A 552,607-nucleotide genomic window follows, 5' to 3' on the forward strand; every position below is an offset into this window, starting at 1 on the left:
AGGCAACCAAAGCGTCTCTCCAGCAGAACTCCATGCTCATTGTCTGCCCCACCTGGTTACCGAGATGCTGCCCACCAGGAGACCCCCTGCCCCTGGGATGCCCATGTACCCCCGGCCAGCCCCCGATTCCGGGATCCCCTGCCCCAGGGATGCTCCTGCTCTCAGGATCCCCGTGTCTCCCGATATCCCCCCGCTCCCCAGGAATGCCCCTGCCCCCGGTATCCCCCGCACCACCTTGCCGAGCACGGCCCGGGGGCCGCCTGGCCCGGGACCGGCCCAGCGCTTCCCTCGCCCCGGCCCTCGCCGCCGCCCGGGGCCGGTCGGGGGGCGGCTGCGCGGCGGGGGCGGCGGGGCTGGAGCGGCGCCGGGTTTCCGCCGGGCGGGAGGCGGAGCGGGGGGGAGGCGGCGGCCGCGGCCCGGGCGGAGCGCAGAGCCAAGCGGCGCCGGGCCGGGGCTGTCAGCGCGGCGAGCGGGAGCCCAGCGGGCCGGGCCGGGCGCCGCCGCCGAGCAGCGCTGCACCGCCAGCCCCGCGGGGAGAGGCCGCCATGGCGGGCGGGCGCTGAGGCAGGCGGCGCGGAGGCGGCGCGGAGGGGCGCGGAGCCGAGCGGCGGAGCGGGGCGGGGCGCGGCCGGGCCCGGCCGGGCCGGCCGGGGGAGCGGCGGGCCGGGGCCATGCCATGCCCGTAGGGAAGAGATGCCTTTTGGAAATGGAGACACTGGATCACAGCGCAAACATGGCGTCCCCGCGGCGCGGCTGCCCCTCTCGGGCTGGTGCCTGCTCTGCTCCCTGCTGTGCGGGGGGCTGGCGGCGGCCCGGCAGCCCCCGGCCCCCGCCTGCCAGCCCTGCGTCGCCGGCTGTACCTGCACCGGCCCCGCCTGCCTCGTCAACTGCTCAGCCCGCGGGATGGAGCGCCCGGGGACCGGCTTCCCCGCCGCCGCCACGGCGCTGTGAGTACCGCGGGGTGGGGGTCGGGCCGGCGGCCGCTGCGGGCGAGCGCTCGCTGCTCGGAGCTTTATCTGTCCTCGAGTATTTCCGTGTTTTGCCTTGGGCCGTGGTGGAGATGGGACGCGTGACTGCAGGGACAAGCATGGAGAGAGACATGGCAGAAAGTTTGCCGGGAGCCCGGTCGGACACGGGCAGGAACGGCCCAAGTGAAGCAAAAGCAAAAGCTCTTTCAATAGGTGTTAAATACGCGAGCCCAGCTTCAGCTCGGGGAGGGCGAGCACGGCGGGCTGGCGGCCTCCAGAGTCCCTCCTGGCAACGGGGATGCTCTTGGCTTCGCACCTGGAGAAGCGTTTTCAGGATTCAGCCCAAAACGGGTCATCTCGTACCGCCGCTCATGTCTGGCCAGGAGCTGGCGAGGCCAGGGGTGCGCTGGCCACACTGGGGACCCCGGTCCCAGACACCCCACGGGTGCTTGGTGACCCTCAGGAGAAGGTTCCCCATGGGTACTGTAAAGCCTGTGCTGCAGAGGCAGGAGGTTTTGTACCAGGAGTTTAATTTCTGAGGTTCTGGGGGAAATCACAGTTAGAGGATGGTGTCGGGAAATGGGCAGCTGGACGTGGTTTAGATCCTTTTAACAGCAGATCCAAAACACTCAGTTAACAAGTTAAAATAAAAACTTTCTCCATGGAAGCGCTAGGGTGGGATGTCAGTTGTTTGTGTCCTGATGCTGATTTTGTTGTTTTTGGGAAAATCGGTCAGAAAGGGATGTTTCTTGGAGGGTCATTAGAACGGCCCAGATGCTCAGTCACTTAAAGTTACTGCGTGATGCAAAAAAGAGACTTTGGGGAAAAGTATTTTAAAAAAAATTATTTCTGAACCTAAACTTGTTTTCCTTAGGAAGCAACTTTTTTGTTCTTGAGGAGACAAAAGCATCTAGTGATTCATGTAGGAGAGATGACGTGGGGCCTGGCGCAGTAGAAAAATTGCCCTTGAACTAATTTCTTCTGGTATTTCAATAAGTGAAGGGTCTGCTTTTCTATTTGGATATTCTTAACCAAGTTTCCACTTTTTAGTGTCAATATAGATTAAGAGATATTGCAGAAGTTGCCAAGTACCAAAGTAAACGTTAAATTTTAGATTGGGAAGATATATCTAGGCTGACTTCAGGAAAATGTGCGCATCTCTAAGTCCAGCAGACAAGGTGCTTTCCAACTGTTTTCCTACAAGAGACATTTAGACTTTTCCAAACAAACTAGCCATTGTTTATTGCAGAAAGTCCCTAACTTGGAAAAACTGATTTTTATTAAGGGGTTTCTGCATTGTATGATCTGTTGTCAGTTGGACATGGGGATCTACAGCTCTGCAGACTGAATGTGCTGTTGTGACAGAGGTGGAACGTGCCAGCGCTTTGCTGGTCACTGGTAGAGCAGCCTTCTGAAGACTGTGATGATAAGTCCTTCATTTGGCTTTGTAAGGATTTGGGGTTACTAGAGTGTGTTTCTGGGATTATTAATTTCAGTAGTAAGTGTTTGAGACTGTTTATATTATTGTTGTTTAGAGGCGTTGAGTTGTAAAAGCTCCCAGAACGTTTTGGATTAGATCCTATTCTGCGATGACAAATTGAAGTCGGACATAAAGCTCTTGCAGGTCAACAAAACAAAGTGGGAAGGGGAAATCTGCTACAGCAAATGATAACTGAGCGGGCAGGAGAGTGTTCGGGACATCCCGCTCTGCTCCCGTGGGGAACGGGGAGTTCACAGCGCTGCCGACAGCTTTGCCCTGCCGAGGGGTGGATGTCTTGGGGATCCCTCTGTGCACAGTCGGCGCTCAGCTGAGGAGTCTGCGCTGGGAATATTCTGGCGTGAGATGCGCTCTGGTGTGACACTCGGGTCTCCCCTGCTCCTCTGTTTGACCTGCCGAGGATGGGGAAGAAGGGACGTGTCCTTACATTGTCATTATAACCGTGAAAGATTTACGGATCAATTTCGGTTGGAATGAGAGGGACTCTGGCTCATGACATGGAGAAGTTATGCAAGCGGTTTTGTCTATTCATGTTCTCTTTACTGAACACTGACAGATAAAGTAAATAACACTTTTAATGATTTGCTGTCTATTCTCTCACTAGAGGAAAGCATTTTCTTAATATCTCAACAAAACATTTTTTTTATTAGTCTGAAATGAAAACAGCCTTTAGGAAGCCAAGTTCAGAAAACTGGAGGTGCCGAAGGTCCCAGATTCTGTAGCAGACGCGGGTGCTGGCAATCACACTCAGCAAATGCGATACCATAGCTCTAGAAGTAAGACCTAGGAAATGAATTCCTCTCGTATCCGACATTATAGACGCAGCAACTTTGAAGAAATAAATGCCGTTTTCGGCAGCGCTGTTACTAGGAGCACAGAAGGAGTGCCCCATCCAAAGAATCACTAAGGAAATGAGCCGGGCTGCTTGCAGACAGCCGTACCTGGCTGGGAGCAGTCTCCAGGCAGACGGAATGGGAATATTGGCCCCCTCCCATCGCCAGAGTTGGGTTCTTGAAGCGTAACACAAAGTCTGGCTGGAATCAAGAGCAAAGTCTGTTTTTCCAAATAATCTGCAGTGTGCAACATAAAAAAAAATCACCACTCAATACTTCAAGAGCAACAGGATTCAAGTAGCAGCATTTGCACTTCTGAGTTTCCCCATCTGCAGAACGCTCTGATCTGATCTCTTTTCAAGTGCTCTGCTTGCAGGGCTACCGGATTTTGTTCGCATTTACTTTGAGACTCAGCTGTTTCATGAGCTGGTATCGCTTCTTTCATTCCTCAACTGGAAATAAACCTCGAAGATTTTCTGACTTTCCTTTGCAAATATTGACTGTTTCTGACACATCTTTAGAATCGTCGTAGTTTTGAAGTGGAGATTAGAATCTCGATTTAAGGACTGGAGTTGAAACTCTGGTATTTTTCCCTCGTTAGCGTGGAATACTGTTTGTGGATGGGTGAGGAGCTGCTGAGCCCCGAGCTCTGCTATCACCACGTCCTGCAGAAGCAGAAGCTTTGCAGATTTGCGGGGTCAGAGCTTTCATCCAAAGCCCAGCGGGGTGTTTTGTGGATTTGGCGGTGAGCCCTGGGGTTACAGTGCCTAGCCGGTGACTTCACCTAAGCAAACCTTCATAAAATAAACAGATTTTATGATTCAGGAACCTACAGTCTGTGAGATTTTAAATTTCAAGAGTTGGCAACGATTGGTAGATTTTGCTATTATGTGATGCAATAAAAGCCTTTTCAATGCTCAAGGTGTCTTCAAAAGCTATCGGGGGGGAGCGGGGGGGAAATCCAGTTAAAACTGCAATCCAATTCAGAAGTAATGGCATGTCTGTACAGTAGTGTCCAATCCACAGAAGCAAAATAGCTTTACTGCTGTTCCTAGAAAAAACTTAAACCAGCCTGGAATGTCATTCTTATAAGAAGCCATATCCCCAGTGAAAACAAAGCTGTGTTTCTCTTTTGTAAGAAATTCTGGAAGGGGAAAAAGGCCCAAATGAGGTGCTAGATGAATATTTTGCAGACGAGATTCATTCAGCCTGGGGAAGGGACAAATCGCACAAGCAAATTGTAACTATAGTTTGAGCACCAAACAGGGAGGTAATTCTGTGTTATTCTATCAGAGCACAATGGTCTCTGGTGTTGGTGAAGTGTCACCATCATGTCATTACAACAGCACAAGCAGAGGTTTGCCTTGGTTATTGTGCTCTTTCCTAAGGCTGCAGAGGAATTCAAGGGCTGTTCCACCACTGAGAAACTTTTTAAAATTAAAACTTTGAGAGCGTTTTTGGTGGTGTTAAAAAGTGTACCAGCAAACCTGTCCTGCTAGGTAAGAAGAGGTGGCGTTGGAAGGCGTTCCTGCTCCGGGGCAAAAATTGCAATTAAATAATCCTGAGCAGCATCAAGGTGTTTAAAGGCTTTGTGATTTGCAATTTGGTGCAGCCAAACCTACAAACCCTTGTAGTGACAGAAAACCAGGCCCTAGGAAACCTTAGCGGGACATCTCCTCGCCCTGGTGGGAAGGTGGTGACATGGGACACCGGCTCTCTGCCTGCCCCATCCTTTGACATCTGGTGTATTTTTTACCAGGCACTGTTTGCAGTGATTTTTCTCCTGTATTTCCTGCAATTTTCGAGTTTATTGGTGGTGTCTTTCAGCCTGTGTTTTTTTCCCCATGGGAGTGAACAGTTTCTCCAGCTGAGGAGTCCCTGCCGGGTCTCTCCTGATTCACTCAGCTGCTTTCGTTCTGCTCGCACAAAGAAGGGTTTTAAAAAGAAAATCACTTCAGAAGGCAGGCGAAACAGACTCGTGTGGTTTGTTAATGCTTCTCTCCCTGTTTGCCATTTCATGGGATTCCTTGTTTTATCTTGTCTTGCTGCATTTTCCACCCTGGAGTTTCTGTAACGTGTTTCTGCGTCATCCTTTCTCCATTTCTTCAAGCTTTGTTGTCCTTTGCTTCATTGTTGCAGTTCAGCTTTATTTTCAGTCTCTTATTTACCCCATATGTCTGCAAACATTTCTCTGAGTTGTGAATAGGTGAATAAGAAAGTAAGCGGGGGTGAAGAAGGACAGCTCAGGAGCAGAAATGTGCTTTTTGCAGTGCCGGAGAGCTGCACAGGGAGAGGTTCTTGCTCTTATGGTGGGGAGTGTGGGGGACACGGCACTTGTGAATTAATCCATAGCCAACAGCACGATCCAGGCAGTCGCTGTCAGGCTTAAAGAGAAAATTTCTGTCTCTTCCACAGTGGAAAGTTGGCGGCTGCGCTTACGGAGCTACTGCTGTTCGGAGGAACGGCTGCTGCCCTGCATCAGCCCACCCTCCTCCCGCCCCACAACAGCCCAGCTTTCTCGCTAGGCTTTGCCGAGCTCAGACTAAAGGCTGCAAAGCTCCAGCAACCGCAGCTGCTGCCCGCGCTCCCCTTGCAGCTTGTGCCGCCTGCACGGACATCCCTGCTGGACATGGCTGCCCGGCCCAGCAGGAGGGTGAGGGCTCCAGATCAGACACCCCCAGCCCTTATTTCTTAACCTGCCTTTGCAGGAAAGGATTAGCTTGTTTTTCACATCGAAGGGCTGTTGTTTACTTAAACACCAAGTTGGCATCTCCGTTTGCCAAAACTAAAAATGTCAAATTGAAATATAGCGTTAGTTCTTGCTTTGCACAAAAAGCATATGATTACAGCCATTCCCATTTTTTTAAGGGATAACTATCATCAGGAAGAGCATCAGCAACATGCAAGTTGACCATCTGTAGCATTTGTGGTACGTTATTGGGACTGTAACCAGTAAACAGATTCCATCCTCACTATCCAACTCCTCCCTTTCCCCCAAAAGATTGCATCTATTTTGATGATGTGCTACCACTGGATTTAAACAGAGATAATCAAAACAAAGTATAATATTCTCCAGTCAGCTATTTCTGCCAGTCTAACAGTAAAATAGTTCCCCTCAGGTTAGGAACGAGTACGTCTCTTTGGTTTCCTGGCATCAGGCCTAGTAAGAACTTCAGTAAGCTGAGATCAGAGACGAAGTTTCAGATGTGGCATGCGGTCTTGTGTTGTTCTGTTTAATCCAATGTCATTTTTGATGTAATTAGCAACCCGTGTTAAGATGGCGCGATACGCCGGTTTGCTAACAGCATTGGATGGAAGGAGATGACGATGTTTGTTCACCGTGTGGTGATGAATATCCCACCTACGGCATTTTTCAGCCTGTGGGATGATCTGTAGTGACATGAATTCCGAATCCAGGCCAGGACTCAGCCGGCCTGTTCCTGTCCGTTTGAAATCGCAGCTGGACACCACACCATGGCCCGTCTTCCTTCTGGCGGCAGCGGGCAGCTCGTCTTCCACCCGTTGTACAGGCAGCTCCCTGCATGGAGAGTGCGTTTGGCTCCACACGGTGCTGTTTGGCGTGTGGTGAAGTCGTGAGGTCTCAGTGCTGGTTTGGAGCTGAATTACCGGACCCTGTGCCCCTCCTTGGACAGACACAGCTGGTAGCACTTGCGGGTCACCAGCGCTGGCCCCTGCGCAGCTCCGCTGCCACATCCCCTGGCAGCACCTTAGGCTGTGTTTGCAGGGAGAACTTCTGCAGATCCAGAGCAAAAAGCAGCTTTCCCTGCAGCAGAGAGACAGCGGAGCCTGTTCTTCCTCTCCCTGCTGCATGGGGTTCTGTGAACACCTTTCCCTGCTCAGTCAGGGGGCACAGATCCTGCTGGGAATGGGTTAAATAAAATAGGTTCTGCTACAGCAAATGTTTCATGGTGAGGGAGAGGTGGGAGTGGCTCTCCAAAAGAGGATCTGGGGTGTGGGTTGAGCCCTCCTGAGGGAGGAACCCGGGGAACAGCTAAGCCTGGGAAAGCAGAGCCCAGACTAATTGTGTTGGCCAAAGTTGTGAGTTCCTCTCGCAAAGCCTCGGGAAGGGGGTGGGCTGAGTCCGACCTGAAGGGTGAGGGTTTGGGTTTAGGTCAGGTTGGTGACAACACCTGTGTCTGGTCCCGTCAGGGACCATGTGTGGCAGCTGCAGGTGGTTCCTGCTGCTCTGCAGACAGACCTGCGGGGTTTGCTGGCGAGCAGGGGAATGTGCTGAGAGTCTAGGGGATGCATCATTTACCTGCTGCAGTGATGTGAGCACATCGGTCCCTCTCATAGCTGAAAAAACCCCCACGATCGTTCCTTTTTGTGTATTTATTTTTGTAAGGCAACCTTGTGTTGCTTGAAGGAGCACTGCAGAAGTGGCTATTTTTGTACTGCTCCGTTCATCTGCTTGCCTCACAGCTGGGCTCGTGCTTTCGGGGTGGGATACAGCTTGGCCTTTCCAAGTGTGGTTTGGAAAAAACAGATGTTTCCTTTGCTGCCTCTGATGCTCCCTGGTGCCACACATCCAGCAGCAGGACATGGCGCTGGCACCCAGGCCCTGACCGCGCTCCGTGGTGTCTGTGAGCTGTTTGTGGAGCTGCCGGCAGAACTGGCCACACGAGTGGTGACATCCAGAGGACACCCGTGGCTCCCCTAGAACCTGGCTTCCCAGTCTCGCCGGCAGAGTCTGGGGCCGGTGTGCTGTCTGATGGGGATGGACGGTCACAACCTCATGGGTGGCTGCTGTGCTCCTGCCCAATGGCTGTCACACACAGAGGCTGTTTGTGAGCAGAGAGAACCATCTGAGCCGCACTCTTCAGCCAGTGCCAGGCAGTCCGTGGGGTGATAAGGATAATAATCACGGGCCCCATCCTGTGCCGTGTGCTCCCAGCACAGACCGTGTGCCGCCTTAGTCTCCTGGGCCTTAGAGAGCTGAGGGAACAGATGGAAACCCTAACAAGAAGGAAAATAGAGAGTCTCCGAGAAGTGTTGCAGCCACGTTCCCTCCACTTAACTATGCTTTTTACTCCCCCAGACACCTCTGTTTATGCTGCATTTCTTGCTCAGAAAGAGGAGTGGGATGGGGTTTTTGGGACAGTGTCTTGCCAATGGGGGTGGTGAGAGCCTGGCCCAGGCTGCCCAGAGAGGTGGTGGATGCCCCATCCCTGGAGACATCCCAGGCCAGGCTGGACGGGGCTCTGAGCAACCTGAGCTGGTGAAGATGTCCCTGCTCATGGCAGGGGTGGCACTGGGGGAGCTGGGAAGGTCCCTTCAACCCAACTGTTCTGTGATTCTGTACTTGCACAGGAGCATTGTGAAGACACTGTGAGGAGGGTCCACGTCACAAAACTGCCCTTGCACCCAAGCCATAGCACAATTCAAAAGAAATCTTTTCCTGTTTCCTTAAGCAAAGCAAAGCACTGATCTGAAATACGATGCAGGGTGATTCCCTGGGTGAAGACTTTCCATTGGAAAATGTCTTGGCTCCTGACCAACCCTCTGTACACAATCCTCTATAAAGCAGCTGTAGAGGACGGCTCATTATTGCTACCTGGGTGATTTCCTAGAAGGGACTGTTGCAGGAGCAACAGGTTGGTGAAGCCCTTAGTCAGGATCACTTCTGCATAATAAAAAAGTTCTGCATCCTCCCAGCCGGAGGAGGCAGCTGCAAGTAGAGAGCCACTGAAATGAGCAATGTGACGTTGGCCAGAGATTCATAAGTAATTAATTAAATCTGTGCAGATCAAAGGTTTCTATCAGAATGTGGGAACATTATTTTACTCCTGCAGAGGGAAAACATGAAGTCACTGGCTTTATGAACTGAACTCTGCCTAGATTTGCAACCCCTGATTGCATGGATCAGTGCAAAGTTTGTATCAGAAGTCTTAAAAAAGTTCGTATAGACAAAACTGAGGTGGTGAGACAAAAGTTGGAAGAAGTCAAGGATTAGACTCTGTTAGCCTTTCAGATGTAAGAAGATTCACTGTAGCTAAGATATGCGGGTTGTGTTCATACCAGCAGTACGTAACTGAAAAAGGATAGTGCTGCCCCTTTGTTAGTGAAGCTGTTCAGGGCACAGCTGGTGTCGGGCAGCTCGTAGAAGCAAGGCTGGGACTGCCTGGGCGGGACTGGCGGCTCTGCTGGGCTGACACAGCCCGCTCCTGAGGTCTGATTTACAGAGAACACACCCCATTTTTTGCAGGGAGTGCCAGAAGCATCACTTGTTCTTGAATCTGCATTTTTCATACAACACCAAGTGACTTCGGTAGCCTGACAGCCAGACCCCGAACTCTGAGAGCCTTGGTCCTCACTGCTGCCTGTTGTCACTCATCGCACCCAGCAATTAGCCATTTCTTGAAAAGTTTTCTGCCTTTCCAGTGCTTGCTGGAGAATGGACTGTCAATGTCTCTGTCCTTGGACAAAGTAGTTTCTGATTATATGCACAGATTGCATGTGATACAGCCATCAATTTATGTTGCATCACCTTGGATTTGCTTTGTGACCCCACGTTATGCAGCCAGTCAGACTGGGGTGTTGTTCTCTGGCATAGTTTAGAATTTGCAGCATTTAAGTGTTAATTACAACGAGCCATCAGATCTCTGAAACAAGCCCACAGAGCCCACTACTGTCCTGTCTTCCTGTGGATCAGCTCTGATGCATCTGAGCCTGTAGCTTGACCCCATGACTTCAGAGAGAACTGGGAGAGGAGACTGAGTTTGGAAATTAATCCCCAACACCCGTGTTCCCACAGGATGCAAAGCTTCCCCTGAAGCAGACACGCTCTCTTGGCTGTTTGGGAAAGACCTTCTGTAAGTTGTCTGAGAGTCCTGGATCTTTTGTGGGCACGCAGCCCTGCTCCAGATCCTCTCGTCTTGCAGGTTGCTGGTGCAGATCAGCAACACGGAGCATCTTTTTCTCTTTGCGCATAACTGCTGTCCACTCCCATGGCGAGAGGAGGTGGCAGTGAAGCCCATGTTACATTTATTGACTTTCGATGCAGTTCCTGGAAGCCGGTAAATCCTGCAGCAGCCGCGGAGGCTGCGCACAGCTCAGTGCTTGGGGCCAGGGCTTGATCCCCCTCTGCCCTTCTCCCCTCCCTGTTGGGGAATTGCAGTGCGTACCTTGGCTTGGGAGAGAGCCGAGCTACTGGGGGCAGTGTTGTCTAACAGCTGGAACAGGAGGGGACTGCGGGACTCCTGGATTTGGTTTTGTTTTCAGTTCTGACCCTGGTTGTGTGGGCTGGGCTGTGTTTGATTCCCCCGCACTCCGTCTCCCTCCCTGCGCCATGGGGCTGGTGCTGCCTTGCCTTGCCTTGCGGGAGTGTTGTAGCGGTTATTGATGGGAATTTAATGCATGCACAGGGCTTAAATGCTTCGCTGCTGGATGCATGCCCTGGATTTCTGATTCCTACTTGCTTGGTGCTCTGTCATCCTTGTGAGAATTGGGGTTTTATATGTGTTGCGCTGTGAGCCCTGGGCCGATTTGAAACCTTGCAGGGCTGGGTGCTGTACACAAACATACCAACTAACAGACCTTATCCTCGGGATCTTGCAATAAGAATAGACAAGGTAAAAGAAAAAGGAAATCTTCCTGTTTTTCGGCTGGGTAAGGCTGTAAAAGCTTTATGCTCAGAGGGAGTGAGGGAGTTGCCCGAGGTCACGCAGGGACTTTGTGTCCGAGCCCAGCGCTGAGCCCTTCCAGTCGTCCGAGGGGCAGCTGTGCGTGATGAACACGAGCGCTCGCACGTGCACGAGGGGCCGAGCTGACGTGAAGGGCTTGGGGTGTGAGGTGACTTGCTGGGGGTGCACATATATCTGCTGGGAAACAGCTGCTGGGCTGGGTTGCTGGCAGCAGCGGTTCCTTTCCAACAGGAGCCCCTGAACTTCATTAGTCACCAACAAGCAGCAATGCATCCTGCTGCCTGTGCAGCGTGACATGAGGTATGAACTGCAAGTAACTGATCCATGAAGGCAAGGGCCATCCTGTGGAGTAGGAGGGGTTTGGTGGGTGTTGGGTTGAGCTTTACCACCACGAGCAGTTCTGGAGGGACCTGTGTGTTCAGCCAGGGTTCTGTCTGAAAAGAGGTTGTAATGTGGAGGGGGTTGGTGTCTTCTCCCATGTAACAAGCGATAAGATGTGAGGAAATGGCCTCAAGTTGCACCAGGGGAGGTTGAGGTTGGATCTTGGGAACAATTTCTTCCCCAGAGGGCTGTTGGGCATTGGAACAGGCTGCCCAGGGCAGTGCTGGAGTCACCATCTCTGGAGGGGTTGAACAGATGCCGAGATAAGGTTCTCAGGGACGTGGGTTAGTGCCTGAATTAGGTTAATGGTTGGACTTGATGATCTTGAGGGTCTCTTCCAACCAAAACAAATCTGTGATCTGGCTGCCACTGGTCTGTAGCATCTCCAGCCTGGCAAAGCTGAGTTTGCTAGTGCTGATCCCGAAAGCAGCACCACCGGGCTTAGATGTGGTTCATTTTGGAGTGGGGAGAGCAGCACCCAGCCCATGGATCCTTTGCTACCTTGTGCAGAGCTGTCCTTGCTCCATCCCCTGCTCCTGGTGCGTGTGGAGGTCCGGTCTCCACAGGACTGTGTCGGGACCGTTCCTCCATGGTGACCTCCAGGAATCAGGATTCACTTGGGGAAACTCGGCGTGACAAGAGGAACAACATTGCATCATGGATTTGTGGCAGGGTTCTGGATTAATCATTACTGCACTTAATGTGTTTTAACTCAAAGCCAGAACCGTCCGCATCACCTGACCACTCTACAAGTCCAACCAGTGGAGTATCAGATTTTGGCATGGCTTTGCTACCTGGAACTGGGGTTTCTGTGGGGGAATGGAGAGCAATGGTTAATAGGTAGGATGGAGTTAATAATTTACTGAATTCCTTAGCTACAGACTCTCTCCTCAGTCTATTTTTTTTTCTTGGTGCATTGCTGGAAAGGAAATCGGGGTATGTGAAGCAAAACCATACTTAACAAGTCACAGTAGCCCTGGTGTGTGCAGGATTTCTTGCCTTTCGCTGAGGGTGGAGCTCCCCTGTGGCAGCAGATGCTTGAATAACCTGATAGAGCCGAGCAGTGCTAGGAAATGTGATATATCTGCACCTTTCACTTGGGCTGCTTGGGCCAGAGACTGCAGGAGGAAATGTCTGGCCTTTCACCATCCTGAGACTCAAGGTAAAGATCTGTGCTTTTCTCGCAGCAGTCAGTGGCATCACAGCAACTCAAACAGAAATGGGAAAACTTAATTAATAAAATAGTGAGGATGCAATTCCTTACAGGAGCCCAGCCCTGCCAGCCAAAATGTGAGTCAGCTACCTCTCATAAATCTCAAGATTAAAAATAAACCAAAAAAGGCCAAATGTTGCTGCCTTCTGGGTTTTGAGCCTGAAGTCTTATGTAGGAGACATTTGGAGGCATCTGTACTTCTCAATAAGGAGATGCAGAGGGGAAAAAAGACTTCAGCAAAATAGAAGGAAAAAAGTAGAGATTATAATTGAATGTAATGACTCCAGGAGACAGCTTTAGGGAAGCCACCACTTCTCTTAGGGCAAGGCTGAGTAAAACTTCTAATTCCCTTTTTGGGGTAAAAGTGGGTAATCTAGAGGCAGGTGCAATGGGACTGGTGCAGGTTTTGAGGCTGCTAAAGAGGCAGCTGAAATCTTGAGGGTCGTTTTTGGAGGATTTATTGTGTGATCAAATGGATTGTGTGACATTTCTGCTCTTTAGAGGTAAATATTTAATCTGTAGGTTTAATGGGAAGGCAAGTTCCTCCAGCTCCCTCTTTGATTTCCGAGGTCTCGCCCGTCCTTCCAGCCTCACCTTCTCTATGTGCTCAGCTGGGATATCTCACCAATATTTTTCTCGGGACTCCAGTGACAAATTGTGATTGGAAGCCCATAGTACATAGGTGTGAGAGCAGATTCAGGCTTTTCCTGTGCCCGGAGAGCTTGTGAGCCTGTGAATGCCAAGTCCAAAGGCTGGTGCCAGCCCCTGGTGTCTGCACATAACAGACATGGACGGATGCTTGTGTAGCCAATTGTTTCCCATTTGAAACTACAACCCCTAATTGCTCACTGCGAATTACTGGGACTGCCCACGTGGAATTTTGTGAGACAGCGTAGTTAATGGGAGAGCAGAGGGAGCATTTAAAAGCGTGTTTGGTGATATGTTGAACTAAGGGAGATTTGTCTAAGAGTACAGATGTCGTTAGATGGGGAAATCTTGCTGTGGTTCTGTTCCCCCCTTAGGATCCAGCAGTTGTAGGGTTGGGGCTGTTTTCACATCCAGAAAGGTAGACTATTACAAGAAAAGGATGGATTTAATTTACTGACAGTTTCTTGCCCAGCTTTTTCTGAGATTTTCAAGCTCCCAGGTAGGATGAGCATCCTGACCCTCTCCAGGATGATGGAATCCATCCTCACCTTTTCCAGCATGGTGGCATCAATCCTGGCCCTCCCCAGGATCCTGGAATCCATCCTGACCCTTTCCAGGATCCTCTGGGAGCTGTGGTTGTGCGGGGAGGGGCTGCTGGCACCAGCTCTGTGGTTGCATTTCTTGGGAAGTCTCTCCTGGTTCTTTCCATGCCATTTGTGATGTTCCCAGCCTAGTTTGCCTCCTCCATTACGGTGAAGCCACAGACTGACCAGGAGGGAGAGGGTTCTTGAAGGGAGGATTCTGAAATCACCCAAATCCACAGTTCAGAGACATCCAGTTGCAAAAGGCTTTTCCTGGTTGGGAAAAGTGTCAGTGCCACAGGGTGTTTGACACACCTCTTGTAGCAGTGACCTGTAGCTCTTCATGTTCTTCCTTCTACCATTCTGTCGTGCTCTGTCGCATCAGTTGCAGTTGCCCCTTATCTGATAAAAAGCCGCATTTGCACATCTCGTGTGCTCCCTGAGCCAGGGGATGCGGCAGCTCGTCCCTGCACCTCCCCGCTCGCAGGTTTGCTGGGGAGTTCCTGTCCCGGCACACTGGTCATCACCCCCCTGGTGCTCTGCTGCTCCGCTCTGCTCTCCTGTCTGTAATGACAGGCAGATGGAGCCAAAAAAAGCCAAATGAGAATGAAAAACAACCCAGTTGGTGTTAGTCATGCTGCAGAATGCGTTAGCAGTTCAATAGTGGCCTTAAACACCTAGTGGGATCCAATTTAAACCCATAAAAGTGAGGAAGTCCGGACTTGGAGCCTGTTCTTCTACCTGTCTAAGCAGCCGTGTGTGTAGTCACTGTGGCACAAGCAGCCTGGGAAGGTGTTGGGATCTCTTTTTGCTCCATTAAACAATTGTCATTTGTTTCCAAGGATTTGATTTTGTTACTCCTCCTGTTTCATGCGGCAGGAAATTAAAAAAGCACCCAGACACACACGAGACCTCAGATGCAGATTTTTATTTGCTTAAATAGTGCTGAATGTGGGAGCTGGGACAGCAGATAGCTTCACAAAAGTGTCCTAAAATTTGATGGTTCCGAATGTAATAAAAACGAAATCCATTCACTGGCACCTGAGACCATGCGATCGGCTTCTTTGTGATATGCGGGGATGCTGATCGCATGTACTGACCCTTCCCTGCGGTCACAGCCCGGGCCACGGTGTGGCCGCCTGATTTCAGTGCTTTGCCTTCCTACATCGCTGCATCTGCTACACACCTTGGTGAGATACCTCTGTCTTCAAAGGCTTCCAAACCCCGCAGGAGCTGGGGAGCTGACCTCCCCGTGAAGAACCCAAAATACCTCATATTCTTCAGAGTAACCCCTCAGTCTCCCCCAGTCTGTCCCTTACAGGGTATCAGGAGAGGGGAGGAGTGAGGACGGAGCTTTGCCAGCATCCCGCAGCATCCCCAGATCCCTCTGCCTGCGGCCGTGCCGCTTGGGAAGCGTTTGCCAGCCGGGACCGGCAGTTCGCAGGAGTTTTCTTGGCAGGAGGGTGTGGAAAATGTTGGAAAGGAAAATGGGAGCAAAGGCAGGCTGTAGCTCCGTGTGCCTCGGGATCGGCCGTGTGCGCGGGGCTGGGGCGCTCAACTGCAGCGCACGCTCCTCGTCCCCCCGCCTGGATGAAATCTTTCCCTTCACTGCTATCCTTGCAGTCCCTGCGTGCTCCTAATTTTATTTTATTTTGAAGGAAACAGTAGCTCTTTGACAGACTTCCAAGGGATAAGGTGGGACAGACAGACTGCTTATCGGGAAAAGCTTTAGGGTCTTGGTCTTCCTGAACCCACGACTAACACAAAGCACAATTTCCAGCGAGTCTAATTTGCTGTTTGTATTGAGAACCAGAGAGAGGGGCACAATCAGCAGGGGCTGATGCTCGTTGAATAGACGTGACTGGGCAGCGATCCCAGCATGACTTGGCCAAATAAAGGGCTAGTTTTGTGTTTTAGTATATGACCTGGGACCTTTTCTGACCACAGGTGCCCGGGCTGTGGTTTCCCCTTCATTCCCACCAGCACGGCAGAGAATTCGGTCCTTGCTCCCTGGCATCCCTATCCATTCTGCTTCCCATCTCCCTGTTGCGTTAGGGCTGGATTGCCCCTGTAAAGAGCGGTGGCTGGATTTCAGCGGTGGATTACATGACCCCTGTGCTTCAGTGAGTTCCGTTGGTAATGTCCTTCTGGACCCGAGAGGAAGAGGGATGCTATGGAAACGTAACTTGTTATTATTATATGGGAATGAAATTTGTTATTTCGTTCTTCTGCCTCAGTTTGTGATTACACCATGGAGCAATTTTTAGCCTTGGCAAGGAGGCGATTTAACATAAGACCAAAGATGCAGCTTAACTCAGTGTCTGCCATAAATCCTGAGAAACGCTGGTGCTGTCTGGGGCTCCATGTGCCTCCAGAACCGGGCAGCTGTTCCCTGCAGCCAGCAGAGCTGACGTAAGGTCTGATTTATGAGCGTGATACTTCTTGGCGTTGCCGTGGTGTCCAGAGCTTACCGAGGATGTTTACCAGAGCCCTCCAGACTGTGGATGGAGCCTGGGGAGGATTCAGGCAGAACTTGGTGTCCCGCCGTGCCAAACCTGCTCCTGGGAGCCTTCCAGCCTCCGTGGTGCTGGGAGCAGCGGTGGTGGTGGCACAGAGCACACTGGTGACACAGAGCGTGCTGGTGCACAGCACGGCAGAGCGGACCACATGTCCCTGCTTGCTGGGGACACTCTGTCCTTAGTCTTTTATTGGGTTTGGCATTGCTTGGGTTCATGCTCTTCATTTTGCACAGAACAGATTTACTGGTGGTTTGTATTTACCGCTGACACCCTCTTACACAATCACCCTTGTGGTTTTTTATCTTCAGCTTATGAAGAATAGGGTAATTTTGTATTTAATCATCAAAGTGAGACATAGTCGAGACAGTTGCCCGAACCTGGAGCGAAGCACCATCCTCCCCAGAGGCTCCTCCGCCAGCACCGTCCGTGTTTCATTTTGCGTAGTACTGTACCAGAGAGGGGACTCAACGCTCTTTCTGTTTTACTCAACAGAAAGTGAAACAACAACAAAATAAATCTGTTTGTAGCAGAAAAATAATCCACGAAGCGTAAGGAGTGTAACTTTTTTTTAAGAGATCTGTCTCTGCTCCAGTGACATCTGCCCTGTTAAGTCTCTAATGGTTTGTTTCTCCTTTCTTGGTGTGTGCTTTGACAACTGTGTGATGTTCTTTTCTTCACAGAAATGATTGTCGGGCATTGGAACAGGCTGCTCAGGGCAGTGATGGAGTCACCATCCCTTGAGGGGTTGAACAGATGGAGATGAGGTTCTCAGGGACATGGTTTAGCGGTGGACTTGGCAGTGTTGGGTTACGGTTGGACTTGATGATCTTAAAGGTCTTGTCCAACCAAAATGATTCTGTGATCCTGTGTGCGATGGCTTTATGTGTTAGCAGTAAGCACCTGTTGTTCAGGTGAATTGTCAGAGAACCTGGTGCTTGGGAACGTTGGAGAAAACCAACTGGTGGGAGCACCCTGGGGTGCTGAGCCCCCAGCCACCGTGTCGCTCCCAGCACATGCTGGCGTGGGGACGTTTACAGATTTTACAACCCGCATATATCGACCTGGGAAAGAAATGTCTCTTGGCTTTGCAGATGAAAAGGAAAAAGGAGAAGGATGTGGTATAGGCTGCTGTTGCAAAAACTGCAGGGAAGGGATGCTTGCCAGAGAGAAAGAGTAATTAAAGAAAAAGAGTGGTTGTAGTAGGGAAAAAAAATGCTGATTGTGAATCATCAACTGTCTGTGACTTTCCTGCTGTAAAAGGTTGAATGGTCCAGTCTGTGTATTTGTGCTGGCAGTGAGTGATCCCTACAATAACAGCCATGCTCTGTTTAGCTTTGCTACTATGTGGAGGATCTGTGCCAGGACTTATTGGAATCCCCCAGGCAGGCATTAGAAGGTCTTTTAAAATTTTGGGGGGGCAGTGGGAGCTAAAACCCCCACTCAGTCTCCAGAGAAATTGCCTTTGTTTAAAAAAAATCCACAGTAGGATGCTAAAGTGTTGTGAGATGTTTAATACAACAGCTTTTAATGCGATCAGGAAAGGAATACCTCCCAGGAGTATTTGCAGGTATTAAATCATTAGGAAGATTAGCAGAGTTGCAAGGCCTTATTTTTTCCCCCCTAGACAATTTATTCTCCGTCACGATCTTTTAAAAAAAGGATTACAGGTGATGGCCCCATGGGAGAAAGGAACAGACACTGTAGCCATCCTCCTGTTAACAGATCACTGACATGACCTGGGGTCTGAAGTGAGTGAAATGATCCTTTACATGTCTCTCGCAACACAATCAGACCGGCAGCCCCGTGTTCACGCCGTGTACCTGGGGGTGGCAGAGAAACCCAGCACAGGCTGGGCTCACCCTCGTCGCCGGGAAGGGCTGGATGCCCCGACACAGCAGAGATGGACACGTCCACTCCAGCAGAGTCTCTGGCTACGTTCGTGGTATCTTCAGCCTGATGAATAACAGAGCTTTGCCTTTGGTACTGCTGAGAGAACATTTCTTCCTGAGGGCCTGCGGGCTTTTCTCTGGTTGCTGTAGCACAGGACTCGTTTCCCTTACATACTCATTTCACTTCTTCTCTTCCTGCTGCTGGTACAGGCTGCCAAACATTTTGTTTCTTCCTCCCCCGTAGATGTGTCTGCATCCACTGCTGTTTGTGTTCCTGCTTTCCTTTAGAGGCTTTTTGCATTTTTTTTCTTGGAACGTCGGCTGCATTTTTATCGTGTTTGGATCCTGTGGGTTAGAGATCATGCACAGCGCGGGGCTGGGGGGAGGACACTGCGCTGATAATGTCCCCGTCATGTCAACAGCCCCACGGCTGCCGGGAGCAGACCAGGTGGGTCTCGCTCCTGAAGTTCAACAAGGACAAGTGCAAGGTCTTGCACCTGGGAGAACATAATCCAGGAGTGCAGCACAGGCTGGGATCCACCTGGCTGGGGAAAGAAGTCATCATCCTGCTCTACTCGGTGCTTGTCGGGCCACCCCTGGAATCCTGAGCTCAGTTTTGGTCCCCACTGTACAGAAAAACTGTGGCCAGGCTGGAGATGGGCCAGGGAAGGGCCGCAAAGATGATCCAAGGACTGGGAAGCCACCATGTGAGGACAGGCTGAGAGAACGGGGCTTGTTCAGCCTGGAGAAAACAGGCTGAGGGGAGAGCTTGTCGTATTTCAGCGGTGGGTACAAAGCAGCTGGAGATCCCTTTGGACAAGGAGTCCCATGGAAAAGATGAGGGGCGATGGTACAAGATTCTGATTGAACACAACAAGGAAATTTTTCCCAATGAGAACAATCAGCCATTGGAATAATCTCCCCAGGGAAGTGATGGATTCCCCAGCATTGGACACTGTTAAGATTCAGCTGGACAGGTGCTGGGTCAGCTTGTCTAGACCAGGCTTGTGCCAAGAAAGGTTGGATCAGATGGTCCCTGAGGTCCCTTCCAACCTGGGATTCCATGATTCTATGAAATTGAGCACCTGGAAGAAAAGTGGACCCCAGACCTGGCCAAAATCTCTTGAAAGAGCCCTCACAGAGGGGAATGCCTATCCCCATGGCCAGTGTCAGCATGGCAGGGCAGCCGGTGCTGGTTCCTCATCTCCTGAGGGAAGGGGATGGGGACACGGGGATGGGGACAAGAGGAGCTGCGCTCGGGCGGGAGCTGGGCGAGCATTACATAAGGCTCCGCTCCTCTCCAGAGACATTCCGATGATTAATTAGAGGCTCTGGCAGCCGCTTCCCTCTAATAATATTTTAAACATTACTTTTCCACTGGTCCTTGCCAGCAATCGTTATTTTGCGCTGTGGAGGCTGTAAAATTTCACTTCAAGGATGGGTTTCACTCCCGTTACAAAATGTGTCTGGAATGTGCAGATGTTTCCTTCGGGGAATCGCGAGCCAATCCGCTCTAACACATCATCCCGACGGGGAGGACTCAACATGCTAAGCAGCCCCGTTCGCAAAATCGCAAACAAACACACACACACACACATGCAGGGCCCTGCGGAGCTGTGCCCGTGCCGGGCTTGGCCCCCAAACCCCAGTGATGTGCAAACCCCGTGGGGTTCAAAATAACCTCCTACAGGTATCCAAGGATGTGCATGCCAAGGACAAAGAGGAGTTGCTGTAGATGTGGTAGAGTTGGAGAAAATGGAGAGATGGGGTTTAGTTGAACAACAACAACAACAAAGTTTTCATGGAGAGTGGAGAATATTGAAATATGCTTTTTATGGAACAGTAACTGGTGGATGGGAGCCCCAGCAGTTGGGACTTCAAATTAAGGCTGTAACCATCCCTGGGGAATGTCTCCGGGACTGGTCCTGTTTTTGTCGGAGGATCCAGGAGATCACTCATTTTTTTCAGTTGTTTATGGGATAGCTGGGCTGTGTTGATCTGTGTCGAGCTGTGTTGCTCCAAACCTGCCTCTGTGCTGTGAGAGCCCTTGGGGCCCGGAGCATCTCCAGGGAGAACCTCACCCGGGGTGCTGGGCGGGTTGTGGTGCTGGGGTCTGCCTGGGTCCTGGCCTGCACCTCGGGATTAATCAATATACAGGGCTACTTTATACCCTGTATAAAAAACCAGCTGGAGCCTGTAGGAGAAGTGAAGGCAGTTATGGATAATAAATATACATGCTACAAAACTGGGAAAGAGAAATATTGATAGTGATGAGCATGGACTGAGAGCTCAAGGCCATCAAACACTGATAAGCAAAGGAATGCAAGGAAGAGTCTGTGGCTAGTGAAGCTGGGGAGATTTTTTCAAGGATATTGGGAATTCAAGGAATGAAATGATACTGGTCTGTTAACACACAGACGTGGTCAAATTATCCATGAAAATATAGAAAAGGCAGGACTGTTCAGTAAATATTTCTATTTGGAAAACAGGCAAATGATGTATTTGTATCGTATGAGGATGATGAAACACTTTCCAGTCCAACAGTAACTGAAGGGGATGTTAAACAGCTGCTATTAAAGTTAAACCTTCTTAAACTAGCAAGTTCAGATACGTTGCATCCAAGAATTTTAAAAGACCTGTGTGAAGTTCCCTCTGGGCTATTAACGTTCACTTTTAGTTGGTGTTTGGGCAGTAGGGAAAGTCCCAAGGACTGGATCAAAATGAACATGGTGCCAGTGGTAACAGAAGGTATATGGAATGGTACAGACGTTTATTATCCTGGTGTCCCAGTTTTGTAGCCCAAGGAGAAACAATGGAGTGCATAGTGTGAACATCAGGTAGAAGTTAAAGGGGATAGTGTGATTAGTGGCAATGAACATGGAAAATTCACTTGTGGAAAATAGATCTCATGAGCCTCTGCCTTTTAAAGTGAGTTTACAGATGGAGTAGATGAAATAGTGACGTTGATGTAATACACATATGACTTCTGTGAGGTATTTGACTCAATGTCCCATGTATTGGTCAGAAATTGGAATGAAAAAAAGCACTACATGTATTAAAAGGATTAAATACTGGCTTCAGAATGTAAGAATGAACTGGAGACGCTGGGCTGAGCTTGTTGCAGGGAAGCCTCATATTGCTGACCGCCTGGGCAGTGTGTGTGTCAGAACAAAACAGGAGTGACACTGGGCTGAGGTGACAGGGCACAGAGGAGGAGACGCAGCTTTGCTGGGGCTGGAGACCTGGGCACAGAACTGTCCCTCACTGAGGAGACCACAGAAAGCAGATCTAACACCGGGACTGGAAGGAAAACGCAAACCGGGTTGTGCTGCAGCCGCGGTTTGAGCAGCTCTGGGGTCCTGAACGTGCTGCACGTTTTGTTTTGCTCCAGGTTCCCCAGGTTTGTGGATTTTCTGTCGCAGGCAGTGGGCTGTGAAATCTGTGGTTGTGCTTTGCATCGTTTTCACAGAGCAGCACCGTTTACTTCGTGCCATTTTTAAACATATCAAGTGCTAATGTGACTGCCCCAAATCCCAGAGTTTTCTTTTTGGAGAAGAAGAAAATAAGGAAGGGGCTCAGCGTCTCTCCAGCACAGGCTGTGCTGCAAAATGTTGCCTGGACCTGGTTGTCTGTCTGGTCTGGTCCTTTTCCCCATCTCAGCTATTTTTAGTTAGCAGCCCATGCTATGACCTGAAGGGTGTTGGTGGGAGCTTGGAACAGGGAATCTCTTGAATAAAAAGGAATGTTGTTGGTGAAACATATCAGAGATGGAAATCAGTTGACAGACAGGGCTAAAATACACACAAAAATGTTTTTTCTAAGCAACCACCCAGGAACTTGGAGAACTTGCCGGTCTGTTAGAGATTGCTGTTAGCGACAGGTCAGACAGATTCGTACTGTCAGCTGCAAAAGGGAAAGCGTCTGAGGGAGAGTTATCGCCCGTGGGAAGTGACTGTTGGGATCTGCTGCGGGACCAGCGTTACTGGGGGTGGGTGGAAATTCGGATACATTTTGGGTCCATTTGGGCAGCGAGGTGGGTGCTGCAGATCTGTGCAGGTCCAGGAGTGAGAGCCCGGGTGTCCCTGCTCCGTGAGCCCCACGGCAGGGACAGGCTGGGGGGGTTTGGAGCAAGACCTGGGGGGCTGGTGCTCAAACTGTGCAAATGACTGAGGAGGAAATGGCCGCAGAATTGTTCAGTGAGATGTGCTCGGTTTCCCACTGTACTGACAGCGGGAGGTGCAAGTGGGGAACACACCGTGCTCATCCCGGGCTGCTCCCAGGGCCGGGGATGAGGGGACACGGTGACACTGTCCCTCAGCTGCCTCGCGTTTGGCTGCGACACCTCCCCTGTTCCGGACCCCGGGTTCCCTCCTCGTGTCTGCTTTACCTGCCGCGTGTGGGTGGCATTGGCTGGCAGCTGATGTTCCTCCTGAATCCTCAGTCCTTCGTGAACCCCCCTGTTTTGCTGCCCCAGGGCTTTGTTTTCCCCTTGTTTGTGTGTCACCGACAACGTACTGACTGTTCTCCCAGCACAAGCAATGACAGACGAATTTCCCAGCTGTTTGGAGAAATTACTTTTGATGTGATACTGTCGCATCAGTCTCACTCACTGTCAGCTGGCTCGGTGTCTGAATTCAGCTATGAAGTGTCGTTAACTTTGTACCGATCTCCTCAGGACGTTTCAGATGATCAGTGTCTCTGCTTCACAGTTCTTGTGCTGTATTGATGCCCAAGTTGTTCCACTGTTCCTTTTGGGATACAAACGACGGATGCCCCAGAAGGTTTCCAAGGGAGAGGCCATGCAAATATTTTTTTCCAGCTATGTCAGTGTTTGCAAACTGCTTTGGAGAAGACGTTCCTGGGGTTCTCTGCATTTCTTGGCTCCCGTGTCAGCTCAGTGACATAGAAGCAGCATCCAGCACCTCCTGCATCCCACGAACCTCGCCTGTGGCAGAACTTACGGTGCTGGGGGAAAACAGCATTGTGTTTTTGTTATTTCTCACTGAGAAAGAATATCCCTAGAGGACAGCTATCCAAGCAAAGACCTCGCATTAAAATAAATACAAATAGGATAATAAAAAAACAGGACCCGGAGCTTATCTACTCCATCCCCTCTCCTGGTGGTGAATTAATATTGACAGTGCTTAAACATTTTTTGAACACTTTTAACTTTCTGTGAGGAAGATTTAGCACTTAGTAGCTCAGCTGTGTAATTCCTAAATTACAGTTTACAGAGTACTCACTTTTCTTGGTAAAACAAAATATCACTGGGCTTCGAACAGGCTGACTTGGAAACACTCTGAGTTTTCAAGGGACCAGAGCTGGGTGTTGGAAGAGCTGTGTGTTGCATGCAGGTTGTGGGGGCTCCCTGGATGGGTGCTTTTTTGGCTAAGAAGTGGGTATTTGCGTGGAAAGTGGCTGGATTTGGGCGCAAGTGTCTGAAATGGTCTGCCTGAGCTCTGCCATGCGTGCTGGGAAGATGCTTAGTTTTAGCACATCTTGGATTTCCTTGCAGACTTCCCATGAAACAAATGTATATTCATGGGGCTGAGATTTAGCTGGATGAAACTGCAGGCAGCATGTTTATGTGCAGCACTAATTACGGACATTAACTTTATTTAAATATTTAGGTTGCTGCTTTCCCAAGCTGCAGGTCTTCCCTGTTCCCACCTCTCAGCGCGATGTTGCAGAGCAGAGCAGGGCTGGGGGACGCTTGGTGTCCCAAGCCTTGTTTTATGCCACATTGAGTCAACCCTTGGCAGTGGAGGGCAGGACCACATCCAGCTCCTGTCACTGCTGCCCCTGCTCACTTGGGTGGCTCAGAAGATGGGACCTGGTGTGGAAAGCCTCTCTCATGAGGGTGGCCATCTCTGTAGCCAGCTCCCTGTCCCCTGGGGTGCCCTGCAGCAACTCCTGCTGACCCCCATGAGCACAGGAGGCTGTGGGGAGTCCCCAGTGCGCCCTTGCCTTTGGCTCCGTTGTTTCGCTGTTGGGAAGGAGGAGATGAAGTCAGTGGTAAGCTAAGAATAACTTGTAAAATGAGCCGTGCTGCGGGTCCCCGTGCAGACAGCAGCGCTCGGGTTCCTGGGAGCCCCTGGTGTGAGAAGCCCCCACCCAGCGCTCCTGGCCGGGGAGGAGTGGGACGGAGCGCGTGATGCCATCGCCTGTGAGCCAGCCCTGCCAGAACATGACGTCGCTCCATGAGGTAACACGTCCCCTTTGTTCGAGTGGCTTCATCCCTGGGCCGACTTTATAACCATATTTGGGAAAAGTCTGTGGAAAGCTGCTGGCTGCGGGGATCCGAGGAGCCGCTCTCCGAGTCTCAGCTGCTCTGCAGACAGCTCCCACCTGGGGAGGGGGGATGTCCTGGCCATGGTGGGGATGTCCTGGCCATGGTGGGGATGTCCTGGCTGTGGTGGGGATGTCATGACCATGATGGGGATGTCCTGACTGTGATGGGGATGCTCTGGTCATGGTGGCAATGTCTTGGCCATGGTGGGGATGCCCTGGCTGTGGTGTCCATGCCCTGGCCATGCACCCCGCAGGTGTGCACAGCATCACCTCTGTCTGCTCCAGGGATGGGACACAGGAGCAGAGGGAGTGTGGGTGAGCAGAGGCTGGGTGGGGGCTGCCGTGTCACCTGGGGTGTCCCGAGCTCTCAGCTCGGTCTCCTGCAGGGCTCAGGGCTTGGTCTTTCCCATGCTGCTTGAAGCACAGGCTCTGGCAGCCCCTTTTCCCCAGGTGGGGATGCAGACACCCCCTGCCCAGCCTCACCCTCGAGCTCACTTCTACAGCGCCTGTGCACAGCCTCTTCCCTCGAGCGGGATTGTGGACAAGTAGGATTTATTCCTTCAGACCTGAGGGTTGTGTTGTGCTGGTGCTCTGGGTGAGGCTTGGGGTGGGAGCATCGCGTGCCTCCCGGGGCTCCGACGGGACCCTACGGTGACCGGGTGACCTGCTCCTGGTCCTGTGGTGCAGCTGGGAGTGACATCGGGGTCTGACCTGTGTCAAACCCACCCGTCTCCTGGCACAGCTGCTGTGCGAGGGCATATGTGAGAGCGCTCTGCCGTTCTCCCAGGAGAGCACAAAGTGTACAGAACATTGCAAAAACTCTTGTATCCTTGCCTTACATTTTCGTATCAACAATTACGAATTTGCCGTGGGAAGAAAAACATTTAGTTTTTAGATGAATATTTGTGAAAAAGTCTTTTGGGGAAAATTCCTTAGAGAGAGCTAAGACTTGGGCCAGCATTTGAAACTCATAAATTCAAAATGAGCAAATAAAGTGTCATCGTGCTGTGACAGCCTCGGGGAGACAAGGGTGCTCGTCGCCATCTGTGAGTCCCAGCGTGCAGCCCCTGCGGCTGCGGTGTCTCCCTGAGCCACCCCTAGCCCCTCCGTCCCATGGGTTTGCTCCCCAACACCCTGGCCTTTTTTTGAAGCTGATCTCTGCGGGGTTGTCCCTGCGCACAGGGATGAAATGTGTCTGCTCGGGGGTGGGATCCCTCAGTTTGCAGTGACCCACAGCTGTGGGGAAGGAAGGGCTGTTTGGCGGCAGCTCTGATGCATGATGGAGCTGGGCTCCCTTTGCCTTGGAAAATCCCCGCTGCAGTGGGACCGAGAGCAGTGGCTCGTGATGCAGACCTCCAGTTCCCGCTGCAGTGGGACCGAGAGCAGCGGCTGGTGATGCAGATCTCCGTGTGCTGTGCCCTGGGGTCTGTGCTGAAGGGCTGAGCGCCCGTTGTGCAGGAGAGCTGCACCTCCCAGCACCCGGTGCAGGACCACAGCATTGCTCCCCATGCACACAGAAAAACCTGTGTTTTATCAGATTTCTGTAGCCACTGTGGCAAGAATCTCTATTTCCCCTTCTGCATACAAGCGTCGTTACTTCTGCTGTGCTTCCTAGGAGAGGTGCAAGCCAAAAGACAAAGAAAAAAAGGAGTCAGATCAGCAAAAACCTATAATTTTTCCTGGCTTGTACGTGCAAAAACACATAGGGTTTTTCCTCCTCTTTTCTGGAAAGTCTGCTATGTACGTCAGGCAGTATCAGCACAGCGCTGCTACATGGGGCACTGCGCTGCCTTGTGTTCCTGGAGATTAGAGAAGCGTTTGCCGTGGAAACACCCACGGCAGCGCTGGGGCTGTCAGGCGGGTTCAGGGCACTTTGCTGCTCCATCGCTGCCGAAGGGTGCTGGGAGCTGCGGGCTCTGCCGTGTCTCACAAACCATCTCACATGTCGCTCTGTTGCTTGTCCTTTTCTGGTTGCCAGCTGTGAAATGGTGGATTTTGGTAGGGGTGAGAAGTGGGGGCTTTACAAAGCTGGGCTTTGCTTGGGGTGCTGCTGGGCTTTGTTCAGGGCACCGCTGGGCAGAGAGATTTTCTGTGTTGCCTTTGCTGCTCACTTTGGTCATTGCCTCTTACCCCTGGTTGCTGCAAGGCTTTATAGCCAGGAGAACTGCCAGGGACTGAGCAGCTTCATATCCTGAAGGTGAAATTCAGTGAATGTTTTGGCCAAGTATGTGGAGCTGAGACGAGAAAGGGGGAGCTGTTTCCATGGAAGATGTGCTTGGGAAGGAGGCAATCTGGGGAAGGCTCTGGAGTCAGGAGTGGGGCAGAGAAGATGAATAAGAACAACTATTCAGTGTTCACAGTGCAGAAAATTAGGTGGTATCCGATGAAGTGATGCCTCTAGCAGGTTCCAACAAACCAAAGAAAGTATTTCTGTTTTAAAGCACGTGAGTTACGGAGCTTGTTGCTGTGGGCTCTTGGGGAGCCCAGGCTGGCTCGGGAAGGGGAGGGTGATGTTGTGTGGATCGGTCTGTTGGTGGCTGTTAAATACGACCTTTCGGTGCGGTTTCTGGCTTTAAGATGCTGTGTTGCTGGTGCCAAGAGCCAGGAGGTGTGCTGGGAAGGGATTGCTCATGCACTTCCCTCAACACCTGGTCCTGACAAGGGGATGTGGGGCAAGATGGACCCTTCATCCCAGAGGCAGAGCTATGCCGACCCCCCTGCAACCACTCCTGCTGTTAAAACACAGTTTCTGGGCCAAAATGGTGCCCAGCCCTGTCCGCAGGACTCTTACTTGTGTCACACAACCCCCAGCACCTCTAGAGCTTCACTGACCCACACACTCAGCTTTTCTTGTTGCTTGCAGACCTGGAGCTCCTTCTCTACCGAACGGCTGTGGCTCTTCCCAACCCGCGTGCAGGCTCCTCTGCACAGACACTTCTCTCTGTCGGTGGATGCTTTTCCCATTACTGTTCTGGCTGGGCTCCACGCACCAAAAGGGCTGGGGAAGGCACAAGCCAGCACTGCCCCCTCTTCCCCTCCCTCCCTTTTTTTTTGTGAAATGAAGGCAGAATGGGCCCACAAATGACATAATGAGAGCATGACATCAGGCTTGGCAGGAGGAGGCGTGCTATACTCTGCTCAACATTATATGTTCTGTGGAATTCAGAAAAAAAACAGCAGTGCACCAAAATAAGCCTGTCCACCACAGCGCTGCAGGAATAACCCTGGGAGCTGGTGGCCACAGATCCCGTCTGAGCATCGTGGTGGGAGAAGGCGGCCAGTGCCGATTCCTGCTGCTTGCTCCCAACTGTGCTGGCCACACCAGCGCTCTCCGCTTCGTACCCCCAAAGTCACCCCACCCCATCTCCGGCTGATCTTGCGGGCAGTGGCTGTGGCTGATCCATCCTCCCGCTCTCAGGATGTAGCTGCTGCAGCCCCGTGGTACCCGCAGCACCAGGGAGGTTTGGTGAGCACTCAGCACCACGTGGGAGCTGGTGGCAGAGCTGGGATTGAGCAGGAGGCTCCCAAGGCTCAAGTTGGTGCCCTCATTACCAAATGTTTCTTTGCCCAATGCTTCACCCTTCCTCCACGACCAGCTCCACTTCCAGAAGATTAGTTTGCTGGGCATGTGAGTTAAATGTGTTTGCTGGGGAGCTGCAAGGGCAGCTCTCTGTAAGGCACATTTCACATGTTCCCTGTTTTACACCATAGTCATCGGTGGGTTTTGGTGTCCCTTGTCCCACAGAGGTCTGGGGAGGAGCAGGCCAGCCCTCACAGCTTTACATGGCTCCTTTGTACAGTGTAGAAACTGAGGCAGGATCGAGAAGTTGGACCTGCTCATAGCTACCCTCGTCCAGGCAGCACAGCCTGTTCTCAGTATCCCCCATGGCACAAATAAACTACATTTTTCTTTCTTCTCATGGAGAGGGCAGCTGTCTGTGTGCACAGTGCGTTTCAATGGAGAGCCTTGTTTTCTGCTGGCTTCAGCTCGGCTTTGAACCTGCTCCGAATTTCCTCCAGCCTGGCAGTGGGCTGAGAAAACACAGTCGTGGCAGTTTGTGGCACTGGGAAGCTGAGCTCTGTCCCACAGCCTCTGTGTTGGCTTTTATTGCTCAATATTTCCTGATTTTTTTAATTTCTTTTCTGCAGCCTAGCTGGGTTCACAGCCATCTTTCCCATGCCAGGAAGGCATAATGTGATTTTCCATATGAGCTGGAGAGGGACCGGTGGGAGAAGGTGAACGGGTGGCTGGGAGCCTGGCTCAGTGACTCGTGGCATCTCCTGTCAGCAGGAGCCCTGTGTCCCTTGCAGGCTTTGCACTGAGGAGCTCTGGGGAGGCTGAAAGCTGTGATGTTTTACATGAGTTCTTGATCAGGTAGTGAAGACAAGGGTAGAAAACAGCAAGGGAATTGGGCTGTGGTTTGTAGGCACTGGTGGTACCATCTGGTGCCTGGTCTGGTGGAGAACAGCAGCTCCTCGGCAGGACCTGGACAGGAGCTCAGGCTGTGGAAGATGCAGGGTGACAACCAAGGTCTTGGGATCCCTTGGAAAATGCTTGAAGTGTAGTGAAGTGACAAAGTGTCTGGGTGCAGAGAGAGCTTGGGTTCATTATCACCTCCAAGGGTTTGGAGCATCTCACACTTCTGACACAGCCTCACCTGGGAACCCAGCCCCAGCTTTCTCCTTTGAAGGTTGCTGGTGGAGCTTCTCTGCGTGCGGGGCTGTGGGTCAGTGCTGGCTGTGGGGGACAGTGGGTGCTGGATAGATGGGTGAGCTCAGGTGATCGTATCTGGCCACATGAGCTTGATGACTTTGTGTGCAACGACAGCTCAGGTGTGCTGTCAGGAGAGGAAAAGGTGCAGGAGTCCCCTCCAGCTCTTCCACCATGAGAGACGTCCAAGTGACCTGACTCCTTGACAATCTGTCCTGTCTGTATGAAGCACCAGAGCCCCTTGAGCAGATCAGCGGGTTGAGGGTTGTCACTTGCTAGTTTGTGGGGGACATCTCCTCCTGCCCCTTCCTGAACCAAACCCACTGGCCACAGCACCAGCTCCGGGTGTCCCGCTGGGTCACCCCTGGTCACCAGGAGCTTGTCCCCAATTTGTGCTGTTCGGCACGCAGTGACATCTAGTGTCAGCCCAACGGGCTGTGAAAGCAGCACCGAGTGAGGAATTATTGACTGTATTTGCATTTTAGCTTTTTGCGGAGGCAAGTGAGAACAGCTCTGCCCCTGAGCATCTTCTGGAGCAGGTCCCAAGTCCCAGTCATCCCTGATCCTGCTCGCAGGTGACAATGGAGCTGGCTGACCCCTGGGAGGCGAGGATTTGGGGTCTTCACCTTCACTTAATCTGAAGTTTAAAAGCTTGCTCTGAGATGAAATGGAAATAATGCTAAGGGCTGTTCGGAAAGGGCTGGGGACAGAGGGATGGAAAAGAGCAGACCTGCCCCTTCGGGTTCTTGATTTCCTCCTCGGGAAGCAGCGAGACAGGCGAGGTGGAGAGAAATCTGCAGAGAGGGGCCTGGGGTTGTGTGTCGCCATTCCCTGCCTGGTTTGGGTGCTGGTGGTGCCATCTGTGCTGGCACAACATGGCCGAGCAGCACTGCTGGAGAAGCATTCGGCAGTGCCAAAGCCCTGGGTTTGCAGCAGCGGAATGGTTTGTTTTGGAGGTCTCTCTTGTTTGGGCAAGGAGCAGGAAGGCATCAGTGCTGAAACACAATTTCCTTCTGTCTTGGGCTTGAGGTGCTGCCTAAAAACTAAATGGGTTGTTTCCAGGTATTTTAAATATAAATAGTTTTACCGGTCTCCCTATACGGTAACTGGTTGGTGGTCTGGTCCTTTCCAGATCCGGTCAGGTAGTGGAAGGAGGTGCAGAGGATTACGATGTACAGAAATCCTCCCTGAGGATTTACAGGATCATCCCGAGGAAGGGTCTGCCCTGGCTGGCAGCCGGGACTCCGTCCAAACTGGGCTTTGTGTTTTGTCTTGCAAGTAGGAGCTGGAAACGGGTTTGGAGGCGACTTTCCTGTCTCCTGTGCAGAATGTGACCCCTGTGTGGTCTGTGAAACTGCAGCAAAGGATGCTCTCTAACTAGTGCCCCAGCCACCCCCAGGCAAAAGAATGATGGCTCGATCGAATATTTTTGCCAGCATCTGTGTTGAAAGTGTATTTGTCGAGCCTTTATTTTTCACATTTCTTGGACTTCTTTATTGGTAGTTGCTGGTGAACTCTTCTGAATCCACTCTCAGCTTGGCAAAGAACTCCTGGACAGCAAAATCAGAGAAAATAAACTCAAACCTTTTAAAGAGACATCCATCCCTGTTACTTATCCCAGACTTTCCTGGAATTGTCTGTAATTTTCCTGCCAGTTTGGCAGAATTCTTTTCATTGGGATAAGTTAAGTTTAAATGTCAAATCAAACAAAAAAATAATTGATTAGGGGGTAAAAAGAAGAGGTGAGACAGTGAGGAGAAGTTACGGGAGATGACTGTAGGGAGAAAGGTGAGGAAGGGGGTGGGCAGGAGAAGGTTCCTTGGTCCAGCCCCGTCCACCTCCCTGAGATCTGCCAGAAACCCTTGAAGGGTAATAACATCACGTGGGCTTGGGATCGGGATTTTGATGCTGCTAAAGGTTTTGGCTGAAGGAGATTAATCTGAAACCTGAGAGTGAAATTTATTAGGAATGAGTGGAGACCAATCAGTGAAACTTTCACTTCGTGGCTGAGTGACATTTTAAAGCTGAAAAAGAGGAGATGGGGTGAGAAGAGCTGGGCTGGAGGACAGAAACAATTTTCCTTTGGATGAGTTGAAGGCTGTTGGTGTTAGAGTGAGCGACTGGAGATTTTCTATAACACTGTTCTTTTCATAAGGGCAACCTAACCTGATTTTAAACAGAAAATATTCTTTGTTACTTCTTCCCTTTTAAGCTTTTCCAGGGAGAGACAAAAAGATCTTCAAAATGTAAAAGTTAAATGCATCAATTGTCTAATTAATTATCAGTTCTTTGGCACCAGAAATGGCCTTGGAAGTTCCTCATAAATTTTTTCTTGAAGTTAATTACTACTTTAGACTAAATTATTTCTTAAGTACTTCTTTGAACACCTATTAGACTTGAATGCTTTTTGAAAAGGACGCATTAAATTTAGTAGTACATTTCTCATGTCTGTCATTACTCCAGATCTGCTGCAGAGTGGAATGTGTATAATGATAATCCTGATCTATATCTACACACGATACAAAGCTTGGAGCAGCAAATGCTTTATAGCTGGGAAAGGTGTTTTCTTTGGCTGGGAGCAAAGCTCGGCTTTAGCACACCAAACCCTTCCAGTCTGGAGTGGGGCTGGAGTTTGGAGAGAGGCTCTTCTAAGGGCTGGTAATGGAGAAATGACAAAACTGAAGTTGAACAAAAGCTGAAAATTGTGTTTTCTTTCTCTAGGGATCTCTCCAATAACAGGATCAGTGGTTTAGATGTGCAGATATTCGCAGGTCTGACTTCTCTGGCACAACTGTAAGTATGCAGGCAAGAGGATGAGATTTGTCACAAAATTTCTGTTAGTACGTGGAAAATTGTGATAAAGTCACGGTGTCCAAACCCCACTTATCATTTGAGGGAACTGGGTGCTGAGCTGAGGGTCCTTTGAAGAGCCCAGCACTACTGGGAAAGACCTGATGTCCCATCGCTCCATAGCCTGAGCTCTCCCAAAGGCCAGAAGGGGAGAGCTGTGGTCATCAGCAAACTCACTGCTTCAGCTGCTGATCGGATGAGTTTGCGCTGTTACTCATTGATGGTTCATAGAGATTAACTGGTTTTTAAAGACAAATGATACTGTCAGATCAAAAAGGCACCAGTGCAGCCAGCAGCAAAACCTGCTTTGGTGGCTCCAGCTGGGTGGGTGGCAGCCTGGACAGTAACCTCCTCACAGGAGGACTTAGGGAAAGACTTGGAGCACTGGAACTGGGCTTGAGCACGGGAACAGGCTACCGAGGGAGGCTGTGGAGTCTCCATCCTTGGAGATACACAAAAGCAGCCTGGATGTGGCCCAGGGCAGCCCTCTCTAGGTGACCCTGCTTGAGCAGGGGGCTTGGACCAGGTGATGTCCAGAGGTCCCTTCCAACCTCAACCATGCTGTGGTTCCATGACTCAGTGACATTTTGCTGTCCTGTGTGTGTGGCAGTTGAGACTCAGGATGCTCAGGGTGTCACGAGTACCTACGCAGAGCTTGGGACAGAGGTTGATCCTTGTGTTGGCTGAGAAATTGTCACCAGCATGATGAACTTGCCTTTTCGTTTTCTCTCCCATTACAGAGATATAAGCCACAACGAGATTTCTACATTAGAAGATGGAATATTTGATAATTTATTTAATTTAAGTGAAATGTAAGTTCCTCCTCTTTGTTTCCTGGTTCTTTATTCAGACTTTTCCTGGAAGCAGCTTTTCCCTTCCCGCTGGGGTGGGATGCGGCGCTGCCGTGGGGAGCGCTGGGGCACGTTCCCCACCAAGCAGCCGCCTTTTGGCCTCTCTCCAGTTTCTTCCTCGAGCTGTGTCCTGCTCCTCCTGGCTCTGGTTGGTGCCCTTCAAGCCCAACCCCTTCCCAGACTTTGCTTCTGTCTCCTGGCTCCCTCCAACCTCTGCCGCTGCCTTCCTGGCGTCCCTGCTTCCCTCCCACACCAGCAATGCCCAGATTCTTGTTTCTGGGTCACACTTGTTTGTGTTTGTGTGGTCACACCTTTGGACCGGGGGATCTGATGAAAAGGGCTCTGACCTGCAACATGGAGACCCCGACTGAGATGTCTGAGTCACTTGATGGCATTTGAAGATGTTCTCTATGAGTGATTCAAGTTCTCAGGCTTATAGTGGTTTTTAATTGAAGTAATTAAATCTGTGCTGTTATGCGAAGGGTGGCGAGGGGGTGCCACACATTTCCAGGAGAAATATGTGAAGTGACAGCACAGAATGGCCATTCTGTATTTGAATGAGCCAAAGGATTAACCGCGTGTGATCACTCTTGGCAAGCAAGAAAAAAGCTAATGCACACATTCTCCCTGGCACGGGGACACAAAGGGCATGTTCAGCTCCTCGTTTTTGCTTGCAAGTGGTGCTGAAAAGGCACAAAGGATCCAGGCAGGGTCCACGTGAGTCTGTCCCTGCTCAGGCTGGCCGGCAAAGCAGTGCCTTCAGTATAAAACTCCTGGGTTCAGCCCCTGCGGCAGCCCAGCCCAGCTGGCGTCAGCTAAACAAACATCTTTCCATCTCTGGCCTGCTCGCAGCTGAATGCCAAAGGCTGTAATTTGGAGCAAGCTTAGCTGCAATTAAAGTTTCCATCTTTTCATTAAACTGCCACATGGAAAGATTATCATTGACTTTGCATTTCTTTTTTGACAGATCAATTTGATTCTCTTAGCTATTTTTTAATGGAGCTGTAAATAGTCTCCCTTAGCTGGAGAGGCTGTCATTACAGCCAATGACTGTGAGATAGAAAACTATTTTAAATGTAAGACCGTGTCTTTAATTTGCTTCTAATTGCAACAATTATTTGCAGAGTGAAAAAAGTACTTGGAGTACTTGCCTAATTCTAGCCTCTAGAAAAATCATGTTAATTATTGCTTGATTCCCTATTCATTAACTCCCCTCGCCGTTCTTTCTGAGGCATTTCTCTGGAGTGGTGCAGATGTGAACCGTGAGGGATCTGCACGCGGTGGTAATTAACACTTAGCACATGTCAAGTTAATGCCTGACTTTTGTCTGATCTCCCTCTTACAGAAAATTAAGTTGGAATCCATTTGTTTGTGACTGCAAACTTGCCTGGTTGCCCCGTTGGGTGGAAGACAGAAAAGTGAGAGTGGTTGAGGCATCGGACGCGAGATGCGCCCACCCTCCCCAGGTGGCAAACCGTTCCCTCTTCGACGTCTCCTTCCTCAGCGCTACTTGTGGTAAGGAGACGCTGCGGGCGGTACTGGGGAAATCACTAAACCAGTGCAAAGGATGGGCCCAAAGGCTTCACATCTAGGCCTCCTGAGACCTCAAGTCAGCAGTTCTAATCTAATTAAGCAAATCATAGAATCATTTTGGGTGGAAGAGACCCTCCTGATCATTGAATCCAACCGTTAACCCAGCCCTGGCACTATCCCATGTCCCTGAGAACTTAATCTCCACATCTTTTAAAAACACCTCCAGAAGTGGTGATTCAACCACTTCCCTGGGTAGAAACTACACAACTGCACAGAAACAGTAATCAAAAAAACATTAAAAGCAAAAGAATGCACAATTAAATGTGATTTAGAGACAACTAAAAGCTGTTTTAGAAGTGCTACGCTGTGGTTTGAAAGACTATTGCTGTAAAAAAATCTGCAAGATATTTGCGATCATCACGTTTCAGGAAAAGTTAATCCCAAAAGAATCATAGAATCATAACAGCAGCAGATGACTGTACCCTGACGCCTGGGGCTGGAGTCAGTCACACCAGGGCTGAGATCAGCAAACTCCTTACAGACAAGCGTCAGGCAGCCATCAGATGGCACCAGCCCCGTCACCTTGGGCTCTCCTCTCACGCTTTTGACAGGCTGACTTCAAGCAGTGAAATCTCACTGGAGTTGATGAGACCTGAGGGCATTGTGAGATTGAGTCTGTGCAGCTGACAGGGCTCCACGTCGGGAGCCTTGAATGATCTACAGCCCATGGCCTGCGCCGGGGGCAGCGTTGGGACTGCCCGGGCTAGCAGAAACGTGGGCTGGTGTTTAATGGAGGGTGGGAGGGAGACCCCTAAGAAAACTCATCCAACCTGGATGCTCAGCAATATCCAAGTAAGAGAGAGGGAGGGAGAGCGAGTGCTCCCCCCGACAGGCATTGGGTGTCCCCATTAGTGCGTGACAGAAGGACACGGTGATGGGGCTGAGCTGTATGAGCCGCCTGCTGACGTTCAGTGCTCAGGGGGCCAAAAGCTTGGGGGGTGGTTGTTCCTCTTTCCCCAGCCCTGCAGCACCTTGCAGGAATTACCAAGGGGAATAACAGTGGCACTGTTACTCCTCTTGATAATTAGTTGTTCCCCTCTTGAACTACTTAGTGTGGAAACAATAATGTGAGGCTGTCTCCGGGGTAATTCAGTGTAATGGGAGCAGGCTGGGGACAGCCTGCCAGCTACTGACAGTTGTTAATGACCGGCAGGGAATGAAGAAGTTTGACCAGGCTGGTGTTAAAAAGCAAAGTCGTTCCCATGCCATGGTCTTCCTCACGGGACTTTTCTTAAGAAAAGTGGCTCAAGGTTTGCAGCAAAACCATGGAGAAAACCGGACAGTTGGATGGGTTTGGTGTGGGAAGATCACGCAAGGCTGGAGCTGTTGGGATGTTTGGGGGGAGATGTTGTAGCAACCAACAGCAACAGAGGAGCAAACATGGCTCGGCTGCGTGGGCAGCGCTGAGCGGAGGCCAGGCCGGCCCAGCTGGGCTGCGGCTGTGCACGTGGCAGTGGTCCTGCCGCTGAATTTGTGGCAGAGGAACGTCCCACCCCTTGCAACGGGGGAGCAAACTCCAGGGAACGAGCTGTTGCTCTGAGACCAGGGCTGCTGTGGCTGCCATCGTACGTGCCTGCGTGTCCCTGCACGTGTCCGCCTGTGCTCCCTGCAGCCAGGCACGTGTTGTTTCTGTCCATCCTTGCCATGAATGCATACATGTCCATCCTTCCACACTCCTCAGGTGCCATTGCCCTCCTTTCTAGCACAAGATTTTGCCTGCAAGTAGGTGGGAAGCTCTTGGCCCTCCCCAGGAAGGAAGGTGGCTGCAGTGGCTGCCAGTGATGTTTCCTCCATGGCTCCGACGTGTCTGTAAAGTGTGTTTGGTTCTAGACATGTTGCTGGAAGCCCCAGGCAGCACATGGTGAAATGTGCTGCACCAGACCAAGCCAAGATACAGCCAAGGAACAACCTTTTGTCTTGGTCTTACTTGGTGGCAAGTCCTGTGGGCTCCTTTGAGGGTCAGATTCAGGCGAAGCGTGAAGTCCTGAGTCAAGGCAACCCCTGGTATCGGTACAGGCTGGGGGTGAAGGGATGGAGAGCAGCCCTGCGGAGAGACCTGAGGGAACTGGGAGATGAAAGACTGGCCATGAGCCGCCATGTGTGCTTGCAACCCAGAAGGGTAATCTTATCTTGGGCTGCATCACCAGCAGTGTGGCCAGCAGGTCAAGGGAGGTGATTCAGACTAGACATGAGGAAGAAATTGTTGCCCCTGAGGGTGGTGAGAGCCTGGCCCAGGTTCCCAGAGAGGTGGTGGATGAACCATCCCTGGAGACATCCCAGGCCAGGCTGGACGGGGCTCTGAGCAACCTGAGCTGGTGAAGATGTCCCTGCTCATGGCAGGGGTGGCACTGGGGGAGCTGGGAAGGTCCCTTCAACCCACACCGTTCTGTCATTCTATGACTCCACATCCCATGAGACTGTCAGGCTCTCCAAAGATCCGTTTTATTTACTGAGTGTTGGTGCTCCATAAATCTGTGTGACTGGTTTATTATTTCTGTCATCATTAATTAGCATAAAGAGTTTGGAAATCATTGCTGAGGGATTAAAGACTTCCCAGGCAAGTCTCACAAAGGAAATGCTTGGAGTAGGAGCTGCCCAGGAGAAGCCCATTCCCAGGAGCCTGGGGTGGTGTCTCTGGAAGGTCTCACCAAGCTGTGGCCTCACAGTGTCAGTTTGCCAGAGGATCTTCTGTTCTGTCCCCCAGGAGCTCAATACATAACGTGTCTGACAAGCAACCACACAGAAGAGGCTGAACTCATCATCCTCTTCACGTCCGTGCACACCGGGAACCTCACTGAGGAGACCTGCAGTGCCCTCTGTTACGCCGAAGACCAGGAATATGGAGGTTTCAGCAGCCAGGGGCAGTGTTTGTGTGGTGCTGCCCAAGAAACAAACTCTTCTTCCGGTTGTTTGCTGTTTTGCACTGAGCATTTGTCCGGGCAGGCCTGTGATGGCCCATCGCTCGTCCCCTCGCCCTTCCAGGCACAGCTGCCCGTGTCCTTCACAGGACTGCAGCCCCGGTACAGCCTGCACCAGGCCGTGCTCTTCAACGTCAGTATTCCCATCGCTGCCAGCACTTTAATGTGGGACTTTGGGGACCAGACAGAGGTTCTCAACACCACTGGAAATGCAGCTGTCCACGTGTACACCTTGCCTGGGCAGTACAACGTCACAGCCACCATCTCTGTGGGCGCCAAGGTCTTATCCGTGCAGGGGGAAGTTGAGGTGGTGGCTTCACCCCAGCAGTTAGAGCTGCAGTGTCCTTCCTTGGTCAAGACGAACGAGAGTCTGGACATCTGGATCCACAACAGGGGTGGCACTGGGCTCACAGTGCTGTACGGGATCACCGCAGAGGCTGGAGAGCTGGGCAGAGGTACGCGGGGCGGCTGCTGCTGGGCTCAGGGTGGCACTGGGTCCTTCTCTGCTGAGGACTAAGGGATGGCTCCTTTGGCCACTCCTTGCTCCCCTGATGGACCAGGCAGCGTTTTGTGCTGTCCTGGGCCAAGGAGATGACTGCACAGAGTGCACTTCAACAGCAAAGGGGATTTCTGGGCTCCAAGAAGGACGGGACGTTCCTGGAGCTTCCCTCCCCAGTTGTATTGGGGTGTGTGGGCCCATAGTAAGGACGTCACGCTTGTGTTCTTCTCCTCCATGCAGCTGTTCACCCCATGTGCCCCCCCGACGGGCTGGTGTTCCCAGGCAACAACCACTGCTACCGGCTGGTGGTGGAGAAGGCTGAGTGGCTGGAGGCCCAGCGGCACTGCCAGGAGCGCGGCAACGGGGACCTGGCCTTTGTCAGCACCCCCGACATCCAGAGCTTCCTGGTTGCTCATGTCATCAGGTAAGCGAGTAGGGAAAGGGTTAAGATTTTCTGGGGACGGGTCTTGTGTTCCTGGGGTGACACTTGCAGAGGGGTCCAGGTCCAGAGCGTCCAGGCACAGCTGGTCAGGCTGGGGAGACACACGGTCCAGGCTGAGCACAGGGAAATGGTGAGGATGAGGCTGCTGAGCAAAGAGGAGGAGTAAGCAGAGCCTGAGCCCTTGCTGAGCTTGGCTGCTTTGCTTAAAGGCTGTGGAGGAAAGAAGAAAATGGGGCAGAAGGGCTGGAAGTCAGCACTGGGAGCAGTGGGATTGCTGCTGGTGGGCATCTCGTCCCTCTGTTGGTGCCTGTGGGTGCATCTGGAGTGGTGCAGATGTGCAGGGTGAGGAGCGAGTGGGGCTGGGCTGAGCTGAGCATCCACCTGGGAGGTCAGCACAGTCTGCAGACTGTGAGTGGTGCAGAGGGTCTGGTGCTCTTGTCCAGAGGGTGTTTGAGTGCCACCATGGGGCCCCTTACAACCAGCTCCCTCCATCAGCAGCATTACAGCTGGTTTGTCCCACCTGTGACACCATGGTGGCATCCAGCACCGCTCCAGCAAAGCCTGAACCAGTTCTGCAGCTGGGACCTGCACCCTCCAGCCATGGCTGCAGCCTGAACCCAGGCACTTCCCCTTTTCTTCTTCATCCTGAGAAGGAGCCGCGCTCCTTTCTGAGCGTCAGGCTCCAGCAGCATCTGTTCCACCTCAGGCCTTGAGCTTTATAAACAGAGAGCACGGAAAGTGTCAGCCTTTGATTAAATCCGCCCCTCAAAGTGCTCTTTCTCCAACCAGCCGTCTTGGCGGGGGAAGGACGATCAGAAAAGCTTTCAGGGGCCCGACAGCTCTTGTCAGCACTCCCAGATGCAGATGTTGGAGATGGCCTCTTCATAAACATGGCCCAGAAAGCACATGCGAAGGGAACAGCTGCGTGTGACGTAGGCTTTGAACAGTCCTGCTGAAGGTCTGACAGCCCCTTCTTCCCAAACTTGTATCCTTGCCCTGTTCCCTTCACGCTGGGATTTATCCCGAGATTGCAAACATGTGGTCTGTCCCTTCCTGCGGGTTAGGGACTGGTCACTGGCTGTTCTGATTTATCAGGCATTGCGTGCAGGGCTTTTGATGGACTGCAGTAAGGAAATCATGAGACCTCAGAAGGGAATGAGCCGCCCAAGCTGTTTCCCAGCTGCTGCCCCACGTTGCTCTCCTCCCCAGCCCCCTTTATTTCATGTATTTATTTTATTAATCCATTCAGATAAACATGAATGAGGCAGTTCCAGGATGCGATTTCCCTGGTGATAAAAGACAAATCAACCGAGCCGCAGCTTTTTGGAACGTGCACACTCCATGGTTTCTTGTGGGAAAATGGCAGAGGCAGAAATGTGTTTCCTATTAGAGCATGCGGCAGTGATGGCCGCTCTCCCTCCTTCACTCCTGCCGCTCAACAGCCTCCCCAGGAGCAGAGTTCTCCATCCCACACCCGCCCGGGGACCCCGCTTGCCCTGCGGAGCCCCTCTCCCTTTCCTTCTCCCACCCTTGGTTCTGCCTTGAGCCAGGCAGCTTGGTCCTTCCTCGGAGCACAGGGATGCTCGTGTGCTCACATCTTGCTTCAGCAGAACCTGTCGAGAGCCCTCTGGTTCCTCTTTGCAAGGTAGTGGGCTGAGCCGTGGGGCAGGGGTGGAAAGCAAGCCAACCATCCCATTTCTTCTTCTTCTTTTTTTTTGTGTGTGTGTGTGTGACTTGCAGTTAGATCATAGCTGGAATTAGAAAAGGAAAATCTCTATCGGGTTTTACTGATGGCAGCAAACAAGCGGTTTCCTAGCCCGTTCTCCGTAATCCCCTGCCAGTGGTTCGGGAGCAGAGTGCAGTGGTTATTTATTTTTTAATCTTATTTGCAATGAAAACTACTGATTCATGGAACAGTTATTTTTGTTGTCGTTTTTCAGCATGACCTCATTAATCATTTAATCTGGCTGAGCCTTTCAGTGGATAGACACCAATTATCTCCCTGGTCTGCGTTTTGCAGGGTGCTTGTGCCACCCCGGGAGCACACAGGAGCAGGGGGACAAGGCTGCACCAGAACTGGGTGCAACCTGCGGGAATTGGAGCTTTGAGGGTGCTCCCAAGAAATTAATACAGAACAAATGCCTCACTTTCTGCTGGGTGTGATTAGAAACAGTTGTCCAGGCTGTTTGTGGCTATGAGAGACCGTTCAGCACTTTCCAGCAGAATCTCTGCTGGGATTCAGCCAGCTTCCCGATGTGGAAGGGACATTTCATCTTCCTGAAGCGACACTGATGGTTTTTTTTTGTTCCCCAACAGCCACTGCTGGACAGGGGTGGCTGAGGAGCTACTGATCTCCCAGTAGCTGCATCAAAGATCCCCTGATTTGTACAGGAGCTCCTGTACCCAGCACCGGCCGAGGTTTAATCCTGCCCTGATGCCAGTTCTGCTCGCAGTGGAGAATTGACTGGCAGCAAATTGCACAGCCCTGTGCTGGGCACTGGGGAGGTCAAACCTCAAATCCTGGGATCAGTTTTGGGCCCCTCACATGAAGAAAGGTCTTGAGGTGCTGGAGCGAGTTGAGAGAAGGGAACGGAGCTGGGGAAGGGGCTGGAGCACAAGTGTGATGGGAGCTTTGGGACCTGGGGGGTTCAGCTGGAGAACGGGAGCTGAGGGGAGACCTTCTGATCTCTGAACTGCCTGAAAGGAGCTTGGAGCCGGGGCGGTCGGGCTCTGCTCCCAAGGAACAAGTGATAGAACAAGAGGAAATGGCCTCAGGTTGCGCCAGGAAAGGTTCAGATTAGATATTGGAAGAAATTGGGGTTGTTGGGCATTGGAATAGGCTGCCCAGGGCAGTGGTGGAGTCACCATCCCTGGAGGGGTTGAACAGACAGGGACATGGGGTAGTGCTAAAGTTGAGTTATGGTTGGACTGGATGATCTTAAAGGTCTTTTCAAATCAAAATGATTCTATGATTCTATAAATAAAGCGAAAGTTTTATAAAAGATGCAGCTTTTCCAGAGAGTTCTGTATGACCGTGCTGTACCAGTCATGGCTGATAGAATCGGTGCATACCAGTATGTCACGAGTTCTGTGGTGCCTGTAACTGAGTCCTCTCTTAACTGGAGCAGGAGGACTGGCATTTGGGCATGGGATGACTCATGTTGTGGGGCAGTGATCATCAGAGATTGGACTCAGCAGCACACAGTGACCCCCTGAGCTGCTTCTCCCCCCTCCCCGGTTTATCAAAGAGCAGGTGGTTTTCTGTAGCTTTTGGGCCGAGGTGTGAAGGGCTGGTGGGCAGCAGGGCGGTGTGCTGCGAAGGAGCTGTTGATGAAGAGACAAGTTCTGGCGGTAGAATGGATGCTGGAATCCTTTAGTAACTAGAAGGCTCCATTAAGTGCAGCCTGTGGCACCCGGATGAAGCTGTCGTTGTTAAGATTATTATTTTTATAGAGAACTATAGATGGCGTCTGTCCCAGATCTTTATAATATTAATGATTTCCTGAAATCCCCTGCTCCCCCCCTTTTTTTTTTTGAAGGAGCCTCGATGTCTGGATTGGATTCAATGATTTTGCAAGCACTGGAGCGCAGCAAAGAGGTGAAGGATTTAATCTGGAGAGCTGTCAGAACTGGCTGCCAGGAGAGCCACATCCCTCCAACGCTGACCACTGTGTGCGAATGGGTCCGACCGGCCAGTGCAACACGGACCTGTGCATGGCCAAGCACAGCTATGTCTGCGAGTACAAGCCCAAAGGTGAGTTCTGCTCCAAGCCCAGCATTGCAGGCAGGTGGGTGTCCTGGTGACATCCACAGTATTGGGGTCTTGTGACTTACAAGACTAGAGGGCCTTGGAGATCATTAGGTGGGCTAATGTGTTGTCTGCTGTGCAAGCTGGTGTTGATGCAACCTCCCAAATCTCCCAAAGTGGTGTAGGGAGTAAGAAAGAGTAGGAGAAAGGAAATGAAATATGGGAGAAGATTTAGGTAAGAAGGAAGAGCCAGCCCAAGGCAGAGAGCTCACTGGCCTTCATTATGCTCAGTCCCCAGAACCTGGCCTGGCTGTGACAGACCCAGAGGTGTTTGCTGCTAGTGGGAACTGGCTGGTACTGACTACATTTCTTGTGAAGTCCATGGGGACAGGGAGGATGAGGAGTGCACCTTGTGTTCAAAAACTCAGAGCAAACCATTGGGTGTTGGAAGGGAGAAGTATTTGCAGAGTTCCTAGAAGTCAAAGTTGCTGAGAATTGCAAATGCAAACGTCACTTGTGCGAGATGAGAAAGAAATCACAACACGTGTAAGAAGAAGGAAATTACAGGATCACAGCAGCTGCTTCTCCAGTAAAGCTGGAGATCCAGATTCCTAAGTGGTCCCAGCCCTGTGACAGCTCTGCTGCACCGTGGGGGAGTAACTTCAGGCCTTGCTGAGTCTCACGGGCTTTGTTCACATATTTCCTTTACAAACAGGAGTTCTTTTAAATGCTGAAAACTTCTTTGTGGGAGACCCGGTGTTCGACACGCAGGAGGCTGTGAGAAATGTGACCGAAGATGTGGTGTCAGCCCCGTGGGAAGCTGTGGAGGTGAGAAGGGTTTGCTGGTCCCGCTGCCAACGAGGGAGCCTGGGGAGATGCAGGTGGGTGAGAACCGTGTTTGTTCTGCAGGTGATGGTGTTCCCTGAGCTGGCGTTCAGGCACGAGGGATATTTGACTGCGCTGGAGTTTGCAACACAGGAGCTGCGGCAGCCCGTTCAAGTGAGGTTCCAGGTGCACAGGCCAATCGATGGGGAAGGTGAGGCAGCTCCTCTTGACCACTCGTGGTATTGTCAGAGCTGACACCATCAGGGCTGTGTCAAACCAAGTGCGTGTGGCCTTCTTGTGGCCCCTCTGTCCTCAGAGCAGAAGCTTTGAAGCCTTAAAGGCTCAGAGATTTGGTTCTGTTTTTTGCGGAGACTCGAGTGCAAAATCTGCAGGCCCGGTTGGACAGCCCAAGGTTGCCTTGGAGAAGTGCTTGTCCTGGAGAAATTAATAGGGGGAAAAACCTGTCTCAATGCGTGAAGAAAATATGAGTGTAAGGAACATGTGTAGAATTGAATTAATCTTCTGAATTATACTTTATACTTCGGGAAGACATGATGTGTCAAATGGAAATGTCTTCTGGTCCATCTGGCCCCACAGGTTAACAAGGAAGAACGTTTTCCTGAGGCCGTTTCTTCCCGATGGATGAGATAATCTACTAAGCCTTTTATTCCTTGTACAACAGCTCAATAGTCACAGTTTTGGCAACAATTAATTTTGCAGCAGAATGTTTGCTATAGCTATAGGGTTGGCTGGTTACAAAAGGATATTTTTTGACACTGAAAAGCTGATACTTTGACATGGAAACATTAACTTAAGAAAAGTTGCTTAATGTGTTTTCAGTATCAAAGCCAGCTCTGCTTTTACTTGGACTCACTTTCGCTTGAACATAGATCTCTTTCAGATTGCAAATTGCTGTGTCCTCACTGGAAAAGACACTAACTTTGTTTTTTACAGTCTTTGTGCCTTTGTGAAAATTTCCTGTAAAACAGGACACTTGTCTTACGCAGTACCAGGTCATGCTGCAGTTGCAGCTTTTACTAAGCATGGAGAAGAATGGTGGATTTGGCTTGAAAAGGTGCAACAGAAGTGTTACTTGTCAGAATGGTGATCTTTGCTTTCTCTTTCCCTAATTCTAGACTACCAGGAGGGAGGAAACGCTACAGAACCATTCCACCCTGCTCAGGATGACGGGAACTGGACTCTGCCTGAATGTCCTCCTGGTTTCCAGTGGTGTCATTTGACTAATTTGTGCTCGTCACTAAACAACTGCTGCAATGCGACCGAGTGTGCCAACATTTCTCTTGCCAGCAGCCCAACCCCCGTGTCCCCGCAGCACAATGAAAGCCAGCTCAGCTATGAGCTCGTCAAGGAATTTCTCTTTACAATACCAGCTGGCCCTTCTTCACGATATCTGGTCAGTGTTTATTAGCTGCTGTAACCAGTGAGTAGGTGGGGCAGTTTTCTCTTGAGTCCTTTGGGTAAATAAAGAATTGTTCCCAGTTTGCAGATGGAGATGCTGAAGTCCCTTCAGATGAAATGACTTGCCCATTGTCACACATGCCACAACTTTCTGTCTTTCCTGCTCTAAGCCACAGGCTCCCTGCAGTAAAACCTGTTGCAATCGCACAGTTGGTTAAAGGCAGATTTCCTGGGCTATTCCATTGCACTTATGCCATGGTGACAGAGCATAAAGATAACTTCTCTGTTACCACGTTTGATTCTAAGTGGCCAAGGAGAGAGGAGTGGTGAAAGGTCTCCCCATGCTGTCTTTGCATCTGTGACTTTTCTATTGGTTTCCACTGGGCAGTAAATCCAGCCCATGCAAGAACCGGGTGTGAGTGCTCTCAAGACATTAATCCAAAAATGTCTCCTCTCTTTGCAGGTCACATTCAGGAAAGAAAATATATTTGTCAGGGTCGAGGACATCTTCAGTATCCAGCACAATGCAGGCTGGGGCTCGCTCCTCCAGTGCCAGCAAAGCACCACATCCCCGTACAGAACCAACGTCTTCCGCACGAACTCATCCAAGTGGGCTCTTGGCTTGTCTGATGGCTTTTTTGGTGCCGCCTGGATGAACAATGCTGTTTGCTCTCTCCGAGTTCGCTATGCTGAGGAGCAGCTGGTCCCACTGATTGGCCCCCGCAACGCAGGGCTGGAACATCCAGGTCGCTACACAGTCCGAGCCAATGTGGACAATGGGCTTTTCAGCACCAACCTGTCCTGCAGCTTCTGGGTCGCTTCCCGGGTGTCAGGGCTGCGTGTCATTCACCCCGCACCACAGGGCGGCAAGGTCTACCTGCCCTCCAACCACACCACCCTGCTCATCAAGCTCTCCTCGGGGGTGAACGCGACCGCCAGCTGGCTGGGGGACAACCGCACCTTCCCCTTCCAGGGGTCCTGCCCTGCGGCTGTCGCATCACTGACGCCAGAGTGTGCCAGGGAGACCAACGACACCTGGTTTGCTGTGGTCAGCCTGAGTGGCCTGCGGGAGGGGCTGAGCACCCACCTGCTCATTGCGGAGAACACTGTGAGCTCCCAGAATATCACCGTCGTGCTGAAAGTGGAGGAGCCCATCCGTGGGCTGCGGGCCACCCCTGACCCTGAGAGCAGAGTCCTGCTAAACACACGAGTGGTGAGTGATTCCTGCTGCTTTTGTCAAAAGCGTTTTTAGCCTTTACGGGCGAGTTTGGCACACAAGGAGGACTGGGGCTCAGCTCCACACTGGTCAGGTGTAGCATCACTCACTGCTACATGCCAGCTCCTGGATGATGTGGACAGAGCTGCTGCCAACACAGGTGTGTGGCAGAAAGCACTGGTGCTTTCCAGCAGCAAGGCAGCTCAGCTGTACCTTCACCTTAATTCCCTCAGGGGTAAGACACCACCTCCTGCTAGGGGAATATCGGCCTTCCAGTTCCACAGAAAACCAGAGACATTATGAAAGGCCAGTATTTACCTTCTCTTGACTTGTTGAGGTACTTATTCCTTTAGGTGTTTGGATTTGCTCTGCTGAATCTTTACATCACCTGCCTGAAGCTATACAAATGTTTAATCCATCCATCAAAGTCTTGGAGTTAGTCTGGTGTTTACCATCATTTTTTTAACCCAAATCCTCTGTCCCCAGAGCTACCGCTGGGCCCTAGGGTCCTGTTTAATCACTACCCATTGGTATCTGATGGGAGAACCCTGTTCCTGCACTGCTTGTTGGTCTCACCCTTCCCGGCTGCACTGCAGGAGTGAGGGGGGAGCCTGCTTTGTTACCTGCAAATTATTTTTGGCTTTGGGTTGGGTACATCAATGGACGAGGGTCAGAGACACAGCTTACGGGTAGAGCTAAAGCTGAGTTGTTTGCACAACGATATCAGAAAGTTTTTTAGGCAGCAAGAAAGAGGTCACAAAAGAGGAGAGCTGGGGTGTGGGAGCAGGTGGTGTGGGTTCTGCTCCCAGTCCTGCTGATGATTTATGGAGCCAGGGTCTGCATTTCTCTATCAGCAACAAAGCCACAGATGATCTCACACCTCTGTGCCCTGCTCTGGCGCTCTGTCCTACAGGTGCATGATGCCTCCCAGTCCAGCTCTGGGAAGTGCTATGCATGCTCCTCCCTTGCACCAGTATAAAATGTTCTTATGCCTTTCAGAGCTACATCCCTGTGATGGACGCTGGGTCAGATGTGACTTTCCGGTGGACAGTAGATGATAAGCCATCTTTCACTTTTTACAATGTCGTCTTCAACGTTATCTACCAAAGCCCAGCTGTCTACAAGCTTTCGGTAAGCCAAGGCCTTTCCCGTGAAACTGTTTCAATCTTGGGTTTCCATTTCATTCCACAAGTGAGGCAGGAAAAGCAGCAGGGAGAGCAGAAGGCAGAGTTGAGTTGAGGAGGTTTTCACTCTGCTCCTAACAAGCTCCTCTGCCATTTCTCACTGAGCTGCTCTTGCAAATGCAAATAGTAGGTTTCTTCCTATTCCTCCATTACAGCTGCCTTCACTGTCTTCCCCATCTTTGCTTTCTCTCCTTTTCTCCATGGTCTCTTTTCTGGTTTTGGCGTGTCTGTCCTCACCCGTCGCAGCAGGATGAGGCCGAGCCCTGCTTCAGGGTGCCGGCCACTGCTTTGGCAGGCAGCAGATGTGGATTCAGAACCAGACAGAGGCAGGATGCAAATGTCAGGTGTTCACAGGCAGGACAGAGCTGCCACCACAAACTCTTCTGGTCTCTGTCCTCTCTTCCTACTGGTGCAGACTGGAACAGTGGCTTTTGTCATGGCCCCAGAAGAAAGATAGAGTGGAGAGTCTGGGCAGAGGGAGGTATCTGTTGTGGAACAGGAATTTATCTCTGGCCAGAACGTCTCTCTGTGTGATGCTGTGTGTTGCCCTGGCTCCAAGCTGTGTGATCCCTTTGCAGGTAACTGCTGGTCCCTGAAGGGACACCAGCCCTGGCTTGGGGGATGCGCCAGAACTCATTTGCTTGGCACAGCACTGTGCTGAGTAGCTCTAATTTGCTGGGTGAAGCACGGTGCTGACGAGCCTGGATTGCTTTAACTTAAAGTGTTGACAAGGCGACATTAGTCTGGGGTCCACTGGGTTCAGTGTAACATCCACAGAAGCCTTGACACAAGCTGCTTCTGTCTGTTCGTGTGGGAGGTCTCTGTTCAGTTGGGTTTGAAGGATCCCTCTGTCAGCAGCTCAGCTCTGCTGCCACTGAGGGGGTGACAAGATGCTTCGTCATTGGGTGCCATGTGGGTGTCACATGCCTAGGTAATCCTGAGGATCCTGCTCTACTTCTGTCCCATCTCTTGCCCGTCTATTCTCCCTTTCCCTCCTCTGCCCAGCTTTGCTGTCCTTGTCTGTGCCTAGGATGCTGGAGCTGCACTTGGCGTGCTTGGTTTTATGAGTTTCTCCCATTCCCACTCTCTGTGCTTGGAGCCACTTGTCTGTCACTGTCCTGAGGACACTGCATGGCTGTTGCCCCCTTGGTGGCAGCAAGTGCCGGGACTCAGCAGCTGGACACAGTGTGCGGGACACATCAGGGAAGGCAAAAAGATAACTGGCAAGTTCAGAGCCAGAGGAGTCTGAGGATGAGCAGCTCTTCTTGCCTACTTGCTGTAGAACCAGTCCTTGGACTGGCTTTAGTGGTGGTTCAGCAAGAAGTGGCTTTGCCGGGTGGGTGGCTTTCCAGCCTGTGCTGCTTTCCAGTGCCATTGAGGCCCTTGCTGCTGCCCTCCTGACTGCCCTGAGCCCCAGGGTGTCTCTGCAGCACCGCGAAGCTACTTTCAGGAGAGGGCATCAGGGCACGGCCATCCCAACTGCATTCTTTGTCCCACTGTCCTCCCCAGCTCACCGCCTCCAACCACGTCAGTAACTTTACGGTCAATTACAATGTCACGGTGGAGATGATGAATAAGATGAAGAACCTCACGGTGCTCGGTGTCCTGCCGGTCCTGCCTCAGAACAGCACGGTGGAGCTCACAGCAAGAGTTCAGGTTGATTCCGCTGTGGATGCTTTGTTCCTGTGAGTCCTTTGCGAGTTAGGATCTTACTGTGCGTAGCTTACCAGTCTTGCCTGCACTGTTTCTCTTCCCAGGGCCAGCTGATGTCAAATGGCCCATTTCTCAGCTGCTGTCTAGTTAATTTGAAATCTTTGCAGGTGTGGTTCAGTCACACTGGCTGGGACCTCTAGTCCAGGCTGAAATACTTTTCTTTTAAAGGATTGCAGCGTTGCTTTAATACTGGGTTCCTTCTCTTCTTACCAGTGGTGTACTCCTCTCCTAGTGACAATTCTGCAGCATTGGGCACTGCTACTGCTTTGATACTTGGCATTGTGCTTCCTATGGTTTTTCTGGAAACCCCAGCCCTGAGCCTGAAAGACAACCCAAGGCCAGACCAGGGCTCCTCTGGGTTTCCATGGTTCTTTTGTGCAATGTAACACGGTTTGCATGTTTCTGCAGGTGGGATTTTGGAGATGGTGTCCAGGAGACATACCTGTTCAAACCTCCCTACAACAAGTCTTTCTTTGTTCCTGATCCCAGTGTCCATGAGGTTGTGATTGAGCACAATGTTTCACACGTCTATCAAGACCCAGGTATGGTCAGGACGGTTCTTTGTGGAAGAAGGGGTTCAGGCATTCGTGCTGCCAGGGGGGCTACGAGGCACCTTCCAATAAAAAATGGCTTGAAAGCCATTACGTTGCTCCCGAAAAAACAGCCTGAGTGGCAGGAAGTCTCCAGCCATTTCCATCCTCACTAACTCTGTTTCTAGGACAGGTTTGCCCTTGCTGTAAGAAGCAGGTCCAGAGTGCACACTCCCCTTTTCGGGCAGTCTTGCAGAGAGACGAGCGGCCAGCGAGCTCCGTGCTGGTGGGAGGGGACAGGGAGGGATCTGTGAGGGAACAGAAATCAAATCAGTACTCTGTGTCTCTCAGACTGGCTCCTTACCTGATGTCTGGGCCTCACGTGCATGACCAGGTTGTAATTCCCGCTTGTAATTCCTGGCCCGGAAGGTGGAAGTGCAGGGTGTGCATGGTGCAGGAGCACAGTATCTCTCCATCACGGCCCCCATGCTGCTGCAGTTCTGTGGAAGCTGTTGCATGAGTATGGCCTCACAACTGGTCTTCTGCTCTCTTCCAATGCAGGTGAATATGCCTTGGTGGTTGTGGTGTCCAACCAGTTTGAGAACCTCACCCACTTGACCCCGGTTCACGTCCACAGTTACCTGATTGATGTGAAGATGGAAGTAGAGGAGAATGTTTTAGTTGTGAGCCGTCCGGTCACCTTCAGAGCCAATCCATTGCCATCTCCTTACGGTGTCCTGTACACCTGGGACTTTGGGGATGGGTCCTCCCCGTTCACAGGGAGCCACTCTACAGTGACATACAGCTACTCCAGAAGAGGGGTGTACAACATCACCGTGATGGCCAACAACACCATAAGCAGCGTGGAGACAGTTGAGTGCTATCAAGTGTTTGAGGAGATCACTGGGCTCCGTGTTTCCGCAGATGAGGCAGCAGAGCTGGGAGCATCTGTGACCCTGAATGCTTCAGTACATACAGGGGACAGTATCACCTGGATATTTGATATGGGGGACGGGACAGTGCTGAGGAGCCAGGTGCCGGTGGTAGAACACGTGTACATCAAGGACATCAACTGCACAGTGAATGTGACAGCAGTGAATCCTGTGAACTCTGTCTCCCAAACTGTGCCCGTTCGGATATTTGTCCTGGAAGTTCTCAAAATAGAACCTGCTTCTTGCATCCTCGAGCACCCAGATGTGCAGCTCACTGCATATGTGACGGGGAATCCTGATGATTACATCTTTGACTGGACTTTTGGAGATGGCTCATCCAATGTCACGATCAGCGGGGACCCTGTGGTGATGCACAACTTCACCCGCAGCGGGACGTTCCCCCTCTCCCTGACTCTTTCCAGCCGGTTTAACAAGGCTCACTATTTCACCAGTGTCTGTGTGGAGCCAGAGATAGTTAACGTCACCCTTCTCCCTCCCAAGCAGTTTGTGAGGCTCGGGGAAGAGAGCAGCTTCCAGGTGAGTGCTGTGCCGCTCTACCAGTACCGCTACCGCTGGGATTTTGGGAACAACGAGTCCACTAGATCGAGTGGGACTGAAGTGACCTACACCTACAAGAACACAGGGGTCTTCCTGGTCACGGTGACTGTCTCCAACAATGTCTCTTTTAACAATGACACGGCATTTGTGGAAGTTCAGGAACCAGTTGGGGTAGCAAAGATTGAATATAATGGGACAAGTGTGCTGGAGGTGAACCAGATCTATCTCTTCTCCGCCAGCATGAATGGAACCAAAGTGAGTTACAGTTGGGACTTTGGAGATGGCACTACCCAGCCTGGGCAAATCGCTGCCCACTCCTACAACACCACAGGCCATTACACAATTAGCGTGATGGGCTGGAACGATGTGAGCTTTAATGAGACTGTCATCGACGTTGAAGTGAAACGTCGGCTCCATGGGCTGACCATCAATGCCAGCAGGACAGTGGTGCCGTTAAATGGTTCAGTGAGTTTTGTAGCCACGCTCATAGCTGGCACTGCCATCCGCTACTCATGGATCCTCTGTGATCGCTGCACTCCAATCCAAGGCTCCTCCACAATCTCCTACACTTTCCGGTCTGTGGGCACGTTCAACGTCATTGTGACTGCAGAGAACAAGATCAGCTCGTTGCAGGACAGCATCTACGTCTACGTCCTGGAGCAGATTGAAGGCCTGCAGGTGTCCAGCAGTGAGCTGGTGGAGGACACCTATTACCCAACGAACAAAACACTCCATTTGCAGGCAGTGGTGAGGGAGGGAACAAACATCTCTTACAGCTGGGTAGCCCAAAGGGATGGCAGCGCCGTGCAGACCTTCACTGGGAAAACCTTCTCCTTGAGCGTCCTAGAAGCTGGAAACTACACTGTCTATCTGAAAGCCACCAATATGCTGGGATGCGCAACTGCCAACAGGACGGTGGAGTTCATTGAAAGCCTTGGTCTTTTAAAGCCTTCTGCCTTCCCCAACCCCGTTGCTATTAATGCATCTGTTAACATAAGTACCACCATAACCAGTGGCACCAGCATCACGTATATTTGGTACCTAGAGGATGGTTTCTTTCCTGTTACCTCTGAACCCTTTATTATCCACTCCTTCCAAAGCCCTGGAGTGACAGAGGTCATCATTGGAGCAGAAAACAAGCTGGATTCAACCAATGCAACAATTTACATCTGTGTAGAGGAGGTCATAGAGGGGCTGAGTATAGGGACTGCAGAACTGGACTGTAGATACGTCTCATCAGGCTCCACAGTGGTCTTTGAGGGGGAGCTGCAGAAAGGGACCGAAGTGACATGGCTTTGGGAGGTGCCCAATGGCACATTGACTGGCCAGTCTGTGGCGGTCACATTCCCCACAGCAGGGTTTTATACCGTCTATCTGAACGCATCGAACGATGTCAGCTGGGCTCTGGCCAGCAGGAATATCTCAGTGCTGGACAGGATTCAAGGGCTGGAGGTTCTTGCCAGCAAGAAGGTGGTGGAGCCAGGGGACCGGGTCACCTTCGTGATTAGGATGTCGTCAGGTACCTCTGTGAGTTACCTGGTGAGCATAAGTGGGGACTACTCTGTGGTGCTCAATGGCTCCAAATACACGCACGAGTTCACCAAGAGCGGCGATTATTTGGTGACGGTGACTGTACAGAACCAAATCAGCATCGCACATGCCCAGGTGCTCATCTCTGTGCTGGAGGCCATCCGTGATGTCAGGCTCCTCAACTGCTGCGAGGAAGGCATTCCCACGGGCAGGGAGAAAAGCTTCAGTGCCCAGGTGGGGAGCGGCTCTCGTGTGTCCTTCTCCTGGCAATTCTCCCTGTGGAAAGAGCAGGGCCGATCCATGGTCACCATGACAGGGGAGAGCGTTTCTTACACTCCAGAAGCTGCAGGGCTGCTTGAGGTTCTCCTCAATGCCTTCAATGACTTGGGAGGTATCAATATCACCAGAACCATCCAGGTCCAAGACCCAATAGTCCAAGTGTCCCTCACTGCCTCCAATGCCTTTGTCAACAGGACGGCCCTGTTTGCAGCCGCAGTGGTGCCCAGCAGCAGGAGCGTTGAGTTCTTGTGGACCTTTGGTGATGGCTCTTCCACTCAAATGACCAGGGTTGCAGTGGCCAACTATTCTTACCTGAGCCCTGGAGATTACCTGGTGGAGGTGAATGCCACCAACCTCATCAGTTTCTTTGTAGCCCACCTCACTGTCACGGTCAAAGTCCTGGAGTGTGAGGAGCCAGAGGTGGAGTTAGCCTTGCCCCCCCAAGTAGTCATGAAGCGGTCCCAGAGGAACTACCTGGAGGCACAGATTGACCTCCGAGGGTGCATCAAGTACCAGACAGAGCATCTGTGGGAGATCTACCGAGCACCCAGCTGCATGAACCTGGATGAGTCCAGCAGGATCCGTCTGCCGAATGTTGACGTGAACAGGCCCCAGCTGGTTATCCCAAAGCTGGCCTTGGAAGTTGGGAACTATTGCTTCATCTTTATTGTCTCCTTTGGAGATACTCCACTGTCCAAAAGCATCTTTGCGAATGTAACTGTGATACCAAGTAAACTGGTCCCAATCATTGATGGGGGGTCATACCGTGTATGGTCCAACACTCAGGACTTAATCTTGGATGGGGAGAAATCCTACGACCCGAACTTGGATGATGGTGAACAGACTCCGTTGTTATACGATTGGTCTTGTACGTTCTCCTCCAAGGTAAGAGCAGTTTTGCTCAGCCAGGGTGATCATTTGGGACCTCCAGCTGCACATCAGTTCCACTAGGAATGTGTCTGGGTTGAAATGATGTTGATGGAAGCTTTTGTGAGCATCTTTAACAAAGCTGCTCTGAAAGGAGGGTTGCAAAGGTTTCCCAATTGCCAGCTCAGGAGGATGGTCCGGTGCCGTGTCCCTGGGCACAGCAGAGGGGCCAGCACTGGGACCTGAGACGTTCCCATTGCTGCTGCCCTTGGACTTGACCTCCACAGTTTCAGTGGAACTGTTTCCATAACCTGACAGCATTATAGAGCTGCTGGTGGCTGAGGGCTCTGGTCCCTCTCCGCTTTACAGTTAAATGTCTCTAATTCCAGCAGGGGCCAAAGTCAGACTTTGGAGGAGTCAAGTGACCACAAGTCGTGGTCACTGTGGTCACAGACAGGTCACTGTCACACGCTGAAGGGTTCTGACCCTACAGTGGCAGAAGGGCAAGGGAGAACTGCTCTTCAGATTCTTCCAGGAGATCCACCTCAGGAGGATTTTTTGATTGAATGTGGGATTATTTTGCTTGTTACAAGTTTTCTATAAGTTACAAGTTTTCTATATTTACCTCAAAATAGAAAGAAACAGAGTGTGTGTGGATTAGACTTCTGAGTTTAATGTGGGCTTTTTGTGTTGTTTGGCAATGTTTATAAGCTATTTAATGAAGGATTTATTGCTATAAAATAAGAATTTGAAGCTCAGGTGAAATACAGGAGTATTCCAAGTACTGCTTACTAACTTGAAGAATAGGATAATGTGCTTTGTTGTCCACTCACCCTGTTTCTCCCACCTCAGTGGTGGCACATTGCACACTGAGACCTGTAATGGTCACTTTGTGTGGACCTGAATGTTTGGGCTGTGGACTAACCCGATGTGCACCCATACCAAGGAGGGTTTGAAAGTTCTTTTCTCCTTGCAAGCAGAGCTCGGCTGCAGGGTGCTCTCTGAATTTCAGTGCCAAGGAAGGGATTGTCACAATTTCCAAAGCGCTATTAGAAGCAGATGTGGAGTATACATTCGACCTCACCATCAGGAAGGAGGGAATGAGTCCTGAGGCAACAAATCAAACCGTACGTACCCCTGATGACTGTCCTGTCTGTCCTTGGGTGCCTGTTCCTGGACACAGCCGAGCTGCAAGTCCACAGCCCATTCCATGAGGAATTTTGCAGAGGAGAGCGCTGCTGGCTCAGGATGGTACTCAGCCATGGGGACACCCTGGGCTGTGTTCCTGTCCCCATTGTGAGCCACTGGCAGTTTTATGGGGTGGAAGAGCCACCACCTGCCTGCACCGGCCAGCACCCAGGGGAACACAGATTTTAGGACATAACTGGGGCTCCATAACTGATCTTGTCCAGGTCGTTTGCAGGAACAGACATTGGTATTTCTGTGATATATTAATCTTTTGCTGCCTCAGGCAGCACTTTTTGCTTGTCCTGCCAAGTTCTTTTAGTTTCTTCCTTCCTTTCGACCCCGTGTTAGTCCCTGTCTGCGCAGAGGCTGCGTTAGTGCCCCAGCCCTGCACGGCTCTGGCCACCGTTCCTGGGACTGAGGGTCATAGAATCACAGAATCAGGGGATCATTTTGGTTGGAAGAGACCCTAAGATCATCAAATCCAACCATAGCTAAACCACGTCCTTAAGAACCTCATCTCTGAGTCTGCGGCTGCAGATCTGCCAGAGCAGGACAGCAAAGGGCCCACGATCGGTGGCTGTTGCTGCACCGTGCACAGTCCTGGGCTCTTCCCACCTCACAGCACCAGGTTCTCCCATGGTTTTCGCCCAGAGAGAGCTCACTAAGAGCTGATGCTTAGTTTTATTGTCAACAGTTCCTCCCTTCTCTGTTCCTGAATTTTTAAAGGGAGGATTTTTCAAGTGCATGTTGTTTATGTCAAATTAAGCCCAACGCTGAATGCATCTGCAGTCCGACAGCAGTTATGGTTTATGTCAGGAACGTTCATCGTGGTGCATTTGGCAATTAGAGATATAGTTAGTCTGAAAGTGGAAACTCTTACCGCCTGGGTTTTAAACCAAAGCTGGAGGATGAAAAGAAAAAAATTAAATTGATAGTCTTTCAAGGACATTCCGTACTATCTGGTTTCCATGCGTGAGCTCAAAACAATGATTCCAGTGTCGCAGGAAATTTGCAAATACTGTCGGAATGAATGAAGCTTCAGTGCGCTCCGGCTTAGTGCTGGGGAATATTTATCCTCTTTTAAAAGTCTGCCATATTAAACAATGTCTTCATTACTCTCTTTCTTTGAATTCAGAATATTCTTTTTGCCAGGGCGGAGGGCTCTGTCGAAAGCTGGACAACCCCATTTCCGAGGGGATTAAAGGAGTTTAGATCAAGTGCAGGGGTCAGAGCTCGAAAGCCACTGTGGCTGATCCACTGGCGCGCTCTTCTCTCCAAGCACTTTGCGGGGAGGTGTCAGGGAAAGGTGATTTTCCAGGCTGTAGGACCAACTTGCTGCACAGTGGGAGCTGTGTTTTCTGGCTGTTTTTATCATCACTCCTGTCTCTCAGGGACACAGGTAGTGTTAGAAATGGTGGTGGTTCTGCACAGATTGTGCACTAGAGAGCTCAAGGTCCTGAGATTTGTTCTGCAGCTCCAGACTGAGCTCTGTGTATTGGAGCAGGGATGGGGGGACAGACTTGCCACAGGGCAGCACATCCTCAGTAAATGCGGGTTTCTCGGCTCTCCCTGAGCCCTCTGCCACTCCAGACTGCGAACGCTTCCCATTTATCAACCTCCCGAGCTGAGCACAGGGACCTGCAGCCCCGCGCTCCCATGTCCACAGCAGATCTGCCATGTCCCCACCGGGCCGGGTGCTCCGCAGAGGCAGAACCAGAGTTTGGCCACAGAACACAAAGAGCTGCAGCCGCTTCCCAGGGCAGGCGCTCACCAGATGTTTGCTCTGTGCTGTGAAAAAGTCTTTTCCCCTCCAGGTTCAACTTCTCCTCTTTCCCAAGCTCTAACACACGTCCCATATTTGTAGGGCTGACAGGGGTCCCGAGATGGTCAGGTCAGCAAAGTGCTTTGTTTGGCATCATCCCCACCCAACAGCACAGGCAGAACTTGCTGAAAATCCAGCACAGGGCACCAGAGGGACATTTTGGATGTGATTTGTGTTAAAAAGTGTAACATAGTAAATCCAGAATTACCTAGATTGGCCCAGCTTGGCAGCAGGTGGCTCTTGAAAATCAGTAACAGCAGAACTCACCCTGGCCAGTGTAAGAAAAGTGATGTAGCTTAAGTCTGACCTGAAATCCTTTGGAAATCCCTTTCTGCTGTTCCCTTGGCTCAGACTGGGCTGGTGCAGAGCGATTCCTCCTTGCAGACCAGCTGCTGGGATGTCTGCCTACCTGTAAGATGTCTGTATTTTAGTTTCAGATCTCCTGATGGAGCCTCTTGCTTTCCCAGGTATTCATCAAGAGGGGAGGAGTCCCCATCGTGTCCCTGGAGTGTGTTTCCTGCAAGGCTCAGTCTGTCTATGAAGTCAGCAAGAGCTCCTACGTCTACCTGGAGGGGACCTGCCAGAACTGTCACAATGACTCCAAGCTTGGGGTAAAGTTGTCAGCAACACTGGTCTTTGGTGGACTTAAGAGAAAAGGGGAGAGTGAGAGAGAACAGAGTGGAAAGAACTGTGTCAGAAATAAAATCATGGACCTGTTGCCTCAAGCTTTTCCTTGCCCTGGGTTGTGCCTGTCCGTCCTACCAAAGGACAAGTCCTTGCTGGGTCATTTTGAAGCCAAGCCCATGACTGACCAGCTCTTTTCACACAAGAAGTGAAGTGTTTTCTTCTCCCTGCTGACTGGCATTTTGACTGTTATTCTGGTGGCTCAAGCCAAGGTTGTTCAGTCTCTTCTGATCCCCCAAGTCCCTCATGCCCTCCTGTAATTACAGGTTCCAGTACACAGCAACCTGTGGATGAGACAGGGCTCAGGGGTGGAAGTCCCGTTGCAAGAGCTGTTTGCTCCCAGCTTGTCCTTGCATGGCATTTTCTGACTGGCTATCTCACTGTTCCTCTTGTTATCACAGTTGTACATTTGTGCTATTAACAGTAACCATCCAGGACACGTTCAACTTGAAGTATATAAAACACGGTATCCCATGGAGACTCCACCAGTACTTAATTTATTTCCTGTGTTTTGTATTCCGTATTATGAAATATTCTGTCGGAGGGTGATGTAATCCCAGAGACTAAAGTAGATCTCACAGTGGAAATATTCCCACCAGACATTTTGGAAAGGTTCCAGTTCTTGTTGCTGTAGCACACAAGACTAAAGCTGAATTATCAACTGCAAATTTGGCAGACGCTCCCACTAGAAATCTGTTACTTTTTATAAAAGACTCAATCCGAAAACATTTTAAGGACATAACTTCAGGTTTAAACAAAACCTCTCCTGTCTTTCCCTTCTTCATCTCTATAGAGATGGGCAGCGCACAGCTTTAAAAACAAGTCTCTCATCCTGGACAAGAAAACGACGTCCACTGGTGACACGGGAATGAACCTGGTCCTGAGGCAAGGGGCATTGAAGGACGGTGAGGGCTACACGTTTACCCTGCACATCACAGACCTCACGACGGGGGAGGAAGGCTTCGCCTCCATCGACCTGCTCCCCAACCAGCCGCCCATGGGAGGCTCCTGCCGCCTGTCCCCCAAGGGTCCCCTCCGGGCGCTGATGGCCAAGGTGCACTTTGAGTGCACAGGTGAGACGTGCGGACAGGGGTGCCGGGCGCCCTCTGGCCCTCGCTGCTCCCCACGGGCAGAAGTTTCTGTCACTGCAGTGTTCCCAGCCACCCCCCTCCCTGCAGAGGTTTTCTGTCCACCCAGCTCCTGCGCCAGGACACCGTTGGCCAAGGGCTGAGGTCAGACGTGGATCTTTCCATTTCTGATCCCCAAAGCTTGGACCACGAGCAGCTTTGTGCACTCAAATTGTGGAGCTCTGAAACACATGGCAGCAGGCAGGCACTTTTAAAAATCCTGGTCTATGCAGTTAAATGATGAGATCCTGGCTAGGACAGTACTTGCAGAATAAAATAGTATTTCAGTGCGGGAAAAAGAAGATGGGTGCCCAAAACTGAGTCACATATGTGGGAAGAGTCAAAACACAAAGTGCTGGGGCCTCCTCTGATATGTGGGCTGGATGTTCCCATCAACAGTTACCTTCTCGACCAGCTGCAGAGACAGCAACAGCCAGTCCAACTTTGGAAAAGTGGCCTGGCTGACATCCTGTAGCCTTGGGCCAAGGAATAAGTGCCTCTGAAAACCAGATTTCCCCAAATGATTAGTGCTAGAGATGAATGCTGTCTGTGCCCAAATGCTGGGAAGCCACGCTGTAGAGGAGATGATGAATTCTGCTGGTTCTGGGCGGGCTGGTCACCAAAACCCAGCTTAAGCTGGAGGAGAAGCAGGAGTGGTGAGAATTTTAGCTCTTAGTGATTGTTTTGAAGCTGAAGTGAGACATGCAGGATGCAGAGCCACTGCTCCATGTCCAGTGCAGAGCCAGCACCTTTGCTGGTGCTCACTGAGAAACACGCAGTGAATTTCCCAGCAACCCAGATCCCACAGGACCCCCAATAATTCCTGGGAGCTCCAAGGAAACCGTTGTGTAGTTTTTATCTTAGGCTGAGTCATTCCTGACATGCAGAACAGCCCAAGGGCTGTGCTAAGCCTGTGTCTAATGTCAGGCTTTGCAGGGCTTATACAAAAGCTGTGGCCTTGGGTCAGGGCTGTTCCCAGCCCCAGACATTATTCCCATTTTTATTTTGCTCGTAAACTCTTCACAAATCCCTTTAAATGTTACAGAACCCGAACACCTGGGCAGAAACCCCGTAACATCTGAAAAATTCAAAAGGGTCAGAGCTTTACATTGCAGACATCCCTCCAGCCCAGTGGAGTCCTCAAGCTGTCCCTCAGCAGTGGGGACAACCTGTCCCTCTGTCTGAGTGGGTGGGACACACCGGGGGACAGGCCGGGCTTCAGGATGGTGGCTGCAGCCCCTCCAAGCCCTTTTGCCCCTCTCAGACTCCCCATTCGGGTTTGTTTTGCAGGCTGGCAAGACACGGAGGACGCAGAGGGGCCGCTGGTTTACATCCTGCTGGCATCGCGCCACAGGGCCGGGCACTTCCACGAGTTCTGCATGTACAAGGGCAGCCGGGCCGAGCATGGAGCCTTCCTGCCCCCGGGCTTCCACGAGAGCGGCTTCATGGTGTCCGTGTCTGTCCTCGTGCAGGACCAGCTGGGAGCCACTGTGGTGGCCATTAACCGGTAAGACCCACCACTTGCAGGCTGGGCCTACACGACGGCATCAGTGTCCAGCCTAAGCTCCTGAATCGCTGTCTTAGGGCTTGAGCACACGTTCCCTGTGCTGAAGGGCTGGGCACGTTCTGAGCGAAGCATTTGTCTCCTGGAAGAGGCTGTTGGCAGGAAGGTGAGGGGAGGCTCAGCAAAATGTGAAACAAGAAAGCCCTTGAGGTGCTGGAGCGAGTTGAGAGAAGGGAGCGGAGCTGGGGAAGGGACTGGAGCACAGGTGTGATGGGAGCTCCATGCAGGTGACAAGTGCCCCTGGGTCATTGTGCAGGATTCTGAGCTGCTCTCAGCTACCTGCCCGAGCTCTCAGGCTGCTGCTTCTCCAGGCTGATCTGCAACTCCCCGCACTGTCCATGTGGTCCTGGCCTCCTGGGCTGGAGTGCAGGATCCTGCGGTGCTGCGGAGGAGGATCTGGGTCCCAGCTGCTCCTCAGGCCCTGGGGACCAATGCCAAAAGCAGTGCAGCTCCTCCCAGCCCTGGTGTTAAGTACTCTTTCTGTCAAACTAAACCCGAATTTTCTTCTGTGTGCTCAGTGCACCCGTGTGCATCCTCCATCTGCACCTTCACAGAGCTGGAATCGTTAGGAACCAGGTTTCAGCGCTGTCTTTGTCGTTTAACCACCTGCTTCCCCTTTCATCTTCCTTCTCAGCCAAAGGGCAGATTCTGCCCCCTTCACCCAGCCCCCTTTCATCCTCTGTGCTTAACCCAAACCTCTTTCCTTTGGCAGCTCTATGGAGATCGGCTTACCCGAGGGCTTCCCCAGCCTCTCCCACTGGCTCTACAACCAAACTGACACCGTGCTCCAGGGCTTAGTGAAACAAGGGGACCCTCAGCAGGTCATTGAGTACTCTCTGGCCCTCATCACCATCTTAAATGAGGTAAAGCAGCACTGTCTGCCCGAGAGGGGCCTCCAGAAGACCTTGCAATCATGTTCTTTGGCCAGGTTTTGTACAGTGATGTAGGGAAATGACTAATGCTACAGTTTTTCATGTAAAGCAGTGTACGTGCATGCTGGGAGCTGGGCTGGAGCTATTTTCATGCATCAAAATAAGTAACAAGCTCCAGGCACACAAAGACCAGGGAAAGCGGGGGAGCTGCAGAATGAAATGGGTCTAGAGAAGGCAGTGGCCTGGGTGTCTTCCCTGCAGCTGCTTTTTTTCCCTCATATTCAGGTAGCTTTCCTCTTTACTGCCAACCTAAAGTCTAAATGCTGAATTTAGAAACAGAAATCTTAGCCCAAATTCCCCACCTCCTTCAGGCTTTCCCTGAGCCAACCACCGGGGCTGGAAAGTCCCTGCAGCTGCTGTGGGTGCTCAGGAGACCTCCCGGCTCTGGAGCGAGTGCTGCTTGATCTTCTGCCTGCAGAAAAGGGTCCTAATCCACAGTGCAGGAGCATCGTCCTCCTGGCAGCATTCACTTCTACACCTACCTAAAGCAGAGGCCAGTCCCTTCATGTGCATCTCTATAGGCAGGGCAGGAATTTCAGTCTATGCATCTTTATAGGCAGGGCAGGAATTTCGATCTATGCTCCTGCTTCCTTGCCTGATAAAAGAGCTTCCCGAGGCCAGAGTGATGCCCCTGAGCACAGGCGCTGTGCTGAGCTGGATGAGGCTGCACATTGCTGTGCTACTGAGCTTTCAAGTGCGGGGCTGTTCAGATACTTGCTTGGGGAGTACAAGTGAAATTGAGGAAGTTCTACTGAAAAACCATCTCATTAGGTCACCCTGTGGGGAGATACAGAGTGCAGGGGAGAGGTGACTTCAGCACAGCTCATCATCCTCTAAAGCCACCGATACATTTCCTCACTCTGCCTGATTTTATCCTCCCAGTATGAGCGGTCCATGCTTCTGGAACCTGAGACTGGGAATGAGTTTGAACTCCGGACCTGGACTCGAAACAATATCACAGAAACCCTGAACTCACTGAATGTGAACACAGTTGACGACATCCAGCAGATCTCGGCAGCCTTGGCGCAGTGCACGGTATGTTCTCCATTGCTCCTCCAGCTCCTCAGTTCTCGTTCTGCCTCCCTGTCTGTCTCCCCCATACACGTACCACATGGAGGGGACAGGTATCACTTGTTGATATCATTCAGGCTGGACGTGAGGAAGAAATGGTTGCCCCTGAGGGTGGCGAGAGCCTGGCCCAGGTTGGCCAGAGAGGTGGTGGATGCCCCATCCCTGGAGACATCCCAGGCCAGGCTGGACGGGGCTCTGAGCAAACTGAGCTGGTGAAGATGTCCCTGCTCATAGCAGGGGTGGCACTGGGGGAGCTGGGAAGGTCCCTCCAACCCAAACCATTCTGTGATTCAGTGATTCTGTGATCATTAGGGTTTCTGGAGTGATGTCCCAAGTGATGTCAGCTCTGCCTCTTGCTTTGCCACCCATCTGGCAGGTGTGGAGATGATGATAAAATGGATAAGATGTGCTGAAAGACAGCACCTAAGGACTCTGTGCTGTTTCTCTGGCAGCAGCCCTGCTGTGGCAGCTTGCTGGCAAGGATATTACTCCACCTGCAGATGGAAACTGCAGGAGAGGCCTTGACAGACTGGAGAAGCACTGGAATAAATTGCTGGGGGACTCACAGAATCTCCAGGGACAGGCTGGGCTCCCATCAGGAGTAACACAAGTAGAGCTGGACCTGCCTTAAGCCAGGGGACAGTGCCAAGGCCTGGCATTCCTTCCAGCCCCATTTCTACCATACAAGATCAGAAAAACAGCTCCACTGCTAAATAGAAGTGCTTTTTCCCCAGCCAGCTCCCAGTTTCAGCTCCCCAGTGCTGGGGCTGCTGCCTGGTGGATTTAGGAGTGGCTTTGTGTGTTTTGTCAGATGGGCAAAGGGAAGAGAGCCCAGCTATATGATGTACTGGGGCTTTGGTGCTCAGCCAGACAGCTCTGGCACGCTCTTCCTCCCACATCTTTGCTTCTGGGACTGGAGTCCAGTACCCCAGCCTTGGCATCACCTTCCCAGCCAGGTCCGCAGTCCCGCTTGGTGGGAAGGGGACAGACTTAATGCATCCCACCCACAGAGTCCCTACTCTGCACCTTCCTCTGCTTCAGAGGCTGTAAACCTCCAAAATCACTTCTTTCTATTCATCTTTGTTCGGGGGTTTGGGGGTTCGGCACATCCCATGCTGGTGCTGGGCTGGGTTGTTTCTGTTTCTCCCACGTGCTCGTGCCTTGTGACTTGATCTCACTGTGGAAGCTCGGGTCTAGAAATAGAATTTTTGTTCCACGGGAAAAGCTGACATTCCAGGATTAATTTGTACTCTGGATTGGAATGGAAAGCTTAGAAAAACAGTAATCTAGAATTTCCCCTGTGGTTGAGACTAGTGCGGAGTTCACACATTTCCTTTCCTGTAGAAGTGTCAGTCAGTGCTGATGCTTTTTTGATTTTACCTACATGGGAGAGGAAAAAGTAGAATTAATTTCTCCTGAAAGGGAAAAAGGGAATCTCATTCTTCTGAGTAGATTCTCCTTCCTAAGCAGTGGCTCCTTGGGTGGTTTCTCCCCGTAACCCTTTTTCTTCCCCACCTCCTTGGTACCTGACTGTGCCTCCTGAACTCCAATGCGCACAGTCTGTCCTTGCTTCTCCTCACTTACCAATAAAAGCAGAAAAGAGGGAACTCTAGACCTGCAGATGCTGTTTTGATTCTTCACCAGAACGTATGGTGAATCACATCTGAATCCTATGATGATTAGAAGCAAAAAAAAGATGAATAAGAGCTAGGAGCGGGGTCATGGTAACAGCTTCCATGTGTTGCCTCAGTCCCTCCCATCCAGCCCTGGAGAGCGTAGGGAGCTCCAGGCCGTGGCTGGAACATTCTGTTTCTTGGCCACATGTGGGAGCAGAGGGAGGGACATCCATCACGCCTGAGTGGCAGGGTCCCTCCCACAGCTCTCAGGAGTGTTTGGACACCAAAATGGATTCGGTTAGAGATAAATCTTCCTTCCATTGAAGGCCGCCCAGTGGATGGAGGAATCCTATCCCGCTCCTTCTGGTGGAGTTCTGTAGGAATAACATGGTGGGTGCTTGTGAGGGCCAACAGCAGGAGACATGCTTGGTCCTTAAAAGTGAACTCCAGGGAGCTTGAATTTGCTGCTCTTTATTGCTCTTTCCAACCCTAATGCATCCTCCAGGCGTGTCTGCCTGTATGCTGGCCGGTTGAAACATGAGGGGAGGTGAATGTCCTGGAGGCACCACCGGTGTCTTGCCATCTCTTGGCGTGAGCGGAGCAGCCGTGGGCTCTGCAGTCCCCGCCTGGGGCTGGGAAGACAAGGGTGACTTTCAGAGCGAAAATGGTGTTTGAGCGAATGTGCTCAGGTCTCCGCAGGGCTGGCCAGCAGAACTTCCCACAACTGCCCTTGTCTTTCTGGGGTATTCCTGCTGCATCAGCCCGTGTTTCCTTTGACAGGTGGTGAGCAAGGAACTGGTGTGCAAGTCCTGCCTGACGAGGACCTTGAACAAGCTGGAGACCATGATGACCATTCTGCAAGGGGAGACAACCCAGGGCACGGTGACACCAACTGGCATCGCCGACAACATCCTCAACATCACAGGTGAGCTTTGTCTCCGCAGGGATGGGTGACAGGTGACCAGGCAGAGGGCACAGGTCTCCTGTGCAGGGCACTGAGCTGAGGGAACCTTTTCAGGGTTTCTGCTGAGCCGTTCGAGGTTTGGCTCACATTTCCTTAAGCTGTTAGGGAAATTGTATCTAACATTTGGAGCGTGGCACCCCAGTACTTTCTTCTCCCTGCACTTTTCCCAGGCTTGTCCTGGCTTTGGCAGCTGTCCCTGCAGGCACTTCAATGTGACAGTTGTTAATGAACTCACTAATACACTGGGGAATTGTCTCTTTAGTAAACAATGAGTAACAGCTATGGCTTCCAGATGCTTGCCTTCCTGATTGCAAGCTGAGGAGGTTTCCAAACTTTGCTGGGGCACCCGTAAACACTGAGTGGAAATTCCCACCTGGTTACCCTGGGAGGATGCAGAGGCACCTTTTTTACACTCCTTGTTAAGCGTTTACGCGTGTTCTCCAGTTTATAATTCAAAAACTTAGTAATATGTATTTGCTTTATCCATTCCGTTCCCAGTCAGCTCTTCTAGTCGCTTCACAAGAGGAAAATAAAGCCTGTTGTGATCAAGTATTTACCACCAAATCTCATAGATGAGTTGAGAAACTGCAGGAATTGCTGACAGTTCTATTTTTAGCTATGGGCTACTGAAAACTTCCAGTGTGTAGAGTTACAGTGAGAAGAAGACAGTAAGAAAAGACTTGTCTGGTTGTTTTGGGAAGGCGTCAGATGTTATCTAGACTGTACCAGTTATCTTGGCTGTTTACTGCTTCCTCAGTTTGCACCTTTATTTCTTCCCTGGCAGGTGACCTAATTCACCTGGTCAATACGGTTTCACAAGAATCCAAGCCCCAGGAGCTTTTTGCTGATTCCAACAACTTGCTGCTGGCTCCCAAAGCCTACAATCTGTCTTCCAGCCTGATGCGCATCCTCATGAAGTCTAGAGTGCTGAACGAAGAGCCCCTTGAGCTGGTGGGAGGAGAAATTAAGGCCACGGGCAAGCGGTCTGACCCCTTTAACTTGCTTTGCTACGAAAACATGCCAAACTGCCAGTTCTCCATTCCCCAAGCGTTCAATACCACCCTCTCCAACCTGACAGATGTCATTCAGGTCATGTTCCAAGTGGACTCCAACCCTTTCCCTTTTGGCTACATCAGCAACTACACCGTGTCCACCAAAGTGGCCTCCATGGAGTTCCAGACCCACAACGGGGTGCAGATCCCCATCGGGAGCCTGGACTCGGAGAAAGCCATCACTGTGATGGTGTCAAACAACACAGACGCTGACAATCTCTCTGCTGGCACTGAAATCATCGAGGCGAGAACGTCTGTGAACCTGATTGTGACGATGGAGAGCAACAACAGGGAGGCAGGACTGCACTTCCAGCTCACCTACAGAGTCCTGAATGGTAGCACAGACACATCCAGCTCTTAATGCTCTTTCCAATTTCTTCTCGTGGCAGAGGAGGGCTGGGTGCTGCAGCAAAGGAGAGCGGTGTCCAGATAGAGCTGCTGTGGGAGGGGGTGGCAGGTGCAGCCAGCAGGTTCCACACCACATGGGTGAGGTTCTGGCTGCCACGGGCATTATCCAGTCTCCAGTGTGATCCTTACTCGTGGATTCTGGCACTGAGAAACCTTTTGCTCTTTCTGTTGAGCCATGTTGGCACTGGAGGGAGTTTGTTCTGTCTCTTGGTCAGGTACAGCGGCATCCAGAGCCTTTAGCTCAGGGATTCTCTGAACTGCAGACTGAGAGTGCAACTGGAAAAGCTTCTCTCTCAACTTTCTTCATTCCCAACACTCCTCTCTGAACATCCACTGCTGGCAGCAGGCTTGTGGTTGAGCTCTCCCTGGTGTTTATGAAGCACCTTCTGTTTTTTCTTCCCCTTGCCATGCAGATCACTACATTGCAAGTGAGCCCGAGCCCTTCATCATGGCTTATCTCCATCACGAGCCAGAGCCCAATGAGCATAACTGCAGCGCCTCAAAGAAAATTGGCCTGGATGCCCTGGCTGGAAGTGACCACAAGCTCTACACCTTCTTCACCTCCCCCCGGTAAGAGAAGCCTTCCTGACAATCCCTATCACCCACAGGCTGTCCCGTGGGGGTGCGTGAGGGATGCTCAGGGCCATGCTGTGGCTTTTGCCAGGCTCTTTGTGGGGCTGGTGCTGTTCTGGCCATGCACAGCGCTCCTCTGCTCCTGCACGCCAGCACTGGCACCTCTTCTACGTGTAACTCCCTCCTGCCCAGGCATCTGCTGGTGCAAAAGCAGCTTAGGGTGCTGGGATTTGTCTTTCTGATTCTGGTAAGGGAGGGCTCCGCTTCTTAGAGCTGAAAATCCCATTCCCTGGGAGTTTCCTGACCCTCACCCAGGGCCTTTCCTGCTGATGAGTCTCCCCCTGCCGCCCTTTCTCTGCTCCCTTGCCTGGTACCTGCTGCAATCTGTTGGTTACGTGTCCAGACTTGCATCCTCTGAGCATCCAGATCCCAGAGCTGCCCATGTTTACCAGGACTTCCTCCCCAGGGGACTACCCCTGCCCTTTGCAGATTCAGGGGTTGCTTCGTGCAGCTTATGAAACCATTTTGTGCAGCAAAGCACCACTGGTGTTAGCCTAGTTCCTGAACACAGTGCACCCTTCACAAAAACACCGTTATCCTCAGAGCTCACCTTCCCAGCATGTGACGGGAGGAGAACACAGGTTCCCTCAGGAGCCCTGTCCTGCTGGCCTACTCCTGGAGCCTGCTGGGCTCATTAATGTTGGGGTTTGCAGCAAAACTCTCATGTTTTTATCAAAGCAGTCATTCTTGTAACTTCAGCTGCTGCTGCCTTGCCCAGGAGCGTGTGTGTTCATGCCTCGTGTTATTTCTGAACCGTTATTGACATTATCTGAGAAGAAAAGATAGGCAGCTTGGGAATAGGTGGGGCGAGAGTGGAGCCACTGGTTGTGTAAGTTGACACATCTTCCCTGGCTGTCGGTAACAGGATTCTCAAAGAGGGATTAATTGTCCTCAAGAGTGAATCTGCTCCCAGCCAAGAATCACAGAGTTGCCATGGAAGTGTCCTGGGGGTCGGTGGGACATGGGGAGGGCATGCGAGCTGTGCGAGGATGTGCAGTGCAGTGCTCCACGTACTGAAATCATACAAAGATAAACTGTAAGATAAAAGATAAATTCTAAGTAAAGTGGTCTGTAGGACCCCGAAATTTCTGCACAGCCGAAGGGCGGTGTAAGCTACACCACTTTCACTGGGCTTTTCCTCCTCATCTGGGGAGACCTTATTGTGGCCTTTCAGTGCTTAAAAGTGGCCTGTAAGAAGGATGGGGACAGATATGTTAGAAGGACCTATTGTGATAGGACAAGGGGTGATGGTTTTAAACTAAAGGAGGAGAGATTCAGGCCAGACATGAGGAAGAAATTTTTTATGCTGAGAGTGGTGAGAGCCTGGCCCAGGTTCCCAGAGAGGTGGTGGATGAACCATCCCTGGAGACATCCCAGGCCAGGCTGGACGGGGCTCTGAGCAACCTGAGCTGGTGAAGATGTCCCTGCTCATGGCAGGGGTGGCGCTGGGGGAGCTGGGAAGGTCCCTGCCAACCCACACCGTTCTGTGATTCATCGTGTGCTCACTTCAGCAAGCGGGTTAAGGATGTCTCCTTGCTGTCTTTCCTTTTTCCAGAACTGATGACACCATCCAGAAATACTACTTCAACATCACCAACCACTTCAGCTGGTCCCCAGTGGAGGTGACACTGGGACTCTACACCTCCCTGTGCCAGTACTTCAGCGAGCAGGAGAAACGCTGGAAGACAGAAGGGATCATCCCGCTGGAGGAGACCAGGCCAGACCAGGCTGTGTGCTTAACCCAGCACCTCACCGCCTTCGGAGCCAGTCTGTTCGTTCCCCCAAACTCTGTCCAGTTCATCTTCCCTGTGAGTAACACAAAGCAGAAGCTGTGCAGCGTTGCCACACTCCTAGCAGATTGTTGTCACCTGGATGAAAGCCTTGGGCTCCCCTTGGCTTCACGTTCAAACTGGGCCATGGCTGAGATGCGCCCAGCTGAGCTGTGCCTAACTGCCAGACCAGCACAAGTACCTGAGAGCCTTGAGGAGCTGCAAATGGGCACAGTGTGCAGAGGGGCTGTGTCCTGCTGTGAATCCTGCTGCTAAAAACAGCCCTTTGCAGATGGCTTTATCCTCTATTCTGGACACCTGGCAGTGTGTTCACCCCTTAGGGAGATGCTGAGTGCTCCTCCCAGCTGTCACCCAGCGCTGTTTTATCCCAGGAGCTCTCACTTGCCAGCTGCTCCCTGTTTCCCAGGGGTACCTGGGCTCTTCCCAGCCACAGGTGTGACGTGTGGGGGACAGGGAGCTCTTGGCAGCTGCTGCAGCAGCTTCAGCCACCACTGTGCTACATTGCGCATGATCTGGGCAGGGACGGCTCTCTATTTGCACATGGTATCATATCTGTGATGATGATTGTAGCCGGGAGGGAGGCAGCACAGCTACTGGGGAATGGGTGTTCCTTGAGGGGAAGGAAAGTGCCTTTCAACTTCTTTTCTTTTAGGCTCCAGGCCCAGGTCTCAACTACATTGTTCTGCTGACGTGTGCTGTCTGCTTTGTGACCTACTCGGTGGCTGCACTGATCGTGCACAAGCTGGACATGATCGACATTAACCGCGTGGGGGTGATTCCCTTCTGCGGGAAGAACGGGCTGTACAAATACGAGATCCTGGTGAAAACTGGCTGGGGCAGAGGATCAGGTGAGTCCACAAACTGCTCCTGTGCTTGGTTCCTAGCGTGGCATGTGTGCAGTTCCCCCGAGATCTCAGCTCAGCGCATCATGCACCGCATGTTCCAGAGCTGAACTGGCGTTTGTGGCAGCGCTGAGCCAGTTCAGGGCTTCCCACGGCATCCTGCTGCTGGAGGGAACCACCCAGTGTAGAAGAATCCCCCAGTACAGAAGTTCCCCCCACTTTCCCTGCCTGAGCTGTGGTTGCAGGAACAGCCCAGAGCCAGCGCCTGTTCTCACTCCTGATCCTCCTGCAGAAGCATCCTTGTGGGCCCTTCAGATGGACCGTTTTGCTCTCCCCCAGCGTCTATTGCTTTGTTCTACCATCTGAATATTTCCCAGCGGCATGAGAGCAGAAAGCTTGACTTTCTGATCCGGGGCTGAGTTTGTAGCTGCAGCTACCAGAAACATCACCCTGGCCTTGGAAATCCAGGCAGTTGGGATGTGGAAGCTGTAAGCAAGGGTGGAGGTGGAGTGTCACTAAGTCACTGCCAGAAACATGGTCCCATTGATCTTAGCATAACCACTGGTTTCACTGGAAGCAGGTTTCTCCTGAAGCCACCCCAAGGACCATCCAGGTTGAGCAGGTGGACCAAGGAGCATCTGATAACTGGTACTGGAGAGAAGTCAAAGGAAACAAGTCTTTCAACCACTTGGTGGAAAAATCATCCAGAATAAACATCTCCTCCTGTTAGGGTGTTAGCAAGGCGAGGAATGTCAGGTTCAGCCCCGCCAAAGAGGGGAACCGTGAGCACGCCAGGGTCCATGCAGCGGGCCAAGCAGAGCATCTGCCTTCCAGGCTGTGTGGACAACTGTCCCTGGGCATGGGGTGGCTCTTGAGGACATTCCTTCCTCCCAGCTCTCCAGGTGACCCCTCTGAAGGGCCACTACATCTGGTGGCAGGTTGCTGGCAGGCAGGTAGGGCTGGGGAGTGGATCCGCCTTGGGTGAGTGTCCCTGACTGAGCCTTGTTAACGCTGCCAGGTACCACAGCCCACGTGGGCATCGCTCTGTACGGCGTGGAAAATAAAAGTGGACACAGGCACCTGGATGGAGAAAACGCTTTCCACCGCAACAGCCTCGATGTGTTCCAGATCGCGACGGAGCGGAGCCTGGGCAGCATCTGGCGCATCCGCATTTGGCACGACAATAAAGGTGAGACACAAGCGGGCATGGGGGTTGCGGCAGCACATCTCAGGTCAGAACCAGGCTTTGCTAGGCTGCTACCTGGACCTACAGCCCGGACTAACCCTGCGGGACACTGTGGTGACCCACTAGCTTGGTGGCAGATTGCTGGGTGGGGACATGGAGATTCTGTCACTGGGAGGGCTGCAGACTGCTCAGCTGGAGTCCTGTCCAGACACAATGCAGTGTGCGGTGACAGCGTCTGCAAATGTCCCTGCAGCCTGGGAGGTGACCTGGCTGTGCCAAACCTTGCTGTTGGGGACCGTGCAGCTCCCACTGATGCCAGTGTCACAGGGAAACTGCTGCTGTCGCACAGAGCAGCTCTTGTGTTGCCCTCTCGGCTTTGCAGGTCCACCCAGGGAACATCTGTTATAGAACACATTTCTTCATCTCTTGTAGGACTCAGCCCCTCTTGGTACCTGCAGCACGTCATAGTTCGGGACCTGCAGAGCAGCAAGAGCTACTTCTTCCTGGTGAATGACTGGCTGTCGGTGGAGAGCGAGGAGAACGACGGCATGGTGGAGAAGGAGGTCTATGCTGCCAGTAAGTGCTCAGCCTGGGGGTGCAGGGCTGGGCTGGCTGAGCAGCATGGCCGTTCTCATCACCTGGGGAAGGGCCCACAGCAAGGGACAGCAGAGGGACCACAGAGCCTCCACACTGGCTCCTCACTGCATTGCTGCTTGGCACAACCAAGTGCTCCACTGGGTCCTTTGTGCTGGAGGACAAGGCAAGGACCAGCAGTGCAGAAGGGACCATTAGATTGAATCTTGGGAACAATTTCTTCCCAGAAAGGGCTGTCGGGCATTGGAACAGGCTGCCCAGGGTAGTGGTGGAGTCACCATCCCTGCAGGGGTTGAACAGATGCAGAGATGAGGTTCTCAGGGACATGAGGTAGTGCCAGGGATAGGTTAACAGTTGCATGTGATGATCTTAAAGGTCTTTTCCAATCGAAATGATTCCACAATTCTATATAGATGCTGTGAGGTCTTTCTTGAATATCAGTCTGCAGGACGGACAGTGACAGGCCCAGCCGGGTCCCATCGGCGGTGCAGCTGGCCCTGAGCATCTCCCTCTTTTTGTGCTCAGGTGACACAGACCTGAGGAGCTTCTCCCGGATCTTCGTAGCCGAGTTGCAGCGAGGTTTCTTTGAGAAGCACGTCTGGCTCTCCATGTGGGACCGTCCGCCACGCAGCCGCTTCACCCGCGTCCAGAGAGCCACCTGCTGCTCCCTCCTCATCTTCCTCTTCCTCTGTGCCAATGCCGTGTGGTACGGCATGGTGGGGAACTTACACCTCAGGTGCGCTGGCCCGTGGTGCTCTGACCTGTCTCTCACGTCCTCAGTGTCCCCCCTGAACTTCTCATTACAAAGGGCAGGACAGACCTTGTGTCTGCTGGGAATTGGTGTCTTATTTGTGACCTTGAGTCTGCCCTTCCTTTCCCAAAGAATCAGAGACCAAGGACAACCCTATCAGCTTCCACCCTTACCTGGTTTTGCTGTGTCATTTCTTTGCACAGCCCATGCCTATTTCTTTCTCTGCACATCTGAAATGCCAGATTGGGCAATTTTGTGTTATCTGGCAGCCCTGAGTGTTCCTGCTAACACCACTCTCCAATTTCTCTTGGTTCTCTCCAGCAATGGGGCCGTTTCCAACCTGATCCCTGTCAACGTGGACACAGTGGCTGTTGGGCTGGTGTCCAGCGTGGTGGTCTACCCTCTCTACCTGATCATTTTATTCCTCTTCCGGATGGCTCGCAGCAAGGTAAGGAGGAGAAGTGGTTGCAGATGGGTGTGATGCCACCAGGTTTGCTCACCTGGGGCTGGATTCTGCCCTGTGTGGTGTGTCGCTGCTCCAGCTGGTCTCTGCACCTTCCCAGTTGTGTCTCTGTGTGTGGCCAGATCTTCACCCTTCCCAGATCTCTGCCTCCCTCTCAAGCTGGAAGCAGCCCTTGACCTTGGAGGGACAGATCACCGCTTGCATGCGCAGAGAAAGCCCAAAAAGGCAGATTTTACAAGCTGTTTAGGCACTTGCTCCCTTGTGATTTGAGTCTGTGATAGGTACCCAAGTGCTGTTTAAAGGTTTGACCCTTTGCTGCATTGGCAGGAACTTGAGAGCTGCTCAGCAGAGCATTGCTAATGAATCGCCTGCCCTGGGTACAAACTCTGCTATCTGAGCAGAGCTGGGCTTAGGCAGCTGTGAAAGGATTAGCTGGGGATTTAATGACTAGTTAGACACAATTAACAGCCCCATTAAGTACTGCAGCCAGCTGCTTAGTGACTGATGAGCAGCAAATGTGTCTGATATTTCTTGTTCCTGTGGGTGCTCCTTGCTTTGTTGGAGGCTGCAAACTTCCTGGGAGCTGGTACCTGGGATGGCACTGGGCTGTGGTGCCTGTGGGTGCAAGTGCTTGAGAGGTGGGGGAGGATGTGCCTGTGACTGTTCCCGGCCCTGCTGGGCAGAACTGGGATCCCACAGCCTGAGGTGGAGCTTCTGAGCAGAACAGGGAGCTGATGGGAGCTACTGAGCATCAGGGCTCTGAGCCACCATGATGTCATCTCCATCCCTCCCCTTTCTGCTCAACCCTCCTGCAGGTCTCCATCAACCACACTCTGACCCATTCAGACCAGCAGTCCTTGGAGATTGACAACTACCTGGACTCCTCGATCCTCGACAGCTCCTTCCCCACCTTCCCAGGGCTCCGGGCAGAGGTAACCTGCTTCCCACCCCAAATCTGGCCAGGCTGCAGGGGTGTGTGTGCCCCCTGGCACAGACATAGTGTCCAGCCATGGCTGTGAGTGCAAGAACTGGTGCATTCAGGTGCCTTTAGCAAATGAGGGAGAGCCCCAGCACTCTGTCTACACTCACATCTCTGCCCCGGCCGGTCCCAGGAGCTGAACTCAAGCTGTTTCCAGCCACTGCTCTGTCTCTCTGAGTGTGGATCTTCCCTGGGCGTTACCTAAAGGAGAGTGGGGCCCGGGGGCTGCAAACCCAGGGCTAATGGCAGCTCAGGCTCCAGGTTTCCAGTGACTCTTGGTGTTTGAACTGAGCACAAACCAGTGTCATGTGCCTGAAATGCCTTTGCTTCTTTCATAGGCCTTCTCTGAGCAAACCAGAACAGATCTGTTCTTGGAGGACTCCAAAAGGTGAGTAGGCTTCTGGGGACGGTGCAAGTAGGAGTTTAGTTTTCTGCTTTGATACACTGAGGTTTGTGTTCCCAGAGCTGTTCCCCTCCTAGGCAGCCCCACGCCCTATTCATGTGCTTTTCTCCAGCTCCCTGTCCCCATGCCCCCTTGATGGCCCATTCCTGTGTTCCCACAGCCTGGTGCGCTGGCCATCCAGCGAGGCCCTGCTCAGCTGGCCAGACCTCCTCAGCGACCCCTCCATCATGGGCAACACCATCCAGAAGCTGAAGAGGGGCCGGGCCAGCCGTCACCTTGGCCTGGAGGCCCCATTAGCAGCTGAGGAGGACAGCTTGTCGCTTGGCATTCACCAGGGACAGCCTCGCTATTTCTCTGCCTCAGGTGGGTGTGCAAGGAGCATTGTTCCGTGCAAGGAGCATTGTTCCGTGCCAGGGTTTGAATGCCCCAGGGATGGGCAGGACGAGCAGCCAGGTCCCTGGGAACTCAGCTCTGGAAAAGGCAGAAGAGGAGGGAGGGTCATGTTTTCTTCGTGGTGATTTCAGCCTGGGAAAGCAGAAATGCTGCTGTGGGTCAGTCTGCAGCAAGTGGTCACCGTGTTGGCAGGCCAATAGCAAGGAGAGGTCAGTTCCCCTGGGATCTGAATGTTGCAAGTGAGCAGCACTTCTGCACCGGCTGCAAGAGCACAGTGGGGCTCTGAGCCTCTGTACATGAGAGGAAAAGGGGAAGAACTTGGCCTCCTGTACCAGCAGTTTGATAGAATCATTTTGTTTGGAAGAGACCCTTGAGATTACCAAGTCCAACCATAATGTAAATCTAACACTACCCTAGATCCCTGAGAACCTCATCTCCACGTCTGTTCAACCCCTCCGGGGATGGTGACTCCACCACTGCCCTGGGCAGCCTGTTCCAATGCCCCACAGCCCTTTCCAGGAAGAAATTGTTCCCAAGACCCAACCTCAACCTCCCCTGGTGCAGCAGGCCAGGCTCCACAGACAAACTGGGGGTGGACAGGAGCTAGAAGGCAGGCGAGAGGGGAGCAGGGCCTCGCCATGGCCATCCTCCTCCTCAGCTCACAAGCGTGGCTGAGCCTGCATGATCAGAGCCACCCCTGTGTGGTGCTGCTTGCTCTGCTCCTGCCAAAGCCGTTCACACTCTCTCCCCAGATGAGGATCTGATCCGGCAGATCCTGGCAGACGGAGCCAGTGGCATCTCGCACTCCCAGGACCTCGGGCCGTACATGAGGGCTGACACGGATCTGATCTCAGGCCTGTGAGTATTTGGGGGACTGAGTATAAGCTAGTACTTATAATACTTGAAATAATTAGGATATTCAGTATAAGCTGGGCCAGTGCCTCCTGTCTCTCACCCTCCTGCCCAGCTCTGCAGCAGCTGCTGTCACCCAGCCTCAGTGAGCTGAGATGGGCTTGGGGACATGGCAGATGCCTGGGTCAGCCTTGTCACAAGTCTCTGTGTCCTTACTGGCCACGATCCCTGCAGCACCCCCAGCCAGAGCTCCTGGAGGGCACTGCCAACCTTCCAGAAGCCACCTGGAATATCCACTTAAAGCCCCAGATGTGTCTTCAGAGCTTTGTGGGCTCCTGACAAAATGCCCCAGCAGCCTGGGCTGCTCTGAGTGCTTCTAACCTGTCTGGGGCTGTGGCACTGGTGTCAGCACTGGAGTGCAGCCCACGTCGGTGCCAGAGCCCACGGTGGCATGGCTCAGCAGTGTCAACTCTTCGCCTTGGCAGGTCCAGTGTGTTCGGGGAAAAGGTGGAGACTGTCATGATGCAGAAGCTGAATGACAAAGGCCAGAGCGTGTCAGCTCCTCCCAGGGACATCAGCAGATCAGCCAGGTCCACCTGGACAGGTACCAGGGTCACAGGGCTGTGCCAGCATTGGAGGGGATGTGGGAACAGAGGGGCCATTGCACACAGCAGCACTTGGGAGGCATAGGCAGGAAAGGTGAATAAAAAGCCTTGGGAAAGGCTGCTCCCCAACTTGGGATAGATTTGATGTTTCCTGACACCTTCTCTTAGAGCCTGAATCTCAGTGAGCCACCACTTGTGTGACAGTCCCTCCCATGTGCCCTGGGGAAGCTCCACTTGCTGCTTCCCCCATTAGTCTGCCCTGCAGCCATCAGCCCATCCATCCATCCATCCGTCCTTCCAGCAGGAGAGTCAGTCTGTACATAACCAGAAGAAAGAGGGAGTCAAACACCAATGAAAGTTCAAATCAACAAGCAAAGCAAAACAAAGGGGAAGAGGCACTTCCTCCAGGGTCGTGTAACGTCAGCTGGGCTGGCGCAAGGCAGGGAAGGGGCTGTCGGTTCCCGCAGGGTCTGGAGATGACAAGTGCCCAGGTGCCCTGCAGAGCAGCTCAGTGTCAGTTCTCATAGCACAAGCTCTTGGCTTCCTTGGAGCAGGGTGCCACAGGAAAATCAGACACATTTGGGTCCGTTAAAATCCAGCACTTCATCTCGTTTGAGGAATGGCTGTAGTATCTCTGTGCAGGTGTTGGGTTGCACAGGTGGCTGAAGGAAGCTGCGCCAAGCAAGCCCTGGGGCAGGGTGGCTTGGCAGTTGGAATTTAGCCAGAGCAACAAATCTGGGGCTTTTCCTGGTTTGGCAGCACATCCAGCCAGGCTGGGCCTGCCCATGGTCCTGGGGCTCTGAGAGAACGTGGGGAACCCATCCCACCTCCCAGATCAGCATCCCACCTCCTTCTTCCCATCCTGTCTGCAGTAGGAGGCTGGCTGTGTGTGCTGTCCCTGTCCCTACTCAGTGGGACATGGCTGGGACAATCCCTCCACACTCCCCAGGGCTGGTGGCAAGCTCTCTGCTGGGATGAGTGCTGTGCTCAGCCTGTCCTGTCCCCACTGGGACCCTTTTGCAGTCAGGTTTATTCTTGTTTTCCCTCCCTCCTTCCAGTTGCAGACCAAACATTCAGGAAGCGCTTGCTGCCAGCCTGGTGCTCCTATCTGGCTCATGGCATCAGCCTCCTGCTCTTTGCCACCTCTGCGGGGGTCTCCGTATGGATCGGTGTGGGCTTTTCCTCCAGCGTTGCCCTCATGTGGCTCATCTCAGGGATATTCAGCTTTTTGGCATCTTTCTTGGTCTGGGAGCCCCTGAAGGTGAGGATACCACAAGGACACAAGCACATATCTGTACTCGTGTGTATTAGCTGTAATTAACAGCTTGTCCAGACAGTAATCAAGTCACTGCGCAAATGCTCTGTCGCATCTCTGTGTCCCCATAGGAGGAGAAGGCTGCACAGCAGCTGCAGGAGAGGCAGTGCCAGTGGCAATTTGTTTTAGAGGTTCTGTTGCCACCCCCAGAGCTGCTCAGCAGCCATGTCCCACTCACTGGCTGTGCTGGAGGGTTTCTGGTGGCACCACTGTCCCCTGGCCCTGACACCACGTGTCCCCCAGGTTCTGCTGGAAGCCCTCTACTTCTCACTGGTTGCCAAGCGCTTGCACCCAGAGGAAGATGATACCTTGGTGGAGCATCCATTTGTGGAACATGTTTCTGAGAAGATCAGCAAGGTCCGCCCCCCCCAGGGCTTTGCCCTGTTCCAGGCCAAGGAGGAGGCCAGGAAGGTCAAACTGCTCCACAGAATGCTGAAGGTGAGATGTCCCCGATAGTGCCCAGGCAGGGGCAGTGGCTCCAGGAGCTGAGACACAGCCTTGTGTGGATTGTCCCAGTGCACCTGTGATCGCCTGAGCTAGTAGGGGCATCTCTAGTCTCTGCCTCAGTTTCCCCATCTGTACAAGACTGACAGTGACATTCATCTGCTCTGTGAAGCTCTGAGATCTGAGGTGGCTGGAAGGCAGAACCATCAAGGGGGGTGATGGGGAGCAGCTGGTGTGTTTGACCCCATAATTCAGGTGTTTGAGGTTAGGGTGAAGTTTGCAGTGACCAGTAGAAACCAGCTTGCACAAGAAAATTCATTGAGTCTTGTGAAAGACATTAACTCCCCACCTAGGAGCAGAAGTTTCCATCTCTTGTAGCTCATTCAGCACTAATCCCCTGCACTTGTGCTTGGAACATACAGCTGCTTTCACTGAGTCAAGTTATTTTTAACCGCGTGATTTCCCCTTAAAGGATGGAAACCCCCAGAACTATCATATACAAGCTGCCAACGTATAGGAGCTTGTATGGGGAGGTTGTGCAATGCGTATCAGCGTAAACATCTGGTGCTAGCCTGGCTGCTTTGAACAACAAATGTTGTTATGAGCCTGTGGTCTGGGTTTCATTTTAAACTGCTTCCTATATGGAAAAAGAAAGAACAGCGAGGTTTGGGTCCTGGTCCTGCATGGCAGGCGGTGGGAAACCCTGATCTGCTGTGGGATGGAGAAACCGACACTCCGTGCTCGGGTGCGATCCCTTTCTCCTCTCTCTTTGCCAGAATTTCCTCATCTACATGATGTTCTTGCTGGTGATCCTGCTCACCAACTATGGAGATGCCTCCCGCAACAGCAGAGCCTTCCTTTTGCGCAGCTCCATCAAGCAGCAGCTGGGCAGCAATGAATTCCTCCGCATCAAGAGGTACCAGATTGCAAAGGACCCAGGCATGGGGCAGAACCAGATATTTAATCTCAGAGTAGCCATGCAGGGCTGTAGAGATGGGCTTGGGCTGGCTCTGGGGCTCCTGCTCCAGCTGCTCCCATAAGTTCTTGACTGGGGAGCACTGGTGCCTCTGGTGGCAGACACAGTGTGGCAGTGAGCACGTCCCTTTTGGTCCTTGTGGTTCTGCTACGGGGACCTGTAGGACTTGAGAGCTTTAATTCCTTTGAATTTTGATTTTTTTCTGTAGCGGGAAGGGTCTGTGTGAATTACAGGTGTTTATCTTTCTGTATCTGGTTAAAATGACACAAGTTTGCTCTGTCTCCAAAATTTACATCTGTAGGGTTTAGCCATAAACAGAGTCATGAGAACCAAAAATAACATCTCATATAAATACAGAGTCCTTCCCTTCCTTGCTCTGCACATATGGTTTAACTGGGTTAAATTTTCCCAGCTGGGTTTCCACTCCACTGGGAACTCCAGCGTCCAGGCTGACATTGGAACGGCTGCCTGGGATCAATGACGTCTTTGTACCCGGCTCCTACAGACCTCTCGATTCTCTGTGCAAATAGACATGACTTGTGCATCACACAAAGTCACAGAAACTTTGATTCACCACCGTAGGAATCGGGAATGATTGCAGTGAACTCGCTGGAGTTTTGGGGGTGAAAGTGGTTAAAAGGTGGAGGGCAGAGCAGAATCTGCTCTAAATATCATCTCTATTCCACTGTGGTGCCACAGCCCCACTGCTCTGATCCTCGTCTGCGGGGATGGATTCAATCACCTTTAGCTCTTGCATGTCAAATAAATATTGTACTGGCTCCAGCGCTTGTATGGATGGAGGTGCTGCCTCTGCCCTGCTCCAGGAGGGGGGCAACCAGAGTGACCTCCCCAAAACTCCGTCGGTCACGAGTGAGACACGCAGGACCAGCCCTGATGCAGCTACTGCGGGGCTCGGCCTCTCATGTCTTCTCCGCATTGCAGGTCAGACCAGTTCTGGGTCTGGATGTCCCAGGTGTTCCTGCCGTACCTGTACAACAACCGCTCGGCGCAGGAGAGCTCCAGCACGACGCTGGGGACAGCGCGGCTGCGGCAGCTCCGGCTGCAGGAGGGTACGTGGGACAGCGACCAGAGCTCTGCTGTCACAGCGGGGGGACATTCCTGGAGGGACAAAGTGACTGGGGCAGGGTGCAACTGGGGTTGGATGGAGCAAGGCAGAGGTTCTGGAAGAAGGTTTTTCTTTGCAGCACTTGTATTTGTGTGTCTGGTTCTGCTGCCTTCAGAGACAATGAACTGGGGTACCCACTTGTGAGGATTTACACTGAGGAGAGAGGGTGACGTAGTTGTCAGCCTGGAGAACAGGAGCTGAGGGGAGACCTTCTGATCTCTGAACTGCCTGAAAGGAGCTTGGAGACGGGGGGGGTCGGGCTCTTCTCCCAAGGAACAAGCACCAGGACCAGAGGAAACAGCCTCAAGCTGCGCCAGGGGAGGTTGAGGTTGGATCTTGGGAACAATTTCTTCCCCAAAGGGCTGTTGGCCATTGGAACAGGCTACCCAGGGCAGTGGTGGAGTCACCATCCCTGGAGGGGTTGAACAGACGCGGTGATGAGGTTCTCAGGGACATGGGACAGTGCGAGGGGTGGGGTAACAGTTGGACTCGATGATCTGGAGGGTCTTTTCCAACCAAAACAATTCTGTCATTTTTGGAGGTGTGACTGGGAACACGGAGGGGTCTTATGCAGAAGGGAGCTGTGCCCCAGTGCTGGGCTGGCCTTCCCTAGGGTGACAGTGTCACTCTCTTTCTAGCCGAGTGCCAGCGCACGGCCCAGGACGTGCTGCACAGCCTGGACACGGCTGCCGGCAGCAGCTGCACCGACCCGCGCAGCTTTTCCACTGCAGACTACGCAGCTGGCTGGGAAAGGGCAGCCGTGAACGTGACGGCAGCATGGTCCTACTCACCACCCGACCTGACAGGGTAAGGAGCACCTGCACCTACACCCCCTGCTCCATCTGCCAAAGACATTGGTTTTAAATCAAAATAAATTCAGGCTGGATGTGAGGAAGACATTTTTGCCCCTGAGGGTGGTGAGAGCCTGGCTCAGGTTGGCCAGAGGAGTGGTGGATGAACCATCCCTGGAGACATCCCAGGCCGGGCTGGATGGGGCTCTGAGCAACCTGAGCTGGTGAAGATGTCCCTGCTCATGGCAGGGGTGGCACTGGAGGAGTTGGGAAGGTCCCTTCAACCCAGACTGTTCTGTGATTGCATCTTTTTGCTAAGATGGGTCAATGCACTTCTGTAATTTATCTCATGAAATAAAGAACGAGGCAGCTGTGGCCCTTGGATGTGCAGCACAGGGGTCAGGTCTGCATCTGCACCCTTGCTCCTGCCCTGCCATGTAGGAGAGCACACCGGTGGCTGCTCTGTCCCCATGTGTCACCCTACAACTCCTCATTCCTCTACAGGGTCTGGTACTGGGGTTACATCTCGTTCTATGACAGCAGTGGTTACGTGCAGGAGCTGGGGGCTTCTCTGGAGGAGAGCAGGGCTCAGCTGCGGTTCCTTCAGCAGCACACCTGGATCGACAACATGTGAGTGTGGCGGGGTGAAGGACACATCCTGCTGTCACCTGGTGTGCTGCTGGGCTGTCATGGGACGGAGGGGATCTGTGATCCCACTGAACTGTGGCACCAGCCCTGGGTCGGTGTTGTCCAAGTGCCCTGAGCTGCTTTTCTCCCATCCCCAGGAGCCGGGTGGTCTTTGTGGAGCTGGTGCAGTACAACCCCAGCGTGGACTTGCACGCTGCCATCACCCTGCAGCTGGAGCTCCTGGGGACCGGCCAGGCCATCACCGCTGTCACCATCAGCCCCTTCCCGCTGCTGCGGCTCAGCGCGGGTGTCACGTTGCAGCTTCTCATGATGGTCAGTGTGGTGCTGCCCCCCGACCCTCCTCTTCCTCTCGATCACTGCACGGAGGGCTTGGGGGACTCTGCCTGAGGCCACTTGTTCCCACGCCTGTCACCGCTTCACTTCCAGGCCTGAGCAGCACACAGGAACATCTCTGGCACTGCTGGAGGGGATGGACATTCCTCCTGTCTGGCAGCATTTCTTGGTCTTGTCTCAGCCTCTTTGCTCCCTTGAATTCGTGCCTGTCAGTGTGGGAACTGGAGGTTTTTGTTGTTCTGTCCTCAACGGGGACATTGGCCATGTCCCCAGGGACCCTGCCTGGGTTCTGCCACCCTGTCACAAGCGTGTGGGATGTGGTTTGGGGAGCTGCCTTGCCAGGGCACAAGGGAATGATGGGGTGTGAATGGGGTGAGGGAGGCAGGGAAGGACTCAGGGTGTGCTGCAGACTCATAGATGAAGTTCTTAGGGACATGGGTTGGTGCTAGAGTTAGTTAGCTAATGGTTGGATTCCATGATCTTGAGGGTATCCTCCAACAACAATGATTCTATGATTCCAGCCGTGGGCTGGCAGAATTTAGCCCAGTACATGGGGTTTTGCTATCCCACGGTGCTACAGGGTCCCTGGTGCAGCACAAGGCTCGGGCATTGCCCTCTCCTTCCCTGGTGACCTCTCCATTCCACCCCCAGGTCTTCCTCATGATGTTCGTGGTCTACTTCGTGGTGTCTGAGTCGCTGTCCATCAAGAAGGAAGGCTGGGCTTACTTCACCCTGTGGGGCAACTATGGCCAGTGGGTGTTCATCCTGCTGAGCACCTGCACGGTGGTGGTGCACCTCAGCCAGGCCACCCTGGCCGACCAGCAGTGGCTCAAGTACCTCAACAACCGCAAAGGCTTCACCAACTTCTACCAGGTGGCCATTCTCAACACCGTCTTCAGCACCTTGGCTGCATCCCTCCTCTTCCTCCTGACTGTGCAGGTACAGAGAGGGCTGGGTGGGTGCAGCATGGGGACGGGGATGTCCTTTGCCAGGCTTTGGTGCTCCTGTGCCAGCTCGTCAGCCCTGGGCAGTCCCACAGCAGGACTTTGCAGTAAAACCAAGCGCAGGAGCGTGGTCCTGCTGCGCAGGTGCTGGTGGAACATGCTGGGGCTGCTCCTGCCTCCAGACCCTGCTGCAGGATGGGGTGGGGGCAACGCAGCTGCACACTCCCAGGCAACTCTGCTGTGTCTCTAAAGCCTCTCAACTCCCCTGGGGAACTCACCCTGGTGTGGCTGATCAGCTGGTTTTGACTGCAAGGAGCCTTTTGAATAAGATGCTCTCTGCTTTGTGAATTTCTCAGACTTGTAGAGGTATTTGAAAGACCTTCAAGACACATGTCAAAGGAGGGGAGAGATGGAGGCTCAGGTTTTGAAGGCAGGAGGAAGATCTGCTCCATTGCAGATGTTGACTGGAGCTGCTTTGAAGGAACACAGGGAGGCTTAGTGCTCAACATGTTAAACAGAAAAGTATAACGTGACGGGGTTGGAAGTGCTGGAGCTCTGCTGTACCCTGGTTCTACTCGGAGGTGCTCAGGTCCGGGAGGAAGCAGAGCTGCACACCAGCTCTGAGGACACCCTGATGTCCTGAGCCCTTGGACTCTGGTTCAGTGTTTGTGCAGGACTCACCGCTTCGCTGCTACAATGGCATGAGCAAACCTGCTGAACTGTCTGTTCCTGTGCTGGGCTGGTGGGTGTGGGAAGGGCTGGCAGGGTCCGGCAGCAGCCTCTGCCAGGGGCCACTGTGGTGACACCACTCTCTCTGTCGGTCCCAGGCTGCCCAGCAGCTGCGGTTCGTCAGGCAATGGTCTGTCTTTGGGAAGACCTTTCAGAAGTCGTCGAAGGAGCTGGTCGCCGCGGCGCTGGCGTTCACCGTGCTCCTCCTGGCCTACGCACAGCTCGGCTTCCTGGTGAGTACCTGCAAGGGCCGTGTTGTCTCTCATCCCTCACCACGCCATGACCGTGACCTCCAGCCTGCACAGGGAGCTTTGTCTGCCACAGGCCAGATGGCTTTGGGCAGGGGCTGTGTCTGTGACCTGTCCTTGTCACAGACCATTTCTGGGCTGCTCCTCAGGGCTCATGCTGTGCAAGATGGAGTAGTGAGTATCGGGGGACAGGTGGGTATTTTGCCATTGATCCCTTCTCATTGAGGGCAATGGAGCTGGGAAAGAGCTGGAGCACAAGTGTGATGGGAGCGGCTGAGGGACCTGGGGGGTTCAGCTGGAGAACAGGAGCTGAGGGGAGACCTTCTGGTCTCTGAACTGCCTGAAAGGAGCTTGGAGCCGGGGGGGGTCGGGCTCTGCTCCCCAGGAACAAGCACCAGGACCAGAGGAAGCAGCCTGAAGTTGTGCCAGGGGAGGTTGAGGTTGGATCTGGGGAACAATTTCTTCCCCAAAGGGCTGTGGGGCATTGGAACAAGCTGCCCAGGGCAGTGGTGGAGTCACCATCCCTGGAGGGGTTGAACAGACATGGAGATGAGGTTCTCAGGGACATGGGACAGTGCCAGGGGTGGGGGAACGGTTGGACTTGATGATCTCTTCCAACCAAAATGGTTCCGTGATTCTGTTATATCTCCAATGTCACCTTTGCAGCTCTTCTCCTCCTCCTCGGAGTCATTTCGCAGTGTGGGCAGCAGCCTCCTGCTGCTCCTGGCCATGCTGCGGGGCAGCGCAACGCTCCGGCCCTCCCTGCCCGGCTCCTCGGGCCTCTACTACCTGTTCTGCACCAGCTACATCGTCCTGGAGGTGTGGATCGTGCTGAGGCTGTTCACTGCAGTGCTGATCTACAGCTACCGGGAAATGCACTTTGAGCTGTACCGTCCTGCCTTTGAGCCCCAGGACTACGAGATGGTGGAGCTTTTCGTGCGCAGGCTGAAGATGTGGATGGGCTTCAGCAAAGCCAAGGAGGTGGGTGCATCCTGGGAGGCTCTGTGGAGACAGGGTCTGGCTGCAGAGAAGCAACATCCACCATCCTCAGCCTTCCTTTGCCTCTGCTGCTCTTCACAGTCAGGTTCCTCCAGCATTTGAGGGCTGGAGCAGTGGCCATTTCTGGAGGCCCAAAAGTTGCGTGAGTTATGGGGTGTTGTGGAGGCATCTGCTGCCAGTTTTCAGTCCCAGAGTTGCACATGGTTTTACCTGGGATCTGTCCCCAGGTCCCTGCTGTGGCCTGACCCACAAGCAATGGCTGGGAACAGCCCTGGGGCTGCTCGGAGCAGGATGCGGTGCCCCAGCACAGTGTTCCCCAAAATAACCCACACTCCCCTCTTCTCTTGCAGTTCCGGCACAAAGTGAGGTTCGAGGGGATGGAGCCGCTGCCATCCCGAGACTCCAGCGACTCCAAGTCCTTTCGGGGCCCCACTCCCAGCGCCGCCTCCGACAGCTCCAGGGCCTCCACGTCCTCCAGCCAGCTGGACGGGCTGAGCCTTGTGCTGAGCACTCGCGACAGCCTGGAAGTGGACGCCGACATCCAGCGGCTCCTCTCCCTCTTTGAGATGCTGCTCGCCCAATTTGACCGGGTCAACCAGGTGACGGAGGACGTGTACCGCATCGAGCACCAGCTGCAGGGCTCCCGCAGCCGCCGCTCGCGCCGGAGTGTCGCCCCAGTGTCAGAGGACGTCACGAGCAGGTACTGTGCAGGCAGCACAGAGCAGGGGCCCTCACCCGAGATCTCCTCCGACATGGACCTGCAGCCCCCGCGGGACCCCCTGCTGTCCCCAAACTCTCCTGCTGCCCCACTGGGCAGCAGCATTCGGGGCTCTGTGCCCAGCCGGCTCCTTCGAGCCAGCAGAGGCATCAGCGTGGCGGCATCTGTGCTGCCCCCGCACAAACCGTACACTGCTGCAGCTCCGGCGGGGAAGAAGAAACGTCCCCTGCGGGCCAAGAACAGGGTGCACCCCACGGTTAAATAATGGGCGTTGTGCTGGGCACGGCAGGGAGAAGAGCCCACGCAGGGCAGAGCGTCGGGGAAGGGGTTTGCGAAGGGTGGGCTGTGCCTACCGTGCAGACCTGGAGCCTCGGGAGCTGCCGCTTCCGAAAGCTCCCACCGCAGCGGCTGTGCCTGCCAGGGTGCATGGGGCGGCCGCTGTCCCCAGGGACCTGCCACTGTCCCCATCAGATGTGCTGACTGCCCCACGGTGGTTTCCAGCAAGAGGGGTTGGTTGGAGAAGGCTCAGCCTTTTCCTCGGGGACAGCCGGGAGAGGCTGCGTGGGGTACACGCAGAAAACACAGTAGGGCAGTATTATAAAGTTGTCTGTTTTGTTAAATGGCACCATGTGCAAACAGCCGCCTGTGGCGACTGTGACAAGGACACTTTAGGGGCTGCACAGGGTGACCGTGAGAGGCTCATCTCCCCCCGCTGGCTGTGCCGGCTGGAAGGGGGACGGGAGAGCCCCAGGCCTTGAAGGTTTGAACTGTCTTGGATTTTTGTTGACCAGACACACTGTGGAGGAAAGCTACAGGTTTCAAGAAGATATTTAACCTTGTTTGGTTTTTTTTTAAAGCATAAATATATATAGATATAGACAAATGATATCTACACCCAGATCAGTTAATTTCTAGTATTGGCTACTTTTATCCTCCAGAAATTGGTACTATTATTTGTATTTAAAGAGATGCGGTATTTAAAAGGAAGGACGTTGCGAGCAGCCAGCAGCGCTGCCAGCTGCGCTCAGCGGGGGACGAGCAGCAGCTCCGGTTTGCGGAGCCCTCGGCTGCTCCAGCGTCCCCGAGCGTGGGGACCCCCCATACCAGGCCCCGCTGGGACCCCCAGCCCGCGGGTGCTGCTGCCTGCTTGGCTTTTCTAATCCAAGGAATGTATTGACCTAAGTATATATATTTTTTGTTTACTTGTTCATATGTACTGCCCAGCACTTTAAACAATGCTTTCCTCGGCTAACAATGACACATGCGATCTAACGAGACGGGATAATATATCACAAAAGCAGTATTTTTGTCTGTTTAAATCATAAACTGAAATGAGCAAATGCTGATGCAGCGACCGCAGCCCCCGCACCCCCAGCAGGGCCGGGGCCTCCTGGCATCTTCCCGACAAGAAGCACAAGGCGCTGGGGCAGGTGGGTGAAGCGGTCGCTCCATCAACACCATTTCACGTTATGTATAGTGTAAGTAATTTATATGTTTGGGTTTGTGTTTTGGTTTGTTTTTTGTTGGTTATTTTTTTTTAAATGTATATATTTTTGTATGTTTGCTATATTTTCATAGCATCGGTAACGTGTTTGAAACATGTAGATAGGAGACAGAACACTATTGTCAGAGTTATTTAAAGGATGTATTAAGTGCTTCTTCCTGGGAATGTCCCGTGTATATAAGGATCGGGTGTCTGTGTGCGTGTGGTGCGTGTGCTCCCCCAGCTCGGGGACACGGGAGCTGGAGTGTCCCCCAGGACCTGCTCGGGCGTTGGGAAGGGGACGGGGACCTTGTGCTGGGCTGCAGCTTCGTCCTGGAAGCATCATCCCCGTGTCACTGGCCAGGGTGACCTTTCTGGGCTCTTCTGAGAGATGTCACCTCCTGCGTCTCCCCATCCAGCTCCCAGCACTTCTGCCGTGCTCTGTTACATACTTTTAAAGATGTAATTAGGTATTTTTAAAGATTTAATTAGGTACTTTTAAAAAAGAGTTAGTTACAGCTGTCCGCGTGCCTCCTTGGCTCCAGGCGCCTGCCCACGTCCCTGTAGGTGACTAAAGGGCACAGGGTTGCTCTTGGTGACAGTTTTGGAACCCGTGTGAGTTACCTTTGAGAAACTCAATTGCTGTGAAGGACAAGACGCTGCGGAGAGGTTGCAGAAGGACACGGGCTGGAGAAAACGAGTGTGCTGTGGCTTGAAGGTCACTTAAAGTGAGAGTGGTTGGTCACCAGAGAGGTTGTTGGAAGAGCAGATTGTACAGAGGGAAGTGGAGAGGACAAAACTAATCCTGGTAACCGTGAAGCTTTTGTAGCAGGAAGGAAAGGCAGGTGATGAGGAGGTGATGGAGTTCAGCGGCAAGAGGTGGGATGGGGAACCCCACCTTGGGGGCTGTAGGTGCCTGGACCAGCCGTGGGGCCTGGGGCTGATGCCAGAGCTTTGTGCGCTGCAGGAGTCGTTTGTTCCTCCTTTTACGAACAGCTCTGTCCGCTCCAGACCTCTTCTGGTATCTAAAATTGTTTTTCAAGCTTGTTGTCCCTTTGGTGTTTCCTCCCTGGGGCAAGGACAGACATGGTTATAAAGCAAAATCTTTTTGGTGAGATAAGCACAGGCCCTGGGTGAAACTCAGGAACTCTGGTCTACTTCTGTCCTTAAAGCCAAAGTTTTGGACTCTTTGGCTGTGCCTCAAAAGTACCAGAGAAGAATTCAGTCGCATAAACAGCAACCGCAAGTTGCTCATCTTTGACCAGCACTCCGTCAGCATGCAGGCATTTTTATTGGCCAAGAGAACTGGAAGAAGGTTGGGTTTCCATAGGGAAGTGCTCATTTAGGTTCTTCTATGGGAGATCTGAGCACAACTGTCCCAGAGCAGCCCCTTGGAACCTCCAGCCCCATGTCCGTCTGTCCCCTTCTGCAGTGGAGCAAAATTCAGTGAGTAAAATGACCCAAGCAGGTCCTGGAAAGCTCTTGCATCTTCAAGAGCCAAAAAGAGTTTGGTTCTCAGCCCCTCCTCACCCCCCCGGCTCGAGTTTGCTCATTTCAGAGGTTGTTAATTAGAGTGAGGTGCAGGAAGGAGACGAGGCAGAGCAGCTGTAATGAGCTCACAGGAGGTGGGACGAGGCAGCTCCACATGAGACCTCAGGATGGTTGTTGTTGTTCCCAAGTGCCTGTTTCTTACCCAGCTTGTTCCAGGTGTGAGTGCAACGTGATGTGTGTGACTTACCGAGTGCTGCTCCTGGTCCCAGAGGAGCAGAGACTCAGACAACTGCTCAGACAACTGCTCAGACAACTGCCCCTGGCAGCACGAGAGCAGCTCTGGAACCCCTGCGAGGGCCCCGTGCGCGGTGGGTGCCCCCACAGCCCCCAGCACCCCAGTTCTCATCGCAGCGGTTATTTGTACAAACTCCCGCGAGGCTCCCAGGGTCCCGTCCCCATCAGGCACTTCACTGCTTTGTTACCGAGTCACACCTGCGATGAACTTGACTTACAGCCCCAGCCCATAATAAATACTCCTGAATGTATATTTCTGTGTTTGTAGTCACCCAGAGATGGTTTCTTATTTATTAAGTCTCACAAAGATGCAACAGTATCAAGCTGCTTAAATAAAAGCCTTTATCCATTAGTTTAAAAGGGAGAGGGAGGGACTTCTTATATAAGCGCTTTTTTTAAAAAGAGCAGAAAATTGTGACCAATATGCCAACTGTTACTGTCTGGTCAGCATTTCACTGCAAACAAAAATATTGTATTTTGTAACTGTGGGGATGTTTCTTAAAAAAAATGACAAGGTCAAATAAAAGATGACTGCTAGGACCTGGCTCCCGTGCTTCTGTTACGCTCCTGCGCGATCCGGAGCGGAAAACCGAAAGGAGGAATTTACATTATCATGAAACACAGTTTGAAGCTTCCCAGGCCAGTGAGAACCCACTGACCATAACAAACATTTTATTTCCTTTACGACTTATAAACACTCAAAACACAACATACACTTAGCGTTCCCGAACAGCCCTTCACGAGCTGGTAGCGTCACTTCTGTCCCCTCGCCTGTCACTTCGCAGTTCCGTGTGCAGATTGCACTTGTCTTCATCTCCATGGCACAGGCCCATTGCCAAAAAGCCACACTTCTCATTTACTGACAAATCAGGAGATAAAGTACTCACAGTATCATCCAGCTTATGTGGTTTCTCCCAGGTTAGTAGTGTAGTGTCTGCTGACCGTCTTACTGCACGGCGGGTGTGGAATCCCCGTCCCCTGCACACATGGGCACCAAGAGGAGCGTTTGTCACCAGCTTCAGCAGCCAAGGCCCCACAGAAACGGTCCCAGGTGTTAGTGCAACAAGCAGAACTCAAAGCCCATGCCCCAAGACATCTCAACGGTCTGTCAAGAAAAGGATTTTACCAGTTGCCCCCCAGAGTCACTGCAATCAGCGGAAATTCCGCAGCTGAACCTTGAAGCCGGCGCTGGGCTCTGGTTAAATCCCCGCAGGATGACAGTGGGTCTGTGTTTGTTCATCGCGAGCGATTCCTGTCCTGGCTCTGCCGTCCCGCTGCCCCGGCGAGTGGCACCACCTCCCGGGTTGGGCTCCTGGTACCAAAAGCATTGCTGCCGAACAAGGGAGGGTTTGCCGTGAATCTCTCAAAATGGAGACAAGTCCTTGGGGATTTAAGCAGCATGTCCAACAGGTCACTTGCGAACCAAAGTTAATTCTTCCTGGAGCCGCATCAGACCAAGGCTGAGAGTCTGAAAAGTTCAAGTGTCAAGAGGCACCAAGGCCTGGAGAGGAGCTGGGATTCCAGAGAGCTTAGAAATAGTGACTTGTATTTCATTCCCAATAAAGGTGTCAAAGTTCCCACAATTCCTGTACCTTCCAACTGCAAGACGAAATGCAGAGCATCAGAGCTTGTCTGCTCCCACCAGCCACTGGTGTAGAAGGAGCCCAGAGAAAGGTGCTGCAAGAACGTTCCCAACAGAGATGGAAGCGCTGAAACAGCTCAAACGAAATAAACACAAAACATGTAGAATTGGTCCTTTTGAAGCATCGGCTGCGGATACAGTGTCCTCATCAGACAGCAATGGCAGGCGGAGAGAGACACGTTCCAGCCTCTGGTTGGGTTCAATGCCAAGCCCACATGCAAGTGGCACAGCCACGCTGTCTGCAAACCTGCTCCGCCGTGTCCGTGCGGGTGGTGAAACGCTCTCGCTGCCTCGTCCGTCCCAGAACAGCCACAGACCCACTGGGATCTACACGAACTCGGTGAAGTCGTCCACCGAGGAGATGAGGCGCTTCCTCTGCCCCGTCTCATAGGCGGGCGGGGGGTCCTGGGGAGCCTGGGGTGGGGGCTTTGCCGGCGCAGACGGGTGCATCTGCAGAGGCAGCCCAGGAGTCTGGTACTGGGTTTCTTCACGTAGCTGAAAGGCAAACAAGAGCAGATGAGCTCTGTTCTCTCCCCGTTTGCGCGGGACAAGTTAATCAGGACAGCTCGTCCCACCATCCCCAGCATGGGGCCAAGGGGCTGCAGCTCTGTCACCAGGGTCCCCAACCCCATTGCCACCGGGGAAGCTGGAAGCTCACAAGTCCAGACCCACGTCGCTACACAAGAGCTGGCTTCTAACCTTCTTACACATACTCCTCCTCTTATTCAGCAGGTTTTGACAGCTGATTTCATGAGCCTTATTTATACTAAGACTCTAAAGTAGCGCCCAGTTCTAAACACTAAGAAATGACTTACCCGGTGCCTGAGCCGCTTAATGTGCCGGAGCCTCGCTATCCATTTGGATGGGTAGGTGTCAGTAGGGTTTGACCGACTGTGATGAACCTGGGAAGCCATCTAATTTGGGAAGAAGCAGGGAAAGAGAGGCGGCACATTCACTTAACCACAACAATACAACATTTCAGCGCTGACTGAAATGCAGCTTAAGTTATAACTCTTCATATGCTAACTCTGACTTAAAGACTGAGACAGAAAGCTTATTTGTTTATTTGGTTTACCAACCCTGCTTGTTGAAGGCAGGAGGTCTTGGGGAGCTCGGGTACTCACGTTGGCGTGCAGAGCCATCTGACGGGCAACAAATGGCAGGTTCTTGTCAGAGATAACCTTGGCGACACTCGTGTCCACGAGACCCTCCATGTCTTTGTTTTAAAAGAAGCAGAAAAAAATCCTTCTAAGACAGTTAAGAACAAACCAGTTTGTCAGTAACTGAAGAGATAAGTAATATAAACATGAAGAATTGGACTACAGAATCTCAGAAGTTCCCACCAAGTTCTACAGCCCCAACTGTGACAGAACTTGCACTGCAACTTAACACAAGTAGCTCAAAATTCTCAAATTCTGGCTGCTCTGTAAAGGTTTGAGAAGAGCTTGAGGGGCTCATTGTCCCATGAACCACAGCGTGAACAAAAACCAGCCCAGAGGTGCCCGTTTGGTAGGAGGAAAGCAAACACCCCTGCAGATGATGGCACCGGCGCTGCTGAACGCGCACAGAGCCACAACCACTTTCAAATATTGGGTCCTGTGGCACTGTGAAGGACAAAGGCCAAGGCTGGGACCACCACGGGACATATCCAGATGCAACTGGGCAGCAAATTGGTTTCAGAGAATTTCTCCTGGAAGGTTTTTTACTTTTGCAACACAAAACCACATCCAAGCAAAGGCAGTTGTGGCACCACCAGTCCAGGAAAGACTGAGGCCAAAGGCTGCTGGAGTTCCTACCTTTCCGACACTGCAGCGTCACCAGGTTACAGTCATAGTCAAGAGGTGTGATGATAACATGCACAAAGTTGAACTGACCCTAAGGGGAAAACAATAAAACAGTCAGATACATTTTAATGGCAGCCATCATGATTCTTCTGAGTGCCACAAACCAACGCACCTGAACACACCAAGGCTAAAAAACTCCATTCATTATCTCAACACTGTTTGCTAAGATAACACATGTTAGATTAAGGGTTTACAGTCATATGCCTTTTTATACCCACAAGTAAAATCTTGTACCTTTATTGTTCCCAGTTTAAAGTCTTCTCCAGAATCATTGTAAACAATAGAAACAAAATCATTTCCAAGGTGCCTTTTCTTGTCACAGCGATATTTATCCAAATCCTTTGTGGGCATCAGGGTAGCAATGTGGAAAATGGCTGAAGGGGAAACAGAAAGAGCCTTAGGCTGGTCTGGGAAGGCGGCGCTGCCAGCAGCGATGGTCAATGTGCAGCACTCGTTGGAAGACAGAGTAGTACCAGCACCACAATAATAAAAAATACAAGTTGTGCTCCCTTGATAGGTTTGTCCCCACTAGTGACAGCCAAATCAAAACATGATATTTGGAAGTTCCTCGTGGCCTGTTGGATCCTGGGCAGTATCTGCACCACTTGGTGCTGCAGGAGCTGGTAATGCTGCAGGTCAATTAGCAACAACCACAGTAACGACAACGCTCCTGCTTTCAGTGCTGTTCTGCAGAGGAACAATTAGCAGCATTTTGACATGCACACACAACCCTCAATTAACAGCTTCATAGCAGCTCAAGAATAAAGTACTTATTCTACAAACCTTGACACCAAACCATATCAACCTTTAACAGAGTAGAATGTTTTAAAAGTGGTCTGATTTTTTTTTTCTTAAATAAGGCAGGTATGCATCTCTCGCAATCTTTAACACATGGTTTGCAGAGATACCAGAGAGGGAATGGGAGGAGAACAGAGCCGCAGGTCATCTTTAGCACATCCTTGGAAAGGAAAGAGTTTGTAGAAAGCAGGTCAGACATCAGGGGAGAAAATACCATCCTCCCAATTCCAACCCCTGGAGCCACCTTACCTTGCATAATGTCATCATGCCAGCAGTAGGTAAACTGTCCATCCTCCCCGCACACGTCCAGGCCACCGAGGTAAATTTTATCTGGCTGACAGTCTTTGAGCTCAATGAGCTTCCCCAGCCCAGTCAGGAACTCCGTGTAGCGATAGGATCCATGTTCGTTTGACAGAATTGCAATTTCGTTGTTGCTCTAGGAAATAAGAACACGGGAGTCCCATGCTGAACACCAGCATGGTCATTGCCCTCCTAGAAGGGCTTCACACAAGCACTGGTTTTTAGTGCAAGAAACTAAGGAAAAGCAAGGTGAGTGCAGAAGCAGCTATAACAGCGGTGCCCTGGCCTTCTGTTGAGATGTGCTTGTTCAAGGGTTAATGCACCTGCACGCAGCTTACCTGCCCTTCTCCAACGTAGAGCACCGCGATCTTGTGTGTGTCGTAAGAAGGAATTTGATCCAGGAGCTGCACCGATCTCTCAAAGGTCTGCAACCAAAACAGCGGTCACATCGTTAAAAACCAATCTCCGCACCCCACTGCCCTCCCTAAAGCCCATCAGGACAGTGACAGCACGACGTGGGCACCGACTCCTGACCGGCACCAGCGTGTTCCTTGCTGAGCGCTGCTCTGGGCTGTGGGACCAGAACCAGGTATAGAGCAGCGCTACACGGTATCTGCCACTCAACTCTCCTGGTTTTACACTTCACATGAGATTAATCTGGTAAACAGTACGGGTTAGATGCAGCTGCCGTGACAAATTACACCATATCTTCATTCAAGCTCCAGGGATGAAAAGTTATCAAGTCTCTTGCTCTGAAGAACATTTTTTTTAGCACAAGGTGTCACCTCATCTCCCCAGGGCTCCCACTGCCTGAGCACCCGAACCAAACAGTAGGGGAAACCATCACCTGGAGGGCTGCAGTGCTCAGGTCACCAGAACCCCATCCCAGCATTAATTCTCCAGGAAGTTTGTGATTAATTCATCATACAGCCCCAAAAAGCTTCTTGGCCACTCCCAGTTATTATACACAGAGGGCTGACGGGTTCTGCCAACATCACCTAACGCTCGGTTTTCATCCTGCATTCCCCCTACCAGCAAAAAAACCCCAAAGTCCACAAATCATCCTGCTTTCTGGCTGGGATTCTGTAACAGCATCAGCAAAATCTCCAAGTATCTCAACTTCAATTCAGAGCCATAAAGCAGGAGCCACCAGGACTGGGGAACAGAAAATCTCCCATCTGTAGCACTGGGGATAGGAACCACATTTAACCTGCTCCAGCTGAGCTGGACAGTCATTACCACCATTTATGTTCAACAAACGTAATGAGGTTAGAAAAATTAAACACAAAAATTAACAAAAAAAATCTTTGCCTACCTCATTTGGCAGCAAAAGGGGCTTGTTGTTTTCGTCGCCAAAGAAGGGGGAGTGGTACAACTGCAAAAACACAAAGCTAAGGGAGAGAGGGGAAAAAAAGTCCTGTTACCATAAAAATTAAGCCCATTTTGACCCACTGCATGTAAGAACATCGTGTACAGAAGAAAAAGAGAAGCAATTAAAATGCTAACAGAGTATTACTCATCTTCTAGAGACACTTTAGGTGCCTGGACTACCCGCAGTTTGTAATAGACTCTTGTCATAAAAACCAATGGTTGTGTCAAACAGCGGCAGCTGCACAAATTCCCTGTTCCAAAGGCAAATCTGTACACAGAACGGGGCAGAAGGAACGTGCTCAAGGCTATGGGGGGTATTTCTAGGCTGGCAGATAAATGATTCTACAGACATGTCCATTTTATCTGCTCTCAACCCAATGAAGATTGTCTCATAATGCAATCTGGGGCAACTGGCAATATGTAAAGCTCAACAAGCAACTATTATAACCCCTTCTTAGTATTTTGCACATTCTATTTCTTGAACTGCAAGACCAGTAATTCATCCTGTTCACAGCCAAGTTAACCCGAGGTGACCTGCGTTCAAGCCACACGTACATTTGGACCCTAAAGCAGGACAGATTAAGAACATGAGGGAACTATTTATCTATTTCTTTTGCCATTTAAGAGACCCATTTTCTATGTCACTAAGTTAATTTGGTGATAGTGGGTTCAACACGCCTGTATTAGGTCCTGAGAAAACAGGTAATTAATCTTTCTTTTTAATCAGATGCTGTTTTGTAGGTCCCACAAAACCAGTACACCCCCCGAAACAAATCCAGCCACAGCTCCAGCAATTCCAAACTCACCACTTCCAGCTCCAGACAAGCCCCTCCACCCACCTTGGGTTTATTCCGGGTACTTTCTCAGCGTTGGAGGCTGCTGTTCTGCTCTTGAAGGCATCTCTCTCGATCCTTTTTCCTCTCCGGGACGGGGCCGAGTCTGAGATGGTGTAACCGCGGGGCCGGAGGCCCGAGGGGGAGCGAGGGGAGGTGACAGGAGCAGTGCCATCCAGCCCCCCTGACCCCGTGGCTCTGGCATCCTCTCCCTTGCCCAGCCAACCGCCCAGCCCTTCCCCTTCCAGGTTCCCAGACTGGGATTTCGATTTGACTTCTGTGCTCAGCCTCCTTGGTCCTTCTCTGCCATTGGCATCTTTGAGGACCTCTTGCAGCGTCTGTAGCTCGGGGGAAGAACTGGACTTGCTGAGCGGCTGGGATGGCTGGAAGGAAAGCTCCTCCAGCGTCCGGCCGTCCTCCGATGGCAGGACCCTCCCGATGGGAATTCCACCCTCCACCAGGTCTTCCGACTTCAGAGATTTTTCTTCTTGACTGGAGGTTGAGGAGGACTTAAAGAGGGAAGAAACAAAGATGGACAGTTTTCCTGATATGCAAAATAAAAGCTGACAATAGTAATGCTAACAGCACCCCCGACACCTCCCATGAAAGATGAGCAGAAGGTGCTGAGTACAAAGCAATGCGAGTGACGACCCTGCACAAACCAGATGTTTGCCGCTGCTGCTCTGCGTGTGTCCTGCACCGCCAGTCCAGCCCTCGCTCCCGACTGCATGTGGATTTTAGCGTATCATAGAATTATTTAGGTTGGAAAAGACCTTTAAGATCATTGAGTCCAACACCGAACAGAACCGGTCAAGCTGTGCCTCCTTACCCTGCTGTAAGACTCCTGGGGTTTACCAAACCTTTCCTCGCTCAGGACTTGTTCGGAACATGAAGTCTCAATGTCCTCGCTCTCCGGAGACTCAGCCGGGGACTCAGTTTCCTTCAGCTCCGTTTCTGACGGGCTCCCTTCCTCCAGCACCACCGCCGACTCTACCGAGACACAAGGCAGAAGAACTGAAGCCTGGAGTGTGGCACAGCCCGGCAGGTCCCCGTCCGCTCCTCTCACGCACCAGCCTTTTCCCTACGGGATTTCAACAGAAGGGCCACATTCAATGAGCGCTCTGGTTCTTGCATTTCTTGTCATGTCAGACTTGCTCCTGGCTCCCCTTTTGCACAGAGTAACGGAGCACCTTACCCTCCCAGCAAAGGGCTGCGGCTGCTTTGATCAAAAATAAGTGCAGTTGTGTCCAATTGTTACTGATGAACAAGCAGGGGACGGAATGAGGAAACGGGACCTTGTACATCAATGCTGGGTTACCAGGACAGACAGGAACTACGGAGATGTGAGGAAGTACAAGACCAGCATTAAAAGCTCATCATTATCCAGACAATGAAGACATCAGTTCTATGCAAGTGTGCAAAAAAAAGTCAGTTTTTCTGGTACTGAAATGCAATGCTCCTGTGCCTTGTAGTGGCCTAGAAGGAGATAAGAGATTTTAGGAGGAGCCATTTCCTTGCAGTTTGGCAGTTTTCCTAGTATGTCTCAGTAGAAGTGAAACAATTCAGCCCTAGACATATGAAAGGACAAGAGAGCAAGAGTCACACATGCACTGCAGCGATACTGGGAAACCTGCACGTGGCATCTGCTCAGCCCAAGGGCTGATGGAACCACACTGAGCGCAGAGCTCGGGGAGCCCTGCACAGGGGACAGGGTCATCGCAGCGTCTGACCTGGCCCTGACCACCGGGATGAGTCTGACCCCTTGGCCTTGCTTTTTGGTTTTTGTCCTGAGGAAAAGGCTGGAGAACAGGAGGCTTCCCATTATGCACACAAGGGACTGGAAGACCAATCTGAAAGGCCAAGATTTGTTTTCCAAAGTAAAATCAAAATAAAACTAGCACACACAAAAAAGAAATAAAATCAGCAAAATTAAAAAGAAAAAAAAAAATTTAAAAAAATCACTAAAGCAGCTTTTCCTGGATTGATTTCAGCTCGCGGGATCAAAGTTATTTCAAAGAAGCAATTAAGAGTTAGCATTGCACACACATACCTTCTAAAAAACCAAACCAAACCAAACACCCCCAAACAACGTGCTGATCTGGTTAGCTGTCCAAGCCAGAACACACCTGCACACACCCAGTGCTTCCCAGCTCCCCTCGCTCTTACACCACTGCCGAGATTGCTGCTGGTTTTAAATAATGCGAGCACTCGCTAATTATTCTTCAGGTGGAAAGAGAATAATATGAGCAGAGGAGAAATATCGGACAATCTTTCCCTGCAGCACCTCAGGGTTGCTCTGTGTGGTCCGTGTCACCAAGGACCCGCAGTCACCAACACCTGCTGCTCTGCAGAGAATTTTCCAGCAAAGGAAAGAGGCAGCAACACATTCCAACCCTCTAATTAAACGCACAAAGCATCGCCGATTATCAAAGCAATGCAGGTGTTGTGCTCATACGGTGTGCGGTTTGATCTCCACTTCATTGAGTTACAAAGTCAATTTTACTGAAGTGGAGAAAGAGTTTACACTACTATAGAGCCTCCAAAAAGCCAGAATTTAGCAGGTACTCCCCTAAAATATATTTCTTCTTTTTTTAATTTAAAAAGCTTTTAACCAGCATCCATTGTAACATCAAACTTTATATATATATATGCCTATATATATATCAGCTATATATATATCAGCTCCTTTTCTCTTTTCTGTGCCCAATTGTGCCGGATTCCTGCGGCTGACACGGGGTTCACTGGAGGGTGGGTGTCCCAAGCACACTGCGCCGTTCTCACAAGTGGGAGCTTTTACATTTAGCAGAACACAAAGCCAATTGTAAAACACAGCTGAAAATCAATAATCCAATTAACCAAGCCACTCAGCCATTTTGACAGGCCATTTAGTGCTGTGCCTCGCGAGTCACAACCCGCCCCAGCTAAACCAGAAGCTGCTTTAAGGAATCGCCTGCGCTTGCAAATGTTGGATCTGGCTTGGACTTCTCATGCTAGTCAAGATCCATTTGTTGAGAGTAATGAGGCTGGGTACAGACAGGAGACATGGAAAGGGAACATGAAGTATGAGGGATACATTTTCTATGAATCAGAGGTGTTCTTCTATGGCAATACTTTTTTTTTTTGTCCTTAAAGATATATAAATATACCTGCCCAGGATATGCTCCTGTGCAACTTCCCTTGACAACTGGACTGGTACATGGAAGAGAAAGAGGCCACTGCAAAGGGAAACCAAGTGAGCAGCTACATCAAAAGGAAGGAGAGACTATACGAAAAAAAATCAAAAAGCACAGAGTTTAAAATATAACCAAGAGCCTATTTTAAAATAAATAGATAAATGAAAACAAAGGAAAAAACAAGCTGGGATAAGCTCTCTAGATGCCAAAGGGATACTTGAAGGGTACAAGGCCTCAAGGAGAGTAAGGAGGCAGAAACACATTCGGACAACGCAGACTCGTGCTGCTTGCTTTGAAGAATGTATCCTTGTGAGCTTTTCAAACAGAAAACTCCTCAGTGACATCCTGGCACACGCGGGAAAGCAGCCTGAGCTTCTCCTGAGCTACGCTCTTCTGGCAAAAAATCATTTTTAAACACACAGGATAGTCTGAAGAGTCAAAATATGGATAATAATTCAGGCAGATTTAACCTCTAAAGAGGAAAAAACCAACACGTATGTGACAGTCTGACAGCAAAACTTCTTCAAAACACTCACTTCCCAGCCAGCTCTGGCCAGGTTGCTGTACAAGTTGTGCTCACAAGATGTGGCCAAAACGACTGTCCCAGGAGGGGCATTCGGGTGGCCACTCTTTAGCTACTCAGTTACCACCTAAATACCGTAAATCCACAGGAACCAATAATTAAGTGTTCACGGATAAGAATTTACCTTTTTAAAAAAAGGTGATCATTTGATTTTGGCTCTAATTTTGTGTTTACACATTCTGAAATCCTAAAATCATACCCTGCCCTGTTTAAAACAAACCTGAATACTGGCATTTTGACTGTATTTCCAAACAACCCACACCACTGATGCCACCTCCCCAGAAAAGCCTTGTCTGCTGTTAGCACTGCTCAGCTCTGACAGAGAGCCCCAGTGGTAGCTGTTGGTGATAAAAGCTCTGAGCAGGGATTACATATAAAAAAATAAAATAACATTTCAACTGTTGGTCAGCACTAACCTCCCAACATCAACAGCTCTTTCAGAAGTGAACTAGCACCAAAGTAAACACAGTGCAAAGCCACTGTGTTAAAATAAAGCCATCGAAAGATACTCAAGTGATTCTACTGCACTGGTCTGAAGGTTAAATGGTCCTTTTAAGAGGGGAATACATCCACAGCCAGCAGGATTTGCCTTTGCCCATCTCATGCTGTAAAGGACGGTGGCAGTTACATGGCTCTGGTTGGCAAAGTCTGTGACACTGTGACAGGCCATTCTCCCAGGGCCAAACACCAACTCCCACGCTGCAGACAAATGGAAATGGAAATGCTACGGGGGATGATCCATCCCCATGGGGGATGCCCAGATCAGCCCCAGACAGGTGGAAGAGGGAAAAGATCCACGACTTGGTTCATTTTCATTTGGGAAACAGCATGAAACACACAACTCCCCCAAAGAATTTCCATTACTCCTTGTTCTTCTCTTTGAGAAGCACTTTTCCGCTGGAACATCAGGAGCAAGGAGGAAGGGAATTTTTCACTTAAAACTTCTAAGGACTGATTCCCCTTCTCATTGCTATTCCTCATGCTCCTAATTTCACTGGTCTAGAAGCACTGCACTAACTCCAATGGATTTAACCAGTGCTGGGCTGCTGGACACGCCGCCGGCCGGCCAGCCCTCACCTGTGTTGGACCGCTGGAGAAGAGACGGTTTGGCTGTGCCAGTGGCCAGGCTGGAGGAGGGGACAGACAGGGATTTGTACAGAGCCGTTTCGCGGTGCTCTTTAAAACGCTCTGCGGCCATAAGCGCGTTGGAGAGCTCTTGCAGGGGCATGTTGTTGATATCTGAAGAGAACGGACTGAGCGGGTTCTCCAGACTCATCAGCCAGCTGGTGTTACCTGGGGAGGGAAAATTAGGGAAAAGCATTAAGTGCTTTTGACTCCAGAAAGTTTGTACAGCTCACATCGAAAAAAGCACAAATTGTTTTGGATTTTGCAAGTAAAAATCAAAATGGAACAAGTTCTCGGTTCTCCCGATATTTGGCAGAATCACTTGATTAATTTCCTGTTTTCAGTAAGTAGCTCCCAGGGCTCAGCACTTCGCTCCAAGCCCGTCAAACACTTTCCTTGGTAACTCATTACTACAGCAGATTCCCAGAAGGCAGCCAAAACACTCAGGTATTTTAATTAATGATACCAGGTCGGTTATTTTCTCACAAAGCAACTTTCAGCTGAAATAGGCAATTCCCTGTTAATGTTGTGTAACACACCAGCATTCAAGAATTTTGACTCTGAGCATGTCATTACTCCTTTCCTCACAGCTTCAGCCATAATCCTCACCCATCTCTAATCTAGCATGGGAAGCTAAAACACAACACACACTCAGGTTAAGATACCTGTGGGTCTGCGCACGAGGATTTCTGCCCATCCCTGTGTCAGCAGCGGGACATATGCAGCTAAGTTTGCTTTTTCTTTCTGCAGAGATGTCTGCGGAGCAGGATTAGTCTTCTCTGACCGAGATGCCAGCGCAGGAGGACTCTGTGTCCCTTGGGAAGCAGAGTTGGTGGGCAAATGGGAGGCTGAGCTGTCTAAAGCACCAACACGTAAGGCATGACCACCTGGCAAGAGACACAAAACAGAAGGGAGAGCCCTGCTTAGCACTAAAAATATCTCAGAATAAGTCTTTTAAGCTTCTCTAGCAGATGCACGCACAACATCAGGAAGCTGCTGCTGCCTCCTCACTATTAAATACCCAACAGGTCCAGATTCTAGATCAGATCAGACACAGGTCTCTTCAGGAGGCACTCGGACACCTCAGCCCACGACACGGCCCCAGAAATGGCAGTAAGACTCCAGGATAGGAACTTACCTGACATGGATCGGACTCTGTTGCGAGAGCTTCTGCAAACCTGCTGCCCGGCTTGGGATTCCAGTTTTGCTGGAGCTTCTTTAGTTTGTCTCACTTGCAAAACAGGGTCTGAGCTATGGAGGAAAAAAAAGAAAAAATCATAGAATCATTTTGGTTGCAAAAGACCTTTAAGATGATTAATTCCAATTGTTAACCCAACACTGCCAAGACCAGCTCTAACCCATGTCCCTGAGAACCCCAGGGATGGCGACTCCACCACTGCCCTGGGGAGCCTGTTCCAGTGCCTGACAATACTGGTGATACTGGCAGTGAAATCAGTGATGCTGGACAAATAAGACATTACTCTTCTGGTTAGTGGAAAACCTAAAAAGATGCACTGTATGAGTGGTTTAAGTGACTTTGTTAGGCAGAAATTTCTAGAAATGGGTGGAAATTTTACCTTGATTCTGTGCTGCTTTGGAGTTCTCCAGAGTCTAAGCCAAGCAGGGACCTTGTCCCTGTTCCAACACTTGTAGTGATGGTCACCAGCTTGTTACCAACCAGCCACGTCTTCGTCCTTCCTCCAGCCAGCAGAAACTCGCCCACAGGAGACCTGGAAACACATTTGTGATGAACTCTGGGGCTGCAGCGGAACAGGGGACTTATCTCACATAACTACATAGGAGCTACTGCCTGATTTCCTTCTTTATACAGCATTTTTAACATATTCTGGGATCATCAACATCATCCATCAGGACAAGGGATGAGCTGAATTTAGTATCAACCAACAGCAGAACTACTGGACACATATCACAGAGCAGAAGGGAATGAGCCTTGTCTGAGCTCCATGTCTCCTCCTGGGAAGGGCTAACAAGAAAAGTAAATGCCCCCATGTGAAGGCAGCTGGCACGACACTCAGTTCTGTAGCAAAGACTGTGATTATCCAGCAAGGACATAATTATCCAGCAAACAAAAGTACCTCTCCCATGGTGACCAGGTGGCTCCTACCTTTTAGGCACCGCTGTGAAATTTGAAAAGACGTATCGAGCCATCATGTCCAGACAGGTCTCCGTGAGCTCCAGGTGGAGATTTTTTAAGTTGTCGTCAGCCTGAGCCATCGAATTTTCATCTGCAGAGCCCAGGCTTGAACTAGTGATGGATGTTTGTATCCGACTACAAAAGAACGTTTCCAACTGACAGATCGCATTGCAAAATGCTTGTCCCTGTCACCCGACAGACAGTGTGATGCACAACACCCTGCGATACATGCATGTGCCAGATCAGAGAGGTGGCCTGACATTAAACCCAGGACATAATCAAAATACTTTTGCATCAGCCTCAAGCTCTGCAGCTTGTCATTGCAGAAAGCATATTTTATCTGGAGAGACTGAGAAACATTTAAATGTCTGTCAGCTGCATAAAACAGGCCAGTGCTCTCTGATGTTGCAGGCCCATGGGTAAGTGCGCCAAGCAAAGAGCACACACCAGCTCCAAGTCCGCGGATCTATAGGATCTATAGGACCCATAGCGAGGGCAAGCATCCCAACACCCGCAGAGTTTCCCAGGCAAGATGTTGCCCATGAGCCACAAATCAGGGCACTCCAGACTTGAGTGTTGTTTTTTCTCTGCTGCATCCCTTTCATGTTTTGGTTTTTTCCTTCCCTCCAAATTCAATAGCTACGTAAAACCTAATTTAACTTGAAACAGAAAAAAATTGCACTCTGGACAGGAAATTGGCACAAGAATAGAGAGCAACTCTGCCTTCAAATCACCCAAGATTACACATAAATTTACATATTTACATTTACATAAGAATATGAGAGAAGAAAATCAGCTAATAGGTTAATGGGGATATTATAGAATGCAGTGCCAGAATTGTATTCACAATTCAGTCACTTCAGTGTCTCTCCCCCAACTACCATATAGTTATAGTCAAAAATCAAACCAAAGTTCCACTGACAGCAGTCCTCACAGATCAAGGCACCGATCTTCAGGTTCAGACTTTAAACCAACATGTTGCAGTTTAACACTCAAAGGAAGTGACCCAGAAAGATGCTTTAAAAACTAGCATTAATTGTTTCATCTTTCACATGAGCAAATCAATGTCTACGACCAAAACTTGTTTTCTTTAGTTGTGAAAGCAACAGCTCGTAAATGAGCTGAGCATTTATTTAACTGCTCTACAGAAAGACAAATTAAGGCTTTCACGGCGTCACACCTCGAGACCAGAACACTTGTGTCAGCTCCCTCTGGCTCAAAGAACAAACCCCAAGCTGAGGTCAGAACTGCTCCTCACAGTTTGGCCTGTACAGAAGTTTGCAGAGTATCAAAAGCCTCTCCTGGGCAAGTCACTGCTCAGAAGGCTGAAGTTTTAGCGAGTTTTACCCAGGACTCACTTGCACAGAATGCAACTTTTTCCTTTGGTGCTGTCTGTTTGTGTGTCCCCGTTCAACATTTTGACTTTTAAACCAGACATTTTTGTTGCTAAAGCATCAGAGATTAGGGCAAAGTGACCAATAACAACATAAGATGCGATGTGACCACCCAGTAGCTGGCGCTGGGGAGCCACGCGAGGTCCATGATACTTTCCCAAAACCAAGGCCAGTTTTTTATTGCGTACCGAAGTCATGCAAGCATCCCCCATGCAAATCCACCCACCCTTGCAGTACAATTTCCAAGGGCTGAGCCGCTCTTGGATCCTCCCCATTTAAAGTGCCTCTACCTGCGGACCACATGTTCAGACACACTGATGCTGCGGGATCGGAAGGCATCAACTGCAGAGGATTCTTTCAGCTCTTTCACTGGAGGAGAGTTATTCAAGCCTTGCTTTGCATTTTTGGCTAGTCTTAAACTACTAGGTGGAGAAGCACCAAGCCCCAAAAGAGGTCACAGGAAGGGAGGAAATCATTGTAGGGATGTAGGTTGAAAGATCACAGGTCACAGGGTCAATATTGGGGGATCCCGGAGGATGATGTAAAATCAAACAAATGCCAAAAAAGGAAAACAAAAATTAAAACGTACAAACAAGCAGAGCTGAAAGCATTAAAAAGACAAACCACATTTTGAAAACAAGATTTTAAACGCGCTACAAAACAAATGAAATTAGTACAAGTTAAAACAAAAAACTGATTGAAATGATAGTTGGAATACTGCGCTGTTAAACAAAGGCAAGAGCCCCTGAATGCTGATTTGGCACAAGTTTTCCAAGTCTGAGAAGTTTTGTGCAGTTCAACCACCTCTCACCTTGCCCCAACTCACCACTTCGGCACCACTAAAAACCTGACTACGACCAGAGAGCAGATCCTCGTGTGCTTTATCAACACCATGCAGCAGCGCATTTTTCTGAGGCACAGGAATATATCACCCAGCTCTACCTCTGCTAAGCCTGCTCCAAACCTGAGCTCCTACCCTGAATCCCAGAATCACCCAGGGCCAGTCAGGGATGTCCCTAAGCTCAGCTGGAGACACTGGGGAGACTCGGCCCATCTATGGAGACCGACCCTTCCCACAGCACAAAGACAGAAGGGCAAGAAGACAAATATCCTGCAGGCTGGATGCTGGACTGCGTGATGCTTTTCAGTCAAACAAGGAGCCTTTACATGTGGGAGATGACAGCAATTAACATCTAAGAGGTCCTTTAATTAGTGGCAGCTGAGCCGCATGCCTGGCCGAGAGCCGGTTTGAACATGGCAGGGGGTCCAGCAGTTCACATCCCCATATACAGAGTGTTTCAAAAAGACGGACCCAGTTTCAAAAGGCTTTGATTTCAAATTGGGTCCGTCCTTTTGAAACACCCTGTATGAAATGCAGATACTCATTTAACCCTTCTGGCTCTTTCTAAACATGACTTCTTCACTATCTCCCTTTCAGTGCATTATTATATTTCGGATAGCCACGTGGAGGGATCACTATTTGTTCCTCTTCTCCCAGCAACCTGCGGTGCCTGCAGAGAGCAAAGCCAACACTGTGCCATCCAGCAACCTTGGGAACCGCTGGGATCTCATGTCTTGGAGCACCCAGCATCTGAGCTAGGGCACAGAAACACTTATTCTTGGGGCTTAAGGTGTGAAAACCAAGCACACAAGCTTCTCAAGCATGACACAGATCTCTGCTAGAAGCTGTTCTCTCCCTGGCTTGGCTAGAACCCGAGCTGGGGCAGCCTCGGAGGCGGCGGCTCCTGCCGTTCTGGTGTTTCGGGTTGCTGCCGAGTACAGCCCACGCTCCTCGGCAGAGATTTCTGTGCAAAGTGATCCAGCAGCATTAGCAAAAGCCTTTAGCTACAGTAGTATTCCAACCTGGGAGAATTTAACAGGTGTTTGGAAGGAAAAATATATATATATATTAGTTGAAATTCTGATTTGAGAGACGGGTGTCAAAAGGGTTCTCTTCCAAGTTTCCAAATGAAAGAGGAGGAGATGGGAGAGATGAAACACAAAACAGGGTTTATAGCTGTAGCACTGGGGCAGGGATGGTGTTTCTTCATTGCAAGATACTCGCTGAGCCTTGCAGTTGAAGTAGAGGCACTTTCCCCAGGGTTCAAATGTCACTGTGCGCTCACTGCACATGAACACTGAAGCAAGTTAAGTGAACCAATTTAGGTAAACCCTGCAGGTAAAAGGATGTTAGAGAAACCCCAAATGCCTGCCAAGGAGTGTTGTCCTATCCCAGCAAATGTTGTTACACTTTGAAAGACTGCTGGCAAGGTAAGTTCTGACTTCCAGAGATATTAGGTTTTGCTTAAAACAGATATAATAGCTTCACAATTCTAGAAAGGCTCAGGACATGCAGATACACAAAAGGCAGCTGTCTGCCACTCAGCACCCCAACCTGACAGATAACACTGTGGAAAACCAGCACAGGATTGCTCCATTTATAGAGGTTGCTAATCACAACAGTTTCTCTGGCAATCATTTAAACAGCCGTTGCAGATCAACTATCAAAAGAAGTTAACGCTATCAATATGAACATGGTATTCTGTTACTCCTGGTACTACCCTTCTCTGTTACTTCTGGTAGCATTGTACTGACACACATCAACATGAAAGAACTGTTGATTTTCAAAAATTAACACCAAAAAGTCCCCACCTTACTGCACAGGCTTACAGAACAGCCAGTGACACCCCCATCTGTACTATCAGACTGTCGGCTTGGTTGGATTCCAGGTTCTTACCAACCTAAGTTTGTCTTTTACCAGTCCCCTGACCTAAAGAGGTTTACTTTGCTTGCTTAAATGCACTGTCAGATTTTGGATAACTAGACCCAGACTCCTTCAGAAAAAAACACAGGGGACGGTGTGAGCAGTACAACAGGGACCACAAGACCCTGCTGGAGTCCAATATAATTTACCTTTTGGGCCTCTCATTCAGGCTTGTGCTGCGAGCCCTGAAACTGTCCTTCTCTGGCGTGTCGTCAAAAGAAAGGAGGGCATTGGAACGCAAACCCTGCCAGAGACAAACAGAGTGGACTGAGTGGCAAGGACGTGCAGCCGAAGGATTGCAGTCACAGAATCACAGAATGTTAGGGATTAGAAGGGACCTCAAAAGATCATCTAGTCCAGTCCCCCTGCCAGAGCAGTCATGGGCTGGTGCACAAGAACTCACAGTCCATCTTGAAAAAGATGTTGAGAAGAAAAGAAGAATTTTTCTAGCTTCAAGAAGAACCTTTAAACTTCTCAACCTGGTTTTTAAGTCACCATTTTTGTTATGTTTGATTCAGTAGTGTCCATTTACCTTTGTAATATAGGTGACAAAGCCCTTTCGGAAGGGAAGGCGACACCGAATGAACCACATTGCTATCACGTGATGGGCCAGGCAAACGATGTACTGGTTAAACCTAAAAGAGCAGAAAAATCTCCACAGAGTTTAATGCTGCATTGTGATGCCACTCCAGAACTGAACAGACAGACTTTTCAACCTGAGAAACAGAACTGGTCCTTTATCCACTGTAAGTGTAAAGAAAAAGAACCTTAAAAGTTCTGTTAAAAAAAACCCAGATATTTTGTTCAAGGTGAATATGTCTCTTCTTGAGAGAAAGCCTGGAGATACAAGAATGAGCAATATCCTATAAATAACCTTGGCCTGAGTACTACAAAATAGCATGTCTCATTCTCTTAATTTTACAGATAAGGAAGAAGCACATTTGCTGTGAACTTACTTGGAAGGGTTTGTGTAGGGCAGGGAGATGGCGAACACGCTGGCGTACTGCTCTACTGCAAAGTTCCGGTAGAGGTGAGGCAGCCTGGCCAGAGCTAGAACACAGCAGGGAAAAACAACCAAACAGCACAGGTGAGGGCTGAACACAAACTATTCAATAGCACAACTCAGTTTAAGTCAAATTGGTTTGTTTCCTCTAAATTATCAGCTGACATGGCATAATTTCATAGTATAATTTCCTGCTATTTAAATTATCAAGGTGGAGAAAGTAGCTTTGTATTTCCCATCACTGTGTGGCTGCGCTACACAAAGCTCGTCTCTTCAGTGTGTGCAGGTTTTTCAAATAGAAAACCAGTAACGAACAAGAGATGCTCAAACATTTATACCTCGAGGACGGTACAAAGGCATCACAAAAACCCAAGACACCGTTCCAACGCATACCAGGTGGCTAACACAATCAAAATACCCATGTTCATTGCAAACAACACATTCACACCGACAGAAGATCAAAAGCAGAAAAACATTATGACTTACTTGAAAGAAATTCTAAGAGAGGGATTGCCACGTTGGCTGTAGCGGAAATGTGGGTTAATTTGACTATTAAGACTGGAAGCGCCTTTATGATGATATCGGGCATCTCGACGCTGCAGACAGAGAGCGCCACAACGCACTGGTTTGCACAGCGATAAATAAGACCGTGTTCCAGGCAATACACTATTTCACGCTAGAAGAGTAAAAAGTAATTAAAAAAAGGTCAGAAAACAGGGAAAGAGAAAACCTCTGCTGTACCATCTCCCAACTGCCGTCAGCATTTCAAATGGCTTGTGGGTGTCACTGCTGCAAGACCTGGATGATGCACGTGGATTCTTATCCAAAATGCACTAACACAGAACCCTAAACAACATTGTATGTATTCTAGGCAAAAATCTTAAGATGGGACTTCAATCAAGTAGACATTTTAGAAATTCTTATTTAAGTTATTTTCTTATTTTAAGGTTTTGTTTTGGTTTGGTTTGGTTTTTTTGATTAAACAGAATTTTGATGTTTATTGGGGGCCTTCCAGCAGAGGGTAAAGTCACTCCCAGACCTGCGAGGAGGATCAGGTATGGATGGAGAACAGTGAATCCAACTGTCCAGACAGTTGTTGCTACACAAAGTCAGAAAAGCAGTTTTTCACCCCTAACTCCACCCCAAATACAGCAGATGCAGCTTTTTATAACAGAAAAGGGCAGTATTATTAATAATATCTTGCACTTGAGTCTCCTAATCAGCTAGTATGAACAAATGCTCTACTATCCAGGCTCAGCGCCCCCCATTCTCTTACTTTCCCCATACCTGTTTGGCTTTGTCCAGATAATTGTGATACGATATTAATGCAGTCAGTACTGGAACTACAGCCAGATGCAAATCAGTGCGGGAAAAGCCTTCCGGGGTCCCATGGAGCCTGTCGGTTGTCTTTTTGTCTGTGAGCTGATATATCACACAGCGAGTTAGAACACCTCACACTAAAGTACTCTCTAAAAGGCAGCAGATAGGCACTGCCCACAGCTCCTTTTTCAGATGTATACATCCATACATAACGAATATTCATTATTACCTTCTCCTGTACCTAAAATAACCCCACAAAAAGGGAAGGTGAGTGAGGATTGACAACCAGCATGCTGATCTTCAAAAACGTTAGATTTAAGAAAAAAAAACCAAAAACAAACTCAAAAAACCCCAATCAACTCTCAAGCAAACTAAAGATGTGGTAACAACACATCAGGAGGGTGCAGGGCATTACCATGTAGCTCAGTGCAGAAGCCAGCAGGTCTATGTTACAAGGAGAGGTTAAAAATAGCACTTTATAGTGGAGGGATTCAGGCAATTTGTTGAGGACCAACTTCAACACCTTCCAGTCTGTCTCCTGGAAAGAAAGAAAAAGTTGAAGTGGAAAATTTTTGTACGATTTCAGCTCCATTTGAAAATAAGACCAATCAAATTTCAGACAACATGCCATCTCCCAGGCAGATGTACGTCTTGCCATGGTAGTGACACAAAAAGAAGTGGCATTTAGCTGTCACCAGTGGCTTCCTGTCTGTCATTCAGCTCAAGGTGCAACATTGGCATCGCAAACTGGAAGACAACTTGAATCCAGATCTGAGCTCAAAAAGACAGAGCCAGAATTCAGTTATCCGAGCCAACAGCACAAATTAACTTCCAGAGCAAGACAACCTCTCAGTACATAATTATGTCTGATAGAACGCTAACGAACAATTTCTATTTACAGTTTTTTAGCAACTGAAACATTTATCAGTTCTCAAAAGACTTCAAAACCTTGCAGTATTTCTCTTCTAGTTTCAAGTGCCCTTTCAGAAACAGGATGACTTATTTGATCTTTGTTTAACACCCACATTTTTTGCCCTTGTCTGCTCTGCAGCAGAGCGCAGTGAAAGCTTCGCTCAGCTCCTGAAGAGCTGACCTGCTGCTCCCACTGCTGGCTGCAAAGCTGCACAATCACACAGGTTCTGCCCAAGAAGGAGGATTTCTGTGTTGCCTTTCAGACATTATTTAGATAGTCTGGCACAGAATCCTCCAACCAGCCCATTTTAAGTCAGCATATTTCACGTGGAGATGACAACTGTCGTTAAAAGTGAACGTACCAGCTTCAGGCACTGGAGGAGGACACCAAAGACCATGGAGTAGGGCAGGTGGCCGATGCGGATGGTGGCGTTCTGGGCAGGCCCACTGGGGCTGCCCGCGGGCGGAGAGAGCGTACCTGCAGGCTTCTTCTCGGAAGTCCTCTTCTCTGCTTCTCTACAACGTGGAAAGTGAGAAAAATACACGTAAAGTCAGGATCAGAGCAGCCGATTCATGTGACCTACAGTGCTACCCTATTTGGTAGCCAGTCCAATGATCAAACAACAATATAAATAGCATTTTCAATTGAAAACCACAGGATTACACAGTGGATGGACAGCAATGAGTCAGTTTGGTCAGGTTAAGCGTTTTTCTATCCAGGCCCTTAACAAATTTAGAAAGACATCTTTTGGGATCTCAGAGAACACTAGACTAGCCTACGAAATTAAAAATAGCCAGATTTGTACAAATCATTGAATCAAACCTCAGTGTGAAAACTGGTTTCTGGCAGGAACAGAAATTCCACATCTGACATTGAGAGCTCTGTAGGTAAGTGGTTTGCAAGAACAATTAATCAATGAGTTATTAGTTGAGACCATCCAAAACTGTAACTATACACTTATCTAGCAGCTGATTCATCAGGATTTGGAAGATTTAGAAAAACTGCAAGTCGCTACTGACGGACCCTGAAACTTGCGCAAAAATATCAAATAGTTCAGAAAACAGCTTTTGCATAACGCAATGAGAAACCTACACAAAATCACACAGACAGTAAGGGCTGAACCTCACTGCTCCATCCTTGTTGGCAAGGCCAAGCCGGTGGAGGGAGTCAGCTCGAAGCATCAGCAGGAAATCAAACACCTGTAACAAAGAAGACACTGGAATCACTCAGAACCCCAGTCAGCGGAATACTCTCCCACCTCCCCAGGGGATACTTTTGCAAGTACAAAGGTATTTTTAATAGATGCTGTGGCCAATTCTGCAGGAGGCATCACTTCTGGTGTTATAGTACGTACATTAATACATACTCCTATCAGCCAAGAAATAGTTAATTCTACTTCTGGTGAGCTCTAGAGCATACATTCCCCACCTGCCACCCCAAAATTCCGAAGTCAGGATGCAGCTCTCAACCCAAAAGCACCGGTTACTGCTCGTACCTGCAGTCTGATGCTGCTGGCGACAGGAAGGCTGTACGCATACATGTAATGGCGCTGGACGTGCTGAACCAGCATCTCGTACACCCGCATGGCGTGGCTGGAGGGTAAGCTGTAGAGTTTTGTCTACAGGGGAACAGAAATGTAAATTGAAAGGTAGACTGACACTTTTAATTCAGAAACGTGTGTCTGCACTGAGAATTCAAGAAAAACACAGCAGAAGCTTGCTCCAGAGAGAAAGATGAAGAGATGGTTCTGGACAGAACCTCAGCAAAGGCTCCAGAAGAGCAGCAGTTGGAACAAACCAGCTCTTTGCAACTGCTTCACTGCATCTCAGGACATGCTACAGTGGATCTATTCAATGTTATAAACCACTCCTCTTCTGCTAGTTTAGGACATATCTGCCCTCCACACTTGAAAATGTATTCATATTCGTTGTACAATGGAAATTACAAAAATAAAACAAATAGTGCCCAAAAGCAAAAGAAATTACCAAAACAAGAGTTAAAATATTATATGGACAAAAGTCAGAATATTTAATAGTGGGAGAATGGTTCTCTAAAAAGCCAAGTCCAGCAGATGATGTGTTTAACGCTCTGCAGCATTTACCTGAAGAATTATCAGGAGTCCAAGAACTGCTGTCTTCACATCCTCCAAAGAAGCTGAATATGATAGCAAGTCTCTCTCTTCCAGTTCAGAAGGAGACGAGAGAGAATGTGCAGCCACCTTTTAAAAAGAAAAGCAATACACGGTTTAAATCTGCAAAACACCTTTTCTTTATTTCCATCCTGGAAGGTCAGCAAAGACTACAGCAAGTCATCCTGCAGGAAACTCTGCAAGCCCCATCAGGTAGTTCGGATGTGTGTTGATGGGGTTTCTAAACTCCCTCTGCTCTGCACTTCAGGCCTGCATCCTCCAAACCCCAGCAATTCTACAATATCCTACAGAACCAGGCAAGTGATCAGAGCCATGGGTCAGTCCCTTTGGCTACAGTAAGAGGATCTGGCAGAAAGGTGATGCTACTGACAATCCACTCAACTCCGCCTCACCTTTTCTATGATATCCAGTAGGCTGTTAAAGTGATGAGTGTTGCAGCCCTCAGCCAGGTCTACGAGCAGCTGAGTGGCCAGTTTTCGAACTTGATGGTCTTTATCCTCTGGAATGTGAGCCAGCTGCGAGATCACAACCAGGTTTATCAGCTCCTCCTGCAAGGGGACAGACTTTAATGAGCCTGGATGTTTTGCTGTCAGCTGTTCAACCAGCGTGTTAAAGAGACAAATCATTACAAACTAAAGAACACTGGATTCAGGCTTGTTCCTCAACTGTTTGGTTCCTCAGTCTTTCCTCTTCCATCCAATTCAGTATTTCTGTGTGCCAGCCCTACAAATATTTATGACTTTTGTTGAACTTGCATTCAATGCTTTGGTTTTCATCTGTCCTACAGCCTGGATAGCCAAGGATCAAATAGACTGCTGGTGAGGGATTTCTAGGGCTTGGTTTTTGAGAGAGAGAAAACATGCAATGGTATCATGTTTTCACAAATCCTGAAGGAATTGCAGAAGCACCTCTGCCCCTTCCTGTCCTCCGACACTGTGGATACGCTCCAAAGAGCTGACAACATTCCCAGAGCTCTTCCATAACTCCTCTCTCAGACACTTTCCATCTTGGATTGCAATAAAACCACAAGCACCATGGCAGGTCAATCAGATTATGCCCATACCTCATTTTTTTACAAAGAAATAATCTCTACATCTCTCACCCTGACTTTCCTTTCGTCCAAAACAAAATGTATAGGGAATTAATGACCTTCAAACGGAAGCAAATACACAACCAGATATGTCCTCAACACACGGCAGCTCCCACTGCAGGTTGCACATACCTGTATCCAATTAAGGCCAATTAAAAGGCAAGTTCTCCTACAAGGATCCTACAGAAACGTGTCTATTGTGTGCAACATTCACAGCACAGTCTTGTGCATTCCCCAGTGGCAGAGATGACCCAGAGCACAGTGTAAAACGTGCCTCACCAAAGCCTTTCCCACCCACTTAAGGTCTCACATGTGATCACCAGAAACAGATTAACACGCACCTCATAGAACTGCCTGTTAATACTCAGGACAAAGGACAAGACATCCAGAACTTTAATGCGAACAGCACTACGACTTTCGTTCCTAAAATGGAAAGAGCAAATTCAAGGTGAATAAAATAAAGTTGCTGATATTTAGGGAAGACGGGAAAGGAGAAAATGAAAGTAAAACTAAAGCAAACTAAGGAACTTCTTAAGACTTAGAACAACAACTGTTCAGGGTCAGCTGAGCCTTCAGTTAATGTCTCCACAAAAGAAATCAGATCAGGAACAAGTGCTCTGGTGAGCAGATTTAAAACCAAACATATGGCACTGAGGAAGAGCTGCTCTTTGGCTGCATTTCACAGACAAGACAGAAGCTTGTCATTGCTGTGAGATTTTAGAGCTCAAGAACATTTTCAGGAGTACCAATCCAAACCCAGAAATCACTTTAATACTGGATAACCACATGCAATCCTGATGCTTAACAGGAAAGTCTCATTTGGTGTCAGAACTACAAAGGGCTGTGGAGCAGAACACATTGCTGCCTGACCTAATTAGAACAGCACCATTCAATGGAAATAAAGAAAAAAAATGAAGCATAAATAACTCGGTAGAAACTTTGAATTCTGTTAAACAAAACCCTTTCAGGTGCTGTGCCATGGAAACACCATACTTCTTAGCAGTCATTTACTAACATTAGAACTTCAGAAAACAAAATTACATAACAGGAAAAAGTGGCAAAAAGCATTTGAAAGTGCCTTGTATTCACAAAGTCATCATTTCATACCTGAAGAATCTCTCCATTAACATCTGCAGGTTGTGAATCCACCCGTCTTTGGCAGGATGAATGGACTGAGCTCTGTATGTTATCAAGTTTAATACAGAAGATTCCTTTCATGGAAAGATCAAGAATTTTTTTTAGTGTACAAGCAAATACAATATATTATCCCACCAACCCACACCCTAAGAATAAGGGCCATATAAGACCTTGCTGTGATTTTTGGATCCCTTGCTATTTTAGTACTCCCAACATTCAACTGTACAGAGTAACAAAACAGATTCAACTGGCAACAAAGACAATAAAGACAATAATAGGACAAGTCTTACTGGTCTCTGATCAGCACATCTTTCCACCAGCTCAAAAAATCTCTCTTCAGAGCCATGGAATTCATTCTGGTCACAAAGTTCTTCTACTGTAGTCAAAAGATCATGTACAATGGACTTAAGTTCTTGGCTCTCCAGACTCTGAAACAGAGATAAACCCATTCCTCAAAGACTCCTATCTTACCAGAAATTGCTGACTTTTAAAAACAAACAGAAAACTCCGTTGAGAAGCAAAATATTGAGAACTGGGCTACACCTTCATTCAGCTTCGAAGTTCACTTGAATGTACACACAGGTGATGGATTTGCAAAATTATTTACAGCAAGGTCTTTTGATCAAAAGCACATCAAGACAGGCCAAACATTTACCTGCAGCTGTTGCAGTAATCGCTCCATGATGTCCAAAAGGATGTCCCATGTCACAGCTTGCAGCTCCTTCCCGTACTTCTTTATTAGACGTGTTATGGACAGAACTATCTCATAAGATACAACTGCGTTGGGACACGTCATGGCCTGGAATACAAAGCATTGCAGTCGGTTACCATTGGAAAGCAGTCATCAGAAATACCCTGAAATTCAAATGAAACACACCTTATTAATAAGGAACTTAAACCTGAGGGTCTGAGATAAATATATTCCAGTCTAAATACACAAAGAGCAAAGTGAAGAACCATTTTATGAAGTGCAGTGATGCACTCGCCAAATAGCTGTAGATCAGATGTCAAATCCTGCCCCAGCACAGAGCAGACACATGAGGTTAAAGCTGGGAAATTCCTGCTGGATGCGCTCAGATGACAAAATGTTAAGAGAGTTCTGAGGCTGTCCCCAAAGACACTGCTCCTCACTTCTTGTACCACGCACTGGAAAGAGTGAAAGTTTTTGCTTTGTTTCTACTTTTTAAGAGAAAGTACCCACAATGTAGAAACTTGATAAAAAGAATTCAGACTTTGCTCTTCTGGCCAACAAAGATATTTCAGAAAAAGGCAGCTTCACACATGTTTTAGTGCTTCCCCATGCTTTGCTCCATTCCCAACTGCTGTCTCTCATCTCTCAGGCACACAAAGATCTCTTTGGTGCAGAGGACCACATTTTTATTCTAAATTTACCCAGGTCCAGATGTATACCTGAACAAAAAGTTCCCCCATCATCCCACTCTACCTTGAGGAATGAAGGCAGCACTGAAGTTGGGGAATTCTTGAGAGAACTGAGGCGATGAGCACCCCACAGAGCCATCCCGACGAAGAACACGGCTCCTCTCAGCAGCGCTGCATCCGCCATGTACGCTCTAGAAACAGATGGAGGGAAGTCTTAGACCACGCTGCAGTTATTTTAGCGTACAAGAGTCAATAGGAATCTATACTGTCACAACGGTAATTCCCAGCAGTTACACATCAGAGCCTTGCACAGCAATTTACAAACATCAAAAGCAGAAAATCATTTAGTACAACTTTAAATATAGGAAATCACATTCAGCAAAGCCACAAAATGATCCTTTCAGCAGCATAACTAGGAAGGGAATTCACTTCTAAGCACCAGAACCTTCATCTTGTTCTGCTGAGGTCAGCGACTCCCTGTCCCTCTCACCAGGACCTCTGCTGAATCCCCAGGTTTGTCTTTACCTGTCTTCCATGATCCGGCACATGTTGTAGATGGCACTGTGTCCCAAATGAGTTCCCAAAAGGTTGCGCATAAGCTGCAAATTCAAAGACAACACTTAACTGTCCAATTGTTAAAAGATTCATTAGCTTACATATGCATCTAGCTGGCCAATCACACCCGCTTGTGGTAAGTGAATGTGTCCGGTCGTTTCCATGGCACTATAGAAAAGGCAGCCAGTCACCTCAGCTGAGAGGAAACGATGAGTAAATTCCACAGACATTATGGGACTTACACTAACAATGTGCTGATCCCTTCATACTTGAAACAATTATTTACGCTTAAAACCAAACCGCAATGTATGACAGATGTGCAAAGGCACATGTGACACTTCACCTATGAGGCCAAAACAGTGAGACTGTTAAAAAACAAAACCAGGAGCAAGTAGTGACCTTCCAGCAGGGCTCACAGAGTTCCTTCACATTGATGGTCCGGCACAGGGTGATGATGAACACTGGCAGGTTTTCTGACGGCAGACAGTTGTAGCAAACAACTGCATCCAGGACTTGCAAGGAAATCTTTGGGAAAGAGAAAGACAAAATGGTTATAGACTTCTCCAGGAATAAAGCCGGTCAAACCTCAACATGGCAGGCCAAGAAAATCTTCTGAAAGCCACAAGAGATACAGATATGTCTTTTTTTTTGTACTTTGATCATAGCGAGATGAAAAGTAAACCATAAAAAGCACTGTTGAAAAACTGATTCACTTATCAAATCTATCAATGCTCTGTTTGCTTTAGAATAAAATTATTGTTGGTGTACAAGATCCAATAGTTTACAATACTTTGTAACATTGCATTGCCTCTTCTGTAAGATTAGAATAAACTGAGAGTCTGATGATTTGATTTTGTTTGGAAAAGTTAGTTTTGAAGAATTTCAGAGAACTCTAAAGTACTAAGAGAGACTCAAATTACTGACCTCTATGTCCATAGATGATGAAGTCTGAATACACAAGAGGCATATCTTGCTGTTAGGAAAGAACATTTAATTATAATTATTTGCTTATTATGATTTTAGGCAAATTACAAACAGCCAAAACAGACAGGCATATTGGCATGCTATTTTACTCATCATTCCCCTTACTGTGGCATTGTTGATAACACTCCCAGAGACACTGAACACTACGAGCTCTTTCATAAACAGCTTGAAGTTGCACTTAAATGTAACTCAGTACGTCCACACTAACTGAATAGCAGAGACAAAGCAATGCAATCAGGTTCATCACATGAAATGGGGAAAGTAGATGCTCTTAAACTAAAACAGATCTGAACATTGTAAGAACTGAACTATCTGTCAGAAATTCCAGGTATGACCTGGGGTGAAACAGATTCACACTGGATGAAACAGATTCCACTTACCTATCTAGTTATTGATCTGCACCTTTCTCCTGTAATTTACTAAGAAAAAGCATATAGGAATTAAAAAAAAAAACAAACCCAACTTACTGGACCATGTCAGCTACATAGTCTTCCAGATAGCAGCTATTGAATTTCACCAGGTTCACTAAAACCAGGAGGAATTCGGAAGACAAACCAACATCCATCCACTGCAGTACAAAGTCAGCTGAAGAAGGAAAACAAATTGTTACAATATGCTTTTACCCAGAAATGTTATCACTACCTTCAATCTATCCAGTGACTTGTTCCCAGCAAAGTGAAGAGAGGCAGAGACAACACTCACCCAGCTCTTCTTCCAAGTAGGTGATGTATCGTCCGTTTTCCGTTAGAGCCTTGAACACTTCCAGCCGTTCATGCAAGTCTTCGTTGGAGGGATAGTCCTTAATTACTCTAAAAAAATGTGCTCTGAGGATCCCTAATCTCTCGCCCTTAGAAAACAACAAAGGGAGGAGGTAGAAATGACAAAAGACAGTTAAGGCCTGGACCTTATGAAGGTCTATAACGGTAATCTTCGAGCTTGGAACGATTTTCCTTTCCTACAGGCTATGAAAATCTCCTGAAAATACCTCCAGCCTCTGCTGGCCACTGACAATGGCTCAGGTCTTCTGTCTGTTCTATTAACACTCAGGGTTGGAGGTATTTTGTCCAGCAACACACGGACAGCACCCAATACCCCAAGTAATCCACAGCAAATGCAGCTGACAGCACTGCCAGGAGAAATAGCAGGAGCTTTTTTGGGGTTTGTTTTTTTCAAAAATCAACACCTACTCTTCAGGTAAGCACCCACCCCTGCTTTTTCAGGATACAGAAAACCAGAACTTCAGTCTGATTCACTCTTACATTTGTACAGTACATTGTGAAATCTGAAAAATTCACAGTATGCTTAACTTGGCCAGGCTAGAGAAGTCTCTCATACGGAACTTCTTGCATACTTGACATGCTGAAACATCAAAACCACCTGGGACTAATAGGTCTGGGCATATACCTGTTATTGTGTGCTGTACTATGCTGAACTTAACCCAAAGTATTCCCTTTTTTTTCCAAGAGCATTGCCCCAAAACTGAAAAGTTTCCAGCAAGTTTTGCTACGAGGTCAAACTAAGACTTAAAATAAAATGTGTCCTCTTCCTGTTTACTGGGCACAACCAAAATAAGAAACATAGGAAGTTGTACAGAAGAACTACCCAATATTTTTCACACTCATACTCTGCACAGACCCTAGTTTAAGTGTAGCGTTTCTTTGTTTTCACCTGTCCTTGAATGATCGACTTCAGCAGATGAAGAACAGCGTGTCTGGCTTCCACGGGGCGCTCGGGCTGCAGCATGTCGGCCACCACTCGCCATATGGCTTCCACCGCGTGCTGAAAGCAAACGCAGGGCTCAGGCTGGAGAACAGTTAACCTGCTTCTGGGATCTCTGATTATGTCACTGAGCTTGTCAGCTCTTAAGACAGCAAAAATACCAGTTATGGGACTGTCTTTCTGTGTTCAACTTTGCCACGCAGGAGCCCACTCCCTGCCACCTCCCAAAATAGTGATTGTGTTTGGTGCATGAGGCCATGATGAAGGATCCACATGGTAAAAACAGAGAATTTTTTCATAATGCTAGAAATTCTCAGTGCTTTCAATATACTATAGAAAGCTGTTTGAGATTTTGTAGAGTCTTGAGGACTAATACTTAATTTACCAAAAAACCTTGGGAGATGCTACCTTAGACTGTTGCTTTAAAAACCTCTAATATTCCTCAGTGAGTTATCTATTTTCTATGTTTTGAAGCACAATTTTGCAAAAATTCATGCTGAATCTTCTAGGACTTTTGCTCAAACTCCTGTATGTGTACCTCAGAGGATTATGATTATGAGCAAGAAGGAAACTTAGAATCCTTACATTTAAATGCCACAGCTAAATATGAGGTAAAGCAATACTCAACTTGATTGGGTGATTCCAGGTCTCTTCAGTATAAAACAATGTAATATTTAGACTGGTCTCGCCCTGGTGAGACCCCATCTGGAATATTGTGTCCAGTTCTGGGCCCCTCAGTTCAAGAAGGACAGGGAACTGCTGGAGAGGGTCCAGCGTAGGGCAACAAAGATGATTAAGGGAGTGGAGCATCTCCCTTATGAAGAAAGGCTGAGGGAGCTGGGGCTCTTTAGTTTGGAGAAGAGGAGACTGAGGGGTGACCTTATTAATGTTTATAAATATATAAAGGGTGAGTGCCATGAGGACGGAGTCAGGCTCTTCTCAGTGTCAAACAATGATAGGACAAGGGGCAATGGGATCAAGCTGGAACACAAGAGGTTCCACTTAAATTTGAGAAAGAACTTCTTCTCAGTGAGGGTAACAGAGCACTGGAACAGGCTACCCAGGGAGGTTGTGGAGTCTCCTTCCCTGGAGACATTCAAAGCCCGCCTGGACACCTTCCTGTGCGACCTCACCTAGGCGTTCCTGCTCCAGCAGGGGGATTGGACTGGATGATCTTTTGAGGTCCCTTCCAATCCCAAACATACTGTGATACTGTGATACTGTGATCTTCACCCAATAGGTCAGTCATTAATTATGGGAAGTTAACGAACAAGATTTTCAGGGATTTCATGCCTAGGGTTCTCTTTTCTGAGGGATGCTCTCACCCACCCGGTGACAAGCACAGATGAACCACAAGAGACACCAAATCCTGCCCTATGTGACATTTGCACCCCAATAGTGGAAGTTCTTCATTCACCCGCTTACTTCAGGGTGAACATTTGTGCAGAAACCTTCACCCAAATACAAGATGAGTTTAGGTTAAGAGCTGTTGCTTAAATTTTCATCCTTCAAATATTCACTGAACACTTTGAAACTTACCTCTTCAATTTTTTTTGTTTTTGCAACTTCACAAATTTGACCGATTGCTCGTATCCTATTACTTAATCCACATTCTATGCTTAGTTCCTGGAAAGAAATGTAGAGATAAGATGAGAGTTTATCTTACTAGAAACACTTATCCATTTCTCACATGGGATCCTGAACCACTGAAAAATGAATTACACATTTGTCCAAAATGATCTACCCATTAGTCATCACCGGAGCTTTTTGGGAATTTCTCCAAAACCATTTTTTCCATTAGCAAATCTTTTGTCAAAACTAGAACTTTCACAGAACTGGAGCCAAGCAGCTTTTCACCTCCAGGGCAGAACACCTCATTTTCTGCAGAAAAGTTACTAACTGACTGGCTGTGGTGCTCGCTCAGTTCAGGGAGAAGGGCAAAGAAAGGAGGGACGTTGAGTCCGACTCTCCAGCCTTCCAGCAGGTGAGAGCTTGGCTGCTCCAGCACAGGCGAGAAGGGATTCTGGTCTCTTTTTATGTGTTTTCCTTCCTGTGTGCCAATTATTCTGCTCACAGACTTGCTGTGCCAATTACTGGAATCTTCTTCTTTTTTTTTTTAAATTTTCAAAAAACCGTAAGGTTTTAATAAAATAGAAACAGTTTCCAGCTTGTGCTAACTGCTACCATATAAATTCCTCAAGCTCAAACTATAAAAAAAGAGCAACATATTTTGAGGAAACACCCTGTAACCCAACGCAAGACAACACTGTCCTATCAAATACCTCGAAAGTATTCAAACACTGAGTAACTAAAATGTTGTAACTTCCAAGTAGGTGAGTTTTACACCCATTTCACTAGAATATGCATGGAGACATAAGATAAAAAAGCACGACCGGAGAGGGAATGAATGTCAAAACAGACAGGAGAATGAGCAGCCCTCCTTCCGAACCTCTCAGCTCGGGTAATCCAGGCACCATCCCCACCTTTACCACGCTCAGTTCCCACACCTTGAGTATTTCTGCAGTGATGATAAACTCCGTTTGCTTGCCCTCCGATGACTTTGAACTTCCCCGGGACGTTCCCAGCCCCAGGAGATTCCTGAACTTTTCCTTCAGTCCGGAATCCTTGCTCTGAGCTTTTGCCATTGCTGACAGCAGCGCCGAGTCCCTGCAAACACAGAACAAGGTTTCTGATACGGGAGGCCCTGGGGAATCTTTAAGCACAAAAACGCTGGTAACAGCCATAAAATCACAGAATGTGCAGAAGTGGAAGGGAACCACAAGGATCACTGAGTCCAACTCCTGTCCCTGTATAGGACAACCACCCATCACAACAAGAAGCTGTCACAATGTCGCTGTTGCAAACAGTTGTGGTGTCTCGAGCTGTTTCAAATGTGGGAGAAGCTCAACGCTGAGGACGAAACAACAAGGAGCAGGTGCTGCTCCTGCCTTCAGCACCTGCATCCCGCAGCGACCTGAGGAACGGAGAGCTCGGGGTTTCCATTTTCACCATACCCCACACAGAGCCGCTGAGCTGATTTTTGAAGTATAAGCACACCCACAAACAGACTTCTCGGGGGGTGTGAGCTGAAGAACTTGTTCCCCGTCCAACAGCAACGGATAAGCAAGTAGCCAGATGTGAGGAAGGACTTACAAATCCGTGCATTCGAACATCCAAACACTGCCACAGCAAGGAGAAAGTGGGGGAGCGAGAACAAGCACACTCATTACAGCAACGGCAACATCCTTCAGAAACTGTCACCCCAATCCGCTGCTCCTCAGGAATGTGGCCCAGAGCAGGACACCCTCTCCTCGCAGCCCCTGCCCTGGGAACAAGGCTCCGCACAGCCCCGGCACCTCCAGCCATGCCCTGCGCCCCCCGGCTATGCCGCGGACACCCCACATCACGGACACCATAGCGAACCCTGGGACACGCCAGATCCTGTCCTGACACCCCAGGGGACACGGTGCTGCCCCCAGCCCGGGGGGACACGCCACGGCCCCCGGCCCAACACCACAAGGGGACACCCGGCAGCCCCCAGGCCAGGGGACACGCCACGGCCCATGACCAGCCCAATATCACCGGGGGACACAGCGAGTCCCCAGCCCCGGGGGACACACCGCAGCCCTCAACACACCCCAGGAAATCGCAGTGTCTCCCCCAGCATGTCGGGACCCTCCACAGCCGCCCCCCACCACGCCGGGACATGCCACAGCCCCCTAGGGACACCCAACGGGGGCACACCAGGGCTCCCAGCCCAACATGGCCAGAGGACACCCGATAGCCCCCGGTCCTGGGGACACACCACAGCCCACGGGACACCCCATGTGTTAGGGACATGGCAGTGTCCCCCCTAAACATATCGGAACCCCACCAAAGCCTCTCCCCCCAATCCCGGGACACGCCACTACCCCGGACAGACACCCAGCGGGGGACACCGGGGCAGCCCCACACACCCCCGGCGCACGGCAAGGCCCCGCCTCCCGCTGGGCCCCGCCAGCCCCCGCGCACCGCAGCCCGGGCAGCGCCTCCCGCCCAGCAACAGACCGAACCGGGGCGGCCGCTCCCCCAACCCCGCACTGCTGCACTCCCGCACTCCCTCACTCACCCGCCGCCCGGACCCGCCGCCCCCGGCCCGCTCCGCGCCGGCCCCGCCCACACCGGAAGTCCCGCCGCTTCCGGCTCCCGCCGCGGGGCACGCTGGGAGCGGTAGTTCGCGACGGCGCCGCCATGGCCGCGGTTGTGTCCGCCCGCAGGGGGAGCGCGGCGGCCCGGGGGCTCGGCAGGGCCGGGGGGGCGGCCGGAGGTATCGCGAGGGGGGTTATCGGTGCTTCCCGGGGCTGGGGAACACGCTTCCTGTGTGCGGCCGTCCCCGCCTCTGGCGCGGGCAGTGAGGGCCCGGCCCAGGCGGGGGACAGGGCCTCGGGGGCCTCGTCTCGGCCCCTGGGAGCAGGGCTGTGGCAGCATCGGCGGCGGTCCCGCCTGAGGCGCTGTGCGAGGGCGTGGGCATGCACCGTATCCTTAGCTGCCTCCTGTGTGTTTGGGACACGTGTCCCCTGCTCTTGTCACCTGTCCCCCAGGCGCTTCCCAGCCGTTCCCCCCCAGGGCTGGCTCCAGTGAGGGCTGCGTGGGTGTGAGGTGCCGCTGCTGGGTTGTAATTATGGAGAAGACGAGTCCAGCCCTGTCAAGGTCCCCCAGGGGTTGCTGGTGCACGGGGCTGGGCTCTGGTGGGTGACAGAGGTGGCTTTGTCCCCCACTCAGGCCTGGGAATCTCTCCCGTTTCCTGCAGCGAGCCAGGCCCGCGGCACAGCCGACATCCCGAGGCGCAGCAGGAGGAGGAAGACTGTGGCCATCGCCTACGAGCCTGGGCAGGGGGACGGTGGTGAGCAGGGGGGGCCTGAGCCCCAGAGGCTGCGCTGGGAGCCGCGAGACTGGAGGCAGCAGCTGGAGCGGATCCGCGAAATGAGGAGGAACAGAGACGCTCCTGTTGATGAGATGGGAGTTGAGAAATGTTACGACAGCAGCGCACCTCCGCAGGTAACTACACCCTGCTGCGCCTGAAAATACAGCCCTGCTTCTGCAGTCCTCTGGCCTCCCCTGTCTTCCTGTTGTCCATGGGTATGAACCACTTTGGGTGTCTACAGAACAGAAAAATAAATGCAAGGCGTATCAGGACTCTGGGCTGGGATTGGTCCCACAAGAAGTTACTGCAGAATTGTGTGTGTGAGTGAAACTGTTTGTCCTGCTAGAGGAGGAGAGGCAGCTGCTGCCTCGACAGTACCGGGCTTGTTGTCTTCGGGTAGTCCTTGTGAAATCAGAGAATCATTTTTGTTGGAAAAGACCTTCAAGATCATTAAGTCCAACCATTAACCTAACACTGCCAAGTCCACCTCTACCCCATGTCCCTGAGAACCTCATCTCCGCGTCTGTTCAACCCCTCCAGGGATGGTAACTACCACTGCCCTGGGCAGCCTGTTCCAATGCCCAACAGGCCTTTCTGAGAAGAAATTGTTCCGAAGATCCAACCTCAACCTCCCCTGGCACAACTTGAGGCCGGGGGTTATTTTCAAAGCTGTGCTGTGCTCACGTTCAGCCTGTGCTGCGTGTTAGAGACCAAGTAGCAAATGCAGCTGTGGAAGGTCCTTGTCCTCTCCTTATACTGCTGTTAGAAGAGTTTGCAGGCTGAACCACGAGTAGGAGCTGAGGCAAAATGGGATGATTTCTGGACCCTGAGAGTGTTTTGTGACAGTGTTGTCTTCTGGGGCTGGCTGGCAGGGCATGAAGCCGTGTCCCTTTTTTCTTAAAAACCTCTGTAGGAGTCCAAGGAAAGTATCCAGCAGGATGACTCTGTAATACAAGGGAAAAAACAGTACAGAGAAAAGGTGGGGGAAGCCAAGAAAAAGCTTTCCAAGCTGCTTTCATGCTCTTCAGAGCAGCACATAAGCATAGGTTGGTTTCTTCCCTTCTTGCAGCCCACTTCTAATGGGATACTGGTTGAAAGGCAGGGCCACGCTGGGGTGGCACTGTCCTCCCCAAGCCTGGGAACACAATCAAAGCCCCCAATGGCACCTCCCTGCCAGGGGACTGTTTGCAACAGTACAAAAAACAAAGCGGAGCGGGGCTGTGCTGCTGAGCCCCTGAGAGTCCTGTGCTGTATGGCAACCTGCGGGCTCTGTGAGAGGGGTCTCGCAGACACAGCTGCGCAGCTCCAGCGCGTGTGACACTGCCCGCATTGCTGGCATTGCGCTTTGGGCTCGAATCCCTGTGGAAAACAGTTCGCTTGGACTCTGGATTCAGATGGTGTCACACGCTCTGTAGCCGTGTGGGCTGGCACCAAGTGCAGCTGCAGGGCCAGGGGGACCACGGTGCACATTGTGGAAATAACTCCTCTTCCCGAGGGAAGCAGGGTTGCTTCCAAGAAAAACTGTATGTTGTAACCCTCAGCACACAGCAGTGCTCCTCACTCGATTTCCCTACATGCAGAGATCACCCTGCTTTCGCGCACTCGCAGATTTTTCTTGATGCGCCTGCAGTTTTGTAAACTTTGTCTGTCAGAGAGCTGGAGGGAGAATCGTCACCCACGTTGTCCTGGGTCAGTCCAGGTTAATTGCATCATCTCCCTCATGCTAGTGGGGTCAGAATTGCATCTGAGGGAAAAAGCAACTGAAAAACAGGAGTTGAATGTTCTGGGCTGAACCCTGTGTGACTGGGGTTTGAGCTCTGTCTCCCAGTCCCTGTCATCCTGGTTCTTTAGATTTGGTTTCCTAAGGAGTTCGCTGGAACCAGATACCCAGTTCCCACTGGACTCTGATTGGAAAGGGATGGGATTTTCCAGAGCTGCTTTAGAGCAGAACTTGCATGATTCTCTCAGAGATCTTGGTGTGTCATCTTTTCCCCAGGTGATGCGCTACCAAGTTCTGCTTTCACTGATGCTCTCCAGCCAGACCAAGGACCAGGTGACATCGGCCGCCATGCTACGCCTGAGGCAGCACGGCCTCACCATCGACAGGATTTTGCAGATGGATGATGCGACGCTTGGGCAGATGATTTACCCTGTGGGATTCTGGAGGGTGAGTGCAGGATGCAGCAGCGCCTAGTGTGCATGTAGAGGAACACTCTGCACTGACCTCTGCTCCCGTGCACTGTCTGGGACAGCTCAGAGGCCCAGGGAAGCAGCACAAGAAAGACCTTGGGGTGCTGGAGTGAGTTGAGAGAAGGGAACAGAGCTGAGGAAGGGGCTGGAGCACAGGTGTGATGGGAGCGGCTGAGGGACCTGGGGGGTTCAGCTGGAGAACAGAAGGCTGAGGGGAGACCTTCTTGCTCTCTGAATTGCCTGAAAGGAGCTTGGAGCCGGGGCGGTCGGGCTCTGCTCCCAAGGAACAAGCGACAGGATGAGAGGAAACAGCCTCAAGTTGCGCCAGGGGAGCTTTAGATTGGATATGAAGAAAAAATTGTTTATTTTCCCTGTATTGGAGGGCAACTTGGATTTCCTGCCTTTCCGTTTGGTTTTCCAGAACAAGGTAAAATACATAAAGCAGACAACGGCAATCCTGAAGCAGAAATATGGGGGTGACATACCCAGAACAGTGGAGGAGCTGGTGCAGCTGCCAGGAGTTGGGCCCAAAATGGCCCATTTGGCCATGACCATCGCCTGGGACAGTGTGTCTGGGATCGGTAGGTTGGGCTGCGTTTTCTCATTCCTTTCCTAAATCCTTCCTGATCCTTTCCCTGGGCAGAGGGGAACCATCACAGCTGGGTAAAGTGCTGATGGCATCGCTTGGGTTTAGTCACCTGCAGATGATTTGGGTGGGTGCAGGATGTGACCCTCAGTCACTCACAGCAGATGAGTTGCTGGAGGATTTAAACATGGATCCAGCTACTGTTTCTCCCCAAATCTGATAGCAGAAATCCCCTAGGGCAGTCACTCCCTCCCCTCACATGCTGGTAAGTGGTGCAAGTATTGCCTGTTCAGGGAGGCATCCCAAAAGATGTGCTCACAGAAAAATGCTTTGTAATCTCCTTGGGCGTCAAGTGAAAGAGAGGTGGGGGGGAATTTTAATTCCTGTGGCTGGATACTAGGTGACCACAGGTGCATTTGTTTATTTGCCATGTTTATTGAAGAGACTGTGTGGTGGTGGCCGTGAGGCTGTGTGCCGTAGCGCTGATCTGGGAGCGCGGCAGCGATGGGCCCGGGGCAGGTTGGCTCCTGCCCGGTGCTGCTCAGGGAGCGCAGTGGCTGTGGAGCTGCGTGTGGCAGCCGGCAGATGGGGCTGGATGATCGGCTGCCCAGACTGGGGGTGGCCTCTGGGGACAGATTAATGTTCAAAATGTACTTGCTGCTCAATGGAGGAGCCATGGGAAAGGCAGGAGTGGTGTCACCTGAGGAACAGCTGCCGCAGCCCAGGGTCAGCGCAGGTGGCAGCTCCTGCAGCCCTACTAGTGACCCTCAGTGACCAAATGTGGCTCTTGTGATAGATCCACCAGCGCTTGGGGTCTGTGCTCTCCCTGCTATGGGGGAGGGAAGTCTAGAGGGAGCCAAAGTAGCCAACTGTCTTCCAAATAATTGTGTGCTCAGTTTTGATTTAGGAGGCAAGACTTAGTCTTCCTGTTTACAGCAATTTCCTGGGTTTTGCCCAATTAGCCATAGAGACAGGTTTATCGCGGCTGATCTAACAATAATACACTTTGCATTCAGAGCTTTTTAGCTCAAAGCACTTTATAAACATTTGTTTAAGCCTCACAAACCCTCTTGTGTCAGTAGGTATTATGAAACGTGTTTTCCATCTGGGTAAACTGAGGGGCAGAGATTGCGACTTGCGTAACGTCAGCTGAAACACAGGGAGGAAGAGAAAGCGGGCCAGGCTGCCACGCCACGCCAGCCTTTGAAGGAAGGCTGGGGCAGGTTGTGTGAGCACGGTGGGAGATCTCCATCCCGGCTTGAGTTTGGAGCCAAGCTTAGGAGGAAAACAGCATGTTTGTTTGGGGAGCAATTCTTCCCTGCTGTTTCAGCAGCCTGTGTGGGGCTGGACCTGCTGTGCTGTGACTGGCAGCTCTTGGCTCTGCTCTCTCTCTGCTCAGGTGCGGCTGCCCCCACCTAAACTCTGGGCTCTCCCTTCCTAGCTGTGGACACCCACGTGCACAGGATCACAAACAGGCTCAAGTGGGTGAAGAAGGAGACCAGACACCCCGAAGAGACTCGGGTAGCGCTGGAGGACTGGCTGCCCAGGTGAGGCCGAGACCCCCAGCCCCTCACACAAGCTGCAGGGGGATGTCTGCACACAATCCTGCTCACAGCATCTTCAGTGGCTGTACTTTGGGTCTCCCCTCTGCATAGAGAACTAGTTTGCAGGTGTTTCTCCTTTCCCAGAGAGCTGCAGCAGCAGCAGCAGCTCAGCTCTTCATAGAATCATTTTGACTGGAAGAGAGCCTTAAGATTATCAAGTCCTTGGTTGTTTCTCTTGTTTATTTCCAGATGTGTCAATCACGACTAGGGCAGGCATGTGGCTGGAGGTCTCGATACCAGGCTCTTCCCTAGACAAGTCCTCCATTAGCCAGGCCCAGTGCTTTTCTGCATGGGACTTTGCTGATGCAAACGGCCACAGCAATAGCAGCCTATGGCTGGATTTTTGCCTTCACCAATGCATAATCTTCAGTACTAAATGCAGCTGACAGGTATTCTGGTGCATGTCTGCATCTGGCACATGCGTTAGCAGATGAGAATGACCACAGGCACATCATGTGTCTGTGCTGGGCTCCCCCCAGCCTAGTCTAGAGGGATCAGGAAGGGCTGGGAGGGCTGTTCTTAGCAGGAGGCTGGGACCTGCCTTCAGGCACCTCAGGGAGCCAACAGGAACCAGCAGTAGGCAAAAGGGATCCAGTTGGAAGCACGAGCTGTTCTTTAACCCCTCTGAGCAGCTGTGTTGGAACACTCATGTTTTCTTCTCGCCACAGGGATCTCTGGAGGGAGATAAACTGGCTCTTGGTGGGCTTTGGCCAGCAAACCTGCCTGCCTGTGAATCCTCGCTGCAATGAGTGCCTCAATCGAGACCTTTGCCCAGCTGCTAAGAGACACTGAGGGATCATCCGGTCTTCGTAGAGCAACAAAGCTGCTTTGGCTCGGCAGCAGCCTGGAGCTGGGCCCTGGTAAAGCTGGGCTTTGCACGGGGCTGGCTGTGTGACTGCAGGGAAACGGGGCTGCTGCAGCCTCCTCTCCAGGGAGGGAGCAGCCACTGTCAATGCTGAGCTCTCCAGAGGAAAAAGGGGCTTTCAGAGCGCAGCAGTCCTGCTGCGTCAGTGCCGAGGGCTCCAGCTCAGTGTCAGTGCCTGAGCGCGCCCCGGCTGTGCTGCCTCAGGAGCCACCAGAGAGAAACGCTTTGTCCTACATGACCTGCTGCTGTTTGTAAATACATATTTAATAAAGGTGGTGGTTTGTTTTTTGGTTTTGTTTTGTTTTTTTTTTTTCTCCACCCCCAGGTTTTCTAATATCTGTGGGACACAGAGCAGGGGGAGGAGAGCACAGGGACCTCACCAAACTGCAAGCAGGCAGCACACACTCTGCCAAGCTGCTGCTCAACCCAGGAAGCAAGGGCCTGTTACAATAAGGGGTGATGGTTTTAATTTAAAAGAGGGAAGATTCAGGCTGGACATGAAGAAATTTTTGCCCCCTGCAGGTGGTGAGAGCCTGGCCCAGGTTGGCCAGAGAGGTGGTGGATGAACCATCCCTGGAGACATCCCAGGCCAGGCTGGACAGGGCTCTGAGCAACCTGAGCTGGTGAAGATGTCTCTGCTCATGGCAGGGGTGGCACTGGGGGAGCTGGGAAGGTCCCTTCAACACACACTGCTCTGTGATTCTATGAGGAATACGCTACAGCTAAAGGCTTCATGAGCAGGATGAGAAGAGACCAGTACCTAGACAAGTGACCTTTGGATCCTGGTAGCAGAAGAGCAAGGGGGATGCAGAGCCAGGGGGTGGGAGACGAGGCAGCATCACACTCAGTTTGGTGTGCACCAGCAAGGGTTACAGCTGCCACAGGAGCCTCAGAGGGGACACCAGCACCTCCTGCATTTTGTTCTTCAAAGAAAGGGCAGCGCTTACTTCATTGTAGGGCTTCAAAGGAATAATTCCAGCTACTCTTTAAACAGGCAAGGGAGGAAGCGAAGTTTATAATGTGTGAAAGAAGGCTGTAATTCCACTCCGAGTTCCCTACCGAACAGATGAGGAACAAGCAAGTAAGTACTCAGTACATGGGAAACCAAGTTTATTACTGATATTACAGTGTACATTATATTTTTACAATGCAGCTGATAGCCTTATACTGTATTGATTTTTTTTTTCCAAGTTAAATGTACAGGAACTGAATAATTACTACTGAGCTACAAGATGTCAGAAATACGATAAGTGCTTTAACCAGGAGCAGTTTCCATGGACTAAGCAGAGATTAAGATTAAAAAAAAAAAAAAAAAATCTTATCAGTATGGAGTTGCACACCTGATTTCTTTTGATCTGCATTCAAAACTACATGTACTTTCCCCCTCCCTCAACTACAGTGGTCCAGTCTTGTATGAGAGATGTGGTATTTACAATATATCTTTGCTCTCTGACATGCATCGGAGAGCACAAAGTTTGGGTCAGCGATACAGGGAACGCTCTGCCCCGTACACACCGGGGCACTGCCTGAGCTTTGGTTATGTGGGCACGGGAAGCAACGTGCATACCAGGGAAAAAAAATAAGGGCTCCTTCAAAAGATTACCGATTTATAGAAGCAAATATTTGGGGGATCAAAAAGAGAGCAGGTAATCGTCTTTGAAGTGGGGTAGGGAAGAGTGCTGGGGGGAGGCAAATGTCTCCACATCCTGAGCCATCATCCCCCCGCCAGTCCTGTCACCTATAGCCCAACACCTGCACCGCTTCCTCTCCTAAGTCATTATTTTCAACCTGTTCAGCCCATCAACATTCCTAAAAGAGACCTTTCCTAAAAGAGAACTCATCTTCACTGTGACGCTGTCCACGCTGTCCTGCCCGCCAGCCAACAGCCACAGAGGAGCCAAATGTCCCAGCTCCGCACACCGACCCACTACCCAGGACAGCAGTCCAGGTTCTAAGGCACCGTTTAGCTCAATACTCAGGAAATACACCCAGAGCCATTCCAATATCCACAGCACTGACCAACCCAAAGGCTGGTAACACAGTAGTGCTGGAGTTAACACACAACAAAATCCCAGCACTGTGTTTTAAAATGCTCATTGACATCCAAGCGATTGCTGCCATTTGCTTTCAGCTGGGGAAAGTGGTTTCGTACTTGCCCATCCTGCTGTGCCTGGTCCCCTCCTGCTGCTGCCGGGGCGTTTGAGCTGAAATCCCAGGCAGGGACAGGCTTGTAGAACACCTCTGCAACCTCTTAATCATCTGCCCACATTTACAGCCAAAGGCAAGTAATAAAGAGCTTAAATGGGCTTAATTTGTAATGCTGTAAAGATCCATTTTTGAGGCTCTAATCCCATGAGCAGGGTGTTTCCAAAGGAGGCCATGGAAAGGCAAAGCATCACCCACCCCATCACATGCAGCCAGCCCCACGGAGACCCCGCGGCTTCAGAAGACACGCTCCTGACATGGAGACGGCAACTGGGTCATGCTCAGGGGCTGGAGGCAGCAAACACAGCCCAGTAAGAACAGAAATAAAGGACACGGATCCTGTTCCAGCATCCAGGGCCCTGCCACTCCTGCCTTTCCCCCCAGCTCAGCGCTGCATCGACAGTTTTGTTTTTAAATCCTGCCCTCTCCACTCCGCAGAGCTGTCAGGGATGAAAAAGGGGCTTTTATTGCCAGGGCAGAAGTCGCTGGTGGGGAGGGAGGTTCCTAAATTAACTGGAAACATATGAGACTTCATTAAAAAAACAAAAACTTTTCATTTCAATAGCAAAAGCCAACGAGAGCGATTTACAGCCACTGTCCATTTTCCCATTGTGTGAGTAGTTAACGTGCAGACTGGGTGGCGGGGAGGTGTCCTCAGGGACACCTCACCCTGCGGGGGCACAGAGCATCCCATGGGGCTCAGCCTGGGACACCCACAAAACCAAACCAAACACCCTACATTAAAAACAAAAAGTAGTAGAAGCCTAAATGCTGCAGGTAAGAAACAAGAGTTAAACTCTTCCAGTCCTTTCTCACAGGAACAGGGGACAGTGGGCGGCCAGAGCCAGGCTGAAAAGCAAGCGAGAAAAGGAGCTTTGGTCACATTTGTCTTATGAGAATCGCTGGTGAGTAACAATAACAATAATAAAAAAAATTAAAAAAAAAAAAAGACTTTAAAATACGCCTTGTAGAAGCAACCAGTGAAGAGCAGAGCACAAAGCATCTCACATGGACACAGGGCGTAGGCACCTCCAAAATGTCCGAGCCGGGGCGGGGGCAGGTGAGCGGCGGCTGGAGCCACCGGCGAGGCTCAGAAATTGCTGAAAATCTCACGCTTCTTGTTCCAGTCCATCTGCGGAGCTCGCTTCTTCACCCGCTTGGCCCGCACCTTCTCCTTGGCCTCGGCGGCCGTGGGGCTCAGGCTCAGCCCGCTCTCCTCAAACGGGTCCTTCTTCTCCACATCTCCATCCTGCGGGGACAAGGGAGGGGAGATGTCAGCCCTGGCCAGGGGGTCCCGCAGCGTCTCACCCCCCACAGCCCCAGCAGAGGTGTTTCCTCCAGTGTGCACGATCAGCAAACACACAGGGGTTTGTTGGGTTTTTGTGGGGTTTTTTTGTGGGTTTATGTTGTTCGGGTTTTGTTTGGGTTTTTTTGAGCAGAAGGTCAAAGTCCCTCCCTTGTGCCGTGTCTGTGGTTTCACTGGCGGCAGCAGCATCTGCGTGCCCACAGAATTAATTACTACATTGCATTTTGTGGTTGGTTTTGTTTTGTTTCCCCCTCCTCTTTTTTCCCCCCCCGCCTCTCCTGAAGAATGTTTGGTTGCCTCAGCTGGAAGTGGAAAAGCAGAAACACAAGCTGCTGCCCAAGGGAAAACAAGCTGCTCTGTTGGGAAACTGAAAAATAAGCCCCTGGTGCGGGTGGAAAACAAGGATGAGGGAACGGGGTGAGCCTTGGGGACCACAGAGGAGTGCAGTGAGACCCCCCCACGTTCACCTGCCTGGGCACCCATCTGCCCCTGGAGCACCTGAGGTGGGGACAGGGGTGCATGCGAGGGCAGCAGCTCCTGCCTGTGTCCCCATGGCCAGTGCGGGCACCATCACACACCAGTCAAGGCAGCATTTGCTTTGGCAACTGTATTGAATCATGAACAATTCAGGTTGGGAGGGACCTTCCCAGCTCCCCCAGTGCCACCCCTGCCATAAGCAGGGACATCTTCACCAGCTCAGGTTGCTCAGAGCCCCGTCCAGCCTGGCCTGGGATGTCTCCAGGGATGGTTCATCCACCACCTCTCTGGGAACCTGGGCCAGGCTCTCACCACCCTCAGGGGCAACAATTTCTTCCTCATGTCTGGTCTGAATCTCCCTCCTTTAATTTAAAACCATCACCCCTTGTCCTGTCACAACAGGCATTGCTCTAAAATCTGTCCCCATCTTTCTTATTGGCCCCTTTTAAGTCTGGAAAGCCGCAATAAGGTCTCCCGGAGCCTTCTCTTCTCCAGGCTGAACACCCCAACTCTCAGCTGTCCGCCCAGCAGAGCTGTTCCAGCCCTCTGATCATCTTGGTGGCTCCTCTGGCCCCTCTCCAACATACACAATCACAGAACAGAATCAAGCCCTTCAGTTTAAGGGAACATTTTAGAGCCTGCCTGCTCACACTGCCGCCCTAGCACACAGGCGAAACTCCAAAATAATGATTGCACAAGCCCTGCTGATAACCGTGGGCAGGTCCTCCACCAGTGCCATGAGATAATGGCTCCAGCTTTGCTCTGGCTTACGAATAAATGCAAACTGCACGGGGTGGTGGCTTGAGCAAACAGACCAGGCTCAAAGCTGGGAGGCAGAGCCACAGGCAACCCCCACATCAGCCCTGGTTTCCCATGCAGAGGTGGGACAGGGATCTCTGAACAGCTAAACTATCACCCCACGGGAGGAACTGCTGCACTCGAGCACCGGGACACAGCCAGGTTTTCCCAAGGCAGCAGCCATCGGTTCGGGACACGCATTATTTAATGCTCAGGGAGAACGGGAGATGTCGGACTGCAGGCGTTTGGCCATGGCCCTCGGACACAGCTGGTGGCCGAGATGCTTTAGTGGCTCAGGGGGCTCAGAAGAGGCTGTGGGGACACTCGCTGCTGTCAGCCATCCCAGGGCAGGGGACAGCACAAGCACAAGAACTGGCAGAGACCTCCCAGAGGTCTTGCAGTTTTAGCAGAGCCTCATGCTAAAGATAATTTTGAGCACTTTAGAAATCCCCTACTTATTATTTTAAGAAAAACAAACCTGCTAAATTAGTACCACCAAGAGGATACCAGCCTATGCCTTGTGTTTACTTTTGGTTGCTCATTCACCTTGCACAGCGAGATCTGCGGCGTTCAGCCCGGCTTCACTACAGCAACAGCCCCAGTCCTGCAGGTCACCACATCCACACCCCTCCAGACACCCTGATCAATTCACTGTGCTCCAAGCTAAAAGCCATTTTTTTTGTTGTTTGTTTTGCTTTTGTTTTTTAATTTTAGCCTGCCTTGTTTCTGTTAGCAGCACTCAAAGCTCACAGCTCTGCTCCTCCTGCCCTTCCAGCCTCACCTCTTGCCCTGGAGCTCGTCAGTATAATTACACTTAAGGTCCAAAACTCTTGAAGACATCTTTTTGTCTTACACCTCTCCTTTCACACTATTCAAGCACGAGTCACCACCCAACAAAGCACCAATTCACTTGCTGCCCTTACCCCTGCACATCTGCAGGGATGACAAAATCTCTGGATTTTGCTTGCTGGGTAGATACGAGTGTACCCAAGTCTGCGAGACGAAACTGGAAATGCACTGAAAAGCGTTGTGCACAGCAACATAAGACAAGCATGCAAAAGGGAGGGGGAAAGTTTGAGGTTTTACCTCTGATTCCTTCCCAGGACTTTGAAGGTCACTGTGAGATGAAGATGTGGATCCTCCGTTCAGCTGGTAGAAATTAAAATGTTAATCCAGGTTGCACAAAGACAGACCCCAGCACCAGGTCCCCATTCTGCCAAGGGGCAGCCACTGTCCTCCCCCCATCCCTGGGGCCAGCAGTTAAATGAGGCTGAAACCAGCAGGCCCTGGGGACACGATGAGCATCCCTCTGCTCTGCAGGCTGGCATGTCACCCCAACAGGTCCCACATGATGGGTGGGAGACATGGAAAGTCAGTGCAGGAGCCTGGCCCCCCAATCCCTCCAACACATTCCCCTAAGCGGGGCCAACCTGGGATGCTGCCCGGCCCCCCAGCCATCACGCATTGAGGACTCACCTGAGTCTGCACGGATCCATTTGTCAGGGGCTGAGGTACCACACCTGCAAACCACAAACAGAAAACACACGGTAAATACACTCGGGGGGCTGCTGGGCTCAGTGTCCCTCAGCATCAGCCACCCCCATCAGCTCCGGGTGTCTCATCCCGACTCTGTGTTCTGCAAAATCCCATCCGTCCCCCTTGTGCCCTTCTGCAACCAAATCCTTTCCAATTCCCCCGACTTCACTTCATTTCACCCAGTTTTCATCAGAAAAAAAAAAAAAAAAACACCTTCCAGGAAAGGGACCAAGTAAATTCCTTCCATGAGCACTAAATTCAGCACACTCCCTTTGTTTTTTACTAAGTAATTTTTCTTCAGAAGCTCTTTAATCAGAAATTTCAGACAACACCACAATGTCCTTCACCAAAACCAGCATCTTGAAGGCATCACAACACCCTGTGGCAAACCAACCACTCCTCAGGTACCCTGGCTTTTTTTTCCCCCCTCACTTCCAACAACTTGCACTAATAGTATTCCACACAATAGCAAATTTCATGCAGATGCGCTGCTAGTCACCACAACCAAGGCATTGCTAAGGCATTACCATGTCCCGGAGTTAACAGATGTGCTAATTTGTGGCAGAATTAATAACTGAATTATGCCGAGCATAAATGAAAGCTTCTCAGGGCAAAGCCCTCGCTGAGCACGTCTCCAGCAGAAAATGATGTGGATGCACATTGCTGCATAACCCGAAATCCAGCGAAGTAAGAGCAGCGCACAGCACCAAATGCTATTGGCAATTACAGAAACACGGGGCTAATTGCAGAGCACCAAAGCCACTGTTGCCCCGCACCACGTGCGGGCTCAGCTGCCTTAGGGATTCCTTGTGCAGACCAAGGCGCCTTTGCATTTAAAATAAATCCAAACCGTCGGTTTGAGAGCGTGCTGGTGAAAAAGCCGCTGTTGTGGTGTTGAGTAGTTTATCATATTGAATGTCAGACTCGTGTTTACAGTTTGATAAGCTCTGAGCAGTGGTCATCAGAAGTCAGCTCATAGCACGACACTAAATTCTCTGGTATCGTAAAAAGCTAAAAGATAACGTTATTTAAATGAGAATCGAGATTCAAATAACAAACATTATTAATAAAGTGGAACTAGACTTTAATTTCAAAGTTTGGAAATTTGGCATGTCTGGAAATATGAAAATATTTAATCCACCTCTTAATCCGCTCCGAATCTTAATCCTGCTCTTAAAATACACTCATTGTCGAAAAGGTGAAGGTGCTTAGGATCAGCTGTAAGGCTTCGACATAGCTTGAGGTGAAAGCAGTTGGATTAAAGACCACAATTATTATTTCCTCTTATCCTGCAAAGAACAGAATTTCCCAGAGCACTTTGTCACCAACACATGGACTGTCACCAGCCAGGCAGAGCCCATTCTCAATCCCTGGTGGATGCATCGAGCTGCAGAGCCAGGGCAGGGGCTCAACCACCCCCCACGTGTCCATGTCCCCAGCCGTGTCCTCACCCCGGGTACAAGGGCTCCTTTCTGCCCAGTGACAGCTCTCGCCCCAGCTCCTCCTCAAACCCATGCAGAGGATCTGACACTGTTTTTGCCCCGTGCACTTCTCCGCATTGTTCCACCCATTTCTTTGGACAAATCTCCCCATTAAGCATCCAAGAGAGCCCATCGGATAAGGCACAGTTGTGTGGGGACACAGAGCTCCCTGTTGAGCCAGGGGGAGCTGGGGAGCTTCCCGCTCCCTCCCCATCCCAGAGACACAGCACAACAGGTTGCAGAGCGGATGGGCAGCTTTTGCTGCCAGGTTTCAACATAAAGAAAACACTTCTTGCAGCAGCCACCCCTGTGATCGCTGCGGCATGAAACCCTCCCACCGAGCACACACAGCGTGGACTCCTGTGCTTCTTGAGGCTTTCACCGGAGCAAAGAGTATTAATGTTCTCCCTCCCAACACCCCAGCTCTGCTCCCCCAGCCTCTGTGGGTGCTCCTGCTCTGACACCAGACACTCCATCTTCCAGGGTGTGGGTGCTGCAGCCGAAAAAGCAGGGCAGCCTGAGGAACAGCCATCAATTCAGCTTCCCAGACCCCACCAGACAATCAGTCCCATGCAAGCATCCCTCACTGAGCAGCCAGCCCCCCAAATCCCACCCTGCTTTGTCTCAGCCACTTCACAGCAGCAAGTTCCCAAGTTAATTATTCACTACATCAAAATAACAAATTGGGGTTTGTCTAGATTAGGAAGTATTCTCAGTATTTATAAATAGCTGGGTGGTGCTCAGGAAACCACTGAGGGATGAGACAAGGGAAACGTGACTCTCCCTCACTTCTGGAATCCCACCCATGACACGGTGACTCACAGGAACAGGGTCACCCCAGGAAAGCAAGGTCTCACCTTTGGTGTGGTCCTCTGTGGGGGTCACCCCCAGCTTCTTGAAGTACTCATCTGTTTCGGGGTCCACCACCAGCAGCCTGGCTTCATTCTCCTGGGATTTGATGTGGGACACCACCTCCGAGTGCCGCAGCCCTTCCACATTTATCCCGTTCACCTGCAAAGCGACGGCATCAGCACCCAAGCCCGCGCCTCCCGCAGCGGAGATGCTGCTCCCAGCTCACGCACCCCCAGAGCAGCCTCCTTGTTCCCTAAGGGATGTGATTTTCCTTTTTTAATTTCTGTTGGAATCATAGGAAGGCTACAGGCTTTTTCCTCCCCACAGCTGCCTGGTTCCTCTGTCAGAGCATCCTTGGTGTTAGCGCCCACCTCCACCTCTGCCCATATCCTGTCAGGAACCACAGCCCCCAACTCCACCACCACCTCACCCACCCTGGTCCTGCCCACACACCCCAGCTGCTCTCTGCAATGATTTTAAACCCAGCCTTCACCTGGGATACGTCCCAGGTATCTTAGGTTGCCTACAGAGTACAGCCATGGGCAGGGGGCTGGTACCATCAGTGCATCCGGCTCCCTGGCCCTGCAGCATCACCACATCATCGTTCATCCCTCTGAGATGGAAAAACACAGATTTCACATGTTCCCATCAGGCAAGTTGTTGTGACTGCTGCACGGATTCGTTTTTCCCTTCCCTGCATGCGAGCAGGGACCTACCAGGGAACATGATCCTCTGCTCCTGATTGTTCCCTGCAGTGAGGGGCCAATTGTGATTTCGAGGCATTGTTCGGGTGGGGAATGAATCACCCTTTGTCCTGTGGGGAAGGTCTCCGCACCGCCCGGCTCCTCACTGCTGGACCCGCTTTTATGCCATAAATTCTTTTCCACGCTCCAGCCTGTCTCCAGCAAAGCCCAACCCACCCTTCACTGCCCATCCTGCCTTTGGCACCCGAAGGTGCCTGCCCAGGGGAAGACAGAGAGATGTGGTAATTCAGCCAGGCCAACGCCAAAACTTTGGGTTCCCCTTTGTGTTTGGGATCCCCAAACATAAACCTGGGACAGAAGCAGGTCCTGAGGGCCAGGACACAGCTGGAATGGCTGGGATGGAACAGGAACCCCCTCCCCAGGCTTTGGCAACCTCAGTTGCTGGCTTGTAACCCCAATCTGTCCCAAGCAGCACCCTCCTGCCACTCCAGGTCACCACGATTCATGCCCAGGGCTGCTCCCCCTCACCCCAGCACCCCCAGCCTGCCCAGACATCAAATATTTATCAAACCCCCAGAGAACGGGCAGGGAGGGGATCGTGTTTCTGAGCTCACCATCTCACCCCTCACCGCTTTGTGTGTGCCAGGCGCTCTGCCAAGCGCCCATCAATAAATAACACACCCCTCACCATGACACCGCGCTGCCGGGAGCCGCCAGCATCCCACTCCCCGCTCTGCTCCCAGCATTAAACTTTCAGGTGCTTGGGAAGCAGCAGCAGCTCCCACAGGGCTGGAAAGCAGGCGATAGCTTTCATGTTCATGACTCCTTAAGAGTGTTTTCTTCCAGGAGTGAAAACCCCTTTCCCCGCTGAGGCTGGTAACAAGGGCTATGGTTTGGGGTTCACACATTACCCCAAGCTGGGGACATCCATGTGCTCCCACAGTGCAGAAATAAAAGGGGTGACGGCTGCCAGATTGACCCCTGCCTGTCCCTCCATGGCTCAAGCTCTGCCTGCAGTTCAGGCAGCTCCAACCATTCTCCAGGAAAAACACCAAACACAAACAACCTGAAGGGAGGGCGATGCCCAGCCACAGTAAAACTCATGTTGTCCAGCGCTTGGTGACCAGGAAGATGCTTCCAAGAGGAATTTTTTCCCCCCATCTTTCAGTTTCATGTCTTAAAATCTCTGCAAAGCCTTTTCCCCCCTCTTTTTTTACCAAATGCCTGCCTGGCAGTTCAGCTGGTGGCACCAATCCATCCCCATGCCCACAGCAGGACATCGGACCAGAGGGTGGCTGGGCAGGCAGCCACCCCCTCCCCTGCGCTGGGATGGGTCCCCATGTCCCTGCACCTCTGCACTACAGTGGGCAGATGCAGCTCTAGAACCAGGCAACACCACCACCCAAGCACCCACAACAGTCTTACGGGTCCATATTACGGAGGAATAGGGGGGGAATCTGATGGAAAAGGGCACAGGATGGGGCTTTGTCTCAGCTTCAGGCTTTCCCAAGGTCCCATCACTTCTGCTGCCTCCTCCCCACCTGTGAGAGGGGGACAGGATCCACCACTCCCACCAGGCTGGGCAGGATTGAGCATCCCTGCACAGCAGATGCCAAGGACACCCTGAAAGGCTTCCTGGGGAAGGGATGCTGAGTGCCCATGGCATTACCTCCACCAGCCGGTCCTGGGGCCGCAGCCCCGCTCGGGAGGCCGGCGAGTCGGGGTCGACCGAGCGGATGAACTGGCCTGGCCGGGACTTCTCACTGTGCAGGTTGAAGCCGTAGCCATTGGGGCCTTTCTTCAGGTGGCAGAGACGCGGGCATAGCTCCTTCTGCCCATTTAAATCCTGTTTAACAGCGGAGGGGGTGAGGAGAGAAAAAACAGGGCAGTTAATCTACAGGTTCTGCTCTAAAGCAGATGCGATCGTTACTAAAGCTGCCAAGGAAGCACCATATCTGCACCCCGTCCTCCCATTCCCCTGAACAGGGACAGGTTAACAAATGAATTTCCTCTCATTGAGTCTATTTTAGAAAATCAATTGTCCAAAACCCTTCCAGAAAAAATTAAAACAAAACAAAAAATGCATTTCCTTCACCAGAAGCAGCCCAGATAAAGTCTGCCCGTACACCAGGATCCCCCCAGCAGCGGTCGAGCCCCACGGCCGCAACCCCAGGCAGGGAGGAACCAAACCCAAGGGCCGAGACACTGGATTAACCTCGGTTATTTATTTATGGCAGTGCCATGCCCTTGGTCCGGGTGACACCAGCATCGCCTGTGGGTACGATCAGCTCCCAGCAGAGGGGCTGTGGGGTCCAGGGTGATGAACCCTACACCCCATGGCTCCCCACAGCATGGAAAAGCTGCAGGATAGACACAGGAGTGTGCAAGGAGCTTAGTGCCTTCCCCCATCCCATGGAAAATGCTTTATGGCTCCCAGGGGCGGTTCATGGAGTAGCAAATTCCAGCTTTTCTCCAGGGTTGCAGGACATGCTGCATTCCCTCGGATGCTGCTGTCCCCACAGCCCCTTCCCAGCCCACGGCTCACGGCAAGGGCCGCCTCGGCAATCCAGGTTTTCATTTTCATCTGTGATTTAAGGAAAAAACCTGAGTTTTAATCTTTCATTAAAAGAAACACCGTGTCACTCCCCTCCTGCTAACAGACTTTTTTCAGATCACATTTCTGGTGAAATCTCTCACAGTCTTTCCTTCCAAATTAAAAACCCACATGGCAATTTCATCCACATTCCTCTCTCAGCCAAAAGGCATCATGACAAACCAACCCTGCACCTTGTCCCTGGTGGGTGGGTGATGTGGGGAACCCCAGGGACGATGCTGAGGGGCTGCAGCTGCACAGGGACCTTGCACTGCAAGAGCCAAACCAGCCAAGGGACCTGTCCTGCTGCCACCAGAGCTGCCATCCACAGGGTCCTCACATGCTCCAGGGGATATTATGAAAAAATTCATCATGGAAAGGGCTGTCAGGCATTGGAACAGGCTGCCCAGGGCAGTGGTGGACTCACCATCCCTGGAGGGGTTTAAAAGGCGTTTAGATGAGGTTCTTAGGGACGTGAGCTAGTGCTAGAGTTAGGTTACGGTTGGACTCAATGATCCTGAGGGTTTCTTCAGCTGAAATGATTCTATGAACCGCTCTGTTTGCTGTGATACAAGGGGATTTGTTCAGACCTACAGGCACCTGCCTGGGGAGATGCTCTTGGCATCAACACCTCAATGCACAGATCAGTTCTTAGGGAAAACATCCATGCAACATCCGCTGATGGACAAAACTCAAGTTCTGCAGCCGCATCCCCAAGAGCTTCATCCACAGCCAGGACCAGTCCTTCCGCTACCACCACCCCACGCTCGCACCCGCTCCCTCCCCAGATTTAGCCCGCCGGGATTTTTCCCATGGCCCCGGCGCAGTCAGTTCACCCCACCACGAACATTTCCAGCTCGCCTCCCAGTTCTTCAGAATCTGAAGAAAACAGGAAATGATTCAACCAGCCCAAGAGGGTCAGATCCGCGCGACCATAAAGGACACACGGGGCTCTGCGCAGCTCGGGAGAGGGGACACATCCCGCGAGCCGAGCAGCAACCCTATTTGGGTTTAGAAATTACTTTTTTAAACCATTTTCCTCTTGCTCCATTTTTACAGGGTCAGCAGTGCAAAAGTACTGAGAAAATCACCCAAAAATGCAGCGAGTGCTGGAGCTGCCCTCCTGGCACGGGGATTCCCGGGGCTCACAGCAGGGACAGTCCCTCCACAGGGACAGTCCCTCCGCCTGCAGGGGATCCCCCGGAATCAACACAGAAATCAAATTACTCAATAAACCAACCACGCAGGGAAAAGCTTCGTCTGCAGGATCCCTTTGGCTCTGACAGTGCTAACTGGTCCCATGTCCTATGTGGGTTCGCTCTGCTTTCACCACAAAACTCTTGAAATCAAGATCCTTAACCACAATGAATTCAAGATCTTTGTCTTTTAAAAAAAAAAAATAAACAAACTTTAAAATCCAAATTCAGCATCTGTTCTGAGCAGAAATCCTCAGGCAAAACTGCTTATCCCCCGGCAGAGATGATCTGGGGCTTTCGCTGGGCTCTTAAAACCTCCTGCTAACGCAACCCTCAGCTGCTGGGAAAAACAGGGCTTAGAGAACAGCTCTGCAAAGCCCCTCTCTGGGATTAAGCAAAGACTGGGCTCCCCTCGCCTCACCCAGACCGAGCACATGCTCGAGCACTTTGCACTGACGTGCTCTGTCGACTCAGAGCTGCTGCAGCCCTTGCCAGCTCTGCTATTTATTTTCTTTTCGACCCGTGCCAATGTTTCCCTGGTTGTGTTCTGGGAAGATATTTCCTAAGCTCCCGAGGGGATTTTGCCTTTGTGAAAGCCAAAGCCTGGGAGGAAAGCGTTCCCTGTGATGGTGGCACATTCACTGCCCTTTCACACACCAAAACCACAGAAGCCAGTTCAGGTAAGTTAGATTCACATGCATACTACAAAGAGACAAAAAATGCAGTTAATTTTTGTTGATTTGCATGCAAAAAAGAAAAAAAAAAATCGCAACATGAAGCAAATATTTTTTTCTAGGAATCCAGATATTAACAGGGGCTGGTAATTCAATAAATTGGATTAAGCAGCAATGAAATGACACACTCCACCTACAAACATCGCTGTCTATACCCATGCACAGGTATGTGTTTGTGTGCAGATAAATGCTGCATTGCCACACCAGCACTGGAGCTGCCGCTTGACGCAAACCATCATCATTTTAGAAGGAAAAAGGTTTCGGAAACACTGTTCAAGCTGGTCCATTTAAAAATGCACAAACAAGACATTAAATAACAATAAAATGCTTTCAATAAAAGCACAAACCACCCTGGCTGGGTGTTGCCAGCTCTCACAATCTCATCACAACTCTTGCAGCATCTGACGTTTCCCACCTCCCCCCTTAGAGTTGCAGTGCTGCTGCTGGGAGCTGGGGACCCCCATTGAGCCAGTACCATAAATGTCACCGGCTCCAACTAATGAGGAGTTTCCATGCAATTAATTAGTAGGTTCTGATTTCCATGCAAGCAAAATCCACTTGCAGAAGCACCAAACCGCCCACACTTTGGTCTCTTCTGTTTCCTGACACAAACCCACCTCCCGGGTTTCGAGGCCCAGCAGAGCAGCCCCCAACTCCGCTGGCCAAGCAAAACCCACCTGCCCCTAAAAAAAGTCCCTCCCTGGCTCCAGCACCCACACACGAGCCCCAGCTCAACACCACAAGGCCACCAGCACCAGAGACCCGCTCACCACTGACCCAACACCACGCTCGGCTCTGGAACGGGGCTGTCCCTGTGCCCCCCGACCCCTGCCCATCACCTTCCCGATGGGCACCAACTCACCAAACCAATCTGTGCCTTCAGACCATCATCCGCAGCACGACTTCAAGCAGGGATGGGGATGAAAAGGGTTTTTCAAAGAGCTCTGTTATCCAGGCAGGAATGTGGGTGCTGCACAACACAAAACTGCTACAACCCAGACAGGACAGCCCAGCCCAAAACCTGCGGTAACAGCCACAGGTGTCCCTGTCCCTGAGACGCTCAGAGGTGGTGGTAACCAGGTCCCAGGACTGGTTCCAGCTCCGCAGCTCCCTGCGCTGCACCAAAATGCCTTGAAAAGTCCTGCTTTAGGGGTTTACTCCAAGAATAAAATACTGGTGTCAGCATGGACGCTCAGCTCTCTGGAGTGCCCAAGGAGGAGGAGGAAGAAGGCTGAGCACACACACACACAGCGCTAGTCTAACATGCAAAGCTGGGTCAGTACCATCTGCCGCAGGAGCCCAGTGGGTCCTGGCACACTGCGGGTTGAGCAGGTCCTGAAGCCTGATGCACCAAATCCACAATGCTCTGTGCACCTCAGCAAGTGGGTTCACCCCTGAACCCCCCCATGGCTGCAGGGATGCTGGCTGTGTCCCACAGCCATGTCCCACAGTGGCACCACAATGGGAGCAGGAGCTCTAGCCCCACTCACCCCCCCGTCACAGGGATTTGCTCAAACCAAGCCCAGCTCATCTGCCACGGGCGTGATGGTGACGGCCACCTTGGCGTCATCGCGGGAGATCAGAGCTTGTCACCTAATCAGCTCAGACCACCTCACCCACCAGCACCTTGGGGGCTGCCCCCATCACCAGTCCCATGCCGGCAGTTTCGCCTGTTCCTGAGGCAGCCCAGGAGGCTCCAATTGCCGCTGTTGGGAACTGCACCACCTGGACATGCTCCAGATCACCCTGCGACATGTCAAACATTTTCGCCTCTGCTCGGCTTCGCTGGAGAAAACACAGGCAGGAGCATTCCTGCCTAATTTACATTATTAACATATTTTCTTTTAAGTCTGCTCCCATGGCGTTTCCTCTCCTTTCACATGTGGTTTCAGTCAGAAAATGGCTCCTTTGCTCGCCTGCTCCCTGAAAAGAAAACCTCCAGCGGCAGAGCCCGCCAGGGCTGGGGACACTGGGCTCCGAGGGATGCACAGGGGGATGCACAAACACCTGTGGGGGTTGCAGACAAGAAGGGCAGCTCCAAATCCCAAACAGAACCCAAACACTGGCCAGCAGAGCAGCAAGGGGCAACACTGGAACTGGGAAGGAGCTGAGCAGGAGGAGAAACCAGTGCAGGAGAAGGGCCTGGGGCCACAGCACCGCCAGAACAAGGAGCCCATTGACATCCACCCCAACACAGGCACCCTCCCTTGGCATGATGGTTATACTGGAAGCTGAGCCGGGGGCAAGCTTTAATTTGCGCTATTATTACTACAACTTTGTCGGAAGCTCAAAGGCTGTTGCCTTCACTCAGATTTAGGGATGCACTTAAGTTTAAGCAGATGTTTACAGCCCTGATCTGTGAATGGGACAGGGGTCCTTGTGTCCATGATGTGAAAACCTGTTGCCTTTCACACCACAAAGATGAGGAAAGCTGGGAGAAGGGGCAGCTCTCACCACTGCTGCCCACAGCCCCATTTGCCAGGAAAACCGGTGAGGCTTTGGGCTCAGAGTGGGGTTGCTGCTCCATCCACTGCCCTGCCAGGGACCTACAGCAGGGCTGGGTTTCATTCCCCTTCCCCCAGGAATGACTCAAATTTTCCCATTCAAGCAGCACCAGAAAATGGGTTATTGTAGCCCTGCATCCCCCAGGGCCAGGGGGACCTCAGTGACACTTTGAGGGGGGCAGGGACAGGGCTGGCTGCTGACGGTAAATGCCAAAGGAGACTCAAAGCCCAGCCAGAAAGCAGGACCGCACTGCAAGGCAGGGGCAGAGCACCCCCAGGTCTGTGCCGTGGGGTGAGGACATGGCAGCAATCCCACCGCCCATTGCTAGGAAAACCAAAGCAAGGATGCTCCCGGGACTTCCCGGCCCCCGGATGGTCCTCAGCTCCCACTGCGATGCTGCGGCCCCCACACGTGGCTCGGAAGGACTGAGGGGTCCCCCATGTCCCCCCTCCCTGGCCACACATGTTTCACACAGCTCCATCCCCCAGCTCGGAGTCAACCAGCGCCGAACAGGCTCAAACTCCAGATGTTGGCGAAATGCTATAAATAAAGCAGGGGGAAGGGAAGAGGCGGCTGGGGGGACGCCAGGTCCACTGACACACAGGCAGATGTTCCCCGTCCTCACAGGGCTCGGCTGCGCCTGTCTGCAGTCAGATTTGGGGAGAAAGGTGGCGATTTCAGCACCCAGAGGTGCCCAAGCTGCCAAGACCACCCCCAGCCCCTGCAGAAGGTGAATAACTCAGAGGTTTCTCCACAAGCCAGGCCAGGGATAAATCCACAGCTCAGTAAACAACCTGCTTCCATTTTTATCCAGCCACAACTCTAATTACCACCCGCCTTGTTAGCCAAGGCACCCATGGCAGCCACTGCCCCAAGAGGAGAGGAGGAGCTCAAACACTGCTGAGCTGCCCAAAAATGCCTCTTGGCAGACAGAGCCTGTGGTCACCCCAAAAAGAGCAAAGTTATTTCAAATATCACTGGGAAGAACAGGGGGTGTTGCATGTTCCTAACCACACCACGGTGCCACCGTCCCTCACCTCGGTGTCAAAGCTTCTTGTCACCACCAACCCAAACTGCCAGCACAGGCTGACAGACTTCAACACCAGGTCTGGGCTTTTGCAGAGTAATTAAATTGCTTCCATTATTCAAATCGCTCCAACTATTTAAATAGCTCCAGCTGGGTTTGAGTGATAGAAGCATGAAGAAATATATTTACATCTTTCTAAAGGGCAAAAGACATGCAGATTTGTGCTGTTGTCCCCAGCAGCTGCAGCAGCGCTGACCCTGCATCCCCACGCCAGCCAGGGGCTGCCCTGGCATACACTCCCTGCACCCTTTGGGTGCATCTCACCGCTTTCTCTGCCAACACACAGCACCAAGGGAGCCAACGAGGTCAGCAAGCGAGCTGGAGACAGCAGAGGATCCCAATTAGCAGCGGCAAGCATCCAACCACGGGTACTGAGCAGGACCCACAGCCAAGCTGCAGCTGATATGGTAATTTGGACATTTCCAGTGGGTCTCCAGCCCCTGCCAGGTCTGCTGTGGCAGATGGGAGCACCAAGATGGGGCTGGTTGTGCTGGTGACACCAGGTCCCTGCTCTGCCCTCAGTCACAGCTCAATGGCAGCTCCTGCAAGGAGAAGGATGAGCCACGCAAAGGAAACCCTGAGCAGTAGGACTACTCCTTCCAGCCGTAGAGGGGAAGGACAATGCCTCAGCAAGGACCCGCCATTCCCAGGAAAACACACACCCTGAGCCCCGCAGCCACTTCAGACACAGCAGAGGGGACAGGGTGGCTTGTCACTGGTGACTCTCAGCCTCCAGCAGCCCAATACAAAAGCAATCAGAAAAAAGCTAATGAGGTCCTTTGCTGTCCCCTGGCACCACAGGAGCAGCACAAAGAAGGGGTACACACCCTCCCTGGGCTGTGCAAAGTCTCAGGTCTCCCCCAAGCCTCTGCACCCCAGTCCCTTCCAGGCGCTATGGGATGCAAACCCCATGGCGGAGTGGGGCAGCCGTGCCAGCACCCTGCACAGAGCCCCAGACACGACAAAAGGTTATTATCCCAAGAAACTGCCGGGCAGGAGAAAACAAGAGCAGGAAGGATATGAAGGGTGGGGAGGACGCTGGTGTCCAGCCCGCGGTGACAGTCCCTGCCAGGCTGGGCTGCCCCATGGGACAGCACAGCTCCCACCCCCAAGAGCCCCACACCACAGCAGGGTGATGGGATGAACATTTTATTTACAGTCTCCCAGTGTTTCACCTTTCAGCAATTTGCTGCCAAAGAAATCAGAGCATGATCTTCACTACTGCTGCCCTGGGCAAGGGGGTAAGCCTGGATTTGCCCCTCTCCAAAATCCTCGGCACCGCATGGCAGTTCCAGCATTACCGAAATCCCTGGGCACAAAGGAGCCTCTCAGGAGAGGGGCTGCAGCCAAGGCCATGTCCCCATGAGGACCATGTGTCCCTGCAAGAGTCCCCCAAGAGGCACATCCCCAGCGAGGGCAGCTCACTGCTGCAGGGACGCAGTCCAGCCCCGTGGGGTCCATCTGATCCCCCCAGCAGCGATCACAGAATCATAAAATGTCCTGAGTTGGAAGGGACCCACTAGGATCACTGAGTCCAAAAAAAATCAATGTCTCCAGCTGAGCTGTCCCTGCCATTCCTCAGCAACCCCACAGCTGGGGAACTTCTCAGCCACAAGCTGTGAGAAGCTGCTTTTTTTCCCCCCACACTGTTTGCTGGTGTTTGAGCAGGGCTGGAGCAGGAGCAGCAGCTCAGGCTTGGCTGGGAGCCGGGACCAGCTGGACTGGCTCTGGGAGAGACACAGAGGGAGGGAGGATGGAGGAGACCGAAGCCGCCACGTGCATGTGTTTTCTTTAAGAAAAGACAACTTTTCCAGCACTATCTGCCAAGCGAACACGCAGCCGGGATGCCGGCGAGCTCTGCTGCTCCAGGGGGATCGGCTCCAGGACAACATGGGGCAGCAGCGTGGGTCCAGGCAAGCTGGGATTTGTCCAAGAGGAGAAACATAGGATCTCCATTCTGGAGGCAAAGGGATCTCACCAGATCCAGGGGGGATCTGTTTTCCTGGGGGTAGGAAAGAAAGGAGGCAAAGAGCATTGGTCGCTCTGCACAGGGCTCAAATCACAGCTCGAGCTGCTGGAACAGGGAGAAGAGTCCTTCCCACGCTTGCCATGAACCCCCTGGGGTGAGGGGAGGGATCGCTATGGCCACGGGAAGGCAGCAGGAGATGCTGGGAATGAGCCTCCCCCATCCACCTCGATGCAGCGGGTAGCTCAGCCTCGTAGCAGAGACTGGTCCTGCTCCGAGACACCCAAAATCAGGGTCACAGCTGCCACCCACAGCAGCACATTTCAACACCCTCAGCACCGCTCCAAGGACAGGTGATGGATCCCAAACAGAGCCTCCCATGCAGGCCAGGACCCAAAGCACATACCACACACCAGCTTGTGTGCCACGAAACCGCTGCCCATGCCATGTCAGCCCACACTTCAGTCTCAGCTGCTTGCCCAGGCCAAGCCTTGAGCAATCACCAATCATTTGTTAACGCCAGCCTCATTCATTAACTTTAATAACCTCGGGTCATCAGCAGGAATCCAGTCCTACCAGCTTTGCGCTCTCACGGTGACAAGCTTGGCAGCACCGATGACAAGGGAAATCCCCCTGGAGATGCAGGGACACCAGTGTGACATGCCAAGGCACAGCGCTCCCTCCCCAGAGAACACCCCGGGACAGGTGGGGCTCTCGCAGCCACACACCCAGAGCAGGAAAGAGATTTTTCTCAAGGGTTGAGGTTGCTCAGGTTCTGAACTCAGGGCTGTCACCCCATGTGCTGTACAGCCACACCTGTGCCAGGGCTGGGGGACACCACTGTGGGACCATGTACCAAACTCCATGTCCCACAGCAACCTACGGAGGCCACTACCAACCCACCCAAACCCTCTGAGAGCTGCCCTGGAAGCCCAGTTTTTGGGGAGGGGGTGCAATCCCCAGCAGGTCAACAAATAACCTGCAACCCTGCAGAAACGCAGCTGCTTGCCAGGGTATCCAACATAGGATGGGGAAGCCCACAGTCTGCACTACGGGCCTGCAAGGATCACAGAATCTTTTTGGTTGGAAAAGACCCTTGAGATTGAGTCCAACCATAACCCGTAACATGGCACTACCCCATGTCCCTGAGAATCTCCTCTCCACATCTGTTCAACCCCTGCAGGGATGGTGACTCCACCACTGCCCTGGGCAGCCTGTTCCAATGCCTGATGCGGCTCCTGGTCCTGCTCACAGTCCCTGCAGCCTCCCCTGGCCCTGGAGGAAAAAGTCCGGGTGCTACATTCAGATTTTCAGAGCCAAACAATGCACACACAGGGTGGGAGAGGGATCACACAAGCCATGGCACTGGCCCTTTGGGGCTGACTGTCCCCCCAGCTCCACCACCAAGCTCACCCCATGCACGGGTTGGGATGGATGAGCTGGATGCAGCCCCGGGTATTGCAGCTCTGCAAAACTCACCGCATGCTCACCACACACCTTCCAGCTCCCACCATCACATTTCGCTGCCTCCACCTTGTCCCCAGCTCAGAGACACATCTGTGCCTCCCCAGTCCGGCCCCTGCCCCAGGATTTGGGGAGAACAGGCGCTGCTCTGTGAGCGCTGGGGAGCATCGGGACCAGGGAAGTTCAATAGTTTACCACCAATATTTGTCTTGGCTGGGCAGCACTGGTTGCTGGAGGAAATGGGGCAGGGGGAGGGCTCCAAACATCCTCTGCATTCCTTACAACGAAAGCAAAGCCAGCGCTGCGGCACCCACACTTGGGGTTAACTGAATGTAAGGCCTTGTGTATTTAAAAATCCTGCAGTAAAATATCCAGGGGTACATTTTTCCAGAAAGCAGAAGGAGTGAGGGGCCTCGTTCCTGCCCCTCGGCTTGACATGCGAGCTACCTCCTCCTCCCAAAAACCCACAACTCAAAGCTTTTGCACAAACTCTGTTCGTGGAGCTGATCTGGATGCAGCACCCAAAGTCCGCAGCTCTGCCTGCAGCTCTCAGCCTCCCCCACACAACTCAACCCTTGCAAAATGCTGCTGCCAGCTCCATCCCACAGCACTGCTGGAAAACACGGGATCACACCCAGACCTGGTGGAATCGGGGAACACCAGGGCTCACCACTCAGCCTGTACCGCTGCCATGCTGAGCTCAAAAAAATTGACATTTTAAACCCAGCTGCTTTAAAAATATGACCACAGGAGATGGCCTTTGCCTGCCAAAGGCTGCAGGCAGCTGAGCACTCTCCCAGGTCGCTCCTCGGGCGAGGGGCTGGTGTTTATCTCCAGCAGAGCCGAGCAGCACCCCGTGTTGGGGCAGATAAGGGGGCTTGGGGGCGGCTCTGCCAAAGCCCCACAGAGCAGCGGGTGCTCCAGGACAAAGTGTGTTTCCGATGCAGAGCAGATCTGCTGCGATAACCCCAGGGCCAGCGCCAGGCTCCGGCTGCTCCCGCTGATAAAGGCTGGGTATAGGCGGGTGCATGGTCCCAGGTACATGTTGGTGTTGGGGACACACTGGTATTGCCTGCGGGGCTCTGAGCATGCTGTGATCCACAAAGGGTTGAGCAGACCAGAAAACCACAGGGAGAACAGCTGCCCCAGCAAAGAGCTTGCAAAGCCAAGAGATGGACCCGAGTGCCCAACAAAACCCAGCAGCCGCTTCAAGGAGCGGAACGAGGCACTTTTTATCCCCATATTTGAATTTATCCCCATGTTTGAAGGTTCCTTTGAACACAAACTATTCTGTGATATTCAGGCTGCCTCAAGCACCTCCCTAGCACAACATGGGGGTCTCCCATCCCTGGGACAGACTCAGTCCCCAGTGCCAGCAGGAACCCTGTGCTCATTAACAGCCACCAGCCTAGAGCAGGGAACTCTCCCAGGCAAGGCAGACTATTCACCCTGCTTAGAACTAATTAGGGCTTGTCTTAATTAAATCCTGCTAACCATGAACAACCGCAGGGTCAGAATTAACTGATTTACCTGGGATGGCCTTTGGCCACTCAGGAGGGACCGTAAGCCTGGTACAAGTGAGCCAGCCCTGCACCGGCCACAGTGGCTTGGGACGAGCCACTTGGGACCAGCCCCATGGCAGTGACACACCGCAGGGGACACGGTCCAGCTGGTGGCACAGTCGTGTCCCCAAGGGCTGCAGGGAGAGCACAGACAGGGTGGGAGCTCAGCCCGCTGAGGCAGGATGGAGGGATTAGCCCTCCTGCCGCCTTTTGTGCTGCTCGTTTCTTTAAGGGGATTAGTCCCTGTAAGTCCCTAAGAGGGTTTAATCACATCAGGCCAGGGTCCCAGCCTCACATCACCCAGTGATGGAGGCACCCAGGACGACATCCCAACACCAATCCATCACTTCTCCCTGTCCTGCCCCTTCCCCAAGCATTCACAGCCATGGGGACAGGTCTGTCCGGGCTGGGGACCCACTGAGGGACAGACCTGCTGCCAGGCAGTCACAGCTTGAGATGCCCACAAAGCAGCCCCACACACCACTGTGGTACCTACAGGGAATCATCTCTCTCTTACCTTCCCCTTGTTCATAAAACTACTTTTCAATTTGGCTTTCAGACTTACCACTAACAAACATCCACCGCTGGCTTATTTTACCTTGTAACAAACTCTTGCGAGGTTTTAGTGGGAAAAGAGACGTTTAGCCAAGAAAATCCAGCTCCAAGGCTGGCTATGGTTTAAATGTGCACAGCAGAGGAACCAAAACACTCAGAAGTCCAAGCAAAAGCTGTAACGAAATTAGATTATGATACAGATCTCACCAGAAATAATTATGTCAACAACTTGAGTTTTAATTCCTTTTTTATAGAGACCACTGGATCTGGAGAAACCCTTCACTGATTATGAGTTTAATTTTCTCTCTTGTATCCCAACCTGCAGTCTCCCAAGATCACTGCCTGTAGAATCTTTCTACCCAGCAACAGAGCCAAGGACCAGGCACCAAAACCGCTCAATTCAGACCTTAATTTATCCACCAAGTTCTCTGCAGGGCTGGGTAAATCATTGCACCTCACAGCCTCAGTCATCCTGACCAAAGGGAGGAATGAAGCACAGAGGCGATGCCATGGCCACCACATTGCAGCTGCATGCTGTTAGGGCTGCAATCAGCAAAGGGATGTTGCATCATGGATTATAAGGAGCTCCCTAAATCCTCTTTAAACCCGGAGTAGGTGGGATTCACCCCAACCCACAGCATCGCCAGGTCTGGTGTCCATCACCCAGTGGGGTTTTATCCAGCCACACTACACGGTGGCACCAGGGACAGTCCTGCACAAAGAGAGCTGGAAACACACGGTGTGCCCCCTCCTACAGAACTAATTTGGGGCTTGGGAATGAAAAGACTGTAAAAAAAAATCCAATACTGTTTTAATGCTTCCTCAACCACAATGAGATCACGAGCCCAACCATCCCAGAGAAGCTCCAAGGGATGGAGCAAAGTCACAGCAGAGGCGCCGCGCAGCTGCCAGGGCACATGCCGACAGCCCAGATTCTGCCAGATTTTTAATTTATTTGAAACCACTTAATATTTTTTTACTATTGAAGAGAAGCATTAACCAGCTGGCAAGGAGCCCACTTGCAAGCAGGGCTGTTATTAAAGCAAGCTGCTTGAGCGCATCCCTGCGAGCAGAGGGGGCCAGGACCGGCTGCCGCGGAGCAAGCTGCATTTTTAACAGCTCCCATTTCATATCAGTTTTCACATCATTTTGAGGGAAAGCTTTGGATTTCTCAAGGATGCAGAAGCGAACATGACCGGCTGGACCACACACATCTCTCGGTGTTGGCAGTGTCACCACTCCACAGCCAGGCAATGGGCTGGGATGCAAACACTCCCCTGCGCTCCTGCCCCTCTCCCAGGGAGGTGGCAGGTCCCAGGGTGACCCCACAGTCCCCTCGCAGGACCGGGTGGCCCTTGGGATTGCATGGCCCCAGGAACAAAGGCTCCTGGCAGGGCGCAGCTCCTCCTGATGCTAATCTGTCTTCTGCCTCCTGCTCCCTTCCACTCGCTTTGTGTTTCACTAAAAATATCGTGGTGGAGGAAGTTTCTGCTGCGGGGTGGATGCTCTCCTCCCCGGGAGGGGCTTCCTGCACTGCCCCGGCACAGAAATAACCCCCCAGCCCAGCTCCTCCACGGGACGCGCACCGAGTCCACACAGGAGAGCTGGGGATGCCCACACAGCCCCCTCCCTCTGTCCCTGCAGCATTTTGGGTGATGGGATTCAGCTGTGGTCCACATGAAAGGGAGCATTTTGCATCCAAACCCCCTTCCCACAGCACCAAGAGGATGCTGTACAGGATGCAAGGGTTGGGGAGTCAGGGCTGACCCTGCCACGCTCCAACACAGCCAGTATACAGTTCTCTTCACTGTGGGTAAATGTCCCATCTCATATCTGAATTGCATCCAGCAGGACAGGGCTCAGATCCCTGCCAGCACCTCCTCCAAATGCTGCAGCAGCACCCAGCACACACTGCTCCCCACAGGCTGCTCATGACCCGAGGCTCCAGCAAACAGCGGCACTGTGATGCCAACCCCAAACTGATAACAAAACCCAACGAGCAAAACTCCAAAGTTAGCAGATTGCTGATGTGCAAGGGGCAAGCAGATGGGACTGTGTGGGGAATGAGGCTGGGGCTGCCCGTGTCCCCACAAAGGGACCTGCGATGCTCCAGGATGCAGAGCCTCCCCACAGCACAGACCCCATTGCTCCCAACACATTGAGGGGACAGAATCACAACCAGCTCCTGAAACACCCCAACACTCACACTATTGGGGCTCTGAAAGGAGAGGTCTCATCCTGCTCCTTCTAACCATGCATGAAGAGAGACCAATAGTATGAAAAAGCAGTTATTTTTATCCATTGAGCCCATTGCTGCATGCACAGGAAAGGCTCCCAAAAAAGCAAAACTCTCCATGCTCCTCTGAGCAGAGCTCATGGTGCAGCAAAGCCTCAGGCATGGGGAAAGCATCCTGCAACTGCCCCCAGAGAGGCCACCTCCAGCTGCCATGTGTCCTAATCTCCATCCCCAAGATGCTGCGAGCTGGAGCTGCTCCAGAGCCCACCTGCAGCAGCTCTGCCCGGCTCATGACACATGATGCTGGTGAGCCCAGTGCCATCAATAATGCAGCAGGGTCAGTGCTGGCACAGGGCCGCTGGCTGCCCTGCCACTCCACTGCCTCTGGGATGGGATTGAAGCACTAATCCCAAAAGCAAGCCTGGCTTTGCTGAGCTCCACCAGTAACCAGACCTGTTGCCATCCCCATGTACTCCAGTACCTGCTGCAATGCCGCCCTTTGCAGAGGAAGAGTCCAGCCCCACTGTTCTGCTTCCAAGGTCCCCACAGGCATCTCACCTTCCCCTTCCCTGTCATGATAGGGCAAGGGGTGATGGTTTTAAACTAAAGGAGGGGAGATTCAGGTTGAACATGAAGAAATTGTTGCCCCTGAGGGTGGTGAGAGCCTGGCCCAGGTTGACCAGAGAGGTGGTGGATGAACCATCCCTGGAGACATCCCAGGCCAGGCCGGACGGGGCTCTGAGCAACCTGAGCTGGTGAAGATGTCCCTGCTCATGGCAGGGGTGGCACTGGGGGAGCTGGGAAGGTCCCTTCAACCCAAACTATTCTGTGATTCCCCAGCAGGGATGTGGGAGCTGCACTCCCATCTCCTGCCATCTTCTGCCCTCTTCCATCCCCAGCAGAGCAGCAGCCTGAGCTCCAGGCAGCCCCAGTGCAGCTCCACACTGAAGGTGCAGAAACAGCTTTACAAAGTGTTTTTTAATCAGAAAAATGCTGAGTGCACACAGCAACGCAATCCGGTCCCAACAGCGCATGCACAGAGCTTCCTTTTGGCTTTGCCCTTCCAGCCCTGGGGCTGCATCCATAAAGACAGCTGCTGTGGGAAGGGCAGGGGACATCATGGGGACACAGCTGCAGCTCCCGGGGCTCCGTGCTGGAGAAATTCCCCAACCTCTCCCTTCACAGCAGGAACCTCACCCAGGTTGTATCAGGGATGAGCTTTGCTGTCCCCTCATTCATGCCCTCCCTGCAGGTCTGAGCCTAAGGAGCACAGGATGCTGCAGGGAAGTGCTTTAATTTAAACCATGCTGTTATTTTTTTGGTGTTTTTTTGTTTTTTAATCACATAATTACTACAGACATCCCTGCTCATGTTAGGTTTTATTACATCTTTGTGGTTATTCTACAAGCCCTAATTTTGGGGCCTCAAATAAGTTGGCAAAGTTCTCCAAAAACATCTGTCCCTAGTTACTCCCCCTTCCAGCTCTCCAGCAGAAAGCTGGAGGCTGAACATGTTGCAACCCAGAGTTTTATTTGCGATAGAAACAAGTTCTTATTCCTGACCCAAACAGAAGCATAAATATTTACTGCCTCAATGCCAGTGCTGGCCCCACACCTGCGGGTCTGACAGGCACCCAGGTGCTCGTCCATCCTCCTCCAGAAAACATCAGCTCCCCTCGAGCACGAACTGTGACACGCAGGAGGCTCAACGCCTGCTTGCTGTCACGACAAAGAGCCGGTCACATCCCCCGGGTCAGCAGAGAGACACCCGTCCTCCTGCTGTTTGCAGCTCTTGCCAGCAGCAACACTAATGTGACACTGTCCCTCCCTGAGCAGGGGCTGATTAAGCACCTGTCACTAATTCCCCTGCATTACAATTTCTGGACCCAAACAGGCTGCTTGAATCCAGGAGCTACCAAACAAGAGGTGGGTTTGTTTTCCAAAAGAAATGCTGTTTTGTCAAGGTCCCTTTGCACACCCACCCAGCACAGTCGTGCTTTGCTGTGACCACAGCAGCGACAGGGGGAACTGCGTCCCCCCAGACATGTCTCAGTGGCTTTACTGTTCCTGTTTCTCCTACAAACACACCTGGAGAAAGCAGTGAGGCAGCAAGTCCCAAGGACACCCTGACATGCTTTAGAACCCTGTGCAGCTGTAACTGGGCTCCCAGTAACAGCACATCCCCTGCACCACGCTATAGGAGCAGCTGGGCTGCAGCATAACCACAAACCCCTCCAGGATGGTCAGCAGCACACAGGCAGCACTGCTCAGCACCAGCCCAGCCCTGCAGCACACCTGCCTTTTATATACCATTTAATTAACAGCCACCACCAGCTCACACCACTGTCCCAAAGGCACCTTTGCAATAAAAGGACCCAGCACAGCCCCAACACCCCCTTGCCAGCTGCCTCCCAAACCCCCAGGAACTCCATGCCAGGCAGAGCCAGAGCCCCAGGGAAAAGCAGCAAACAGCCTGATGGCCACCACAGCATGTTTGGCACAGGGGGACATGTGCTCTGCTGTGTCCCCTCCCCAGGGACACAGACAGGGGCAGGCAGCAAGAAAGCAAACCCCGCCAGCACCAGAGCTGGGGGGTGCAGCGCTGCAGGACACGGTCAGGCAGACCCTGCTCCCCATGTCACCACAGCCAGGCAGGACACAGGTCACCAGGGCAGCGAGGATAGCAGTGGTGACAGTGCAGCGGCTGGCAGCCAGCCCTATGACCTGCTCCGGGGCAGCCAGCCTGATTTTAAATACGCTCTGAATTATTCATGGCGTCACCGTGGCTCCTGGAGCATGAGGTCCTGGATGCCAGGTCTCCGCCAGGGGTGCACAGTGACCTCCCCATCCAAAAGAGCTCTCTGGAGGTTACTGCTCTTCCAAAATAAGACAGGATGACAGGAGGGCTGGCAGGGCTGCGCCCACCCTGCCTGGAGCGTCACCTCCTTGCTGCCCACCACTACAGCCATTCGGGGTGCCACATTTCCCTCCTCTTTGTTTCAGTTTTCATTGCTTCAGGCTGCACTGAACAACCTGGCCTCATAATCAAGGAAAAGTGCAGCTTTTACATATAAAAATGATGTTCCTTGGGAACAGGCCAGAGCATCAGCACCAGTTCCCACAGCAGCAGGTTGGGGCCACAGGTCTACAGGGGAAAGGCGCTGTCTTTTCCTCACTAAACTCCTCCAGGGAAGCTACACAAAAGCCCCAAGTCTGGCTGGGGACATGTTTCTGACTGGCCCTCAGCTGCCACAGCCCCACTGCAGGCACCCAAATCCCCTGAGCAGCCCCACAATGCTCAGGAGCCGCACAATGTGGTCCCAGTGATCTGCAGGCTGAGGGTCAGGCTGGAGCTGCCCCACAGAGGGACACAGCACCGGGGGGCTGAGCACTGCAGGAACCAGAGTGCACCACAGCATCCCCAGCCTCCAGCCACCTGGGACACAGGGAGAGTCACATCACCCAAACCCAGTTTTACTGCCTTGAAGCAAGCAGGACCACAAGGCACGGAAGCAGGGGGCAAGTCCTGCTGCTCCGGCCACCCATGACCTTGCCGCAGGGTCGCTCACAGCCCCAGTGCAGAGAAGTGACCTTGGCCAGCAAAGCCAGCAGCACCCAGCTCTTCAAAGAGCTGCTGCAAACCAGCTGCTGACCTGAGCCTCTGCAAACACCTGCCAGGCTCAGCAGCCCCATCCCAACCCCACGCACAGGGCATCATCCCCAGGTTCTGCTCCCTCTGTCCAGCTCAGGCACAGCCAAACACTGGTGCCAGCACAAGCCCCAAATGCCCTGGGTTGTGCCACCCCATGTGAAGCCCCAGTCAAGCCACTCAGTGCCTCTGGGGGAGCGTGGGTGCTTTTCCCCCCTCACACCCCAGCCTGGCTCTCCCTGTCCCACCCTCTCCTTGGACGAGCCGTAACCCAAAGGCCGGAAAGGACCGTCCTGTTCCCCTCGCCTGACTTCCCGTCAGCACACACTGCTGGATCGCACCCAGAAAACGAACAGAGTCAGGAGAGGAAATCCCCAGCTGGGAAAGCTGCCCCCCAGCCATGCCCAGCCACCCCCGGGAACAGCTCCTCTCACACCAGCCGTCCTGGGGGTCACCAGCCCCCCACAGGACTGACTCCCATGGGAAACACCATCATCACACAGACATTCAAACAACTTCAAATCATGCAATAAGCGAAGAAAGCAGAAAAACAAACAAAAAAACCCAACACCGGCACTGCCTCCAAGCCTGCCCCTGCCAGCACCAGGAATGGAGGTTCCTCCCAGGGCAGCAAAACCTCTGCAAGATGCCAAACAGCTCTGGAGGAAGGACCAGGGTGAGACCTCCTTATCACTGGAGCTGCCTCCTGCCTTGCACCAGCATCGCCCCTTATCAGCACAGGGAATTCCTTCAGCCATGATGCTGTGGGGGCTCCTGAGGACATGAAGCTTTCCCCACTTTCCCACCTGTGTCCTCCTGGCAGCCCCACAACCATTCTGGGGACAGTGTCCAAACGCACCAATGCACCTCTGATGGAAGGGAAGGGGACAGATGGCTGCAGAGGGGTGACAGTCACCAGCTCAGCCACACAACACCCACATCCCCAGCTCAGCCAGGGCAACGCCAGGGCTGAAGTCACAATCTGCAGAGCCAAGGCTGCCCCATCTCCACCAGGCAACCCCAGCAGCAAGGTAGCTGTGGAAATTGGACCTTTTCCACCTCAAATTCTTTCCTTTTTGGAAAGGAGTTTACCAATAAAAGGCACTTACTACAGAATTGCAGTCCAGACCCAGGCCACTTGAAAAAGAGCTATTTTCCTTCCTATTTAAGCAAAAAAAGCCAATAACATTTGCCCCACATGTTCCCTCCCTCCTGCAAACTATTGGAGGAGAGAGAAGCTCATTCATGAGCTCCAGCTTTGCTGTATCCCTGGTTCATTCAGGGAGCGAGACTCAAGCTGGGTCACCCATCCCAGAGCTGATGACCTCTCTGTCCCAGCACCCAGAGCTCAGGAGACCCTCAAGGAGTGAGCAGCTGATGATGCAAGAGAATATGATGCTAAGAGGCAGTTTGTCCCCTGCTTCAGGACACAGTGGGGTCCCCAGAGCTGACATCCATGTACAGAAGGTTTCTCTCTGATGGGAAGCACCATGCTTGCAGAGGGAGCTGCTCTCAGACCCCCCCTCGGCACCCAGCAGCCCTCCCTCCTCACCTTCCTGCTGCCATGCGAGGAGAAGCTGTGTGTGTGCCGGGGGAGGCCATCCCCGCTCAGGTCCAGCTGTGGCTTCCAGACCTCCCCATTGTCACTGCCCACTGACTTAGCAGGCGAGAGGCCGGAGTTGAGCAGGATCCCACCGTGCACCATCTCCTCTGTGCACGTCAGGCGCAGGCTGCACAGGTACTCATCCGTCTCCTTGTCCACCACCAGCAAGCGTGTCTCTGACTCCACAGCTTTGATGCGCTGCACAACCTGGTAAACAGAAAAAAAAATGAGCAGAAGCACAGAGACCTCCCAGTTGTGGCAAGAGCTGGATCTGAGCACCATCAGCTCCTCCCCACTCTCCTGCAGCTTCCACCTTGCTGAATGGTGCAAGCTTGCTGTCACTTCCAGCCGTCGGTGATGGGGAGAAGAGCAGAGTGCGGCTTCGGGGGTTGCCCAGCATGGAGTGCCTGCTGTCTGCAGCCCCAGTGGTGGCTCTTCCCTCCCCGGCTCTGCCCAGGGCAGCTGCACAGACCCCCTAGGATCACCCGCTCTGCTCAGACAGGAGCTGTCACAAAGGCTGCTCATTACTCCCCCCAGCATCAGAAACCTTGCTGCCTGGTTTTGTCCCTTACAGGGACAACACAGCCTGTCCCTCCAAGCAAACCATCTTGCACAAACTCACCCCCTTGATCTGGGGTGTCCTTCCCCCATACCCAGGGCAGGGTGGAGATCTGCAGTGCACAGAGAGGCACTGAGCACCCACACATACATTTGGTGTCCAGTCTGCCTTCGCTGGGCCCTCCCCACACCAGCATACTGGTGACCCCCCACCCCAGGCAGATTTATGAATGAAACAACCCAGTCCGTGCATTGATCCCTGGGCTGTGCTGGGGCCAGTGGAGATAAGGGAACCCAGCACTGGGAGCAGGAGATGGACCCGTCCCTGCTGGGACCCAGTGCTGAATGGGGACCATTGTCCTGCCCCGGCAGCTCTGCAGGGATCAGGGACAGGCAGAGGCTCTGAAAGGAGCTGGCGGTGTCAGGGAGGGCTGGGAGGAGCTGACCTCGGCCGGTAAATCACACCCGGGTGGGCTGTGATGGAAATGGGGCAGATCCAGGACATGCACAGGAGCTGGGCAAAGGGAAATCAGCCCAGAGCCCTGCCAGCACCAGGGAGGGATGGCTCTGCTGTGCCACCACCTCCCTGCATAGACCTTCATCCCCAGGAGGAGGAGGGGTGGTATCACTGGTGATGCTGCCCAGCAGCCATCCCTGGCCATGGGGAGACCCTGAAGACCACAGACCCATGACACCCCCAGGCATGCAGGACCCCCACCCGGGGCAGCACAGCCTTTTCTCTCAGGGTCCTGCTCTGATCTGGGTCACAACAGCCGACACACTGCAACCACCAAGGTTATAAAACGACAAACGAGCATAATGCGCAATTAGCCAGCATTTATTTACTCCCCTGCAAGCTCCACTCAAGGTCAACAGAGCCAGTATCTGCAAATAAAAAAACAACACACAACCAAACAACCAGCAAGAAATTTATAGACTGCAGACAAGGCTGCTTGTCCTGAACCAACTAATCTGCTGCAGCCTCTAGCTCCACATCAGGCAGCAGCGTGCCCAGGGCTCCCATCCAGAATGGCCCACAGGGTGCTACTCCAGCAAGCCCCAGAAAACCCATCTGCTCTCCTTCAGATCTATTTCCATGCCGCATTCGACGGTGCTGCCAATACGGGTAAGGCAGTGCCTGTGCGAAGCCACCGCTCCCGAGGGGACCCGGGAGCCAACGTGCACTGGCAGGACATGCAGGTGGGCAGCATGCAGGAGAAACGTGCTGGGTCCCGCACAGCGACATCCCCCAGATCCCACAATGGAGCACACCATTAATCACTGGCCAGGAGCAGGGTCACCTCACCAAACCACAGAGGGACCACAGAAGTGCCATGGTGCTGGCTGGGCAGGATGGCAAGCTGCTCCCTGGCTGGTGGGGAACGATGCTGGGGCTCATCCCACTGCCGAGTGCCTCAACAGCCATGGCAAGCGATGGAGCAAACAATGGAGAGGGCGCACAGAGCAGTCCCTCTCCCCATAAGGGGGGATGAGCAGAAGGGGCTTTCTGGGACAAAGTCCCTGGGCAGCAAGTCGCTCTGGGGACAGAGCAGCAAGGCAGAAGCAAAGCAGCAGCCAGGTACTGCCCGGTACCCTACCCGTTTCCGAGCCATGGTCACAGCCTCAAGCCTGCAGCTTTTCTGAAGACAACACAGCCTCCCCTGCGCATCTGGCGCCTCAGGACCTCCTCAGCCCCGGTCCCAGCCGCATGATTTCCGCAGCTCCACCCAAACAGACTTTCACCCCTGGATACACCAGCAGCAGCCCTTCCACCCTTGCCAAACACCAGCTGCCCAGGAAGGAGCTGCATGGTGCCACCAGGAACAGCTCAGCTCATCCCTCCTGCTCCGAAAGAGACATCTGTGCACGGCACTGCCAGCCCCAGCAAGCACCGGGAGGGCAGGAGCCCATCACTCTGTGCCCCACACTCACTGCCCACCCAGGCGAGGGACCCAGGAGCCAGGACACAATTTCACATCTAATACATGGAACACCCTGAGAACACGTCCTGCCCTCGCTCCTTGGGTAAGGCTGGGGAAAAGCAGAAAACAAAGGCACAAATGCCGCCAGCTTCAGCTCGAAACACAGTTACACCCAAACAGCAAGGCCTTGTTTGCTGCGGGCTCTGTCCCACCACAGTTTCAGATGCGCATGGAGAAGTGTTACTTATTCAAGGTTAGGGACCTCAGCAGCCCAAGGAGGAGAGGCCACAGCAGACTGGCAGCTCTGACCCATCCAGTGCTGGGTGTTTTGCTGAGGGAGCAGGAAAGAGGGTCTCACTGTTTTGAGGCAAGAGGAAGGGCGATCCCAGGGGTGTCCTGGGACAGCTCCTGCTCCCACACACTAATGCCAGCACAGCAGGAGCACAGCACAGCTGTGAGCTCCACGACACTCCGTCCCGTTCCCTGCTCTGCAGCACGGAGCGAGCGCCAGGGCTGAATTCTGCCTCCGCCAGCAGAAAATGGAAGACAGGAAAATTTCTCCCATTTCACTTGACCTACTGGAAAACCCCTGTACATTTTGCAGACACAGCTGGCTGCCTCAGCTCCGCTAATGCCCATCCTCAGCACCTCAGTTTCAGCAGGGAGCTCCAATACGAAGCAGCTCCTTACAGGAACACAGCCCTCCTTTCTGCCCAGCCAGATCAAAGACATGGATCCTCCTTCAACGGTTTTGAAATCACATTCAGGACAAACAATAACTTCTACACAGCTGGCTCAGATCATCACAACAGGCTCAGTCAGCCCTGAAAACCCACCAAGCCCATGGAGAGGAGTCCACGAGGCTTCACTGGAGCCACCTGGGCTTGCCATGATGCCCAGGGAGGTTCTGCCTTACCTTGAGCACAGCAACATCCACACCTGCACATGAACCTGCATCCCCCAAAACACTGCTGGGCCCACAAGCTACATCCCAGCTCTGCCTCAGTAAAGCACAGGCAGCAGGGGCTTAACATCTGTTCTAAGTTACTCAAGCACTAAACCCTGCAGAGCCCCACAAGCCACCAGGCAAATGGGCACATTGGGCACCATGCCCCTACCAGGCTCCACAGCATTTTGGGACAGCAGCAGCCTGAATCTCATTGCTTGACTTTTGAACTAAACTGTTTAACCAACACAAGTCCCAGTTTTATAAGCAGAAAATGACATGGTCTGAAATGTGCAGCTTCTGTTACAGAGCTGAGAAACAGTTCACACGGACCCCCCCCAGTCACAACAGGGATCCAACAACAGCCATTATTCCCCTACAAGCTCTATCACACTTAAGCCAGCCAAACTGCTGAACATCTGCAAAGCTTAATCAGGAGATTTTAAGGCATCCTTAAACACTCTGGGCTGCATAAGCAGGAGCAGTTTGCCTAAAGTGGCCAAGAAAACACTTAACAGAGCCGGAAATAAAGCCCGGGTATCCCCCATTCCTTTCCACCACAGATTGCATAACTGACGGTGCCCTGCCCATGGCTGAAACACCTTCACCTTTCCCACCTTCACATGTTTACAACATCCTTTCCCCAGCAGCAAGACAGACCACACAACCATTCTTGTGGCAGCTCAGCACCCCAGCCATGCAAAACCCCCCTGGAGGCCTAAGATTTTGGGGGGCACCCATCCCAGCAACCACCAGCAGCAGTTGGGCCAAGGATGCTCCAGCACAGACATTTTGGGAGAAAACCACCCCAGGGAAGCTGGAGGAGGGCAGAGGGGCCGGGGTGATCAGCCCGGGGAGGGTATGAGCTGCCCGCCCTGCCCGCACCTGGTGATGCGTCTCCTGCTCCACGTTGTGCCCGTTCACCTCGACGACGCGGTCCCCGGCGCGCAGTCCCGCCGCCTCGGCCGGCGACCCGGGCTCCACTTTGCGGATGAACTGCCCGTTCTTGCCCTTCTCGCCATGCAGGTGGAAGCCGTACCCGCTCTCTCCCTTCAGCATTCGGCACAACCGCGGTTTCAGCTGGTCCTTGGCCATGGCCGGGGCGCCCGGCGGGCGGCGGCGCGGAGCGGCGGGCGGGGGCGGGCGGCCGCGGGGCCCCTTTTATGGGCGGCCCGGGGCGGGCGCGGAGCGGCGGGGAGCGGAGGGGCGGGGAACGGGGGGGCGGGCCGGGGCCGGGGCTGGGGCCGGAGCGCTGCGCAGCGCGGCCATGCTGAGCGCTGCCCCGCGGCAACGGCAGCGCGGCGGGCGGAGACGGTGACGGGCCGAGGCGGAGCCGTAGAGGGGGACGGGGATGGGGACGGGCGAGCGACGGGGCGGGCGGAGCCGGGACCGGGACTGACACCGGGACCGAGACCGGGACTGACAACGGGATCGGGACTGACACCGGGATAGGGACCGGCACTGACACCGGGATCGGGACCGGCACCGACACCAGGATCAGCACCGAAGCCGATGGAGCCGCTGGGCTGATGGAGCGGGGATGCCCGGGGCTGACCGTGACCTCCCGGGCTGTGGGACCCTGGTGCAGCACAAAGCCCGTGGGCTGGGGACAGCACCGGAGCTCTCCGAGCTGGGGGCAGCTGCCTGGAACCCAGCACCCTCCAGGGCAGCCTGGACACCGCTGCTGAGACAAAGCTGCTTAGCTGGGTCCCCCCTGTGTCTGTGAGCCAGGCCACCATCCCCACTGCCCTCCGGGAAGGAGTACCCAGGCCAAGGCTCATCCTTGGGGCAGCAAAGCTGTTGGGGACGTGGGCAAGGACCCCCCGTGAAGGGGAGCCGATGGGGAGCAGGACCTGGAGCAGAGGCCACTCATCCTGCACTGGTGGGCTGTGCTGGGAGCCCCTGGTTCGAGGATGGGAACACAAAGCCCAGCAGCTTCTCTGCCCCAGCCTATGCCCACGGGGAGATACGCAGCTCTTTGGGGGATGCCCCTGCCAAACCAGCCAGCCTGGCACACATGGAGCTCCTGGGCTGATGATGCACTTGATACGTTCATGGGAAACTACTCAGAAATTATCTGTGTCCCCCTGAGCACCAGGCAGGGGATGGGGTTTGTTAGCGGGCAGCTCTGCTGTTCCAGTCCCAAATGTTCCTGGTGGGGAAAGGCTCCTGCTCCATCCCGGGTGTCCCCACGGATGGGCCATCCAGGCTTCACCTGAGACGAACCAGTTTTGATGGAACACGGAGATCCCCATCTTCACCTTTTTGAATTCCTGGTCTTCATTTCCTTGAAGTCTCTTACAAGGAGGAAATAACCCAGATTAGTCTTCACTGCACTGTGTCACAGCTTTTCTAGCTCTCCACTGTCGCTTTTCTTTCCTCAACCGCTTCCCTACCAGATTTTTACAGAGCTGAAGCAAATGCAGCCTCCAGCTTGAGGCAGTAAATAAGGCTCCATAAATTAACATTGATTCACTTTTAATTTGTAGTCTGCTTTACAAAAATGCTTTCCACTGCAGTTGTACTTAAAGTTGCTCTTCAAAGAAAAGATGCTTGAACCACAGCGATATTTGGTGATGTGTCTTACAGGAAAGTCGCTATCCTGGGGATAAAAATGGCATTTTTTATGTCCGGGGCGAGATCCCAGCAGGGAGGACACCGGCTACGTTTGCTCCGAGGCTGCTTTGCTCTCTGCGGTGCTGCAGAAGCGCCGATCTCAGCACAAAATCTTGGGTGACACAAGAGGAGGCCAGAGAGCCGGGAAATTCTGAGACTGTTTTATTTGTTGTACAAGGCAAGTGCTCCCTTGAGCCTCTTTGTGGAGCCCTGAAGATTTTTATCAGCCTAGAGGAGTGCGAATAATTGATTTTTCCACTCACTGGCTAAACCAAAAAACTGGAGGGATGAGGGGGAGGAGAAGGAATTGTTTCAAGTTTATCTGGACAAAAAAGTTTTTCTTTTTATTCAGTGCAATAAAAACACGGGGGAGAAAATCTTTTGGGTGGTCAGGCAGAATATTTTAACCCTTTTGAATGTCTTTTCTAAACTGTTGGCAGCTTGCAAAATAAAACAAAAAAAAAAAAAAGAGAAAATCCACCTCATTTCAAAAAAGTGAAAATGGGTGGCTTCTATTTTTCAAAAATTTTTTTTTTTTTTTGAGCACAAGCATTTTCTCAAATGTGACCCAGATTTGTTGATTTTTTTCCAACCTCATTGTCCCCAAAAGACTTTCTTTTCCCCAAATCCCATCTATTCATTGTAGAGAATCTACGGAGGGTCAGGTACCGAGTATCACCTTTGTGCGAAGGAGCTGGAAAGAGCTTGAAAACACATTGTGCAAAGGGGCATCCTCGCATGGTACAAACCCCTTCGGTTCCCAAGCCCACCCTGGCATTTCCCACCTCTGGCCCATTGTAGGAAAAAAGGCGAGCGCCCACGGGGGTCCTGCACTCACTGCTGTAACGGAGCCGCGGTTCCATCCAGCAGATACTGCACAGGCAACATTTCTCCATTTCAATCTCTCTGTGTTCTGATTTGGGCAGATATTTAAGTCCCAATGGGTCTGTGCGGGGGCTAAGGAAGTTGACGGGATCTATGCTCACTGGCTTGGAATGGTTCGAAGCTCTTTTTGTTTGACTTCTGCTTCTAATTCCTTCACTGCACTTGGTTGAGCAGTGACAGAGAATTACACCTGTGCCCAGAATCCTGTTTACTTTAGGCCTGATCCCGTTGCATCCCTAATGCAAAATACAGATGCTGTATGAAGTTTTGCAGTTACAGAAATTAGGTTTGACTGGGTGGCTTCTTGCTGCATTGCAGAAAGGTATTTTTGAAGCCCGTAAAGTCCATCTTTGTTCAGAAACCGGCAGATCCCCAGCTGATAACCTTGCTTCCAAGGTGGCTGGGAGGTCAGGGTGAGGGGCTCTGGTGGGAGGATGTTTTGCTGGTGATGGAGTCCCTGGGTTTTGCCGGTGCATACAAAGAAATTAGAGGTTTTGCACGTGCCTCTGGACCATTTTCTGCCAAAGAGGCATTTTGGCCTGAAGGACACGTGTTTTGAAGACACCAGGAGCACCGTGTCTTGCTCACAGCTCCATCTTGCGCCTCCTGGGTGGCTTTGGGCAGATCCTCCCCATCCACGTGCTTTGGTGTTTACCCATGTTTATCTATTATCCAGCAGCTTCCCACTGCAGAGCCAGAGCTTGCTGGGCTGGGTGCAGGTCTGTGCAGACCTGGGACACCCACGGCACCTTCTGCCTGAGCTGGAGGAAAAGCCGGGTCCCTCTGCCCAAGCTCAGGGATGCACCCAGGTCAGCAGTGGGATTTGATGGTCCCTGCTGCGAGCTACAGAGCCATTGCTACTGCAGTAATTAGCTCTATTAATAAATGAAGTCCCAGGCTTTCCGCCTGGCATGGATGCAGCCGTGCTCGTTCCTCCCTTGTTTTGCTGTCACTCAGCGTGGGGCTGCTGGGTCCCAGCTGCTCTTGGGGGAGCGGGAAAGGCCAGTGATTTATTTGCACTGCCGGAGGAACTGGATATGAGAGGGGAGCTCATAAAAAGCACTGTCTCATTTTCTCTACACCTCTGTGTGTGGCACTATTGAGCTGTAAACATTTCCCAGGTTAGATTTATAGAGACAGAAGGATCATTAGGAGGGTTAATAACGTGCTGTGTGGCTTGGGAAAGTCCAGAAAGTTCGGTGACACTGCCAAGAGCTGGGAGATCCCTCTTGCACGAGCTGGCAGGTGGGAATCCGCCCAGGTCCGTGATTATCTGCAGCAGATGGCAGCGCGGTAGGTACCCAGGGTACCCAGCCAGAGGGGCCTGGCGGCGCTTGGTGCTGCGCAGGCATGGACCCGGTGACTGTCCCTGGGTGGACGCGGGTGTTCCCCAAATCCAGCCCCATGTACAGTCAACACGGGGGAGGCACCTCCGGGGCAGCCTCAGCGTGGGGTTGGCATGGCCCTCAGGATGCTTGGGGGACACTCGGGGGTGGGAGTGGGAGGGTTTCAACCCAATATTTTCCCTCAGACACCCCAGAAATAACCCCAGGTTGCTGTGGCTCAGCCAGGGAGATCTCAGCCTGTGTCTCTGAGCCGCTGTCACCTTATCAGCGCTCTGGACAGCTTGGAAATAGGCAAAGCAGCAGGGATGGAGACACTGATATCTCCTGCTCTCTGCAGCTCCTGGCCCTCATCTCCAGGCTCGGACAACTCCCTTGGGCAGCATCAGCGTGAAGGTGTGTGCAGCCCAATGGGACGGGATGAGACCCCTGGCAGGCCTGGCACCGGGACCCGCAATTACTGTACAGATGGAGAAACAGGCATTATAATATCATTTAATGACTAGATTATTACTGTTGTTCCATTGTGAGCAGGGATAATAAATGCAGGAAAATCCACTTCAGGTGCATCAAAAATGTACACCAAACAGGGACAGCGGCAACCATTGCAGGGACCATGCAAGGCACCCAGCTCTGCCTAAGGGTTTTCCATCCCTGGCCACCACTGTACCCAACAGGGACTCAGGAGAGGTGCTGGTACCTGGCCTGGCTCAGCCCCAGCCGCCTGCATCCCAGCGGGGCAAGGAGCAGCTTCTGGGCAGAGCCGACGACAGAGGAAATTCCTTGGGGAGTTTTCTTCCTCCTGGTGCACGCAGGGCCCTGCAGCCATTGTGTGTGTGCATGGGCCAGCCCTGGTGTGAGCTCACACCAGGCGGTTCCTGTCCCAGACGCTGCCCTCCCCAAAGTCCCCAGCCCCAGCATGCACGGTGGATGCTGCTGGTCCCTCTGGGAGAGGCTGGAGAGCCGGGAAGGAAAGGGAGCTGCCCTGGGCTTGGGCCGGGTCGGGGTGGGACGTCTTCCTGCCCGCCGCAGCCCCTGGGCTTCGCCCGCCTTTCGGTCTGGAACAAAACGCGTCCGCTGGCACAGCCGGTGGGTGACGTGCAGCCTGTCCGGGAATCCTTGCTGCAGCCAGTGGTGCTGGATCCGCAGAGCTACCAGGCAGGATCTGGGGCCGGAGCTGGACCAGGGGCCGGATCTAGGTCCAAACCCCACATGTTGCATGGGGACTGGGAGCCCAGGAGCAGCCCCAGCCCTGGGCTGCCCTAATCCTGAGCAGCAGGACAGTATTTAGCCCAGGGCTTCCATCTCCTCCTTGGCCCATAATCTTGGCCCTGCAGACAGTGGAGCACCCATGGGGGCAGCTCACCACTCTGCAAGGACACAGGGACAGGGACATGGTGGCAGGGCTCATCCTCACCCCTGTTCCATCTCCACATCCCTCCCCACCTCCTGGCATCAGTGTGGCCACCAGATGGCATGGCAAAGCCGCCCAGCTGCCACCGTGCTCCCAGCACCCTGCCCACCAGCCCACAGTCGCAGGAACGTGGTGGGAGGAAAGGGGTGACGTGTCCCACCATCACCTGAGGGTTTCTGAGCCCCCCCACATCTCCTAAAGCATAAAGAGGTGCTGGGAATCACCCCCTGGGCTGCAGTTACTTCCCACAAAGCTGCTCCATGGGGATCAAGGGCCACCAGAACCCTGAATCAGGCCAGAAGCCAATGTGCTGCTGTAGCCCTGGGCCTGTCCACGCTTCCCCCAAAAGCTTTTGTCACCTCGCTTCGCTTCCAGCCACAAACCCACCCCATGGTGGGCAGGGACTCAGCGTCCTCCTCGAGAATTCCAGGGGCCACATTTTATCTCGATGCATCCACGAGGCCAGGACAGGGGGTCCCTGTGGTCTGAGTTGTGGGGTCCCCATGGTCCAGGCACACAGCCCTCAAAACAAGGGCGACAGAGGCAGAACACGGGGAGCGCAGCATCTCCCCCAGGACTCGTCTTTTAGAAGAGATTAATGTCCATCAGGGATAGCTGGGTCCTGCCTCGAGGCAGGAGGTGTAATTAAAAGCTTCTTAAGCTGTCTTCCACTTTATTGGGCTTGTTGACCCCTGGGGAAGGCACAGACCCCTCCAGAGAGCTGGGAGCACAGAGGAAATTATTTTACAGCCCCAGTGGAGAATCAGCTCACGCTCCTCAACAGCAACAGGAGAAATTACTTTACGAAGTGAGAAGTGAAGGTCTTGTGGTTAACTGAGTGTCTCACTGCCATAATTGGCATGTCCAAGTGCTTCTTTCCAACAGACGAGGGCAGAAGCGCACGCTCGAGCTGTGTCTCATCACATCACCCTGCATCTCCCTTTCTGTGCATCCTCCTGTGCAAAGCTGACCTGTACGTTTTCTACCTCGTTTTATCACTTACATCCATCAAGAAGGGCAATCTGCCTTGGCTGATTGGCACCCTCACAGGTACGGCCCTTTTCAAGGGCTGCTGCCTAATGGGTTATTGGCAATCATCTCTCATTTAGCCCATCCCAGCCCCGCGCTGTGCTAACAAAGAGCAGAAATTGGAAAATCATGGAGGAGAAGTGAGAGGAGACATGGAGGAGAAACTGGTTGAGAACCAACTGGGAGAGAAGGATCCTTCCCACCTGACAGCACCCTAAATCCTCCCTGAGACCCGGCGAGGGGTGCCAGCAGCGCTTGGTGCGAGGGGCAGCACGGTGGGCAGGGCTGGTGTGTGCTCGCCTCCCCCGACAAGCACTGCAAGGGGTTTTTCCTTCCAGATCCGAACCAAAGGCAGCACAAACCATGCTGTCCCTGCTCCACAGCCGGCCACAGGGACTTGGCAGGAGCAGGCGGTTCGTGCAAGAGGGGTGGAAATGGTTCTTTTTGCCAAATTTCCTGCAAAATCTGCCAGCACTGGCAGGCGAGAGCTCAGCAATTCACGGGAGCTGGACTCAGCCCCCCCAATCTCAGTTTTCTCTGGAGCCCAGACCCCATCTGCTCTGGCACACCTTACCGTGTGCTCCTGCCTGGCCTTGGGGCTTCTCCCTGTTTTAATGAGGAATGACATTTATTTTCGTCAGCAGACACATATGTAAAATCAAGCTCTAAGCAGGCAAATAAACAACTAGAGAAGGGAGGACTTGCAGAGCTTTTGCTCAGCCCAGTCTAGGAAAGATTTCTAACTTTGTCATCTTAATTGACACTCAGCCTGGCAGCAGCTCCCCGATGGGCAGTAAAAGAGATTTACTGTAAAGCTGCAGAAGAAACTCTGTCAAGGAGTTAAATCATGTCACAAAAATCTGGGAGTTACCCGATCGCTGAAGTGCCTGCCCCGTGCAGAGCTGTACCAGGTTTTGCATTAAAAAAAAAGCACAGCACAATTAAACCAAAGTTTCCTTTGATCGATTCTCATTTTAATGAGGGCAGGTTCCTAGGAAGCAAACAGTACATGTTTGTATCATATTGCAAACAAGCTAGTACAGAAATCTAAAAAAAATAAAGAAAAATAAATATCTTCCCTGTTTATTTCTCCCCAAGTTTATAGCACTAGATTGACCTGAAAACAAGATGAATTTACCACTGCGTCTGGACAGCGGCCATGAAAAATCAGATTTGTTGGAATGCAATTGTCTGTATGGTTTCAGAGAGGTCAGAGTACCAGGAGATCTGCCGCTGAGACTCTTCCTCAACAGCTGGGGTGAACGGGTTCCACCTCGGGCAGTCCACGCTCCTCCGGCACTGTGGGCATCTTCAGCGGATCAGAGTCACATCTTCAAGCGGCAGAAGCTGAAAGGAAAAGAGGCGCTGAGTTGTTTCGGAGCCTCAGCTGAGCATCCAGCTGCACACCCACGTCCTGCCGCCACCTCCCGTCCCGTGTGGAACCACATTTCCCCCTGCACAGAGCTTAAATCACCGCTGTGTTCGCTCTAGTCATGAGATACTCTCCTCCGTGGGCTCAGATCCAGCCAGTAGGGAGTGCAGGCTCCCTTTCTCCTGCCATGCAGGCAGATCAAGCCCTGTGCAGACACCCAAATATGAGGTTTGGACCTGCTGCGAGGTTTCTGTGGAAATCTGGGTGTAAAATCAGAGGGATGCACACAGGCCTGCAGGTCCAGAGCCCCCAGTGCGGTACCAGGACTGCTCTGCCCGCGCATAGCCAGGCTGCGAAAGGTAACAGGACAGGGATGAGCTGACCTGTCTGGGCTTTCCCAAAAAAGACACTCATCCCAGATCGCCTCCAGAAAACAAAGTGGGCGAGGAATACAGCTACATGTTTCAGGGCCTGATCCAACAGCCAAAATCCCCCGTGGATTTCAGCTGGATGTTGGCTCCAGCTTTACATAAGAGGAAAGAAATGCAAGGTCTGGAAGCAGCCCCGAGCCAGTCCCACGCAGCCTGGCTGAGCCCGGCGGGCAGGGAGGGGGGTCCCGCGAGGGGCCAGGCCGGGGGCACCCCGTGGCCACCCCTCCAGCATTGGCACCTCAGTCCCGCGGGTGCAGGTTGTGACACCCCAAATGAGGAGCACAGAATCATCCAGCTCCTTTGTCTGCCCAGAAGACAAAGTGCAGCTCCCCCAAACACATCCCATGGGGAGGAGGAACGACTGCCCTTTCCTCCCGTCCTGCTTTGCAGGGTGCAACAAACCTTGTGGTTCAAGTTTAAAAATGCGGCAGACACTCAACTCACACAGTGCAGTCGCACTCACACAGTAGGGACGGGGCTGTGAACCCCTCGGGACCCGGGCTGTCCCTCAGGGTTGGGGCTCCCCTTGCTCCACACACCCCCCCTGCCCAGACCGGGCTGGGGTGCAGAAGATGGTGGAGGTGTCGGGGGGCAGCTCCCCACGTCTGGGTGATGTCACGGGGCAGCCTAGCCCTCTGCGAAACCCGAAACCCCGGTGCCTGAGGTATGAGAAACCACAGCAAGGCTCCATGCACTCCTGGTGAAACCCCTCCAAGGCTCCATATACCCCCAGTTACCTGATGATCCCCCTCCAATGCTCTGTGCACCCCATTTACCTGGTGAACCCCCTCCGAGGCTCTGTGCACCCCATTTGCCTGGTGAACCCCCTCCGAGGCTCTGTACACCCCATTTGCCTGGTGAACCCCCTCCGAGGCTCTGTGCACACCCAATTACCTGGTGAAACCCCCTCAAGGCTCCATGCACTCCTGTTATCTGGTGAAGCCCCGTTAAGGCTCTGTGCACCCGAGTTACCTGGTGAACCCCCTTCGAAGCTCCGTGCACCCCCAGTTACCTGGTGAACCCCCCCAGCACCCCATGGTGCTGCAGAGAGACCGCAGCAGAACCTATGCACCCCAGGCACAGCTGACACCCCTCAGACACCCTGGGGCGCTGTGTAGACACAGCTGCTCCCGGCCCCGGCGACACCCTCAGTGACACCTCCGGGCTCCACCGCCCCCCGCCCGCCCCTCGGGGTTACCTGAGCTCCGCGGGGGCCGGGCGGGGGCCGGGCAGGGGCCGGGCGGGGGCCGCCCCAGCCCCATCCCCGCCGGAGCAGGCGCTGCAGGAGGCGGGCGGGCGGCGGCGGCGGCGGGGTAGATGGGGGGCTCTGCGCGGCGGGGCGGCCCGGGGGCGGCGGGGCGGCGGCGGGCGAGGCTCCCCCGGGGCGGCGCGGGGGCTCGGCCGGCAGCTCCCGGCGCCAGAGGTAGGGGGAGCGGCGGACGCCCATGAGCAGCCCCGAGGCGCGTCCCACCGTGTGGTACCGGGGGCTGGCGACGTGCTTGTACCAGGCGCCCGCCGGGGCCACCGGCAGCATCAGCCCCAGCAGCACCAGGGCGCCCCAGGCGCCCCCCGACAGCTGCCCCCTCGCCATCGCGTCGGGCTACGGGCGGGCAGGGTGCGGGCAGGGGTGCAGCCCGGCCACGGGCGCCCCGGCGAAGGCTGCCCCGCGCCCGCGCCCCGCCGGTTTATACGGCCGTCGGGAGGGGCACCCCGCGGCTCCGCCCCGGCAGCCCCCGGCCGCCCCGCTGCCAGCCCCGGCCCCCCGCACCTCCTACCTGCCGCCTCCAGCAGTCCCCCCGCCTTCCCCCTGCAACCTCCCCCCGGGATGCCGGCATCCTCCCCACCGCCCCGAGCACCCCGAGCATCCCCTTTATCGCCCTGAGCATCCCTCCCATCCTTGAGCATCCCCCTTGCCGCCCCGAGCATCCTCTTTGCTACCCTGAGCAAAGTCTTCATGACTCAAGCAGCCTTCCCGTGGTCCCCTTTGCAGCCCCATGGTCCTTGAGCATCCCCCTGCAGCCCCACAAATCTCCCCACAGCCCAGCATCCTCCCCAGCCTCTCAGGACCTGCTCAACAGCCGCAGGATTTACTGCTGGAGGAAGAGATGTTATAAACTCTCTGCGAGCGACAACCTTCAGAGAGGACCTGCACCCCCTAGTCCTTCAGATATGATCCCCAGTCTCACTGCCTAGAGCGGAACCGACTGCAAGGCACAGGAACACGCCCTGGAGGAATCATAAGTAAGGAGAAATTGCAGTGATTTTCAGCAAAATTCATCCCAAGTGTGGTAGCAGACAGAGGCGGGCGACGTGGCCTGAGGCCCTGGTTTTGTTCCCTGCCTCGGCACAGGGACAGGCAGGGGCTCTCATGTCCAGGGAACGTGCAGAGCTCAACTGGATCCTCTGCACCTTCATAGCGCCCACAAAGTGGTGAGACCTGGATTTCATCCCACCTCACTCAGCTCTCACTAATATCTCACCTGCGTTTCGGAGGTCTTGGTACCCATGAACTTGCTGCGGTGCAGGGGAACATCCCAACTCCTTAAGAGGTGCAAAGCGATGGGAAGAGAAGAGACACCAAGCCCAGTTCTTCTTAAAGAGGATATTACCATTAATTTTGCCACTCCAGTCAGGTGACTTTCCTCCCCAGATTCCTTAATAAAACCAGGCAGGTCAAATTTATGCTCACCAGGGAGCAGTTCCAGTTCCTCTTGTTTATTAGCCAAGTTCTTAGATTTATACACTGAACTATGACTAAATAATTTCTTACTTTTTTCAGGCCACACAGTAACTTGATTAATTTTATTCTCAGCCTCTCTCATGCTCCTGTGTGCCTATTTATCCTTGGTGATATTAGTTTCCTGTGCTCCCAAGGAATCTGGCCAGCCTGCTGCCCCCCGTCAGGCTCCCCAGCTCTTTACCAGCATCCATCCACCCCCAGCTCCTCACATCCAGCACAAGTTCCCAGCAGTGGAACTTTCTCCATCAGCCCAGCTTGCACACGTCGGTGTTTCATGACCCTCTCCTTGGGCACAGGGATGTGTTTGCATGTTTGAGCAGGAGAGAGACCCATGTTGGGGACACTTGGCATGTGGGAGCAGGTTCTGCTCATCGGCCAAGCAACAACCTCTGCCTGCAGGAACCAGCCCCTTGGGCAGGCATTGCAGCTGGGGGCAGAGGAGGAGGAAAAGAAAGGTACAAAGAAGCAATAAGACGTGTGTAGAGGTGTAGAGATGGTTGGTGCAGAGCCTCATGGTTTGCCTCTTCTGGGAAGGCTGGGAGCGAGTGAAATTCCCAGTTGGTAAGAAAGGGATCCTGGCCTTTTCCCGAGTGAAGTGCTGGAAGTTACATCTGTGCAGAGCATGAATTGTTTCTGTTACTGAACCGGAACCAGGGAGTCCAACTCACCCACAGCCCAACTTCTTGGAAGCAGCCAGGCTTCCAGTAAGGATGAAGCCAGGCTCCCATCTCCCACCAAGCAGATCCCTGACGGATGGGCTATTTCTGTCACCCCTTGAGTGCTCAGGACATTCTGAACAGCCTCACCACTTTAACAGAGCCATTAATGAATCGCAGCAGTACAGTGCACAATCACATCGCATCCCTCCCTGTTCACCAAGCCCCAGCTCACAATGGGACATGCGCCCTCATATTTATTCCATCAATAAAATGTCATTACACTTCCTCCTCCCCCTCAGAGATGGAGCAGTTTGGAATGACCCAATGCTCAGCCTGGAAAATGCAGAGGCTTGTTCCCACCTCTGCCCCATTCCCCAGCAAATGGGTGGTTTGAGCAGCTTCTGTTTTGCTGCAGAATACACCAATGTGGGCTCAGCCTTCCCACCCAGGAGTAGAACGTTTTCTCATTCCTAGAGATCTGCCTCAAGTGTCTTTGACGGCTATTTTTGGCGTGACTTTAATAACTTGTCACGCTGATAAACTCTTCGGGAACTGAACTGAACTCTTTCCTCGCGGTGCATTGAATATTCCAGCCTGTTGTGTCTGCGAGGCACTGAGATCCTTCAGGCTGCTGCAGTTGGGCTCCGGATCTCGAGCAGAGTGCACATTTCCTCTCCCAAGTATTTTTAAATATCTTTCAAATGAAACAGCTGACATGCAATTTGTCTTCTATATATATATTCTAAGTGTCTAAAATATAATTTTAGGTTTCATATTCGCCTTGCAGAAACTGACGCTCTCACGAATATCATAGCACGCCAGCAGATACATCCCACCGTGCTGCTTCGGGGGGGTCTCTGTGCCAGGAACTCCCCTGGAGGAACAAAATCCTGGTTCTTCTCGGTAGATAAAAAGCTTTTGAACAAATCCTGGCTCTTCTGGAAGTTTCCTACAGACTCTGGTGAGATTAAGATTTCAGCTTTTCAGGTCACTTCTATAAAGTGTACGTGCTTGGGTTCACCTAAGCAGGGGCCCTTTTGAAAATCCCACTTTTATGTTTCCACTCAATAAACACAATTATTAGCTCCAGCATCACATTTACCAACTATACAGACATTGAGCCGAGACTTTGCTGAGCTACCCCAGTGCTCGGATGCAACTTTAATGACGTTATTCCACAACTGTCAAGGTAAAGGGGAGAGGGATCTCACCATATGGCTCTGGTGCTGAAAGGATTTAACGTTTCTTCTTTTATTTTGCAACAAAATTAATCTTTTTGTAAGAGGAAGACTCTGCTGTTGGAAGAGTCCTGGTTCCCGTCTCCCTGGATGCTCAGGCTCTCTGGGACATCCCTCCTTCATCTCTGCTGGACCAGCATCTCCACCACAGCTGGAAGCTGAGATACCAGAGCACAAACTGGGGTTTCAGTCTGAAAAACTGCCCCAAAAACTGGGGCAGGTGAAGAGGGTGAGCAGCCAGAGGCATCACATCTTAAACCCCCGCAATAAAGCCAGCCGAGCTCTCTTGGAGCCCTGACTCTCTACTCGATTTAATGCCTGTTGTGCTCTCAGCTCCCACCAGACACATTACTGCAGCCATTCAGGATTTGTGGCTTTTGAGAATGATCTAAATGAATTTGATGTCCCAGAAAGAGGCACTTGAAAAATAAACTGGTGTGGTTTAATGATAGCATTTTCCACATTTTTATTATAATGACTCTGGTGTTTATTGGAAGGTTAGCGACTCAGCCAAGCATGGAAACAAAGCAATTGCAGAGGTTGGCCCTGTGATGGGCTCTCCGCACGCTCAGGCATTAATGCTCATTCTGTACATGACACTTTTTGGCCATTTGGTCTCTGGAGCATCTCGCTGTGGGTGTGTGATGAGAGGATGGAGGCAACACGGTTTCAGATAAGGAGCCTCACGCACTCAGGTACAGAGCCTGCCTCCTCCCCCGGCCGCACTGCGCTCTGCAAACTCACCCCACCTTCATTAATTGTGATCACCTTATTTTTCAGGTTGGGAAATTGGGGCCTAGAGCGTTCAAGTGAGTTGCCAAAGACCACACAAGCAAACGGCAGGTCTGGCCAAGTACCGGAGCCTCCTGCTCCGAGCTCATTCAGAAGGACACTCTGCCTGGCTCTGCCTTCCCACAGGGTGCAGTTTTGCCTTGGAGGGATGGGCACAAAACAGCCAAAAGAGTTTCACCGCCATGAAATCAGCTGGAGGGACAAAACTGGGAAAGGAGCTGAAGTCAGAGGTTGCAGCAGGGGTGAGTTTTGTTGCCCATTGCCTACCAGGCAGCGCTGGGCTCATCCTGAGCTGGTGCAAAGCCTGGAGCTGCTGCAGGCTATTGTCCTTCAGATGGGGTTCAGAGCTCAGCATCTGAGTGATCTGTAGAAAAGATCCCATTGAAAAAGGTGAACATGACAAACTCCCTGCCTGGCTGCCCAGGGGACCGGTGGTCTGGGTCCCCACCGCTCCATCTCCACCAAATTTCTGCGGTTCACCCTTTACCTACTTTCCCACATTCACATCCCTGCTGCTTCTTGTGTTACTTCAGCCCGGGAGCGAGTGAAGTCTTAATGGCAAGACAAAAAATATTCCCACCCGTGTGGCTCAGCAAAGCCTGCTGCTTTCCAGCAGGCAGCCCCTGCCGAGCTCCGGTGAATCAGAACGAGCGGTTTGTGCTCGGGAGGGGGGATGAACCACTCGGTGAGCGGGCAGGCTCGGTCCCTTGGGTGCTGCGGTGACAGCACCCCGGGCAGATACTCCCAGCAATAAAAACCTTTGCCATTTTCTTGCACCTGGAGTGTGTCCTCATGTAATAAATTCAGATTATGGAGCGATTCCTTTCACCAGTGATTCAGAACATGCTGATTAAATGCTATTTCTTTGTTCCTCTGAAATAAAGGAACTGTAGCTGATACAAACAAATTACGGTTTCAAACTGTGAGGCAAGACGCACCTTGACTCCACGACAGAGCTGCTGCATGTTTTGGTGGCTCTGAAGAGAAAGAAGAAACAATAAGTGGTGTTTCCAAATGTCGCAGATCTTCTTATTAAAGTGCACTAAATTAATTATTTTTCTCCTAAGAAATAACTAATTCTTCACTATTTTTAGACACATGTACAATTTTAAGAGATTTTTTTCCAAGGTCCAGTCACATGGAAGTTAAACAGCGAGCAGTAAAGTCTCCAAAGGATAATAAACTATCTCAAATTACTTTGCTAATGGAACAAAGAGTACTGTAAATGTCACACATGATACAGCGAGTGCGGTAGAAACCTTTACATGAAACAATGGCTCCATTAGCTCTAAGTTATAATAAAAAAAGCCCCACAGACTCGCGATACTTTTGCGGAGTTTTGCTGCTCCAAGCCAAATGAACTTGTTTGTTCACTTGAATTCTGCAGCCGAGCTCACAGTGCAGCATCCAGCTTCATAATAACGTGCACTCCCGAGGCATCCATCATTTAGGGTTTCAAAGTCCTTTATAGACAATAATTAAGCCCCATCGCACCCAGCTGAGTCAGTGGAATTATTTCTGCTTAAAACTAAGATATGGAGAGGGAATAACTGAATCCCTGATTGGAGACCAGAGCGGAGCCGAGGTGCAGAGGTGGGTCCTTACACCACCCACAACTTCGCTAATTAGTCCTGGCCCATCCACACTTAACGAAGCAGCCCACCATCTCACAGGGCATGGGCACCATCCTTCGCTTCTTACATGACTCATCGACTCGGGAACCTGAATCTGACGGGGCCCCTTGAGCGAAAGGCTGAACTGTCAGAAACCATCGCATCGGCCAACCTGCCAGCCCTGGGTTTTGCCTCTTTTGCCTCTAACAGCTGCAGCGGGCAGGATTATTAAGAGAATCTCTAAACATCTCAAGGGCTGAAGTAATGTCATCATAGAGCAACCTGGACATGACATAACACCAAATCTTGATGAAAAAATCACGAGGATGTGGCATGATGCGATGCCTTAGAAAAGCAGCAACGCAGCAGTAAAGACAAAAAGCTGAAGTGCAGGTAAAAGAGCAAGGAAAAAGGCACCATCAAAGGAACGCAAGCAGATTCCTCAGCCCCCTCCAGTCCATGATTCAGTCTTTCTCCTGGAAATAATTCACAATAATGAAAGCGAGTTAATACCCAGATGTGTGAAGTGCTCGGTATATTTGGCTCCGCTCTGGAGTGTGTTTACTGTAAGGAGGAAGAGTTGTGAGATGAATCTTTTCTTTGACAGCTCTGAGATCTCTTCATCAAATCCCACACAACCCTGAAGTGTTCTCCTATTTTCTCGAAATTTAATTAGGTGAGGCTATATTGTACACACAATTATATGCGTGTAAGATAATTGGAGTAGAAGGCTCTAAGGCATGTAGATAAGAAAATTTGTCTTCAAGCAAATCTACACAGGTGGAGTGTTTTGCTTTGCCGGTTGAAGAACTGTATTTGTAAAACCCTCTAAGATATCAGGAAGGAGGTGCATTAGCAGCCCTCTTCCTGGACCAGCTCTACAACTAGAATTAAATATGCTACAACCCAGTTGCACATAGCACAACGCTACAACAAGGAGCCCAACGTGGCATACTGAGCACACGCAATTCTCACTGCTGTTTGTGTAGCTGCTGGAGGTGTGAGACTGACATCCCCGCAAAATCTACCTGCAGACCAAAAAATCCATGTTATTTGGAGCAGAGTGGTCAGGCTGGCCTGAATGGGGAGCCGGGGGCTCTGAGCTGCACTCCTGAGTTATCAGTTATTTGCGCTCTGTCTTCTCCAACTTTCTTAGCCTTCGCGTTGCTGAATATAAAAACAGGGATGAAAATGTCTCTGTGCATTTGAAAAACATGTCCAGATCACCCAGTAGAACCTGGGGATCAACCTCCCAAACCAGGGGCAGCTGGTGAGCTCTCGCTGCCAAACTGCGTCGCTTCCGTCCACCACCGTGAGCTCCCGGAATACTATTTGGAACCAGAGCTCTCTTCGGGTCCTCATCCTGTTCTGGGAATTTGCACGCTCGTTCTTCATCTTGAAAGCCTAATGCCGCTTCTTCCCCCCGCTGTTCCCTTGAATTCCCATCTCTGTGCTATATTTTCTTTAGCTGCACTTACCGTGCTCTCATCCTCCAACAAGCTGTTGCTAAAGAAAACTCTTATCACTCGACTAATGTTTAAATGCCTTAAAATACAACTCTGCTTCTCAGCATGTGTCTCTCTTTAAAGGATCTTTCTTCTCCCTGTTCATCCTCCCCCTCTTTAAGGAATCACTACTTTTCAGAACAGCTTGTATCACCAAATTACATCTTTTCACAAATAAAGATCTTGGAGGAAAATTCCCTCATCAAATCTGAAGTTGTGCCTGTTGGCAAACGAAAGGACTGCGGTATGTGGATGCCTCTCTACAACTGAATTTTTAAACAGAAATTAAAAAAAGAAGGTGGACAACAGATGTGATTAGCAATCACAGACTGGGGTATTTCTTAAATGCAGGAAAATAACAGACCGACTTCCCATCAGTCCCACAGAAAGGGCTGGGGGTGTATTTGATCCAAAACCTTGTAGGGTGAAAAACCCCATATCTGTGCAAACCACTAATCAGCAGCTGTCTGAGGCTTATTAAAAATAATTTACAAAAAGAAGCCCTCAGAAAACTATCACTTTTAGCGGAAACTTTGTCAAACGAAAGCAAATTTCATTATTACACACTAAGTATCTTTGCTGCAAATGAACTGCATCTGCGTCAAGCTGTGAATATGAAATTAATCCAAGGCATAACCTTTAGCTCTACACTTCGACAATATTTTAGTGCTGAACAATAAATATTTGATCTGTTGCTCTTCTGAGTAACATGGATTTGCGGTGCTCATCTGCAGAGTTATCAGTTATTCCAAAGTATATTTATTGCTGATTAAATGACTTGAAAAGTTCAATTTTCTTCTGATGTTACATGTGATATTTAGCGAGTAAACACAGAAATTAACTATCCTAGCATCAATATTAACCCTTTATCTTGGCAATAAAACATTTCCTGTTCAATAACACACAGAAATATAATAAGTACCAGCCATGATAGTTACAGTACATGCTGGAGCATAGTTAAGTATATATTACTATATTTCTTTACGTTGTGGGGTCACAGTGCTAAGATCCAGTTTCCATTTGCAATCACTAGAGAAATAAAACAGCATCCTAAAGTCATCAGCAAAGAATGATTCAATCCATTGAAAGAGTATTATAAAAACCTCTTTGCACCACAAAATAAATTAATCTAAGCCCATGACTCACATACACCAGCAGGATGATTTTTCAGAACGACACCGAGTTGAAAACAGGTTTTGGAGCAAAGTTTGAATATCGGCCTTTGAGCAATTCTTTGCTCTGTTGCTGAAGGTGTGGCCATCACGAAGGCAGTAGAATCTTGTGCAATGACACCAAAATGTCATGGGTATGTTTTTCTGATGTTTTACACCTGTGTGAAGAGCTGGGACAGGGCTGGACGAGCCGCCGGACAGACAGAGAAGTTTGCAGGATAGCTCAGACCTGGGATCTGGTGTTCGTGGGGTGAGAGTGAGAGGCAGGAGTTATGGAAACCCAACATTTAATAAACTCACAAGAGTTCGGGTTGAAGAGACCTTCCCAGCTCGCCCAGTGCCACCCCTGCCATGAGCAGGGACATCTTCACCAGCTCAGGTTGCTCAGAGCCCCGTCCAGCCTGGTCTGGGATGTCTCCAGGGATGGGGCATCCACCACCTCTCTGGGAACCTGGGCCAGGCTCTCACCACCCTCAAGGGGAAGAATTTCTTCCTTGAATCTCATCTAAATCTCCCCTGTTTCAGTCCACAGCCATCACCCCTTGCCCTGTCTGGGTTGCTTTGGGTCACCATAAGGTTCCTCTTAGAGGACAGGGCTGGATCTGGCCTCCCAGCCTGTGCTGGAAGGATTAATAACACCACCTGCTCTTTGTTCCAAATAAACTTCCTGCATCTAGTTCAAAACTGAGAGCGAGAAATCTGACAGGCATGAGCTTTCCCTGCTGATGGAAGATTAGCTGCACCACAAAAGGAGGTGAAACCTTCAATGGTTTCCCCTTCAGACACTAAATATTGACCGAGAAGCAGAAAATGCTCCAGCTGATGGGTTACCAGTGCTGCTGCCTGTCTGCAGCACCCCAGGAAGGAGTCAGGGCTGATTCCTTTCAGCAGGAATTATTCCTTCCACCAGGAAAGATTTCCTTCACCAGGAACACTTCCACCAGGAGTGCTTCCTTCCACCAGAAATGTTTCCTTCCACCAGGAACACCCCACACGGCACTGGTGAGACAAACAGGCTGGTACCAGTGTGCTCTGCAGACTCGGGTCCGCAGCGGTGTCACCGACCAGCTCCCACCCCCACTCCAAAATCCAGACAGTACAAACTCTGGTTCTGCCCAGTCACTTTGTCACCATGTTCCTCCTGATGAGTAATGTCACTTTTTAGCCTAATTATGCAGGTGTATTTATGATCCGATGCTTGGCCATGGCGCGGGGGGACTTGCGTAATTTCACAGCCGAGTGACACTCAAGACAGCCCATCAGTGCCAGCAGCCTCCAGCTCATTTCGTGCTAATTGCTCTCCAAAATTGTGTGATGTGGTTTTGACACAAAAACATTTTCAACAGTATCATTAATTCGGGGGGAGAACATTTCCTGAAGTAATTACAGCCAACAGCCTCAGTCATTCCTACCGACTGAATCCAGCTCCACCCAAACACACTTTGGTGGTGATTACCAGAAAGACGCGTTATCCACTCTGCTCTCTAGTGCCATAAATGGGTCTCTTCACGAGAAAGTAAATATTACCTGATCCAAAATGCTGAAATACTTCATTTATCTGTTTTCCAAAACACCCATCAAACCTATTACTTAATTTATTTTACAGCCCAGATGTTGTTAAACGATGCTGGTGCTGGGCCAGATAAAATCATGATCCATTTTAATTAACTCACTCTGGTTTATATGCTCCTTCGTCCTAAAATGCTCATTTATGCCTCAAAGAAAATGAAAAGCATCTTAACTCAAATGATAAGGAATTCAGTGGAAAGAAAGCAGATCCGAATGACAAGAATGCTGCTCATGCCAATTCTCCACAAGTAGAAAGGAAGGAATTTACCTTACATTTTAATGTGGAATTTAACGTGGTTTGTCTCTATTTTCCTTCCTAGGAAATGTAGTTTATTTGGAGATGTTCTGTCTTTAAGGGTTACCATATTATGCCTATGAGTAACCTGAGCACTGACCTGCTTCCCCGAGGTGTGATGTGTCCTGGGTTCATTCTTTGATCATCCTCTAATTCCGGCTCTGCGGATCACAGGAGACACCCATGAAAAATGGGGTCATTCTGTCGTTTCTGGGACAGGCAGCAGCCTGTGACTCAGGGGACAGGACTCCAGGAATGTTTGCTAATCAGAGTGACGTGCTGCTCATCTGGTGACACATCCAGTAATGTGGCAGAACGAGCACTTCACACCGAGATCTTGGGGCTTCTTGAGACTATTTGGGTAGATGTAGAAATACAAGTTCTGTGTTTGACAAGGATCTGCTCTGACTTTTCACATGTGGAAAGTGACCCCACATTGGTCATTTAGTGGGAATCTAGGAGAAAAAAAAAACGTGGGAGATCCTAAACTTTGAAAAAATGTTTCTGTCTCTCCTTCCTCTGTGCTGCTCCCAAACAAGCTTTTCTGCTTTTTTACTTTACTTCCAGAGCGATGTGGCTGCGGGGGGGCCCTTCAACACTCTTCTCGGTGCTCCTGGAGCACCCTCTTCTGTTTGAGATGCTGCAATTCTCATCTCTGAGCACCAAGACACACAGACCTTCAAAATACATAATCAGAACTCAAAGCAAGTGCGGGAACATCCATTTCTTTACCAGCTGACTAGACATATGGATGATGAACTCTAGTTCACCGTAACTTGCTCGGAAAGCCCCGGCAGCCGGTACACGCTCAGATACCAAACGTGTGAATCAGGACCTGGAGCACACACCGAGATTTCTCTGACGGTCTGAGCTCTTCACACGCTGACACTAACAGAGCCCATTTGTGGCACTGTCCTAATGGATGCAACACCCTCTTTGCCACTGTGTTTCAACTACACTTTTTAACAGTTTATTTTGTTTTGTTTTTCCAATTGTACATAGTGCACACAGGCTACCCGATGCCTGTGTTATAAAATCAGCAGAGCTGCAGGTCTGACCCGTCCATCCTGGCAAACCCCAGGTCACAGAATCATGGAATCCCAGGTTGGAAGGGACCTCAGGGATCATCTGGTCCAACCTTTCTTGGCACAAGCCCGGTCTAGACAAGCTGGCCCAGCACCTGTCCAGCTGAATCTTAACTGTGTCCAACGCTGGGGAATCCACCGCCTCCCTGGGGAGATTATTCCAATGGCTGATTGTTCTCATCGGGAAAAATTTCCTTGTGTTCAATCAGAATCTTGTACCATCGCCCCTCATCTTTTCCATGGGACTCCTTGTCCAAAGGGATCTCCAGCTGCTTTGTACCCATCCCTTGAAATATGACGAGCTCTCCCCTCAGCCTGTTTTCTCCAGGCTGAACAAGCCCCGTTCTCTCAGCCTTTCCTCACATGGTGGCTTCCCAGTCCTTGGATCATCTTTGTGGCCCTTCCCTGGCCCATCTCCAGCCTGGCCACAGTTTTTCTGTACAGCAGGGACCAAAACTGAGCTCAGGATTCCAGGAGTGGCCCGATCAGCGCGGGGCGGAGCGGGATGACGACTCTTTCTGCCGATAAATCACCATGGGCCGGGGACCTGGAGTCCCGGTGTCCCCACAGAGAGGGGCTGCAGCCGCCCACGGACAGGCCCCGAGGTGACACAGAGCAGACTCCGTGGTGGCACAGGGCAGACTCCGAGGTGACACAGCACAATCACAGCCGCCCGCCACCGCTGTGCCTTCCCGAGACTCACTCCGGCACCACCGGGCACCGCGCCGACAAACGGCCCCGCGGGCCTCCTCCTCCTGAGGGGGGAGACAAGAGAGAGACGGCCAGAGGGGCTCGCGGGGCGGGAGGCCGCTCTGGGCTGCTTCTCGATGGTCAGCCGCTGGAGGACGCGCGTTGACGTCAGGAGGAGTGGCGCTCTAGCCGCCGCGAGAGATAATGGGAGGGTGGGGGCTCTGCTCTAGGCGAAGACTCTATGGTCACCTCAGCCGGAGATCTGGGAGGGCGGCTCTCTATGGTTTGAAGGCGGGCAGAGAGTCACGCGCCGGGCCGGGCGACGCTCTAGGCTGCCTCTCGATGGCGCGGGGGGTTGCTAGGCGGTGCGGGGCCTAGGCCGCGGCGGGTCGGCGCCGTCATGGCCGCCTCGGCCTCCGGCGCGGCGGGGCCGGCGGACGGGCCATGCGTGCTGTGCTGCGGGGAGCTGGAGGTGGTGGCGCTGGGCCGCTGCGACCACCCCATCTGCTACCGCTGCTCCGTGCGGATGCGGGCGCTGTGCGGCGTGCGGTACTGCGCCGTGTGCCGGGAGGAGCTGGGCCAGGTGAGGCCGGGACCGGCGGGCTGGCAGCCGGTGGGGCCTGGCTGGGTCGGGCCGGGCAGCTCCCCCGGGCCGGGGCTGGGGCCGGGGCCGGGGCCGTGGGGCGGGGGGCAGGGGAGAGGCCTCGGGCCGGGCGGGGGCCGGAGTTGGGCCGCGGAGCAAGTCGTGCGAAGTGCTGAGTGGAGCGGGGGGGCGGCGGCGGCACCGGCCCGCGGAGCCGGGAGGGCTGTTGGAAACATCATATGAAGAAAATGGACTTTAAAGGCTTTTTTTTTCTTTCTTTTTAAATGAGCAGGGCTCGCTCTGCAGAGCCGGCGTGACGTGGTCCCAGATGACTGTGTCATCCTGCCGAATTCCTGGCTCGATTTTAATCTCGAGGGAGAACACGTTTTGTGTTCTTCCAGGGCTGGCTCATCCCTCAGCATCCGCGCTGCCTCTGCCCCCCGCTCCTGTCAGCCTGAGCTGCCTTTTCAGCATATGCTTAACAAGTAATTTCCCCTCAGTTAACGATTTTTCTGATAGATTTGTGTTTTCTCGTGGCCTGCACATGCCATGGCGCAGGGGCAGCTACTCTGGTGCTGTGGCTTTGCTGTGTGGAGGCAGCCGAGGGCTCCGTGCAGCCATGAGAAAAGTTGTTCAAGGATGTTTGAAAAACCAAATTTTGATGCATTAATCTGTTTCTGCAAAACTGATACAGAGAAAAACCCTTTAAGAGGAAAACAATTGTCACTAGGACTGAATTTAATATACTGAGATGGTTTAGGAAGTGAAATAAAACAAATATATAATGGGAGGGGGCTCTCCACTTTACAAAAGCAGAACCCCCTCCAGCTGAACTGTTACCTTTAGCTGCTTTTCGTGTTGTTCAGATGGTTGGATGGATTGAAGATCTTGGGCTTTGTGTTGAAGATCCTCAGAGTTTGTGGAGGTCAGGAGAGTGGATGTGGGGTTTAGACCGAGCTTAATGACACAGGAGTAGCCTCTGTGTACAGACAGATACACTGTGCAAATGATTTTGTCTATGACCGTCCTCTGAGGAGCTGCTGCTCCGCTTCCCCCATCAAGCAAAGCAGCAAACTGAAGTTGCTTCATCCTTAAACCTACTTGTCTTGGGCTCACAGATGGACTGTTAATCTCGAAAGCTTTTCAGTTCTGTGATAATTGTTGTATTATGTGGCCTGAACTTTGGGTCATTCAGCCATTTTTTCCCTCATTTATGAACTGTTTGAAATGATTCTTTTGTTATAATTGGCTGAGTGGTCATTTTTAGTGGCTGTGCTCTTTATTCCCTTAAGTGCCACTATAATACTGTTTTGTCTGCTTAAGGAAAGAAAAAATATATTAGGAGGCATAAATCACATCAAAACTGCCATTGAATGAACTGAATGCACGTGTAGGACCCAAAACACGCTCTTAATTTCCATGGTGTGTTTAGAATTAGAAGAGGCAGGTCCAACACTCCCAAATCTCGGCTGCTGTCGTACAGAGCGGTGTAGAACAAACTGGTGTCACAGCACAAAGTCCAAAGGAAATAGAACTATGAAAGGAGCAGCAAATGTAACTAAGGATGACCGGCAGCACAGGACATGACGGAGGAGAAAGCTGGACGTACTTGTTATGATAATATGTGCTTTTGGTAATGTGTCATTGTTGCAGTGAAGTCAGGATTACTTGTTGACCTGTAAACTAACCCTGATGTGTACCCAGGTCAGGCTCACAGGATCCTTGGTTGGTTTGTTACAGGAACTGAAGCTGCTGTAGGAAGTCATGTTGGACTCCTGTGATAAAAACTACTTTTCAGCAGTCCATTCCTCTTTTCTAAAACTCGTTTTGGCCTGAAATGAATTGTCAATTAAAGTATTTTTTTTAAATAATTGGAATTAGACATAGTTGTCACTTATCCAACAAACTTACTTCTGTTTATTTTAAGCTGGATATTTCAGAGAGCTGGGTGTGTATTTTGTTTTGGTTAACTTAAAGGTAGCCCCACTGTAACAAAAGCTTTTAACCCCACAAAACCACACACACAATCTTTGTTGTGTGATATGTCACCCCAACAAGGGTAGAGGAGAAATATAACCAGACTAAACTACACGTGTGTTGTAGAACTGAATGCGTTTATTAAGATTGTAGGTATTTCCAGATTTACAACACTTACTGAAAGACACTTTGGTGTGTTTGTGTCTCGACCTTTCTGAGCTGGTGCAGCAGCTCCAACTGTTTCCAAAATGTTGCTGCTACCACAGGATGTCCCAAACTGGGATCAGGGGCTGGAGCAGGGCTGGGGAGGTGGCTTCTGAGCAGGATTTAACATCTGAACGACTGCGGGGTGAGACCCCAACTACTTGGAGCTCAGCAGGAGCAACTGTGAGCAAGCAGGTGCCCTTGGAAAGGGGTATGTGGTCCAGATAATTTGAGAAGTGATGTATGATTTTGTTTCTGGCTTTCCTGGTAGTTAAGGAAAGAAGAAACAGGATTTTCCCAATCAGACTCTGAACAATGTCACTTGTCACTCCCTGCAGGTTTCTGTGCTGTCCTACCAGAGGGAGTGGAGTGCTGGGCTCTTGACAGGCATTTACTGTTGAGCATATTTACTCTTGGCACAGCTGTGGTAGCAGAACTTATAATCAAAGAGTGTCCTAATCTAGTTCAACATCCAGAGACCAGGCTAGGCCAATGCACCTTGGGTTAAGCTGCCTGGTTTGCTGGAGGTCGATAAGGAGCCGACAGTTGTGGGGCAGTGACGGGGGCGGTGACACAGCTGGGACTGACACTGAGCCCCAGGCTATGGCGAGTTCCCTCCCAAACAGAGTTTGTGCTGTGGAGTTGTCTGTAATTGCTGATTCTTGTGCTGCCCACAGGTTGTCTTTGGACGGAAGCTCACATCTTTCTCAGCAATAGCACTTCACCAGCTGCAGCATGAGAAGAAATACGACATTTATTTTACGGATGGAGACGTTTATGCGCTGTACAGGTGAGCACTGGGATCCCTTCTGTAACACATCCCTGCAGCAACGTATTCTTACGGCGTTACGTGGCAGGAAATGCTTGCTGCAGTAGCTCAGTGTGGCTTGCTTTGCGGGACAGAGCCCTGCGTGCTGTGTGCGTTAATCACAGTGCAGTGTGGGTGCGTTAATCACCGTGTGGTGCGGGCACTTGGCACCTCGGCCGGCGAAGGGAGCGGCTCCTCCGGGCCGGAGCGTTGGATTCACTGCTGTATAATGCACAAATGTTGCTCTGTCAATAAAAGTTGCTTTTTGCTTCTTTATCAACAGCAAACTTGCTGAAAGGCTTTTCATTCCTTGCATGGCTCCTGTGGAAATTGCTTAATTACTAGTATAATTGGGTTTATTGCTGTGCTGCGTAAGGACTAATTGAAAGCAACAGTTCCAGACACTGTATGAAAAGAAGAGCGACATTGTCTGCTGCAAAGATCTTGGTTCCATATGGGAGAGAAAAAGGCTGAATAACCAATGCAGAGTAAAAAATGTGGCATCAGCATCATGTTCTAAAAATATTTTTCATAACATGCTTAATTGGGAGGCTTTAAGATAATTGAAAACGGTTAAAAGGAAAGGAAGGAGTGAAAAAAGTTGAAACCATGTGGGCAGTGGTACCTTTTTCTTGGAGAATTGTGCGTTATACTCAGCATGATTTGGACTGATACATTTACAGTTTCATATGACTTCATATTTATGGAATTGGGTGATGGGTTTAGTGAGCAGAATCAGTTTGAATTCTTTATCTCCCTACCCCGTTGCATTCTTCAGTTTCTGACAGTAGAAAGTGTAATTAAATTGCCTGTGAATGTTGGGTGTATCTGCTGAAGCATCACTAGGCAGGTTTGTTTTTGGGTGGCGGTGTGTTTTACTGACACCGGGACTGTCCCCCTCTTCTCTTGCTGAAGCCCTTGTGTGATCTGGTTCTGTTCCTGACAGATGACAAAGTGTTCTTGGAATAAGCAGGACACTAACCTCATTACAGATTGCTGGGGAACCATAAAAGCGCAGCCTTCTGCTGCAGACAGAGCATTTGATTTTGGGTAAAGGTATCATGTTGCTGAGAAGGAAATGGATAATTTTCAGGAAATCTTTCTTGTCCCTCAGGAAGCTGCTACAGCACGAGTGCTCTTTGTGTCCAGATGCGAAGCCGTTCAGCACCTTTGCAGACCTGGAGCAGCACATGAGGAAGCAACATGAGCTCTTCTGTTGCAAACTCTGTGTTAAACACTTAAAGGTGAGTCAGTTCTGCATTTAGATGTGTGGGGATGAGGGTCCTTCCCTGTGGGACCTGCAGGAGCACCTGGGATGGGGGGGTGGCTGAACAGCACCCGTTTCTCTTTTAAGTTTCCTCTGCCCGCCTGTGGTGAGGTCAGTTACTTTATTTTAAGTCTGTCTTCTTCCATAAACTGATCAATGAAGAAGGCCTGAAAGTTCTCAGTGGATTATATTTTAAATTAAGCCCAACCATATTAATAACCTGCTCTGCCACACCATGTGTATATACCAAACCCTAGCGGTCTGATAGGAATTTAATCCTGAGTTGTAGGCAGACTTTATTACAGCTATATTGGTAGAGATTTGATGTCTATTAAGATTTATAATGTCTTTATGAGCTAAAAGTGTAACTTCAGAAAATCCTTGGTGCCAGTTCAGACAGCTGAACACATTGTGGAGTGATGGATTTCTGTCTTTGGTCAGAGTTAACGTATCATTTACAGTTGGATCATGTACAGGACGAGAATCCACCTTGCAGCTTTAATGAAATTTAATTATATTTCATTATCTTGTTTAGTCATTCAGAGCAAACTTCCTGTATCTTGTTGATTGGAAAATGAAACTCAGTGTTGCCTGCAATTGAGGTCCACTGTGTTTGAGGTACACGTGGAGAACATGACAGGGGCACTTGTAAAATGTATTTTACAACCTACTAAAGATAAAACAGTTACTGGAAAGCTGAGTTGTCTATGTCTGGGATGGTGATGTGTAGTGAGCCTTAAAATTACTCACCTAACTGCCACCGTCATCATTCTTTTTTATTTTTTTTAATCCCACCCAAATTTCCCTCGGAAGGGCGGGTGTTGTGTCACTCGGGCGACGCTTTGTCACAGTCTGAAAGTCAGAACTGCGCCCTGGAGCCAGAGTGCGGTTTGTATTTCCGAATTACGCAGCGAATGAAATCGGCAGCTACTGTTAAATGAAATGTAGGACTCCTAACCTGTGTCTAGCAGTTGTCAGCCTGCCTTATTGTTGTAGGAGGGAATTAAATGCACACACACTTATTTTTAAAACTCATTACATGTGTTTTTGTGTGTGTGTTTGTCTTCTCTGAAACCAATTAAATATCAAATCAGAGAAATGTATTTATCCTGTGGTGCCACAATTGGTTTATGCCAACCGAGCTGTGGGTTTACTGCCGGAGGAATGGGATCCAGGAGTGGGCAGGCTGACCTGGATGGGGATGGACACTGATCATTTTTGGTTTTGCGTGGTTAGCTGATTTGACTCACCAGAGCTCGTTCAAAGGAGGTGGTTGAGAAGGGCAAGATGCTCCTTTGGGCTGCAGTGTCCTCTGAGCCCTGGCAAAGTGCTGGTTCCATGGGCAGCTCAAGCAGTGAGCACTACAGGAACTTGTTTGGCATTGCCCCTCCCAGAGAATTCAGAAGCAACAGTAGAACTTACTGGCTTTTAATTTCAGAAAAAGGTTCCATATTACTAGTACCCACTAGAAAGAAGTTCTCAAACTTGGAGAAGCTTCAGTCAATCAAACCCAGCTCAGCCAAATGAAACCTTTCCCAGAACACATTAACATTCCCTGTCTAGGTGAAAAATAAAAGATATTCTGTTCTCAAGGCTTTCAACTTTTTTGGCATCTTCAGAACCCTTCCTACCAAAATAACTTGTGTGTTAGTAAGGACAGAAGATGGGTTTATAATACAAAATTAGTCACTGAAGTGGATCCTTTATGTGTAGCTGTCTTGGGGTAGTTGCTTGCTGAGAAAAGTAAAACAACTCACTTCTGGTTTATGGGGTTTTTAGTTTGAGTATGCAAAATACGGTATATTCGTGAATACACATTTAGGATTTTTCCCCCACCAGAGATTAAAGTTTGTTGCACTATGTTATTACACAAAAAAACACGAAAGGGAAAAAGATGAATTAGATCTGTTTCCAGTGTTCAAACTGAGTGAAATGTGAGTTACGTTTAGTTTGGGTGTATCACCTGAATTTTGTTTCCTATTTACTGAGAATATGAGGTGTTGGTTGTCAAACCGCATCTTCCTGAAGCAAATCTTCCACTCCTACCAATTTACAAGTTGTGCACTGCCTGGCTTATTCCATTTTATTCTGTGCTCACACGAACTAACACATATGTATATATATATATTGTTTTATCTTCAGATTTTTACTTATGAACGAAAATGGTATTCTCGTAAGGACCTTGCCCGCCATCGCATCCACGGAGACCCGGATGACACCTCTCACCGCGGGCACCCTCTGTGCAAGTTCTGTGATGAGCGCTATTTGGATAATGATGAGTTACTGAAACACCTAAGACGAGATCATTATTTTTGTCATTTCTGTGACTCTGATGGTGCTCAGGAATACTACAGGTTTGTAGCTTAAATTTTGAGGAAAAATTGCTTGGGTCTGCTTTGAATTTTGGGGTAAATTGCACTTGAAAATGGAGGGTGAGAATGTGAGCAGGTTGGCTGCAGTTTCATTTGTTCTTCAAACCAATAGCCACAATAATTGCTTTCTGTCTAGTTCGTGTTTTAAAGTTTTCTTCATTCATGTTAGACATTAAAAGTTAGGTTTTGCAGCATGACAGGAGATGTGTGCGGCTGTCTGGCGTGTCAGCTCTAATATTCCAAAGTTCATGTGCAAAGCAGATAGAGGTAAATTTTCTTTTATGAAATACTTGCCCCGTACACAGCTGGGTGTGATGAGCATCAGCCAGCGGGTTCAGTTTAACATCTGGGATTGTGCTTTAAGGTTTATTTCGACTGTACACAAGTGGTTTCAGCTGGAAAACGTGCCTGAGGGCAAATAAAGAACCAAGTGCCCAGGCTTGTCTTCACTTCATCGTGTAAAGCAGCCACATACCATCCGTTACTGCTACACTTTCCCAACAAATACATGGGGAAGGTGGCAGCTTGGCCTCTTTTCTCTTTCCAGTGATTACGAATACCTTCGGGAACACTTCCGCGAGAAGCACTTCCTTTGTGAAGAGGGTCGGTGCAGCACCGAGCAGTTCACCCACGCGTTCCGCACGGAGATCGATTACAAAGCGCACAAAACCGCTTGCCACAGCAAGAGCCGGGCAGAGGCGCGGCAGAACCGGCACATCGACCTGCAGTTCAACTACGCACCCAGGCACCAGAGGAGGAATGAGGGTACGTGTGCTCGCAGGATGAGAGAGATCTCTGCATAAAACCAAAATTACTCAAAACTCACATCACAGGTTACAATACGTGGAATCCAGATACTGCAGAATAGATTTTAATGTGGCAGTCCTGTAGGTTCTATGGGCAACATAATCATCAGACAGAAATAGATTTGTTTGAAGTAGCATTTTTTTTGCTATATTTTTCAGGCGTAGTGTGATGCCCAGATTAGAGGAATAATGTTGAGAGTGATCAACTTCCCTCCTGTGTAGGTGTGATAGGTGGAGAGGACTACGAAGAGGTGGACAGGTACAACAGGCAAGGGAGGCCCAGCAGACTGGGCGGCCGAGGGAGTCAGCAGAACAGAAGAGGCAGCTGGAGGTACAAGAGGTGAGTAGCACATCATCTCATGGATTTTTATTGCTGCTTGGTGCTGCTTTGTACTTACCAATTGACAATGGGCCAGTGGGAATGAATTTGCCACAAAATTTGGAAGCCTCCATAGTGAATCCTTAGTTGTGAGCAGAACTGGCTCTTGGTTTGAACCTGCATGCTACCTACGTACTCGGTCAAGGTGAAATTATTTTGTGTGAAGTTTCAGCTCTCTGGACTTGACACAGGAAGAAAACAATGTAGTCTTGAACTTGTGAGTTAAATAAACTCAGAATCTTAAATAAATTTTAGCAACTGTTTTTATGCTAATTTTTCTGAGGAGGATTTTCTGAAATAAGTGACAAGTCTCTGCAGGTTTAATGGACTTTTTGGTCTGGGTAATCATGAAGTTCCTATTCTAAGAACCGTGCTTTTCATTGAACTAACAGGTCTCTGTGTGGCCAGACTGAGTGCTTTGGAAAAAGGAGAGGGTTAAGTATTGAAATGAAATTTTGCGTTTGTCTGTCTCTCCATCCACACAAGACTTGAACGCTTTATACATCCTGCACAGACGGTCGGCTGGTTCGTTACCGGTGACTTCACTGGGGAAAATACTCCATCTCTAAACACTTGTATTTTGGTGTCACATGTAGATAGTGCATGTGTTGGGAGCTCATGGCAAACCATGTTTCAAAAAACAACTGTAGCCTACAAGTCTGATTTTGGGCATTTGAAAATGAATGGTATAGACAGGTGTCCCTGTGCGTCCTTGGTGCTGTCTCTCCCAGTTCACCCCGGTTTGTTCTGGCCCAGATTGTTATTACCACGTGTCGAATTTGCAGGTCCAGGACTGAACATCGCCTTTCTCAGCCAGCACAGGGTGTTTTGGAGTGGGGGGTTTGTTGTGGCCTTCTCAGCAGGTGGCAGCACGAGATCAGGGACAGTCATCAGGGCTGACACTGCAGAGGTGAGAACTGGAGCCAGACAAAACTGCTCAGTGATCCCTGTGATCTGACCAAGAAAATCTGCCTTGTCCTCTAGGGAGGAAGAAGACAGAGATGTTGCAGCAGCAGTCAGGGCGTCTGTAGCAGCTAAACGGCAAGAAGAGAAAAAACGGGTAGAAGACAAAGAGGACAGCAGCAGTAGAGGTAAAAAGGAGGACTTGAGGGATTCTGAAGTACTCTGTTCCAAACGTGTGCCAAAGTCTTCAAACGATGCCACAGGTGAGTGGTGAGCATGTTCTGCAGCTGCAGGGGCATGTGAAGGGTCTGGAGGTCAGCCTGGCCAAAGTGGGATCACCACCCGTTGCTCCCAAAAGAGCTGTGCAGGATCTTAAACCAGCAACACAGATTTGCCGTGAGATGTGTCCGAGTGGGCTGGGATTCCTGCCGCCGGTTCTACTTGAAATGAGCTGGGTAGAAATAACAACTGCAATTAATGTACAACAATACGTGTGATGTTCCATCCAAATCAGTATAATCTACAAATGTGCTATTTCCTACTTGAGCTTGCAAGGACTGATTTATTGTGATGCTTGAGCTGATTTTCACCTTTTTTGAGAACAAGTTATTCGCAGTGGAAGTTTATAATTGGTGAAAGCAAAACTTTAACTGTTTTGACTCTGGTCCAGTTTGGGACAAATAAATATGATGCAGGATTTGGATTTTAAAGCAAATCTATATTTGGAATGAGTTATGTTTCCATGTAAAATGACTGCGCAGGAGCTAATTGCTGAGCAGCTTGGACATCTGTGCAGTAGAGGAGTGATGGAGAGCTCAGAGGAGCAGCTTTCCAGGTGAAGAAGCGTTAGCATACATTGGTTGGGACACCGAGGTTTGATGAACCCTGACCCTGTAGTTGAGTCCAGCCTCTGGTAGCAGTGTGGAGCATCTCGAGCTCCCGAGGGTTCCCTCACAAAGTGCTCATCAACCGATGTTTTGCTCACGTTAAGTATCATGATTTTCCCGTATGTGCCAGCCAGTGTACGGTGATGTAATGGTGAATGCGGTTAATTGAAGGAAAGAGTGATGCATGGATTTAAATTGTTCTGCTGGGATGTCACAGTTAATGACATCATCAGCTGCTGAAAATAGGACTTGTTAATGCTGCTGTCATGTTCTTTGATAGCTTCCCCTCTGAAATGAATGGATTTTAGTTGAAAACATTTCTTTGCTCTTTTTGTCAATATTCCAAAAGAAGCAGCTGCTAATGGTGCTTTAAGCCAAGATGACTTTCCAGCAATTGGTTTGGCAGCGGGACCCCTAGAAGGGTAAGTGTGTGCAAGGCTGCAGCAATGGGAAAACAGATTTAGACACTTACTTACGTTTTGCAGTTCTGGAGAAAATAATTTCATAGGTCGCTTAGACTACAAATGTTTCCCCCTGCCCTGATCCCCTTCTGCCTCAGCTGTTCCTGTGCTGGTCACCTGCAATGGCATTGGTTGCTCCTTCAGTTCATGGCTTGATCTTTTGGTGGTGTAATTTTGGGGAAATTCTCAATATTTTCCAGCCATTTTTAACTTGATGGCTTGTCTTGAAGGAGCTGAGTTTTGGAAGTCCTCATTTCCTGAAATGGGTGATGATGGGAATAGTGTCTCTGCAGGATGTGGCACTCGAGTGCTCTCTGGCCAAGGTGACTGTACCAGGACGTGCTGCACCTCAGCCAGAGCAGGGTGACATCGAAGAGACCCCTTCCCACATACGGTTTCCAAGCCCAAGTTTGTTTGTATCCTGTTAACAGTTAGGTCAGTTGTGCCACCAAAAGTGGTAGTTTGGGCAAGAGAACAGTCATGTTTGGAGTTGGTCCTGCCTGTTGGAGTTGTGCAGTAGCAGTGGTGTCACGGGCTGTGCTTTCCCTTTCCACAGCTCTGCCCCGCTGGCGGTGAAGCTTAAAGAAGAAGATTTCCCCAGCTTGTCATCCTCTGCGGCACCCACTGTCTCTTCTGGGCTATCTTTGACATATACAACGACTGCAAAGAAATCAGCTTTTCAAGAGGAGGATTTTCCAGCACTGGTGTCCAAAATGAGGCCTAACAATAAAACAGTAACTAATATCACATCTGCGTGGAACAATGGTTCCAGTAAAAGTGTGGTCAAAGCCATGAGCAGCCCCTGTGTAAACCAGATAGCCAAAAAGCCATCCTCCTTGAACAGCACTAAAGGGAGTAAGAAAAGCAATAAATTCTCTCAGTCAGATGATGAAGACAGCGGGAGTGGCTTGACAACCCAGGAGATCAGAAACACACCAACGATGTTTGACGTGTCGTCCTTGCTGGCAGCTTCTACCTCACAAACTTTTACAAAGGTGAGCAAGAAAAAGAAGACGGGGGTGGAGAAGCAGAGACCGTCGTCCCCGCACCCGCTGCAGGAGACATCGTTCCCCAGGTCATTGGCCGAAAAGCCGCCAGAAGCAGAGCAGACATCAAACACACCCTCTGCTCTTCATGACAGATGCTCAACGGTCACGAATGGTCATTTGGAAAAACCGTTAGCGATCTGTAGCACACCCAAAGAGCCCCCTGGCCTTAAAAAGCCCACAGTGACTCCCAAATGCCCGTTACCTCAGGAAGATTTCCCAGCTCTTGGGAGCTCAGGAACAGCGCGAATGCCTCCGCCACCAGGTAAGCGCTGCAGGGCACAGCCGGCTTGGGGTGTAGCTTAGAGGAACACGGCACATGGGTGGGATGGACAAACTGCTCTGGGCCCTCGCAGTCAGCCTTGGCAGTTTTAAACAGATGATCTGGGGGACACGGGAGGGCTTGAACGTCCTCTGAAACACGGTGGAGGCGGTGGCAGTGTTGGGGTGCTCTGCTCTGTGCGGGTGTCTGCTCACCACGAGCGGCTCACAGGTGATTCTTTACCTGTTGTTGCTTTTCTGGTGAGTCCCGTCTGACACAGATCTGCACTTTTGTGTTCTCAGATCTAGTTTGGAAGCTCTGGGGGCAAAGGGAATCTCTGTTCAGCTGCGGCCTGTGCCTGCTGGTGCTTGTCAGCTGCCTCACTGGGTCACTTTTGTTCTGTGTTCAAAGCCCTTGCTTTTAGCAGTGCCGTAATCTTGTAAAAGTGGAGTAACACAGCAACAAACATGACTTAACCGAAGTAGCGTCTCATCAGGAGATGCTTGCAGTGCTCTTCGGTGCCGCTCTGCAGGCGTTGCTCAGTGGAGTGTGCCCGAACATGCGATGCCTTGTGCTGTGGTGACTTCTGGAGTGATTTCTGTTCACTTTAATGAGGCAAAAGTGTTTCTCATCTTGAGTTTGAGCTGTTTTTAAAAAAATATTTTCTATTGAAAAACTAAATAGTTAAAACGCTTTCTCTGTAGAGTAACATCAGCCACCGTGAAGTGCTTTTTGACCTGCCTGTTAAGACACCAGCTTTCCACCTCTCTAATTTTTAGTCTTTTTCCAATACAGTGATGTCTGCACTGCTGACTCGTCCTTTTGGTGCCTCTGTGGAGTACATCAGACCACTGGTGTTAATTTTAGACGGTGGTATGTGGGTGCCACAGACACTTGCTCTAACTTCCCGCCCTTTCTCTGCTTTATTTAGGCTTTAACACTGTGGTGCTATTAAAGAATCCTCCTCCACCTCCGGGACTGTCGGTGCCTGTTAGTAAACCCCCTCCAGGTTTTGCTGTTATTCCATCCACCAAAATCTCTGAACCTGTCACTACATCTTTGAAAGAGTAAGTAAAATTCTCAGAGTTACTTTAGACATCACACATCAGTTCTGTCATGTGGGCCTCGAACAGCACAAGACACAATCTGGGGATTATTTGGAGCAGAAGGGCAGATCCTTACCAATTTCTGTTGAGTTTCATGGCGATTGAGGGCTGGGTTTGGGAGGGGTGCATGAAAGTAAGTGCGAAGTCTGAGGAAATGGAAACCTGTGCATTGTGGCAGCTCAGACTTCTGTCTTGTCTCGATTTATTTGGAAATCTGCAGCTTCAGCATATTTCTTAACCTTTCCATCAATTCTGTCTGTGTTTTCCTTGGTGACCTCTAAATACCTTCATTGTTCTGGCCTTCCCAGTAGCTGGTCTATGGTTGAAGGGGAAAACTTGTGGAAATTTAATACAGGGATCTGTATGAATCTGTTCGGTTTTATTCGTGGTGCAGGTCATTGTTGCTTGTGCCTTTTTAGTGACCCTGGCTTACAAACCAGCCAGTCAAGACTCTGTTAAACTTGCAATTTATATTTTCTGTCTGGTTAAAGCTGGAATGTGCTGCAGTGATTCCGCAGGACACGTTTTGTCGAGACAACTGCCTGCTCCTTATTGTCACTGTGCGGGTGGGTGGAGAAGGGGAGCGCGTCCTATAGAACAGCCACACAACGTACATCCCTCAGCGTCTGTGTGACACGGAGCGATGTCAGGTTCACTTTTGGTCTTTTCCCGTGCAGGCCAAAATCCTGTTACAGAGCGTACTTGATACCTGAAAACTTCCAGCAAAGGAACATTCAGCTGATACAATCTATTAAAGAATTTCTTCAAAGTGACGAGTCCAAGTTCAATAAGTTTAAAACTCATTCTGGGCAATTCAGGCAGGTGAGTGGGCAGGAACCTTTGGATTCCTGAAACCTTTCTCTGGGAGAAAGTGGATCCCAGTGGGATTTTTTAATATATATACACTTTTTTCTAATTCTCCCACTTCTCTTTTCACCGAAGGGTCTGATTTCTGCAGCACAGTATTACAAAAGTTGCCGAGACCTGCTCGGAGATAACTTCAAGAAAATTTTTAATGAGTTGCTGGTGTTGTTACCAGACACAGTTAAGCAACAAGAACTGCTTTCCGCTCACAACGATTTCAGAATCAAAGAAAAACAAAGCTCAAACAAACCCAAAAAGAACAAAAAGAATGTTTGGCAGACGGACTCCAGCTCTGATCTCGACTGCTCCATCTGCCCCACGTGTCAGCAGGTGCTGACCCTGCAGGACGTTATCACCCACAAGGCGCTGCACCTGGAGGACGAGGAGTTCCCGTCCCTGCAGGCCATCAGCAGGATCATCACTTAGCTTTCCCCACCACCAATAAAAGCGTCTCTCTTGCTAAATATGCACTTTTTGGGATGAGGTTGGGCAGCGCCGGGGCGGCGCAGCGGGCAGGGAACCCCGGAGAGCCCCTGGTGCAGGTCAGAGAACTGTGCGCGGGGAGCACACGTCCAAAGTCTGAGCTTCCAAATGCCTGAGGAGAACGGGGCTGCAATTGCTGCAGCGGGTGGGTGGGCGGGGGCCACATCTAACACGCAATAGCTGAGAAGATGCTTTCTGATATGGGTTCTGACAGGGGAGACATCATAGGGGGATAAGTATCTGGTTTGGTTTTGTTTTGTTTCTTTAGGGGGTGGGGGAAGATTATGGATCACTGAAATGAGCAGAAGCAAAAGTGGCTTCCCTTACAATATTCTGATTTTTTTTCTTTTGTGCTATTTCTGTGACCACAAAGGTCACAGTAGTCAGGGGTACAACAGGGCAGAACAGCAGAAGATGCTGCTCACTGGTAAGACCGTTACAGCCGCGGGGCTGAAAACACTGGGCCGCTCACATAGCAAAGAAAACTCTTGCCTGAAAACAGAATTAATCTACTACTTGAAGAACTGGACTGATCTGTGTGATGAGTTGAACGTGAGATTTGAAGTTGCCTCTGACCTTTTATGTAACATGTTCCTTAAAGAAACTTATTTTGTAGCGCTGCATGTAGAATAATGATATTAAGGCTTTACTTTCTGTAAAGCACCCTTCACATTAATTTTATTTAATGACTGCCATGTTTTTAATTTCTTGGATGTATTAATGGTGGTAGCTCCAACCAACAGCATCTTGGGACACATTAAATGCTGCTGATCACTGACCGTGTTTATCTGCGGTGCCTTTTGGTCCATTTCTGCATTTCCGGTGCTAACGAGGGTCATTTGTTGAGATGGGACAGAGTGTTTCCATCCTGTCCCGGCATCTCGCAATTCCGCTCTTGGATACGAAAGGGGATGGGTTTGTCATGGAGGTAACTCCTGCAGCTGTGCAGAGTCCTCCCTATGCACTCCAAGGCCGGAATTCAGTGTCTGATCCTCTCCCCTCCCCACAGACCATGCTGAGTTATTTTTAACATGTAGGAACAAAGTTGAAATTAATTTATGTAATTTTTAGTGACGAAACACTGCTTTTATATAGGCATCATTTCCATGGAAGTGAGCTCAGAGTATGGCTGAGGAGCTGGTCCTGCCCACAGACAGTTTCCCTTGCCTTTCTATTTTCACTTGTCCTGCCTACAGACGGTTTGCCGTGCCTTACGTTTTTTATTTTCACTTGGTGTCAGTCTGCAAAGTGCTTTTGGTTTCTTTTTCCCAGCAGTTCAGCCTGGTTTGGATACCTGCAGGTGTTTTATTTGCCTGCGTGGCTGTTTATAAAATGCAGGTAACGCTTCCCTGCCCTGCTGCCTGTTGGCTCCTCCTGAGCCCTTTCCCTGCCCCTGTCTTTGGTTTGTACAGTGAAGGGGAACTAAATGCATTTGCCCTGCAGGAGTATCACGTCTTCCCTTGGTTTTCCAGCTCCTGTCTCTGTCCACAGACACTGAGCAGGTGCTGCTGGGAGGTTCCTCGAGCCATCGATCCCACCGGCTGCTCCTTCCTCGTGCTCACCTGATTAAATAATTACCACATTTTTCTTCTGTTCATTTTTAACTCTTTATTGAAAATACGTTGCAGTTGGTTACATGGACACTGAAAATACGTGATCACAGATTGTTCTCTCAAAAGATATTTTTATATATATAATATATACAAAAGTTGTAAACATTTTTAACTTATGTCCATACACAGTCCACTTTATACTACAATGCACATAAGATTAGTGACAACTGCAACTCTTTGAAGCGGTCTGCTCATACAGAGGTATCTGCAAAAAAAAAAACCCTTAAGTTTGCAAGTCACGTTTGGTATTGGTTTGATATTAAAACTCTTAAAGAATCTGAGGTTTAAATGCATATTGCAACAAAATATGATACAGGCAGCTGAACTGGGGTTCGAGTTGAGCCAGGGCCGGGTGTTTCTGAGCCTCCCTTGGGGAAGGAGCTTCAATGGGAGCTGAACAAACCTGAGTGGAACTAAACCCAACACACCTGGGGAAAACAATGGCTGGAAGAAAGTCTGCAAAGAGTAGATTGTAATGATGTGATTTACTAACATCACCAGTGACCACAGTTCCCTTAGTTGGGTTTAAGTGACAGAATTTGGGAAGATCCAGCCCCAACGCCTTTTTGGGAGGGGGCTTGTGGAGGGAGAAGGGTATGAATTACCCTGGAAAGAACTGCTGGGTGACAGGAGGGGGAAGAAAGGTCAGAGTTGTCACTTCGATTGAGGGGAAAATCTAAAGAGGGTCTGGGCAGAACAGCCAGGACGACCAACGGCCCGGAGCCGTGACCTGGAGGGAGCGCTCACAATGTGTGGAGGAGCTTTCACTAAAGAGCAGTGCAGCAAAACTTCCACCTAAGCTTAAAACATTGGGGAAAAAATTCCAATTCTTTCAAATCTTTTAATATCTTTAAAATAAATATGTAAAAACTATGATGTGGTTAACTTCAGCACTGAGAAGTGTCTGGTGGCAACAGAACCTCCTGGCCGGGCTGATGTGGCAGAACACGTCTCAGGAAAGGTGCAGGTGGGGTGAATTCTACTCTTTACACCCAAACTCAGCACTAACGCTGCGCGGCAGCTGTTGGCACAGCAGGATCCGGCCCCTGAGAGCACCAGTTTGCTGCTGGAGAACAGGGACATGCTAAAGGGGGGGGACAGGGGGTGGCAGCTGTCCCACCCTTTGGGGACACAGTCTGGAGGGCAACGGAAATCTGCGGGTGCTGCCGCACCCAGGCGAGCGTGCGGGAGGAAAAATGGGAGAAAGGACAAAGGACGGTGTTACGAATGCTTGAACCCCAAAAAATACACTACAGTTACTACACCGACGGGTCTAATTTCTAACCAGAAGCCTGTGAGGTTCTTTATAGTTCGTGTGGCTGGACACGTTATTCCTGACTCCGGTTTAATCCAGGAGCGATGGGTCCGGCCTTAACGCTGCCCCTGTGGCGCCCGAGCCCCTTCCTCCTCCTCCTCCTCTCCAGGTCCTCACACACTCACCGCACCAACTACAAGTTAAATACCAACTTTTGGGGAGCTGTAAGAAGCCGCCAACCTCAAGAAGAACCACGGAGCCTCGGCCAGGAGCTGAAGTGGCGCCGAAGTTGTCCCAGTGTCACCGCTCAGGTCGGTCCCGGCACAGGGGGTGTGTGGGGGGTGTCCCCTCAGTGTCCCCCCACTGGGAGCTGTGGGGCAAAGAAAGGCAACGCGGGGCTGGGTGTGACATTCAGAGCTGTAATATTCAGGGTTACACCAGCGCTCAGGACACGGCCCGAACTCGGACAGAGCTTTAGTTCTTTACGTTTACAAGGAAACTCTGGAACAGTTATATAGTTAGAAAAAATACAATGTACCGAACAAACATTATCTCACGTACAATCAATTTAAACATTTAAATTGATTATAATTTTTGCTAAAATATTAACACAAGTACTGTTTGTGCTGCTAAAATTTCAGTGTTCCCTCTAAGGAAAATATTGCTACAGTTCTACTGTACCCTGTATTAAAACCCTTTGCCTTCTAAAATATTTTTTCTCACCAAGACTGACTCTAGAAAAAGAAAATCACAAAGTTCCCAGAATTAATTTAGGCTTTTACTGAACCGGGGTTGGGGCGTCCCTGGTTTATTTGATGTAAGGATGTCCCGCTGCAGTGCCAGGCTGGGCTGCAAACACACATTGGACCTGGCTGGAATAGCAGGGGAGTCAAGTAGTTACTGCATTTCTTTGCAATTTAGCAGCAGAAATGATGACAAAAAACAACCTGCCGGATGATTTTGCTCCAAGGAGAGCGGGGGCGGCGCGGTCACTATTGCTCAGCAAGGGCGCAGACGGCAGCACCAACTTTTGCCGGTGTTAAACAGCAAAGAGAAACCCTGGGGGCTCCAAGGTCGGAGGGAATTCCAGTTTCGGCTCCTCTGCTTCGTCCTTAGTGCCGAGCAGCTCGAGCGGAGCCACCGCGCTGGCAGACGGGCGATCTACGCAATTTTGTACATTTTGTTTTGGCAAGGCAGGAATTTTGCAGCTGAAAACCCAAACTCAACCTGGGTGCTTTCCATTCACTTTTCTCCCGCTACCTGCAGATCCAGGGCCGTGAGCCCCCACATGTCGGACTTAAATCTCCTGTAAAGTCCAATTCTCCTCATTTCCCAAGCCCGCAGGGTAAAACTCACGTTTGCCCTGAGGTTCTGCTGCAGCTGCGGGCTATGGCAGCTGCTCCTGGTATAAAAACAGGAGTTCAATATTGCTCCAAATTGCCTCGGACTCCGAGCTGTGGGGACACCCCCGCGCGTGGGGAAATGCAACTATCGGTAAATATGCAAACTTTCCCAACCCCTGGGTGAAGAAGTGGAACTGCAACGCACCATATTTTCCGCTAATAAAAGGCTATTCCTAATTAGCAGCCAACTATTGCTGAGCTGGTTTCCAGTTTCAAACGGTAACTTTTTACATTCTTAACCAGAACCGCATTGAAGCGTTAGGAGCAAGTTGGATATTTGACATTGCACCCCCAACCCGCTGTGCCGCCCATGCCGCTTGTGTCCTAAGCTAAGTTTGAAACACCTGTTTGGATTAATTTTTTTGTACAGTAAATATATACAAATAAAAATAACACAGACACCACTTATTAGTGAATTTGGCACTTTCCATGGACCACGGACAGAAAAGCTCTGCAGCAAGGGTGGAACGGGGCTCATCTCCCCATCACCACAACACCGATTCTGTGTTAGCTCTGGAAGAATGAGATAAATAAGCAACTCCTCAGCTACTGTGCTTTCTAACAGGACAAAAGGTTTTCCAGGCGCTCAGCAGAGCCCAACGCCTCAGAAAGACCATTTATTCATCTTTTTGCTTCATGCAGGTGATGCGGTAACAACCTTCCTTCCTTCGGACTTAGAGGGAACACTGTTTTAGAAAAAACCCTTGGACAGGTAAGACAAGAACCAATTACCACTGTACAGAGTTCACTGCACAACTAGCTAATAGAAGGAACCCGGCACTCGCCACGTTAAGGAAATGGGACGGATACATTTGCGACCGCGCGGCAGGAGGGGCCGGGGGGCCCGTGTCCCTCAGTACGCCGGCACCTGGTAACCCTTGGGGTTGGTGTCCGCGGGCTCGGTGAAGGGCGGGCTCTGGTAGGTCTCTGTGCTCTCGATGCCGCTGCCGCTGGGGTACCCGGGATACGCCGCGGTGGGGTCGCTGGCGAACTGGTCGGTGGCGAAGAGCGACATGTCTGTCCCCAGGCGGTATCTCTGCAGAGCCCTCACCGCCAGCGCGACCTGCGCAACAAACAAGCGGAACACCAAAAATACACTTTCGCATAAAAGGATGTGCCTGTAGTTCTTCAACAACCCTGCGTCCCCCAGGACACACACATGGTGTGAATTTTGGGCTTGTCCTATACAGGGACAGAAGTTGGACTCAATGATCCCTGTGGGTCCCTTCCAACTCAGGACATTCTATGATTCTGTGACCCCGCATCACCCCAGGACCCCATGTCCCCCCACAGATCACATCAATCACAACATCCCAGGCAGCTGCTGGCCCTGCTCCATTAAAGCTGAACACTAAACCAACACCTGATGGCAAAGAAGCCATTTCTACCCAACACGTTGATCCACAAAGCTTTGCCCAGGGCGAGGGTCACAGCCTGGGCTTGGCTCATTCAGATTTGGCACCGGTGGCACAAATAAACCCATCAGCCGTGGGGAGGGAAAGCTGATAAGTCCCGGGCCAGCAAAATAGGTCAGTTCTACAGAGACTCCTTCACCCTCTCCCAGGTTGCTGGTATCCAGGTCACAAACCGTGGGAAATGCAGGCGGGAGAGCTGCGAATGCACCACGCTCGCTCTTATTGCAGGAGGTTTCATTAACAATTCAATTAGTTTATAAATGACAAGTGTGGGGGGGGGGGGGAAACGCCCGCAGACACCAAGAACAGTTTCCCAACCCCCCGTGCAGAGCATCCGCGTTTATTAACAGTACCAGCTGAGAAGGTGCTGGTGTGACCCCATGTCCCGGCCGTCCCTGTGCTGGGGCCGGGGACCAGTGTCCCCACCACCCTCCCAGATGCTGCTGGGAGGGGGCAGAGCATCCCACCCACCTCCCGTCCCTGGTGGCTGCATTTAATGGGCAAAACAGTGATGGAGAAGAGCTGTGAGGGAACTGGGATTAAGAGAGATTTATTTGGATAATAATAGGGTGGGGAGCAGTTGAACTGGTGGGCAACTGGAGCCAGGCATGCTGCTGGGAAGCCTCAGACTGTCTTTTGCCCTAATTCTTTTAAGGCGATATGGAATTACTGCACATCCTGGGTGCTCTCTGCCTGCAAAATGCCAGAGGAGGGGTGGAGGTGACACAGGGGACACCCCTGATCCTCCGTGTGCCACCTCCAGAGCAGGAACCCCCAAGTGGCACAGGGACCCCTGGGAACAGGCGGGTCCAGCAGCTCCGGGGTTTTGCAGACCCTGCAGACGTCCTGGGGATGCACGGAGCCAGAGCAAAGGGGGCTCTGCAGAGCCCTGCTGGGGTGGGCAGTAGAGGAGCTGATGAGCCTGGGAGCTCCCAAAATCCCCCCATTGTTCTGTGAGAGTGAATCATGCAGGGATCCGCTCCCGGGGACCCATTTGCCTCCAGCCAAGCTGCTCTCGGGGGTCTAAGGAGGCCCCGAAATGAGGGCAGCTCATGGCTGGCAACACGTTTTCAACAGGAACGCAACTTTCCAGCCACCGGAGAAGGGGAAGTCTGGAATTCCCCAGCGAGAGGGGACAGAGCTGATGCTTCCTGGGTCAGAAACCACCAGTTTCATGTCTCTGAAAGGACCGCGGGTTTCCTCAGCACAGCCCCTTGCTGCCCACCAGGACCCACTTCTCCAAACCATGCCCCAGATCCTGCCCCAGCTCTGCGCTGAGCCTGAGGCAGGTTTCATTTCTCCTCTCCTCACCTCGGCTCTGAAGCCAAACTCACCCAGACAATGATGGAGAAGAAAGAGAAGGTGATGGCTGCCCGGGCGGCGTCTGCTCCTTGCGAAACCCCTTTGCTCATCTTTGTGCGTTGCCACTGGTTTGCCAGGAAGCAGAAGGCTACAAACCAGAGGAAGGACAAGAAACCTGGAAGAGAGCAGAGCTGGTCAGTGCTGCCAGGAACCCCGTTTGCTGAGGCACAAACACGTCACCAGCAAGATTTTCAAACAGCAACAGTGGTTTGGGTGCCTTGGGCTGTGCTGTGGCCCCAATGAAACTGTTTTAAAAGAAGGTGATTTGCAATCGCTGGAAAAAAAGGGATGGAAGGAAACTTGAAGGGTCACCCAGTGTGTTGCCTGCCTGAAGTTCATCTCAGCCGCATCTCAACCTGATCGCAGAGCTCCAGGGCCAGCAGACCCTCTTGGACACACAGTCCTCGCAGATCTCAGCCTGCTCGCAGGCACCAAGGCAGCATCAGCTCAGTTCCAGGCCCCTCTGTGCCAGCCCAATGTTCTCTCTGGTCCCCAGACACCACCAGCTCTGAGAGACTTTGGGCTGGAAGCTGCAAACCCCGCATGGGAGATCCTGCACTCCTGGGAGCAGCAGCGGCTGATGGAGACGGCTTTGGAGCTGCTCTGTGATGGGCTGCGCTTTGGTCCTACCCAAGGACACAGCTGGAGAGCTTAAAAAAACACCAAGGAACAACCAGCCATGCATTTGCACAGGCTGAGATGAACCCCTGCCCAACAGCGCACCCACAAGTGACCCTGAGACTCCAGAGCACTCACGAGCGCAGCAAAGGGGCAGGAGCTGAGGGATGTGACAGGGACACACGTGAGCTTTGCTGGTCCCCGCTGTCCCTGCCGCAGCCTCCCTGAGTTCTGCGGGACTGAGCAAAAGCGCTCGGGTGATTATTCCTTCCCGGAACCAGAGCTGGCTGAGCGAGATAGGGCTGCAGCTCCCTAATTCAATCACCGGCCGGCAGCATTGTCCGGTGCCAAGGGGCTCGGCGAACAGGCACGACGCGAGCCGTGAGCTCAGGGGAAGGAGCAGGGATGCTTTCCAGTGCTGGGAACAGGAGCTGCACATCCTGGAGCCTCCCAAGATGCTGTGTTAGGGTCTCCAGCTGTCCTGAGCATCCCCAGCACAAAGGTTCCCCCACTTCTGGGTGTCGGGAGATGCTGAGCTGCCCAGCGCCTTCCCAAGGACCGTCAGCACATTGGTGTGAGCAGCCGGCTGCAAAGCACAGGCTGCTGCAGGGAGAGGAAAATTGCTCCCTTTATCTCGTCAATTGCTCCTAAATACAATATAAAATACACGCGTGCATCCACATCCAGTGTCAGAGTTACACACACCTCACCTTTAATTCAGAATTTGCTTCTAAATGCCAGTTAAGAAAACACGCTCCTCATCTCCTGCTCTTGCATGACGGAACCTGGGGCTTCCCAGCCCACGGATGCTTTTGTCTGCCTGGCGGTGCCCGAGCCCTTGAACTGTCCTCACAGCAACGCAACCGCCAGCCAGAATCAGCCAGGCTTTTAAATTAATACAACAGCCCCTTTTTGCTGAAAACCGCTCCGAATCTCTGCATAGATATTTTCACTTCCCCTTTGGACAACCCAGTTGTCACCAGTGTTAAAACAGACCTCTGGGGTTTGTTCCTCAGAGGTCACCTGCAGGGACAGGGATGTTTTCCAGCTCCAAAGCTCTGTTATAACAGGGCTTTGCCAGATCCAGCCCCTAAATGTGGACATGAGAAGATGCGCACAGGAGATTGGCACTGGCTGCAGCTTGGGTGACTGGTACATGGAGCAGCCCCAGGTCTTGGTGCAGATGTTGAACCACATCTCCAGATGTTGCACAACTGCAGCGCTCCGTAAAGCCCCATGGCTTGTGTCTTTGAAGGGTTTTTGAGAGTTAAAATGACATCATGCACATCTCGGAACGTGCACTGGCTGCGCTGGGTATTGCAGTTACCGGCTCCCTCTGCAACACCGTGCTACGCCAGACACCGACCTTCCCACTGCCTGCACCAGCCTGGGGCAATGACACTGTAGATGGGTGTTTTGGGGTGTCTCTTGCTCCACATGAATTTTAAAACCCCACATGGAGAGCTGAACTACATGTGCTGGTCCCGATTCCAGCTGGAAACAGGCACGGTAGGAACTCTGCACCCTCCAGCATGCTGGGGAACAGGAGGAGGGCTGGAGGCACTGCAAGAGCCGGGAGATAATTATCGTTTTAGGATCCGCAGACAAGAGAGTGCAAACACCAGGAAAGATGCATTACAGCCGTAATTACAGACTGGTCCCAAGCAAGCACATGTCTACAGGAGCAGCTGTAAGAGCAGATGGAAGATAAAGTTGCAAATGCCATGTGCACAGCACCATGGCCCTGCCTGCGCCCCAGTATCATCTCCCAGAGCTCGGTTGCTCTGAGCTGCCACTGATCTGATGCATAAGCCCCCTTTCCTTCAAGAGAAAGAAAAGTTGTGTGTTAACACTTTGATTAACTCTCCTCGCAGCCTCCAGAGCCAGTAACTGCTCGTTGGCATCTCCGGGGCAGCAGCAGCATCAGGTTCCCGGTCGGGCAAAGGGCCACGAATAACCTGATTTTGTCACCCCTCCGAGGGTCACAGCCTCGCACCGCGACACGCGGCATCAGCCAGGAGATGGATGTGATGTTCCCTTTCCATTTGAACTGAAGGGCTGCAGGCACCGAGCCCCACGGACAGAGCTGTAAACATTACCTAATGAGGGCTGGATGCCAGCGCTCCAGCACCATGGAAATCAGCTTTCCAGCAAGGAGAGAACATCCCTAAAAACAAGCAAGAGCAGGGAGGCGATGATGGATGTTTTCATTTGGGACCAGACAGCCACCAGTGACACTTGTGCTGGATAAATCACCTTCAGCCTTTGCTAACGCAGGTGCCTGGAATGGAGAACATCAGCTGCAAACCCAGGCAGGCAGCTCCCAGCGCAGCCAACGACGGCAGCTCCCACCAGCTCCTGTTCGCAGGGATGAGCCTCAGGTCAAGGGGCTGAGGACGACACAGAAAATCCATGCGAGCCCTTGGGAGCCCCAGAGCCCCCCGCACAGTCCTGGAGGTAGCGGGGATGACAGGGGTGCAGAGAAGCGTGTTTCTGCTTTGTTCCAAAACACGCACACACAAAGCGAAAACAGATTCAGATGTAACTGATGAAATGATATTAGCTTGAGCCAGAAACAGGAGACACGGGCAGGTGAAATGCCCTGTCTGCTCTCTGAGATACCACCACCAAACCTCAGCTCTCTGAGTGGCCTCACCAAACCCAGCTCAGCCAACAGCTCTGGCTGCACAAGTGACACAGATGAGCAGGACACCCCGCTGTCCCCAAGCCGCCACGCACCGGCTTCCTTGCTGCTGCCTCTGAGCTCATGGCTGATGGGACAACCCATCTGCCACCCCTGCTGTCCCCAGCCCAGGCGCAGGAGCTGTGGGAGAAGACGAGAGGACTCGAGTGTGGAGCCACCACCCGCTGCCCGTGGAGCAGCTTCATCCTCCCCGAGCACAGCAAAGCCAGAGACGTACCTGAAAAGCCGAGGTCCAGCAGGACAGCCCGCTTGCGGTCCTTCACACTGCTGATCTGCTGGAAGTAGAGGTCCACGACAAAGAAGAAGATGCAGCCAAAGAAGGCGATGATGCCGACGGCAATGCCGTAGCTGCAGGCACTCTCATTCTCATTGAAGATGCAGAGCAGCTCAGAGTCCTCTTTGTTCACGTAGCACTCATTCACGATGGAGCCGAACACCACAATGGAGAAGATCTGCGGAAGGAAGGAGAAAACACAACTTGCTGCTGTTTACATGTAACTCTGTTTTCCAACAGCAACATAATTGGATTCCATCCTGTCTTTGACTCCATGGCAACATGGTATTTGTTAGACAGATCCCGACTCTCGCCCAGTTGGTGGCACAAGGCGACGGGGTGGTGGATGGCACCCAGGTCCTCCTCCGCTGGGAGCCCGTCTGCCTTCCTGTGCCTCGGTTTGCTGAGTATTTGAAGAGATGTTATTCTCCAGACAGGCTGGGGAGGGAAAAAATAAACAGATAGGCTGGGTCTCTGCACAGCCTTTCTGCTCGTGCTGCTTGTGCTCAATAAACCCCCTCGTGCTGCTGTGGAGTGGGGAGAAATGAAGTTACAGAGGATAATGGAGCTGCTGAGCAAGGGATGGCTGGATGGCCGATATTTGGGGACAGGACCCAGCAGCATGAGGACACGGGGAGCAGCTCACTGGGGGCAGTGGGGCAGAGGACAGGCTGCCCTGGGAATGACAGGACAATTTTTCACCTGGCTTAGCAGGGGCTGAAGGATGCAGCGCCTGTATCCATTATCCTGTGATCTGGTTTTGGCCCTCAGAGAGACAAAAGGGCAGCGACTGCTGGTGGCTGCCAGGTCTCGCTGCTGGGACTGGGGGTGTTTCACATCACCGCAGGCAGGGAAGGGGCTGGATGGCAGCCGGCTGCCTGAATTAGCACCACTCACGATGCTGCACGCTAAAGTAATTCCCTTACCCCCCAACACGAAAGGCAGTGAGCAGAAGCTGCAGGACCAGCTGCATCACAATTCGCTCTGAAACCTGCTCTGTTAGAGCCCAGAAAGTGCTGCACAGGCATCTGGATTTGAAGACTGCGAGGAAGGAGGGAGGCAAGGCATGCAGACCCCTGCATCCAGCTGCCAGCCTCTGATCTCGTCCCTTGCTGCCAGCACCAGCTCCCTGCATGACTCCGCACAGCCCTGCACAGCTCCCCACATAACCCTGCACGGCTCCTCACATCCCTGCATGGCTCCCTACAGGGTTCCCCATGTCCCTGCATGGTTCGCAGCTCTGCCAGCTCGCAGGACGCAGCTGGAGGCCCCGTTTGCAGGAGAAGAGCAAAGAGGCTTCTCCGGCACAGCCCAGGAGCTGCCGGGGTCTCAGGAACGGAGCAGCTCTGGACACCCTGCCATGTCTTTTACAGTGATAACATGACACGAAGCGCATGAGACCGAGCCAGGTGACAGACAGAGGTGGGAGCTGAGGAGTCACATGATAAGGTGCAGCCGGTGGCTTTCGCAGAGTCACCCGGGTCTCACCCATGAGCTGATTCCCAACCGGGGCCACCTCCTGCAGCCCCAAATGTGCATCGTGAGCAGAGCAGGGTGAAACGGGACAGAAGTCACTGTGAGCAAATCCTGCAGAAAGCGCCAACCACTCTTTAACACAACATCATGAGAGGCATTTTCTCCAAGCACTGGCCCAGTGTCTCACTCCTGCCTGCCCCGGTCAATTGCATTTGGATTTTTCTCCCCTAAACTCCTCCCAGTGCTGGGGTGAAGCTGGGCCAGAGCTGCTTCTGTCTGAAGGTACTTACAAATGCAAGTGTCCCATCAGCAAACATGTCTCACATCATCTCCACTAGGTCTCCTCCAAACGGGAGGTGACAACAAAGAAACTGATCTGCAAGGGTAGGGTGTCATCTGGAACGAATGCTGAGTCCCTGGAGGACATCCTACCTTAGAGGTGTAGGAGCTCCTGCAAGCAGCCACCCCAACGTGGGACTTCACAGCAGCTTCTCAGGCGGACACGATGGCTGAGCAGGTTGCACCATGCTCACCCCACTGCCAGAAACCTGCAGGACAACCCACGGCAGGGCTCATCTACAAACCCTTTTAGGCAGGAACTGTTAGTGACAGCAGACTTCTATTGCTTCTAGCACTCACAAATCAGAATTCGGGTGGTGGAGCGGCTCTGAGACCCACTCACTAAGTCAGCTGGAGCAGCAGGAGTGGGGTTCTGCCCTGGAAATGCTCCTCAGCCCCCAGAATCAGCCTGTTCTTGCTTGACGCCCTCCTAGAGATGTTTGATTCCAAATGTGCATCCGCAAAATTCGGGCGCAACCTTAGATTTCCCTTGTAGCACTAAAAGGGGGTAGAAAATATGTATGTCCCATGGACCTCTTCATGAGGAGATAATTGGACCTTCCTCCTCTTTGAATTTAACCACTGCCTGGGGTCATGTTCCCATCTCAGCTGCGAGTGACCCGTCTGCATTTCATCCTCCTCCTCGCTGGTGCTGGGCTGTCACACCGTGACGGGCACATCATCATCATTGTCACGCAAAGAACAAGAGGGTTGCGTTGTAAGATAGAAACAACAACAAACAGCGGTAATAATTTTCCCAGTGCGTTGGCAGCAGCTGTAATATCAGCAGTTGTAAAAAATCTGTTCATAAATAATGCAAAATTGTTATTTACCATCAGAAATAGCAGCAGCATTTATAAAACAGGGCCCTGGAAGAAATAATGTGATTCTAGAAAACATGAATAATTGAGAACCTCTGATTCCATGGGATTATTTCTCTGGCAGGGCAGCAAACTTCTACTCAGTTTATCCGATAAGTGTCTTACTTAGTTCTCCCAGGATTAAGAATCTGAAGGACTTCTCATGTTTTCAGGTGCCAGTTTCAGTGGGTGAAGGGAAGGTGCCATAAATACGATTAGGACGCGACAGGGTGCCTGGGTGCCCACAGGCAGGTTTGCACACCCAGGGCTGTCAATGGAGGATGCTCAGGCAGCACTTTGGGCATGGAGATGGAAAAACCAGGCGTTTCCCTGCTGAACTTCACACTCCAGAGGGTTTTGCAAAGCAAAACGTCCTTCTTGAGGCTGGACAACCTGAGCAGCTCACGCTGGGACATTCCAGGGGCTGCCGAGGGGTTTTGGTGCAGGTGACATGGGACACGCAGCTTCTGCTCAGGAGGCCAAAATAGTAACGAATTAAGAACATGTACTTGATAGATGTGCTCAAAACATCAGCGCTGGCTGACATACACCTGTCAAAACATGCTTTTCTGAGAAAACAAGTCCTTCCATTGGTTTTCTCTCCCCCCCTCAAACCATGATTGAAATTTTACAGTTTTTCTTAAAAAAACACAACTGGTGCTTGTAAAACATTGTAATCAGAATAGATTTGGTGTTGTCTTTCTAAGTATAGGTGAAAAAAACCAGAGAAAATGTGCGTAGATGGGGGAAAATAAACCCCATACAATTATTTTTAAAGCTCCTGCAAAACAAGTGTCACTTCCCAATCACCTCTACAAGCCGCACTTGCTCAAACCCACAGCAGCTCATCAGAGACTGGAAAGTGAAAATACAAGGTCAGATTTTCCATGGTGAGGGACACACTGTGAGTCTGAAAAAGGGTTCGGGGATTCTGCTCTCCAGAGCTGCTCCTCCAACTCCCAGCTCCTCCTGCCTGTGGGTCTGTCCCCCCAAACCGCTGTCCCCACCACCAGCGACAGCACTGGGGACCAGGTGCCCAGGTCACTGGCACACACAGCACTGGAGCGTCTGCTGCATGAGCCACTGCACCCCAAGTCATCCCCCTTCTAACAGGGCTCCTCCACATATCACCAACTTTTCAAAGCAGCCTCAGCGTTCTCAGGACATTCAGTTTTCCAGCTGAACAACACACAACAAATTTTACTCTCACTGGGTGAAGCGGTGCACGATCCAGTAAGAAATCGGGTTTACCTCCCGCCGCCCCAGTATGAAATTGCATCCCCCCAGGTGAAGCTTTCGGATAAATGTGCTCACAGCTCGGCGCACAGGTCGCTCAGCCCTGCGTGTCCCCAGCACAGGGTGACAGGGGGAGGCTGGAAGATCCCAGCATATGGTCAGGACCATCCGTGTCCTCTGCATCCAGCTGTGGGGAGGGATGGGAAGGAGGAAAGCTGTTTGCTCGCATCCTGGCTGGCAAGACTTGCACTTGAGTTTCTGTGCCTCAGTCACACCTCGGGAGGGAGAACAACACTGGGCAGGGAGATGCACCAAGTGCTTGGGCTCAGGATGACACAGATCAGCTGCTCGTGCAAAGGGAGCTTGTTTGGTACCAAACCAGCAAGAAGCCAGGGACCTCACTTCTTAACGAAAACCCAGTTCTCCCAGTTTAAAGCTTGCTTCTGAGCAAGAGGTGGCACCTCACTGAGCCAGTAAGCATCTCTGTAGCACAGGACAAAGGGACGGGTATCAGCAGCCATCGGTGACAGGTGGCAGTACACCAGCCACAACAGACTCTCAAAAACAGCTGGTGCAAAGCCAAAACCAGAGGGGTTTTGAGTATCACCCTAAAAACCCAGCAAAGCGCCTGGGGATGCTGCTCACCCCGGGCTGGAGGCTGCGCGGGGCAGGAGCCCGAGCTCCGACGCTGCAGCTCCGATGCTGCCTTTGGTGTCTGACACGCTGCACATCTCACCCGCTGCCCTCGCTGGCTGCCCACCCCCCATTTTCCCTGTTCACCCTATTTTCGGCAAGACCTCTTGCCTCTTTGGTCCTCCCTGGCAATGGCTGGTAAGTGCAGTGACCGTGACTGAGTGCCCGGTGCCGGTGGCTGCCCCAGTCTGCCCCCTGTGCTGGAGGGACAGGGAGGTGACAGCGCACAGTGGCTGCCCGCAGCATGGAAATGCAGGAGATGGAGTGAAATCTCATTCTTTCCCACAAAAAAATGAAAGTGGAAGCCTCAGAGGGCAGATTCCTTGCTTGGCTGTGTCCCTGCACTCATGCCCAGGCTGCTGGACTCGCGGACTCCACAGGAACCCAGGGCGATGGGGACACCTGTGTCCCCCACAATGGAGAATTGAGTTGTGCTTAAAGCTGGGAGACCCACAGCCGCCTTCCCCGCACCAGATTTTTACCATCTGGAAGAAGGTGGCTCGCCAGGCTGCCTGGCTTGGTTCTGTAATTAGACTTTGCAGATCCGTGTTCCCTCCTGGGGCTTGAGCCGTCTGGACCCCAGGACACGCACATTTTTCATCCACGTTGCTTTTAGCTTTCTGTAGCCCACGCACCTGAAATGTGCTTCAGGAGACCCTGCAGTCTGAGCACAGCCATGGCAAGGAAAATACAAAGCAAATAACAGAAGAGAGCACAAGCTGAAAGCTTCAGTGTGAACTGTCAGCCATTTTAAGGTGAGATGTTTCCACTGCTGATGCGCTGTACTTCGATTTGGGACCTATAAAAAACATTAGCAGAAGGTGTGGGGTTGTAGGAGACTGCAGAACCTTGCTTTGATTACACACGCAAGCAACCATTAACGTCAACATCAAGGAAATTGAATGCAAGAAGAAAAATAATCCACTGCTAATTTGCTCTGCTGTAGCTCACAATCGATGGTGTCAGGCACAAATGGCATATACAGAGAGTCAGGACCAAAGTCTGGGTGATCCGTCATCACCCCAATGCCAGCATCATGAGACAGATGCCACCCTGCTCAGCACCCTCCCTCCTCGAGCCACCACCTGGCCGATGAAGGATGGACCAGAAAATGAGAAAACAATTAAGGTCAAATTAGCACAGGCCAAACTGGGTATTTCCATAAGAACCAGCTAAGCCTGTACCCCGTGCAGATACTCTGCTCAAGGACAAGTTAGACCCTTGGCAGAGGACCAGGCTCCCTCAACACTCACCAAGCTCAAATTCTGGAGGAATCAGGTCCCGGGTCTTCCTCTGGTTTATCTTTACACTGTCAGTCACGGGGAGGTTTCCAGCACAGATCTGCATCATTTATTGGAGGGTGTGAGGACTAATGAACGGCTTCAAGCGATGCCAGGTCTCCCACAAGGACTATGGATTCGACCACAAAGGAAAGACCTGACGCAGTTTCTGGCACAGAAGCGGGTGGTATGATGCCCCGTAACAGGTTTATGGACACGTCCACCAGGCTGCTCAGCTGGGGAAGGATGCACGGTGATGAACACATGACTGATTTTGACTGAATTACTTTTTCTAATGTGGTGAGAGATGCTGGCTTAAACACAGCGCCCATTCAGAGCTCCTAATCTAGCAGGGCAATCTGAGCACATGGGCAGCCAGCAGCGTTTTGAACTGGTGATGACAGGAAAATGATCATTTAGCAGCATTTCAAGCCCAGATGCAGTGAAACTTCTGCATAATTCCATTACCAAAAAATGTTACATTTAAGTTCTGCCTTTAATCTACAGCCCACGGAACAGAGAATTAAGATGGAAATCTGTTGACCCTACTGAAAAGCAGGCAAGACCAGACAAAGTCCAGAGCAGCAAAGATCACGCTAATGATTCTCAGCTTAAATGCCAGCCCAGCCTTGCAGCTCTTCTCTTAGAGCCCCAAGTGCTCAGTGAAGCCCTCAAAGGCTGGAGGGGCAATCTGGAACTTGCAGCACCAGGGTCCCACCTCCTGGTTCTTGGTGATGTCCCCTGTGGAGCTCTCAGCTTGGTGCTGGGGACGCCAAGCACCCGGGTCTGCTCCAGCGAGGGACATCTCGGGCTCCAACTCCAACCCTTGGCAGGAGCTGTGTGTTGCAGCCCTGAAAACCCAACTGTGCACCCAAAGCACCTCCTGCAAACCCCACCGTGCATCCACAGCATTCCCTGCAAACCCGACCATGCACCCCCTGCACACCCAACTGTGCACCCCCAGCACCCCCTGCTCACCCAGCCGTGCACCCACAGCACCTCCTGCAAACCCACCCTCCTGCAGCTTCACCCTGGTGGGAAACCCCTGAGAAGTGCGTCTGTCCTGAGGGTGCAGGATAGCAACAATCCCGGAGCCATATACTTCTTTGTTTGCTGCCTGGCTCTTCTGCTCCTGAGCTTGTTTTTTTCTAATGAAAGTAAATAGAGTTTTTACCATGAGCACAAATCCTGGCCTTTCCATCCCTCTGGAGAAAGAAAACCAAGCTGGAGCAGGATGGAAAGGGCACGCTCCTGCCCTCCAAGAGCCACCACCTATTCCTGGTCCACCAAACCATCACCAGGTATGTCCCTTAGCAAAGCCACAATGCAGCAAAGCACATTTGGCTTGTTGAAAAGACAACGATCTGCTGTGTTATGGACTAAAACCTGTATCAGTGCAAAGCTGAGTGCATAAAGTCTTTGCTGGACCTGAGCCGAAGCAACCTCTGGTCATAAAAGCTCCCTCCTGCATATCAAAGGCTACAGGGACCGTCACTTTGCTGCCATCCCTCCACTCAGTAATCAGATTTGGCTGCCCTCGGCCAGTCCCTTAATAAAGCTTTTGCTCTTAAAAGCATAAGACTATTGCAAGGAAACCCAAACAAAATACTGGGCCTAATGAGATAAAACACTACATAGGGAAAGCCATCTCCAGTGACCCAAGTGATGAGCTACAAATTTATTCAGCTTTAGGAAACAAGAGATAACGGCAGCAGATAGGGTCGGGCAGCTCCCGACATGCTGGTTGCAACAAAGGGTGTCTGGCTGTGCGGGCAGAAACGGGGGTCACTGGAGCAAGAAACAACCACGTGAAAGAAAATATTTCAGTGTTGCTCTATGTTGTAGTAAAATACGGACCTGACCTCCTGCTGAGAGGAGGCAGAGGGTGGGTGGAGGGAGGAGACAGTGGCCCAGTCCTTCCAAACTGGCTGCACTGGTGGGACTGGGCAGTGACTACTCAAGACTCATCCTCCATCCATGGGCATTTCCACTTACACCTGCCCCACCCCAAACCACCCGTGTTTGGGCTTCCAGCTCTTGTGACAAATATTAAAATTTCAGGGGAAAAGGCTTTTACTGTTGCACTTATGGAAATTCACAGGAACTACTGAAAACACTTTACTAGTATATTTTCCAGAACTGCTTTTAAAAGTCAAAGCTAAAGCCATGTTAAATGAACAACGCCTCTGCAAGGCTGCGAGGCCACTTGAAAGTCCAGCTGGTGCCGGCAGTCACAGAGAAAGGAACTCATGATTCTGCGGGCATCCTTCGTGAATATCGAGTTTGTTTTGCTGTGCAAAAAATGTCTCAAAAGGAAACCACAAGAGTGATCACATCTTCATCTGACAAACTGCATTATGCAGAGGGGGAAGAGATGAATGAGGAACTGTTAAAGGGTTCTTTCCAGCTTTTGATTTCAGAGCTCAAGCCAGGAGCGTTTTTTTTTCCCTTCAGATACTCAGAATTACTATATCTGTTGGGGAGAGGTTGCTATGGGAGGCAAAATCAGGAATCCCCTTTTACCATGGTTTACATTGGGGGATTTCTGCACTGAAGTCACCATTCACCTGCCAGTCCCAGAGGCGTTTGCCAGCATGAGGCCTGAACTTGCAGCCCAAAAGCAGCTCCTGGAGTTACAGAATGGAGCCGGACACTCCTTTGGGGTGAAACCCTGTGATGGCATCAGCCAGATCAGCACCAAGCCACTCGCATCAACCTCAAACCCACCCACATTCCACCATAACCAGCACAGTTCATGCAGCTCCCTCATTTCCTCACCAAAGGAACATGACACTGTACACCCAGCAAGGCATTTGATCCAGCCGCAAAGGTTGAACACGTTTAAAAATATGTAGCAACAAAGCACAGGAAGGAAAAACACATTAAAAAAACCTCACCCCCAGCACCTAAATTCAGTCATCCCCGAAGCCAAGGGCCTTCTGAATAAGCAGGTGATTGCACAGGCAGCTCATCCCCCCGTGACGGCAGCAGGACCACCGCAAAGGGTCAGTTTGCTTGGGGAGTTGGGGAGCGGTCATGTCTCCTCCATCCAAGCTCTCCCATCTTCACATGGGTCCCATCTGGCAAGAGCAGCAAAGCAACAGCTCAGAAGGTACACGGTGCTTTAGCAAATCTGCTAGAAATAGCGATGGCCACGCAAGCACACGGGCAGGAAAGCTCCACACACACCTCTCACCCACCAACGTTCCCGCTCACACTGGGAAGGAGGCGCAAATGCTGAACTGGTTTAAGACGCAAGTAACTGGACTGCAACAATGAACGAAGGTCACCAGGCTCTGAACCCCCAGGCTGGAGCAGCAATGGAGAAGGGTCCCCAACAGATGTGGGACCTGGGAAAGGTGGTCCAAAGGGTTTTGAACGTGTTTCCACAGCCCACTGAAAACTGTGACAAAAGCCCTTTGAGCTCAGTGGGCTTTGGAGCTGACTCTCAACACCGCAAACAGTTCCACCTGGGACAGCTCTGTGTGCACCCCACGTTCATCCACATCAGTGGGTCCCTGTGCTTGTTTAGAGTTCAGTTGATGCATTTCTGTAGTGCTCAGTTTTCACAGATTCCCTGTGAATGCGGAACCACAAAATTAGTGACCTTGCCATTGATGAAACCAGCCAACGAATATGTGCATGAATATTTTCTAAACTGGTATTTTTATTTCATCTCTATATTCCTCGTTCTGCTACTGCTTCCCAGCAGTGCTCAGTCCCTTTCTGCACAACCAGGATGATGAGCTCTCCGGGTGTGTGGTGGTGGATTTATTTTACGAGGGGCTTAACTTGCCATCAGGGTTAACAATTTATCCAACTGTACCCAAAGCCAACACCACCGCCAAGTTTGCCATTGCCATTTGAGAACCATCCAAGAGGATCCAGATGGGATTTTCTGGACTGAGGCAATGCTTCCAGGAAAGGAGTGCTGCCAGGAGCCTGCCCCAAACGCCCCATCCATCCAGGGGGGATGCTCCAGCCCCTTCTCCTCCAGCAACGCAGTCAGGGTCTTTCTCAAAGCCCTGGGAAACACACTGGCTCCCCTCCAGAAAAACACTTAAGCATGTGGTTTATCTTTAACCATGTGATTGCAGCTGGAATTGCTCATGTGCTTAAAGATACGCACACGCTCCCATGTTGTGCTGTGCTGGGCCTCAGCCGGCGCACCCCAGAGACCCCGCGAATGTACCTGCTGAGTTGGCTGTGGGAGAGCAGCCGGGGGGCAGCACCTTCTCGTCACAGTTTTCCTGCACTTGCTGCCTGCGTGTGGCACTGCTGAAGGTGACACAGAGGCCTCTGTGCACAGCAGAGGTGTGACACAGTGAGGACGAGCCCCCCAAACCCGACTCCGCTCACCTGCAGCCTCCAGCCAAGCACCAGAGCCAGGAGCCGGGCTGACCCTCCCAAACCAGTGGCTTTTGGGAAGGGTCAGGCATTTCCAGCCTCGGGGGGCCACGCTCACCTGCAAATCTTTGCAAGGTAAATCCAGGCCGGGAGAGGCTAATTAGTAGCTGCCCCCAACCCTGGAGCTCCCTGTGCTGCTTATTCACCCAGCACAGGTGAGCGGAGCCTTCCCCGAGCGGCTGCACAGCATCTTCCACCGGCAGGAACTCATACGTAGGAAAGAGCCAAAAAATATGACATCTTTGAGAAGAACACGGGGAGCAGGGCAGGGCTGGCTCTTAGATTTGTCATTACACACATACACGGATGCATGGAGAGTACAAGGAAGTAAAATGTCCTCTGCCTCCTGGTTTACAGCCCATCCCCTTGGCCCTTGCTCAAGCACCAGGGACAACACCGGGAAGGGGCAGCAGCACATCCACCCACTGCACCATGCCCTGTTCCCAGGGGATCTCTCTGCAAACACCCACGGGACCTGGCCAGCCCCACACCACATGGCTGGCCACCACCACCACCTGCCACTGCTGGCCACCACCGCCACCGCTGGCCACCACCACCACTGCCAGCCAGCACCTACCACTGCTGGCTGCCACTGCCACTGCCGGCAGCCACCACCACTGGCCATCACCTACCACTGCTGGCCACCACTGCCACTGCTGTCTACCACCGCCACGGCTGCACCATTGCCGCACGGAGGCAGAGCAACAGCACACTGCACGGTGCTTGCTCACTGCACATTGCACGGGCACTGCATGGGCATTGCACAATGCACCGGGCGCTGCCCACCGCACAGCGCTGCCCGGGCACTGCCCCACGCCCCGTGCCAGCCCCGCGGCACCGTTTCCCCGCCAGGACCAGCCGTTCCGCCTTACCCAGGTCGTCACCCGGAGGATGGTCTGCGGCTGCTTGAGGAAATCCACGGGGTCGATGGCGCCCCCCGCCCGTCCCGCTCCGAACGAGGCTCCTTCCATCTTCCCCCGCCGCCCGCTCCGCTCCAGCCCCGCCGCGCGCGCCCCGCGCCGGCCGCGCGCCTGCCCGCCCGTCCCCCCGCGCCCCTCCCGCGTGGGCTCGTCCGCAGCGCCGCGTGCGGGCAGCGGGAGGAACCACCCGCCGTGTGGGGGAGGGATGAGGGAGGGAGGCACCGGCAGGTGCGCGCGCCCGGCTCACGGCCCCCCCCCCCGCAGCGAGCCCGAGCGGCACCCCGGGGCGGCGGGGACAGGCGGGGACATCGTGGTGTGACCACGGGCACCGGGACAGCCAGTGTCACCGTGCTGGGACCATGGGCACCAGGGGCAGCCAGTGTCACCGTGCTGTGGCCATCATCACCATGCCACATCCAGTGCCACCATGCTGTCGCTGGGGACACCATGCTATGGCCAGTGTCACCATGCTACATCCGAGGAAGAAGTGCTACAGCCGCAGCCACCATGCCATAGCCACCATGCCATAGCCACAGTCAGTGTGCAACGGCTGGGGAGAGCGTGCTGTGCTTGGGGACACCACGCTATGGCCGGGACACTTGCCACAGCCACGGTCACCATGCTGCTTCTGGGGACAGTGTGCTACAGCCAGGGGCAGGGTGCTCCGGCAAGGGTCACCATGCTACACCGGCGTCACCATGCATCGGCAAGGACCACCTGTGCCAGGGCAGCCCATGCAGCTCCACGTCCCTGGGCTGGTGGCAGGAGGGAGGTGTGATGGCCCAGAGCTCAGGAAGGTCACCACGCTGCTCACTGTGCCTCCCCCAAGATAAACACCCTTTCTCCACCCAGCCCCAACAGTGTCCCCACTGACAGCAGGGACAGGGAGATGTAGTGGCAAAAAGGGGCTGCTGTCACCTGTCCTGGGCAGCAGGCAGCACCCCCAGTGCACCCACCAGTGGGTGCAGAAAGGGGAAGCGTAGGCTGATGAGGCTGAAGCTCTCGCTTCCCTCATGCAGGACAGGAGGGACCCAGAGCTGCCGTGGGATGGGGGGATGCCCAGCCCGTCCCCACTCACTCCCCATGGACAACGGGAAGGAGAAAGAAGAGGCACCTTACCGAGGGAAACCCCAATTACTGCAGAGGGAGTTCCCCCCGCAGCTCCAGGACCATCTCCCGAGTTAGTTCTTCCAGCACCCCGATGATGATCCCGGTTCCATAGATACCGATGCCATGACAACCCTGACATCATCTCTGCTTCCGACGGGAACTGCAGGGACAGTGGCGGGGAGGAGAAGGCACCAGGGCTCCAATTGGGGCTGGGGGCTTCTTGGGGCTCCACCACCCGCTCTCCCCCGGCCTGCTGTCCATGCAGCTCTGATTTCCTGTGCAGGGACCAGGGGATTACATGGGGTACACAGGTAGCAAGTGTGTTAAGCCCCTTACAATGCAAACTGTTGTAACAAAGCACAGAATTTCCATGCGCTGGGCCCTGTCTCCAGCTTGCTTTGGCCTTTTGCAGCTTTCTTGGTCTGTTCTTTTCTGGCAGGTGGAATCAGGAATTAACTGTTAAAGCTCATGATGATGCCATTCAGTTTTTCTCAATTACAGGTGAGTCATCATCTCTCCAGATCTATTTCTGACTCTCAGCAGGAAAAGCAGAATTCAGTCTTTCGTTCCTCAATGTCACCAGCTCAGTAGAAATCACATTTTACTATGCAAAAAAAGAAACGGTTATGAAGAGATGGCCAGGTTGGTCCCTCCCACTTGCTTCTGGCAGGATGTCTCACGAGGCTGGCCAGCGGCTGCACCCCAGTGTCAAGAGCATCACCAGCTCCTCTCTGAATTGCAAAGACCGTATTTACTTGAAGGGATTACCATAGGTGAGCTTTTCAAACAACTTCAGCACTTTAGAAGCAGCTGTTCCAGTGTCCTCCAAAATGGTTTTCATGCTTTGAGAACAAACCATCACGTACCCATCAGCCCAGGGTTACGCAGGGAGGCAGGGGCAGCCCTGCCCATGGAAAAGGCAGAAAAATAGACAGACCCTCAGCAAACCAACAGCTGGTGACATTGGAAAAGACGCTTCAATCCTTCTGACTCTCTGCTCCCCCTTTCTAAAGTGTCTTCCCTGGTTCATCGGTCTCGACTGGGACAGGCGGATTTTGGACAACCAAGATACTGCCCGAATCTTTTAGATGCTACTGTAGAACAAATCACAGCTGTTTCCAGACAGATATATGATTTATACGCTTCAGGGTGTGGCCATGACGCACAGAGCAAGATCCCCACAGAAATCCCTGCTTCCAAACTTGTCCTCTTTCTTCAGGGTTCATCTCTGCAGCTTCTGCTGTGCCCAGTACGTTTGCACAATCATTTTTCACATTGTGTTGTGGCTCGCTTTTGTCCCCTGCCAGCGTGCAGATAAAGCACAGGAGCTATCTGTAGCCTACATGCAAACTGCATTTCTGTTTCACTTCCTACTGCTGCAAATAAGGGACAGAGACACAGAAGCAGCCAATAACGGGAGAGGATATTGCATTTGAGCATCTTCCCCATCAAATGGAGGAAAAGAGCTGCACTTGGAAATGGCACTTTCCAGAGCATTTGTTCAGTTTGAGCAAGTTCTGTCTGCATTTCCTGCTCCCCCTGGATTTCAGTGATGGAGCAAACAGAGCAGCACGCAGACAAGTGCCTGAGATGCACCTAGATTTTATGTGAGTTTAATTAAGGGTGGTAGAAATCATGGGTTTGCCTCATGCTTCTTATAGTTATGCTGACTTCTTAATCTTTGTCTCCAACATAAAAAAGCAATCAGGTTTTTACCCAGGGGTAAGTACGTGGACATGGCAACCCTGAGAAGACAAGAACTGGGGCTTTCTCCTTCAAAGCCTCTTGGAGTCTGCTGTAGCCCCCAGCTAAGGGCTGGTTTCAGCTAGTTCCTCAGAAATGAGAGTGGTGATGTTTTTCAAGGGCATATGGTTGAACACAACCAATTTATGAAAGCGTACCAGGTTATCTGTTGTTAGCTGAATGACTTTAAGTGTTGCGAGCATTGCTCTGTGAAGCAGAACGTATTCGCAAAAAAATTTCTGAGCAGATGGCCAAGGCTGTTGCACCCCAATTACAGCCCCGGCGCTGCCATCGCTGGGATCGGGACCTGGTCCAAAAGAAGCCCAGTGAAGAATGAGATGGGTTAATATGATTCCTTACAGCAGGACTGACCATATTTTCCCCATGGAATAGGGTAGCAGTGGGATGCTCCTGATTTGGTAGGCAAAACCAGCCACACTTTCTGCTCAGTATCTCTAAAATAAAATAGTGATGTGAAACTGCCTTGCTCTCCAAGCAGCTTTGACAATGCGTTTACAGCGAGGCTGCTGGGGCCGAGCAATTCAGCAGAACACCAGGTACAGCCCCGACCTCAGCAGCTCCACAAGCTCTGATGCTGCTTTCACCCAGACTTGGGTGGTAAAACGGCTTGTTCTTCACATTCCTGGGGCAGCATGCTTGAAGAAGTACTTTGATATGTGTTCATTTACTTGATACTCCAAAACGCTTCGCTTGACATTCATTAGAGTTTGGCTAATGTTGCTTTTCAGCCATTAGTCTCTAGAAAAAAAGAGCTGATGGAAGTATCGAGAGGTGCTTAGAAATTCAGAGTGTCCATTCACAGAGAGAATGGACTCCTGAGCAGCAATACCCTAGCATGCTATCGCTAGAAAGCTACTTCATGTCCTCCACTCTAAGAGATCCAAAAATACCTGGAAGATAATTTATTAACTGGTCACTCATCCATTTCTGAAACACAACCACTTCTCAGTTGAGATGCAGCAGTTACTGTGCAAGCATAAACGCAAGACAAGTATGCTTGAAAACAAATGCAGAAAATTTTACTACCTGAAATTGCAGGGGAAGATTTGGGTAGCAGAATTCAGCTGAGAACAGAAGAGTTAATGTCTCAGTACTTGCATAAAAATCAAACTGAACGAAAACCCCAAAGGGTTTCAAAGTGCTTTCCAGCGATGCGGTTGCAGGCTGGACATCTCATCTAGTGAACTTATTATTTGCTTCTTCTCAAAATATTTCATAGCACGAAAAGTTTGGGGGTTTTGGCAAACCAGTGATCTAATCTGACTGAGTCACTGGGGGGAACTCTGCTACAGAGAGGTGTGCAGACAAAAGGGAAAGGTGATCCTGAGCTGGTTTCCAAACTGACCTGAGGGTCACGGCAGCCAAGTCACATCGTGTAGGGCCTGACCAACAAGGTGACTGTGGGGTGTGTCACCTGTGACCTGCTGGGTGTTGCTGCTCAGCGGGTCCAGTACTGTGAGCAGAACTGATGGTGACACGGACACCGCAGCCTCCGAGCAGCTCGAACCTGCCTCGACACGCAAGGCTGCTGCAGTTCCCATGTGAGCTACAGCCAGATTCACTGCCAAAGGAGCTTGCCCAGCTCCAGCCCTTTGTTATTGTCAGTTTTGCTCATGTTACACAACAAAGCAAGATCCGCAGTGCAAGTTCTGGGGGGAATTAATTAATGTGGTATTTGTAGCAGTATACTGAAAATAAGAAACAATTTATTGCTACACTGAACAGGTTCTCAGATTCGAAAGATGTAAAGTGATATAAAGGAGGCTTGTGGGACGGACTGATCTGAGTGATTTTATTGAACGATCTCAGGCCCAGGACTGTGCAGTACAAGCACTCTAAAACAGCCTCTCTGAAAGAGATTTTAATCTGAATAGGAAATACAGGCAAAGGCTGCAGAAACCCCTATTTTTTATCCCCATTTTGCAGAAGTGGAAGCGTGGCTACAGGAGATGATGTGACTTACCTGGAATCCAGCAAGAAGCTTATGACCAAGAACTGAATTTTGATCTCTTGAGTCCCCAGCAACATGCTTTAGCCACATAGACCTTGTCTTATATACTTTGCAGATCTTTTACCCCATCTAAACAGCAAGACACAAGGCACAGTCACAAAATGCACTTTTTCACACTACTGGTAGCTTGGGCCAGACTAACATGAGGTAAAACACTTGATACCTGGAGCACTTTGCTATTCCAGAGAAAAGAGACAGGCAAGTCAAGGAAATTCAGGCTCTGTTGCCCTCTACTGTTGGCTTGAGTAAGATGCAAAGCAAATTTTCCTCATAGCTTCAGCCCTGTGAAGCACATTACAGGAACAAACAGAAGGCAAAAGGCAGTGTTAAACTTTACTTGTAGAAGTGTTCTGCTGATTTGCCTACATGCTGTGGTTTTGCTTTATCTGCTTCATTTCCTATTAGTCTACAAAATCAAGAGTTGACTTCAGACCAACCTTGTTGGTGGTTTCTAGTGAATCTTAATCATGTCTACACAGAATAATGACCAGCTCTTCTCTGTCATTCAGACAAAGAAACCCGGACAGTCACTCCAGGAATGGAAAAAATTCAATGTTCATATGGAGAGGCAAAAAAAAAACCCAAAGCAAAATCCAACCTCTACCCTCTCCAAGCCTGTAAAGCTCCCAATGGGAAGAAATATCACCCACTGCCTGTAACAGGCTGCAGCAAAAGATACACACAAGCAAAACGACTCTTGGGAACCCTCCTGTAAACAGGAGACTGTTCACACGTAGCACGCTGCAAAGGAACAGCTAATCCCTGGAAAAATGTTAAAGACGCAGCGGCGCTTCCACCTCCATCTGCACTCGTTCCTTGCTTAAGCAACTCTACCTCCCATTCACAAAGATGACAATTCCCTCGTGGCTGCCTGTTCTTTGCTTTCAGGGATTGAAATGCAATGAATGCAAACTGGTCTATGAAAACAGTGAGAGCTTTGTGAAGCTGGAAGGTCGGTTGGCCTGTGGCACAGCAGCAGCTCTTCAATAAGGTCCCACAGGCTCAGCACCTGCTCCTGCCTGGGCTTTGTCTTGCACGGGCTACTCGTACCGACAGGCACCGGCTCCTCCTTTCTGGAAAAAGCAGTGGGATGTCCATGGTTGTGCAGTGAATACGCAGTTAGCAAACACTGCCCTTCAGTGGTCAACACTCTCCTCAAACTCAGCAACATTTGAGCTACTCCCAACTGTAACACAACCCTTAATGCTGTTAGAAACACACACCAAAAAAAAAAAGTGAACCCCATAAAAAATCCCACTGGTCCCCACACGAAACCAAACTCTGATCTTATGGGCAAGGACCTGCTGGACAAAATCACTGCAGTTTTGTAGCTTCCTGGCCCACAGAGAATTGCGTCAATTCAGCAGCACAACAGAAAAGGACCGGTTGCAGCCCCATGTTGTCTGATCACACACCAAACCCCACAGCAACAGCTGAGCTGGCAAGCTCAGCCAGTGATAACACACAGCATGCTGATGGTGAGACGCACCAGCACCCGATGGCTTCCCCTAAGGTCTCATGCAGCAGTGAAGCCAGAAATGAACTCAGTTGCTTTATTATTTTTACATCAACAGGAAATATAATTTGAATACACCTATGTTTAAAATTAGATTTAATCATTTAGAAGAGAATTCACAATTTTCTGTACACAAATACAAGTATCTTCAATAGAAATTCCCACAGAAGATTAAAACTTGAGCTGTGGTACAAATGAGCAGCAAAACAAATCCCACCTCCCCGCACAGCCAAGTCCACAGAGGTGACAATATGCCCGAGAAACATTTAAGTCAAAGCTCTTCTGCAAAGCCACAAACATGAGAGAATGCAGTGCAAGCAGGTATTTTATCAAACGGCCACTCAGTAAAGTTACAAAGTGCTCTAATAACATACTACCAGCTGCAGACAGGGCTTTTCCTTCTGCACACACCTCCCTGGACACCACAAGGTGACAAAAATGTGGTGTTGCTGCAGTTGCTCTCCCGGATTTTGAGCAAGATCCATGTTTCTTTTCCTCCCCACACTCTCCAGATGGGTGCAGATGCTGCAGGACAGTGGAAGGTCACCACGTGCCCATCACCAACCGCTGGCCAGCACGAGACAGCGGTGGCTCCAGAGGTCAAGTGCATTTGCACTTGCGCAAGTAAGTGCAACTCACCCATCCGACCCATTTTTAGTATTAAGATGAAAAAGGATGAGACCGGTGTTGTGACAACCTCCTCATTTAGTCTGAAGCAAATTAGGAAGAAATACCATCTGCTCCATGGTGATGAAACTGTTACTGAGAACAGCCAGGGGCAGACTGGGGAGGAAGAACAGTAAATTCCTCCTTTAGCATAAGCAAGTCCATAAGCAAGCCTGTTCACACCCCCAGATAAAGCTGTCCTGACAGAACCTGGTAATTTAGGTCATGCGTGACAAAATGAGGGGTTGGTCCTCTCCCCACTACTCGATACCAACCTGACCCATTGCGAGGACTGAGATTGTTAGTTATCAAAAAAAAGGCCTAAATTCATTTGTCCTAAGAAACCCAACATGCTAATAGGCCAATAGGGAAATTTTCTGAGCACTTTTAATAACCTGAATGATATCTTCAAGCCATATGTCAGATCGCACACTTTACGAAGTACCTTATGATACATTCAGTTGGGTTTGGGAACGTTACTATATTAAAATTTCATGAATAACCAGTCCATAAAATTTGCCTCACGCTATTTTAACAGCTCCAACTTGAACGAACTTGAGTACGCCATAAAATATGAAAATGTATTTCCAAAGTTCTTATTGCTTCTCTAAACGCTGAGAAGCCCCATGCACACAGGCGTGAAGAGCAAAGTTCTAGTTGTGAGCTGTCATCACTCTAGTATTATTATAAAAGTACTGTTAGCATTTCGAAGGAACACTTTATCAGCAAGAGTAAATCTACAAACACACTGTGGGGCATGAAATAAGGAAGCTCACTGAAACACAGCAGAAAACCTCAGCAGGAAGTAGAGAAGGAGAAAAGCTGCTATTGCCACAGTTTGTGCAAACTCCTGCAAACTTTTAACGGCCAGAAAGGCAATAAGGACACAATATCGCTTATCTGATCTACGAACTTGAAATGATTTTGACTTTTTTTGGTAAGCTGTCTCTTTTTATAGAGAGGTGTGTTAGGAAGCTTTGTGGTGTAAACCATTTCTGCTGCTATTGCACTGGAATGTGGAATTCACACCTATAGGAAAAATACCCATGGCATATATTCTCAGTGGTTCTGACACAGGGAACTGACTGCAGGGACTCCTTTGAGTCCTCTGTGCAATAAATGTGATGTAAAGCTGACATCCAAGTCTTAAGCAGGACTCCAATACTTCAGTGGGGCTTGTAAAGTCCTTTTGTACTAGAGAGATTTATAGCTAAGGGACGACACCAGAACGCCAGCCAGGTCAGCAATTACCAATAAAGAATTTCAAAACACAAGTGACATCTCAGAAATACTGCATGCCAAATAAAGCTGAATTTTCCAACCAAAATGATTCTGTGATTCATTACAGATGTCAGTCTCAAGCTATTTTCACAACTGAGAAAAGTTCACGGCAGAGGTGAAGACGTTATCTGCTTTAGGAATAAGTAGTTCATTATACCACCTCTGTATCCAAAGAAAACTAGCAATCAATTGAAAACATTTTAATTTCACCAGGTGACACTTTGTTCCATTCATCAGATGAGGGTTTTTTTCTTGCCCTGCTTTAGTTTCCCTTTCCACAATGTTCTCTTACATGATAAGTTGAAACACACAATGAGAAACCCAGGCTCCATGATTTTAATATTTAAATTAAATGTATCTACCTTCAGGCCTTTTATCAAAGGAACTGGATCCAAGCTTAACAAAAAGCACTCAGAAAGAGAGATCTGGGGGTACAGACTTGGTACAAAACCCAGCACGAGTTTTCTCTATCGGAACAACAGAAATGAAAAAGTCAATTAATCAGATGCATTTTCTAAAACATCAGGATAATGCCTGCAGATAAACATCAAATGGCACAGGGCAGCCCTCTACAGCTGTGTTTAGGGAAAAGGAATTCTTGTCCCAGAAATAAGCAAATGCCCGTAAAACAAGAAAATGTCATAATGAAAAAGTCTCCGTGAGTTTGTCAGTGACTTAATTTCACAGGCTTTTGGCAATTCCTGTGTCAAATGTAAGGCCTCAGTCCCTCTAGTAACACATTCATGTAATCATTTATCAAAACACTATTAGGATAAGATCTTCAAATTTACTCTTAGAATTGGTTTACCTTTATTTCCACAAGCCAATCAGTCACACACACAAACACAGGTTTTGACTCACACATCTCCCTGCAGTGACGACACCAGAGTGAGTTGTTCTGTCCGATTTCCACAGCAGTCTCTGTGGATTAATCACAACTACCATCTTTCCAACCATCTCGCCAGCGCTCATCCACACGAGAGCAGTCAAATTCCGATTTCCCCAGTTTCCTGTTCACTTCATTGTGAAGAAGACACAACCACTGGGAGAAGTTATTTCTGTTGCTCGTATCAGGCTGGTTTGTACGCAATCTGCAAACGGGGAAGAGGAAAGAAGTGTCACCTCTTTACAGCGACCAACTTCAGCTCCCAAAGCAGACACACAGCGCACCGACAGCCAGTTGCCTTTTCTGTTCTTGCAAAATGAGTCCCAAAAAGACCCGAGAAGAGAGCACACAGAGATCAGTCATTATCAGAGGCCAAACCTTCACTTTAAAATACCACTGGCTGCAACAGTTTGTTTAATTCAGTACCCAGTCTTACAAATGGAAAAGATGCAAGAGTCTCAGCTTGTCTATGATAAAAAGCAAGAAATACTCGAGTCCATCAAAACACTGAATTGAAAAAAACAAAACACAATAATAAATGAAAAATACTGAGCAGCTGTTTTACCATGTGATGCCTGCAAAGTCAATACTTAGGCTTCATTATCCAAACAAGAGGAGTTGAAACTTTCAAGAAACAAGTTGACAGTAACAGGAGTAGAAAACTTTATCAAACATCACAGCCCATTTCAGCCTTTGCCTCCACTGCTGAGATTGCCAATAAAAGGTATTTTCTGGAGTAGAACCTTTGCTTCCCGAAAGCAAAGTCCTAGTCTAATTCCACTACTGAACGCTAGTCCAGTTTGAACCAGAAAATCCTGAAATCGCCTCAGGGAGGCCTTGGAGGCAGCATAGAACCCAACAGCATGAGCAAGGGTATTTGTTTTCTGAGCAAGTGTATCTGATTGGCGCAACAATGGAAGAAACCAGTTCAGTAGTGACAAACCCCAAGGGCAGGAGGAACTGCTGATACACAAATGCTTCAGCCCAGCACTTCAGGACACCAAAAAAAACCCCACTGACACAACTCACCGCTCCCTCAGGTCCTCAGCGCAGTGCTCGCAGGGGTAGAACTTGGAGAAGAGGTGGATGAAGTCGCGCATGTCGCTCTGCTGGGCTTGGCTGGGCTGCTCGGGGTAGTAGGCGGCCATGGTGTGCAGGAAGGCCCAGGTGCTGCGGCCCAGCTGCTCGCTGTCCAGGGGACAGTCCGGCGGCGGCTCCTTCTCCTCCACGACCGTCGGGTCCTGGAGCAGGAGAGATCGTTGTGAGGGGGTGATGGTGCTTGGTGGGGAAACAGCCCCGTAGCAGTTGGGGGGATGAGATGGGGGGACAAGAGCAGAGCCCCCCTTTGCACACGGGGTGTTGCTGTAAAAGGCAACTAAAAGCATTTCTACGCATGGATGAGGTTCTTAGGGACATGGTTTAGTGACGCTGTTAAGCTAATGGTTGGACTTGATGATCTTGAGGGTGTTTCTAACCGAAATGATTCTATGATTCCAAGATGGAGGTCGCTTCCCGCTCCCACAGCAGGGAAGCACTGCCCCCGGGCCCGTTACACCCTGGGGAGAGGACACAACCCCACCACGCTGCGGGAGGGATCACGGAGACCCATCTCCCAGCTCTGCGGGGAGAGAGCGGGGAGACAGCCCCCGGGGTGACAGCGGAGGCTCCCGCCCCAAAGCAACGCCGCCGCCTCACCCCGCCGCCCGGGGCCGCCCGCTTCCTCTGCTCGCGGAGCCAGCTCTTGAAATCTGTGCAGGCTCGGCACGGCTTCTTGGACGGCTCCTCCGCCCCGGAGCCCGCGGCGCCGTGCGGGGCGGTGAAAGGGAAAGAGAAAGGGCCGCTCTCGGTGCCCGGGAACGGCGAAGCGCCGCGGCCAGTCCGGCCCTCGCTGGGCGCCGCCATCTTGGCGCCGCGATGCACGCCGGGCACGGGGCGGCCGCGGCGGGAGGCGCCGTTTGAACCGCCCGGTTCCCTCGGGCGGGGCGGTGGGGCCGGGCACGGCAGGGGCGGGAGGGACGCGCTGGACGGGGCTTCTCCGGGTCTGGGTGAGGGGGCTTGTCCCGGGCGTTCGCCGTTAAACACCACAATCACAGAGTGACAGCCTGGTTGGGCTGGAGGCACCTCTGGGGATCCCCCAGCCCAACCCCTGCTCACGCAGGGTCACCGAGCAGATCACACAGATCGGTCCAGGCGGGTTTGAATGTCTCAGAGAAGGAGACTCCACGCCCGCTCTGGGCAGCCTGGGCCAGGCTCTGGCACCTCCCAGCAAAGAACTTTCTCCTCATGTTCAGATGGACCCTCCTGTGTTTCAGCCTGTGCCCATTGCCCCTCACCCTGTCCCACTGAACAGAGTCTGGTCCACCCTCTGACACCCACCCTGGAGATATTTATGATATAAATAAGATCCCTCAGCTTCTCCAGCTGAACAGTCCCAGCTCTCTTGATCTCTTCTCATAATAAAGGTGCTCCAAAGTGCGTGTTTATGGTGTTGGTTTTTTTTTTGTGAATAGAGAAGCAGCCTCTGCGTTTGAATCTTGTGACAAGAACAGGGCACATTTTCCTTCACACACCATAGTGACATGAGCCTCCCAACAGCATTTGTTCACCTCGCACCTATATAAATATATATATATATATATATATGTGTATGGGGCAGATCTCATGGCCCGGCGCATCTCTCCTACGTGCCAGCGGTGGCGGAGCTCACCTCAGTGTTATCTCCAACTCAGTGTGATTTAAAGAACAAACAAATGAGCAACTCGATTCCAACTCACGCACCTGCAGTAGAACACGCCCATATCAAACTTCATGTGTTTTGACACCTGTCACGCCTGTAAAACCCTAATTGAGGAAGAGTTGGCTGACCCCTTCCCCAGGGCACCGGCCCATGTTGCACTGGGGCAGGGATGGCGAAGGAGCGAGTCCGGAGCTGGGAGGTGAAGGAGACCCCAGGTCTTGCCCAACTCCTTGCTCGTACATGGACATTTCACAGCTTTATGTCCTCTCCTGGTTGGCCACAGCCTTGTGAGCACCTGAGGACGCTGATCCAGATCCCAGGCGATGCTTCAGCGCAGCATCGGCTCCACAGCCCGGTCTCCTATCCTGTGGAAAGGTTGAATTGCTGCAGCTTGGCACTGTGCTGACAGCGCAAATAAAGCTTTTGGCTAATTCGGGTGCGACTGCCTGGAGTGTGTTCTGCTACTGGCCTTGATGGGGGTTGAGAGGATGAAAAGTTGGAGGGCAACACAGCCTTGGGCTTCTCCTTCTTTTTGCCTTGACGTGAGAGGTTTTGAGGCCACAGGATAAGTCACCCACTGTGCACAATGCACTCTAGAATGTGAATTTTGCATCCACTTCCACTTTTCACCTCTTCATGCCAAGTGAAAAATATGATTATTTTGTTTAATGCAAACAAATGTATGGCCGGGGTGGAGGTGCACCAAAATATCATTGTAAGAAATCCCATATTGTGGCTGGGATGGGGTTCTGCCTCCCCTCCCTCCTCCTCTTCCCCTTCATGCAGTACCAGTCCTGTTCATGTCCCTTGGGGCTGTTGTGGCCTGGGACACTTCTCCTTGGCTCCTACTCCACACCTGGTTCTTTCCAGGTGGTTTGAAATGCATCTTGAGTCTTTTGCCTGATGTTAAGTGCTGTCGTGCCACCAGTTCCACAGAGGCACAGTTGCTAGGAAAGTTGCTGGCAAAATAGTGCTCATTTTCAGCTGTTATCACCTAATATATTTAACACAGCGTGGTGTAAAATGTTTAGTAGGTAATGCATCGTTTTAGAGAAATGCGTCAAAGACTTGCCTTCCAAAAGATTTCAAATCTTTACGTGGAAATGGTTCGTCTGTTTCCTGGTCTATGTAGCTCTGAGCTGCTGACCTGAATCTCTACCTCTGGACCTCCTGTTTACCAGTGCCTCATGTTTTTTTTTATTTGCAATTTCATGGGAACTTTTATTTGCTAATATGTGTGAGGGAGGGAGAAGAGAAATAAGTAACTTCTAGGAACTGCTGAAATGGCTTTGTTTAAAGTTATAGATAACTATATATTTGTTTAAGGTTATAGACAACTATATGTCTAAATTTCACACAGGAAGATTAAGTAGGGGAAAAGACATTCTTTATGTTTGTTTTCCTTACCCACCAGTAAATATTTAAATGACGTTGATGATCTCACTCTTCTTTTGAATTCAGGAAAGAAAGGTTTGCTGGTGTCTGGAAGAGAGACCCAGGGAATTTCCTGGAGTGTTTTATTGCTGAGCCTTCAAGCAATTAAATAGTTGCAGAGATGTTTCTAAGTCAAAGCAATCTCCTTGTTTGGCTGTTAACACTCTGTTTCCTCATTAGTGGTTTCGTTTATTGAGTTAGTTAAAATATAAGCATGTTTTATATTTATTTAAAATAAAAAAGTTCATAACCCTGCCCCTTTCCTGGTTGGCTGTAAGGGCAGAACTGGTTCTTTAGGAAAATCAGCTCCCAGTTTTCTCTGCTTGCCCCCACCGCCAGCATCATATTGTTTCAAAGCAGGTGAATAGAAAAAAATGGAGAGATGCTCAGATTTGAATCAGAGCAAGGAAATCCACTTTCCTGTCTCTAACTGAATCCAAGTGCAGAGCCTAAAGAATTCCATCCAAAGTCAGGAGCGCGGTGCAGAGGAGAGGGTAGCAGCTGGGGTCAGTTTTGGGTCTCTCAGGACAAGAAAGCACTTGAGGTGCTGGATCGACCTGAGAGAAGGGAACGGAGCTGGGGAAGGGGCTGGAGCACAAGTGTGATGGGAGCCGCTGAGGGACCTGGGGGGTTCAGCTGGAGAACAGGAGCTGAGGGGAGACCTTCTGATCTCTGAACTGCCTGAAAGGAGCTTGGAGCCAGGGCGGGTTGGGCTCTGCTCCCCAGGAACAAGCACCAGGACCAGAGGAAACGGCCTCAAGTTGCACCAGGGGAGGTTGAGGTTGGATCTTGGGAACAATTTCTTCCCCGAAGGGCTGTTGGGCATTGGAACAGGCTGCCCAGGGCAGTGCTGGAGTCACCATCCCTGGAGGGGTTGAACAGACATGGAGATGACGTTCTCAGGGACATGGGACAGTGCGAGGGGTGGGGTAACAGTTGGACTTGGTGATATTGAAGGTCTTTTCCAACCAAAAGGATTCTGTGATTCCTGCTCTCCCTTGGACAGCCTTTCTGTCACGTCCTGGCAGGAGCAGGCGGGTGGCCCGTGGAGGGTCCCATGGGTGCTGGTGTCCAACCACGTGTCCCTCACCGGCACCATGTGACACTGGAGTGTCCCTAAGAGTGGCTGCTCCCCAGGTCAGGAAGCAGAGCCCAGCTCCATCCCGTCCTGCCCAGCTGGGGCTGGCAACAGAACACCCATTTTCCAGTTATTTATGTCTGCAAGACCCACCTTGCTACATCTACTGACTGGGTGCCTCTTCATAACAGCCACTTAATCCGTGACTGGAACAGGGTAATAACGCGCAGGACGGTGATGATAGGAATAACCAGGAAGTGTTAGTAAAACTTGCGCTTGAGAAAACGAGCAGGATGTGTTTGCCTTTCTGAGAGAAAGAACTGCTGTTTGATGTCCTGCTTTTATCTTGGGCACTTGCTAAATGAGAGCTATTGAACTGGTGGCTGAGAGTGGGTGCACAAGGGGAGAAGAAGAAACGGGCTGGCAACGGGAGATGCCTTGTGTTTGAGGCCAGATGTGCATCCTCCTGCTCGCTCTGTGGTGCCAGGGTGGCAGCTGGGGACAGACGACACCCCCATGAGGACAGACACCCCCATGGGGACAGACACCCTGCTGTGCACAGACACTCCCCTGGTCCTTCGGGCACTGTGGCCAGAAAGTTGAGTCAGTTTGGGCAAAATGCACAACGCAGAGTGGGCTTTGGGTGAGGACTAAAGGCTGGGCTTAAATGCAGTTCCTGAGCAAAGGAGGGGAGACCCCAAGGAGGGGAGACCCCAGAGAGGGGAGATCCCAAGGACAGGAGATCCAAAGGAGGGGAGACCTCAAGTAGAGGAGACCCCAAGGAGGGGTGACCCCAAATAAAAGAGGCCCCAAAGAGGCTTCACACAGCTCCTTTCCCAGCAGTGAGACTCCAGGTTACAGCAGGAGGCATATTTGTGTACAAATAGAATTATATCTACAGAAAGGCTGCTAATTTTCCAAGATAATTGGCTTGACTAGCAGAGAGCGGACACAACTCTTGCTGCAACCTGCACAGCCACTTCGTAGGATGCGACGGGATTGTGTGGAAATGCAAGAACCGACAGGGCCAGTGAGCTGCCCGCTGACACGCGTTGCTCTCCGTTCCTGCAATAAACATTTAGATTTTCACTAGAGAACAAGGAATCATATTTTAAAATATTTTTGTTTCATTTGGGAACCTTGATGTCACTCACTTTTCATTAACTTATTTGAAGGTCTTTGGAAAATTTTAACCTATACCTCTCAGGATTCCTACCTTGTTTTTTGCGGTGGTTTTATAGATAGTTCCATTTGAATATAAGTTTTTCCCTCTCCTAGGGAATAAACCAACAGGAAGCTGATTTGTATCTACGTGTAAGGGTATGAGTCTAAAGTCCAACCAGTTACAAAGCATCAGGAATTAGTTGTACAGTTGTTTGTGAAATTACAGTCAACTAGGAAATAGCAGCAGAAAAACAATAATGCTTATTTCCAGGTATGTGAATCAGATTGAACAGTTTTGTTTGTATACAAGAAACTCATCACCTGCAAAATTTCCCAAGGCGTGAATTTATCTCCCAATTCGCTACCAGTGACTGGGTGAGAGGTTGAGCTCGGTTTGGATTTGTTCAGAGCTATTAAAATCTGTTTAAAACAGCCTGAGCTGTAAGATTTTGCGCAGACTATACCAAGATTTTGCTTTGCTCAGATCTGGGGGTCAATACCCAGAGCCTGCAGTAGGTTATTTAAAAGTTTGTGCTGGTTTTGTGTGTGGATCTTCTTGCTGATTAAAACAAGAATTCCAAAGTAGCAGTGTATTTATTTGCAATGGCAAGGATAGGGAGAAAACCAAATTACCTCCTGCAGGCTGGTACAGCTGATGCTATGAGATTTGGGTTGTGCTCTGTCTGCACAAAGGGACCCTTTGATTTAGCACAAAGATGCTATTTGAAGTTCATTAAAAAAATGTAGCATGCTGCTTCCCATGTGGATTTTGTGTGTCCTTCCTTATCAGAGACTCTCATTTTTGTTTCCTAAAAGTTAATGACCCTGTTGTTATGAGTGCTGTGCTTTTATTAATAAAATCGCTTGTCCCATGCATGCCGCCTGTACCTGGTGCTTTCTGGTTTTCCTCATCCCTATGCAGATCTCCCTCATTTTGGGGTGATTCCTTTTTCTAGAAGTAAATCAAAACAAATGGACAACAGTAAGTCTCAATCAGTGGTGGAGGATGAGATTTTTCTCAGATAATAGTTGCTATAAGAACATGTCGAATTGTTAAGAATTAAACATTATTGAAGTCCTGCGTTCAGCCCTGCGGTCCCCAACATCAGAGGGACATTCTGTGATTTGATGAAACAACAGTTCTCCTTCCACGTTACTCTTTTCCTGCCAGGATTTTGAGTGAAGATTAAATATTGTTTTGTGGGAGGAACACAGGTTTTGTCTTTGCTCTGAAATAAACGTGAACTTTTCACTTGAGCTCACAGCACTGGTGGAAACCCCAGCAGAGATAAAGCACTTTGCATATTCCGCTTGTCGATGGCAATGGGGAATGAGGAAAGGGCAAGGACAGGACAAGCATTTACTGACTAATCTGGGAGGAATACAAAAGGCTTGTCTCTGATCAGATTGTGCTATATTTAGCACAAAGTAAGAGTAGATTTTACCCAAGTGAAAACTATTTCTACCTGTTCACGGGTGCTTGTTTTGCTCGCCACTGGTGCACAGGTTGTGTTGCTGGAATTTTCTCCCCAGGGCTTGAAACCCCTTGGAAACTCAACCCATCCATCTCCTGTCACATCCCGCAGCGGGTCACACCACGGGCACGCCGCGTTGGCCCCAAGGCACACAATGTACTCATCAGACACCTTCTTTTCTTTTGGCTCTAGGAAAAGATGCAGTAAACTTTCTCTTGCAGCGGCTTAAGTTACATTCTCACCCTTCCTGGAAATTTTCTTCTTGAATCATGCTTTTGTACTTTGCAAAACCTTAGAAAAGCATGCCGCTTCTGCAAAAGAGCTATGAAATTGTTGCAACAAGTGCTCAGTAAACAGAGGCAGCCAGTAAACCCCACGGGAAAAGCTGATTTCTCCCCGGGTTGGGCGGCTGCATCCCCAGGGCATTTCAAGGCAAGATTGCTCTGTGGCTTTTACCGCTCTCAGCCGGCCGGTGCGAGCTTTGAGGGAGTTTATGGAATTATAAAATCATTTTGGTTAGAAAAGGCCTTTAAGAGCATTGAGTCCAACCATTAACCTGGCACCGTCAAGTCCATCACTAAACCATGTCCCTGAGAACCTCATATTTGAGGTTTGTTCATGAAAGAATGCGTCTTTCATTAAATAAATCCAGCTCTGAGCAGCTACAGAACCCCTGCAGACGGGCCTTCTCCTCCTGCGGGTCTGCACTGCAGGTCTGAGGGTTTTTACGTCTGAGTTGCTGCGGGTGCTCAGGGTCTCTCTGACTCAGAATCTCTGGTCACCAAAAAATGCTCCGGCGCCTGCAGCAGCTGTTGAAATTAGGAGAAAATGAAAGACCTTCTATTGGATGAGATATTGCAAAATCTCTCATCCCAACCTGTGTGAAAGTTCAAGTGCTTCCTTTGTTCATGAATTGAAGGATATTTTTGTCAACTCCTGTGTCTGATTTTATTTTTTCATTTTTAAAAAAATTTTAAATAAGGGCTCATTTATTTATTGGAAGTCTAAAACCTCTTTGTACTCTTAAAATCAGCTTTTAGCAGCTGGGCTTTTCATTAGAGGTGCTGATAGGTCGTGTATTATCACAGGTGACCTCCAAGGACAGCGAAGGGCAGGTTTTGATCCAAGAGTGATGGGAAGGATGGAGCTCTCCTTGGCACCGCTCCAGCCCAGGGCCCCTTGGCGCTGCCCATGGCTCTTTCCATCTCTCTTTCTCGCAGCCGTGGGGTCTCACAGGTGGTTTGAGGATGTTTTCTCTCTTTGCTTTTTCCCGGTCAGTGAGTCTGACCAGCAGCAGCTTCTCCTGTGCTGGGTGTATTAAAGAAACGTGTGATGCAGAGTCCCAGACATGTCCAGGTCACCAACCAGCCTGGACCCGACTTGTGGACGTGGTAAAGGCTGTTCATAGCACGGCTCCTTCTCTTTTCCATGTATGAGAGTCTGGGAGAAGAGCATTGCTTGTTGGACTGGGAAAACGGCTGTGGTGGAGCCGGTGGAGCCTTTGGCCCCCCCAAGTGCTCGGCCTCCACTTGTGGCTCCGGGTGGACGCAGGGAAGGGTTGGCCCAGGCACTCATCCCGCTGTGGCTACTCTGATCTGCTTAAACACACTGGATTAAGTTATTCTTGATCCATACTGAAATGAAAACCAGAACCTCAGTGTTGATTTGCCATGGACATTTTACACTCGCTGAAGGAAAGCTTGTCCTGTGAAGTAAATAGTGGAGCTCAAGCTGCCACAGGGACTCCCAGGAGCCACAGGATGTCGCACCCTGTCCTTCAGCCCATGGGCAATTTGGGGCAGGGACTCTGCAGTGACTTAGTCACTGGCTGTGACACAAACAGGATTTTGTGTCCCCAAAGCATGATGGTGACAGGGATGTTCCTGGGGCGGCAGGACCCGGAGTTCCAGCTCGGCGAGGTGCACATGGCTTTCTTGGAGCAGGTTGCAAAACGACTGCAGTTATTAGGAAGGAAAACTCGTATTTCCTCAGTCTTGCGAAAGCTGGACAGTCCGCTCCTATATATCACTTGTTAATTTATTATCTCCCTCGTACCTTGTAAAAGATTAAAGAAAAAAGCAACTGCTGTTCTCAGAAACTATGTAAATAGGCACTGATGATGAAACAGCAGCACTCAGTGATACGTGTGGAGTTTTACCTTTCCTGGGCACACCACTCCTACCCTTCCATTAAGAATTACACATAAGGAGGTACCGGTTTATGGCAGGGTGGTATAGAATTAGCGGAAGACACAAAGTAAACATGCCAATGTAACGAAAAGGACATTTTGGTTAGGTTTTGGTTTGTTTTTTTTTATGTGTGCTCAGATATAGCCAGGAAACAAGTGGAATTAATGGCCTCTTCTACCCAGTTACCCACCTGTACCTTGGCTGTGCATCGCGGTGACCTTCACTGCTGCAATAGGCTTTCTCAATAACTAATTATCGAGTTTTGAGTGGTTCTGCTCATACTTTACTTAGTCTGAGATCCTTGTCGCTAACTAATCTCCCCCAGAAAATCGTCCCTCCAAACCACACGGGTGGCTCTTCACTTGCCCACCTCTGCGTAGTTTCATCATCCTGTTGTGACTTTTCATTATATGTTTTCCACGTCCCCCTTCTGCTTTAATTCCCTGAGAATGGCAAAATATGGCAAAGCCTTTGGAACTGACAAAACCAGGGCTGCTTCCTGCTCTCCCTGTTCTCACCGACTCCCTTGGTACCTGCTGATGTGGAACTGCGACTTTCTTTCTCCATAAACCTCTGCCTTCTGAACCAGGTGGATTTATGAGCATGTGCTTTTGCTGGACGCTGTGTGAGTAGCGGGATGGAGGGGCCGATTTCGGGCTGGTGAGGACACTGAGCTGCTTTGCATCATCTTCCCCTGGGGCAGCTCAATCTGGTCCCATGCCAGGAAATGCCCTGGAGATGCCATCGAAGGGGTTTTCCCACTGAACCCATGCACGGGACCAACAGTTTTCCCCTTCCCCACGGAGGACAGGTATCCAGCAGCAATAGCTCAAACTGCAACAAAACCACTTCATTTGTTCTCAGAAACTGCTGCCCTGGGGTGCAGGAGCAGCCTCACATGCTCATGAAGCCAAAGATACTGTGTTCTCTGGCCATCCAGAAGGAATCTTGTCTGGCCTCCTGTTCAGCTCCTGGGGCATTGTTTGGTAGATGAAAAATCCCCTGCAGCTGTTGCTGAGGGGTTTCGGCAGCCAGGTGTAACTGGAAAATGAAAGGGAAGGCAGGGCTGAGCCTCTGGGCTCCAATAACGATAATGATCCAATTTAGACTTCATCAAAGAAGAAGGGAGGGAGGATGGAGAAGGCGCTTTGATCACAGGGATGCCAAGTTGTAACCTGAGGCACAAGGCGCAGTTCAGTGCATGGCTGGGCTGTCCAGGGCTGCAATGATGGGTCCAGCGAGGAGCTGGTTCCTGTGAGGAGCTGCTGGTCACCCCGGGGGGGCACAGACACTCCACTCAATGTGGGACAGGGCGCTGGGACCTGGGTCTTCATTCCACATTTACACCTGAGAAGCTTTGGGACATTTTTCAGTTACGCCCTGGGTGATGCGTTAGTTCGTGCTTTGCTCTGGCAACATTGGCATCAGCATCTCCCACTGACTTCTTGAGAGTGTGCAAATATTGCTATAGCTCCCAGAAATCCATTTAAAGTATCTTAGAGATGGGACAAAGCAGTGAAGAGATTTCTAACAGCCAGCACACACATCAGTTGTGCCTGATTTGCGCTTTACCAGAAGCTGTGTTTTTAACCAGTTTTCGGGACTGGCGTGGGGGCAGCCCAAGCTGCAGCAGCTCCGCTGGGCAGGTCAGTGCAATGTCACCACAAACACAACACATCCAGTCCCAGAGCTGCTGCCCCACTGACCCCCGACACCGGGGGACAATAAACCAGCCCGGGCTCGTTATTCTAGTGAGGATGAGATAACATGCTTCATCTCCTCAGCTCTGGACTCTGCCCCCATCACCTGCACCCGGACAGATTTGCATGTTAGAAGCAGTGGAGTAGGTAAAAGGCATGCGGTAGTTTGCCAAATTCCGGAATTTCTGCCAGGGCGACTGGGCGGAGGAGGAAGCGCAGGAACGCCCGGGTCCTGCCTCCCGTGCTGGAGCATTTAACCACGGGCGTCGTGTGCGGAGCTGCATCTCACATCATCGCACATCATCGCACGCCATCGCACATCCCTGCTCGGCCTCCAGCTGCCCCGGGGACAGAGGAACAGGGAGGATGAGCTGCAGCAGGTATCCGGTGGATGTGAAAGCTGTGGGCTTGATGCAATGCAGAAAGCAGAAGGTACTTTAATTTAATTTTTCTCCTTAAATATTATTTGCAAATTGGGAAACTAGAGGACTTTTTGGGTTACTCACCCAGGGGTATGATTGCTCATTCCCCCGCAGCACTGGGATTAGAGCCTTGCGATCCAGGACCGGGCATCTCTTGGACTTGTGTTTTAATGGGTTTACTATGACAACAAAACAGTTGTCTTGGATTCTGCTGTCTTTCTGTTCACAGTGTCATAAAATTCTGGTTTCAACAATGGTTGTCCATTTGGGGCCCTAAAATTAAGGAAATATTTTTGTAGGTCTAATTATTAATTCCATTTTTTAATGTGATAGTCTCACAGCCCAAAACCAGAACTAAATCTCAGGTCCTGGCAAATGCTGATTGCTTGAAATCATCCAGTATTGAACACTGCAATTTTAAAAAATGTATTTTTTTCCCTTTCATTTTTCCAGAACTACATGATGTTTGTGTCTTGGTCAGATCAGAACAACATCCTCATCTACCGGACATTTGAAGACTTCAAGAGATTCCATGTAAGTGAATTATGTCCCTGGGAACAGGATTCCTGTCCTGGGGAGGGGGCTGGAGCCCAACCGTGTGTCAGGGCTGTGGAACTTCACAATTCTCTCCTTCTCCCCTTGTAGAAAGAGCTGAAGAGAAAATTCCCCATCGAGAGCGGCTCAATCAGGAGATCAGACCGAACAATTCCCAGGTTTAAAGGTGAGGAGAACAAAACTCTGACAGACCAAACACCACGAGAGAGCAGTCGGGGACAGTCAGAACTGGTGACACAAGTTCCGGTCTCTGAGTCTGACCTGCCCTGGCACAGATTAACAGCTCCGTGGTCCTGCGGGTTACATCGGTGTGCCTGGGTTTATTACAGACATAAAACAACTCTGAAAGACTTAAATAGATAATTGCACTTGGTAAACTAACATTACACTTTAAATATTGGCCCAGAGCTCCTTGCAACATTTAAATGTGAATAAAGAAAAATCTCAGCTATTCAAAAATTGTACCAGGCACTATTAAAAATGCCAGGGAGGTTGAGGCAGCTTCTGCCTTGGCTATTTAGTTTGTATTTGTGCGGGGAAGGGTGGGGGGTGAGGACACACCCCTGTTCAGGCAGAAGATGCTGCTCTCAGGGCACCCAGATCCACTGTGCCTTACACTGACTTTGCTTGTTATTGTAAAGATGCAAACGTGAAGCAGAGGAAGAGCAGGAAGCCGAACAGGTGCCTGGAGGTTCTGAAACTGCTGGAAACGTATTCCCAGGAGCTGCTGAAAACGGACCCTAAAATCTCCCAGGGGGAAGATGTGATTCAGTTTTTCAAGGCACAGACCCAAGACCTGGATCCCTCCTTTCCTGAAAACAGGTACGAAGACATACCTGTATTTCTTTCTTTGTATGTGTCTTCGCGAAACAGAAATGTTATAGAATAAGGGTAGACAGGAAACGACAGTTAATGCCAGGGAGGTTCTCCTGAATGCTTTAATGCATGTTTATGTTGTTTCTTAGCCTACAGCATAGACGATTTTACCAAAATTAATACTAAATTCAACCTTCTGTGCGAGTTTTCCATAAACCAATCTGAAACTTTACTTTTCAGTGTCGTTATCATGCCCTCAGAAATGGGAGGCGAAAAGCAGAGCCGGTCCAAGCAGCAACTCTCCCATATCACCCATCCCCAGGCATCCCAGAGCTACCGCTGCATCGAGCCCTTTGAAACCAAGGACACCAAGAACAAGCCTTTCAAAGTCGCTACGAAGGAAATTGTTGAAGTATTAATCAAGGACGTGACGGGTACGTGTGACGGGAATTCTCCAGTTTCGGGGATGGACGGTGCAGATTGATTCACAGCTTGGCAAATGCCAGGTTGGAGCATCGCGGGTGTGCGGGGTGTTGGTATTGTATGCCCTGCGTTCACCTGGATTTACATGTGAGGAAAGAACGATATTCTCAGGGGATTAAGGTCATGTGTCTACTTGCAGGCTGTTACAACCTTTTCTTTTTTCCTGTTTGCTGCAGGGTGGTGGCTGGTAGAAAATGCAGACAAGCAGATTGCGTGGTTCCCAGCCTCCTACCTGGAGGAGATCGACATCCACAGGGACATCCAGAACGCCCTGAGCCCCAACGAGGAGGGTAAGTCTGTCTGATCCCTGGGACACCACATTCCTCCTTCAAAACTATGAGTTCTGTGAAAAACTCACCGCTTTAACCACTGCTTGGATCTCTGGGGCTGTGACTCTTCTTATCACCTGTGCAAATGACTCCAGGGATACCAGCTCTACATCTCTCGCTCACTCCTCTGCTCTGTCACAGGGATGGGGACATTTTCTCTGCAAAACAAACCCAACTTCCCTCTCTCTGCAGGCAGCCTGTTCTTTGTTGTGCGGGCCTACGAGGCTCAGAAGGCAGACGAGCTCTCACTGAACAACGGCATCGTGGTGGAGGTGGTCAGGAAATCCGACAACGGCTGGTGGCTGATCCGGTAAGGATTTTCTGAAGCTCTCATTCCTGAGGGAGCCGGTTACCAGCTGCAGGTGCTTCTTGCCCACTCTCCCCAGTCAGGGTGTAGAGGAGCCCCCTGAGCTGACTGTCCTTGGCGAGAGCGGTTCCCCGTTCCTCCTGCCCCATGCGCTGCCCGGGCCAAGTCCTCACCCGGGTGCTCGAAACTCTTTTCAGACTTGCTTTTCATCCTTTCTCCTCAGCTACAACAACTGTACCGGGTACCTGCCCTCCATGTGCCTCCAGCCCTACAAGAATCCCCACCACAAGCTCCAGAGCATCATGAACTCTGGGCTCAACACCTCCACCCCCAACCTCTGCTCCTTCCCGATGGCTCCGTCACCCGTGGGACAGCGCAGGGTCCAGGTCTGCTCTTCCCCTGAGCAGATCGAGGATGGGAACTCTCTGAGGAGCAGATCGAGGTCTCTGCCCAGGGTCAGCTCCACCCCAGACCTGGAGTTGGACAGCTCATCCCTCAGCTCGGGGAGCGGCAGCGAGCAGGACGGCCGGCTGGGCTGGAAACCCGCTTTGTCCCGATCTCTGCCTGAGGTGGAGCAGGGCAGGAGCTCTCCCCAGGGCCACAACTCAGCCATGCACAGCACCAAGCCTCCACACCTCACCCACGAGGACAGGAAGGACTCTGGCTTTGTGGAGTCATCCACAGCGGATCTCAGCTGCTCCCTCCCTGACCCCGACTTGGCCGCTTGTGTCCCCAAGGTGCCTGCGCGTCCCTCAGCCCACGAGATCCTCCAGAAGTGCAGCACCATCACCAAACGAGCTGTGCAGCAGTCGTCCTCCCGCCCGGCCCTCCAGGCTCTGCTCCCCCTGCCCAATGTCCACTAGTGTCCCCAGGGGGGACAAGGACCCAGCCCTGGGCCAGCACTGTGACTGTGCACCGGGCACCCTCCTCACCAATGTCTGTGGGCAGCGTCAGGGCTTGGGACTGTCACTTTCCAGGGACACACGTGCAAACATCGCTTCCCTGGGGAACACCGACTCGAGCAGTGGCTTCCCCAGGGAGGTTGCGGGTCAGGACGGGCTTTACTGGAGTTCAGCGGAGGGTTTAGTGGTTGAACTGGAGTGTGCTGCTGAGGGGAGTCGCAGCAGTTGCGGGTCTGGCAGCTCCCGTGTCGTCTCGAGGTGACGAGGGATTCAGTTCGTACTCCCTTGGGCAGGTTTTCCCCTGCGATGTGATATGCGGACACTTCATAGCAGTTCTTGCATTACTCCCGAGCGCTGCGGAGGGAAACCCAGACCCAGGAAGGGACAGAGTCATCCAGGAAACCCAGAGCTGCAGTTACTGCTGTGGGATGATGCACCTGTGTGAATGTCATTTATCTAAACCACCTAGTTTATACATTTTAAAAAATTATTTGATTTTTGTTCTTTGGGGTTTTGGTTGGATTTTTTGGTAAAGGTTAGTGGAGAGCTGGACAGATACATGAATCAGCTGGACCTGCTGAATGGCTGTGAGAACAAACAAAAACCTGTGAGCCAGGAGCTTCACCTCTGACTGTTCCCTTCAGAAACACTGTGGTTGTAGGACAGGCTGTCTCCCAGCTGGGTAAAGGGAACAGAGCTCATTTTTACGAAGAAAACATTCCCCTTTCCAGGGGTGTGATAGTTACTGAAACCGAGGGCAATTCTCATCCTAAATTTGTTTGCTAGAACTGAATTTGAAAATTATAGCAAAAGTCAACTTTTATATAGATTGCTACCTTTAGTTTTAATTATTCTCCCAGGTATCTATTAATTTTTTCTGAAACAAGCAATTTAACCAACTTGTGACATTTTTACATTTAAATTTTATACATTTTTGTTTCTGAAATAAAACACATGTAAATACCTACAAAGACTGCTTGATTTTTATACTTTAAAGATTTGCTAGCTGCAGAATTGAAACTGTGCTTATCTCCCTGCCAGGCACTAACAGGTGAGAGATCTGCCTTGACCCGGGCTGCGTTTGGCCCAAACAAAGACAAAACTCAGTGCCTGAACACTGACAAGCACACATGGCTTAGGCTGGGCTCTGGGATGTGATACAACATTCCCAGTCATGTCTCCCAACTCTGTAGAGGCTTTAAATCCGTAGTAAAGACCAACTGCTTGTTTAGAGCCAGATTCTGCCTTTTCTCCAAACTAAGCGTGGTTTAAATGTCTGGGCCTCAAAATGCAGAGTATGAAAATACAAAGGGAAACCCCAGCTTGGCCAGAGGAACGCTGCTTCCTCTCATTAATCCCCAAGGACACTCAATGCTGAACTTTTTTTAGAAATTGAAACTTTAAAATTTTATTATAAAATACAGGAATATTCCAGCTGCTGTACCTGGTAGGGAAGCAGTTCAGAGTGTCCCCTCCAGACAGAGCAGCTGGCGGGAGGGGGGTCACAGCATCACCTCTTCCTGCGGGGCTGCATCGGCCAGCCTCATGTTTTGCCACATGAAATCGATGAACATGGAGGCCTGGAGCAACCGGCTCAGCCGCTGGAAATGCCGCTCTGCAAGGAGAAAGCCAAAGGTTCACATTGTGGCAGAGAGCTTGGCAGAATGGGCTGCAGAAGTCTCTCTTTAGACCAAGGTAAACAAGGGATATTCCCAAGACAGGAGAGCTCGGGCTCATCCCTGCAGCGACTCACCAGTGTACGGCAGCAGGGACTCCACCGCGGGTTTGATGCCTGAGTACTGCAGGAGCTCATCCGGCGCCTCGTGCTTCAGGAGAGTTTCAATGACAGCCTGGGCCTCGTGGCAGTTTCGAGAGTTCGTGTTCCACGTCACCAGGAACGATAACACTGCCTCTGGGGAGGAAGGACATTCATACACGCTGGCCATGCTGTGGGCACTGGCATGTGGGACGTCACTGAATCAAGGAATGGTTTGTGTTGAAGGGACCTTCACAGCTCCCCCAGTGCCACCCCTGCCATGAGCAGGGACATCTTCACCAGCTCAGGCTGCTCAGAGCCCCGTCCAGCCTGGCCTGGGATGTCTCCAGGGATGGTTCATCCACCACCTCTCTGGCCAGCCTGGGCCAGGCTCTCACCACTCTCAGGGGCAACAATTCCTTCCTCATGTCCAGCCTGAATCTCCTCTCTTTTAATTTAAAACCACCTCACCTTGCCCTATCACAAGAGGTCCTGCAGGGTGCCAAGTCAGGAAATGTCTGTCTTACAGAACGGTTCAGCTCCCGCACACCGTGACCGAGGAACCCAGAGGGGCAGAACAATTGTGCACAGAACCATTCCTTGAGCTATCCCAGGGACATCCTGAAGAAGGGGGCGGCTTTCCCGGTCTCACTGCTCACACAAAGACACTTGCAGCAGCTCAGAGCAGCTGCTGGTGAGCACCACATGCGGCACCGTAACAAAGTTGTCCCTGAGCTGCAGTCCTGCTCGAGGCTGGAGGGAGCCCAATGCCAAACGCAGAGTCTAGGGAAACTCTTCTTTTAATTTCAGTTGAGAAAACCAGCCCCTAACTTGAAAGGTTCTAGCACTTAAACCATGTCGCAACAAACCTTTTTGATCCTTCCGCAGCCGAACAATGTTCTCTTCCAAGTGCTTTCTCCCATCAGTTTCCTTGAGGATGGCTGCAGAAAAAAAGAAATGAATAGTCCCTGTGAGAGTCCATAACACGCACCCATGGGCTGAGAGAGGGAGAACGTTTGTTAGCAGGGTGACTTCACTAAGGAAAACAGGAGTCAGAAGAGAAAAAGAAAACCAAAGTTTTCAGATAATTAGACTATGTAGCTTTTTTGTTTACATGGAGGGATGTTCTAGAAAGCAGAGAGGACAGAACAATTCCTTCGGACCACAGGGGGGACTCACCTTTGACCACCATCAACACCGTGTGCGGACGATCCAGAGAGATTGCCAGCCCTAGAGCTTTGAGGTACCTTTTCTCATGAAGCAGGTTAGAAAGCTCTTGCTCTCTGGAAAACAAATCAGGGTCAGGAGAGTGAGAAAAACAATTGGTTGGTGGAAGAAAATGCTGTACAGAAAGCAGGGGATTTGGCAATAATAGTGTGCAGAGGTTTAATGCCAAGAAGTTAGTAAATATGGCTTGCCAGTGAATGCCTCAGCACCTTAATTGTGTAGATAATTACCCTGGCACATTCAAGGGTTCCCTGAACCATCCTGTGCTAGCTGAAGCAGCAGAAAGTGAAAGAAGTTTTTGGAGGTTTGACTTTGCGTATCTGAGCAGCACACAAACACGAAACTAATCAACTGTCAAGCTGACAGTAAAGCCAGGCTTTTCAGGAACTAAACTACAAAGGAGAGATTACTGTGACTTGACAAGCCCTAAATAACAACATGATGTCACATTCTGATGAGCTGGGTGGCTCGAGGTGTGGACAGTCTCACTAGACAGAATTTGCCTTTCAGAGCTCCTTATTGCACAGGATCAACTTACTTCATTATCTGCTCCTCCTGTTTAGCTTGTGCTTCTTTCTCTTCAATTTCAGTGACATCCTATAAAAAACAGAATTTAACTTTGTCAAATCTTGCTTTAATACAGATTAATCTTTAGTCATGAAGTGTTTAGGAAACCAATTCGGCAGCAAGATCTCTAATGTCAAGCAACTTGTTAAATCCAGAGACTCGCAACTTCCCTCCAAAGCACCTTTACAGCACCCGCACTGGGCGGGCTGCTAAAGCTCATTGTATAACATCCACTGGGGAAAGAGAGTAGGGCCAAAAAAAAACCCAAGCCCCAAGATAAGCCTTACCAACCCGATTTCAGAGTGCAGAAAATGAGGAGAGCACGCACCATACTGGAACAGCCAGGAACAAGCCCCTGGGATCCTGAGCTCTCCAACTGAATTCTGATTTCTAACCCAGAGAGGAACCATGGTCAGGCCCCGTCGTACCTTCCACAGCGTGATGCACGAGTCGCTGGATGCTGTCACAACCATATCGTCTTGCTTGTTGGAGTGAAGCCCCCAGATTTTATCTTCATGACCATCTAACGTTTTCACACACTCATTTGTTTTAATTGTCCAGAGTTTTAAGAGACCATCAGAACCGCTTTTGGAAGAGAAAGAAACACAACAAACTTAACTCAGAGACTCGCCACACCGATCCAGTCTTGCTCTGCCTCAACCCAAACATCTGATGAACTTGTTCCATTCCAATACCTTTCAAACAGGAGTAGAACTAACCAAAAACGTCAAAAGAGCTTGGGAATTCCAAAGAGGGAGTTGTCAGCACTACCAGCGTTCCTTTAGGTGATTCCTTTTTGGGAATTCCTCCTATGCCCTGGTGGTATTTCCAGGTAACAGTACACATTTAGCACTGGCTGCTTTGTCCTCAAAGGGTGAGATGTACTCTTAGGCTCTGCCTAACTATAGTCTATGTCACCAACCCAGCAACATCACAGCGGTTAACAGGAACCCACAGTGTAACTGGAGAAAAGGAAGATAAATCAGCCCCTGCAGAAAGCTTGGCATAAACACGGCATCTTCTCATCAGTCTTTCCAAAACTAAATCACAAGACTCTTCCCCCTTGCTGCTGTTATCAGCTGAGAGATTTCTCTTCTGATCAGTTTTAGCATCTTCCCCTCGACTCCTGGTGTATGCACTCACCTGCTGAGCAGTTGTGCTCCTCGGCTTACAAAAATGATCTTCAGCACAGAGGCGTCATGACCTTCAAAGGTCTGCAAAACAGAAAAGAGTGAGTCTGGGATTTATGCGTGTGGTTTTCCTTCACGACCACAGCTGCCAGGCAAAGCTTGCTCTCTTTCAATAGCATGAGTGTGCTTTTTCCCTGTCATCAACCATGTTTCTCGTTGATTAGCTAGAAAAGAGAGATCCCTTGAGCGCTGTGCAGATGCTTGTGTCCTGGCGCTGCCTCACGGCTCACACATCCAAGGTCCTGGAGACCAAGGACCTGGACAGCTCTTCCTTCAGCACAGCCACATTGCTACATTTCAGCTGCACTAACCTGCACATAGTTTTTTGAAGCACTTTTAATCAATCCCCACAACACACAAGGGTTGCTCAGAGCAAGGGGCAGTCAGAGTTCTCATTACCTTCAGGCAGCTGAAGTCCCGAAGACCCCAAAGCTTCAGGGTCCCGTCTGCTGAAGAGGTGGCCAAGACCTGATCCACGGGGGAGAACTGCACACACCAGATTCCGCGCTTGTGGCCAGTGAAGACGCCCAGCAAAGAGCAATCGGAGCAGGACCACAGCTTGGCCAGCCGGTCCTGTGAGCCGCTGGCAATGAGCTTGTCGTTCGGAGAAACAGCCACGCTGTTGATGTCCTGGAGAGGCCGCACAAGTAGAGAGCGCAAAGCAGTTTAAGTGTTTGCTCTTGCTGTCAGACAGTAATAAATGTAGAGTACAACACAGGAGTGAAAGATTTAATTACTAAAAATAGGTTCTAATGTCAGGTAGAGCATTACCTTGTTGTGACCCCTCTCGGTCACTTTTGCGTGAAGGGTTTCTGGGCTGGAAATCAAGGCTGCTTTTGCTTTGGAAGTGAGGGATTCTGGGATATTCCAGATCTTGATCGTGCAGTCCTGGCTGCTGGTTACTATGAAGTTTTCTTTCAGTCTGAAAGGAATAAAAACGTCAAGTGTAAGGAAGGAACACGGTGGCTTCCGCTATACAGAACAAAAGGCTTCTCCTCCCCTAGCGGGATCTACACACGCTCAGTCACTCTGCTGGGATGTGAAACGGCACTTTAATGTTTGTTCAAGCTGTCTTCCATCTTACTTAGGCCCCTGGCACAACCTCCAGCAATTTGAACATTACCCAAGAGTGCTGCTAGCTCTCCTCATTTACAAATGAAGGGATTCTGCAGCTCTCAAACAGGCGTGCTGGGCTTGCAGATTGTCAGGCAGCACAAAGGAAGGAGAAGAGCTGATGGACAGATGTGCTATTCAAGCAAAAACCTTCACGGTCACACTCCCTTCGCTCCCTGAACCTCCTCTTCAGATCACTCAGACTTTATCTTGCAACTTAATCAGTTGCTGTTCTTTAAGGCAAATAGGAGTTAGACTAACAAAGAATGCAAACTCTACAATTTAAGGATAGACAGATGCACATCCAAAAAAAGAAATCATCCTTCCTTCAAACTCAGAGCACCAGGACAAGCTGGGCCCAAGAATAAGAAACAGCAAAGATCAGGGACTGGCACCCGCCAAAACATTCACCCTGAGATCAGCAACGCAGCTGTGACTCATGCAAAGGTAAAACCCTCGTCTGACTTTTATTACCGTGAGCAAGAGACAGCGCCCACTCCATGCGCATGGCCCAGCCCTTGGGCAACACAGGTCACCCTTCCATCCTTGTTCATCCGCCAGACTCGAAGGCTTTTGTCCTGTAACGAAAGAGGACAAACTGCTGTGGTTTTCTGATAAGTGATCAGTTCCCTGTGCATTCACCACATCAGTGATCCTCACTATTTACTTATTTTCAAGCCTGAACCTTTGCCTGTGTTGGCCAGCGCAGTTGATGGTGGACATGGAACGCTGTGTGCTGGGATTCCAGCACAGATATTTAGTTCTGGGTCTATCGGGGCAGTCGACACCTTTCTCAATATGTTTTTTGGACACAGCTCCACAGTCTCACACTAGCGACATCACTGAACTCTAATGCAAGAGCAAGACACTTGGAGAATGAGAGATGGCCTTTCAGGCTAATAAAATATAATCAATCACATTTCCCCAAGGACAACATTAAAAAGGGACAGTGGAAGAACCTTATGTTTGAGGGATGTAGCAGACAGGAATTCTGTCTGAACACAATCCTTTTCTGGAACACAAGAAAGGAATAAGACAACTCTGCCCATAAAAGTCACCAGAAATCAAGAGTTTCATTAAATAAAGAAAACTAACACACCTTAGCACAGCTGACGAACATCAGGCCTTTTCTGAAGACATCCAAAGCAAGAATTGTTTCTAAATAGAAGAAAACAAACAAGCAAACAAAACAGCTGGAGGCAAAGTAATACTGAAATCAGACAATAGAAGTGTGTGAATTATTAACAAGTCCAGCACCTACTGACTGGAGAACAGGTTTGGGACACAACATGTCCATGAGGTGACGGGCTGCTCATGGCACACAATACTGCATTCGGAGCTCACACTCATACATCTTCAGCTCCAATTTAATTGATCTCACTGAGAGTGAAAGGGACTGAACGGACAGACCAGAAATTGCAAAACCAGCACAGTACAATATATCCTTCCCTCACCCGACTTCAAAACCTGTTGCGATGCCCTTGCAGAGGGAACTCGAGGACTCCAGCTCACCCACCTGTGTGGCCGTAGAGGATCTGGCAGTGCGATGTCGCCAGCTCAAACACCTTCAGCTGAGGGCTGTTGGTGGCCACAACGATGTGAGAATCACCCGGCCCCACAAACTTCACATCCAGAACCTCATCGTTGTACCCTGCAAGCTGAGGACAGCAGGAATAAAGAGTTTAACAGGGAGAATCAGCTGGTTAGAGTACGGAATGGCATCACGTTCAGAGAGACTGTACTACTGTTACCCTTCACGTAATACTGCACATAAAAATCACGTTAGCCATAAGCATGGGAGTGATTTCTGGCAATGCCTGCTCTACTTTCCTTTTCTTGTGTTTGTTTCTGTGCAAGATTTCTCCCAACAACCCCACTAGTGAAACTGGTTTTCTGATTTGTAACCCAGAACAGCTCAAGGATGGGCAAGAGAGCAGTGCACCCCCGGACCAAGCTTCCACCAGCGCCAGAGCTGGCCCTCGGCGACGGATAAAGGAAGGTTGTTACCTGCTTCCTGAGCTGGAGAGTCTGAGCATCGTATAAAACAATGTTGTGTTCCACGGACACGGTGATAATCTCATTTCTTGCAGGCACGAACATGCACTGGGTGAGGCTGCGCTCACTCGCCTCCTCCTTCGACTCAAAGGGCATGGGCTGGGTGAACACACAGGCAGCTGTGGCCACTTCCCACACTTTCAGGACACCTGACAAAAACAACAATATAAATTATCTGGTCAGAGTCACTGTTTTAGACAATTGTCCAAAGAATATAAAACAAACCCTGGCTTTGCCTGCTAGAAAAAACTAAGCAGCTTTAAGCAGGGCTGCAAAGAAATCCAGTCACAGTGGCACAAAATGCCAAAAGGTTTCAGCCCAAATCAGACTTTTTTGCAGTTTGAAAACACACATAGTTAAAGCTCTGCAGCATGTCTGCTCAGTCCTGCTCATCTGCTCATGTCGGACGGACCCAGGAGAAGGCTCCAGCCCTCAGGAGTTCAGCCCAAACCTTCTGCCACACAAAGAAAACACATCCAGGGAATAACAGCAATGCGGCGTCTAAAGTCTTGTCTTTCCTCAGCCTCCAAACCTGGCAGCGACGTGCCAGGACGCTCACCTTTGCTGCCAGCTGTGACCAAGTGCAACCCTTGTTTCTTCACGCCCAGTTGCGAGAAATCTCCCTTCTCAGGTAACAAGATAGCAGCTTCCACGCTCTGCAAGAATTGGACAAACACCAGCTGAGCACAAGGGACCGGAGCCGCGTTTTGGCAGCCAGAGCTGTGCAAGAGCCGCACACCCTCCACACACACCTCCCACAGTCCACTGCCCAGACTGAGCACAGGAAGCTATAACAAGAGAACAAAGCTCTGCCATGATTGTCCTTCCTTCCCCAACAGCACTGGAGGCAGCCGTGACATGTGTTTCCTTAAAATGCCCAGGCATGAACACACCAAACAAGGAAAGACAGAAAATAACCAGCTTTGGACACAGAGTTTTAAGATATCTGGAAAGTACAAGGGAGAGAAACCTGATTTCACAGTACATACGAACTGTGATCTGGGGACTACAAAGGATCTCAAAGAGATAAATGAAATGTGATTTCACCTCATAGATGGGGATGGTTCGTTTACTTTCTCTGGTTTTCAGGTCCCACACCATGCAGATTTTATCACGGCCGGAACTGCAAGTTAAAAGAACAGATTCAGTGCTAAATCCTTCCAGCTAGGGCTCTGAGTGGAAATCTGGAAATGTGGGAAAAAGCCCATGTGAAAAAACTACCACTAGCCTTCCACCTGACAGCACAGGATATTGCCAGAAACACAAGCACCGAGACCTGCAGTCATTCGTTTGTTCGGTCAAGCAGAGACTGAACACTTGTGACAGCCCTTCCCCTCCCAGAACCTGTCCGGCACTCACAGAAACACCCAGTCCCGGGCAGGGTGAATAGGAGAGAAAGGCTAAAACTCTGTGAGGTTTTACCTAACGAGCGTGTTTCCATCAGAAAATGCCAGCGAGGTGACAGCACTGAAGTGACCGTCCAGGGCAGCCACACACTTGCTGGATTTCAGGTCCCAGATGCGGATTTTGTAGTCGATCGAGGAGGAGAAGAGTTGCAGACGGGAGATGTCAGGGTGAAACTCAACAAGGCTGGACAGAAAGAAAGGAATTAACTTTCTGGCATAAGCCAAATATTTAAATAAACACAAATTCTACACAAAGGGTTTGGCAGATCAGTTGATGTGAATTTATACTAGGACTTTCTTTGTACAACTTCATTCCTCCCCCAACCACCAGCAAAATTCACAGCTGATCTTTGTCAGTCTCTTATGTTCTTGGAGCACATCAGGTCACATGCACAGCTATTCCATTTACATCCCAACAAATTTATTCAAAGTCTTTCCTCTCTGGGATAAAGTCACTCAGAGCCTTCCTCCTTCACTAGACATCTCAAAAATCAGGAAACAGAAGAGCCCAGAACGGGCCTTTACATTTCCTTAACTTAAGACATTTCACATCAATCACAGCATCACACTAACGCCAGCAAATGACAAATACAATCCGTCCTTACTGAACAACTCCTGAGGATCCTTTCAGGTTGTGCGTACAGTACTGCTTGATCATATCCCAGATCTTAATGGTGCTGTCACAGCCGCCTGGGAGAAAGAGGGAATAAAAAAAATGAACCACGAGGGAGAGAGACACAGGAGGTCCAACATATCAGCAACTGGAAAATTTCATGGGTTGCAAAGCCAGCAGAAAGAAAAATGAATGTGGAACAACCACCCACACAGAGAGAAGCTCACGGAGCAGTTCACAGTTTCAGGGAGCTGACTGCCCAGACGAGACACATGAAGTACAATTAAGTTCCAGGTCACACCTGCTCATCTCCAGGAGTCCCGGTTCTGCACCAAGATAAATACACCACACCGTCCCATAGAGGCCTGATTTTCATCACCATTTTACTAAGTATATTTTAGATAGAATATTGAAAGGCTCCCTCATTGTCTGTCAATGCGCCACTTCTATCTAAGCAAAACCTCTTCTGCTTGTGTCTGAATCCAGGAGATTGCTACCTCAGGCTGCATTGAACTAACTAAGCCACACAAAAGGCCACTCGGTGTCACCCCCATCGCATGATGCCAAAACGGGGCCGTACCCGTGGCCAACAACGTTGAAGTGGAGTCAAAGGCCATGCTGGCGACTGGTGCCATGTGCACAGCTCTCCACGTGCGAACACACTCGTTCTCTCGCCACTTCCACTGCTTCAGCAGCAGCGCTCGGCTTCCCGTCACGAGGATCTGCGCAAGAGCAAGGTGAAGGAAAGCATAATTAGCTACTAATTGCATCCCCATTTCTTCCAGTGCCACATGCAAAGCACAGAAATGCTGGTTGCTACGATGTTCTTGAAGCTGAGTCTCTCATCGTTCCTCTGTCTGACTTGAAGCCAGAGGAGACAAAGAGAAGTGCCTGGGAGGATCCACAGGCATCTCTGAAGCTGCGGGGCTCTTCCAGGCAGAGCAGCCTCCAGCGTCCATCGGCTTCAGAGAGAGGCCTGACAGAGCAGTGCAGAAAAGCATAAAACAAACACGTACCTCGTCATTGGGGCTAAGAGCAAATGAGGTGATTTCTTCTTCGTCATCCTGTGAAAATGAAAAGCCCCACAGTTAAACCACCCGTGAAGTGCTCTTGGAGCTCCCTCCTCTAGCAAGGCCAAGGGTGCCTGGCAGCTCCCGGCTGTGCTCAGGGGCAGCACAAACGGCATCTGTCTGCGTTCGGAACCGGCCCTGCCCTCCCCGCCGGTTCTGGCTCCTGGGATTGCCGGTCAAACGCCCCAGGAACCCCCAGCAGGCCGGAACTCACCTGCTGCAGGCTGCGCTGAGCCCCCGTCTCCACATCGATCACGTTCAGCCGGGTCCCGCAGGGGCAAAGCATGAACTTCCCATCCCGGGTTATCTGGGGATAAAGGGAACGGAAACCGGGAACGTGCCGGGACCGGGGCTGGTCCTGCTCCCGCCCCTCGCCCTCAGCTCGGCCGTTACCTGGACCCGTCCCCCAGTGTAGAAAGGTTCGATTTTCCTCGACACGGCGTAGCTGGGGGGAGAACAGACACGCGCAGAGTGGCGGTTACACCACAACCGTGGCGCCCATCAGCTCCCGGCCGCGGGGCCCCGGCAGCACCCCCACTCCCGCCCAGTCCCCCGGTCCCTCCTCACTTGCTCTTGAAGCGCACGGGGCTGACGGCCGCTGCCGCCTCCATGTCTGCCTCCGCGTGCCGGCCGCTTCCGGCGCTCCTCGGTTGCTACGGGAGGTCGCCACTTCCGGCGCACGTGAGTGACGTGTCGCCATATTTGGTGTGGGCAGGCGGCCACGCTGCTCACCCCTCTCATGGCGGGGCCGGAGCTGCCGGTACCGGAGCAGATCCGCGCCACTACCCAGCGCTCCAAGGCGTTTTCCAGACGACCATTCGCTCCCTCGCCCCAAGGAAGCGATTTCCCAGTGCCATCCACCGGGAAAAGCAGAATTTTCAGGCAGTAGGAACAACAAATCAGAGACTTGACATGCCAGCTTTTGGGTAATACATCTTTTATTGTGTATAAAAATACATCATTGAATCGTCTATTACAACAGCCCCTTCGCAAGGCTCATCGGCACAGGGAGCAGAGGAATCACTTAGTAGGACACGCTGCGGGACCGGCGGCTCCTGCTCGTGAGGACACGGCCCAGCTCCACGGGCCGGCGGATCCAGCACCTGCTGAGGGAAAAGCAGCTCAGCACCGCGTTACCCAGCGCGCTGGGCCCGGCACCTGCTCTGCACAGGGTTATCGGAACATGGGTTTCACTCCCCACGCATCACCGTGGGCAATAAGCTTAATGTTCCCAATGCTGTTGGCGCAGTTATCTCACCAGGGGCCACAGGAGATCCCGAGTGATTTTCAGCCCGCGCCTGGCGCCCGCAGCCAACACAACCCCACCAAGACGCGACCCTCCGCTGCCCGCCCCGACACCAGCCCGGAAAGCGCTACAAGCACATCCTAGCAGGTATTTTTCAAGGCTTTAAGGGCACAGAAGAGTGAAAACCCCGCATGCCCCTCGAAACTACGACCAACCACACTCACCCACAGCTCCCCTTAAACTGAGGAGACGAGGTGTGCGCGCCCCGTCATATACACATGCGCAGACTGGCGCATGCGCACGGCGCCGCCAGATCTGCCGGCTCCGCACCCTGTATAAGCGAGCGGAACGCGCCGCTCTGCACCGCGGTGCATTCCTCATTCAGCGCGCGGGGCTGGCGGAGCCAGGCGGAGTTCTCGCGAGACTCCACGGTCTATAAATTGCGGGCAGGAAGGAGGCGGGGCCTTCTACCCTGAGGGATCACGTAAGTGTGGCGGGTATGATAGTGGGGTGGCCTGTGCTCCATCCGCGCTCATCGGGCTGGGGTGGCCGTATCGGTCACCTCTGGGCCCTGCTGCCGGTTCCCGGGGCAATGTCCCGGCTAACGCGCCTGTCTCTGCTCTAGCAAATGGCGGACGACGCCGGTGCTGCAGGAGGTGCAGGAGCGGCCCGAGGGGGCTTCCGCGGCGGCTTCGGGACCGGGCTGCGGGGCCGCGGGCGCGGCCGCGGGAGGGGCCGAGGAAGAGGCCGCGGAGCTCGTGGGGGCAAGGCTGAAGATAAGGAAGTAAGTGGGTCCTGGGGCTGGAGGGGCCGCGTGGGGTCGACCCTGGTGGTGTGGAGCAGGGTGGAGCAGGGCCGGGTGAGGGGCTGGCCCTGCTGCCTCGCTGAAAATGAGAGTAAAAAGGAACCTGTTCCTGTGAGGTGCAGGCAGCTGATGCTGTCCCTGACCCTTTTCCACGGGTTTCTTTTGTAGTGGATTCCTGTCACCAAGCTTGGTCGCCTGGTCAAGGATATGAAGATCAAGTCTCTTGAGGAGATTTATCTTTTCTCACTTCCTATCAAGGTGAATTTTTGTAACAGTTTAAGTAATGTCTAGTTGAATCTTCATCTGGACTATAACATGGCCAATAGTTGCTGTGTTTGCAGTTGGGGACACTCGGGTTAAGTGTGTTTCAGTTAAAGATGCACCTGATGTTCACTTAAAGACACAGGACCAATGTAGTCACCGGAGCGCACCATGGTGGGTTTTGTGTGTTGCAGTCTGCCTTGTGTTGAGATAGCAACACTTTGCTCAAGTGTTTCTGTAATAGTTCTGCTTGGTGGTAGAAGAAAACTTCAACTTGCAATGTTGGGCTGCCTAGCAAGCTAGAATAAGTTTATGCCTGCAAAATTTAACATGTTTAAGTACAGTTACTTTAAACACCTTGGTATAGGATTGAATTGTCATATCCTTACTAACCGCTTTCAATTTGTTTAAAAAGTGTGGCCTCATGTGATTAAATGACTGAATCTTGCAGGAGTCAGAGATCATTGATTTCTTTCTGGGGTCCTCTCTGAAAGATGAGGTTTTGAAGATCATGCCTGTGCAGAAGCAGACTCGTGCTGGCCAGCGCACCAGGTTTAAGGTAACCTTGTTTTTCTGTTTTCTCACCTTAAAAGCTGTGTGTTAACTTCTGGTTTTCAGTATTATATTGATGAATTAATTCAAATACCTTTATTTTTCTCTGTAGCAAATACTTTGGTATGGAGATGGGCTTGTGTAGCTTATAGAGTTTTTGAATTGGCTTTAAAATCCTAGCAATACATTAAAATATTCCTTGAAATAGCCCTAGCACAAAATTTAAGTCACATTTGTGTGGCAATGTTGGCTTCTCAGGGGAGAGAGCCTTATCTGTCAATAGGGAATGCTGGTTGGAAATTTTTGGGACTTGGGACCAGTCTGAGGCTGTAACAGGGATTGGAATTCCAGTTGTTTAGCTGGTTTTGACTCAAGAATGAGCTCCAAGGGAAAAAAGGGGCTTTTGAACTGTGAGGTGTGACTGTTTGCACCACGCGTTGTCCCAGGAGAGACCCCAAGGCACCGAGTTTGGAGTCCTGTGGAGCGCAGCTGCCGCTGAGCATTTTCATTTCAATTTCAGGCTTTTGTTGCCATTGGGGACTATAATGGCCATGTTGGTCTCGGTGTCAAATGCTCCAAAGAAGTTGCCACGGCCATTCGCGGGGCGATTATTCTGGCCAAGTTATCCATCGTACCTGTACGACGAGGATATTGGGGGAACAAGATCGGGAAACCCCACACAGTGCCGTGCAAGGTGAGGGTGGCTGCCCGGGCTTGGGGCTCATGCTATGGTGGCTTTTGTGGGAGTTGTGACCCATTGTGTCCATGCAGGTCACCGGCCGGTGCGGCTCTGTCCTGGTGCGGCTGATCCCTGCACCCCGTGGCACGGGGATTGTGTCTGCCCCTGTCCCCAAGAAGCTGCTGATGATGGCTGGGATCGACGATTGTTACACCTCAGCCAGGGGCTGCACTGCTACCCTTGGCAACTTCGGTAAGATGTATTTTATGTTTTTGTTTTGTAACCTTGCTGTTTATGTTGCCGTTTTTGTCAATGGCAGGGATGTGACATACCCATTCCTGTAGTATTTTTTTAAAACTGTGTCAAAGTAAAGCAAAAAACTTGTGCTGATACCTTTTATAACACAGGTTAGACCTGCTGTAGGTGATACTGAAGTTCTGTAAAAGTTAATGACAAGAAGTTGTCTTTTTATATATGCAGCGATACTAAAAAAAAAATCTCCCAATCTGCGCGATTGCACTTGTTTGAAGTAGTGTAATTGTCGTAACTGGAGAGAGAGAGGAACTTGAGTTCTGTGTGTATATTGGAGAGACCCCACTGTGTTTCTCCATTCCTCCTGAACCCCACACGTGTGGAGCTGCGTGGGCGGGTCCCAGTGAGTGGGTTTTCATCACCGTGATGTGTGACCTTTGTGTCCTGTCCCTAGCAAAAGCCACCTTTGATGCCATCTCCAAAACCTACAGTTATCTGACCCCAGATCTCTGGAAAGAGACGGTGTTCACCAAGTCTCCGTATCAGGTAAGAGCATGGCCGCGCTTCACAGCTCACATCTTACTCTTCGCACCCTGTAAAGTTCTGATGCTTTACTCCAATAATTTGTGGTGCAGTAAGGGGAGAACAGAACTGCAGGCAAGTAGAGTATCACTTTTCAGAATGCATTTTTGAGTAATAATACTTAAAATTGCATTTTGTGGACAAAGGAAATAGGAAGAGAACTTTGAAATATTAAGTAAAGCTAAGTTATATCTGAACCACTGCAGCCTGCATATACACTGTTGCAAAGGGATGCAGTGCTAAGAAACCCATGATTGTGGCTTAAGAAAATGCTTTTTCTTCTATTTTTGCAGGAGTTCACTGATCACCTGGCCAAGACCCACACCAGAGTCTCGGTGCAGAGAACCCAGGCAGCTGCTGTGGCAACAACTTAAGTGGGTTTTGTCCAAGACAATAAAGTGATGAGCGAACAAGAAATAGTGATTGATTTGATGGATGATTAATTGGTTTGACTGGATGCTTAATTGGTTTGATGGCATGGTTAATGCGTTGGGCAGATGGATTGAATCTCTGCTGGAGATTTGAGTAGGTTGGCGTCTATGGGTCAGAGTCTGAACATCTGTGGGATGAAACAGAATTTTACGTTATACTGATACTCGTTACTTGTGTATTAAGTGGGGTGTAGAACCAGCACTGAGGATGATGTGCTATCCTATGGAAGGAATTATCTACCAGTGCTGGGCTGCACAAGAGGTTTTGTTGGTTTGTGGAGGTGGGGACAGGTCCTGAGGGAAAGAAAATCCCAGTTAAGGCAGCTGGTGTGACTGGAGTTAGGGCTGGCCATGGTTCAGAGGATGGTAACAGTCAACTGGAATTCAAAGCTGAACACAGAGCTGAAAAAAGGAAGAATTCTGTTTGCACATCTCTTCAAAGAATTAGTCTACATTCCAGCTGTGTGGCAGATGTTTATTGTGGAAGTAACAGCATTCGAGATGCAACATTGCGGTATCAGATGAGCACTGTGGAGGGAGGCATTAACCGTTCAGATCTACTGTGACGCATTTTCTTGTGCCTTCCTCTCCTCCATCATCCTGTGCTTCTGCTTCATCAGGCAAGTCCTCGCGTTGCCGTGGACACCAAGATCACCATCTAAAATAGAGGAAATGTCTGAAGAGTCCCCCTCAGCAGCTAAAAATAGAGCTCTGTCATGTATGAAGGCTGGGAGGTGGGTTAAAACCCCCTTTCCCTGGAGCTGCACAGGCTGTAGCTGTGCTCACATCTCTCCTGTGTGCACATCTTTACTCACATCTGTCCTGGTAGGCCTTGGTGACCTGCACCAGCTGCTCCATCTCCTTAGCACAGTTCTGGAACTGGTTGGGTCCCTCCCTCTGCTTGCAGGCGCCCAGCCGCTCTCGGACAATCTCCACGATCTCCTGATCAACCATCCTGCAGGGAGCATGATGCCAAATGCAACAACAGCCCAGAGAGGATAGAAAACCCAAACAAAGGGGCAATGATGCCCCATGGAAGGTCAGCTCTGGGGTTGTGCCAGGATCCTGGTGGGTCCTGCAGTGCTGCAGGGACCAGGCAGGGCAGAAGCACGTGTCCTAAAGCCACCTGGCTCAGCTCGGGTGTGTGCAGGGGACAGCTGGGCTATGAAATGGCAGGAAGATGTGCCAGGGATGTTCAGGCTGGACATGAGGAAAAGGTTCTTCACCCAGAGGGTGCTGGACACTGGAACAGGCTCCCCAGGGAGGTGTCATGGCCCCAAGCCTGACATGATTCAAGAAGCATTTGGAGAACACCCACAGACCCATGGTGTGAACTGTGGGGTTGCTCTGTGCAGGGACAGGAGTTGGACTTAATGATCCTTGTGGGTCCCTTCCAACTCAGGAATTCTATGGAATGGATATTGGTAATGGGGGGGCAGGAGGTGCTGCCCCAACACCCCAAACTTCATGAAAATGCTGTAAGTTTGAGCCAACTGCTGTGGTTCTCAGGGGTGGGTCACCCAGGTGACAACTATACCTGTACCTCAGCCGTACCTGTCCCTCCTCCACTGAGCTTCAGCCTCGTAGAAGCAGAGGTAGTCACCTTCCAGACACTCACTTAGGTCGGGAACGCGGCGGAATTTCTGGTGGTAATAGTAGAACTTGTTCTTGGCCTGCTGGCGCTCGATCCACTCTGCGAACAGCCCCACAGTCACACACCTGGCACAGGTCGGCAAGCAGAGCCTGGGGCTGTGGGTGGCCACTTAGGGTTTCTGGCCCCCATGTGCCCTGCTGTGTGTGGCCCTGTGTATGTTCTGTGTGCCTGTCCCAGTGTCCATGCTGTGTCCCATGTCTTTGTCCCATTGTCCATGCTGTGACCTTGTGTCCCAGTGTCCACACTGTCTCCCACATCCCTGTCTATCCCAGTGTCCACACTGTGTCCCTGTCTGTGTCCCATATCTCTGTCTGAGTGTCCTGGCTGTGTCCCATGTCTGTGTGTCTGTCCCCGTGTCCTTTCGTGTACCTGTGCTCGTGCCAGTCCCACGTTCCTGTGCCTGTCCCCGTGCCATGTCCCGGCCGGGATCCCGCAGCCACCCACCCCGCGGAGCGGCGCTAAGGGGTCCCCGGGAGCGGGGCAGGGGCTCGACCCGCCGGTACCTCGGACGAAGGTGACAGGCGCCTCAACGACATAACCGAAGACGGCCTGGAAGAAGGTGACCGGGTTGGGCACCGACGTGGTCCTCTCGACGACCGGGGTGCGGGTCGGCGGCACCTTGTACGCCTCCCAGTCCCTGTCCTCCGGCATGGCGGCGGCGGCAGCGGGACCGGCGGGCGGCGCGGGCAAGATGGCGGCACCGCGCACAGCGGCGGCCTCGCGGGGTCAGGGCGCGCGGCTCTGCGCAGGCGCCGCTCAGCCCGGTGCATGCTGGGAGATGTAGTTCGCGCCGTCCCCAGGCCACGACCTGGAATCATATTATCGAATCATTTTGGTTGGAAAAGACTCTCAGGATCATCAAGTTCAACCGTTACTCCACCCCTGGCACTACCCCTTGTCCCTGAGAACCTCATCTCTGCGTCTGTTCAACCCCTCCAGGGATGGTGACTCCACCACTGCCCTGGGCAGCCTGTTCCAATGCCCCACAGCCCTTTGGGGAAGAAATTGTTCCCCAGATCCAACCTCAACCTCCCCTGGCACTTGTTACTTCAGGTAAGAGACCAATCTCCTCCATGCTGCATCACTGTCTCTACCCACAGCAGTGGCCGCATCAACCTTGGGGTGCCTGGCATGGGTATTTGCAGCGCTGGGAGTGCAGGTCCCTGTTAGGAATGATCCCAATTGCTGCTTTTAAGGTTTAAGTTGTTTAGGAGGGAGAGGCGTAAACTGAGACACTGGAAATTGACCTTTATGACTCTGCCATGGGGATGTCCGACCTGCCAGCTTGGCCGGGTACGAAATTAATATCGCAGGGGGTGAAGCAAGTAGCTAAATTTGTGTCTTCAGGGCAAGAACCATCTTAAGTATTAGACAGGGGAGGCACTTACAGACGGCCTCTTGCTGCTGCCGGCCGTGGCTGAAGACATCCCATGGTTTGTAACGCTCGGTGCCGCTACCTTTCTGTTGTGTGCGGAGGGACAGGACTGGGGTACCGGTGACATTAGTGTGGCTGGAATGGACTCAAACTCAACATAACTTCACTTGGGCTGGAAAATAAGCTTGGTGGAAAGTGCAACCAGGTGCCAGGACTGATCTTAGCAAGGAGAGAGTTGCAGTGGATGTAGAACTAACCCTGTTCCCTGCCTGGAAGCCAATTGTGTCCATGTCTCTGCAGTGCTGGTGCTTTCTCTCTGCCTGGCTCAGCATGACCTTGCGATTGGGGTTTATATATTTAGCTCTTCTAATTTGGTTTTCAAGGTGCATATTTAACCTGCACTTGTTCTTATTACTGATTCCTTTGGGCATCCTTTCCCTTTTTTCTGATTGTTAACTGTGCTTATTTGGTACCATTTGCCTTGACAGCACAAAGCCCGTGAATCCTGAGCAGGCCCTTTTGTTGCTGCCAAATACAAAATAAGTCGTTATAATTAACATCACAGAAGGGCAGAACATCTTCCTTGTTCAAAGTCCTCAAGCAGAAGGAGGGAGATCATGTTCAAGTTTTTTATTTAATGGGCATAATTTGTCTAAGAATTTACTCAGTTCTTCCATACACACGATGGCAGCTTGAACAAAGTCCCATTCTGTTATGAATTCTTGTTTGTTATGTTGGAATCGAGGCGGAGCCTGGAATCCCTCCAGCATTCCCTGATGTTAAAGGGAGATTGCCCGTTGTGCTTGGGGTCCTGGTTTCTTCTAGGACCTGAATGTGAAGCTGGTGTGTTTTGTTCTTCCTCTGTGCAGTCCCACCGCAAGTTCTCTGCCCCAAGGCATGGCCACCTGGGCTTCCTCCCCCACAAGAGGAGCCGTCGCCACCGTGGGAAGGTGAAGACATGGCCTAAGGACGATCCCAGCAAACCAGTCCACCTGACGGCTTTCCTGGGCTACAAAGCTGGCATGACACATACCGTGCGAGAGGTGCACAGGCCTGGGCTCAGTAAGGCTCAGCTGGGGGAAGCGGGGACTTGCAGCCAGGAATGGATTGGGTGGGAAAAGCTGTTCCTCGGAATGGGAGGTGGAGCATGTAGCTCCCAGGTTATCTCCTGGAATGCCGCCCAGATCTTGGGTGGCCAAAAGCCACATCACAACCAGTGTCAGCTGAGTCTGGGGGTTCCTGGGTGCCCCCACACCAGTATGGTGAGCAATTCTAAATGATGCTGAGTTCTTTCCCTTGGCTGTCTTGCAGAGCTCTCCAAAAGGGAGGAGGTGGAGGCCGTGACCATCATTGAGACGCCCCCGATGGTGGTGGTGGGGGTCGTGGGGTACATAGAAACACCGAAGGGCTTGAGGAATTTCAAGACAGTTTTTGCTGAGCACATCAGTGATGAGTGCAGACGGCGCTTCTACAAGAACTGGTACGTCTCTCTGTGGCTGGGGTGTCCCTTGCAGGTCATCCTTGCAGCTCCTCATGTCACAGCCGTGGCAAACAGCTCAGCTACCGGCAGCTGGCTCTGGGCTGGAGTGAAACTGCGATTTATTTAGTCATGCAGAGAGATACTGCAAACAGTTTGATGCTGGGAATCAGCGCATACATATGTAAATTTATTCTAATAGTTGAACTGGGTGAGCTCTCTCCACAAGATCATATGGCAGTGAGTGCTGCAGGTTCGTTTTCCTTTGTGTGGGTCGGGCCCATCTACTCTTGGTTAGATTGGAATACTTGAGCTGAGTCACCCAATGAAGGGAATAAAAACAGATTTATCAGGGGGAAAATTGATGCACAATGTGACCCCCTGGCCCTTGTAAACATCAACATCCCAAATCCCACACCAGCAGAGAGGAAAACGGAGACATGGGTTTCGTAACTGTAGGAATCATGTCTCCTGCACAAGTGCCGTTGAGATCCACCCACCGCATGCCTCTCATCCCCGTCTGGGGCTGTTTTCTCCTTTCTCCACTGACTTTGTGCTTGTATTTTGATGGCACCGAGCCAGTCAGTGGGAGACAACTGGATTCCTCATGCAAAAAATGTTTGAATTACCAGCCCTTTTCACAGTGTATTATTCACTTTCCTCTTCCCCATGTCGTGGCCCCAGCAGCGAGGTGAGGTTCAGGTATCCACAGGTACCTTGAGCCTCTGGGGAAGTCCCTGGCCAGGTGATCTGTCCCCATGATCTGTCCTCCCACGCTGTGCTGACTCAGGAGCAGGACTTCACTGCTTGGCTCTGCTGGACATTAAACGCTCTTCTCGTAGGCACAAGAGCAAGAAGAAGGCATTCACCAAGTACTGCAAAAAATGGCAAGATGAGGATGGCAAAAGGCAGCTGGAGAAGGATTTTGCGGCCATGAAAAAGTACTGCAAGGTCATCCGTGTCATTGTACACACGCAGGTCAGAGCACAGGGTGGATCAGGGTCTTCCTCAGCCTGGGAGTGTGGTGAGGGCCTGGGAACCACAGGGTGACATGGGGGGTCCTAGAAGGCTTAGGAGGCTGAGCAGGCAGACGGTGTGGGACAGGGCACGCAGGCGATGCGAGGTGCTGCCTGATCTTTCCAGCTGCGTCCTGGCACCAGCCCTGTCCTGTTAAGCCGGGCTCAGCAGAGCTCCTTGGCAGGGGTTGCTGGGGAGCCCACCCACGCCATGGAGAGCAGAGCCTCAGCAGGTGCTGAGTCCCGTGTCAGTGAGGCCCCATGATCACCTCAAATTAGCCACTGGTGTCAAATGTTTGCGCAAAAATAACCTGTGGGCCGTCAGAGTTTCACCAGATGCCGATTGCTGGATACACAAGACACATTTTCGTGTTGATCCCCGGAGTTCATGGCTGCTCTGGAGTCTGGGGAAGAGCTAAGCTGGCTCAAAGCTTCACTTGTGGCGGGCACAGACTCTCAAAGTCCTGCTGTGGCGATTTGGCAGGGGCTTTGTGCAGGGAGCAGGGACTGGGGCAGAACGGAGACACCTCTTGGTGGGAAGTAGAAATAGATGTGATGGCAGATGTGGAGGAGGAGCAAAGGAGAGATAGTGCTGAGGAGCACAGCGCTGTGTCCTGTGCATGACTCTTGGGGTAGGATGAGGCTGGGCTGCTTCTGTGCTCACTGGAGAGAGTATGTACGTCAGATCCTGCCAGGAATGGGAGCACTGGGAGATGATAGGGTTGGTCTTGGGGACAAGGAGTTATGCCCAAGAGAGATATGATAAGGAGAAGTGGTGAAGAACTGGTCCTGCTCACCCCCTGTGCCCCTCACAAGTGGTGGGTGATGTGCTCCTGCCCTCACGTTCATGTCTGGGAGCTGAGGGACAATGTTTTCCCCCAACACACTGTTTCACTGCAGATGAAGCTGCTGCCACTGCGTCAGAAGAAGGCCCACGTGATGGAGATCCAGCTGAATGGCGGGACAGTGCCTGAGAAGGTTGACTGGGTTCGAGAGAGGCTAGAGAAGCAGGTTTCTGTGCACAGTGTCTTCAGCCAGAACGAGATGATCGATGTCATTGGTGTGACCAAGGGACATGGGATGAAAGGTAGGGATGAAAGGTACCAGGGGTTTGGTTCTGTCCTTCTCATGTAGTCCCAGTGTCGGGGGAGCGTTGTCTGTGCTGAGACCCCACCAACTTACTGCAAGAGCCTTAGATCTCAACCTCGACATGAAGTTCCATTGTAGCAGAGCTTGGTTTCCTTAATCTCAGTAAAATCCATGTTGTCGGCTGTGCTGAGTCCTCCCAGGAGGCTCCAAGGTGCTGGGAGTGGGTAAAGCCATCGCACTTCCCACTAACCCCCCGTGTGTGAGATGTGGGTGTTTCTGTGCGGGGATGTGCTCAGCAGGAACACGTCACAGCCTGATCAGCTCCATGGGAAGCGAGAACAGTTCTGTGCTCTGGCCTCTCACGGCGGTGACAGCTCTTGGTCTCCTTCCAACACGGTGTTTTCCAAAAGCTGCAGAAGAACGATGAGCCGCTCCCCTCCCCAGTGCTCGGACACCAGCCCTGAGTCTCCCCGCTGTTCTCACTGTCCTGTCCCATCACTCTCCCAGGGGTGACGAGCCGTTGGCACACCAAGAAGCTCCCCAGGAAGACGCACAAGGGGTTGCGCAAAGTTGCCTGCATTGGGGCCTGGCACCCGGCCCGGGTTGGCTACTCCATTGCTCGGGCTGGCCAGAAGGGCTACCACCACCGCACCGAGCTCAACAAGAAGGTATGGCCCTGATGGGCGCCTTCGGGGCACCACTGCACCTTTCCTGCCTCCCCTCCTGTCCCCATTCTCCTTTGCTTGGTGGCCTCTGTCCCCCCCCAGCTACTCAGATTTTTTCTCAGAGATGTGCAGAGCTGTTTTCTCTGTGCTTTTCCCTGTTCCCTGCTCAAGGGACACATCACAGGGGACGCATCTTGGTAAAAACTGCATCATCCCCGCTCATCTCTCACCGAGGAGCTGGGAAAGTTGCCAGCTCCGTTTCCTTTCTGTTCCCAGATTTACCGTATTGGCCATGGGATCCACGTGGAGGATGGCAAAGTGGTGAAGAACAACGCCTCGACGCACTACGACGTCACGGAGAAGACCATCACACCTCTGGTGAGGGCTGAGGGGGGAACAGGGCTGTGACTGGCTCGGGTTGCAGGAATCTGAGCTACGGGAGTAATTCCTGGGCTGGAGACAGCTGCTATAGGAAATTATTTGAAGATAATTCACTGAAAGAAATGCAGTGATTCCTTTCCTTGTGTTTTGGACATGGAAAACCATCTCTGTGAGGTGTTTTTTTGGCCCATTGGTACACCCCAACATTTCGTTTTCACTTGATGACCTAGGCAGGAACTGAGAACTTTGTGTAAAAAGACATGTAAGTGACATTAAAAATCTCATATTTAACAGATAAATATTTGTTATTTGGCTTAAAAATTCACTTTTGTTTATTAAAAACTCTTAAATGGGGAGTGTAGGCAGCTCTGCTCTCTTGCTCACCCACATCCCCAGGGCAAGACTCAGGTTGCTGGTTCCCCAGTTTGCAGGGGATGCTCCTCATCTGGGATCTCGTGTGGCTGAGATGCTGCGCTGGTCCCAAGTCGGGGAGCCCTGAAGGGTGCAGAGTGTCCTTAGCTGGAGGGACTGTCAGTCGCTGCCTTCTCCTTCCCTAGAAAAAGCCACCCGTGGTCACCTGTGTTCACCCAGCTCTTCCGCCTGCCAACCCCCCTCTGCCTCTCCCTGCAGGGTGGATTTCCGCACTACGGGGAGGTCAACAACGATTTCCTCATGTTGAAGGGCTGCGTTGTGGGCACCAAGAAGCGCGTGCTCACCCTCCGTAAGGTGAGAGGTGGTGGTGCTGGGGAGGGAGGGGCTGTAGCTCAAATGAGCTGCTCTGCCATCCAAGGCACCCGTGAGCACCAGGATGTTTCTCCGAGAATGCAGATTTTCATGCCAATACTGTCTAAAGGATGCTCCTAGGATATTTCAACCCCACTTCCATCAGATTTTCTGTGAAGATAAGCCTGATGTGTTGTGACTCCTCTTTTCCAGTCCCTTCTGGTGCACACGAGCCGCCGGGCTCAGGAAAACATCGAACTCAAATTCATTGACACCACTTCCAAGTTTGGGCACGGCCGGTTCCAGACGGCGCAGGAGAAGCGAGCTTTCATGGTGAGTGACACTCCGTGCCGGCTCCTGCTCCCGGCCCGTGCGCTCAGCTGGGGCTAAAGCAACCGACTGACTCCAACCCAACATCTGCTTCTCCATATAATGAGCGATGGGGACTGTCTTGCAGAAAAACAGGCATGAATTCAATTCACCCAGCAAATATTATGCTAAGGAAGAACACGATGGTTGTGTGAGCGATCCAAGACAACCCAACTAGCAAATAATATGCCATATGGCCAACCAGTTTCCATTCACCATGGGATTTTTTAAACAAGCAGTTAACTTGGCAGGAGCTGCCTTGGACATATGGTCCCTTTCACCCGTAATTGTCCACTGCTTTGATTTGTTTGGAATGATTTATAACATTAATGCTCTTAAGAGGAAAAGGTTGGGTCAAATTCAGACCCAAATTTGCAATTCTTTTGTCAGGAAGCTTTCAAAAAGACTGGGCAGTATATCTTTCTTAAATCCAGGGGAAAAAAAAAAATCCAAAACAAGCAGAGTTTCATGAATAGTTTTCCAACCTACACCAATCTGAATGTGAAATGGAGGAAGTGTTAAATAAGGCAGGTCTTCAGCTAGCAGAAAGGAAAGAAACAACTGCCTGGATACTGTGCAGACGTCAGCGTGTCTGGGTCTGGCCTGGTGGCTGGAAATCCCGTGTGAAGCCGGTTAAGCCTCCTCAGCCCCAGGAGGGGGATTGGCTGCGCGCTGCCTTTGCAGAGCTCTTTAGAGGTTAAGCTGTTTTTCTTTATCTCAGCATTAGGAGCTTGTTCTATCTTCTGTTCTTGCTGTTGCTGCAAGTCCTGAGTAGCTGTGATGTGGATCTTAGTGACAGGAGGGAGTTTTACCTGGTTGCAGATGTTTTCTGTTTTCTGCGGTGGAGTGAGAGTTTCCCCTATCTATACTGTGCTAGAACTTTACGTTTGCCTAGAAGTGGAGTCACATCAGTAATTCTTGCAGCCTGCTGCAGTTGGTCCGGAACAACCCCATTTCTTAGCTGGTGGAAACCCCTCAGGCTCTGTTGAGTTGACTGATGAGAACCTTTCCCTGGGGGAGGTTTTCCCTACTCCAGGGCCTGTACAGCAGCTCAGCAGCACCGTGCTGAGCTCCTGGTAGCGTTCACTGGCACAATTACTGCTCCCCTCCCTGGCCCCCAACTGCTGGCCACTCATTGCCACTCTCTGGCTGCTTTTGTGCCGTCCTGAGAATCAAACCCATTGTGCAAGAGTGATAAAGTCCTGCTCTGGATTTCTGCGGAGCTGAGGAGGCCACGGGGTGGCTGGGAAGGGCAGCATAGAGCTGGGGAGCAGAGACCAGGAGCTGCCATGCACAACAGAAGGGGACCAGAGCTGCATTTGTGCTCTGCCCCCACTCAGCCGCAGCCTCGAAGCTCAGGTTTGTGTGCTGCTAACCCAGAGCTCTGCTCTCTGCTCTCTTCCAGGGCCCTCAGAAGAAACACTTGGTGAAAGCGAAGCCGAGCGCGCAGGAAGAGCTGTGAAGACTGAGATTTGCAAAGCTACCAACTGGGGTGCCTTCAATAAAGGGGTGTCAAGTTGTGCCTGCTGCCTATTTTCCTTCTGGAGGGGTGTCTGCCTGCACTCGGTGCTGCCTGCATGTCCTTGGGCTCCTCAGCGGGTGGGGATGGGACAATAAGCACTTGGGACTGGCCCATGTGGACAGGTACTAACTGGGACAGCCCAGTGTCTCCTCTGTCCTCTGGATCGTCTCGCTCCTTTGCCCAGTTAATTTTTTCCCACTGCTTGTGTTCACCCAAACCACAGTGAAGACTCTGCTTCCTTTTCCAGAGGAGAAAAGAGCAGGTACTGCCACTTCTGCCCCAGTTTCTACTGGGAATACTGGGTCTCTGCCTTACTTGCCTCTGCCCAGCCTCGCTGACCGTCTCCCCCCTCGCTGCCTCTCACACACGCACACCCAGACACTCCTTTTGTTGAGCTGAACGTATGACCTGTGAACTTCTCTCTGCACAAGCCCTCACCATCCTGGCCGACATCCCCCGCAGATGTGGGAACTCATGTACAATGAGCAGGCTGTGAGGTAAGACCGGGCATTGATTGATTTATTCAGATTTTGAACTTGTTTCCCACTCATGATTTCCTCGCAGTCCAGCTGCCTCTGTGGTGGGTGTGATGCATCTTGGAGCTGTGATGTCTTGGATCAGCAATCACAGAATTACAGAATGTCCTGAGCTGGAGGGGACACACAAGGATCATCAAGTCCAACTCCTGTCCCTGCACAGGACAACCCCAAAATTCACACCAGTGATCACAGCTCCTTCAGTGCAGAACTGGTCTGAGCGTCCTGCACCCTCTCTGGGAACCAGCCGGTGGAAAGCCCAGCCCTCCACTGCTCCAGAGCTGCTCCCCCTTCACCAGGAGTCCTGAGAGCCTGGAAGGAGGTGGTGAAGGTCTTGGGTCTCCAGCAAACCCCTTGCCCTGGGGCTGGTTCTGCTCTGAACGTGTGCTTGCAGGATTTAGAGAGGCTCATCTACAGAAGTGCAGAGGATGAGATGAACCGAGAAGCTCAGATCCCATGGCACAGCCATGGGTGCAGTCGCTGGCCAGACTCTGGCTATCCCCATGTCCCCACAAGGTCCCCGAGCTTCATGCAGTGTCTCTGCCCTGTCCTGGGGCTGCGTCTCAGAGCCGCTGCTCTCCCCTGACTGGCGGGTCCCTTGTCAGGTCCCCAGCAGGTGGCTGAGGATCCGGACCAGGGCGCATGATGGGAATGATGAGATCGTCCATGTTCGGCATCACCAAAATTTTCTGAAAAGAGGAATCCATAAAAAACAAGTAAGTGGTTTTGAATGCCATTACCTGACTGGTGACGCATCTGCTGGGAGCCCGGGTCAGAGACTGGGGCTGTGACAGAAGGTCCTGGGCTCTGTCCCCTGGTCAGCAATTGTCCCCAGAGGACTCCCAGCCCTGAATGTCTCTGGGCAGGGACAAGCAGGAGCCATTTTTCTTTCTCCTGCTTCCCGGTGTGCGCAGCTTCAAGGGCAATCAGGGCAGAAGGCAGGGACCAGCACTTCAAAGTCATTCAAATGGGCAGACTGTGGGGGAATTTGAGTACCTAAATATCCATGGGGACATTTCTTCTCTATGACCAGAGGTCTTAAAGGCAAGAGGTGGAAAACAAACCAGCGGGTACTGCATGATGGGAAATTGCTGACCTTGTGGTGGTAAATCTCCCAAACACGCTGACACTCCTGATCACCCCTGCTCAGGGCAGGGCTGCACGTATTGGGAGAAAACCACTTTTTCCAGTGCTCAGCGCACCAGCCCTCACAGCTGGTTACTCAGGTCATGTTTCTTGACTGTCTGAAGCTGGATAGACCAGATCAGATGCTGGCTTTCTGTAGAGATAACCCGGACCCAAACTGAGCTCTGTCTGTCCCTGCTGCCAGGGGACTTGCTGAGCCCTTTAGCAGAACAGGCACCTGAAATTCGTGCTGCAGCTTCTTCTCGATCCACTCGGTGACATGGAGGAAGGTCACCTCCCGCTCGCCCAGCTTCGGGCGCACCTTCAGCTCCAGCCGAGGTGGGACTCGGAAGCTGTACCTGCACGGGGAAAGGAAAGAGGCAGAAAGTGTCGTGTCCCCAAGCGCCAGTGCTTGCTCCTCAGCTGAGCCGCAGGGAGCACGCAGGGCTGGCAGGACACGCGTGGGTCCCCGCGTGGGAGGAAGAAGAGCCAGTACCAGACACGGTCTGTTGGTGGTGGGGGGATGTTCACGGCCAAGGTGCCTGCCAGCTCCTGCACCTCCACCGTCAGCAGCAGTGGAGTGTTGGAAACCTCCTCGATCTTCTTTTTGATGAACTCGTTTTCAGTGGCCTTCTGGAAATACTTGGACTTGGCGATCTTATCCACAAAGCGCAGGATCTTCCGGCTCGTGCTGTTTCCACTGACATGGCTAAAGCGAGGGGAACCACAGCTCAGCAGCGGAGTGAGACCCGGAGCCACCCAGGGTTTTGGCATCTCCCAGCCTGCTGTGCTCCCACTGGGGACAGGAGTCCCCTGGGAAGGGCTGCCATGGCATGCCGCGGTGCTGTGATGTGCCGGGGCGCCTGTGTGCGCCTTCCTGGGGACCCGTCCCCAAGTTGCCATGCTGGTGCAGCACTGTTCCTCCCCTGGCATCTCCCCACAGCGCAGACCCCAACAGCCCCTTACCCCTCTGTGCCGGGTGGGGGGACCCGCTCCCCCAGGGCTCCCATGGACTCTGCAGCGGTGACATCTTCCTCGTCGGAGGAGCCAGCGCTGGACGACTCTGCATCGCTGTCTGCCAGCAGGATCAGCCGTGGCCTGGCCCTGCGACCCCCAGGAGCGTCACGGGACTGTCCCAGGGCCAGCAGCCTCTCACCTGGCTCAGTCAGGAGGAGGAGCAGGATGAAACCAGCTGTGTGCAGCCTCCTTACCCCTCTCCGCCTGCCTCTGCTGGGCTGTTCTCCTCTGCAGTGCTCTCCTTCCCCAGCTTGCAGAGGTTCATCTTCGTCTCGAGTGTCATCTGCAACGAGCCGCTGTAGGTGACCTCCATGTCCACCCAGAGCCCTGCCGAGGAGAGGACGGGATGAGCCCCTGTCAGTGCCGTGGGGCCAAGGGCTGCTTGTGTGCCTGCCGAAGCCCCCCCACTTCGGGGACCGGGCTGGCACCTCCAAACAGCTGCCATGGAGGTCCCTGCTGCTCTGTGGGGCTCTCACCTCGGTCATTGATGGTGGGGTTGGAAGCACTGAGGACCGAGGGGATAGATGTGCCCATGTCGAGCTCCGTCAGTGTCAGCTCATTCATGAAATATGGGAGCTGATGGAGGGGAATCACATGGGGATGGTCACCACAGCTTGGCACCCACTGTGGGGCCTCGGGGACATGGTGCCTGTGGGTGATGTGATGTTCCTGCCTCTCACCTTGATTTTGCTCAACTTCTTCTGGATCTTGTTGGACACTTGCTCGGCCCAGTATCGCTCCCGGAGGAAGTCCCAGAAGATGCGTCCCACCAGCGCGTTCATCCAGGCCATGCCCGCCTCGCTGCGCCCGTCCTCACCGAGCTGCGGGGGTACAGGAGCCACCAGCCCCTGGGCTGAGGTGGGACCCACTGCTGGGTGCTCCCTGCCCCACCGCTCAGATGCTCAAACCATGGTGCTGGGAGGGAGGAGACGAGCCACAGGACTGGAAGTGGCTGCACACAGGGTCTGTCCGCCTCCGCTTTGTGCTTGTGTCCCACCCCAGTACTGGATTTGTCACCACATTTATCACTCACCTTTGTGGGTGTGGGGCTGCCCAGCGTGCTGTGAGAGGGGCTCCGCTCCGGGCTGCCCCCTGCCTGCGCCGGCGCAAATCGGGTCATGTAGGTGCTGTAATCCAGGAAAATGTGCTGCCGGACGCTTCCCGCCAGGTCCTTGGGTGGGACAGTGGAGGGGATGTCCTCGGTGCTCCCTCCGCTGCTGCTGCCGCTGCTCCGCGGAGCCGGCCCCGTCCCTGGGGACACGAGTGGGTCAGGATGGAGTGAGAGATGATGTGATGTGCTGCTCAGCACAATGCACACGAGGTGACATGCTGCCCATCCACGATGGCAGTGACCTGTCACCACCCTGTACTAGTGAGGGGGACCCTCTGGTCTCTCCCTGCTGCTGCCAACATTCCCAGTTCTGCTCTGGGCTCTTCCATCCACCCATGCTCACCACTGCCTACCATGGACTCATCGCTCTGGCACACATCCAGCTCCTGCCCTGGACCAGGTCCCAGCACAGAGCCAAAGCCACAATGGCCACATCTCACCTGCCCTGGTGTCACCACGGCTGCTGCCAGGGGTCCTGCGGGAGGCTCGCACGAGGTGCTGGTACCACTCCTCCTTCTCCCTCCCTGTCCGCCCAAAGAGATACAGACACCTCTCCCTGCCGTCCCCCGGCACGTCCTGGCCTGGCACCGGTATCTTCTTTGTCCCTTCATCCCCCTGCAGCTCCGTGTCATGCTGCTCGCTGGTCCGGCACTCTCCATCTGCCAGCTCGGGGAGGAGGATGCAGATGGGGTATTTCTTGTTCCACGTCCGCTTTCGGGCCAGGCTGGGTGGGCAGAGGAAGACCTGCAGCACCGAGAGCGGCAGTGAGGCTGGGCGTGCTGGGGGTACCCCAGCGGGGGCCCTTGCACCGCCGGGCTCACCTTGGCATCGGTCAGGTCATAGCAGCGGTGGCTGACAAAGGTGACATCGAGGATTTCCTCCTCGAAGGTGGCTCGGCGTGGGATGTTGCTCTTGGGGTAGGAGAGCTTGAGGGTGGCCCCATCCAGCGTGGCGAGCACCGAGTGTGTGAGCGAGGGGTGGAAAAACTCGGGGTCGTAGATGTGCAGCTGGTTCATCCAGCCCTGCATGGGGGCAGAGGGACCTGGCTGCTCCCCGCTGTGCTGTGCAGCTCAGCACCCGTGGGTGCTGCATCCTGAACCCCAGGGTCCCCTCCAGCTGTCACCCAGCACCCCATCCCTGACACCCACCTGGAGGTGACAGCTTTCCCGTGGCTCCCCTGGGAGCGGCTCGGGGCGCAGGCGTCCCCGCGGTCCCCGTGCCACTGGCGCGGGCTTCGGCAGGAGGAGGAGGAGGATGGCAAGGAAGCCCAGCACCAGCCCACAGACCAGTCCCAGGCAGAGGCCGGCGGCGTAGGGTGGCAGTGGCAGGATGAAGTAGCCGTAGGCGAGGAGAGTGATGGAGACGAGGGCTCTGCCTGGCACTGTGCCCCCCAACCGCACCGGCTGCGGCTCCGTTGGGGGTGGCAGCAGCTGTGGTTCGGCGTCCTGCTGTGCCACCTCCACCACCTGAATCACGTCCCCATAGGAGCAGATCTCATAGCGACAGTTCAGGGCGGGCTCCCAGGGGCTCCAGTCCTGCGCGCGCTGTCCCCCAGCCCCACGGCTGCCCCCCACCTCCTGCCCCCCAGCACCCGCCTTCGCCCGGGTTGCGGGGCTGCTCTCCTCGGCCATGAGGCGGCTGAGGCGGCTGAGCGGCTCCTGCACGGCCTCCGACAGCCGCCTCCTGGTCTCCTCCAGCCTGGCCTCGCGCAGCCGCAGCAGGGCGGCCCGGCTCTCCGATGGGGAGACGCTGGGTGAGGACGGGGCCGTGCGGGACTTGGCCGGGCTCAGCCGGGGCTGGGGACCCCGCGGGAGGTCAGCCAGGAGCATCCCCCCAGGCTGGGGTGACAGGGTAGGCTTTGTGTCCCCATCCATGGTGAATATGAGCCTGCAGCCGTCCCGGCCACCGCCATCCTCCCTGGTGGCGGTGGGATGTGGTGTTGGCCCGTCAGTGTCCCGGCGCCAAGGCGAGCCCGGGGACGGTGCCAGGGTTGGAGAGGTGTCCGCTGCCGCCGCAGCCTGGTCTGTCATCGCTCGCATTGCCAATGGTGCCGGAGCTGCTGGGGGGAATGAGAGGAAGCAGCTCAGCTCTGTATCACATTGTGTCCGTGCCCCGATCCTGCCTTCCCTATTGGCACCGCCATGAGCCAGCGAGCGAGGTGTCCACAGGGACCCTGTCACCGTGGGCTGGGTGATCCCGATTTTGGGATGCGCTTGGGGCTGCCAGCAGGCGGGAGGCTGGTGGCTGTCCCTGCACTTCCCGGCCAGGATGTGATGGACGAGGCACCACGGTGGGGTGAGCTCAGGACAGTGTGTGGGACCCATCTGTGTAACGAGGATAAACCTCAGCTGGGCAATTAGCAACTGCGCTTCCGAGAACCTGGAGCTGTGAGCCAGACCTGCAGCAACACAAGGGTAATTTTCCTGCTCTGGGACGTTATTTTGGTCCCAGTGTGGGTGCGGGGGCTGCGAGGAGGGATGAACGCCAGCAGGCAGGGTTCTCTGACTCCTCTAAATGCCTCTTGCTTAACCCACAGTGGTTTGGCCTTTGCTTAATGCATGAACCTGAGCAGAAACAAACCTGCACTGTGGCCCCAGCTCAGCACGGGGATGCTCTGGAAGCAGGGGCTCAGTAACCTCTGGTTTTACTGGAGGGGCACAAAAGTTTTCCTAACACTTGAAGTTTCTGTAGCCCTGAGAGTATTCCAAGCCATGGCAAAGTGTTGTCCTGTCTCCAACAGCCACTGCAATCCCTCCATCACCACACTCCTGCCAAAGCAACAGCGCTGGCCCCCTCCTGAGTGGGTTTGTGGGCTGCTCGAGCTCCATCACCCCCCTTCCCCTTGCAGCATCCCTGCGGCAGGAGTGAGGATATGGTTTCGGTGAGCCAGGGCTGAGCAGGACCTGCTGCCACCAGCGCTGCCCCCCGGGCTGCCTCACACCCGCATCTGCGGCACCCGGCATCTTCAAAGCACTTCACTGCCAGGAATTAATTACAGGCTGTGCCGCAGCTGCCTCCAGCACCGTTTATATAATCTCACGCTTCTTGGCTTTCGCTTTGCTTCTGATTTACAGGAGCCACTTGTTAACCCCAAATAATCCATGGATCATTACCCTGGTGGTGCCCAATACACAGCAGAAACCCTGGCATCCCCAGCCAGACGGAGTAGTCTGGGGCATCGTGCAAAGCACCGAAATGGGGATTGAGCAGAAGAAAATGAGTGGTGAAGCTGAGCCAGAGAATGGACACCTTCTCCAACACTGCAGGGCCCCGTACACCTCCCACCCAAGCACAGCAGGTGGGGGCAGCCAGGACCCTCACATTTGCCCCTCACCATGCAGGTTTCTTAGTGGTCTCGTGTCACATGCATCCCCAGTCTCCCCAGTGCTGCCCATCACCCTCCCCAGCCCTCGGCCATGCCTACCAGCAAGCCCTGAGGCTGTTCCTTGGCTGGTCCTGCCTGGCCACTGCTCCCCGTCCCCACCAGCTCAGGGGGACGCTGGGTTCCCTGCACTCAGCTCCGTGCTCCGCTCCGCTGTGCCTGGCTTTTCGTTACCACTGCTCTGGTATCCGTGGGTTTTAAAAGCTAAAAAAAAGATGACAGTTTCCTGAGAGACCATTAGCACAGTGGAAGACGAAGATAATAATAGCCTGGGTTTGTATAGGAGTTTTCATCTGGTGGGGACACCAAGTACAGCGGGGGCTATAGATATGCAGCCACCTCTGGGGACTGTGGGTGCCTGTGAGGGTGGGGACACTGGGGAAGGACCCCGCTGGGTGCCACAGCTGGGCCACCAGCACCCTGAGATGGAGGGTCCACATGGAGCAGCCCAGCAAAGGCTTTGCTGCTGGTTCAGGCTTCCGAGAGCAAATATCGAGCCCAGACGTGCCCCTGGAGTCAGCTCCTCAGTGTCAGTGCTCAGCCAGAGCTCGTCCCAGCTCTGATCCCAGGGATGTGCAGGGCAGGGAGATTCTCTTTGTTCCTTATAGGAGAAATTGCATAGGAAGGTCCTTTCAAGTATTTTCATCAAGCGCTGGGGGTGAGCTGGGTGGGCATGGCTGGGGGATGGATGGATGGGGATGGTACCAGCTTCAGACTTGGTGTTTGGGACACCCAGCCTGGGAAGGTGACATCTCTGCAGAGCCTTGAGAGCTGCGAGTGCCCCAGCTGGGCAAGGACACGAGATCCTAATGACTACCAACCCTTCTCACTGCTCTTCAAAACACCAAATCAATGAACACCAGCAAGACTCTCCACTGGACCCAGGCTCCAAATTTCCACTCCTTGCTCTCAGCTCTGCTTCAAATTCAGGGCTTGGACTTCACCTGACACAGAGACAGGCTGCGGCCTGGACTGGCTGGTATCTTCGAGCATCACCCCCAAAACGCTCTGGTTGTGAAATCAGGGAGAGCTAATAGAAAATTAATTGGCAGCAGCCGTCTCCAGTTGATGAGTGGTGTGGGTGGTGGGGGCGCAGGGCTGGCACTGCTGGCAGGGACGGTGGCACAGCTCTGCCTGGGCACAGAGGAGGCTTTCGTCACCCAGCCAAACAAGCTGGAAATCCCTCATCTAATTATCTCCACAATATACCGCTACAGCAACCAAATTGCCGTGGTTATTAGCACTGTAATTGGAGAGCTCTCAGCATTTTCCTGTGATTAAGGAGTGTGGCGCTTTGAAGAAAGTCTCACTACAACCTCAGGACATAACTCTGAGCGACGGGAAGGGCAGCGCGGCATCCCAGCTCCATCTTCTGCTCCATCTTCTGCTCCCACTTCCAGATCACAACGCTCCTTCTCAGGGGATTTACTGGTGAATACTGGAGTGGATTTCATGCTGCTGGGAGGGTGAGGAGCTTTGGCACCACACAAACAGCTCCAGGGCAGCTGTACCTTCTGGGATGCCCCAAGACGGCCAGCCTCAGCACCCAGCACCCTCTTTGGTCCCCCAGGGACCCCTCTCACAGCCTCCCAATCACTCTGTGCTGTCCCAGCGCCTGAGCTCAGCTCTGCCTCCACTACGGACTTTGCGTTGCCTTTGCACCTCCTCGTCCTCTGCCTGTTTTCCTGAGACTTTTGTGTCCCTTGTGGCATGGTCCTAGCAGCTCGCAGGAGGGCTCCCAGCCCTGGTGTCACCAGAGGAAGAATCCGCTGGTTCACTCATCTCTTCCATTAGCATAGGCTCAGCTTCTGAAAAGGCTTTCTGGTCAGCAGCAGACATTCAGGCAGATGATGCTGCCAAGACATGGAGTCCTAGGGGCCACTGTAACTCCTACCACTGGCTGAAAAATCTGCACCCTGAAGGTGTGCACATCCCTCGAGTCTATTTGGAGCCTTTCCTGACAGCCGGCTCCTCTGATCTTGGTGGATCACAAGGAAGGTGCTTTCAAAACAGCACGTCACTGGTTCTCTGCACGGTGACACGGCACGTCCTTGGCTCCCTCCCGCCCCACGGTGCTGCAGCAAGATCCTCTTCCCCCCCTGCCCGGGCGTCTGCCACAAATCATCAATCCCCGGGGCTGGAGCGGGGAGCTGAGCCTGCCCGGGATGAAAGCCTGACCTAATTCATAGTGGCAGCATCCAGCGGGCAGCAGCACCACCAGCACGGGCCCCACACGGGGTTTCCATGCCGGGCGCAGCCCTGAGGTGAGCTCCTGGTTGATGCACATGTCCATTGGCATTTGGGATCCGGGACCCATCCAAGCGCTTTGCTGCGGGCTGCAGCACTCCAGCAGTGGGGCCAGCTCCTCCGCACAGCCCTGAAGGGCTCTGGTGTTTTTCGTCTTGCACCATGGAAGGTGTGATTTCCATGAGAGCCCACTGCATGAGAACTCATCCAAGGGTCCTCGGATAAAACTAGGGAAGAAGAGACTCGCGGTGCCTGTTTTTTTTGGAAGGAAGAGGGAGCCACACACAGCTCATTGGCTCCAGAAGCCTGCCGAGGAGTTGGCTGCCTGCGGTTCACCTTCAAAGCCCTCACCTTGCCGCATGCCTGGCCGCTGCCACCTCCTCCAGAGTCACACGCACCCAGCAAAGGGACACAGCCCAGACCCTGTGTCACCTCCCCACTCTGCCTGCCCTGGGGGATGTCCCCATGGGTGACCACTGGCTCTGCGCTCCTGGGGTGGCGAGATGGGTGGTCCCCATGGCTCTGACCCCAGCGTGTGCATGGTGGGGGAGCCCCCAGTTCATCCCAAGAGCTGCCCAAGCTCCATCACCCAGAGCTGCTGAGGGAACTGGAGCTGCCCCAGACCCATCCCCGCGGGTCCTTCGCTCCCGCAGCACCGGTACCTGGGCCAGAAGGGGCGTCCCGGTGAGTCGGGGGAGGGTCGGTCCTGGTGCTGGAGAAGGACGAGCAGTCCCGGTGCCACCGGGGAGACGGGTTGGTCCCAGTACCGGAGGAGAAGCGGTACCGGGGATGAGGGGAAAGGCGGAGGGTCAGCCCCGGTGCTGGAGAAGTAGTGGACCCTGTGCTGGGGAAGAAGAAACGATGCCGGTGCCGGCGCTAAAGAAGACCGGCCGGTCCCGGTGCCGGGATCCAAGGGCTGATGCCGGTGCCGGGAGAGGAGGGTCGGTGCCGGTGCTGGGGGTGAAGAGCCGTTGCTGCAGGCTGGGTCCGTCCTGGTCCCGGTCCCGGGTGCCGATGACCGGTGCCGATGACCGGTGCCGGGCTGGAGCTCACCCGGCTCCAGCCGCCGGTGCCGGAGCATCCGCAGGACCGCGCCGGGTCCTCGCCCCGCCCCGCGTCCCCCCCCCCATCCTCCGCCCCGCATCCCCGGGAGCCTGCGCGGGGCTGCAGGGCCCGGCATTGCCCACGGAGGATGGGGGGGCGGAGCTGGGCCCCCCCGCGGGTACCGGGACCCCCCGGTATCGGCTGCCCCGCAGCGCCCCCTGCCGGCCGCGGGGCGGTGGCGGAGGCGGAGGCGGAGCCGGGGCGGGGCCGGGGCGAGCGGAACCGGGCCGGGGCGGCGGGCGCAGCCATGTCGTTCTGCTCGTTTTTTGGGGGCGAGGTGTTCAAGGATCACTTCCAACCGGGTGAGCGGGGCGAGGCGGGGAGGGGATCCCCGTGGGTCCCCCGTGGGATTGGGGCGGGTTCTAGGGGATCCCTCCGTGGATCCAGAGGAGCAGGGGGTATCGCCCGAAAAGGCGGAGTTCTCCGGCGTGAGTGTGTGGCGGGGTGGGGATGTGAGTGCTCCTCCCGTGGGGCACCCTCCACCCGTGGGGACCGGGTTCGGGATCCCCTTTCTGAGGTCCTTGTCGAGGAGTCCCCCCGTGGGGGTGGGGAAGATGCTGGGGGTCCCCGTAGGGGCTGGTTTGGGGGGATCCATCCTACAGAGGAGCCTTATAGGAGATGTGGGTCCTTCCCTGTGTCCCAAAGCCCCCGCCTGGCCCCGGGGCGCTGGCAGCAGCCGCTGGGGTGTCCCGTGTACCCCATTGATGTGTCCCCACTGCTGCGCCCCTGTCACTGGCAATGGCTGCTGGGAAGCGGGGTGGTGGGGCTGCCCCCCAGCACTGACCCCTCTCCTTCCCCCTTGCCCCCCAGGCATCTACGTCTGTGCCAAGTGTGGCCACGAGTTGTTCTCCAGCCGTGCCAAGTACGAGCACTCGTCCCCTTGGCCGGCATTCACCGAGACCCTCCGAGAGGACAGCGTGGCCAAGCGCAAGGATCGCCCGGGGGCTCTAAAGGTGATGAGGCTGAAGCGCTTGGGAATCAGAAGAAAAAACCCAACCCCACAGGCCTATTTTCATGAGCCTGTGAGCTGAGAATGACTGCTCGCTGTTCAACCCTCTCCTTGCACTTCCAGGTGTCTTGTGGCAAGTGTGGCAACGGGCTGGGCCACGAGTTCCTTAATGATGGCCCGAAGAGGGGGCAGTCCCGCTTCTGAATATTCAGCAGCTCACTGAAGTTCCTCCCAAAAGGTAAAGACTGTGGCTTGGCAGCGGTTTCAGCCCATGTAGTTATTTTTGGGGAAGCTGCTGATAGCAGTGTGTGTGTGTGCGATGAACTGCTTTTGGGTGGGGTAGCTGGTTCTTTAGATAAGCCGCAGAGCAGCTCGCACCCTCAACAAATCTCGCATGTGTGACTTGGCTCAGTGGGGGCTCCCGAGCTCCCGCGGTGAAATATGGAGGGTGCTGGAGCTCCCGGATGCGGCCGCAGGTCCCTGAGGGGCAGCTGAGATTCTGGGGTTTCTGCTGGGGGTGCAAAGCAAGGGCAAGAGCTCCTGTGCTGGCAGAAACGGGGCTGGGAGAGTTTGCTGGGTCACTCCTTGGGGAAGTCAGGTGGGAGCTCTGAGAATTGCAGGTGCCCCATGGGTAGGGAGTCTGGGCTTCTTGCTGTTGGGGTTATTGTGATGTTTGTGTTCTCTGAGTCAGAAAAGGCTTTGGGAGGTCAAGTTCAGGACAGCACCTCAGCCACGACTTGCTGACCTGCTTGTTGGACTGTGATGACTGTGAGATGTCAGCTGTGTGTAGCATAAAAGGGACTGGGGGTTCTGGAGCAAGAAACACCAGCCCTGATTATTCCTCCCTGCTCTTTTAGGCAAAGCAGATGAGGACGTGCAGGAGAAGTAAGCGAGCTGCTCTGCTTGGCACACTGCGCTGGGGCTGAGCCTGCCGTCACGCCAGGGGATGCTCCGGCCCATCAAGGGGGCACTGGGAGCAAGAGAAACCCTGAAGAAGCTCCTGGTGTTCCCAGGCTGGTTCCTTCTTGGGGCTGTTCCAGTCCAGGGTGCTGGGAGGAGCACGGGGAAGGCGAGGGGGAAAAGCGGTGCTGAAGGTTTGCTGGGTGCTGGGTTGTGTGACCTGTGCCCGAGGGTGTGTCACACAAACTGGGGTGATGCAAAGGCTGCAGCTCTTCGTTTTACCCGAACTTTCCCCCATCTGTTCTCCCCAGCATCCTCACCTCTGCTGGTAGCAGCTACTACTGAGTCTTTTTGGGCTTTTTTTTCCATTAGAGCAGGTCCTGCCTCTGCTGACGGATTCTCTGTTGACTTTAGCTGAGCCAGGACGCATTAAAACTCACACCGAAGCAATCCAGAGTCACTCCACAGGCATTTCCAGGGAGTGAAGCTGGATTAGCTGAGGTCAAAGTCTGGGTTAATCTCTGGTGCTATTCTGGGCTGGGATCATGGTATGAATTGCCCTATATAAACCCTTCCAGGGTGCTAGGGCAAGGATGATTTTATGACTCCCCCACAGACAGCATCCAGATATTTTACCCTTCTACCCATCCTGCACACAGTAGAGACAGTTCCAGATTTCCTGTGTCCTCTGGGCTTGGTTCTGACTTGGCCTTACACCAGATTTATCACTGTGCTATAGGCTCCAGTGGCACCACTCTGTGCCATACACAGGTGCAGGGGAGGCCGGTGTCAGCTAACGGGCTGCGCTTTGCACAACTCAGGCTTTAGGAATCGCATTTGCACTCCCTCTGCACTCGGAAGGGCTGCGACACTGATTTCTCTTTAATTCCACATCTGATTTGTGGCCTTCCCTCCCTGCCCAGAAACCAAATCCTCCTCTTGGGAATCAATACACAAGGATTTTGCAGACGGTGAAGCCTTTTGCTGGCCCATGGGGCTGGTGGTGCAGCTCTAGTGCAACATGTTGATGCTGTTCTGGTGCAGCCGTGCTCAGGGTCATATCAGAAGCTTTTCTCAACACGCGTTTTGCCTCAGTCTCACTGCTACAAGGGCACCAATAAAAAGTGCAATGCACCAGCTCTACCTGGAGCTCACTGCTGGTCTTGTACCTCTTTCAATACTGAAAATAAAGCACTGATTCACTGTGTTGGAGAAAGAACCTCTTTTAAAAAGCACTGGTGCATCTGCCCGGTGTCGGTTGCAGGGACAGGGAGGCTGCGTCGGTGGGGGAATCAAGCACAGGGAAAAGCCCTGGCCAGGGGGCTGAGAGCAGATACCAGCTGGAATCTCTGTCTCCAGCTGCAAACCTGAAGTGCGAATATGTTCTGACAACGCAGAAGGCTGGCCTGAGGTTGGTGCGTGTGGTTTTATCCTGTATCTATTACTGTTACCCCAGGTTTTGCCATGTGAAAGGGGGATGCTTATGTGTTGGAGATCTTAGAGCATTCCCAAGGTCTGAACTTTCACTGGGGAAGCATTTTTTTCCCAATTGAAGCTGGTTTTAGCTTGTTTCATAGTGCGCTCTTGATACCTTCTGGGCTGGCAGGGTTTCTGGGCAGAGGGCATACAAGCTTTAGCAGTGTCTCACAATAGTTTCCCTTCATGAAACTGTCTACAAGACTGGAAGCTACAACCCTCTTTGCTTTGCAAAGGTCTCTTCACCCTGTCAGAGCTGGATACTGGGTTCCTGGAGGATGGAAACTTAAGCTGAGCTTTGCCCAACTCCAGTTCCCTCCTCCAAGGGAGTAAAGTCCTCTCTGGAGCGCGGGAGCCAGTGCCACGTGTCCCTCCTGCTCTACCGCTGGCTCGTGTCCCGTGGCATTGTCCTCACCGCTTTCCCTGTGCATGGGACGATCTCCAGCCCTAATCAGTTTCCAGCCTGAAGGTTCAAGCTGCTTTTTGACCAGTTAATCCCCTGATCTTCTGCTTTGCCCCTGGTCTGGTGATGCCCACGTGAGCCTTGAAGGGCAGGAGCTGCCCCTCTGCATCCCACCCTGGAGCATCGGTCCCCGGGACAGGGACCCCTCCTGCCGCGCTGCCCCTCGCCTGCTGGGGAGGAAGGGATTTTTAGGGGGTGTTCCCCTGAGATGCTGCAGTGGAAGGGACCCTCGCTGGTGGCAAAGGGACAGCGATGATTCCTCCCGCTCATGGGCCCCGGTTGCGCTCCCCCACTGCCTGTGCAGTTCGTGGACGCAGGCACAGGAGGGTGCAAGAGCTTTTCCTTCTCCCAGCCCTTCCCGAGGCGCTGCAGGGAGGGAAGGATGAGGCTGGGGTGATGCAGCAGTGTCCTCTGTATTCCTGTGCATCCACCTGGAGGAATATTGTCCAGAGCCAAAAAATGTCAGGATGGTTTAAATAGGGATGGGAGATTTTCCTGGAAGTCCAGTGGAGCTGGGATTTTGGCAGGGGATCAAGGACTTGAGGCTGGAGCATGGTGCTGAGGGTGCAACTTTTCAGGCACAGATCCCATCCCTGCCCCTGAGCACCCTGAGATGTACCAGGAACCCCCGGGTCCTTCATCCTTCCTCGGAGCCCCTCGGGTGCCCTGAGCATCCTCAGCCCTTCCCTTGCGCTGCAGCACCCGCCATCCTCATCACCCCCACTGGGCTACTGCCCCATCACCCGCGCCATTCATCTTCATTCTATTATTACACTAATGACAATTCTGCCTTAATAAGAGGATTTTGCTTAGTTGGACAAAAGCGGCCCCATATCAATGATGCGAGTTTAGTGAAATTGAATTACGTTACCAGGCCGACACAAACTTCTCTGGTTGTTTAAAAAATCATTAATTTCCTCTGCCGTAGCCTCCAGCTGACCTCCCTTTTTAATTTTTTAAATTTTTTTATTTGCATGCCACGAAGAGGACCTGCCTCTTTGACCCTCCTCAGGATGGCTCCGGCGGACCAGAGCACAGCAAGATTTAAATTAATTCTCCTAATAAAGACGACAAGCCCTATAGAAATTATGTTACACAAGGCAAATGAAAATGACCTGGAGGCATTAGGAAGCTCTGATTATTGTTTTTCCTTGGAGCCAGTGCAGGAGGAGTGAGCCGGCTGGCCAGGCGGTCACCTGCCTGCACCCCTCTGCTTCTGCTTGGAATTTTCACTTGTGTTGCAATGGGGCTGCCAGGCTTTGCAGGGGTGGCTCCTTCTTTTTTATTTGTGTCCTTTAATTTTAATTAAAAAGCTATGATAGTTACAAAAATTTTAAAGACTTAAAAACTGCTACCCATCCCTGATTTCCCAATGATGCGGGGCTGTTGGGAGTCGCGGTGACTCCCCGTTGCCTGCTCCATCCCAGGAGCTCACCTGCCCCTCAACACATCTAGCAACAGCTGGGGAAAATTAAAGGCTTATTCCACTTCATTTGCCAATAACAACTCCATCTCTCCTTATTCCGGGCTGCCCCCCAAGCCGAGATGCCGCTCACTGGGTGGAGGGAATTGCCGACCCCCTTCCTGAGATTCATTTAATCCTCCCGGAGCCACGAGGTGGAGAAATTTGTTTTCGGTTTGTGGTGTGCATTAATTAGGGAGATAATGACTGGAAACGTTCAAAGCGAGTCTCAGCGTGTTGGAAAAATGTTTAGCCCAAGGAAAATTTAAATATTCTTTTTTTTTTTTTTGCTTCCCAGCTGTTGAGATCCAACTTTTAAAGGCAATTAGGGTTTATTTGTTAATCAGTCATACACTTGCTTTGGGTTCTCATCTCACACTCTCAAGTGCACATCACTTCTAATCATGAGCTTCATTTTTGCTGTGGTGCGGCCGCCTTCCCGCGCTTGGCTGCTGGTTGTGCCAGGACATGCCGGGAGCTGCCGGCACTGCCGCCCTTCCCCTCCCTGGCCCCAGAGTCGCGGCCACCATGGTCCCCTACTCAGCCAAAGCGCATCCCGAGATTTTGGGGTGGCTTCCTGCTCTAGAATGAACCAGTCCATCGCATGCTGAAGCAACGTTGTTGGTCAAGAAACCAGTTTCTGGCATAGCACTATTTGTAGTTACTTTTGCTTTCTCTGAGAGAGGTGTAGACATGAACCCCTCGTCAATACATTCAACTTTCTGTTTAGCTATAGCTTTATTCAGCATGACTGCAGGTAAGGGAAGCAGCAAACCATTGTTGAAGCTTAAAAAAATTTGAAAAATAAGTACAAAGGCCTAATATTTGCTCTGAAACTGTTTTGTTTTTTTTTTTCAGGTAATACCATTTAATTTAATTATATGGATTTTTTTCTGGCTCTGCAGAGTCTGCCCAGGGTGGGAATATTCACCCCCAGCCAAAACCCCATCCTTTACCATGGGTGCAGCCAGAGCCGATACCAGCTTCCAAAACAGCAGGGCTGGTGCAGGGATGCCCGCAGCACTCCTGCCTTCCTGTGCTGGGGAAACTGCCCCAAAATACATCACATACATCCTGTGGCCATGGGGAAAGGCACCAACAGGGAAAGCTGCTCTGAGCTGTGTCAGCATCACTCCAGCCCTCCCAGCATCGGTCCAGCCTTGCACCAGCATCACTCCAGCCCTCCCAGCATCACTCCAGCCCTCCACCAGCATCACTCCAGCCCTCCCAGCATCACTCCAGCCCTCCCAGCATCGGTCCAGCCTTGCACCAGCATCACTCCAGCCCTCCCAGCATCACTCCAGCCCTGCACCAGCATCGGTCCAGCACCGCAGCTTCTCCTGTGGCCACTCTGATGGTCCACGACCCAAACCCCCCCGGTGCTGGGCGATGCCCATCCAGGGCTCTCCTCTGCGATCCTCGTGGTGTGCGCTTTTAATCGATTCACTTTACTGTCTTCAATAATGATTTGTTGCTTGTAAAACCACTATGATTAACTGCAGTTTAGCCTCCTGGTTTCATGTCTTATCATGTTTCATCTCACACAAAAGACATTTACAGTCTATTTTCAACTTCAAAGCAAATGCTTCTTGCGTGAGTATTAAGGAAGGCAAATATTTAAGCAGAACCTGTATAGTATTAGCGTCTCTTGATGTTCCCTGCTGAGCGAGGATTGATGACTGCCTCAAAAGGCAGGTTTTTCCTATTGTTTTATGCACCAGTGATTAATATTTCATGTTCCCACTGTTACGTATTTGCTGGCTGGCACTGGCCTACCCTGACAGTGCTTTCTTTGTGTCTTACATGTCCAGCTTTTATGCACTTCAACATAAGAAGTGTGACTCTTGGCAGGGCCCTTTGGTCTTATTGAAGCCTCCTGCCTGAGTTTTTTCAATTAAAAGTTCATCTCGATGGGGTGAGGGCCCCTGGCACATTCTCCGGCTCTGTCCTGTCACCTCGGGGTGCTCTGCCCAGGCCGGGCCCCTTCGCTGCCCCAGTGCTGGGGTGGGTGCTGTGGGCTGTGGCCACCGTGTCCATCCACACCTGCATGGGGACAGTGGGGATGGCACCGTGGGGGCCAGATCCTACAGCAGGAGGAGGATGAAGTTGGATCTTGCCCTGTACAGAAGTGTAGAATCATTTTGGTTGGAAGAGAACCTCAAGATCATCAAGTCCAACCATTAACCGAACTCAGGCACTAAACCATGTCCCTAAATGTCACATATTAGCCCTGCAGAAATGGGGGTTATGGATCAGGGGGAGAAGCCGCTCCCATCCTTGGTGCTGCTCTCTGCTTGGTGCATTATGCGGCATCGGCATTGCCCAAGCCTTTTTCGGTGCTACCATCACCATCCAGCACCAGCCATGGTGGGATTTCCCCTCCCCAGTGCCGGGGGAACAAATGCAGCATTTGCACTGAACTCACCAGCACTTCCACACCACAACCCCCCAAAAACCCCGAGTTCCCGGCCAGCCTTGTCAGGGCAGAATGAAAATAGCCCAGGACCAAATTCCTCTGCTTTGAACACGATGACACACTGGCGTGCATTTGTCTGAACACTAAACATATTAAGGCCAGGAACTGTAAGGGACGACTCTGCTTATCATCCAGCTCGGAGTTAATATAATTCAATTAGCATGAACAGTAAATATAGCTCGTTTTAATTTAGATGGAGGGGTTGCTGTGGCTCAGTCCTTTAATTTCAGGAGTAGGGAGGCTGTGGGAGGACTGCCAAGAATTTCTGCAAACCCCATGTTTTCTGCGTGGCCGTGGGCTGTGGCTCCGGGTGCTCCGCAGTGGCAGGATCTGTGTCCTTGGTGAGCGGCACCCGGCGAGGGGCTTCATGGAGGACCAGGGGGAGACGACGTTTTTTCGCATTGTTATTATATGCAAAATAAAGACTGGAAAGCCATCAGGAGGGAACAAGCATTGCAATCTATTTAAAGAGGGAAAGATCAGCTCGGGAGAGACGCTGGAGACATGTGTCTTCAGGGCTGTGCTGCGTTCTTTGGAGATTATTTTAAATGCATGCATCTTTTCTGCATCACAGTCTATCTTTGTTCCTCTCTGACGTCTTGAACCAGGGCTGGTATTTTACGGCCGTGGCTGCGCCTGCCAGCAGCACAACAGCTCTGCTGGAAATTAACTTCTCCGCACTTAAAAAAAATAATCTTGCAGACATAAAATTCAAAGTAAGAGATCAAACTAGTTAATCTCAGCTTAATTTAAGTCGCTGGCTCTGGCAAGCGAAGCATCAAGGCTCTGATGGGGATGAAATGCTAAGGAAACGCTCAGGGCAGGCAGGAGTTGCTGCCACATCGTGTGTCTGTCCATCTGTCCGTCCAGGTGTGGGGACATGGTGGGGCTCCTGCTGTCTGTCCAGACGAGCTCACCCTGACCGTGGTGCTTTCCATCCATCCAGGACGGCGGGACAGATATCAGGTGATCTGGTGTTTTCCCAGTAATTCTGGCTCGAAGCGAGCGGGGTTTGTGGTGCCAGTTTGCATGAGTGCACAGGGGGTGAGGTTGGTGATGGGTCATGGGCTAACGAAGCTCATGGAAAACCTCCTTCTCTGCCGGCCGGGCCAAGTGCAATGTTTTCTATCATCTCTCCTGACATTACCGCATAACTTAGATTGCCTTTAATTAAAATAGCTCATTTCACTGATGGCTCCTCAGATGCAATACTGGAGATTGTCCGTTTTTCCTGCTAAGCCCATGCACAGCCTGGCCTGGGATGTCTCCAAGGATGGGGCATCCACCACCTCTCTGGGCAACCTGAAATCTGCCCTTTCCCAGCCCAGAAGCACCAGCTGATGGGCACGGAGATCTCAGCCCTGCTTGCCCCCATGGTTGGCAGAGCTGGATTTATCAATTGGGGATGAGCCTGGAACGTGGACCGTGCTGGAGCCAGGCGTGAGCTGGCTGAGAGCTCTGAGAAATGGGCGCTGGGGGCCCGATCCTGCCTACACAGGTGCAGCAGGGAGTGCTGGGCAGGGCTGAGGGCACTGACAGGGCTGAATTGGTCCACCTGGCTCAGGCATCACCCTGAGCAAGGATAAAGGAGGGAGCAGGCAACCCTGGCCTCTCCTGCAACAAAGTGAGCTGCAGTTTGGGGCAGAGGCTGTTTAGGGGTCTCTGTCAATGCTTTGATCCCAAAGCACTCCAGGCTGGAGTCACCAGGACCAAACCCTCATCCCAGTGGTCCCATTTGGTGAGTGGATTCTCCAGAGCCTTGCAAGGGGCTCAGCTCTGTTAAACCTCTGTTAAGCCCTGAGACCTCATCTTGTGCGCTTCATTGTGTATTTTAAAAAATGAACAATAGATGTCGCATAAATGCAAGTCAACATCAGGGTGAAATGTTGACTGTGGGGTGGGAGCTGCAGCGTGTGGTCCCTGGTCTGGGCGGTGGATCCTGGGGGTGCTGTATCCCCTGCCCTGAGTGCACCCACAGTCCTTAAAAAATGCCCTGTTTTGTGGGTGCCTCAGTCTTGCAGAGGCGTGGGAGCCCACGCAGGTCTTTGCAGGGAAACTGTATTGCTGGGGCTCATGTCCATCCCCAGTGGGACCTGTCTGGATGGCGATGGCTGGAGGTGTTGGAAGGGCTGCAGCTCTGTGCTGTTTCCCCAGGACAGGGTCTGCTGTGGTCCCTCAGGCTCTTGGCGAGGGATTTTTCCCTCCAGAGCAGAGCAAAGCGATGGGTGCATTGGGATTTCTCAGCACGGGTTTGCATGGTGGGTGATGATAAGCCTGGTGTGTTTCTTGTTTCTGGGCTCCCTGTGAGGGGCAAACGCGAGATTAATGCCTCTGCCTCAATGCAGATTAAACTCTGGGAAATAATGAGTAATTTGCCAATACATGCTGAAGGGCGAGACAGATCGTGTCTTCAATTACAGCTGCTCACGTGCGAGTCGCCAAAATATGCACGGTATTTGTTTAATTTTTCTGTTTGAGGCTGGCGCATATCCTGATACTTCACAAGCCCCGTGGCTTGGACATGGGTGCTGGAGAGGGAACGTGCAGACAGCCTGTGTCAAACCAAGGCACTGCTTAAATCTCCAAAACTGGGCCTAAATTGAATGTGTGTGTGGGTTTGTATGAGTTGCTGTTGGAGCAGGATCACTTTTACCCAGTATTGTGCAAGATCTGAATTCCTGCTTTTTGGGGAGAGATCTTTGGAACATGGTGTCCCAGAGAGACGGGGGCACCCAAGTGGACCTGTGGCCACCCCGACCTCAGCCTCAGCCAGGCTGTGTGTATGTCCTGACGCTCCCTGGTCCATCCCAGCACCCTGGGGACAGGGTTGTGGCTGAGCTGGGGTCCTGGTGCCAGTAAGAGAGCTCTGGCTCCAGCCATGGGAAAGGTCAAGTGACTGCAAACCAGGAGGAAGTCTGTAAAATTAGTGGCTAATTAGCAGTGACTGTAGCGTATGTCATACCATGCTGCTGCTTGGTGCAGGGATGGGCACATGTGTGATGCTGTTTTGCTCCCCAGCCTGAGGCTTTCGCATTTGTTTGTAAGCCCAGAGCTACCATCTTATAATTGCAAAGTAGGGCAAAACAAGTGCTACAAATGATAAGAGCAAATGGAAACGTGTCTCCTCAGAGCTCTGGCAAGGCTGACTTCTGCCTGGCGGTGCTGAGGTCTGCAGGAGGGGAAGGGATGCCCAGGGGGAGTGTGGCTGTGGCTTCATCCCCGGGCAGGACCAGCACCACTGGGTTCAGGTGCTGGCAGAACTAGGGCAGAGCTTGAGACCCTCACGGCACATGTGGAGCACGGAGAGACTGATGGATGGAAGCTGGAACCGGGGCTGATGTGCGCTCTGGTGTCCCCTGCCACCAAATCTGTTGTCCCCTGCTGCTGCACAGAGGGATGGGCTGGCACAGCCCCAGTAAAGGCTCCCAGTGCTGGTCAGATGTGGGTTATTTGCTGGCGAATTTGCACAGTCGGTATTTTCCCTTCCCTCTACTCTGGTTGCAGGCAGCCGCCGAGGCGAGCTGAGCCGAGGACTGCAAAACATTTGCCGTAGAATCTGAAGAATTTGGAGTGAAACCCCCAAAGAAATTAAGGACAGATGGGATACAGGGGAGGAAAAAAAGAAACCCGAATTCCTTCTGCTGCTCAGTCCCTGTCTCGGGGCAGCCCCTGGTTCCCCCCACGGCTCGGAGCTGCCGTGGGGCTGGTCGGGCTGTGCTGGGGTGTCAGCCTCATCCCCACACCTGCGTTTTGGGGCTGGAATCACCTGGATTAGGAGCTTTCGGCTGGGCCTGGCGTGCTGCCGGGCACCACGTCAGCCCCAACACCTGCCTGCTGATTTCAGCACCTCAAATATTTCTGATGCAACTTTTTTTTCACTCCTAAAGTGAGCTCAGTGCTGTCGAACATGTTAATGGGTAGAAATGAAGCATAATTGTCCCTTTGTGTAAAATCGGCCAGCAGAATAGCAGTGGCTTTGCTGCAAAACTGGAACTGCAAACAGGTTGTGGTGTCATCCGTGTTCGCTGGGAGAGCAAACCTGGGAGGAAAACCAGAAAAAAAGGCAGAGAGACAAGGGCTGGGAAACAGCACATCATCTCCTCTCTGAAGGTGCTGTGGGTAACTGCTGATGTGTAGGGCTAATTTTATGATGGTGTGTTTGATACGTTCCCATATGCCAAGCTGCAGTAAATGACATCCAGATGAAACCAACGCTGGCACAGCCGCGGCTGGGGAGGAGGAGTATGTGCGGATGCAGCGCTCCAGATGCAAACAATAAGTCTGATGGATCTTGATTTCATCTGTCAAGTAATTGGGCTGGAAGTCTGTGCATGCTAATGACTCCACATCAAGCGGTTTGGTGCTCAGATGTGACCCATCCCGCACGGCGGGGAGAGCGGGGGGCTGCAGCCCGCGGTGGCCGTGATGAATATCCCCCAGATGTTATCCCACGGGGAAGTGAGACCCACATGTATGTTATTAATAACACCAAAGATCTGAGGTTAAAAATGACCACAGGGTGCTCACATGAGCCTTGGGATGGTGGGTCCCTCGGGCTGGTCCTGCTGCGGTGAGGGACTGGGGGGGCCTGGCCCCTGTCCTGGTTCTATGCTTGGTGCTGTGTGGGGTGGGTGAACACCATTGGATCCTTTAGCATTGAGTTACCACACACCTTATTGGGCAGCCTTGAGTGTTTTGGGGAGGCGGAGGATACTCCAATGAGCTCCAACAGCTGTGACAGTTAAAGGTGGAGATGGACACAAGGGGGAAGGATGCAGAGATGCCCTGGAAGGGATGGACACAAGGGGGAAGGATGCAGAGATGCCCTGGAAGGGATGGACACAAGGGGGAAGGATGCAGAGATGCCCTGGAAGGGATGGACACAAGGGGGAAGGATGCAGAGATGCCCTGGAAGGGATGGACACAAGGGGGAAGGATGCAGAGATGCCCTGGAAGGGATGGACACAAGGGAGAGGGATGCAGGAATGCCCTGGAAGGGATGGACACAAGGGAGAGGGATGCAGGAATGCCCTGGAAGGGATGGACACAAGGGAGAGGGATGCAGGAATGCCCTGGAAGGGATGGACACAAGAGAGAGGGATGCGGGGATGTCCTGGAAGTCACAGCCAGGGCAGAGCCAGCAGGCTTGTCTCAGACACATCCCTATTCAGGGGATGGTGGGCAGGTGGTCCCTGCCCTCCTGGAGCATGGGCATCCAAATATTCAGTTGAAGCCCTGAGGCATGGGATGCTGGTGGGTGTCACGAGCCCTACGAAGCGATGCTGGTCCCAGGGCAGCTCTCCCTGCCCAGCCTCAGGTTACTGGCAGCTTTGGTCCTGACTCCATCTCCCCTGATATGGCAGAGCCTGCATGATCTTCCTGAAAGCTCCTGTCATCACCCTAGCTCCAGATGAAGCCCCAGCTCCTTCCTGCAGCTCCGGTGAGCACTGAGCTGCCTTTTTGGGGAAGGAATGGGGCCCACAGGGTCCCACAGCACGTGTGGGTGCCTGCGCTATTGGAACCAGGTGCCTCCAGTCCCCAGGAAATGAGATCCTCACCGCCAAGAGGCTTTTGTCTCTAAATGGAGCTGTTTTTTCCCCAAAGCTTTCCCTGCTGTGTGGAGCCAGGAAGGGGCCAGGGAGGCAGGATCTAAATGGAATTGAAGCGTGTGGGCAAGCGCTCGGATTCCCCAGCACCTGCGGTTTATTGGTGCGGGAGGAATTGCAGCCGTGGGGCTGTGGGAAGGTGAGCGGACCCTGCGCCCATTTTGGAGGTTTTCCAGCCTTTTCCCCACTGATTGCTTCCTCATGTGCATGGCAGATGATGAGCGATGAGCAGAATCGGACCCTGCCCTCGTGCCAGTGGGAGCTCCCAGCAGGCAGCCATGCCCCTCATTCCACTCGCTGCTCCTCGGTGGGACTCAAGGTCTTGGCAGAAAGTGGGTATTTTTCACCCAGAAAGTGGGGTTGTGATGCACTTGGCACACGCAGCTCCAGGGTGACCTGCCGGCTGCTCGGGTTTTTATTTTGGCAGCTGTAATTCATGAGTGCGCATGATGCGTTCCACTGTTGGGGGAAATTAGAGAATTAGCTGCTTGTGTTCATTACCTGAATCATTATCTGTTCATTAGCTGTTCTTAATGGTGCAATATTTTGCTGTCGTAGGGGTTTTGCAGAATTAAGACTGGAATAGACAATGAAAACAGACAAAGAACATTCGTTACCCCTCTATGTGTCTTAAACACTGCTGGCAGGGCAGCTTGGGAAATGGGTGACAGCGGGGGCAGCCACTGCCCAGTGCCGGGGTCAGAGCAGCATCAACCGTGGGGTGCACAAGAGCTCGGGGCTGTCCCAGGAAGTGGGACCATCCCTGTCTTGTGGGGACTAAAAGTCAGGATTCTGACCCAAAGTGATTAGTGCTGAAAACTTGTGAAATTCAGGTTTTATCGCACTAAGCTCTGGAATCTGCGTTGCCCACAGCAAGGATGTTTTGCTGGAGGTGCAGCTGCCCAGGGTTTAATCCACTGGTTGGTTTTGCCTCCTCCTTTGACACCACTTTTTTTTGCCTGTTTCCAAAACCCAACCAAGTCCGCAGCAGAAGGACAGCTGGTCCCCAGCCTCCCGCCTTGCCATCAGCAGGGAGCCCTCTGAACTCCACTTTTTCTTCTCCATCCATTCGAGACATTTTCTTGAAAACTCTGCTTTGCCTTTGGTTACAGCTCAGCTTTGCTCCAGGTGTTCCAGCTCTCCATCCCACACCTTCCTCTTCCTCCATCCACTGAATATTTGGCTGAACTGGAGCCAAACAAAAGCTCCCCCCAACCTGTGCATGGAATTAGCACTGGGCATGCCGGGGCTTTGCAGACTGGTGACATTATTTTTTAAGGGCAAAGAAACAAAACTCCAAAATGGATTTGGGGTTGTGGTGTCTTCTTAAAAAAAAAAAAAAAAAAAAAAGAGGAAACTTGTAAAGTGATTTGCTTGCAAAATACAGCTCCCCCATGGGTTTTTCGCAACATCTGTGTCCAGGGAAGATGCGCCCAGCTGTGCCAGCACGCCGCTCCATTGAGAACAACTCTGGGCACCTCCCAGCTGATTTTTACAAGTGTTTGGGATATCATTCTCCAGCAACAGGGGCAAATGCAATGGGGACATGACCCAAACTGAGTCAGCTCAATTTTTAGGCTAAAAAATGGGATTAAACCATGTGGCAAGCCTACTACTAGCCTGCTGTAGATGGATTTTAAAGAAGAAATGAGGAATTTCAGTGTGGTATGTTGTTTTAACTGCCAGACTGGCCCCATCCCAGCCATGTTGCTACCAGAGCTGATGGGTTTGGTGCTGCTGTGGTCAGGTCTCACTCGCTCTGACCAGGAGAATTCCCCGGTATCCTCAGTCTCCCTCGAGCTGAGCTGATGCTGTGTCTCCCCCCAATGCAAACGGGATGAAACTCTTGATTTAGACCTGCAAATGAGCACCGGGTGGTGAAACACCCAGCAGAACAAATACCTGCATCCACGTACATATTTATGGGCTGCTCAGAGCCTTTATTGGGATGCTTCCCAGTGGATTACAGATACATCCATTTGGCATGTAATTAACTCTAAATGGGATTAGCAATGAACATGTAATTATAGTTCCTTGTAAAGAGCAGGTAAGTGGTTGTCAAGTATCCCTGGCTGGTCAGTCAACCACTCACGGTGCAGATTCATGTAGCAGAGATGCAGAAATCCCTGCATCTGCGGACCTGTGTGACCAGCTGCTGGATCACAGCAAATTAAACAAACAAAAACCACACACAAAAAGCACCTTCACTTTCATGCTTCCTCCCCATCCCTGTAATTTTTCACTCCTGGGATGATGTGAAACCATTGTCACTCTGGTGTCTTCACCCAGGAGGGCACCAATAATTGCAGTCAGCCCCGAGTCTGTGTTCGCGATGGGAAATGAAGAGGCAAGAGCTGGGATGCTGTGCTAAGGGTGTCTGAGAGCTTGGGATGGCACTGTTAATAGCTGGTGTCCCGGGGAGAGTGGTTTGGGTAGCAAAGGGATGTCTCTGATACTCTGCAGCTCTGCCTGTGGTAATAAAAATCACACATTTCATTTATCTTATTTTTTTTTAGATTGAAGCTTTAAAAAAAAAAAAAAAATCAGTGGGTTTTGGCTGCTTTATCCCCTTGTTGGGATTATTTAAATCAAAAGCAGGAATAGGGGGAAGGCTCCTTTTGTAACTGCAGCTGGCCAGGAGCCAGCGCTGTCTGTGCTGCTGGGGGTCCTGTGGCCTGGGGGGCTGCTGCCCCAAAACGCCGTTATGAGAATGAGATGGAGCTGCTGAACCCACATCGCTCTGGGGCTGGTAGAGGGAGCGGAGACCTGCAAGTGCTGAGGGTCTGGAAAAGCCGCGTCCTCCCTTCGGTGCTGCCAGCACCAGCCTTTCCTCCTGTGAAATGCCGAGTGGTTGTTTGGTCACCTGTGCCACTGCAGGAAGGTGCATCGCCCTGCTGTCCCCTGGGGATGTCCCATGCCCGATACCAGGGGCATCGCTTTCCCAGGCAAAACCCTCGCTCCCGGGAGGGTGCTCCCTTCCCGGGATGCACGGGAGAGCGGCTTCGCCCTCATCCACACACCCTCCATGTGGCTCAGTCCCCAAATCCCAGTGGCAACCAGGCTGGAGCAGGGAGATCCAGTGACCGAACATCCCATTGGTGGCAGGGGACAGCACACTTGTTGGAGTTGGTGGGTGTTTTATTGTGCAAATGCTTTGCCTCCTCCCTGAGTGGGGCGTCTCCAGCTTGCTGGTATTGCTATAGCTACGGGCAATTTTCTGTGTTGGAGTTTTGCAAAACCATATTAAGAAAAATCTCGCCCTGGCGCTGCTGGCTCTGCTCCAGGCTGGAAATTGCATTCCCCTGCTTGAAATTCCTCCCAGAGTTTCAGATGGAGAATGTACAACTTCACTTTCCATCTTGAGGCTGCTGTCACACATTTTAATAACAGGGGCTGTGCTACACCCCAGAGGTGGCCGTGCGCCAGGATTGTGCAGCGAACCCATCGGAGCGGTTGCGGTGAGGGTTTGGACGTGAAGGCGCTGGAGCTGCGGCTCAGGCCCAGCCCTGGTCCTTCCTGAGCCTGGCTCAGCCTCTTGGACCAAGGATGGAGTCTGCGGGTTCATTTTTCATCTTCCATGTGAGCACAATGATGAGTTTGTGGGTGTCTCCTCTGTCCAAGGTAATGGGAACCCCTGGTCCGAGGGTATTGGCTCTGTTTGCTGTACTGCAGCGCCCATGATCCCAATTAGAAGGAGATGCAATTCATTTCATTTCTCCTCCTTCGTGCTTGTATCCATCCCAGCTCAGCTGGCCCTGTGGTCCCCTCTGGGTTTCTCCCTCTAAAACCTGCCTCTCCTCCCTGCAGGATCAGGGCAAATCCCCCCAGCACATTGTGTCAAGATTGGGTGATTTTTGGTTTTAGGTTTTTTTTTTTTTTTCAATAGTCAGTGGGTAAATCTCAAAGTTCACCAAGTGTCTGGAGAAAGGGTTGCTAATGTCACAGGCCAGCTGAGCTGGGTGACAAGGGGTGGCCTTTACTGAGACCCTGGAGGGTTCTACATAGGGGGTCACTGACAGAGCCCCTGGTGGCATCACCCATCTCCATGTCCCCAGGGCCCAGCTCCTGGTGGGGACCACAGCTTGGAGATCCTGTGTCCTAGGCTGGCTGGGTTGTGCTGCTTTAGGGACAGTCACAGGACAGGCAGGGCTGCTCTTCCAGCAAGTGTCACCGTGCCTGGGGTTCCAGCATCCTGTCCCCTGTGGTACCCACATCTCTGGGGACAAGGACAGGGATGGGGTTTGTCTCCCCTGGCTGCAGGCACTGGCTTGGCTTTTCCCAAGCTCCCTTTTATGGGTTGCTCTTTGAACCCGAGGAGTTGTGCTGTATTTGTAAAACACACCGCTGTAATCGGGGAAACAGCCTTCCTAATTGGATTGGAACGGCCCAGAGCAATTGGCTGTTTGGGAGCAGCCGTTTTAAATCAAGCTGTGCGCGCCTTAATAAGTTTGTTCGCCTTTACCAGCTTGGCAAACTCCGCTGGAGAGGTGACCTGTTAAATGATCTCCCGTGTTTCTAAGACATTTTTCATCCCCACTGATCCCTTGAGCCTTTTTTTCCTTTGTAATAACAAACTTCGGGAAATCCCAGAGCACCCGTGCTGTGGCTCCTGCCGGCTGCAGCGGGGCGGGGGCTCTGGAGACGGGGCTGGTCGTGGTGCTGGGGTGGTGGCTGGTTATGCAGGGTCCCATCCTGCTTGGACCAGCTGGTTTGGGGGTAGAGGAGAGGAAGGACAAGGGGAGCATCAAGTTCACGTGGCACCACATTAATGTTGCTCTGTTTGGCTCTTGGTGGGGCTTATTGCTTGGATGTCCCAGATCAGGTGTGAATGTCATCTGTTTCGGGACCAGGATTTCAGCCCGTGAGGAGCTGGCTAACCCCTCTGCTCTGTGTGAGCAGGGAGCTGCATGGGTGGCTACCCCGGCATCCTGCTCCATCCCGGTGCCTCCTGAGCCACCCCAGGGACACTGGCAGGTACAGCCCTGGCTTCAGAGAGGGCAATTAACCTGCTTGGAGGGAGCCCCCCAGGGCATCACTGCTGCGGGACCTCTGGGCCAGCTTGGTTGTGTCCCACCTCTTCCCCTGGGCAGCCACCCCATGGTCCTTTGGCTGCGCTCCAGCTCCTCCATGGAGCATCTTTGCCTGCAGTTCCCTGGTTGTCCCTGTGCCTGGGGAGCTGCTGAGCTGCCAGCCAGGACCTGGGGCTTCCCGGGGATCCGCTTGCTCCTGCCAGGACCCCAGGGGGAAAAAATGACCTTTCTTGTCTTTCAGAGGAGACAATTGTCTCTGGGGTTCAAAGCCCATTGGTGATGCAGTGAGTGGAATGGCTGGAACTTGCATCTCATCAATCAGGGCTCGGAAACACGGAGGCTCCCTCCACATCTGCGGTGTCTGCGTGCCACTCCCTGTCAGCACTCACAGCCCATTCCTAACGTCAGTGACAGCCCCAAACACTTTTATCTGCCTCTGCCCTGGGGTTCCCACATGCTGTGAGTGGCCTTGGGGACCGGTTGTGCCCTGGGGAGGGCTGTGGGTCCACGGCTGCCAGTGTTGACCTGGCAAAGGACAGGGGACCAGAGTGGCACTGGGCACTGGCTTTGCTGGCCTGGGTCCACATCCCATGTCCCACACAGAGCTCCTTGGGCAGCCATGGACATGTGACGGCATCTGCTGCTGGCAAAGGGCATCGAGTGTGGAGAGCATCATTACAGGACACCTTTTTCTTTTTTTTCACACCAAATGTCCTGATTTTGTTTAAAAACTGGTACCTGAGTACTTGTTATCCTCAATTGCTTGAGCTGCCAGCAAGGCAGGGGGATGGTCCTTGTCCACTGGGATCTCGGATGAAGCTGGGGACTGTCCTGCAAGGCCACCCACCAGCTCATCCGAATGCGGGGCTGGGGAAGCCTTGGACACAGCCCGAGTGCTCACAGTTTGCTCCCAGCTCACATTTTAAGCCTTTTTCCCCAGTTTTGAAGGTGAGAAAGCAAAAGCTGCTGCTTCTCAGACTGTGCCCAAGCAGCAGTAAGCACTGGGCCATGGCAGCACCCGTGGACAGGGGAGGAGCTGGTAGTGCTGAAAGGTGTTGCTGCATCAGCTTATCCTGTGGAGCCCAGCCCTGCACCCCTGGGGATTCCCTGCGCTGAGGATGAGGAGGGTGGCTGTGCTGTGCTGTGCTCCCCCGCCTGCCTTTCCACAGCCTCCCTGGCTGTGTTTTGACTGAAGTTTGTCAAAATGGATATATTCTTGCCAAACATTTCCATTTTGACAAATTGGCATTTTCCAACAACAACATCCCCCCCACCAACCCAAACAGGGAGCTGGAGAGGTTCCCACCCGCTCTGGCCCCGAGTGAAACAGTTCCTATTTCTAATTGCTTACGTAAACCCAGCAAGAGCTGGCAAGCGCCATGCGGCAGATTTTGGATGCGTTTTTATTTATCAAACTGCTCCCGATAACAGATTCACTTCCTCGTCATAATCTTTCCTCCTCCTTTTTCCCTGGGGAACCTTTGTGTTGTGAATTGGAAGGGATCTCCAGTCACACTCATGCAGTTATTTCCTCTGGTTGCAAAGCCACTGTGCAGGATGGGCCAGGCAGCCCCAGTGCAGCCTCCGAGCACCAGCCACGAGAGGGCACAGAGACCAGTCCTGCTGCAGCCTGGCCACCCTGCAACTGTGCCACCCTACAGCCGTGCAATCCTGCCGTCCTGCAGCCCTGTCACCCTGCAGCTCTGCCACCCTGCAGCCTGGCTGTCACACAACTGGGCAGTCTTGCAACCATGCCATTGTGCAACCATGCTGCCTTGCAGCCGTGCCATCGTCCAGGTGTGCAATGGTGCAGCACACAGGAGCATCGCTGCCTCCTGACGCAGCTGGGTTCGTGCAGGTCTGCACCTTCTCTGGTCTCAGGCCATGGATCTTCCCCCTCCCTGCCAGGCTCTGTCTCTTAGAAGACTCAGGGGATCTAATTATAAAAAGAGGTAATTATATTAATAGGTTAATTAAGAGACTGCTGATCTCAGGTACACAAAAGGAAGACTTTAGCACAACACTGGAAATCAGTCTCGGGGTTTTGAGGCATGGGGCAGGGTGGACCCCAGCAGCATTTCAGGGAAGCTGCAGCAGGTCCCAGGTGTGATGACCCCATGGGACCCCCCAGGCATGGGCACCCCGGGGCTGGACCTTGGCTGTGTTGTGTTTGGTGATGGCACACGCTGCCGGGATGGTGCCATCGCTGTGTTCATGGCCTGGGCCTGGCCGGCAGCACCCAGAGATGTTGCTTGTGCAGCCACTTGCCGTGGGGTCCAGCTCCCACATGTCACCAATGCTGTAGCACCAGATGGGATTTATTTGTTTGGCACCCAGGATGCACATTGCTTTGGGCCCCAGGGAATGGGGTTTCCCCAGCAGCATCAGGAAAACCACTTCATCCCACCCACCAGCCACTACATACACTTATTTTAAATCGCAACACCCAAACTCCTGCTTTCGGGCTTATTTCAGAAGGTGCAGGGGGATGGGTGGAAACTCAGGACCATCCTTCCCATCCCAAACAATAAATACACGGACACGGGGGCCGTGTTTCCACACCTACAGTGGGAGCCCATGCAGCCTAATTAGCACTGCCTCTCTGAGTGCTGCTCGCTAATTGCCTGGCGTTTCGCTACCCCCGTGGTCATGGCTTTTTATTTTATTGCTGGGATACCCTGTACGATGGGAGCGGCCGAAAACACCCGCGACAGCCCCAGAAATTATAACAAGAGGAGGAAAGAAAATAAGGAGTCGGATGGGAAAAGATGAGCAAACGCGTCGCAGCGGGGCCGGGAGCGCTTCCATCGGCTGCGGCTCCTCGGAGGGGGCGGGCGCGGGGCTGCTCGGCCCGGGCTGCTCCCCACCCGGAGGCTGCGCAGAGGGTGTCCCGTTCCTCGGGGGAGCCCGGGGGTGCCCCACGCGTGTGCCACCCCCCACATCCCCACTCAGGGCGTGGCCGCCCCCACGCGCGTGTCGCGCGCCGTCCCCCGCCCCGCGAGTGGGCGTGGAGGGGAGGGGCCGGGTGGGCGCGGAGGGGAGCGCTCGGGGGGGTGCGGCGGGGCGGGATGCGCTGCCCGGCGGGGCCGGTCGCGGCCCCCGATGGGATGTAGCGGGCGGCTGCTGGGACCCGTCGGGGGCCGCCGCGCCTCGCTGCTCCTCACCATGATCCTCTTCTTCACCTACTTCTTCTACTGCCTGCCCGGGCCCTGCGAGCCGCTGCCGCCCGCCCTGCTGCTGCCGCCGCCCGCCGCTCTCCCCGACGGGCCGGGGGACGCGGGGCCGGGGGCGGCGGGGGGAGGCGGCAGCCGACGGTTCCCCCAGGCCATTATCGTGGGGGTGAAGAAGGGAGGGACGCGGGCGCTGCTGGAGTTCCTGCGGGCGCACCCCGGGGTGCGAGCCGTGGGTGCCGAACCCCACTTCTTCGACAGGTGCTACGAGAAGGGGCTGCGCTGGTACAGGTAACGGCGGGGCGGGGGGAGAGAGCGGGTTTGGGCTGGGAATCGCTAATTAAGCTCCGAGCCGTGTTTAATTGCTCCCCGCTCCGGTGCCTTGCTGGGGTTGCTCTGCAACAGGCTGGTCCGGGATCGGCGGGTCCCTGGAGATAAAGGGCGTTCGAGGGGCTGAGAGTGGAGGGAGGATGCAGGTCCCAAGGGGGAATGTGAAGGGACACGGGCTGCGGTTCACGACGGGGGTGGGGGGACAGCTCCGACCCTCCGCCTTGCTTGAGGAGGGGGCTGGTTTTTCGGGGCCGCTGCTGAAGTCGGGAGTGATGGGAGTGTGAGAGAGTGTCCCCGTGTCCCCCGTCCCGCGCAGCCCAGCGGCCGGGGACAGGTGACCGGCAGCAGGACAGTCGGCAGCAGAAATTGGCTTTTTTAATTATCCAGGCTTTGCGATTTTAACCTTTAACACTTTATTCTTAGTCATCCCACTGTTTCCCCACCGGGTTCATTTAGGAATTATTTTATTCGAGTGGCTTATAAAAATAAAGGGAGCGAGGACGTGGAGAACCAGGTTTGATCCTGGCTGAGAACTGGAACAGCGAACCGGCGAAGGCAGGGGAAGGGTAAACCAGTGTCGCTGGAATTCCTCGGTAGGTTTGTGTCAAAGGGCAGAGTCGTATCGATTCAAGGGAGTTGTTTAGTTTTGAGGGTTTCAATGGAGTTGAACTCTTCAGGCGATAAAGCATTCGGAAGAGCAGCTACTGTGCATGTGGTGTCTATTAAACTCCCGTCTCCTGGCCAACTCCTGAGTGGCCGGGCCAACCGGAGTCAGAGAACTGAGTCCCTTGAAGGCAGCAAAAGAATCTGGTCCGTTATTTTGAAGAGAGTCCAAATGTGTAGATTTATAAAAGCGCTGCGGTGTTCTCAGGGAAACATCTGAAAATAATAAAAGGAGTAGCTCTCCCTGTCCTTCCTGCCTCTCCATCCCGTGCTCCCCAAGCCCCGCGGGAATACTTTATTTCTTACATGCCCTTAATATTTCTCCATGTTTTGGGGAAGGCTGCAACTCTGCAATCCTTGCCAAAATAATAACCTGTGAAAATCAGCGTGTTTAATGGCAAGTGTAATTTTAGCGGTAATTTTACCCGCAGAGTTTCAGCTCGGTAAGGCCACATCTGGAGTGTAAAGTTATTGACTTAACACACCTTCAAACACAGTAAGTAGCGCACTTATTTTTATGACTGTATTAATAATAATGCCGTGATTTATTAGCTCATTTCTCAGTTCCATTTGTACCTACGCTGCCCTAGAAACAATAACGATGATAACTAATCTTTTTGGTTGAGGATTACAAGACAGGTCTCACTTGGCGGAATGGGAGTTTGATGACTGCGAGCACATAATTAAAGTGAGGAAGATCGAGCGCTTTCATATCGCTCGCCATGGTCCGGCGAGACGTTTGCAGGGTGGACCACAGCAAGAGAAGAATAAATAAATCTTCGGTTTGGATTGCTGTGTAGTGAGTTTTTAGTGCTGTAAGTGCTCGCAGGGAGCCTGGCTTGGTACCAGTGAAATGTTTTAAGGCTATCCTGCATATGGTTGTGGTACATTTGGAGAGCTAGAGCAGGGAAGGCTTTCAGCACGGCCAGATGCATTGCAGGGCAGTGTACGCAGTGCTGGGGAGAAGTTGCATCCTTTCTAGTGAGAAAAAAAATCAGTAGACATTTTGCTTTAACTCTGCATAGAGTTAAGAGTGTTTTTAATCACGGGCACAACTATTTTCCTTAGTTTGCTCTTCTCTTTGCCACTGTTTTGTCTTCTTACAAGACTTTGCTCTGCTGAGGGTTTTTTTCCCTGGGAAAGCCAAACAAAGCTAAATGCTTAAAGCTGGGGTGTGTTTGGAGCAGAGGAAAATAGAAATTGGACAGAAGTTCAGGTTTTTCCAATGAATATCTCGAAGTGGTGTAAGCATTTTTAAAATATTTGAACTTGCTAGGAAACCAAAATTACACCAGCTGCTTCTCATGCCAAGATATTTGGCCCGAAGGCACCTGTAGGTTGTTGCTTGTCTTCAGTAAATCTGGGGAGAAGAAAAAAGAATTCCCTTGGAAATATCACCACAGAATTATGTTGTTCTTTCTTGGTTGTCCAGTTCCATAATGATTTCACAGCTGCGGCAGAAGTATCTGGTGTTGTGGGTGCTGAGTAGTTTATATTACAGTGTTATGTTACTGGCAGAAACCATTTGTTCTTACCAGAGTGTTGTATTTTATTTAAATTTGAAATAACCAGAAGTCCCTTTTTTTGAGTAGTTCTTTTTGCTAGTGAGAAGAAAATGTTCAGCGCAAGCAGCAAGCATCTCATATGAAATTCCTTGAGTTGCTATAGCTTTAGCTAATTATAAGAAGATTAAACACCTTTTCTAGACTGCAACATAAATTACCTAATGGATAATCCAAGCATGACGTGACGTTTTATCCTAAAGCAAAACACTATTTTAATTTTTTTTGGCACCCAGAACTGCTTAAAGTAAAGCTAAATAAGAAGCAGTGATGGTGGCATGTCTGCTCACACAGGGGTTTGGGGATCGCGAGTGTCCTGGTTGGGAACCTGTCTGTGTGTCTGTCTGTCTGCTTTACAGAAGCGTAGGCAAAGGCAAATGTAGAAACTTAATTAAATAGTTGTTTGCCTATGATATTTAGAACTTCATTGCAGAGGTGCTCAGCATGCTGGCAGCGTCCCCCTCTTGGTGTCTGTAGACCAGCGCCTGTGTCCACCGCAGGGACTTCCCGGTGCCAGGGGAACAGAGTCGGGGTCACAGGCGGCGTTTGGGGTGCTCGGGGTGTTTGTGTTCAGTATGGTGCCCATGCAAGTGGGGCTGTGGGCTCTGTGCTCCGGCAGCGCTGCTCTGCTCCGCTGGGGACACTTTGGGGGCGTAGCCGAGATCTTTGCACAGGATTGTGCTCTTTTTGGTTGCTGGAGCCCGGCTGGTTTCCCACGCAGCCGCCTGATGTTGCTTGGAGGTTCAGAGTTGCACCGTAATTCGGTGCAGCCTTGGCAGTTCTGGTGCTGGGGGGAAAAAGGCAGGAGAAATGGTGGATAACGACAGCTTTTGGGCATGAAGGTGGTGCAGGGAAAGGTTTTTGCAGATGCTGGCATGCATAAAAGGGGTTTTGGGGGATTTCAGCCTGATGTAGCTCACGCAAAGAACAGTTTCCTTCTCTCTGTTCACCAAAACTTTTTCGAATTGAGCTGATGTTGCTGCAGTTTTGCTCTGTTTCCTCGCATGATCCATCATCCGAGTCCCTCTTGTCTTTCTTCTCTTCTGGCTTTTTTTCAGTAGCCCAAGCAAGAGTCCTGCAGGAGGGTCTGGGCCAGGGCTCCCAAGGACCCTCCACGTTCCTGGATTTCATAGGAATTGTAAAGAATTCCTTATTTCCTTACAGTTTGGGCCAGAAGCAGTAAAAAGTACTATGGGATGGCTAGCGATAGTTAGCAAACGCCTCCTGGCATCACTGCTGAGCATCCTCTGGTGCTTCAAAGCCATCCCAGAGCTCTGAATCTCTTGCAAGGTGATTTTTAGCTTTTAATTGTAATTTCCCCTTGTGATCAGCTGCAGCACACGCAGGTTTGCATGCGGGGGGAGGAACTGTTTGTGTGATTCGCTGTGGATCGCGCTGTGCTTCTGTGCATGTGTTAAACCGTGCTGGGGATGTCCCCACTCAGGAGTGCCCGGGGAAGGTGGGTGATTTGCAGAGAGCTGCTACATGCAACGTGGGGTTGTTATTTTTTATTTCCCCTCCTTCAAACCCACTCATGGGAGCTCATAATGTTCTGGAAAGGCATCCAGGATTTCTTGAGCCAGACTTTGTTATCTCCCAACCTTGCAACCCTGAAGCCTTTGAGCGGCAGGGAAAGGACGCGGCTCCGGCGCTGCTCTTTTGACTTTTGCTGTGAGTGTTATTGGCAGCTGAAAAGTAGAGCTAAGTAGATGCCTTGAGGGGGTTTTTGTGTGTGTTGTGATTGTACAGACAGATCAAGACACTCTATAGCACAAGCTGTTGAATAAAAATCCGACATTTCAGCTACTCTGGAGTCACCAGGCTGAGTTTTGGTGCAGGATTGCCTTCCAGGGGCAGCTTTTCACAGGCACAGTTAAGAAACACATAGGTGGGAAGAGACAAAAGGATCTGGCGAGGAGTCAGATGGCGATGCACTCAGAGCTGCTCCGGGACATTATCTTTATTCATTGACACCGGCTGATCTGTTCTCCTGCTGGACTTGTGTTTCAGCTCCGCGCCTGAGAGCGGCCCTTGTTTTTTCTTGGTGCTTTTGCAGAAACTCAGTCCTGCAGCGCACTTCTTGGCTTCAGCACTTTGTAATATCTGTTTGTTTTTTTAATCCTAACTTTCATTTCAAAATTAGAGCCTCTCTGTATCAGTTTCTCCTATCCTCACACTTATGTTTAGAAAATAAATCCTAAAATGCAAAGAAAAAACACAGGAAACCTGAGAAAAAGCTTTAATTTTGTAGCTATGAAGAAGATATTTTAAAGCTTTTATTTAGCGCACAGCACTTTGGATTTGCTTTTATGCAATGTTTTAGTCCCGGCTTTACACTTAGAACAGGGTTTAAGCGCTGTGCACATCCTTGCCAGCCGGACAGGTCACCCTGTGATGGTGTGTCCCCGTTTTACTGCTCCCCAACACACAGCGCTGCCTGGAGCAAGGAAACAAGCTGGAATACGTGCGAAGTTTGGTCTTCTGCAAACTGCTTTCACGTGGGATTAAAAATAGCTTTTACTACCATGATGAGGAATTAACATTTGAAACCGTTTAAAGGGATCCGGGGCAGATCCTACCCAGGGCGGGCAAGGGGATGTGTCTGCTCGTTTGGGGGGGTCTGTCCCTCTGGCACCAGGTTGGGGATGGGGCAGGGAGTAGGATTTACACCCCTCTGCCCCCCACTTTCACCCTGCTGGTATCCCCTTGCAGCAGCTCCTGAGTTTTGTTCGCGACCCAGAGCCCATGAAGTGCTTCTTGCTGATCCAAGCAGGTTTGAGAGCCTAAATTTCAGCCTGGCTCAGCCGCACGGCAAAATCAAGTCGGGTTATTCCATGTGTTGTTACATAGATAGTGTCAGTCTAAAGTGATTAAAGCTGCTTGGTAGTGTTGGCTGCGATTTTTGGGGGATGAAAGCTGTGACTTGCGGAGTGGAATGAGTCGCGGTCTTCCCGCCTGAGGAATGCTTTCTCTGTCTCTTTTAAATAAATGGTGGTTTTATATACGGGCTGTGCAGTGGGGTGTGCAGAAGTAACCTGAGTTTCTAAAGGATTTTTAGTCTGCTGGTGTTCCTATCCCAGACTGCTTAAATAAACAGATAAAGCTGGGCACCTGGAAATCACAGGGCTGGTTTTAAAAATTAATATTATGTGAATCAATATTTTTGGAAAAGACTTCTTCATTCACACCCTTTTTCTTGTGATCCCCTGGTTACTCTTTGCTAACCTCAGGGGCTAGAAATCTGAACAGGGACAGGTTTTTTTATCACTTGTGTAACTCCACAGAACTTCCGAAAAGATGTCAAACATCATGAGAAGTTCACAAACAGCAGCAAAAGCTGCAGGGTTTCTGTTAGTTGAATTATTGAGGGGCTGGAGAAATAGTCATCACAGAGTAAGAGGGAGTTTCTGAGGTTTTTCTTTAAAGTATTACTTTTTTTCCTCCCCCTAGATTATTTTTAGATCCAGACAGTGACAGAAAGTGGAAAAGGCCAGTGGATTTAGAGGGTGCTTTTATGCAAGGAGAGGCTATTACTTAAGAGACTTCAAAGCTTATTTATAAAACAGTAATTACCATCCCCTGAGACGGAAGCGGGCAGCTCGCATCCAGCCGGGGAGGGGGTTACAGTACTTAATTGGCAAATATGCTTAAAAGCTTCTTCCTGACCTTTTAAAAAACTTTTTTGCTGAGACAGGCTCGGGCAGAGATTGAAAACCTGACTAATGAAAGGCCAGGTTTAATACCGGGATTTATCTCTAAATGGCTTTTCAAAGGGCTGTGGAAATCCTCCTGCTTAGGGAGCCGGCTGGTTTTGGGGGATGCTCCCATGTCCTGTGGGGCTCCGGGAGCTGGGGGGGACCCGAGCCCGGTGTCTTCTTCCCCACAGCCCAGGTTGTGGGATGGTCAAGGGGCTGGGGCAGCCTGGCAGCCTTCCCCTCCTTGCCCTGCCCCAGAAAGCTAAAAAATCAGCACCTATCTACCTGTGGGGGATGGCGGAGGAGCCGACGGAGCTCTTGGATCTCCCTCTGTGCCTCCCACCACATGTTCCTGGTGTGTTTGTTTAGAAATGTAGTAAAGTGAGGAGCAGAGGGGTGTTCTGGGCGGCTTTCTGCAGGATTTTGGAAAGTGCTCAGTTGAAAGCCCAGCCTGCGGTTGGGACCAGGAGAGGTGGGAGGTGCAGGCTGGTCTGGGCCAGCCCAGGCACTGCTGGGGTGATGGTTTAAGACGAGTCTTTCCTTGCAAGAGGATGCATGGCCGGGGGGTGCCACGCATTGCCCTGGTGAGCCTGGGTTTGCTGGATCCCACTCAGATCTCTCTAGCAGACTCTCTTGCCCTGGGCTTGTCCATATTATTCTCTATGGGCGGAGTGGGCTAGCTCTGCTCTGTAGGAAATGACAGACTCATGGTGGTTGCACATAAGAATTATATTGCAGCTTTCTGCAGGGTCTGAGATCCTGACGTGTCTGTGCTCGGTACATGATGTACTGCTCAGGTTTTACACTGTCACCTTTTGAGGTAATAATGGTCCTGGGTGGAAAATCCACAGCATCCCATTTCATTTCACCGCCTCCTCCCTCTGTGCAGAGACAGCTCGCAGATCACAGAAGCCTAAATGTCTTCAAAATTATTCATGCGTCTCTTAAGTGAGTCAGTCTTGATCTGAAGAGTCGTTTGAAATGCAAATGGGGAATATTGCAGGCAGTCAGGCCACGGGGGCGGTAGCCGTGGCACAGAGGCAGCGTGCCCGGCCAGCTGGGTTGGAACCTGCAAGTGATCCCAAGGCTCGGGGTGCGAAATGTCCAGCTCGTGTGCTGTTGGTATTTGCAGACAGGGCTGGCTCTGCCTGCGCAGATCCAGGCTTGGCTCAGCTGAGATGCTCTGGAGCTGCAGACCAAAGGAGCATCCCAGTTCTGACGTGTGCTGCTCGGTTTGGGCTGGTTGGTGACACAAACTGCTGGGACCTGGAGCGTGTAGCGTGCTGGGACTGGCACTGAGGCTGAAATACAGGGTGAAATGGCTGAAATTAACTTCTCATAAGCAGCTGCGGAAACTTTCCCTGTTTTATCTATTAAAGCACCAGCACAGAAATGGTTTAGGTGGAAACAGCAGCACTTTGGGAGCAGGAGGTGCTGCTGGGCTCCTCCTGGGAGTGATTTTTGTATGATGCTCTGCTGAGGGAACCCCCCGAGATGGGGAATAAAACTCCTCTTTCCCAGCCCAATCAGCAGCTCCATGGCGCTGGGGGTGGCACAGGCATCCCAGGCGGCCGGGACCGCTGTGCATTTTAACGCACAAAATTGATTACAAGCAGGAGAGAATTACATTAATATAGTCACTTGTCACTGAGGTCTTATTAGTAATCTCCACTCATTAGTCTGGAGAGAATAAGGATGTGACCTTGTTAAGTGTCCTTGCAGAGGGTAAGGCTGACCATTTGGCTATTGATTGATTACTGAGCCCCTCCACAGCGCGCGTGTGCGTGGCCGTGAGTGTGTGCACCCACCCGGGGGTGCACGAGAGGTGTTTCCGCAGCTGGGACAGAGAATGGGCCATCGCCTCCCCTGCCCCTGTGCACCTTTTGGGCTGGTGCAGCCGGTGAATTAGCAGCTGCTTTGGGCAGGAACCGGATTGTCAAAAATTAAAAAAAAAAAGAAAAAAAGAAAAAGAAAAAAAAAGGAACTGCTGGTGATTGATGGGAAGGGACAAGAAAAGTGACAGATCCCATCCCCAGAGGCCACATCATACTTCTGCCTCCTGCCCGTTGCTGCGGGGGCTGCCAGAGCCTTCCTGCATCACCCAACTTCCCAGCCGCTGCGGAACCCCCAGCACCGCAAATCCTGCTCCTGGGGTCTGGGCTGCCTGCACCCAGCTGAGGGCAGGATCTGCCACCCCTGCAGTCCTGCATCAGATATTTTATTTTGCTTCTTAATTTTTTTATTCCTCAAGGCTATTTGTGGGTGCTGACCATGCCTCGAAGGTTTCCCCAGCCTCTCCCCACCTGATGCCTTGCACCACGTGCTGTGACATCGGTCCCCATCCCGCCTGTGCCACTTGGCTCCCCTGTAATTCCAAGTGACAACGTCCCCCCATGGACACCCTGCCAGGGAGGGCACATCAATAAGAGCAGAAGGGACAGAAATCCTCCAATTACTGGGAACGTGGAGGGGGCTCGATAAGTGCCATTGATCAGGTGCTCATCAGTGCATCCCTCATCGCTGCTGCTTGTCAATAGATGCTGTGGAGCGGGAGGGGGCCGCTGGCAGCCTCTCTGGTCCCTGCGGAGGCCACCCCAGCACGGCGGTGGCTTTCCAGGGCTGGGGGGATGCTGATGGCCAGGCAGAGCTTTTCCCAGCTGGTTGGGACCTGCCGGCTCCATCCCTGCGAGTGACAGCCCAGTGGGGCACAGGGGGGACGTATTCTTCAATGAGAGCACTGGCCGCTTCCTCCAGCTGCTTTTATATTTCAGAAAGTCGTGTTCCTCAGCCACACAAACCATGAGAAAAATTTCAAGGGGCTGCTGCCAAGTACTTTCGGCTGAGAATTTCAGTTTTGTTGAGGGAAGGGATCATTTGTCTCCATGAAAAGCCCATTTTGTGGGGAGGGAGGGAGCTGAACGTCCCCCCGCCGTGTTGGAGACCCGAGCGTGACAACCTGCATCCGCTCTGCTGCCACTCGGGCGGCGCGGAGCTGCCGCTGCTGCCTCCTGCACAAAGGAGCTGTCGGGCAGGGGCTGGGCTGCTGCCGGAAAGAGGAGGGAGAAATGTGTCCCCAAGAGCCTGATCCTGCCCCACATCAGCGCACACGTTGGGGATGAAGGTCTGACGGCGATGGCGGGAGCATCCCAGTGTCCCGGGATGGGACTACATGTGAGAGTGGGACCAAACCTGCCGGGTTTCCCGGGGTCCAGGCTGTGCTTGGTTGGTTCCTGGAGCTGAAGTTGTGCTTTATTATTTGTTTTGAGTCTGTGTGGAGAGGGAGGCTTGCTAAAACAGGCTGGACATGAGGAGGAAATTGTTGCCCCTGAGGGTGGTGAGAGCCTGGCCCAGGTTCCCAGAGAGGGGGTGGATGAACCATCCCTGGAGACATCCCAGGCCAGGCTGGACGGGGCTCTGAGCAACCTGAGCTGGTGAAGATGTCCCTGCTCATGGCAGGGGTGGCGCTGGGAGAGCTGGAAAGGTCCCTTCAACCCAAACTGTTCTGTGATTCTGTGATTCTAAAAGGATGGCAGCACTCTGCATCTGCGCGGGTTCGAAGTTCAGATCTCCCCTTAGGTGGGTGGGTTAGATGGGAGGATGGTGGGTTACAGTTTTGTTGGAGGGTGGTATCCTGGCGTTGGCACTAGCAGATGGCTCCAGGTCACTTTTGTCTCCTGGCCCACCGATCGGGGCTCTCCGAGTGCCTGTTCTGCATCCCTTGCTTTCTTCGAGTTGGTGATGAAGGGTGTCCCCAGCTCTGCAGCAGGTCCCTGTCTCTGCAGCCTGCCTGGGTTGTTTTGGGAGACAACCAGGGACGGCCACGATCACCCAGACCTGCCCCAGAGCGCATGGTGTGATGACAGGGTGGGCATTGCCAGTGCTGGGTGTCAGAGCTTATTTCTGGTGCTTCAGCTGCATCCCAGGGGAGCGGAGACAGTGCTGCTGAGCCCATACAGCCCTAACGAGTCACCCACAATTAGCCCGGGCTGCAAGCATGGTGTGCTGGCTAATTACCTGCTGTACAGAGTGGGGAAGGACCGTGGCTCCACCACGGTTTGAAGATCTCAGTGGATCAGAAGAAAGAGGTTAGGAGCCGTTCAGTGTAGGGTTGTGGTGTGAGGTCCTGAAGAGACCTGATTTCTGCAGAAATCTCCTTTCCTCCAGAGTCTGGAGGAAAACCCTTGAAGCAGAAGGAGGTGGAAGGGTGCTGGGGCAGTGGCTGGGTGTCCCCACGGGCAGGCAGGCCATTCCTTGGTCACCTTGTCCCTGGATGATGTTAGCTTCAAGCACCGCATGTGCTGCACGTTCGTTCCCCAAGTCACCGTGCAGGACGGAGCAGAAGAACTTTAAAGAAAAAGTAAAACTGTTGCCACTTCAAAACTACTCTCAGAATTGATGCCAGGACTCCAACAGACTGATGCTCCTTTATTCTCCTTTTAATTAATTCTTTTGCCTCCAGTGAATTTCCATCTTTTATTTCTGCTGCAATCAAAGGCCTGCGAGCAGCAAGGCTTGCATTAGGAACAGACCGTTCCAACCTTTTTTTAATCTTCCCATATCAGTTACTTGTCTTTTCCTTGCACTGCCACGGTGCATCTGAAGCACATATGCCAAGAGATGACTTGTGCAGGGAGAGATGGGGCACGCAGAACCCCGGAGTTTTCTCTCAGCAGGTCTCCTTTGCTGGCAGCAAAGAGTAAGAGTCCGGATAAGCTCGCTCAGATACACAAATGGGCAATTATGTGGTCACCTGAGAAGTGCCTGATGATTTATGGTGTTATTAAAAGGTGATGGTAAGAGTAGAAGAGATTTGTAACATCTGCATCGAAAACCCCGTCTCTGACCCTCACACCCCAGATACCAACATATTAAATATCCAAACAGGCATTCGAGCCTGCAGATCACTTTGACAGAGATTCCTGCACATCTGGTAACACTTGGCCTGATACTTAAGACCCTGGACAGTGTGTAATTAAACATAATTCAGTCCTTGCCCTGTTGCGCACTCAAAGAGGCTGTTCCTGCCTGAAGAGCGGTTTTTGGAGGAGCCTTGTGGAAGAGGAACATGCAACTAAAGTTGGTGTGAAAATGAAGATGTGCTTTGCTGAGGGCTGCTGGGGGATGAGGGGCATATTGTAGGAAAGCTGTCATCTTCAGGTGCCAAAGAGACAGACTTTTCATGCTTGGTGGGAGCTAAGCCTGATCCCAACCAACAGCTTGATCTTCTTGCTAGTGATGATGGCAGCTCTGAAACAGCCTCCATGGCTCATAAGTCTCTTCCCATGACCAACAGCAGTGTGGCAGCATTGGCTGTCCTTGGCCGACTGCTGGATCTCCATGTTCTCTTGCCTTCTGAAGACTGCAGAGGTCCAGGGTGATGCTGTTGGCTTGAGCCCTCAGATTCTGTGTTGCTGGAGCAGTGCAGTGTTATTCTTTCTCCCTTTCTATCTATTTTTTGCAGTTCTGGCTTCTGTTCTCCCTGGATGGGCATTCTCTCCCTTAGTGGGAAGAAGTCATAGCTGGAAATGAAAGGTGCAAGGAGTGGGCTGGTCAGAGAAGATGGTTTGTGGTGCTGCACCTTGGCAGGGGTGGCCTGGGTGTGTGGTGGGGTTGCAGAGCAGCGTGGGGTGGGTTTCCTTGCTTTGGCAGATGTGTGCTGTGATGTCCCAGGAGAGACACATGTGTTTCATGGATTCTGGTCCTCCTCACCTTCCCAACTGGAGAAGATCTCTCCTTCCAGCCCTGGGCTGGCATGAATTGATAGGATGCCCTTGACTTTGGGGAGTGATGCCGTTTGCAGCAGCAGGATTCCCAACATGAAATTGTATCTCCATCTGCCAGCACTGCCTTGTTTTGTGCAAACACAGATTTTTAGGTACAAACAGGAGAAAATCTGTTGGTGGGAGCAGCTTTGACAGATGTGTTCACTTGCTAGAAGCCTGCGCTGTGCCGAACTCGCAGCCTCTGCGTTGTGCTGAGCTGGAAACGAGCAGAGAACCGAGGATGCACGTGTTTTCAGAGACAGGGAGAGCTGGCAGTGGCAGGGATAAAAGCAACATATGTCTGATTGAATAAATGGAGAAATGCAGGCCAGATGGCTGGAAATACTAAGAACTGTTTAATAATATCTAAACTCTTTGCTCTCTGGAGCAAGATTACGGGCACTTGCAATCTTTTCCTCTCTGCTCAATTTGCCTCCTGTGCTGACCGCGTTACTCTTGGCTTCAAGTAGAGCTTTTAGTATTATTGGTGACCTTCAGGAATTTGTGAAGTTATTACCTGGGGTATAAACATTGATCATCTTTCAGGGAGCAGCCAATGATTTGTAAGGATGACCCCTCTGTCCCGGGGAGGTGCAATGGTTCTGAGGATGGGTCCTCAGGGTGGTTTTCTGTTGAACGCCCATTGTCATCCCTGGAAGCCAGGAAGGACTCGGAGACCCTGGGGGGCCCTGTTCTTCCCCACGCTACCTCTCCATGGCCAAGTATCTCATCTTTGTTAGGGGATGCTGGGATGTGATGAATGCAGTGGAACAAACTCATGCAGGAGGTGGCCGGGGTGGTTTTGCGTCAGGCTCAGGCCATGGCCGGGGTGGTGGCGTAAGGACAGGGATGGCGTCTGCTGGTCCATCCCTGCGTTCAACCTCTTGCGAGGTCAGAGTTGATTTTCTCCCTGAGTTTCCGAGGAGATCTGGAAGTGCCAAAATCAGATGGAAAATGCTGACCGAGCAATATTGCTGGCCAGGACAGGGGGTGGTGGCAACGTTGAGGAGCTGGCTCTGCTGTGACCACCAGGCATCCCAGCCATGTGAGAGCAGGACTGTGCGACCAGGTTGGGAATGACCCCAGATACCACCTTTTTGAGGGTCCCTGGTAACGAGAGGAGCTGGTTTGTGTCGGTGAAAAGCTGCTCTTTCGGGAAGACACAAACACAAGTCCTTTGCAGGTCAGCGGGGAAGTCAGGCTTTGGTTTCTTGTAGGCAAAATTGAATTTTTCCTCAAAGCAATGGTTAGATTTTTTTTTTTTAAATACAAAGCAAGGATCTTCCAGGTGCAATCTGGATTTGGTTGGTGTTGATGTTTCAAAACTGGGGAAGTTTTGACCAGAAAATGGACGTTTGTGTTTTAGGGGAAAGGCTGATCTTTTTGTTACTTCAGAACCTCATAATCAGCTGTCGAGTTTCTCTGTGGTTGTAAAAACAGATATTGTTATATTTTCTCTAAAGTATTTGTTGTTTTGCACCAGACAAATTGCATTCAGGGCTGTCGTGTGGTCTCAGCATGGATGGATCCTGCTGAGCCCCGTCCAGGTACCAAATGACTCCTTGGTTGGAAGAGCTGTTGTGCTCCTCCACAAGGTGGGGACAATTCAGAAATGAAACAATTGTATTATTTAGGTGATTTGTTTGTTTGTTTGTGGTTTTTTTTGTTTTTAAAAGAAGTGTCCTTGGAGGGAAAAGGGATGGTAGGAGCAGAAATTGCAGTTACAGTAAATTGGAAATCCTAAATAATCCAAAAATAATGCGGGTTGCAGGTTTAGAAGTTTTTCTTTCCTCGCACAGTGGAAGGGGAAAAAAAGCTCTGTGTGTATACCCTCTTTCAAGGAAAATGAATTGCAAATAAGAAAAACAAATTTGAGTTAATTCCTCTTTTCCAAGCACAGCTCCATTCAGTATTTTAAAAGTCAAGGGATTTAGGGATCTGGAGATAGCGTCAATGTTTTTCGGTAACAAGTACAAACTGTAGCGGGTTTTAAGGCTTCAGAAGCTGTTTCTGATTAGTATCTTTTCTTTTGACAACTTTTTTTTTTCTTCTTTTCAGAAATGAAAGGGGGGGGAAAGGGCTTTTTGTAACACAGTTGCACTAGAAATGGGGAAAAATCTGTTTGAAATATGCAGGGACCTGAAAGAAAATCTTGAGTGAATAATAAGTTTAACTGACCTTAAAATATCCCATTGCCATGAGGGATTTGAGAGTAATACTTCAAATGGGTTTTTGATGAGGCTCTCCAGGCTGTGGGGAATTGAATATTTTACCCAACACGTTTTCTGATCTAAATTTTCACAATAGATAGGAAAAACTATTCTGAAATGCCTAAAGAAGTTTTTGTTTTGTTTTTGTGTTTTGTTTTGGTTTTTTTTTTACATTAAAGCTACTGACATGTGGGACGAGGGTGGGAAATCAATTTGCTGGAAGGTGACTTTTCAGAACCATCATTTTTATTTTTTTCCCCCAACATTAAGTTTCATCCTAAAGCAGAATTCACCTGCCGGGGGCTCTGGCGGGACCCTGCTTTGGTGTCACCCTCCCCGGATCCCTGTACTCCCCTCCAGCAGCACAAAGCCCACGTTGGTGGGGGGCACGGGGACAGACACCCCCAGAGAAGCGCTCCGAGCAGGCACAGCATCCTTGGCTGGGTTGCAGAGGGATCCCCGAATCCCAGCACAGACCATCCCTGTGGTTGCGTTTCTCTGAAGTGGCAACACCCAACGCTTTCTGGGCTGCCTTTCTGTCAGTCTGTCTGTCCGCCCGAGGGGCTGAGTGAATCACAAGTGGACAGAGGGACATTTGGTACCTGCAGGGGCAGTGGGGCTCTGTGATGGGCTCCATTCATCCCCTCCGCACCAGAAAATCATCGAATCATTTGGGTTGGAAAAGACACTCAATATCGAGTCCAACCGCTCCCCCACCCCTGGCACTGCCCCATGTCTCTGAGAACCTCATCTCTGTCTGTTCAACCCCTCCGGGGATGGTGACTCCAGCACTGCCCTGGGCAGCCTGTTCCAATGCCCAACAGCCCTTTCCAGGAAGAAATTGTTCCCCAGATCCAACCTCAGCCTCCTCTGGCACAGCCTGAGGCTGTTTCCTCCTGTCTGAATTTGCCATGTGCTCCCCGTTTTCCACATTACCCAGCTGGCTGGAAAACCAGCGCTGAAGGAGAGGTGGTCCCAGTTCCTCTGCCTCTGGACATGTCCCATTGTCATGCTGGCTGCTGGCTTGTCATGACTGTGGTGTCCTGGTGGTCCCCGGCTGCTCCTCACCCCGGGCTGGGTTATCAGCAGCAGCTTCCAGGGATGCAGGATCGATCTGTCCGTATAACTGCATGTTCCCATCAGTCATCCGCCCACCCATCCATCATCACCTGATATCGAAGTGTCTGGTTAAGGATGCTGATGCAGTGATGCTGTAGGAGATGAGGAATAGAATCAAGCTCCTGGCTGGTGGCATTACTACTTTTCTCTCACCCAGGTGCCCCAAACTGTTCCCAGTGCTGTGTGAGCAGGTAATTGAGCATCCATGTGGTCCCATGCTGGGCTCTGGGGTAGCGAGGAGCCCATGGGAACCTGTTTCTTGCTTTTTCATGTCCCTGGAGTGCCGGGAGATTGTGGTCATCCCACATATCACAGTCAGGTCTGGCTCCCTTTGGACTGAGAGACTTTTGTGCTGCAGCACTTGGCCTGCAGGCCATTAACGCAGGTAACCAAGGTGGCCACCAGCCTGTCTGCTTCTGGTGCTGCAAGGGAAAATGAGCTGGGTTAAGAAAACGAGATGGATTTTGAAAATAAGCCGGATTTAAAACACGAGTTGAGTTCTCACCTTTGCTGGGAGTTACTGTCGGCTTCTGGACACAGCCCAGGGAGATAGCGTTGGTCCCGGGCAGGCTTGGTCTCTGCCACCACAGTCACTTGCTGTCCCTTGCTCCCTCCCTGTGCTGCCAGGCTCCGAGCTGCGAGCCTCTGCTGCTTCTGGAAGCATTTTATTGCTGATAAATTTAGGGGCAAAACCTCCAAGCTGTGAGCAAACAACTGAGGGCACGTGTGGCGGGCAGAGATGCCTGCCAAAGATGCCTCTGTTTAATGAGAGGATTATTGAGCATCTTTCCAGCTTCTGCAAGTGAGTTTTGGTTGCAAGGAGTTTATTTATCCTTCCTTTGCAATGCTGGCCACCCAAATACCTCGGTACTGAGCAGGACCTGGGGAGCCTGAAGCCCAGCAAGGTGATGTCCTGGTGGGACTGGTGTGGATGGGGCTGGTGTGGATGTAGCTGCTGCGGTTTGGGTTGTGCTGGAGTTGCTTTGTCCCAAGCCGAGGGCAGTGGTCGGGATCCCAGCCGCCGCTTTTCATGGAACTGGGCAAAATTCCTATTCTTGATCCTTGTCCTCCGTCAAATCTGGCTGGAACGGGCTGGTGGGATCAGCCGTGGCTGGGGGAAGGCGGACAGACAGCTGGGCAGACGGGCAGACAGACCATGGGATTGCTTAAGCCACATTTCCTTGGGAAGCCAGGCTAAAAATAATCAAAATCCAGTCCTTTCCCACAAAAAGCTCTGCTTGCCGCAAACTGATGATTTTCCAGTGAAGAAATATTTTGTTAGAAAATTCCCAGTTGCCCCTGCTGGAGGGAGGGAAGGAGCACGGACACAGGGCTGGAGAAACCCCTGGATCCTCTGATATCTCCACAACCTTTTTCTCTTCAGCTGGAGAAACAGTTCGTTTATTTTGGGGTTTGTTTTTGTTTTTGTTTTTGTTTTCTTTTTTTTTTTAGCAAAGTGCATAATCCACCCACATCTCCCTTCCTGGTGGGGGATTTCCTTCACCTGGGGACCAAGCGAATGGCAGTATGAGGGTAGGGAGGTACCCAGCAGCATCCCCAGCATCCTGAAGCCTCGTTGTCCGGGCTTGGCTGGATTTCTGAGGCTTCTCCCTTATCTGCGAAGGAAACAGTTATTAGCTCCCATGTGATGGGCTACAGACTGGGGAGAGAAGTCCTGCACGCATGTGGAGGTGGCTGAGCAAGTTGTCAGGGAGAAGAACCATTTGGTAGCTGCTCCGGGCTGCAAAGCGGGTCTTCGGGCTCCTCTCCTGGTTCCCTTTGCCCGGCTCCTGCCGGAGTTACGGAACATGCTGCGGGACGGGATGGCACCGAGCATCACATCACTGCCACGCTCCAGGGCAAAGCTCGGCTCAGCTCTCTGCCAGGAAACAGGGCTTTTCCTGATAACAACAAAAAATAAAGACCTAAATTTGTTTCCCATCTTCCTGCAGGCTGGATTACAAATTTGACCCAGATGGGGAATCTTTTTTGTTTCTGTGGAAAACTGGATGCATTTTCCATCCCAACAAGAGCAGCGTGACAGCATTCAACCCATGATAAACACCAAACAAATTGTATTTTTGGTTTTTTGTTGTTGACAGAGGCAGGGATGGCAGACGAGCTCCTCCGGCTTGGAGCTGTCGTGAACTGTAGCACCCATCGCCTGAGGTTTGCTGGGAGCTGCTCCGGTGGGATGCAGGGATGGTGACTATTACAAGGGGGTTTTAAGTCCAGGTTTCCCCTGGTGACCCCAAAAGCCAGGGAGGGAGGGTGTAGACTGCAGCAGAAGCTGGGGGGATGCCAGGGTTTGGGCTGCTGGATGCTGTCACAACCTCCGCCCCAGGGAAGGAGCACAAGGGGATGGTTTGCTCTTGCCCGGGGGCTGTTGGGCACAGTCTGGGCTTTGCAGGGTGAAACCTCTCTCATTCCAAATGCACTTTTGGCTCCTCGATGGGGAGGAGAGCTGGGCAGCCCTGGCTCCATCCCCGTCTCCTTGCAGGCAGCTGTCTCAAAGGTTTAGGGGTAACCGTCACCTGGAGATGGGATAGCCTGGGGTGTGGAGGGAGTGTGACCAGCAGGTCCAGGGAAGTGGTTCCTCTCACTCTGCTCTGCCCTGATGAGGCCCCATCTTGAGTATGAGGTCCAGTTCTGGTCTTCCCAGTTTAAGGAGGTAAAGGAATTACTGGAGAGAGTCCAGCGGAGGGACACAAAGATGCTGAGGAGTCTGGAACATCTTTCCGATGAAGAGAGACTGAGAGAGCTGGGGATGTTCAGCTGGAGAAGAGGAGCTGAGAGGGATCTGATCAATGTGATCAATATCTCCAGGGTGGGTGTCAGAGGGTGGACCAGACTCTGTTCAGTGGGACAGGGTGAGGGGCAGCGGGTACAGACTGAAACACAGGAGGGTCCATCTGAACATGAGGAGAAACTTTGCTATGAGGTGCCAGAGCCTGGACCAGGCTGCCCAGAGCGGGTGTGGAGTCTCCTTCTCTGAGACATTCAAACCTGCCTGAACCGATCCTGTGTGATCTGCTCTGGTGACCCTGCATTAGCAGGGCTTGGGCTGGGGGATCCCCAGAGGAGTCCCCTCAAGCCCAACCAGGCTGTGATTCTCTGTGATTCTGTAACCTGCTGCTCTGCAGATCTGCTGCCTGCTCCAGGCCAGCAGGCAGCGTGCAGCCGTGCCCCTGCCAGGCTGGGCAGGCAGCAGCCCAGTGATCCCTGCTTGAGCTGTCAGAGGCATCAGAGCAGGACCAGGGAGATGGGACAGCCGGGTCCTGCCTGCAGCTGGGGACCAGGGGGGGCTGCGATGGTCACATCGCTGCCTCAGCACATTTCTACTCCCTGCCCATCCCCAAGCACCAGACAAGAGCTGATGCTGCAGATGATGCTGCTCATCTGCCAACTGTTGAACCCGGCCCAGGTGCCTGCGGAGATTTGTCTAAACTCAGGTAATTGCACCAATCTGGTGCTTTTCCTCCCCTGGGCCATACTGAGCATCGTTCCGGGCTGTTTGTTGGAGCTGCTGCTCGCTCAGAGCTGGGCTGGTCCAGCACCGTGCAGCGAGAGCAGGACTGGTGCTGCTGGCTCCTGTCACCCTCCTGTCCCTTCTCTTGTCCCAGGGCAGCCCCTGTTCCTACCCCAGTGCTGGTGATGGGTGTTGGGTGCTGGAGATTGATGCTATGGGGGGGATGCTCCTGGCCAGCCGGTGTGTCACAGGTGGGATGTAGGGTGGGGGAATCTGGGGCAGAGCGAGGCACTGGCTCCATTCTCCCCTTCAGAGCAGAAAATCCCATTTGCAGGGGGATTGAGGTGAGCAGTCACCAGTGATTTCAGTGAGCATTGGGTTCCCAAATACCTTTGTGGGTCTGGCCAAGAGAGCTTAAACCTGTCACTGGGATCTGTTTCTGCTGGATTCCAATGGCTTTGTTGCAGATCTCAGACCTGGCTCCAGCTCATGAGTGAGGACTGATTTATGTTTTCTTAGGTAGAAATGAAACAGTTTTGGATGCGTTTCAGAACGACTTGTCGTTAGTTTGAAGCTGAAGTTTTGAGCAGGACTCAGTGCTTGTTCAGCAGGGGAGATGCAGGCTGGGAAAGCATTTTTACAGAAGTCTCCATGAGGTATAGCTGGTGGACTCACCATGTGCTCAACTGGCACACGGTGATGGGGGAGGCGTCACGCCGATGGCAAAGGTCAGGCTCTCACCTCGCTCAGAGCATCTTTGATTTGTAAGTCATCAGATCCAACCAGTGCGATTTTTAATCTGGATGCAAAGGCGCTATGGGCAGAACTCCATTAAAATGGCTTTTGTTAAAGGAGTTGAATTTGCCTGGTTTAAAACACGGACTGTGTGCCTGGCTTTACTGCTTGATTTATCTACTGGAATAGGAGCTGGGCTCCCCAGGAGCGGAGCATCCTGGGGACACCCCAGGGAGGGATTTCTTTCTTGATCCCTGATGCCAGTAGCGGTTTCCACTGGCTGCCCAGTTTGGAGCCTGGGCCGGGGTCTCCTTTCCCCTGACCCCCCTCGTTCACAGGTTCCAAGGTAACTGGTGGGTTTACCTGTCAGACCATGGAGATTTATGGGCAATTAATTACTCTAAAATGCACTAATTGCTTTCTAAAGAGCACTTGACCCTTGGTAATGCCAGCAGAACCCTAGCATGTGGCTTCTGCTCTGGGAACCAGAAGGTGCAAAGTTCGCCTTTTTGTCCATTTAAAAGTAGAGGAAAGGTTAAAAAAAAAAGACTTGATAATGTGGAATGAGTTATAGTAGAAGTCGTGAGCTTGGGAGGATCTTTTCTCTTCTCTGAAAGCTGTGGGGGCGTCGCTTCCTCACCACTAATCCCAGTGGTGTGGCCATGCAGGAGGTGGGGATGGGGGAAGGAGAAGGGTCCGGCAAAGGGCTCTGTGGTCCCCGGAGCACGATCTGGAGGGGACAGCCCCGATCCGGAGGGGACAGCCAGCCCTGCTGGTGGTGGCCTTGGTACAGCCATCTGGAGAGCCCGGCAGCCCCTTCCCCACAGCCCACAAGGGTCCGGCCAGGGCTGGGCCAGCCCCATGCTGAGATCAAATAAACACAAATCCACGGAAATTATTCATGGCTCTGGGGACTTGCCTCGATGCCCCATCAGCATCTGCTGATCAAATCCCAGCAGCTGTCAGTTTGCCAGGACGTGGCACCACGTGGCTGCAGAGGGATGGATGCACTCAAAATATTGGAGGATTTGTCTATAAGAGACGCTTTTTAGCTACTACAGTTGCTTTCCTTTTGCCCACACAGGCATTGGGAAGTGGAGGAATTCCCATTTCTGCTGGCCACATAACTTTAAACCTGAAAAAAATGAGATTTTTGTGGGCTTTTTATGTTCTTCCTGTGCTCTCCTCCATCTAGGTGGGAAACTGGGAACCATCAGCCCGTTGCTGCAAGAGGATAATTTAGTGAAAACCAGTATGAGTGTTTTTATTTGTAATTGAAAACAAAGACCTTAGACACACTTAGAGTGATCTGAGATACATATATAGATATATATGTTTTTTAAGCAGCAATAAGTTTGCATCTGAACAGCCTTCCAGAGGTGTGTTGCTGGTCTGGAGTGCTCAGACTGGGTACAACTGGTCTGTAAAAAAACCAATAACTGGCCTTTAGAAGTATATATGTTGATCATGTTATGCCCATCCGAACGTTGTTGCAATTGCCGGGGTCAGTGGGATGTGGTTGGGGGTCCCCTCCCCTCCCGAGGCTCTTGTGCTGCCAGCCCCATGCAGCTTGAAGAGCAAATTTCCCTTATTTATTGCAGTCCCCAAGTATCCCAGTTACCAGAGGCATAAAATTTGTCACCGGTGCCATTGGTCTGGTTGCGGAAGAACGTAATTTGTGTTTTGCTGCACTCAGACAGCAAATCAGGTCATAAAACACAAGATGCGCGGTGAGAGGAGAGCGTATTTAAAAGGCTGATTCTGCTGAAAGGTGTAATAATCTGCCGGATTACTTGCCGGGGTAGCTCCAGGATAATTTACTGCCTCGGAAGGAGATTATCAGCAGCTGCTGCTGCCAGCAGATTTCTTCCTTTTCTTTGCTAAGAGGAAGGAAACGTTTCATTGAATTCCTGCTGCTCGTGCCTGTGAACGATGCTCCCCCCCTGCAGCCAAACCGGCCCATCGGTTCTCACAGCTCGGAAGTGGAAAAAATAATCTGGACGACAGCACATTTTATCCTTATCTCCCCTCTCGGTATGAGAGGTAAATTCAAGCCTGTGTTTTTGAATTATGCTGGTGTGAGCTTACATGTGCCCAGAGCCGTCCCTGCCTGGAGCCTGGAGCTGCTGAGCTGGTGGGGGGGTCGAGTCTTGCTCCGGAGGCTTAAACAGGAGGAGGAAGGTTTATTCTTCCCAGTCTAGGGCTCCAGGAGCATCTTGCCAAGCCCCAGCTACAGGAACAGGCTTTGTATGGGTGACACTGGGGCTTCCTCCACTGCAAACCGAGCAGAGACCCTGACCCTGAGCATCCCTTCTGTGAGCAGGGACAAATCCTGAGTACCTGCATCCCTACAGCTGGTCCCCAGCAGAGCTGGAGCTCAGGGTCACTCATGCAATGAGTTTGTTGGTCCTTCTGCAGTGCCCCCAGCCTTACGCGGGACGGACCGGCCCGGGGGTGTGCAGGGGGGTTGGTTTTGTTTGATTCCATTCCCCTGGAAGGGAGGAGGGCTGTGGCGGGCCGGGGCAGCTAACCCCTTTAATTGTGTGCAATGAAGGCTGACGGTGTGGAGGAGCAGCCTTTAAAAGGGGTACTGAACCTTTAATTCCTGAATAAATCATCTCCAGTCTGTTGCTCCTTCATCTGCAAGCTGTTTGAGTGCGGGTACATATTCACTGCTGGGAAGGGTCATTTGGAGATCAGAGCCCTCGATTGACCTGGGTCACAGGCAAGACACCTGCCACAGGCTGTCCCCAGGCCCCCGGGGCTGGGGAATCAAAGGGACACGGGGGAGCGAGCTGCGGGAAGAGGGTTTCTAATTGCTGCCGTGCAGACACGCATCACTCCGGAGGGATGGAGAGGGATGTGCCCAGCACTGAGCCCCAGCCCAGCATCCCACCATGGCTGGGCACGCCTCAGCCCTGGCTTTCCGTAAGTTTTGGGGGATTCACTGTTTCTCACTTGGTTTAACCCAAGCAGCGGGTTCAGCTGCTTTTCCACCAATGGTTGTTCAAAATATATCTTTGCTTGTTGTAAGCGAAGTATTGCTCCTGGGACCATGAGGCTGGTTTTGTTTCAGGTCCCTCTCCTGCCATCAAGGGCTGCAGGTGGCCCCGTCTTGCTGTTATTGTCTCTGGGTGATCTTTGGAGATGACTGATGTCCCTGTGGGGTGCCCAAGCAGGCATCCCAGGGTGGCCATGGATTTGTGCCTTGGCCAAGGGACACCACCTTTGGCAAAAGCCAGGGGGGACCTGAGCGGCGGTGGCTGTGGTGGGTCCCTGGCAGGTGTCAATGGGGAGTTGAGCTGCTCTGCATTTTTGGGGTGACCCTGTGAATCATGGCTCCACAGCAGGGACCAGCCTTGCATCCCAGGGATGCTGACAGAGGCCAGGCAGCCTCTTCCTCCAGTGCTGTCATTCCCGAGCGGGGCAGGAGCTGCGCCCTTATTAACTCTGCTGTCTGCTCTTCATAATCAAATGCCGTTCTGTGCATTCACTGGGAGCCCTTTGGCCTCAACAACCCCACTGGAATAACCATGAAAAAAAAAAACCCAAAACAAAATAAGAAGCTTCAGGGCCTTGAGCTGCCCATAATTGTAACTCCCAGCCATAAACATGAGCACAATGGTGACACAAATGTTGGCCAGTGGAGGGGCTGGTGTTGCCCCCCCTGTTTTGTAGGGGAAAGGCCTTTTTCTCACCTTCCTGCCAGGGCTGGGGAATCGGGGTGCACTGAGGTTTGGGTAGATGGACAGAGCAGCTTCCCAAACGGCGCCAGTTCTTATCGAGGTTAATAACTGGGTGTCGGGTGACTTGCAAAAGCAGCCACTCCATTAGAAATGCTAATGGGCTTCTCCCCTTTCCCGGCTCTGCATCCCCCTGGTCTTGATGCTAAATAGGTTGGAAAGTCAAATACAAAACTCCCCGGCTCCTGGCCCTTCCCGCAGGCCCCCTAAAAACCCCATTGCTGCCTCCCCTCTGCTTTGCAGCCTGTGCCCTTCGCAGGATGAAGCATCTGGGCTCTGTAGCTGGCAAGGGAGTCCATGGGGAAGGGTTTGGGGGGGCTCAGACCCCCCAGGGACCAGCTCCCTGCTTCTCTGAGCCTCTTCGCAGCCTGACAAGGCTGGATCCCACCCCAGGGATCCCTTTGTCCCCTGTGGTCTGGTAGGGGGAGAGCTCTGGGATCCCTGGTGTTGGCTGGAGACCCCCCAGCCCTGGTCCTGGGTTATTTGTTGTCCTCCCCTGAGAGGCTGCTCTGCCCAGGGATGCTCCAGCTGGGAGGACCTGGCAAAACTCTGTGATGTTTCATGTATCAAACTGTAATTAGGAGCAAAGGGCAGGGGGGATGCAAAGGAGCATTAATAAATTATCTTCCTTGTTGTTAATTGACGTGTCTCAGAGTCAGCCGATCGTTGAGCCCAGGGCTTGGCTCCCCTTCCAGGCGCATCCCAGGCTTGTTACCGCTGTCATTAGCATATTCAGGTTTCCCTGCTTAAAGCCAATTAGCTCCTGGCCAAGCCTGATTGGAAAGCTGCGGCCTCATTTACACATTTTTGAATCGGTGAAAGAATCAAAAATAATGGAGGCAGGGCAGGGATGGAAAGCGCCCGGGGGGCTCTGCCTGCTGGGGAGGTGCTGGCAGGACCCGCCATCTCCTCCAAAGGGGCAGTGGGGAAGGAGATGGGGGATATCACAGTAATTAGGAATAAAAAAGGAACGTGGCCTAATTTGCTCCCGAGCGGCTTGGCTGGCGACTTCAGTGTTCCTTGGCTTGCACTGGGGTTCAACAGATGCCTCAGGAAGAGGAGACGATGGAGGTGACGGTCTTGGGGGGTGAGCATGGCTGCCCACGCGTGTCCCCCACCCCATTTTGGGGAACAGAGGGTCCAGCACAACCCTCGGCAGCCGGGGGGTCCCTGGGAGAGCTGGGAGTGGGGACACAAGGCTGGATCTGTCCCTTGTGACATCCAGACACAAGGCTGGATCTGTCCCTTCCATCACGCCCCCCTTGCTGCCTCCTTGTGCCCTGCTTCCCAGCAAAGGTGATGCTATTTTAGCTGCCTGGACAGAAGAGGCCGGTATCTTACAGTCTACGTAGCTGGTTCCAGTTTAACAACTTCATAGCCGCTGTGGGGCACAAAGGCAGCCTTGTCCCGCCGGGTGAGATAAGCCTGTTGGGGTGATTCATATGCAGATCCGGGTGGTACTGGGTGTCTGCTGGGAGAGGATAAATCTGTCCCAAGCCTTGTCCCCTCTCTCCTGGTTCCAAACTGTTTTACATTTACACAAAAAAGGTTCTGTCCCCCTATTGAGTGGGGTCCTGGGCAGGCTGTCACCGGTCCTTTGAGAGAGGAGGTCCCTGGAACCACAGCCACTGGGTGCCCCTGGGCCAGCGGAGCCGTCACCGGCGCTAAGCTGGGCTGTCCCGGCCCGTTTTGTCCCCTGTGTCAGCCCATCGCCCATCTTATCGCCTTCAAAGAGTCACTTTCTTTGGCCCTGCAGAAAGCTCTCAACCATATCCCCTCGGGCAGAAATCCCTTCGCCTTTCACTTGCTTTTGTGGGGGGCTTTTTTTCTCAGTGCTTGTGTTTCTTTTTAATAATAATGGAGAGTTTTGGGTTTGTGTCTTTCTTTTTCTTTCCCCCTTTTTCTCCCGCTTTTGATGATAACATAGACCCTGCAAGCTCTGATCCAGGCAGCACCCATCACCCACATCTGCAGTTTATCTGGGATTTCAGGGTTTCCTTTCATGTTCCTGGCACAGGTTGGACTTATGTCCATATTAAAGATGCTGCCTGGCATCTTGGAGGGGGGGGTGTGTGAATGGTGGTTAGAGCCAATTCCTCACGTGGGGCTGCCATGCGAGCAGCGGGTGGGAAGCTTTTGGGCTGGAGACTTATTTATCAGCAAGGTTCTCCTCCCACGGGTTCATCCTTTACTTTATGCTTTCAGCTCGGTGCTGGGAGGAATTTTCCCTCATCTGCAGCAAAATCATCCCAAAGTCGAGGAATCATGAACCAATTAACCCTGAAAAGTTACATTGGCCCAGGTTTTTGAAGTCTGCTTTGAGTACCTGCCCGCTATGACTGCTAATCTGTATTTAATGCAGCTTTCTGCATTTTTATCAGTGCTGGAAGTTACCGCACCTTGCTACCTCCACAGAGGAGGTAATTAATGTAAACGAGGGCCCCTGAGAGCACAACTGTAATCTGCAATTTCCCATTGACTGTTATAGAGGGGATGTCCTGGAGAGGTCCAGCAGCTCTTAGAAATGCAATTTCTGGGATGTTCCAGCATCAGCTTCCATGGCTGGAACCTGCAGCCCCAGGTACCACAGCCTGGCGGGTGAGAGGAGGATGAGGATGGGTCACCAGGGCGAGTGGAATGGAAAACTTGGTGAGATGATGGGCAAAACAGCTCTCATGATGCCCCAAAGTGGATGGTGGCTTTTTCCACCCCTCTCTGTGATTTTGCTATTTTTCTTTAAGTGTTAACAGCTTCACAAATTGAGTATTTCTACATAGGAAGTGCCATTTCTGATGCTTCTGAAATGCTGGTTGTTTTACTATCTGACTTATCAGCTTAATAGAAAGGTAAAAGAGTTTTATTTCTCCTCCTGGACACAGCGTCTCCTCTTGAAATACAAACCCCCTCCAAGGCTGCCAAGCTGCTCCCTCGTTGCAGCATCACCCACCTGTAGGTGATACTTAGCGTTCCCGAGGCGTTTTCCTCAAGTCGATAAGAATTAACCGTAAATTTAATTAAAGTTTCCAATGCTTACACTAAAGTGAAACATTACAGAAGCCTGGTCTGCTCTTTGCCAGTTTAAGCCAGATCTGGAGGCAGAAAGGGGTTATCAATAATTAACTGGGGTAATTTAGGGGAAAGTATTAGGGAGTTAATGAAAATGTGAAATAGCGTAATTATCTTGCAAGTAGCTGGGGGTGATTGAGCTGCTGAGGAAGAGGAGGTGCTGCACAATTAACTGCGTGGAGGTTCCTGTTCCCAATGCGATCTTGGGATGATGTTGAATCCCCCCATCACCACCCTGACCCCCGTGGCTGGTGGTTCCACATTAAGTGTGGAACTGAGGATTTAGACCCAGATCAGCAGCGTCCAGCCGACAGCGGGTCGTGCACCTTTCATTCCTGTTGGAAACAAGCTGTGGGTGTGTTGGAGCCTGTCTGAGCATCCATGTAAGTGCTGGTTTGCAGAGCTTATGGCTCTGATGGACCAGCCTGCGGGGGTTTGCATGAGCTGTCACTGTCACATTACTGTCCCCAGTCGGGGGACACCAAGTTTGTGGCCATGCTGGCAGGGGAAGGTCTCTGCACCCCATCTCAGCCCACAGGCACAGGAGCTGAGTGGCACTTGTGCAGAGTTGGGAATCCCTGCCCCAACATGGGCTTCTATTAAAAATTCTATTTTAATTAAATTTTAATTAAGCTTTAGGATGGTGCGGTTGGCTTTAATTAAACTTGGTGCTGCTCCCGTGTGCTGAGAAACCCTTGGTCAGCAGGACGAGTGTGGGGAAGGTGCTGGTACTGCTGGGTGCGGGTCTCCAGGGCCGCCTGCTGTGAGGGGGCTCCCAGGGAGTCCCTCTGCCCCGCAGAGCTCTTAGGGACAGGGTGAGCACCCTGGGGCTCAGCCTGGCCCTTACAAAAAGGAAAGGGGGAGCTAAAATGGCTTTTATTAGAGTATTTCAGCAAAACCTTTGCTGTGGCATCCAGATTCGCGTTGTTCTTGGAGGCGGCTGTGCCGGTGCCCTCGGGGAGCCCCGCTCTCGCAAGGGTGGCTCACGGGTTCCTTGCTGGTTTATGTCCTTGGGAATGTCGTCTTGGCGCCTGCAGCAAACCCAAACCATTGCGTTTTGCGAAAGCTGAGCACAACTTCGAATTCCTGAGCTCAAGTGCCAGTGTGGGGAGAACAGGCTGAGAAAAGCAGTGTTTTGGGTTAACGTGGGCTCTCCAGGCTCTTGGATCACGTCATCCCAAGCGTTTGCTAATAAACATTTTATTGCCCATCAAGGAGAGGGACTGATTTAGGTCTTAAACCCATGTTTGCTGAGGGAGGGTTTGGGCGTGTGAGCCGTTCTGCTGTGCAGAAATCACAGTGGCAGCCAGGGCAGCGCTGCGAAGCGTGGAAATGCCTCAACAAGTCACCCAGAGGAGGTGCCTGAGGCAGCCTGGCAAAGCCTGCGGCTGGTTTCTGAACATAATTAGGGTTGAACATGCTCGGCTGGCGGGGGAAGCCTGAGCAGCAGGTTGGGGATGTGCTAACAGCGGCGTTTGGGGATGTGCTGTTGGGCAATCCTGGCAGAGAAGGGACTGGGAGTGGGGTACAAGGGCCTGATCCTGGTTTGGGGGGAACCCTGGCAGACAGCCCCTGTGGTGAGCGCGGTTATTGGTGGCAGGGGAAAAGGTGCTAAAGAGGTTGGGGAAAGCTCCCATGGCTGCCCCGGCACCACTGGTGCCAGACAGGGGATGGTGAGGATGAGCTCTGAAAGAAAATTAAATAAATAAAGCGGGAGGGGGAGGAGGGAGAAGCCACAAGTGGCTTTTGCCTCTTTGAGGGAGGGAGTTGTGCGGGGCCCAGTATTGCTCACAAATGCTTTTAATAAAGTGTTCTTTCCTACGTCCAGGGAAAAAAAAAAAAAACACAACAAAAAATCAAAAAAACAACCCAAACCTCAAGCCTTTTCCCATTACATAAGGACCAGATGCTGCTGGGCAGAGTCCTGGTGTCCCCACAGCACAGCCCGGCCATGCGGACCATCCCCTCCCGCCATGGGGACCCCGCTTTCCCCCGGGAACAACGCTCCGGTGCCACTGCTCTGAGCAGCGGGATGTGTTCCCAGGGGGATTCTCAAGCTTTAAAGCCAAAATTCTTCCAAGTTCAGGCAAAAGTGAGTGTCCCTACAGGAAAGAGTCTGTCCCGTCCCAACTCCCTCCTTTCAGTCAAGCGAAACCTCTTGGTTAGGCTTGATTTTTTTTTCTCTATTTTATCCCTTGTCACAGTTAATATCTGGGTATTGGTGCTTTTTTAAAGAGACTTCCTGATCCTGGAGCTTGTCCTCTGGGTGCAGAGCAGCTCAAGTTGGATCTCCCTGTGTTTGCTAAACCATACAAGTGGTTTTGTGTCAGGACGGTGGATGTTTGTTGGCCGGATAAACGTATGCATCTCCACAGCAGCTCCTCCGGGAGCTGTGTCCCCATCGTGCCATCAGCTTGGAGTGCCCTCCAGCCCTGACTGTGTCCCTGTCTCTCCCCAGGAGCCTGATGCCACGCACACTGGAGGGGCAGATCACGATGGAGAAGACCCCCAGCTACTTCGTCACCAAGGAGGCTCCGCGGCGCATCTACAACATGTCTCGGGACACTAAGCTGATTGTGGTGGTGAGGAACCCGGTCACCCGTGCCATCTCGGACTACACACAGACACTCTCCAAAAACCCCACCATCCCCAGCTTCCAGGCCCTGGCCTTCAAAAACATCAGCACAGGACTGATTGACACAAGCTGGAGCGCGGTGAGGATTGGGATCTACGCCAAGCACCTGGACAACTGGCTGCAGTATTTCCCCCTCTCCAAATTCCTCTTTGTCAGCGGAGAGAGACTCGTCAGTGACCCAGCAGGGGAAATGGGCCGTGTCCAGGACTTTCTGGGTCTCAAGAGGGTGGTGACAGACAAACATTTCTATTTTAATGAGACCAAGGGCTTTCCCTGCCTGAAGAAGCCTGAGGGTGGCAGCAAGCCCCGCTGCCTGGGGAAATCTAAGGGGCGGCCGCACCCCAAAATTGACGGGCAGGTGGTCCAGCGCCTGCGGGAGTTTTACAGACCCTTCAACATGAAGTTTTATCAGATGACAGGGCAGGACTTTGGGTGGGACTGAGCTGTCCATGGGTCACAATAATGCACCAGGACCCATCTGCCTGACAGTGCACAGAGCCAGTACCGTGGTCTGGGGATGCTCACAGATGCTGTGGTCCAGGGATGCCCATGGCCACCCCACCAGCAACTTCCTCCCTTCGTTCTAATTTATATTGGACCTTTTTTGGCCAGAAATGGACCTTTCTGGAGTAGAGAGAAATATTTAAGAAATAAAACCACAGATGACCCCTCTCCCCTCCCTGACCAGATTAAATATTCTTCCATATAAATCTTGCTAATCTGTATTAACTGTAACCATTCTGGGTGGTGAGTGGGAGCGTGTGAGTGCATGGGTGGGTGGGTGCGTGGATGACAGCTCTGCCGTCCATGATAAAAGATCTGGAAACCAGCTGGTCTCTGGGCCGTGCAGCCAGTGGGGTTTTGCCAAAGCCAATTCCAGTGTTGAGCACAAGCAGCGGGTGCCATGGGGCGGTGGGTGAGGCCGGCTGAGCAGTGGACCCCAGGTGTGTGTTATGTTTTGCAGACAGAAAATCATCCGCAGAAATTTGCTAGTAAAGACAGACAATTAACAGCAGTAGTTTTTGAATAAATGCCAGGTCCAGGGTTAGGGAGAGGGAGTTTTGTATCACATGCCGTCTTATGTTCTTTGAGTAACCCAGCTGATAAAGCAGGGCATTTCTAACCCTCAGGATTAAAATCTCTGCTTCCCCTAAATTTACCCAAGTAGAGCAAACAAAAGCCCCAAACTCTGACCTTTTGGTTCAATAATCTCAATAGATTTTCAAATCTGCAGCCATAGAGGGCCATCACGGGAGGCTGCAGAAATTAGTTCAATCTGAATTAACTGGTTTTCCCTTAATTAAAGATGGGGAGGAAACATTTAATTAACCTCTAATATCTTATTAGTGACTTGTATTTGTCTCTTTAGTGAGCTAATTATGTGTTTTGAAGGGCCCTCAGGCCCTGCATTGTTTGCAAATACGCTTTGGCTGTGGTTTCTTCCATCGAAGCATCCCCAGGCTGACCGTCCCGCCAGCCGTGCCATCGCTGTTGTCCTCACTGCTCCTGCCTGGGGTGATGGAGTCATCAGGTACCGCTTCTCCTGGACTGCACACCCTTTTTTCCAAGCTCTGGGGCAGGTTTTTTGTCCCACATAGCTCCCATGCCCTGCCCCCCAGCACCTCCTTTGTGCCCCTTGGAGGTGACACGTATTTTCTGTCCCGTTGCTCTGGGCTGTTGCTGAGGTTGAGCACGTTTGCCCCTTCAGCCCTTGGGCTCGTCTGGTTGCTGCTGGGACAAGTGACAGGTGCGGAGACGGGTTTAATATGATGTTGGAGTTAACTGCAGAGAGTTGCCTGTTTCTGCGTGGGGACTGGGACATCGTGGTGTCAGTCCATGTGCTGGGGACAGGCTCACATGCCACCGGTGCAGTGCCAGAGGGTGGGGGTATTAAGAAATTGTGATCCTGTAAAAGAGTAGTAAGAAAAGATGCAATCTAGACTACTTTTCTGCTGGTTAAAATCCCGGAGGCCCCAGAGCGATGTGGTGTTGCCAGGATAGGCTCAGCGCCCTGTGCCTGGTGCAGGGTCCCCGAGCCGTGTCCCCCGGACTGCGGGTGCCCCGGCCGCCGACCCGCTGGGGGTTGGATGTCGCAGCCGCTGGAGCCCGTTGTCATCCTCGCTGGCAGCTCCGCATGATGGACTGCACTCTGCTTGTTTAGGTTTTGTTTCCAGACACGACATTCGACCAAATTATTCTCCGCCAAGGGCTTTAAAGTTTCCCAAGTGCCTGTGAAAGCCTGGAAAAGCTGATAGTGATCCTATTTCTCAGCTGAGTGACTGCATTCAGCCCCAGCCATATTGATATGCAAAACGCTAAGGGTCTTGGTTCTAAGGATGGTTTCTGTCTGCCCTGTGAAAGGGAACCATACTTTTTTAAAGCCCGGGCCTTTCTAAAACCACACAATACCATATAGACTATGCCATTTAAAGCATCTGAAGCGACCCAAAATGTATTGAAAGCTTGCTTTGCAGACTCATTAAGACTACTCAATAGGTTCTGGCAAATACGGTGCCGGGGCTGACCGCACGGATTAAGACTTTTGAAGTGTTACACAAACCCCCTGCCTAAACTAATTGCTGCCCCGCAGCTCATGAGGTCAAGTATTTGTATTCATTGCCTCTGAGAGGAGCCACTTCTGGGTCTGTCCAGGTGAAGTCTGCACTTCATTAGATCAGGACAATAAAAGCGGCTTTGGGGAGGAAGCGGGAAGGTGCCCAGGATGAAATCACCCAGCTCTTGCTCAGGTTTGTGTCCATTCACCACGGCAGTGTTGTGGGCTGTTTCTGTTGCTTTCAAGTGAAAAAGCCCCAGCGGAGCGATGCAATTCCAACCAAAGCTACTCGGTGCAGAGGCGGCTGGGCTGGTGGCTCTGCCAGGGTCTGCATCGCTCCCTGGTCACCTGCAGCATGTGGGATGCAGCACTCATGTCCCACTGTCATGGGGGTTTCGGCTCCAGAAGCCAGTCAGTGTGCATGGGAAGGGTTGGGGTTTGGGAAGGGTTGGGGTTTGGGAAGGCCTGGGGTTTGGGAACGGCGGGCATCGCTCCAGCAGCGATTGCTGGAAATTCAAAGGGGAAGCCACCTTTGTCATGATTGCCTCACCCTCTAATTAAAAAAGGAGATTTAAGTAAAATCAGAAGCTGATTTTCTGAAGGTGTCAGTCGCATCTCAGCAGAAGTTCTTGTGCTGTGTCACCAAGAGCTGAGGACGACAGAAGAAACTCGGCCTCTTCATTGTAGGTGCTTTGGTGGAGCTTATTCAGGAGCCTTTTCCCTGGTAAAAGGAAAATCGAAGCTCAAACCCCCTTTGCAGTGTCTCATAATCATGGATATCAGCCCATGGACCATGATTTTTGGTGCTTCTGCTGCTGGGCTTGGGCAAGGGCTGAGGGGTCTCCCCTGGTGGGACCGCACAATGCTGCCGGGCAGTGGCATCATTGGTGACCCCAGGCTGGGGGCTGTCACCGCTCACCCCACTGCACCGCAGGGTCAGGAATCACTTGGAAATGCCCCTAGAAAACTCCTGCAGAGGCTCAGGGACAGGCGTCACTGCTGCTCGTTCTGCACAAAACCTCTGGAAATAAAGTTATAAACAAGGTGATGCTGAGCGGTACCGACGTGTTCTGTGTGACTGCTCCTGTGCAGCGCTGGGCTGGGCTGGGCAGCTTCCCCCTCCATCCCAACCATGCCATAAGCTGGGAAGAACAAGGTTGCAAGAGCCTTCCAAAATGTTTATTTACTCCATTTTCTTTCATACCAAATTTAGGAGGACAGAAGGCAGAGAACAAAAATAGAATTAAAATAAAGCTCCAAAAGGAAAAAAGTGAAACTTCCCTGCCTTTGTGTAGGTGTGGAGATGCAGGAGAGCAGCAGGGCTGGTTTGTGATGACGCTTTTCACCCTGATGTGCCCAGGGAATATTTTGCAACTTGTAACAGGGAAGTTGTGCCTGCAGCCCCTGCAAATGCCCCATCCACCCCCATCCCCTGCTTGCAGCTGTGCTGGGCCCATGTCAGTCCCCAGGTGGGGCTCATGCTGCTGGTGCTGGGGCACCTGTGGGTTATAAATGTGGGTAGGGGAGGGTGGATCCTCCCTGTGGTGCTGCCCCTGGTATGGAAGGTGTGGAGGGTGTCCTGGTTTGGGATGTGGGATCTGGGAGGTAAGCAGGGGTGGGAAATGCTGCTGGGGAGGTTGGGCATCCCTTGTGCTGCCTGGGGGCTGTAAGGGTAATGAGGTGTTTGGGGTCACGTGCAGGAGGTGTCTGTGGGTGCTGCTGCATCTCAAGTTTTCCAGTGCTCATGCTTGGGGTCTCTTCTCCCAGGTAACAAGTGACAGGATAAGAGGAAACAGCCTTGAGTTGTGCCAGGGGAGGTTGAGGTTGGACCTTGGGAACAATTTTTTCCCAGAAATGGCTGTTGGGCATTGGAACAGGCTGCCCGGGGCAGTGGTGGAGTCACCATCCCTGGAGGGGTTGAACAGATGCGGAGATGAGGTTCTCAGGGATATGGGGTAGTGCCAGAGCTGGGTTATAGTTGGACTTGATGATCTTGAGAGGCTTTTCCAACCAAAATGATTCCATGATTCTACCTGCAAACCTCAGGTTCGTGCTCAAGGACACTGGAGGCTGCGATGCTTCTCACTGCAGGATGCGTTGTTGTGACCTCCCTTCCCACCAGCGCAGAGAAAGGCTCCAGGGAGGGATGTGTGTATCACTTCATGGTGTCCTGCCGTCCTACAAACTCCCCCAGCACTGCATGTAGCCCTCAAGCAGTACCTGGAGCTGTCAGCTCTGCCAGCTTCTGCTCTTGTTTCCATCTTAATACACAGAATAAACTCCTGCCATGTTCCTTAATAGACAAGAAAATGCCCACACTGAGGGAGAGGTCGCTGTGATTGCAACCATGTGCCTGGTGGTGGCTTCCAAGTCATGCAGAGCACGGGCTGGATCCCACGTGTGGGCATGAATAAGCAGCATCAGGTGCAGACAGCTCTAGGGGACACAAATGTGATGAAGAACACAGAATACGTGGCACTTGAGTCTCATCCTGGAGTGAGCTGGGCTGCCCTGATCCATCCTGTGCACTGGTTATAAGCTGGTTTAACTGGAGGTGGGGTGAGACAAGCACAGCCCATGTGCTCAGCCCCTCTGGAAGTCTGTGAGCAGGCAGTGAGATGCTTTTAGGAAAATAGTAGTCACTTACTAAAATAATAAACCGAATTACTTATTTGTGAGCAACCTGTTGGGATTTGTGCCTGTCTGGACTGGGACAGGGCATGGTGCTGGTGTGTCCCCACCATGAAGGTCTTTCCAGGGGTCCTGCTGCAGGTGAGGGCTGGATGTCCCAGCCAAGATCCCCCTGTCACCCACATACCCAGACCCAGCAGCTCTGGAGAGCAAGTGGGAGAGATGTGCAAGTGGTGTGGCTGCTGGGAGGAAACCAGCTCTGCTAAGTTTATTTGCAGTTCTTGGTGCAAAAAAGAAAAAAGTATTCTTTGAGCTGTTTTGAAAATGCAAGCTGCTTCTCTGCTTGGATTTTAAATCTGTCTTGTGCATTCAAAGCGATGTGGGCTCCGAAGGGGGAGTGGTGCCAGTCTCAGCCCCTCCTGTGCAGGTTTAACTCAGCAGCACCTTTTTCCCACTCCAAGAGCTGAGATTGCGGTCAAGTGAGGGGCTGGGTTCTGTTTGGGGGCAGCCTGGCCCTGCAGAGCTGCCCACCCCTCGGCTAATGCAAGAAATATGTTGGTTGGTTTTGTTTGTTTTTTTCTTTGATTAGAAACAGTGATGCGTTGCTTTGCATAATTAATCAATTTATATCAATAGAAAGAATAAATTGGTGTTTTTCTGGCAAGCTTTCTCCTGGCAGGAGGTGAGCCCCAGGCCCTAATTGTGTACCCCCCATTGCTCCCTGTGGGTGTGGGCAGCGGGAGACTTGTGGGACAGGGTTCTGCCACCACAGCCCCTTCCCCAGGGACCATGGGCACACAAGGGCAGGAGGAGGGTGATGGCTGGAACCTTTGGGGTGGTTTGTGGCAGAGCACGGAGCGATGCCACAGCTCATCACACAAGGGGCAGTGTTAGAGGTAAGTAACGGTGCTGGAGGGTCTGATTCACCCCATTTCTCCCCATTTCCCGTGGTGAGGTGGGTGTAGACCATGGCCAGACCGTGAAGCTGATGCTCGTGGGCAGGACCAGGCTGGCACAGCCACGACAGCTTTGCCACAGCACCAGCATCCAGCTGCTACCTCCAACCATTCCTGAAAGTCAACAAGGAGAGAATTTTTAACTTTTTTTAATATATGTATATATATTTTTCCCCCTTTTGCTGTGAGTGCAACTTCCATCTGCCAGCAGGGGCTGACTGCCAGAGAGACGCCCCGCGGCAGCCACAGCACGCTGCCGGCAGATGCCAGCGGGAAGGAAAGTGCGAGGGATGGAGGGCAGCAGGGGAGAGGCCGGGAAACTTCTGGTGCGGATGGGAAAGGGGCTTGTGCAACAGCCAGCCTTTAATTAAGGGTCTTTAAAGCATTTTCCCAGCTGTTTAACATTGCCTTGCCATATTGGAGTGGTTTAGAAGCAATGCTTCTCAGGAATTACTCCCTTCCTGTTGGCCCTGGGGATGGGTCCCCACCAGTCCCTCACGCCTTCCAAAAAATGGGGTAGAGAAAAAACAGGGCTTTGCCTAGGTGGAGAGGCGTGAGGTGGGGGAGAAACCTGTTTCCCTGCCATGGTTGCAACACCCCAGTGTCTTTAACACAGGTTCTGCAGCACCCAGAGCGATTCATGAGGGACACGTGCTGGTGGCATTGCTGGGCGCTGGGGAGACAATGTGGTCCCTCTTCTTGCACACAAAGGCTGGACTGGGAGAGCTGGATCCACCTCTGGGTTGATACTTGTGCCAGGAGCCAGTCCCGGGGCTGTGGCCATGGTGTGGGGAGGTCTGTGGACAGGAACAGGAGGCCAAAGCTGCATTGGGAGAGCAGGAGCTCCTGTCTGGCAAGGTGGGCACAGCGATGGTACGAGACCAATGTCTTGGTTGAAGTGGGCAAATGCTGCTGCTCTGTGCTGCAGCTGGGGCTGCGCTGATGCTTTTTGGATTGCCTCTAGGAAAAACAAAAATCAACAACAAAACACACAAAGCCATCGGAGCCAGAGAAGGGTCAGTCTGGAGCAACCTTTTTGTGTGTGTGGCTGAGCCGGTGCTGTGGAGCTGGAGCTGATGGCTTTGCCCTGTTTCTTCCACTGCAATAAAACTCAGCCAAAAAGAGCTTCAGAGTGAAAGTGTTTGCCCACCTGCCAGCTGGGGGGATGCTTTGCTTTGCAAGTAAACCTGCACAGAGGTGTTTATGCTGAAACTACGCAGGGACTTATTCTTTATTTTTAAGCTTCGCTTGCTCACTCAAATCGTTCTGGAGCCTTTTGCTCCTCCATCCCACACACAATCATCAGAGTTGCCTTGTTTTTGGAAGTGAGAGCAGAAATGCCCACTGGCTGTGAGGATGGAATAGGTGCATGTCATGTTGTGCCCTCCCCGCTTTGCCAGGAGATGTGTTAGTGTAACAAAAGGGAGGAAAATGCTCCATGAATCATTGTTGCACCGGGACATTGTGATACTCTGTAGATAATGCAGGGAGCTGCTACTAATGGAGTGATGTGCTCCAGTGGGCGCCCCCAGCCCTGTTTCTCCTATCACATTAGGATTAAGCTGCTGGTTCCGGGGGGTCCTGGGGTTGTTCTCTCCACTGTCCCCTGGGCTGGGCTTTCCCAGCGTTTCCAGGCTCAGCGGAGATCTGTGGGTGCCAAACCCTGCAGCGGAGCACACTGCACGCAGAGCTGCCTGGGTTTAAATGCCAGTTTCATGTGTTTCTCTGTAACCCGAAAGCTTTCTGTAGAAATGAGCGTGAGCTGACAGTCGTCCCCTGTCTTGGGTTCTTCTCCTCCTCCTGCCAAGGTTTCAGCCAGAAGCTGTGTTTGCAGAGGAGGAGGTGATGCAAACCCAGCTGAGGGTGTTTTACTCAGAAAGGGAAAAATCCTTCTTTTCCAACAAAACATCCCATGACTGCTGGAGTTGGGGCTGGCTGATGAGATAGTTGAGCACCTTCATCATCCTCATCTTCCTCTGCACACCACGGCATCACCGCAACGTTCCCTGCTTGAGGCATCCTACTCTGACAACTCCAATGCCATGGTTAGTGCCAGGGCTCCTTCTGCTTCTCCAGTGCTCTTTTATATTTGGAAAAAGCCACAATAAAAGCTAGAAGGCACCTTTAACAGTGTAATATTAGAGAGGGCTGGAAGAGAAAAGGGCTTGTGCTGGGGCTGTGGCATGGCTCGGAGTCCCAAGCACGGATCCACAGCTGCCACTTAAGGATGCAGAAATGGAGAATAAAATCCATAAAATCCACAATTTCTGGGTTTGGCTGCTGTGTGCCAATGTGCTGTGCGCAGGCAGGGAGAGGACAGGCTTACCCTGAGGCTGGCACAGCCTTTAGGACAGGTAGTGGGATTATTTAGACCTGTCTGAGCTGAAGGCCAGTCCTGTTCCTGCTTGCAGAGAACATGATCTTGGTGCGGGCTGCCCAGGACTGGTGCCTGTTGGCGAGCAGGATGTTGCAAAACCAGGCAGCAAAATGTAGACACAGGCTGAAGAGCTGCCCAGAGCAAGTGCCTGGAACCAGCGGAAAAGGTTCCAAGTCCAGAGAGGCTTCGCAATAATTTCCACATTCGGTAATTTTTCTCAAGAGGGGAAGAGAGGCACGCCTGAAATAATTACCCACACAAGCAGCCATTGAAATGTTCTTTACTGTGAGCACTGATCATTTACTGTATTTAACAAGGCAATTTTGGCTCTCAGTGCATAAAAGCAAGCAATGACTAAAGCTCTTGTTTTCAGGATCCATGAGCCAAAGCACAGAAGTCTATCACTAGATCCAAGTCTGAGCTTGGCAACCAGCTCGGATCTGGGGAGTGGGCCAAGGTGAAGTGGTTCTGTTCAGTATCTGTAGGGCTTGGGGTGCTGGGGAGCACAGCAGGTGCTGGTCCATGCTGGGTGCATGGGGACATCTCCAGCAGCAGGGACTTTGGCTCTGAAGTGAGTTGGGGTATTTTGCAGGAGGTGGAAGATGTTGTGGCTCCTCAGGGCTGTGAAAAGTTCCTGTAATGTGAAAAGGGGTAGGTGCTGAGTTCGAGGGCAGCTTGGGAAATAGGGCCAGTGGGTTTCTGCTGCCGTCTCCCCCGCCTGGAGCTGGGGATCCCACTTTGGACTCAGACTGTGCTCTCTCCCTTTGGGGCAGCGGCCAGCTCAATTGGAAGGAGCCATCCCCTGGTGAGAAGCCATCAGGGTATCATGCTCGTGCCAGGGTGGAAATTAGAGCTGATGAAAGCACGTTTTGTGCTGTGCTGTGTGCCACCCTGCTTAGAAATACTTCCCTGAGATGAACCGGGGTCAGCCAGAGCTGGCAGCATCACTGGAGATGTTCCTGCAACAGCCCTAGGGCTGCTGGCACCCACCAGAGTGGGAGCATCTCAAGGCGCAGGACCCCTGTGTTAGCAGAGCATAGGGGGACGCTACAGGTGCCATCAATGGTGCTGCAGCTGCTGTGTGTGGTGTCACTCATGCAGGACAAGAGGATCCAGGCACAAAATCCACTCCTGAGCTGCACAACTGGTTTGCTCAACTCCTCTGGTCCCTGATCAGGGACCTTTTCCAAGACTGGCTTCATGACTGAGACAGGACTTTGATGTAAGATTGTCTTCTCTGGGAAGTGACACTTTTGCAGCAAGCCGAGTTGCCCGTGTGTGCTCGTTGGGACAGTGTCGCACGTAGCGTGTGGTGCGGGGGTCTCTCCTAAAAGTCAGCTGTATTTCAAGTGCAGAGCAGCCTTTGGCAATGAGTGGCTGTGCAAAACCCAGAGGAGTGTCTGCTGCAGCACATCCCCTTCTGGGGGTCTTTATTTTACCTTGAGACTCTTAAGGTCTTTCGATGAGGCAGGATGCTGAGGTCAGTGGCACAACCGAGTGGTTGGTGCGAGTGTCCTGTGGAGTCTGAGTGTTGTTGCCACATTGTGGCTCTGTGCTGTGCTGTTGGCAGTCCCTGAGCCATTGGGAGAGCTGGTGTAACTGGGATGAGCTCTGTGTGGTGTGGACAGGCAGCTCCAGCAGTGCTGGTGGCAGCAGGAGCTGGGCATGAATTTGAGCCCAAAAGACCGGCTTCTTGCTAGTGTAAATCAACCTTGTTTGGTTCAGCGCAGCCTTATGATTGAGAACAGGTCAAGATCTGGTTCAGATCTTCCTACTTTGCTTGTTAAGCTCCTGTCCTTGAGGATGGTGTTGGTTCACCTTTGAGAAAAGATAAATGAGTCCCAGTGTAGCAACACTAAATCTATTCAGGCTTGTGCTTGGGTTTCCCAGATCTCTCTTGCTGCAGGATGGGGAGGGCTTTCAGGGACATACTTGGGAAGCTGAGAGACACAGTTCTGCATAGAGAGTGTTATGCAGGGTCCTCTGGTGTCTTTCCCCTGCAAAAAGTGTAAGAATTCAGAGACTGAAGAAATTCCACAGACATTGACTATGCTAATCAAGCAACTGCTTATACACAGGGCTGTTATGTTTTGCCTTCTTCTTTCCCCTAAGTGTGGTCAAATCAAACAAACAAACAAACAAATCCTTGCAGAGAGCTTTTATTTCTAGCAGTGGCCTCCTGGCTGCCCCGGAGCACATGGTGCTGAAGGTGCTGCAGGGATCCAGCTCCTGATGTGGCTACGTGTCCCTTGGGTGCCCCTGCTTCAGCTTGGATGCAGTCGAGCAGTTGCTTTTTGTTCGTCGTTGCCCTTCTGGCATTAACTGGGAGCATCCCATGGTGGGTACAGGCTGCATCCTGTGTCCCTAGGGATGTCCCCACAGCACTGGCTGTCCTGGCTGGGAGCCCTGGTGCCAGCCCAGGGCACAGCTGCCGCTGGGACCCACCTGGGAGCTGTGCTGGCTCTATTGGCTTTGGGATGAAAAAAGCCATTTCAGGAGCAGCTCTGTCAGCCCCGCGCTGCTGGTACCAACCTGGCAGCCCTGGGAGGGATGTGTCAGGCCCTGGCAGATGGGCAGCCTTTGGCCGTGTCCTCTGCTCGCTTGGATGAGTTGTGCTTGTTGGAATTATTTACTGCCCCAATCAATAAATACCATAGGCAGCGGGCTGTATTTCATGCACACAAGACTATACATGTGCTGGATGCTATATTTCAAGAGCATAAATAACACTGGGGCATCAGCAAAAATTAAAACCAAACAGATAGAACAATTTACACCCAGAATTTTTCAACATGGGCGCAAGGAAGGGAGGAAACAGTGTCTTCAGACAAGGTTCCCGGGCTGTGACCCTCACTCACTCGAGCTGTTCTCCTGCCTTTCCTGGAGTGTTAGCTCAGCTGCCTGTGGCTCTGGCTTTGCTCCTGCTTCCAGCCAAGGTGATATTGGCTGTTTCCCACCAGCACGGCCAAGCCACCTGTTCTCCCCATGTCCCCTCGCGCATGGGGACGCAGTCCCAGCCTGGCTGCTGCCACATGCACTTTAAGGGCTGCCTTGGCACATCCCGCCTGCCATCGGCCAGTCCTGCGGTGGCACTTCAGTGTCTGCTTTGCTAGGGAGCACTGAACCCAGCAGCATGTGCTGCAGTTGCCAGTTGTTTGTTTTCCTTCGAAATGCAATATCGATCTAATTATATGAAAACAAACTATAATGAATAGAGGGGTTATTTGGTGCAAGCTCCTAAGTGCAGGCAGTGAGGGCTCGGTTCCCCTTCCCTCTGGTAGCATTTAAGCATTTCCCCCGCATCGGTGACGCAGACATTCTTCATAAATCAGCGGAGGTAGGAGCACATTTGCTTCCCTGTCTTTGAAGAGGCGTCAGATCTCCGAACAGAGGCTTCTTGCTGGGTGATCCTCCAGGGCTGGTTCTCATTTCCTTGTAGGAGGTGGGTCTGGAGCCCATTTTGTGCATTTGTAAAGGTTTGGTGGGGGGGGAGGAGGAGGAAAACAAATGACTTTGCTTCATTGACAGGAAAAAAAAAAAAGCCTTGACACCACGAGCACTGTGCACCATTAACGTCCCACTGACACAATTATTTACCAGGAAGAGGCACATATTGATTTGGCAGCAACCGCACATGGCAGGGCTGGGGCTGCTTGGATGCTGAAAGGTTCCATAAGCGTAAGCCGGGCTCCCCGCAAGCCTTAGTTTGGGCCTGATCCTGGCTGCGTTAAGCGCACGTTACTTTAGGTTCTGCTGTGGCTTTTGCTCCTCTGATGTTCCTGGCTTTGCTGTGTGCAAAGGTCTCTTGTGAGAGGGGATGGTGAAGGATGACAGCACGAGATGTGTGTGGGACCCTGGATGGGCAGTTGCTGCTCTCTGCTGGGGGGCCCCTGTGGTGCTGGGGGAGCTTGGGCAGGGTCCCTACAGTGCCTGGAGGGTCCCCATTGCTGGGGAGGGTTCTGAACTGTGTCTCTGCTGTGACAAGGGGTTTTTTTGCTGCAGTCACTTCTGTCAGACCTTGGGAAGAGCCTCTGGGTGCACCAGCTTTTGGTTGCGGTCACTTTCTGGTGGATGGGGATGAAGGGCAGCTCCCATGGCTGAATGGGACCGTGTCTTCCCTGCTGTATTTTAGCTGAATAAAAACTACCAAGGCAAGGCTTTGAGAGCCCCCAGCTTCTGCAGGTGAGCTGCAAGGGAGGTTGATGAGGAAGAAACTCTCCTGTTCAGCTCTGCTCAATTTTTACTGTCTTGGAGTAAGAGTTTTAATGCATGACAGCTGCACGGTGGCACAAGGCATCCATCTCCGTACCCAGCCGCTGTTGTAACCATCCTAAATCTTTCCTGTGAGTGCATTAACTGGGAAGGGCTATCAGGGACAACTCCCTGCACAACCTTAGGGCCAGGTTGCCTGGAGAAGAGGCTTTTCCAGCTAGCCCATCATCTCTGGCAGCATTGGGATGCTCCTTGTCTCTGAGGAGCTGGGGGCTAAGGACAGACATGCTTTGGATGTGCCCTGGGAGACACTTTTGCCCGGGAATGGCTCGGGTGCTGCCCTGGGAGAGCGTTGCCGGCTGCAGCCAGGACCGCCATGGTCATACAGGCAACCGCAGCAGGAAGAAACTCCTTGAAAGAATTTGAAGTTTTTTAAAGGTAATTGTAATGTGAAGGTTGAGCTGGAAGATTTCTGCCTCACTGGGTCGTTTTACCGAGGAGCTGGCAGCAGGCAAGCTGCTGAGTGAGGAGTCGGCGTTGCCATATGGAGCTTTGCTCTGGCTGCTTGCTAAAGAAAAAACATCATACAGGGCCAGGACTTGGCAGCCTTTCTCCACAGAGACCACTTGTGTGAATAAATGTTACTCATCAGTGTTACTCAGTGCTGCAGGATCTGGCCCACATTCATAAAAAGCTGCATTTTGGCCTGGGTTCAGCAAAGCACTCGCATGTGTGCTCAGTGCAAAGCATATGAGTGGTCCCAGTGACTCCCAGGGATAAATTTTGTGCTTAAACACACTCTTTGCTGGATCTGCGCTTTCATTTGACTTGACTTTTGTACCCTGAATCTCCCTTGGCTTTCCCGGTGGAGGTAAAGCCTGAGATCCTTCCACGTCCCCGTCAAATCTGGCTGTGGCAGGAGCCTTAGGAAAGAGGAGCTGGGGATTTGCTAACGAAGGCTGCAATGGGATGCAGGCTGGTAGGGCTGCATCTTATTTCTGTTGTTAAAAGCAGGGAAGAGAGAGGAAGAAATTTATCAAAATTAGAAGGCTGGGCATGTGAGAATAATAAAGGGATATTTGTGTGTATTAGGCTTAAATAGTCCATGGAACTTTGTAGCCACAAGGTCCTCCAGGATCCGAGTGCAGAAGGTGAGGTGAGGAAAGCGTGAGGCGCAGGTGATGAAGTCATCCTGTTGCTATTAGATGGGAGATGCTTTGGAAGAGAATCAGACTTGAAAGTTGGAAGTCCCAAACCCATCGCTCACGTCCCAGCCCGGTTCTCCACAGGCTCCCGGCGCCTCTTGGAAACTGTGGATTTATCCGTGAGTTAGACGGGCTTTCATCTGCGCGGCGATGGCTGCTCCTCTGTTCCCGCACTCATCTTTAATCTAACTCAACCGATCGCAGCGGAATTACATCAGGGACACATTTGGCCTCCAGTATTTACACATGCAAGTGCCAATTTCCCCTTTTCGTTTCATAAACGGGTAGTTAAGTACATGAGCAAACCACGTGAATCGGGCCAGCGATCATACAGGCGAGCTCCAGGAAAGGAAATACTAATATATAGCAAGACAAGAACAAATTCAAAAGAATAGAAGAAACTCTTGTTAGATTTGAAGTGTGTTGCCAAGCCAGTGAATCTGGATGTAGTTAGAGTAGTGTACAGTACACAGAAGAAGTTTGTAATATTTTATTCCAGGGATATGTATTTCCGGGACAAGTTGTTAGATTGACCTCTAGTGTTCATTTTCTTACGGGAAGATTTCTTGATAAAGTCCTGTTTTGATCAGGTCTTGTACCTTTGCGCTCTGAGCAGGCTTTGGGGGGAGGTTTTGTTTTTCTAATGGATAAAAATATTAAAATGTCAGTGTTGGTCTGCAGGAATTTTCTAACGAGCTGGCTGACGGGCGTACGGTGGAAATGTTGACACAGGATTACCTAGGAGGGCTGGATGGGGCCCTGGCTCTCGGAGGCGATGGGATGTTTGCCACCACCACGCCGGGGCCAAGTGCTCAGTCAGGACATCAAAGGTAGATTTTTTTTCTGGAAAGTTTAGCTTGGATGGGTGGTTTGGATTTCACTGGTGCTCTGTTCACTGAATTCTGTGGTGGGGGAAAAATTTTATTTACTCTGAGATCCCAGTTTTCTCTTATAGCCATCCCCATCTGTCTTTGAGAATTATGTTCCAAGTTTTCCTCCTTATGAACTGCTCAAGCAGGGATCGAGTTTTAGACTTGGCTGGGAACTGGAGCAACTGAAGGCTGGAAGGATTTTCCCCCAATTTTGTCACTGGAAGACACTCATCCCGTGGTTCCTAATTGGTATTGTTCAGTATCGTGTGTCTCAAACTGAAATCCAGACAGAATTTATTTGGTTTTGGTTTCATTGATTTGAATAGCTGAAAATCTTTGAATGGCAGCCAACCAATGCTAAGTATCTTCTTTTTTTCCTCCCAAATCCTCCTTCTCCAGTGTCATGGAGCTGTCATTAGAACTATTTTTAATTGTTATATTTTTTAATTCTTGATGCTTTGCTGGAAAATATTTGTTTGCTGAGAGAGGGAGGAGGGAATTCTGGACTTGGGGAAAGTTATGAAAATCCAAGTAATTTCACTGACCTCACTTAGATTATTTTGGAATTATGTGCAGAAGTTATCCTCTATAGCCTGCATGCTCTCATGCCAACCACAGGCTCCAAAAAGAAGCACTTTCCACCTCTACTTTCAGGCAGGCTGAGGGCTTTTGAAATCTAGGGCAATCAAAGTGTAATCTTCAAAAATGTAAGGTAGAATATCCCTCTGCAGACAAAGAGAGGTGAAGAAAAGAGACTTGTCAGTGTTTTCGAGCAGTGAATTCCTGTGCAGACATCTTGTTTTCACTTTTTGCTATAAAAGAGACATAGAAGGAGTAGTTCTGGGATACGTCTATTTGCAAACTATATGCTGAAAATACACCAGCTATTTAGTGACTATCCAGAAGTTCGTAGGTTTCAACTGTGGTGTTTATTTTTTGCTAAAATTCTGCAATGGCCACCTGATGTGAGCCGATTTCGGGGTACAGACTGGTGCCAGTGCTTGCTTTCCTCTCCGGATTGTGCCGGCTTGCCTGCGCTACGTGACGTTCCTGCTCCACCCTTGCAGGAATGTCGCAAAAGGGATTAATTAGTGCTGAAATAGTTAAGAACTGAGCTTGCTGATGAGTGGGCATCCAGGCCCAGCCTTGGCAAGCAAGGACTTGGCCTTTCCCTGGCTGTACTCACTGCATTCGGCCCTACAGATGCTGTTTGCTCCCTGCCTGCGGGAAAGGCTGCGGCTGGTTTTAAGCAGCTTCATGTGAATTCATCAGAGAGAACAGGGAGACTTCGTCTTGTGAGCAGCTGTTTTTCACAACACTGTCCTTCCTGGACAGCTGGAAAGAGCAGTGCTTGCATGTCCCACACAGCTTCTCACCTGAAATAAGGCTCTTTTTGTTCTTTGCCAGCAGTAAGGCTCTTGTCGCGCAGAAGAGAGCTGTTGGTGTCCCCACTGGGCACACAGGCACTGCTGATGCTGCTGCTGCAAAGATGCACCAGCCTCAGGTCTTGGCATCTTCCCTGGACCAAAGGAGCCAGAATTAGCACAGATGAGGCATGAAACAGCCCCAGTTCACTCTAATTTTAAGATAAAACTCAGGGTTGCTGCATTTTCCAGTGCTGCTCAGAGCAAGGAAATCCCACTGAAAAAGCACCAGGATGATGCCCATGCTGGGCACTGAGATGGGGGGATTTGGGGCAAAGCAAGAGATGAACAATGACTCACTGCGGTGATGGGGAGAAATTCAGATTAAATATCCCTCAACACACTGAGCACCTGTTGGCTGCATCAGCACCTGCATTGCTTCTGCTGACGATGTCTGTCATTACTCCATCAGCACCCCTGATTTGCAGCCAGTTCGGGTATCGGCCAAAGCTGCTGAACAGTGAATACCTTTAATAATTTGCTGCTTTTACTGTATTCAGTCAGGCCAATTACATAAAATTACATGTCTGCCCGTTTCATTTTACAGATTCTCTTGGTTCTAAGAATGTATAAATATTCAATGAGCCCACTCAGTTAGTGCTGTGGGCAGTGTAAAACTCAGAGAGCAAATGTTTTTATATTGTTTTAGCTTTGAAGATCCTTCTGGAGATGATTTCTGCAATGTCCCTGCTATTACTGGATGGAAACTGGTTTCACCTGCATGCAAACAGTACTGATTGTCACATAACAAATTGCTAAGTGAATTACAAGATGGCATTTGCACTCCTTGACCATGCCAATGAGTGTAATTTAAATAAATCCATTCATGAAGGCCTAATTAGCAGGGACTGTGCAATTTACAGCCACGTATGGGAAGTCTCTGCTAATCGCTGATTGAATTGGGCAGAGTGCTAAGTGCTGCTGAAGTGCTGAAGAGTCAAAATCACTCAGAGCTTTCACGGATCACGCACTACATCAGAAAAAATACTGAACTAATATTGTTGCCCTCCCGCAGGGGCAGGTGCTAGTACTGGAGAGGAGAGCAGGTCCTGTGCAGTGCATGGCCCTCAGGAAACTGCTTCTGCTCTTTCTCTTGCCTCTGTTTTTCCAGTTGTCAAAGGGAGATAACAATGCTTATTTCTTTTAGAGTGCCCTTTGAGGTCAATTGAGGAGGAAAGCTTGAGTAAAGCTGAATACAAGTCGAGGAACTTCTGGTTTTGCAGGCTCTTTTCAATGTTTGTATTAAAACTTCCTAACTTGGCAAATCAGGTGACATTGTAAACTAGCAGGAGACATTCAGGTTAGACATTTATAAGAAGTGCCAATGAAGATGTTTTTTGTTTACGGTGACCTACAGGAGTCCAAACTGCTGACCGTCCCCTGTTGTGCCATGTGCTGTATGGATGGCAGAAGTTGCTGCATCACTGTGAGACAGGTAAGTCAATCAAACGAATTCTTGCCACAGTACCTGTGAGTTAGAAATTCAGTGTTTTAATCAGATCTTCCAGGGAAATAACTTTGGTGTCATGTCTGCTGCCTTTGTGCCTGTGGCCAGATCGGTTCATCCCTTCACGATGGCCCTGATAACATCTTCCTAGCTTTAGCTATCATGGGAAAGTTTTTTCAGAATATGTGGGCAGATTGAAAATGGGAGTGGAACTAAATCACAAAGCAAAACCACCCGATCATTAGACGTCTGCTGAGGCTATGGGGATGCCGAGAAGGGCACACAACAGCACCCTTGTTCTGGTGGCTTTGAAAGGAAACAAAGCCTGTGGCCCCAGGCTGGGGACACCGGCAGCCTCGGGTTTCACCTGCCTTTATGCCTGTGGGAGAAAAGCAGCTCAGCCTGGACAAAACCGAAGGAAAATGGTGAGGCAGCAGTGCAAGATCCCAGCTTGGTCCTCGTTCAGCAAAGCTCTGTTTAATCAGGTGCTTATGTCCCACCAAAACCTTGCTGAGGTACCAGACAAGCTCAATGCCTGCAAGCCCATGGGCTGTGGTCCTGCTTTTGTCACCCTCTGTGGTGGTGGAGACTCCACAGATTTCATTTCAGGTTATGCTTTTTTATCTTTTTCCTGGTTTACCTTGCAGTTAATGTGGTAAGAATGAGACCTGTACCTTTGTCAGCACTTTCCAGGTAGTATACAAATTCTCCTATCCATTTGATTAGGATCCCATCACCACCTTCATTATCTTCTGCTTGTTCATTAGCTTGAGATAATTAAAACAACAGAGCAAACCAAAAAAACGACCTTATTCTGCTTACTGTAGACTTCAAACCTATGGAACAAAGTTAGATCCATGGATCATACTGTATAAAAGGTGACCTAAAAAGAAACCCCAAAAACCCCAACCAGACAAAACCCCAAACCCCACCACCCAGTCTGTCAGTTCTCTGGCATGCCATTTGTCATCAACACTGTGTAATTATCATGGACTTTAGTGACACAATAAATATGAGAGCACAGGTGGTATCCATTTTCAGCTGTTTAATTGAAGAAATGAAAGATCCTGTAATACAGAGTCAACACAGAGAATTTGTCAAGCTACACTAAAAATTTCAATAGCCATGGCCTTGAGGTCATAAAATTACTCATCAGGAGTAAAATTTTTTATGATACAGAAGTGAGGAGTATCGATTTTTATAGAAAATAATTTTATGCGCAATATAAATGGACAAAATAGCTCACTCCAGTCTTCCATAGGGCTTGAAAACCCAGTCATGCTGCGTGCAAATCAATACAAATAATATCATAAAACATAAATTTTAGTTCATTTATAAAATACAAACTACAATTTTTTTTTCCCTTTGAGCTAACACACATACACAAAAAAAAGAACTAAGGAATGGTTCCTCCAAAGCTTTCTGAAATGTGCTTCGTCTTGCTGGTGTGTTATGCATGTATAATTGTAGCAGAATAAGCCTGACTTTAGACTCCTGGGCTGGTGCTTCCTTGGCTTCATCAAGCCCAGGGACTTGGGACCCACTAGTGATCCTGCTGAGCGTGTTTATTCAAGAAAATTATTCCAGGACATGCTGTGGATTAGCACTGCAAGGAAATACAGACATTTTGTTAGAACAGCAAGCAAAATATGGAATTAGGTGGTTCAAGTTAACATCCTACCCAGGGAAGCTGGTGTATGTTGGGATGAAGCTGCTGAGGGAGCGAGGGGACAATGATGGTGGGGATGTGGGTAAAGCCTCACAGATCAGAGGGCTCACAAAAACAGAAATAGTTGTTTTGGTTTGGTTTGGTTTTGTATTTTCTTTTTTTTTTTTTTTTTTTCAGCCGTTCCCTGAGCCCCAGGGGCAGGGGCACCCTCACACCTCTCCCCATCACCCCCGTGAGGGAAGGTTGCACGCAGTGCGATGGCATGAAGCCCTTTTCCCGCCCACGGCGCTCGCCGCCATTTTGTCTCCCTGTCCTGAGCACCTCCTGTCAGCGAGCTCCCTGCCCAGCCCGGCTGCTCTGTGTCTCCCCTGAGATCCCTCGGAGGCAGCTGAAGCTGTGTAAGGGCTCCTGCCTGCCCAGCCTCCAGGCTGTCCCTGTCCCCATGGGATGGCCACCATGTGCTGTTTGGGCAGGGAAAGGAATGGGGATGATGATGGATTCATGCAAGAACTGTAGAGCCCAGCCTGGCTTTGAGGGTGCAAGCTCATCTGGTGCCAGAGACCGTTTGGGATGGGTTGGTGACGCCCATGGCTTTATGCTTTTATTTACTGTGATTTTTTTTTAGAAGGAGGTCTGGCGTTGGGTGGTGGTGCAAGTTCCTTCAGGAAGGAGGGGCAAGTCAGGGCTGTAGCATTTTAAACCCTCAATTGCCTCACTAATCTTCTTTTGATACATGTGTTCGCAGCACGGTTTCCTTTAACCTGATTCAGCTGTGGTGTGAGGTATGTCACTCAACAATCTTTAACTTCTTTTGAGGCAAGAATATTAACATGCCTTAGAGGGACAGCTGAGGCAACTTACCTACATAAGTAAACGTGAATTCTTCTATATAATGGGATGGGAATAGGTTTGAAGGCCCCACTGTTCAGTAGTTTTTGCAAGGCAAATTTGGGATATCTTTCTGTGAGAGTTCAGTTTTAAATGCTGTTTGAGACAGATGACTTCATGTTCTCACATAATTACTTACTTTTTTTAAAAAAAAAAAGTAGACTTCTTCCTTTTCTAGTGTGTTGAACAGGTCATTATACTAATGATCAGTGAAACGGCTAATGTTTCTCACACAACGTGCCAGGTAGAAAGACCATGAAAGCCATTCAGGACTTCTGTTGTAAAGTCTGAAAAATGTCAGCAGTTTTCTCATATTCAAGGTTATTAAGATTTGGACAACTTGATGGTTCCTTTTATGGAAAAATAGAGTCTGACAACTATTTATCAATAATGTCTCTGAGGGTACCCATGAAATAATAAGAGGCATTCAGGTGGGTAACAAAGTGGTCATGGCCCGACTCTGGCAGCAATAGACAGGACTCACAGGAATGGGCAGCAATGCTATGTTGGCAGCCTGAAAATAACAGAGTTTTTAAAAAATTATTTTAATAAATTTCAAACTTTGAGAAAGGAATGAACTCACATTTTCAAGTAGTTTAATATTAAGTCAAAAACCTCAATTAAGGTGGTTTGCAACCCAGCACATTGCTTTCTTCCCATGTAAATGGCCTTTTTATATACGGACTGCCTCATTAAATTCAGTTGGATTTCCCAGACAGGAGAAGGAGGGTAAATATTTTTCAGAGGCTGGTGCTCATGGAGTCATTTAGTGCTGAATAAATAAATAAAAATTACAGGCCTTTCTTTGAGAAACATAGGTAGAGTAGCCATAGTCATGTTCATAACTTACATTGCCAAATACAAACAATTAAGAATTGTCTACTTCAGATGGCTTGAAACGGTTTTTATTGAAGACAGATGCTATTTATGTCAAAACACCTGTGTTATAAAAATTACTTGTTATTCTCACTATGAATAGTTTCAAGTGATTTGTTTAGATTTTTTAAAAAAATATAAATTAGTTTTCTCAAGTTACAGATAAAGAATGGCTTATTCTACTTCAACACGGGACTTTGTTGCACTTTCAGATCTGCATCCAAACCTTGCTCGTCCTGTAAGTCTCATAGACATAGTACTTTCGTTCTCAAATGAAATTGTATAGGACTGTATTATGTTACTGCAAAATTATGTAATTGACGTGTATTTAGATACTAATAGCATTAGTCTGATTGTTAAAGTACCTTACCTTCTTTGTGTGTAAACAAGCAAAATGAAAATTGATGCTGCTGTTGTCCATAGTACGTAGATACCACAACTATAGATATTGACTGGACAATTCAATGTCTGAAAGTCTCAGAGGCTCCTTTGTGATGTTTTAAATGGATGCTCAATTAGTAAAGACGTACAGAGTCAGCATTATGCAGCCACAATACATCTGTAACCTACAAGAGTCTTTCACCACAAGCTATGAACGTGGGGCCCAATCCTTCCATCCTGTGTGCTCAGTCCCTCAGAGATGAATAAGAGTCACAAATTATTCAAACAAAACCCTTGATTGAGTGGTATTGTGTTTGAACTGGATAAAAATCTCACCATTACATGTCAGATAGGATTGTTTCTGTTTCTTTAGAACAAAAAGCAGGTTTTGCCATTGTCAGTTTATGAGGAGCTAAGAATTTTGCGTGTGGGAGCACAGGGGAGTAAGATGAACCACAAAGTAAACTTAATGAACAGCAAAGCTTTGTAGTTCGTAGGTTCATATAGATGTTTGAGCATGAAGTTTTTTTGGTGTCCTGATGTGAGTGAGGACCATCATCACTGGAGTAAGAACTGAACAGGACTGTGCTGTAAGACTCAGTATTTTTCTCTTTTTGGTTTCAGATGGTTGAATTAAAAATAGGAGGTTGGGGGGACAGCACAGCTTTTCATTCTTTTCTCCCCAAGGTGATGTTTTAATAAGGGAGGGAAAAGGCTCTGCTCTCCTCTGTTGCAGTACTTCCGCCCTTCACTGTGCAGCCCACCAGCCGTAACGTGTCTTCTGAGTCTTGGGTGCTGCTGGGAGCTGGAGAACAAAACCGAGAAGCAGTGTTTGCACATGGCTGCCCCGCCAGCTGTGCCGTGTGTGGTGTCCCAGCCCGCCAGCTGTGCCATGCGCGATGTTGCAGTCCCGTCTCTCCAGCTGAAAGCAGATGTGCCTCTGCAGAACTGTGTGCCCCATGGAAGTGCTGATGCCTGTGAAGAGAGGGAAAACAACAAGGAATTTTCCTGTTCCCACAGCTTTTTATTTGGGAGAGGCACAATTTTTTTTTTTTTTTTTCCTCTTTTACTTTAAAGAAATGAAAGAGAAATCACAGAAAAGCAGTGACCTAGGAGAGGGAGTTTTATATGCCCTCACAGCAGTATTGTATATTCTTTCCAACTTCTTATAAACTCCTGGTCCTCAGCAAAGCTAATTTAATCTGCCATTCACAGTTACTCCCAAATACAGTGATCCACTAATTCAGCTAAAAGTTTTAATTTTACAAATAAAACTAATCTTGAGTATTGCAATTAGCAACATATAGTAAAGAAAGTATTTTTATAAAAAAGTAATTCACTGTCTTATGGTAGAACAATAAGTATGTGTGTGGAACTTGAAAACCACTGAACATGCATCGTTCAACATCATATATTTTTTTTACTTTGCAGCTTATTTTTTAAAAGTGAAGTAGATTCAAGGCTAAGAAACTTGCAATAAGTTCATGCTGTAGTCTCAGGTTTTGGTTGAGCAGCACTAAGCAAGAATAGGCAGTATTGCGCGCTTCCTTTGGTGAAACCAGTGCTTGTGGAGTTGCACAATAAGCTGATCAAGGAAATGATCTCTGGAAGTTTTTCTACCCTCTTTCTCCCCAATCCACACCCCGCCCCCCCCAATTAGTTTCCAGCCAAATCACTTCCTCTGCTGGGTCGCTGTACAGGCTAAGTGCTGATACAAGAGGTGAATATGGGGAGGGCTCTTTTGGAAACTGCACATTTACAGCAGATTAATTCATGTGAAGAGTCATCCTAAATGCCAGTTCTTCTGTCTGGTGGTGGGAGACAGGCTGTGTTGCACTCTGATACAATTGAAATGTTTGGCTTTAGGAAACTAATCCGAAAAATATATTAAAAAAATCCTAATCTAAATTACTACATGTGGAGAGGTAGAACGCATTCTGCTAGACTGGAAGAACTAGGATATTCCACACACATCCTCTTATTGAGTTCATTTCCATCGCTATAGGATAAGACAGTTACCTTGCTCCATCTAGTGATTCACATTAAATTGGGAACAGGAGAGAAAGTCGGGCACTAGTGCAAGTGCGTTCCTGTGTGAAGTGGCACGTTCCATGTTTGGAAAGGACCATTGCGATATCCGTCTCTCCTTCCAGTCCTTTTTACACCACCAACTTTCATTGCTTATCTCTTAAATTCCTAAACTAGCACTGCAATCCCTGTTCTCTCACACCAAGGAGGAGCTTTTCTTAAAAAATAAACACCACCACTACATAGCTATATATTATTAACATACATATTTTGTACGTATAACTTTTGTTCTAGTAGTTCTGTTTGATAATTGAGACTGGCATGCTTTTGCATAATAACAGTTTAGCAAAGCAGGAAAAGATTGATTTTGTTTTGAATCATCAAAAAGTTCGCTGCCTAAGCTGTCACTGTAGTTGGCTGAGAGACAGCAGAAAGAGGCAGGTGTAGAAATGAATGTTGCTTAGATGAGGACAGGATAAATGACCCTCCCTGTGCACGTATGGGTGTGCATCTCGGTGCTGACAGCAGAGGAAACCTTGGACGCCTAACTGTAAAATAAATCCTGTCCAGACTTTTCATAGTGCATTTAAGGAGATCTGAGACCTGTGCAGAGAGCGTGAAATGACAATATTGCTGCCTACCTGAGGAGAGATTGCTGTACAACAGCCAAAATTGGGAATGTTTGGGGTGAACTTTTGTCCCCCCCATTGTCTTCACAAACAGAAACAGATGTATTTCTTTGAATATTTTTATTAGTCACTCTTTTCTTAAAGTAAAATTGTGTGTTTATGTTTTAGTCCTTAGTTCATATGGTACTGTGGAATAAATAGATTAAAATGATTACCAGTCAGAAATATGTTTATTATCATCAGTAGAGTACAAGTCCGTGAAATCTAATTCATCATATACATCTGTGTTTAATACTTGTATTCTATAATCTTTTTATTTTTTAGAGTGTAATCGGTGTGGTTATTGGGAAAACAGATGTCAGAAGCTTTCCAGACAGAAAAAGTACAGTCGTTTTTAACTGTGTTTACTTCGTTTTCTTATATGGTATAATTTGGCATATATGACTGAAATCGATATTTAAATGACTGAAATCGATATTTAAATGACAAACAGACTTTGTAGTGTAAAATGTATAGAATAAAAGTGCATAAAAATAATTGTGTGTGCTTGACAACCAAGATGAAAGAGCAGCATTAGTTTTGCTACACCTTAACAGTTACAGTTTTTTGGGAAAAGCTCCATGATGGAGTTTCAGAGTCTGAAGGAGATGGTACCAGTATGAACCCACTATTACATAAATACTGCTAGAATTGATCTGGTACCTTCATATTCATTCTCTCCCAAAACAGAAATGTTAAGGAGATGTCTTGAGTGAAACAAGTGATTTCTGGTCTGAGTAGCACCTGCTTCATCTTATCATATACTCCTAAAGAAAAAAATGGGAATAATACATTGTAATAGAGCATCAGTTGGAAATTGAAGTAATATATCTACAGCTTAGGAATGAGGTGGATGCCATTTGAAAGAGTCTCCACTCCGCGGTTCTGTTGTTGTTGTCATCACGCCGAGCTGCTCTAGCTGCTCCTTTTTAGAAGGAATTCATCGTAGTCACCAGAAAAAATTCTACATAGTCTGAAAATGTGGTGTTTGCATTTGTGCCTCCATAGAACTACAGTCACATTATACCCACTACGCGCAGATCACTGTGCAGTTTTCATTGGCAGCTTAAAAATCATGTCTTGCATAAGGCTGTATGATCCATGGAAAGCTTTGTTAATTAGCTGAAAGAGAAAAGGGAGTGCAGTGTTTCCGAGACTGATATCCTCTTGATCGTGAACTTTCCATAGAGCCAGAAACACTTTGTTTTATTCGGTTAAACCCCTTGGTACTATCTGGACAGTGATACTGCCTGTGACCTGCAGCCTTGGATGTCACTGCCATGGTCTTGTGCATGGGCACAACCACCTAAAACCAGCCTACCCACTCCAAAATTTGGGCTAGTACATACTCTCATAGAGTTGCTTCATGTGTTATCCCTTTTTCTGTGTTCGTCCATGTCCTGAATCGTCCGGTTCTTAAATTTCTCTCGCATGCGATCTGTAGGTTCAGTGATGTGTGGGTGGGTGGACGGTGCGGGTCCCTCCTCAACACAACGTGATTCCTGAGCAATCTGCTGACCTCTAGTGGCACCCACCAGATCGCGGGGAGTAAATTCATGACAAAAATCCAGGAAAGCCACGAAATCGTAGTTTTTATACATATATTCTAAATTGATATCAAGCTGTGCTAATGAATTACAATAGTGCTGTTTATTTCTGCAGACATTGGGTCTGAAAGATACACCTTCAGCTTTACTATTCGTGATTCACCGACTTATTTTATAAACGTAAATTCTTGGGGCAGAGAAGAATATATTAGATCACTTTCAGAAAGCTTTAGAGTTGGTGATTGTGGTAAGTTGGAGTTTATTCTTAACATATTTCTGTTTGAATATAGGTTTTTGGTTTTGTTTTTTTCCAGTAAATCACTGTTATGTGTTTGCGGTTTTGCTATATTTGTCTCTGGGGACTCAGAAAACAGTCTAATTGGAAACAAATTGTTCAGTTATGCTAAGTATAAAGAGGAAAGGAATAAGATTTCGATGATTTTAATTCAAAACCAGTAAATATGTCAACAAAAGACCAGATACAAATTCACTAAATGTAGCCATCCAGATCTTATGTATAGCTAATCAATCTAAACTCCTATATTCATTTCTTATAAATTATGAAAAATAAACCCTGTGAAGTATTATAGTTTGGTGTTTGTCTTCGTTTAGTTGTATACGACTACGATTGTTCATAAGAGCAAAACAAAAATCTTGTATTCATTTAGGGTCTGTGCTTTGATCGTGTTCGGTTGATAGACTTCGCTGCCCATGGTTGCTATAGCAGAGTGTTTGAATAAAACTTGTAAATATGAGGAGTACACAACAGGAACTCGGTGTCATTTTGTTTCCATTCAGTGTCTTGAGGACTCCTGAGGCTATTTGGCTATAATGTGAGCGGTCTGGACAGATATGTGTTTTAATATGAAAATGTTTGTTTTCCATATCAGCCTTGGAAACAACCATTTTAAAAAGGCACCTCTCTTTGTATGCACCTAGATTCAGTTTTCTAACATTACTTATCAATGTTTTATTTTAGTTACAATCGAAAATCCTTTAGTTCAGTCAAAGGAAGTGGAAAGAGAAGAAAAATTCAACCCTGTAACTCCCAGGTAAATCTAAAGTGTAGACTGGTAGTTCTTTCCAGAAAGATCCAAGTTAATACTTTAGTTGTCAGCTGGTTGCACCACAATGCAACCAGGGGAAGGATTTGGGGTCAGTCTTCTGCTGTAGCGCACCTTCCTCCTTCAAACAAGGAGGAATTGTAATATCTTTCTCAGTATATAACCTTAGGAGTTTCATCATAAAGTAATAATGCTCTTTGTAAATAGAGTATTTTTCATTCTTTGAGTAAAGTCTAGTAAAATTATTTGAAACAGATTTGATTTTCCTGAAGTGTTTTATCAGACACACCCTTTTTATAGATAGTATATCCTTAGCAAAATCCATTCACATTACATGTTTATCTGGAAGGTGTTTTACTACACTGTAAGGCTATTTGTTACTTATTTGATAAGGCATTGTCATTCCTTTTGTATGGTGCAATGTATATATATTGTCTTTCAGTGTATTCTCTAAAATCAGAACAGTTTGAACTGGTATATGAAACTAGCTAACATTGCAAGTCGTAATTTAGATATGTTTTAACTTATCTTAGCTATCTAAGACGTAGATGTTAGATAAATACACCGGTTCTTTAATTAGGGTTTCTTTCCTATTTCGTCATATTCTAATATTTTTAATTATATGGCAGTCATAAGAATATTGCATATATTCATATTAAATTGGCAAGTTTTATATTCTTGCGTACTGACTATCTCTAAGCTTTGTAGCAAAAAAATAATTGTAGAACAAATAAATTCCATTTTTTCCTTATTTTTAAGGAAAACAATAAAAGAATAGATCAGCAGTTATTTTCTCATGTGAATTGAATGAAAATTTTACATTGATATACTGATGAGTGACATGTTGATGTGATTTGTTTTGTGCATATTACCTAGTTGCTACAAATTATTGCTCAGTGAAAATCATTCAGTGGTCAAAACATCTTCATGTTATGAAATGGACACCAAACTCCTTTCTCTGTTGCATCTGCCTGTCAAGGACCCTCAGGACTATTATTCGCTGGGTGATATTGTTGCAAATGGACAAAGTCTCGATGGAAGAATCCTTAACGTGCTTGCGGCTGTGATGTCAGTAAGTTAAGGGGCCACAACAGAGTGGTGTTTTTCCACTGTACCTACCATCAGTGACTCCAACGACTTAAGTGTGAATATCGATTTTGGGAAACACAGTGGGCAGGAATCGCTGGTTTTATTTGTTTAGGTTGGCAGTCACTTCAGCTGACTTACAAAAATCAAATAACCATACTAGTTACTGGAGATTCTCATCAAAAATATCGGGTGGAAATTAGGGGAGCGGAAATGTCCTACAGCAGTTGTCATTTTGAAATCATACATGTGCAAGCAGACGAAAGCTTGAAAATAAGTAAACTGCAGATTTTTCAGATTTTTATAAAACCAAATGTGTCCCTTGAAGTAAAATTACTGTTGTTAAACTTTTAGTGGTGTACATGGGTTTTTTGGAGGTCTACAGGTTGTGGGGTTTTTTTCCCCTTAAACTCTTTTATTTTCTAGGTTATTACTTCTATTCTCCTGAACACTTAGCAGAGTTAAAGTGATTGCTTCTCTTTCTTCTTAAAGGTTGGGGAGCCAAAGTATTTTGTGACTTCAGACAAAAGAAAAGGTCAGAGGTGTGAAGTAAAGCTGTATGACGAAACAGAGATGTCTTTTCCAATAGTATGGTAAATGTTTTCTAATTCACTAAAATATACACGTTAATACAAGAGTAGGTAAATAAATTAACAATAACACATACTGTTATACCACTGTCTTTTAAAGTGTCCTGTTATTTTGGTGGCAGAGTGATGGGGCAGCAATGTACATTGAACAGAGGCTTAAAGAAGAGATTCATTGGAGTGACCTTGTGTATTGTCTAGTTTTATGACTTGCTGACAGACTGTTAGCTCATGAATGGCAAAATGAAGCTTAGTTCCAACTAGTTACATTTTTCTAATGTGGAAATTTGAATTAATTCAGGAAATGGCATTTAAAAACAGTTGCAAAGGCAGTACGTTGGTTCCACAAACTATCTGGAAAAAAGAGGAGCATGCTTCATTTTTAAAGCCAAGCAGAATTATCAAATGGAATGGAAATCGGTTGAAACGGTTTTTAAATGTTTAAAACAGCACAGAAACATTTTAATGCTACTTTGACCCCACTTTCAAACTGTATCCCATTTACAAACATGACTAAGCCTATACTACTTATGCATGCAGATAGTGATTTGCTTACACAGGAACCTTTGCATTTTGCCCATAGTTTGTTTGATAAACTCGTGGTTTATCTACGTGCAAGAGTCTGTGGGTATTCGCTTGGCCTGGCTTTGCTGGTTTTGGTTGAAATGACTTTTGCTCCCTAGATAGAAAGCAAGATAGAGCATTGAGCTCCCTGCCTGAGTTAGGAACTGTATCTTCAATCAGTGTAATATTTAATGCAATTAACGGATACACATGAACACTAAGAAACATCTGTGGTGTGAAATTTTCCAGCCCCTGAGCTGTCACCCTTGTTAATTTGCAGCAGCACCTCCAACAGTTGTGTTTACACAGAGCTGTCCGGATGCTTCAGGAGTCGGCAGGAGCAGGGACTACATGGAGTTCCTGTGGGCACCCTAAAAATTGGGCATTTTGCACTTTCACGGAGCCACGGGCAAAAATTTGGGAAATCCTTGAGCAACAGCACTGCAGTGAAGATATTTCAGAAGTGAAGAGGTGGCTGAGTAATGCCAGATTAAATGCCAATATCTTATATCTTTTTCCAAAGATTAAGAAAAAAAACCAACAAACCACCAGAATAGAACTGTGACTTGGCAGTATTCTTGCCACCTAAGATTACGAGGAACTGAATGAGATCTTATCGAGGGACCTAAGCATCAAATTATCATTTTTGAGGGATGCCGCTGCCCTCACTCTGGTCTTGTCATCTGCAGTTACAAGGATTCTGGTGTTGGAAAATGGTTGAACATCTGGCCCAGGGATGTGAACAATCAACTTGTTTCCACAGAACAGGCTCTGCTGATAAGCAGTTATTGTAACCGTGACTTGCTTTAGTTAGAAATCACTTTTGTCGAAGCTCTGAAATACATACATTTCCCAGGTATATACTACATTGAATAATTTTGAACAATCTAACAGCTCCTTATTTTTTCCTGTTTGGCATGGGATAAAACAGGAATGTATTAGATTGTACAGAAAGCATCTTGGCTGGCTGCAAACTAGATGCCTGTGGATATACAGGGCATTTTATTTGCATGTGTATGTAACAAAGGAGTTGTGTCCCCTTTGACCAATTTAATGACAACTATATTATTTAGTAGTTTAGTACTAAACAGTTTGTGTGCTGTTTCAAAAATGTTTTGATACATGAACTTCTTTTCATTTAGTTGGGATAATGAATCTATCCAGCTTGCACAGAGTTGGATCCCACGAGAAACAGGTATAATAGCCTGTTTTTTATGTTTTTTACCATAGTGCTTAAGGTCATACTTATTCTACAGTAACAAGTGTGCTTTTTTTGTGCACAGTAATATTTGCATCAGATGTGAGAATAAATTTTGACAAATTTAGGAACTGTATGACTGCAACTGTGATATCGAAAACCATCATTACAACTAATCCAGGTAAGAGCTGATGAAGTATTGCTTTGGCATTAGTAACCATTATGAACCAGAATGCACGAAAGAATCCACTGGAGGTCTGATTTCTTCTGCCCACTTGCCTCAGAAAGCTTCCTGCCTCTTGTCTGTTAAGTAGTGACCAATGCTTTTGGCTTCCATCCTTTTCTCTCTTTTTTAAAATTTTATTTTATTATTTTAAATTTTATCCAAGTGACCTTCATATATTCCATGTAGGACTGACAGTTAAAAGTGGAAAAAAGAGAAAAGCATAGCATCTCCTGGCTAATTCCAAGAGACAATGTGTTGGTGCCACCAGAATAAAAAGTTGTAAAATATAATTATGCTGTTATTTTTACATGCTTCATCTATTAATAACTTAAAAATATATGTTTTCAAGAAACAGCAGAAGCAAATGCTCTCTTCAGCTTCATAAAAGACAGTGTGCAGTCAGGAGCTTTGCTTGATAAAATGGAGGAGCAGTCAAAAGAACCCATTAACCGTAAGCATGGACCCAAACCCTTTGGTTTTATTTAATGGATGCTGTAGTAATTTTCAGTCTGGACTGCTCTTGCTGGGGCTGTCCCTTAGAACGTCACTTATTGACCTTCAGGGGTGATGACTCTGCCAACTTGCAGCTTGTCTGGCATGTTCTGTCTTCAATAAGTACAAAAAATGGAAAGTTTTGTCAAAAACTCATTTTGGGGGATACCAAGATTAACTATTAGAGAATTTCCTCATTTGACTTCCCTTTTGTTTTATTTTTTTGGCCCCAAACGACAAGCCTGCTTCAGAAGGAAGGTGTGGGGGGCTTTCCTGGTGCTTTAGATCAAATCCTCTCAGTTTTATATTACATTAAGATCCTCTTTTGTTGTTGCTCTCCTGTGTTGTTTCTTTCTTGGACACACTTAACATGTCTTTTGAACTTCTAGTGGAGACTGTAGTTGATGTTTATACTGTGGAACAGCTGAAAGAAAAAGCTTTACAGAGTGATGGGAAACTTGATCCAATCTATGGAATTATTTATGGCTACATTTCTACACTGGACATTGACGACAATGCATCTAAAATTATTCGCAACAGATGGTAAGCAACTGCTTGTTTAAAATTTGTATTTAAAAGTGCTTATCCTTCTTCCCCTCACCCAAATTAGACAGAACAATATTTTAGTCCAGTTCTGGACAAGAAATAGAACTCCTCTGGAAGACGGCATGTGAAGTTTTTGTCACGTAGACTTCCAGAAGGAGCAAGAGGGAGGCAGTGGCTTTGTGAAGGACTTGCTCTTTCTCGTGCTAGAGGAGCCAAGATGAAAAAGGGCATTTTGTTTCCAACAGACTTAAGAGTTTAGAAGATTAAGTTTTTAAAGAGGGGAACGTATCTTGGGAAATCTCAGTCTAGAAAACAATTTCAAACAAGAAGGAATTGCGCATATGCATTCATTATTTTCTTACGTTTCAGTTCAATATGCCGTTTTCTGGTGAACGAAGTGTCAAACACGTGCACCTTCTGCAGTGACATCTCTCCGGGTTCCAAGTCAACTTTTGCAAGCTTTGACATACTGGTTGATGTGACAGATCACACGGGCACCCTTTATTCCTGCTACCTGTCTGACTGTGTAGCTGAGGAAACATTAGGCTGCACAGTAAGTAGAAATTAATTAGGTTGTTCTTATTTGATCTGAGCTGTGAAGCCTGATGAAAATTACAAATAGATGTAAATGTTCTTTGTGTGTGTGTGCACCAGTTAAAAAAATTGCATGTGGATATGGATACACACACACTTGGTTTTTCAACAAGTCAAAAGTTAGAAGTCAGCAGCTGCTAAGAAACCTGTTAAATGTAAGAGTGAATGCCCTATTCAGAATACCACTTCATTTTAATTAATTTACACTTTTCTGAGAGCATGGTTGGAATTTCCTAATTTTGATTCTCAAACACCCTGCAATTTAGTCTGATTAACCTGATTGTCTTGGTACATATATTACACCAAATACTATGTTAAAAGAGGGAAAATACAGCTTAGAAATTTACAAAAAATGCATAAGATGCTCTTTTCATTGTCATTTTGCTGTGGAAATGCTGTTGTAACTATATGCTGAAGAAGTGCTCTGTTCTGTCATGTTATTTCCAGGTCCACGAGTTCCTCATGCTAACAGAAGACAAGAAAACTGCGTTGAAATGGCAACTTCTTTTGGAACAAAGCAAGATTTATTTTAAAGTTAGTATTAATGTTAATTTAAAACAGTGGCTGTTACCCATTTGGTAGTGTATTTAGTATTGGAAAACTCCATGTCAGTTCTGCTGAAATTTTTAAAATAAAGAATACTTTTCATACATATTCTGAATATCCCAATAAATAGACTTTGTCATAATTTCAACATTAGCAGATGTACCTGCAGGCTTCTTTCAGGCAAACCGTGAAAAACACAATCTGCTCTTAGCCAATACTGGTTAAGGAGCTGATATTTCAGAAGTACATACACATGATTTAATCACTGACTTCTATGGCTGTAGGTTTATAATTAATAAAGTTAACACTATCTGCTTGCAAGAATAAGGCCCAGCCAAAATACGTAACAGGCTTTATGGTATATGCGGTTACCTAAAGTGTATTTCTTAGTTACCTGTATTTTTGGCAATAATGTAATTAGGTATGTCTAAAATCTGCAGTTCTCCTTGAAGCAACAATATTAGATTCACACACCTGGAACAACTGTTAAAAGATCTGCTACTATTTGCAGTATTATTTACTTTTTTTGCTTGCATGCTGTATACTGGACTGGATTCCTTTGTCACAGAACTGCCTGGTCTAAACTGACTCACTTTCTAAAACTTGCCCTTCTTAGCAAAACTGTTCTTACTCTCCCAGCTCCCTCACCCTCTGCCTCTATTTCCAGGACAAAATTAAAGGGTTTCAGTTCAGTAGTGCCAGTTATGTAGCATAAAATGTATGTACTCATGTAAAATAATGTAAAATATCTATAACCAAATCTGTCAAGTAAACGTGCTGTGTGATAACAGAAAAGAATGTATTTCAAAGTGCTATACAGTAGTAAAATCAAGACCTTTAATTATTTTTGCAGGTTACTTTGTCACCCAGCTGGAGAAGTGGACTCAAAGTGAATGTTCTCTCCTGCAAACCGGCAGACCCTGTAGAGGCCAGTCAGAGCTTGCTGGGAAAAGGGACTGGAAATAAGAGATTATACCATATGGCTTGAGAACAGCCAGGAAAAAGACCATTTCCTCACAGTATTATTGGAGGTAGAATGATGTTCTCACTGTATTTTGCTGAGCATGTTCTGATGATAAAGAAGGAATATGCATTACTAACCCCTGTAAGTGGGCTGATGTTGATCTTTTTCAGGTGATTGTATTTTAAAAAGTGTAATGAGGCCTCAACCTAAGAAAAGTTAGTTCTGCCCCCAGTACAAGGGGGATGGAAGCGTTCTTTGCCCAGTTGAGAATATATTTTAAATCAGAAATAACAAATAGTACATGACAGATCTGTTGAGCTTCTGTGTTTTTTACTGCCTTGCTACTTCAATTCTACTTCTGTTTTAGTTTAAAAAAATAAAGACCCACTTTGAAACACTGTCTGGGCTTGTGCTGCATTTTGGTGTGCCCAAACACGGAACTTCTGGCAACTGCAGAGAAACTGCTTGGCAATAGCTGCTGTTTGCAGGGCTGCTTCTCTGTAGGGCAGACCAAGTCTTATTAGAACAGAGTAATCAATTAGCAGGGACCTCTGACAACCAATCAATCAAGCTACGACTATAAGCGGCAGAGAGGGACAGACCCAAGATAGCTGTTAGCTGAACATAAAGAATCCAGGTATGTTCTCCATGTATTTTTCTCTGGTTTTAACCTATTTCTGTCCTTTGCTTCCCCTGCAGCTGCATTTGCTGCATTCCACAGTTGTCACCTCCTGCGCACATTGGGAGTTGGGCTGTTTCAAGTGGTGGGAAGATGTTTGTCTCTGTTGGCCTCAGTTCCTTTGGCTCCCTTTAGACGAAATCTGAATTTTGTCCACACGATTTAGAACTCATCATACAAAAAAATTTTAAATTTCCTTTGGCTTAAGTCAAAACACAGTGAACTGGAATGTTTGCAGGATTAGTACCAGGGCAAGTGGCGTACGGGTACATGGTGCCATGCTACAGGTACACACAGCTGGAGAGGCTGACAGGAAAATGTCTATTTTCCTTCTGCAACAAGTTCTACTTTCTTTTTAGCATGTGATTTGTAGTACCCTGGACCATGCTGCCCTTTCACTGAGGTGCTTGTCTTTGGGTTACAGCAATTTTCTCTGCAAATGCACTTTTAAAAACCAAGTGGTTGTCAAGATCTGGCTCTAATAAACTGAAGCATTTAACTTTGGTGCTTGCATGTGTGTTAAAAAAAAACAACAAACCATCTGGGTTTGTTAGAAATCAGACAGTTCTGTGCAACCTTTGAAAATTCTAAGTTTTGATGTTTGTGTGGGGAGCGTTTTTCTAATTAGATTTTACAACTTTGTCACTCCATCAAATTGAAAGAGAACTCGCTGTCATGCAAACTGGTAGAGAGCGCTCGATCAGTTGGAATTTGGAAACAGGAAAAGTTGCACAGCATGAATTTTTAACAGCTGGAAATATTTAAAAACTCCAACTGTTGCACTGCATTGTGTAAGTCATGGTAATTGCTGCAGTTAGATTTTTATTAAAAATATATTAAATCAATAAGAGTAAAGACAAGTTTACTGGTGATCTTTACCAATAAGCTTCTTTATTCTAGATATTTTGTATTATTTTACTTTTAGAAGCACATTTAAAGCTCAGTTTAGGGGAAAAAAATCTGCCAGGCATCTGGCACACTTCCTGCTGCATTACGCCTCTTGGAGTGGGAGGGAAAGCAATCCTCATTTAATTTGTGCATTTGAAAAATGCACGGAGGAATCGTGAAACTAATCTAAAAAGCAAACAACTTTTCATTGTAGGATACCCCAAGGAGAGACATTCTTTCTGAAGCGGTAATTCTGGATTTATTGTTAGACATACATCTTTGATTTTACATGGCATGGGTGAGCTTTAGCTCCTACATCACCATTTTAATGTTTTTTTTTTGTTTGTTTGGTTTTTTTTTAAGGCAATACACTGGCAAATCTCAAAGTCCCAGCAGAACAGCAGAGCACACGGTGCCAGCCAGCCCTGCTCCCCCCGAGCCGCCCTGCGCACCAGCTCCAACAGTTCTCAGGTACAGTTTGGGTATCAACCACCCCCCAGCTGCGTTGGACTCCAGGTTCACAGCTTCAGAGGAGGCTGGAGCCTCCATGGAAACAGGGCTGTTTCAGTCAAATGCGTTTTGACCTCATGGGTTACATGTCATTGACGCGTGACAGCCCATTAGACGCTTGGGCCATGTAAATATGTAACAACCAGGACAGCTTGTGTGTCTCTTTGATGACCAGATGTTCCTCTTAACCTCATCTAGGTGTTCCTGCTCCAGGGATTGGACTAGATGATCTTTCGAGGTCACTTCCAATCCCTAACATTCTGTGATTTTGTGATTCTGTGCGATTCTTCCTATGCAGATAGTCCCAGCCCAGTTCCCGGTTAGGATCTACGTATCTGCTGCGCCACTTTAAACCGCATGGAGAGGATGTCACTTATCCCAGCCTCTATCTCATCGTTGGCCTCCACAGACCCAACTCCTTCAGGAGACCCTGTCAGAATCAAGTCTCCTTCTTCCAGGGTGACTATTTCGCTGATGTAGCTGATCAGATAAGGGATGGAGAAGATCATCGAGGAGGTCTCCCCTTCCTGCCTCAGCTTTCCATTCACCTTGAGCCAGATCTTCAGCTTGTGAGGGTCTGGGATCTTCTCCTTGGGCACAAAGTCACTGACCGGGCACGATGAACTGAAACCCTTGGCCAAGGTCCAGGGCAGACCCTTCTTTTTGCACTCCTCCTGCGTGTCCCTGGCCGTCATGTCCAAGCAGAGGGCATAGCCCGCCACGTGCTCCATGGCGGCCTCCTGGGACACGGCCTGGGCTCTCTTCCCGATCACCACTCCCAGCTCCACTTCGTGGTGCAGGTTGCTGCAGTAGTAGGGCCGCAGGATGGGCGAACCTTCGCGCACATAGGCCGAGGAAGGCTTGAGGAAGAAGAGGGGCTCCCGGGGCAGCGCGCTCCCCATCTCCTGGGCGTGCTTGGCGTAGTTTCGCCCCACGCAGATGATGTTCCTACCCCACTCCCAGAAGCGGGACAGCGGCTTGGAGGCCATGGCCGTGCCGCGTACCGTTCCCTGGGAACCGCGGGTGCCCTTGGCGCGTCCTTGTCGGGCCTGGAGCTGCCGCCGCTCCTGTGCCCCGCTCTCCTTCCTGCTCTCTGCCCGGGCAGCCGCCTGCCCCCCGCCTCCTTACCCGCCTTAGCAAATCCCCGGCCCTGCCGAGCCGAGAGCCCCGGCGAGCGAAGGAAGGGGCCGGGCGGGCGCAGCACCGCCCCCGCCGCACGCCGGGCCGGAGCCGGGGCCGGGCCGTGGCGGCCGCCGCCTCCCCGGGGCCGGCCGCAGGGCGGGGAGCGAAGGTAACCGGGCCGGGCCTGGGCAGCGGGCGGGGTGCGGCGCACTATGCTCGGCGGGGGCTGGCGGGTCCTCGGCACCGCCCTGGCGGCGCTGGGAGCTGGGGCCCTGCTCCGAGCCGGTACGTGGGGCGGGCGGCGCGGCTCGCCCGGCGCCGGGGATGCAGCTGGGAGGAGCCGCCGGGCCGCGTCCCTGGGCAGCGGGGCTGGAGCGGGGCCGGGGGCTGCGCAGGGACCTCCTTGTAGCCAGTACCGGGGCGGGGGACGTGCGGTGTCCCCCGCGCAGCTGGGCCCGGGGAGGGGACGAGCTGTGTCCCCGCACAGCCGGTGCGCAGGGAGCAGCCGGCCCGGGGCTGCTGGGGGGTTGGCAGCGGGTGCTCCCCCAGCCAGCTCAGGAGGTTGATGGCGGATTTTTCGCTTCTCGTTTCCCGGCTCAGGGGTGTGCCGAGGTTTTTGAGCTGACTCACAGCCCCAAGTAGGTCAGTGTCTGCCGAGCTGGATCCTGGCTCTGACGGTGACTTTTTGGATCGATAACCTATCTAGGAAGCTCCTGTGGAGTTTTTGGGCTGCCAAAGTGCTGGTTGTTGCTCTGGGAGGAGGGCTTGGGGGATGGGGACTGGCATTTAAACTGGATTTGATGGATGGCAGACTAGAGTGGCAACATAAAAAAAAACCCCAAACCAACTAAAACTGTCAAAACTCTCTGTTTAGATTTAGGGCCTAAACTCTGAAAGCATCTCCTTGAACTAGAGTTTGGGCTTTAGCCTCACTGGTGTCTCTGGGAAGTGTTGCCAGAGGCCCTTTGCATCACTCTGATTTTAAGACCTGGCCTTAACGAGTGAGAATCCACTGGAGTTAACTGCCAGACTTGGAAGCCCTGATGCTGTCTTGGCAACAAGTGTGTCAAACCGAGTAACCAGCAGCTCCTGAGTTCCCCAGGTTGTAGGGTGGGTGCTGCGCCTTCCACGCAGGCTCTGCTCCACCCATGGGTGCCCTGCCCGCCCCGCTGGACCCGGCTTTGCTGTCCGGCTGGACCTGGATTTGCCACCAGCAGCCTGTGCCAGGTGGGCAAGTCAAGCCGGAGTTGGAGTTGCCTGAGGTTTCTGGAACCAACTCGTTTGGTATCATGCGCAGCCACAAACTCGCTGGGTATCCAGAAAACATCTGTGTGCAGAGTGTGTACAAAGTGAATGTAGTGTTTCTTCTTATGAGGCAATGCAGGGACGTTCATCTGAGTGTTTATGTGCAGTCATTTTTGAGTGACAGCCATGTTTGACATAGAAATTTTCCACTCTTTTCTATAATAAAAAAGTGAAACAAAATGCTATGAAGCAAATGAACGAAGCACCCCTCTTCTGAGGGAACCTGCTGTTAAACTGCCTGCTCGGCTTTGGTCTCCAGCCTGTGTATATTTATGTGATAACATTAACACTTCCCATCTGCAACCCCTTTCCTCTTGGCAACCCGAGCTGTACTAACAAACCGTTTCAGAAATGCAAGGTGTGTGATTCAAAGGCGGCTGCTGTTCTGCTCTCCCCAGTCCTCTCTGCTTCAGGCATGAAGTTGGGAGGGATGCGGTACAAAACCGAGCAAAAATGAAGTCATTGAGCATTAATTTTGGAGCAGACCTGCGTGTGTTACAGCGATGCTGAGCCAAGCTGTGTCAGTACTGGGCCAGGGCAGGGGTTACGTGTTTCTTGGGGAGTTTTCTTGAGCAGAATGGGGCCAAGAATGCCCTTCTCGTGAGAGCACTTCTGGTCTGCTCGCTGAGCGGGCTGGGAAGGTGCAGTGTAGCTGCAGATGGGAATTCAGAATGCGTTTCATACTTTGTGGATGTTTTCTCATTCCTTTGTTTAAATTACATTTTAGAAAACATTTCCTTATGTGGTGTAGCTTGTTTGTTTGTTTTGCAAGAATTGTGAATTGAACCTGCAAAGAGACTTGGGGATCATGGCCAAGGTTCGATTCGGTTCGTAGGAAGAAAGCTTTTTAAGTATGTGAATAATTCCTTTGCCTTGAAGTTAAGGTTGTATTTTCTTTTGTTTGTGTTTTTTGTTTTATTTTGTTTCCAGTTAGTGTCTGCTATGCAAACAAGCATGCAGTGTATAAAGCTCTTGTGACTGATCACATCCGAAAACACTTTGTGTTAGGGAGTGGTTAAAGAGCAATTGATTTTTTTTTTCTTTTTTTTCTTTTTTTTTCACATCAAGGAATAATAAGGGGTTGTTTTGTTTTGTTTTGTTTTTGGAAGGACTCTTCTGCTCCAGAGCAACACTAAACAGGTACAGACGCTTTTCTCAGTACTATGTGCCTTCACCACCAAATACCCAGTGCATGCCTACCCTTGGGGTTTTCCTTGCAGCACTGTGGTTAATGTTAATGCCATCTCCCCTCTTTACCTCCCTTCTCTCACAAGCGAGATGATTGAGTTAGAAGGAAAGAAAGTTCTGGTAAGGACAGTTGTGCCAGAGGGGCCTTCCAGCTGCCCTGGGGCTGGGTTTGCAGCCCCATCAGAACCTGGATCTCAGTTTTGCAGCCGTGTTGGGCTCTGGAGCTGCAGGGATCTCTCCGTGTTGGCTGCAGCCCAGCCTGTGGAGCCTCTTCTCCCTAAAGCCGGGTCTTATCAGGGGCAGGCAGGACTGGCTTGTTTTGGGAGAGTGGCGCAGGTTGATTAGGCTCATGGTGACCCCTCCCTTTGGCACTGATGAAGTGACCAAGCACCTGAGCGAAAGTCGGTCCAAAATGAACCCGCGGCTGAGCCAGCGCGGTTCAGAGCAGCACAGTCACCTTCAGTGGTGTATGAGGACCTTGGGTGTCAGGACAACTGATTTTTGTAGAGACTGACAATTTTCCCTGCCTGTGTGTGGACCCAGGCCTGAATTGCAGGGTCCCAGCAATGGAAGACCTTGTCCTCTTTGTTTCCCTTCCTTTTTATTGATTTTTTTTATAGTAGAGCCTCTTAGAGCTTGGTTGTTTCTTTAAGAATTGTGTATCTGTGGGTTGAACAATGGAGCCCAGGTTATTTGCAGCTGGAATTAGTTTTGCTTCTTGGAGCTGATTAAACATTTAACCCAAAGCAAACAGGGCAGCGCTGTTGTTGAGTCACGGCGGCCCATGTGTGGGAGCCCTGCCCGTGGTGCATGCACAGTGCTGAGAGCCCGGCTTCGCTCTGTGCCCCGGGCAGGACTCAATTTCCCCAAGTAACACACCACATATTTCTGTTGTAGCAATGCCTATATTTCTGTATTTCTCCATTTTTTTTTCTTTCACCCTTTTTTTTTTGTCTTTTAGCCATAACATGGCCTTTTGTGCTTTTTGTTTGTTTGTTTTTTGCGAAAGTCACTGTCGCAGGCTGACCTTTGTCCAGCTCTTCCCTCTCCCTTCTGCTTTCCTGCCCCTTGACACCTCTCCAGTCAAGGTACAGTGCTTTCCCTGCATGAGCAAAGTGTCCCATCCCCCTTCGGGCACGAAGAGCCTCCCACGCTTGGGGCACAATGTGACACGGCCGGGCACTGCGGCTTTGTCCCATGGTGGTGTCTCCTTGTCCTCTGAAGGAGGCAGTTTGGGCTGTCCATACCTTTCCTTCTCTGGGGCCACGGGCTGGGGGCCCTGCTGCTGTGTCCCACTTGTTCCCCTCCCTGCACTAACCTGAGGTCTGGCTGTTTCGGGGTCCCCAGGTCCAGCACAGCTGCGAAGTGTCTTCCTGCACACAGAGCACGAGCAGAGGAAGTCGAAGACGGTCACACAAGCCAACATGAAGGTGGAATTGCTCCCGGCTCTCACAGACAACTACATGTACCTCCTCATTGATGAGGAAACGAAGGAGGCTGCCATAGTCGATCCTGTGCAGCCCCAGAAGGTAATGCCATCTGCTGCCCCTGTGCCCATCACTGCAGGCCTGGGAGATCCTTCCAGGTTGCCACATCCATGAGAAAATGAGTCACATGATGACTTGGGCCTGGGGAAAAGGCAGGAAATTCTGGCCATGCAAAGGTATGGACTGGGCTTCTCATTTCGTGAGTTGTAACACTCTTGCTGTGCCCTGTGCTTGCAGGTTTTGGATGCAGTCAAAAAGCACGGCGTGAAGCTGACCACCGTCCTGACCACGCACCATCACTGGTAACTATCTGCTGCAGTGAGATCCCGCTTCCCTCCGCGTGAACACAAACAGTCAAGAATTGGTGCTTTTCTGAATCAAGTTGGTCTTCTTTAATCAGGAGCTTAAGCATGAGGAGAAGGATCAGAGCTTAGGAATTTTTCTTAGGCTTCCTCTGACCACATGCATTGTCTAGACTACAAGCTCTGTGTGTCAGTGCCTTTAACATTTAACAAGCTGACTTCTTCCAGGTGGCCAGTGAAGTAATGTGTGTGGAGGGTGGGAGGGAGCAGACCCACTCTGAGCTGCCAGGACATGTCTGTAAGGTGTGCTCCTCACAGTCAGCAGTTGTGGGAGGATTACCTGGATTGCAGATTAACTCTGCAGGCATGTAGAGATGAATGTTTTGCTTTAGCAGTTTTGCAGAGCTGAACCTGAGTAACCTCTCCTGTGGGTCACAGTGGAGCCACCTCTGTGGCTGGAGAGCCATCCCTTGTCTGGCACCGCAGACAAATGCCAAGATGTTTCGACATCTGTGTGCCTGTTCCACAGTGTCTGTGGGACACCAAATTACATATATCCCAGTTATTCCAGTCTGTCACTGCTCTAGTTACTGATGAGCTGAATGGGAGCCACTAAGGCTGGTGTTTCTCAACTAGGTATGGACTTGTGAGGGGTTGTTCCCCCTTCTCACTGCCCTAATTACTGGAGAAATTGTCTCCACTCGTGTTGATGTGGTATATCCTATGATATGAGGACAGCGTTACATATACTGGGAGAAGAGTTGATCAGAAATGATCACGTGGAGGTTACCATTGCAATGTGAGATATGAGAAATTTGTCTTCATCCCTGTCCAAATCCGTTTTTCTGACCTTCCAGGGACCATGCTGGAGGAAATGAGAAGCTGGTAAAAATGGCAACGGGGTTGCGTGTGTATGGGGGAGACAGCAGAGTCGGAGCCCTGACACAGAAAGTGTCTCACCTGACCTCGCTCAAGGTAAAGGGCTCAGCTGGGGGATCTCCAGTTTGTGTCGCAGCTTTAGTGCTGGACCTGTGTGGTGCCGCTGGAGTTAATATTGTGGTCGCAGCTCTTTTACTTTTCAACATCTCTTGGATGTACTGGATAGTTTAAGTCCAGGTTTGGCCGTTTTTCAGCCCTGTGAACCACAACCCCTCTGTCCTGTTTCAGTTCCTGATCCTTCACTGGTGGTTCAGACACCTGCATTGCCTGGGGCGTATTGGATGTCCCTGTGCTCCCTGACAGGGACCTTAACTGGGGTGGTCAGAACACAGCGGGGAAAGGACAGGGCTTGTGCTCTGTCTAGAGCCTGATTAGCACTAAACAAATGCAAATGGTTCTCTCTAAATGAAAGCTGGATTACCGGTGGAAAGAAAGTGGGCCAGCAGTGCTAGCTGCCTGCATCGCTTTTCCAGAGCTAAACCAGCAGAGCTAAAGCACCAAACCTTGTTGGAACTTCACTGTTTGTGTACAGACGAGCTGGCAGATGACATAAACTGCTGTGAAATGTGCAGACTGGCATGAATATCACTGCTAGTCTTGTGATTCGGGGTGGGCAGCAGCAAAGAAGGGAGTTCAGAAATACATGGGAAGGTGTGCGAATTAGGGCTGTGAGAGAAACATCCTCTTGGCCTCATGAATGTGTTTAATCCTTCCCAATTCGTGTTATCCACTTCTTCCCTTCAGCTTCGTTTTTGTTTGGAGTTTTTTACACTTGATTAACTTTGTTAGGATTTTGTTTTGCTCTGGATCTGGTTGCTCTTGCTGCCAACCAGACGCTGAGTCACTCTGCATGTAAATGAAAGAATCTGGCAGTTCTCTTTGTGACAACACCTGCTAGGAGGAAACAGCTCCCTTCCAAGGCCCTGCTGTAAAACTCTCTTGCTGGACTCTCCCAGGAGAAGAGCTGATGTATACTGGCCAGCTATGTGAGAATTTGCCTGTCAGATCACTAGACCATTGTAATAGTTGCAATTCTTTTCTAACCATACGAATGGTAGCTTAAGCTCTAGTCTTCTGCCTTCTTCTCAGGTGGGATCTCTTAACGTGAAATGCCTCAGTACGCCGTGTCACACTTCTGGACACATCTGTTATTATGTGACTAAGCCAAACAGCTCTGAGCCACCTGCTGTTTTTACAGGTGAGGAGTTGGGCGGTTACGTTGCCGGCAGTGTGCATTGCAAAGAAATAAGCTGTCCTCTGCCTGTGTACTCCTGACTCTGGGTGTGCGTTCGTCCCTCCCTGCCTGTGCAGCTGGTCACTGTTCACTTCTTGCCCCTGTACCCAGTGGTAGTTGTATATGAAACTGGTGAAACCCCTCTGGGTTTGTAAACCATTGCTGGGCACCCTGAAAGCAACACCAAGAGCGAGCCCTGAATGAGTCCTACACCCAGCATTTTCTTCCTTGGAACGAGAGCTGTTTGTTTATTGCCTCAGGCCAAGCTGTGGCTGATTCCAAAACCTGTTGCCTTTCCATACATCTGTACTCATGTCTGTAACAAAACTGAGGGAAGAGAAAATAGGGGAGTAAGAGAGGGCTGGTGCTCCATCTCTGGTAGCCAGGTTCTGCATTCTGTTTTGAAGATCAGGCCTCCCTGGGACTGTGCCTGGTGTCCCCAGACTGCCATGTCATCCCTCTCCTGACAGGTATTCCCCAGAGCTTGCACCAGCTGCTGCGTCGAAGAAGTAATGGCTTAAATAAGATTTTAGAGAGCAGTGGGGAGAAAAATGCAGAGGTGATTTGGCTGTGTTCAACTTAACAGCAAAGAGAACAAATGTTCCTTGTCCCCTCTAGAAGGGACAGGAGGGGACAGCGCTAGCATGGTTTGCCTGGCTAGGCTGTGGCGTTTCCCACCTGAGAAGTTGTGTTTGTCCCGTGGGTTTGTGTAGCGCTGAGCCCATGGGGCAGCAGTGTGGCCTGGCTGTCCCTGTGCCTCCCGCCGAGCTGCAGTGGGGACAGCAGTGACAGGACTGAGCCCTTGGGGACCCTGTGCTGATGCTTTGCTGCGAGGAGCCTTGTCTGGTCCTGATGCCCTGTCACCCCTCTCCTGCAGGTGACACACTGTTTGTGGCTGGTTGTGGGAAGTTCTTCGAGGGAACCCCGGAAGAAATGTACAGAGCGCTGATTGAGATTTTGGGCAGCTTGGAGCCCGAAACGGTATGAAACTCTCCTTCCATGCTAGTAAGTTGACTGGCCAGAAACTACTACAGACATCAAATAAACTGTTTTCCTAGTAGTATTGCTGTTCAAAGGGAGAATTTCTCATGTGTGAATGCTTACATCAGAAGTTGCCTTTCATGCTGGAGTTGTCTGGGAAGGCAACAATACATTTGTGTTTTGTGCGGAAAGACATGGGGCTGGTTGTTAAAACCAAGGCTAGTGAGCTGGGGCACCTGAGCTTTTCCGTCAGGCTTGTCATTAAAACGGCAGATAGCACGGGCTGGTGACTGCTGGCACTTTGCCTGGGCATGTCTGCAGTGCGGGGTGTCGTGTGTCCTGGAGGGCTGGTTCTTGTTCCTGCTGTGCTGTAACGTTGATGATGGTACCTGGTACTCCCTGATAGTTCTCGACCTCTGGACCCCCAGAGTTACCCGTATCACTCTCCCTGTCTCTTCCTAGAGAGTTTACTGTGGTCACGAATACACCATCAACAATCTCAAGTTTGCTCGACACGTTGAACCCAATAACATCTCCATCCAGGAGAAGCTGGCTTGGGCCAAGGTAAGCTGGCTCCTCTGTCCCCTAGACTCGCTGGATGCTCTCACAGAGGCAGAGCCTCTCCAAGGAGGCAGAGGAGAGAGGACAACCTTGTGGGGAAGGGAGTTAAGAGGCAGGAGCCACAGTATGTGTCCAGAGCAGCAATGCATTGGGAAACAGGGTTTGTGATCCTCCCTGGAAACTCCTTGGTACAATTACAGGCTGGTCTCTGTGTCTGGGAGGCTCAGCTCTGTCCCAGGTCTCTCCCTGTGCACCTCAGTGCTTGTCTGTCTGTCTGTGCATGTGGCCTGGCCTGAGGAGCAGCTCGGGCAGTTTGGTGCAGCACTAACCCTGCATGGTTAATGCACAGGACATTTCTTGTTCACCATAACATTCCTCATTAAGCAGAAATCTCTCCGTGGTTACAGGCGAAGTATGACAGTGGTGAGCCAACCATACCTTCCACCATCGCAGAAGAGTTTACCTACAACCCCTTCATGCGTGTGAGGTACGGAGCAGGTGCGGGTGTGGGAATGGTCCTTCCGTGCCTTGTGTTTGGAGGGGGATGTGGGAAGAGATCTGCAAAAAGAGCCGTAAGCAGGAATTACTCTCCTGCCTCACAGATACCTGTTGTGATGCCTTCGAGACCCTCCTTAAAACATCTGCCTTCTAAGAACAAGTATGATAAAATGTAGTTGCTGTGCTGGCAGAAACTCGCTGCAATGAATCTGGAAGGGTTGTGTGGAGCGTCCCTGATTAAGGAGGCAGAACAAGCTTCGTTGTGTATTGTGTTCCTTCATTGTGCAGAGTTTGGCAGATGGGCATAGCAAAAGATCCTGTTCAAGGCATGAGTGTTCACAATTTCCTCTTGCCAATGAGTGTTTAAACCAAGGGAGCTGATAAGCCTGTGCCAAATCCCCGAGTCTTTGATCTCGAGTGCAGCATTCCCCCTTGATGCAGGCGAAACGTGATAGTAGTGACTTCATACGTGAGATTTTATCGTGCGGTCTTTGAATTTGCTGTCCCTGCTGTTCCCTCCTGGCAGGGAGAAGACAGTTCAGCAGCACGCCGGGGAGACCGACCCCATCCGAACCATGGGGGCCATCAGGAAAGAGAAGGACAACTTCCGAGTCCCCAAGGACTGAGCCCTCTGCCTGGATCACTTTAATGTCAGTTTAAGTGTAATTTAGACTATTCAGATGTTTTAGGAGTTGAACTTTCTGTTGTGGTTGAGACAGTTCATACTTAGGTTTTTATTTTGTTTTAATTAAGGAAAAAAAAAAGCACTTTGCCCTTGTTGAGATGTTCTACAGCATATTTATATTATGATGAAGAATATTTATCCTTCTATTGCTGGCTCTCAAACTGTCGCGTGTGTCACATGCAGATCATTGTACAAGTGTTGGTACGTGGCTCAGAGTTGGGTGGGGAAAGGTCAAACGTTGGCGTCAAGGAAAAAGCTCCTGTTGGTTTTGTAGGAGCCTGATGTGAATTGTAGATGGTGGGACCAGGGCCCAAGATGTCTTTATTTAAAACAGAGATAGAATGCAGTAATGATATTGCCAGGTGAAGATTTGAACTTTTCTTCTGCGCTGCTACTTAAGTGCTTCCAAGTCTGTCGCTTCAGAATCTGTTGCTTTTGGCTCCACTAAACCCAGCTCCCAGTACCAGACTTGCTCTCCCACCAGTTCAGGGCTCAGTTTGTGCAGTGCACAGGGTGACATGGCTCTGGGGTGGCACATGGGGACTCTTCAGCTTTTCTCCTCTCTGATGTTCCCCATTGTCGACTGCAGGAACTTTTCCAGGCAGCATGATGCTGGCTCAGAGATTGCACTGTTGCTTATACCCTTTCACTCTTAAGCCTGTTTGCATATACCTGCTGACTGCTCTTCAGCGTGATCTGTGTGTTACACAGAAAGGATTTGTCTGCTGCTTCAAAATCCTGGGAAAAAGACACTTACCTAGTGACCAAACAGCTGAGCAGCGATGACACCTCCAGTAGACCCTGCCCATAGCCAGAGCAGCTGCTTTGTACCTTGCTGTGAGTAAGGTGGCAAATGAGCATTTATTGACTGGGTGCCGTTCTCCAGCGAGAGAACAGCTGTGCTGGGTCTGGGAGACTTTCTTGGTTGGTCCATGGGGTTTAAAATCCATCTCTGTTGTTTGGGCAGTGCTGTATGACCTGCTCTGCAGCCAGCTTGAAAACTACAGGGTGGGACCTTCACCTCGGCTGTCTCTGAGGGGGAATAATGTGTCAAAGTGGATGGACTTTGGGGGAAAATAAATCCAGGTTTGCAATGAGTGGATCACCCCCCTCCTGCACTTCCCATCCTCCAGCTCCATGTCTTGGAACAAGAAATGTGAGCGAAGGGTGGCAGGACCAGCCATGCGGGCTTGGCGTCTGCGTCTTTAATGCATCTTCCTCCTAATTATATTTTCATCCTTATTTCTTGGTCTGGGCTGGATACTGCAGATCTGCTCAAATAGGAGAAGTTTTGAAACAAAACGTTTCACAGCCAAAGCGAACAAAAGATTTGCAGGATTTTAGTTGCAGTTTCTTCCCTGGTGCCTGTTGGTGAGTGATGCCCCGATGGGGTCGCCCCTGCTGCAGTGTCACCGGTGTGATGTTTGTCTGCTGCGCTCGCCCACATGCTGAACGGCAGTGCCTGAGCGGGATTTGCTATGGCACCATTTATTTGCTTTCAAAAAGTAAATTTTATGTAGTTCAGGAAAAAAAAAAAAAAAAGTGGTACCTAAAACTTTACTGGCTGCTTATCTTGAACGCTGTGCTGCTACGGAGCGTGACTGTACAGATGGCTGTTTGACAAATGAGCAAATAAATAACAGCTGTAAACCGAGCATTGGTGGGGCAGTCCGGGAGAAAGGGGTTTCTTTAACTTGTGGTTTTTATGTATATATTTTGTTGTACTAGCAATTGAAGTCAACCAACTGGAAGCATCTTCCTACCCAGTCCTGGGGGGAGCGGGTGACATTTTGGGAACCTCTGAAGCTTTAGTCAAGGTCCTGTCATTTATATTTTTCCATTTTGAAGAAGAATAGAGGATGTTCATAGCTTCTCTTGGCTCGGGCTGCTCCCTCCTTCACCAGTGGCATTTTGGGACCGCAGTCAGCCCTGAGCTGGGACTCGTGCTGAGCCGGGAGAGGCACCAGGGGTTCTACCCTTGTGCTTTTTGGGCTTGGGTGGTTCGGAGCTGGCCCTGCAGCTCTGGCTGGGTCATGCACAAGCCCTTCCTGGGGCCCTTCCTGTGTCCTGGACTTGCCTGTACCATCTTATGTCACTGGTGTTCCCAACGCTGGGTGGGGGCCGGCACCCCTCAACCCTCCCAGAGACTGAAGAACCATGTCCCCCAGCACCCCAGCCAAGGATGGGAGAGCCGTGTCCCCCTCATTTTAGCTGATTGTTGGTGGGAGAAGTGGCTGGTTTTACACCCCAGGCTGCGACTTGCTGCTCTGGTAGGCAGCAGTGGGGGGCCAGCCTGCAGTTTTGGGGTCCGGGAGGGGGGTAACCCGATGACCCCCAACCTCTCTCCGTGCCGGGCTCCCCTGCACGCCTGGGTGCTGGTGGGACCCGCGGTGGCAGGATGCGCCGTGGGGAAATGTGGAGGTCCACGGTGGGATACCGGGGAGTGTTCCGTGCTGTGCCCCGGCCCGGGGCTGGGGGGGAGCGGCCCCACGCAGCGCGGCGGGGCCGGGCGGGGTCAGCCCGCCCCACGCAGCGTGACCCGCCCCGCGGGGAGGGACTGCGCCGGGGCCCGCCCGGGGCCGCCCGCAGGTACCGAGCGTTTCACGCGTGGGCTCCGGAGCTTGGTAGCGGGGGGACCGCACCCCCCGTGCGGCCGGGGCCGCCCCCCGCCTTTTGCTACGTGGGGCCGGGGCCACCGCCGTCTTTTGGTGCGTGGGAGTGGGGCCCCCCCGTGTCCCGCGGCCGGGGACGGACCATGAAGGTGAAGGTGATTTCTGTCCTGGAGGACAACTACATGTACCTGGTCATCGAGGAGAACACCCGGGACGCCATCGCGGTGGATGCTGCTGTCCCCAAAAGGGTGAGAACTCCCCCCGCAGGGACCACAGCCTTGCCGTGGACCCACTCGGGGGTCGTACCCACGGTGGTGGCCCCACACGGGGTTAGTGTGCGGGGTGTTTGGGGGCAGTGGGTGTATCTGTGTTGAGAAGCATCCCATGGGGCGTGGACCCCTGGTAAGGCCGCCTGGGTGAGGGTTAGACCCGGTCCCACCCCCCGGGCTGTGGGAACATTTCCATGTCCCCTTAACTGTCACCTCCCGACTGTCCCCGTATCTGAGCCGGGCACATTGCAGACCCCAAAGCAAGCAAGACTAACCCAAAAAATACAGCTTTGGAGCATCTCCCATGTCACATCCCATTTTCCAGGAGTCAGCCCGTGGCTGTACAGGCGGGGAAGGCAGTGCCGGTGTCACCCTTTGCTGCTGTGACCCCACGGTCCCCCTGCCCAGTGACCCCCTGTGTCACCCTCAGCCGCTGCATGTTGTGCAAATGCTGTCGCAGTTTTTAAGCGTCTGTAGCTGGCTTGGACGTTTCCTTCCTCTCTGAGGAACGTAGTCAGGAGCAGCCAGAGGGTTCATTAGTAGCGGTGAATTTTCAGTTGGCATTAGGAGCTCGTGGCAGCCGAGCGGCGGGGCTGGCAGCGCTGCTGGGCCCCCACCAGGACGGGTGCACAGCCCGTTCCGCACCTCTGCGCTTGTGCTGTGAAACCACCGGCCATAAAATGAGTCCGTGTCCATGAGACCAGCGTGTTCCCATCTGCCTGTTCCGCTCTGCACGACAGGGCTGGCCATGGGAAGCTGAGCCTTCGTCCCACGCTCATCCTCTCTCTGCTCAGTGGGTGTTTTTGACTGTTTGCTCTGCCCTGGTCCGCTGAGAGTGGTGCCGTACGGGACCGACCCTGCGCTGGGACGGGCACAGTGGGTGCCAGCTGTTCACAGCTGTGCTGTGCGGGTGTAGCTGCCATGGTGCCTGTGTCGCCTTTTCTCTGTGCTCACTTCCTTCTGCTCTGGGCCCGTTTCAGTTGCTGGAAATCATCAGGAAGGAGGATGTGGCGCTCAGAGCGATCCTCACCACCCACCACCACTGGTAAGCTCTGCCGGCGTGAGCGTGGCGCTGGGGGTGGCACCAGTGCAGGACCAGGTGGCTCTTCTATTCCCTCCTCTGCCCACACAGGGACCATGCGAGGGGCAATGAGGAGCTGGCGCGGCTCTGCCCCGGGCTGCGCGTGTACGGGGCCGATGCGCGGATTGGGGCCCTGACGCACAAGGTGACCCACAACCAGGAGCTGACGGTGCGTGACCGTGGGAGCACCTGGGGTTGGGCCCCGCACACCGATCTTCCCCCACATGTGGATCTTGCCCCAGCGGGTGGCCGTGGGGTGTGGATCTGGGTAATGGTGCAGTCCCCAGCAGTGCAGATAGAATCATGGAATCATTTTAATTGGAAAAGACCCTCAAGATCATCAAGTCCAACTGTTACCCCACCCCTGGCACTACCCCATGTCCCTGAGAACCTCATCTCCATGTTTGTTCAACCCCTCCAGAGATGGTGACTCCACCACTGCCCTGGGCAGCCTGTTCCAATGCCCGACAGCCCTTTCCAAGAAGAAATTGTTCCCTAGATCCAACCTCAACCTCTCCTGGGGCTGGCATCTGGCCAGGGCTGTGCTCGGGCTCCTCATGCCCTGGGTAGGTTGCAGATGTGACAGTGATTTGGGGTGGGATGGAGGAGAAACCTCATCTCATTCCCAGCCCACCTGGGATTGTGCTGGGGGACCCAACCCTGTCCTGGGGCCCTGTTGCTAAACACATCAGAGCAGACGTGCGATGTGAGACTCAGCTGAACCGCTGTCCCCAGCGTGTCTGTGACCTGAGCAGCCCCGGGCAGGTGATGCCGTGAGGCTTGGGGGGGTGTGGGGGTGTCTGGCTGCCTCTCAGGCTGGGGTGACCCCCGTGGGGTTCTGACTCTCTCCCCGCAGTTCGGGGCCATCCGGGTGCGGTGCCTCTTCACCCCCTGTCACACCTCGGGCCACATGTGCTACTTCATGTGGGAGGACGGTTCCCCGGACGCTCCGGCTCTTTTCTCAGGTACCCCTGCTTGTAACATGCACCCTGTGGGTACCGGGGACACGGGGGGCACTGCCTGTGTCCCCCGCTCACGGGGTGAATCCTGAGAGCGGGTTTGGGGTCCCATCCATGCCCAGACCCCTTTCCCCGCAGGTGACACCCTGTTCGTGGGAGGCTGTGGGAAGTTCTTTGAGGGGACAGCGGAGCAGATGTTCACCAACCTCACTCAGACCCTGGGGACTTTGCCCAAGGAGACGGTGAGTGCCCCATGTCTCAGCCCCAGCCTAGGGAGGGACCCCAAAATCGTGAGGGGTTCAAGGCCGGGGTCCCTCGGGAGGCAACGCCCGCCCCGGGGCTGGGGTTGCGGCGGGACGGGGATGGGTTGGACACCGTGGCACAGGGTGATCCCTGCTGGCCTTGCAGAAGGTGTTCTGTGGCCATGAATGCACTGTCCGGAACCTCAAGTTCGCCTTGAAAGTGGAACCAGAGAATGAAACAGTGAAGAAGAAACTCACATGGGCCAAAGTAAGTGGCTGTGCTCCTGCCGAGTGGGGGTAGGGGAGGTGTTGGGTGCCAGCACGTTTTGGGACGTCTCTGTTTCCTTGACAGCAGCGGGATGATGAGGACTTGCCCACGGTGCCCTCCACGCTGCAGGAGGAATTCCTCTACAACCCCTTCCTGCGGGTCACGTAAGCAGCACTGGGGCTGGGGGGGGCACGAAAGGTCCCGCCATGGGTTGAGCCAGGGGTGGGCAGGTCCTGGCTGTTGGTCCTGCCCCAAACTCTGCTCCCCTTGTCCCTCCAGCGTCACCCGATCTCCCATGGCTTCACTGGCTGGTGGGAAACCCAAAGCCTGTGGGAGGGAGCCCAGACAGGGGCTCCTGCACTGCCCAGCACAGGGTCCCGCAGACAAGCCCCATGTGCCCCAGCAGCCACCCAGTACCGGGATGTGACAACCCCTTGTCCATCCCGGTGTGCACTGGGTCCCCATCCCATCCCCCGCGGTCACAGCAGAGCCGTCTCCTTGCAGGGAGGAGCCTGTGCAGAAATTCACGGGTAAGACGGACCCGGTGGAGGTGCTGAGGACCCTCCGCACCGAGAAGGACAACTTCAAGAAGCCCAAGGAGCGGCCCCATCCCCAGGCTGTGCTCGCCTTCGACTGGGGACTTTTCAGCCCCTTCCTCGAGAAGAAGTGAGCAGCCGTGGCGGGGGCTTCCGAACCGCAGTGTCGCCATCCCCATGGGGGCTCCCGAACTGCAGTGTTGCCATTGCCGTGGGGGCTCCTGAACCACAGCATCCCCATCGCCATGGGGGCTCCCGATCTGCAGCATCCCCAGCATCCCTGTCACGCCAGGGCTGCATCTGTCCGGCTTTGACTCCATCAGACTCAGCAGCTGGGAAGCTTCTGTCTTTAACCTGCTTGTTTTGAGGATAAAAAAACTGGAAAACACTTGGCTGAAACCTACATTAACTTTGCCTCATCTTTAGAAGAAGAGCTGGGGAGCAGCTGGGTCTCTCAAGCCTCTTCAGCCTCCAGTTTGTGCACAACCAGTACTGTATTTTAACTTTTTTCAAGTCTGAGAAATGTGCAAAACTTTGATTTGCAGGTGGTGGGAAGGTGCATTACAAGCCAGTAAAACACAGGGTGTTTCAAAAAGATGGACCCAGTTTCAAAGCAGTGTATTTCATGATTGGGTTTGTCTTTCTGAAACATGCAGTAGTTTTCTCTTTTATTTTTTTTGGGGGGGGGGAAGAACTGGGGCTTGCTGGTGGCTGTGTGACAAGTGGTGACAGTCCCTGGCGGGGTCGGGGTGGGGTCGGTGGCTCCGTATGGGACCGTTGCGGGTCTGCGGTTCCTGCCCTCAACGTGCGGAGTGTGTGTGACCGTCCTGGTGCTGCTGAGTTCACCCCATCTTATGTAGTTGAAATGTGAATGCAGAGGAGTTGGTCCCGTAATCCTTTACCGTTCGTTGTCATTTTAAGTAGCATTGATTGTAAATTTTATAGCTCCTAACACTGGAATCGAGTTGACTTCAGGGTCTTTCACGTGTGGACTGAACTGCATCTGTTACCACTCAATCCTCTTTGTGGCTGTTTCTTCCCTTCCTAGAAACTAGACTAAGGTTCTATTTTTTCCTTTTCTTTTAAGCTAGAATTTACTCTCCCCCACAAGAGGGGAGGAATTAATCCTGTTGCACAAGTTGCTTCAGTGCTATTGCCTCACAGTTTCTCAGTTTCAATGCAGTGGTGCTGTTGGCGGCAGTTACCTGCGTGTTGTCTGGCGGTCTGTCTGTCCTGGGAACAGGGCTGTGTGTCTGGCAGGATTCGGAACCAGCCCTGAGCCTGCGTGCATTGGCAGCGGCTTCATGCAGCTCAAAGGCTGCGGGAACCTCAAGCTGTTCGGCAGGAACAGACACCTGGGAGGAGACAAAACGTAGAGCTCCAATTCTTTAACCCATAGCTATCTGAGCTTTATTTATTTGAGCACTTCTGGCCTGATGTGCATGTTCTCAGCGGAACCAGAATGTGTTTCTTGTGCACTGATGTATGGAGTGTGAGCTCAGTGCACTGACTTTGCATTCGCGGCGGCTCTTGCTATAGATCAGGGTTTTAGGGTTCAGCACAACAGCATGTTTGACACCTACACAAGGGGAAGGGCTGAATCCACCAACCTGCTTGTAACATGAATGGGGGGTGGGGGGAGCAGAGGGAGATTCTTGCCTTATGAACACTGTGAATTCAATAGTTGATCAGCAACACCTGAAAATGTAAAGCTTTTAATTAAAAACATTTTTAAAAGTCTTTTACACTGCTGGCTTATTTTTAATGCAGAGTGGAGGAGGCTTTGAGAAGGACACGGGCGAGAAGTGCCAGAGAAGCTGTGACAGGAGCAGGTGGAGCTCTGAGGCTTTGCGCCAGCCCTGAGCTCCAGGTTGGCACTCACGGGTGCGGGTTCTCCTGGACCAGGGTATGGGCGAGGTTTAAACCTGGCCTAGATGCTGTAACCAGCTCCAGCTGTTTGTGTTTACTCTGCAGGAACAAAACAACATGGCAGTTTGTTTTCAGTTTCCATCCACTTTCTGCACAATCCTTCTTCCTCACTAACAGTAACTGGAAAAAGGAAAAATCTGAAGTGATTCAATACTGTGATTCTTAAATTAGTATTTGCTTGCGGCTACAGCAGCCACAGGAGAGATTCCACATCTGCTCATGTCCCTCAGGTTCAGGTACAGCTGCAAAGCCTCCTGCTTTCCCTCCCCATACACACGGTGACATCAGAAAACTGATATTCAGATTAAACAGACCAAACCAGAGTTATTCGTTCAGTTGTTTTTGTGTGACTAGTTCTGAAAATACCCGTATGTAAAAATCCAGAGAGCAGGACAAGCACACCTCACCTCCAGAACAAAAGCCCAAAGCTGTTTCACATCCATCCATCTTCTGGCACAGCACCGTAACACGCTGCCTTAAACCAGATGTGGTCTTACTAACCTCATGGATTGCTCTGGTAAACTACTTGTAATGATTACATCTCACTTTTGTAAAGTAACACCTTTCAAAAACACTAAGGTCTGTGTTGGAAAGAAAGCTGGTAATCAATTCTTACTGGAAACACTGTAAAAAATTGTTTTTTTGAGTTTAAGGATATTATTCATCAGTAACTGGCTGTTGAGGATGGGGTAGATGTGACAATTCTGTATTTAGGGAGGGAGACATGTAATTGCCCACAGTTATAGACAATTATTATAATTGCAGGGGAAAACACAAATCACTCTAGCTTTTTCTTCTAAAACATTCCTTCAAGCCCCATTTCATCAGGCAATCGAACAGCCCTGGAGATGCTGCTGATACCTGAGAGGCCAAAGCCACTGCAGCTGGAGCAGCTACAGGGACAAGCAGAACTCGAGGTCTAATTAGACCATTTAGAACTAAATGAGGATGTCCTGACAGAGACAGCCTTAAAACTTGGTGCTGTGAAAACACAGCAAGGCCTGGGCGAGAAACTGTCACCACCACAAAGCTCAGCGAGGCCATGGGCTAACACGAGCCAAACCGTCCATCACCTTAAATCCAGCAGTTCTGGTAGGAATCAGGTTGTGAAGGGAACGCAGATTTAGTCTTCAAAGGCTGCACAGAAGCAGGATGCATTGCTGCTTCTTTTGATGTGTTTTAAGTCAAGGTTTGGTTTTTATTGACGCCACTTCAATAATTACAAAGCCGTATGAATTAATACTGCCGGGCTCTATGCGCATTACCTTAACGAGAGTCAGAAATTGCACAGAACACTAGCTGTCTTTTGAGAATCTTACATCCACCAGAGTTAAAAAGGCACTGAGTGTCCGTATTGGGGCTCCACAGCATCCACCTTCACCACTTGATGTTAAATCCAGCGCTCGTTTTCTCCACCGCGTGGTACCCTGTGTGCAAAGCTTCCGCAGCCTTTCCCGAGCCCGCGCCACCCAGCCACCGCTCGTACAGCTCCTGCACAGCCCGGTTCTGCTCCGGAACTTCAGTCTGAAGAGACTCATACAACCTCTCGACTTGCTGAAGCTGCTCCTTGCTGGATTCCCCGTCAAGTTTGATCTGGCCACCTCCATTTAAACAGCCTGTGTGCAACAAAGGGAGAAAATGTCACTGAGTTTATCAGAAAGAAGAAACCCCAAATAACTGTAGTTAATTTACTCTGCACCTGCAAACATTTAAGCAATGAAAACACCATTATAATTGTGGTTTCATCCCTGTGTATCTAACACAGCAGCCCCTTGGGGGAATGGTTGGGCTGGTGTGTTTCTGTGCTCACTCTGGCTCCTGCCTTGTGTCTCCAGAGAAGGACCAGAACGCAATCCAGGGGAAAACAGCCTTGGCACTTCACCTGAAGGTAAGATGAGCACCCCTGGGCAGTGTTCTGGGCTGAGCAGGCTGGGAGCTGCGCAACATTTTGGGGATTGAGAGTTTCTCCAAGCACTGAGAGCAGCAGCTCAGTGTCGCTTCGGGTTGGGCTCAAGCTGCCCGCGCTCTCTGTGAGTGGGTTTGAAGAGAATCAGGAGGGAGAAAAAGGAAGGTTTGCACAAAATGGAAACAGGAATAAAAGAGGGAGAAAGATACTTCCTTCAGCAGCCATAGCAAGTGTTCTCTGAAAGTGTAATGGTCAGTTTTGTGCAATTGTAGGGGAAGTATCTCCTCATGTGCCAAAGAGCTCAGAAAAGCAGGATGACCTCCTTAAAAGCACTAATTATGCAAATTCTGTGCAACGGAATTTAGCTGTAATTACTTAACTCCTGAAGAATTACTAGCTTCTAGGTAGGAAAACAGACACACAGACAACTTTGAAATTCCGATACTCTGACTATCACATCTCAAGAGCCTGCAGGCTTTGCCACGATAATTCAGGATGTGAGAAACTGCCTATTCTTAGATTTTATTTATAGTTCCATACAGCTTCTTACAGCTACGGACTGTAACAGTTCAACCTGTGCAGCCCTACCTGATGGGCAGGCCATGACTTCAACATAGTGATAGGGCGACCTCCCTCGTTTCAGCTTCTGCACCAAGTTCTGTATGTTGCGAAACCCGTACGCCAACGCAAACTGGAGCAGGACGGCTCCATCCTTCTCCAGCGTCACCTCCTGGAAGTCCTTGTTTCTGAGGAAAAAGAGCAGAGGAAATGTCTTCTCCAAATTAACTTCTATTTTAAGCTTCAAAGAGCCCTGTGCTAAAACCAAGTTCTTTGGGAAATCTTATTTGAGAAAGCTGTCCTAGTTCTTCGTCACCCAAACAAAACATGAAGGTATTATCTTCCAGATCCTTGCTTGAGGACCTGCTGAGTAACACCTGTGTTGAATAAATCCTTAAAATCTAAGCAAGTGGAGCCTCAACAAAAGTTTCTTTGTGATCAGCCTTCTGAGTTGGCTTTGGCCAACTTATACATTAGTGAGGCTGCTAAGGAAACTTTTAAATTGTAGCAGGTCATAAAACCAGGGAGCAAACCATTACTGAAGGCTTCCAGACTCGGAAGGTTAGTGGAAGTGCCTGATAAATATTCTTGATAAAAGAATAAGTAAATTGATTTTTATCAAGTATTTCACAATGAGACTCTGGAGGACTGTTTTCTTCTGTTTCCTAGACCAGAGAATCCCACATATAAATGTTGCTGATCAGGGATATAATTAATTACCACTGGTACATTAATACTATAACTGGGAAGGTAGCGGGGATCTCAGCTGAATGAGCCTCTGTGCCAAACTCAAGTTTTCTCTCTTGCCACAACATAGTGAAAACAGCCCCAAGGCCTTGGCACAAGATTTTCTGTTCTGTGATAGCCAGATTAGCAGCAAATCATCTTTATCAGTCTGACTGCAGGTAAGAAAGCTCAGATCCATGTGAGCTCTGTCTTCTAAATTACTCTAAAAATTGTCTGCAACTCGATACTGGGAAAATCCACCAGGCCAAAATAAAGTGTGTGGGTGGCGAAGAGGCCGCAAGTCTCCCCGGGAAAGGCTGGACGGCGCGCGGGCTGATTTACTGCCAGGCAGCTGTGGGAGCGAGAGGCCAATTCCCATGCCTGGGAGTAAAATGTTTAACATTGCAAGGCAAGTTTCAGTCCCTCAGCAAGATAATGGCGTGAACAGAACTGCAGTAACAATAGCGCTTTCTGTAGGAATTTAAACTCCATACTTTAAAGGTTTGTACTGAATTGTGTCCACTTGAATTCCAAAGAGCTCCTTGGCTGCGTATTTGTAGATATGCTCCAAATAGCCACCCGAACCTCCTCCCGCATGGCCAGTGAGCTCCTCTTCTGCAGTGCTACCAAACCTGGGGAAGGGAAGAAAGCAGCAGTTTTAGGGGAGACTTTGTTAAAACAGCACAGGCAGCACAAAAGCAAAGGTCCGGGGGACTCGAAAGCAGCAGAACAAGCTGCAGATCAGCTCCCTCTGAGCTCCACGCTTCTCCCTTGCTCCTGGGCACCAACTATTTACAGCTTCAGAACCCAGCAGGTTTAACTCTGTCCCACCTAACGCTGCTTGAGTCAAGCTCAGTGGAAATAGTCATGTGCCATAACAAGGCCTGACCTGTGCGCTGCCAACTTAATCTTCATGTGACAAAAGTATGTTTGAGTTATTAAGACAAGGGCAGTTACCTGATGTGCACATTTTGTTAGTTTTCTGTTTAACATCTCTACAAACATCCTGGCTGCACTGAGAAATGGGAGGAGGGCAATAACGAAGCAGTGATGGTGTGGGGCTGTGCAACCTGTGCTTCTCTCGGAGAACACAGCCCAGCGGGAGTCCTGTCTCAGTTCTGCAGCCTCAACAGAAGCCGAGTTGGTTATACAAAGCTCTAGTTCTGTGTTACAAAGTATTTTTTTGAAACCAGCTACTTAAGATGTGGTTGCTGGGATGTGAGTGAACACTTCTGGGAGGCATCGGTGCTATGATCACAAGCAGAGAGAGATGAAATCCGTGTTGCTGTGGTTTCTTGTGCTTTAACTTATATAAAAAAGGTGAACAAACCTAGTGATGCCAGGACGTTTGCTCCTCAGTGGGATCCTGGTTCAAGTTCAACACATTTTTGGTGTTGAACAGCTATGTTAACCTAAGTTCTGTAATTCCAGTTCTGTGCAAATAATTCCAACTCCCTGACATGCCATCAGAGGTCAAGATAATGTTTCTTGAGAATAGCTCACCAGATGGGAGCCACAACAATAGCTTTTGTTAGCAGAGAATAACAAGCCAAGGGATCTGCTCTAAGCACTCATCAGGCACTGACACCCGCATTCTCCTCCTAACAGCTGCAGAGGGGAAAACACTTGAATTCAGGCCAAAGAGTTTCAAGTCAAACTGAAGATGTTGCCTCTTGCAGATAAAAATCTCAGCTTTGGAAGAACTGCAGAAGGCAACACTCTAGTCTGCGATCACCCGCTGAAACTATTTTTAATTTGATCTTGTTTACAGGAACTGAGCTTCATTAACAAACCGTTTCAGTGTGTCTGGCCTCACGTAGTGCTGCTCTCTGAAAGCGGGGCTGCCAGGAAGCTCCAGCGCTGGGCCGGAGCAAACGGTTACACCAGCAAAAGTCCCGGGATTTCTGGCACTTTAACTCATTCTTGCTGCCAAATGCAATAACCTCTTAATGGGCTTTTCCACGTGCGGGAGGATAAAGCAGAACAAGAGCTATCGCGCTGCTGATGTGAAGGCTCCGAGCTCCAAGGGATACGTGCTGTTTGTGACCAGTCAATTCACCCAGCGCATTAAAGCCAGCAAAAGGTTATAGAGGCGCTTTATCACCGTGAGTGCGAGGCCTGGTGCTCACAATGTACTCTGAAGAAGCTGTCCAGAGATGTTTATCAAGTAATTAGACATTCAGTTCTATTTTATAACTGACACTTCTATAATGTCAGTTCCTCAGGGAACCCAAACACTTCAGAATCTGTTTTTCTCCTTAATTTTCTGTTAGTGGTGTAAGAGTAAAGCAGGTAGAACAGAAGTATCTGTTTACATCGGCAACTTTTGAAGTTGTACTTTTGGGACTCACCATGCAGGCCTTTATTATAGCTTGAGAATACTTTTCTTTTTTGATGTGAAAGCAACCTGTGCATACACTATGTCAGAAAAAGATACACTTAATTTAGCAAGAAGTGTGCCTAAACTGATCTGTGCTAGTAAATGTATGATGTGAAACCTCCACCTACCCATCCACTGCGATGTAGCAGAAGGAAACCGAGGCTCTGGGCACGCATGTTATTTTTAATCACCTCTTGAAATTCTTACAGGCTGCCACATGTGTAGCCTTTCTGTTCAGTTATGTGCAAAGTGCTACAAAGACACTTCTTTTAAACTGAAGAAGAGAACGCTTTGGTTTAGGGTTCCATGCAGAACCACCACTGCATGTCAACTTAGATGAATAAAATGTGATTTTAATGTTTCTATAGTCACTTAGATCTCTGTGTTGCTGTCACTTAACCAGATGTTACTTGTCAGTTGAAGCAACTAAAGTCTCATCTGGTTTGCACATGTTTAAGATCTTATTTTTTTACAAGTGAAGACTCCTAGACATTAGCTGAGTGACTCAGATATTTCTTACTTACGCTTTAGTTCTGGAATCCTCACAGTAGCTCTGATAACTAAGGACAGGTGCAAGCAAACTGAGTATGGTGCAATAACAGGATTTGTTTTAGCAAACTCTTTTAGCACTGATCAGATTCTTTCACTTTTCAAATTCCGCAGACAGACTTTTGTGGGATTTCACCAGCTATATTGTGAGTAACTGTAACTGAAGTCAATGACTGTCATGCGACTTCTCCTTCTCTGCATAATTATTTTGCCATCATGCTCTCAGTGAGCTAATTGTAGCAATCCTGCTGATTTACAGTGAGAGCTGCTAATCCTTGGACTACTAAAATCTAGAACAAATAGTTACAGATCATCCAAAAGTAGAGATTCAGCATATTCTGTAATGTATTTTATGTACAACTGCACTGATTCAAAATCAGTGACACAAGAAAAATGCAAACACCTGCAGCCTTGGGCAGTACTGTAGTAGAATAGCAAATTCTGTTGAATAATTCTGTAAATACTGGATGCAAAAGAACATGACTGAAGATGTGAATGAGATTTTGGTCTTACATGGTATCCAAAGCAGCAGGATCTACATCTGACAGAGACACTCCCTCTTGTTCCAACAACTTTAGAACTTCTCCTAAAACAGAACCACAGACATAAAAAGATCTTATTTTGGTGATAAAGGAAAAACAAAATCCACAGGTTGGTACACAAGACTGCATGTGTGATCTTTACCAGTACATGCTTTGCATTATTAAAGTGTAATTATACAGCAATTATACATACAGTACACCCTCTAACAGAGTTGTTAAACCGAGTGAATGGCTTGCTTGGAGGCTTACAGAAATTAGCCAGGCTGCCTCCAGCTCTGCTCACCTGTGGTGATGACACAGTCCACGTCACGGGTTTGGTATTCCTGGTTGAAAAAGTCTGGCCGCGAAGCCTCCAGCTTTTTGTCGTAACAGGGCATCACTGTGACGTGGTATATCCGGTCAGGGGTTAAGTGCTGGAAGAAAGACAAAGCTGTGCAGCTGGGTTGGCCAATTTCAAACCTGTCTGGAGGGAGATGTTTGCCAGGTACAAATGAGAATGATGAAACTGGTGTCACCATGTCTCTGGAAATACTCTCCACTACTATATATATACACACACAAAAAAAGAGTTGAATATGTACACACACAAATTTATATATACATCAAATTATTTCTCTCATAAAACCCAATTTTAGTTTGTAGAAAGTGTCAGCAACATGTTTTTCTCCGTGTCCCCCCACTTTTGCTGGTGCAGATGATCCAAACAGAGTCAGTCAGTGAAGAATTCCAAACGATGCAGTTAGAGAATCTGCTTCTTCCACGCTACCAAAATCCAGCCCCTGCATCAGCAAATAATCTGGTGTCGGACAAAAACCTCATGACCATCCAAGAAACAAGTACAGGCCAAGGAAACGAGTCATTGACTCAAGGCCATCATTTCAATATCTCGTGCCAAATATTTGGAGTTGCTGCCAATTTTTGTAACAAGTATGCAGATGTCAGCATTTACTTAATGCAAGTGTTAAATCACTGCTCATTAATGGACAATAAATCATACAATCAGAAAGACTGCTTAGGTTTCTTACGGGACAAATCTAGGTCTTTAGTATAACTCTAGTCTTTAAAGATCAAATTCACATCTGGAAAGATTCCAAAGGTTAAAGACTGAGAACAGAACTAAGTCAAACTGAAAGAGAACATTCAGTTGGGAACGAGCAAGTCATTTTTAGACGAGACATGACCTGCACGTATGCACTGACTGGAGCTTTGTCTCAGGCTCATTTATTTTAAGTTGTTCACCAACTTTAAACAACATGAAAATACCACACATAGACAAGATGGGAGCACCAGGACACTGAAAAATAAGTTTCTCTGGCCTTCCCAAATAACATGCAGAGGTTTTAAATTGTCCACTCAGCATGAGCTTAGTGTTACTGCCCTAGTTGCTAACTTCTCATTACATAAAATAGAAATGAGAAAGATGTTGCCTTTTGCAAGATAGTTTTTGCCTTTAAGCCTAATGTATGACATGTAGCAAAATTTAAAAAATATCAGCTCCAAGTCTTCAATGTGAGCAGTTCAGCGTTCTTCAGCCCCTTACCTGCTGTTCCGCAAAATGGCCCTTGATCAAGGAGCCCATGACCTGCTGGGGAGACTTGGTGGTGCTGATATAGGGAATGATGAAGCTGCCGTGGGTCTTCTCTGCGTAGCAGATCCAACCTGATAAGAGCATAATTAACAAATTACATTAAAAAGAAAATAACAAGCACCCCTTCACTCTGCTCACCCTCCCCGCAACCCCAGACTTCCTACCCTTTAATTATCATTTTCAGTCTCACTTCAACACAAAAAGCAAAGGAAGCATAACATAAGATTAAATTAAAGAGCTCCTTAGGTAACTGTACAGCTCATTAGTGCTATTAACATCAATCCTCTAAGCAAATGTACCCATTTAAACTTTTCTGACTAGCTTTCTGCATTTTTCTTCTAGTGTATTATTAGTGTACTATAATTTTATTATTTCCATAACTAATCTAACACTATACCCGGACAGGCAGAAGCCAGCATTGGCAAAGCCTTCTTATCTTCGGATTGCTTCCGAAAGCGTTTCACAAACTCTCGTTGGCTCTCCAATAGGCTGAAGTTTCTTGAGAAAGTTGTATCAAAAACATAGTGCACACCTAAGCAGTACAGAATCTGTGTTAAAATTCGCAACAAAAAGCCTCCAGTCAAACTTAATTCAACCTTATGTTTATTTAGAGGTATCAATCTCTGCAGTTGATAGTGAACCTGTTTCCCTAGCACATCAGCACAGTAAGACAAGCAAAAGTGACAGGAGGATTGCAAATCTAATATTTGAAGTGCCTTCCTTCCATCACTGCATGTTCTTTACGTGACTGAAGTTGTAGACACGTTTACATTTTAGCTAATGACAATCACAAACCAGTAAGTGTCCATGGGGAGGTTAAATCACACCAACCGGGTGCGCACAGAACAATTACCCTTAACATTCCCCCCAGCAGCCCCCTCGTGACCAGCAGAACGTGAATGCCACACTTGCCTAAACTCTTGAAGAACGCGGTCAGCTTCTGCGCTGTTTCCAGAACACCCAGTTTACATTTTGCTGCTAGTGAAGCTCTGGATTGTGGTGAAACAGAAATCACCACCAATTTCTGCTCATTGGGAGCGGCAGTCTTTGAAAAAAACAAACAACAACAACACTGCTGAGACAATATTAATGTGGCACATACAGAACTTCCAGCACATTAGGGCACCAGTATCTCTCAGCTTAACCCTGAAGCCATAACTTACTGCATTAAAGGTCCTTTTCAAACCCATTATAACTTTTTAAAAATCAGAAAAAACATAGCAGTGCACTGAGAACATCCTTGGATCCTTCAGAAATTGATTTTTATGTGTGCTGTTTCCACACATGCTTCTGCAGATGCCTCGTATCAATCTGCTACAACTTTCACACTCTGCAGCCTCCCTGGCCATGACTTGTCACCCACCTTGTTAAATGTCAGTATTTTGCAGAGCTCTTCGTGGCTCTGTTGGGTGATTAAAACACTTTCTGCTGATGTAATGCAGCCACTACAAGCCAGACAGTCGTTCAGAGTAATTTTAGCCTTTTCCAGTTTCTGTGCTTCTCCATCCTAGAAAGAAACAGATCAGACTCACTTCTCCTCACAGTGCAGAATTATGCAGCAGTTTTCCCACCTTTAATGTATTTAGCACAAAGATGTTGCCTTTTTTATGCGCTTGGTTTATCACTAAAAAAAAGTACCTTGTATTTTTAGCAAGATGAGAGGGAAGACTTTGAAGTTTGCTGCTTTCAGTGGGATTATTTGGCATAATATGCTGAGGAACTTCCAGATAATTTTAACAAAACCAGGAGCATAACGTCACCTCTGCCAAGTGCAGCTCATGTTATTGAATAGTACGGGACCTGTTTCTTCACATGAACTTGAATTTCACTCTTAAATAGACCACAAATTCACTAACATTTTTAATTGATAGTGTTCTGCAATCTCTCTGTGTGTCAAACTTAAACGGACAGCGATGGGAGAACCGTACATATGAAGAACAGTGTGTGACTTGCCACTGGAAGGAAATATATTTCATAATATTTGACCTGAATAAAACAGTTTTTCAGTTTTCTCCTGAGACTCCTCTCCTCTTACATTTCACTTTTCAATCAAGTCAGAAACAGACTGAGCAATTAGGCACAACTAAATTAAATTTTTAAAATAAGAAACCAGACTTCTATGGGAGAGCTGTATCCCACTTCTTTAAGTCAAAAGGTCATCATCTGCTTAAAGTTAACAGTACTGTTTCTACACAAATTCCCAGCTTGGGTAACTATGAAATGCAAACCTTTTTTGTGTAAACAGGAGAAAAATTTTCCAGAACTCAGCATTAAATTTTTAAGCAGGAGGCTTAGGAATCCTGCAGGCTACCTAACAATCTGAAATATTATTAAAAATATCAAGAGCAAAATTTAAGAGTATCTATTTGAATCTCTTTGAGAATCAGCACTCTGCTGTATGACTTTATGCAACAAGACATTGTCTCAGATAATCTAGGAATTGCTAATACTTAAGTACTGAGGGCAAAATACTCAGCTTATCTGATCTCATACTGAAAATCAATGTTAATTAATGTCAATGTTTCAGAGCATAAAAGATTGACATGAAATCAGAATTACTGCTTATAAAACCAGGTAATTTAAAAGTTGGACTTTGGAAAAAAAGATACAAGAATGCTGACATCAACAACAGTGACACTTTTCTAGCATCTTGGTTCTCTTTGAGGCATTAAATAGCTGCAGACTATTCAAATATTTAACAATACATCCATGTTTTCTGGATATTTTACACAATCTTGAAGAAAAATCATACATACCTGATTGATCTGAAAATAGCTTCCATCTGCTTCAATTCTGATCTTGGCTGCTGCTTTTCCAGGTTTTTTTTCCACTTTGACAGGTTTGATACATTCCTGAAAGAGAAATCAAGCCCAAAAGTCAGGAGACGAGCAATGAAGTGTGGAAGAGGTGGATCTAATAGAAAGTAGAATGACTGAACCCAAACACTAGTTGTAGAGTGAACGCCACCCACTCTCCCTTACACTGTGCTGGATTTTCTTGCAGTGTCTACAGCCACCAAGGGAAAACGTAAAAAGCCCAAACTGCTCACCCCTTTTTTACAGAAGGAACACTTTTCCAGCATCATACCAAAAGCAGGAAGGATTTTGCTGTTCTGAGAACACAGCTGTTTTACATGCCTGGCCAGGAGCAGACTCGCCTGCACACTCTCCCTCTCAAATCCCAGACGCTCCTGCTCCTTCATTGCAAATTTTAACTGGGGGAGGCGTGGTCACTACAGCCGATATGTGGTTAGTGCCAATGAAGTTCCATTTAATGTGGAAAGGACTCTGACGGCCTCAGATGGACTGCCTCCAGTTTTCTGTGCTGTTCTGTGATGAAGTCTCCAGGGCGTCTTTTGCATTTTGTGTGATTTTTATTGTTTAGGCACCTCACGACTTCTTGTCCTTCTTCAGCTCGGATTCGCTTTGCCTTTTACCACCTTTGCTCTGCCAACATCTTCAGTTTCCCTCCCTAAATTAATCCAGCTTTCCTACATTTTGCACGATCCACAGACTGGCCGGAACAAGTCATGATGATCCTTCAGTTATGCTCGCTCAATAAAACAACGATCTCTACTTGAAACACAGAAGTGTGTTGCATTATTTACATGCAAGACTTCACTAGGAAACCCAAATACAAGGAGAGTTAACGGGGTTTGCTATGCCCCATTCCACTGCTCTCAGTTCAGGATAATTTTTCTGCTGCACTTGTCAGCAAATACGCCTAGAATTACTCTTTTGTACTTCTGTGAGTGCCTGAAGTCTCCTGAGGAACAGTCTCGACCCATCCTTGTGCTCACCCTCCTCTGCCACACTGGCAAGAGCAGATATCTTCCCTTTTACCGCTTTATTTATCCTCGGAGGGCTGAACAGACGTGGAGATGAGGTTCTCGGGGACATGGGCTGGGGGACTGGCCACATGGACTCCTGGCGTGGGTGAACCAAGAGGCCCTTTTTTTCTGCAAGGCACTTACATTTATAGTTAGCAGCTGTTGTACATGAGTTTAGCTTTCTGTTTTAATTGGCTTATGCTAGCTGTTCACACACTTAAAGTTATCTTGCGATTGGTTTACTTAATCTTGCACGCACTCTGGCAGCTTGGCCATTGTAAATATCTTTTCTTGTACAAAAACATTCTGGTTTCTCATTCTGCTTTGGTCAAGGTCGTTCCAGTAACTCAAGATGACTGTCTGGAAGATACTCCACAAGGGGTTAGTGCCAGCGGTGGGTTAACGGTTAGACAGGACGATCTTGAGGGGCTTTTCCTCCCAAAATGATTCTGTGATCTCACGTGTGGAAGCGCCGCCCTCGGCCACTTCGCCCCGGCCCGCGCTGAGCCGCGTCCCGCCCGCGGCCAGGCTGTCACCACCAACCCCTCAGCGCCATCTGCTCACCCTGCCAGGGCCCACCCCGGGCCGAGGGACCCGCACCCACCTGGGCCGGCCCGATGAAATCGTCCAGGTCCGCCAGCTGCAGGACCCCGCTGAACGGAGACGCCATCGCGGCCGCGCCGCCGCCGAGCGCGGCAGCCAGCGTGGGGGCGGGGCCTGCCACACTGTCGTAAAAGGGAAGCGCCACACTGCCGGAAAGTGTGGCGGGGCGGGAAATCGGTGTGGTGGTCGGGGCAGCAAGCAGGGTCGTTCAATGGCTAGAGAGGCAGGAGACCCCTCAGACGTGCTCCTTGCAGGGCATGGTTCATTTATAGGCTGCGGTAAGATGTAAGCGCTCTAGAGAGGGAAGGCATCCTGGGCTTTGGCCCTATAAGTTGTGTGGGCCTGTGCTGGGCTGCTGCTTTTTCTTGCAGAGAAAAAACCCTCAGAGCCCTCGGATTGTGGGGTGGCCTGGACACCCGTCACCCTTCTTGGGACTGCTCTCCAGGGTGCCAGCTGGTGAGGTTCCTGCCTCTGTGGCACCGGATTTAAAGCTGTAAATCCTCCCTGAACAGCTTGGCTGTGTCCGTGCAGAAGCATGATGTGTGGGGTGTTCGAGAGACCAAGCTCAGTGTGAGAAATGATTAATTCTTTGAAGGAAACAATTTTATTTATGTGAGAAGCAGTGGAGAAAGTGGTGTAACAATTTTTCAGGGTTGCTTCTTGAGAATTTGGCATCTTCTTGATTGCAGACCCTGCTGGAGATTTTGCTCTGTCAGTGGCCTTGCAAGGAAAGCTTTGCAGATCTGGGCTCCTACAGAATGCAACATTAGATACACATTAACAGGAGCTGTATGAACAAAAAAATAATAGCTTTGCACTGTTTGTAGAAGCACCCTGAGGTACCTAGATGGAAGGTGCTAAGTGCCTGTGATGTTAATGAGCAGAGCTGTGGGCAGAATGCAAAGAGAAACTGGGAGTGTCAGGGGCCTGATTCTGAGAGCATTGTTGGGTTTTGTCGTTGCAGCTTCAAAAGCTCCAGTTAAGGTGTGGAGATGGGGCTCTAGACAATATACTTACCAACAAATGCACCAGATTCTGCAGATTTCTGTAGGTCTTTAACATCCTCCAGTTGCACTTCTAGATTATTAAGAAACAACGAGCTCTGAAGAAAGTAAACACCCTTGTTGATTGAAGAGTCTCTGTGCTAGAATACCTCATTATTAGGAGCAGGATATCATCTTAAGAGAGAGTTTTTAGTAGCCAGAGGGGGAGAACACAGTAAAAAGTCCAAAATGTGTAATTTTTGATATATGTTGTTGCTCTTCCGGTTACAGGAGGTACTGAAATAAATATAAAGGCACCTGATCAGTTCTGAGTGCATAGGGATGGTCCACAGAGACAATGATCTGTTCCGGGCTCTGCAATAACCATTTCACCTCCTGATGACTTTCCCATCCGCCCATTTGGGAATGTTTTACTAGTGTAGACTCCCAGGGGAAGGAGCAAAAGTCATCTGCAATGTTGGTTATAATTAAATTATGCAAAACACTGGGGAACCTGAGGTATGTGATAGTCCTGCTCCTTCACAGCGAACCCAGTGTGACCCAATGTGACTTCCTAGTTGACCCTGTATGTGATATTCAGTGTGGTGATGCTGAGCTTACAGCCAAGCATATGCCAGGGGATCCCACTGCAAAATGGGGCACATCCTTTCGTTCATGTGCTAAGTGATTATTTTCTGTACAGTGGGAGAGAATCTGCCGTCAGGCAGGCAAGGAGTAACCTTTTTGTATACTTTTGCTGTGCAGGTACAAGCCTTTTGGAATTTGTTGGCATTCTAATTATATATAAGGGTGTCAGAACTAGGGAAAACTCAATGGTAACTCCTAAGTCCTCTCTCACCTGCTGATGGCTCTTGTGAAGATCCTGCTTCAAGGTGAAACCCAAAATGAGGTCCCAGCAAGTCTTTCAGGCTCTGAGCACTTAGTTCCTATACAGGGAAAATGGTAATACAGAAATTAGGCATGTTCATATGAAATTCTGTGGAGTTGCTCGTTCAGTAGTTACATAATAGAGACTTTTAAGCTGATCAGCACCACTTGGGTTGTGTTCGCTCTGCACAGAGATGGTGGTGTCTCCAGGGCAAGGTGAGCAACAGTGTTTAATTTTAATGTGTGTTATGTTCACTTCCTCTGGATTAAGGCCTATGAATGTATTAGTGACCCTGATGGGGTAGTTGGAGGCAAATTTTTGGACTTCTTGGGCCTTTGTGTGGGAAATTTTAATCCCCCTGAAGGCCAGTGTGACACATTGTTACCAAGAATGAGCTGTGGCATTGCCGGTCACCCTGTACAGACATTCAGCTCAGTACCTTAAATTTGGCATTGAAGTGAATGAGATCTTGCATGGAGGATTGTTCTATGAATTTCCCCAGGTTTATGTCAATCCAGTTTCTCATTCCTCTCTGGGTGTCACAGGCAATCCCTAGAAAGAGGGAGAAAACCTACAGGTCTATCGACGAAGCAGCATTACAAAGTAAGACAACACATGTCCTTTCAGGGCGGTGATGATGCTAATGAAAGGCACGGAAATTGGACAGCATTCCCATGAGCATTGACTCTTTTAGATTATTTGTTGAATTAAGAGATATATCAGAGCCAATTCTAAATCTGGGTAATATCTCCATGTGCGTAGGCAGGACCCCCAGACAAGACCAGCTCCAAAGAGACTTTACAACAAGTCTGGACCTGCTCTGTTCCTGCTCAGTGAAGTTGGTTCCAGCCACGAGCACACCTGAGTGAAGGTGAGATTAATTATTTTACATGATAATGACTACATCATGACTGGTGTTTTGTAGCCTAGAAACAAACTCTGTGATTACTCTCTATCCTTTGGTCTTTAGAATTATCCTTCTTTAGGGCTCTCACCTGTAGAATGTGATTGTTGGCTCAGATAGGTTTTAATGTAGCTGTTATATATGTCCATTTTGTTGGAAGGTGAAAGGGACTCATAACTCATGCTGAATCCTTTGACTCTGGAAAATAAGAGAGGATATTTTCAGAAAGGACTGTATTTGTTTGGAGTTTTAAGGAAGCTGACCTGTTGTTTCCAACCTTCTGGGTGGTGCCTAAGGCTGTCACATCTCTTAATTGGACCTCACAGAAGATACTCATTAACAGTGCTGTTTATATGAACAGAAATATCTTTTAGAATGTGTGGGACTTGCTCACAGCTTTCCAACAGTGACCAGCAAATCAAGCGCTCTGGAAGATCTCTGTGCAGTTCCTGCCACGTGGTTCTGTGTTTGGTTTCAGCTAATGAAAAGAACAATGAGAGAGTCAGAGCTCAGCCCTTCCATCTTAGAAATTCAAAATGCAGAGCTCTCGGCTGAAACACTAACTTTTAACTACAGTGCTGTCATGGTAACACACATTGAGTCACGGTAAACTCACGTGGCTTGATAGGAAGCACATGAGATGTTGGTTCCCAGCCATGCCAGGTGGGTTTTGTTCAGACTGGGCATCAATAAGGGCAGCTGCTGCTGGAACCAGCCTGCCCAGCGCTCGCTGGAGAAGTGCTGGAGTTCGGGTCTCAGTTTTAGTAGCACTGTCTTCAGTATTGCGTCTCTAACCAGTGGGCTGGGCAAGGAGCTCAGATTTACCTGTGATATAAAGAAGAGTAGAACCATCAATGGGGCTTGAGGTTTGGGATAAGCATTTAAGTCAGAAGAGGCTATTGAGGCAACTTCTACAGTCTTATCCAAACAAGATTAAATATTTTAGTTGCCTGTCCGTATCCAGGCTTTAAGTCTATTTTATCGATTGCCCCTTGCTGAGATCTCTTATAAGGTTGTAAATATTTACGCCAGCTCCTCTGTGCCTTTCAGTTCTGTTATGTGTAGGTGGCTGCCGTGATGTGCAGAGTGCAATGTGATTTGTGCAGTGAAGGCACTTAATTAATCATGGCACAGACTGTCCCCCAGTGCAGTGACGTGGGAATTGGAGATACCTGGGATTTGTTAGGACTGACCTGGCGAGCACACATGTTAAACTGGCTCATGTATCTGTCTATGGTGTTATAGGATCCGCATTCGAGTATTGCCAGAATTGAGAGTGTGTCTTCCAGGCTGGTCAGCGTTGAGTTAACAGTCAGCTGTGCCATCTCCTCTGGGGTATTGAGATTGGGAACTTTAAACTAAGAAGAAACACACGTAAAAGAGTTGTCCAAGGGTGATATTTGCTGTTATGTCAAGGCTGTGGCTCGCAAGTGCCTCTAAAGCGAAGTTCTCTAGCAGACAGCAAGGGAGAGAGAATGTTTTTGTGGTACCGCAGATGTTTGTGGGCAGTGCTCTTTGAGAAGGAGACAAAAAGCAGGTTATGCCTGGGCAGATCCACGTTTCCTTATGGATCAGTGAGGTGGGAAGAGCCTGGTGCCAGGTCTGTTGGGAGGATGAGAGTGACAAACTCTTCAGTTTTGTGTGAAGAGCCTTCAGGGGAGAATGTCAGGTGTCCCCATGGAAATGGGCTGTCATGTATCAGCAGGAGTTCCTTGCCTGTGAAGTGTTCAGTGAGTTAATTAGTTTTAGTCTGTACCTGCTAAGCTTAAGGAGAATTCGATAAAACTGCCTGAAAACCTGTGGCTGGTTCACACTTGTTGATTTGAGATCTGCCAAGGAATGTTCTTTTGGATCTTCGGCTTCCCCTGTCTCCGTGCACAGCACCCATCTGCAATAGCCCTTTCTCTTCCACCTCATCACTTCCATTGCCTTTTCCCTCCCACCTTTACCTGCTCTGTCTTTGCCATTTCCTAACTGTGCTCTTTTCCACACTAATCCCTTTGGCAGGGATGACTTGACTGAGACTGTTCACAGGATATTACCTATTCCAGTTATGAAGACCCTAAATAAAACTGCCAAATAATGATTACCAGGTTAAAGGGCTTCAGGTAAGGCTGGCTTGTAATTAGTGCTTAGCTCAATTGTTTGTAAAATGGAATGTGTGCTGAGTCTGTGTCTCTCTCTCCACCTGTTGTACTAGGCAGTAGGTTTTTGTTCCAGGGATTCCGACCCCTTGTGTTAGCCCTGACAGGACTGTCCGCTCTCTGGGAATTTAAATAAAAAGTAACGGGAAGCTGAGCAGTGTAATGCGATGTAAATGCAATATCTTCTTTAGCAATGTAAAGATGTGGGTCATGGCCAGACCAAATGTATATGTACCCTTGTCTACCCAGTTAAAAGACAACCTGTAAAAGTGGTGTTGAAGTAACGTTATTCCTCATATAGAACTGTTGATTTTGCTGAAGAGGGGGAAAGGTGCTTTTTTCTAGCTGCTCTGAAAGAGTCACAGCTAAAGCCTTTCAGCGCTATATTCGAGAGCAAAGCAGCCATTGCTAAAAAGTTAGAGAGTGCACCATGCCAAGGAGATGAGATGAATCGAGGCTTTCCCCAAACTCTGATGGGCTTTCAGATCAGTGTATGCTCAGAGAGAGAGGTTGCTTTCCGTGCTGAAAAGGAAGGGATTTTAATGGAGCAGGGAGCTTGCAAAGCACAGGGAATGTCTGCAAGACAATGAACACCAGCGTTTCTCCTTCCAGAGCTTCAGCTGCAGGAGGAGTGGGAGTGTTGGGTTGATCTGGGGTGTAAATGGGAAACAGCAGCTCAGAGGAGTCGTTTGTTCAAGATTCTGCTGGGTGTTTGGTATAGAACAGCGTGTTTATCTTTGGACTTAGCTGCAAGTAAATAGGGGAATTGTTGAGCATTTTGATACTGGTGGTATTTAAGATTGAAGTGTTAGAATAGTGTTTTCTTTGTTGCTATAACTCCCTTACAGAAGCTTGGTGTGTCTGCATGGCATACGGCCATGGGCTGTGCTTCCATTGTCTCTGTAGGGAGTTAGCAAACTGGTTCATGTTTGGGGATTACAGACTGTTTTGTTTAGTTCAACCAGTAGCAACTACTGTATTTGTACCACTACCTCCTGAATTAGTTAAGTACCATCAATAGGCTTGTCAGGAACAAGATGAAGCAGACCAGGTAGGTTGTTTGACGTGATTTTTATTGATGATTGGATAGGTAGTGTCACATGAATTCTTTAAACAAAATCAGCATTTTAATAAATAGTAGCACTGGCTTACAGAGTGTATGAAGTTAAAACATTGTGTAAGACATGTTTTACAGCTGTGCAGGACTTTTTTTTTTTAGATCATCATGTGAAGAGAAAATCTTTGGTTTTCACATGAAAGCAAAATTGTTGGATTTTCAAGTTGTACTTATTTCATTAGTGCAATGTCTGTCTTTGCTGTGAAACCAATATTCTAGTAACATTTAGGCACATACATCCCAATCAAATATTAGTCTAGCAGGATTCAGTTCCTGTTGGTCTTGCTGATGTTGCCCTTTGTGACATCTTTTCTTAATGCTTTTTTACATTGTTGTAGTTACAGCTTGGTACCATAATGCAGGCAGCTTGAAAGATTAATTTACTGTGTCCTCAGGGTGTGCAACCCATTGCTACTGATTAGACTAAACTCAGAGTACTAGAATGTATCTGGTATTTTTAGCAGACCTGAGCAGACAAAAGTGTAATTTGAAGAATCATTGGAGTGATTAGGAAAGGTAATACCCACATGAGCAATTTTACTGTGATCTTTAAGCCAATTTGATTTTAAAGATGATTTAAAAGAAGTTCTCCTCACCACTTGCAGCGGAATATACCTCTATATTTCAGATACATTCCAGGCTCTTAGCATTGGTTCTGATAATTAGCATTAACAATTAGTATCTTGCATCAGAGAGAGGCTGTGAAGAGAGAAGCAAACAGCTGACAGGTGTATTTCAACCCCTGATGCTGCACATGGGTCATATCTGATAATCTCTCCCATATAACCTCAAGCTGATTACTGCTATAAGAGATGCAGCAACCGTGCTAGGAATCACCTGTATCTTGCCCTTACTGATCATTATAAATGCGAAGCCCAGGAGGCTGTTTTGTTTGGAAACCAGTGCTAATTTTTCTGTTGTGCAGTGCACAGACTTGTAAAACTTACTCCGACAATGTCTGGGTAAAAGGGTTGAAGATCACTTAGTTTAGCTACTGAACAGATCTCTCCCAGATTCTTCTGTAACCAGTCTTTGGTCCCACTTGTTCCATCCTGGCATGCTGATCCTGTAACCAAAATAGATCCAAGGAGTTAAAAGCCACAGCCTATACTGGAGGAGGTGTCTGGGCATTCTTCATGTGACTAATTAAATATCAGCTAACATGGCTCATCTTCTTCCCACTGCAGCTGCAGGGGCTGATCTTCTGCACTCTGATTCACTCCCACACTGGGGAAATGGTTACATCCAATGCAAATCTTATTTCTTTGCCTGTATCCTATTAATTCTGTACCATCCCTCCTTACACCAATGTTCCCTGTAGCTTCCCAAACAGAAGGAATTGCCCTTTTTCACAGAGTTGTTGTGAACTTCCTGGGGTTGTAATGAATAGCAGAAGTGACTGAACCTCCATGTTGGAAAGATGTATGATTGTTAGGCATAAAAATCTTAAATGTTTGCAATATGGAAGATGCTTCATACAAATACTAGTGCTTCACGGGGAACTTCTGTGTGGTACCTTACCTGAGTCTGTGAACTGGGCTGTCAAATAGGCCTTTTGAAATGCATATACATCATGTTTCTTCCTTGCTGACAATGCTGGGTAGATGCCATCAATTGCTGCAATGCTGAGGAACAACCCAAATAACAGATTATTTCCATGAGATGTGTAGTGGGGTGAAGAAGACTTCTTAATGCTGATAAACCAAAGGTGGCAAGTTTTGGTAGCTCGCTTATCATATATGGGTAATCAGTTCTGTTTTCTGCTGGGCAACGTGATTTATGGTGTGCTCGAGAATAAGGATTAGTGTTTGGTGTCTGTCTACAAGAAATTCCCCCCTTTACAGCAGACTCACCGACTGATTTTGGTTATACCAAATGATGAACATGAAGGTATAAAGCAGCTCTTGCCGGATCAATAACTAATGATGCGTGATCAATAACTAATGATGCAAGAGCGACTGCCGTTGTAGCAACACGAAGCTGAGGCGGCTGCAGGTACTTACAGCGCCTGGTAGTGTGGGCAGGGTGTCCTGCGCGGCAGCAGCTCCAGCACTGTCGCGTTCACCTGTGGGAGCAGAACACGCAGTCTCTGCAGCCACATGGACGTGTCTTCCAGGGACATGTCGGGGATTTGTGGGAAGATGATCTTGGCCGACATCATTAGCATCGCTTCTCGAGCTTTAGCGCTTCCCAGGACATGAGGGCTCTGAGGAAGGAGGATGAAATTGAAGCAGGTGGTGAGCAGAGCTGTTAGAAAGCCTTCAATATTGAAGCTAAGCAGAAAAAGTGATAAAGAGAAAACTGGCAAAGTACCCACTGTTGCTTGTCTTTGCTCTCTCCTCCCCTTCCTTCCTCTCTGTTTAACAATAAATATTGGAAATCTGACCTGACTGTGGCCTTGTTGGGGAGTTGACCTTGGCAATTCAGATTTTCTTTTGTCAGCAGAGTTGGACAGAAAAACAAGCCAGGTGCTTGAATTTCCTTTCCCTTACACTCCCACACCGTTTTTGTTGTAGCGGTCGGCAGGGTGATCACGCTGTGTCTGAGGCCAGCCTGGGGCACGCTCAAGATTCTCAGCTCAGGGTTCATTTGTTGTATGAACAGCCTCAACCCAGCAGGACCAGGGCAAGCAGCAGAGTCTCTCCCTTACTTGCTCACCCAAATGTTTTAATGGATGTTAACAATTTTAGGGGGCTGTTTCGGAACCTTCCTAAGTCACTAGACTACCACAGATGCGTGGTAGAGAAACCCTTGCTGTTTACATCCCAGCTCTAGGTTGGAGTGGTGGGTGTACTTCCCAAAGTTCCTCTGAGGAAGAACCTTTTATACTGTTCTGTGCACAGAAGCTAAACCAGAGTAAGGGCTGGACAGAGATCAAGATCATATTGAAGCAGGAGGAACTCCTTTCAGGCTTATCTTCCACATTTACTTTATATCTAGCCATGAAAATCCCTGAGCTGCAAGTCTCAAAGTTCTCTGACCTGTTCTGCTTCCCCAGGACTTGGTTGTCCCAGGCACTTGGGTTCCTCACCTTTAGGACAAGAGCGTTGAAGTCCTTTAGGAAGGCACTGAGATACTGGAGAGGCTCCTTCTTGTCCCCAATGACCTTCAGGACCTTCTGCGTGGCTGAGGGGCTGTAGATGGTTTTGCTCTGAGCAGTCAGCTGGGCCAGGGCCTCGGCTGAGAAAAGGTCCAGGGAGTCATGCTGGAGAAGACAGAGCACAGGGTGAGGCCTGGAGACCAAGCCCCAGTGTTCTCCTCTGCATCTGTCCCGCCCAAGCCTTGATGTATGAGGAACATCAACTTCTGTCTGGACACGATTTCAGACAACGAGCAGTGCAGTGTTTACTGGGATTAAATTTAATAATAGCTGCTCTCTGCTGCTAGACAGGTGATTTGTGAGAATGTTCTCAGCAGACCATTTATAATTTAATATCTGCTCTTCATGTGTCATATCAGCCACTGCTGCTTGGAGCTTGTCATTGAAATCCTTGTCTTCCTATGGAATTTATATTCTCCTGATGTGATGTTGTCTCCTAGAGGCAGTGTTTTGACACTGTTTTAGCATTAAAACTTAACAAGAATAAACTTAATGAAAAAAAATAGGAGCACATAGGAGAGCGTGCAACACAAATAACAAGCTAATCCTGTTGAACTCTGTTCCTGTCAGCTTCTTTCATGGCTAAGAATAAAATGCCAGGTATTTAATATCTAGTCCTTACCCCATGGAAGTTGCTCTTCAGTGTTGCAAAATCTGAGTATGATCCAAAGGCAGCAAATAAACCAAAATACCGCAACAACCATTCCCTGTCTGCTGCAGCGCCCTGTGTGCAGGCAGAGCCTACAAAAGGAAAAGTAAAGCTCAGAAGATGCATAATTTCTTTCACTGGATCACTGAGATGTGCCATACTGTGAGTTGCCATCAACAGTGAAATATATATTATAGTTCATGTTACAAGCTTTCTGTGAGATCCAGCTGCTATCAGACAGGGGGTGGGGGAATCGTGTAGCCTTTGAGCACATTGGGGTTGCCAGATTCCTGCAACACCAGCATGCTCCGGTCTCATTCTTGATACAGCTGCTGCTTTTTCACCTCAGCTCTCTGTGCTGAGAGAGGTTTCAGTCCCCGGAGAGGAGGGTGGTACCTTTCTGAGACCACTGCGAGCAGAAGGGCTGAGCAGCTGGCTGAGGAGCGATGGTACCTTTCTGAGACCCCTGCGAGCCGAAGGGCTGAGCGGCCATCTGAGGAGCGATGTCTATTAGGAGTTCGCAGGAAATTCAGGACATTTATCCCCCAGGGAAGCAGCTTATCCAAAGGCAGAGACAATTCTCTGTCTACCAGCTTCAGGGGACCCTGAGGACCTAGTGTTGGTTAGGCACTGAATTGTCAGGTTGCTAAAATGATAACATTACTCTTTCCCACAGAAAGAACAGGTCTGCATGTCACCTGAAATCAAGGACATTTATGAGGTGTCTGAATCTTTTCACCCGCATACCTGGAGACAAACAGGCCCAGACGTTTATTACCTGAGTTCTGCAGCTGGAAGTGAAGAACTCTCTTGATGAAGGAGTAGATGTGCTCTGGATTCTCGTATGGCCCTTGGGCTTTGTGTTTGTTCAGGATCTTCACTCTGCAGGACAAGGACAGTCAGGGTAAGCCAGCCACAACCAAATAATGCACAGCCACTGGGACAGGACCTGCAGAGCTCTCTGACAGTGAGCAGAGAGGTGTTAGGGCTGCATTCATGGGATGTTTCTATTCCATGGATGGTAGGGAACAGACTCATCCATCAGAGTGTGACCAAATCTGCTTCTTCAGGGCATTAGGCTCTTTGGTTGGTTTTATGTGGGTTTGCAGGTGTATGGGAATGAAACAGAGTCTCTGAGAGTCTTCTGTTTGTGGCCTGAAATGTGAAACTGCAATGGCAGCTGAGTAAGATCATATGATATTCACCAGACGAGAATCTCAGGTTCAGCACTGTTTTTTTGGGATAGTGGAAGCTGCTCTCCCTGTCCAGTGGTTGGGCTCCCATCTTTACAGGCAAAGAGAGAAGAAGAGTGTCGCTGAAATAATGCACTTGATACCTACATGGCTGCAAGAGAGTCGCATGTCATGTCACTGGGTAAGAAGCCGAGATTCTGTGCGTTGAGGCTGCTGAGGAAGAGGCCCAGCCTTCCTCCAAACCAGGCAACGTAGTCCTCGGTAGAGAAGAGCTCAAATACTGTACTTAAGTGACAGAAGATCTGCCCCAGGATGAATCGTCTCACATCACCGTGAGGAAGCTGAGATAGATGATGCTTCAACCAAAAGAAAAAGACATCATTGAAAATGTGCATTGCAGTTAATATTAGGGGCAGGACTGGTAGAATTGGGTCAAGCTGAGGACCAAAAAGTTATCCTCCAGGATGGGACCCAGACTATTTCCTACACCTGGAACCCCATCTCCCACATTAGTATGCAGTTCATGTCTAAACAGTTTTATTCCAGCCTCTTGAATAAGGAGGTGATGTTGGTACCTGCTTTGCAGCCGCATTGAATGCGTCCATGAAATCCTCGAGGGTGTGAGAGCTCAGGGAGCTGAAGACCTTGCCTGCTTTGTCCACGTCCCGCAGGACATCGCTGGCCAGTGTGTAAGTTGCCAGCTGCTTGGGGCTGAGTCCTGCCACAGCATCGATCTGTGAAACCAAACGTTAAAATCACTGTCTTTGCCTCATGGTAACAAGCGCTTTCTAGCCGTGAAAGGCTATTGGGCTGGATTTGGGGCTTGTGCTGGGTTCTGTCTTGCAGAGTCACTTACGGAGCTGAAATCCGCGTTCATGTCAGTCAGGTCTTCGTACGTAGCCAGGGAGCTGAAGGAGCCCAGGTTTGTTTGTAGCCATCCCAAGCTTCCTCTGGTGTTCTCAACGCACGGGCCACCTTTTAAACAAAGCATAATTCAAGGGTGATACAACCAGCTGTTCAGTCCTGTGGTTCTTCTGTGGGAACAGTGTGACTGTGCTGATACAGGAGGATGTTAAATAGGGGAGATTCATGGGTATTGTGGCAATGGCAGCCGGAATGGTATGAGTGATAGTCCAGTTCTCAGATGGTGAGGGGTAGTCACTGACACTTGTCCTGACTCAGGGAAGAACACAGCTACTCTTTCAGACACTTTTGTTCTCCTTTTCTCCTTGCTATAGAGCAAAAAGCAGACGACATCTTCCAGTTTTAGCTGGATTGTCTTTTTTATGGGTAAATGGCCAGCATCCTGTAATTTTGTGAGTGTGTTACTGCTTCTGACAGAGACGCAGAGAAGTTCAAGGAGGAAGAGAGTGCAGGGCACCTTCGGCGTACCTCCTTGAGAAGCCTTCGCAGACAGGTAGCTCTTTGCAAAGCTGTAAACATCCTGGCGACTCGCGGGGGACATCTGCTGAAAGCTGCTGTCTAAGCCACTCATTCTATGGGAGAAAGGAAAGCAGGTTTGTTATAGCAGGAAAGCCGTGGCTTTGGTGACTGAACCCACCACAAGTTTGCACACAGGAACTCTGCAGTCTACGACCTTTTTTTCTCAGTGGTAACCAAACTTCTTTCTTCAGATTAATTTGCATTATAATTATTATTTATGCTAAATCTGTAGTTGGATAGAGATGACACAGCACTTGTCAGAAACTGGAGCTGAGAGAGAGTGAAGCTGTTGGGGGTGAAAACAGAAGGAAGGCTAAATCTGGCATTTTAAGAGCCACAATATAATTTTGTTTCTGTATTTAGACAGGATCAAGCAGGACAATGGGAATTCTCCTGCTATGTGCAAAAGCTGAAGTGAAAGTAAAAGCTGAAGTGAATGCAGGCAATGAAGTACTCACATAATTTGGTATATGCTACAAGGTATGTTCCTTGGGATAGCTGCAAGGGCAGAGGCATTTATGCTGCCCAGCCATAAGCTGAGCTTGTTCTGGAACCAGTCCTTGTACTGGGCGATGCTAAAAGTAGGGAATTGGCCTTGGAGTTTGTGGAAGATGGCACGGAACATGGCATCTCGAACTTGCACGTTTGCCAGGGATGTTATGCCTTGCTGCAAAACAAAGCAAGAACACAGATCAGCTGTGAGCAGAAACAGTTTCTCTGTTCTTGCTGTGGCAAGAGTGTGGGTGTGTGTGTAATAAAGCATTTGACAGGGGAACCAGCTCTGGGAAGATATTCTCTAGGTCCATATGGGCTGAAGCCTGGTAGTTTCTGCAAGATGCTGTTCTCGCAGTTCTCTGTACTAAAACAACGTTCCTGTGAGCAGGCGTTTCCCTGCAAATCCAGAGCATGGGGCTGTATCTTACCTGAGAAGCTCTGGCCACAAACTCAGTGACAAATGCAGAGATGTCCAGAGCTGGCTTGCTCTCCAGGGTAACCAGAAGGGTTTCAACCATGCTGGGATCATCCAGGATGCCAGAGTCAAAAAATACGTGGGCGAGCTGGGTAGCGGTGAGATTGTCCCTTATGCTGAACTGCAAAACCAATGGGATGTGATCAGAGGGAAGTAAAGTATTACTGACAAGCAGAGACCCAAGCCAGAGAGCTTGCTGGATTCCCCGTGCTGGGAAGAAGAGCTCTGCCATGGCTGAGTGATGTCCGTTTACCGGATTAGATCATTTAAGAGTGTGCTCAGCCTCGTGCATGCAGGGAGCTGGAGCAGAGCAGGTTGTTAAACCTGAGCAAAAGCAAAGCTCTCAGGTCTGAGTCAGAAAACAAACTAACCCCACTGAAATGTGTCATTAATCGGGTGAAATCTTCATAACGAGCATTGGCTGCAAATGCCCCCAAGTTCTTTTGCAGCCAGTCCAGACTTGTTTCCTGGCCCAAAGCACATGCAGAACCTGCAGCACAGGAGAACAAGAGAGTGTCACTCGCCTTCCCTCGCTGTTTGCCAGAATGCACAGTAACGTTGGAAACCCATTTTAGATTTTGGCTCAAGTTACCTGTGGCAGTGTGTTGGCTTTCAAGGAAGGTCAGCAAAGTGCTGGAGATGTCTTGCTGATTCACGGGTGACAGGACCGTGTACGCCTGGCTCAAGGAGGACACGCTGTGGAGGGAAATCACATGGAAAAGGTTTAATTCCTGCTGTCCAGCTGGTGCCATGATGCTATAGAAGGGAGAGATGTTACTTCAGCATGAATAGAGTTTCATAAAATGAAAGAGGGGAAGAGAAAGGGAAAGCTTTCTCATTATGAAATGGCATGTTGCTTCACTTCTCCATGTCTGTGATCTGTATGTGAAAGACAGGACCGCCAAGGGCGTTTGAGAGATCTGTGCCGCGGGGCAGGATTGGCTCTGTGCAGGTGTTTGCCTTGGCTATTGTCAGAAATCCTTAGAGATCGTGGTAGTACAGCCTCCCCTAGTGATCCCTGTGTGTGCTTCCTTGATGTTAACCCCCTGAACAGCTCATGAATGGGTAATTAGCCTCGCTCCCTGTGTTGCCAAATTAATTTCGGAGTATTTCCTGAGTAGCTAACGTGAACTGCTAGATTTGAACCATTTGCTATAGATACCAAAGTCCTATACATATGCAAAAAGCAGAGCTGGGCCATGCCAGCCCCTGAGAGTACTGTTGTGCCAGAAAAGGCAAATTCAAGACCAGAATGGGAATGTCTGTTCTGGACCCAGCCCTGCTGTTTGTTTTCCTGCATCTTCCCTGGCTCCGAGCAGGGTGGTGTTGGCACCATGGTCTGCCCTGCTCCGCGTGGCCCAGATGTGACTGTCTGTGCTGTTTCCTTCCAGTGCTGCCCTTTGGAGTTTATTTCTCCGCTTAATCTGTTTTATTAGACAGGATATTTCCTCTCATGTCTTTCTGATATTTTTTTCATTTTACTGCACCCAGTTGCACTGTTCTACAAGCAGGTAAAATCTATTTAATAGAAATTATAATTGACTTTGTGCTGTATGAGCAAATGTTTTATTACTTGCATTTGCACAGTTTTACTCGGTGGAAAGATCTGACCCTGGCTATTTTGTTTGCCTGATGGAGCATTTCTGTAAATTATGTTGTCTTGCTCAACGTTCTTTAGCACAGTGGTGCCCCAACAATTCCTTCCTCTTTCCTCACAATCCCCCTTTTTTATTTCACATACAGTAAAGAGGACACTTCCCTTGTGTACTTACAGAGCTTGGAAACTGTCACAACCAGAGATGTGGGACAGGAAGAGTTTGGTGTCTTCCTTGCCAGCACTCGGCAGTAGCAGAGAAAGTCTTGCAAGCAAACGAGTCCATTCAGCAGGGCCAAAAGCTGGGAATTCTGCCTCGATGTCTCCTGTGAACTGGGTGAGCATCTTTTTCCTCACATCGTTATTATTAATGGTGGTTATTCCCAGCTGAAAGAGAGAGGTGATGAGCATCAGGGAGCAGGCAGGATTAAAATGGGACCTCAGTGCAAAGCTACAAGGAATAACATTGTAGAAAACAACTCTGAGCGAGTCCCAGAGGAGGAAAGATGCATCTTAGGGGTGTCCTGTGAAGCTGCCGTGCAGGCAACCAGCACCAAGGGACAGCTGGCAGTGTCAGCAGTGTCCCTGATGGCACAGGGACGCTCTGCCATGCCGGGCTCCCTGAGAGTGCTGTCTGCAGGCTGACCATTCAAGCACAGGTGAGACATGGCTGTGAGGATCAGCTGCCTCCACTGAACCGCAGATCACGAGGTTCAGTAGTTCTGTTTGTGCAACGTCCGTGTTTCCACGAGCACTGGAGTGTCACACAGCCGTTCAGTCTTGGGCACTGGCGTTGGAATACTTTGGGCCAGGTTTTATGTTGATATGCTTTGTTGCAGTGATTCAGACTTTGAGACCAAAGCTTAGAAACCATTTTTGAGATTGTCTTTAAGATTCTGGATAGCTGAAGTCCAAACTGCGAGGGTTTACGCTGGACTTAGATTGTTAGTACCCCTACCTGGGCCGCCTCTCTGTTGAACTGGTCTAAATACTGATAGATTTCCTCTGATGGTTTCTTGTGCAGTTTTGCAAGGATTGGACACATCTCCTCTTCCTCATTAATGGCACCAGCTGAAAGCGTCAGGGATGCTAGTTGTGGTGGGGATAACTTGTCCAAGACATCTACCTGTGGAAGGGGGCACAAAGAAGATGACAACGTTTTTAATCACCTGATAGTGATCTGTAAATGCTAGTGTTCCCACAAAGACTCAGCACAAATCTGCACAGCTGGAATTTCAACAGGACTTGTCCTTTTTCCATCAGGAGGTGTAGTGTCCCATCTCCTGTAGCCTTGCAAATGCCACTAGGCAGTGAAAAGCAGTAAAAATGTTTGTGATAATTGGACATTAATGCCAGAGTATTTTTTAACAAAAACACTCCTCCCATACTGTGTGGAGCGTAAAGGCATTACAAATGCTTTACAAACCCTGGCAAGGTAGCATGTTTCATGGTAGAACACCACCACCTTCTCATGGTGAATGGTAGTGAAAAATAAATTAAAAATACTTACTCCAATGAAGTGTTTGTTCCAAGTGATCAAGTCCTGATACTCAGCATATTTGCTAAAATTTCCAAGATTTACTTCCAGCCAGTTCTGAGTGCTTTGGGTTGCGCTGCCGCATGCAACACCTGGAAAAAAAAACGACTCCAGGAATGCTGGGGACTGCGTAGTGCTGCCTGACATCCTGACTGGGAAGCCCAAGCACCAGAAAATTCCCATTAAACCTTTGCAGATAGCAGAATAACTTCATATTTGTATGAGAGAGACCACAATCTTCATTATTACGTAATAACATTTTTTTGTGCTGTAGTCTAAATTTGGACTTTTTATCTTTAACAGTGTTGGGCAACCCAATGTAGCTGGCAATGGTTAAACGTACTAGCCAGCCATCCAAAATACTGGAGGAGCTGTGAGAATCCGTCAATAAGAGAAAAACACCATAGTATTGGAGCAACAATGTAAGTATTTCCTTTCTTTCTCTTTCTTGTCATCAAGAGCATCTCAGACATTCCTACAGGAATCTCTGCTGCTTCTCAAGCTGGAAAGCTTTCAAAGGACATCCTCAAATTAAGACTTTTTATGCCATTACCTGATTTCACTTTTGATGTCAAGAAGGTTTTACAGAATCCAAAAACGTGGGGAATATTTTCTGTGGGGATGTCAGCATAGATTTTGTTGAAACCCCTCAACCTGCAGAAGGGAATGTCAGGATGGTCATGGGAAGTAATTTTAGTTTTCCAACAACAAAACATTTTCCATTAGAAAGAATTCAACAGCTTTCATCATTATTCATTATTGCAAGACCTTATCACAGATGTTCTTAAGAAGTAACTGCAAAGTGTTTTCAGATCAGACTGAACATGGCCTACCTATGTGAAAATCATATACAGCGTAGGGAAATAGAAATGCTCAGTTAAGTTAAATGTGTGTGGAATGGATGACTCACATTTGCTGATAGGAATCACATGAAATATTGACAGGTATTTCTGCAAGAATCGTCTCATTCACGGCATGCAGCACGTTTTGTAGAGTATCTTGAAACCAGACAGCGAAGCTGCTGGTTTTCATTTGGGGAAAACCAGGAGCTATTTTATGCAAGGCCGTGCTTAGCAGGAGATAGGCAAGGTCGCTCTTCTGAAGCTCCACCTGCAATCACGCAACAGCTTTTCAGTTTAGTTGACGTGTAATTTATCATGCTCAGCTTTCCTCTGTACTCTTCAGGATTATTTCGTATCTCTCCCTTCATCTGCCTAGTGCTTGTCGTGGATCTGTTTTCCTGAGCGATACTCAGCTATGCTGACCGTTCCCATTGCATCCTGCCATGGCTCATATAGACCCTTGGAGCAAGAACTGCTTGGTGTCTGGACAGGAGACCAGTGATTGCTACAGCCCCAGGCCTTACGGCACAGCTGGGCAAGGGCTCAGCTACAGCCTTGTCTCAGGTAGGTTTCCCTCTGAGGTCTGAGTGGGGCTGCAGGATGAGCCCCTCTTTTCGGGGCTGGGGTTTGAGTATCAAATATCAGCGGGTGTTGACTCAAGGAGCTGCAGCACTTGGGTGCAGAAGCTTTGGAGCACAATAAGGGAAGTTACCGGTGCCATGTTGTTTAGTGTGGCAAAGAACTTGGTGAGATCTGCTGGCGTGCGGAGGTTGTCCAGGATGGGGATCACCCTTGTTTCATCAGCCAGAGCCCCTGTTTCCAGCATTAGTTGTGCCAGCTGAGCTGGTGACAGGTTTTCCAGAGCTGACATCTGAAAAGAAACACAGAAACACCTGGATATTTATAACAGGCATCAGCAGTGCTGTGGCCAGAAGTTAAGGATCAGCTGTATTTATGTAGAAAGGAGCTGACAATGCTCAGATGGAGCAAACTTCAGTGTGTGACCTACCCCATTGAAATTCGGGTTGAGCGAAGAGAAATCATGCAGAGTGGCGAGGGCGCTGAAATAGCCGTAGTTGACAGCAATCCATGTGCTGCTGTTTGCATTTGGGGAACAGGTGACACCTGAAATACAGAAGAACCCCCAGTCAGCAGTTTCCTGAGCTGTTAGTCAGCCTGGAAACACAAATCCTGTCCAGTGATGGGACAGGAGGAACATCCCATGCACCTCAGCTGGTTTCAGCAGGGTGATGGAGCGAGGGGAGCATGCACAGTGCATTGTCTGTTGCCTAATTTGTGCTAGGACTCTTAGATCACTGGAGCATCCAGAGACTTAATGTGTAAAATTAATTGCAATAACAAAATCCTAGTGGACTTCACAGAGGATCTACACAATTCCCTTTTTGCAGTTGAAACACTCTGCTTGTGTGTAGTTTTTGGGTTAGAAGATTGCAAGCCAGGAAGGATTTGCCAATCAGCAAGATTAAATTCTACAATGGGAGAAGAAGAGCTCTTGAGTAGTGTGTGTTTTTATACCTTGAGTGTTCCGGTAGGTCTCCAGAAAGCTGTGTATTCTGTGACAGATGGAGAGTCTCTGCTCGTGGGTGTAATGCTCGTACACCCTGCCCATTGCTCGCACGCTGTATCGACACAAGAACAGAAGCAGGTTATGGACCAAACATCTGCAGAGGGCACTTTCCCTTTGGGGGAAAAAGTCAGGTTCATAGGAAACATGAGCTGAAAGTACTAGTGGCAGTAAAACAGAAATGTTTTACTTGGTCTAAATCAAACTGTTCTTTTTCCTCCTTGTTCCCTTGGTAATGTCTTGGAAAATAAAATTATGGTATGCTCAGACACCTGATGCTAATCTGATGAACGGTTTTGGCTGATGCAAAGCTGTTGTGAAGCTCAGTGCACTAAAAGCAGTAAATGTCAGATACTCTGGGGAAAGCAGCACTGTTGGTTTGACAAGACAGCAAGAGCTCCGGCACCCTTAGGAAAGGCAGTTGCTCGGGACTCACAGGGTTTGGTGGGACTGGCAGTCGATATCCAGCGGCAGGAGCTGCAGATATTTGGTGTTCATCGCTGGCAGGAACAGCTGCAGCTCTGAACCAAACCAGAAGGCATATTCATGGGCTGTAAAGGTGCTGAGTGGTAAAGATTTAAAAAGCAAATCGAAGAGCAGCTCACGAATCCGGAGGTCAGGAAGGACAGTGAGATTTCTCTGCAAACACAATCAGCACATGAAAATTGATTTTAGCAATTGCTAGTCTAGAGCCCAAGGTTTACATTGGTGTAAGAAGAAGAGTTTGTCTCCATTGTGGAATTTTTAGTATTTCTGCGACTTGTAACAGGATGCTGTTCTCTGGGGTGGGAGCGTTTACCATACCTGTTCTGCTACAGCATTCAGCGCCTTAATGAATTCAGTGAGCTCCTCAAAGGAGCGTTTCTCCATCTCCAGCAAAATCTGGACAGCGAGGCGTTCCCTCTTAAATGCATTTGTGAGCACCGTCATCTCTCCTATTTGTCTGGCAGACAGAAGGTCAAGAACTTCATACTAACAAGAAAAACACAGCAGAAAGAATATGGACTTAGAAAGTCATTTGCTTGTCTGCTAATTGTTCTCCTGATATCTTTGGTGAGGGTGTTCCCTTGGGGATAATATGGAAGAGGATGATACCTCCTCAAAGTTCAGCTTGTGAAAAACATTCAAAACTTATGATACCTTTTACATTGCTGAGTGTGGAGACATTGTAAGAAAAGGCTCCTTGGGAGATTCCTAAATAGTCATGGGTTTGTCTTGATTTCTAGTCTTGGAGTGTCAGTGTTGGCAGAAACAAGGATAAAAGGATTATAAACTGTAGGGTTATGTCTGAAGGTTATAATAAAAAAATTGAGACGATGTTTTTGACTTTCTGAAGTCATACCAGGACTGAAATACAGCCCCAAATTTTCCACAAGCTTCAAATTCGGTGCTGTCAGAGCTATGCGTGTCCTTACCCCATTAAAGTCCTTGTAGAAGTCAGTGAGGTCACGGTAAGGAGCAAAATGTGAAAATCTGTAGAAGATGAGTTTCAAGAAACTTCGGCTGCTGTCATACGTGCCAGGAAATACCTTTTCTGAGAAGGCACAAGAAGTCTGTCAGTACACCGTGGTAAATGATCTTTTTTTGTCACAACGTGGCTGAAAACCAGGTCTGTAGGGAGCTGTGGGTGACAGGCCGGGCTGTGGGTCCTGTCGGGTGTGGGGCTGGTTTGGGTACAGCGAGCGGCTCTTTGCCGGGTGGTTCTGGCAGCTACTGGGGGTTACTGGTGGGGGTGTTACTGGGAGAGCTATGGTGCTGAGGCATCCTGGAAGAAAACAGATGCTGAACCGTTTTGGTTTTTTGATTCTAAGCTGCAATCAGTATTTGGTGTTTCAGAGGAAAGTCAGTATTCAATGACTGAGAGAACTGAGCAATGTACTCATGTTGTACTTGCTCCTGCGAGTAAATTCCTCTCTGAACCAAGGAGGGACAGGCAATTGGCAGAAATTTTAGCCCAGATGTGACAAACAGCTACAATTCAAATATGCTATGGAGCATCACAGAAAGCAGACCAGTACCTGAAAGAGTAAGTTGAGCTTCCAGGATCCTTTTGATGAAGAGGTAGACAGCATGGGACGTGTTTTGTGAAAGCTCTAGAAAGACGTTATCCAGGCTTCGCACTCTGTAGTGGTTGAAAAATAAGATATCATCAGCCAGAGACTCTAGAGAGTTGTAATGAATAAAGTAATAAAATGATTTATGACAATATGTAGTGCAGGTATTGCCTCAGCTGTAATGTTACAGCAATAATGGCAACAACGAGAAGTGCAAGGGTTACGGGCTTTCTGAGGCATGGAGAGTTGGCGTGTGCCTTGTTTGGAGAAAACTGTCCTGGTGGAGGGTATGTGGAGATACCCAAGAGCACAATAACTGCATTTTTGGAAAATGATGCCTGAATCTCCTTTACCACAAAAATCAAGTTGAGACTTATATATTCATCCACATGAAATGCCAGCATGGTCTTTTGCTGGGAAAGATGCTAAAACTTGGGCTGTGGTACTCACATGGCTGTGTAGGCTGGGAAGCTCAGGTCTGCTGGGATTAACTGCAGCAGATCCGGGTTTATGCTGGGCAAGAGGAATCTGAGGTTCTTCAGGAACCACAATTCATAGTCGAGATCAGCAAATTTGTAAAAGTGCTTGGAAAGGTCTGTGAAGAGCGTTGTCAACATTTCTGTCCTCACGTCGTTTCTGATGCCCACGGTGCCGTCCTATGGGGAGTGGAGATGTGGGTTACCTGGAGCTGTTTGGTGGGGACACAGCATCCCTCATCAGCATCCTTGTTTTACCTGCCACCAGGAGCAGGACCTTCTCACACATCATCTGAACCCCTACTTTTTTAGAGGGGAAAAATATTTATAATACAATTACAATACCTGTGTCAGAGCCAGGTTGAAATTCATCAGGAATTCACTCATTTTAGGCACTGGAATTTGGAGATTTTCACCTCTCAGGACAGTCAGGATGTTCTGCATTGTGGTCACATTGACCAGTGCATCAGAAGTCAGACCATATTCCACCAGCTGCTTGATGCTCAGCACATTGAGAATTTTGCCCTAGGAAATAGTAATGACAGCAACTGAAGATGAGCTTATTCCCTCTTCACTAGAACTGCCTGAAATATTTTTTTCACAATTTTCACACTTTTCTTTTTGCAAATCATGTAGATGTGATGATTAGTAGAGGTTTGCTTCTATCCTGAAGTTATTTCTCACATCCTAGGCAAAGCTATTCCAGCATGAGGATTCAAAACGGTGACATATATTTTCGTTTTGACTACCTGAGGGTGTCCATTCCAAACTGGAGCTTCTTTCAATGTCCTGGTAGTTGAAAACATACTACTATTTCTGGTTTTAGAGTTGCTGAGAAGTGGGTGTATATTCTATTACAAATCTTGAAATTAAATCCATTAATACTCTCTACTGTATGATAAACATTTCTGAAGCCCCAGTTAATGCTATGCACTTACTGTAGGGACCATACTTACAAGGTCAAGGTTGGTGATGGTTGCTGTGACTTCTTGGAGGGCTATATCGTGGAAGAAGGATTTCCAGGTAACTCGTATCCATTCAGTAGTGGACTTGGTTGGACCAGCTAAGTGGGAAGAAGATGCAGTGAGCCTTAAGGAATCAGCCACTGCAGTACATCCTTCTCTTTAAACAGTACAGTAATGGCTGAAAAGGGGAAAACTCAGATCCCAATGGACTGAAAGAGAAGCTGCCTGTTTACTGGTACGCTGCAGTGTCACTTCTGACTCAGGAAAAGTCTGAGCCACAAATCACTTGGAAACCAGAGGAAAGTAACAGGGAAACTCCAGTTTCTGCTGGTTGGGTTCCTTTACTCCTGCCTGGCCATCTGTTCCTGACTAGTGCTGGATACAGGATGCTGGACTACGTGGGATTTGTGTTTTTTAAGGTGAAATGGGAATTTGTACCTTGAGAAAGTAAAATCAATGTGCAATAAATAGCACAGAGAGAAGACAGAAAAATGAGGATCCTCAGACCAGGTCAAGATATCAGATATCCCATATATGTCTCGGGACTGCCACCAGAGATCAACAGGGCATCCTGGTGTGAGGTAGCCTTGGAAAGACAATATTTCTCCAGTTGAACAGCCTTTTGCTGTTTAGTACACCCTGGCAGTCGACCAGCCGAGCCCCTGCTACCCTGGAGGAATCTGGTAGCTGGGATCTGCGCCTTCCCAGAGTTACCTTTCAAAATCTGGAGGTTCCGTGTAATCCAGAGTGCTACATCTCTTCTAGAGGACTCAGTCATGTATCCGTAAGTGTTATCAAGGGCAGTAACGCTAGGTGGACAAGAAAAAGAAAGCAGATAAAATATACGGGATGACCAGCTCTTTGTAACTTCCTCTGACTGGAGCTTTGGACAAGAAGAATATCTCTTTTCCAAGATACTGTGTTCCTTCACCTGGAGATTTCTACTGAGGGACTTAATACTCCACCCCTATTGTACAAATAGCATCTGTGGACCAAGGCCTGTATTTGATATAGCTCAGCTCTGTAACTTCATCTCAAACTTCTGAGAAAATTACTAAGGTGTGGGTAAGAGCCCAGACTAGAGGCATTCAGGTTGGCAGCACATCATCTACCTTTCAGAATTCAACATGACTCCACAAGGAACAGCGTTACCCTGTTTACTGGCACAAGAGAGGTCCCAGCGATGCCCAAAGGACTTACACAGCAACTAAGGAGTCATAGTCCTGCGGCACAATGAGGGCGAGGGTGGATTCATTGATGACAGGGCGCAGGTAGTACAGCTCGTTTTGGAAGGTGCTGTTCCAGTCGGTGGCAGTGAATGTCTTGGTTTGCTCCGACACGCTGGTCAGGTACTGCAGGAGGAGCAGCCGAGCAATGTTGTCGTTTGGCAGGACTGTGATCTTGCGCTGGAAGAAAAATTATGTGATGAACACATTGGTGCGAGGGCAATCGGAAGTGCAAAGCTACAGCCAGGGAGGGAGCTCTGGAAGGGGCTTTCTAGGCCAGAATTTTGGTGAATTCAAATTGAAAGTGAACAATACTCTGAACAGAGTGCAGTCACTGGAAGGACCTCATGTGTACGAATGTTTGATGATGAATGTTGTAACAATGTACTTTCAAAATTATAGTATTGGCAAAGACATTTTTTCAGCAAATAACTTGAGATGGAGATGCAGAGAACATGGGCAATGTCTACCGTGCCTGCAGCCTTGGTGAACTGTGTCAGAATCATCCGAATATCCTCAGCTTTACTTTGCTGGAAGAACCGGACAAGCTGGACTGCTGCATCCATACGGGTCAGGGTGTCCGAGTGCACCATCAGGTCACCGATCTGGGTGGCAGTGAGGAGGTCCAAAACCGCATACTGGGGAAAAACAGAGGAGTTGAATTGTGTTACCTTATCTTTGGGCAAATTAATTTCCATCTTTTCTGGCACATCCTCTCTTGAGTGCAAAGACAGCCTGGAAATGCACAGACTTACCGCATCAAAAGGTTGGCGGTAGAGTGAAACCAGCTGAGTGTAAGGTGCTTGTGTGCAGAATTTTCCAAAGAACTGCAATAACCAGTCTCTAGTTGTGGTTTGGGTGGAGCAGGCAGGACCTATGGGAGGGCGCAGAAAAACAGATAACGTGGCAGTAGATTCGCATACACATCAGTACCCAGGGTTGCCAGAGCACCTGGAAGGCAAAGGAGAGGCTTGAAGTCCCTGACTTGGGCTTTTGCATCAGCCCTCCAGTGGCACGCTCTGCACTCGTTAATTTTCATGCTGTGAACAGTGAGTTCTGAGAAGAAACACCCGTTAGTCAAGCAGTTTGGAAAGTATTTAACTAAGTGAGAGGCTGTTGAGCTCTGTGCCACAACTTGCAGAGAATTGGCTGTACTGATGGGGTTACCCGTGAGCTCGGAGGGCTGGGTGAGGAACGCCACAATGTAGTTATAGACATCGGTCTTAGTAGCCGCAGGGATTTCGGAGAAGACTCTGTTGATCCCCGAAATTCTGTAGAAGAAAGAAACCTGGAGTAAGTGAAGGTCTCTTGGGAGCAAACCCATTGCTCAATAGCTCTCCTGAAATATTCTGAGTTTATTCTCTCGGGCTGCCCTGAAGATATTGGAAGAATCAAAAGAAACCATTGAAAGCCTGGCTTCATTGTTGCCTGGGAGTTTGTCATCGGTTTTAGTGGAGTCAAAGTGAGTCCAAACTGGGGTCTTCTAAATGTCTTGTGCCAAGAAATTGTCTGAGTCCAATTAATATGTGAACTCAGCAGCTTGTGGGCTAATACATAAAGTAAATAAAAGCCAAATAAAGCGACGTGCCAACGCTTGTAAGATAAATGAGAAGAGTGGGAGTAACTGTCTTCTGGCCTTTTTCTGCAACCATGGCACCATGTTTCATCCTTTTACAGTTCATCCACTGCACTGAATTACTCTTTTACTAAATAGTTTAAATCTCAAGTAACACGAAACAGCCTCCGAGTGGGTGACTGTGACTCACAGAGACTTGTAGGAACCGCAGGACATGGTGCTGGGGATGTCCTGGAGGATGGTGGCATCAATGCCTGGCAGAACAGCCACGAGCCTCTTCTGAAACCAGAGCTGGTAGTCGTGGTCTGTGAAGGTGGGGAGTGCAGAACGGAGCTGCCGCACTGTTCTTGCCAACATGATGCGCTTCACTGCCGTGGAGACATTGAAGGTGATGGCAAAAGGCTGCAGCAGGAATACAAAACGCAACCGTAAATCTCTGGGAGAATATTGGAAAACTAAGAGAAGGATATTTCAGAGTGATGCAGTTTCTATTTCTAACCCAACATTAATAGCAAATCATGTGGCATCCAGCAGGATTTTACAGCGTTGTAACAGCCAAGACCTGACTAAATTACTGTGAAGCATCGAGTCACACACAGGCAAAATTTCCAGCAAAACCAGCATAGAAGAATAAAGATTTTTCTTCTTGTCTCCACCTTGATCTTCTGCAGCAGGGAAATGTTTTGAAACTAATTAAGTGCTCTCAGTGTCTCTGTGAGCACAGCCCAGGTGAGACTCGCCCTCCATACCGGACTCCTGCTTTCGCATCAAACAAGGTGGGAACAGCTGAGTTCTAAAGAGTTGCATTGTTTTCTATTTCAAGGAAAAAAAATGGAGTAACAGTTGCAATTCTTGCAGACCAGGGGCTATCTTTGTGCCATTCTAGGCACATGCTTCATCTTTGGGATAAATGTGGAGAATTAAAAGAAGTTGCTGTGGTACAAAGCTCATTTTCCTAGCTGAGTTAGTCATGATGCCATAACCCAGTAGGAAATCTCTCCGTGGTAAGATCTTACCTTAGGGAGAGACCTGTGGGGTCTGTATCTTGCAGCCTTTACCTGTCTTCTGTTGGCCTGATGAAAGATTTTGTACTTACAAGAGGCCAAGAAGCGCCCTTAACTAATTATTGTGTTAGGGGAGCCTCAGCAAATAATCGTCAATGGGTGCTCTGTATGTGGAAGAGGAATTACTACAGCCTGAGCCAAATAGTAAACTTATGTGAGTTAATATGATGTAAATTAATGGTGCTTCAGGGACCTCTCTGCGCGTTATTGTTTTACCGAGGCTGGAGATCTGGCCTGTGTCTTTCAGTCTGAGGTGGGAAGGGGCCGCTGGCAGCACAGACTAAGCATCATCTGCTGCTGGCCTTGAACCTGCTGCAACCTTCCCTGGCAAACCTGCTGTATCACCTTCCTTTTACCATGGGAAGGCTTCTGTCCTCACAGACCCCTCCTGCTGAGCCCTGGTAACCAGCCGGCTGCAGTTACCTCCTCTAAAGCAGAGTTCAGCTCATCCCAGTAGGCGGCCAGCTCCTGGACGCCCGGCAGCTTGGTCATTCTGTCAAAGATCCGTTTGATGTTGGTGACAGAGCCGAACAAGTCTTGGGACAGTGTTAATTGGGCAAGCTGGACGGCAGTGAGCTGCTCCAGGAACACCAGCTGGAACAGAGGCAGAGAGAATTATTATAAATATACATTTGTATTATCTTGATGGTGTCAGCATGTGTCTGCAGCTTTCCTGCATGCCTGGGCCTCAAGTTGGACCTGAAATGCAGGGGGAGGATCAGAAACTGTAGTTGAATTCTTCCTGTAGCAGAGGGGAAATCCCAGCTCTCCTGAAAAGGATGGAAACGTTTCCATTGTTTCTAGTTAAGGAGGAAAGGACAACGTCTTTTCATTTCATGTTTGTTCAAACTACTTTGTAATACTCCCTGTTTTTCAGAGTATAAATCCCACTGTGAATTGTGTGACTGTCTAAAAAGGAAATCAAAGTGTTTTTGGCTCTGTGGTAGTAAAATGTCACAAAGTGTCTAAATCTGTAGTCTTACCCCGGTAAAGTTCGTGCAGGCAGCAACAAAGTCTGTGATGTTAGCTGTGGATCCAAATCTCCGGAAGTTCAGAGTCATCCAGTTTTCATCCATCTGACAATCTAAAATGCAGCAAAACAAATTATTTATGTTTCAGTTCAAGACTCACAACACTTATGATCATTCCAGAGTATTTAAGGAAAAGATCGAGGTAATATTGCCAATTATCATGTGTCTAAGCAGTGAATCAGCCTGGTTCTGACCAGGTTGGCTCATCTTGGTGCAGTTCCTGGAAGACTTGAGGTATAATTGTAGTGCAACTTTTACAGTCTACAAAACCCCTGGTTCCCAGTTATTGCACACTCCTCAGCACAGGAGAAACCTGCGTGTCAATGAGATCTGAGGGAAACCAGAGGCCTGAACAAACTTGAGGGAGGAGGAGACTCACTTAAATGAGGAAGGGTTTGCACAATCCATTGGGTTATGTCAGTCTTTGTCTCTGTTGTCATGTCATCAAATGCATAATCCAAACCTCTCACTCTGCGAGACAAGGAGAGAGAAGACGTGTCAGCATCAGTTATTTGTTGTGGCTTTTACAGATAGAAGCTCATAACAGTTTTAGCACAGCCAGCCAGAGACGTTTTCTCCGATGGGACAGATGAATTCACAGCCCTTCTCACTTGTCACTCTGATCGCTCCCTGTCGTTACAGTGACATTCTCCTTCATGGTGTACACAGGCGAGAGAAACGGAGCTGGGTGGGTACTCACATGGTGTGTAAGAGCGGGCAGTCACCCACAGCAGGCAGGGTCAGTAATTCATCGTGAGTGATGGAGCCCAGGTACAAGGTCAGTGTCCCATTGAACAGAGATTCCACGTCTGGTCTTGTCATGGAGGCAAAATGTGGCTTCAGGATCTGGAAGATGCCTTTGAGCATTATGTCACGAACCCCAGTGCTTGTTATTCTCTCCACGTGCATCTAGGGAGAAGAATAAATGGGAAGTGATGCTCTACTAGAGTGTGATGGAGATGCTTAACTTTGGGTCTCAGTCATTCTGAATATTAGTGTGGCTTTGTTCTTGCAGAAATGAACAGCGGATTTCACAATACAGGGCTGGGCAATGTAAATGAAAAGGTACTGGTTATTTTTTTCTTTTGTTTTTTATTTTTTGGCTGCTTAATCTGAGAGACTTGATAATTCTACTTGTTTGGATTGACACCACTGTATTGTTTTATAGAAATTTGCTTTGGAAAAAATCTACAGTTGATTTTGCAGGGGCAAGAGCAAATGAAAATGAGACCCAACAAGAGGAAGGGTGGTCCCTGTAGAAAATAAAGAGTCTGAACTGGCGGAATTCTCTTACCTGTGCTACAAGAGAATTAACCTCCTGCAGGAAGATGTGTAGTTCAGAGATATTCCGGGTTTGGAGAGTTTTCATGATCTCCGTCACATCTGCCTCAGCGCTGGCTCTCTTGTTGTCAATGAGGATACGGGAGGTGACGAGTAGCTTTCCTAACTGCACTGCGGTTAACAAATCTGTCACCTCAAACTAAAAAGGAAAGGAAAAAATTGTCATCCCAAGGGCAGTTAAGTGCTTGTCGTTCTGCATGTGAGTGGCCACGCAGGAGCTTCCAAGTACCCCCAGGCCAGTGTCCGGCTGCCATCATAGAGCCACCCAATGTGGGCTTTGCTTGGGGATACTCACCCCATTGAAGCTGGGATTGAGGTGGAGGAAATCACTGTAGTCACTGTAAATACTCGAGAATCCGAAGTTGTTCTCTAACCAGTCTCGGCTGGTAGAAGTGGTGAACGTACAAGCTGCTCCTGCAAGAGAGGATGGTGGGTGGTCAGGAGCTCACAGAGCCTGTTGGCAGGAGAGAGAAGCTTTGTGTAATGTGTCAGATACTCATCTATGCTAGATGAGTGTGTGCTGCTGGAAAATCCCTCTCTGTAAGAAGGTGAGAGGTAGGAATGGTGCTGTAGCAACAGCTGGACCTAGAAAAAGCTCAGAGTGCTGCAGAAGGCAGAAAGTGGTGCTCAGGGGCACTGGTCAAGAGGTGAAAGTTTCTTCCCAATTTCAGGTACTAGATTCATCCCAGCCCCCTGCACTTCAGCTGGCCGTGCTGTACCAGGGCAGTCCTGGGACAGTTTGCCCCACGGAAGGTGGGAATCTGCTTGTTTTCATGAATTTTGTTGTAATCCTGAAATTCTGAGCATTATTGGTCATGTGTTGCTCAAAAGTAGTGTAGGGTTTCAGTATTAAGGTGCTTACAGAATCATAAGAGGAAATAATAGGCAGTAATCTGTTACCTTCTTTTGCTGCTTGTCCATTGAGGAAATCCATTCTGGCCTGGTACACGGCTCTCTGCGTGTCGGGATCTAACTCGTGGTGCACAGAATTCAGTCCTTTGTAGCTGTATATTGATAAAAATGAAATCTGATTTCAGTGTTGCATATCAGAGCATCTATAAGCCGTGCTGTAGCGAAAAAATAAGTAATTTTTAAAATTTAAGATAACTTTAGGTGGTGAGAAAAGAGTAAGATGGTTTTGAACCTTGCAGAAAATTAACATTTGGGTATTCAGGTGCTTTGTTCATATATCATTGGTGCAAGTTTATTTTCATTGTGCTGTACTGTTTGTTCTGGAGGAGAAGTAACATTGTTTTATCTTATGGTCATAATCTAAATATGATAATTTCAAAATCTCCAGAGCAACATTTGACAGTAAGTGATGCAGATTCATTTTTATGGTAGTCTTAGCAGTCACAGGTAATAAAAACATGTAGTAGTCAGAGTGAGGAGCCTTGTTTATGCATTATCTGTTAACTTCATTTCTCAGTAAGTGCAGGTGACACATATACTCACATGTCTTGGAAATCAGTGCAGCCTATTTTCGTTGGGAAGAGCCTTAATATATCTGCATCGGTAACAGTGAGCAGCCTTTTCAGTTTCACCTGAAACAAATCCTTTAAGGATGGCGAGCACAGATCTGGGAAGTTCTCTTTGACTTTGGTTAAAATGGTCTCCAGCATTGAGTACATCACGCCACGGTCAAGCGGAGGAGTCAGGGTTAAGGTCGATAGCTCGGCCAGGTAATCCTCAAGGTAGAGGACGCTGTTGGCGCTGAGGACCGGGGCGATGGCAGCGGCCAGGCTGCGGTTGGCCAGTGCGTTGCTGTGCGCGGTGAGCTGGGCCAGCTGGCGGGCACTGAGGACCTCGAGGGCTGTGAACTGGGGAGAGATGGGCATGAGTAAAGACCCAGTGCAAGAATTCTCCCACTGTTGTTATCAGATCATTGAATACATAAGTTTAGTAGGTGCGATGTGGGTGTGGGCTGCTGAAGTCTGACTGTTCGCTGACCTCTGGTTCCAACCACCCATACTACGATCCATAGGCAAACGAAATTTTCAGTCCCTTCATCCTCCTGCTCATCTAATGCTTGAGCTTTCCCAGCCTGCTGGATGAAACGCCCGAATGAAGCCCAATTTCAAAGTGATTTCTTACCCCATCAAAGCTGCTCCAGCAAGAGGCGAGATCATTATATGATGCGTAACTTTGGAAACTCTTCCAGTTGGTCAGTAGCCACTCCTTTGCTGAATTTTTTTCACAAACTAAATAAAACATAAAAAATAATTTGTTATTTCTTGATAGGTAGATGAGGATGGGTCTCCTTTGAGACCATGGGGATGGAAAAGGCTTGGAGGGAGGGTACTGGGAAAAATGGAGATGAATTTGACCCAAAGAACATCACTGTCACTGATCTCCTCTCCTCCTAAGTTCAGAAGAGCTATTTAAACAGTCTTATTGTGCTGCTGAAAGCATGGGTGTGGTACTGAATAATTTTTGTTAGTGTACTTTATAATCCAATCATCTTAACAGCTAATTCTCACTCTGCAGTCAATAGATCTTGGTAGTTTATACAAGGATCTCTGAATCTTTTGCAATTGTACCAGGAAAATTTGACCTGTAAATCTGATCACTAACCATGTATGGTAAGGAATCTTCTAATCCAGTCGGCTACCAGCTGCCTCGTGCTGTTGTCCATCTCTGAATAAGCCGTGTCCAGAGCTTGAACCCTAGGGTTCGAAAGGGACAGATGACACAAAAGTTGTTGCCTGTTTCTGGTATGAGTAACAATTTGTTTGCTCGTATTTCCCATCACTTCCCTCTCTAAGTTGAATGTTAGAAATTGTGCTTGGGTGCACAATAGAAACTGAGATAACCCTTCATGTTCCAAAGACTTGTTTTAATATCCCAGCTGATTTCTTCACATCCATCCCGCTTCACACCTTCTTCCAAATTTCTACCTGCCTCCATTCATCTCCTTCACCAGCTCCTCTCTCTGCAGGAGAGGTCCCCAAGAGGCACAGAGTATAATAGTAGTGCCCTGGGAGCTTGTTCTATCATCTGTTGTTTTTTCCAGCCCTGTCTTAACTCTTCTGTGGATTGATCTTAATAACACCAATTAGAAACAGAAATAACTGGCAGGAAAATAGACATCAAAATTCACATCTTAGAATGCTCTGTTTGACAACGCAATGTATTTCCTGGTTCTGTCAAACCGCAGGCTCGTGCAGACCATCTGATTAAACTCTGAGCTCTGATGGGACATACACTGTGGCCAGGCCATCGCAGGTGACCGGGAGCTGTGCCATGCAGTCCAGGATGCCGGTGCCGATGGAGGGCAGGTAGGCGTGCAGTGTCTCCTGGAACCAGGATGCCAGGAAACCTGCATTTTCAACCTTAGGATCAGACTTGATGACTTCCCACGCTGCGTTTAAGATGAAGGCTTTGGTGGCTGGTGCAATCTGGTCACTGCGAACCTGGAAACAAGATGGAAAATGCTGAAAGTGCTGCTAGTTTGTTACAGGTATTATTGGCATACTTAGGGCTAGTGATTCGGCACAAACGCTGAGACAAGAGTGCTGTCCCTTTCCTGAGATCTTCAGGTCGGCTGCTTGTCCAACTGTCCAACTTCGCTCTTCTTGAGAAGATACAGAAATTGCCTTAGTGCTTCTAATCTCCAAATGTTACCTCAAATTGGTTCATCTAGGCTGCCTTGAAAATTACTCCTGAGAGCGGACAGAGCAGACCAATTTTCCTTGGTGCTGACACTGTGCTGGGAGCAGGGTCGTGGCAGGAACTGTGTCTGGACTGAAAGGCGGTCGCTTGTTCAGGTGGGCTGTGCTCTCTTTGACAGAGACAAGTGAATGCAGATGGGGAAGGAGAAGGTGTTCAGCTGACTAAAAAGTGGATTTCTCACCTCAACAGCCAGACTGCACTCCTGTGCTTGTTAAAGAGAATAGGAATATAAAGTGTTGAGGAGGATTTGGAAGGGAAGAGTAGGTTGGTTTGTACTGAAACTTGAGCTATTGTTTTTGTGTAAATGTAGTAACAACATACTAGAGACCTGGGGCTGCAGAGCCCTAGGTAACTATCCAATGGTCTCCCCTCTGATGCTAAAATTACCTGCACACTGATTTCATTCAGAGCAGCTTGCAGCACTTTACTGTCAACTTGTTGGAACAAGAGCAGGAAAGCGCCTTGGTCCAGGAGAGCTGCAGGATCTGTGATGTAGCACGAGAGGATGGAGAAGAGTTGACTCGATGTCAGCTTGGTGCCCTGGGACAGACAGAAGGATATTCCATCAGAAAAAGGGTAAAGATCTGCAAATCCAAGGTCAGAGTTTGCAGTTCTCTGGCTCTCCAGGGTCAGAGGGGTGGCCTGGCTTGCTGCATTTTGCCCGATGGCAGTGATTTCAGAGCAAACCCATCTGGTGTGCCCAAGGAGGGGAAGGCAAATCTGACTGAGAACGGCTCACAGTAGCTAGAAAGGAATATCTGGGGAGCTGGTGGGACCTGCTGGAGGTGACGTACCGAAGCGCAGGCGTACTGCCGCAGGGAAGGGCTGCACCAGTCACCACTCTTCAGGACGGAGCTTAGATTGGAACTGGAAAGGAAGCAGGAAATGTTGAACATTTTCCATTAAATGTCTGAGGAGAAAAGAGCTTGGTAGGTGGCAAAGGGCTCAGGTTCTTTTGGTGCAGCTTTTGGGAGCTGGTATTTTAACACCAGCAGAATTGCTCTCAAGCAGTGCGGATACCAGTTCTCGGGGATGCCTACCTGCTTTCAGATGAGCAGTAAGTTGGAGCTGTGGAAGAACAAAGAAATGAATGACACTAATATTTTAGCCTCTTTGAGAATACATGTGATGCTTTCCTTTGGGTGCAGGAAGTGTTGACCAGCCCTTTCAGTTCCACACCCTCTCCCGTCAGCTCCTCTTGTTTGGTCTTTGTGTTGTGTGGGAAATTGTGGATATATAACAGTGAGTGTTCCTTTTCAGTGCTGGGCTGAGACCCCTAAAAGGTCCTTAAATAAATGATGCAGAATTTTTACATGGATTCTATTCAGGGATGATTCCAAGGGGTGTCAGCTTCCCCAATACTTCATTCTGCTCCTGTGTGTGCAGAGACCCTGCCCAACATCTCAAGTGTAGAAATAGTGCCTTAGATACAAGGAAAAGTTTACTTACACATGAAGAATGCTGGACACTGGGGGAAGAAAGGAGAGAGAGCAGTAGTTAGGACAGAGTATTCGTGACATGGAATAGGGTGTGATTTACACAGGCTGCTCGCTACAGTGCAGTGCTTCCTGTATTGCCATGTGGATGTTTGTTTATAACCTCACGGAGGTTCCCTTGCACTAGATTTCTCTAAATGGCTGATGCTGAGTGTCTAAAAGTGAATTTTGCCTGTAAGTGGCTATTGCAGGTAACTGATGTTGCTTTTAAGTGCCTGCTAAATGACCAATAACCCAGAAACAAACTTTGTACAGCATTCTGTGATGTTACACACATACCTGATTTAAACCTTTTACACATGGCCCTAGGAAAAAACAAACAAACACAGAGGGAACAGTTAGATGAGTGGAAATAAACTGATTTTCTCCTGTCATAGACCCCCACAGAAATGCAAGAACAGAGACCAGAGAAACATGAAATTAAGAAACTAAGCTCGTTTTTCATCCTTTACTGGTTACGTACTAGTACTGAGCACACGTCCGAGTTGTTATTGCTGTTTTTGCTACATAGCACTACGTTTTCAGTGCTGGAGCCCAAACTGCACTGCAAAGTCTTGCCAACACCAGAGACACTTTGCTCTGTCGCTATAATCTGTATATTCAGCTCAGCATGGTTGTAGGGCTAAATTGACTTACCTAAAATGAGTAAAGTTATAAGCGCAGTGAAAAGCGGTGGCCTTTCTTTTCCCTTCATTGTTCTCTTTTTTTCGGGAGTGGATCACCTTTTCAAGCCTAAAAAAGCATAAGTCATTGGTGAATTATCTCTTTGGAGTGCAGGTACTCTCTGGAAGTTCAGTGAAAATTCTCCATCCTGCCTGAGGGGTGCTGGGAAAGGTCCAGTGACCTCAACACTATGAGAGGAGATGGGCTGAGGGATGGGTGCCATGTACAGATGGTCAAAGTTGGTGTTCATCACCAGAGAACAAAAACGTTCCTCCAGCACTAAAAGAGACTGCCAAAATGTAGTTGTATGTTTTCATAGGGGTATCTTGCTTTCTAAGTAATTCCCTTTTTTTTTCCTGGTGCACTTTCTGTCAGTGTCACTTTCTGCTTGGTGAGCAGAGATGGTCAGGTCTTGCTGGCACTAGAAATCCTCGAACACAAACATAGTATTTTTCCTCTGTAACATATCTCACTGCAACACAGCACAGATCCCAGGCCACAGGTCCCTCTAGTATTTCAGTCAGTTTAGTAACACTTTGCTTTGATAGAGCAGAGTTTCAAGCATCGTATGTCCTGTGTGGCCAACTGTGAACAGCCACAACCACTGATAAATCACCATTTTGAGATTATTTATTTTGAAATTATTTTACCCATCTTTTTCACTGTCCCTCCCTCTTGTCTCTGAGCACATTGCTTTATTGTTTAATAAACAAAACACCACCACCTTGAAAGTGATAAAGGAATGGCCAGAATTGGCCAAGAACATTCTAGTTCAACCGGAGATCAGTTGCTCCGCCAGGTTACCTCAAAGAGCAGCAATATACATATTCCTGCACAAAGTACCAACTTGCTCATTAATAATCATTAAGTTATTTAGCTGAAAGAGAAACAGCCGTCTCCCAAAACTTACTTTTTCTCCTTCCAGAACCTCATGAATCCCGGGAAGCCACATGTAGTCCAGCAGCTCCACTGCAGTAGCAACTCCTTCTCTGGTGCCACCCCTTTATACGCGCTGCCCAGCTGGTTGTGGGGTACACGGGGAGCGATGCCAGATGACTTCTTTGGCTGGTCCAAGGGGCAAAGACCCAGCCCTTCCTGAGTCATCTTCAGGTGTCACGTAACTCATGTCACTTGTTGAAAAAATCAAACTCCAGTAGTAGCCTCTGTCCTCCACCCATTGAGTGTGAAAATGAGCAGCCTTGAAGTGGGAGCAGCTTTGAAGTGGGCAGGGTCAGAGAATCGATAAAGACTTGGTGGTGCAGTTGCACAGGGAAAACTTCCGTATTAATTCCCTGAGTGGGTTTGTGTGGGCCAATGTAGCATCCCTTGGAGTCTCATGCTATTGAAGTTATGATCAGCCAATCAAGAGGCAGCACATAAACTGTTTTAATGAACTGCTGCTGCAATTAGTGGTAACTGAGAGGCAGCACTCTTAGGGCAAGCAAATGTGGACATACAGCCACCCTATTGACTGTTTCACAGGGGTCAGACCCTCTTGTCTGGTAGGAAGGGAGTGTAATGGGATGAGGATTGTACCTTATCATGTTGCCTACTGAAGGCTTGACTAAAACTTGGCATTAAAACTAGTAGTAAAACTGAATCACCCTTCAGGTGATGTCCTCATATGGAAATGGTGCAATGAAACAAGACCACTTGAGATTCTCATTTTGCCCTAAGCTGGCACAACCTTTCTCATCCAGCTAACGCTTTATCTCCAACATTTAACCACCACCTTATGTCGAAGGGGGTTTGTGTCAAACAAGGGACGGAAAAATCTCAATGAGAGAGTGACTGTGTCACAGACCATCTAATGGGATCAGGGCACTGAAAGGAAATTGAGTAGAAACGACAGGCCAGTTGGAGTTAATTTTTTTGCTTATTTAGTTCTCAAGAATGAATGACCTGGCAGAAATGCGTTTCAGAAGCACCTCATTGCTGAGATATTTTTGTTATGCTTCATCTCCCAAAACTTTTGTCAGCCCCACTGCTTCTATGCCATCCATCTGCCTTGCCCATTTCTACTGATAACAAGACAATACTGTGACAAAATGGTCCTTCTTTGTGAGCCTTTTGCGGTCACAGTGGAAGCGGTTAAAAAAAATAAAGGATTTTATTCTCATTTGCTTTTATATGAATGTGGACTCACTTGAGTGACTTTGACATTGTGTCTCTGTAGCATGGCTGGAGCAAAACCCATCACACCTCCGTGTTTCCTCCTTCCCGCTGAGGTGACCTGTGACTCAGCTGGGAAGTTACCCGGGTTTCCCCACTGTTCTCTGCAGCACCGTTGTCATGAGGAGCCCGGGGTCTCCGCAGCATCATTATGTTAACCTGCTCTTTCCTTTGGACGCTCTCTCCATTTCGGATTTGTCTTGTAGTGCATTGGTCTGCTCACACTTTGAATGTGATTCTGTGCCTACAGGTGAGTATTTCCTGATGCACCTCAGCACACGAGGGAATCCTGCTGAACCATGGCACGAAAGAGCATTAAGTGGCTTCAGAATTATTGTGCTGCTGAGGTGACGTTTGGGTTTCGTGTCCTTGCCTGTCTCAGGAATGCTCTTAATTGTTTTAGGTGGAAACAACAAAACAGAACAGGCCATTTATGTTCATTGGTGCTTAAACGTGGAGGTGACAATCTCCAGATGTAGCAGCTGCAAATGAAAAAAGCAACTGTGTTTTGAAAGCATGGTCACAGGCATTTTAGAGATACTGTTGGATTGTATCTCTCCTACTGTTGGAGATACTGTCTGATTGCCCTCAGCAGAGATGCTACAAACTGACCTTGGCTCAAATCACTGCTTGTCTGTCAACCTCATAACCTCATGTCAGCCTCATAAAATGACCTTTTCTGGGATCCTCTGTGCTTCACTCTAAGGAAGAGGAACATCCCTAGTGATGGAGCTGAGTTTTGCATTTGTCCATATTTATTCTTTTCCAGTCTTTTCTCTTGATAACTCTTGGACCCACAGTATCCCAACAAGTCATATCTTGGTGCTCTGGCTTTTGTTCCAGGAAAATTGTGAGCGATATTTGGGAGAGGCCTTTGCTAACTTTGAAGGCCTGTATCTGTTTTGCATTTTTTTTTTCCAGTACTACAGAAGCAATTTTTTGGCACTTCTTGGTCTTAAGGCTCGCTGCTGCTCGCAGACTATGAAACTAGAACACAGCAAAATTCACCTTGCATTTGAGTGAGACCCGTGTGTTCATCTTACTGTCACCCCAAACTCCCCAACATCAGCTGGAGCAAAGCCCAAGCTCTTCCTCCTCCAAAAGGTCAGTGTGTTATATGGAGCACAGAGGTTCTCCACAAAGGGCTGTGATGCCCAGGTCACAGCTTTCTGCCCAAGATGTCGGGAAGTGACTATGCCCTGCACATTTAGCAGAACCTGATGTTTCCAAGTGCTACACTTAAAGTTAGCAGATAGAATGACCAAAATTCCACATCGTAAGCCCAGAGCTCATGGAATTTATGTAACTGATAAAGCTGAATTATTATGACAACACTTGAGAAGTATTTCCCTTTGCTCTGTTAGACGGTGATAGCCCGTTACACACACACAGAGGTGTTTCCTCTGTGTTGCTCGAGTTACGACAAAAGTGCTTGGGATTTTGCATTTATGGAAGTGGTGCCTACGCAACCGAGTCCAGTCCTAGTCTTTAGTGCAGACACGGGAATTGCAGGTTTGGGGCTCAGCTGGTCTCTTCCCTGCTTTGCGATGTGTTATCGTGCTCTGGCAAAGTCCCCGTGCCGTGAAGGTGCCGCGTGCCTGTGGAGCCACCCTTGGGTGTGGGACACCGAGGGAGTTCCTGCCCTGCAAAGGCATCAGTGTTAGGAGGGCGTGACACTGAACACCCTGCCCAGAATTAAAAACCAATTGGTGACTCAAATCTGGATCAGATCCAGTGAGAAGCAGTTTCCCATTTTCAACAGGCATTGGCTGAAGATGGCCCTGAGTGGCCAATTTCTAAAAGCCCTCAGCTGCTCAGCTTTTCTTGAACTTGTCTGATCTGGGCTGTTTCCTGAATTTTGCAAGTTCTCAATCAATGTCTGATTTGCTGACACTGATTTTTTCTTGAACCACGTTCTCAACACACTCAGACTCATACCAGCCAACGTTTTGTTCTAGGGATGGAGAAGGACTTTTTCTAGGCAAGTCAAAGGACAATGTATTGTCCAATGTATAATCTAAGTACATGAAACTGGAGAATAAATGAGCATCGTGGAAAGATTTGCAGTACAAGCTGAAGAATCAGAGTATTAAGGAGGCAAAGTCAGCAATAATTAAAGACTTTTTTTTTTTTCAATAGCAGCTAAATCTTTTTGGCAATAGCTGTTGCAGACATTACTCAGTTTCCATGTTTGGGCTTAAGTCAGCTTTGACAGTAACACCAGTCCATCCCACTTACTATAGTTTCATAGAAGCTGTTGCTCTCGCATGAAGGCAGCTGTGGAGGCAGCTTTTTACTTTTCTTCGTTTGACAAGTCACCAGCAGATACTCATAGAGATGTAGAAAACTTGCTGGATCATCCAGAAGGGTCAGGGGCTGAAATACAGGAATAGCGGCCACACGGTCATCTGTTGGAGGGGTGCAGTGGTGGGAAAGCTTTCTGTCTGTGAGGAACAATCGTAATTCAAAATGTGGGGTTTTGTTTTGAATGGGAAGGAAATCAGAAATACAAGAATATATGACTGAAAGCAAAACAGAAATGACTAGTGTTTGTCTTGAATATTTTGCAGCAGAGTTTCCACAAGAACAGATACTGTTTTATGAAATCCTCCAGCTTGGTTCAAACACCTTCTCCATGGCTCTGTCCCCAGGTGAGTGACTTGGCAGAGCCCTGCAGCGGCGGCAGGAGCTATGGGCTGGCAGGGCTGAGCTCCTGGTGCCCTCTGGTGCCTGCACGCTCCTTGTCACAGCCTGGGCCCAGGGAGGTGCTGGTCCCAGGGTGGGTGTCCTGAGCCCCACAACGAGGAAAAGTTGCTGGGGAGGCAGCAGGGCTGAGCTGGGCTCTGCTGCACAGTGCAGTCACCCCCATGGTGGTACCTGGGGGGCTGATGGTTGCAGGAACAACCAGAACTGACCCTGCGGTGCTTTTCTTACTTTCCGTCTCCCCAGGTCTCTCTACAGCTCTGACCTTGCCATGTAATCTTTAACACACTGCTTAATGTCCTATGTCCCTCCTGCCTTTCCTGTCCTGGAAAATAAGGACACAGCCAGGCAAATTACCTGCCTATGGCTCCATGTGCTGTTTGGAATAGGACGTGTTTGATGAGATGGGACGAAACAGCTTCAAGTTGTACCACGAGAGGCTGAGGTTGTATTTTGGGAACAATTTTTTCCCCAAAGGGCTGTTGGGCATTCGAACAGGCTGCCCAGGACAGTGCTGGAGTCACCATCCCTGGAGGGGTTGAACAGACGTGGATATGAGGTTCTCAGGGACATGGATTAGTGCCAGGGCTGGGGTAATGATTGGACTCAGATATTGAGGGTCTTTTCCAACCAAAATGATTCTATGATTCTATGAATGTGATGTTCAGTCAGGTTCATTGATTGTCCTGCTTGGTACATGTTTGCTTTCAGCAGACACAGACATGCAGCAGTAAGGGATTAAACCTTTCTTACCCTGCAGAGCAATCACTGGCTGGATACTCTGAGCTGACCTAAATCCCTTGCTTGGCATAGCAGGTGCTAAGTATTTGTGAGGAGAAGGTACTTAAGAAGAGTGTTTAGGGCTGGTGGCCTTTGGCTGAAGGGGTTTAGGGAAAGTGAGAGATGGGGTTTAGTCATGCTAGAAATTGATTTAAGGTTTCCAGTTCATGAGCTGGATCTCTGACTTTCATAATGCGTTCTCTGTGTTTTCCCTCCCCTCCTTCTGAGGGCTGTGTGTTATCTGTCACCTACTACAGGTGATCATGTGAACACACGTTTATATATATATATTTATATATAAATGAGAGGGCAGGTTAGACTGCTGTGTTGTGTCACAAGGTGTCAGCCTTGCTGTAAGGAGAAGCGACTGAGAACATGCGAAGTTCTTATCAGGGGGCTGACTCACACACGAGGCTGTTGTCGTGAAGCTGCAAAATCCAGAGGCAGAGCTTCTTCGTGCTTGAGAATAAGAAGTGCCTGTCAGTGAGAGCTGCATTTTGCCACACTTCAGTGTATGGCAGAGATGGCCAAGTGCAGACAATACTCACATCAGAGCCAGGTGGGGCAGGAGCATTGCTGGTGCCCACAGCACCTCACCCGTTCTTGTCTGTCCTCTGGAAGGTGAGTGTGTGCTTTGGGAGGACCCTCTCAGCCAAGGACATGGGAATTGCAAGAACATGGCACAGCAGCTGGCACCAGTAGCGCTGTTCTGGAGTGCTGGGTGCCAAATACTTTAAATAACATGAGCACTGTGCTACAGCCAGAACTGATGGTTGAGGGGCCAGTGTTGTGATAACCTGGTTTTTCCCGAGCAGCTTTTCAAGGCTGGGCTGGGTTTCTGGAGCACGTGTCAGCTCTGAGCCTCCTCCAGCTGCAAACTGGTCTCCCAGTAATGTAAATGGCCTTAAAACTGATCATGCTTCTTACTCCTGGCTGCAGACCCTGCCCTGATAGGAGCTAAACAGGTAAGGTTAGGGCATTACTAAACAACACTTTTGCTCTTGAGTGCGCCCAGCTGGTCACCAGCATGAAGAAACCTTGCCAAGAGAGCAAAATCAGAATGTTAGTAATTACCTTGGTTTGGCTTATAATTTAGGACAAGGTTTGAGTTTTGGATGTAGGTGAGTTTTGACTTTGTGCACCACAAGCATTACAGAGGAGAGAGGGAGGCAGAAAGCAAGGAAAATCTCTTGTGTAAAACTCCAGGAGTGTTGTGTGGCCAGAGCAGGGTTTGCTCTTGAGTCACTGCAGTGGGGGATAAATCACGGTTGAGTTTTAGTCCTGAGGTGACCGAGGATTCACGTGTTTGATGGTAGGCAGGTCTGTGAGACCCTTGGCTTTCCTCTCTTCTCCTTTTCAACTTAGAAGCAGCCTCAAGCAAAGGCCTGGTAGCACAGGCAGCTGAGGACAAATGGTCTTGCATGAGCTGTAAAGCACAAACCTTCAGTATCAGGTTCTGGTGACCCCGCTGGCATTTGTAGGTGTGGGCGCAGTAACATCTTGAAGCCAATAATGATTCTTTTCACATATTCCCTGCGAGTAAGTGCATGCTTAAGCAAATAGAGGTGAGACAAGCTGCTTATTGAACCAAATGTTGCCCTGTTTATAAAATCTCTCTGGCTGACATTTAACAAGCGGGCACATAATACCATGCAGTCACATAGCTGGATGTGACCTGTGCGCTTACGCATGCTTTTAAAGATCTACGGTGAGATAAGAATCAGTCCTGCTGATTTGAAACTGTACTTGCATTGATAATAAATGAGAGTATACTTTTTGCTCGGTCGCTTTCTGGACTAGTGGTGACCTCTGGTATGTGCCACTCTTGGAGACAGAGCTGTGCAATTTAATCACCAGTGTGGAGAGTCAGCTCCTTTTCTAGTCTGAACCGTACCTCTGGTCCTGTGAATCTCTTGGTTTGCAGAGAAAGGTGGTTGTGCAGCTGAAATGAGCCAAAAGGCTTGGTGCTGCAAACATCAGAGTTTCCTTTTCATTTGATAGTTCTTTTCTTACCACCACTGACCACAGCAACAACTTCAAGGAAAAAACTTATTTATAGGTTACCCGAGACTTTCAAAAAATGCATCTTCTACCTTAACCCGGAGCCTTTCGGGCTGCCAGCCCGGAGCATTGATCCGGGCAAAGCGGTTGTGAGACTGATCCATGTGAAGGCAGGAGATGTTCCGTCAGCACCTGGGAGCCCTCCCGACTTTCTCTGCGTGACTGCCGGTAGGTGACAGCGGTTTTGGTCAGGAGCGGAGGAGCGAGGGCAGGACACGGCCGTGCGGGGACGCGCTGAGCCGTGGGGCAATGCGTGTTGGTTCGCTGCCACTGAAATCACAGCTCTCAGATGCGGGAATTTTTTTTAGCAGCGTTTCCTTGTTTGTGTTTTTGGAGAGATAAGGATGGGAGAGGCTTCCCACAGATTTGTTTCAGTTATTGGGGAGTCTTCCTTTGTGTGCCAAGTGCCAGGAAACCTGAGATCTGTACAGAGAGGATAAAAGGGAGAGCTAAGTGCAAGTGATGACTCTATCATAACACCATTTTTGTGGGCTCGGGGCTGTTTATACCTCAAACCACAGGCATTGCATCACTTCTGTATCTATCCTTTTCTGTCAGCTCGAGACACAATCCTGGGAAGGGGCCTCACACACCTCACTTGACTCTGCAGCAAACTTGTTTCTTGTCCCACCAAAGAGAAGAGGTTTGCTCTAGGCTGAGCATTCACGTCTCCCTTTTTCCTTCTGGTCTCTGTCCAGTCTGCTTTGGAGATCCTTCGAAAACCTGCTGCTGTGTCTGTCACCTTCCAACCTGTGGTCCACAGGGTGTAATTGAAGCAAAGGGCTGGACACACCAGATGCGTCACGTCCTTCTCCTTCAGGACTCTGCGATGTGATTGCTTTGTCTGGGCATTTTGGTCTGATTCTGTTCTGTTACCTCTTCTGTCACTGTCTACATGGGAGATTCATTCTTAGATGCACTCACATAACAAAGCAATCTAGTGTGATGGGTACAAAGAATGAATTTAGTTTTCCTTTTAGAGCTGTGTATCTCCAGATCTTCATTCTATTCCTGGGCCACGTTGTCCCAGCAGGGCCCTGACAGATTCCTTCTTCAACACAAAAATAACTTCAAGTTTCTGAAAGACACTTTCTTACTTCCCGTAGCCTGCTTTGCCTTTTTGTTCAGTTATGACAGTTTGCTTTTCTTTGCTAGCTGGTTTGCATTTGCTTTCAGCCTTCAATGTGTCTTCATACAATTCCCAGAGCACCTGCGACACTTTGGTCTTTCAGCAAAAAAACCCTCAAAAAGCAAGCAAAAAAAATCAAAGAAAAGAAAAAAACAAAGAAAACAAAGGAAAAATTAAAAAAAGCAAACAACAACAAAGAAAGTAAAAGGGATAATCGCAAAGAAGATTTCTGTTCTAAAGGGAGCAGAAGGCTCAATATGCACTGACAGGACTCAAAAAAGCCTGACAGAGGCCGACAGAGCCTAATAAAGCACAAAGCCCCTTTTGTTCAGGATGAAAACCACAGGGAAGCCCAGTGATTTTCTGGGCTAAGCAGGGGGTGTGGTGTGCGTGGTGGAGATGGGATGGGGAGGGAGTTTTTGTCTGTCACCACACCTGGCTTAGCACAACAGGAACACCTCAGCAATCGATTGTACAATTCTATGTGACTGAAGAACACTTAAGCCAGATTTGATGGTACACATGCACAGTCAGGTCGGGTGAAAGGAGGTTCTGACTCATTTTTCCCATGGTGCAAACCCCATCTCAGACCTGTCCCACTCCTGCCCACCCGCTGATTTCATTGCCTCCCCTCCTGCCCCAGGTTTATGGGGTGTATGTTAGAGGTTGTGATGCAGAATTGGACATCACTTCTCACTTGCTATTCATGCATTTGAAAAGAGAGGGAGTTGACACAAAGGCATTGGTTGTTGTGGGTTGGTTTTTTTTGGGGGGGGACACAAGGTTCAGTTTAGGGAAAAGGAAGCTTGTGGAGAGGGAAGAATGCAAGAGGGAAGGGAGGCAGAGAGAGGTCTTCTGTGTGATTGTGTTGAGCTACAAGTGATTGTTACTATGTGTGAGCTCTAAAATCTCCCTCCCAGATCTGTGCAAGGGCAGGCTGGCTGCGCCTCTGTCAGCTCAGGGTATATTCTACAAATGACCTGTGGTACCAGGACTGGACTGGGCAGTCTGAAACCCTTCCCATCTCTGTTCTTCTTGGACAAGAGAAGATCTCTAGTTGTCTCCCACTGAGCAAGTTCTGGTAGCATTCCTGGTACGTGTTCCGTGTTCCCATTTGCCTGCAGCCAAGAAGCCTGATGCTGCAAAATTAGAAAAGTTCAGAAGGGGTGGGGAGAGCGGTGCTTAGGAATGGAACATGGTGCAGATGAGACTAATGACAGGGACCGTTCTTGGCTCTGTCTCCTGAAAGACTTGTCTGCCCAGGTGTGGGCAACCCTCTGTCAGGACAGACTGCTTGCAATGCCGAATCTCCAAAAGGTGTGAGACACTGAAAGTTTGGTATTTGAAACCTGATGTGAAGGATCTCCCATCCTTCCCAAGGAGACCTCATTTGGATTTCCTGGAGAATAAGCTTCTTGCTTTGAACTAGTACTCCAGGAATCTGACTATTTACAAAATAGTGCATTTCATGTTTATATAGATTTGGGTAGCTTAGGATGGGTTTTGGTGAGAGTCACTTCTGAGTCACATAAACTACATTTATGCATCAGTGTTGCACTAGGTCCAAAATAGCTGCAAAACATGTTGATTGTGGTAAGAAAACTGGGAGAGAGACGGTGTTTGGGTACCTGGTGATGTTGTGTGTTGATACTGGCTTTTCTTAGTATTGCCAGTAACACGTGAGTTAGAGGTGGGCGTGATGGGACAAGTCTAAGCCTGGGACATAATTGGCTTATGGCAAAAAAACTTCTCCTGAAAAAGCATCAATAAAGTGACCAAAGAAAGATTTTCAAATCTGAGGATGCAAAATAACTCTGCTGCATCCAGAGAAATTGAGATAGTTACAGTGGGCAATTTCTTAGAGACTTGAGGCCTCAGATCCAGGGGGAGAAAAAGTCTGAAATAGGTGGAAGATAGTTTAATATCCACCCCTTGTTAGAATCTGCAGCAGCACTCATTTCATGCAGATGATACGTGCCAGGTTTTCCTTGCTGACCTGCTGTTAGGCTCAGCATCGGCTTGGGGAGAACACAAGTTCAGGTGAAGTCAGATCCTCCTGTTTGCTGCTGCGCAGGTCTTGGGGGGTCGTGGGGAACCACAGCACATGGGATTCAGGCGAAGGACAAACCCTCAGCCCCTGCAGCATACAGTTATTGTATAAAGACCCTTTAAAGTCAAATATGGTCTCTTTAATAAGAACGTCATTTAGTTTTTAAAACAGAGCAGCCTGCAGGAATTAGAAAACCCATGAAGTGATTTCTCAGGAGCTTTGCAGCAATGAAATAAATGAAAAAGGCCATTTCTGGTGATAGGGAGACAGGGATCCCTGGAGTTACAGATTTCGAGCCTTGGATAATAACATCCCTGCATCTCATTGCTGTGGTGCCTGTGAGTGCAGGAGCCCAGGTGGCACTTGGATGCAGATGTTGGGCCCCTGGGCATGAGGCCAGTGTGGCCCCTGCACCCCGAGCACCTCAGCGAGCAAAGGTTCATCATGGAAAAGAGACTGATGGCCGTGCTGTGGGGTTTGCCTGCACAGTCCTGGCCTTTTGTCCTGCTGCAGAGCCACATTTTTTATTTCAGTTCTCCTGATTCCTCTGCCCTGTGTTCCAGTTGACTGACCTTGCTGAGCCTGGAGGAGAGTTCCCAGTTTAACATACCTGGGATCTGAAAATGGCCTGTCTGAGCAGCGGAGGAGCTGCCATGGGTTTCTCTTTGGGATTTCCCAGGTGGAGATGTCTGGGGTGAGTAGAAATTTCAAGAAAATGGCCAAATATTTCATGCTCCACTGACGCAAAATTTCCTGATGACAAGTATTTCTTTAGTAACAGGAGGAAGGTGATCCCAGAGCAGCTCTGTCCTGGGAGTGCAGCTTTATTTTGGTTGCCTCCTTTAATGCCAAGCACAGGGCAGGGAGGGACCACAGCTTTTCACTGCTCTCCTCCTCACTCCGTGTAGTCTCGGCGTTCCCTGTCGTATCCTAGGAATGACAAGCATTAACAAATAACACATTTATTTGTACTGCTACACATTTGTATTCTCAAGTGCTTGCAGGTGTGTCCGGTGCTCCAAATCCATCCTGTAATTTCAGATGCAGTTTTGCGAAGCCAGAGACACACCCTGGTTTGCTCAGTGAAAAGCAGCCACTGATCGGAGCCCTGCCCAGCGAGTGCCGGCGACTAACGGCTCGGAGGTGAGCGCCACCGTCACCATCTCCTCCTCCTGTACTAGGGGGAAGCCTGGCTTGATAGCACTGAATTAGCTAATTAACTAATTCTGAATTTTCTGCATGCAACTCTGTGCTTTCCCAGGTGTAGCAGACCTTCAATAGTTTTTCGTGTGCTTTGCGTCTAGTGTCAGATATGTTTTCTGAAGGGTGTGCTTGTGAGACAGTCACCTTTTAACTTTCCTACTTTTGAGTTTGGTTTTGTGGTTAAGAAATACATTTGATTTCTTTTCTTGGCTGCAACAAGGTGATTCCTTGCATCTTTGGGTTCTCCAAAGACCTTCACAGAAATGCTGCTGTTATTCCAAAGTCTGGGCTTCCTCCTTTTGGTTGGTGAGTATTACCAGGAGGGCAATGGGTGTCCTGGAAGGATTTTCCTTACCAGCAGATGTTATTGAGATAATCCTCAAAAGGGAAAATTGTGCTGAAAGACCATTGAACATTACTTTGGTGGTTGATCTGAATCCTCAGCCTTTAGTTATGTGTGTTTATTATTGTATCTGTGAATGAAAATATATTAGTTTTTGTAACAGACAGGGTGGAAAGACAAAATTGAAGTTCATTCTCCTCCTGTCATTGCAGAGCTGTCTGCTCACTGCTACTTTTGCTGGAGTATCCAGGTATCTCTGAGAAAGCACCTAAGAAATAATCTTGCCTGAATCTGCTAACCTTCTATATTCCCCTACTTTCCCTCCATCTGTTTTTTTGGTAGTCAGGGATTCTAGAGCAGGATCTTTGTTTCTTTCCAAAACTGTCAGCGCTTTATTCTACTTCACTCATCAGACTTGAGGTCATGTTTGCAGTGAATGTTGATGACAACAAAACATGAACCTGTAACATTATGAACAAGCTCCTGAGCCATCAACTGGCGAGCAGCTCCATAAAGGGACTGTTGCTTCGTCTGCAATGGCCAGTGCTATAGGAAGGAAAAAGAAATAGATAACTTTTCTTTCTTTCTTTAATTAAGCCCTTGTTGCTGTGCAAAACTGACCAATGTGTTGTGGACACCCTGATGAAAATGTGATTTTCCAATTTCCTGTACAAAGAGGGATGCCTTTGTCCGGCAGAAGTGCACAGGTTGCTTGTACGATAGTAGGTTGGGGTCGTCTCTGGTCTTGCAGAGCGAGAAGCCGCCCTTCCTCTTCCTCCTTCTCCTGCGGGGGAGTTTCTGAATGCTGCTCTTTTGAGTCAGTGAAACAATTTGCATGCTTCAGGTTTAACATGTGCGTAGGAGCTTTCTGAGAGTGGGGCCAAAGGGCTTGGCTGTGTGTTCCGCGGGTCCCAGGTGAGCAGGAAACGATTTTCACGGTGGCTTTGTCTGCAGGCAGGGGAGCATGGCCGTGGGGCCAGCGCTGGCACCAGCTCTGGTATGGTTTGGGTGACTCCTTCGGGACTTTCTCTAAGAGTGAAGTCAATGTGTGTGCAACCTGGAGGGAGGCGCTGCATTTGCCCAGCTCTGAGTATGTTTCCTTTGCCTGTTACTTAGCGACAGGTCTCTGTTAATTAAATTATTTAAAAGGCATAGCAACTAGTAATCGAAAAAGCTGTTATACTAGTTAGGGAGCCATCCCTTCGCCTTGTGGTATGGAGGAACCACTGGAGGTTGCTTCTGTGTTTTGGTTTTGGGGCTCAACTCCTCCACATTCCCTCCATGAGTCACTTCTGACCAAATATTTGTAGATAATGCCAATCCTGACCATTCTTCCCCCAGGGGTGATAAGGAGTGGATGTCATGGATGCTTTAGAGCCTTGGAGCCATCGTGCTGAGCCTGAGCTCTGCCCAGCTGCTCTGTGGGTGCAGGTGATGAGATGTGGATGGGGGTGACCTCTGTGGCCACCTCAGCCTCCTGTCAGCTGTAGTGCCTGACCCAAAGTCACTCTGACCATTTCCTTCTCCCTCTCATTTCATGTCGTGTTTTGTTGGATTCACTTGTTCTGTCCTGTCTGAAACCGGTGGGAAGTCTCTACCTTCCCCTTTTTTCTGTACACAGGGGATGCTGAGCTTGTCAGATTCCTAATCTCAAGTAAATAATACTAGTGCCAGGGAGATTTGAGTCTGTATATTGTTACTGATTTTCTAAGCTTGTGTTTCACCACCTTTCCAGCTTCATGGCATTGGCAGAGGAGATACATATTGCCATCAGGAACAATGTAAAAGTTGAGAAACAAGGAATAGGCAAGTGGAGGGCTTGTATGGACCTGCTGGGAGGCAGCAGGGATGGGTTGACTTCTCTTCTTTCACTAAATCCCAATCAAGCTCTTGGGCAGGACTGACCTGAGGGCTGGTGTGCACTGGAGTTACCTGTGTCCTCTGCAGCTCTGCAGCACAGCGTGATTTTAATCCAGTTGAGGACTTGGCAGGAAAATTGTATGAAATCCATCCTAGGCTTGGCTACAATTGACCTGTTGATGGGGATCCTGTAAGAAGGCTGCAAAGCTAAAAGCAATGTGGAAATACAAGCATGGTGAGCCTGGTCCCTGAGTGGATCAGTGAGCATGGGCTGGCCATGGTGCACGAGGGATACAGGACAAGGAAGTCCTGGAGGGAAAGACTGTTCTCAAAGTGTTATTTTTGCCCCTTTCACTGCTTTTTCCTCTCTGGGGAGAGGGATGCATGCAATCCCTCATGTCATCCAAGAGGCCACATTTCTGTCCTGTCAGACTGACCCAGGTGGACAGGGAGAACCTCACGTCTGCTCACCCGGTCAGCAAAGTCAAAGAGGAAGCAGCAGAAAGGTCTGACAGAAACGATTCTGTGAAATCTTGTGTCAGGAATGAGGAATAAAATCATGTAGCAAGATGAGTGATGTTCAGGGTCTGTTAAACCAAATACGGGCTGGACTGTGGGAATGAGTTTTGTCCTGGACTTGCTGCTGAAATTGTCTAAAATTGCACATTGTCTTCCAGGTTGGCAGGTTGCTGCTGCAGATTCTGCTGGGACATACCTGGTAAGACAAACTCATGTGTTTAAAATATGTGTCATCCATGTTATTACTTGTAAAGCGTGTGTGGGTTGGTGGTCAGTGTTTTGATGGGAAACCATTGCTACAAGCCAGATCTGGTGCATTGAGCATGGAGGTGGGTGGGAAATGCCTTTCCCCTGCCTGTCTGCAGTGCAGTGAGGGTGACATCCATCAGCCACACTGAAATCATCAGAACAGTCCATCGCAGTGACCCTCATCCTGATGGGAGCACACACATAGCCCTGAGCTTTCTGGCTGTTGGAAGTGCAGAGCTAGTAGCAATATAAATTTTGCAGATGGCAACTACCTTGCATGTCAAGAGGACACCTCTGGATCTTGGCACTTGTGTGTTTTCAGGCCAGATCCAAGTACAAAAGATTGCAGATAACTTGTGTGTCCGTATGCAATGGTCACTAATAATGCTGTGCTACCATTGTAATTGCATGATAAAATAATCTCTTTTCTCTTTTTCTCCCGGTGCAGTGCTCCAGCTTCCCTGTCAATGGTGAGTTTCTTATCACATATTCTCCATAGGGAAGATTCAGGCATGGTTCTGTAAACATATTCCTATAACAGTTCATTTATGTTTATCACTCTTTTTTTTTTTGGGAATCAGAATCTGCCGTGTGTGCTTCAGTGAAGAGGTATGTGAACCACCAGCAAATTTTCTTGGCACCATGTTCCTTGGGACTGACACTGGTTTGTCGGGGATGTCACTTTGGGTAGCAGGAAGCCTCTGAAACCACGTGTACCATCTTTCACCACACAAAGTCCCAGGGTTGCCTATGGGTAGGGAGGGCTCTAGTTGTGCTCCTTGAAACAGTGAAGGGAAAGTGCCTTCCTGGGGCTCTGTGCCTGTGCAGGACAAAGGCAGGCAGGGCCAGTCTCTGCTGTGTCAGCCAGCCTGACGGGGGGGATTTATTGCTCCAAAACCCTTGACATTAGTGCTGAGCTTGGCTTGGCTCGTGGTGGCAGATTATGACTCTCACAGGTCTGCTTCCAGCCTTCATGGAACTTATTTTCTACCAAAGCGTCAACAGTTGACAAGTATCTTGTCCCTGCTCCCAAATGGTGCCAGCAAGTAGTTCCCTGCTGCAGCTGAATAAAACTTCAGTGAACAAAAAGGTGGGCAGGGGTGTTCAGATGCCTTTTGCTGCCTGTCAGGGCTCAGGCAGCTCTGCTCCCTGCCCGTGTCTGCAGGTGTGGTGCTGTTGGAGTGCCAGCTCCAACCAGTTCAGCCCACAGCTCCCCACCAGTTCAGCCCCAGCTCCCCGCCAGTTCAGCCCCCACTGCTGCAGCTCTGGGGCAGCTGGCACTGAGGTGATGTCTTTGCTTTTTTCCCCCAGGGTCAGTCAAGAGGTGCTTCTCAAGGTAGCCCGTGGCCAAGCTTCCCCCTGCAGCCTCACTTTTGGGCAATACGCCTGCGCACAGGTAATAGCAGTCACCTTCTTCTCATGGGCTGGCGTGTTTTGTTTTCCTGACAATAGTGCAGTTTCTGTATTAAAAGCAGTCCCACTGTCAGCTGTGAATGGAGTGGCCAAAGCTGGTCTCCATGGGGCATGCTATCTTCTCCAAATGTCTCAGATGAGAAAGTGGGACAAAGGAGATTTCTAAAACAAACTGGCTCTTAGAAACTGGTATCATAATGCTGAAACAAATCTGTACGTGAGAATAACCCTGATCTGTCGGGGTAAACCACTTTTGAGCACAATGAACACTGATTGCAGTGTCATCTGGGGTATTTCAGGTTTACTTCCCTTCCTGCTTTTATCGTTATCTCTTAAGTTGCTGTGCTACCGCTAATTGCAATCAAATTGACAAAGATACGTACTTTCCTGTAAGTGTTTCTAACAAAACGATGTAATTTCTTCAGGTATTTGTTGTGGTTTTTGTTAATTTAAAAATGTTTCTGGACCAAGGAAGTTTCTTATGGAAGTTTCCACTTTGATCAAATGGCCATGTATTTTTGGTGGGAAACCATTTTGAAAAGTTTTTTAAAGCCACTCTTTGCCTGGGGGGGGAACACAGATTAGGTAACAGAAGGATCCCACATTTGGAACTGGATAAGTTTAGGCTTGCTTAAAGTCAGTGTAAGCTGAACTTGCTTCTGATTCTTCTGCCAAGAGGTTTCATCACCTTACGGTGCCGAATGCTAACGTGTAGCTGAGCTTGTGACACAAACCCAAAGCAAATTGCATACTGCAGCATCTCTAAATGTCACACACCTTTTCGTATCTCTATATGGATTTCCCTTTTCTTTTTCAGAGTGCTTGGCTCCAGGACCTTCAGGATGGTTTTCTCATATCCTTATATTCTTGCCTTATCCCTAAACCTGCCAGTCCTATGGACGCGGAATACTCTGTTTTGTTCTTTTCCAAGTATGATGCCAAGAAGCTTATAGCTGCCCTGACTATGTTCAGCCAGCGGGTGGGTATCACGTATCCAACTGTTTGTTCACCTGTGACATTAATGCCAGTAGAAGGCGTTAATTGACATTACCTTAGGGCACCATTTCAATCAACAGATCTCCACCAACATAGTAAAGTCCTGTACTGTTGAAAATAGCTGGGAAGATGGAAATAACATTTGTTTAGAAGTCTGTATTCACTTGAATTAATGTGTTTCTTCTCATCTCTTGCCTTCAGTTTTCTCATGTGCCTCTTTCTCTTGAGTGGAGCATGGTCTTCATTAATGGCCTGTGGGAGAAGATGTTGCAAATACCCAACGTAGACAGCCCGCCCATTTTGTCTCAGTGGGTCCATGAGGGGCTTCAGCCATTCCTGGTGGAACCCAAGGTCTTTGCTTGCCTCCATGCCAAAAACATCTTGTGTGAGACCTTTCAGAACATGTAAGTGCTGAACACAAGCGTTGTGTCAGTCCATTGTTGCTGAGATAGGAATGTGGCCCTTCCTCCAGCCCCTAAAGCGAGGGGCTAAACCATGTGAGCACCGGGAACTGATGGAGAGTCTCTGAGAACATCTCTCTAAGGCTTCATAACACACCTACTGACCCTGTAACTGCTCCTCGGCATCAGTCCACGTGTTGGTGGCTTTGAAGAGGAATATGATGGATAATATCAGTCTTCGAGGTTTGGCTTCAGCTGTGTTTGAGATGTCTGCCTTTCTTATCCATCTTTAGAGTCGCTGCCCTGAATGACATATATTCGGACCTTCCAGTGGAAGAACAGAGGAGGATTTACTCTGGAATCAAATACTATCTCACCCAGGATGGTAAATGACTTGATTTTTCTTTAGGAAACAAGAGAATGCTTTAGGCCACTGTTGTATGTTACAACCTTAGATGCCATCTCTTAAAGGGCTGAGGCTTCACTTTTTTTTTTTATAATTTATATTGTCTCTTCAGTGGAAATAGTCTGGCAATATGACAGTGATAAGTGGTATCAGGAATAATTTCCATGCCTGAAAGCTTTATTAATCCAGGATTTTTATAAATCAGCACAGTCAGTCCCATGCTGACTTACATCATGCGCAAATGGCATTTATGACTTTTGGTGTGAAAGAACGGGGCAGGATTTGGTTCTGAGACCTGAAGAATTCAGTCAGAAATTAGCTCACAAAGGGACCCAGGTGAGACACTCCAGACAGTACCTTGCATGCAAAAATTTTATGTCCTGCTAAATGTTTTTGTCCAATTTGGGGAAAGAAAGAGACCGGTGGTGACGTGGTGGAGGGCCGTGAAGGAATGAGCCATCTCTCCTGTCCCATGTGCATTTGTCATTTGAATGCACAAACACACGGATTTGAGCATAATGTGTGGCCAAAGGCACTTGGGGAGCTCTCTGCTGAGTTCTCTGATAGACTGAAGCCTGTTCCGCATTCAGAAATCTCCAGTCTCCACTGATTTCCTGATACAGTACGTCTGTAGTTTTATGGTGTCTGCCTGTTTTGCAGGATCAAACCAGAAATGCTACAGTGCAGCCATTCCAGGTCTGAATTCCACTGCATGGTTTGAAAATTATCTGGGATCCTTTCTGGAACATGCTACTGTTGAAGACGTGCAGCTTTTTGGTGATGAACCAACAGTAAGTGCAGGCTCATCATAATACTCTATGCCTGGGATGCTGTCTTCCTGCCCTGACCAAAATTCATGGAGATGCTGCTGACAGGAACATTTTTCTTGTTTATTTATTGTGAACAGTCACTTCAGTTCTTATTTTTTCACTGCATCATGATTTCTTGTGATAAGAGGCACTTGCACAGAAGTCGGTTTCACATGGGTAATTCTGCAGAAAGCAAACTGGAGTCAGTAAGAGCTACAAACCCCAGCTTTATCTCCAGACTGGATCGATGTCTGGGCCTGGTTTAGTGTAGACTGTACCAGGCCTGTGTGTGTGAGTGGTGCTGAAGGGGCTACATCCTTTAGCAGTTCTCCCACCTTTGTGCCTCACAGCAGTCAGAGAGAGGCTTACATGCCCTTGGAGTGCAAAGATAAATAAAACCAGGTACAACTGTATAACTTGAAAACAAAAAATAAATTTTGTCACAATCTTAAAGCCAGGTAAAAATATCCTTATTGCTTGAAGTGAGGTTTGTTCAAACTGTCCTCAGTGACTGTCAGGATTAAAGTATCCATTCTATTCTCTTTTTTTTTTAAATTTTTTTTTTCATGTCCACACCTTCAGCTTCGAAAATTTGCTGGGGATCCAGTCAATATACAGCTGATCAGCAACCTCACCCTGCTGCGGGAGACAGCTGTGTACTACACCTGGCTGCTGACCTCCACACCTGGTTTTCCCTTATCGAGGTATGGGACCTGACCTGAATTCCTACCTGACTTACGGTTTCTCATGGGACTGTGACTTAGCAAATGTTTGCTGAGTGACGGCTCTGATGGCTGCTTCCACGAAACATGTAAAGCATTTTTCTGTTCCTCAAATCATTGCATTGCACTTGATCTCGGGGAGGGCCAGACCACAAGTTCCGTGTCTTGGGAAATGACTGTCACACCGTGCCAGCCACCAACTAATGACCAATAGCATGTCTTGCATGTTCATGCAGTTTTGCAGGACACAGCAGTACTCTCTGTAAGCAGGAGCATCAACATCATCAGAGCTAAAATGAATCAGCAGAAATGTGCACTGGAAAAGAGCATTTTTGTAAAAAGGGAAAAGGTCTGGCAGAGCCACTGTCTGTCGCACTGGCAATTTCTTGTTTCCCGCCTGCAGTGTCCCAGACAGATTGGTTTGCTACCTGAGCCCCTCGGCAGTGAGCAACCTGAGCAGAGATGACGCTCTGAGCTTGGCCCAGAGGATCACTAAGAACTGCCCGTGGAACCTGGCACACAGAGGAATAACTAGGGAGCGAGCTCCCTCCTCCCTGCCCGCAGAGGAACTGCAGGTAATCTCCTCTCCAGCCCCACCACGGAGCTCTTCATTCTCCTGGACAAAATTTATGAGGGCTGAGGATTCAGCTTTCATACCTCCTCTGAAAATTCTCAGGGGATGAATGCAGTCTGTCACAGGCTTCATCGCACAAGTTGGAGGCAGAATGACTAGTGATTTAAAGTGTCCAAAGGCCATAGGATCCAATAAGCTCAACTCATTACTCCTCTCATTCTCTTTTCTTTCTGTGTGGGACTTTTTCAGGTTGCATCCTCTTTGGTGAGAAAGTTTGAGCATTTCTCTGCTGAGATCCTGCGTGCACTGGGCCAGGCTGCGGTTGGGCTGTCCGTATCCAACATCCAGAACAACGTCCATGATAAGGACCTTGAAGCATCTATTCCTGCCCTGGGTGAAGTTCGCGGCTGGAATGCTGATCAGTCCAGCGCTATTATCAACAAACTGCTCAGCTCTGGCTATCAGGTACGAAGGATAAGTTTCACAAATGCACCTCACCCCTGGTATAGCTATTATAGCTGCAAACAAATGATATTTGGCCCTTCACATACTCATGCCTGTGTGCGTTACCTTTCAGATCCTGGATGGACAGAGCCTGGCAAAGCTGGGGAGCTTGGTGGCTGGTCTCAACAGCAGCACAGTTCGAAATCTGCCTCCAGAAGTCATCTTGGAAGCCATTAAATTGCCTGAGTTTGTTCAGCAAATGGCGACCCTGCCCTCTCCTCTGAAAATGGCATTTGTGGAAAAGGTGAAGTTGTTTTTTTTTTCTCTTCAGGCGTCATAAATTAGCAAAGCTCCAGTGAGTCCCAGCTAAGAACACTGGTTACCTGGGGCCAGGCATTGACACACAGGTGCACACCCAGACCACATTCCCTTGGTGGGGGGGGGTTGGCATTGCTAAACAGAGTGTGCAGCAGGACAAGCATCTCAGGTCTCTGTCACCATGTCCTTGGCTGCCAGCCAGCATGTCCAGCTGAGCCTCCTGGGGAGGAGGGCAGGAGAAACAACTGTTCTATGGGCAGTCCTAGAAACTGCTCCCTACTGACTTGATGAGATGCTCACAGGGAAAGGTTGTTGTCATGGTTCAGAGTGAGACCCATGTGAGATGTGAAGGCACCTTAGAAAATAGCTTTCAAGCTGGACTGATCCTTCAGCAGTGCAGAATTTCATTCCTTCATGTGATTGTGTAGGATGTGGACAGCTCTTTGCCTTTATTCTCACTGACTTTAGCCTTCAAGCTGCATGTTTAGCATTCAAGTTTGTTGGTATTCATCCTACCTCTGGTAGGAAAGACTCTGACCTGGTTTTGGCACCCCAGGCCCTGCCTGTAGCATGTCCTGGCCCAAGAGGGTTGCCAGGGCTCTGTGTGAAGCATTAGAGAAATAACATCTCATTTACCGCGGCATTGTTCTGCTGTGTGCCTTCAGTAAGCTGAGACATTGTTTGGGTTGGCAGAGAGGAAAGACTTATCCCTCCTTTCTGGCCGGTTAAACATTTTTAGGGCATGAAGCCAGGAGGTGGGGAACTGATAAGAGACAGAATTGTTCCCATTCATCAGGACCCTGGGTATTAGGTCCAAGCAGCTCTCCTGGTCTGATGAATATGTCAAACAGGAAATATTTGATAGCGTTAGGTCTCTGAGAAATGCCCAGATGATCAGCAGGGGAATTTTCCTGGCTCCTTTCCAGTTTGTCATTTCTCCTCCAGCACTTGTTTCTTTTAGCCACAATGTTTGAATGATACGGTTGGTTTTTTTTTAAAGATTTCCTCCAGTGTAGGCCACCCTGCTGACCTGGTTAAATATATTCCTGATGATCTGGCCAGTTACATTCCAAAATCATTGCTTGTTTTTGGGGAAGAGAAGCCCAGCGTTCAGGATTTCAACAGTAAAATGTGGACCCGAGAACAGGTAATATGCCAGTGGCTTGTGCCCTTCCTACCCCTCAGCATCAGCCTTGGACTCTCCAGAGCTGTGAGTCTGCTCTGAAAATGCAGGTGGATGTTGCAGAGTAGCATTGTAACCACTGACACTCTGGCTTTGCTTCACAGGCTGCCATGTTCTTCAATGATGTGATAAAGACAGAGCCTGACTTCACCAGGTAGTTTTTTCTTATCTTTTTCCATTTTCCATGTTTGCTTTGATTGCAATTTTTGTGTTTTCTTTGGTTCATATGGCAGACCCACCATATTCAATCCATAGCAACAGATGGGAAATATCATGCAAACCAAAACACAGGTGTGTAGTACCAAGATTTACCAGGGTATCAGCTGTAAAATACACCCCAAAGCAACCTTTGCTTTCCAAGACGATGCTGCTGGCTCAGGCTGTGCCTGGAGCCTTGCTTCTGACTGCCTCTGTGTTTGGAATCGGAGAATATGTCAGTCTTCCACGGCACTATTTCAGGGATTAGATTTTGTCAGCTCTCGTATCTGAGATGAGAAATTATGAAAACCATTATATGTATCTGGAAAAACAATGGAGTTGGCATCAGTGTCCTGCTGATTTCACAGTAGAAGCTTTTCCATATAGAAAGCAATTGAAGTTTTAGGACCTGCTCCCTGAGCTCTCCCGGGCTGTGCAGCCGGTGCTCAGTGCTGAGGATCTGCACAACTCCACTGCGCTTTCAACGTGTGGCATGTACTGAACACTCCTGGAGGAGACTAGTCTTATAATTCAGGATACAGTAATACTGCTTAGGGAGAGTTTGTCCCTGCATTTCTGCTTCCCCTACGAGTCTCTAGATAATATTTATCTGACCAGTGATGGCTTCTTGATCTCTCATATTCATCAAGACCCACAATTTTGAGGGAAAGGGAGAGGTTTATGCTTCCTGTATTTGTTGTTACATATATGGGAGATCAGCACTGAATTTTCTCCCGAAGTCCTCACCCCTCTGATTTACTTTCTGTCAATGTTCAGGCTCTCCCAGTCGGTCCTCCAAGGCTTCACCTGTGCAGCTGCACATGAGCTGGATGCAGAAAGCCTTCAGGAGCTGGCCAAAGCCATGAAGGAGAAGAATGTTGAGCTAGGAGAAGACCAGGTCAGTTTCCATATTTCGAAATGTGGTGTTTGATGTTGACGTGAAGATAGCGATGACGATTGCTCAACCAGGACAAAAACACTTCCAGCTTAAGGGACTAGAACAAATGTGACTGGTCCTGGGTCTCCATCCCACAGTTCTGAATCCCCAAAGAGAGAAAGTTGTCAAAACCCAGTTGACTGGTTTCTCAGGACCTAAAACCTATGATTTCTGTATTATTATTACTTTGGAGCAGAGTAAAGTATTTATATTTGATTGGGGTTTATTTGTTTCTTTATGTTTTCCTGCTGTTTCCTTTCTTGGATGTAAACTGTGGTGTCCTTTCAGCTGGGCTGCTTAGTGAAGATGGTGACTCTGAATGGGATTCCCAAGGATTTAGATAACTATCCTAAAGACCTGTTGCTATTTTTAAGGTAACTGTGCTATGGTTTTTGTGTTCTTGCCTTAATACTTAGTGGTGAAAAGAGATATTACTTTATAACCTCGCTGGCAATGACTAGTTCATATTTGATGTGTATTTCAAACTTGTTCAGACCTCATTACAGGGAAAAAAACCCAGATTACAGAAAGCTTTCAAAAGGGTTTTAAGGTCCTTTCAAATTCAACCATCCATCATATTAATTTAAACATTATGAAGCTCTTTTTAAATACATCCATTTGGATACAAAACCCATATGGGTTTTTCTTACTTTCTGGCTTCCCTGAATGTGCTTTTCCCTGACAACATCAAAGCAAACAGCCAGTAGAGGGGATTTCTTTGTTCCAGTAGCTACCCATCATGGTTCTGTATCCAAACCTTGAACAACTTTAAGCCAAGTCTCACAACAGACTCCTTAAAGTGAAAATGAATTGTTAAAAAATGCAGACTAGGATCTTGTAGAACAACAACTGAATAGAGTTGAGTCTGTGGATGTGGGAAGTGTTATATTGGACACAGTGTATATTGAACAGCCTTGACCCTGACCAACTGTTCAGTATCGTTCACTGGAATTCATGGAGTATTTGTCTTTCTAGTCCTTCAGACTATGCAGCGACAGGGAGCTGTCGGCAGTACTTTGCTGAAATTGGGAAAGCAAATCTGCACGTTCTACAAAAAGAGTCGTCCCAGCGGAAACAGCTGCTCTTGGAAGCATTAGCGTGCCTGGTACGTGGTGAGGGGACAGCTCTGCACAAGGCTGGGGACAATGTGTGCTTCAAGAATCCCCTTGTACAGCAGTTCTATGTAACTCCTCTGTCTTGTCTTACTTCAGAAAATCCCTGGCACACAAGTAAACACAGAAAATACAGAGATTCTGGGACGTCTGGTCTGTGACCTGGGTGGAGAATACATTAGAAGTTCTGGTGGGAATTTGCTGAAGCAGCTAAGCCGGTGTGAATCTTTCCTGCCCGATCAGGAAGAGGCCATTAGGAGCATCGTCAGCGGTGGTAACACTACGTTTGGGTATGAATTCTTCTTCTGGGCATATCAGCAAAACAATTCCCCTAAACAAAACCATTGTCTTGTTAAGACCTGAGTGAACTCCAACCAACTAGCTTTATCAAAAACTGGAGTAATTTGCTTGTTTTGGATTTCACGTTTGGCCTTTTAATTGTTTTACTTGATTTTCTTTCAGCTGAAAAGTTTGGCTGGAATTCCACTGAAAAATACACTGTCACTCCTGTGTCTCACTTGCTCTAGTTTTAAAAGTTCTGTTTCTACCTGTCAAGCTGACAGGTGCTTGATGAACCCCTGGCTAGATCTGACAGAGACCTTGTCCAGGGAGACAACATATTTTCCCTTCCTGTGGCAAATGCCCTAAGATCTTGGCACTGAATTGGGTGATAGTTAGCAATAGATATTCTTTGGTTTGCATGGTTGAGAAGGTAATGTATTTGTTAAACACCATTTTCCCATCCACTTGCCTTTATTTGTGTTACTAACAATTGCTCCTGCTCTCAGGGAATGAAGTTTTGTGTAACAGGAAGGGATCGAGAAGTTCTAGGATTTAAATCTTTCTTAACTCCAGATGTTAGGAGGACATAATCCTGGCAACTTTTAAGGTGTTTTGGTTTTGTGTTTGTTGTTGTTTGTATTATTTGTATGTGGGGTTTAAAATTTTATTATTAAGCTGATCCCTGCTGATTTTTTCATGCAGGCCTCCTGCAGCATGGTCAGCTTTTACCTTGAATGAGCTCAGTGGATTGATTCCTGTCTTTGATCACAGTATCCTGCAGCAGATCCCCAAGGTGGGTTGGTCACAGAGGTGTGGGGAATTTGGGAAGCACTCGTAGGTCCTGCAGGATGGAAGAAATATGGTGGGGTTGTTCAGCTGTTTTCAGTAGTGTCTTCGTTAGAAGTGTGGTGCCAAAGGGGATGGATGGTCTATGGGAAGTGAGGTTGGCCAAGCTGACAACCTGGAACTGCAGATCCAGGTCACTGTCATCTTACTCCTGTACCTGTTGGATGAGTACCGGAGATGGAAAGCAATAGTAAGTATATGCAATGCTTTGTGAGGAGGTAAAATCTCCTACTGGGCATGGGATGTGGTAGAGTTTAGGCATTTATAAACCAGCCTTTGGCTCACCAAAGGTTGGTCTCAAGCCTTATGGCAGCAGCTCTGCTGCACATAGTGCTTTACTAGTGAAGTTTGAGTAGCAACTTGTTATGCTGGTGATAAGCCCAAAATTGCAATATCCCCCTGATGAAACATTTTCTTTGCAGAAAGCTTTAACTGTGTGGCTGAAAAACTTTGCACACGATTCGCCCCTGTCCAGGAAACAACTGGCAACTCTTGTCCAGGAGCTCCTGCCCACAAGGCACAAGCGTGCTGACGGTACGGGAGCTTTTCCTGATACTAACAGCAGGATTCCCCCGGCTGCTTGTGGGTCTCCCTGAATCTGTCTGAGTTGAACTGTGAAACCCTTGGTGGTGGATGACCCAAGAGGAGGGGGGAACCGTGATTTCATACCTATCCCTCTGCAGCAAGGGAGCATTCAGAGCTTGACGCGAAAGGATTTAACACTGAACACGTTTGATAATTGCTTCCACAGGTTGCCCAGCTGGCAAGCAGGTAACAGAGGAGGTTCTTAACGATGACTTGATGCCTATTTACTACACACCTGAGGAGTTACGTGCTTGCCTGAAGAACGTCTCTCTGGCGAACCACCTCTCTCTGATACTGACCTACCCGTTCAGTGTTCAGCAATTAGCTGTGCTGAAGGAGAATCTGGATGAGGTAATGCTGGGCTGAAGAATGTCAAATTATCTACTGATGAGATTGCTCAGAGGCGTGTCTGGTTGAGTTTAAGTATCTCCAAGGACTGAGACTCCACCACCACTCTGGGCTCCTCTTGCAATGTTTGACCACCTATGTATTTCTTGTTATCTAATCAGAACTTTAATTGCCTGTTGGCCCTTATCCTTTCACTGTGTGCTCCTGAGAAGAGTGTGGCTCCTTCTTCCCTGTAATCTTCCATTAGATAGTCAAAGACAGTAATAAAATCTTCTCAGGGTTTGTTCTTTCCCTGGGGACCTGCTTGCCTGAGCTATCGAGCAGAAAAAGGACACACGTGCTCACGGCATCTCTCTGGCTTCGCTTTTTTATTCCTTGTGGACCTTTAGGGCTTTTCCACCTTAATTCTGCAAAGAATGTAAATTCACAGGTGTGATAATGAGTGTTCATAGCAACAACTGTGATCTTTCCACAGACATATCCTGATGGGTATCCTGAAAGTCTGCTTCGCAACCTGGGACCCCTCATGGATTTTATCACCCCAAAGGACATTGCCAAATGGAAGATAACTTCAGCTGACACGCTGTATTTCTTGCTAAGAAATGCGACTGATAATGATCAGGTTTGGGTTTGCTTTGCTGCCCATGTTTGCTTCCTGGCTTGGGAGCTGCTGGTTTACGATGAGCTTAGAGGGTTCAGAAGTGATTGACCCCATCTTTGAGGGCCAAACAAACAGATTTGAAATGATTCAATTTTAGTTTTGTAAATCGCATTTGTTTTTCTTTTGAGGATGAAAACGTAAATTCTGATTCAAGTTAAATGTGTTTCTAGGCTTCAACAATAATTAGACGATATATTGACTTGGGAAACCCCTTGAATGCCACTGCACTGAATGCAATTGGTACAAGATACGTGTGCCTTCTAAATGCAACTGATTTGAACATGATAGACCCCAACAGCTTGAAGTGAGTCAAATATTGTGATGTTTTTGGCTTCTTGCAAAAGCACTTTCCCATCAGCAAGTGCAGTTTCCTTTTCTCTCCATTCAGTGACAGGAAATGTTGGAACCAACTGAACCTGCTCTGTGTCCAGGTTTCAAAGCCCACTGTTCTCCATCCCACCAGGAAGGGCTCAGATTTGCAGTCAAACTCTCTTTATTGTACCTCAGCTGACAACAGATACAGTCTGAATGCATGCAGAAGCACAAGAGAGCTCATTAAATGTGATTTAAATTCATTTGAAAGACTGCTATATGATATTAATTAAATAACTCTATCTTTGCAAACACTCAAACTTATCATGCACTACCTGAGTCATTCTAACTTAGAAGACACCTCATTTTGAGCAGGAGACTGAGTAATTTGTTATGGTTTTTTTTGCTTAGCTTCTCCCCATACCTCTTCGGTCTACTGGGAAGAGGGGGCAAGCTGTCCTATCTAGAGAATCCCAGAGAGATACTCAGAATAGTTTATTCAAATTGAAGATTGAAATTGAATATAATAAATTCTTTTTCTCTCCCTAAATCTTCATTTTTCTGCAGACTGGCATCTCTGAATCTTTCAGCCTGTTCTCAGACTACGAAAGACATCTTGTATGTTAAAGCCAAACGTGCTTTCTCAGACCAGCACAATACACCTGCTTATTATCAGCTTATTGTACCATATCTAGGTATGTAAAAGAACAGGATGGGATGGGGATGGTGTGGGGAAAGGGAGGGGCCTTAACCAGAAGCTGAGTGGGTATGAAATACTACCGAAGATGCGGGAATTTTCCAAGGCAAGTTGTTACCAGTTTGGGAGAGTTTTCCAACTTGTAATTGGCATAAAATACTCTGGAAAGATTCTGTACCTGACTTAAAGTTGCCTACATCAATGGTCAGGCTGTCACAGGGAAAATCAAACTCATGACTGCTGGGATGGGTAAGATCTGCCAGGTCCACAAGAAATCCAGCTGCTCGTGCTTAACGCTTATCTCACAGCCGTGTCACAAAACATGGATTTTACCCTGTTAAGCCAAGAATTTATTCACAGCCTGAGCAAATTCTTCTTACACATCTGCCTGGACTCTGGCATTGTCACAGATTGGCTTAATGGCCGATGTAATACTACCACCCAGCCAACTGGAGTAGCATCCATATATTTTGCAGCTGGAACTCACTCTGTTAGCACCCGCAGCCTAATAAATTTTGGATTCATCATTGTAGCTCCAGCTTATATAGGTACACAACCCTGCTCAGGTGAGGGCTGTTCCCCCTGCATTGACATGCTTTCTCTTTTGGGTCCCAGGGGGTGCTCCTGGTGTGGATCTCCAAGCTCTAAGCAAGGACAATGTGAACATGAATGTTAGTACTTTGGCGAAGTTAAGAAGAGACGCTTTGATGGTGAGCTGAGTTTTGAAATTGCTTGAGTCCTTGCATTCTTGTTATGGTTGCATTGTCCATTGGTGTGAATCAGGACTCACTCCATCAAAGTCAGCATGATGCTAGACCAGTACAAAGTGGCAAACCAGCCTCAGACTTAGTTAAAAATATAATTTGGAGTCATACGTGGATGCTAAGCCAGTCTTACTGGGGAATTTCTTTAGCCCAGGCTCTCATAGCAGGAGTGGCAGGAGCAGAGGATGGGCATCCACTAGACTACAGTCCACAGGTATGTGCCAGATCTTCTAACGAGAGTGTTAGCTGTAATATCATCAATTTTGGAAGAAACTCCAGTGATTTGGGCAGCGACTGGAGCCCCGACTTGGGTGTAGGAGATCTGACATCAGAGGACAACAGAAATAGGCTTTGAAGAACTGTTGTGTTCATCCCCTCAACCTAAGGCAAGAGTGTCCCAACTGCAACTGCTCACCAGAAATTTGTCTTTGTTCTTCACACTTCTGCTGACAGAAACCTCACAGATTCCCTGGTCAGACATATTGTTTCCATTCCTGCATTTACATCCGTAATTCTTGCTCTTTGATTTCTCCTAGAGCCTGACACCTTCTGAGGTTCGGGGCTTGCTGGGGATTCATCTTGCTGATCTGAAGAAGTGGCAGTACAAGCCTCCCATCTGGGACTGGATCCAGGTGCAGAAACAATCAGAACTGGATAAACTGCAGATTGGGCTCACTGGGGGAACACAGGAAGGCTACATCAACATCGTCACACCCAAATTTCAGAGTACGTAGCATGTTTGGACCTCTGATTATTGTGCTTTAAATATTTCTTTTTGAGTTACAGCAAGCAGAAAAGCTGCCTTATGGAAGCAAAGTGCTTTCAGTTGTCTGTAAAGAGATGCTGCAGCTGCTGCAGCTCCCGGGGCCCTGCCTCATGCGACATAAAGAGATACCCCACCGCATGGGGATAACGCTTCAATCTTTGATTTATTGGCACTGACACCCTCTTGTTTTCCTCCAGCACCATCCTCAGCCCCTCTGGGTCCTGTGGCCATGACGCTCCACCTCCTGCCTGCTCTGCTTACCAGTTTCCTGATCATGTCAATTTTATCTTGAAAATCTTCCTCGAGAGAAAGCAAGATGAGGGGGGACCAGGCTGTGACCTGTCGTGAGACCTTTGGGGACAGCCATGCAGGGGTGAGGGGTACTCAGTGCAAGCAGGCAACGTACACAGCCCAGTGTTTGCTTTCAGGTACTTCTATCTTTCAAATCACTCAAAAAAAGAAAAAAATCAGTGTTCTGTCTGAAGGGAAGATTTCAGACACTTCAGAGCAGGATCTTTGCCTTTTGTACAGACCAAGCCTAGGTAAGCCCGAGTCATATTATTGCAACACAAACTATGTCAGTATTTTACTGCGCAACCCTGGTGGGTTTAAGGGTGAGCAAATGGGCTGTTCCGCATGTTAATGACGAAGTTTCTCAAAGAACCTTGTCTCTTGACACTGCCAGGATCTCTGAGTGGGAGTGAAGTCTCCTGGCTGGTTGTAAATAAATAATGGAACTAAGTAAAAAATACCAGAAGCAAATTGATGAGTTGCTGTTGTCTGCTCTTCATTCAGGCTGCCCAAACCTTGTGTCTGCAGGTATTGGTCCAAATTAAACGGTCATAACCCCCAAATATGCCTGCTAATTTTCTTTGGTGTCGACTACTCAACACTAAAGAGCTGAGGCTGTTCTCAGTTTCCTCGTGGGGAGGGCATAAGAACTTTGTATAAGATTTTCAGTGGGTGATCTGCAAGTTGGAGGGATAAACGTTCACTCCTAGTAGAGGACGAGACACTAGATAATGAAGAAAGAGCTGAAGTGGAAGCTTCAGATTTAAGCCAGCCAGAAAAACCACAATACAAAGAACTAACACATCAAAACCCACATTTGATTAGGGGTAGGGGAAAAAAAAGGTTGATGTTTTATTTTTTATTATTGCAAGGATAATCAAGATAAACTATCTTCACTTAATCATCCCTCTAACTAGACTTGGCATAGTTGGAACAAATCTGGATCAAAAATCTCATAAGTTCCTGAAACAAGTCAAATGCAATTTAGTGGATCTCTGAGCTTTCAGTCTGCGTTGCTGAGCCATATTCTGCTGCTCTTGCAACACCGGTGACTCGAATCCCTGAGTTGTCCCACGGTTTCAATGGATCCCAGTGGGACTGCTTGGAAGTAAAACAAGCACTCGGTGTGAGTAAAGCCGGCAGAACTGGGCCCGCTATCAGCACTGGTCAATATTGCATTATGTAGAGCAACGAGCTAGTTAATACCTGCTGGGCTGGAAAAAGATCTGTCCTCCCTTCACTGCCCAGCCTCAAAGATAATGAGCAAATTCTGGCTGGTGCCAAATGGCCAAAGTCTGTTCCTGTCTTGGGTTTCTGCTTTCCAGCAGGGACGTTGCCAGCACCGTTATTTGCAGGATGCTGAGGGTTGCAGGTGAGAGCAGTGTTGGGGGAGCAGGGTCAGAGCAGCCCCCGCAGCAGGCATGTTCCCACGGCCACCATCAGGACGGACACCAGGCAGGGGGACAGGTGGGATCCCGATCCTGGGGGGAAAAATGGATGGGAAAGATCTGGGTTATCCAACAAAGCACAGATGAGTGCTCAGGACTGTAGGGCAGCTTCGGGTGCTGCTGCCCCAGAGGGTCACGTGAGTCCAGACAACGCGTTTCTGCCTTTTGTGACATTGCCCACACCTGTACCCACCTGCACCCTCTTACAAATGTCACCTGGCCGAGACTTTTCTGACTGTCACCAGCATAAAGCAAGACTAAATCTGTTTGAGTCATTAAAACTAGGGATGTGGCTCTGTTAGGGCAGAGGAATTTGGATTTCAGGGCTTTTACAGCAATGCCTTGTCAGAAACACTGCGTGCAGCTGAAATAGAGAAGGCCATATCCTTGCCTTGTGAAAAATACCGTGTGCCTTGGCGTTAACAGAATTACTCCAGTGTTCTGCAGGACAGTTATAGATTCATAGAATCATTTGGGTTGGAAGAGACCCTCAGGATCATTGAGTCCAGCCATAAACCCAGCTGCGGGTGGATGGGGGCTGCATGTTCAGAAGGTAATGAGACATCTTAAGGTGCTGGACTCGAGAGCGCAGTGGATCCGAAGGCAAAATTTCCAGATCCCAGGGCAGTAATGGCTATAGACACATCACTGCGAATCCAACCAGTAACTGCTTGGGGTTTCTGGTGGAGAGCAGCCAGCGGTGCTGGGTCTGCCCAGGAGGAAGGTGGAGCAGCTGCTGCTTGTTGGTGAAGATGGTTCCTAAATCTTTCCCAACCCACAACATTCCCACCTTACCAGGTTCAGGTGTCAGGTTGATGATTCCAGTGGATGTGGGTCCAGGTGACTGTGGTGCACCTGTGGTTGTTTTTTTACCAGTCTCACTGGCGGTGTTGGTGGAAGAGGGGCTGGGAGACGCTGGAGGGGCACCGGTCACGCAATCCAACGTTGTGGTCTCGGCCGTGGAGGAGACGACGTTCTTTTGGGTGGAGTGGGGACTGGGGGTGGGCTGGGGAGAGGGGTTCACTTCTGTGTGTGCAGAGGGGGAGTGAGGGACAAGGGTGCTGGGAGCACTGTGGGTGCTGGGGGTGACGGTGTTCGGAGTGGCAGGAGCAGGGTGGATGGTACCCCCAGGTGCTGGGGGGTTGGAGGACACCAGTAGGGTGCTGGTTTTGTGGGTGGTAACAACCGAGTTAGGAACAACACTGGTGGTGGTGGCGCTGTGTGTGACAGCTGGGGGTGGGACAGAGCTGGGAGAGGTGGCATTGGGGTTGACAGTGGCCAGGATGGTGCTGAGGAGGGTGACAGCTGGGGGTGTGGCCGTACTGGAGGGGAGAGCTGGATGGATGGAGCATGGGACAATGGGGCCAGTGGTGGGAGCAGGTTGGGCGGTGGAGGTGACAGGGGGACTCCCGGTAGTGCTGGGGACAGGGGTGTCAGTGCCTGGGGGGGTCAGGCTCGGGGTGGGAACCTTGTGGGGGCCAGTGCTTGAATGAGCGGTAGGGTGGCTGCTAATGGCAATAGGGGTGGGGACAGTGGGGAGGGTGGTGGGTGCAGGGACGGTGGCAGTGGGGGTGACACTGGCCGAGGTGGGGGGTTGAGGAGAGGGGACCGTCCCCCCTTGCAGGCCGATTCCCAGGACACAGTCCAGCTCCCGCTGGGACTGTCTCTGCACCCAACGCATCACCGAGGGCTCGTTCTCAACGTCCTTCAGGTAAGGGAGGTTTTCCCCGAGCAAATTTTTCACATCAGTGACACTGAGTTTCTGCAACACACGAACAACAGCATCTCTGTTCATCCTCACGTCTGGCATCGCCACAAAATGGGACTCAGAACAAGTTATAACATCCAAAAGAAAATTTAAAAAGGAATAAAAATAGACACTTGGAGATGTGATGGGGCTGTGGACCCAAAACTCAGCCCTCGATTAGTCCCTTTGTCAGGGACGAGAGCAGCGGTGGAGCGGGGACGTACCTGCAGCTCATCGGGATTTAGGGCAAGGAAAGTGGTGATGTTGATGGTAACACCAACTTCAGCCAAATCTTTCAGGTCCTGTACTGGAGCTCCACCTTAAACAAAGCATATGGGGCACCTGAACACTCCCAACACATTTGGAGGGGATCTGGAGACCGCAGGACATGTCTGTGGTGTGGCCAACCCCCCGGCCAAGCAAGAGGTACCCGGCCTCTGTGGGGAGGAGGACGAAGGCTAAAGCACCTACCCAGGTAGGGCCCAATCCGGCACAAATACACCCCGGGACTGCCAGCCTGGCCGGCAAAGGCCTCCCGGGCTTTTTGGTAGAGTTGGTCCTTCTTGGTTTGAGAGCAAGAAGAAACATTTAATCGCCCAGCAGTCCTGGGGAGAGGGAGAGTCACAGGTTAGAGCCGGGGCCAGCACCCCAATCCACAGCTAAAGCCCTTTTATTGGTGGGGGGACATGAACCATCTGTCCCTGCCCACGGTGCCAGGGGCTCCGGCAGGAGCCGAAGCAGGACGGGACCATCCCACCCTGCTACCATCCCACTATCCGCTTCCCTGCGCTCCCAGGACCAAAACGCATCCCTAAAAAGTGGCTTACCTGATTGCTTCTGGAGAGATTCGCTTGATGTCCTCCTCCTGGAGATTACAGAGGTTTTTCCCACCGATTTTCTGAAGCAAGGGCCCCGTCAAGCTGCCCCCCAGGTCCAGGTACCTCCTGATCAGCTGCTGGATCTGGGAAACAGTTCACATGGTTGCACGGGAAGGAAGATGCTCCGGGTAGAAATCGCTGTGCTGCAAACCCTTCGTGCTGCCCACAGGCGATGCCTCTGCCCCGAGCTGGGCTTGGGCACCGAGTGGTCCCAGTTCGGAGTCACCAGCCCCCGTCCCCCGCTGCTGCCATGGGTTTACCTGGGCATCCCCCCACTTGCCACACATGGGGTTGAGCAGGACTGACAGCGTGTCACTGGATGTCACCCACCACCGGCTGATCTCCTCTGGCGTGTACAGGCGGGACAGTGACCCCAACAGCTTCAGCTGCTCATCAGGCAGCCCCGACGGATAAGCCTGTAGGGCCAAGGCAGAGGGGCAGAAAAGAGGGTCAGGGAAGGGAAAAGGAGGCAGAAACAAGCACAAAGGACCTGCTCAGGTGTTTTAATCCCTGTTCCCACAGTGGGTTTCGCCCATCCCGGAGCAAGCCCACAATAACTGGGGCTGCGTGGGGGCTCCTGTCCTGCATCACCCATCACCTGGTCCAGCTTTTTTCTCACGACCCGGATGTACGCCATGGTGAGCGGCTGTTCCAGCAGAGCCTTCAGGCTTGTTTTTACAACGTCACTGCTCATGCACAGGTCAAACTGCTCAACGGTGTCGTAGTCGATGAGTAAGAGGGGGTCGGAGACCGTGCCGGCCGTGATGGGAGCGTACAGGCAGCCTGTGGGCAGGGAGGGGTGTCAGGGTGCCCCTGCCCACCATGAGGCCCCAGAGCCCCTCAGAAGAGCCCCAGTGAACCAACAGGGAATTGCAATAATGCAGCTCAAGCTGTCCTGACAGGCAGGACCGTGAATCACCCTCCCACCCCTGGGTCCCCAGCCCATGGCGATGCCTTATTCACTTCCATTCCTTGAAGTTATTCCTGAAGGCCTTGCTACTGTTTCTGCAGGTGACGTGCACTTTGTGCCATTAAAGGTAACTAAAACCAGTCTGCTAAGGTGAACCCTTTCCCACATCCCCCCACAAGCATCCTCTGGTCTTGCAGCATCCTCCCCAGCTGCTGCCCCTGCCTGGGAGTTTTCTCCCTCTGTCCCAGCTGTTGCTGCCATATTCCTGCTCCCAGGTATGAGCAAACAACCCAGTGTGCTGAAAGGACATTCCCCCAATCTCCTCAGTTACTTTAGGGGAATCCCTCAGCTTTTTGCCCCATCCTCTTCCCCCCGGCAAGAGCTCAGACTGGTCGTGGTGAAGGGGAACACTCACGGCCTGCATTCCGCTTCAGCCTGGGACGAGATGAAGCTGTGAGAGTCCTGAGGATGGTCAGGGATTTCTCCTGCTGGGAACGTCCCTGGCTGCCGTAGGCGGCCACGATGCTCCTGACGAAAGCCTCCCGCACTGCCTGGGGGGCAGAGGATGCTGAGTCCCACAGCCTGGGAGCTCATGGGCACCTCACCCCAGGGTCTCGAGGCAGGGACTCACCTCGGCCACCAGGCTCAGTGTGGTCTGGTTCAAAGCCAGCACGAGCGGGCCCAGGTTTTGCAGAGTCTGTAAATCCCAGCTGGAAGGATCCCTGCAGCCATCGGGAGAAGGAACAGCTCAGCATCCTCTCGGGTACGGCATCCGCCCCATGAGAGCAGAGGCTCCTTACCCGTACGCTGTCCCCGCCCTGAGCAGCACGGTGTTCAGGGCATCCCGCTGGGCTCCTGTCAGTGCTGGGCAGAGCTTCAGGTTCTCCAGGACGCCGGGGTCCGAGGCCGTGATGGTCTCAGGCTCCATGTCGCACACCAGCCCCCCGAGGCTGCTCAGCTGCTCGGAGTGCAGGTGGCTGCTCCTCACCCCCTGGGAGAGACCACCCGGCCCTTGTACAAACACCCGGGGGATGTGGCGGACCCTGGCAACCCCCACCTCACCCCCCACTCACCAGGCAGGTCAGAGCCCCATGGAGCAGCCCTGCCCGCTGGGCTGAGCCCCTGGGCAGCAGCTCCAGGTTCCCGCGGGACGCCCGGGCATAAAATGCTTTGCAGGTCCCAGCGTCCAGCTCATCCAAACTGCAGAGAAGAACTGGGGTGAAGGGCTTGTCATGACCTTTAATGTTGTTTTTTGTGGAGGGTGTGGGGAGAGTTGTCTTCAATGGTCGCTCCATTCTGAGCAATGAGCTGCCAAGTTGCACAGTGCTGGGGGGGCTCCTCTCCATGTCTTAGGCATAGCATTGGCCCCACGTGCCCCATGTCCCAACCTCGGAGAGGAGTGGGATGAGGGAAGGACCAGGGGTCTGCAGGACTGGAAATGCCCCATGCGGGTCTGATGGTGCCTGCAGACAATTTTCCTAAATCTCTTCTCCCAGCAGAGCTCCTGCATGTCCCAGGATGTATCATGGCCACGCTGGCCAGCGCCGGATGGGTGGGATTTGGCACCAAACCCTCTGTACTCACTCAAAGAAGAGCAGCAGGTCCGGTGGGTACTGGCTAAAATCGGCCGTCAGGTTCTTGGCAGCAAGCAGGCTGGCTAGGCAGGACAGCTGGGCAGAGAGAGGCTCAGACAGTCAGTGCCGAGGCAGCAAGAGCCCCTTTGCCCCCCAGCCCCAGCTCCTGCCCACCTGGGCAGCGCTCAGCTCCGCCGGGTCGCTCTGCAGCCCCTGGGCAAAGGCGAGGATGGTGGCAGCGGGCAGGTCACTGGCCGGGATGCACGGGAATCCTTCCAGGAGCGAGGCCGAGAGGCTGCGATGGGGAGATGCGGTTGCGTTTCACCAGCTGTTCCCAACACCCCGTGGAGTATGAACCCGCTCCTTCCCTCTGGAGATCCCCCTTTGGTCTGATGGCGCGGTAAGTAGGAATAATATGGGGTGTAATTAAGACTTTCCCTAACCCTGGTGCTGTGGTCACACGGAAGGGGATGCCCTGCAGCCGTGAAGGTGGCTGTCCCATGTCCCCATGGCCAGGGTGGTGGCAGAGGAGCCTGGGCAGTTGGGTGAGGGGGAAATCAGCAGAGCCTGGATTTCAGCTCGAGGGAGGTTCCCATTGCATCTGCGTCAGCCCCATAAAGGGAAGGAAATTCTTGGTGTGTTTGTGCCGATACAAAAGCTGAAGCGGCTGAAATCCCAGCGCCAGCACCAAAACCGGCTGCGCAAGGCTCTAAATCCTCCAGCCCAAGTGATCTGTCACAACAGCTGTGACACGGATGTGGGGAGAAACGCAACACCCACCCACCCCTGTCCCACCACCTGTGTCCCCCAAGACCCCCCACTTGTCAGAGACCATGCTGGGGTCTGGTACTTACTCGGGGTGTTGCTCAGCGGTGAGCTGGACGGCTCCCATGATCAGTGTGGCCTGGGGACAAGGACAGGGGATGCTCAGCCCCAGCAAGGGATGGGACAAACGGCTTTTAAATGCAGGGACCAAGCGGGAAACAGGACCTGACCCTCCAACAGTGGGGCTGTCCCTGCTTCCCCAGCTGGGGGCTGGGTGGCTGTCAGGGTTAGCGTCCCAGCCCTTGGATTGGAGCAGGGAGCGAAGGACGGGATGGGACAGGGACATGGGCTGTACAGGGACATGATGGCTTTGCCTTCCTGGAGACAAACGGCCAGGGAAACCGCGGCAGCTCTGCTGCTCCTGGCACCAGCCAGGATGTTTTGGCAAAGCTTCGGTGTATCCGGAGCCATCAGGGACTCACCGCTGCTGCCTTCCCCAGGTTTGCGGAGAAACCTGTAACAGAGCAGGAGCAGGTTATAAAACATCCCTGTTATAAAACATCTCTGTTATAAAATATTCATGACCATATGCGCAGGCAGTCGGGGGCTGTTCTAAAGCAGCTCCAGGTTTACAGCCTGGGAAGGGCCTTTTCTTTGTCAGTTTAATAATATCTAGTAAATGCTGGCAAACACAGTGCAGAGCAGCCCCTGTACCGCCCTGCAGCCTGTGCCAGCCTGGGCAACCCGGGGTGTATTTAGAAGACAAAAACAGATAAATCTACCCCTGGAAATCTGTTTGTGCAGATTTCTAATGCTGTTCTAGCTGTGGCTGCGAAAAACTCCCACTGCCTGCAGATGCTGCTGGGAGCACCAAAGCCAAGTGGGTTGGGGATGAAAAGCACCATGGGCTGGAGCATCCCCAGTGGTAGCAGAGGGTCCTTGGACAGGCATGAGGGTCTGGGCAGGGTCAGTTTAGGGGCACAAGACATCACTTACAGAGGCCGAGGGCGATGGCTGCCGGGACTGCCCACACCATGCTGCCTGTGCCCGGGCTTCGTCCTCAGAGCGGGTCAGGGGACAGATTTTAATCCTATACGACAGAAACCAGAACGTCATTCTCTGTTATCAAAATAAACCCCGCAATAAATTGTCCTCTCTGACACCCAGATCCCTGGTCCCATCTGGATGCTGCAGGGAGAGGGTTCCCTTCCATCCTCTGCTTTCTCACAGGACCACACCAGGAGGGGAGAAACCCATTATAAACCAGTGGAGGGGCACCCACAGGCATTGCCCTCCCCCCATACCCAATCCCATAGCCCTCAGCTAGAAACCCCCAATAGAAAATAAATCCCAGCTCTAGAAATGCCACCGATGGGCTGCTCAGAGCAATGAGCTTATCACCCTTCGAACCAGATGTGAGCCATTTTTCCACTAAGTTTCATTATTTTTCCCAAATCTCACCGGTGGCCTTGTCAGTCACTCTGTGTCCAGCTTGATTTGGCTCAGGGATGCGGGTTCGGTGCTGGAGACGGTGGATTCGGTGCTGGGGACGATGGATTCTGTGCCGGGGATGGTGCTCACCCACCGCGGGGACCGGGATGGGCAGCACCGGGGACGTCTCGGCACTTATGTGCTGCGGGGTGGGGATGTTGCTGTGAAAACGGGGTGTGACGGCGCAGTTTCTCAACAGTGTTTTGTAAAGCTGTTTCCTCTCCTGGTTTTGGTTTGTTCGGGTTTTTTTCCCCTTTGTAAAGGGTCACTTTGAACTTCGGGGCGAACTAGTTAAATCCTCTGGGTTAGAGGTTTCTACACTCCTGTTGGAGGCAAAGGTCCTCCCAGTTAGTGAGAAACCTTTGAGCTCTTCAGGGATGTATTTTACAGTGCAAGTGGGGTGCAGGATAGGTGAGTCCTTGGTGACAGGCTCAGCACCCCCGGGAGGTGCTTCTCCTCGTGTCCATCCTTTTTGACTTGTTTATGGATAATCCCTTTGCCTTTTTTCCACCTTTCTCCCAGTAATTTCTGATCCCGCTCTGAGATGCCATCCAGAAGAAGGAGACTTAAAGAAAGGAAGAAAAGCTTTTCCGGGACTGTGTGATGAAAACCCGAGGAGCCTGATACACGCACAGATAATGTATGTGCTGTATCCCGGGCAAAGGTACGGGCAGCGATCGGCCGGGCTCCACCACCCGCATGGCTGGGTTTGGGGACATCAGCCTTTGCAAAGTGTCCCTGGACCCGCTGGCACAGCATTGAGCTGGGTTTGCCATCCCCAGTGTCCCTGTCCCCCACCCAGCAACCCGTTCTGCAGCACCAGGGCTCCATCAACCCACGTGGGTGTTTCTGGTTTCTATTTTGGGATGATTTGCTGTAAAAATAGCTCTTGTTGGAGTGGTAGAATTGCAGAAACTTGTTTGCTACAAGGCTGTTGGTGGGACACAGCCCCTGCCGCGGGCTTGCTGGGCAGAGGTGGCTGGATGGGAGGGCGGAGGGACATCAGGGGCCCTTTGGGGGTCACTGTGTCCACCATGTCCCCATGAGGCTTAAGACTGGCCCCAGAACAACCCTGGGGGCTGTGGAGGAACAGGCACAGGAGCACCCACCCCAAACTCCCAAGTGCTGGAAGCATCTGCCCCAGCCCCTTCTCTGGGGGCTCCGACCGCATCCCCTGTGCTGAGTGAGGTGGAAATGCCCCTGCACTTAACCTGCTGCTTCTCTGCCCTTGCTGGGTTTATAATCTTAAAAACCTCCCAGTCTGCAGAGTGAAAATAATTCCTTTGGGTCTTCACTCACTTTTCCAGCTGCACCAACCCCAAGAATGACCATTGATGTACAAGAGTTATGTAGAAATTGTGTGGCAGCGGCTTTCCCCGTACACCCCTGAACACCCGCAGCCCTGGGGCTGCTCCCCTGTTTCCCTGCCAGACAGAGCTGCGATGATTCTAAATCAGGAGTTTTTCTTCCGTCTCTGCTATTTGGTTAAAAACAATCCCAGCTGCTGGTGTTGGCTGGGATGGGCAGTGGGCAGGGACGGGCAGGGCAGTGCCATCTGCCCCCGCCATCTCGGGCATCCTTGGGCATCTGTGTCAGGCTTTCTAAATCCGGGAGGGTTTTCGGGTTGCTGATCGGGTGGTTTCGGCCGGGGGGGTTGCAGCAGGGCGAGGACGATGCGGGCGCTCACACAACAGGTCAGCCGGTCCCGCTGTGCCGGTCCGGGCTCATTCCTGGCAGCTCCCGGCACCGCGCCGGCCCGTGCGGGATGGAGAGACCAGAGGGTGAACCGTAGGGTATAGACGTAAATGGTTTTACTGTGGTGATGTGCAACAAGGAATAAGGGTTATTGCAAGCCATACAGAACATCACAAAACACACACCCGATCACAACCCCCCGAAAGCAGGAGTGGATTCACACGCGATGCAGAAATGGTTCCGTGATGGCAGAGAGGAGGGAGCGGGACTGCACGAGACATGGGAAGGGCACCAGGAAAACACCTCTGCAGGGTAAGGAAAAATATATATTTATGTCTGGTTGCTGCAGTATTGGGTAAAAGTGCAATGCACGGGGCAGGGGCTCCTCCACACAGATGTTGGGGAGAGTAATGGGTGCCAGTCCCCAGCTGTGACAGTCCCTCACCTTGTGCATGGGCACTGACATGTCCCCATGTACCACCCAAGTGACCACCAGCCCCACGGCCACGGGCAGCCTTGTCCCCAACCTGCGGCTGCAGGACACGTCCCGTCACGCAGTGGGAACTGTCCCCACATGCGCCTCCTGTGCGTGTCACCCATGTTCATCCTTTGCCAAACAGATTCATGGTTTAATTTACAGCTTCATCCTTTGGCAAACAGGTTGATGGTTTAATTTACAGCTTCAGGACCCGCCTGTGGCTGCCTGCCCGCTCCCCAGCCGCTCCTGGGCGATGGGATGGGCAGAGACAGGCCTTGGGAGGGAGGAGGTGGATCTTCTGCTCCTCCAACCGCACCCCGAGCCCTCTGCCACCAGCTCCTGAGCCTGTGTCCCTGCTCGGTCCCCAGGTACCTGCAGAGCTGTGAGCTCTGTACTGGTCCCCATCCTGCAGCTGACGGCAGCGCTTTGTGCCGAGCCATGAAACCAAGGTGATGGCAACCTCCTCCGTGGCCCCGCACCCATCCATGGACACCAGGAACGGGTGATGCAAAACCCCATGAGGTTTCGGTGACCTATAGGGTGCATTCACCTGCAATAAGAGGGCTGTGCCGTTTTATTTCTCCTCAGGGCAGGGATACAAGTTTTGTGAAACCGCTGTGGGTGCTTTTCAAATGGGACGGGGCTCGTGCCGTGATAGTAATTCCAGGCATGTGCTGATGTGGTGGCTCAGTGCTGAATACCATGGGGATGGGTGCTCTGGGTGCAAGGGGCTCCAGCCCCCCCGTCCCTCCCAGCCCAGCTGCCCCCTCTCTTAATTTTCAAAGCAGGGTTGGAGGGAGGGACTGAACCAGCCCGACACCGGCTGGCACAGCAAAGGAATTTCCAGAGAAGCTCCTCTACATCTCGCAAAGCCGAGTGCCAGCGTGAGCTTTGAGCTCCTTCCCACCTATCACATCCCTGCTCAGCCTTTTCTGCAGCTCAAACCATTTCCTCGGCCGCTCTGGCTGCTCTAGAGCCCCCCCCAAACCACTCACCCCAAGGCCCTGACACCCCCGCAGGAACCAGCCAGCGAGGGGTCATGCGATGGGACCAAAACTGATTCCCCCTCATTTGGGTACAGCAGAAAGGGGCTGATGTTTCCTGACCCACCTCAGCAGGGTTTACATCCACACCAAGGATAAAAGTGCGCAATAGGGAAAGGCAATGCTAGGAGAAAGAATAAGAAGATCTTTTTAAAAAGCTTTGGGCTGCTGGCTATTCTGACCACAGAAGTACGAAAAATACACACATTCCTGAGCCCACTGGTATTCCAGAACCACTAAAAGACTAGATTCTTCTTGTAAGAAATCTGAAAAAAGTCTAAAACCCGTTTGTATCAAGCCATTCGCCTTCCACAAACCTTAAAAAAACCCCACGTGCGGGCTGAATCAGGGAGGGAAGCACAAGGGCTCTCCTGTGCCCATCGCACAGCCCAGCTCCGCAGGCAGAACACTCGGGGTTGCCCCAGGACTGGGGGGGCTGTGGTTCTCCCCACAGGCTGCACTTCAGCCTCCGCATCTCCCACCTCCCACACACCAGCGAGTGCAGCAGCTTGGAGCGAAGGGAACGGGGGAATGTGGACACCGAAGCTGCATCCAGAATGTTCTCCTCTCCTTTTTGCTGGGCTGCATTTTAGCATCCCAGCGCTGATTTGCAGATCCATCCATCGTGCTCATGGCAAACGCTGCATCTGTGCTCCCCCAGCTGTGCCCGAGCCCGGGGACAGGGACATAAAGCTTTGGGGTCACTCTAAGGTGGTATGTGACACACTGGCTCTGCTGCTCAGGCCCAGTATTAGGAAAGGGGCATCCAGTGGCCACATGGACGATGTGTACATTAAAAAATAAACCCATCCTAATTGCTGCTAAAATCTGTCTAACCCCAGCCCCAGGAGTGAGGGAAGCCACGGTGTACAGAGAGTGCAGATGTGGAGTCAGCGCTGGGTTCTGTGGAGACCCACTGGGACGGAAATGGGAGCGTTGGGCTGGAAACGCAGAGACGCGGTGTGTGCTCACTCCAAAGCCCACTCGGCCAACCACTGCTTGCACTTGGCTTGCTGCTCCTCTGTCTCCGGACTCTTGGCTTCGCTCAGCACCTCCTCTCCTCCACCGCTGAGCATGGCTTCCTGGCTCTCCTCCTCCTTCTGCATCGCCTTGTCCTTCAGCTCTTGGATGATCTCATCCAGCCGGTGAGTGACCTGGTGAGGCACCCAGTTGCTGTCCATCGTGGTGACGAAGGGGTCGGGTGTGCAGACCTCGATGAGCTCCTTGCTGGTGGGGATGCGCAGGTAGTAGGCGTGGAGCATCATTCGGTAGGGACCGCTGTCCTTCTTGTGGCTGTAGGTGAAGTCCCCCACGATGGGGTGGCCAATGGCGCTGCAGTGAACCCGCAGCTGATGAGTCCGCCCTAGGAGGAGAGCAGGAGAAGCAGGGACAGGTTACCTCCTCAAAGGCACAGCGGTGCGAGGTGACAATGCACCAAATGGCATTTGTCCCCTTAGTCTGAGAAACTGAGTCCTCTGTGAGCTGAGTGTGGCTCTTGGCTCTGCTCAGCTCTTTTTTAGGCTTTATCACTTTTATGGCACCATGCTGCAACCACAGCTTGGGGCTCCAAACGCAGGTCCCACTCCAGCACCTCCACTGCCCACCTCAGCACCCCCCCGTGCTGCCCTGGCCCCCACCTCCCACCTGTCAGTGGCTGCAGCAGCACTTTGGTCACAGGGTCTCCACTGTATGAACCATGCTCGAGCACGATCAGCTCCGACTGGCAGGGTTTGGGATTTTCGCAGCCTGCAACAAGATGTGGAGGGGGGTCAGCTCCCCCAGCACGGCCCAGCAGCGTGGGCAGGGCATGGGAGCTGCTCACCCTCCGTTCCGTCGATGCACATCATGTGGGTCATGCCCTCGGTCGTGTTCTTCCCTATGGCGTAGCAGATCGTCATGCGGTTCTGGCTCACGTGGCCCCTGACCTGCAGGGCAGAAAACCGGTTTGCAAACCAAGCCCTGGCACTCACCGCCACCGGGAGGACAAGAAGCAGAGGCCAAGCTGCAATTTTGCAAAACCAGAAGGTAAGACAGTCCAGAGGCAGGACCTGGCGGAGGGGGCTTACCAGGGCGAGATAGGCTTTCGTCACCAGCCGGTCTTTAAAGCACTTGTAGGCACTTCCAGCCGCTGCTTTGTTGAGTGCAACGCACAGAGCCCCGCTAGTGGAGAAGTCGAGCTGGTGGCAGAACCTGGGGAGGAGATAGGAGGTGGAGGAGCATCCCCAGGCAGTGTCCCCTGCCCAGGCCAGCGTCGGTGACAGCCCTGTTTGGTCTCCAGCCACTCACCTGAAGCCATAGTAGGTGTCAGGGTCAGCCAGCTCAGGGAAGCGGTACTTGAGCTGGCTCTGCAGGGTCAGTGTCTCGTACCACATCTTGCTGTCGATGCGGATGTCCCAGTGCTTGTTGACCACGATGAAGTCAGAGCTCTGGTACAGGATGGACAGGTTGTCGATGGTGCCCGGCTCCATGGCCAGCGCCCTGCGGGGAGTGTGGGGGGATCAGGGTAAGTGGGGGAGAAAGAGCCTCCAGCCGCAGCCCTTGCACCCCCAGGATGGGGACAGCACCCCAGGGAAGCGAAGGGACCCAACGAGAGCAGGCAGGGAGCAGCACCTGGCAGTGGGTACCCCCGTGGGACTGCACGTACCGGTGCTGCACCGGTATCGCTGTCACACCGCACAGATCTCCCAGCCTTACCCCGGTGTCACACTGTGCAGGTCTCACAGCACCACCGGTGCCACCACTGTGTCGGTGCGACAGCAACGCTACAGCCACAGCCCTCCCCATGTGACACCTACAGGTCCTGCCGCCTCCTGGTGTCACCGCACAGCTCTGCCACCGGCCCGCTGTCACGCGTGGAGGCCCCGCAGCTGCACGATGCCGGGCCCATCCGGTGCGACAGTGGGGTTAGTTCTCACTCTTGTCCTACCGCCCCAAAGCTCCGGTCCCGCCGCCTGCCCGCTGCCAGCCGGGACCGGACCGCGATTTCGGCTGCCCGCAAGGGGCATGCACAGCGGAGAGGAGACGGGGCACAGCGGAGAGGAGACGGGACACAGCGGAAGGGTCACACACGGCGGAGAGGACCCGGGAAAAGGCGCAGGGGACACGCTCGGGGAGGGAAACACCACCCCCCACCGCCCTCCCCCCGCTCCCCCCGGCCCGACCTGCAGCGCCGTCCCCGGGCCGGGCGGGCGGCGAGCGGCTACATCGCATCCACCGGCGGCGCCGGGCCGCGCGTCGCGTCCAATCAACGCCGCCGCCAGACCGCGCGTCGCGTCCAATCAGCGCCGCCACCGCTTCCGGCCAATGCGCCGCGTCCAATCAGCAGCGGCTCCGCCGCGGCGCCGCGGCCGGAAGCGCGGGGCGGACGGGCGTGGGGCTCATGGCGGACACTGAGGAGGGTCCCGACGATGATTTCTACGAGCGGTTCGCGGACGAGCTGGAGGTGCTGGCCGAGCTGGGAGGTGGGTGCTGCTGCGGCGCCGTGCCCGGTACCGGAGACGGTGGCGGAAGGAGGGAGGGCGCGGGCAGGAGCCGGGCTTTGCGCGGCGGACAGCGGAGCCGCCTCTGCCCGCCCTACCGCGCGTTCCCTCCGGTGATCGGTACCGCCGTGTAACATCTTGCAGATGATCCATCCCCACTCGCTGGCCCCCAAATCTCCCAATTCCGGGGCAGGAGGCACCCACCGGAGGAACCCGACGTCCCCCCCGGGGGAAGCGACCCCGGGCGCACCAACCCCAGGAAGAGGGACCGGGGCTCTGTTCCTCCCGACTCCCCATCGCCACCCACAGCCCACAGTAGGTTTGGTCCAAGCCAGGTCTGCACCCCCGGTGGGTCCCCGGGTGCTGCTGACCCCTCTCCCCGCCCACCCGGTGCTGCTGGAGGAGCAGCAGGTACCAACCTTCAACCAACGGTGCTTCTCTTCCTCCTGCCCTCCCCTTTTCCTCCTCCTCCTCCCTTCCTCCAGCCCCAAAACCAAAGCGGCAGTGCCTGGAAGCTGTTAAGAAGCTCAGCTTTGGTGCGGATGATGAGTTGACTCCTGACATCCTCCAGGATGCTGATGCAGAGGCACCTTCTGCTCCCCACACTGCCAGGTTGGCCACCTTGAGCTCTACCCCAAAGATGGGGTTTGAGGGCTTTTTCCCTCGCCCCTGCTAAAGGAACTTGATGCTCATCAGCTCAGATCACCTGGAGATGAGTGGCATGGCCCCGCTACAGACAACACCACCCTCCAAGAAGAAGCGAGTCCTCAAGCGGCCACCCATCCTGGAGGACTATATCAACGTGACGTCCAGTGAGGGCACCAGGGTCTTCATGGTGGTGAAGGATGATCCTTCCAGGACAGGGGTGGAGGTAAGGAGGGATCTGAACGCTGAGCTTGCTTCTCAGTGACCTCCATCCAGTTCGGGAGGGGATATTTGTGCTGAGCATCATCGATGTGTGTCCTCTGATCCTCGCAGCTCTCCAGTTGCCTGGGCTGGAATGCACGCAGACCGCTCCACTTGCTGGGGGTGCCTTTCTCCTACCTGAAGGAACAAGTGAATGAAGAGGTATCACATCTTATGCCCACCTTCCCGTCTTCCCCTGCCACCCCTGGATAGCCAGAGCGTTGGCTCCTGAATCCCTGCTCCACCCAACTGTGGGTTAACGGGGTGTCTCTGACCCCCTTCTTGCCCTCTTTGTGCTGAAGCGTCGAAGACACGTTCTGCAGGCGTCGCAGCAGTTGACAGAGATAATTAACAGGTGAGATGTTGGGATGAAATCCTATTCCTATCCCTGCCACACTGTCAGGATGCTCCAGTGGGGTCTGGGTTTTGGGGACCGGTGAGCAGAGGAGCCTCTTTGTTCTCAGCATCCCCAGTTGGGGAAGTCTGGCTGTAATTCCCAGCTCTGCCCTGACTCTCCCTGGAGGTGTTTAAAAGGATATTATGAAAAAGCTCTTCACAAAAAGGGCTGTGAGGCATTGGAACAGGCTGCCCAGGGTGGTGGTGGAGTCACTGTCCCTGGACGTATTTAAAAGGTGTTTAGAGGTTCTTAGGGACACGTGTTAGTGCTGGACCTATGTAATGGTTGGACTCGATGATCGTGAGGGTCTCTTCCAACTGAAATGATTCTATGATTCTGTGACTCCCTGGGTGGTTTGGGCCAAGTTAATTCTTTCTTGCAGTTGCCTCGAGAGCGAGACCAGCACCGAGAGCCCAGAGCCCAGCGGGGACATGGAGCCAGCAGATGAGGAGGAGTCTGAGCTGCATTGTCTTTGGGTGGACAAGTTCACTCCCCGGCGCTACATGGAGCTGCTCAGTGATGATGTGAGGTGCTGGGATAGGTGGGGGCTTGGGGTTTGGGTGGCTTTACTCTTTTTATAACACTTCATGCGGTGGGATCGCAGTTTTACAGTGCTGCCTTTGGTTGTGAGACTTTCAGCACAAAAAAAGATTGGGTGGACTTTAGCCAGGAATTGCTGGCTATTTTGGTTTTTCTGGAATATCATAAGTTTTCTAGGGAATTGGAAATTATGGAGGAGGCTGAGAAGTGCTGGGTTGAGCCAAGACAGATGAGGGACAGCGGGGATGGGTCTGCTCTGGGCACACATACTCTGCGTTGCCTCCCTGCTCCTTCCTCTGCAGACCACTCTGGATTTAAGCCATGGAGAGGCCTTTCTTTGTCCTTGGCTGGATCCTTCCGAGGTTTGATGTGGTTTCCTTGCTTTCCTGCCCACCACACAGTACACAAACCGCTGCCTTCTCAAGTGGCTGAAGCTCTGGGACACAGTGGTGTTCGGGAAGGAGAATGCTGTGAAGAAGAGCAAGCCCAGCACTGAAGCTCGTCCTCCGTTCAACCAGCCCAAGGAGCAGCAGAATAAGTGGAAAACGAAGGTTCAGCTCACAGAGGAGATTCTGGAGGCTGAGCTGGACCAGCACAAGAGACCCAAATACAAGGTGAGCAGGACAGGGGGCTGCTGGGGGGCATCTCCTCTCCTGTCCCACTCATCCTGCCACTGAGGTGAGGAGCAGGGTCTTCCCTTTCTCTTCCAGGACAGGTCTAGGAGAAATTGGATTCCTTGTTGCCGTTTGGCAAATATGAGGTTTTCTCATTGCCTGTTCTATTTTAGCTTGAGTAATGTAATAACAAGGGGAGGCGAACAGACTTCTTCCAGCCAAATTAATTGGCCAGTTGAGGAAAGATGCACCCTTTTTAGAAGATGTTGATCTTGACTTTGTCTGTTAGGGGCAGATATGACATACTTTTGAGCCAGAGTTTCTGCATCCAGCAAAAAGCAATGGTGCTCAAAAGCTAAAGGGAGCAGAGATAACACACCCAGGCCAGCTTACCAGCATCAGCCTGCCCAGTGAGAGAATGTAGAAAAGCGGAAACAAAACCAGTTTTTAACAACATTGCCTCCCAGGAATGTAATTCGGGAAGGGATTTTATTCAGCCTTTTCTATCTATTGCTCTGCAAACTTAAACGTATGCACAAGAGACGCTGCCAGGATGAGTTTCTGTTATAGTCTGCTTCCTCTGATGACTTTCCCTTCTTCCTATATATCTACAAACCAGTGCAGCAGCTCCCAAGCCCAGTTTGCAGGCTGTAGATGCTCTTCCCCCCGCACAGCAGCCCCGGTGGGTGCTGAAGGCAGTGCTGCCCCACTGACCGCCCCCCCACCCCGCCGCAGGTAGCCTTGCTCTGTGGCCCGCCCGGCTTGGGAAAGACCACGCTGGCCCACGTCATCGCGAAGCATGCGGGGTACAACGCTGTGGAGATGAACGCCAGGTGAGTCTACACTGGCTGCACAGCTCAGGAGCTGCGGGGGGTGACGCTGTGATGGAGGTGACGCTGTGATGAAGATGATGCTTTGATGAAAGTGATACTGCAATGAAGGTGATGCCACAGCAGCCTGGCACTGGTTTGTCTTGCAGTGACGACCGCAGTCCCGAGGTCTTCAAAACTCGCATTGAAGCCGCCACCCAGATGAAGTCTGTGCTGGGCGCCAACGAGAAGCCCAACTGCCTGATCATCGATGAGATAGACGGTGCACCCACGGTAAGCCCAGCATGGACCTGGCCACCTTTTGCATTAACCACTTAATTCATAGAATTATAGAATAGTTTGGGTTGAAGGGACCTTCCCAGCTCCCCCAGTGCCACCCCTGCCATGAGCAGGGACATCTTCACCAGCTCAGGTTGCTCAGAGCCCCGTCCAGCCTGGCCTGGGATGTCTCCAGGGATGGTTCATCCACCACCTCTCTGGGAACCTGGGCCAGGCTCTCACCACCCTCAGTGTAAAAAATTTCTTCCTCATGTCCAGCCTGAATCTCCCTCCTTTAGTTTAAAACCATCACCCCTTGTCCTCTTGCAACAGGCCCTGCCGATTATTGCCCTCTTAGCAGCTCATCCCCTTTAGGAGTGGGTTCTTGCCACCGAACAGCAAGAATACATCCCTTCTGTCCTTGAGTTTGTATTTTTTTCCCCAAGGCATCTATCAACGTGCTGCTCAACATCATCAACCAGAAGGATGCGGAGGGCGAGGCAGCGGCCGGCGCAGGCCGGAGGAGACGGCGCGAGGGTGGGCTGCTGCTCCGGCCCATCATCTGCATCTGCAACGACCAGTGAGTGTCACCCGCGGCACTGGGGAGGGCTGGAGAGCTGAGAAGTACTTTATGAAAAGTAAAACGACAACATGGTCAGCTTTCCTGAACCCCTCCAGGTTTTGTAGCTGGGGTGACTTGTAGATGGGTGTGGGCGTATGGTTGCATTTGTGCATGCCCAGGCGTGCAGCAGTGTCCGTGCAGCTGATAAATAATCCGTCTGTCTCAGAACAGAGCATTAATAGCTGGATATTTTCCTCTGCTAGGGTCGCTCAGAGACCCCTGTGCTTCCCTTTGCCAGGTACGTCCCTGCCCTGCGGCCGCTGCGGCAGCAATCCTTCCTGCTCACCTTCCCGCGGACGGCCCCGTCGCGGCTGGCCCAGCGGCTCTGCGAGGTGCGGCACAGCCCAGGGCTCCTCTGCCCCACCCCGGGCAGGGAACCCCCCTCCTGACCCCCTCTCCTGCAGATCGCCCTGCGGCAGGGCATGCGGGCGGACACGGGCGCGCTGCTGGCCCTGTGCGAGAAGACAGAGAACGACATTCGCTCCTGCATCAACACCCTGCAGGTACAGGGGTCGCTGGAGGGTTCTGGGGGACACAGATTTGGAATCACAGAATCATTTTGGTTGGAAAAGACCCTCAAGGGCTTTCTTGTCCTGAGAGGCCCAAAGCTGACCTCAGGATTCAAGATTTGGCCTCCGTAGTGCCCAGCACAGGGAAACAATCACCAACAGACTTGCTGTGGCTCAGATGGGGAGGGAGGAAAAAAACTGTGTCCCAGGCAGATCCACCCTGTTCCCTGTGTTATTTTTAACCTCAGTTCGCCTATGACATGAGGAAGAGCAAGGTGTCTGTGTCTCTCCCAGCACCAACAGACTGTGGGGGCATCCCCTCCCTCCCTCTGTGCCCGTGTGCCCCCAGCACCTCTCTCCTGTTGCAGTTCCTGCATGGCCGGGGCCAGAAGGAGCTGAACATGCAGATGGTGCAGACCATGAAGATTGGCTTGAAGGACCAAAACAAGGGGCTCTTCTCCATCTGGCAAGAGATCTTTCAGCTCCCAAGGGTCCAAAGGTAAAGGGGGGGATTTATAAGGTCTGCTGTCTGCTTGGGGCACACTGATTTGTGGTATTGCAAGACATAGAGTAGAAAAACCTGAAGGATCCTGAGGAGTTGCAGCAGACCTGGCTTTGTCACAGGTTTGCGTGTCCAGGTGCTCTTTGGTCACTTTCTTTACTGCCCAATAATCTGGCATTGTTATTGTTTTCAGTCCAGTTTGCAAGGGTCCAAATATTCCTTGCTGGTCTGTATAGGGCTGGGGACACCATGAGCTCTTCCTTCCCTTTGGGCTCCCCCCAGGCACAGGGTCGGGATGGACACCGCTTTGCCAACCCAGCTACTGGTGGGCGATGAGGACCTGGCACACCTCGGGGGGACAGCTGGCTTCAACGTGTCCTCCCAGCGCTTCCACCACGTCCTGCACCTCGCCACGTCCTCGGGGGAGCAGGAGAAGTTGGCCCAGGTAGAGCAGATGGTTTGGGGAGTAAGAGCCGGGCTGTGCCAGCCAGAGCAAGGATGGCTCCTGATCTGGGGGTCCATGGCTGATGGGCGCCTGGGGAGATCCCTCCCTGCAGTCGGATTGTGCTAATTTGGGATGGAGTGTTGGGATGTTGTAGTGGGATGCTATGATGGGCAACTTGATCTGTGTGAAGATGTCCCTGCTTGTGGCAGGGGGTTGGACTAGTTGAGCCTTAAAGGTTCCTTCCAACCCAAACTATCTGATAATTCTATGACCATCTGCATGACCTCGAGCCTTTTCTAATCCTGTGTTTGCTTCCAGGGTCTGTATGAGAATTTCCTGAACATGAAGGTTCGGGACTCCAGTCTCGGCTCAGTCTGTTTGGCGCTGGAGTGGTTGGGCTTCTCCGACCTGCTGGGCCAGGCTGTCCTGCACCGGCAGAGCTTCCAGCTGCTGCGATACCTGCCCTTCCTGCCTGTGGCTTTTCACCTGCTCTTCGCAGCCACCAGCGTCCCCCGGCTGGCTTATCCCAGCAGCCAGCACGAGGTGAGCACCTCGAATCCTGGGGTCAGTTTTGGGCCCCTCACAACAAGAAAGCCCTTGAGGTGCTGGAGCGAGTTGAGAGAAGGGAACGGAGCTGGTGAGGGGCTGGAGCACAAGTGTGATGGGAGCGGCTGAGGGACCTGGGGGGTTCAGCTGGAGAACAGGAGCTGAGGGGAGACCTTCTGATCTCTGAACTGCCTGAAAGGAGCTTGGAGCCAGGGGGGGTCGGTCTCTACTCCCCAGGAACAAGCGCCAGGAGCAGAGGAAATGGCCTCAAGTTGCACCAGGGGAGTTTGAGGTTGGATCTTGGGAACAATTTCTTCCCCAAAGGGCTGTGGGGCATTGGAACAGGCTGCCCAGGGCAGTGCTGGAGTCACCATCCCTGGAGGGCTGGACAGACACGGAGATGAGGTTCTCAGGGACATGGGGTAGTGCCAGAGGTGGGGTAACATTTGGACTTAATGATCCTGAGGGTCTTTTCCAACCAAAATGTTTCTATGATTTTATGATCCTAAGTACGGGGGAGGGCGTGGTGGCTGCGTGGCTCCAGCTCTGTCCCTGCGTGGATGTCTGCGGTTGCAGCCGTGGCCGAGCTGTCCCTACACTCCCCACTCAGGCCCTGGCCAAGCTGAACCACATGCAGAACCTCGTCATGTCCATGATGCTGGGGATAACGCCCAGCGCCCGCAGCCGCACGGGGCAGCAGTCATTCATCCTGGAGGTGCTGTGTCTGCTCCTGGACATCATCGCCCCGAAGCTCCGACCGGTGAGTCCCCACTGGCCCCTTCTCCCTCTCCCAGACCTCTGTCCCAAATTTGGGGTCTGTTTGATGTACACCTGGAGCAGAGGCTGGGTGAAAGCTGGTGATACAGTGCTGAGATACCCAAGTGCTGGGGATGGGGGACGGTGTCCTACACCTCCCAGACCCCTGCACCAGGGTTGGCCATGGCCTGAGCGTGGGTTTGGGAACTGTCACAGTCTCCTTGCAGCACCTCACCTGCACACGGTTGTGTTGGTTGCATTTACCCTTTGGGCTGTCAGAAAGGTCTGTCCCTGCTCTGTGATGCGTGTCCCTGATACACAAGGAGGGGAGACTCAGGCCAGACACGAGGAAGAAATTGTTGCCCCTGAGTTTGGAGAGCCTGGCCCAGGTTGGCCAGAGAGGTGGTGGATGAACCATCCCTGGAGACATCCCAGGCCAGGCTGGACCGGGCTCTGAGCAACCTGAGCTGGTGAAGATGTCCCTGCTCAAGGCAGGGGTGGCACTGGGGGAGCTTTGAAGGTCCCTGCCAACCCAAACTGTTCTGTGATTCTGTGATAGGAAACTAAACTTGGTCTGAACCTCGCTGGTGTTAACTGTCCTTTCTCAGATAGAGCCAAGCCTCCCACTTCAGGTTATTTTTATATTTCGAAGTCATTCTGGGTCAGTGATGCTGGGCCTGGCTCTCCTCCCCAGGTGAACACGCAGCTCTACAGCCTGAAGGAGAAGCAGCAGCTGGCGGAGCTCATCAGCACCATGCTGGCCTACAACCTCACCTACCGCCAGGAGCGCCTGCCCGAGGGCCACTACGGCTACAAGCTGGACCCGTAAGTCCCAAGGGCGGGGAGAACATGTTGGGCTCCAAGGAAACAGCAGAGAGTTCAGGGAGGAGTTTGAGCCCAAAGGCATCGTGGGTTTGAGCTGGTTTCCTGCAGCCAGAGGTTTCTCGAATCCTGGGCTCGGTTTTGGGTCCCTCACGCCAAGAAGCCCTTGAGGTGCTGGAGTGAGTTGAGAGAAGGGAATGGAGCTGGGGAAGGGGCTGGAGCACAAGTGTGATGGGAGCGGCTGAGGGACCTGGGGGGTTCCTGAAAGGAACAGGCTGGCCAGAGCAGTGGTGGAGTCACCATCCCTGGAGGGGTTGAACAGACATGGAGATGAGGTTCTCAGGGAGGTGGGGGATTGGTTGGACTTAATGATCTTGAGCATCTTTTCCAACCAAAATGATTCTGTGATTCCCTGAGAGTGGCTCTGCAGGGATTTTCTGGTTTTTTTTTTTTTTCTGTAATTTTTTAAAAAGAGGAGCCCAGGAACCCAAAGCAGGGCTGGTTTTGCTTTAATGGGATTAAAGAAAAGGCAGCAGCTGCCTTTGGCTCTCAGCAGAGCTGGCAGAGGAGGGACCGAAGCTGCCGGGCAGAGCGGGTCCACCTGGGCACACCGCACACAGGAGCTCACTGTAGCCACAGTTAATTTGTATATTAATAGCCAGCCCTTGCTAGACTTGAGGCTAGCTTTAAGTGTATACACTGTGCTTTAAGTATATACAGAGCTGTAAACACTCCCAAGGCTTTGATGAAGTAATACAGACCCATCTACAGCTAGGAGCAAGGCTAATGTCTTCCTGGTGCAAAGTTAATTACAAAAATTAGCCTCTGTTAAATTGAGCAGCTGTATCTAATTACAGTGAAGCGCTTTGTGTTTGGGTTTTTTTTCCATGGAAAGGCCTGCAGGGGCTGCAGAGAACTGTCCTCTCTTGCCCTCCCCGTGCCAAGCTGTGCCACCAAAATGTGGCCATAGGGAAACCATGGGACACTGGGAGCCATGTGGCACAAGCAGACCTGTTGTGTTGCTTCGCTTTGGTTGTTTGGCAAAGTCCGAGCTGGTTTACAGGCCATGCAGGTGATGACAGGGACGATGGGGGTGTCACGTCCTGGTGGCACCTGCAAGTCACATCCCAGCATCTCTCTGGCAAGCAGTGTTGTTGTTGACAACAAAACTCATGTTTTCTCTTTAAAACTTTTTAAATGATAGATTTGACAGCCAATTTCTGAATGACTGCAAAGCTCTCTGGTAGTCTCTTTTGTTGCCTTTATTTTAAGGGGAATAATATTGAATGTGCATAAAGCGTGAAATATTTACAGCTGGCAGAGGAACCGGCCCAGCAGGCTGCTCAGCGCTGGGGCCGTCACGGTGCTGGAAAAGGCTTCATTCCAGACCTGGTGCACCAGCCTCGTTAGCAATAAGACTTCTCTGACTAGCCAGAATTACTGCTTATGGCCGTATCTTAATTAAGGAGCTCCCTGTGGACACCTCAGTGTTCACGTGAAGGTTCGTGGTGCCGCTCGTGCCCATGCTGGAATGTGACCGCAGCTTCTTCAGGGCAATGTGTTCAGCACAGACCTGCCTGCGGTTTCCTCTTCTTGCATTAAAACCGAGATGAAAAAAAAACGCGTTAATCCCTCCTGAGTTCCCATTCAGCTGAGATGCCCTGCAGCAGCCTGGCTCCGCTGTATTGGGCATAACAGAGAGGGCAGTGATGGGGAAACTGGGGCACAGGGGCCAGGATCATACTGGTGGGGATGGGGCTTGGAGTGTTGCGGGTCTCTCTGTGCCAGGCTGCGGTTTGCAGAATGCTTTTTTATTTTCAATATTGATGGTTTTTTGTCTGTTTCCGCCACGGTGCAGGAACGTGGAGGCCGTGTGCCGGTTCCCGGACCTGCCGGCTCGCCGGCAGCTGAGCTACCAGGCCAAGCAGCTCATCGCCAGGGAGATCGAGCTGGAGAAGATGAGGAGGACGGAGGCTTTGCTGCAGGCGCGAAACCTGGGCCAGGTAGGGACGGGTGTGGGTTCAGGGGGGATGGTGGGTGTGTTGATAGGGATAAAGTTCTTAGGGCTGGGCTGGGGACTCACTGGCTTTTGCTCTGCAAATGGAAATCCAGGATTAAACCCCCTCCCAGGCGCAGTGTCTGGCTGCACATCTGCCTGCGGGCAGCACAGCTGCGCTGGCTCACCAGCCTGAAGGGCTCATGTTTGTGCAGGAATTCTGGAAGGAAACGCTTACTGTAAATTAAAGCTTTAAACTCTCTAACGAGGGTTGTGATGAGAAGGGAATTTTAGTTCATCTGGCTGTGATTTGTTCATGTCCATGAGGGAGCCGAGCTCCTCTCGTTGCCCACACATTCCCTCGCTGCTTCACTTCCATCTTGCCAAAGCCCCTTGCAGGAGCAGAATCACTCTGCCCACCACAAACCCTGTGTGGAACAGCAGGCAGAAGGCAGGAGAAGGTAGAAACAGGTGGAAAAAGCTGAGAAATGGCTCAGGTGTAGCTGCTGCCTGCCCTGCCCTGGTGATTGATAATTAAACCCCGAGAGCTGCTTCTTGGAGCATGTTGGGGGATGTATGGGATAAAGAGATGCTGTAAGAACATCTCTGGAGGCTCCTTGTTTACACAGTGCAGACTGTGAAGGCCCAGGGAAAGGACTGCAAACACGCACGTGCCTGAAGCGCCACCGGGGCTGATCCCGTGTGCTGCTGTGAGACAGAAAAGGATAAAAAAATACTTAATGTGTTGTTTGGATATTGTACTCAAAGCTTGCAGCCACTAAGGGGGATGCCCAAACCTCAAAGCCCTGTTTCAGATCTCTCCTCCCCACAGGAGCCCGGGAATGGCCTTGGTGAGGCAGGGGACCCAGCAGATGGGGGAGCTGAGCCCCCCAACCACCGGCAGTGGCTGGAGCACATGGTCCGGAGAGCGGCCGCGGGGGAGGACAAGGTGAGGGGGCTGAGATTTACACCCCATTTCCTACCAGTGTGTGCTAGAAACTGGCTGGCTCTGTTGGTATTATTTATTTATTTTTAGTATATTTTCCTTTATTAAAAAGTAGTTCGACACCACATGTCCCATAAATGCATCACTGGGTTTAAAGATGGGGATGAATTGGATCTGGACTGCAGGGCACAATTATGTGCCCTGCAGAGCTTTAAGGGCTGGGGAGGGAAAGAGATGGGGATGTTTGGGCTCAAAAAAGTTGAATTTTGGGTCAGCGGAAGAGCTGCTTGGGGGCTGGGGGGGTTTGCACTCAAGAGGGGTCCTGGGCCACCTCCCCTCTCTGCAGGCTCAGCTTTGAGACCTCAGCTGTCTGTAAAACCTGCTTTAGCACCACAAGCCTTAAATTTTGTGTTCCCCACCCTATTTTGAATGCAGTTTGCATTTTTTTTTCCTGAGGCCGCTGGCCCTTTTTGCAGGATTTGCATCCAGCTCCAGCACCGGGGGGCTTGGAGGAAGGAGCTGGAGCAACCCCGAGCGAGACCCCAGCGAGTGGACCCTTAGACCCTGCTTTAGACCCTGCCTAGGGCCGTCACAAGTGTCTAGCTTTGCATGGAGAGACACTGGGGTGGCTTTTGGCTTTTTGTGAATGGGAGCTGTGCTCACCTCCTGCTTTTTTTGTTGGTTCTTTTGCAGCCCGAGACCGACTTTTTTGGGCGGCCGATTCAGCGGGTGGCTGCACCGGGTAGGTGGCAGAGGGATATGGGGACCATGGATGCTGCTTTGGGGGGGTCCCTGGACTTCACATGAGTGCCCAAACTGGGTTTCTGTCTCCAAATGCTGAACAGGGCGGGGAAATCAGTGGTGTGGGGATATTTGAGGCAACTGCCCCTCAAATTTTGGCAGCATCCAAAGGGCCAGAAAATACCCATAGCTGGGGAACACTGATGTGGGTACCGCATGTGTTTGCTGATCTGGGCTTCAGGAGCATCAGCTCTGCCCTTGCAAACCTCCCTGCACAGGTTGTAACGTCACAGCTTCCGAGTTTCTGCAAGTTTTTGATATCAGTTTTCCCCCCGCAGCCCCTCAGGCCTCCAAGGAAGAGTCGATCGAGAGCCAGATGGGAAAGGCGGTGGGCAAGAGCGACGTCTGGTTCCGCTTTAACGAAGGGGTTTCCAATGCTGTCAGGAGGAATATCTACATCAGGGACCTGCTCTAGCAGGGCAGCAATGGAGCCCTGGACATTCTGTAGGTGGAACTGAAGTGATAAAGCTGACTTGACTTCCTAACCCGTTGATAGGGGGTGTGTGTGTGCATGCTCCTTAATTGTTTCTTTGGTACACATTTATTTTGTTAAAAAAATAAAATATATATATAAAAAATAACCATGAAGTATTGTTCTGTTTATTTAATTTATAATCCCTTGTTTGCTGTATTTTACCCTTTTTTATCCCTGCAAGATTGTATTCTACAATATACAAAAGACTATTTAAAATCACTGAAGGTGTTTTATAAAATTTTCTTCCTTTGCAAGTTCAAAGATGCCAGCTTGATGGCAATAGCACAGGGCTGAGAGTGGACATGGTGCTGCTCCTGTCCCCCCACCCTGCCCATCTCCATGTTTTCCCCATTGCCCCTCTATATAAAAAAGAAACACTTCTAAAAATAATAAGACCAGATGAGGGTAGGGTTTTTGTTCAGGTAGTCATATTCGGAAGCTAACTAATAAAAAAGTACATTCAGTGATGGGGAGCGAGAGCAGCAGGAGGTGCTGCAGGGGTGTTGGTCCCTCAGAGGATGGTGCATTTTCCTTTCTCCACCCAGGGGTTGTTTTTCATCAGCTCGGGGTTGAGGAAGGGATCCTCGGGGATGCCGTCCTCGATCCACTTCACGAACCTGCGGAGACGGAGCCAAGGGTGGGCACAGCCCCCACCTGCACCCCCAGCGCTTTGCGAACATCACCCAGCTCTGCACCCATTTTCAAATGGAGGAGTTAAGCACAAGACAATTCTAATAAAAGCCTTTTGTCCTCATATCTGTGGCTTTCAGCATACGGACAGACTTTGCGTTGGGTTTTAAAACTTATTCCCTAAAGCTGCTCTTTTTCTCTTTCCCCCCCTTTTAAGAGGTGAGAGGGCCATGGGCTGCATAAACTGGGGAGACGTCCCAAGCAACGAGGTACAAACCAGGGAGGGGAAATAAAACCTTTCTGTGACTGTTTTCCAGGTTTATAAAAGTCTTTAAGCTCAGCGGTAGCTTAAAACCTTAAACCCCAGTGTCGGGGGTTGGAGGACTTGAACAATAAAGTGATTTAAAAAAATATAAATCTCTAAACCTGACTTATTTTGAGAACGCCTAGGTGATCTGGAGAGGGACAGGGATGGAGGAGCTGGACTCTGCTCCCGGCTGGGCAAAGCCATGTCCTGTTACTGGGCTGGACTGGAGGTACTGGGAGGGGAGGGCGGGCAGCACTCACTCGGGGATGGTCTTGGAAGACATCTCCCGCTTGTAGGCCAGTTGGTACTTGAGGCTTTCCACCTCCTTCTTCCACTGCGGGAGGTCCCACTCATCCATGGCTCAGCCTGGGGCTCTGTGGGGCTGAAAATGAGAACTTCGGTGCCGTGTCCCACAGATGTGTCCTGTTCCAGCCCCCCCCTACAGCTCTGCATCCCCACAAAGAAGGTCCCCCAGGATGGAGAGAGCGTATCACCATGTTCCAGGGGAGATTTCCAACCCAAACCCGCAGTTCCGGAAGCCTTTGGGGTTCATTTCACAAGGCAAAGGCTGCACTTACCTGGGGACGTGGGGCAAGTGCCCAGTGCCGCCCTTTTGTAGCCACACCTGGGGGCACATGCAAAACCCCAGGGCTGGGCCAGATTTGACTGAATTTGGGTGTTGCTGTTGCTTGGGGTGGAGAGCGGCAAATAGTAACCAAGGCTATTTGGGGAGTGGGGGTGTCTGTCCTTCCCCTGCCCAGCCGCAGGGCCAGCAGGAATTTCTGGGCATCCACATGGGCATTTTCTCCCTCCACCCCACACCAGCGGCCCTGGGTACCAGCTAACAATTGGGATGTGAATGATAGGGAAACTGAGGCACAGCAGCTGATGGGACACAAGCTGTGATGATAGTCACATGAAACCCATGAGCACCTGGCACCCTGCAGCACCCCAAGAACTGGTGGGACAAGGGGACAGTCCCCTGCCCATGGCCTGCTGTGACCCCAGACCCTCCAGCACGCAGAGGCAGCATCCAGCAACATCATTTTGCACCTGGGGTGGCTGAAATCTGGGGATGACCACGCACCCCATCCTGCAGACCTGACCAAGCTGCAGCCCCCAGTGCCATGGCACAAACCCAGCCACACAGCAGCTCAAATCCAGCCGTGCACAGACACAACTTAAATCCAGCCACACACCGGCACAGCTCAGCAGCTGCCCCAGCTCCCCCAGCCCGACTTCTCTGCAGAGCATCCCCCCAAAAAACAGCCAGGTGGGGGGAAGACAAGCACCCAGTGCCCAGCAGCCCCCACCTGCAGTCTGGCCTCCCCGGGGCTCCTGTTCTCCACTGACCAGGAACCAGCATCCCTGCTCCAGCCACCCCAGTAGCATCCCAGCCCCGCGGCCGAGCCCTCCACCGACCTTGGCTGGAGAAGGTGTCAGTGGGGAGCGAGAGCTGCGTCCGTCCCCGAGCCGCCCTGGCCTTCCCTCCTGCGAGTGCTCCCCTCGCTGCCGAAGAGCCCAAATCCTCCGTGTAATCTATTAATGCGCGGCTGGTCCAGCTGCCTCCGCCACGGCAGGAGCCGGATAATGGGAACGTCCTCCCCCCGCTGCTCCCGGGGGATTTGGCTCCGCTGAATGTGAAGCGCCCGGGATGGAAGCAGCATCCCGGTACCCAGCGGCCGAGCTGCCAAAACGGGGTTACCCAGTGTCCTCCACCGCCCTAGGGGACCAAAGGAGAGGGGGTAACGGGGTGGGACACCCCGGGGAGGCCCGTGCTGCTGCCTGCATCCCTGCCAAAGCAAACATCCCCTCCCCGCTGCCGTGCCTGGATTTTCTGTTTCTTCCCGCTTCCCCTGGCTGGGGGCAGGGAGATGCAGGGACGTTAAAAGAAATAAATGATAATAAAAAAATCAATGCACAAAGTGAGCAGTTGGAAACTAAACATATGGTGGGTGATGGGGCAGGGGCAGCACAAAGGGAAAAGTGCAACGATGTTAGAAAATAATAATGATGTGCAACTTACAGGGAGAGACAAAAGCCCGGTAAGAGTTAACTGATTAAAGGCAATATAATTGATGCAAAAGCAAAGCCACAAAGAAGTGAAAAAATTCTCCACCAGCCCTCTACCATTCATTAAAAAATTTAAAAAAAACCAACTTCAGGTAATTAAGGTGATAGCGACTTTTCTGTTGAAGCAAAAGGAAAGCAAGGTTTGCACAAGGAAAAGCTGCCCTAAGCCCACCTGTGTCTGTACGGGCAGCTGTTTGTCCTCTCTGCAACACACCTGGGCAGGATTCAGCCAATTATGCAAACACATGCAAATGTCTAGTGAACAGATACACTGAAAAAAAAAAAAGGAGTATGTATGTGTATAAATACACATATATATTTACACATACAAACATACATACCATATATGTGGAGGTAGATACATTCATATGATAAATGTGTGTATTTAGAATTTATATTATAGAAAATGTATTATATACTATATATTATATAACATACATAAATACATTTTTTATACATATATATAATACACACACTTCTATGAGCAGGAGGGCAGTGAGCACGGGGGCCAAGCCAGGCTCCCCCAGCCCCAGTCAATGCTGGAAGAGGCTCCCACAGCCTCCTGGAGCCGCTGGCCCTTCCAGAGAAACCTGAAGCCTGGGGCTGGGCCAGGGATCGATGGAGTCATTTGGGGCTGAACTCTGAACCCGTTGCACCCTTTTTCATCCAAGTGAAATAATGTATTTTTTTGCTGTAACACCGATGCCGGGTTTTGCTTTGTTGCAAATAGCTGCATGGTGCGGGGCTCCTTTGGGGCTCAGGGCACTCTCCCTATGCTCCAAACGCCACCAGCGCTGATGATCAGGGTCAGATTATCCGGCTGTTGACATCAATCGTAATCTCCCCATGCTGCCTCCAAACAATTATGGGAAAGCCTTGGGTTTAACGAGAAAATGACACTGGAGACGGGTTATTGGATTTCTGTGGATTTTCCACAATCTGATGGCAGCGAGGGCTGAGTGGGGCCGGTGGAGCCACACGGGTGAATTCAGGAGCCAAAATCAACGCCAGCCCTAAGCCCATCAAGCCCATTCCTCCTGTAGGCAACATCTGCCCAGCTGCAGGATCCACTGCTGCAGGCAGGAGCCTTGTCCTGGCCAGGCAGCTGCCCGACCCTTGGGGTCCTGGGACGGAGGGGGACAGGGTGGGTGGCACCTCCCAGGCCACCAGATTGCTGGGTCTGCATTAACTGCCCCCACCGGCTTTGTAGATTAAAGAATTATGAACTCCTGAAGTTTTGCAATATTAATGACTGTAGCCATCTGTTAATCTGGCAGCCAGCAATGAGCCCATTTTTGACTTTGCTTACTCCAGTTATTAAAACTGAGTATTTTTGGTTTGGCAGGCAGCTGGAGGAGTGCGACCGCTTTGTGTCCTGGGGTAGCTGGGGAAGGACTTGCATCCCCCTGCTGATTGCTGGGGGAAGAGGACATGGATGCTGGGGATGACAAATGCTGTGCATGACCCAGGGACAGCACCAGCAAGGAGCCACCAGCCCCCACCACCTTCAGCCCAGGGAAGTGCAGGGTCTGTCCTCAGCACCAGCTGCTAATTCTGGCTCTTTGGGATGGTATTTTAGAGAACTCTGGTCTCTGGTGCGTACTCCAAAGGGATAAACTAATTTCAGAGGCTAATTAGTGTCCTTGGTAGAAGTGCTGTCAGCACTGTCCCAACCAGAGGAAGCATAATGCTGGTGCTGAGGCTGCAAACTCTATTTTTCTGTCCATATAGTTGAGATGATAAAGTTGCCCACAACTCCCATCCTCTCACCCTCATTGTCCAAACTTACCCATCATCAACCCCTTGAGCAGAGCTGGAAGAGCCATGGGGGGCTCCTGGCAGCACTAGACTTGGGGGGGGGTTGTTTATTTGTTCTTAAATATTACACCGAGAACTCCCCCCTCTGGCCTGCAAACAATTAGCTGATTAGCAATATATTTCAGAAACCCTGCCCCTAATCAGTGGTGACGCACACTCAGGTCTCCTGCCCACAGGCAGGCAGCTCCTTGGCCCGCAGGCCCATCACGCCATTAGCTGATGGCATTCCCCTTCCAGACCTCAAGAACATACAGACAGTTTCACTATTTTCAGATGAAATTTCATTTTCAATACAGGCACTTCTTTGCCAATGTTCTATTTATTGTTTGGCAGGATCAGCTGTACACACACTTGCTAAAACAGCAGAGTCCTGTTTTCTAAAATACAATATTTGGACAAGAGAGCTCTAGGCGCCCGTTTTCCTCTCCAAACCATGCATTTCCATTTTTAATGAGCTCTGCTTATCTCAATTATACCTAGAGCAAAGCAGACAAGATCAGCCTCCAGTTTACCTTTGGGGTTACACTAGTCACAGTCTCCAGGTACCAGGAAGATGTTTTCTGCTGGGGTTGACTGTAATGATGATACTTGTCTCTCCAACCTGTGTCCAAAGTGCAGATCTTCAGAGAAAGTCTTGTTCTCATACATAAAAGATTATATCATTATCTACAACATAACCCTCACCATAAGGGTTGCCATAATTCATTGCAATTCAGAAGTGGATAAATAATGAATAAATATTATATTACTTACAGTAAATAAGGAGTTCCAAGCCTTTCTTTGTGCTGGTAAATCCAGGGGTAACAAAACACCCCCCTCCCTGTGCCCTCTTGCACAGGGCACCAAACAGGGCGACAGTGAGGTCTGTGCCCAGTCCAAGTTCAGTCTGATATCAGTCAGGGGTTACTTGGGTTTGCTGTTATTGCTTTGGGGTTTGCTGTTGTCTCTTTACACCCACAGCAAAGTGACAAAGCATGATGTGACACCCTACGGATTATTTTGGGGAGCCAAGGAACCTTCAGAGCAGTCAGCTGCCCAATCCCTGCACGCTGGGAGAGCCCCAGAGCATTTCTGATATCAGGGCACAGCAGAGAACGTCGATACAGCACCTACAAAGATCAGTGTTTGCAGCCTCCTCCTCCCTTTTTATTCCCCCTCAGTCACAACATGGGTAGCATGAAATAAAGGTACAGCAACTGCTTTAAAGAAAAACAATAAAACAAAACCAACACCACCACACCACAAAAGAACCTCCAAGCCCCCTCAAAACCAAAAAACACACAAAAAATCCCTCAAAAATCCCAATCCCAGAATATCCACAAAAGAACCCCCAAACAGAACCAACAACAGATTTTTCTAGAGTTTTACTGAACATTATGTTGATTTAGATGCCTGTACACATTAGCAGAAGACTTGAATAGCATTGCTTATTTAGGACAAAAGCAGCAAAAGCCACTGAAAGCCTTGAATGTGCAAAATACAGCTCATCACATATTAGGATTTTTTTCCCCTTACTGCCAAACCAATGCAGACGGTATCGTAGCAGGCAAAGGGCAGCAACCAGCCCAGAAATATCGCTGTCTTTCTCCCTCCACAGTTCAAAAATTAACTCCTAAACCTATCATTACAATGATTTGAGAAACCCAGAGAACCGTCAGCATCAGTCTAACAGTCACCTACTGCAGAAAACAAAAGCAAAGCCCCTCAAACTAGACCTTCATTTTTATTTACAAAGAAAAGAAGCTATTTACTGCATTAAGTCTTCCTGAACCTTGTTTCTTGAAGCGAGCAAGAAAGTCTCACTTCATGTCCTTCCGTCTCAAGAGTAGCTTGTTCTTTATAACTACACAGGGTGTTTCAAAAAGATGGACCCAATCTGAAGTCTGCAATTCAACAAAATTGGGTCCATCTCTTTGAAAGACCCTGCACATTAAAAAAAGTGTGCAAACTGAGTTTATCGCACACTGTTGTACACCTGTGAAGACGCAGGTTTCTTTTTTAAATTCATTTCCTCTCTCAGCAGTTGTTATCTCGCCCACAGCGCATCTGTGCAACACAGAAGTAAAGACTTGCGGTGCTTTTCTACTTCATCTGTGTGTCTCTCCCCTCCTTCCTCCCTGGTCAGCATCGCTCTGTAGACCATTTTAAAACAAAAACCCAAAACTTAAACCCACTCCCTCTTTAAACTGCTACTTAATACATGGACCTGCAGGACAGGAAATGCCCCCAACACATCTGCTGAAATGCAGCCACTGTTCACCATCTTCACCCAGGATCTCAGTTGTGGGTTTGTCTGAAGTCAGTTTTTAGCTGAATGATTTTGGAGACGTTGACCAAAGTAAAACACGAGGGACTTCAGGAAGAGATTTCTCAGGTTAAGACAAATTGGAAAATATTCCTGAAGATTTTGCCAAATTACAGTTTTTCAAAAACGTTCATGAACTTCAAGATTTCATGATGAGTTGCAGTGCCAAGGGGCAGGTGCCTTAATCCCTGCGCAGAGGAAAATAACTAGTTAGTATACTTGCTAGTATACTTCAGTAATTTTTATAATAATGTTATAATAAATTACATTGACATATGATATATTTGATACATGATCTATTGAGTGATATATTTAAATATCTAATTGATACGTAATACAGTTGACATGTTTTGTTGTTCAGTTTTAAAACAGAGATACTCACTGCATTGTGAAAGAAATTGCAAAGATGCTTTGCCCATGGACACCTGAAAAGCAGATACAGGATCTTAATCCATTTTCTCACAAGGACAGACCTGTCCCCTGTCTCAGCCACTCTGAGGTTTGCATTACTCAAAGCTTTACAAGAAGGCTACTCCAACTATTCACCTAAACTTCAGCCCATAAGAAACAGATTCTCTTTGATAAGTGCTAGAGCATACACTGTAAAGCCTCACAAAACAAAGACAATTAATGGAATTGCAAATTTGTAAAATACAACTTAGCTCATACACAACTGAGTGAAATTGGGTATTTTACTCTCGCAGCTACACGCAGCGAAGGTTTTCACAAAGAAAGTCAACTCGCAGGTCTCTATTTCCCACATAAGACAGTCACTAAGGGGCAAACTCTCACCACTCTGCTGCCATCAGCTACGTGTGAATTTAAAGTGCCAGCGCTGGCAATTACTCTGCCTTCTGGTACACAACCACAGAGCCAATTAATTAGAAAACTACTGTGTCAATACATTAAAGTCTATCTCTCTAAAGCCTATAATGCTTCACTGCGTAACACAGAAGAGTGAGGATTATACTTATAAACAATCAGTGGTTTCAAAAGTGACACATTGGTGTTCTGTTATCATTTGTAATCTAAATAAAGCACTTGGACTTGTCCAGAATTGTTTTCCACACCCACTGAAGCTTTGTGCTGCTGCAGAGCAGGTGGTGTCTCTTCTTTTAAAATGAGGCTGAGAGGCAGAACCCTAATGCTGTCCCCAGTTTGCATTACAGTGCCTGTATGTTCCCAAATATCTGGTTTTTGGTTTGCTATGAAGTCCCAGCTAAGGTTTTTTGGTGGTTGCTGATGTCAGTGATATTTAAGTATTAGAACTAGACTGTACCACATGTCATCTTGACAACTGGTCAGGGTTGCCAAGATCAGACAACATGTTTTTTTATAACATTGGACACCATGAAGTGAAAAGGCCATTTGGTTTCAACAGGTAACACAGAAAAACCTTCATGTTGCAACACTGATGGTAGTTTTCTCTTCATTAACAGTCTTAACTGACAACTCTTGTTTTTTATTCTCCCCTGTTATTAGCAACGGTAAAGATACTGAGCATGACGGTTGTGGTAGATTTGAGATTATTTCCTTTGGCTGTGAAGTAGGTTCACACTTACATATGCAGATTCTCTGTAATAATACTCAGAGCGAAGAGGCCAATGGATTGCATCTTCTGGTATCTGCATGTCAGGAACAGGCAAAGGAATTCACCCACGTACTGGGGACCAAGGTTTTGCCACCTACGCAACAGAAAAAACACAGATATTCAGAGACAACTTTCCTATTCATTCCTAGCATTAGACCTTAGGATTATAGCTCTGCTAAACGTTACTGCTGCAGGACTACTCTTATGTTTCCACAAACAGACCTCAGGGAGCAAGTGTTTACTCACAGTTTTAGCATTGTTGCTTTCTGACGACTTAGATCTCTCAAAATCAGGTTGACAGTGCCATGGAGAACATGTTCTTCATAGGAAAGATGGTCCAATAACAGCCTCAGAGCCCAAAAGTTATTCTAGGAAGAGATAAAATAAGAGCAGTGATTTAACCTAGTTGCCAGTCATTTCTTAGAAAAATCAGAATAAATTAAAGGTCAGCAAAGCTAAAGGGGATGAAAACCAAGGTAAAAGTGTCTAAAAATCCCTACGCAGATTCTAAATTTAATTTGGTTTAATATCTTAAAACAGAAATCAATATCTAGGACTCACCCCAAAAGCCAGGGCTATCTCCAAGAAGGAATTCAAGTATGGAAGGTCACAAAAGAGCATCTGTTGTATTGCTTGTACTGCAAGAATAAGACAAGCCTCATGGTGCAACTACAGGAAGAGATATCAAGAAAAAGAGACATATTTAAAAGACACTTTCCCACTACTTGTATATCATACCCAGTCAAATCAGCACCAAGTTACTACATCCCAGTCAAACAGGTTGGATGTCAGACACGACATCCAAAGGATATCATGAAGACCAAAAGAAGGGGGAATAAAACAGGTACTTTTATTTAAATGGCATATTTCTCCTGGTGATCTCAAAATCCTCCCAGAAACATGAAGTCTCACACCCTCACAGAAGCAGAATTAAGTGAAAAAAAAACTTCTTGCCCAGTAGTTGCTTATTTGTAGAGTCAACTAAATCTAATTTTCTCAAAATAGGTAAAAAAGAATAAAATGCAAAATACATTTCAAGCCATCTTTAAACATGTTCCACTACACTTGAAACCAACGTTCAAAACAAGTTGAGAAATTCTGGGCTATTTTGAGTTTTGAGACAAACCCAGTGCCAAGTCTTAAAGGACAGCCTGCAGTTTGACTCCAACACAAGAACAGCCCAGGAAAGTTAAAAGAAGATCAGTTATTGCCAACCCTCCCACTTTATAAACTTAGACAGCGCTGAAATAAGGCTTGTCCTAGGTTGAAGATTGCATCAGACCAGAACTACCCTCAGACTTTTCTTAACTTCTGACAGCACAGGCTACAGCAGATAAGAACAGCCTCTGCCAATTCCAACCCCAAATCTTCAAACTTCCTCTTAAAAGCTTTTGAAAATAATCCCAGTGTTTTCAATACTGCTGTATCTTCATGCACAATAAAACAAAGGGTAAGTTTCCTTATCACTGTGTGTACACTTACTTGAGGAGAGAAAATAGTAGGTGGTAAAGAAACATTAATTTTTGCCTTCAGCTCCTCCAAAAGGCCGCCGCTGGCAGCAAGCACCCTCTGCAACACAAGCCATGAGTAAGGGGAAGGGTGTCCAAGATGGTTCTTTAACATGCTTTTACTTCTATTTTTCAGCATTTTCTTTTACAGATGAAGTTGACTGTTCAACATCATACTCAAGGATTAAGTTGAGGCGCTACAGCACTAACGAAACCACATCACATAACCTCTTCATTTCCACCTCCTGTGCTTAGCAGATCAGTTACTTCTGTTCTTGTTAAGAAAATACCCAGATACTGATTCTTTAGGACTATCTGAACACATTTTTCTTAAACTGCTTTTCTATCCACCCTGTCATCTGATCCACCTCAACATTAAAAGATACAGAATCAGCATTAGGCATTGAGCTGCAAGCAGAATTAATCTGCTTACTGTTGTATTTAACGCTCCTGAATCACAACATCCTGCAAAGTGCAAACACCACAGGAGTATTTGATGAGGCACTGTCAAGTTAACCTTAGGATTTAGAGGAAGAAACCAATGCCCAAATCAAATGAAATCTTGTCTAAACCCAAGACACCAGATTCGCCCATTTCACAGCATGTTTCCCTTACCCTTTGGAAGTCCAGTGGTGGTTCTTTCAGGGATAGAGGATGTAGGTGCCCACTTTTTTCCAGCAAACTGCTACTGCCCAAGATCATGATGAGGGAACTCCAGCATTTGGCCTGAAACACAGCAGAACATTTATAAATAAAGTCAAATCTGTTCACAGAGATGTGAAATATTCAAACAGAAAAGGGTTTGATAGTAAATCCTTTCATTGGAGAAGTAGCTAGGCTGGATGAGTAATATATACAAACACTTGATGGGCCACAGAAACAGAGTGTTAAACCAGACTCACATTCCTGTACAGTGACACATTGCTGTAAAGGAGCTTGAGTGCCTGCTTAATTAGAACACCGTCCTTCAAAGGAGATCCTGCAAGAAATAAAAATCGAAAACATATCTTATATTCCCTGAAAACTATAGAGTGTGAACACAAGCAAAATATTAACTTAGTTACAGATATGCTTCAACAGAAGCCTAACAAAAAAAAAAGTGAGCGTGTACAGTTATTTTACAATTTTTTTTTGTAGGCTGTGAATAGAAAAACCAACATCAACTGTAAAATGCTATTCTGGAAAGCTACAAAGAACTGAATACAATTTAGACTAAGCCATCACAGGACAAAATCCTCATTATGTGCATCACAGCACAGTACAGTGTGACACACTATCACTATCTCATACCTCTAAGAATTCTACTAGCAGCTGAATATCTCCAAAACAAATCTTTCATTTCAGAATACACCTTGACAAGTAGCACACAGATAGGTGACCACCGTTATCAGTGGCTGAAATAACAACATGAAGTAATAAACAAATCATTAAACCCTTACCATAACGCTCAGCCACACGCTGCCATCAGCAAGGCTGTGATGTAACAGAGCTTTGTGTTTCCTTTCAGTGAGTATTTTGTGTGAAGTGTACTAAACAAATCCATGCTCAAATACAAAAACATTCTTCCTGCCTAGAATTACGGACTGTGCTTTAGTCCAGACAATTTATAGCTGGCTTCAGAGTCCCTCAGAATACGATTAGATTTAATGCTAAGGTAATAGCTGTAGTTAATTAAGGTTCTAAACATATGTAAGCAAGAAATCAGACTTGCCAACTGTAATCCAGGGTCCAGCATCCAGCATATCCTTTCCAGCAGGGACACTGCCTGTTCGGAACATCTTCAGGTAGAGCTCAAACTGGAACGGCACCACCCGGCAGGCGGGACAGCAGGCCAGGCTGCCCACTGGGAACAACAGCGAGTGTGCGGCCGCGAGGAGGTCTCCGCTTTTACACAAGTAGAATGGAATTTTATCTTGAAGGTCTACTAGCCTGGAAAGAAAGAACAGATTAATATTTGAGTCTCATTAGCATGAAAGTTTTACAGTATGTATGTATAGATGTGATTATGCTTGACTGCTAGTAAAGCTGAAGTTGGTGGCAATGCTGTAGTACCTTCACTTGGCAAACAGCTCCCAAAAATCCTACTCCTTTTCATTCCACCAGTTCATTACACATTCAAGAAACAGATTGGGACATAATCTTAAGACAAAGAAGCAACTAAAAAAATTTTTAAAAGCCATTTACCCTTTGGTATCATTGCACTTGACAGCTCTCAGGTAGCGAACAACTTCTTTATAGCTGGGGACAAAAAAAGAGAGGGTAAGCAGAAGAGGAAGGATTGCAAAACTATATACAGCTCAATCAAATATTTACTACCATTAACAAAGCAAATCAGTAGATCTTCCCACAACAGCACAGAAATACAACTGGCAGAAAGAGACAGTTGGAAGTTCCAATAAGTTATCCATGGATTATCTCTGTTCTCTGGTAAAATAAAACAGGAGGTTTCCTTTACATTTACATTCCTTTACAAGTGAACTGTCTTCTTTTGAATAGACTTCCAAAGACCAGAACACACTTTTTTTGCTGTCTTGCAACTAGTCAGCCTTTGATGAACAGAATTTGTTTTAAACATCAACATCTAAAACCTACTGGGGTTATGGAAACAAAGGAATTATCCACTTCAACATTCTTTTCTGGTTCTGAAGTGTTCAAAGGGCTTGATACTGCTTTGAAAAACTTCAAAAAGCCACTGGCCTTGTTGGTAAGTGACTGGCATGAACAGCTTCAAATGTGTCTTTGTTTTGTAGGTTTTCCCATTATACAAAACTTCTGCAGATTTTAGGAAAACAGCACACTGCAAAATGTAAAACTTGGGTTCATAAAATGAAAAACGCTAAACCAAACTGATCTTACTTCTCTTTGTCTACCAATTTCTTCACTCGAGCCTCTATAACAGGGAATGCTTCCCACAGACGCATTTTTCTTCCTTTCTGTGTTCTCTGACCAGTGATGTTCTGGCCTTTTAAAACTGTGGTCAGTAACATATCGTCCCATGGTACAACATTCAAGCTGAAAGTACAAAAATAAAGTCATAGTTAAGTGTGCTTTGCTGGTACTCCTCACTTTATTTCCTTTAAGTAACATGAAGATTTACCAATAAAACATCTTGAGGTTTACAACTGACTTCTAAGGGGGAAAAAAACAATATATGGACAACAATTTAGCCCATAACATCAAACAACTTCTATAAGGAGAGGAGAAATTCAAAGCAGCCAATACTGAAATCTTCCTATAAAACACTCACACGTAACACTATGAGTGAAAAATACAACTCTATACAGCTGTTTTCAAATCAGGCAACTGTATAAACAAATATTCTGTAAACAAAACCCGAAGAACATACCTATTTGAGAAGCCAAAACAGTGACATGGAAGCGAGATGGACTGAAAGAAATTAACAAATTTTTCATACAAATTTTTTGGAAAGTCACACAACACCAGCATCCTCTGAAGTTGTGTTGTGATCCTGTGTATTGAAAAGAAGAAAAATCTCTTAAAATCAGTGAATTACTACTACATTGTTGCATACTTTTTAATTCTACAGAAAACTATTCTATGGAAATTTGGGGCTTTTTTGGTTAAGTGTCAGACAGTTTGGATCTATATTTAAATTCATGCTTTGAGATTTGTAGTCAATAACGGTATTGCTCTTTTATTTTTAAACTCCGGTAAAAACAAGCTTCTGTGGTCTTCAGTTTGAAAACAAAGCTCCCCAGTGAGCAGATGCGAGAAACACGTGGTGAGCCCAGCAAACCAACTGAGCTCCTGGCGGCTTCACAGCCAGCAAAACCACCTCTGTCTTCACTGAAAACTGGAGATAATGCACCAGAGAAGAGTTTAGTCTTTCAAAATTGGGGGAGGGTGGCCAAAAAAATTCCTTTTCCTGCTTTTTGAAGAAATTAAAATTTCAATAATAGTAATTTAAAATTAAAACTAATGCAGGATTTAGGTTATGTCTGTCATTAGTTTCAAATGAGAGGTGAGAATATATAATTGTTTTTGAGTGCTCCTGAAAAAAAGTTAATTCTTAACTCATTAACCTTCTGTTACAAGTGATTTTTGGGTTAAAGGTGAAAAACATAGCTAAAATGAGAAAGGAATTACACCAAGTGAGCCAGATGTCCTCATTCCACAGCCTCTGGGGGACTTCACTGTGTCACATCCCTGAGCACTCGGTCCCAGAGGAGCCCTGCATGGCTGCTGCTTTCATCTTTCACACACACTATGTACTCTGGGGCTTACTAAGGAGCTTTTGATGCCAGAACCATCAGATTATACACCTGTGCAAAGTTCACTGTTTTAAGGGCTAAAGCATTCACTATTTCACTTATACCTTTGAATAGAAGTGATTTGAAATGCATTTTAAAGGCAAACAGATGGTTTGCGGCCAGAAGCCCTCCCATCGCCATCTCACCGTGTAATAAGACAAGTCTCACCTTTGCAGCAGACAAGGGACAGCAATCTTTAACGAAGCCGTGTGACCAAGGTTCTGCCAGCTTCTAAGAGGGGAGGAAAAAAAAGCACTAATTAACATTTGATTGATTTTTCCTGCCCTTTCCCCTTCTCTATTCTAAACTGTTTAAGAACACACTTTTTTTCTTAAAAAGCATTGGGAGCTTTTGAGGAGCAAACGAAGGTGGCAGCCTAGATGTGGAACTGGTACTTACAGAGCAGGGTCTTTATGGAGTGCAATCTCTTTCGCTGCTCCCAAATACATGACAGCAGCAGCCTTGGGACTCTCCTGTTCTGCCTGATTTAAAAATCTTGTTACCAGCGCAAAAACTCCAGAATACCTGAGAAAGTTCAAGTTGTCCATAAGATAAAGTATCTGCAATGACGTACTTTGTCATCAAATGGCAATTATGACCATTCTACAGATTGAGAGCAAATTGACAGGCCTTTCCTTGAAAAACATTTCTAAGATAGTGACAGGGTATTTGCACAACCGTTACTTTAATCATTTTACAGGCACATAACACCGAGTAAAAGCCAAACCCCATCCTACAAACCAAATCAGTAAAAATATCAGCTTTACTTTCATGCTTTCCCAGGCTATAATAATGAGGCCTATTATCAAGTGCCTTAGTATAGCACAAGAGATGTACCTAAAGTCATATTTAAGACATATTTAAGGAGGTATTTAAGGGGATGTTTAAACTACATCCAAGTGCAATTTAATAGCTTGCTGGCCAAGTAAGTTTTCTCAACCAAGTTTCTGCTATATCAGGTGCCACGATTCTGAATATCACTTGAGTAAAGGAAAGCAAGCCTGCATAGACCAGCAGGTACTGCTAGTAGACAAGTTCTGCTTTCACTTACTTGTATACAACCTCTGTGTTGCGCGATCTGCAGATATTGCACTGCCCAGCAGGCAGTTTGGGGGGACAAATGCATTCGTGTTGAGTGGGAGGAATTTTTTCTCCAACCAGATACTTATTATATTCCACAGAAAGTTCCTGGATAAATTTTATTAGAAGACTTCCTAAGAGAGCAGACAGACGGGAAGCTGTTAGTATAATAATTATTTTTTTCCTCTTCCAAAACTAAAAGAAACAGGAAGACGATCATTTTACAATCCTATGTAAAATATTTAGCAAGTTACGTTCAATTGTACTGGCCAGGAAAGCTTTGTTGCTCCTTCCAGAGGAAGGAAAGCAGGAAAGCACAAAAACTGGACCTGCAGACTGGGCTCTGGTCTGAGTATGGCCAAGAAGGAGAGCAGCAACAGTAACCTACTGCCTTAAAAACTCCCCAAGCCCTCGCAAGGAAAGCTGTGGACCAGACAAACTGTCTATGAAGCCACAGGCTGAGCGGTCATGGTGAGGCACGGATCTCCCGGGCCAGCCTGCGAGCAGAACACTTACCACCGTGCCGAAGGTCCGCATCAATATCCGTGAGCTCCAAATTGAACATCACGAGAACACCAGCCAAGGCAAAGTCACGCTGGTCCTTCCAGAATTTGCTTTTGTTGTGTGCGTTGCAGTGACAGAGGGAAGAGGTTGTCCAGTTTTGGCACTATTTCATGAAACGTGAAAAAACAGGGAAATGTTTTTGTTTGTTTTGCTTTGTTTTTGTTTTCTTTCTTCTACTCTAGTTGATCAAGTCAAAACTTAGTTCCACTGAATGAAGGACTACAATTCATTTTATCCTTTACCCATCTAGGCAAAGCCACAGTGAAGTATTTTGACAGTTGGAGAAATAGGCCAATATGGCAATAACTTGATATCGTGGCTAACAATAAAATTAAAAAAGCCCGTAGTACTTCACCATAATTCCTGAAAACCTTCCAGAGACACTTCAGGCCGGTGCCCTCCCCACTGTAAATCAGTAATGGAGCACTGGCTTTGCATGTTCACCCAAACTTTGCTCACAGTTCAAGCTTCCCTCAGTTTTAAGAAAAAAAACAAACCAACCTTACACACCCAATTCCCTGCACTCCAAGTTAGGACAGTCTAAATGTCTGAATTTCTCTAGTGTAGCGAGCAGCAGTCTGAGTAATTTGACTCTATGACACACACTGTGTGCCTAAAGCAAACAGAGGGACATTTGCTTACACCAAGTGAACGTCGACTCCAACAACTGCTGGACTACTAAAAATAAACCCAGACAGTGACCGCATTTTTAGCAGCACTGTGAAGCAGACTGATATCAACATTTAGGAGAGGAACTGCTAAAATAATCAAATTTCATGTATCCTTTATTCTTTTAGTGTGCTTAAGAATGATTTATTTTGAACAGACTGCTGAATAATTTAGTTTACTCAAAGTTGTGCATTTCTTGATTACAGCTCTTCTTACCTCAGCAGCGAGTTTGTCACAAATGTAGCAGTAGCACTGATCACAAATATCAGCATTTTTTCCAAGGGGTGAGCAGGTATCACATTCTGTTCGCCTACAAAGTTAAAAAACAGAAGGTTCTTTATGAAACAAGTTACGCTCTTATCCAATTCTGCTTCTGCTTTCAGCTGGTAAAAAGCTAACGGGGTTACTTGACAAAATGGACAAAATCTGTAAAGTGAAACCCCTGTGCTATCCTCCACATCACTGAACGTACTCGAACAGGTGTATTGTACAGTCATATCTTGCATGAGGCATCACATTTGCTTGTTTACAGAAAGTCACCATCAGTTCACATTCCTCATCCACAACTTCTTCAGATTTCTCCTCTTCCAGGGCAGACTTCTCTGTAGAGAACAGAATATGTGGTGTAAGTCAGTATAAAGGTAACTATGACTTCATTACAAATTCAGCCACCTATTGACATTTTCTTTATAAAAACACTTTACGCATAAGTTTTTCTTATGATTTCATATGGTACCAATAAGAATGGTACAGTGGTCTACGACAAAAAACTGTCACACTATCACAACAGAGATAATGTAATCAGAAAGGATTCCATTGACATTGAAAAGCTCCAGGCTCAGCTAAGTTTGTAATATTCTGAAACCACACAGCAAAGTTCAGTACAGTACGCAGGTAAATCGTGCCATCAAAGAAATCACCAAAGTTACGGAATAATTGAGGTCCCTCCCGGTTTTATTTATTTTTGAAGTGCTTTGTTTTCTTAGCAGCATAAAGACACATTTCAAACATATTGTATAATAATTTAGTTTGACTTCAAACGTTCTTCACAGAACTTCATCAACACCAAGTGCACAGTGCTCACCCAGCGGGTCAACTACCAGAACTGAACTCCCCAGTGTGTTCTCAGCTTCATCATCGCTGATCAGGATCACGCTCTGTTCTTCCTCTTCTCCTTTCGATGGCCCCATGGTTACTGAACTCCGAAAGAAAGGAACGGTTTGGCAGCAAACGGGACACAAAGTTCACGCTTCTAAGGTTCCTTTCCTCAGGAAGGGAAGCAAAGGGCTCCTCCAAGACCCAAACTCCTCATCTGTGTTGAGCGAGTTACACTAGGGACAGTAATGTTTGATCTTTGTCGCAGCCAGCAGCTCAAAAGACCTTGAAGGTTCCATGCAGAGTTGAGAGAAATCTAAAAAACAAGGAGGTGGGAACAAATAAATAAATCTGCTATTTCTATGGTGGGTTTGGTGGGACCAACTCTGAAAGAACCAACTAATGATGACAACAATGGTTCACAATAATTCTGCCACCCCTTGCTCAACGTGCCCCACGCAGACCCTACTCCCTTCCCAGGCTCAAAAATCGCACCCCAACTACCCCCACTCCTCACACCACTGCCCCATTATCCTGCCCAACCACAAGACTCGCCCCCTCCCCATTCCAAGGGCCACGGATGCCTCCCAGCCCCGGCCCAACCGCCCCCTCCCCTCGGCTCTAACCGTCCCCAAATCGCCCCCCCCAGCCCTCGGGCCCCACACCGCCCTCTCCAACCCCTGCTCCCCGCCGCTCCCCGCCGCTCCCCTCACCGCCCGGCCCCACTCCCGTTCCACCGCTCCCGCCGCCGTCGAACCGCTCGCTGCCGCCACTTTTTGAGCGAACTAAGTACTTCCGAGGCGGTGACCCCGGAAAGGGCCCGTGCACTGACGCCATCCGCACTACTTCCGCCCTGGCAGCTTGGTGGGAGAGCTGTGGTGGGGCCGCCATATTTGGTGAGGGCAGAGGGGGTCGTGCGCCTCACGCCTGCGGGGCACAGGGCCTGGTGCGGGCGCGGCTCCTGCAGTACTTAAATAAATCTTTCATCCTCCACAGGCTGAGGAATGGAACAGAAATCGGTATTAGTGCAGGGTCCTCTTGGCGCTTGAGGTCCTGCAAGTAGGGAAGAGTGAGGTGGGAAGCCCCATTGCATCTCCTGTGCCTTTTGGGGGTGTCGTGGTGGCCCAGGCCCCATAGGGCACAACCTGCTCACGCTCCCCACTATGACTGTAGGAATCAATTACTTTGCAACTCAGGCAGGATCTCTCAGTAATTTTTTTTAATAAGGATATTGCAACATTTTGTGTTCTACCTAAAGGTAGGCATACATAATAGGGCAAAAAGCATCTGCTTATATCCCCCCAAAATACCGGCTGCAGTTTCCCTCTCCTGTACCCCATTGGTTGGTACTTCAGGGTTTACAGACTACCTGACCCTGCCTCAGTTTACATACAATACCCTTCCCCTTATCAATCTATTTAAGATACGGATTCCTGGTACTTTGGCTACCATTCCCCATAAATTAACTTGTAAATACAGGTATCAGTATGCATACAGGTGTCAGTATATATTCGGCGAAGAGACCGTGTTTTACATTAAGGATTCATAGTCCGATGTCTCTTGGTCCTTCCCCCATGCTGGAGTCAGGCACCAGGTCCTCAGTTATGTAAAAACAACAGTTCTTTGTGAAACGTTCCTTAAAATGATTATACCATGTTATGATTCTCTGTGGCCTCCCCGCGGGCAAGAGGGTTGATTCCCCTCCTGTCAGACCAGGACACTGGTCCTGAGCCACTATGGCCACCGATGGGACAGCAGCTGCTGGTGGGTAAGTTGGTTTTACTGCTCGGGCTCATCCCGAATCGCGAGTTCCGTCACACAGAACTGTCCTACCGCACACCCAGCAGCTCAGCGAGGAAAACACCACATTGGCTGATACTCAGCATTTCCCTGGTAACGCTAGATGGTACCAGAGCTCCACAGCGGCTCAGGCAGGACTCAACAAGACAGAAAGTGCCTCAAAAAATGGAAATTCTGAAACATGGAAAGCTGAAGATGTAAAGCTGCAATACATTCATGTGCGGTTGGCAAAGTCATTGCTGTTTCTATGGGAAAAAGCAGACGGGAGTTACAAATAAAATAAGGACATTTTTCCAGCGATCAGGGCAACAAGTGTAAAACTATTTGCAGTTAAAAATTATCAGCAAAGTGAAGGTATGAGAGCGCTTGATGGGGAAGCATTTGAAGACTAATCTTCATGGAATTTTTAACTACTAGTAATTAGTTAATAGCTAAAATCTAGGAAGTATTTTAACTTAAGGAGAAACTTCCATTAAATCATAAAAATGAGGTACATTGCTGGTATCGTTAATATTAGGAACTATTGAAACAGCACTCGGAATACGATCACCTTTTTATGCGAGCGGCTGCACACATTGCAACGCACTGCCTGAAATATTCATGCGTTAAAAAAAAATAAAAAGGTCTTCCTGCAAATGAATATTTATTCCATGAATAATCTTTAATGTCTTCGTAGCTTTCAACACATTTGGGCAAAATGTTTCAAGTTTCTGTGCTTACAGTGAAAAATCTAAACCCGACACCTAAATAGGTGGCCTGATTTCAGCTGCATGGAGTAGAGACGTCATTTCCTTCATATCGCTGCCTCTGTAGCATGACAGCATTTTAACAGCCTTGAGTAACTCAACGCGGCAATTCGGGTGATGAAATGAAGTATTGAGATAGCAGGGAGAAATAATAACGGCACAACTGGCACGTGGCCAGAATAATTTCTCTAAAACTCGGCTCTCACGCAGAAATCCTGTGAGATGATCTTATGGCTAAATATGGTCAGGACTTCAGTGCTGTGCCTCATCCAAAACACAGCAGCGCTGGTGCTTCCTCTCTTGCCAGATGAAGAGTTGGCGTCGGCGTCTTATTTTTAGTGGTGTGGGTGTAAAATGCGTTGGTTGTGTTTCACGTCGCTGGAGCTCGGGCTGCTCTGCCACGTCGGGTTTCGTGCCCAGACCTCGCGAAGCTCAAGGTCTGGGATTGACATCATCGGCTCCTGCTTCATGGGCTGTGTCTTGTAGGTCTGTTGCGTTTTGGGGTGAAGAGACGGTTTTCCTGCTCCCAGAGGCCCTAAGTCTAACATAATGCTCTGTCCTGAGCCACGAGCTGTGGATTCTGCTCCCTGGAGTGAAGAGCAAGGGCTGGAAGGTGGGTTTCTACCCACCCGCTCCTGAAGTACAAGTGGAATTTCTCTTTGACCGCAACAGCAGAGCTGTAGAGGGAACAGACCATTAAAACGACCGTTCAAAAATTTTTTTCACGTCCCATTTATATTTATTTCTGCTTCATTCTGCTGAAAGTCAAAGGCCCATTTGTACCCGCTGAAAGGCTTGGGATAGATCAGTTGACTGGAAAAAGCTGAGAGGATTGAAACCTGCAATTCCACATGGACAAGTGCTAATCCATCGCTCTGCTGAGCCCGAGGAAGGTGCCACAGATCTTTCGAGGCGCTCAGAGCTGACTTGTGTCATGGCTTTTGTGCTTGTTTGGCCCAGAAAAGGATGTTCAGTGCTAGAATTCTAAAAGAGGTTCTTATAACTGAGCTTCTCGGAAAAGACTTGCCGTCTTTTCTAGCTACATTCAGCATCTCTGCTGATTAATTGCCTCTGTTAATGGGCAAACTTTCCAAGGTGACTTTAAGGAGGGTTCCACCTCCTTTAATATTTGAAGTTCCTCCTGTTCCCTAACAGCCCCAACTCCTGGTAATTACTTAATTCTGGTGCCAATTTCAGCCAAATGGACAGCAGGTAAAAATCCCAAAGGTAACAAGTTCTTAAAGTGTTGTGATAAGAGATATGTGTGTGTGAGAGTGAGAAACCCTTCTTTGAGTTCAACCTCCATCAGAAAACTACAAATCCAGCATGAGACGGGACAAAAATTCCCCAGTCATGTCAAAGCCTTGGGAACATTCAGGCCTACGAGACACCAGAGAGTCCCCTCACAGGGGAAGATGCCTCAGAAGGGAACTCTGGGGTGGCTGATCAAGCAGGAATTGCTCTGGGTGAGTTATTCATGGTGGGTTTTTACCCCACGTGGCTTCTCTGGTGTGTAAGAAGGGGTGAAAACCTGCTGCAGCCCCAGTGCAATTCACTTTAAAAGTCCGTCACCCGTGAGGCATGAACCCATTGGAAACCAGGCTTCGTGACTTCCACTGCTCACAGGACAATGTGGTTTTTTAATGCTTGAAAGAAAACTGTTCCTTTAGCTCTTTCCCTTGTACTTTCTTTCCTTCCCCTACAAATAAAGCAGAAACGGGATGCCGTGAGAAAGCCCGTTCTCAGGTTATTTCAGGCCCTGTAAAAATGCTCTGGTTTGGTGGCTTTTCAGGGGGACAACAGCCAGGCCAGGGCAGGAGAATCACGAGGACCCACCGGCGCTAATTCGCCTTCGGCTCCGAGCCAGCCAGGGAGAGGAGATGTCCCCACCTCGGCACAGCGGCAGCCAAGAGCTCTCGATTGAAGAAACAGATGAATATGAACCTCGTTGGAATGCCTTCAAAAATCTGCTAGCACTCTCCTCCCCACCAAAAGCCGAATAAATCCCCTTCGTCTTTCAGGCTCCTAGTGAGACCCTGAAATATTATCAGTGCTCTTTGACACTCTACCTGCCCCTCATCCCACCTGGCTTTCCACAAAACACATTTCCTCTGCTTTCAGGAAAATAGAAAAAGAAAAGCCAGGTTCATTCAAACCCTGACACTTCTCTAGCACTAGAGTCATCAGATCTCCTCCACTTTATATTTGGTATTTTAATAGGGTTTCCTTTTAGACCTTTAATGAGTTTTTATTCCCCTTTGTATATCAGACGCTTCAGTCTGACCGACAGTTTTACTCACCCCATGTGGAGTAATATGAACAGTCAGGACAACCTTTTATTCCTGTGGCAAGGTTTGCTCTGCCAACATTCTTCCTCTGCTCGCAGTCGGGGGGATGTTTTGACCCTTTCCTCACCGCTGTTTCACCCGTCTTGAGCAAGGATGTTCCCCCAAAGTACCAGGGCAGGAACAAACCCTGCTGTCCCTGCTCTCAAATGCAGCTCTGTATCGAGGAAAGAGAAAATAAATTCAAAATAAAAGCAAATGCGGGCTTTGGCTCATCTGAACAGCTGAGTTTTGTTCCTTCAGCCTGACTTGCAGGACATTTTATTACAGTTTGCAGCGAGCGGGTCGGGCTGGGGCTGTTCCTGTGCCACAGAGGTTCGTGGCTGTGCTGGGGTGTCTTATCATTTGCACACATGCACCCTGAGGAGTAATTGTCTGGAAAACAGGTCAAGCTGTGGCTCTGTTCCCTTTATTTCTAATATATCCCAGATACCTTAGAAGTCATCCTGCAAGGCATGAGGTGCCCGGTCTCGTGGTCATGCTGCAAGGACAGCGGGATGAGATGTTGCCTGAGCTGCGAGGGGACACGACCATCCCCACTGAGCCTGGACAGGGCCAGGACCTGCCCATGTCCCATTTTCTTCAGCTTTGGACGGACACAGTCACCGGTGCTACACTGGAGGGTTGGTACGGGACACCTGGCTGGGGTTTTATATAAAGGATTAAACCCACCAGGCTGGGTGCTGCACAAATAAATAAAGAGGTGTCAGTCCTGGCTGGAAAAACAGTGACAGGATGGGTGATGGGCTGAGCCCGGGCTCCAGGTGATGTCGGCGTCTTCCAGTCCCAGGGATCCACAGCAACATTTTCAAAAGGCAGATTTTGGGGTGGAGGAGGTTTTCATGCAAATCTGCAAGCATTTGTTTTGATGTTTTGTTCTGCGTTTGGGAGCGGGGCGCTATGGAGGTGCCTTCTGCTGTCTGCAAGGCAGGCAGAGCGGTTTCAGGCATTTATTGTGCTTAACTACACAGGTCCAATGGAGTCGTATAATTTAAAAACATCTGCCATTAAAGGTTACATATTAAGCATGGTCTCGGTTTTTGATGTTGCAGAAGACTGAGACTCATCTGCTGAGAATTAGGAGGTTATTATTGTGTGGAAGCTAATCCAAATTGCCTGTTATCCATAGGCAGAAAATTAAAGGAATATTTAAGCCCATTCCACAGATTACAAACTTGGTGGCATAGCTCTGCAACCAGTAGTATTAGCATCTTGCATGTGATAGTTGCCAATAATTTAAGTCAACTGTTTAACATCTGGCATTACTATATAATGTCTGGCTTAAGCTGTAACCCTTTCCCCCACCCCTGCTCTTAGAAAAGCTTTTTCTGCTTTGAGAGAATTTTGATTGCTAAAGCCCTTCCCAGGACAGATTTATCCCGTGATTTAACATTTTGTGATGGAGTCTCATTTTGAATCAGTTGAATAATTGGCAGTGACTTTGGTATTAAACTGATTCATGATGTACATCCAGGCCCTTAAATAATTGAACATTATTGTCTTTATAATCGAAGCCCCTTTTTGCCCATTAAAAAACTATTGGAAACAGTCTAGTGATCTGCTTTGATTAAAAATAAAGTGCAGAGGATTGGTAATGATTAGAGATGGTCTGCGTTCCCCTCCGGCTCCCCCTTGGCTGACAGGCACCCCTTGGCTCTGCACAGCACCAACCACCACCCAGCAATGATGGATTGCGACGGTCTCCAGCGAAGTGATGAACAGGAAAATACGCCTGTCACCCCACCAGGCACCAACGATACCTTTTTTCTCGCCGAGTGGTGCAGTCCCAGTGTTGGTGACACGCTGAGGACAGCGCGGTCCTGATGTCGGTGACATGCCGAGGATGGCACTGTCCTGGTCTTGGTGACACGCCGAGGATGGCACACAGCAGGATGTCCTGCCCATGGTGGTGTCCGACAGCCCTGGCATCGCCGCAGGGTCTCTGCTCAGCCTTGGAAGAAAAGGCCATGCAGAAAATAGTTTTGTTTTCTCTTATTTTTGGAAAGCTTTTAACTGTGATCAATAAATCTGGGAAAGAAACACAGAGATTGCATTAGAGATCTACAGCCCTCATCACCAAAGAAGGACTGACGTGGGGTGAACAAGGTGCTTTGGGTAAAAAGTAAACATCAATGGGCCAAATCTTGTCTCTTTTGAAATCAATGCTGTGGCTGCCGTTGCCAGGGCCTGGCTGTCGCCCGGTGAGCTGATCCTGGGGGGGATCCCGTGGAATGAACATCCCACTCCAGTCCCACGGGTCTGGCCGCCGCCACCCGGGAGAGGAAGGCTCGGCGCGGCGGAGCCTCGGCACGCCAAATTCAAAGCTGTCCGCTTCACACTCCACTCTTCCCCGGCCTTTGGCAGGGGCTATGATATAACAGGTTTTGCATAGCTGCTAGACATCTTCCTAATAGTATCCCCTGTGAATTCTAAATTTCAGTCACAGCCTCTAAATTTTCATTAAGAGCAGTCACACAGAGAGAATGATGGATTAGATTTTATTGTTGGAAAATCTCCAGATAAAATTAAAGTGCTTCTTTCTTTTCTGAAACCTTTACCTTTCCCCTGTGGTGCCCTATAAATAAGGTATCAAATAATGTTTATCCTTTTGAATTCTGCAATCTTACATGTTTCATGCTTACTCCTGACCACTTCCCTGCCTCTTCAGAGATGTCACTCTTCAGCTCAAGCCCGGGAACAGCCACACTACCTCACAGACTTCGCTTTACTATAAACCAGCCTGACTTTGTGTCCCAGCAACATTTAGGAGACTTCACTTAAGCCCAGGTACACATTTGTAAATACAGTGTTGTCTCCTTTCCTTTCCTGGAAATCTTTCTTTCATTCCCTTCCACCTTCCCACCCAATTTTCTCTGTCCTTGCTTTTTTTCCCTGGCTCTCCATCCTCTGTGTGCATCGAATCTGTGCAGCCTGCAGACAGACGAGACACCGCGTTGGTGTTCGCTGCAATCACGGGGCCTGGGCTGAGGCATTTTCTGCTGGGAACAAATAGCCAAACTGCGATAAGTGGTATCCGCTCCCACCGCTCCTGGCCAGCAGATTTTTATAGCAGATGTTGTTTCTTCCTATAGTGAAAAGCAGGAAAAAAAAAAGTATTCTTTGAGGACAGAGGTCTTGAATGGTTTTAGATGCTTTTAGTCTTCACTTTAAAAAGCAAGAGCCCTGCAGGCAGTTGGTAGGAAGTGTTCAAGAGCTGGTAATGCCGGCGTGATTCATACTGGTGTCAGCTCGTTTAAATTAAATTCCACGGGGATTTATCCAGCAAAGGCTCTGAACAAGTTTTAGACAGCATCCCCCGCCCCCACGCCTCGCACTTCACAGCATCTTAAATTAATACAGAGCAGAAAGGCCAGGACTGGACCCGGACAAAGGGCTGGCCCAGGGAGGAGCTGTCTGGGCTCCAAAGTGGGGGCCGGGCCCTGCGTCCCACCATGAGCACCACCAACCATGGAGACAGAAAAGCAGGTTTTCTGCTGAAGGAACACAAGTCCTCGTTGTCAATGGGGGGGTCATTGGGTCTTGAGCTGGAGTTGGAGTTCCCACCACTTCAGTACTCCTGATTTACCCTACTCGGATGGGAAGATAATCCCCACTCGCAGAGAAACAAGCCAGCTCCTCATCTCAAAGGTCCCACATGGATCGGCCAGGGCTCAGCTCCCTCGCCATGTCCTTCTTCTCCACATGGACAAGGTGGAAGTATTTCCAAGAGGAACAATTGTCCTTCTTATAACGCCTCCTGCTAGGGCGCTACCAGCACAGGTGATCTGCAGATGTCAAGCTCATTACAATCAGAAGAGTCTGATCATTTGCACTAGGTGGGCATCATGCCCTTGGTTTTCACTCCAGTTTTGATCCCCACCACTGACCTAAGGGCTGGTTAACACAGTAACAACCCCGGGCTCCGGCCGCCAGCACCTGCGGTGGTTCTATAAGTATTTTTCTTTCCAAAAAAATATTCTCAGAACTCTTCTCGCACTGGTGGAAAAATCATATATCGGCCGGGAAACAAACAGAAAAGGATCCGAGTCTCATCCTCTCTGCTGCATTTTAATGTCAACCCAAAGGAAGCGGCGCTGCCTTGGCCACTTGCAGCAAAGGAAAGAAAATTCACCGGGTTTATTGGCGACTTTTATTGGTTTGTCCATGCCACGTTTCGCAGGCGGCTGTGCCAAGAAAACACCGCGGCTCTCCAGAGACGAAGCCTCAGAGAGGCGAGAGGTAAGACCAGGAGAAGAGTGAAAAGCTGGAAAGAGGAACCTTGTAAATTTGGTACCGGCGAGGATGGAGGAGTGCCAGAGCTGACCGAATCTGCCATGAAACAACTCGGATCGCAGCCTTCCCTTCCCTGCGCAGAAGTCAAGACGCCCACAGCTGGGAGAGTGGCCAGTGTTATTTTTGGGCAAGATTTATGCAAGTTCCAAGCAGAGTCTCAGTGAAAAGGAAGCGAGGGGGAGAGATGGAGGTTTCTTTTTTAACAGAGATGTTGGAAACACACGGGAGGCATGAGCGAAGAGTTAAGAGCACTCTGGGGTTGAATCCAGACCGCTGCAGAGCAAACACCACTGTCCCCCAGCAGCTCCTGAGTTGCAGTGACAAATCCAAGGAACAGCTCAAGCAGGGTCCCCACCAGACCTGTCCCCAGGTCCTCCCCTGCTCCAGGTCCTGCTGCATGTGCTGGGTGCAGGATCACAAGGTCAACGTCCTAAATTGCAAATCCAATTGAGCTGAGCAGAGGAAGTGGCAGGGTGGCCTTGGCCGCGTCCTAAACGGCCAATCTCAGCCCTGCTGTGGGACAGGGACAGAAAGGGGACCTTTAACTCCATTTCCATTTGGGAGGGAGGTGGTGACACTTTCAGTGCCACGAATGGTTGATAATTGGCAGTGTCTTGGATTCATGAAGTCAATGAAAAGCAAAAAAAAAACCCAAATGAAACCTTTTTCAGTGCCTGTGATACCAACCCAGTGTTGGGTTATAAGTAACCCAAGTGAGGTGCGTGCGATGGCCGGGCACGTGGGGCCGGGCCGGGTGCCCACAGCCCAGCACGCTGTTTCGCAAGGACCAGCTGGACACCAGCCTTCCCTCGTGCTGCTGCTGAAGTCATCGTGGCTTCATGCCCCCGTCCTCATCCCGCTCCCGAGAGGACGGGGTAGAGCAGCTGCAGCTCAGCACGTCAGTCAAAAAATCATCGTTTTCTTGCCTGCTGCCTCTCAGGGGCCCCGATATCACAGGCACTTGGAGGAGAGGTTTGCTCTTCACCTCCTGCCTTGTGCCAGCCACACACAGAGTTGAGCAGAGGAGCTGAACTGAGAGCAGTTACTCGCTGGAGGGTTTTGCTTGTGGATGAAAGTTTGCAAGTGGGTCCTCCTGGCTGCGGATCACCCCTGCACAGAAGAACCAGAGGTACCAGAGCTCCGCTGCGCACTGTGAAGGTGGGATGTCTCAGGAGAAGAAAGAAGCACTTTCTTTTTACTACCTGGTTGTTCTCTGTTTTGCAATTATTAGGCACATCACCTCTTAAAGCGAGGAGTGGACCAGCTGCTGCTGCTCACTGGAAACCATTTCTGGAGCTGGTGTGGATATGCACAGCTCTGCATCCACACATCGAAACCCTGCCACGCTTATGGAGAGACACCAACAGTTTTGGGGGCAGGCTCTGCCCACCCATCCCATCTCCTGGGCCATGGGGAGGGCAGCCCAGCATGGTGTAAGTTCACTGACACCAATAAGCTGTGGCTGCTGCTGATCCTGTTGTTGCAGCGCTGGACTCAAAGGCCCTGTGTACCCCGTGCACCCCATCCATCATCAGCTTGGGTCCGCCTGCCCAACACCATGGCTGGAAGACCCCAATGAAATGTCATCCCTACGTGGGGAGGTGCTGGGAGCTCCAGGAGCCTGGTGGTTCCTTCTGGGAACAGGGCATGCAAAATCACAACAGAAGTCCCAAGAAATTCAAACTCGGGATTACAGAGGACTCTGGATGTTGTTTTGCCAATATATCCTACTTTTCTCTTTCTCTGGCTAATTCTCATCTCAGGCACACTCAGATAAGCTTCAAGACATCACACTGAAAGAAGCAGCCAGTTCAAAGCACACGTGTGGCCTTATCTTCTCCATGCATTCATTTGAATAAATCTGTTCCGAAGCTACTTTACATAAATACGTTGAAGGACAAACCCCGGCTCACCCTGAGGGAGCTGGCGTCATCGGTGAAGTCTTATAGGAGGCTTTTAACTGACTCACAAGGGCACTCGTGTTGCCCTTCGGAAAATGCACTGAAAGTCGAAACCCTGGGATGTGATTCCACTCGCACTCTACCAAACCATCCCTCCTCTTCTGCTCAGCTTTCCTATTCATAAAACTCGAGTAATTAATACTGAGTAACCGCTGAGGGATTTTTCAAGTCTCGGTGAAAGATCTGGTATTTACTGAGATGGGGAGGTTGAACGTGGCGCACATCACATGAAAGCTGTTGTGAGTGCAAAGCTTTAAGAACATTGTTATCAAATCAAAACTAACTGGTTTGCGGCAATGAGGAAGCTGTCTTCAGGATAAACCACCTAACTGAAGTCATTTCTAGGTTATTAGCCGGAGCAGATATATTGTTTTAGTACAGCAGTGTGTATGAACAAAGACCAAAACTCAACCACGTATCCACATGTCAGTAAGAACAAATATCTTAGCTAGGGCACTCATTGTGGAATTTTGGAAAGAAAACCATTTTGAGGAAAACCATCCCAAAAATGTACTTCTAATTTTTTTTTTCTTCATCCAAAATAAGGTTCTGATTTTTACCAACAACAATAATGTTAAAAAAGATCTGGATTAACTCGAAAGCTATTTCACTTTCACTCCATTTCTTTTGCCCCTCCACAGGGAAATCCTCAGTGCACAGTTTCCAAATGTTAATGAACAACAGTCCTTTCTCTGTACCTTTTAGGGCCTGATTCACCATGATCATCCATAAATATTACTTTAAAAACTTTCCTGAGGAACTCCCGGGGGCTGTGAGAGCAGCCGATGTCAGGAAATGTCAGATATTTCTCCCTCTCCTCCTTGCTGGTAGCATGGCTGGAAAAGAACAGATGCATTAAATGCTTGGAGATTTACAGCACCCCCACACACGGGAACCATAAAACGACAATTTGTTCAATTCCAAAAGCAGACCTCTGCCCGTTGCAGGACCTTTCATCACTGTTTATAAAGCTGGGCTTAAAAAGCCTGGGATCTTTTATGATAAAATGGACACAAAGTTCATTTTTCAGCCTTTGCAATGTGTAAGGAATGGAGATGTGTGCAGGGGGAAGGAGGCAGCTCCTCCTGGCCCAGGCTCGCTCCTGGCTCTCTTTGGGATGGAGATGTCCCATCGTGGGCAGGTTGAAGGTATTGGGGCCAGCAGGGGTTGGAAACCCAGGTTTAGGAGATCGAATGCCTCACAAGGTCTGCTCCCAGGTTCTCTGGGTGAACCTCTGGTGACCACAATGGACCTCAGACCTGCTCCCCACCTCCAGTGGGCACTGGGACGATAAAAGCCCACTCACAACCAAGAAACCGCTTGATGTCACAACATGACAGCATCAGTCCGGTCTAGTAAAACGTGCCCTTGATGAAGGTGTTTGCACAAACACCCGAAGACCAAAATCAGCGTTTTGCCTCTTGTTCTTGACCCAGTTCCCCCATCACCTCCTCATGATGATCAGCTGGGATGCAACACCTCTTTCAGGAGCCTGACACATCACCAGCCACAGAGCAAAAGGAGATTTAGGATCACCCCATCTCCTACCACAGACCTGTGATCTCCGCAGTTTTGATTTGTCTCCGAATTTTGGGCTGGATGATCCTCTGGCATCCCAGTCCTGGAAACCAAGCGGGGAGCAAAGCAACGTTACCCACGTAATGGATGAATAAGAGCAGAGTTCTGCATTTATTGCTTAAGTAGTTTGAAATGATTGTAATGCAGCCAGATTTATTTCTTCTATACAGTGGCAGACTTACTAAACTTCCAAAGGAGCTCCTTAAGCTGTCATTTGGGCTTTAATTGCTAAATATAACTACCTGCTTCTAAAAGGCTGCTGTGGACCAGCCCTCCTTCCACACATCGTCATCTTCTGCTCAGAAGAAGATGCCCAAAAGCACAAAGGGTTAAAGCTTTGTCCTGCTTAGTCCTGTCCACCCCCTTCCTCCCCAGTTTGCAAATGGTAGAAAGGAAAGGATTAGAGGAGAGAGATTTATGGACGAGCCCATCACAGAGCCTCAATTCGCACTTTGATGATGGGGGAACAGCCCCGCTCGAACAAAGGGGCTGTAAAGCGTGGCCACCAGCAAACTGTCTATTGGGGGGAGCCAAACTCCTCCTTGGATTATTAAGGGCTCTGCGAGTCCTTGGAAAAGAAAGGCTGCACCTTTTTTATTGCTGCATTATTAATAAAGAGCTGGTGAAATACTTACTGCTGCTCCGTAAATCTTCCAAGGGCAGGAGTAGGTTGGACACACGGTTGGGCTGGAAGGAAACGGAGGGGCTGTGGGGCTTGACCTACATCCCCCATCCCACTATGGCTGGTGTCTCTGGGCAGGAGCCCAGTTCTGCTCCCAGTGTGGGGAAAGGAGCTCCATGCCCTTAGTCCCCTGAGATGTCCCCTGGCTGCTCCATCCCTGGGTGCTGCGGCAGAAACTGTGCAGGGAGAGGTCCCCAGGCTGGCTGGGGTGGCCCCATGTTGCTGTTCCCACCAGCCATGGGGTCTCTGAATCTGTCCCAAGGGCTGGGGAGCAACAGAGGCTGCAGGGACGGATCCTGGAGATGCAAAACTGCCTTGCCCAGGTCCCACAAGAAACCAAAACTGTAATTCATATCTATAACTTCCATCTAACTCCATGCAACACCTCCAGATGTAGTAACTGCTAAGGCTCACTATAGCTCACGCAACAAGGAAGGACCTTTTTAAAACATTTTTCGCTTTTCCATCTATTTTTTTTTTTAGCAGGGGAGGGAGGAATTAATGGAAAAACACAAGTATCACCTGTAAAGTGAGAGATGGCAAAAAAAAGAAAGTCTGCAGGCACTACCCAGCCAACAAGCAGCTGGTGTTGAACACAAGTTCCAACCAAACCATCATCCATCTGATCTGGGTTTGAGGGGGAGGCTGAGAGGAGGGACAAGCTTGTGCTTTTGTACAGAGACGTTGCTCACATCACGAGACGGTTCCAGGCCGAACACCCAGGACCTGTCCCATGCGATGAGATGCATTTGCTCTCCCATGCACACATCCCATTCTGAAATAGCCCTGAAAACCCTCAAAGGCACCCGCAGCAGCGGAGGGACGCTGGCATCCATCGCCTTGCTCCATCCAGGGCTCTGCTCCCCCCACATCAGCACCTGTTTGGAACAAGCATCCCCCAAAAATCCCAGAGTACAAAGACCTGGAGACATTGGCTGCTCCTTAGAAAAAGCAAAAATAAACAAACCCCCATGACTACCAACAAAATAGAACCCACGACAACAACATCAACAAAAGTTTCCTTCCTAATTTCAGCTTCTGGTCATACAATTTTACTTTCTTGTAACAGCATGAAATCTGTAAAACCGGAACAGGGGTTTTTAATAAAAGGCAGGGTTGATGTAATATCTGAGCCAAGGTGTTTTTATAAGCCAGAAGAAGACAGACAGAAATACAGAGGGAAAATAATTTTATTGAATTCCTTCCAGAAAGGAATTTTCTTCAGATTTCCTTTAACCATTCTGAATTTCTCCTTCCTCTTGCTGCATGGGTTCTCCCCCTTAAAAGCCATTCCTCTTAAGCTGTGTGTTAATTCCTGCAAATCCAAGCCACTCATTCCTTTTTGCATCTCAGCCCTAATGCATTTAAGATGTTTGCATGCTGAGGAACAGAGCAATTTTTCATGTGCCGTGGGCTCCACCTTGTACCAAAGCCCAAACCTTGGCCTTGGAGGAAGGTCTTGCACCCAGGATAATGTTCCTTTTCCAAACCCCATGAGGATGGAGGGAAAGCGCTTCCCCCATCCCAAACCGTGACGTATGAGAAGAGAATTGTGTCTGCTGAAGGGCCAGAAACAGCTTTCAGCGCAGTGAAAAACGACTTCCAAATGCCCCCAGCTCTGGGGATTTTCTAAGGGAAGATGGATCTTCCTATCTGTTTTCCTTTCTTCTTCACTTTTCAACTCTTGACCTCTGCTGTGAAGAGCAACCTCCCGGGTGTGAGCCTTCGGCAGAGGAAACGCTTCCTCCAGTTCATTTGTCTTCAGTGGGCTGCGCAGCTGAAGAGACGGATGAGGCCAAAGAGATGCTGTTCCCAACACTGCCCATCCCGTCTCCTCCATCCCGAGAGCCAGGGGTCTGATTTTCAGCTCCGTTAGCCGGGATGGTACCAGCCAACCCTCACCTGGCCCTTTGCAACCAGAAAACAAGAGTCGGAGCAGCCTCAGTCCCACTTTTGGGCAGACACGCAGCCTAAGGCAAAGGGAGGCCAATCTGCTGCGAAAAAAACCAAGGTTTCGGTATTTACCTGGGCATGAAGGGGCAGATCTTAGAGGTGAGAAGGGTGTTTTCGGGTGCTGCTCTGGTTAACTCGTGCAGCCACTCTGGTTCAAAACATCTCTCAGGTCAGAGCATGACAACAAGTCTCCCATTTCAGATATACATTTCAAATGCCTTAAAGCCCCCTGATTCCCAACTCAGGGTTCAAGGGCGACATATCACCACAAGATGTTCTTCCGGCATCACTCATGGTCTTTGGAAACCACCATGGTAAATAGGCCCGACAGGGAAAGTATGGTGCGGCTTGTAGCACCCGGTTTGGGTGATAATCCAAGCTGGATGGTTGGGAACAAGGGCTGAAAGGTTTTTGCATGAGGAAATGTCTATCTAAGGGGGAAATAACGGGAGGATTCTATATAATTCAGACTTATGCATCCACTGCATCTTAGACAGCCCCAAACACACACTGTCCTGAACGTTGTCCCTCGCCAGACACAGAACAAGGATGAAGCAGGAAAGAATGGGAAGAAGGAGTGAAAATGGGGGTGCTCAGGTGCCCCCCAGCCTTTCCCTTCTCTTGGTCTGAATGTGGGATCCTTATTTCCTTACTGTTTTTCAGAGTGTCTCAAGACTGGCCATGGATGGGGCCTCTCGCCGGTGTCTGGCAGAGCTGTTCCAGCTCAGGCATTTTGAATGGCAAACAGGAAGCAACTGACCTCCAGAAAAGTGATTTATCAGCAGCTGGTGACCTGCAGAGCTGAAACCACGGCTGTACTTGTCTGTGGGCCACACCATGGAGCTCATAGCATCAGCAGGGGAAGCGCAGATGTGAGCAGCACAGACATTGACAGCTGGATGGATGATACCTCAGGACAGGCTGGTGCATCTTGGGTGCCCATCTAGTGTGACTTCAACCTGGATATGGAAAGGCAGCTGCTTCCATCCTCACCCCAAATTACCTTCATGGGAAGATGCAGGTGAGGCTGGACCACATCCGTCAAGTCTGTCACTGGGGCCAGCAGCTCTTGTCCCTCCTTAACTGCAAGACAAGCAGAAATGTCCTTGCAAGGCTTTCTCCTTTGTCACAGTTGGTGAGAGGCTGCATGAGACGAGGGCTTAGCTAAGCCCACAAAATGGGCTTTCCACAGCCAGGAAAAGGAGGTTTCAGATGCAGATTTAGGGAGGGAGCGAGACAGAATCTGAAGATTCCCATTAGATTTCAGTGCCACAGCTTCTATCTTGGACTTTGCTGTCCATTTCAGAAGTAGGAGATCGTAGTCCCAAGTTTACAAGTTGAGCCTATCTCCTTAGAAAAGTCACAAAAAGAATTTTTATAGGGCAATTTGTTGCTCTCCATGAAGGCCTGAGAATAGCAGGGCTGCAGCTCTGGTGTGGAAATGGATACGGCAGCATCCCGCCTGCCCTCTGCCTCTTCCAGCAAGAAAGTTTCCCTTTGGTTTACAGCAGCCCAAGCTCCAGGGGAAAGAACAACAGCAGCCGCTGTTATTCTTTATGAAGGCAGCAAGAGGGCTGAATAAAAGCGGCTGCATCCAAAAACACAATATGAGATGAAAAAGACATCCAAGCTCCATGGCGCTAGATAAAACAAAGCACACACAAAAAGAAGAGAATGCTGAAATATGTATTTCTTGTGGGTATGAATAGAACTGTCTATGTTTGCCTTGGAGACGGGGGGAAGGAGGCCAAAGGGTTTAATCTCAGCAGGTATTGCTTTTCAGCACAGAGACATCGAGCAATCTCAAGCCCTCCTGCCAGGCTGTTTCACAGCCCTGCTCTTTCTGAGCTGCTTGGTGGTGGCCTTTGGAAGAGTTACCTCCATTCTGCAGCCCATGGACAGGTAGATGTTCACACGCCTCTTGCCCTACCACACAAATTAGCGATAAAAAAAGCTCAACAAGTTCAAAGTAGCAAATCAGTCATCTCCATCCAGGAGCTTTCTCCAGCCTGGCTCCCATCACCAGGCCGTGCTGGCCCATCTGATGTGTCCTCATATCTCTGAACTCGGGGACTTTGGACTGGAGGGTAGACAAGCAGGGTTTGTTCTGGTGGGTTTGTTCTGGTGGGCTGTAAAGCACCGGAGCTGGAGAGCGAACAGCCATTTTCACTGGAGCACACTGATATCTCTAGGAGTCCCCTAAGGACACACAGGAACCAAGATCTGTAGATTTATGTCTTCATGAAACCACAAAACAAGGACAAAAAACAGCTGGAGTTTCACTCATGATAAAAGGTGATGTGGACATGATAAAAAAAAAATAAATTAAATGCTCCTATTAAAAAAAAAAATCATTTTTTTCAAAATTATTTCCAGGCTTGGAAATCCAGTGATGATACTGCTGTCCTATCTTCTTCCTCCTAATGACATCGTGGGCACATGTCCCTTTGTGTGTCTGATCTTAGAATCGCAGAATCATAGAATTATTTTGGTTGGAAAAGACCCTCAAGATCATCGAGTCCAACCGTTCCCCCAGCCCTGGCACTAATCCATGTCCCTGAGAACCTCATCTCCATCTGCTCAACCCCTCCAGGGATGGTGACTCCACCGCTGCCCCGGGCAGCCTGTTCCAATGCCCCACAGCCCTTTCTGGGATGGAATTTTTCATGAGTGTGTGTCAGCACAGCCGGTACCAGCAGCTGCTCGAGGCAGGCACACACCGTGCTGGTATGGCCATGAAATCATAGAATTGTTTTGGTTGGAAAAGACCTTTAAGATGAACAAGTCCAACCATAGGGCGCTCTCATCTGCTTAAAAGGCAGGAGGACCCCACCTGGCCAGGGCTGATGAAGGGTCCGGAGGAGCAGGACCACGTCCCAGCAGCGACGAGGGAGCACAGCCCATCGTTCAAAGAGGTGAAGGCAGAAGGTGTCCAGGTGTGAAAGCAGGTGTCCTGCAAATGTTTTTCACATATTTGCCTGTAAACTGTGATGAGCTCATCTGAGAAGAGCCCTGCAGATGCTGAGCACATCCAGGTTGGACATGTCAGTAATTCCAATATGCTGCAAAAGGTGCACGGGTGGATCAATTCACCATCGTTGGCATTGGCTTCTCTCACCCCAGACCATGTTACCATCTCCCCTGTCTCTGCACAGCCCATCCACGTGCAGAAATTCAGTGCCTGACAGTGATGGAGAGCAGAAGCAGCTGATGAGTGATGTTAAGTGCGGGAGGAGGTGGGAGATGTTTCCTACCTAATCCATTCCTTCTGAGCATGGCTAGACCTGCTCCAGCATCTCATCTCTGGTGGTTTTGGCCAGCCTGTTACCCAACCTTGTTGCTGTTCATCTTCATTGAAGAGCCAGGTGGTCCGAGGAGCATCCCCATCCTCCATGGGCATGTTGCCTCTAGTACCACCCACCGGTTCCCTTGTGCTCTGAGGCTGAAAATATGGTTTTAATAATGTGTCCATAAATCATTCTATCTGTAGCAGCTGATGTGAGCAGCAGTGCTGGAAATATGCCCAAGCTTCCCAGATGCAGGAAAGCCTACACAGGCAACCACAGTGAATGGTGGCCCTCATCAGCCCATGGCATGAAGGTGGCCACCAACAAGGGCACCCAAGTGCAGTGGCCACCACCACATGAAACCCCAACCCCAGGGAAGCAAGGGTGGGGTTCAGAGGTATCTGGTGCTGTGTGAGATGCTCTGGGGTCTCAGGGCAAGTCATAGGGGTGCCAGGATCTACAGGACACCTGAGCCTGTCGGAAGAGCAGCTGGAGGCCAGCTGGGGTCCTGCAGGGCATCGATATCACAGAACCACCAAATAATTTTGGTTGGAAAAGACCTCTAAGATCACCGAGTCCAACCGTTAACCCAACACCGTCACTAAACCATGTCCCTGAGAGCCTCATCTATGCAGTGGCACCAAGCACCTACCTTCAAGCATCCAAAATGTGTCCAAGGTCTTGACATAAGACCTGGGTCTTGGCTGTCAGTATCGCACAGGGATCACCCTGCTGCAGTGGATCGACCTCTGCATCCTTGGCCACCAACAGACCCGTGCTCAGGGGTGTCCGGGAGGATCAGCGCTGCTATGATCCCTCTCCTGCAGCCGAGGAACTGAAGCACACAGAGATGAAGGAACCCAGACACGTTCCTGGGGGTGTGGGCTCTCTGTTCTTTGCCACAGCACTGCACCAACAGAATCCACACTTCGGACACGGCTCCTCTCTGTTCACAAGACCATGGGACGATCCTGCTCCCTCGGCAGCAGCGAGAGCCATCGCGGAGATGCTGGTCAGCAGAGGCGGCACATGCCATCTGCCATGGCAGCAAAAATCACCGAAGGCTTCCTAAAAACAAATGTCATGTCAAAACAACGGCAATAACATGCGTTTTTTCACAGCCCTCCCAAGATTTTTGTCACGGATTCCTCCAATGGAGCCACGCTGGCCTCTGACAGATACAGGATAGGTCTCATGACGAACTGCTTGTTTTAAAAGTGCCCTGTTCTCCAGGTCTCACAAGTTGGGAAGCTCATTTGCAGCCTTGAAGGCTGTTAGCCAGCAATTCTCCATGTCTGCACAGAGTTCGCAGCCTGTCGGGCTCCCCTGTCCCCGAGCATCCATCACTCTCACACTTTGCTCCTGCACTGACACTGAAGTAACAAGTGAGATCCTGCACCGGTGCAAAGCAAACACCCCCAGCTGTCCATCAGGACAGTTCCCCAGTAAATAGACTGGTTGGGATGACTTTTTGCCTCATCTTGTGGTGGACGATTTCAGATTTTGAGCACGGGTTGGGTTCAGAGCAAGGGCTATGAAGAGCAACACCGCACCGCTGCTGCCCAGACTTGCCCATTCACTCTCTTCTTGCCATCACCTCCCTGCACCCAGTGGCGATGAGATTTTGGCAGAAAAAAGAAACATCACAAAAAAAGACATAGTTTCGCCACAGTTTTGGAGCACAAATCCCATTTGCTGCCCATACAGACATTTGAAGGGAAGAAGCCATTCCCAGATCGAAGGCTTTGACTCTTCCCAGCCTGTTTCTTTGCCTCTGGTGCTCAGCGGAGTGAGGGGAAAAGCAGCTGGGACTTTGCTTGATATGGAGGCAACAAGAGGAGTTTTCACCTGATGCTGGAAACAATGCCATCCACAGAGGCTCGCATTGTTACCTTGACATTTGGAAGCAATTACCTGCATGTTATGTAAAACTTTTATTAAACGACTGGAGAAATTCGGTAATGTGTTAATCATCGCTTGAATGACATCTGCTTAATACCAGAGATTTTTGAACTGCAGGAGAAGGGTTCAGCAGTTCAGAATGATTACCAAAACATATTGCTCCTTTTTTCGTTCTCCTACGTGTTAATTTTTCAGATTTATTGTCTAAGGCTCCTGCGTCTAGTATTTTCACTACATGTCAACATCTGTTATATCTCTACTTTTCACAGCTCTTTAGTCTTTGCCCCATGAAGCCTTAGGCACTCGGTTAAGAGATGCAGCCAGTGCTAACCCAGGGCTTATACAATTTTCCAAACTAATCCAAAGGACAATTACCAGGGAAATGTGGTTGGCAGATGCATTTCTGGCATCAAAAAAGGGCATCGGTAGATGGACTCAAACCCAAAGAAACTGGGCAGGTCTAGAGACAAACCTGGCTGTCAGGACAATAAAAATTAGAGCTTCCATTTATCATTTACTTTCCTGAGGGTCGCTATAAATTCGGGGGCACCCCATCTCTCCTGCTTAACCCAATGCAAACTCTCCATCCGCCTCCCTTTGTAGGGTGTGTTATTTCTGTAACCTTACACATCTCCGTTCCGCATCCTCATTTTTTTGGGGGGGAATAAAAAATTAAATGAACCCCAAATATATAAAGGCCCTCTTCAAAACTGCAGAATGGTCAGTATTGCATACAAATCAAACTTGTGGTTTTTAACGGGGGAACTTCCTGCCTTTTTTCCTTCCAGTAATCAGGCTGGAGAGGCAGTGACACTTGCTGCCCTCTGCACCCGTGGGGCCGGGGTCACTTCAGGAGGGGAACGAGGAGACGGAACACAAAAGATTTTCCTGCCTGTGGAGATTTGTTGCATTTTGTCAAAAAAAATTCCTCCATTTTCTCCACCTCAGAGCACAGTTTTTCCATGAACGGGAGAAAAAAGGTCAAATATTGAGGGTCGGTATCCAGAATGGGAGTTTTGAGGAGTAAAACACGGAATTTTTGCAGGAGTTCACAGCCAGCTTCTGCCAAGCTTGAGCACAAGGAGGGAAGAAGATTAACACTGACATGAAAATGTAACCAATGGGCCAGAATTTTCGGGAGACTCTACTTTAGCCTTTCTTTTTAACTCCAGCACTTAAAGATGCTGCTCTTTACTTAAGCGTGACTCTAAAGAGCTAAGCTCTGGCAGTAGTTCTCCTACTGCACAAATGCGTGACCTTGGATGACACCGATCTGTCAAAAAAGAAGGGAAAAAAAAAGGTGTTGCTGCTATTTATTTATTTTATGCGCCGATTCCTCATTCATCATCAGGTAAATTTGCTCTTGGCAGCAGCGGCGACTTCCTCAAACGCGGCCAAGGTGACCACTAAAATTAGCATCAAATCCCAGTAACGCTTTACATCATGTACACGTTATTTTTCACTGGACATAAATTCTGAGGTGTTCCGCTTTTGTTTTGAAGCCCCGGGGGGGCGGTCGTTGCTCCGGGCATCGGTCCATGCCGGGGACAGAACCGGCCGATGCAACCGACTCCAAACAGGGAACTTATACTTTTTGTTTCACTGGAGCGATTTTCTCCATCCTTGCCAAGATGAATTACTAAAACGTCTGAAGAAACAGCGCTGACCAAGACCTCAGACAGTAAAACACAATTTTCATCCTCTCTCATAAATTTTTTTTTGCTTAATAAAAAGTCCTTGAGGAGCACAAGTTCTCTGTCAGAGCCAAGGAAAATAAACGTGTGCGCGGTTAAACAGCATCGATAGCCGTGAACAATAACGACCCTTCCCGTGTCCTGCTGTTTAATTAAACATCTGCATCTCTGTTGTCCCGGAGCCCTCCCCACCTCCACCATCCCCAGGTAGGAGAGCAGAGGGATGCTCTGGCCAAGGGAGGGACTTTGTGCATCACACCCGTGCCACGCTGGGGGCGTTTGGTCCCTGTTGCCAGACCGATTGAACAGAGAGCCAGGCAGCAAACGCAGACTTTTCCTCAGCAGAATATAATGTTGTTTGGCTGAGGTCACTGGGAAAGCCTCGTGGGGAACAGGACGGCACAGACCGGGGTGGCTGTGGCCCTGGACAGGCGGCCACGTCCCTTCTCATCCCCAGGCAAGATTTTGAGCTGGACAAATGAAGCAAGGCAGGGAGGTGTAATTAATTAATTAAACACTCACAAACGTGTAGCATTGTCCAGGGATGCTCACAGTGTCCCGGTAGCCGTAAGTTTGGAGAGACAGAGGTTGAGGGCAGCTCACCATCGAATCGTTTAAGTTGCAAAAGATTTTTAAGATAATTGAGTCCAACCATTAACCCAGCACTGCCAAGTGCCACTAAACCATGTCCCTGAGTACCTCTTAGTGCCTGAACCTGGAGAAGGGGGTCATGCATTGCTCCACGACTGTGCAGGATCTGATATACCACAGACCTCATCCTCCTCATCCTCCTGGTCCTTCGAGGAAGTGGTGAGCACCAGAGGGAAACCTGTAAGCTGCGAGCACAAGGGAAAAAAACACATTAGCAATGGGGAGACGGAAACTCCCTGCAGGGGTTGCAGCAGGGATAACACCCCAGATTGATGCTCCCTGGCATCTCCAGGCATCACCCAGACTGATGATGACCCCCAACCCTCCCGAGCCATGGTGGGACCTGCCACACCAGAGACCTCGGTGCCTTCAGCCGGGCAGAAACGCTGGTGTGGTGGGGGCAGGATGGCACCCAGCAGAGAGAAGGAGAAATAAAACATTGAGTGTGATGCTGAGGATCCTATTTTTTCTCCCCAAAATGAAACCCCAGACAGCAGGTGAGGGTGCTGGCAGCCGGGACGTGCGGGCAGGGGTTTGCCAAACACATGGCCCTGCCTGTTAAGCTGCCGATTTCATGGTGCTAAAGGGGGCCAGGCTGCTCTAGAAGGCGCTGCCGCCTGCAATCGCGATTGGGGAGACTCAGAGGATTTTTAATGATGCTGTGATGGCTCATTCCTGTATCGCAACCTTCGCTGCAGTGAGCAACTGGGCCGCTGTTTATAAAAATATATATATATTCCATCTGGTAAGGCTACAGACACGTGCTGTGTGAGAACTGCTGGGTGCAATATTCAAACCTTTGCTCTCTGAATATTGCTATTTCTTGGGTCTTTTTTACGTATTTCAATCCAGAAACACTCAGCCTTGTGCTGGGTACGAATGTAGCCAGGGAATTTCCTGGGCTGGAGATGCTCGGACACCAGAGCTGCGTGTTTTCCTCTGGATTTCTCCTTTACAGGTGGGATTTAGTTGGGGATTTTGCATCAGAGTGACAAGAAGCAGCATCCCCAGGAGGGGTGGAAGGCAGAATCGGAGCACAGGGGCTGCTCACAGGCAAAAAATCACTTGTTAAGGAAGTTAAATGAGGAAAAATAAGCGAGTCCTGTCCCTGCAACACGTCTTTCCCAGGGCAGGGTGCAGAGGTGGTTTCAGTGAGTGCTGGGGAGCGGCGGGAGCAGCCGGGACTGGCTGGGAGCAGCTCTGGTTTCCAGGGATGAAGCTTTGGAGAATATAGACATGAAACACAAATTCCTGGCTGGAGCTCAGCCTGGGGCCCAGGGCTATGGCTGCTGGTGCCACGAGGCTCCTCACCACGGGAAGGTTGGGGTTTGGGTTTTACACAGACCTGTTTGTAGAGGAAAAGATTAAAGGTCTTGCGGACTCCTGTGAAATCCCCAGTAGCGGCAGCTCTGGTGACTGGAGTCAAACCAATTCCAGGCTGAGACCTTTCATTAGGGGAGACTATTTAGGGGTCCCAGCACCATCAGTGAGGGCTGGAGAGGGGTTTGTGGGCTCAGACACATTTCAGAGCAACCTTGTTCATGTTTTTCACACCTATCCATGGTAGCGAACTTAAAGACCAAAGCAACCAAAAAAAATACCCTCATTTGCATCACACAGAAACCCTGTCTCACCTGATCTGCACCTCTGGAGCGTGGGGAGTAGCTCAGGCTGGTCCGAATCCGGGGTCTCCCTTTTTCCAAGGCTGGGTGACCTGAGCAGGAAGGGCTGAGCAGCCCAGGCAGAAGGTGCGAGGTCTCCTTGGAAGCCACGTGCTCCTGCTGCTGGTTGGAGACCAAACAAAATGAGGAGAAAGAACAATTTAGGGAAGGGACCACTGGAGGCATTAACTCCTCATGCCCTGGCAGCCCGGTGCAACTCGCCAGCCCCAGCCAGATACTATCTACTAGAGATTTATTTCCAGTCTTCTTTTCAAGACATGATGTCAGGATTGTAACAACCTGACTAAGGCAAACTCTGGATGGAATTACTGTTGTGTTTATCAATTTTTCTTTTCTTCTTTTTTGTCTCGATTAATCATGGAAAAGTCCTGTTAGCCCAACCTGCCTCCCAGCCAAGGCAGGACTGATCCCTACATCCACCGTCTTCTGTTTCATCCAGGCTATTTTTAACAAAATCCCCAGTGACAAGATTTCTTGAATCACAGGAGCGAGAAATGGAAAAGACCTATTAGATCATGCAGTCTGTCTGCTGGCCAGTGCAGGCTGTTCCCTGCAGCCCAGTTTGTAGTGGTTCAGCTTCCACCTTTCTGTCCCTTGGGAGATGATCCCGCTGGCTAACGGATCCAACACTCAGGTTTGCTTGATGTCATCCTGGAAAGCAAAAATGTCCGGTATTGGCCTCAGCTGACTGAAAACGCTTTAAGTCTGGTCTGCAGGATGGGAGCGGGGCTGGCGAGTGGCAGCATCGCTGTTCATTGGGTTTGAGGCAGAAACAGCACATGTCTGCCTGCAAAATATTCACACCAGCACACCTGCACTGTGCCACCTGCACAGCCCGGTGCAAAACCCCCAACCCACCATCTGCTCCCAGTGCGACCCCTTGGAACTGGGGAGGGGGTTCCCCTGGGTGCTTGGGGCTCCCATGGGTGCTGGGGCCCGTGACCTTCCAAAAACCAGTCAGCATGCCCAAGCCACAAGGTGCCCCTGATCCCCCACAGCACAGGGTTTTCGGCTCTGCCCTGGCCTTATCTGCCTTGAGTAATCAAAAATAATTGGTTGCTCCCCAGTGGACTGATCTAATAGCAGTCCGAATAAAGTTATTTTGAACAGTTGTTCATGAGTTCATCTCCTGGAAAGCCTCAGCCCCAGCTGTTGCTGTGCTTTTGATTAAAAAAAAAAATAAAATAATATATTAAACTCAAACTGGGGATTATCAGGGCTAAGCACGTCTCAGCCCTCCCTCCTCCCTGTGTCAGGTGCCCGGCTGGGCTATAAACCACTCTTTGTCTGCGGCTCCCTCGGCCCTTTCTCCCCGCACTGGCACGGGTGCCGCGGCGGTTTGGCGGCTCTGGGCGCCGTGCCGGAGCGGGATGCTGGCAGCGCCGGCGTGGCTGCCCGGACCCGGCTGGCGGGCAGTGGTGGCAGCAGCTTGGGGAGGCAAATGGTCAGCGAGGCCTCCGCCCAACTCGATTTGTTAATGGTCAAGCTATGGGGAGCTGTGTTTCGGGAAAAGGAAATGGAATTAGGCACGAGCAGGGAAAAGGGAGGATGGGAGTGGGGATGCAGGAGAAACCGTGCGGGCGTTTGGTGACATGCAAGGAGGGTGCTTGGGGACAGTGTGACAGCAGGGGACCTGCAGCAGACATAAGCACAGCGCATCCCCGTGCAATCCCAGGGCGATGCTGGGGGTGTCCCCCTGGCACAGCCAAACCTCTCACCCTGCACCCATCCAGCTGCTGGACGTGGAGCCGGGCAGCGGGATTTTCCCTGCAACCACTGACCCACAACCCATCCACAAAGCAATAGCCAGCAAGCACAGGCTCTGAGCTGTGGGCTGACCACAGGGCTGGGATGTGCAGGGTCCCCAGGCAGGTCATCCCACATGGGACACCCAGGGACCTTTGTGTGACATATTCCCGGGGTCTGCACAGAGCCCAGCTCCTCGTCCTCCCACCCAGCTCCACCATCTGGTTTGCTGCTCCAGGGCCACCTGCCATCGCGGCTTCATCAATCCAGCAGCACAACCTTTGCAGGCTCCAGGCTTTGTGTTTAAAGCATCCGAGTCTCTGCCCTAATCTCTCAGAGAAGGACAGAAACGTCCCCTCTCCTCTCGGCAGCGCTGGCCGCCACGATGAGCCCGTAGCCAGGTGTGGGTGAGAGCCAGGGCTTGGGCTCCTAAAAGTCATCGCCAGAGCAGTTTGTCTGACTCCTCCACCTGCCAGAGCAGAGACGAGCTCAGCAACCAGCTCCTGCTCCGGGGTTTGGCCAGGACAACCTGTGCTCTGGCAGCAGTGGGTTTAGGACGGGTGGGGGATGATGCCCCGAACCCCCCAACATCCAGAGCAAGGGACAGCGATGCTGCAGCCTCCCCTGTCCCATCGACGTCTGGGTGCTCCCAGTGCGGTTCCAGCCCCTCTCTCCAGCACAAAATCCAGCCGGGCACACGTCCCGGCAGCTGGACACACGTCCTGGCAGCTGGACAGACACCAACGCCAGCACAGCGAGGACATACGGGGCGTCACCCCCTTCCCACATCAGCATGGACCTTGCTCGGCTCAAGCTGAAACCCCGCATGCAAGATCCCTTGGGAAGGGATGGATTAGCACCTTGGACACTTGGAGAAATTCTTGCTGAGGTGGAACAATTAGAGAGGGACTGCGGAGCAGATATTTGCAGACATTCTTGCTGAGACGCGATAATTAAAGGATACGGACAATAAAAAAGAATTACACACTTTCCTTGTCCAATCAATTAGGTAATAACAGAGTTATTCCACACATCTGCCTAAGGAGGTCCCTCCTCTTTCTGAATAAAGATAATTTCAAAAGCAGACCGGTGAAGTCAAACCAATAATTGTCCCAAGGTTGGGAAAACTTGGGAGCAATGCGGTGAAAAACAGAGAAGCCGATCAAAAGGCAGAAAAAAATGTGTAATAATACTAAACCCTGACTACATTCGAGGCTAAACATGTATATTGTCTTAAAGCTAAACTGTATGGTTGCCCATAAAGAGATGTGCGGTTGGACTGGTAGCCATCACTATACCTATTGAATTAAGATATTAATTCACAATGCCTGAGTCTCCTTCTCTAATGCTCTTTCCCGTTTTGAAAAGAAAGACACTGTACCCAAAGTGCAGGTTTCTAGAAGCAGATTTCACAGAGCACCCCCGCTCTCCTTGGCTTTCTCGCCATGGCTCTTATTTTTCTTTTTCAGCATCAGCATCTAAACATCTGGGTCATGGTGGAGCTTAGAGCTGGAAGCAACACAATATAGTGAGAAAGGATGTTTTTGTGCTATTTCCAACCTTCCCAGAACAGAGAACTTCAGAAAGCCCTTTACAAAGGCTGCTTTCTTCCTCCACGCTACTTTGAAAAGATGGGTGAAATCCTCAGTTATCTGCCTATACCAGGGCTGTACAAGACAGAGACGATCAAAAGTAGGGGGAAGGGGACGATGAAAAACACAGCCAAGTGGTTTTTTGGTTGGTTTGTTTGTTTGTTTTAGCTTCTTTTGGTTAAAACTGCAGTTCTGGAGCAAGTCCAGCCTCCTCTGTACTTGGGGATGACAGAGGATCTGAATGATTTATTAGTACTACAGATCCCCACTGACATTTTAATTCTGTTTTTTTCCCCCATATTAAAATTGCAGTTTCTTGCTGAAATGTTGAATCGGAGCAAGTTTGGGGGGCTTTTAAAGAAGCTTCAAACTTGGGTTCAGCTGTTCAGCAATGCTGGTCGGACAGACCAGTCCCTCCAAGCATCCCAGCCAGAAGCCCTGGGCGGGCATGGCGGGCGTAAGGCTGAGCTGGGAATGGGGACCTGGTTTCCCTCTTCCATCCAGAAAAGCTTGAGAAGGAGCATTAAGGGTCACGACTGGGATCTTCTCAAACTCTGCACCCAAGGGTGAGGGTGATGCTCAGCTCCATCCCCCTCCTCCCACCCATTTGGGTGCTCCTGGCGGTGTTGCACCTGCAGGACAGACCCAAAGTCAATATCAAACGTGATGTGGGACCTGCTGCACTCCTGCTGTCCCCTCCTGGGACGAGAGGTAATTCTGGCTCCCTGTGAGCTCAGTTTTGAGCCTGTTTAGGAGGGGGTTGCCAGATAGAGCAGGGCTGCCAAGCCCGATGCGATGTGGTTGTTTCGGGAGGTGGAATCTGTCTGCGGAGCGCTGGCCTGCACGATGCATTGGCCGGCACTCAACTATGTCCCTGTGGTCCTGACCGAAGGAAACCTGGACGTTTTACCCCCTTCCATGGCTAATCCCCTGCTACCTTGGGGCACACCTCCATTTTCCAGCTAGCCACCAATTTAGGAACTGCATCCTCTTTGCCTCTCCCGCCTCTCCACCCACAGGCAAACACTTGTGCAAAGCAGCTTGTCCCTAAAGGGAAAGTCCCTGTCCTACTCCCTTCTCCCCATTTTTGCTCCCGTGTTGCACACAGGACTCAGTGCAGAGCTAATCAAAGTCCCGCTCTGCTCCCCCCACAGCGCTCACCCATCGCCCCAGGGCTCCTGCTTGCTCCCCCAGCCTTGGGGGGCTCCCAGCAGCAACCTCTCTGTTCCTTCTCCCACCTCGCCCACTATTCGGGGGTAAAATCGCCTATCAGGAATGCCTGGAGATGACAGGTTTTAGTGCCATCCAAAGCCGCATCCCACAGCTGCTTAAAGCATCACCCCAAACAGTGTGAGCAGCTCCAACAAGATACAGACAACGTGGATAAAGCCACCCTGGCTCACAGCATCCTCACAGCGGTGACAGAGCTGTCACCTTCTAGGTACAGAAAATCAAGCCATGTCCATTTTTGCAGGCAGCCCCAGAGTCAGAAGAACATATTTTATCATATACATCATCTCAAAGCAAAAAAACTCCACACACCACCTCATCTTCTAGATTCCCAGACAGTACACTCAGCATCCTCATGCTATTGATGTAATCCCGGAGAAAGGTCCCCTGGGCCCAGCCTTGCTAAGCCGAAGCTGCACCGAGCCCAGGGCTCCAGGCCCTCGCCTGCGCATGGCAGTGGGACAGTCTGCACCGCTGGGATACCCCGGGCACGTTTTATGGACCCGTTTATACACTTGTTGAGTGTCTAAGTTCACTCTGCACCCAAGGGGAATGTTAATAGCTCAGTAAAGCTCTCTGCTAATACTATTCTTGCTGTCCTTTGTGTTCAGCTGCAGTAAAAATTAGCCAAGAATAAAACTGACATGATAATAAATAGGAATAAAACCAACACAGCACATTCCAGCGGTACCTCTGCATAAGCAGGTACCCACCTTCAACCCCGAAGACTTTACCGTTAACCAAAAGCAACTGCCAGGCAAACCCTGAGCCAAGGTACAACAAGTGAAACCCAAGACGGGTCGGTGGCGTGACGCCAGGGTGCATGTTTGACCCAAATTGCTTGAACTACAGCTGGTTGAGTGATTCACTGCATCCAGCTCCATCCGTGGGCCTGGCCTGGCTCTCTGTTTGTGACTTGTCTCCAGAGAGACGAAGGGTTTCTTTGTTTTGTTTGTATGAGCGCCTTGGTTATTCAGGGAACCGTGACACACGCTGTGGGAACACTGGCTGGCTGCTCCTGGAGAAGATGCACATGGTGGATCCATATTTGGACCTGGCTGCTCGGCCCCTCTGGGACCATTCCTGCTCTCCCTTGACCTCAGGAGCATCACTCATGTCTTCACATGACCCGTAACTCTTCCTGCTCCCCAGCTCGCCTGGCAAGAGAGGTCTGTGGGATGAATGGGGTGTGGAGATGGAGGAGAATGTAAGGACAGCTGGTTGAACACGAGCCAGAGTGTGCCCAGGTGGCCAAAAAGGCCAACAGCATCCTGGTGTGCATCAAGAATAGCGTGGCCAGTAGGATGAGGGATGCGATTGTCACACTGTACTGGGCACTTGGGAAGCCAAACCTCGAATCCTGGGGTCAGTTTTGGGCCCCTCACACCAAGTAAGCCTTTGAGGTGCTGGAGAGAGTTGAGAGAAGGGAACGGAGCTGGGGAAGGGGCTGGAGCACAAGTGTGATGGGAGCGGCTGAGGGACCTGGGGGGTTCAGCTGGAGAACAGGAGCTGAGGGGAGACCTTCTGATCTCTGAACTGCCTGAAAGGAGCTTGGAGCCAGGGGGGGTCGGGCTCTGCTCCCCAGGAACAAGCGCCAGAAGCAGAGGAAACGGCCTCAAGTTGCGCCAGGGGAGGCTGAGGTTGGATCTTGGGAACAATTTCTTCCCTGAAAGCGCTGTGGGGCATTGGAACAGGCTGCCCAGGGCAGTGGTGGAGTCACCATCCCTGGAGGGGTTGAACAGACACCGAGATGAGGTTCTCAGGGACATGGATTAGTGCCAGGGCTGATCTGATTTTTTGGGGACACACACACAAACCCTCCCGCACTTTTTGAGGGGCTCGGCCTTGCCCCTGGCACAGCTCAGCCACCGGGGCAGCAGATGGCAAACTGACATGAAAAAATGCTGAAAATGAAAACATAACAAAATGCTACACAGTTGCCTGTCCCTTTCGATTCAGTTTTTGGTCAGCTAAATTGTTGTTGAATATGGCAAGCTGCGTCAAAAATGTACTTTAATGAAGTGCAGCAGGGGCTCTGGCATTATTTCCCAAGCTCCACTAAGGTTTTAATCCCCCAGCTCTCTAAGCCACTGCGTGACATATGCTTTAAAGAGGATATTTTTTTGCTCCCTGGTATTTCACGCATGTTATATTTTAAAGACTGCTGCCAGTTTAGTTTAGGCCCAAAACGTTGGTGTCACTCAGGGATGGAGGAGGGAGGAGGTACTTCACCAAAGGGACTAAAAATAATCCCAAAGCAACCTTGGAGGAGGGGGACCGGGCATCACCGTGTGACAGCACAGCCCAAACCCCCTCGTGTCCCCGCCAACAGGTCTGGAGGTATCCAAAAAAATTTGGGAGAGGTCTGAAAACGTTGGGGGGTGATGGGCATCCTGTACACCCAGCCTCACCCTCCAGCCCCGCACTGATCCAGCCACCAAGGGTAATCCCAGGGGACTCCGCAAGCACCAAGAATGGACTTTGCTAATTAGTCCTGGTTTATCTCAAGCAAACTTTCTGCTCTGTTCGGTTAAGACCAGCCTGGAGTGACTAATATCTGCAACAGGGAGGAAAAGCCCCTCTTGGCATCTCTCTTCTTGCCTGGGAGAGCCTCGCTTGGGGAGATATTAAAGGCTTTTGTTTCCAGGAGCTGTCAAACTCCTCACCTTTCACAAGCACTAAAACGGCCAGGGGAAAAAATATATGCGAGTGGAATAATAATTTTTAACTCATAAATTTGAGCTCATAAATCAAGGATTGACGGAGCAGTCGTTGTAATGTCTCGTGAGTTAACATTTGAGGTTTTCTTTCACCTGAGGAAAAGGAAAAAATACCCAAGTCTCTGCCCTTCCACTCCAGAGATTGCTATAAATCACCTTAATGTTATACTCTTGCTCTTAAATAGACCAAAAGCATGAGCGTGGGGAACAGACAGTGAAACTGGGTAATTTTAAAATTACAGTACTGGGAAGAATGCTTTAAAAAACAAAATGTCAACAGACTTAAACCAAACCTGCTCTGCTTTTAATAGCAAAGGGCAAATCCTGCCCTTGGAGAAATGCAGCCTTGCGGACCAAGGCCAAACCTTGGTCCTGGTCCTGCCATGGGACTGAGCTTGGTGTGGGGACAGCTTGGACTGGAGCCACCCCTACGTGTCACAGCTGCCCACCACGAGTCACGTACCACTGTCACCATGAAAGGGAGAGCAGCACACACCCAAAGTGGGACCAAATACACCCAAAGTGGGACCAAATACACCCAAAGTGGGACCTGACACACACAGACTAGGACATAACACACCCAAACTGGAGATGCAGCGGCCACACAAGACAGAAGGCAACAACGAGGAGCCCACACTGCCGAGGGGACATCTGCAGAGCCAGGGCTGTCACCCACCTGCTGATGAAGTCCCACCACCCCAGCTCCTCTCCTGGGAAGCAGGGAACACGATGGGAAAAGATGGAGTGGAAAAAAAACCAGGCAGTTGGGCACTGGGCTGTGGCCACATGCAGATTCTGGCTCTCCCAAAGTTAAAAAATGATTTGTATTGTTTTTCCCCCTGGAATTTCCTATGATTTTACCTGTTTTGGATGAGAAGGATAATGCTCAGCAGATCTGAACCTGGTGTCCTAAATGCTGAAGATGCTTTGACCGTCACCCAGAGGGAGGCTAGAGGAGGAAGAGGAGGAGGAGAATGAAGAAGAGGAAGGCGTTGGCATGCGGAGCACAAGTGCATATGTGCCACCCTCCTCTGACTAATCCGGCAGGTTCAAAGCCGCCGGGTGGTGTCGGCCGCAGCTGCCGTGTCTGAGCTCCAACAGGTGACAGCTCAGCTGTCCCCATCCCCAAGGGGCTGCTTGCTCTGGCGGGGTGGGCGGCGGGTCCCCAACATCTCAGCCAGCCCCATTCTGCCCTCAGGAAACCTCTTTGTGCCCAGCATCCCCTCTGTGCTCAGCAGGACAGCACACAGCAGTGGGATGGGGCATGGCTGCTGGGAGGTGGTAGTTGTGCTAAATCCTCCCAAAAAGTGCTCTGGCTTGTTGGGAAATGTTGAACCGACCTGTTCTGCATGGTGCTGGTGAGCACTGAGACCCTGCAAGCAGCACGTGGGTTGTTTGCCCTGTGTCAGCACCTGGTCACCCTCCAGCACCCAGTCCCCCGCTGATGCAGCCGGGAACAGGAACAGCCCTTCCCACCCCCACGGGAGGCAGCACACAGCCCCTTGCTAGGAAATATCCCATCACATCTACAAATCGATTTGCAAAGAGCATCCTTCAGAGTCACTGTCCCCGGTCCCCAGGCATGCGGCAGCAGGACACGGACAGGCCTTTTGGGAAAATCCAGCCAGCTGGCCACATCTCTGCTGAAGCTGGGAAGACTTTTATTTCTGCTCCCAAGTGTCTCGTTCCTCCCTGGAGGCTGCACCAGCAGACGGGACCATCTGCCATCAGCAGGGTCGAAACGCAGCAAGGGGCAGGCGAATGTGGAGAAACGCTTGTGTGGCCAAAATCCACAGCCAGAGGGGCCAGTGGTCACCATGGGGCTGGGACAGAGAGGGGCTGTGTCCGTACGTGGCCTCACGAGAACTGCAGCATCCCGCAGCGATCCCGTCGCCACTGTGAGGGGATGCCCAAATTTCCTTCATTTGTGTAAGAAAATAACAAAGCGTGACCTGAAGTATTGCCCCACCAGCTGCCGCCAGGCACAGCCGGCCACATACACAGCTCGCTCACCTCCATGCACACAAGAAATACCTACTAAAATCCTAAAAAGTGCAGGTGCGGGGGGCATGTGTGCGCACCCATGGCCCTGCAGAGTCACCGGCATCACCAACAAGTTGCCTGAATCCTCATTAAGTCACTTGAGCCACCATCGTCTGAGCGGCACCATTATTCACGCAGGCTCCAGACCTCCTTCCCCACTGTTAATTTCTACTTATCTGCATATTTTATTGAAAATTAAAATCCTTTTGCATTTTTTCCCAGGGCTCAGTCGTGAACAATCTTTTCTTGCAGCCCTACTTGACTCCAATTAGTTGGAATAACAAAGCTGCCGCTGTTGGAGGATTATTGACAAATGCTCAAGGAAAAAAAAATGGCAAGAGAGTAGTCTATTAAAATGACAGCTTTTTAAGCCTGGAACAAAACCGCCTGGCAATTAATAGCGCTGGGGAAGCATGGAAAATATCAATTCTTAGTTTTTTGATGGCATTTCAATTGATTAGCCTGCTCGAGCCGTTTATTTCTGTCTCGCTCCTCTTCGTTAACCAACGGGTCACCATCAGCCTCCTCATCCGAGTGCAACGCGGCTGCATCCGTCCCCCACCCCGGACCGCAGGGACATCGGCACCAGCCACGGCTCTGTGATAGGAGCCCGGGGGAGCCAGGGCCATGGAAATACATCCCGTGCAGGACAGGCAGCCCCTGCCCGGCCCGGTTCCCGGCCTCGTGCTCACGCTGAGCTGCCCGGAGATACAGTTCCCATGGGCGCCCGTCGGCTCCTGCCCCAAAAAACCTGCTCGATGCAGCTGCAACTACGGCACAAAAGGACTGAGGAGCATTGAGAGCAGCACAACTCATTCACTGATAACTCGTTAATGGCGTTTCATATTTTTTTTTCCCTGGCATTTTTTTTTTTTCTTAAATAAAAGAATAAGGGGGGCTAAAAATGAAGCATACTTGATAAAGGGCAGTAAGTGTTATCCCTTAAAAAAAAAATATATAAAAACCTCACAGAGCTTTTTTTCTTTCATAGGTGGCTCGGACAGCTGGCTCTTTAAATATTAATCAGGGGCTCATTGATATGCAAATATGGTAAGAGGGAATAATGCTCCCGCAGCTGCGCAGCCCCGGCGGAGTGTTGGCCTCCTCTCCACCATGAATGGAAATATCTGAGGCCACAGGTGCAGGGAGCGACCGCGAGCAAGATCCTGCTTAATAAGGTAATTTGTGAGCGATGCTCTATAGAGACGAACCGGAGCAATCTTTTACCACTTGACAGTATCTGACCACTAAACAAGGTGTTAATCTTATAATTGTGGTGGGGACTGTTCCCTAGCACAGCGTTCCTGGCCTTTTGCCCTGACACTTGGCCAGTTAAAATCAACTTAACTGACAGGTCGGATGCGCGCCAACCGATCAGCGATAAATTATTTATTGTTCTATTTCCAGAATAACAAGTAAACAGGAAAGACGGGGCATCCCACAGAGAGAAAACCAGTTGGAAAGGCATCATTGGACCGAGTCACACTGCTCCATGCAGCCACCCCGTCCCCGGTCCCCGCGGTCCCTTGGCTCTCACCTCTTTCTGCTGGGACGGTGACTGCATCCCGTCTTGCAGGAGCAAAGATGTCTCCACCGATGGGTCTGGTGGTGTCACCCGTGTCCAGGGACCTGCAGGTGGGGTTTTGGGGTCACCCCCTGTTCCTTGTGCAGCTCCCAATTCCCACTCTCCTCTCTGGTGAACTGGGGGCCAAGAAGAGAGACCAGAGGCAAGGTCAGAGCTGCTGTGGACATCACCCATGGGTGGCTGCTGGCTCCCCCTGCCAGAGCGAGCAATGGCTGGGGAGGTGAGCTGGGTTGAGGGTGGAAAATGTGAGCTCCCTAGCCCAGGGACCTCAGCCCATTGCCGTGTCCTTGCTCTGGGGCCATCCACACTGCTGCTTCAGATGCTGCAGGAGACAATGGGTCAGAGCCTTCAGCAGTATTGCCCATAACCAGAGGCAGTGGAGCTAGACACCCATAAGTATGCGCAGGGCTCAGCTCACACATTTTGCTCCCTCCTGCCCTTTGCTGTTAGGACAGAGGGGTCTACAGAGCAGGGAAAGATTGTAAGGAAGGGTGTCCTTGAGGCCACCAAGCAAACCACCCTCCACAATCACCCAACACAACCCAATGTGCTGCATTGCTGATTTAAGCACTCGTAGCCCCTCGCTGTGCTTCTGGGGAAAGGCTGCCCTTGCTGCCCCCGAGCTGGCCCCGGGACACGGCTCATTCCTCCCACCGACAGGCAGAAGCAGCTCGATGGAGGCACACTGGGCTCCATCCCACGCGGGACACGACGGCCGCATCCTGCCCTTCTGTAACAGCAGGAGGAAACAAGCTCTGAGATTGCGGATACAACACCCGCTGTGGCAGAGTATTTTTAAGATTTGCCTCCTGTGGTTACCATCCTCCTCCTCCCTGCCAAGCTTCCTCGCCCAGGCTCCCGGTGATGAATGACCTCCCCGGGCACCGCTGGTACCAGGCACAGGCAGCTGCGATGAGGTTTTTTTTCCCGGGCGGGCGCTGCAGATGGCAGCTCCGAGCCCACAGCTGCGCGCTCCTCCGCGCCACAAAGGGACAGAAAACGTAATTAATTAGAGAAAAGGAGCGAGCGGGAAGGGGTGTTGGGATGTCTCAAGGAGCCAACCAAGTCACCCGCGGCTGCTCCGGCTCCACTGGGTAAGCGCTCAATCGGCAGAGGGTCTCGAAGCAAGGGTTGTCCGCACAGTGTGGTCATTCCCAAAGGAGCTGAAGGTCTTTCTGGAGACAGGGAGAAGCCCAACTCCTCATCCTTGTCTTCTGACTCAACTTCTGAGTTTGCCAGTGTGGGTTCTTGGCCTTCAGGGTCCCGCTCAAGGGGCAAAGCTCAGCTCCTGCTGCGCTGCCCAGCAGGGATGTGGTGGCTACAACCCATGTACGGATGTGGGTGCTGTTGTAGGTACAAGCAGCATCTCCCCTTGATTTAGGGACAGACAATCATCTCAGAGCATGAAGTCATAGGAATTCAGTTACCTTTGAATTTGTTTAAAGTTTTGCAAAAGATTTCTTAGTCTGAATAAAAGTCACTTTACTCCAGGAGATCAGAACAATTCTACAGGCCTTTTGTTTCCAAAGTGTATTTATCTGCCTTAGTATCTCAGCACTTGCATTATTCTTAATAATTAATGATAAATTACTACTAATTATTGTTTTATATACAAGGGATTTGCCTCTTTCAACACTTCATTGGGATCAAAACCAGATCTATAACCTGGGGTGCGGAGATCCCACTTTCCCACTTCCCAGCACTTCAGGGCAGCAGCTGGCCCTTGAACTCAGCCCAGGAGACAAAGATGAATTTCCTAATTAAAAGTACCAGCCCTGGGGCAGCACCCGGGGCTGCTCACGTCGCACTATTTGCTACATTCCTCCTATTTGCTGCCGCTGTCTTAGAAGCATAAAAACTTGATCCGAGTTGACGAGCAGCAGGGACACACCGTGGGCCTCAGCTGAATTAATCCTGAAAGGCTCAAACCCCACGAATCCAGAGCTGCTCCGGGAAGATGGAGTTTGCGCTGTGCTGATCGCCGGAGGAGGATGCGGCGCTGCCGACGCCGTCGCTGCTGGGACCACGCGCCGGCACAGCTGCTGCAGAGGTATCTCCTTACCCTGGACCTTGTTAATGAACAAAAGCTTAGCAGAGTGTAGGCGGCTGGGCTAGACGGAGAATAAACAGGGGATTAGCAGCACGTAGCCCCTGAGCGAGGATCGGGCTCTTTTTTTCCCTGCACTTGAAACCCAACTCCTCCCGCACCAGCCGGGAGCGTTTCTTCCCCTCCCGATGCTGCAGCCGTTCATTGTTAGCCGGGCAAAATTAGCTTTTGCAAGAGTTTTTACTGCAGCTGGGCAGCTAGCCCTTGGGCTTCTATTTTCTGTTCCTTTTTTTCGTGCACGTGGAAAACAAGAGGGCAAGCGATGCCTTAGCCATGGCACATCTCTCCAACTCTCCAAACTCTCTGACATTGCTCAAGCAAACTCACACACCGCAACCATGGCATGGCCTGGTGGTATGTGACCTGCAAAAAGGGGGAAAAAAATAAAGAAAATAAACCAAAACCAAATTCCCATCTCACCCACCCAGGCCTGTACACAGGGAGCTGCAGGATGATGGCACAGAGCAATAAACTGGTTGTTCCTGGCCTGGCTGGCACGGGCTGAGGTGCCGCCAGCCCAGTGGTGATGTACACTGTGCACGTGCTTTATATATATATGCCATAAAAATAATGCTTTGTGAAGGATACATAAGCATCCAGGGCAGGCAGCTGGGAGCTTGGCTGGGTTGAATTGGCTCCGTGTGCTCCAGCAAAGGGGACACTGGTGGCTGCAGTCCTCGTGGCACCATGTCCTTGTGTCACCTCCAAATAACCCCATGCCCAGAGTGCTTGCAGGATCACTTGCTTTTTGCTTTTTTTTTGCTTGTAAATCTCCTTAAGCAGTAAAGGGACTGAGTGTGCTGGTGGAGCAGCCCTTCCCGGGGAGCTGCTCCACTGCAAAAGGCATGTTTGCTCTTGTTGGGAGCACTGAGAAGCCAATGCTTCTTGTGGGGTGGAAATGACTTAAAAATCTGCTCGAAAGCATCATGTTCCACCACCAGAAATAGCTCCAAATAGGAACGACTTGAAACAATGCAATCCATGCTATTTTCCTCTTGTGAAACCAAACATCTTAATACAAGAAGGGGGAAAAAAAGCGACAGTTCATTTGAACTTTCCTCCCCAGAAAATCATCTGGTGAATGTCCCATCCTGCAGAAACACAAGGACTAAACCAGAACGACCCATCCTGCTGCTCATCCTCAGCCCATCCACAGGGTTTCTGGAGCTGCCGCATCCCTGGAGCGGCCCAGGAGCCGGTTGGGATGCTCAGGTCGCTCCTTCCCAAGGAGCTACCCCTTGGCAGGTATTCCTTATTTTTGGCCCAAAACAAGGTTAAGGCTTTGCACCAGACTAACACTTAATAAATATTCGCATGAATTAGCAGAACTTGACATTGCACAGCTCAATTCCTGGTCGGGGCCGGCACTGCAGGTGTGTGTGCCTGGAAGATGGAAGGCCATACGGTAAATATTGGAAAAAAGCTACAATATAGACATCCCTAGATGCTTTTTCAGCTGATCAGATTTTACTTGGTTAATCAAAGTTTATGTGATAAGCAGCGGAGCCCTGGGGCTCCAAAAGATGCAGGCACCGATTTTTGGTCCCATCCCTCACGCCTCCCCTGTGAGCATCTCTCTGTATCCTGAACACACTGAGGCTGCACCAAATAACCGACCAAGCTCCCCTGGCAAATACTGCAGGGACAAAACGATACTTCTTGAAGTAAGGATCCAAAAAAATGCCCATTCAGCCCTAAAGCACAGCGTGCCTCCACGCCTGTCAGCTGAACGCTAGAATTTCCTCCTCTACAAGGCTGGAAAAGTATCCAGTCCAGGTCGCCCCATGCTCTGTAATGAGCAATTATTCCTTTCAAAAGTAAAATGAAACAAGAACCATTCCCATAATCACCTACTGGATTTTATCAGCATGTTTGGGTTACGCTTTTGCCCCTTTGGCTAATGCCTAATTGATTCTTTAATCTCTACAAGTTTTTTATTGACTGATACAAGAGCTATTTAGCCCATCAGCGGCAGGAAAGCAGTCGGCAAACCCTCCGAGACCCGCGACACGGTGCTAGGATGACCTCATCTGAAGCCAACACTTTATTTGATAATCTATCACTAATTTATTATTCTAACTAACTGCTTGCAGGTGCTGTGATTTTAGTATAATTGTCCCAGCAACAGGGAAAAGCTCAGCAATGTGCAAACTTATCCGGAGCTGCTACCGCAGAGGAAGCAAATCCCAGCCTGTGCAAGGGGAAACGGGGGAAAACCCGGTGTTTTGGTGACGTGAAGGGAATGGCAAAATCACACTGAATGTGGAAAATTAAAGGTTGGGGCTTGTCCTGCCTGATGGCTTGATAGGGGAAGAAGGAGGTCAAGGAGGATGGAAAACTCTGATGCCATTGGGGGGGACCTGGATGGTGCTGGTGTCACAGCTGGGGCACAACTCACACAGGGACAATTTGGTGTTGCAGCTCAGTCCCCTCCTCCCCACCTGCCTGCGTCCAAAACCTGAAAAAACAAGGACTTTAGGCAGTGACAAGGTACCAGGAGATGGATGTCCCCACAGAGGTGGCTGGCACGGTCCTGTTCCCCAAGGGGTCAGCACTGGGATTGCCCACCGGAGCAGCACGGATGGGACGTGGACTCCAGAAGGTTCAGGCTGGCACATCCAATGCAAAATCCTGCATAAATACAGAAAACAGGGTTGGGGTTTATTTCTGGATGTCTCTCTATTGATTTTTCCCTAGCACACGGGTTCTCGGCCCTTTGCCATCCCACTGGCAGCACTGGGGAGGGACGGATGCCCTGGGAGGTGCCCCCGAACCCCCAAACCTGCCACTCCTGCCCAAAGGACAGACCCGACAAGGACAGTCCCGCCACCGCAAAGTGGGGGGTTTGCTGCCTTCCCAACTCCCCAAACTAGAACCGAGAGGAGGGGCAGATAAAACCAGCCCATGCATTGACAGCGCGACTCGGAGCCATCCAGCACGGGGCTTTTAAGATCAGTTAGCCCCACATTAGTCTCCCAGACTTTAGAGTAAGAAATCCCCCCAGGATTCAAACCACTCAAAGCGTTTTCCCAGGGAGGGAGGGGTGTGAGGATGAGGAGGTACCAGGAGCATCGCTGGGAGCAGAGGAGCCTTTTTTCCCCATTGTCTGCCCCCTCACCGTCTGCCCAAGCTCCTTCAACCAAGACAACGGCCTCAGCAAAAAAGGAAAATGGTATTTTGAGTGGCAAGACCCCACTGTGGCTTCAGTTTTAATCCTGGCTGCGGTAAAATACAAAAGCAAGGAGTTGAGAGAATCATTTTTTCATTAAAATAAAAATCGATCCATAATGAAAATAGACTTCTAATGGGAAAAGCTGAGTGCAAATGGAAGCTTTTAAAGATTCTTTTGACTGACAATAACCTGAAGAGCCTCCAGGAACTCCAGCCCAGAATAATCAGATTAAATGAAAACTAATATACGATCCTGAAATTCATCCCATGCTGGTCTAAACTTATAGCAGCTGGGTAATTTAGCCTACAGGTTTCTGCCTCTTGCCCAGCAGTTCACACTGAATTGTTTAGCCAAACTTAATCTACTGGGAAGGAAAAAAGCTCTTTCCTTTAATATGTGTTAAAGTAAAGCCAGCTTCTAAAAGCAGCTGGGAGCAGGGTATACAAATACATGCATTTTCTGTAGGAACTCCCAGACTGAAGGTTGGCTACTTTAAAACAAATAACTACAATTCAGAAATGATCCAGGAATGATGAAATCTCGGGGTGGGTGCGCTGTACAACGACAGCAGGAGTGCACAAGGACCTCGTACAGGCACAACATCATGTTCTCCTCACCATGACCCCACCACATGGCCCACGTTCCCAAAACAAGAGTCACCCTAAATCTTCTGGTTTTTACACCAACTCTAGAGGGTTTTTTTTAAAGGAAGGCTGTCAGTTTGAGGGGTCTGGCGAGAGGCAGCTGTCCTCCTGGGGCCCAGTGGCCAGCATGAGTGATAATGATGGAGCTGGGAACCTCTCTGTGTTCCTGCAGCAGAAATAAACCCTGATGGGAAAACAGAACTTCAAAAAATATAATCATAGAATCATGGAATCACAGAACAGTTTGGGTAGAAGGGACCTTCCCAGCTCCCCCAGTGCCACCCCTGCCATGAGCAGGGACATCTTCACCAGCTCAGGTTGCTCAGAGCCCCGTCCAGCCTGGCCTGGGATGTCTCCAGGGATGGTTCATCCACCACCTCTCTGGCCAACCTGGGCGAGGCTCTCACCACTCCCAGTGTCAAAAATTTCTCCCTCATGTCCAGCCTGAATAAATCCATCATTAAAGATTTTCCAGCTAGATCTAAAATTCGTGTGGGAGGGTAAATGTGTTGCACATTAATACACGGCACCCAGTTCCATCTTCCCACCAGAAGACAGCTCTCCTGGAGGGCTTGGAGGCAGGTGCTTTATCTATACAACCTTGAAAGCCCTTGCAAATTTATTTTCAAAGAAGTTTGAGCCCGAGCCTCACATGGAGGGCAGGGTAATAGAGCAGCTGAAGCTGCCAGCCCCTCTGGGAACGCCTGGACAGCTGATCCAGCCTTTCCCTTGACACGCGCATCGTTCCTTGCAGTGCGCCCTGAAAGCCACACTGCTGGGTCTTCCCAAATTATGCAAAAATAGATCGATTTAGCCACTCCCTGGGTATGAGGGATGAGCTAAAATCCATCTGCTAGTACGTATGAGCTGCCCAGGCCTGCAGTGGGGTGAGCATCCTGGCCACGTCCTTCCCTTCTTGGCACAGGTGGCACCAGGATGGGCTTGGAGCTCACACAGCAGGAGGGAGCGGGATTAGATCAGGCTCTGGATCAGGGGATGAGCTGGGAAAAATCAGCCAAGAGAAGAGAGTTGTCAGGGGGGTGATCAGCCCATTTTTGATCGATGGACCCAAACCCCGCACCCGACAGGCGCTGGAGCTCGTGTCGGGACCCTGATCCTCTGCGGGCGCTTGGTGGGTGTCCCCGTCCCCGATTCAAAGAAAAGTGAGGAAGAGGAGCCTGGCAGGAGCAGACCTCGGACAGAGTCCTCTTTCAAACAGATTTATGGCACGCAGACTTGGGAACGCCACAAAGTTTTACTTTCAGTGCATAGCTCAGCGTCAAAAAAAAAACCCACCCTCTCCCAGAAAACTTCCAGTCAACAGATAACACAATGTGGTTCTGATTTCCTCACCCCCTCTAAATAATTGTTTCTTTTCTTTTTTTCAAAATTTTGTCCCAGGGAAAGGTTTCTAATTTAATCCTCTGCATGCACCTTCCTCACTGCCTTTGAATGGGTATTATCTTCCAGCCAGTACTGCAGAGCGGAGCGAGAATTTTTGATTTGAAAAAAAAAAACCAAAAAGAAAAGAAAAAAAAAAGCTTAACGAGCACAATGCACAGCAAACAGGAACAGCAATGCCGGTCTGGGTTCCATTATCCCTGACCCAGAGGTTGGAAACCAAAAGAAATTAATTAAGTTGGGGATGGGGGAGGCCAGCACCATTTGCTGCTGGTGACCAGCCCATGAGGGATGCTGGGGGATGTCCGTCACCCATCACCTGTCACCGATCACCCATGCAGGGGGGCACCCTTGGCCCCTCACATCATTAGTGAAGCTGCTGGCTCCCTGGTACCCACAGAGAGGGACGGGGAGCAGAGTGTGCGACTGAGGACAGAATCACTTTTAACAGTGACTTCCAACCCCCCGGTTTTGCCTGGAAGACCCCCAGGCAGGACCCCGTCAGAGGCGGGATCCTCCACGGGATTTCGCTGCATGACCGTGGCCATCCTGGGTGCTGGGAAGGTGAAAACTGCCTTTTTGGGAGGTTCTGTACACACGGACAGTGGGTGCTCGCGGCCAACTCA

The 552,607-nt window shown here is 50.2% G+C and overlaps 28 protein-coding genes, 3 long non-coding RNA genes and 1 other non-coding gene across 57 annotated transcripts in view; 14 read left to right on the forward strand and 18 right to left on the reverse strand.

The window, feature by feature from the left end:
• Positions 1–652: 652 nt before the first annotated feature.
• Positions 653–88,148, forward strand: PKD1 (polycystin 1, transient receptor potential channel interacting). Of its 5 annotated transcripts, none has more exons than XM_071815063.1 (46): positions 653–947; positions 31,918–31,989; positions 32,787–32,858; positions 34,243–34,412; positions 37,195–37,863; positions 38,148–38,331; positions 41,889–42,103; positions 42,813–42,925; positions 43,007–43,133; positions 44,059–44,336; positions 44,805–45,554; positions 46,557–46,688; positions 48,251–48,426; positions 48,863–48,996; positions 49,546–53,168; positions 54,128–54,277; positions 56,628–56,771; positions 57,638–57,917; positions 59,262–59,478; positions 60,248–60,398; positions 61,350–61,502; positions 63,935–64,079; positions 64,903–65,505; positions 65,992–66,148; positions 67,767–68,019; positions 68,654–68,849; positions 69,862–70,032; positions 70,462–70,605; positions 71,149–71,359; positions 71,696–71,822; positions 72,653–72,769; positions 73,155–73,204; positions 73,380–73,582; positions 74,365–74,470; positions 74,950–75,068; positions 76,128–76,330; positions 76,628–76,822; positions 77,605–77,744; positions 78,747–78,874; positions 79,569–79,737; positions 80,226–80,351; positions 80,507–80,681; positions 81,354–81,641; positions 82,474–82,608; positions 83,290–83,604; positions 83,973–88,148. In XM_071815063.1, the coding sequence occupies exons 1-46, from the start codon at positions 694–696 to the stop codon at positions 84,603–84,605; spliced, it is 13,173 nt and encodes a 4,390-aa protein (XP_071671164.1). In that variant the 5' UTR covers positions 653–693; the 3' UTR covers positions 84,606–88,148. The 5 variants fall into 5 exon arrangements, 4 of the variants coding, with proteins under 4 accessions (XP_071671164.1, XP_065706332.2, XP_071671165.1 ...); XM_065850260.2 differs by having other exon boundaries at positions 54,131–54,277; XR_011741436.1 differs by lacking the exons at positions 83,290–83,604; positions 83,973–88,148 and adding an exon at positions 82,003–82,388 and having other exon boundaries at positions 82,474–82,547.
• Positions 88,149–88,232: 84 nt separating this feature from the next.
• TSC2 (TSC complex subunit 2) lies at positions 88,233–121,990 on the reverse strand. 9 transcript variants are annotated; one of them, XM_065850987.2, is made up of 42 exons: positions 121,949–121,990; positions 120,348–120,507; positions 119,380–119,466; positions 117,790–117,900; positions 116,824–116,968; positions 116,589–116,706; positions 116,062–116,110; positions 115,537–115,662; positions 115,108–115,181; positions 114,647–114,773; positions 113,858–114,001; positions 113,493–113,630; positions 113,173–113,276; positions 112,407–112,488; positions 111,368–111,523; positions 110,928–111,044; positions 110,322–110,444; positions 109,919–110,025; positions 109,188–109,341; positions 108,329–108,451; positions 107,881–108,015; positions 107,080–107,269; positions 106,547–106,640; positions 106,123–106,225; positions 105,740–105,834; positions 103,117–103,245; positions 101,403–101,567; positions 100,855–101,007; positions 100,416–100,528; positions 99,943–100,164; positions 99,230–99,445; positions 97,543–97,611; positions 95,226–95,386; positions 94,403–94,905; positions 93,508–93,583; positions 92,531–92,617; positions 92,142–92,328; positions 91,329–91,468; positions 91,047–91,125; positions 90,375–90,466; positions 90,066–90,164; positions 88,233–89,745 (listed from the first exon to the last, which is right to left on the reverse strand). In XM_065850987.2, exons 2-42 carry the CDS (start codon positions 120,483–120,485, stop codon positions 89,578–89,580), a joined length of 5,499 nt encoding a protein of 1,832 aa, XP_065707059.1. In that variant the 5' UTR covers positions 120,486–120,507; positions 121,949–121,990; the 3' UTR covers positions 88,233–89,577. The 9 variants fall into 9 exon arrangements, with proteins under 9 accessions (XP_065707059.1, XP_065707058.1, XP_071671168.1 ...); XM_065850986.2 differs by having other exon boundaries at positions 103,117–103,248; XM_071815067.1 differs by having other exon boundaries at positions 117,790–117,924.
• Positions 121,991–122,061: 71 nt separating this feature from the next.
• Positions 122,062–128,273, forward strand: NTHL1 (nth like DNA glycosylase 1). 2 transcript variants are annotated; one of them, XM_065850726.2, is made up of 6 exons: positions 122,062–122,146; positions 122,630–122,877; positions 124,740–124,910; positions 125,355–125,514; positions 126,961–127,066; positions 127,792–128,273. In XM_065850726.2, the coding sequence occupies exons 1-6, from the start codon at positions 122,071–122,073 to the stop codon at positions 127,913–127,915; spliced, it is 885 nt and encodes a 294-aa protein (XP_065706798.2). In that variant the 5' UTR covers positions 122,062–122,070; the 3' UTR covers positions 127,916–128,273. The 2 variants fall into 2 exon arrangements, with proteins under 2 accessions (XP_065706798.2, XP_065706799.2); XM_065850727.2 differs by lacking the exon at positions 122,062–122,146 and adding an exon at positions 122,224–122,529.
• An 801-nt stretch (positions 128,274–129,074) lies between these two features.
• On the reverse strand, positions 129,075–163,067 carry NHERF2 (NHERF family PDZ scaffold protein 2). Its single transcript, XM_065850657.2, has 7 exons — positions 162,808–163,067; positions 158,446–158,703; positions 139,017–139,193; positions 136,649–136,802; positions 134,251–134,294; positions 133,861–133,923; positions 129,075–131,442 (listed from the first exon to the last, which is right to left on the reverse strand). The coding sequence occupies exons 1-7, from the start codon at positions 163,015–163,017 to the stop codon at positions 131,284–131,286; spliced, it is 1,065 nt and encodes a 354-aa protein (XP_065706729.1). The 5' UTR covers positions 163,018–163,067; the 3' UTR covers positions 129,075–131,283.
• A 7,094-nt stretch (positions 163,068–170,161) lies between these two features.
• NPW (neuropeptide W) lies at positions 170,162–172,658 on the reverse strand. Its single transcript, XM_065850966.2, has 2 exons — positions 172,211–172,658; positions 170,162–170,556 (listed from the first exon to the last, which is right to left on the reverse strand). Exons 1-2 carry the CDS (start codon positions 172,601–172,603, stop codon positions 170,521–170,523), a joined length of 429 nt encoding a protein of 142 aa, XP_065707038.1. The 5' UTR covers positions 172,604–172,658; the 3' UTR covers positions 170,162–170,520.
• Positions 172,659–175,740: 3,082 nt separating this feature from the next.
• LOC139829151 (uncharacterized) lies at positions 175,741–184,502 on the reverse strand. The gene is made up of 3 exons (XR_011741494.1): positions 182,696–184,502; positions 177,380–177,418; positions 175,741–176,805 (listed from the first exon to the last, which is right to left on the reverse strand). It is a non-coding gene; the product is annotated as an uncharacterized lncRNA (long non-coding RNA).
• Positions 184,503–184,720: 218 nt separating this feature from the next.
• On the forward strand, positions 184,721–199,556 carry ZNF598 (zinc finger protein 598, E3 ubiquitin ligase). Of its 2 annotated transcripts, none has more exons than XM_065850969.2 (12): positions 184,721–184,953; positions 187,812–187,924; positions 189,057–189,186; positions 191,352–191,563; positions 192,129–192,346; positions 192,610–192,727; positions 193,751–193,932; positions 194,906–194,978; positions 195,574–196,328; positions 197,257–197,392; positions 198,109–198,253; positions 198,374–199,556. In XM_065850969.2, exons 1-12 carry the CDS (start codon positions 184,771–184,773, stop codon positions 198,719–198,721), a joined length of 2,613 nt encoding a protein of 870 aa, XP_065707041.2. In that variant the 5' UTR covers positions 184,721–184,770; the 3' UTR covers positions 198,722–199,556. The 2 variants fall into 2 exon arrangements, with proteins under 2 accessions (XP_065707041.2, XP_065707042.2); XM_065850970.2 differs by having other exon boundaries at positions 194,909–194,978.
• An 804-nt stretch (positions 199,557–200,360) lies between these two features.
• Positions 200,361–220,729, reverse strand: SYNGR3 (synaptogyrin 3). Its single transcript, XM_065850769.2, has 4 exons — positions 220,586–220,729; positions 209,366–209,600; positions 205,799–205,941; positions 200,361–204,112 (listed from the first exon to the last, which is right to left on the reverse strand). Exons 1-4 carry the CDS (start codon positions 220,682–220,684, stop codon positions 203,903–203,905), a joined length of 687 nt encoding a protein of 228 aa, XP_065706841.1. The 5' UTR covers positions 220,685–220,729; the 3' UTR covers positions 200,361–203,902.
• Positions 220,730–227,057: 6,328 nt separating this feature from the next.
• Positions 227,058–231,787, reverse strand: GFER (growth factor, augmenter of liver regeneration). Its single transcript, XM_065851100.2, has 3 exons — positions 231,563–231,787; positions 230,897–231,108; positions 227,058–230,072 (listed from the first exon to the last, which is right to left on the reverse strand). The coding sequence occupies exons 1-3, from the start codon at positions 231,767–231,769 to the stop codon at positions 229,910–229,912; spliced, it is 582 nt and encodes a 193-aa protein (XP_065707172.2). The 5' UTR covers positions 231,770–231,787; the 3' UTR covers positions 227,058–229,909.
• A 10,238-nt stretch (positions 231,788–242,025) lies between these two features.
• NOXO1 (NADPH oxidase organizer 1) lies at positions 242,026–245,419 on the forward strand. The gene is made up of 8 exons (XM_071814980.1): positions 242,026–242,076; positions 242,520–242,600; positions 242,712–242,787; positions 243,263–243,443; positions 243,678–243,871; positions 244,097–244,210; positions 244,442–244,559; positions 244,780–245,419. Exons 1-8 carry the CDS (start codon positions 242,056–242,058, stop codon positions 245,417–245,419), a joined length of 1,425 nt encoding a protein of 474 aa, XP_071671081.1. The 5' UTR covers positions 242,026–242,055.
• A 1,419-nt stretch (positions 245,420–246,838) lies between these two features.
• On the reverse strand, positions 246,839–257,099 carry TBL3 (transducin beta like 3). 2 transcript variants are annotated; one of them, XM_065850690.2, is made up of 22 exons: positions 257,023–257,099; positions 256,849–256,900; positions 256,670–256,762; positions 256,402–256,449; positions 255,966–256,107; positions 255,378–255,462; positions 254,789–254,956; positions 254,414–254,489; positions 253,926–254,022; positions 253,319–253,515; positions 252,828–252,969; positions 252,411–252,469; positions 251,786–251,889; positions 250,970–251,120; positions 250,598–250,828; positions 250,152–250,222; positions 249,437–249,593; positions 248,980–249,038; positions 248,394–248,497; positions 248,084–248,155; positions 247,212–247,370; positions 246,839–247,073 (listed from the first exon to the last, which is right to left on the reverse strand). In XM_065850690.2, exons 1-22 carry the CDS (start codon positions 257,064–257,066, stop codon positions 246,961–246,963), a joined length of 2,424 nt encoding a protein of 807 aa, XP_065706762.1. In that variant the 5' UTR covers positions 257,067–257,099; the 3' UTR covers positions 246,839–246,960. The 2 variants fall into 2 exon arrangements, with proteins under 2 accessions (XP_065706762.1, XP_071671230.1); XM_071815129.1 differs by lacking the exons at positions 255,966–256,107; positions 256,402–256,449; positions 256,670–256,762; positions 256,849–256,900; positions 257,023–257,099 and adding an exon at positions 255,597–255,933.
• Positions 257,100–257,375: 276 nt separating this feature from the next.
• Positions 257,376–258,092, reverse strand: LOC139829150 (uncharacterized). The gene is made up of 2 exons (XR_011741493.1): positions 257,926–258,092; positions 257,376–257,558 (listed from the first exon to the last, which is right to left on the reverse strand). It is a non-coding gene; the product is annotated as an uncharacterized lncRNA (long non-coding RNA).
• On the reverse strand, positions 257,627–257,751 carry LOC136108950 (small nucleolar RNA ACA64). The gene has a single exon (XR_010652438.1). It is a non-coding gene; the product is annotated as a small nucleolar RNA ACA64 (small nucleolar RNA).
• Positions 258,093–258,326: 234 nt separating the features above from the next.
• RPS2 (ribosomal protein S2) lies at positions 258,327–261,249 on the forward strand. Its single transcript, XM_065851116.2, has 7 exons — positions 258,327–258,485; positions 258,675–258,764; positions 259,219–259,326; positions 259,840–260,013; positions 260,091–260,250; positions 260,705–260,796; positions 261,126–261,249. The coding sequence occupies exons 1-7, from the start codon at positions 258,330–258,332 to the stop codon at positions 261,204–261,206; spliced, it is 861 nt and encodes a 286-aa protein (XP_065707188.1). The 5' UTR covers positions 258,327–258,329; the 3' UTR covers positions 261,207–261,249.
• Positions 261,250–261,717: 468 nt separating this feature from the next.
• Positions 261,718–263,632, reverse strand: NDUFB10 (NADH:ubiquinone oxidoreductase subunit B10). Its single transcript, XM_065850797.2, has 4 exons — positions 263,421–263,632; positions 262,818–262,956; positions 262,079–262,218; positions 261,718–261,921 (listed from the first exon to the last, which is right to left on the reverse strand). Exons 1-4 carry the CDS (start codon positions 263,566–263,568, stop codon positions 261,821–261,823), a joined length of 528 nt encoding a protein of 175 aa, XP_065706869.1. The 5' UTR covers positions 263,569–263,632; the 3' UTR covers positions 261,718–261,820.
• Positions 263,567–271,520, forward strand: RPL3L (ribosomal protein L3 like). The gene is made up of 10 exons (XM_065850317.2): positions 263,567–263,642; positions 265,118–265,354; positions 265,604–265,772; positions 266,612–266,747; positions 267,686–267,872; positions 268,382–268,542; positions 268,816–268,917; positions 269,551–269,646; positions 269,857–269,976; positions 271,418–271,520. The coding sequence occupies exons 1-10, from the start codon at positions 263,567–263,569 to the stop codon at positions 271,472–271,474; spliced, it is 1,341 nt and encodes a 446-aa protein (XP_065706389.1). The 3' UTR covers positions 271,475–271,520.
• Positions 271,521–272,032: 512 nt separating this feature from the next.
• LOC136108753 (testis-expressed protein 2-like) lies at positions 272,033–282,133 on the reverse strand. Its single transcript, XM_065850864.2, is given in 13 exon segments — positions 272,033–272,759; positions 273,434–273,554; positions 273,692–273,904; positions 274,162–274,299; positions 274,407–274,539; positions 274,689–274,788; positions 274,893–275,089; positions 275,092–275,463; positions 275,764–276,067; positions 276,145–276,345; positions 276,472–277,382; positions 278,748–278,909; positions 281,615–282,133. Coding segments are annotated over 11 exon segments (2,796 nt in total). The 5' UTR covers positions 277,363–277,382; positions 278,748–278,909; positions 281,615–282,133; the 3' UTR covers positions 272,033–272,633.
• A 105-nt stretch (positions 282,134–282,238) lies between these two features.
• MSRB1 (methionine sulfoxide reductase B1) lies at positions 282,239–285,112 on the forward strand. Its single transcript, XM_065851069.2, has 4 exons — positions 282,239–282,358; positions 282,867–283,009; positions 283,129–283,243; positions 283,863–285,112. The coding sequence occupies exons 1-4, from the start codon at positions 282,304–282,306 to the stop codon at positions 283,892–283,894; spliced, it is 345 nt and encodes a 114-aa protein (XP_065707141.1). The 5' UTR covers positions 282,239–282,303; the 3' UTR covers positions 283,895–285,112.
• Positions 285,113–303,481: 18,369 nt separating this feature from the next.
• HS3ST6 (heparan sulfate-glucosamine 3-sulfotransferase 6) lies at positions 303,482–333,287 on the forward strand. The gene is made up of 2 exons (XM_065850815.2): positions 303,482–303,879; positions 332,401–333,287. Exons 1-2 carry the CDS (start codon positions 303,521–303,523, stop codon positions 333,017–333,019), a joined length of 978 nt encoding a protein of 325 aa, XP_065706887.1. The 5' UTR covers positions 303,482–303,520; the 3' UTR covers positions 333,020–333,287.
• Positions 333,288–352,501: 19,214 nt separating this feature from the next.
• Positions 352,502–366,559, forward strand: MEIOB (meiosis specific with OB-fold). 2 transcript variants are annotated; one of them, XM_065850855.2, is made up of 14 exons: positions 352,502–352,706; positions 353,845–353,926; positions 357,051–357,108; positions 358,428–358,559; positions 359,292–359,364; positions 360,253–360,448; positions 360,955–361,055; positions 362,756–362,808; positions 362,897–362,992; positions 363,387–363,488; positions 363,919–364,072; positions 364,445–364,628; positions 365,117–365,203; positions 366,069–366,559. In XM_065850855.2, the coding sequence occupies exons 2-14, from the start codon at positions 353,858–353,860 to the stop codon at positions 366,201–366,203; spliced, it is 1,440 nt and encodes a 479-aa protein (XP_065706927.2). In that variant the 5' UTR covers positions 352,502–352,706; positions 353,845–353,857; the 3' UTR covers positions 366,204–366,559. The 2 variants fall into 2 exon arrangements, with proteins under 2 accessions (XP_065706927.2, XP_071671077.1); XM_071814976.1 differs by having other exon boundaries at positions 352,679–352,706; positions 353,835–353,926.
• A 1,420-nt stretch (positions 366,560–367,979) lies between these two features.
• Positions 367,980–369,397, reverse strand: FAHD1 (fumarylacetoacetate hydrolase domain containing 1). Its single transcript, XM_065850506.2, has one exon. It carries the CDS (start codon positions 369,243–369,245, stop codon positions 368,577–368,579), a length of 669 nt encoding a protein of 222 aa, XP_065706578.2. The 5' UTR covers positions 369,246–369,397; the 3' UTR covers positions 367,980–368,576.
• A 23-nt stretch (positions 369,398–369,420) lies between these two features.
• On the forward strand, positions 369,421–380,212 carry HAGH (hydroxyacylglutathione hydrolase). 2 transcript variants are annotated; one of them, XM_065850505.2, is made up of 9 exons: positions 369,421–369,547; positions 373,219–373,400; positions 373,596–373,660; positions 374,518–374,635; positions 375,689–375,797; positions 376,711–376,814; positions 377,277–377,378; positions 377,783–377,862; positions 378,400–380,212. In XM_065850505.2, exons 2-9 carry the CDS (start codon positions 373,296–373,298, stop codon positions 378,497–378,499), a joined length of 783 nt encoding a protein of 260 aa, XP_065706577.1. In that variant the 5' UTR covers positions 369,421–369,547; positions 373,219–373,295; the 3' UTR covers positions 378,500–380,212. The 2 variants fall into 2 exon arrangements, with proteins under 2 accessions (XP_065706577.1, XP_065706576.1); XM_065850504.2 differs by lacking the exon at positions 369,421–369,547 and adding an exon at positions 369,554–369,663.
• Positions 380,213–381,112: 900 nt separating this feature from the next.
• On the forward strand, positions 381,113–385,120 carry LOC136108685 (hydroxyacylglutathione hydrolase-like protein). The gene is made up of 8 exons (XM_065850751.2): positions 381,113–381,418; positions 382,420–382,484; positions 382,572–382,689; positions 383,377–383,485; positions 383,618–383,721; positions 383,888–383,989; positions 384,074–384,153; positions 384,494–385,120. Exons 1-8 carry the CDS (start codon positions 381,314–381,316, stop codon positions 384,657–384,659), a joined length of 849 nt encoding a protein of 282 aa, XP_065706823.2. The 5' UTR covers positions 381,113–381,313; the 3' UTR covers positions 384,660–385,120.
• Positions 385,121–386,224: 1,104 nt separating this feature from the next.
• CIAO3 (cytosolic iron-sulfur assembly component 3) lies at positions 386,225–399,243 on the reverse strand. 2 transcript variants are annotated; one of them, XM_065850540.2, is made up of 11 exons: positions 399,137–399,243; positions 397,460–397,555; positions 396,067–396,210; positions 395,616–395,748; positions 395,101–395,235; positions 394,656–394,774; positions 393,399–393,528; positions 393,087–393,159; positions 390,139–390,276; positions 388,949–389,106; positions 386,225–388,070 (listed from the first exon to the last, which is right to left on the reverse strand). In XM_065850540.2, the coding sequence occupies exons 1-11, from the start codon at positions 399,200–399,202 to the stop codon at positions 387,832–387,834; spliced, it is 1,431 nt and encodes a 476-aa protein (XP_065706612.1). In that variant the 5' UTR covers positions 399,203–399,243; the 3' UTR covers positions 386,225–387,831. The 2 variants fall into 2 exon arrangements, with proteins under 2 accessions (XP_065706612.1, XP_065706611.1); XM_065850539.2 differs by lacking the exon at positions 399,137–399,243 and adding an exon at positions 397,753–398,309.
• Positions 399,244–399,861: 618 nt separating this feature from the next.
• LOC139829161 (uncharacterized) lies at positions 399,862–417,058 on the forward strand. Its single transcript, XR_011741517.1, has 5 exons — positions 399,862–401,222; positions 401,770–401,878; positions 414,302–414,458; positions 415,962–416,080; positions 416,877–417,058. It is a non-coding gene; the product is annotated as an uncharacterized lncRNA (long non-coding RNA).
• A 14,347-nt stretch (positions 417,059–431,405) lies between these two features.
• Positions 431,406–464,334, forward strand: LOC136108732 (mesothelin). Of its 2 annotated transcripts, XM_065850838.2 has the most exons (32): positions 431,406–436,925; positions 438,392–438,472; positions 445,108–445,238; positions 445,586–445,687; positions 445,968–446,053; positions 448,628–448,668; positions 449,167–449,188; positions 449,300–449,327; positions 450,030–450,114; positions 450,949–451,110; positions 451,329–451,531; positions 451,822–451,913; positions 452,595–452,725; positions 453,326–453,447; positions 453,869–454,040; positions 454,289–454,504; positions 454,617–454,787; positions 455,802–455,948; positions 456,089–456,138; positions 456,960–457,080; positions 457,408–457,493; positions 458,095–458,224; positions 458,331–458,521; positions 459,216–459,306; positions 459,782–459,893; positions 460,111–460,295; positions 460,768–460,914; positions 461,124–461,257; positions 461,833–461,960; positions 462,578–462,672; positions 463,263–463,452; positions 463,690–464,334. In XM_065850838.2, the coding sequence occupies exons 5-32, from the start codon at positions 446,011–446,013 to the stop codon at positions 463,782–463,784; spliced, it is 3,390 nt and encodes a 1,129-aa protein (XP_065706910.2). In that variant the 5' UTR covers positions 431,406–436,925; positions 438,392–438,472; positions 445,108–445,238; positions 445,586–445,687; positions 445,968–446,010; the 3' UTR covers positions 463,785–464,334. The 2 variants fall into 2 exon arrangements, with proteins under 2 accessions (XP_065706910.2, XP_071671302.1); XM_071815201.1 differs by lacking the exon at positions 431,406–436,925 and having other exon boundaries at positions 437,658–438,472.
• Positions 464,335–464,680: 346 nt separating this feature from the next.
• LOC136108779 (mesothelin-like protein) lies at positions 464,681–473,382 on the reverse strand. Its single transcript, XM_065850899.2, has 17 exons — positions 472,567–473,382; positions 472,102–472,195; positions 471,588–471,619; positions 471,195–471,244; positions 470,515–470,635; positions 470,351–470,436; positions 469,840–469,966; positions 469,567–469,757; positions 469,398–469,488; positions 469,182–469,317; positions 468,455–468,639; positions 468,117–468,272; positions 467,806–467,939; positions 467,450–467,583; positions 467,203–467,297; positions 466,027–466,993; positions 464,681–465,264 (listed from the first exon to the last, which is right to left on the reverse strand). Exons 2-17 carry the CDS (start codon positions 472,139–472,141, stop codon positions 465,182–465,184), a joined length of 2,628 nt encoding a protein of 875 aa, XP_065706971.2. The 5' UTR covers positions 472,142–472,195; positions 472,567–473,382; the 3' UTR covers positions 464,681–465,181.
• A 1,008-nt stretch (positions 473,383–474,390) lies between these two features.
• Positions 474,391–479,116, reverse strand: RPUSD1 (RNA pseudouridine synthase domain containing 1). The gene is made up of 6 exons (XM_065850768.2): positions 478,974–479,116; positions 478,099–478,290; positions 477,879–478,002; positions 477,635–477,737; positions 477,457–477,558; positions 474,391–477,175 (listed from the first exon to the last, which is right to left on the reverse strand). Exons 2-6 carry the CDS (start codon positions 478,278–478,280, stop codon positions 476,781–476,783), a joined length of 906 nt encoding a protein of 301 aa, XP_065706840.2. The 5' UTR covers positions 478,281–478,290; positions 478,974–479,116; the 3' UTR covers positions 474,391–476,780.
• A 25-nt stretch (positions 479,117–479,141) lies between these two features.
• On the forward strand, positions 479,142–491,362 carry CHTF18 (chromosome transmission fidelity factor 18). The gene is made up of 22 exons (XM_065850766.2): positions 479,142–479,273; positions 479,436–479,606; positions 479,777–479,903; positions 479,988–480,162; positions 480,270–480,359; positions 480,500–480,552; positions 480,977–481,118; positions 481,536–481,748; positions 482,484–482,581; positions 482,728–482,851; positions 483,283–483,416; positions 483,697–483,790; positions 483,863–483,961; positions 484,336–484,466; positions 484,752–484,914; positions 485,233–485,457; positions 486,071–486,220; positions 486,911–487,041; positions 488,897–489,041; positions 489,867–489,983; positions 490,674–490,722; positions 491,060–491,362. Exons 1-22 carry the CDS (start codon positions 479,192–479,194, stop codon positions 491,194–491,196), a joined length of 2,850 nt encoding a protein of 949 aa, XP_065706838.2. The 5' UTR covers positions 479,142–479,191; the 3' UTR covers positions 491,197–491,362.
• GNG13 (G protein subunit gamma 13) lies at positions 491,360–493,933 on the reverse strand. The gene is made up of 3 exons (XM_065851130.2): positions 493,616–493,933; positions 492,454–492,575; positions 491,360–491,873 (listed from the first exon to the last, which is right to left on the reverse strand). Exons 2-3 carry the CDS (start codon positions 492,549–492,551, stop codon positions 491,768–491,770), a joined length of 204 nt encoding a protein of 67 aa, XP_065707202.1. The 5' UTR covers positions 492,552–492,575; positions 493,616–493,933; the 3' UTR covers positions 491,360–491,767.
• Positions 493,934–497,208: 3,275 nt separating this feature from the next.
• Positions 497,209–509,965, reverse strand: LOC136108560 (uncharacterized). Its single transcript, XM_065850440.2, has 20 exons — positions 509,881–509,965; positions 509,157–509,483; positions 508,545–508,674; positions 508,289–508,382; positions 507,356–507,506; positions 506,811–506,973; positions 506,159–506,284; positions 505,928–505,990; positions 504,835–504,957; positions 504,345–504,500; positions 503,673–503,726; positions 503,200–503,417; positions 502,391–502,467; positions 502,104–502,214; positions 501,463–501,549; positions 500,542–500,649; positions 500,227–500,348; positions 499,952–500,074; positions 498,772–498,814; positions 497,209–498,577 (listed from the first exon to the last, which is right to left on the reverse strand). The coding sequence occupies exons 2-20, from the start codon at positions 509,260–509,262 to the stop codon at positions 498,500–498,502; spliced, it is 2,133 nt and encodes a 710-aa protein (XP_065706512.1). The 5' UTR covers positions 509,263–509,483; positions 509,881–509,965; the 3' UTR covers positions 497,209–498,499.
• A 406-nt stretch (positions 509,966–510,371) lies between these two features.
• Positions 510,372–552,607, reverse strand: part of LOC139829167 (uncharacterized) — a 43,815-nt gene continuing 1,579 nt past the window's right edge. For 2 of the 7 annotated variants that reach the window (XM_071815289.1, XM_071815288.1), the window contains 10 exons: positions 549,259–549,395; positions 544,610–544,773; positions 533,694–533,843; positions 532,108–532,244; positions 528,465–528,880; positions 521,868–521,933; positions 521,011–521,148; positions 515,819–516,086; positions 514,014–514,215; positions 510,372–512,390 (listed from right to left, as the gene is read on the reverse strand). In XM_071815289.1, coding sequence (XP_071671390.1) covers positions 532,137–532,244; positions 533,694–533,843; positions 544,610–544,773; positions 549,259–549,395 — 559 coding nt within the window. In that variant the 3' untranslated portion in view covers positions 510,372–512,390; positions 514,014–514,215; positions 515,819–516,086; ... (2 more) ...; positions 528,465–528,880; positions 532,108–532,136. The other 5 variants (XM_071815291.1, XM_071815286.1, XM_071815292.1 and 2 more) reach the window with 5 other exon arrangements.

The sequence above is a fragment of the Patagioenas fasciata genome, chromosome 15 (genome assembly GCF_037038585.1).
Source record: "Patagioenas fasciata isolate bPatFas1 chromosome 15, bPatFas1.hap1, whole genome shotgun sequence".
Taxonomy (NCBI): Eukaryota; Metazoa; Chordata; class Aves; order Columbiformes; family Columbidae; genus Patagioenas; species Patagioenas fasciata.

What these genes read in the sequence shown, in the direction of transcription:
- NHERF2 (XM_065850657.2), bottom strand. Translation starts at nt 163,017, where the DNA reads ATGGCCAAGGACCAGCTGAAACCGCGGTTGTGCCGAATGCTGAAGGGA. An exon ending in CCTCGCATGGCAGCAGGAAG is followed by an intron (nt 139,194 to 158,445) that starts GTGAGGAGGGAG and finishes GCTGTTAAACAG; the next exon opens with GATTTAAATGGGCAGAAGGA. An exon ending in CACAGAGGACCACACCAAAG is followed by an intron (nt 134,295 to 136,648) that starts GTGAGACCTTGC and finishes TGTGGTTTGCAG; the next exon opens with GTGTGGTACCTCAGCCCCTG.
- PKD1 (XM_071815063.1), top strand. Translation starts at nt 694, where the DNA reads ATGCCTTTTGGAAATGGAGACACTGGATCACAGCGCAAACATGGCGTC. An exon ending in GCCCTTCTTCACGATATCTG is followed by an intron (nt 44,337 to 44,804) that starts GTCAGTGTTTAT and finishes CTCTCTTTGCAG; the next exon opens with GTCACATTCAGGAAAGAAAA. An exon ending in ACCTTCTTCACCTCCCCCCG is followed by an intron (nt 66,149 to 67,766) that starts GTAAGAGAAGCC and finishes TCCTTTTTCCAG; the next exon opens with AACTGATGACACCATCCAGA.
- RPS2 (XM_065851116.2), top strand. Translation starts at nt 258,330, where the DNA reads ATGGCGGACGACGCCGGTGCTGCAGGAGGTGCAGGAGCGGCCCGAGGG. An exon ending in GCAAGGCTGAAGATAAGGAA is followed by an intron (nt 258,486 to 258,674) that starts GTAAGTGGGTCC and finishes TTTCTTTTGTAG; the next exon opens with TGGATTCCTGTCACCAAGCT. An exon ending in TGCTACCCTTGGCAACTTCG is followed by an intron (nt 260,251 to 260,704) that starts GTAAGATGTATT and finishes TCCTGTCCCTAG; the next exon opens with CAAAAGCCACCTTTGATGCC.
- NOXO1 (XM_071814980.1), top strand. Translation starts at nt 242,056, where the DNA reads ATGCAATGCAGAAAGCAGAAG. An exon ending in AAGACTTCAAGAGATTCCAT is followed by an intron (nt 242,601 to 242,711) that starts GTAAGTGAATTA and finishes CTCCCCTTGTAG; the next exon opens with AAAGAGCTGAAGAGAAAATT. An exon ending in CCTGAGCCCCAACGAGGAGG is followed by an intron (nt 244,211 to 244,441) that starts GTAAGTCTGTCT and finishes CTCTCTCTGCAG; the next exon opens with GCAGCCTGTTCTTTGTTGTG.
- HAGH (XM_065850504.2), top strand. Translation starts at nt 369,591, where the DNA reads ATGCTCGGCGGGGGCTGGCGGGTCCTCGGCACCGCCCTGGCGGCGCTG. An exon ending in CTGACCACGCACCATCACTG is followed by an intron (nt 373,661 to 374,517) that starts GTAACTATCTGC and finishes CTGACCTTCCAG; the next exon opens with GGACCATGCTGGAGGAAATG. An exon ending in GCAGCTTGGAGCCCGAAACG is followed by an intron (nt 376,815 to 377,276) that starts GTATGAAACTCT and finishes GTCTCTTCCTAG; the next exon opens with AGAGTTTACTGTGGTCACGA.
- FAHD1 (XM_065850506.2), bottom strand. Translation starts at nt 369,245, where the DNA reads ATGGCCTCCAAGCCGCTGTCCCGCTTCTGGGAGTGGGGTAGGAACATC.
- GFER (XM_065851100.2), bottom strand. Translation starts at nt 231,769, where the DNA reads ATGGCGGCGCCCAGCGAGGGCCGGACTGGCCGCGGCGCTTCGCCGTTC. An exon ending in GGGCGGCCCCGGGCGGCGGG is followed by an intron (nt 231,109 to 231,562) that starts GTGAGGCGGCGG and finishes CTCCTGCTCCAG; the next exon opens with GACCCGACGGTCGTGGAGGA. An exon ending in GCTGAGGACCTGAGGGAGCG is followed by an intron (nt 230,073 to 230,896) that starts GTGAGTTGTGTC and finishes CCCCGTTTGCAG; the next exon opens with ATTGCGTACAAACCAGCCTG.
- LOC136108732 (XM_065850838.2), top strand. Translation starts at nt 446,011, where the DNA reads ATGCTGCTGTTATTCCAAAGTCTGGGCTTCCTCCTTTTGGTTG. An exon ending in ATTCTGCTGGGACATACCTG is followed by an intron (nt 448,669 to 449,166) that starts GTAAGACAAACT and finishes CTCCCGGTGCAG; the next exon opens with TGCTCCAGCTTCCCTGTCAA. An exon ending in GGTGGTAACACTACGTTTGG is followed by an intron (nt 458,522 to 459,215) that starts GTATGAATTCTT and finishes TTTTTCATGCAG; the next exon opens with GCCTCCTGCAGCATGGTCAG.
- MEIOB (XM_065850855.2), top strand. Translation starts at nt 353,858, where the DNA reads ATGGCTTATTCTACTTCAACACGGGACTTTGTTGCACTTTCAGATCTG. An exon ending in ATCCAAACCTTGCTCGTCCT is followed by an intron (nt 353,927 to 357,050) that starts GTAAGTCTCATA and finishes TTTATTTTTTAG; the next exon opens with AGTGTAATCGGTGTGGTTAT. An exon ending in TTCAACCCTGTAACTCCCAG is followed by an intron (nt 359,365 to 360,252) that starts GTAAATCTAAAG and finishes CATATTACCTAG; the next exon opens with TTGCTACAAATTATTGCTCA.
- NPW (XM_065850966.2), bottom strand. Translation starts at nt 172,603, where the DNA reads ATGGCGAGGGGGCAGCTGTCGGGGGGCGCCTGGGGCGCCCTGGTGCTG. An exon ending in CCGGCCCCCGCGGAGCTCAG is followed by an intron (nt 170,557 to 172,210) that starts GTAACCCCGAGG and finishes TTTTCCTTTCAG; the next exon opens with CTTCTGCCGCTTGAAGATGT.
- LOC136108779 (XM_065850899.2), bottom strand. Translation starts at nt 472,141, where the DNA reads ATGGTGTGGGCAGTCCCGGCAGCCATCGCCCTCGGCCTCT. An exon ending in CGGAGCTGAGCGCTGCCCAG is followed by an intron (nt 470,437 to 470,514) that starts GTGGGCAGGAGC and finishes CTCTCTGCCCAG; the next exon opens with CTGTCCTGCCTAGCCAGCCT. An exon ending in CACTGAGCCTGGTGGCCGAG is followed by an intron (nt 469,318 to 469,397) that starts GTGAGTCCCTGC and finishes TCTGCCCCCCAG; the next exon opens with GCAGTGCGGGAGGCTTTCGT.
- RPL3L (XM_065850317.2), top strand. Translation starts at nt 263,567, where the DNA reads ATGGCGGCGGCGGCAGCGGGACCGGCGGGCGGCGCGGGCAAGATGGCG. An exon ending in GGTGCACAGGCCTGGGCTCA is followed by an intron (nt 265,355 to 265,603) that starts GTAAGGCTCAGC and finishes GCTGTCTTGCAG; the next exon opens with AGCTCTCCAAAAGGGAGGAG. An exon ending in GTGTCATTGTACACACGCAG is followed by an intron (nt 266,748 to 267,685) that starts GTCAGAGCACAG and finishes GTTTCACTGCAG; the next exon opens with ATGAAGCTGCTGCCACTGCG.
- ZNF598 (XM_065850969.2), top strand. Translation starts at nt 184,771, where the DNA reads ATGGCCGCCTCGGCCTCCGGCGCGGCGGGGCCGGCGGACGGGCCATGC. An exon ending in GGTGCTCAGGAATACTACAG is followed by an intron (nt 191,564 to 192,128) that starts GTTTGTAGCTTA and finishes TTCTCTTTCCAG; the next exon opens with TGATTACGAATACCTTCGGG. An exon ending in GTCTTCAAACGATGCCACAG is followed by an intron (nt 193,933 to 194,905) that starts GTGAGTGGTGAG and finishes ATATTCCAAAAG; the next exon opens with AAGCAGCTGCTAATGGTGCT.
- SYNGR3 (XM_065850769.2), bottom strand. Translation starts at nt 220,684, where the DNA reads ATGGAAGGAGCCTCGTTCGGAGCGGGACGGGCGGGGGGCGCCATCGAC. An exon ending in GCTGGACCTCGGCTTTTCAG is followed by an intron (nt 205,942 to 209,365) that starts GTACGTCTCTGG and finishes GCTCTCTTCCAG; the next exon opens with GTTTCTTGTCCTTCCTCTGG. An exon ending in TCTTCTCCATCATTGTCTGG is followed by an intron (nt 204,113 to 205,798) that starts GTGAGTTTGGCT and finishes TTTGTTGCGCAG; the next exon opens with GTCGCGCTGGCGGTGAGGGC.
- NTHL1 (XM_065850726.2), top strand. Translation starts at nt 122,071, where the DNA reads ATGGCCGCGGTTGTGTCCGCCCGCAGGGGGAGCGCGGCGGCCCGGGGG. An exon ending in GGCCGGGGGGGCGGCCGGAG is followed by an intron (nt 122,147 to 122,629) that starts GTATCGCGAGGG and finishes CGTTTCCTGCAG; the next exon opens with CGAGCCAGGCCCGCGGCACA. An exon ending in GGACAGTGTGTCTGGGATCG is followed by an intron (nt 125,515 to 126,960) that starts GTAGGTTGGGCT and finishes CTCCCTTCCTAG; the next exon opens with CTGTGGACACCCACGTGCAC.
- GNG13 (XM_065851130.2), bottom strand. Translation starts at nt 492,551, where the DNA reads ATGGATGAGTGGGACCTCCCGCAGTGGAAGAAGGAGGTGGAAAGCCTC. An exon ending in TCTTCCAAGACCATCCCCGA is followed by an intron (nt 491,874 to 492,453) that starts GTGAGTGCTGCC and finishes CCGTCTCCGCAG; the next exon opens with GTTCGTGAAGTGGATCGAGG.
- TBL3 (XM_065850690.2), bottom strand. Translation starts at nt 257,066, where the DNA reads ATGGAGGCGGCAGCGGCCGTCAGCCCCGTGCGCTTCAAGAGCAA. An exon ending in CTCTTAGCCCCAATGACGAG is followed by an intron (nt 256,108 to 256,401) that starts GTACGTGTTTGT and finishes GCTCTTGCGCAG; the next exon opens with ATCCTCGTGACGGGAAGCCG. An exon ending in GGTGTTGATGGTGGTCAAAG is followed by an intron (nt 248,156 to 248,393) that starts GTGAGTCCCCCC and finishes TTTTTTCTGCAG; the next exon opens with CCATCCTCAAGGAAACTGAT.
- RPUSD1 (XM_065850768.2), bottom strand. Translation starts at nt 478,280, where the DNA reads ATGGAGCCGGGCACCATCGACAACCTGTCCATCCTGTACCAGAGCTCT. An exon ending in CGAAAGCCTATCTCGCCCTG is followed by an intron (nt 477,738 to 477,878) that starts GTAAGCCCCCTC and finishes TCTGCCCTGCAG; the next exon opens with GTCAGGGGCCACGTGAGCCA. An exon ending in GCTGCTGCAGCCACTGACAG is followed by an intron (nt 477,176 to 477,456) that starts GTGGGAGGTGGG and finishes CTCTCCTCCTAG; the next exon opens with GGCGGACTCATCAGCTGCGG.
- CIAO3 (XM_065850539.2), bottom strand. Translation starts at nt 397,905, where the DNA reads ATGAAGGAGCAGGAGCGTCTGGGATTTGAGAGGGAGAGTGTGCAGGCG. An exon ending in GCTATTTTCAGATCAATCAG is followed by an intron (nt 396,211 to 397,459) that starts GTATGTATGATT and finishes GTTTCTTTCTAG; the next exon opens with GATGGAGAAGCACAGAAACT. An exon ending in GGACTGTGTCATCACCACAG is followed by an intron (nt 393,160 to 393,398) that starts GTGAGCAGAGCT and finishes GTTCTGTTTTAG; the next exon opens with GAGAAGTTCTAAAGTTGTTG.
- HS3ST6 (XM_065850815.2), top strand. Translation starts at nt 303,521, where the DNA reads ATGGGATGTAGCGGGCGGCTGCTGGGACCCGTCGGGGGCCGCCGCGCC. An exon ending in AAGGGGCTGCGCTGGTACAG is followed by an intron (nt 303,880 to 332,400) that starts GTAACGGCGGGG and finishes GTCTCTCCCCAG; the next exon opens with GAGCCTGATGCCACGCACAC.
- TSC2 (XM_071815066.1), bottom strand. Translation starts at nt 120,485, where the DNA reads ATGGCAAAAGCTCAGAGCAAGGATTCCGGACTGAAGGAAAAGTTCAGG. An exon ending in CAGGAGCATATCCTGGGCAG is followed by an intron (nt 95,387 to 97,542) that starts GTATATTTATAT and finishes GTGTCTCGGTAG; the next exon opens with AGTCGGCGGTGGTGCTGGAG. An exon ending in TCTACGTTGGAGAAGGGCAG is followed by an intron (nt 92,329 to 92,530) that starts GTAAGCTGCGTG and finishes CTTATTTCCTAG; the next exon opens with AGCAACAACGAAATTGCAAT.
- LOC136108685 (XM_065850751.2), top strand. Translation starts at nt 381,314, where the DNA reads ATGAAGGTGAAGGTGATTTCTGTCCTGGAGGACAACTACATGTACCTG. An exon ending in CTCACCACCCACCACCACTG is followed by an intron (nt 382,485 to 382,571) that starts GTAAGCTCTGCC and finishes CTGCCCACACAG; the next exon opens with GGACCATGCGAGGGGCAATG. An exon ending in AACCCCTTCCTGCGGGTCAC is followed by an intron (nt 384,154 to 384,493) that starts GTAAGCAGCACT and finishes GTCTCCTTGCAG; the next exon opens with GGAGGAGCCTGTGCAGAAAT.
- LOC136108560 (XM_065850440.2), bottom strand. Translation starts at nt 509,262, where the DNA reads ATGGGGCCATCGAAAGGAGAAGAGGAAGAACAGAGCGTGATCCTGATC. An exon ending in GTGACAAACTCGCTGCTGAG is followed by an intron (nt 507,507 to 508,288) that starts GTAAGAAGAGCT and finishes TTCATGAAATAG; the next exon opens with TGCCAAAACTGGACAACCTC. An exon ending in AGATAGCCCTGGCTTTTGGG is followed by an intron (nt 500,349 to 500,541) that starts GTGAGTCCTAGA and finishes ATCTCTTCCTAG; the next exon opens with AATAACTTTTGGGCTCTGAG.
- NDUFB10 (XM_065850797.2), bottom strand. Translation starts at nt 263,568, where the DNA reads ATGCCGGAGGACAGGGACTGGGAGGCGTACAAGGTGCCGCCGACCCGC. An exon ending in GCTCAGTGGAGGAGGGACAG is followed by an intron (nt 262,219 to 262,817) that starts GTACGGCTGAGG and finishes TGCTCCCTGCAG; the next exon opens with GATGGTTGATCAGGAGATCG. An exon ending in CAAGGCCTACCAGGACAGAT is followed by an intron (nt 261,922 to 262,078) that starts GTGAGTAAAGAT and finishes CCTCTATTTTAG; the next exon opens with ATGGTGATCTTGGTGTCCAC.
- CHTF18 (XM_065850766.2), top strand. Translation starts at nt 479,192, where the DNA reads ATGGCGGACACTGAGGAGGGTCCCGACGATGATTTCTACGAGCGGTTC. An exon ending in AGATAGACGGTGCACCCACG is followed by an intron (nt 482,852 to 483,282) that starts GTAAGCCCAGCA and finishes TTTTTCCCCAAG; the next exon opens with GCATCTATCAACGTGCTGCT. An exon ending in AGCAGGAGAAGTTGGCCCAG is followed by an intron (nt 484,915 to 485,232) that starts GTAGAGCAGATG and finishes GTTTGCTTCCAG; the next exon opens with GGTCTGTATGAGAATTTCCT.